General features: G+C 37.3%; 1 protein-coding gene across 5 annotated transcripts; it reads right to left on the bottom strand.

Moving 5' to 3' along the window:
* Positions 1 to 27,492: 27,492 nt before the first annotated feature.
* Positions 27,493 to 418,802, bottom strand: PDE4D (phosphodiesterase 4D). Of its 5 annotated transcripts, none has more exons than XM_062600694.1 (15): positions 418,426 to 418,802; positions 141,340 to 141,531; positions 127,790 to 127,826; positions 125,029 to 125,102; positions 123,381 to 123,430; positions 77,863 to 77,975; positions 41,603 to 41,696; positions 37,414 to 37,586; positions 36,618 to 36,716; positions 36,365 to 36,529; positions 34,502 to 34,601; positions 30,761 to 30,915; positions 30,057 to 30,179; positions 29,361 to 29,543; positions 27,493 to 28,718 (listed from the first exon to the last, which is right to left on the bottom strand). In XM_062600694.1, exons 1-15 carry the CDS (start codon positions 418,800 to 418,802, stop codon positions 28,308 to 28,310), a joined length of 2,346 nt encoding a protein of 781 aa, XP_062456678.1. In that variant the 3' UTR covers positions 27,493 to 28,307. The 5 variants fall into 5 exon arrangements, with proteins under 5 accessions (XP_062456678.1, XP_062456679.1, XP_062456681.1 ...); XM_062600695.1 differs by lacking the exon at positions 418,426 to 418,802 and adding an exon at positions 371,878 to 372,146; XM_062600697.1 differs by lacking the exon at positions 418,426 to 418,802 and adding an exon at positions 304,774 to 305,916.
* Between the last annotated feature and the right edge of the window lie 91,609 nt (positions 418,803 to 510,411).

Genomic DNA, 510,411 nt, shown 5'->3' with positions numbered 1-510,411 from the left:
GACGTCCAAGGCTCCTTGCAAGTGTGCAGTCGATGAAGTTTGCTATGGGGCTCAAATGCAAGCCTATTCCTGGGTACGGCGATCACCTGTGTGGGGAGGAAGGGGGTTCACAGGAAAAGTCACTTGCTGCTGTGTTCATAGTGTGGCCAGTCCCAAAATTAGCCCTGCTATTTCAGCATGGCATTGAACTGCAGTGTGCTGTCTGTGCTTGGTTCATCTAAAAAATCTTCTTCCCACTCTTCTGCCTCCTCTGTCTTTTTCTTTGGACTGAAATAAAAATCAAACGTCAGAGACACCTTTTAACTCACTGACACCTCTGGTCTCACAGGAAGAACTAGCCCTTGTGTTACACGATAGCACGTACAGGTGTTACTGGCTAAAAATCTCTCTCCCCCCTCCCTCCCAGTCCCTTCTATTCCCTCCTCACTTGGGAAGGAAAGTGGTTGCCTTCCTCCGATGTGGTTTATAATTGCATTAGATAGCCCTCTAATGTGTGTGTGCCGTAAATGCACCTCGCTGGATCTCAGCAGCCCATGCGGAGCCACGTGGGGAGCGCCTGTGCCGTCACCTCTCAGTAACAGCAACGGGAAATCAACCCTTTTGTATACAACTACCTCAGAGAAGTAAGTTCCGAGGACGCTAGGTCAGAGGTGGCTTTCCGCGCCGCAGCTGCAGGCCGAAGGACAGCTGCTTGCCTTTCTGTAGCACCCTGGGAGAGCTGCTTTCCAAGGCGGGGGGCGGTTCTTTTTTCACTTGAGTATTTGTTATGAGTATTACTGCGATCACCATAGCATCCACCCACCTCCCCAGACTATCCGTGCCGCCTACCTGGTTGGAAGCCATTTGGAAAGGGGCTGGCTCAGAAGATGATCCAGGCCAGCAGCAAAGTTAATGCTCTACGCTTGGGCTTTTGGCAAAACTCAACGCCCGCCCGGCCCAGCCTCGCCGATACCCCATGGGGAGAAACCAGGCTGAGGTGTGCGCGGGGCGCAGCGAGGGCCAGCGCTGACCCGGGCTGCGGCGCAGGGTGGGAAGCCGCAGCTATTGCCGCGGGGAGTGACACCACCCGCGGGGTGTGGAGCCAGCGCACGGGGCCGGGGTGGCCGGGCTGCGTGCAGAGCTGATAGCCCGGGGGCAGGAGAACGTGCTCTTCTGGAGAACACGCGAGAAAGGGGGAAAATGAAGCAATCTGTAGAAACATGAAGAGCAGGAAGGAGACAGAAGAGCTGGCACAGCACCCAGGTGGCAGGAATCAAAAGAGAGGATGGCTGACGAGTCCCGGGCATGAGGACTTTGCTGCAGGGCTGCTGTGGAGACCCGTGCAGCCGCGGGTGGCTCCCGTGCCGAACGTCACTCTGAGATGTTCACGTGGGCTGCAGGGCATTCCCAGTTTGGTGCAACAGATGTGTGCAAAATACCTTGATTAAGCAACGCCAATTTTTTGTTTTACATAAAATGAAGACTAAACAAGTCAAAATAGTCCTTTACAAAGGCCAGGTTTGGGAAATAAATAATCCGATCTTTTTTGTTCTGTGAAGAATCTTCCTTCAAACAGTAGCGCTGCCAGGGCGTTTCGCCTGGGGAGCAGGTCTGTCCTTCCAGCTGCCCCGCCACGGGAGTTTCCGTTCTCACCCCTCGCGCGCTGCCGGGCTCGGCCCGGTCGGCGGATCGCGCTACCCCGCGAGGAGACGACGCACGCTCCTCCCGTCGCTCGGACGCCCGCGTCCGAGCGGCAGGCCGGTCGGCGGAGGCCAGCTGCGGTCCGCCGGCGCGGCGGTGCCTGCCGCTCTCCCCGGGCCGCGGGACGGGGGCCCCCGCAGCACGGCCTCGGCGTGCGGGAGGGAGCCCGAGGCCAAGGGCTGCGCTGCTGGGAGCCTGTAACACGCACATCTGCCCCAGCGACCCTTCGGCGTCGCTTTGGCCGTCTTCCCCTGCCTTGTCCCAAAGCTGTGTGCCGAACAGGGACTGCGGGCGATCACCCCCTGTAAACGAGCATCATTATATCCCAGGAGCGGCACCAGCTCTAAGTCTAGATCAGATTCGAAGAAAATGCATTTTGACCTCTTTAGCTGCAGTTTTTCTGTTTTGAACGCGTCAGGATGGGGGCTCCGTGTCAGCAGAAGCTGCAGGCTGTCGGCAGCAGAGGGAGCGACGGAGCAAGCTTCGAGCCCGCCGCCAGCCCGCCCCGCTCCGCTGCTGCTTCCCCTCCGGACTTGGCAGATGCTTTCATTGAGCATTTCCTCCAAATTGCCTTTATGTGTCTGTATAGGTTGGGGCGGGGGGGTAGGAGAGGAGGTAGGAGGAAGAGGAGCTGCTATCTCCATGCCTGTCTTGGCCACGATGTGGCGACAAGGCTTTTAGCTCAGTATCATCTTCCGCTGAATTGCGCACAAGTGTCCTTATCACAGCTTTTTTAGCTGGTACCTTTTCCCATGAGGATACAAGCATGGGAAAGGTTTCTCTTCCTTTCAAGCCCTTTGCTCCTGTTCCCACACCAGTGCCGTCCTGCTTTCCTGAAGCACATATTTTGACAGCAGCTGGTGACGCTTTGCAGCTCTGTCTTTAATTAAAGCTTTCAGTGTCGTCACTCCTTTGATTTCCCAAGCTATGAGGCTGACTCCAGGAAAGCCATGAGATAGGCTCCTAAAAGCTTTGTAATACATTGGCTTTATACTTTCTATTGTCTGGTCTTTAAGGTTTTCTGTCCATATTCTAAGCATGTCTGGGATGTGTGGGGAGTTTCTGTTTAGGAGAGGAGAGAAAAAGCAGGAGAGGGAAATACTTAATGCTGTCAGGTCTCCTATATGTGTAAAGAAAAGACATCAGGCAAAGGTGCCCTGCTGTCCCCTCTTGCAGGCAGCCTAGTCCCTGCCTCCTCGTCTGACCTCTGCTCCAAGGAGCTCTATCTGCCTTTAAAACATCCTGCACTGACAAGCCTTTCTCTGAGCCCTGAGACCTAGAAACTCCCTTAAAAATTAGTGCTGAGAGATTTGCCAGTCATCATCTACTAGGAACCAAGACTTGAAGAAAAGACATAGTATCATAGCTGAGAAAACTGCTGCATAGTCAGACTTGGAGCCTTACTCACACTTCTGATTTTTTTCTGACAAAAGGGTTTTCTGTGCATTTGCCAGCACTTCCAGGCAAGGTTTCCTTTTGTGGAGAGGGCACAAAACCCACAGCTTTAAGGTGGGCCCAGGTCAGTTCCTGAAAAAGAAGATACGACATTGGTTAGCTGGTCTGCTTCAGCAGCTGAATGTAGTCCATGGCACTCTTTGTGGGAGCACAGGTATCCCCACAGCTTCCCTGCCTCCCTCTGGGCCAGGAACAGGGAGACAAGGCAACACTTTCCCTCCCCTCCTCCTAGCCTAATGCCTCGCTCTGTCTGTCTCTTCTTCTAGGCAGCAGGGAAAGAATCTTGGCACACCAGGGGAAGGGGTCTCTCCAAATATATCAAAGCAAGAAAACTGAACATGGAGCCTAGGAAATGCCCTCCAGTGTACTGCTACTGATCCTTTGCTACCTTTGGTTAGCCACATGGCCAGCATATGCAACACGAGGCTACAGCCTGCAAAAATGGCATATCCCAGTGCTAATTCTCATTATTCCAGTGCAGCTTACATGCTCCCTAGTAGTTGTTTTAAAGCCCTAGCCCTTAGACTCAAAAAATGCTTATATTTAAAACATATTTATTATAGAGGGAAGCTTGCAAATCTGAATTTTAAAGGCTGCCCAGACTCCCTATGCGAACATCAGGAGCACAAAATACATTTCTCTTCAATCTCGGAGGGGGTCCTGCTGGCCCTGCTGGCTGTATGGATGGGGTCTCTGCAGCAGTCGGAGCAGGCAGCCCCACTGCGCGTGGCTGCGCAGACACCGTGCCACTGGGAACCCCTCTGGTCGGCTGATCTCTGCAGTGCGCAGGAGGCGGGGGCAGCCATGCTGGGAGGCCTGGGGCTGGCTTTTATGTTAACTGGAGGTCGAAAGGTGGGAGAGGGCAGAGCCAGCTGCAGACATGCAGCTGAATCCTGCTAAAATATAGGGGAAAGTCTGCCCCATGTGCGCGTGGGAGAAAAGGCTTCTCTCTCTCCCAGCACCCCCAGTGCTGCCTGAGTGACCATGAGGAACCAGCCTTTCCTGACCCCTGAATTGTAAACGCATGGGGCATTTGGCTCTCACGGGGCACAGGATGGCCTTGACTTTCTGAATTTCAAGGGCAGCCCCTTCTGGGCTGTGCTCAGCAGCCCCTTGGCTGCCCCCACCCCAGGTCATAGCTCCTCCACCAGCCCTCGTGGTACGTGGCCCCTAGCAAGCCTGGCCTCAGCTCTCACAGGTTTTTCTCCTTCAGCTCCCCCTTTCTTTCCATGCCCTTCATCCCTCTTTTGCTTCACACATGGAAGTGTGCCCACACCTCGCCTGGCTCCTCGCCCCACAGCTGTGGGTCCCTTGCACCCTCCCTTTGCAAGTGCATTTGGCTGTATCTAAAATATCATGAGCAACTGATACCCCCACATCCAGCATGAAGGTAGGGGTAAAGACCCTTAGCTCAAATGGGCTCCTGGCTGCAAGCAAACCTTGGACATCCCTTTTCCTTCCCAGAATTCCTCCCCTGGGCTGGCAGCAAGGGACCAGGCAGCCTGTGTGCCAGGGTGCAACCTGGCATGCTGTCATCATGTCAGGGGACCAGCTGTTTGCATGCATGGACACATGCCCCAGCCCTGTATTTCAGGGCAAAACTCATTGCATTTGTTATTTATGTGACTACTTAAACACAGAAAGCTTTGATCTTAAATAACACCTTCAAAGAGGCTGGGCAGAGAAAGGACCCAGACTGCTGCCAACATGTTATCTGGGTCTTTTGAATGATGCCTGGATGAAAACCTGCCTTCCTGCGGGCTATTTTGGAGGAGAGCAGGTCCAAGAGGCTGATGCGTGCCCCCCGCCACCAGCCTGGCCAGGCAGCCCAGAGAGCACAGTGCTCCCGTCATGCAGCACCTCGTTTTGTCCCTTCAACCTCGCTTGCTGCAAGCTCCCAGATACTTCTTGGCAGGAGTGTGTGGAGGAGGTGAACCCCAGTGCTGCCTTACGACACTGGAGAGGACACAGATGTAACTGCAGAAGGGTTTTGGGGGAGAAATACGTACCCTGCATGCAGCAAAGCCGCACGGAGCACCTTGGAGGCCAGCCCGCTTCACCCAGCTCGGACAGTGTGCCAGCTGCCGGCTACAGGAAAGCAGGACAAGCTGTCACATGGAGACCTGATGGAAGAGATTAGGACACTGCTGATTTTATCCAAAAATGTGTTCACAGAGGGGGAAGGAGAGGGAAGCTTTTGAGGTACATTCCACAGGAATTAAACAATGTCAAAATCTATTAAGGCTCTTGAGAGCTCCCTCCCAGCCCTCCCCGTCACTTCTCAATTAAAGATGTGACTTTAAATGCTCAGAGTGTCATTTTCTTCCCAAGTGAGACAGCCTGGCCCAACCCACAGCAGCAGGCAGCCCTGCTGATGCCTGCTGATGCCTAGGCAGGGATGCCACAATCTTGCTTTAATTTTCCTGCAGCAAGCAATTAGGAGAAATAGTCCAGCTCTAATTTAAATAGCAAAAGCAGTGATTGAGAGTGACTGTCATGCCCACAAGAGCAGGGAACATTAAAAACAGGAAAAACAAAACCCAGAAATGGTAGGAAGGCTGAGCAACATAATATTCACATCAGGTACAAACCCACAACACAACGGCTTTTCTAGGGCTTAATGCTAACATCTGGAGGGGCCTACTGTGACTGTCCAAGGGAGAGAGACACTTGGTCATGGCCACTTTCACCCTCTTAGGGCTCCTGCTTTATCGCAGCCACCAATCCATCCTAGTGTAGCGCAAGTCAAGGCTTTCTCTCTGAACAGGAAAGAAAGGCATGTTGTAAAGACTCGTTAGCTAAAATCCCTCCACAGACTCACAGTTCCCTCCTGACATCTTGCCTCCCATCAAAGAAAAAGCATTGTGCAGAGCCCTGGTGCTGCTGCAGTAGCAGAAAAGGGCAGAGGAAGCAGCAGACGCCCCAGGCAGGAATCACTGTTCAGTGATCGAATGCGCTGGAGCCGGGAGTTACCCAAGGGGAGGACTGCGTCTCCTCTCTGAAAGCAACATGAGAAGGGAAAGCAGCCACATTAAACAGCTGTGTGCTGCTTATTACCTACCACGCTGTTTCAAGCTGACAGGATTAGAGAGGCCTGGGAAAGCATATCTCTGCTTCTAATGTAATCCTTGTTACATTTCCCCTGGAATCTCTGCCAGCTTTAAATTTCTAAGGTTAAACTAACTCTGACTGAAAATGCCAAGAAGGGACAACCTTCCGTGCTAACATATCTGCCCAGCTGCAGCTGCAACTACAAGATTCATGAAGTCACAGGAAAGTCCACAAATGGACTGGATTAAGCTTTGATTTATAAACTTTACTGTAATTAAATAAATGAGCAAAAGCAATTTCATAATTCCATTACATATTATGATGAGAGAAGAATCTACACCTCATTAATTTTATAAAGCCTGCAGCCACATGCATTTTTTGTGTGTTATTATTGGACAAAAGAAAGATGCATTTTGGTGAATGATCTAAAAAACTGCTGGAGAAGCTCCCTCAGCACGTAGAAGATGCCTCCTTCATATGTCATCAGACATACAGGGCTGGCTGGCAGAGGGGAAAAAGAGGAAGGTAGCAGTGCCCAGGTCTGCAGGTGAGTTTGTGATCTGCTCAGCCCACCTTCCTCAAATACAGGAAAAGCTCCAGACGTTTCCAGCCAGGCTCATTCACCAGTACATGCTGGTTGCATGACAGCATGGGGCATTGGATCTAAAAGAGAGGACTGGCAAAGTGAAAAGGACAAAAGGCCTCTTTGCATGAAATAAAATAGTTACGAAGAAGTTACAGAGTATGTAATCCTCTGCTAATGGGTATCACGCATAATATTTTCAGATCTCTGTGGAGCAGTTTTGCCGTAGCACAAGAGTAGAGAGATTTGACTTACATACTGACACGCTTGTCTGCCTTCAATCCCTAAGCCTGATTGCAATGTGTGCAGCACAGGTAAGTGCCCTAGACAGAAAGCCACAGCCCTGACATGAAGAGTTTATGAATGCCACCAAACATTCATAAACTGATGCTAGCTTCAGAAGAACAAAGTACATTTGGCCACCTCAGCTTGCACAGGGCCAAGCAGAAGGGCCGTTAGCACTGCTGAGGTCGAAGGACCCAGGCAGCCCTCCAGCGTCGGAGAGCAGGAGCTTATTGGATCTTATTGAGAAATGTGGCAGTGAACAGAGCCATTTGCAAAGTGTCTGGGCAAAGGAAGTGACATGTGAGAATTAGAAAAATATCAGATACAGAGCAGGATGTGAAAGTTTGCAGATATTGAGTGAAAAGTGCAAACAATAAGAAAAGCTGAAACAGAGAATGTTTCAATGTGCTGAACACCATGAAAGCTTCTCATTTCTCATGCCAAGGATCTGTGCGGTTGCCCCTTTTTGTGCTAGAGAAGAAGCTGCCATGTTGTACTTCCAGGAAGCATAGTAGAGCTTTTGCACGCCAGGAAAGAAGGGTGCTAGGTTGCACACTACATGATCTTAGTTCATCCACCACACTCTCCCACATCGGCATTTGACACGGCTCCTTGGAAACCACATGATTTATGATTGACTGTACAGCTCTTATAACAGCAAAATTGCCAGGGATAATATCAATGCTTTCATGAAGTGAATTATCAATTCCCCTCCTACCTACAAGGTTGGGTTAAGGCTACCTTAGTACTGGTCCATAAATTGTGATGGTCCAGGAATAGCTTTGCATATAGCTTTGCTTTGGGGTCCAGCAGCATCAAGATAAAGGCTATGAAAAACTGCTGGAGACGCTAACTACATCTGAAATAGGAGCTTAATCTGCTAAGGTTCACATGTCAACACCCTGGGAAATGCTTGAATCCCTGAACTAGTGGTTAAAATGGCTGGAGAGCACATATAGAGCCGTGTAAAGTCACATATAAAGTCATGTAAAGCATTCAGGCAGAAGTCAGCTCCAGAAAAACTTCAAGTGTAGAGCTGAAGAGGGGCCTTATAGGATTAGACAGACGTTTCCTATCACTGTAGTGGAAAATCCCTTCCTTGGACACATGTTGGCTCTCCCAGAGCCCTTCTTTAAAGCGAGACCACACATATTGATGTATAGAAAAAAAAGTGATCTTGGACTTGCCACCAAATAATTTTGATTGCTGTGCTGGAGCCTTCCAGTCCTTGATGTCCAGATGGGTTCCTCCAAAATGCACCACATCAAATAGATAGTGGCTTCTCATGAAGCTGTAAGTGAACATTGTCTTGTGACAACTAGGCTATAACTCTTCGAAGAAGAATCATTTCAAGTATGTGCTTGCAATCCAGTAAATACTCTGAATTCTCTTTAATCCTCTGGTATCTCTACTAAAGTCTCATTTTCTTATTTTAGGACTTTGGAGATTAAGATTTTTACCCTTATTATAGCCACATAGTTGTCTGCAGGTCCAGACAACTACGCACCCTAACTTCAGAAAATGATGGTCTAATATCGTCTCACTTGCCAATCATAAGCAACCAAATGGATATTTCTTTTTAAAGGTCAGTTTGGTATATCAGCTTTGCTCTGCCACATAATATAGGATCAAGTATTTTCAGCATCCAGTTTCTTTCCCAAGATTATTTGCACAAAAATATTACCTGCATGAGCTTCTTGGTGCCCTTCCTAAGCTCCCATGAGACTTTCTAGGAACCCACATTGTCACCTGGCTGTTACTTACTGTAAAGTGCTCACAAGTCCCTTTCAACACAGAGAGATGTACTGAATTGTGTGTCAGTCGTAGAGAGCATGTACTCATTTATCCTTGGAGTCTAGCAGAATAATAATATCAATGAGAGTCTGTTCGCCTCTTTTCTATGCACCCTTCTTCTGTGGCTTTTGTGACTTTTCAAGGCAAATGAGGAAGGTGCTGGGGGATATCAGCTTGGCCATCATAATTGCTAATGTTTTCATGTACCTAATGAGCCTAGTGACCATGTCAAGTGTTACACAAACAACAAATCCTGGTCTGATCACACACTGCTAAGCAGTGCGATGACAGCTATATGGACTGATTCCTTATTCAGCATGAGAACTTGGCTATTTGTGCCATTTAGAGACTTCAGGTGGGATTTCCTAGTCCTTAGGTAACATCTTTGCACCCTTGGTAAGACACTTAGGACTTTGCTTTAGGCAAAGTTTTCCTGTCTTGCCTACACAGACTGGACTTCTGCATACAAAGAAATTTCACTTTTTAACATTATGATTACTAAGAGAGTGAATCATAATACAGATGGGAAGCTTGTTTGTTGAGCTCTTACACAAAAAGTAGCCTCTAGACAAAGAAGTCTGTCCAGAAGAGAGAGAGTCTCTAAAAGAAAGATAAAGTACTTTGGCATTACAGTGTAAATGAAAAGTCTTCTGGCTACTTGAGTGTCATTCTAGAAGATACTTTTTAGTCAAACGCAGCTTTGTATAACGATATGCAATTCCAAGACACGAAGAGGTCAGATTATATGATCTAATGATTCTGCAAGCCTCTAAGTCTGCATGTAAATAAGTCACTGAGTTGGAAATTTTGACTGTTCTCAGTTGAATGAGTTGGAGGTCCAAACTGTAAAGGCCTGCCTCCACTTTCCATATCTGAAATATTTCAGTCATCAGGACTGACGGTTTCTTCCCCTCCAGATTATGCCATTGGCTTTCACCCATGGATTCACACTCTGTCTGGGCTACAAATGACACACTAACTAGACCCCATGTTTAAAATAGGCATTTATAAATCACCTGCCATTCAGCAAAGCCCTCCAAAAAAAGCACTTTGAAGATATAAGACAAAGCCTTGAAGAAATACTGAAATCTATGAATCATCTCCCCTGTTACCATTCTCAAGCAGTCGGAAAGTGCTGCAAATTCTTAGAGCAGTGCAGCTTGTTTTAAACACAGCGAGTGTACCTTACTGTATCTCAGGGCTATTTTATTTTCTCTTAGGCTGACAACTTAGATCTGTACTTTTAGAAGCACGAGTCAGAGCTCTCTGCAACGTGACCAGCTTCCCACTCCTGCTTGCTGAACTGGAAAGCCTTGCACGTTTTCCTGCCGTAGGAGCTATTAAAAGCTAGGGAGATCAGGAAAAAAAAAAAAAAAAAAAAAAAACTCACATGCCTGCAAACGTGCAATTTCATACAGTTCTGTGAAATACTCATTCAAGTTTTCAGCTTATTTTCACACGGTGACATATTAGAATGTATGTTTTCTGTAGTTAGAGGAAGAATTTCATGAATGAATTTGCTGTCATTGGCTTCCCAACAGCAAGCATTAATCGGTTTTGCATGGCAGGCATTTAAAACTCTCCTTGTTCTAATGAAGGCAGCATAGCTTCAAAGGGAAGCAAAACATTCTTTAGTTATATAAATGTTTCCATGAATGCCCTCTGAGGTTTGCATGGCTAAATTGTATTTTAAATTGATTGGGTTAGGTTAGGATCAGCACTACCATATCTTAATGCAACGTGATGCTGGTTGTGTCAGACATGATTCAATAGAGACAATGAGATAACATTACAGTATTGACTCTTCAATTCCTGCTGTTTTCATTATGAGCCCAAATTTCCTAGGTACTGAATCACAGCACATTTTTGATTCTAGTTATAAGATAATTAGATTAAATTTACTCTTATATGAATTTTATCCCTATACAAATGTACTCTATTCAGGAGGACCAGCACTTGGTACCACTTAAGCCCCACTTAAGCTCTGTTTTGGACAGCATAGTAGGCTGTATTGATTTTCAGGAAGAATCACACCAATCTCTGATATTAATTAAAAGCTTCAATTTGAAGTGAAGCACACAGTGGTTTCCAAAGGCTCTTCCAGGTCAGAGCACAGATGCAGCCTTTACCATAGTCCCCTAGTGAGTGCTGGTAAAAAAGGCTGACTTCAGCTCCTCCGTCCATCCCTAACATCCTCAATGATGTGCTGCGTTAGGGATTGGGTGCGGACCAAGCCAGAGAGCTAGAGTTTTTGCTGGGTTATGAGGAAAGTCAACATGTCAGGGCAAAAGACCTGCTTCTTTGTGCTTGCCCAAAGCAACAAGGCCTGCTCAAGAGGACTCCCCCTCTACGTGGGGAGCCATAAAAGTGGGGAGAGCACCTGCAGATCACAGATGCGCAGGAGCTCACAGCGGCTGCCATAAAATGGGAGGGATATACCTCTCTCTGACCAGTTCAGCAGAAAGGGCTGTTTCTCCAACTTAGATGCATTACTAGTGTCAGCTATGAATGGTCTGACAGGGCTTCTGCATGCTGGGCGGTGCATCCTGCTGCTGCCCACCAGCCCTTATAGGCAGGTAGCCACCTACACCAGCAGTGCTCGCCAGGGCTTGAGCTGACACCTCCTCCCCCCCCCCCCCCCCCCCCCGAGCAGGACAAGGAGCTGGCAGCCTCCAGCCATGGTCATAGCAGAAAGATAACGTGAGTGCTGAGGTCAGCTTTCTGAGCTGGGAGCAGTCATGATGATCTCAAAGCCCAAATCCACAGGAGAGCTAGAGCCCTCATCTCTGGGCCTGAACCTGGACAAAAGCTCCAGTAGTCACAGCATATCTAGGGAAGAGAGAATCAAGGGACGTTTCCTCTCCTTCTCCAAAATACAAGGGTAAGCTGTGGTTATACAGTCTTTTGATCAACTTTTGCTTTCAGTCTATCCTCCATGTGATTAAATGAAAAGCCTAGGTCTAAGATACAGCACATCTAAGGGAATGAAGCAATATGAGAGGCTGTGGTAGGAAAAGGGTTTGGTAAGTTCAACAAAGGATGTTAGTCCAGGATTCTGGGTTTGAGAATAAGCCTAGCTCAACACCAGGGAAAGGTTGGGACCAGCTGGCCTGGACAGGGGTGACCCGGAGCTAAAGTCATCATCATCACACTGATGCTGGAGTGCAGGGCATCATCTTTATTTTGCACAAGGTACCTGTTCAGAGCTTCTATGGCAGCTGGACACAACTACCCCAAGAAAAATAGGGAGGTTGGGGTTGAAATTCTGCTTTGGACAAACAGGCACAGCTCCCACCTACTTTAACTGGTATTGCACATACCTGAGAGCACAATCTGCCCCTGTGACAAGCTAGTGAAGATATACATGCTTGTCTTGTCCTGCTAGAGCTGGTTTTATTTGCAGGTATTTATATCACCAGGTATCCCAGAGAGAAAGCAGAAACCTGACACTTCCTTATTTTTCAGCCCTGTAAAATAATGTCATTTCATAAGCCTCCCTTCACATCCCTTTCCTTTGTCAAGATACACATACCTACTCAGAAGATGTAGGTAAAAAAAAAGAGGGTAGGAGGCATTAGTAGTTTCTTCACACGATTTGGCATTAGCGTGTCACCAGCGTACCAGGGGACTCAGCAGCGGCAGGAATAGCGGGTGATTCATAGGCAGTGTGTATGTGCTGTTGCACATCCCTGGTTTAGGTAGCATGTTTGCTAGTCGGATTTTGTGTCACACAGCTGCGACGGGGGATTTGTCAAGGCTGAAACAGATCCACCTGGGGCTGGCTGTCGGCGTGAGCGCCCTACCGCTTTGTTCAAGACTTGCTCCCCCCACTTGCTGATCTCTGTGTTTTCTACCCGGCGCTCAGCACCTGAAGAGCAGTGCTTCCCGCCGGGGCTAGGTGCAGAGCGGAGCGCTGGTGCGTGGGGCGGTTTCGCGGTGTGGTGGGGCCCTCGCACGTGCCTGCTGGTCCGTACAGCTGCAGCATGACACAGGAAGGCACCCCGGGAAGCGCACCTGCGTCAGCATAGCTGCGGCTTGCTGCCCATGCCTCCCCAGAGCTGTGCAATGGTCCAGGCTGCACAATTTGCATCCTAACACGTTGACTCTGATCTAGGTCAGCAAACTTGCTGGCAGAGTCTGCTGGAGAGAGCAGCCTTGCATTTATTGCTTTTGTACTTCCCTAAAGGAAAATAGGCCTTCTGACTCTCCCTCTCCCTCTCTCTTTCTCCCCCCTCTCTCTTTTTTTCCTCTCTTTTTTCTCTAGTGAAAAAGAAGGATTCCTTTCAAATAGAGATGGGATTTCCCAAGGAGTCTCTTGCTCTGTGTCAGGTGTTTTGCTGCAGAGTGAGTCACGTCCTGGAGACCTGGCAGCATGATCTCTGCCATTTCGGCAGCTTCCTGCTCATTTCAGCAGCAGAGAACAGCATGCCATTTTCATTACTGTTTGTAATTAAATACTGGGAGGACTTCCAGGACCAGCACTAAGGCACCCAGCTGTAATTTGGCTACTAGCACATGTTTTCCCATGCTCCAGAGGGAACCCAGGCTGCAGAGGAAATTCCTTTGGTTGGGAGATCCCTTCATAAGACAGGGCAAAGTCCTGGGCTGTCTCCAGAAGCATGAGGAAGCCTATTTTTACAGAATGCCTTACAGCTTCTCTTCCACTTCACCAACGTCACTTAGAGCCTCTACCCTTGCCATATTGACAGAGACTGCAGTCAGAACCTACCACCCTGCTTATAGGCCAAACAACGTCCTGGCCCTCCTGTTTGCAAGCTCCTACGAAGTGATCTCTGCAACAACTCAGGTGCAGACAAGTCTCCCCCTCTTAGGCCTCATCTATATTTTATGTTGGTGCTCACAGGAAAGCATTTGTTCAGATGCAGCTTAGTGCTGTTTTGCCAAGACACAGCGTGCACCTAGCTCTGACTGCCTGTGAACATCACCTTCACGCACAGCCCTTCAAGCGAGACAAACTTACTGCCTGAATGGCCAAAAATGGTGGTGGGACAAGGCACAGTACTCCCATCCACACCACCTATGGTAAGTATCAGTGCTAACAAGGACATTTCCCTCTTTCCCTTGTATCTCATCAGACCCATAGTGGATGTGGCTTTCTTTCTATATCCTTTGGGTGTAGGCAGAGTTGAGGTCAAGCATGGTCAGAAGCCTTATAACCTTAGGTTTAAAAAGTATCTTCACTGCTAGTGGCAAACCTCAGCCTGGCCCAGGCATTGCTCTGCTCTGTCCCTCTTCCATGCACCTGCAAACACCTCCAGTGCAGACTGAAGATGCTTTTAACCTCAACTAACACATGCAGCTAAGATACGGGCTTGAGTACAAGTTTCATCTTTTTCCAAGTGGACAACCAGCTTTTTCTGGTTTGACAAGTTTTGATTTTGCTGGGCCCCTCTGTGCCATCCTATGATTACACCTGGGCAATTTGGTCTGTACTCCCTTTTTTGGTTGTCGTTTTTACCTTTCTTCTGTGCTAAGAGCTGCCAATCTGTCAAAACTAACTCAGTTTTTTAATTCCATGTTTTCCTGTTCCTGGTGCAATCTTCCAGGGAGCAGACAAAGTACCTGGGTGCTTAGATGCCAGGTGCTGTTCTTGCACTGATGGACCACAGCTCCATGCTCTGTGACGAACAGAAAGTACGTGTGTGCACATGGTAAATCATCCGAGTTTGACACTATCCACGTCTTTGTACAGAGCAATGTGAACACTGTAACCCTGATCTGAGTGGGCAGTGATGAGAGCCCTCTATTTATGCCGGGCTGACTTATGTTCTCTGATGAGTGCTACACTAGCAGTTTTAGAAGCTGCCTACCCCTTCCCTCTGCAGAGACACATGCACCCAGCTGCCAGCTGTTTCAGTGCACAGCTCCATATCTTTGCGTAAATCCATCTCTAGCAGCAGTCTAATGGGTGATGTCAGGCTTTGTTTTGAAATGATTGAGTCACGGGCAAACATTCCCTTCAGATGACTCTGCTGTGGGGGAGGCACCCTCCCCCAGGGAGGCAGAGCAGGCAGGTCAAGGATCCCGAATGCTTAATCTACTGCAGCAAGACTCACTGTGCGCCTTCCAGGATCTGGAGTGAGGCAGCTCACACTGATGGTTGAACAGGGCCAAAATCCTTCTGGAGACACGCTGCAAGAGTTTCTATCTAATGCAGCATAAAGGATGGAAAAACATACTGTTTGTGGTAAGAAATAATTGATTCTGACTCCTGATCATGGCTGAAAACAGTTGTTGAGTAATATCTATGGAGAAGGAATGCCAGAATCAGAATGTTTCTGGAAGACTCAGTATCAGGAGGAAAATCATCTTTGCTGTTCTATATGTGTGTGTGTGTATATATATATATATATGTAATATTCTATTATTTGGGATAGGTATGTACATGTATATACACACACACGTATCTATCCCAAAAAATAGAATTTAGAAGCGGTGAGTTGCCCTGGACTAGGGACAGAAGAAAGATGTCCATGACAGTGCTTAAACAAGGAACTGCAAGGTGCAAGAGTGTCACGGTGATGATATACAAACTACAAAAAAAAGAAATCTCATGGGAGCAGGGAAAAAAAAAAAAAAGAGAGAGAGAGTGACTGAACTCCCTGGGCTAAGAGAAAAGGACCCCTGTGTGCAAGGGTGGGGTGGGGGGAAGTGAGAGTTTGAGGAGTTAGAGCAAAGTTACTTAGAGCAAAGGTGTGAGAAGTGATAATGAAATGTAATGAGTGTGAATAACTGCAATTAAAATACCATTGACAAATGAGTTATTTCTGCAAAGCTGTGACAGAACTTGGTTTGGAGGAACAGCAGATTCAGGCAGCAACAACTCTCCTTCTCTGCAACTTCTCCCAACCCCTTCCTGTCTCCTAGATGCTGAGCACTGCTTAGGGGAAGGGATTTTGTTGCAGCCTAGCTACAGGAAGGGGAGGTGATATTTAATCTCTTTCTCAGTTCCTGGCAGGAAAAGAAGTGAAGGTTGGAAATAACAAGTTTCATGGTGGAGAGGAAGAGTGAAAAATTAATAGTCTGCTTACACAATTCCACGATAAAGCAGACCTACTTTGCACTGCAACTCATAGGGTAGACTTGGTGACACAGGGCATAAACACCAGACTGCCAGCGTAACTGGCTAAAACGTTCCCCGTGACTAACTTTGCACGGTGCAGACGCTCGCAGTGCGGGTAAGGCCTGCAGGCGTCCGAGCTCCTCCCCGCAGAGCTGCGCGAGGAGGTGCTGCCTCCCCAGGCACCCGGAGCGCGGCCCCAGGTCTTCACGCCTTTCCCCTTGCCGCGGGTTGAATCCTTTCTGTCAACACTAGCTAGGCACGGGAGCACGCCCTAGCCCTCTGTTTGGGAGACAACAACAAAACAAATGAAAACCCCCACACTGCTATTAAAAGTGCTTTAGCTATCTTGGATTATTTTGGCTGAGTAGAGTTGAAATAAACAGTGATTTGAGCAGTAGTGCTGGCAGTAAATCCCCCGCGTAGAGCGTGGTAGAGCAGGCCAGCAGGCTTTTTATTGCATCTGCTGCAGCAAGCCCCAAGATTACACAGATTCTCCACTGACATCCAGGAAGTTAATTAGTCATTGCAAAGGAGCACAGAATTAACCAGCTTTGCTCTTTTGACTCATTAAGTAGCTTAGGATGACCATGTCAAAGCTTACTGCCAACGTATTTGTCATTAGCAGAAAAATAGACGTAAACACTGGCAGAGTTTTGCAATTTTGTTCTGTTTTGTCGGAGAGTACGCTTACTCTGTTGTATCTGTCTCCTCATTTAAATCACAAAAAGGCAGTATTTTACCTCTTCAGTCTGCAGAGATAGCCTCTGTGACTCCCTGGCCTGCTCGCCCTTCCTGCGGCTGGGGCAAGAGAACACAAGGAGTAGAGGTGTGAACTTTCTCCATTCATCTCAATCCAGCATTATATTCAAAGTCTATTTTAATTGTTAAAATGCCATCACCTGCTTAATCCTTGAGACTTTCCTGACCTCTCCAATAAAGGGTATAAAACACATCTGAAGTCAAGACAGAGTTCATTATATTGCATGGTTTGCTCACAGACCTGTAGTCATAGGCCATTTTAAGGCATGTCTGTGCAGAGTTCTTCATATGTAAAACAGAAATACTGTAGCACACGTGTATATTTCCGTACCTTAATCTACTCACTTAGTTTGCTTAAATGCTGCTTCAGATGTCTAAGGCTGTGCATTTTGCTGGTTGCTGACAGAGGAAGGGGTATGGCGGGACAGGAACGAGTGCCCCATTCCCAGCACCTTGTCCCCTTGCTGGAGGAAGGAGACCAGCCAGCGAGGGCAAAGTCTCTCACCTTAGTTTAAATTATTGGGATTATTTAATTATTTCAATTATCATCAACACTGTTGCAAGGAAGATACTTGCTTATAGAGCGCCTGGCCAGATGTGTGCTGATGCTAACAGCTTGAACTGCACCAGTAGATTCCCCAGCCTGGGCGCCGGTGGCCTGCGCTGGCCAGCCACTTTCTGACAAGTGCAAACTATTGCACCAGAAAAACATCTTCATCCACACACTGGGGCAGAACCTCCCCTTCCCAATTAGCAAGAAAAGATTCCCCTCTCTCCCCCAATATGGAGCATAGATTATTTTGTATCATCTCTTCCTGACAGGAGCATAATAAACTTTCCTAAACCATGAGTTTTAAAAGGTCACTAAGCAATAGTGATTTCTTTGTTCTGAAAGCTTTCCGGAAAAACTTTAACTCATAGTTACGTACAAACTCCACACTGCATTAAAAATTGCTAGCTGATGTCAGACAACAACCCACCATCTCGATACACGTTGATGGTTTCTGTAAGTAGACTGTAACTGTATCGGGAGAAGCTGCTACTTTATTTTTGGTTTGATGAGGTGATAAAATAAGTTGTGGATGATCTAAAATAGGATTCCATCTGCTCTGCCCACGGTTAAGCTGTTCGTCTTTGCTCTGCCTGTGCAATAGGCCTGATTTACACTCTGAGCTGTCCCACAGACCTGTCCTCCAAGGCCACTTCAGCTTCCACGCTCCAGGATCACGGTGCCAGGTGGTTGCTCCTGCATTCGGTGGGCGAGCGCTGGCCCGGCTCCCTCAACGCTCGCCATGCGCGGTGCTCTCCGACCGCCCCAGCCCTCCGCACACCCTCTGTCCAGCATCGCCTCCTGCGGGTGGCTGCTCGCAGGGTAATAGCCCTTGGGCCAAGCTCACATCCCCCTGCATCATCCCTTCCCGTCAGACACCCCTGTCCATCCCCATCCCACCCGAGGGGATGTCGCAGAGCCCAAGCTGGAGCTGTATCCTGGAGCCCCACATTTGTCTTGCTAGAAACCATTATAAACCATTTCATGAACAAACTCATGGCATTTTACAGCTGTTAATTAAGGGATCCTCAAAGATTGACCGAGCCAGGAGGCCCCATGCTTGTCCCTCTTCTAAACAAGCACAGGAATTTTGCTGTATGAGCCTTGCCGCAAATTTCAAGGTTGTTTTTCCTACTGCGTGTTTGGTACCTCCTCTTCAGGAACCTTCACTTCACCTTGGATGCTGTATTCAGCTTTTTTAACCTACCGTTATCATCTACAGCAAGAAGCAGGCTTTTTACAAACCCAGCTTCAGCTTTCCAGAGCTCTGGAATAATAATGGCTAGGTGTTTTTTTAAAAGAAAGAAACACACACTTTCCACTGTCACCATCACAGAAAACAATGCCGGCAAGCGCAGCTTCTCTGCCATGTTAATTATTAATGAAGCTGAACACTGGAGCAGTTCGGCTGAAACAGCACGAAGGATAAAGGAATGATTCATACCCGCTCTCGTGCTACCATTCCAGCATCCTGCTAATGTATTCAGAGTAATTCACTGTATTTCCAATGACCCACAGTTAAATCCCTCCTTTCCTCCCCCCCCCCCCAAAAAAAGCCCCAAACTCTACCCATTAGAGGAAACTTGAATTTATCCGTGGTGGGGTGGGCTGGGCTGTCAGTGATTCCATCAGCCCACGAATATCCCAGCCCTGCAGAGATGCCTGAAATGGAATACGGGGTTCTAGACATCAAGGCTTCCATGAAGGATTTTCCTCTGTTGATGGGGTTTTTCTCTTTTCAAGATAATGTGCTGCTACATACTAACGTCAACGTATAAATATTAGGAGTGTCCAAAATAGTATTTCCTATCCACTACTAGGAAGTAAGGTAACAGCCCAGCAGTCAGTGATCAATCCCCCAACAGCTTTTCCCCTGCACCCCACTGGCAGCCCAGCTAGAAGCTGTGCACTCGCTGTGCACCTGGTAGGTTATCCTGCACCGAGACCTGCTTCTGGAAAGCTTTGGAAGTCCCCCTGCCTGCTGTTGGGTAGCCACTGAGATAGCGCTCCATCACTGAAGGAGCGGGAGGGGGAAGCCCTGGGCTTTCATCTCCATGAAAATCTTTTTTGTCTTCATTTCTCCTGGATGCAGGACAGCAAAGGAAAGCCTGGACACAAGGATATCTTTCACTAAAGGGAGGCAAATCTTAATATTTGCTCCCCAAGAAAAGAGCCGCTGCTACTGCTGTCAGAGAAGGGTTATGGCAACAAGAAGAGCTACAGAAGTCTGCAAAGACATGGGAATGTCACAGATAACTGTCAAAACATATCTGAAATAAACCTCTGAGCTTATGAGGCTGGCCATCAGTAACCAAGACTGCAGGTAGCCCAAAACCTCACCCTGCTCTCAAAACCGCAGCAAGCACACATCCTATGCAATGTCACCATCATGTTCCATTTTGGTCTTAATCACTCCCCAAGTACTAAGTCCTCAGGAGAAAACCCAGCCAGCCAATCTGCTAGAGAAACATGCTTCATCACCACCCACACCTCCTCCTCAGCAGCAGCTTGTGCAAACAGCCCATCTGAGGAGAAAAGCTTCAGGCCTGCTATCCCACAGGAAAACAGCACTGGGACTTCACTGCAGTCGTCCAGCTGGCAGAGCGCTGGGAAAACCAACTGAGCAGAAAGCCCAAGGGTTTATAGCCACCTGAGTCAGACACAAGGGCTGGTAACTGAATGGGAGCTGTGACAAAATGCTTGAAAAAAAGGCATCCTTACGATCCCTCTGGACAGCTGCAGGCCAGTGAGAAGCACTGGCTGGTGTGCATGCATACATATATATATATATATATATATATATATGTGTGTGTGTGTGTGTGTGTGTGTAAGGTAGGGCTTATACAATGAGTTTGAGGGGTAGAAAGGGTCAATGCCACCTGACACTTCTGATAAAGCATGAATTTGAAAATCGTCTTACCTACCTGGGGAGAAAAAAAAAAAAAAAAAAAAGGCAGGACCACTTGTTTGAAGTCATGCTTCTGCGTGTGCTCTTTCAGCTTGTCAAGTCTAACAGATGAACTGCTGGAATATTGCTTGTGTTCAATATTGTTAGTTGCTGACTGCAGAGGAGGACCCTGGGACGGCACTTGCAAGCTGACCCCTCCGGCCCTCCCAGGGCCCCCTCGCCCACATCCACACTGCCAGAAATTCCTGACCAGAGGAGGCTCCGCAGCTCCTGAATAAAGGATTTAAATACACCCTTGGGGATATGCGCGCGGGGGGGACGGTGTTACTCGAAACGCAAGCTCCAGAAGCGGATGAGGCCTCCCAGCTGCAGAGGTATGTGACACAGAGGGGAAAAACACACGTGTGGAAACGTACCCACACACGCGTGTGCTCGGGCCGGCAGTCTCACCACGGGCACGGCAGAGCTGCCTCCGCTACCCGCAAGCATCGCTTTCAGTACCGAGAGCGGCACCGTCTGCCCTGTCCTGGACACATTCGTGTTGACCAACACGGCAAACCGACCCTGTCAAACTGCATTACCTAAAGAAGAGAGGAAAAATGGAAACTCAAACCAGAACATATTTAGAGCAAGAGAGAAACAGCAGGACCGAAAACGCAGCTCCCCGCCTCGGGACGCCCGTTGCTGCCTGGGGACCCCGAGGGCAGTGGCAGCGGGACGCGACCGAGAGTGCTGCTGTTGCGGTGGGTGCAGCAGGGACCTGGTCCCCTGGTCCCTAGAGCTGGGCGCTCTCCTAGGGGCTGTGACTGCCCGCAGCAGCCCAGGCCTTTAGCACACCCGGCGCAGCGCTGAGCCCCTTGGCACCCGTGCTTGGCACGCTCCCCACCAGCCGCCAGGCTGATTTCATTAAAAAAAGGAGGATCACGTGCAGTCGCAGCGTGCGCCTCCAGGTCGGCTGGGGAGAACAGGGCTAACGCCGTGACACTAATGCGGGGGGACGCGGAGCTGCTGCAGCGGGAGAGCGCGCTGCGGCGATCACCCAGCTCTGCAGGCTGACTTCCCGGCCTCGTGCCGCACCGCTCCGCCACCCTCTCCCAGGGAAGAGGCAAACAGTGTGACATTAAGAAATGTTTTGCCACATGACCTCCTGTGCCACTAAATCCAGCAGCGGCCTTTCCCTCCTGCAACAGCATGTGGAAGCAGCAGGAAATGGAGAATGTTAAGCCAGAATCTCAGCTCAAAGCAGAGGTTGTTATTGGTGGGGGGGAACAACCCCCCCCAAACCTGGAGCTTTTTGCCTGAAGAGAAAATGCTTTGCTGTTTTGCAGTAAATAGCCCTACTCCTTTATGGTTTGAAAGAGCATTGCTGTAAGAAAAGCCCCTCCACCCCTTACCACTTCTGTGTCCTTCAACCCCTACCCCCACTATTTGGGCAAAGAACCAGCCCATTGCTGGCCAAAGTGAAAATAAAGTTATAGTATATTCCCTTAAATCCTTCTAAAGGGAACAGTTGTAGAGCAGGTTTGTGTGGCTCCCAGCACATACATCACATTGCTCAGACCTAACAGTGACATGTCCCCAGATCCTGATCACCAGCAAGCCCAAAGAGTGAATGAAATCAGCTGATGCAGCTGCTCTATATTTCTGCTTGAATTGATCTCACATCAGCTTTCAGTTATTTGGCTCCACTGCCTTGGACTGCCTTTGCCTGCTGGACAAGAGGACAGATTGGGGAACTGTCCTCTGATACTCAAATCTTATCTTAACTGCCTCTTAGATAAATGCCCTACAGTCCTTTAATCATGTTAGAAAGCAGGATTACAGGCTTTTAATAACTTACATTTCTACTGCCCTTTCTTCTCAGACTGCATCTCCAGGTATTGCTGCCAGACCTGAACACCACACTGTGGCATCCCCAGTAGCACCTAAACCTGCTTAAAAGACCTCCCATTCACCACTGCTCAAGCATTTCATTAGCCCTTTTATAGCCCCAGTATAAGGGCTATAAAAAAAGTGGTAAGGGCTACTTCTCTGCAGCTGTGATTACACGAGCATCATCTTACAAACCTGCTGTACCACTGATTCCTTGACAGCCTCTCACCTGCTCCATGTGCCCATGCTCTTTACTCGTAGATGCATGTGGTTATTAGGGACATGCTACCCAGGCTTATGGGAGAGGAGCAAGGGAGAGAAGGGGTGAGAAAACACAAACGCTTTGAAGCAGAGCTAAGGCTGCTTCTTTGCTACAAGCTTAGTAATTTCAAGGACCTCAAAATATTTGCTTTGAGAGAAGAAAATAAAATGTAGTTTTCTTTTTGGGAAACTCAGAGAGAATTAAAATGGAACTCAGTTCCCTTATTTCCAAGGCATGGAATCCCCTTTGATGGTATGACTTGATCCTGATTGGGGGTATTTCCACCTGCCCAGGTTTTGCTCCCAATTTGTCACGCTGATCTCCATTGCTTGGACTTCCTATCCTCCCCCTTTATTACTTGTGCAGATTTCTTCACAAGTTTTTCTGACAGGAGAAAGCTGAAGATTTTTCTTACCCTGCAGGCTGTACTAAACTGAACTAGCTAAAGGCTTTTGCAGTATCTTTGAACTTTGTCTTTTATTTTTCTGCAAAAAACTATGCATAATTATTCACAGCTGGTGGAGAAACTGGGCTGGTCATTCCAGTAAGCACTATGCGTGCTAGCAGCTGTCATTTTTGTTTTCAGTGCTGCAGAGAGGGTGAGCGAACGAAGCTGCAGCCTATTCAGACTGTTATTTGCTTTACTAGAAAATAGTGGAATCATTAGCTCAAAAATACATTCAGCTCCTCGAGCAGCAGCTGGCTGCAGTGGATCCAGCTGGGGTTTGCTCTGATGCTTGCTTACTCTGAGGTATTATTATTTGCAAGCACTGAGACCATGAAGGTGCTGCTGCCAGAGGATGTAAGAAGCAGTGGGCCAATCCTCCCAGGCTCACCATGCACCCAGCTGTGATACCCAAGCTCCTTACTGGAAAGTTTTTAAGAGCACTAACAAGAATTTGGGGTTCCTTCTTCCCTTCATGCTAACTGCTATGGTATATGCAAAGCATCTGCCTATTAAGGCTGCTGGGAATGTGTGAGGGTGAGAGTGCCAGAAATAGCAGGCACCACCCAGTTCCTCTGCCCCGGTGCTTGGGGCAGCTGCCTTCACCTTCAGAGGCTCACCACCCTCTTCTGCCACCAGTGCCTGGTTAAAAGGAGTCTTATGTGTTGGTAGTCTATATTAGCAAATTAATCTCCAAATCCAAAGAAGGATCTAAAGGTCTGAAGGAAAAAAAGGAGATAGAATTTTTGCATTCGATCCAACGATACCTTCACTCAACCCATCAGCCAGCCCTCCACACTCTGATCAAGAGGAGGTTAGTTTATCCTGGCCACTTCAACAGCTGTACCTGCTTTCACACCAAGACTGAGAGCTCTCACACATTTCTTCTTCAAGATAACAGCTGTATTTTACAAATCAACTTCTTAACATCCATTCAGATCACAGACTGGTGAATATTTAACTATGGTACTCCTCTTTTTTTCTTTTTTTTTTTAATGGTATCCCAGTGTATTGCTCTTCCAGGTGATCTGCTGTCTCCTAGCTCTTGTAAAAACAGGTTTTATTTTCTCAGAATAGGTTTCTACAGCCACTGAAGTCAATGGCAAAATCTCCCAGAACTTGAGAGCAATTGCTTTTCTACACATCTGTGTAGTGCCTTTTTGGATTAGACTTTTTTAATAAAAATACTGCATTTGATCGACTTTTCTGATTTAACCTCACATTTATTTTTTACCATCTGTCCAAAACAGATGTATGGTGACAAAAATCCAGTAATCTAACTGTTCTGGCATTATGATTTCTCTTAAGAAGCCACAACTATGGCTTGTGTGTATAGAAGTTCTACCTTGCAAAAGAAAATCAAGCACAGTAACTAGGCAGAATCAACCCATGCTTTTATTTCCATTGCATATAAAAATTTCATATGAAGGTATTGATGTACAGTACTATCCCATAGGCTGTAAGAGAGGCTAAGAAACCAGTGAAAGAATCATGTGCAATGTTCACACAAGTTGCCACTCTCAAGACATACCCAAAGGAAAAATCAAATTAAAACAGTAACAAAAATTGTTCAGGATTTCTGTCATTATAGTGTCCCTTTTATACTGTTTAAAACAAAAGCAATCAAATTCCTTTGGGCCAGGGCTGCTAAAATCTACAGTTTGTGTCAAAAAGGAGGCTCTGTTTTTCCTTGAAAAAGGATCTCTCCTTTCACTAAAGAGTCGCATGCTACAAGGGCTGGGCATCGCGGGCATGGAGAAGAGGTACTGACCTCGCACTGGCAAATTCACTGCTATCAGGCGTTCAACGTGGTCGAGAGCAATGTGATATTCAAACAGCAAGAGGTGCTCAGACTCCAACTTGCAAAATTAATACTAGTGTTACTAAAAGATCTAAAGGGTTATCTTTCTCCTATAGACCTAGTGCATTATGCTACACACCTGTGCAAAGCCTTAGATACATCTATACAAAATAAAAGCTTTGGCTCCTTATAACACTAATATTAGTGTTGGAAAGCATTTCCAAGATTAATGTTGTCCTACTTTATGGATTATGCTTATACAGTGATAAGTGGTGCTACTAAATAAAGAAGGAATATTAAGAATAATCATAAAAGAACAAAGTGTACAAATTAAACCTTTTTAATCCCAATTATTTCATTTGTCAATATGCATTAGAATCAAATGCTTACTAAAGATGCTGGCTACATAGGACAGTTTCCAACACTGTTTCAGTAAAACTCAGTACTGAAACATAGCATCATTTTTTTTAGTAGCAAGTAATGGCTGTGATAATCCCTGATGATAGTCTGTAAAAAAAAGATGATAATCAGAAAGGCAGTACAATTATATTGCCAGAAGTCTGAAAAAGCTGGAACTTCCAGTGGGGTCATGCATGAAAGCTCGCTGTAATACATATACTAGCTTGTAATAGCAACCCCATCAGTCAGCAACTATAAATGTGGTAGGAATGCCCAGCCCTAGCCCCACAGCTACCTTACTTTCAAATGCAGCAAAACAGAAGAAAATATTGTTTAAAGTTAAGGCACAGCCCTGGGACCAAAGACCTGCAGCTTTTTTATTGATATATCTTTATGTATTTTATACTTTTCTTGAATCTTCCATAAACAAGCTCTAAGGTGACATAGAATATATTACAGGAGAAAAAAATGTACAAGGAATATGTATACACAATAATCATTCTCTCACCAAGAGTTTCCAAATATAGCAACACCACCCTGACAAGGATGATGTTATAATAAGAACTGATAATTTACAATTAACATTACAGTATGTACATTACAATAAATACATGGTTGTAAACAGAGACAAACAAGACTGTATTACAGGTAAGGTCATTTGGTGAGAAAAATGCATGGCACAAATAAAATAAATAATGCATTTTAAAAGAACTGACAAAGCTTTCTGTAAAATCCATACCATTCAAGTTTTTTAAACTTCTGAATGCTATTTGTTCTAACTATATTCTTTCATTATAGTTTTTAAACAATGACACAAAACAATTTAAAAATTCAAATACAGCATTATTGAGTACAGTAACTTGCAAGCTAAAGTGTATTGTTATAAGCAACATGAAATTTCTTTTTTCCCTCACAAAATACCCAACTCACTGCATTTTCTTATGGCAAAAATATTTAGAACACATAAAGCCACTTGTAAATTGTATTGTTTTAAAGCAGTGTGCAATGCAAAAACACACTTTGGCAAAATAGGAAAAAAAAAAGATTGTACAGTGCATTACATTCCTGGCTCTAAGAAATGATATAATTTTCTATTATTTGATTGTCCATATGTATGGGTGAATATAATATGGTGCTATTCTCTTTATTTACTTTCAAACAGTGCAGATACAAAACCTTTTCAGATCCCTACTGATTATTTTGGAATTTATATTGCTTTTCCATTATTAAGATTCCAGGCACTCTTGGGGACTGAAAGGATTTTTAGATGGGTTCAGGTTCAGGGAGAAATGATGAAGAACAAAAAAGTCAAAAACTGAAAAAAGAGGAGTTCTCTTCATTCTCTTTCCTCCGTCAGTATCTTCTGTGCTAAGGCCCTGTGAGGGCTAAAGGTAGAGAAGTCTATGAGCTGGATACAGAAGAATGCAAAAGGCATTTAAAAGCTGAATTATTAGTCAATATGTTTTAAATAGGTTCTCATACTAGATCTCAGACACTAAAATAGACACTTATTCATATCCACAAATTTACTAGAAAAATTAATATAAACAGGGAAATAATAGTTGTTTCTGTTGTGTTCTGTTAAGAGATCGTCTTGAACTTGGCATTTTAACAGAATGTTATAAAGGGGGAGTCTATTTAAACTTCTCTAGGTAACTTTCTCTACACTCAAAATTACAATTTTAATGAAGAGTCAAATAGAGGAGACAAAATTCCTTCTCATTTCATGCGACCTATCACCAGAACTGCAAAATAACAAATATGACCCCTCTCTAACTCCCTTTAACTCTCCAAGTTACAAAAACGTTCAGTACCAATAAAACTTAAAAGTAGGATTCCCTCAGCACAAGTTGGATAAAGGATGAAAACATCTGGGATTGAAACAACATGGAGTAAACTACAATACTCATGAAGAACTGCTCACTTTAAAATATAAGGAAAAGAAAATATATAAAAAAAGAAAAAAAAGCAAACATAAGGAAAAGACTGATCTGGCTGTTCAGGCAACAAAACCATTAAAAATGCTAATCGTTATTATGTCTCAGATTAGCAAATGGTTTAACTAAACATCTGACACAGATAAAAAGTTAGTAAGGGAGACAAAACTAGAAATACTACACTGATGCTTTTTTGCCAAAACAAATACTCCATACATTGCATTACTCTGTTCTGACTTAGCAGTCTACAGCTCCCAGCAAAAAATATCCTGAAAATGATGTTTTAAAGGAATTAGTTTTATTAATACAACAGAGGGGCTATTTTTATATTTTTTTAAAAAGGACAATGAATTACCCTTTTTACTGGTTTTAGTCCTGCAAATCCTAATCTTAACGGTTTAGTTGGTTTCAATAAGACCACGTGTATAAAGCTTAGTTTTGGAAATAAGATTGAATTGGCAGGATCAGAACACTATGAGGAGAAGAGTGCAACTAAGTTCTAATATGTCTGGGAAAATTGTAATAAAAACTAAAGAATAGATACTATCATACTGAAAGAGTTTTCTTTAACATAAAAGATATTCATGGAAGTCACTAATATATAAAAGGATAGACTTTTACAGTTCAGTATTACTATGAAATTCTAAGGTGCAAAAATGAAGGAAAGAAAAAAACAAACAGAAGTGTTATCCAGTGTAGCACAGATTGTACTGAAAACTTGCAAGTTACTCTTTGGAAAAAAAATAACCAGTGGCAGATGAAGTCTGAAAGTGTTTTTCTTTAAATATAATACCTCAATACATTTAATAATAAAAGTAAGCTCTACAAAAGATCTCTTTTACATATTATACAAAATGCAGAGGTTAGTGCAACCCACTGGGTCACACTTTTTTCAGTCATGTATCAGGAAGACTTGAAATTAGAAAATTATGCAATTTCCACAGCTCATCTTCCTATTGGTAACAGATTCATGTTGTGTCCCATCACTTATGTGCATTTGTTTTCCAGTAGGAACCTCAGTTTATTTTCTGCTTCCTCTGATGATGAACATTTCTCAATGCTTTGCTTGTGAAATAAAATGAAATCAAAAGCTATCAAAGCATACCAGCCTTCAGTTGGCAGGTGGTACTCCTCTGAAAACATTTGCTGAATTTAACCAAATCTGCCAAACAGAGAACCTTTTAAAATGTAGTTTATGGATGTTCTTCCCTCTGCTTTCTGATGCCATGGAGGTGAAAAATCTGGTTACAATATTCCTGAGTGCCAAACTGAGTTATCAATATCAGTTTTGATCAACAAACGTCCTGGCAGATGACAGAGAGTTGTGACCATGGTTGTAGCACATGACATACACTTTGGAAACCTTCACTAATTAAAAAAAAATGACAGAGAGAAAGAGGAAGAGAATGGGAGAGGGCAAGAAAGAGACTGTATCTTCATCGTTACGTGTCAGGAGAATGATCTTCTACTACACAGGGTTCTGTCTGGTTCTCCTCCTCCTCCACTTCTTCCCCTACTTGTTCATCAAGAGGAATTTCAGTGGATTCTGAATCCTGGGTGCAAAGAGTCTTGGAGTCACTGCAGCTGGTGTCTTCTTCTACTTGACTTCCACTGTCCTTTTCGGTATCTGACTCACCATCTTCCTCCAAGGTTAGTTCAAACTGGAATTTTTCAGTTTGGCCCTGCCTACCCTCTTCCTGGTCATCAGGTGCAGGAGAGGGACTTTGAGGGATTGTGCTCTGGTACCATTCTCGATTGTCCTCCAGTGTATCTAAGATATCCTGGGCATCTGGGTGAACAAGATCTGCCCATGTCTCCCACAGAGGATGAACAATGTAGTCTATAAACCCCACCTGTTTCAAATAATGCATAATTAGGATGAGATCTCATTCATAAAGAAATAAACAACTATGCATGAAGCCACATTTACTTTTTCTATACAGGCAGATACTTCTAATATCCATGCTGTCAAAAAGGAATAGAGAACAATGTCTGAGAATGATAAGACACTAGAGACAATATCCTGAAGGCAGCTGAAAGAAACCCATGCTGTTCTACATAGCAAACAGGTTCTTTTAGCATTTCAAAAGCCTGATTCAAAATATTGGATATGGACTTGGAAGGGATTTGTCTTCAAACAAACTGTTCATTCCAAACAACTCCACTACATCTACCAAGCCAAACAGCTGTTTTATATTTAATTCTGCTTTTGAAGGAAATCCTAATGAGCAATATTCTTTTCTGAAACATATGCCTCATTGCAGATAACTACAGTGATGGAATTCCTTCAGCAAACACACTGCTATGCCGCACATTTTCACAGTAAGAAAACTCCCCACACCTATTACTTAGATGTTGAATTAACTGGCGGGGGGGGGGGGGGGGGAAGAAGAAATCTACATTCAGAAGTTCATCAAAATAAAGAATGGCTATGAGCCATCCTTTTCTATTAAAATGTCCTAGTATGTTATTTGACAGTTATTCAAATCAGTTACCTGTGATTTTTCTACTGATGCATTGTGCTTATCACACATGGGACTTATCTCCATTCCTCTCTCTCTTTCTCTGTCTCCTTGACGGAAGAATTCCTCCATTATTCTATCTGTCCACTGGCGATAGAGATGGAGTGGCTTCGTTGGATTGCTTAGATCTGCACAGTGCACCATATTCTGAAGAACCTAAAATAGATGAAAACATATCATCTATTGAGCACCTGCTGTGTTATGACACTAGAGAAAAAAGCTCCTTTTCCATTTACACATTTGATAGCTGTGAAACAGGATCTTGAAAATACATGTAGCACAAGATTTACTCTAAACAGTAAAAACTTATGTGTGCAGGTGGTTTTCACACTTGCATTAATAGCCATGAACTATCTCACTTATGCAGCTTCTGTCTATGTAAGAGCTAGAATGTTTGCATGAAAGACCAGTCAGGCAGATAGTTTGAAGGGTAGGCCAAAGCCAAATTCAATCCAGAAAAAGTGCTTTACCACCTCTTACTCTCTCAAAGAGTCATTTAGTACCTAACAGAATACAGCATATGTGAGAAACACATATGAAGAAGACTGAAGAGAAGGAGTCATGAAGTATGAATGGACAGCAGATCTCCCCATGCTGAAGACTGGGCAGGCAAATGTTATTAATGATGTGAGTTTGTGCAAATGACCATGTTCAGATTTATTTTCTTACCTGAATCCTATCTGAATAGTTATCAAGAAGTAGGACACCAGAACTTGTCACTTTTTTGGTTTCAACCATAGTTTTTAAATCAGCTAATAGATTCATATGCTTAGACATGTCTGTTGCAAGTACCTTCAAAGAAAGAAACAAACAAATTAAAATTAAGTAAATTATTTTACTGATCTTTAATAAACCAGCAAAGAAACACAAAAAGAAACAGTTCTGGGGGAAAATATAACTCCTATATCTGAATACACTACTAAAGCCTGAGTCTCGTATTCAGTAGTGCCCAAATAATAATTTTTTGTTTTATTTTAAAAATATGACAAAATAATTGGGGTGCCATTCATAAAAATTTGATCAGCCTAAGTTCATTGTCAGCTCAGTAGCAATTTTTAACTGTGATGGTGCAAAGACAGACATTTTAGTATCAAAACAGCTTGAAGCAAGATTGCGTATCTTTCAAAAATGCATAACTGGTATTTAAATGGAAAAGAACCTGTAATTCATGTTTGAACAATACATAATAAAACTGAAAACTTCTAATCTAGATGATCTCCAGAGGTCCCTTCCAACCTTACTGATTCTATGATTCTATGATTCTAATTTATTGCTTACATGTCTGACAACATTTAATTTATTATAAAACTCTACTGTGCTTTACTACTCAATTTGATACCACAACAAAAGTGGGAATCTGAAGCAGAACTTACAATGTCAATGACCATTTTCCTCAATGACTGCCTCTGTTTTTTGGTCAAATTCTGGAAAATGTCACAATTCTCTTCCTGCAGCAACTTGAAGCCCACAGCTAAGTGGTGATTCTCCAATACTGATGAGTCATTGTACATCAAGGCAAGTTCAGAATCTGTAATAACAGTCACAAGGCAGAATGTTACCAAAGCCTGTGCTTCCAATAATCCCCTTACGATTTTTCAGATTCATTACATTCGTAACAGATTTAAAGATGAACTTTCAGGAACAGTGTTCGTGTAGTTCACATCACACCACAAATCTCAAAAATGAACATCTGAACAAATCAAAGCAAAATGCAAGTTTTGCACCTGAAGTGTGTACACAGGCCTGAAGTGGTAAGTTAGAAAACAATACAGGGAAGACATTCTCAGAACTCATTTTCATATGTACTTGAGGTTACATAAAAAAAATGCAAAAATACACATAACTACAATACATTCTACTCTTTTCCTTTTCCTCCTCCCCTCCTGCCACAACTATTAAAATTCAATTGCTTAAGTTGCATTTATCTGCTACTCAGACACAGGATCACAGAGCTGAGGCTTTGTTGCAAGTCAGGCAGACAGCGCACATCTTGGTTTTCAAACACTGTCCTCCTGCAACTATCTCAGGCCCTCAGATGACTAGCAAATTAGGCCCTAGGGGTCATTAGTCTTTGACAACAGGATGTTTTAAGAGGAGGCTGATAGGACAGTAACAGTTACACTTCTGATCTTTTTTCCTGGAAAGTCATGTGGCTTGAAAATGTCAGCAGTGGCCTTGCCTTTTGTCTCACGCTTGAGTGCAATCAAGTACGGATGCCACAACGCTGCCTTCTCTTGCAGAAGTGTTCTTAACTCGGTCATACTCTATGGCTGTGGGAGTAAGTGGAGTTCACATACCATCCTAGCAATGCCCATACTAAGGCATATGCACAGTCTGCATTTGTCTACTTAAGCACATCGAACAGCCAGCTTTGAAAATAAATGCTGTTAAGATTGTTTTCTGCATATATTTAGATTCAACACAGGTACACATCTGGATTGCATTCACATATTCAAGTTGTGTGTGTTTTAAGACAAGATTTGCAAACGAATCTCTCATTAAAGAAGAATCCTTTATATGCAATCACACTTGCCATGCATTGATGTTAATTTCAGTTTAACACAATCGTTCTATCCTAAAGATAGCCATACATAACTCTATTCTACTGTTTTTCCTCATTATCTTCTTTTACAAGAGCTTTGTTTTAAAATCCCTTTGGCTCAATGGGGTGCCAATAAAAGCTCTCCTCTCCAGATTTCACAAGTCTCATTACGCATTCTCCTGCTGTCTCCCTCTCCTGTCCTGAATATGTCAATCCTGTGAATCAGGAAATCCTTCCTCTACTTTCCTTATTCTGATGGCAGCAAAGCCATAATAGAAAAAAAAGAAAAAAAGAATGTGAATTTGTCAATGTCTTCTTCATCTTCCACAGAATATTTATAAAGCTTGCCCACTTGTTACTTTTCATGCTCAGTTTTGGATGGAGGTGGAAATAGAAGAAAGTTTCCCCTTGACAATCTCCACAACATTTTAAAAGGCACAAGAGTATTTGTCAGGAAGGAGAGACTTACAATAGTCAAATAAGCATCTCATCTCATGCTAACACAATCCACATTTGTTTATTCTTTAATAGTATTTAAGAAGGATCTGATTTTTAGACAACAGTGTAAACACATTTTAAATCCTGAAATAAGGAAATAATTTTTGGAACTATCACATGTGAAAATTATAAAGAATACACTGAAATATGGAAAATATGTAAATATTTTAAGAAATTGTAAGTCAACTATGGGGTTTTTTCAGATTTATTCTTATACTCCTCAGTAAAAAGTTAATACATTGTAGGGATCAATGGAAAACATAGAACTAGATGGAAGCAAATGATGTTCCAGAGCGCAGGAAAACCTGGGACTTGAGAGAGTCTCTGTGTGACTTTGGTAAAAGCCATGTGTGCACTGAATTTTAAACTCTCATTGAAACTGATGGGCATTAGACACCTAAATAAATTTAAATTCAGTGGTCTTTATCTCTATGTCCTCACAGTTTCTTCTCTGTGCATGAAACAACTCAAAAGGGATAAAATTCCTTTGTCTCTTTTTAGCTTGGCAACAGTAGTACCAATTGGTGATGTGTGTCATTCACATCCTTGCCTGCCTTGGCTGAATTTGAACTGCCTGCCTAAAAGTAAAAGCTTTAAGTATCACTGCTGGTCCCTTCAGCTAGCCTGTCATCCTGCTTACACTTATGAAACTTAATGGTTTCCCCATAGCACTTCAAAGACACCAGTATATTCTGCTATTCAATTTCTGACCAAACAAACAAAAACCTTTTACTTATATCTGCCCACTTTTGGGAATCCAGATATTATGCACTGCTTTGAGCACAAAACTTGGTTCACTCTGTTCCTGCTGCAGAACTGTACTCTTTACCAATACACCACCTAAAAACTGGAGACAATCCCAATACTCCTCCTTCCAGATGAGTCACCAAATTGAATTTCACTACAGGGTAGCCCTTAGGCCATTGAAGCCAATAAAATTAGCAGGTAGGTCTTACTTGAACATACAGCAGCAGTGAGTCAGAACAGGAGCTCCCTTCTTCAAACTATACTGCTCATTTTTGGTCATGCTATTTTAGCAGCAGTGCAGTAGATTCATCAAAGTGAAGAAATAACAGTGTCTATAAAGTGTGTAACCAGATGGGTCAAATACGTGAGCCTAGATATGTTTCCATTTCTGTAGCTCTTTCTTTTTCTGTGCTTGGATTCTTAGTATAATTTCAACTTCTGCACTTCTGGGCCAGTTATTGTAAAAGGAGAAGTCAGGATAGCAAAAAAACCCAGCAATGTATGACAGAACTTGCAGTGACCTACAACGCACTACCCACTTCTTAAAATAGTAACACACACCATTGATATCAAAGCAGGGTACACTGAATGGCAATAAGCCATTCAGTAAATGTGTCATGAAGCTAGCAGGGCTTTTCTTCCAGCAGAAAACTAAAGGGGAGGAAGTGGTACATGCAAGGGTGCAGAGAACAGCCTTGAGGAATGCAGAACAAGTACACTGAGTTTCAAATTTGGAAGATGTCATTAAGAACTTATTTCATCAGGATGTTCTTCTCCACATATGGAGCAAGAGACACACAAAAGAAAGAGGCTTACCACAGCCTGCAGAGATAGGCAGAGAAAAGTCAGTCCAAGAGGCTGAATTAGGCTGCAGAGGTCAGAAAACAACTATAGCAGCCATGAATAGATAGAGATGGGCCTGGTCATGTTTTTGAAATATTAACCTGTTTTCTCATATGCTTCCAGTATAAACATATTAACTGTTATCTTTCTTTCTTGATATTTTATGTAATCTTTCTTCATTTTTCTCCTACAGCTTTATTTATTCACTTAATATAAGCCTTACAAACTTCCAGGAAAGAGACTGCACACAATACATTGAAACAGTGCCTGTATTATAGTAAGTTCAACCCTTGATAATTTGTGCTAGAAGGTACTGTGTAGATTATTTCTAAGGTTACAAATAGTGCAAAATAATATAAACACCTATCTATTTACTGAGAAAATGTACAAATAACAGCAGACAGGGATGAACTGTATGTTTTTCATTTGCAACGTGCAGATCTTGCAGTAAATCTATGAGGAAACCACAGAATGTTACACTTACTTGTGTTGATAAGAAACTGGTTTGAAACCCCAGGATGATCTACATCGTGTATTGCACTGGCAAAAATTGCTGCAAGAATCTCCAAATCAGTGAACACTGCCTAGAAAACCATGAAACAGAAATGACAATACCTAGTCAATGAAAAAGTATTTTCAAAAAAAGGACTGCACTTTGAAACTAGAGCTAAACAAGTAAAACACATTTGAAATGTATTGGGATTTTAAGAAGAGATTTATATATATAGATGATAATAACCTTCTGTAGAATTGTCCATTACGTAGACATTTCGTAAACATTTCAGGCTTAGCCATCAAAGAACACTGACAGCATCACTAAATTCAGTAGCAACTGAAGCTTTTACTGCTTCAGTCTGCAAATATGTTCACTTTTACTGGATCATTAAATACAGATTTACGTCTTTGAACTATAGCACAAACTAAAGTTCAAAATTTCTGCCTGATTCTTACATATCATGGTATTAGGTTTTATCAGACATGCCTGCGCTGCACAATAAACACGTAGTACTGTATCTGAAAGAAATACATCTCCTAAATTACACTGAAGAAAATGGTGACACACTACAAGGTACATAGCCTAAAATCTACTGATTTTTCTTCTGTATGAGATCATTAAGAAGATAGGAGGAGAGGACTGGGAGGGACCTGACATGACACTGAGTCCAGTCCACTGCTGTCACAAGAAATCCAGTTACATAATTGCTTTCATAACTGATCAAGAACAGCTTGTAAGTACATAGGTCAGCAATGGCATCCAGGCAGATATTAGTATTTTAGTGGCTAAAACACTGCTAAGAACAAAGCCATAAAAACAGCTGAACTGCAAAAAAAAAAAAACAAATAATGCTATTGGCAATCAGTTCAGCTGTTTGGTGAAGCCAGTGGAGATTTACGCAGACCTCATCTTCCTTTTTGAGGTACAGATAATCTTTCCCAGGAGAATTCTTAAAGGCTTTGAGGATGAGAACATGCTGACAGTCCTAAGATCTGCTTATAATGCTCACTTTAATAAGATGGTAAGGAAGAATCATTCAGTAATATGAAAGACTGGTCATTATGAAAAAAAGAGTCAAAATGTAATTTCCCTGAAAATAGGGGAAAGTCTTGAGCTACTGAAATTTCACCTATTTGCTTTATCTGTCTTCTTCTCCCACTTTACCAGGATATGTCAATGTTTGCTATAACAAGGATTGAATCATGTTTAAAGAAGGAAAATAAATTTCTGTCTTTCTTTCACTTCAAGGATTCACTTTCAGCAATTCTTCATATAAGAAATGTTATCTGTTTCAAATAATTTTGAAATAGCTATGAAAAAGATGAAATTGGCCAGTAAAAACTTAGTACATGGTCAAATCTACCTGAGAACATCCCCCACAAAAGCAGCCTTGCAGGATCAGAAGGAATATGCGCAAGGGAAAGAACAAAAACACAAACAGCCCTACTGAGGGGAATTCCATTTCATCACCATCTTTCCTAAGTATTTCCACAAACTGCGGTTAGTGATAGTTCTACATGTGAAATAATGACAGAAAAGGGTGTGGCTAATAATAAGATGGTGGGAAAAAAGTTATGTATTGTGTTACAATGAAAAGGTTATGACAGCAGAAATCTCAAAGCGTAGAACCACGCTTTAACAAAATGGCATGATATTTCCTCCACAATAGTTACATGTAAATAAACTTTGATCCTCACAAAGTATCTTTGAAAGAGAACAATTCATGAAAGAAATATCAAGGTATCTTTTTTAAAAACCTGCAGACACTAAGATCTTTAATATTCAGTTTAGAACAGTCTTACTATTCCCTTTATCTCATGCCTGCCTCTTTCTCATTTCTGTGTAGTTTACCTCCAGTGCTGGAGTTGATAGCAGGACATGGGTTGACTGAACAACATCTGCAGCATGTATGTTATTGTGATATGCCACATCTGCATGGTAATGATCTTCTAGGGTCATCAAGTAAGTTATTAAAGTGTCTACTGGAATTTTAAAAGTTTTTAACAAATCCCGTTCCTGGAAAAGGAAAGAGAAACATTTAAGATTATAAAGCACAGAATGATCTCCAAGATAAGCAAAAAGCAGTATAGCTGCATCTACTTGCCTGGAAAATGGTGTGCATGATGACTGTCAAAGGTCTGTTTCCAGATAATTCTGCTACTCTGAAAACCTGAAGGCCCCATTTGTTTACGTCTTCTAGTTCCTGGAACAGAATCCAGCAACAGACATTTTGAAATCTAATGCACGTATTACAGTGGTTTTTGACTGAAACAGCTACAAATGGCAGACTCATGAAGATTCAAAGTTTGCAGTCTGGTTTAGCTACTGTGAAAATAATATGATAAACCAAAGTGATGAACAACAGAATCAGTTTATATCATTTTATGTTGTTGTCAAATAGTTAACTGCTGATGCAATGATCAGGGGAAATTTCACTAAAAATGAAAATGCAACTGATGTACATAAAATGATAAAGATGAAGACAAGACCTGCAAGGATAGCTCTAATGCCACATACAGTTATGTATTTTCAAAATAATAGGGCTATTATATAGTTCCATCCTTCTGACAAAATACGAGTCTTCCTTCTTTAGATTTTATTTATTAACAAGCATCTTTATTAATGCATACAGAAATGCAAAATTGCATTTCATGCCCAGATAGCAAATATTCTTGCTGGAATCCTGTTAGTGCTGAATTAACCCTCATGGCCTGGTTCTGACTTCACTTGTGTTATTTTTCCACTACACTGGTTTCGTATTATTTTAATGATTCAGCCTTTGGCGTTACAGCTTGAAATCAATGGTTATAAACAGAGGATGGAATAATATTCTTAAGTCCATTTGACAATCTTTTATCTTGATTCAATGGTTTAAGTTCAAGAATTTAAATATTCTTTACCTTGGCAAGGAAATCTTCTTGGTCTGTTTTAACTCCAAATCTGGGAATACTGGAATTAGTTAAACTGGAGCTGTGCATCAGTTTTTTGACTCCACTGATCTGGGACATTGGCCTCTTCTTTTTCTCTTTCTCTTTCTGTGTTGGGGAAGGGATTTCAACTTCATGTTGTTTGTCTTCAAAAGAATGAAGAAAAACAGAAAAATTATGTCCACTTTACTGTTAGGTTTCATACTACAGATATTACAGTTCATAGTATTTTTTTTATTTTTAACGGTGAGGATTTTGCAATAGGTATTTCATATCAACAGCAATACAAAATGTGAAATAACATAAACATAGACCACTTCTGAGTTAGGCAGAACTATGTTTTACAGATTGCCTCATCATTTCTGAACCAGCTTCAACTGTGACTTGTGATCGTGCGACCTCCCCTGGTCTCCTAGCCCTGTAGAAAGAGTTAATCCTTTCTATTTAAAAAATATTATTATGAATGAACAGAAACCTGCATTTTCATTTTGCAAGAAATTTTGAAATACCTGGGAAAAGCACTCTCTGAAATTGCAATTCCAAAATTCAAAACAACATCTCACGTAAACATTTACAAAACATTTCAGAACTTAAAGGACATAATTCTTGGGGACTGGTTCAACTGCACAACTCAAAAGGCTTTTGCCAGCAGAGCCACATCAACAAAGCCCTTGGATGGAGATGCAGTTCACATCAGCAGGATAGTTCTTTTCTATTGTAATCTATACCATTTCCCAAACTGAGCAAAGGACTATCTTCCTAAATGCTACACCTTACGGGCTTTTGCCTCCACAGTAGTATCAATGGCATTACTTCATATACGTGTTCAGCATATATGCCAGCAAAACTTTTGGTCAGAATAGACAAAGATTGAAGTCAGAGGGAACTATAGTTAGGTCGCTGTCAGACGACGCCTGCAGACCCTCTCCGGGGAAGGCAGCGTGGCAGACACCCGGGACACTGCTCTTCTCCGCCCAGCGGAGCTGGTGAAGCCACATGGGACGGTCCTCATCTGCTCCTGCGCAACGTGAGCTGGGCTGCCTTACGCAGCCCTGGCCAGCCAACTGGCCAGCCCCGAGGTCACTCCAGCAGCTGACTGCCACACTGACCTCTCCGGACTGTTTCTGTGGTGTCTGTCTGTCAGCAGCTTGGCTTCCATCTTAAACTCCATGATAGTTGAAAATCAGTTATAGAAAGAGGTCCTTTTAGACCTAGATTTAACCAAATGTAATTCATCTTTTTCTAAAAAAGAAAAATTTTATTGAACTATCTGTATTTTAGTACTTAGGAATAAACAGAGGCTGGAACAATTAAATAGGGAATCTGCTAGATTTTTTTTCCTTCAAAGTAGAACTTCAATAAAATAATCCTGAAATCCTTTCTGAACATTTATAAGATCTTTTCACCTCTGCTGTAAAACCATGTAAATTCTTGAATGCAAAAGGTGTTGAAATTAGACTAAAACAAAGCTATAACCCATAAAGGACAGAAAATATTGCTTTCTTTGCATCTTTCGGACACAGGAAAGTAGGTATAAAAACTCTTTGAAAAGGACTCCCATGTGTTAAAGACTTCAGTAATAGTAAGATTACTAAGTGCCTATCTTTTGCAATTTTTTATGGAAGACTTTATGGAGGACTGAAGAGCTAAGGTTGATCTCATCCACCTTTCCCAGAAGAAACCAAAGGTATATGCAAGAAAAGACTTTTTTTTGCTAAGCTGCTAAGAATTTGCATTTATTATTTTATTCATATAATTTTTAAAATGCTGACTTTTAATGACTGTCTCCAGATTATCTCCTCTCTGCTGAAATGCAACTGCATCTTTCCTAGTCGTCAATAAATCTTCTAGAAAAATCAGGAAAATCAAGGACAGATATTTCTTACATAGTAGCCTAGAGAAAACTTGTATTTGAAAACACCTCAATGCAAAAAAATTGGGGATCGTAAAATCCGACATAATCATTTTTTCCTTCCTCTATTGCACATTTTCAATGAAGAAGTTGAAAGCATATGAGAGCAGTAAGTTCATTTCTAATATCTACACTCTTACTGTGTTTGCTTCTTTTTTCCCCCCGCTTTCTCTTTCAATTACCCTTTAGCAGCCTGTACTTACTGGAAACCTCAGAGAATTCCAAACAAATCACAGCAAAGAAGAGACTGAGGAAATGTCACCAAGTTTTAGCCTGCGGCACAGAGTCCCTGACTGCCCCCACCGCTCTCCTCATATGGACAATCAAAAAAGGGGGAGCAGGAGCGCTGGAGCTCTTGACTGGTGCAAACCGACAACACATGAAGAGCACTGACTCGTGTTCATGCTTTGATGTTTATGGTTTCAGTCATATGCACAAAGTTTAGGCCCATCAAAGGGAGGTTCATACACTGAGTTGTCAGAATAACTCAAGTGAAAGGAAGTGTCTGTCCGAACAGCTTTAGATCTCCAGTGGAATTCCACAGGATTGCCAGTGTTTTCCTAACTATGAGCACATTAAACAAAATATCCTGGGCCCATCTGAATACCCAGGAAAGACAACTTGCCATTCTGACATGGGGTTTTGCACACGGTTATTTTATACTCATTGGCAAGCTCTAATACATTTTCTGACTGTAAGAAAATAGATTAATTACATTGAGAAAAAAAAGTTTCTGTATTACCATATTAAACGCAGGAACCTTAATTCTTTACACAAGGAAAATTTCTGTTGTGATTATTTTGTTGTCATAAAATTGTTGTCATTACTAATAACTGCATACATATCGTACAGCTCTCTTGGGAAAACGGTCCTAAACAGTGTTTTCCTCCTTGTATTCCTCTTTTATCTACATGTGTAAGTATCCGAGGTTTTTATTTACAGGCAGCCACAAAACAATTCCCAGGCTCCGTACATGCTAAGTGATTGCTTTCCCAGAGCTCCTTTGGCTCAAGACTGAGGTCTGCTGTGACAGGTTCACATGCATTTCCTTATGTCCGTCAAAATGAGTCTTCAGTTTTCAAGTGAAGTCTTTTCAGCTAGCCTAAGTGGGTCATATTCTCAGGCAACCCTTCACTGAGCCTTTCAGGGCTCCTGAAGCTGGGCAACACAGCTTCTCCACCACTGAGGCTCATCACTTGCCTGCTGCATGAAACCCTGCTGTGTTGCTCTTCTCTGGGATGCTACTGAAATTATGGATAAACTGAACAGACACATTAAAAGTGATTCATTTAGGATATGGTAATAAGTAGGATACAGTATGCTGAAAAACCACTGCCTCCTTAAAATCAACACACACACACACACACACAGACACACACACACAAAAGCCCCAACTATGGTACCTCATACAAATGAAACCAGATTTATCTTAACATGTATGATTGACCGGCACTTTTGAAGTATTTGTTATCCTAATTTGGATATATCCAGCTGTGCCTCCCTTGTATGCAGTCTGCGTGAGCCAATGGTGTTTCCCTCAAACCTTGCTTTGAATTGGTATATTAGCTATATTTTCATGTTAAAAATCCATGCAGATGGGACAAAGTTTCATTCCTTTTAAACAATTTTATCACAAAAATATATATTACTATTTGCAAAGCCACAGAGGAGGAAGCATACTCTTGGAAATAACGTGTCAGGCTTTTTTAATGCTTACATCCCACCGTGTAAGCACTTTAGCTACACATAGTCTCCCAGCAGCAATCTGTTCAGATGTTTATTCTGTCATATTTATCAACTTTCTCCTGTGCAGGCAGGGAATGCCAAAGCATCAAAACTGTGTGCTGTGAGATTTAATGAGGTTACTTATATTTATGTACTTTCAGCACAGTGAAACCTCTTTGGTTTCTGCCATTACAGAAAACAGAACGGAAGAATGATTTTTAATATATGAAATACTTAATTCACTACATATTCACTTCTTAATGTGGTAGCAATGTATTAGTTGTAATTAATTAATTGTATGTGAATATACATCTCTGTAACTACATACACAGGAAAACCATACACAAAAACTAAATGAGCTGTGAAGAAATGCATCTACCATGATCCTTCTGCTCAAATACCAAACAACAAAATAGGAAATGTTCATTTTCTGGAAACAGAAAATAATATGCAAAAGTACTTGCATCTCAACACAGAGAGTTAGTTATTAAACAAAAAGCAAAAAATTCATTCCCATTAACTTACCTAAGAATGTGTTTGATATATATTCTGAGACCTGATTGCCCGACCTACTCATTTCAGACAGGTGGGTTAGTTCCCGGTTGAGCATTCTTTTAAACTGGGAAGAAAAAAAAAAAAAAAAAAAAAAAAAACATAAGTTAGGGGTCAAGACATATTTTGCTGGCATGAGAAAGTGCCATCACTTTATAATTGGCAAAAGGACACATGACATTAAGAACATATACTAAACCCACTGCGAAAGCAAGAATTACATGTAACACTGTTCTATCCTGTTAACTTATCTGAGAGCTGGACAACAGAATTCTAAACACTTGGAACACCCCATAGTGATTCCATTTCTTAAGACACAGGACATACTAGTAACTCAAAACTTTAACTATAAAGCATATGCACATGCACAAATAATTAATATTACTGTCTTTTTAATTTTAAAATTTTAATTTGGAAAGAAAATAAAAATATATTTACACAAAGCACATCTTCACACGCACTACAGAAAACTATCATTATTTCATGCTTCTCTACTAGGAGTTTCTTATCATCTCTGTATATCAATCTGCTTGTGCATTTTTGCCATGTATCTTGTATTCTTTCAAGTTTATCTTCCTGTCCATCATCAATCTACTCGAATAGGTTTTACAGTACTGCTTAAAAAAGAAATCACAATAGTTTATTCTTTTTCTACATACCAGTACAAATAGAAATAGACTCTGTTGTCTTTTACTTAGAATTTTTATACTGTATCAGCCAAATGATTTGCCCATCCCACAATTTCAGAATAGAATGAAATACCAGAGTAGAAAACATTTGTCTACAGAAATTCCTTCTTGTTCCCTGTAAGTTAGCAATTCACATACACAGTTTATTTAATCCAAGTGGATATTAATATTCCATTAGATATGTAATTTATTCCCTAATCATAATTGATTCTTTCTTGATTCCTTCTGACTCCAGAATTAAATGATATCTTGTGGTATTGTGTTCTACAGGTTAAATGGGCAATACAGCTTTAGCTGTGTTACTTGCATTTTCATTGAATATATCTCTGCTTTGATATTATCAGTAAACAGAACTCAGCAATATTTATTAGCAATTCAAAGAACTCTTTCCAATGTACATTAACATCCATCTGTCACTACTGAATGTTGTCTGCCATTGCGCCACCCTTTCATTTTGTTGTTAGATTTCGCAGTCATCTTTTCTCTTAACAAAGCCAAATAATTTGTGCCAATTTCAGAATCATCTTCCACCTTGTTCACCCAGTTACTATTATTTATTATTAAGCAATAGCTATCTTTGGAATGTATCCCTGCAAACATTCTTCTATGCTGAAAACTGGTCATTTATTCTTCTGTAATAGATAAAGCGCTAGACTAACCATTAACCACCTCCTTTCCATCCCACTGGAATCATCAAAGCCCCTTCTTCAAAGAGGCCTTGCATAGTGAAAGGTGTTATTTTCTTCACAATGTCTTTGTAAGTCACCAATTACTGTGTTGTTCACAGCGTGCCATATAAAAATTTCCTTTAATATACACTCTAACCATTAGCCACTGCATTTTTCTGCCATCTTGACACGCTATCAATGCAGGAGCTTCCTGCTACAAAGAATGAATTCTGCTTTTGCAACAAGCCAAAGGCTCAACTTTGATCACAGGTACAGCAATGTGCTACCAAGAGCTCAACAGACTTCTGAAAATTAGACACATACTGCAACTGCGGTTACAAATATTACAAAGTATAGGGCAGTACAATATGCATGGAACCAGTATAGGCTTTTACAATGAGTTCAGATGTTTGTCACCAATGCTAAATAAAACAAGTCAAGCTTGCCAAGCAGTAACTAATCAAAAAATCCCAAGAGTATTTTTAAAAACCTTTCCTTAAACCTTTAATGGGCACTTAAGTCATGGCTGCATGCTTTTTTTATGCAACTCCGAAGAAGAAAAATTGAATTATTTAAGGTAAAAACTGAAGATCTCACAGAATTACCTGTCTCCAGACTGTATCCAGAAACTGTATATTTCAATTAAATACCACATACAGGAAACTTAATAAAATGTCAGAAGTTTACACACTTGCATTAACTTCCAGGCCTGTTCATCAGTCCATTACCTCTCCAATATTTGATCTATATTCTCTTTCTTAATTTAATTCAGCTAATTCCACTGGACCCTCTGAAATAAGTTCGTATGTCCATTTTTTCCCTGATAAACACTCTCAGATGATGCCCAGCTTTGCTGTGCTGTTTTCGCTGCTGCAGAGCAACACTACTGGTCGCTTTCCCCACTTCGAAAAAAGGCCATCTAGTAACTGAGCTGACAGTAAGGTCCGTTCAGGAACTCTCCAACTACTTTAAAATTTTCTCAGGTTTGAAAAGAGAATAGCTTGGTGTTTGCAGTTACCTGATATTAGAAATAGGAAGGACTTCTTTTCTTTTCTGATTCGTAATTTTAATTAGGGGAAAAGAGGGACAGGGTTTTCCTTACTTGCCAATATTGCAGGCTAGATCCAGTTAGGGAAAGCAGGACCTGGTGATGTTGCTAAAGCCATTAGGTTTTCTCAAGTGTTGAGTGGTGTTGTGATCGCATATTCACTGTTAAACCCCCTTAATAATGACTGGCAACTAGGAGGAAATTTGTCAACCCAGTCAGACTAGTAGGAACCATTGCGGGGGGGGGGGGGAGGCAGATTTTGACCCTCCTCTGTGCCTTAGTGTGTAGTCCACTTCTGAATTACACTGAACTAATATCATATAAATGCAGAGATTGAATACATCATGATGACTTCAATCTCTTCTGCTGTCTTCTTGTAGTGAATATAATTTTGGCTTTTGATCTTTGAGGTTTGTTATCGAGCACTGAGAATCATTTAGTAACATATGGTGTAGGTGTTCTTTTAAGAATTTCCAACTAAATAATTACTGCATGTATGTCCACAAATACAGAGGACTATTACTGGACTTAAGGGGCATGGCAGCCTCCAGTCCTACGCTCCTAACTGCTCTGATGCAAAGCCTGGCTTTCCCACTTCCAGTCATCCCCGTAAGTCATCAAAACATTTAGCATGAAACCTGTGGATTACACTCTGTGTAATTAGCGTGCTTCCTTGCTGTTGAACACGGGCATACAAGAAAACAAGCCTCCTAGCTTCTGCGAAGCCCTGCTACTAACTGCGAGTTCAGTGAGAGAAGCCTTTGGCTCCCAAGAGCCGTAGAAGCACGACCTCCTCGTGTTCTTTCACAAGTTGCTGATGCAACACCAGCACGGCTTTAATTGACATCTATTTTGAAAACATCTGGACTGAGTAGGAGTTTAGAAGACTGCTTTGATTTTATTTTTTAATTAAACATGATAAAGCCTTATGACTGTCATCCACACTAAAACATGTGAAGCTGAAGACCATATGCAGACAGGAGCTTCTGATGCAGGACAGTAACACTGCTGCTGCTGCTGCTGAATGAGTAATATCAGGAAAAATATAACACAAAAAAACTGTTTGAGAACTTAAAAAAAGGAGACAATAGTGATAAAGATGTCCAGACATTTTTACTAATTATATTCTGGTTTAGTAAGTCTATATGTTATTTAAGATTCTGATGTTTAATACCTTGTCTTCTGGAAAAGATTCTTTTTCCCAAATAAAAAAAAAATCTTGCTGATTTCACCAAGTTCTCAAAATTTCATTTGGGCCCAAGTGCATGCAAACACAGGCTGAATGTTGCTTCAGAGCATTAACTTTTCACATTTTTAGACATCCCTGTATTATTATTTTAGAATGAAACTAGCTCTCATGTGGCTCCCACAAGATCTCATGGCAAATCAGAAAAGTTGCTGTTACTCCTGTGAGTTAACGTTGTTTCAATCATCCATAAAATGCCCCTTTTAAATGCTTGAAAGTTGGCTAGACTGTCCATATTCTCACCATTCATCATCTCAGAAATAACATTTGGCACTTTATTCAAAACAAGCCAAGTAAAACATGAAAAATCCCTGCACTAATATTAGATGTTAAAGATAATATCATAAGCAATAAAAATGAAAAAATCCCAAATACTGTATACTTTCCCAGTTGAACAAAATGAATTATAATGTACCAAAACTGTTACTAATATGTACGTATTACATATTACATTACATGCTTTAATTATGATACTGGCAGCTCAGCACAGGGAGGAAGAAGATGTTTTCAGTTGAACCATGCGAACACTGAATTATTTTTCAGAAAGAAAGATTTTCGAACTTTATATTCTAGGCATTGTTAAATTGGAAAAATTATACATATATGTTTCTTTGGTACATCAAAGCCATTTAATATAGTCTAGGAAATTTCCCCTGGGAATCAATAGGCTAGAAAATGTCCAATAGTCAATTATACAGTTCTTTGCTGATGAATACTGATGTCACAGCAACAGAGTTCAGTAAAGTATTGACTGAAAAAAAAAAATTTAATAACAATTCCTTCAGTAGAATTTGAGATTTGTTCATTTTACTTGTTTCTATTTTATTTTAATGCTTTTCTTTTACTCTAATCATAGAAAAAAATCACAAGCACAACATTAAAAACTTCCCTAAGTGACAAAATTGCACGTGTACTTTTACCTCAGTTTAAGAATCTATATGAAGTCTGATAGAGTTAGAATTCTGGTGCTCAAGAATAAACATGTGTACCTTGATGAGCCCAAGATAGTTTCCTAAATAGTAGTCATCTCCAAAGAATGGCTTACAAATGGAAGAAGGAGCTACTTTAAGTCCTTTTGGACTGAAGCCCAATGTGTGCATATCTCTGCGTATACTTTACTGCTGTCAATCTAGGACTATTATTATTATATGTTTTGTGAGGAAAAATATGATTTTTTGATGCTTGCAAAGGTTTTTGGAAAAATGTGGACATTTTTCTGCAGTAAGTTTTCCCAGATGGTACTCCAGTGCACTGATACAATTCTGGGGAGAGTTTGCATCAACGGCAGTAAGAAACTTCCAGTCTAAAAACATGGAAAAGATCTAGTTACAGAGTAAACTCATGGCCATGAAAAAGTGTTGACTGTGTGTTTAACATATATGGAGTTTACTGATTACACTTTAGAACTTTCCACATTTTTTTGCATAAAATTCTTGAGTCAGTAAAAGAAGCCTTAAGTGGACATGCAGTTTGCAGCTCCTGAGGAGGGCAAGGAAGTCTGCTGAAGCACTTGTGACACGGTTGCCCAGAGGGCCTCATCCACCCAGGCCTTCCACTCCCGAAGGGATGATTTGCTGCATCTCAAGGACTGTGGAAGTGGCTGCCTCCACTGCAACCTTCGGCAACAGCACCAGAGGTGAAGCCAAGGGAAGAAGGTAGTCCACAGATCCACAAGCCCTTTCCTGCTTGTCCTCCAGGCCGACAGCTGTGCTCCAAGCCCGTGTGGTAGGTCCGTAATGCTCAGGAAGAGATGGAGCCCTCCTGTGCATGCTCATTCCATGTGCCCCCAAACCCACAAGGCAGCAGGTCACAGTTTTGACCTTTCTGGCTGCCTCTCTTCTAGAAAAAAATTCTAAAAACTTGCATAGATGGAATACCTACATGCAGTGTGCACTCAATGTTTGGAATATTAAACTTACATGACAGCGTATTTTGTTTCTGAAACATCTGTCATTATTTTGAAAGATATTTAAAACCCAGAAGGAAGAATTCTATAAAAACAAGTCAAGGAACTTAATATAGGCCAGCCTTATGAATTAATGTAAATTTTCTGGTTTTATTGCTTAGCTATGTAAAACTATCTTCGAGTTCAATAGCATTCTTAAAAAAGGTTTCAGTTTGAATGCCAGGTGTTTAATAAATACCAAGGTCATGCTCAGATTTTTATACATCAGCTATAGTGAGGCATATATCTCTAAACCTGGCATTGTGATAAGTGGTACTTAACTGTTTCATAGGAAGATACTCAATGAAAGCCAAAGAGAAATATGCCATCATGACAATCATCCCTCAAATATAATTTAACAAAAGATAAAGTATAGCCTAAAACATACAGAAATTACTATGCAAAATATCCATATAGTCAGGGATGTAAATACTTGTAATGATCTCTGAGAATAATGCATTGCATTATTCCTCCAAATTTCAGGAATACTCTACATTTTAAAATTCTGCTTGTCAGAAAAAGCAGATCATCTTAGCCTGTCTTCACATTTTTTTCCTAAAATGCGTATACTGTGAACTTAAAAACTTTGTATTAAATGTACTAAAATTGTATTCAAACAGCTCCTTAACTAAAATCATTGTCTTTACACAGTACAAGATACTGTCTGTACAGAGGACATTTTATCATACGTAATCAGCTACAGCTATCATACTCTCTGCTGAACTTCAGTTAGCAAAAGATCTCTCCATTTAAAGGCTGGAAGTAAGAATGAAAATTTTTTTGAAGATCTGTGATCAAATACTTGTGATGTAGCAAGTAGGAGCAACACAGCAGTTATATGGCATTCCAGGAAATACTTCCAAGCAAATTATAATAAATACTCCACCTTTGGATGAATCTGTCTTATTTATTTATTTATGGTAAATGAGAAGGGAATCCACCTAACTGGCATAATGGAATCCAGTCTCTTCACGAATCACTGAACAAAATCCTTAAGAATATACTGTAACAATTCGGCATTAGCCGAGAATGGTCACAATGACCTAATGAGGGTCTTGCATTCCTACTTAAAAAAGAAAAATCAGTAATGAAGTGGGTATTTTTACAAAGGAGCATAAGCTATTCAGTCATGTGCAAACAGTGCTTGTATTTTATTAATAATTGAATTCAACTCTTGCATTATTCAGTTCAGGGGAAATGAGAATTTCCTTTGAAACAGGATAATTTGGAACAGCTTTCTGTGTCAAGCATAGGATGATTTTATTAGCATTTCATACACAAAATTATAAAGGCAGTATCATTTTTAATGACAATCACGTAAGTAGGGATAAGACAAAGCCCAAACGTGATTTTGTATTCAATGATTTTGAGTTCTATATGCTAACGTATTAATTCATTGTGTAAAACTTTTCCATGAAAGAGGTAAAAGCTCATTTAATTCTAATTACTAGTACTGCTGCAGTTTCAAGCTAGTTCTAAGCTGTTCTACGTAACAATTTAGATCAATACTAGAAGAAGACAATTTTCAGTCTCTCAGTGTTTTAATCAATAAGCCGTCTCACAAACACACACACACACACACGCACAGAGGTTACCAGAAAATGCTGCTGGAGCGTACTGTTGATAATTGCACATTTCTTCAGCTATGAGAAGCAGTATGAGTCATACATTCATCCATTATCCTCAGGCTATTGTCTTTAATCATGCACCCTCCTTTGTATGGTCTCTCAGGTTTATTTTTTTGAAATTCTTTAATGTGCAGAAACATTGCTTTGTAGCATAATCTTTTTTATTTTTTTTTTAAAAAAAGAACACAACTCCACTGACTTCTTTTGGCTTTATACCTGGTCTAACTATGCACTACAGCTACACTATTTTATAAGTCTCGGCACAGGTTATAAAAAAGACTACACACTGTGCAGTTCATTCTCCCTGCTGAACAAAGGCTTTCTTTGCTGATTTTTGTCTTTATAATCATATTACTCAGCCATATTACCCACAAAAACACAAGCTATCCAGTAACCATGCAATCATGCACTGCGTATCAAGGTTCTTAAAAGGTAAAAGAAAATCCTACCTTTATGTAGCCCCAAGAAACTGAGAGTAAATAGTTTGCCTCAGGCATTTTTGATTTTTTTATACTACCAATATAAACTATTCAGTTCTTCACTATATGATACTGCAAAAGACTTTCAAGAAGGAAGATCCCTTCTTTCTCCCTCTTAATTCTTTTTGCTGATCTTCAGGTTCTCAGCAATTAGGTGTATACAAGACATCCTGCAATGAAATCCAATCGTGTGGTCTTCCGATTGTATAAATGCCATTTGTAAAACTCCAGACCTTCAGAGGCTAGGTTGAAGAGACAGATTGCATGAGTTGAAGAAATAACTGAAGAGCTAGGGATATGCATATTTCCTGAACACCAGGACTTAATGAATAATGTATGTCAAGATGCTCAGCTGCTGGAAAGACTTGTTCTATCAACAGCTACCAAATAAGGACCTGAAGGGGAAGCCACAAACAGTGTCAGTAATCCCTCCCATAGAGCCTAACTAGCAGCCAATAGTATGTCACCCGAAAAGATAAATGCAAGGGGCTAAGGACGTGGTGCCTGGTCATTGCTAATTGGTCAGCAAGGGTGACTCTCCTGGGAATGGGGCATTTCTTCTTTTTTATGGCAAATGCCATTTAATAATGGCATCCCTGCCTGCAGCATTCACTCCATTCAAAAATTATTAGTTTAACCTCTTTCATTTTCGGTAGTATTTGCCAGGTCTCTTCAATGGATACACTACAGTTAAAATGAGTATTCTGTATATTCACGTAGCTTGCCAAATGTTTTTAACTTTTTATATGGAAGGGAAATATGAGTTTTATACAATTAAAAACCAAAACCAGAGAAATAAAGCTACCAGGATTCCTAAGCAATTGTGATGTACTATTAACAATGAACATGTTTTGGGCTTTTATGCCATCTGGATTAAAACCTGATCTGCTCAGCCCACCAGGCCAGTGAGCTACTGCTTTTTTTTTTCTAAATAAAAGCAATTATTATTAAGATATAGCAGTTCTTGTGTAGAGTCTTGCAGTTCCCAGTAAGTTTGAAATTTCCACAGAGAAATCAGAATCTGAGGATTCTTATGTCTTTGTTCTCACAGCATTTATTGAACTTTTGCTCTTTCTGCCTTGGCAGAGTAATATAATCAATTACAGCTATATCTCAGAAAAAAAAAAGGATTAATTGAAAGTGAAGTGTGTCAGTGAGCTGACTCAGAGCATTAAATAAAATATCCCACCATCTGCCATTCAGAGACCAAATCTTAAAAGAAAGAATACATTATCTTGCACCACTTTATATAAGGCGTATGCACTACTGCGGCAAATTTCTGAGTCTTTGTTGTATCAAAAGAAGGGAGAGGTTCCTAATATGCCAATGAGGAAATGTCTAAGGACAAGCTGAATGAGGTGCAGCATTCAGCCCAAGCCCACACTGCTGATTCACTGGAAGATGCTGACCAACAACAGCCATAAGGGAGCTTTTGGCTGAAGTGGTTTCTACTTCTCTGGGCAATGCTACACAGCAATGTCAGCAATACTAAGCGCTTGAAAAAGAATCAAACCTGTAAAAATCAATAAGGGAAAGTATGAGATCAAAAACCTTCTTCCTTACAGGACAGAAACGTATAGCAATGTGACAACTAGATATAGTCAAGAAAGCACCTAGCACAAATATAATGCATTTTGATATGGAAAACATATTGCTTTCCTTAAAATATATAAAATAAAGAACATGCGAATGAATACATCATAGATGCTAATATACTTGTCCTGCATCTAAATAGGAACATGACTATATTTTGAAAACACATCTGAGTTATTAGAAACTCTGGAGGACATTAAAATAGCCTAAAAAGTATTTCTGGAAAATATTTCTCCTGTTTGTTCCAGCTCAGCTTTGCAATACTAAATACAAAGCTTCACATCTGTGTTGCATTGTTTTCAGATCACTCGCAAGAGAGCACTGCTGCCACCTACCCAGTATCAACTCTAAAAATTCAAAATACTTTTGTTGATTTCTCAAATTAAATAGGCTATGAGATTACCTTCCACCCCATGTCAAAAGTCACAGCATTAAAAGATGATTGTTAAAGACCCTTCTGAAGCTGGATGAAATAGGCGCAGCTGCCTGGCAGCGGCAGGAAGGCATCTCGCTGGCTCCCTCGCTGCCGCTTTGCGCAAGGTGAGATGGACGAGCATGGACCAGGCAGCCCTGGGAACGGGGGAACAGATTCTTCCCCACCCAAGAACTCCCAGATTTAGAGGCTCCAGGGAGATTTCTAGTACTAGCACAAACCTCTGAAAGAACTGCAGCCTACCCAGGAAGGGGAGAGGGGAGAAAATGACCCAAGAAAACTCTTCAGGAACACTCTTGGGACGGTCCCCGCTCCTTAAGCCATCATGTCATTATCATGACACAGAAGATCATAAAATAACAGCCATTTACTTCTGGCTAATTAACAAGTTAAGCATGTATGTATGTATAAAAGCTCAGTGGAAAGAGGCAGTAAGAGAGGACGATGCAAAGCTGGGGTCTTTTGTCACTTCTCTTACTTGGCATTTCAAAGGCTGGTTCCTAGTTAAGTCTTATTAACAATTGTCCTAATAACAACAGAGCTTATATTAGATAAGGAATATTTTAAAAGCTATTATATAAATTACACTAGATTCTTAGAATGTATTAAAAATCTGTTTTGATTATTTTATTCACATCAATGTATGACACAAAGACTTATCCATTAGAATTACTGAATTCCAGTTTATTGAATTTGTTGAAGGATGTTATCTATAAAGCTATTAGCTAGATGGTTTCATTTTTTCAACTGATATCTTATGGTTCATGTGAACTTTTCTGTTATTTGTCTTTTTCTGAGATGTTTACAAGTCTATAGGAAAACTATATGCATACTTCACTGAATCTGTGAAATTCTTGCAGCATGTAAAATCATGACCATCTTTTTCCTCCAATGTACCTATATGTTACAATCTATTCTAGCAGCAAAATAACTATGTTGATAGTAGGAAATGATACTGATATTGACAATTTATTCCTAATTTGTATGGCATTTCTGAGACTGCTGATCTCATAAAAACTACCAATTGCTGTGATATAATTCACCAGCATGACTTCACTGATTCTGCAGACATGCCTCCTGACGTTAGCTACATGAAAAAGTATGATTAACTTCAAATTTATACTTGGAAAATTCACACCTGCATTGACTATAGTAATTGTTTTTGCTGATTTTCATCCTCAATTCCCAAATTGGAACAAGTGAATAATTAGCTTCACAGGAGGTGGTGGTGGGTAGATAGCTGTATAGCAAATAGCTGCCACACACAACTAAATACCTAGAGTAATCTGAGATAAGAAAACCATAAATTAGAGATTAATGGAAATTTTGCAACTTGAAAGGAAAATTCTTGTTTTCCTACACACATGCATCCATGAAGATAAAAGGCGTGGTGGGGGGAATACTGACATTTTTCTACAATTGTTCTCATCAAGAAAAGAATATGGAAATGAGAAAAATATAACTTGAAATGACAATAACCAAGTAATAAAAAATTCAGAAAACAAGTTTGTAATAAGCACTGTTGCATGTTTAGAAAGAAATAAGATAATGACCTTGAAAGGCAGAAAGATGATTAAATCTCTTAGCGCCCACAGGAAATAATAGCCATTATTTAATCAACAAACCTGGATAACTTTCTCCACAAGAGTCATAAAAGAGGTGGCAGAAATCCCAGGAGCAGTGATGTTAAGCTTTAGTAAATTTTGAAAAAAATAAGATAAATTCCAATGGACTGCAAAAATATTAACACTATGCCAACTACAGCTTACAAGCAGGGTGGCTGGGTAACTCCAGGCCACTTTATAAAACACAAGTCCTGGGTAAAGTTACAGAAAAACTGAAATAGGTATCTTTAGGCATTTGCTTGATAGAGAACGAAGAGTAAGGAATGTAATTAATGCCAGTCAATACAGTTTTAAGTCTTTGAACATGTAATATTTTTGGATTGCTGTAAGGCATTGCATTTAGTACTGTGTAGTGTGTATTACTCTGCAACAGCAATCCTAATGTTGAGGTAGGACACACAAATGGGTTAAGAACCTGATTACTGACTGATTTCTAACAACCACCAACAGGAAGTCTTCATCAAATGGGACAGTTTTAAGTCAGGCTCTACAAGACCTGGCACTATGTTATGGTACTCAATTTCATTCACTGATGATCTGGAAGTAAGTCAATACTATGAAAATCTTCAGAGAACAGAAAAATTGGAAAAATCAGAATTATGAGGGTACAGAAATCACAGAGAGCCATTTGTTTAGTTTGTTGATGCCACTCATAAAATGTGATTCAAGTCAGTTTACTACAAAAGTTACAGACCTAGTGACAAGAAGCACAGCCCACACATACCACATGGTGGGCTATGCCCTAGAAAGCAGGAGCACTGGAAGAGTTCACAGAGTCACAGGGGAAAGAAAATACAATAGGACATCCCATAGGGGCTCTCCCTCCCCCAGCCCCCCTGCAGAAAGAAACTCTGTGTATTTTGTGAACCTACATATTATAAATAATTCACCAACATAAGTGAGAGTCTAGTCCTTGTATTCATCACTGATGCACATGGTTTTCCACTGTTGAGCAGACAGACCGAACCAGAAGATCTTCTGGCTTGGATCCTACGGATGCAAGGCTTTCAAAGGCAGGCCATTTTTCCACATATCCAGTGTAGGGCTTCTGATATACAGAAACACATTGATGACAGCGACAATGAAGAGAACTATTGCTTCTTCAGAGGCCTAGGACAAATCTCGAGCCTCTGAAGTGAAGTATCCATACTCCTTTCTGGCTCCTGCTAGTAAGCAAAGGTTCCTGAGGGCTCAGTCAACAGGAAAGCGAGATGGTAATGTTTTGGGCTTGAGGAAAAGGATGTGAAGAAGGCTCAAGAGCCAGCTTGTTGACTGAGTTGCAGTACTTTTGAACTGTCTCACAGGAGACATAATTTATGATCTTGGTCTTTCCTTCCACAGGTCAGCAAATGGTAATGTGGGAACTCCAGCAGAAATGTGGTTAGCTTTGAAGGCAGAATAGTGCTTTTTATTCTCAACTGCAGTCCCCTGGAATGACTACCAAGCTGTACTATGAACCTCCAAAGAGATGTCTGAGTATCAATCCTGAGTACAAGGATGCTGGATGTAGTGCCTACCATCTAGTAAGTGATAAAAAGTAAAATAAAAAGGAAGACAGCTGAATGCTCCACAGATTTTAGTTTTCAAAGTCCCGCATGTTACAAGCAGGAACATATGGTCTGCATCGCCTGAATCAAATGAGAATCCTGTCTGAAAATATTAGAAACCCCCTTTATGCTGATCTTCAAGCACCAGAGAACAGCAATAACCACCTATGCCAAACCCTACTCCCGCTGGTCACAAACATCACTGTTTTCATAGAATTAGCCAACTTCATCTAGAGTTTACACTGGCAGGAGCCCCAGCAGAAAGCCTCCCCACAAAATGGAAAGTCTGCTTAGCACAGGAAGATGACAGCAGCAAAGAACAGTCATTTCAGCCAACAAGTAAGGGTATAGGGATGGATTCAGCCGAGCCACAAGACAGTCAGGACTGGTCTGGAAGAAAATGCAGCAGGACAGCTAGGGACAAGGAAATTACATTGAATCAACCAGCCTCACCCAATTTCTCTGAGTTCCACCTAAGTCTCCCTTATAGGAAGGAGAGAAAATCTAGAGCCTAATGAAAAACCTTGAGGGATTTTACAAACCCTGGGCGTTGTTCCAGGAACTGCAGCAATCGGTGCCCACGCACCAAGACGGTTGCAGTAGTGCAAAGCGGGTTTAGCTCGGTGTCAGGAAGAGACGAACTCCACGGAGGGCTAACTAGGGATGCCTGTGATTGGAACAAATCCCTAACCCTTCTGAAGTCCTCTCAGCTTTACAGTTCATAACCGTAGCATAATTATGCTGCTGTAGAAAAGGCTGCTTTCTCGCAGCCTCCTAGTTCTCAGAACTATATTCATTAAAAACAACTGAATAGCCTGAGCTATATGATTTTACAGGCCATTTTATTTAGAGACATGATACATAATTCTCATGAATCAAGTAAGAGTATTTTATGTTGCCGCACAGACTGAAATGAAAATGTTCTTCTGACTATTTGCAGGGGAAATAAGTAGTAATACTTAGCAGCTGAATTGTTTAATAAAAAGGCTCCTTTATTCATAAAAAATAAAGTTTTTCGGTAAAATACATAATTCAGTGTTTGTATTTACTGCCCTCTAGTGATAATATAAGTATCAGCTACAAATACTTAATTTTGGTTGTAGCATTACACTTTCTTCACAGTGTGGACCAGTAATTTTCACCCATACTAAACCAGGATCTTAACAGGTGTTCTTCACAGTTCTGGTATTTTCCATAGTCACTCTAGAGCAATTGCACAAGCAACAAAAATGATATCATATTTCAACTCATGTTTTGTTTACCAGCATCGATTTCACACAATATTCACTTACAGTTACCTTGCAGGAATTGTTCTACGTAACAATAGGTAACGTATATAATGGATTCTAAAGAAGTCCTTTGGTAAATGAAATCTTACTTTCAATAAATATTTCTCAGTTTACAATACTCTGCATTTACTTTCTCCCTAATACAGTGCTGTCAAAATGATGCAAGTTACAGAAAAGCTATTGTTACAAGCTAATGTGGGTCCCACTCGGCTGGACCGGGGTGTGACTACATCTGCAGGTATGGCAGCAGCTCCGAGGGGTGACAACCCCTGGCAGAAGACCGCGATGAACAGCTCATGTAGTCACCTCTTTATCCCGCCCAGACACTCACTGACAGAATCAAACACCTTGCCACATCTGATGTGAATAAAAAGCTTTAAAAGTTCTGCCCTAAAATAATTAAAAATAGCTCTACTTAGATACCTATCACATCATAACAGCAGAGTATGTATCATGTTTTTATGTATGTTTTATGAATTCACAACATATTGATGCAAGCATATGACATGTTTGTATCCTAATGGGGAAAGTTATGAAACAACAGGGAAGTTATTCATACCTCTGGTCTGGATATGCTCCAAACATCCCAGTTTAAGGCAAGAATTTTTTTAACGGTGCTTAAATTGCAGCAACATTAGTTGAAATACCTACTCCAGTAAGACTTACTTCACTGTATCAACACATTTCTCAACAGGCATCAACCTGTTTTGCTTACAGTTTTTCTTCTATAAAAGATGCTGGCACACAAGTCAAATGTATGATCAGTTTGTACATGACATGAGCTCAGAGAGCTCCGAGCAAACTGAATTTTTTCACTTTTACATGGTACATATGCATACTATACACACACACACACACACACATATATATCTACATGTATAGAAATCCATCTTACTATGCAAGGTATTTCAATGGCACAATTCTCTTTACACTATTTTCCAAAAACAGCCAACTCTGCAGGAAATAATAATAATAAAAAAAAAACTTTCAAAACATCGCAAGAACAAGCAATAAAATGGGACCACAAGAGGGCCCTGCCTTTGACTCTTTTAAATGATTCATTTCTTTAGCATACCTGACAGCAATTTGTTTGCTTGACAATAATGCTTATATTTTATAGAAACTGTAATTTGGGTGGAAAAGCAGAAAAGTCAATGGAACTATTTAATTATCCATAAAAACAAAACAACAACTCAAATTATTAGGAGCATAAGAATGTATTTCTGTTTGCAATTATTACTGTAAAGGAATTGCTAGCTGATGTTGAAACAGGTATAAAAAAACTTGAAGAAGTAAGTATAAAGGTACGCGTCACAGCTTTGAAAAGCAGGTAAATGGTAAGGAATCAAAGTTAATTATGCAGTTCAAAGGCTCAGAGTTTTATTATAGGAATTAATTGAGGAATTAACAGTGCTGATAAACTGTAAGTTCAGTACCTTGAATCAGTACTGATACTGAATCCCTTTGTAGTATACAAGAATGGGAAACAACTTTTGCCATTTAACTTTATTTAAATCTATTGTTTGTACCAATCATGACAATTTCTGATAACACTAAAAGGCAGTTGCATGCTATTATAAACAAATTGTCTTTCTGACTAGTGATTTATTAAGTGCATAATTAAAATATCCCTCAAAAAAGTAGTGTTGGCAAAAATTTTAGTTAAATTCTCTGATTCTTTCTTCACAGAAGATGACACCTTATCTTTACTAGCTGATAGTGCTGCTAAGCTACATTTAGGAAAAAATGCCTGTTGTAAACTGATAATGTAAACTCCCCAGGTCGGTAAAGAAAATATAAAGGTTCATCTACAGGCAGATGAATTTTGGGTCTTCTCTTCCCACTCATCCTCTCCACTTCCGATAACCGAAGTTTGAAACTCATTACATATCCAACTACCTATGTGCCTTTTTGCATATACCTTGAAAAATCCCCAGCCCGCTGTAGTCAAAGGATCACACAGCTTACTTCTAGAACTCCCCCAACATACCTCTTACACAAACATGGGCTTCCCCATGACCAAATCTCACAACTAAACGGTTTCTGTTTCATAACCCACCAAAAGACCCACTCTTTGGCCTTTCAATCATACCAGGAGAGGAAACCATGAACATACTACTCAAATAAAGCCTAAGAATTTGTTATAGATATATATTATTTTTAGGAATCATTTCTTGGAAGAAAAGATCCAAAACCTTTGGCATACAGAAGGGAAAATTCATTATTCCTCTTCCCTTAATACTTGTATTTTGCATACTGTGTATATGGTGACCTGTACAGCAAAGTGAAACAGCCATAATGCTTCCCAAAATAAAAAGCATATTAAAAAAAAAAAAAAAAGTCAGACATGGGACAAAAGAAAAAATAAGACTTCCTTCTAAAATCCCCTCCATGGATGGCATAGCCCTGGGGAGGACCAGGAAGGGCTGGTGGGGCCAGGAGGTTTGGACAGCTAAATCACCAGCATTTCTGGTCTTTCTCCTGAGTTCTTTTAATCACACAGATCCAGTCACCTCTTCAGAGTAGTAACAGCCAAATTACCGCAGCACTGCTCTCGCCTTCATCCTTCCTTTTGACTGCAGACAAAAAGCAATACAGAGTCCCCCCTCCTCCAGGCACGTGCCAGCACAGAGCCAGGTGGAAGTTTCAGCCTCGGATCCAACTGCATGATTTGCCTCAAGCTTTTCATATCATTGAGTTGCTATTTTTCATGCTTTGAATTAGAACATTATACAAACAGCATATCAAAACTACTTCCCTATTCCTAGGGGCAATCCCAGTGAAAGATACTTTTTCAGGGCAACTGATGCATAAAACTGGCAAATCTTGTCTTGAGCTCAGTCTCAGAGCTGCTCCTATGCTTTTACGCCATAAGGTCTTATGCTTTGCAGACTCTTTAACAAGCTTTATAAAAAAAACCCCCCCAAAAATGGCTCAAAAGACTACTATAGTCTACTACACGCATACGCGTTAAATGGCTATCCCTACCTCAGGGCAGGTGTGCAGAGACTTGCAATCCAAACATAATGAAGACAATGAAAGCAAATATATTAGAGGTACTGCACAGACAGAAAACTTCTAAAATGCACAGAAAATCACGCAATACCAATGTTAAATGAACACTGTTGTTAGCAAGAAATACTGTGCCACTGTTCTCCATGTTCTACATGTTCTCCGCTCCAGCAAACCGCCCATGCCCTGCAGCACAGGATTTCCTAGAACTTGTAAGGATTATCCCAGCTACAGTAAATGCAGATACTTTTTTAATAGCTTATTTGCATAGGTAAGATTTACAAGCTATAACACCTCATAAGAATATTCTTATTACAGGATAGGAATAGTTTCACTTACAGTGAAGTTTAAGCCCTTCCCACGATAACCTGTGCTAAATCCACAAAGTATTCACACTTGAGAAATTGTAAAGAAATGGCAGGACAAACGGTTTCTTCTAATAACAAAATTCTCCTCTGAAAGTAAGTATTTTGCCATTTAAGTACCCTGAAATGAAAAACAGGATTTTTTTCTAAAATATATTTCTAGGAAATTCCATCAGTTCCCTTCTTATTGAATGGAAAAGAAGTTTGACTTTAAACACATATGACACAGTTTCTCTCCTTTCCCTAGCTCTTATCTAGTTAATACTTGTTAGTTAACACTGGCAGACATGTCAGACATCCAAAGTGAAAACCAGGGGTAAAAAATTCCAACCTGCCACTAGAAAAAAACAAGAATACTGCTTATGCTCTGAGACTAATATTCAAAATTTCATCTTTTCTGTAACAAAGGAGAAATACATTTATCTTCTCATAGAGAAGATGCCGTAATGGAACACAATCACATTGCTCATGGAGATCTAGAGCAATCAAGGCATGGCTAAGCCAGTACCTCAAGAAATATAGAAGAAGTATAAAAAGTGCTTAGTTTCTGGTAATGGGGCTTATTCTTTGATCATTCTAGGAATCTCAGGATGTTACTCACAAAAAAATCTAAGAATATCCAGAAAGGAGAGCTTCTGCAGTCTTCCCCTCCATCTGAGTAACATATACATACACACACACATATATAGTATATACATATCTATATATGCATGTGTGTATATATAGATGTGTATCTTTTCACACACACACGCTCTATATATGTATACACACACACACTATACACACTATACATATTTGTGTGTGTGTATGTATAGGTACTACAGGCAAAGACCTACTCTGCAAATATCCTCTGCAGTATAGTGACAAAAAAGGCTTGTACCCACAGTGTACATTTTTACAGATAGATATGTCTAGCAAATGTGCCAAGGGATCACTGACTCAGAGAGCTGTGACGGCATATTCACCTTAAAACTCACATAGCTGTACCAGCAAAAACTAAGCTTTTACAGGCCTTGCCTAGTTCACTAAGACTAGTTTTGCAAATACATAAAAGACTAAATACAGCTTTGCTGGTACGGCTACATTTGTCTTGCCTCTCCTGTAACCTGATATTTAATGAAATGTTTCTACTGTGGGCCTGGTCAAGCACGTGTTTTAACAGATCATCAGACATCTTGGTGAATGATAGCTGTATCATACTAACAGAAATAAGTCTCTTAGTCACCTTTTTCAAAAAGTTACAGACATAAATGCCAGTCATATTTAACAGACGTATTATTCTAATGAAAAAGGCAAAAGTCTAAACCATGAACACAGTATTTTTTCCCAATTCTAATATATACAAAAACCAAAAATGAAACAAATCTATTTCCCATCCATATATTTACTATCATTCAGTTTAAAGAAATTGACAGCAGGTAAAAGACATCTTACCAAAAAAAAAAAAAAGGAAAAAAAAAAAAAAAAAAAAAAAACAAGGACAGCACAGACAAAAGCAGAGAATTGCAGACTGCAGGCGAACACCACTAATGCTATGACAAATTCACTATGGCCTTAGCAAGTTCCTATAAATCATGCAGAGTACATATGAAGGCTCTGAAAGTAGACTGTAAATTGTTTCATGTAGTTTTGTTAGTTCAGCCTCCAGTTCTTATTACACCATGCTTTTGTATGGCTAGCTAAAGGGCATTTGATAGTGTCATTTTTCTTTCAGATAAAAAAAAATTAGTGAGTTATTAATCAACAAATATTAACTCCACCATGTCCTTCCTACTGTTCATTTGATTAGATATTGAAACTACATGCTGTAAATCAAGGTAGATTCACAAAAAAATGTATATGTATTTGTCCAGACCACAGCAAACATGCGATCTCATCAATGATGGTCTTGGCTCACTTATACACAGAAATATGCAAAAATACAGCACTTCTTTTTCTACAAGTGAGTACTTCATCCAAATGCCCCTAGCACAAATTAAGCAAACAAGCATAAAACACCGGTAGTTTCCAACTTTGCAGGTACGTGTACTGTGAGGTTGCTTTTACTGGTACACATGAAAGAGACACGAAGACAAGATACAAAACCAGCCCAAAGGCAGTTCTGTAATTTCCCAAATTGCTTATTTATTATCTGTGTAATTTAAAATGCTTTTATAAAAAGCTTCAGCATTTGCATGAGAAAGTTCATGGTATTTTCATGGAATTATTTCCTTACTCGTCTGTCTACTGGTATGTGTAACTTGTCTCTTATCTTAGAACCAAAGTGCGGTTTTGGCCACCGACTTCTTGTTTTTGTTTACAGAGTACAGCAAAACTCTCCTCTGTCACGATCACCAAGAACAATCATTCTCACCTGTCACCTGATACACTGTTCATCAGCCATGGACGTTTGCATGCTTGGCCTGGGTTCTGCAGGGTTCAGATTAGGCCACGCTGGGGTGGTGGTAGCGCAGTGCCGGTAAGGAAGAGCTTTGTAAACAGTGACGCATCCAGGTCTGACTGAGAACACGTTGCTTCTCCGCTCCATGCAAAGTCAGACAGGTTAGTTTGGTTTTGGCAACCCTGCTTAACCTTGCACTGGAGCAAAGCAGAAGAATAGTCTAACTGTCACAACTGGGTCCCAGCTGGGCAGCAACTAACAGCTGAGAAACAGTTTAAGAAATAGCTTGTTACCATCTTTCTTCTTTAGCTACCAGCATTTCTGCACAGCTCATCAATCATAACATACAAAGCAAACAGCGTATAAAGGATCACATCTGTTCAGAAGAGCATGTTTTTGGATATCACACTCAAAAGAAGCATCAGGAATAACGACTGAGGGTCAGGAGATGTAGCTGGATGCCTGGTTCTTGCATAAATGTAGACCCAGCACTGTCAACTCATCCTCTGACTATTTTGTCCCATCCTGGCTCACGCAGATTATTGAGAAACAATTTATTTCCAGTTAACTTGGAATCGCTCTCACATTACATGCACCTTCTAGACTGGAGCTGGTTCTCATCGCTCCAGCTCAGAGCCTTCGGACACAGTGACAGTCAAAGACCCTGTCAAGGGCAGCTCAGAAACTTAATCGTTTCTGCATTACCTTTAGGGCTACTGCAGGGAGCCATCAAAGCAAAACTGATCTATCAGTTAGCCTCCCTATATCTTATCACAACAGTTCAAAGGATTCTGTGTAAACCCTCTCACCTGAGCAAATCTCACCCTTTGTTATGACATGGAATTGACACAAAACAAAGCACCAAGATTACCCCTTAAAGTCACATAATACACAGGAGAAAGAAAAGCACGCACTTTTTAGTTACCTTTATAGAGCTCGATTTCAGATCACATCCACTTTTTCTTTTAAGTAATACTCTATCTTTTTTAATAACTTCACAAATGATTATTCAAATGTAGAAATCATTTTTATTCTAACTTTTATAGAATAATAAATAGTATGGAATATGTATGTAGATATAAAGGGTGCACTCGCCACATCAATATATACAACTCTCAGGAATGTTACTGTGCGCTGCTCATGAGCAATCCTGGTATAACAGAATGCCCATAACTTGACATTTGCATGGAAATAATTTTACAGCTAAATCTATATTGCCTTTTAAAATGTTGGTATGGCGCTTAAATTTAGCAATTCCAGTAGGCACTGTAATGTCGTAAGATAATCACCTTTTGTAAACACTGCTTTTATTCATGATCTAGGACAAATGATTATTTTATATATAACAATTGCTAAATCTATGTTGGTAGTGAATTAGTTAATATGCTTTAGCTTTGATAATTTAGGTCAGTTATGAACTTCTAAAGCATAGCCAGGAAATTTAATTTAATTTGAAAATCCAAGACCTCTGATTTAATCAATAATAACCCATCATTACTTATTTTCTTTTCTGCACACTAAACTGTAACAAATCCTGCCATTCATACAAAATTGGAAACCAAAAGGTAGATTAAAAATCATGAAAGTAACATCACATACTAGCAAGTGATTAAGTTCCACTAATAAAAGAAAAGTACATGACTACACTGGGACATGTTCTCTGATGAACTTCTAACATGGATACAAAATACAGAGAAATCATCTAAATAAAAATTTTATACTAAACCTATTATTTCTGAATTTATCAAGAAACAAACTATTTTTCATATTTCAATCTGCTTAAATAGATAATTCTTCAAATTCTATGAAAATCACTCATAGTTTGAAGAACGTCTTCAAACCAAACAAAACCAGTATAATCTAAATAGATCTACCATCTTCTTCACATTTGGCCTCTATTTTCCTTATAGAAAAAAAATTGGAAAATTTAGCTGATTTTTGCCCTTTGCGCTTTTACATATAGTGTTCAGAGCAACTCATGAGAAACTAGAGATATCTCAGCAGACTCAGAAATACAGCACTGGTTTACGTGTGGGTTCACATCCACAAGAGTATTTTTGCTATTAGAGGGACAAATATATTTAAAAGGCTTGTTTATGCAGCAAATGAAACTGTTCCTCCCATTCTCCAAACCCCCTGCTAAACAGTTTAACCACCTCTTAGATAAAGAGATAAAGATGCTAAAGAAAAACGGCTGTGGACTCAAGCCAAAGCCTGATGAAATCAGTGTAAAGATTTGCATTAGCTTCAATACGCATTAGATCAAGTTCTCACTGAACCCAAACAAACTCTTCATACACCTCCGGAGATGGAAGTTGACAGTCCAGTGCTATCTTCTAAAGCTGAATACCGTACTTTTGGTCAAGCTCCAAACCAGAACATAAAACTGAACGGTACAGCAGGTACAGTTAATCTGCATATCACTGTATAGCTAATTACTGAGTCTATTTCTTGTCTAAGGCAAAATCCATAAAAATGTGCTAGGAAGTAATACTTGACAATTTCAGTGGACATTAAAATTAGTTTTCACACTCACTTTATGGGGATTGGTATGTCTATTACATTAATGACTGCTTAATTTAATACTACATAAAAAAGTATATTCCTAGCTTTTAAAACCCAAATATGGTGCTGAATTTTATGACCATCTTCTCACCATGCATTAACTAACACATATGAACACCTAAATATTGTACATGCTACTGCAAACACAACACATACTTCTGCTGACTCGGAACACGAATTCTTCCTGGCTACCACACAGCTTTCTGTAGTATTAATTATCTCATATTAAAATAATAGTATCAATACATAAACCTCTAGTTTTTATTTATAAAACCTTTCCAAAATAAAAATAGTGTAAAGCTATTTAGTGAGCTGTTTGAGTTTGCAAACTGACTCCTTGAAGCCCCCTGGCATTCACAAGGGGGGAGCCAAAATGGATCTCATCACTTGCAGTGCTGCCAGCCAAAATGCTGTGGGAAGGCGCTCGGCAGGTACGGATCGGGTCGGGTCCCTGCAACTCTTCTGCTGTGTAGCAGAGCTACAGGCATCAGCACAGCGAGAGCCCATCCCCAGGCACAAGGCGGGTGAAAAGCCAGACTGCAGAAGTGAGAGATTTGTGTAGAACTTGTTTTTTCACAACAGCCCCCAGACCGGAGCAGGGGGGACAGAGGGGAGAAAAAGAAAAAGCACAAGCTAGATACATCAGTTTAAGCATCAGTTAAGGTGCAGTTTCATACTCAGACACTTACTACTCAAATGATAGAGTCTAAGCAAGATCTAAGACCAACACCTGCCCTCTTCTCTGAGGACCTGTCCTCTCTCATCTGAGACTGAGGTCTGCTAGGAAGTTTTAATCTTCTATGACCAGGAAATTTTTCAAGCTCTAATAATAACTGGAAGAGAAAAACAAAAATACCAATGTACATCAGCATACTTTTACTTACACTGCATCTATAAAATCTAAAACAAAGAGGCATCAACACAGTAATTATATCTATTGAATAAAAAAAAATCACTACAACATAGTTATAAAATTATTTTTCTTTTACAGCCCTACTTTATACCAACTACACAATTTTAGCTTTTACTGTCTTATCATTCCCCTAACCAATCTCTCTTTCACAATGCTGAAACTGCAAACCAGGAAGATCAGACTACAGCTGTACATCATAACTAGCAAAGACAAAACATTATTTAAGGGTTTAGCCCCCAATGCTAGGATTCATTTCTGAAGGAATTCTCTCATGCACTTTATCTTCTGGTATCTCGAATTCAGTGATTCAATTTTAAAAGGCAGTTCTGTACGCAGCAGGTACTAAAAGCTCTCCTAGAAACTCCAAGTGTGTGCCATGAACTACGCATCTACCAACTGCAATGTCTGCACAGCGATGAGATTTAAGCGCTCTCCTATAATAATGCCTCTGAAATCTCGGGAATATCCGGGAAGAGCTACAGTAAGTCCCTCCCAGCTACGAAACCTGCACATCAGTTTTACTGATGCTTAAAAAAGAGGAAAAAGCAACTAATAATCAAAATATGAAGTGTAATCTTACATGGGTCCAGTGTTAAGACATACAAAACTCTGGACATACTTCATAGTACAAGAAAAACACAGTCATTTTACTGAGAAATACAAGCCTTCAGCTTTAAAGCTTATGCTTCCAAAGAGAGATTCGGTGATTTGTCAAATAATTCCTCACAGCAATATTCCTTAGGAGCAAATATGCTCATCAATTTTCCAGCTAAACTGCAAGTGAAAAACTATTTCATTTAATGACACCCTTACATATATGATTACAGATTTTGTTTTTTAAGCTGTCCTCTTGCAGATAATGTTTCATAAAACCTCTGATGTGTACACATAGAAGAGCTTTGTAAATCCAGCAAAATACTTTCTGGCTTCTTGTTGAACCATCCTTGCCTGCATTTACTCCAAAATGGCACCCTCGCATGTGAGGCCTGCATGCATTTCTACAACTCCAAATTTTGCTGAAAAAGTCCTTTCATCACAGTTTTCAGTGGCAGCAAATACTGAACACAGGTGAGCTAAAGCTAAGGAGCAGGACTCTCGGGGAAGCACAAGCTTGCTGTCCTCACTCCTTGTAAGAAGCTGCTATAGAAATTCAGAGAGGAAAGTCTTTTAATCCACATAACACGTGCAGTAAAAGCCATTACTTTCCAATGCAATTCTAGTATCTCATAGCTTATTTTCATTCCAGGTATTAATCTGAAAATGTTTTGGTGGTTTCATGTGTAGTCAGAGGGGAGATCCCTTTGTGCATGGGGAAAACATGGCCTAAAAACAAAGGTATGGTAACTCTCATACTACCTGCCCATCACTTCTGAGGTGTCAGGGTTTACTCAGGATACAGGATGAAACAAAGTCAGCAATGCCATGCTGGCGGCAAATAAAGTTTATAGGCAATAGCCAAGCAGTATATAGCCAAAGGTTTATGAGCCTGCTGTAATACTTAAGATCATCTGCAAGCCCAGCACTGGCAAAGCTTACAACTGGTTTGCACTCTTTGTACACTGCAAAGCAAAACTTTTTTTTTAATCTGCTATAAACTTTTCAGAAAAGTTATTTTTATTTTGAATATTTAATATTTGTATTTACTGTCACTATTTATGAAAGCCCCAATAAACTTTGACAAATTTCAAGGGCAGAGAATATATTGTCTGCCTTTAATGCTGTATGTCTTCTGAAATACTGAAGTTCATACTGAACAGACTGAAGTTTCTGCATATAAGAAACACTTCAGGTTAAGACATCAGTTTACATTCTAAAAGTCCATTAAAAATGTAGATGCCTTAACCTGAAGTATCATATACACTGATACTTTGAGAAAAAGTAAGAAAGAATGTTTGGGACCTTCATTTTCAAATAACTGCAGTTAAAGTAACTTTTCCAGTACCAACTGGTACAGTGCTGCCTTCCTCAATCTGACCGCTATCGGTATACAATAAGGTAAGGATATTTCATGATAAATTTTTACCTACTCACCTCAAGGGAAAGCTGATGGCCCTCCCCTTAAAATCTGATTTATGTTAATTAAAATATCATTAGCCAGTTTGCTCTTGGCCATCAGAAAAGACATCTTTGTTACAAGTGTTCACTCTAAATGGTTAAAATCAGTTGACAAAGATGTTAGCGTTTCAGCTGGCACCATGAGGTTGTCTGTAATTTTGGGTAAACTTATTGCATTAAGACTGTATAAAGTCAGTCTATGCTAAAACAAGATCAGGTAGTCTGGTTTCAATATGTTAACCCTTACCTGAACAGGTCCTTTCAATCATAGCAACCACTGAAATTAAACAACGCACACATCCATGAAACCACACGCCTAGACTTAAGTATCTGGGAAAAATTATTGATACATCAAAATGATTACAGGGCTGCAGTTAACAGTGTGAATTTCCTGTAAGGTCATTTCCAGAATAAAATGAACTCTGGTTTTGCTCTGATTTATGCGACTTTGAAAAATCTGCTTGTAAATTTTGTCAAGACGACCAACTTTGGAAGAAAAGAAATGTCAGTGGTTAAAATATAGTGCTTATGAATGCAGGCAAGGAAAAACTACCACTAACGCATGTTAAATTAGAGAGAGAGAATGATGGAAGAGTTTGAAAACCTGCCTAGGCTAGTACATATTAATGTAATTGCTGCCTCATCAACATTTTGCAAATCTAGTGTTGATTAGTGTGAACTGCATTCTGAAAAGGTGCTAATGAGTGATCTTTCTAGCTGAAAAACTGGCTTACGTATGGATGTGTATGCAGTGAGCAGCACAGTGAAGTCCTGGTCCCGAACTGAGACAGGCAGGCACTCGAACTGTGCAGCATTCCTTGACACCTAGAAGAGGCAGCTGGAAGCTCTGAAGTGTGTTTCTGGTCAGTCAATGACCTGGATCACCACCAGCACATCTTAGCCACTCTTACTACTCATATTCATTCTATACAAATTGGAAATTATACTGGACTAGGAAAAATAGGCTACTAATATACAAATTTAGTTTTGCATTTTAAATGTAATTCAGGTATTTCTTATCTGTAATAAAATATCCAAACCAATCAAACTTAGCTGGAAAGCCATCCTCCATTTTAACTTTGTCCTTTCACTCTCCCTCCCCTAATAAAGCAAATAGCAAAAATGCATAAATAAACCAGCAGTCCTTCCTTCTGCAGTTACAAATGGATGGTTCAGCTAAGCACTCCTTTGCTGAAGAATCTGATAGAAGTGTCCAGTTAGCCCAATTTGATTAGCTGATCATGCATTAGTGGTTTACAACTTAATTAATAGCAGAGGTAAGCTGTTTAAATTTTATTTGTAGATAATCTCTTAAACAGGCCCTCCACACCAGCTAGATTCACTGTTGTTCTGCTTGTGATTTACTGCGGATACTGCTACCGCTGTAGCTACACTTCAACTCCTGGAGTGGGTAAGCAAAGCCAGCAGAAGACAGAACTTGCACAAGCAAAGCAGCGTTTCTCCCTCGGACAGAGGTTCGGACTAACCGGCAGCCACCACCACAGCACAGCTGTGCCACCAGACGTGCAATGGCGCAGCCGCGGCAAAGCTGGGGCCGAGGTGTTCGGAGGTGAAACGCAGCTCAGCAGGCACGTGCTTGCTGCCCCGCGGCTCGCCGAGGCTCAGTGCAGGACGAGAAGCACCGCTGCCCGCGATGCCCCAGCTTGCCCACGTTCAGTTTTGCAGCCACACAGAGGACTGGCCACAAGGAACTACAACTGGGATCCATTCCTATTGCAGAAATACCCTCCATGTAAGAAAAATTAGAACAGGATATATTTGACTGAAATATACTTAATTCTGTAAGACTCTTAAAAATGAAAAGATTTGTCAAATGATATCAAAACAAAACCCTTACTAATGTAACTGAAACTACACAAGTTTCTTAGAGCACTTTCTTTATGATACAGTGGCTGAATTGGTATTTCAGTGAACACCATATTCATTGCACGAAAAGTTTACTCAAAAGAAAAAGCTGCCTTTTTTTGGAAACACAAAACTGAAAAAAAAAAGAACGGCCACTTCTTGTCTCTGAAATACTTAAAATCTTACGGTCTAACCATGATTACGTCAGCACACTACGCAGAATATAATGCAGGAGCTCTTGGCTCTAACACAACAAGCCACAAGTAGATAGTTATCATGGCTTTCAGTAGACATAAGCTCCATCTTTATTACTGACAAGTTATGAAATGCTCATTTCCACAAAGCCTTTTCCAAGTAACACCTTTGAAACATTCAATACTATTTTTTTGTAAATATCATAACAAAGGTACATTGACATTTATATTTGAACTTTAAGACAGTAAGACAATATACTTCATAATTTTCAAATCCTCTGTTATAGTGGTTGAAAGAAAAGCCATTTTCCCACAGCAAGTCCTAGCTGTTTATTCCATAACATTTTGTCTATATTATTCTGTGCAATTACACTAAAAGGAAAGAATTTTTCATACTGTGGCATTTCCTATAATGAAAGAGGCTACAAAAAGGGGTGGTTGTGTGCTGGTATGGACCATTTGCTTATATTTACAGGAAAAATGATCAAATTATTAGTGACTGGGAAGCTATGTGATGCTAGAAGTTGAAAAGCTGAAAAGTGTTAAATCATAGCAACTTTAGAGATGTATCATGCCTCTTACATAGCTCTTCCATTCAGGTCATTTTAAGAAGAGAAAACAAAAAGCAGAAATTTAGTTTTTCTTAAAATTTAAAGTACAGACTGAATCAGTGAGATTAAGGGATACCGATTTGGTTTGGGACCCTGAAATGCTACTGAGCTTTTTTTTTTTGCTCTTACCATTATGCATCCAATCTAGGCTCCTTTCAGCTGACACAGAACACAGGATAGTCTGCACAGTGTAACTCTGAGAAGACCCCTGACAAGCAGCTAAGGGGCTCAACCCACCACGAGTTAAGAGGTTTCCAAATCAGCAATGCCTGGTCCTCAAAGGCTGGGGAGATTAATGCCTGCTGTCACAGGTGCACACCAGGAGAAGAGGCTGCTAATGTTCAGACCTTTAGCTTCTAGTTTCACATTTGTTTCTGTCCTTCTCAACAGTAGTAGACCTACAACTCTTATTGCACCATCAGAGGTCCCTCTTACTACCTCCTTAGAAGGACAGGCATTTCATGATTTTTCTCATTTAACACTAACTCGGCAGCCCCTGTAGAAGCAGCACACTTTGCCATAAAAGATTTTAAAATGCTACTGAACTAGTGTCACATTTCTGACAAGACAGAATTGTTCATAAGTGATAAGAGTTGGTACAAGTCATCTGCATGAGAGCAAATTTCACCCACAATCTTACTGCAGCAAGTGTTTACGCAATACAGCCAACAAAGTGCTATCTCCTTGTTAAACCTCGCTCATCACTGCGGTTACCCTAGGGCAAGTTTGCTGTTCTCCACAAGCATGAATAGTCTTACAGGGAGCAAGTGAGGTTGCGCACAAGGGAACGGCACTGCAGCCCAGAGGTCTTTAAAATTCCTTTGGGTTGGCTCCACAGTATAAAAAGGGTGGAGCGAATCTGGAAAGGAAATTTTTCCTTACCTCCACAGTCATCTTTTCCTTTTCTCCTGTTATGAAGTAAAACAAAATTGGGAGTCACAGAATCACAGAATGGGTAAGGTTGGAAGGGATCTCTGGAGATCATCTAATCCAACCGCCCTGCTCAAGCAGGGTCACCTACAGCATATTAGACAGGATTGCATCCAGGCGGGTTTTGAATATTTCCAGAGAAGGAGACTCCACAACCTCTCTGGGCAACCTGCCCCAGTGCTCCATCACTCTCACAGTGAAGAAATTCCACCTCATATTCAGGTGGAACTTCTGTGGTTCAGTTTGTGCCTGTTGCCTCCTGTGCTGTCGCATGGCACTACTGAAAAGAGTTTGTCCCATCCCCTTGACACACTCCTTTCAGATACTTATACACATTGATAAGATCCCCCCTCAGTCTTCTCTTCTCCAGGCTAAACAGGCCCAGCTCTCGCAGCCTTTCCTCATAAGAGAGATGCTCCAGCCCTTTGATCATCTTCATAGCCTTACACTGGACTCTCTCCAGTAGTTCCATGTCTCTCTTGTACTGGGGAGCCCACAACTGGACACAGTGCTCGAGATGAGGCCTCCCCAGGGCTGAGGAGAAGGGCAGGATCATCTCCCTCGACCTGCTGACAACAGTCTTCCTCATACACTCAAGGATACCATTGGCCTTCTGGGCCACAAGGGCACATTGCTGGCTCATGGCAACTTGTGTCCACCAGCACTTCCAAGTTCTCCTCTGCAGAGCTGCTTTTCAGCAGGTCAGCCCCCAGCCTGTACTGATGCATGGGGTTATTCCTCCCTAGGTGCAGGACTCTGCACTTGCCCTTGTTGAACCTCAGGAGGTTCCTCTCCGCCCAGCTCTCCAGCCTGTCCAGGTCTCTCTGAATGGCAGCACAGCCCTCAGGTGTGTCAGCCACTCCTCCCAGCTTGGTATCATCAGCAAACTTGCTGAGGAGGCACTCTGTCCCCTTATCCAGGTCACTGAAGAATAAGTTGAACAGGATGGGACCCAGTACTGAGCCCTGGGGAACTCCACTAGCTATGGGCCTCCAACTAGACTCTGCGCCACAGATCACAACCCTCTGAGCTCTGCCTTTCAGCCAGTTCTCAATCCACCTCACAGTCCGCTTATCTAACCCACACTTCCTGAGCTTGGCTAGGAGGATGTTATGGGAGATAGGTCTGAACACGAGCAGCCTCTTCTCCTGGTGTGCATCTGAGACAGCAGGCATTAATCTCCCCATCCATTGAGGACCAGGCATTGTTGAAGTCAAGATACACAACGTCCACTGCTCTTCCCTCATAAAAGGCTATCAGATTGGTTAAGCATACTTTCCCCTTGGTGAATCCATGCTGACTACTCCCGAAACATGCAATAATTTAAGTTCAGGGTCACCCATTCACCACTTTAATGAACTCAGGTCTCCCTTTACTCTGTCACCATACAAATTCAAATCCTTAATGAATAAAAATTTTCCTGATGCTGCACTCAAACAAGCTTTTGCTGAGGACAGCTGCCTCTTGCCTAATTGCAACCTTGTCAGAAGCAGCACTCTAAAGAGCTACCTAAATCCTTGGATTTTCCTAGAAAGATCTGGGAACGTCAAGAGCCAATTAAACTATCATGTCAACTAGCTGAGTGTGATGGTATTGCCAGACATTACGTAAGAGCACTGTCACACAATAAACCCCTTGATTTTTTTGATCTGGTTACCTGCACTCTTTATGTTTGAGAAGCAAAAGAGAGGACCTGTCTGCTCTGCAACATTTTAGTCACACTAACATCAAATTCCTCTTCCAGTGTTATATTTTCAGCACATATTTTTCATGTGCAACAGCTGAAACCCAAGAGAATGACTGATGTTCAAATCCTCTTAAGTGGATATGACAACATTATCCTCCCCTGTAATTGGAAGCAGGTCACTGTAATCTGTGACGATGACAGAGGGGATACTATTTTACCCTGCCTGAGCTTTCACGTCTGGAAAAAGTACTACAAAAGATTTATTCTTACACATGAAATGTAATTTCTGAAGAGAGGTTCTAACTGTGTGACAACCTGTATCACCAAAGCAGGCAGTAACACTTCAAAAAGACAATGCTAAAAACTAGTCTGTTAATAAAAGTTAACTTCTCAACCATGATTGAGGCAGACATCAGCCATTTTCATTAGTTTTTGGTTAACTCTATCTAGACTCTTATGGAGTTAGTGACCACCATACCATTTAAGTTTCTTTCCATAGATTAAGACAAAGATAAAATGGATGAATGGCCCAAGTCAGGAGCCAGAGCTTGTCCTGAGTTCTGTACGCTCTGAAGACGCACAGAATGATTTTTTGTGGAAACCCCCCCAAAGCCAAAGAAGGCCCCTTCCCCAAGCAGGGCTGGCGCCTGTGATCGCCAGCCGTGCTTGCTCCCTCCAGCAAGAGGGGACTCAGCCACCCACACTGGTCAGCAAATACAGCAGTAGTAAAACAAAACTCCTGTTTAAAACATATTAGAGGATTATACATAGTTCATTATTAAAAACATCTAGGTTTTAAATTAAGTAATTAGTTTAGCTTTATTTTTTCCATGGACATTACGTTAGTCTGTTCCCCCTGTTGGCTCTGTGAAATGCAACACAGACACTGTGTTGCAGAAAGGAAAAATACTTTTTAGCAACAGGAAAATGTGATTATAAAATAGCTTAAAGTGCCAGAGGAACCTCAGGAGACAATGTGAATAAATAAATAAATAAATAAACAGAACAGAATTCAAGTTGTCTTTTTTTTTCTTTCTGTGTCCTTTTAATTTACACTAAATGTTTACAGCTAGGAAATAGTAATTTTTAAAATAAAGTATCACTAATTTCCAATGCAAAGTTCTCTGTTTTCTTGTAACAGATAATGAGGTTATTGTCTGAACACAAGTAATGGGTGACGAGTACAGGACCATAAGCATAAACCACTATCATGCTGACATTTGTACTGATTGTTACATTAGGGTAGTCTTTGAAAGTTAGTTAATTAAGTTAAATAAATTTGATGCTTTGGGTATCTTCATAGCATTCAAAACATAGAAGACTTTCTGAATAGTAACTAGCCCTAGTAACTGCCTGTAAATAGACTTCAGCTTTAATCTCTGAGTATTTTCAAATACTGGTATACAAGCTGGACAACTACAAAATAGTTTATAAAGAAAAAGTAGTTTCATAGTTAGCATGGTCAAGCTAAATGAAACTTAGGTCTTCTTCACTTTGATACATTAAAAAAACGCTTCCTGTAGCAAAAAGACATTCACAGAAATTTTCAGTATAAAAGAAATCTCCATTATGACCTTAGCATCAATCCTCAATGACCTTTTTCCACGTTGCTGTTCCCTACCAGTTATTAGCAAATCCTGCAAAAAATGTCTGTAAACTGCAGTAAACCTAAAACAGAAGCAACATGAATTGAAACTTTTCCAAGTCTAAATTCAGATACCCAGACACACAAAAGCAATACATGAGAAATGTTTTCAAAATCCTAATTACAGAAGTGAAAATATGGTTTTGCATATCAGTTTCATTATAAGTGTTCCTTCATGTTTGACCAATCTACAATTAATGCAGTCCAGCAGAAAGGGACTGCTAGATCTTTATTACTGGCATTGTTGATTTATTTATTATCTGCCCCAGTAATAACTAAGTCCTTGCCCAGAATCAGGGTCCACTGACCATAGCCAATATGGACAAAATACAGCCTATTAAATTAGGTCTGAAAAAATTAAAAGTATTTTTGTGCATTTTAAAATTTTAAGATTGCTATCTGTTTCTTAGTTTCTAGGCCTTTCAAGATTTTACAGTTTCTCCTACATAAATATGAAGACTGGAAGCTTTCTAAATTTTTTTAAAAGAAGCTGGGATTCTCTAGTTACCACCTGATCCCAGAAACTGGTAATTTAAGAAAACAACAAGTAGTGTAAGAATTATAATAAAATAATAACTGACAGTACTTTTAAATATGATGATCTTTTGAAATGTGATTTATTTGTGATCTATGTATCAAAGATCTATCCATCAGCGACTTCATATGCAACACCTTGAGGCACTCGGTAACCTGCTGATTCAGGGATGGCTGGGAACTGGCACATCATCTGGACAGTACAGTGATCTTGGTGTAACTTTGCCAGCCAAGCATCCTGGCTGGCTTCCTACGGGCAATTGTAGAGCATGTTTTTGGAGCTGCACTTACACGCACAACATGCTGGGGTTCATCTGGAGGTTGTGGAAAGCACACTATGCCTACTGTTTCAAGCAATTTTAAGCAGGGAGGACAGAAGAAGGATCTTTTCCTATATCTGTATCATCCTACTTTTAGCCATCCAGACATGTGAGCTTGCACGTCACTGGCTACTTCTAACTGAGCACCAGGAGCATCTAAACCAAATTCAGACTTCAATCCTGGATTGACATATGCTAATGCAAGTCCTACGCAGGCACCGCGGAAAGTGAGGGGATTCCACGCAGACGCCACGGCTCAGGCTGCCAGCTCGCTGTACAGCAGCGGGATCAAAGATAAGCCTCACTCCCGGCCTAGTTCAGACATACAGGCCATACAGTGCCATTTCCTCACTGGACTTTTTCCCTCTGCTATGGCAGCCTTTGAGTGGGCAAAAACTCTCACCTGGTGTGGAGCTCTGTTCCTATGCCACCCCTTATGTGTGAGGTTCATATAAATAAGGAAAATTAATACTGGTGAAAATGTTGTTATATAAAAAAGGTAGATAAGTAAAAGAAGTAGGTGAGAGTTTGAATTTAAAAAAGAAAGCTGTTTATTAAAGAAATTCAGAGAAAGGGAAACAGTAAGAGAAACCAAGTTACATACCGACAATATTCTAATTCCTGATTTTCTCATCTGATTTTGCAAGACTTATTTCTGGGATATAGAACTGGGTACTCCTGAATATTCCTGCTGTATTGAAGTCTATTTTCTTAGCTTTTAGAGAAATTTCTCTGCTCCAGTTTCTCTATAAACCAGAATAACATCATTTATCTTCGTATGTTACAGAGAGTTTACAGTCAAGTTAAAACAGATGGTGCTGTATAAATGCCAGATATGTTTTAATAATCTGGAATAGAATGATTATTTAGAACAACTTGTTACACACCTAAAAGTAAAATCTTTCTGCACTGAATTTTCTTGCAGTATTGTATGGGCTCACTGAGTTACTTATTTTCAGGACTGTTTACAAGATGGTTAATGGCATTGATTTATTTACTTTTCACCTCTATTAAAATAAAAACACTGAAAGATGTCATAGAGATTCATATATAAACAAGGAGGGGAAAAAAGATTACCTTCAAAACTGAGTATAACCTGCAAAACCAAGCAGTGGCTATTCCTTCCTAATATAGTAATGCTGACAGTGTTCCTAAAAACTGCAGTAGAAGATGGTAAGTAGCAATAAAGTGCTTTAGGTATGTACATTCATACCTGTCAGATCAAGTAGATTGAAGTGATATATTACTGCAATATAAAATTCCAGTTCTGATGCAGGGTATTCTTACTGGCCTTCAGATTAACTATGACAACTAGTCTTACTGTATATCTCGCATCAACCCCTTCTCTGCAAGATCTTATTTTTGAAACAAGAAGACAAACTTCCTTCTGAATCACATTTTCCTTTTAATTTGAATAAACACATGTGAAGAATGTTTATCCAGTAACCCACGGCAAACTATCATTTAAGTAGTTCAAATAAATACAAATGCGACTGTATAGAACACAGCACCTTTGTTTTTATGTACAGATGTACAGCAGTTGTCATGTTTCATTTTAAAAATTGATCTTCTTTTAATAAAAATTTGAATACTCTTGACAAAGTAAAAATATTGATTTGTAATTAGTTTTATCTTCCTCTAAAATATCTTGCCCTCATTGTTCATAAAACATATCACAAGTCCTTTCTGTTTTAGGGATGTAACAAATAAATACTTGAAGGACGTCCAGGTTCTTGTGAAATAATGGCTATACAGACATCATAAATAAGGAAACTGATAGATGTTCAAACATGTTTGTAAGAAAAGATCAGGCCTTAAGTGTTAGCCTGATCTTACTCTCTTTGAAAACAACAGAAGTTTTATTACTGGATTCAAAAAGTGCTGAAACAGACTCAGCACTTGGCAGGGCAAAGAAAAAAAGCTCGTTATATTACGGGAGTAAACTATGGAAGGGTGCAAGCACTCTCACACAGTTCAGAGCCTCCCGTGCAGGCTGGGTTGAACGTGCACTTAAACAGCAGACAATCAGAAACAGATATTTGGTAACGCTGATTGAAGCATGACCGTAAAATTGAAGGAAAAAAAAGAACTGGCAAACTGGCCTAAGTTGAGTCAAAACCCGCTAATTTTGACTTAAAAAATCCCAGCTACAACTAAGGTGGCAAAAAGGCACTAAAACATATCATCAGTTGCTTTCATAGGCACAAGTGAGGCAAAAACCAGCCCTTTTATTAGCTGTAATTAAAACTTCCTTTTTCTCTCTCACCGCACACGGAGCTCCCCAGATACCTGGCTGCCGGCGGACGACAGCTGTCGAAACTCATCCTGAAGCAAGGCAGCAGGTTTATATCAAACCGGCTTTACAAGTGAACCCCGAAACTTAGCCACATGCTCGGTTTGAAAGCCAAAATCAGGAGAGACCGCGCAAGCACGAGGGCGGCGAGGGGGGAACTGCGGAAAGGACACGCGGGGGTGCCGAGGCGCCCGGGGACCTGCCGGCAGCCTGCGCCGCCGCCCGGCAAGGCGCCCTCGGGGCGGCCCCGCGGGTGCCCCGGCCACCACCCGAGGGCCGGTCCGCATCGCCCCTCACCGAGCGAGCTCAGCCCGCCTCCCCCCCGAGCTGGGACCACCTCCGCCACCTGCGCGCCCCTCCTCCCCGGCACAAGGCAGTTCACAGGCAGCAAAACCGCTTCAGTAAACGCACTCCTGGCGCCGAGGCACACGGCTTTCTCGAGGGGGGCTGCAGACCAAAACAGGATGCAGGGCGAAAGGGCCAACAACCGAGCGGGCTGCACCCGCCAGCGGCGACAGACAGCCCCGGCTGCTGCTGAGCTGAAACGCGTGCGGAAACAGCGCAACCTTCCGAGACCCGCCGCGGCCGCGGGCCCGGCGCCCCCGCGGCGAGCTGCCCGCGTCCGCCCGCGCCCCGGCCCCGGCCCCGGCCCCGGGCGTCCGCCGGCCCCTACCTTGTTGGAGGCCATTTCGCTGACGGAGTGCCTGGTCTGCAGGGTCTCCAGCTGGTCCAGGCACCAGTCCAGCTCCTCCAGGGTCTCGCTGGCCAGCTTTTGGTAGGCCTCCTCTGCGAAGAGATAGGGAAAGGGGTACTCAGTTCGCAGCCGCTTCCCGGGGCTAGCAGCCAGCTCCAGCGGGTCCATCCTGCCGCCGCCAGCCGCCCGCAGGTGCCCGGTGCCCGCACATGAGTGCTGCTCCCTCATATTGGTAGCCCGGGCACCGGGCGCGGCGGGCTCTGCCCTGCACGGGGCCGCGCCGAGCAGCGCAGCGCAGCGGAGCGGGGCGCAGCGCAGCGCAGCCGCCGGCCCGCTCGCTCCCTCGCAGCCCGCGACGCGCCCGCAAGAAACTTTGCGCCGCGCCGGGCTCCGCGCTGCCCGCCCGCAGCGCCGCCCCCGGGGCCGCCCCGCCCGGCCCGGCCCGGCCCGGCCCCACGCGGGGCGGGGGCGCGGGGGGGCAGCAGGGCCTCCCCACGGCGGCGCCCGCGCTGCGGAAGCGGCGCTCGGTGGCCTCGGCCGCGCGGGATGCCGTGGGAATTCACTGGTTAATACTGCTACAGAGCAGGGAAGAGGTAACAGAAATGCGCCCAGGTGCTGGGGGCGACTGCGCCCCGCCGGCCGGCGAGCTGCTGAAGGCGTGTTCAAATGCTGCAGTAGTGTTTGCCTTAGCCCCAAAGGCCGTGTGTGTGCAAAAGCATCACATGGTGGCTCTAAGGGAAATGAAAAAGGCTTGCTGGAGTTTTGGAAGTAGAGACCCAATATTGGGATGGAAACTCGGTGTCTATTCGCAATTGCTGCATACGGTCTTAAAATTCACAGAACTCAACCACAGAGAGGAAGGCATTCCCCTCCTCAGCAAAGCACCAACAGCAGGACATCTGCTAGTATGTAAATAATTTTGGAAAAATAATTCCACTGCTAAGGTGCAAGTCCCACCTACAAAGGCCATCTTTTTTCTTTGCTCGCGGATGTAGATGGGGAAAATGTTTCTCCACACTGAATTGAGGTGTGAAAACACCTGAAACACCAAGTTTAGAAAATGCTGGCATGCCCGCTTTTGGGATCAGCTACATGCAAACATAGCTCCAAGGCAGAGAAGGGCTTGTTCAGTGGTCTTGTTTTTCCCTACAAAATATCCTCCTCAATTTGTTCCACACTAAATTACCTTTTTTCCCCAAAATATCAGACAAGCAAAAGATCAGGCAAACAAATTAACTAAAACTCATTTTAAAATAATAATATACTTCAGCATAGACTAGTGCTAAATAGTTCAATGCACTACAGTTTGACATGCAGGATGCTGAATTAATCTCTTTTTACATTACAGAGCACATGCTTCAGTACTTTGGGTCCCTTCAAAGCTGTTAAACCTAGCGCATACTTGTGGATATTTCAAAAACACTGCAGAATTTTGAATAGCTTCCACTTGCTCTTGGAAAAAAGGCAAGACAAGAACAAGAAGTTTAGACTGAGATTAATTGGTAGAGCTGTTTAAAGAAGGTTTTCCAGTGCTTGCCTGCATCATGGTTAATCTGTCACTTCAGTGAACACATTAACAGATACTCAACAACAGCAATTCCAATGAATTGTGAACACTGTATTTCAGACGTGTCATACTCACTATAAATGCTACCCAGTCCCCCCAAAATTCCCCTGGCAAATAAAGTCAGGATTTTCCAGACTGTTTCTTCCATCAGAAGAGAATCTATGACATTCTGCAACACAACAGGCATCACAGCTCACCTCACTAGTCTCCTAAATTATTTTTTAATAGTCGTAACTGCAACTAGGTCTTGAAAGTGAACACTTTGTACATTGACCTCAAAGTGCAGATTTCATCCAGATCCACGCTAGAAATGTAAGAAACTCTGTTCATCATACGTTTGTAAGTGTACTGTGTTAAGTATTTGTGACGAAGCAGAGATGACTTTAACATATGCATAGTTATCTGATGACCTTATACAATGATTTCATTGAGGATAAAACACATAACGCAGTGAGGTAAAACGAATATGTACAACACTGTTTTGTTGTCTAGCGAGCCCGCAGCCTGCCCTTCAGCATTTCTTGAAAGGCACTTACTGGGAAATTCGTATTTTGCTTCACAAGTAAGCATCACCCCTTCAAACAGTTACGACTGTAAGAACGTAAGGTTTTCTGAGAAGTACGAAAGCAATAAAAAAGTTGAAGGAAGCCAATTTAAATTAAACTAACAAAATGCTCAGTTTGCTGTTGATTTTGAAATCCCTTCTTATCCACGTATTAAAATTGTGTCATCAACAGCACCTTACAGCTGTGCGTCTTTATCCATATCCACCTTCCTTGTGCATCTCAAAGTACGTGAGAAGCCCGAATCGCCCCCCGGCAGCGCGAGTGCCACCCTCCTCGGGCGGACGCTCCCGGTGGCCTCGCCGGGCCGGATCCCACGCGCGAGGGCCCTGCACCGCTGCTGGCAGACCAGCGTGACCGTGCAAAACCCTAACGAGCGCTGGCAGGCGGCCGACCATCAGCGCGGCGTGCCGCCGTACAAGCTCTTGGACGGCAGACCCCGCAGGCCGCCCCGTTACCTTCAACGGAAATAAGGAGCCTAAAGAGTGGCGAGGTGCTCGTCCAAACTAGCACCCGCCGTTGCGGCCACAGCTCCCACGGGCTGCTGGACAGCCACAGGAAAACTTCTCCAGCCAGTACTGGAGCGCTACGTTTGGTCCACGCTTTTGTTGTTATAAAATGCTGTGGAAAACGTTGACTAGGTTAACAGCCTTTAAGTATAAAGCCTGTCACTGCTGAGGCAAAAATAAAAGAGCGAGCAGCCACCCCGATTTGACAGCCTCACAAAACTGTTTCTGACCTCTGTGTTACCCCTGTAATTACTCCGAGCCCGGGGAGTCTTCCGGTCACGTTTTGGTACCGGCACGTGAGCAAGCCCTTGGTCAGAGCCCGCCGAGCGGAAGAGGGCTAGATCCGTTTCCTCGCCGCTCGGAGCGGGCGTGCAGGCTGTTGGGTCAGCAGAACGAACAAGAAGAGTGCCAGGGAGGGAGCCCCAAAATAGACTAACTTCCATAAATTAGAGTTCTTTTTTGAAATTTCAAAGATTCTTTTGGTAACTCATTAGGCCTTAATAAGAGGGAAAGAAATACAGCTTCTGAGAGAAACACCGGTTATTTTGAAAATTTGCATACTACTTCATATATGCTTTTAAAAAAAAGGAAGTGACAGCAAATGTTCTCTTTCCAGTTCAGAAATTAATATAAACAATCCCACCATGTCTAGCTTTCAGTACAGTACCATGGGAAAACAAATCAAAGGCTAACAAAAAGAACAAAGTTTAGCCATAATCATTTGGCATTACACATCCTTTTTATTTTTTTTTTTTAAAGGACACTTTAATTTCCATGTGTATAAAAAAGTCGATTGCTAGCATGGCTCCTAATACAACACTAGAGACAGCTGTACTCTCATTCACACCCTTGGTTTATTCAGAAACTAATCCTGTTCATGGGGAAAAAATACTATACGACAACAAGGATAGTATACATTTTATTGAATGGTTTGTCATGACTTTCAGATACGTTGTCACAGTATCCTAGAGAACGAAAAGCAATACTGTACTTGCCTCCTACAGCTCAAGTGTGCTTATGCCAGCCTTTCCAGGGATCTAGGCAATTTCAACACAGCTGAGCAGGTAAGTGTCAGGTTCTTCACTGTTGTCTGGTCAGCTGAGATTGTCTGAGGGATGCCCAGAGCCTGGAAAGAGGTTGACCTAACAAGCACACAGCCTACCGTGTTGCCTCAAAACAGGAGCATCTTGGAGACAAGAAATGGTCTCAGCCAAACTGTGGTGTGCTCCCCATATGCTCAGTGTGTGTGTTGCCTTTTGGGGGATGTCGGCAGCTGCAAGAAGCTGCTAGGCTAGTCAAAATGAAGATGAGCTGAAGATCTACTGTGAGACTCAGACCTGGATCTCTTCCCTGCATTTTCTGACGATCTTCTTGCTCTTCTACCTAGTGCAACTTTGAAGTCGAGCAATAGAATCACTGGGCCAAGAGTTTCAGTTTATCTCGCTACCCCAGCATTTCAAAAAATACTCTGTGGTTCAAACTATGATTTTATTTTCAGTAAATGAGTCTGTTACTACTTCCAGCCTTAACTGATGGCCTATATATTGAAATGACTTTGACATTTCAGTCAACACTGCCACCTTCTATTAAACAGCCATATTAAAACTGATTCAGCATAGAAATAGCATCCCTTTTCTTAGTCAACCATATCACAACTGAAAAAAAAATAATTTTGTCATTATATTTTACAGAGAAATTCATCAGTATTGTGATTCGAAAGGCTTTTACTGTGGAATGTTCAAATGTCATACTGTAGTCAAAATGTAACTATGACAGATTCTTTAGCTTATTAACCTAGAAAGTTGCTGAACATCCTCCTCAATCACAATTAAAATAAAATACTCTTGATCAAATTTTGGAATGTGCATCTGGGAAGGGAACTCAGCTACTGCAGATTTCTCAGAAGCTTTTTTGATAGTTCTGCTTTGAACCCTGACTCACTCCCATGCTTGGAATCTCTACAAATTACCATTTTAAAGAAAAAAAAATCAAGTGTACCATTTAGTAGCCTTGTACACAGACAGACTGTGTCCAAATGACCAAGACTGGTCGTCTTCTAAACCTAGAGATCTGTACATCACACTGGACATACTGCTTTATGCTGTGCAAGCAGCATTAGCCTTAGGATATGGAAAATGCCTTATCTCCTTGAACAGAAAATGTAGCAACCTCCAGGAAACAATGGGCGCAAAATGATATGTCCCTTTGTGGGCAACCTGTCAAACTACTCTATTTACACTTATATTATAAAAAGGACCATATAAACATACACAAATGCAACATACATTAAATAAGGACCTAAAAGAACTTGTTATTATTTTCATAAATGGAAAAGAGTATTTTTCTACAAATACTACATATTTCTTTCTGGGTCTCAGAGAAATCCACATATGCTATATACCAATCTCTTTATACCCAGGACTGTGTATTTTAAGGGCAAAGGTATGAACAATGTATGTTTACATTCCTACAAAACCAGGTTAACAGGAAGGCTGCAGATGTCCAGGAAGAAGCTACTGTGCTCTTAAAACAGGTTTGTTTTAAGTAGTTTAGCATAAAGATGACACTTTTGACTTCTGCAGCTGTAGGAGAACTATATAACCTGGTCCTCACTATGTATTTCAGTTCCACTGCATGAGGTTGGGGTTGTTATTTGAGATAGCTTCCTCTACTGTTTTTTCTATGTCAAAGATTTGGTCCACTCTTTGGAAAAAGTTTGGAACTGAGTCACTGACTGATATAATTTATTCTAATGTCTGGCCTAGAAGTACTTCTATATTAATTCATCCAAAGAAACAGTCTTGCAATGCCAGAGCAGACGATTAAAAAGCATTTTTCACTGACGCCAGGAAGGAAAACAAGCATTAAATACATACAACATATTTAAATAATTTCCTACTTTAAGCACATCAAAATGTTTGGGAATGTTTATATCAACTCTTTACACTAACCCAAAATCCCACAAGGCCAAATGAACTTCTGTTTCCACACATCCCTGTGTAGTGCTCTCTTCCCCCTCTGACTGCTTTGAGCAAAGGATAAACAGTTTCCTTACTCCACTGTCTGTAAAAATCTGCCAGAAGGACTGCTGTCACTGAGAGGCAAAAGAAGTAAGCCTTTCAATCAAACAAACAAAATTTAAAAAGAAAAAGGAAAGCTTGCCTGATGTTTTGAACTTATACTAGAGCAAAATGTCCTTTGAATGCATTTTTATTGCTTTCTATTTATGAACAAACTGCATTTTGAGAAAAAGATCTGTACCTTTTTTTTTTATTATTATTTTCCTCAACAGTTGTAACAGTGTTGATTCTGAGCTCTGAAAATCTTGGACAAGAAGTCCAATAATGAGTTCATTGTTCAAGCTGCTTTCAAATCTTAATTCTTTCATCATACAAAAATAACTTTTCTAGGTGCTAGGATGTATCCTGGAGATCAGTTCCTTTTACAGCTGTGAAACAGTTTGATTCTGAGTAGGATACTGCTGCTGATTCAACACACTGAGAAAAGTAACAGATTTTCAATGCAGAACCAAGTTAATTAAGCAGTTGAGAAAATAAAAGCCATCCTAGCAAAAAGTGGATGGTCCAAACAGTCACACTGTCATGTTTGCTGTCCTACCACATTGTCTGATTCTAGCAGAAGGGATCAAGGGATATTTATGACATTGTCCCCATCAGGATTTTGCTGAAGAGCTCAACTGTTATCTGTTTTTCTTGGAATTAGGATGAAAACAACAAGAATTACAAGTCACTAAATTTGTACATGTAAAACTTAACTGTTAAAAAGACCTACTAACACTTTTATCTTCCTGTTTTCCTAGAACTTGTTTACATCAAACTGGGAGTCCCACGTAAGGAAGAATTTCAGGATTTGTATTTGTCTTTGAAAAGAAAGGTGCTCAAAACTTTATAAATACATGTTCAGAAATCACAGAAAAGAGAAAAAAGAAGGGAGAAAGTGAGCAAGAGAGAGCTGTAAGTACATCAGCTAACAAACTCTGTTCTCCAAAGCATTTGTGTCTCCCGGATGATTTGACTTCTGAACTTAACTACACTAGTGGTGCAGCCTGAACTCTTATGATCTTAAAAATTCTAAATGCCCAAACTGTAGGAAAAGCCACAGCGGGACTTTGTCAAAGAAATCTCAACAGGGCATTCCTGATGTCCAATAAAATGTGAAAACTGACTGAAAATTTCCCAAGAGTTGAGGCATTCATACTGGCTTTTTTCTACCTACGTTCTCTGATGTCTAGCAAGAGCTGTGCTCAAACTTTTTTTTTTTTTTCTTCTTAAATGACAGTGTTAATAGGGTCCTCTATATAAAGTTATTCTTTTTCATGTAACTTAGAGGAATGAAATAAATTGCTACCTCACCACCAGATTTTGCTGACAGTGGTCAATAGTGTCAAAAGATAATAGGTGGCTGCTAGCAATACATACCCATTTTCTGAAGAAAGCATCCTAAAAACAATCTGTGTGCCCCTGGTGGTAATTTAGATTTGTAATAGATTCCTAAGATACCAATAAGTTAAACTAAATGAAGCAATGGCAAGAGAGCCCAGCTGCAGACAAGGCTTTATTACGGTAGTGCGGGGCCCTGGGGATTCCTGGGCACAGGAAACCTTTCGGTCTAGCCCCAGTTATGCACTGGGAAGCTGACTCTTTTCCCAACTGGGCAAATGGAAAAATATGAGACCGAGAGGCTTCATTCTTCTTCAGTCTTGAAAGTAGCAAAAAAGGCAATAGCAGTAATCAATTTTCCCCCTTCCCTTTTATGAAGCAGTTCTCCTTCCCTTCATATGCAATTAGCTGGAGTGCAGTTACATGAGGCAACTGGGCTAAGCTTCTACATTCTTCTCTAAATGAAGAACATGGGCAACCCGTAACCATCTCTTTTAGTTTCAATATTTGTTTAGTTTTTAAAGCTTCCCCTTCAGGACAAGCGGTTGTCTGACTCGGCCTTTGGGCTGGCAGCATGCTCCGTAGCAGTGGACCCGTGCACCCCACTAAACGTAACAGAAAAATGTGAAGACCTTGGAGTTCCTGTCTGGATGACAGAGGATGCTCTCGATGGATTATTCTCGTAAGTGTGTGCTGGAGCAGACCCTTACTCTATAAAGTCTGCAGATCGTGTAGCGCCTCTCCTGTGTCCTGGAAAATTCCGAGCTTATCTCTGACTCCACTGAAAAAATGAATAATCTTTTTGCCTACACAGTCTAAGAATAAAGAGGTGGATAAATATAGTTTTAACAAAATAATTGCAACAGAACCTCAAAGCTGTTTTATTTACTGATATCATGCCTATTTTCTCCTTTTTTTTGAGTGACTGCTTATTAATATATTAGAATATTTTTATAGTAGGGACCAAGAGCTCCATTCAGGATTAGATCGCATTTATACAGTATGCTGCAAATGTATCAGCTCTGTGCTTCTCCTCCCACAATTTTTAAAGCACAACTGCACTTGCTTTTCTTGTTGTTTTTAAGAGAAAACTGCTTCCATTGGTTTGATTATTTGCTTTTGCCGAGAAACACAAATACTCTTACACAAGTCACATGTGCATTACTTTTATTATATTTATGTCATAGATAAGAAATCTGCACTTTAAACGGAATGAATTCTGTTAGTCACACAGCTTCTTTCTACTGGACAATGAGTCAGTCATTATTTCTATGATATTTCTGTGTCATATTGCCTCAGGAAATTATCCCAGAGGCTCCTAACCCTCTAGATGACACTGGAAGTATGAAAAAGTCACCGCTTCTGCCGCTGTGAGAGGCCAGGCCGGGAGAGGGTTTGTTTTGGATGACAGGTATGTGACTGACAAACGTCATAAGGCAAAACCACAGAACAGCTCAACCTGCTCCTCCATGCGTCAAGTTTAACACTTGACAAACACTGTGTCAGTCTTTCCCTTACAGCACATTTCAGCTCTTTCACAATATTCATTAACAGTACATTTCCCTGAATTGAATCCACAGAAGGATTTTTTCCTTACATTTCCTTTCTAAAAAAGCCTTGAGTCAAATGTTCAGCATTGAGCTAAGTGGGGGCCACAGTTTTACGTTAACTGACGACCTGTCCCCTGATTTTCAGACACGTAAAGTAAAATCATCAGAGATCAAAAGTAGTAATAAGGGAGAAAAAGGTGTATGAAAGATATATTGCAGTAATTTTTAATCTACCTTGTTCTGTAGCTTATTTTCTGAGAGAGATTGCCCAGCAGCTTCTTTTCTCCTCCCTGGGATATAGATCCAAATTAGAAATGATGGGAATTTTTTTTTCAAAATTTTTGAGATTTCAAAGAAGTATATACATATATATATTCATCTTGCCCTACAGAAGAGTGACACCAAACTGGTTCAAAGCTTTGTTATTTTTTTTCCTGAAATGAAATAAAATAAAATCTTACCCTAAAATAGCGAATAGCCTGATTATTATGCGACTGTCCTGGAATAGTCAGGGTTCAAAATCTTTCACAGTTCTCCCATATCCTGTATGAGTGTATTCAGGGGTGTTGACTATTTTGAGGTGGATCTCTTGATTTCTTTCACTGAAGTTCTTCTGATATAAATAAATAACAAAAAGGAAGCTTTCTGCCTCCCTGCCCTGCAAATAAGTGGTATCTCTGTAGTTCAATGTTTTACTTACTAACACAAAGTGGAGCAGCTCCAGCAGGAGATACCGAGATGCACACCTGACTGTTTGAGATCCTACCTTGATAATCAGCTTGTGGAGGTACTTCAGGTGGGGGCAGCCATGCACCAGAGGAATGCTCTGATATTGCTAATGAAGGTATGACATTTTTTCCAGTGTACAATTTATTGACAGTGAAAAAAATTTGGTTTTTTATAACTGTTATTTTCTAGTGAAAAATAGCGATAAGAATTCTGAATTGCTTAAGACAATCAGCTAGATTTAGCAATCTGACTATTCCAGCAGTCTGGGATCTCACCACAGCCACTTGCTTTACCTTGATTTTGAAAGCAACTTGAGAGGCAGTGTTGTAGTTACAGTGCTTTGAAAGAGATGGGAATTGCACTTTTTTTATAAAAAATAGTGATAGTGATGAATCTAAAATAAGCTTTAATGCAGTACCTTCCACTCTTTGGTATAAGAGTGCTTTAACAAGCTATATCTATATTTAGATTACATTCATTTTGTTTAAGAGTGAAACAGAGGAGTAGTGGCATGGCAATTAGAGATTAGCAGACTGCACAAGTGATAACAAAAAGCTGTATACAATATGGTACCTACCTGAAACTGCACGAATAGCCTAGCCATGAAGTAATTTAAGTATGACCAGCAGAAAGCCAGTCATGTTGAGAAAAACTAAATTTGTATCTTGACCAAAATATCATAATTTTCCACCACTTAACAGCTTACTACCTACCATAGCTTAGCATTGATTTAGAGAAAAGGACAGCAACTACTGAAAAAGCACCTCCTTCTACTGTTGCATGTTCCTGAAAGCACAGTTTCGTGTGCTGACCAAACATGACTCTACATTTCCTTTGAGATCTAACATGATCAAAGCTTCTGGTAAAATGGGTTTATTCTGCTTGGCAAAGCTTGTGCAATCATCAGTTACTACGAGGTTTCAAAATCACTGGTTGTTTCTTCATAGCGTTTTAGGTAATTTCAAATTAATTAGATTTGTGTGTGTAGTTTGATAAAGCAAATGACGCTGTGCAGGTTCATATCAGCATTAGGCAAACAACAGCTAATTTCTTTTTCAGAATCTATCTAGTAACATTCCATGCTTTGGGAAATGTGTTATGCTGGGGTCCCCCAGTCAACAGGCACTGTAACCACAGCTCAGTTTCTCTAGCACTTGCCCAGGAACATAAGAAATGCATAAAACAGGAAAATGCCCCCAAAAAGAGGCAGCATGGCAGCCAGCACTCAAGAGTAACCAAGGTCAGTCCCTGCTAAACACGTTCTTGCAAACCTACACTTACTATACTTCCAATGGTATTTTTAGGTTTTTTAAATTGTTCATTCATTTTAATTCACTAGCATTTTGGGGTATTATATATGTATATATAATTATTTTTCTCCACGCTACTTATACTTTTTTAGGTCTCTATTATAGGTAATACAGATTTTTATGTACCAGAGCATGTTTCTCCTTCCAACACCTGTATCAAACTATCTGGTGCTCAAGCATGGACCATGAAAACATCCTTTCCCATCTTGGCGCAGAGTAACAGCTCCTTGCTAGAAGTCATGAATGTCACCACATTGCTGGTAGAAAAAGTTTGGAGATCTAATACACTTCAAGGAAAATTGCTAAGAGAGCTCAATCATTTACATTCTTTTCAGTTTGAGAACAAGTACATTTGTTGCTTTGTTTATTCAACTGCTAAACACAAATGTGGAAGTTTTTCCCGCAACCCCATAAATCTCTGATATACACTTTATTGTACAGCTATTTATTCAGGGAATATTCAAAACTATTTCTCTCTTGCATAAACATCTATATTGATAGAACAATTCTTGGTTATATCTCAGTCTATAAATAAAGAACAAACATCTTTTATCCTGTTACTAGAATTACCTTTAAAATACAATTTTTAAAAAATTTTACAAATCATCTCTATGATCCAGAAAAAATCCAAAAATCAGGAAACAAATCTTTATGAGAACACACCTCTGCACACAATATTGCATTGGTACAAATGAATGGAAGATATTCACAAAACAGTCGAGCTTTTAGTTTGTCCATGGGCATGTGTTTCCATGTGAACCTTTTGGTTAACCTGAACCAAACCTAACAGAGGTGTAGAGATCTCAAACATACTAGACTCTACACTAGCTATAGGGAAAATCTTTACTAATGCCTCTACTAAATGAAGAGATGTAGAATATGCTCAGTCTACATTTAGACTGTATAAAAATTGCAAAGGAGAGAAGAGCTCTGAATTGGTAGAAGCTTCCCTTAGAAGTAAAAACTGTTCAACAGGAAGGAATCTACCTATAAGAAATAAATTCATCATAAATCAGGCTTTGTTAAGCCTGACACTCACAGAACTGTTTTTTTAAAATTATGAATTAATGTTTTTCATCTAATCATTTCATGCACTGTCATTGGAGTTGTTTAGACATCATTATAAGAATTCAGAATAATTTTTGCTTTTTTTTTTGCTAAAAAATGCCCAGTTTCAGTGTCTGAGATGGACATTCCTGCTTCTGTGATAACATTGACTGTGGTGGTGATATGCACATATGAAGGTGCCTGTCTTCACTCTAAGCTCTCACAAAGAGTTTGCGGGGAAACTAGTTAGGAGGAGTAACAATTCTTTTATTTATAATCTGAGAAAATATGATAAAGGCAAACAAGAGAAAATATGGGACCTATTAATGGCATTGTGTAGTCATTTTTATTTCTATGAAGAAAGTAATTTTTAAACAGGTAAGTTTTTTTCTGCATTTACTGTTGTGTTGAGTAGAGATGTGCAGTTACGATACAAGTCAATTCTTTCAAGTAACAGATACAAGAAAATGCAGAAGCTGGCTGTACTTTCTGTACAAAACTGTCTGCTAAGCCATTTTTGTGATGTTGATTCTGAGAAGCCAAGAACCAATGGTAAAGAACAGATGGTATAGCCATTGTATGAAACATAGCCATTATTTCAAACGACAAGCCCAAATGCCTAACTCAAATTAGAATTTAACGTATGAGTGAGTGGAGCTCCTGAAGAATCTTCTCATCTGACCAAAAATTGGAGTACGTTGACAAAAAAGTACTTGTACTTTGAAAAAGATCTGAAAAGGGGACAGAGGAAGCACTGGCCTCTCCATGCCTGTTACAGCAGTTAATGAGAGGCTGTTGGTAGGATGTCACTCGTGTCCTTGGCAGCCCTTCCTGCAGTCCCAAAGGCACAACGCAAAAGAATGCAAAGTTAGTGCATATCATCTTTCATAGAGTAGATCAAAAATATATTGCAGAGAGTAACATAAGAGACAAAAAAGCTTGAATAACAAAAAATTAAAGCAGAAATGGGAAAAAAATCCAATACAATATAAAAGATTAAATACAAAATTGAACTATGGAGGTAATCTAAACCTTTTTTATGAAGAAGGAAAATATGAGTAATGGTTTTAGACCCATTAAAATTTATGTGTGGACTTCAACAAATCCTGTAACTATATTTTAAGATCAAAAAAAAAACCTTTTTGAGTCTGGCAGCCAACACTTCTATTTTCCTGCAGAAGTCAGAACATTAAAATCTGAGTGGAGCAGAACTCCTTTACATGATACTGACGAGATCAGCCCACATAAGGGAAACACAAATCTTTCAAACTTTGGCAGGGATGAAGGGATATTTTCAAATATTTTCATTTAAAATGTAGGTATTGGAAATTTTCAAACCAAGATCAACTTTTTAGTCATATTATTTGTTTCTTACTTACAATTTAAGTACCTCAGTTATCTTTAAATCTGGACAAAAATGCACAGCTCCAAGTTGGTTTGTGAGAGAAGCGAGGTTGAATGATGTGGAAAAGTAAAGCAATGGTTTAAAATCATTGATTGCTTGAACTTACAGATACCTTTTAACATGAGATGTGAAGATAGTGAAAGAACAGATTAGCAAGTAGCGTAAAAGGTGAGGTGAGCAACATTATCCCAGCAAGAGATAAATACTAGTAACCGTCAGTGAAAGCAATCCAAACTCATGGCATCCTTCTGAGTGCAAAGTGAGCTCATGCAATATGTGAAAGAAAGGGAGATCAGCATTCAGAGTATCACCAAAGTAAGAGGAAAAGCAAGCTCCAAAGAAAATATGTGGTCCCATAATTTCACATGCTTAGTCTCTACTGGGTACCTGTCCCAACAAATAATTCATGCTAAAAGTCCTTTAAAGATGGATCTGCTGCTTTTGACAGCAGCATACATAAAAAGCTTCCAGAAGTTCCTAGATGCAAGTCTCCCAGTGCAGGGGTTAAAAAATACCAAATACAATTTACGATGAACATTTTGTTTCATTTTTAATTTAATTGTTGAAGACAATGCAAGTCAACAAAGTACATATGGGCTGACTGAAGAAGAATCAGAATAGCTATAAAACAAGAAGAGATACACAGCTTGGCAGGATTCCGGATTGAGACAATGAATTTTCCAAAAGGGGAAAAAAGAAAAGAAAAAGGAAAAAAGTTCTAAACAGAAAGCCAGTCATTAGATCATAAAAATCCTCATCAGGAGAAGAAGAGCCCTGGCTCAAATGTGTTCTTGGGCAGAAGTCTTACTGACTGCAACAGATTAGAATTCCACTGAAGAACCACTCCATAGAGTTGTCAGCAGTGGTATCGGGAGTGATGAATAGAGGTGGCAGAATGACAGTGTTCGTTGCGCTTTCTTTTTTTAGTATTTGAAAAATAAAGTACTAACACATGGCAATTTGTTTTCACCTCAGTTGACCTCTTTTTACTGAGATTTTCCAAAAATTACCTTCTGTCATACACCTAATGCTAGTTTTAGTTGGAACTAGCACTTTTTGTTTTCTAAAAGCTACTGAAAATCGACTATTTTAAGGACTAGTTTTGGAAAACTTCTCAGTGCACATTAGCAGGCAGAGCCTCTTCTGCTATCTGGACAACTGCCCACCATACCTTTGTCGGGCGTTTCAGACGCTTGACATTCAAAATTGATTATTTCAACAAGAATGTTTACTTAGTAAATGCAATCGAACTAGCAGCAAGCTATCACAAGTAAAGTAGCCGAACCTTCTGCCGTAAGAAATACTAAATCAGACTTTGATTATTAAATAAGCTCTCTTAACTTCTGTGACATAAGTAATGTAACACACTAAATCACATCTTAAAGGATTTCGTAACCTGTTTAAACTTAAGTGTAGAAGAGAGTTCTGTTTAAAATTTCATTTGCTCCAGCATAAAGAAGGACTTTTTTTAAGGTAAGAAGGCTTTACACTCAGGGGTATAATTTTAACACCTTATCCTTTAAATCACAGTAGATGGGCTCACAGACGTGTTTGCAATTGAAAATATAGAAAAAACAAGGGCTGTAACAGCCAACCCGTAGGTACCAGTGATTTTAACAGGGTCACACTCAATTTACTGCAGCTGAGGATGTGACCCAAAGCTTGCAGTTGTTTGCACAAATGTACTAAAATACACACAGAAAATTGAATTCAAACTCATAAGTAAGTAGCTAAGTAGATACATAAAATTGAACAAGCAAACAAGACAAGTTCTTGCAAGATCAGACAAGCGGTCAAGGTACCGAAATGTGCAAAGCAAAAATGAGTGTTTCAAATAACTTGCAAATTATGTTGCTTCATAATAACACAAACCTTAAAATGTTCCACTGTCAACATCTAATGGATTTCATAAACAGGAAGATGAGTATACTGGTGGGTTTTAGGAGGAATCATACTCTCTTTGTCAAATTGTATGATCATTTCTTTAGGTAATCATTTACTTTAACAAATCTTTGTTATAATTATTTTCTGTAAAAAATAAAGCAAAACAAGAAACATTCTTATTTCTTTTCCCATAAACGTCTTCTGGCCTCAGATATACTGGTGAAACTCTAAGCACCTGATACAGAAAACAAGCATGAAACTCTTAGAAAAGAGACTGAACTACCTATTGTGCGTGTGTGGTAGTCTGGAGGCTGATTAAAACTGATTAAACTTTGGAAACAATGTTCTTTTCTGATACAATTTTGGTAATTAACCAGCTTGTCCCAGCTTAAATGGGGCTGCACTTCTGAATTCAAAAAAAAGAATGTTAAATCTTTTAACACCAAACCCCAAGGTATTAGGTATTCTAAAGACCTCTCCAGAATTTACCTCTTTGCCATGTGAAAATCCATGCATTGGATCATGCAGTGTTTTCACCTCTGCTGTGGAAGGATTACATCCAGCATGTGGGAACACACATAGTCCACATGCCTGGGTCACATTTTTGGCATGTAAAGGCAATTGGGAATTACACATAGGATTTCTGCAACCAGCTTGGTAAATTCCCAGACTTTGGTTCAGTGCCGGTGACCACTCTGGCTGTGACTTCACTTGTCAGGTACAGATGGTCATTGAACTGCAGATCAGGCTTCTCCACTGCATCTGGTATGTAGAGTCACAGAAAGAGAGACTTACAGTGTCTGGTTGTATGCGTTGTATGCCAAAGAGCTTAGGTGTCCAGTGTATGAAAATAGACAAATTGATTTCCTTCTCTGGTCAGGCTTGACAAAATATGGTTATTATGATTAAAGTCAGTCCATGTGCCTCTTTCAGTCATCAGAGTTGCACATTTTTTCCCTTCCTGTCAGAGGTATTTCTGCTACAGCATTTCTGTCCTGTGAAACTCGGCACAACTCTTAACTGCCTCTTCTGGCTCCTGACATTTCATAACAAAGGAAAAGTGAAGAGTGAAGGTTTCACTGGAATCATTGTCGCCTGCCTTGGTCAGAGCTTCGGCTACTTTACCACATGGCCAAAGAGTAGTTTAAAAACTGAATCGTTTTTGATTAAAGGAGTTTTGTTTTGAATGGGAAAGCATCAGCATATCAGGTGGCTTATGCTGGATCAGCCTTGTTAGCATAGCATAGCCAATAAACCAAGTAACATTTGAACACCTGGTAAATCAAAAATGCAGGATTCAAGGATTCAAACAATTCCATGCTCTTGTTTTCTGGATGCAGTGCTGGGTTAGGTAGTTCTGTCCTTGCTCTGATCATTGCAGTCATTCTCACCGAGTTCTTCTTTGTGGAGACACAGGGTGGGGTGAAGTTGACCAGATCTTGGTAAAAATAACCCTACCAAAAAGAGTTGTTTTAACCTGGCTAAGTTTTCATCAGTTTATCACATGGCTTCACAAATAATAAAGCTGGCACAGGAGGGGACATGACCTCAGGGTAGGAATGAGTGGTGCAGGTCAGTGTAGAGATCTCTCAAACTGGCCAAGGTATGTGGAAATGCACTCTCAAAGAACCAACTATTTGCTAGCAAATCTTAGTTTTGCTAGATTTTATAAATGCATATTTAGACCAATACCATACTATTACCAATCATGTCATTTGCTGACTCACCAAAAAAAAAAAAAAAAAGAAAAAAAAAGAAAGAAAAAAAGCTGTGAGAACACTTGCTAAACACTGAACTCCTGGTTGCCGTAAGAATAGTTTTTAATAAGCTAAAACTGTTATCTCCTTGTGTTGCAAAATTAGCTATCCTCAGACTGCTTATTTAAATGCTAACTCTTTAAGTCAGATGACAATATGCTTGATATTATACAATAATATCAAAGCCCAGTTTTGACTGTGGACAGGTGAAGAATTGGATAAAGTCTTTCAACCCCTCCTTGAAGATTAGGAGAAATAAAATCTCTCTCCCATTTCCTTCCTTCTCATCATTGAAGGAGAAAAGAAATATCACAGCAGAGTCTAAAAGAGTAAGTACACATAAAGAGTGAGAAAAGAACATAAAAATTGTTTGATGACAAGAAGACAAAATAGATTCAATTGACTATAGCACCTTACACAAATCTGAATTGATCCAAATCTGCTTTAAAGAATGTTGTTCAAGCTTAATAAATTTCACTTCAAATCAGGATTTAACAAACTTTTAGCAACAAGCGCAGTGCACTACAACTACTCTTACTACGTGTCAGCAAACCAGTTTTTAGATTAAAAGAAATCACACGAATGATTGGTAGAATATGACAATCCTTAGAAAAGCAAATGGAAATAAAAACAACTCAGATTAATTTCCATCTATTCCAAAGAAATATAAGACTATAGCTGGAAATGACTATCGATTTCTCAAGTGCTGCATGTAGTTTGTTTAATAAATATATAAAGAGCAAGCCAACAGGAAGCTCAGCTTGCCACTGCGGACTAGTGAAATGCTTTGAACTACACGCAATATGCACACCCAAATTACATACTGTGATACTCACAATATTTGAGCTGTTCCACAATGCAGAAGCCAATTATTCTTGGCAAGCATTCTCACCATGCCTTCCAGCTCACCATCATTGATGTGGAGCAGTGCCACATCAAAAAACCCAGTTATAAATTCTATAAATCCTTACAGATGAAAATCAAGTGGAAAAAATACTCAACCGTTAGGAGCAAGTAAAATTAAGAATTGAGCAGCATTCATCTGTTAGAGGTGTTACCAGTATAGCCCTTTGCTAGAAAGCAGAATAGCTACAGATAGATCCATATGCATCATAGGCAGTTTAATAATAATATTTCATGTTGCTACAGTGTAATAAAGTGTGGCAATGGGAAATATCAATTACATCACATAAAAAAAATTAAACCTTTAACTTTTTATGGACACTTCCTGTATATCTCTATAGATGTTTTGTTACTGGCTAGTGTCAGCTGGATTAATTATACATACTATAAGAATTCACAAGACCTCAACCAAACTTGAAACCTCTAGCACTACTTATTGTGCTTCACATTAAGAGACAGTCCATGACATGAAACATCTATAGTCTAACAGACTAGGGCACGGAGGGGCAAAGTAAGTTGCCCAAGTCTATACCACATACCTTGTTCGTCTCACAGCTGTGACGAGAAGCCAGGTCTCTGAAATTCAATCCAATGTTCTAGCTAGGAATCACACTGCCTCAGAAATTATTAAAATTCTACTTTCAAAGTGTTCTGTTTTACTTCATAATATGAGAATCAGTTTGGGGTACAAGTCAACTTGCAGCTCAAGTTAATATTGTAGTGACGACAAACTCTCAGAGAAAATAAAAGACAAATCTAACTCAAGTGTTCCATAACACTGCATCACCAAGGGCTGTGATATTTGAATGACAGTCTTTAATGTTCCCAAAAGAGCAAAATGTTATGCTTGGGAAAGGAGCAAGTGTTCCATTTATATCTCCTGCAGGAACTTCCCAGTTAAGGCAGTTAGGGAATCAAATTGAAGAATTAAGATGTGTTTGCTTATCACAAGAATAACTTAACTGTTAGCAACATAGTTAAGTAGAAGAAAGAATGTCTGAGGGAAGAGTATGTGAGAAGTGCAATCTCTATAGCATTCAGAAGGAATATGATATACTTGTTGAGCTGTCTTTGTGCTAACAAAGGCCAAAACTTGGTGATATAAATACAATTAGTGGCTTACAACAGAGTCATCATCCAACAGCCTGCGTCAAGCCTGAAAAAAGCAAAGTTTGGGCAAAGAAATGAAACACATTGGTACCACATAGATAATGTTAAAGGGGACTGTGCAATTAGCTCTGGCAGAAAATAAAACGTTTTACAGGAAAAACAAGGACATCAAGATTATAAGCTTTTAATCAAAACAGCCAACACAACATAAACCCTTAGATGTTGGGCTATGCAGCCAAATGAGACATGGAAGGTAGATGATAAACTGAAAGCATTCCTAAAGGAAGTTTGTTCTCTGTTGTTCCACGGAAGAATCGTAAGTGGAAAAAAATAGGTAGCAAAGTTTCTCAGTTTCATACATAATATTTTCCTTCTTAAGTTCTAAATTACCATTTTTTGAGAAACAGGTTAAATTTATTTTATAAAAAAAACTAACACATACACTAACATCTGATTTTATATTTAACTATAAAATTGTATTTTAATAATAGATAAAATAATCAGGCCTGCTGAGCTATTTGATGGGGTAAGAGCGCATTGTAGTCAACAGTGAAGCATCACGAAGCCAAAACCCAAGTGTCTCTTGGAACCAAGGAATGTATCCAGTTAATCCACCACAAATGCAGTTCCTACCAACTGAAACTGGTCCTGAATCAAATACTTGGAGGTAGAAAGTTTTATTAGCCTATTAAAAATTCCTGAATTATTCAAGTCTAACATATATTAGAGCACAGCTGAGCACATTCCACAAAATTGCCAATTCGTATTTTAAATGTTTTTGGAAATTTACAGATCACTGAGGCCAAATGAAAGAGCCTGTCATGGGGCAGCGGAAAACCACTGTATTTAACACCATGCCTCCCAAAGACCACTGCAGCGATGTCAGTCCTGGCTTAGCTCCTCATACTTGGTGATGTCCTGAAACAAGACTGAGGTTAATCTTCCCAGGTTCTCAAATTCACTCACAGCTTCTCTCCTGCTTTAATTCAATTAGAGAAGTTTTGGTATACTCATGGATTTAAATAATTCAGACTATTTCCATTTACTCTTTTACATGATCAAATAATTCAACTAATATTTTTAGCATTAGCTAAAAAATGACAGCTCTAATTTTTATCAAAATTTAGCAGTTAGTTTAGGTTTCTATAAGGATATTTTCTTCCCATTCTTTACACAGATCACTCATTTTTACTCGTTAGACAAAAACTGCAAAAGATTTCACTGCAGTATTCTACCTTACAAATACCTACTTAGAAGCACTTCACAGTCTCTCCACACTAGGAATATTTATCACTATAAATACGTAGTGGTAACACTTGGTTAAAGTTCTCTAACAAACATTTTGAATCGTTCACAAATTCACCCCACTCACAGCAACAACCAGTGAAGAACCAGCCACTGGTGTGATGTTGGGGAAGAACCAAGACCTTGCCCTACACTATCATTCAAAGATCTGATACCAGAAAGCGGTTTATCACCGTGCACCTGCACACATAAATTCTGAATTTGCCCTGTCATGTATTACTAGCTTAGTATATAAGCCTCCCTTATACAAACACCAAAACATCCCTAAGATATCAGAGTAGTGTGTGTGCCAATTTAATACTTATAACCTTTTGCTTCAATTACAAATCTCATTTTAACAGGATTTTAACTTCCATTATCTAACCTTCCTTTTGAATAAAGACTGAGATATAAATTCTCACCAGGAAGTGCACACTTTACTTCAAGTTCTTGCTTTCTAGCCACACTGTGCAAATTCAGGCTTTCATAAAAGGCTATTTCTGTTTATTTGTTAAGCATGTTATAGTCAAGCAGGGAGAAACTACAGCAAAGCACAAATATACTTTTCTGATTACATATGATGCCTTTTTTCATTTTGCAAAAGATTCCTGACAAATCAGTGCATTCTGCAATACAACTAAAATAAAAATGCCACAACTACAACTATCATGACACTAGTGAGGTAAAGAATAACGTCAGCTAACATCATCTGATAAGAAAGTTGAAAGAATAGGAAGAGGATATATAATGTCAGGAGACTTCAAAGAGAATGCCAGGTTGCCTTTCAGTGCTAACAAAAGTAAAACATTAGCAATATAATTCAAATTAGTGGCTTGTAATGATGTCATCTAGCAGTCTGACGTCAGGCTCTAAGAAAACAATATATAGGCAGTGGAGTGAAGCACATTCGTCCCTCTCAAAAAAATCCACAACAAAGGACTATGTTTTCCCCACACAGTTGAAACAGAACAGAACAAACAAAAGCAGTACCCAGGGCAGGATGCCTATTAAATTTTAAAAGCTATTACTCTGTAAGCGGTAATGTTTTCAAATATTATTCCTTTTTCTGCTTTGCCTGTTGGAACTCACTGACAGAAAGGGACATATTTCTTACAGTTAACATAGTCCTGTGGACATAATGTTAATGGAACAAAGAGATATTGATTTTATATGTTTTCTCTTAGTTGCATTTTTAATGTTCAGATAGAGCACCTAGAGAAAAAGAATGTTTTATTATTTTGTTATCAAATTAAATAGAAACATGACCTTTAAAAAAATCTCTGTAATAATCCTAGTGAATGCTGAACAATTTTTCTTTGTCGAGTATTTTCTAGGCAATTCAATTCTCTTGCTGAATGTGCTTACAAAATCTGTATACTATGTTTTTATTTTATACCACATTTTGTTATTGCTTCTTTTATATTATGTAAGAAATAGAAGAATTTAATAGATATTTTAGTATTCTACTACTCTCAAAAGTCACAATTAAAAATTAAACTGCTCTTTTTATGGTTTCAGTTTTCTTGAAATCAGGGTGAGGAAGATTTAATGATAGATAGCACAGCCCAGTTCTCATTCATCAGAATAATCTTTAAAGGAAGTCACCAAAGAAACACAAATTGTACAACTGGCTAATGATGGAGCAAAGGCTTTCTCATTTTCAGGATAACTGCTGAAAAGATATCAGATATTATTGTTCATATTGATTAACTGTATCTCACTTTGGGCTTTAAAACAACTGCTTCTGCTTTTAACGCTCTTAGCATTGATTTTGAGAACCTAATAATTCAGGCTTGCAGAGGCAAATCCAGAAAATAAATAAGTAAGTCTTGTAATAAAGATGCGTTAACCTGTTCAGAGAACATCTACAAGCATGTAACCTTCCTACTTTTCCTTCCCTCTCTCAATAGGAGAGCTGTCAAAATCAATAATACACTTGCAATAGAAGCAACAAGAGCACTGTTAAATTAGAAACAAAAATGCTTATGAACCACTACTTAGAAACAATTTAAGAGCATAAAAGGAAGATATCCAGCACATCTTGTATGGCAGCAGGAACTGGCAAAGGGAACTACCAGCTGACCTGACCAAAATGACGACCTCTATGAACACAGAAAGGGACAGCTGACTGGAAATCTGGCTAAACTCTCAAGAGAGAAGGGAAATAGAGATAGGAAACTCTTACGCAGAGTAAAAAGGCAGAAAAGCCGTAACTGGAAACATTTCAGAGGGGTTTCTTCTAAATTTATGATCTGCATCCAGATCAACACAATAGATGCAAAACTCTAGGAAAATCTGGATACAGATCTGAGCTCTGTAGCTGATTTATTCTCTGTATGTTCACATTATTCATGTCATCCCTCTTCTGGCTTCTTCTTTTCTATTGTGCCAAAAATAAGCTATATTTGCTTTAGATTTTAACTACCCCACATCAGCCTCCTCCCCTGCTTCTTATCCCTCATTCAGCACTGAGACATTATTGCCCCTCTCTGATTGGGTCACTAAACTTTTAAACTGACACAGTTTCATTTCTGCTAATCTGATCTCCCATCTGGGGGATCTTGTGTAAATGTTGGCAAAACCACTTCATTATTTTCTTTCAAATCATGCTCCAAAATTCTCCATTCCTGTGATGGTCCAAAACTTTTGTAAAAATGAAGCTGCTGCTTTCTCAGGTCCCTTGTCACTCATGCCAAATAATATTGCCAATGTCCTTTTTCCTCATAACTCAGCACCTCATTTCTTTCTTCTGAAGCTACCCAACTCCAGCTCTCTGCTAGAGGGCTACATGATGAAAAGCTCCTTGCAACACAGACTGTCAGTCCACTATTGCTTGTCAGGATGGCCCTGGTCTAGCACTGGAGCTCCTTGGTGGTAGTGTAGTAACGATGATCAAATTATAATGTAATGTTGAAGATTTACTTCCAAATGTTGAAGTCTGGGTATGCTCACATATATGCTCATGCATTGACTTTAACTTTGTAAACGAGGTTTCTCTTTTATTCTTTCTCAGTGTTAAATCAGCATTGAAAACACTCAAGATCAGCCCGTAGATTCCTTATCTTTAGAAACACAGAAAAATCCTATTTTAAAAGTGTGTCATAAGCTACAACTTGCAGATTTTTTTAGCACTAAAATACTAATTCAAATCTGAGTTCTAATATCCTTCATAAAGATGATAAACGTAACACTTTCACATTTTGATATGTTCACACAGAAAGTCTATCTGACCTCGTTGCCACTGTTAGTGCTTTCACATTTCTAATTGTATAACAGAAGATAAATATTTAACATCTAGGTTTAAAAATAAATGTTCTAAGACACTTTATTAAATGTCAACCATGTTCTAGATTTAAGAATTGGCATAAGACAGAATAGGTAAAAGACACAGAATGCATAAAATTTATGTATGTGCTCAGTATTTGTCAAAGTTGACTATATCAATAACCTTTTTAAAGGCTTTTTTAATAATATGGAAATCTGCCACCATGAATGCTAACCATCTCAGAAAAAATACGAGTTTATTTTCCTAAGAGTCTGATTCTGAAATGCCACAAAACACCATTGGGGAGTTGTCTTTCAAAACAGAGCTGATACAAGATATGTAGCATCAGGAGAAATCCCAGGCGAGAAAGCAGCCGTAAGCTGAAATAGGTAACTAGATCCAGCTCACACTTGCAAGAGTCACTAGCTGCCCGCAGGCTGTTGCAGGGCTGCTGGCAGAAAGGTGACTTTACTGAACGCACCACTCAAAAATGCAACTGAGTGACGCAACAGCTCCAGCTGCAGTGAGCGGACCGTGAAAGGTCACCTGAAAGGGCTGCAATCTTTTGTAACCCTGACTGATGTCGGTTTACTAGTCCCAGAAAATAGAGTCAGGCCTCTACTCCTGTGGGTTGCACCTTTATTACAGTATATATTTCCTGGTTAAATTGATTAGGCTGTACCATATATATTATTTATTAATAACATATATTTAATCTGTTACTTTGATCATTGGATGACATTTTATTACATTGAGTGATGTAAATATAGTAACTCCCATTCCTGGAAGCTCATATACCTTATGATATTCATAAAAGTAATTACACTTATATTGTAGCCTGATGTTTTAAGCAAATATACCAGAAATGTGAAAGATAAAAGCAAATAATGAATTAACATTTTGTTATCTGATTTAATAATGCACAGTTGATATTAAATATTATGGACCAAGGTAGAGTCAACCCAGACTTGTCTCAAGGATACCTGAATTACAACAAAACTGTAACAGTTAATGTAGATTGTAATAGTCCTGATGCAGTCTATGGATTTTATACAGTAAATGAAATTAAGTCATGTACCAAATAAAGTAGTACTGGTAGTACTGCTTGTCTTGTCCTCAGCTGAGTTACTACAAAGAGCAGAATATTTATGCACAGGAAATTTGTAATTAAAGGGTTTTAGGTAAATCATTTTGTGGGAAATACAAAGTATCATTTTGCATTACATTCTTATATATATATATATATGGATGTGTGTGTGTGTGTGTGTCTGCCTTGCTTGCCAAGAGGTTTTAAGGATTATTGAGCAAATAGGTATGGTATTTATACAGTGTTAAAAATATAGCGTATAGGGTTAAGGTGAAGAAAGCTATGATAACTAGGAAAATGAAACAGAGGCTAAGCAAGCTCTAAGTCTTTTACAATAGGACACAGCTCCTTACCAAACAGGGGAATTCTGATCTCTGGGCAAACATTAGTCTCTGAGAAATGAATTAAAAAAGTGCTTCCTTTAGTGGATGAATGATTTAATGAGTTTCAAATGTGCAAGTATTATCCTTCAAGAACATACGAGACAGCAATTCCCACAGCCACGAGGCTATGGAAACTTAGTCATCTTACGCAGCATTCGGTCATAATCCAGTTACAAATTTCCACGGTTAGATAGGCAGAGACTGTTTCTCTCAGCTACATCTCCCGGGTTATCTCAGAGGAAGTCCGCTCTGCGCTCTGAAAATGGAAGCAGTTCCACCCTCCTAACGCACTCGTTTTCCAAGGCCGTACTGACGTACCCAGAGTGAACACAGGGTAAAGCCGTACTGAGCTACCGGAGTCTCCAAGAAGTTCGCTGACCACAAGCTCACGATGCTTAGGAGGAAAAGATGGGTTTTGATCATCCTTGTTACCATTCTAAACAAACACGTGAAGTTTGTCTCGGTTGTGACACTGTCACGCTACAATGCCCCAATCAAGGGATCTAGAGAGCACTTGAGGGGCAGAAGTCTCACTTGTTACACAAGCAGACTCTCTTCCGCCCCGAATTTTTTGTGGTGTGTAGAAAACCTCTATGTGCCGTAATTTGTAGTATTTCAACATAATCCCAGCCTAAAACAGCCAGAGAAACTTGTCATCCTACTGATTCTATTTCATTTTAAGCCTATCTTTGAGCATATATAAAGTATACAATTACTTAATAGAAATAAAAGGTAAAATATAAATTCATAAAAAGGGATACAGTCGTAAATGAAAGGTCCAAGTATAAATTTGATGGAGAAAAGTCAAAAAAAAACTACGCTGAGATTTGCTTGCAGACATAAAAAGACATCTGATTTTGATTTGACGCATATTTTACACAGAACTCATACTGATGACTTTATGGGGATATTCATGACTTAGAGAAGATTCAGATACAGTAAGTACAAAATTATTTTTTCTTTTTATGTTGTGTGAAAGTGCGTCAATCACTAGCTCAGCAGCCACAGTATATTTTAAGACAATTTCAGTTAGAAGACCGCGCTTTCTTCCTGTAAACAAATTTACAGGAGCATCTAAAGCTGCTCTCTCATTCAGCGATCGCAGTAGCTACGGAAACACTTGATCAGCGTGATTTTATAGACTTCAGATGCTGTAGCACCAGTTGGCAAAACACAGGCAGCTGGACCGGTGATGCAGTTCGGACAGCTTGCTGTTCGTGACTTCGCACATTTCATTTTAAAAGAAAGGACTGCAACCCAGGCCCTCGAGGCGCCGGGCGAGGCAGCAGCACCGACTTCCCGGCCGGGAGCCGCCGGCTGCGCGGCACCTTCGGAGCTGCCTTGCGCGGGCGCCAGCAGTCGCAGAAAGCCACCGCATTTTTCACGGCGGTGCAGCTATTCCTCTGCAGGAAAATCACTGAGTTTTATCGCCTAAAGGAGAGCTTGTCTTGAAGATCACTTCCACCAGGCCACGCTTGTCTGGAAACCTGCCCATGCCGTATCCCTTTCCACTTTAAGCCTGCCCTAAGCGCCCGTCCGTAATGGCCGCGGACGCCGCCGCCGCCCCGCTGTGCGCACACGCGCGGCGGCCCTGCGCGCCCGCCCGCCGCCGCCTCGGGCCGCTTCGCTGAGGGGCCGCCGCCGCGCTCCCCGCCGTCACCCGCGGGGCGGGGCGGGGGCGGGGGCGGGGGCGGGGGCGGGAGCGGGGCCAGAGCCGGGCGGGGCGGGGCCGCCCCCCGCTGCCCTCGCTGCCCTCGCTGCCCTGCCCCCGGGCGGCGCGGCGCGGGCGGCCCGCTCCCCGCCGCGCGCCCCCCGCCGCGCGCCGCTGCCGGCTCCGCTGACGTCAATGGCATTCTTATCGTGCCGCCTGCGACAGCAGAAACCAGCCCTCAGAGGCCGCTCGCGCCGCCGGGCCGCCGCTAAGCTGCGGCGCGGAGCCGGCGCCGGACGGGCTGCTCCCGGGCGGCGCCGCCGCTGGGAGCGGCCGCGGGCCGCGCTCTGCGCTCGCGGGGGCGCGCGGCGGGGAACCTTCTGGAAGGCGGCGGCGCCCGCCGGCCCCCGCGGCAGCGGCCCCCGTGAGCGGCGGCGGGGGCGGAGGGAAGGCCCCTCTCCCGGGGCCTCACCTGAGGGGTTAACGCCGCGGGCCGCGGTCTTTACTCCTCGTGCCCGTAGCGCAGCGTCCCTGGGGTCGCGGCGTCGCCCCTAGTTACAGCGCTGCGGGTGGGATAAAGACCTGGCACCGGCCGCGCGTTTGCAGCACCAGAGACAGGGAGGTGTTAGAAACTGCGTGCCTCCTGGGCGGTGTAAGCGGCACTGAGGGGAGCGCGGAAACAGAACCGACCCGCGAAGGCACGAGGCCGAGGCCGGGCGGGTGCCCGCGCAGCGGGATGTGACGCGGGGCAGCCGCGCTGCCTGGGACAGAGACGGGAGACGCCATGGGTTTTAGGAGGTTAAATCCCTTCCAGGTTGGAGCTGATGGGAAAACTCTGGCAAAGGCGGGCAGCTCCCCGTTCATCCGTCTCGCTCCGCGATGTCAAGTCTAGCTGGATTTACTCAGAAATCTGCAGCACTTTGTGCCTTTCAGTTCTCACAGCTTTCAGCATAGTGGTCTGTTTTACACTTCATAGCTGACTCGGCCTGATCAGCCCTTACCAAACCCTGAAGCCCTTTTCCCCATCTGCACTGCTACTACATACCCGTGTCTGTATGCGTGTGTATATACACATACATCTGATGGCAGTCTAAGCATATGCATAAGTATAAAATCCAGCAAAGCGAATATTAGAAATTATTAGTGTGTTTAGTTCGTTCTCTCTAAAGCACAATCCCCTTTTGTATGAAACACATAAGCAACATTTAAGCCCAAATTTTTGGACGTCATTGCCTGGATTATTTTTTCATGCTCTATGGTAGAGTGTTTGCACACCTACATGCTGTTACTATGTATGACATGAATAGTACTCCCCCAAACGACCTGCTAAGAGGCAAATCAAGTTCACTCCTAGCAAAAACAGATGTAACTCCATTACTTTGGAAAAAAATCACAGCTGTTTGCCCTATATCTGAATTTGGCCCTCAGAGTGGGAAGCAGCACCTTGATGGGTCTGTAGAGGAAAAGCATTGCAAGCTGAGGGAGCGCAAACACAGCTGCTGCTCTTGGGGTTTTCAGAGCGTTCAACGTGATAGCTATACTTCACAATTTTTGTTGTTACTTTTGTTTTGAAAAACATTTCAAATGGATGGCAAAGAAACTACGCACAGATAATGGAACAGAAAAATGATAGACTACTTGTTCCTCTCTTGCTCAGTAAGCACATCACTCATTTCAGGATGCTCCTTTTTTAATTGCAGGAAGTGAGTAATTTCCACAGAAGCCAATAGGAGTCAAATAGTTTGATCTAAAGGACAGTCGAGTGGAAATCTCTAGAGATCACTACATTTTTTTTTAAATCTGTTAGTCATGTGCTATTCCTGGTGATCACGACAGCTATCTTTTGAGAGAATAGAAGAAAATGCAATGGCAGAAATAAAAAACAGAGTCCATTCCCATATCTGCGTTATGCAAAAAAAGATGATTATTCTTCAGAAGGTCAGATGTGTTGTAAACATATTCTGCCAGCATAAAAAAGATTAAGCCACAATCAGCCTAGGCTGAAAAATAACTGAAAAAAGTGTCAAAAAATGTTAGCTGCAGACAGGCTTTGTCAGTTTACAGACAGCTCCCTAAAACCATGACTACATTATTTTTATTTTGTATATTTTTCTGTTATTGTCACTCTTCCAGATGCAGCCATGGTGCAGCAATAAGGTGCAAATACAGACTAGCTGTCAGATTTTTCAGTGAAAATAACCATTACAACACCAAGTGGCATGTTCTGACAAGAGTCCAACCATTCCTGCCACCTATGGAGCGAGGTGAAACATCTGTGAAAGCAATAGTGAGAAAGTAAGGCAGTCAAATCTACACCAGGCCTGAAAAGGCTTTCAAATACTGTTCATCGAGATTGTTGCTTTAATCCCAGAGTGGGCCATCAAACCGAAAACAGCAACTGATGTGAGCAGAACAGAACTGAGCTTTCTACTCATGAAAATACCTCTTAAAAAAATGTTGAGGCTTTATGCGCAACCATAAGCCAGCCACAATATCTTAGAAAACAATTTTTGTTGAGTTCTGTTTATATTGAGTATAATGATTTAAAGGTCCTGTAGAACTGGCAGCTTTAAATTAGGAGTTTTATGCCAAAAGTTAGTAGCTGTAGTGTTTGATGAGTTCAAACTCTGTGACATTAGGTAGAGAATATTTTGCTCATTCGTTATTTATAGAGTGCAATTCAAAAGTTATTGTGAGATTTCAAGTTGAGGAGCCCTCTTAATCTGTATTTATAAAAAATAATTTTGTGTCATTCATTTAAATGAGATAAGAATTGTATTTGTCTTGGATGTAGATTCCAGTTAAGAAGATCAACATATCAGTAAAACTTACCAGAAAAGAATTTTTACACTATACACCATGCTTTGTCCCTGCACGTGCATAAGTAAATAAAATTGCAACGATTGTGACATTTATAAAGGCATTCTTAGACCATATAAAGAGAATATAAAAATGAGCCATCTAAATCTGTTAAAAAAATTACATTTAGACTTTGTAATGATTTTCTGAGTGTAATATGAAGATATTAGAACTATTATTACAAATGACAAATATCTACATATATTTTTTATATATATATATTATAATAGTACAATATATATTGCAGTGGGAGGAGATAATATATTGAAAAGTAGAAGTCAAGCAATTTAAAGTTAAAGGCCAGATTATATTTTTCCAGGACAGTATGTCATTTAATAAGTAACCATAGGATATGTATTTCCTCAAGTATAAAGCCTCTAGCTGGATATTCTCAATAGACCCAACTATCAAGCACATTAAAACCTTTGTTCATGCTTTTTGCTTCAAGAGTAGCCTAGAAATTCTATTTCAATTTAGAGCTGTGATGGCCTAAAGTCTGTTGTGCTAACGTTTCCACTTCTCTGGAGGGCCTGACATTCATTCTCAGCTACATGTTTTTCAAGTGTTAGTAACACTAAAGCCATCTCTTCGCGTTACAGAAGTTTCTGTCTGTAAAAAATGGCAGGAAGTGGAAATTACAGTCTTAAAATATGTCCAGAGAGATAATAGTGGCAGTGTATCATGAATAACAGCACAGGCTGAAATAATTTATTCTGGAAAGGAGCCTTTACAGCAAAGCACAGTAAGCAGAACCTTTTTGTCTCTCTTTAAAGAACAATTCCTGTTTCCAGCCTCAGCTAAAAGAAGACTGTATAGAGAGAATGAATGTAAGAGCACCATCTCCTGAACCTTTTCATCTGCTAAATGACTTCATATGTTTAACAACTCATTAAAAATGTGGACCTATCTTTTCTGTGAAGCAGTTCATGTATTAGTTTACTATTCCAGTACATAGATTAAAGCCTTCTTTAATGAACCTGAATGCCATCTGGAAACAGTCCACACTCTAGCAACACAGTGTACAGCCTGATGTGAGAACTGCGCACGGCGATCTAGTGTAACAGGAGTGGCTAGTTTAATAACACACATGGGATATGTTTTGTTTAAAGCTATGTTGCCACTGCAGCCAGAGATGCGCTCATAGCACGTGCAGCTATAGATAAGCTAGCCTTAATCTAATAGCCATGAAGCTGTGAGAGCATGGGCTTTAGCCCAGAGTTTACTAATCCACCAGGCCCTGGGCTGTTACTCAGATGGGTGAAAGGCACACTGTGCTTCGCTGCTGTCGGTCCCCACACTAACTATGTACCACCAGCTCCGGTGTGTCTATACGTTCTGCAGTCCAGAACATTTTGCAGAACAGATGCGGGATACAACCTCACCTGGAACGGACTAAGGAAGTGATCTCCCTCTACTGAAATATTAATGCTGGCTTCCAAATAGCCTTGACTAAGCATTGCCAGATCATAAGCAAATCAGTACGGCAGACAATAAAATGGTAATCCTGTTGAAGGAATACTGAGCTTTGTCATACAGAATATTTGAGCTACTGTTAATAAACTCATTTTTCCCTAAAATAAAGCTTACAAGGCATTTCATATTAACCATTTTGTATTTAGGAGTCATGTACAATGTACAAAAGAGAAGAAGAGAATGTGAAGAGAAACTGATTTTATTACTCAACAGATGAAAAAAAATATTTCTTGATTAACAACTCTTACGAAAGAATTAAAAAGAAATAAAAAGCCTGGATTGATAAAATGTTAATTCTGAGAGAACTCTCGTTGCTTAGATTAAAAAACATAAAAAACATAATTGAATCCAATATTGTAAATAGAAGTGGTTGGACCACCATTCTACTTTTATAGATGCTCCATATGTAGTCTATTTTGACAAGCTTTTCCTTGTGAGTCTAGAATTACTCTAATCTTTCTTAAGTCTGTGCATCTGAGAACTTTTGTGGCTGCTGCTGCTGTTGTTTTGTAAAGAGGATGTGAAGGAAAATAAAGATAATAAAGATAATAGATCATAAAGATATAACCACACATTGCAGGATCACATTTAAAGAAAAACATTACGAGATTTAAATAAGAGAAAAGAGTAAAGTCAGGTCATAAAAGTGGAGAAAGAAAATATCAAATTAAGGAAAAATAGATAAAAATAATGATTTTCTTTGTTTTCAAGGAATATTTGAAGAATAAGTTGAAAGAGCAAATATTCACTTTTTAACAAATTTTTTTGCATTAACACAAGGCATTTTAGTCCTATGAAATTTGCTAAACAAATGTAAAAAATGAAATTAAATTTGTAATCTACCTAACAGGCTTTTCAAGACTTTTTCAGATTTCATGCCTTCCTCAGGCTCTTCCAGACTGGCCTGATCACATGGCACACACTGTTACTCCATCTCACCCAACAGGATTTTTAAATGGCTGATCCCTAGATCATCAGAGCATCTCACAGACAGTAATGGATACGTCCTCATAAGGTGGTAGAAAAATGTGAGAAAGGAAGTCACAGAGAGGCTGTGATGATATACAAAAGTTCAGAACGGATTCCAGGTGTGAGTCCCAGTGCCATGCTCTAGCCAGAAGGCCATCTTCTGAAGGCAACCCATGTTGCAGTCAAAGGCTTTACTGCTGCCAGCTATAAGCAATCATCTCCTTCATGCAGCAATGGCAGCACAGCTCAGGGTACAAACATCACAGGGAGATACTTGGGCAGGAAGCTCCATGCTGAATTTCTTGCTGTTTTGACTTTTAAGCTAACTCACCTAAACTTTCCTCTGTGGTCAAACTTGTGCACTAACACAAACAAGTTACCTAGCAACACTTGAAAGCATCATACAAGTCCCTTGAGTCAGTTTTGTCCTGTTCAAAATGTCACTCTACATCTTGCCCTTTTTTTCCCCAGTGTGAAGACTAAAGACTTTCAAAACAGTTTTAAAGCACTATTCCTAGAATGAAAACTAAGCAACAGGATTATGGCAAGTTACTGTTTGAGAATAAATTAACAACAGGTTGTATTTAATACATTTTGATATTTGAGTACTGGATACTGTTAATCTTCAATAAGTTCACTTTTAATAAGCAATGGATATTTTGACATTTTCTCACCAAAAGGAAGACGAAACTATTTACCTCAGCAAACTGCTCTGAAAGTTGAGAGAGAAAAGCATTTTAGGCCACAACATTGCTGTTTGTTCGTTTCAGTTTTTAATAAGCTTCCTTACTTATGTTCATATACAGTTGAGCTTTTACACTTAAATCTTATTTTTCACCTTTTCCAGCAAAGAATCATGGGTCTTCTCAGCTACAATCTGCTTTAGGTTTGATTGGGGGCAGGGGGAAGGGGATAGTTCCTTTTTTGTTTTTGTTCTTTCTTTTCTCAGAGAAGTGAACAGGATGCATCCATGTTTCATTTCTGAATGTCATATCTGCATAGTGATCTCTCCTGCACTTTGATATGTAAGACTTTTTTGCCTTTATGAGAAGAGGGCAGCTAAATCTTTAAAATGAATTGCTGTTGTTTCAGAAAGAATCTACTTGGAAGAAAGAGTTTAAAAGAAAGTAAAAAGTTCTGGAGGCATAAAAGCTGAATATTTGCCTTTGCATTTTAAGTTTTACTCAGCTAACTGAGGGAAAGGAAGCACATCTGCACGATATTTTGTATGATTTTTGGTTCCTTTCTAAATATTCTTAAAAGACACTGAAATGCAAGTTCCATTTTTCTGTTTAAGACTCTAGTAAAACTAGTTTTGTTGTGTGAACCGTACATATTTCAATATATAGTTTCATTTTCAGCAATTCAGATTGTCACTTTGTGTGTATTAAACGATGATGAGAGGCAAAAACATGCATTTGACAAAGGAAAGGCAAGCTCTGTTCTTGGGCCCATATGCCTATATACAGTCCCTTGGGGGGGGGGGAACTTGTGTATCATGGGGAATAAAAAGAATCATGATTTATTTTTAAACAATTTGAGTTGAATTTCTGATGTATCACTCAACTGAGCAGTTTAAAATGAAGCAGAACAAGTCTGTGCATCATACAGCAAAGGGCAGATCAGCAGAAACCATGTAGAACATCTAAAAAGTCAAAAGGCTGCCTTTGACTGAGGTCCCAGCTGCAAAAGAAAAATGTTCCTGCTGTTGCTAACACTTCTTCTACAGGAAATGTAGACAGGAAGTCTGTAGATCTTCAGAAAAAAAATGGTTCCTGAGGAGTAGTACAGCTATAGCATATGCTTCTTTCAGTCTGCTATTCTATCTAGTGTGCATTAAAGAGTTTAGCTGGTAGGCCTGACTAAATTTAAGTAAGGTTTCAGCTACTACAGCTGTTTCATTCCTTTAATTACTCCAAAAGAAATTATATTAATCTGATTTTGGAAACACTTTCAAACATAATCTCAAAATTTCTCTTTAAAATGGGATTAATGTCCATTTGCATGATCTGTATTGACTTCATCCCACTTTTTAAATTTGAGAAATTTATTCTGGAACGTTGCAGTAGAAAACAACATCTTGAAATATTTTCTCTGGAAGGGATTACTTAGCATCTTCTTGAGAAAAAGAAAGGTATTTTATGGCTTATTTTACTTGTTTGGCTGGATAGAATTGTTATTTTTATTTGAAGAACAGCTATAGCCCAATGTGAAAACTTTTATTATATTGTGATTTTATTCTTTGAAATTTTATTCTTTATAATACTTTTCCTACCTTCCAAACTTTTTTTTTTTTTTTTTTTATTTTGCAGAAAGAAATGTGTAGACATTTTATAACCAAGCTCTGCAAGATCAGTTGATACTTGGGAGAAAGGCCTATACTACTGGACTGTCACAGAACCACCAAATCCTAGAAATATTTTTCAAGAATCAATGTCTATCAGAAAACCTGCCTAATGTATGATGTAGAAACATCTTGTTATTTTAACAACCAATCTTCAAAGAAGTTCTTGGAAAATCTGTGCTATCTTTATAGACTGTGTTTTATAGGCAACACTAACAACATCTTTGGAGAAAAAAGATTTCAAGTTAGAACTAGTAAGTATTTCAACGTACCAGGTTGTACCACAAACACATACTATATGTTGAAGCAATAGTTATTCCTTTGAGCATCAGCTTTGTGTGCCAGTGGGTATGTGTTGACAATAACATTTATAAAAAAATAAAAAATGCTTGTATTTACAAACAACAACCAATGTGGCTTTTTTCTTTGCAATGAGAAATGAGGCTAGAAGGATCCTTTTTATCTTCTCCCACTGGGGATTATCTCCGGTTCATCTCATATTGCCAGCTGTACCTCCTAGATAAAAATTTACCTCAAAGAAATTGGAGAAGAGGTGAGGCACAGAACTCAGGGGATTATAAATCCGCAATGAGAATAGAACTGTGCTGGATCATAGATCAATACTATAATAGACTCATTGGTATTGCAGGTTCAGGTTTTGCTCAGCGAAACAAGGTCTTGCAGACTTCACCGTGAGAATTAGTTAGAGCAAAGCAATAACATTTTGGTTTCACAATATCATACAGTGAAAATCTGTGGCTCATAAATAACATGCTTATATATATTTCCAAGTAGCAGGAGCACATGAGAAATAAGTGGTTTCGCCACCTTACTATTACTTTCCTGTGTGGCAGCCTTGTACGTAGTAAGTATGTATGTCAACTGCTTGCTCTTTCTTTGAAGACATAACCTTGACCTGCAGGGACATTAACTGCTTCAGGACTATAGAATCCTTCTCTGTCCTCCCTCTCCAGCCTGGTAGATACCCATTTTCAGGGTTGAAGTTTGGGGTATGACAAGGTTCCAACAGCCTTTTTATCTGATAGGCCAAAAAATGTTAAGAACCGAGGAAAAGTATTTCTGCAGCTAATATCCATCATACAGATCCTTTTAGCTTCACAAACAGATATGACAGAATACAAAAGATTTAGGGCATTACATTTGTCAGAGCTCAGAACAGTCTGATCATTGCTGCTGCTTCTATTTGCCAAACTCAAATAAAGAAGAAACAAACCTGCCCAAAAGTCTGATTTTGCTTTTTCACCTTGAGGGTTTTGAAAGCTGTAACAATAATAATGGCATCAAAGACTCTCTCCAAATAACTAGTGGTTTCTTTTCCTGTCAGCTGCCCCTCTTCATCCGTCAGACCTTTCTGCATGCCATTAATAACATTTGCTTAGCTTGTGTAATCAGGTTATGTCAAACAGTTTTTCGATTGTCTCCTTCATTTCTTTGGCACTGATTTCGTGGGTTTTTCTTACTGTTGTCTTTGCACTCCTTCAATTAAAGACTAATTAGTCAATGTCTGCTACAGTATGTCATTAAGCACTAGCATATGGCTTACTGAATAAAAGTGGCATTTTCAAATGTCTACTAATCCAATAGTCACTTGTGTAATTTATTTCTTAGTTATTTCCTGTTTCTTTAACATAATAATAAATATCTTGTGGCAAAATTCACTCACTCAGATGTAATGCTATATTATTCTTCATTATGAAGGAAAGAAACCCAAATTATTATGCTATGACATAAGAGACAGTAGGTACCTTAATTTATTTTCTGTCATCTTTATTTTTTATTTGACTTAGAATTAGTTCAACTTAATGTCTAATTTACGCTTTCAAAAATAAATGTCAATTGCAGAAATTAAAACACTGCAAGAAGAAAAAATCATGAAATAAATCTGCAATTTACTACTAGTGTTATAATACAAAAAAATTGTGAATAATTTTTATTACTTAATATCAACTAAAACTACATGTATATGACCAAAGCTGCTTCAATAATTCAGAATATCATAATGATGGAGATAAAATCTAGATTTTCTTGGTACAAAAAAATCTGTCCCTGTATGAGTTGGAGCTAAACCTTCTTAGCTGTGAACAGATTAAGGACTACGATAATTTTTTTTTCAATGTATTAACAGAAACCAGAAGTCAGGCAAGTTTCTAGAGTTGTATGAGGAGAACTATAGTTTGTAGTTGATGAGGAAATTTTTAAAAAGACATACCCTGGACTTTTCCATATTTAAAGTGAAAGCACTCCAGTAGGAACTACTGAGTTTTTTCCTTGCCTTCTGTCATTGCTCCTGAAGTCCCAGAAACAAGTCCAGTAAATTACTTCTTACTGTTCCCCAGCAGGCTTCTGCGAGGAAATACCTGCTGCTATTTGGGGCTATGCGAGGCTGCCCACTACTGGCGCCGCATCCACAAATAGTGTCACCCAAGCAGCGTCCGCCGAGCGATTACCCAAGTCTGCCCCAGGCGCCTGGGCGAGCTGGGGCTCCAAAGACCGTTCAGATTGCCTCAGGCACCTGCCTTCCTCCCTGGACGGGGCAGAAAGCCTGAGGCTATGCAAAAGATTTAATATACAGAGCCGGCTAGAGCCAGCTAATTGGAAACATTAAACACAAGGGGCATATCTGAGTAGGTGACTGACTAAGGTCTACACACCAGTTACTTTCATGCACACCTGATCCCACCACCACCAGGTCTTCTGAGGTTATTCACCTAACATAGGAAAACAGGCTGATGGCGATTGTCTTTTTGCAGCAAGGTGTTAGAGCCCGTCCTGAAAGTGGAAGCCTGAGCTCTAGGCTCTTCTTAGCCTCAGGATTTTCTGAGGTCATTCCTGGTGCAGGTGTGAGTCCTAAACTGTGAACACTACTCCCAGGGTTATTTATACACTTCACTGGAGCATGGACAAAGTATGGCGTGCAGGGCCCTGTGGTCTGCAACACAGGTGCTGTTATTCCTGCTTGTCTCCAGGGCTGTCTGACCTTGGCTGCTGGGTGCCCTGATTCATTGCCTTGCTCAGGCTCTGTAATCAGGAGCTTGCATATAATCAAACCAGACCTTAGGCACTTTAGTGGGTAGTCTCAGTGTCGCCCTTAATATCTAAACAGATATTCAAGAAAGTGAATACGTTTCAATAAACCATGTTTCTGAGTAACCTATTAATGGAAAAGAATTCTACTTTCAAAACCACTTTTCAGTTGGAGAGAAGACCATATCACTGATCACAGGTGTTAGAAGTCAGATGAAATGTGAAAAAAGATGCACACAGGCTACATCAGATGGTCATACCAGAACCCATATCTACAGACAGCTTTATTTTCTACGTGCGTCCGCCAATGGCCTGCATTTGTAACAGGAAAAAAAAAAAAAAAAAGAGAGAGATTGACAAGAGCCCTATTTTTTCTTGTAGATTCTTCTCCCCTCAGTCCTACAAACCAAACCGCTTCTAACTCTTTCAGTTGTTCTGCTAGTCTTACCGATGCGGTAAAGGCAGTCTGGGGTCATGTGCATTTCTCAAAAGTGACAGTAACTCTGGGCTGAAAAGAGAAGAGGAAGCACACTGCGCTTGTCAACATGTCTGTCTTTCCAGTAAGATGGACAGTTTTGGTGAAACAATGATAGAGTGATCTTTCCTGAAGCAGCAAAACACAACCCCAATTTGACTTTAAAGGTAAGAAGCTACATCTGCGTCAGGCTGCATGTCAAATTATTAATGTGGAGGTAATCTATACTAGTCTCTCTCATGTTTTCTTTTTGAACTTGAGTAGATCTTTTTGCTTCAGCGTGACTATATTCTAACTACAAAATTTGGTAAGAGTATTCCAAAACCAAAGCTGTACTACAATGCAGTCCTACGGAAAAGGAACTTGAAGTCCTAGATAAAGCTTACAGGCAGAAGTCAGTTTTGAGCTTTCTAGTCTCTGTACACTTAGGTAGCTTAACCCAAACTAGATTATTATGAGATAATACAAAATACATTACAACCTAGTGATGTAGTCTATGCACTGCAAAACAACTACACTTATTTTCTAATTGATAGTTTTGGATAGCTCACTGGGGAAAATGCATCTTTTCAGAATATGTGTTAATAAGCATTTTAAAATAACATAATGAAAACCACCCTTTTGCCACTAATGCAGACAGGGTAAGTCATCATTTAAAAATATCCTAGGTGGTCCTGATAACTGTTCTTGTACTTTCAGTATAGATAAAGCTTGAATCTCTCAATTTTTTAAACATACTATACAGTAGGGACTATTCTATCTTGTACTCTGATTTTATTAACTTTCTTGAATGTGAGATAATAAACAAACAGCTTATATTGTCCAAAACCACATCAAACTGCTCTTGTCATTCTGCCTCAGGAAAGTTAATCACTGTTTAACAAACCCATAGAACTTAAGCCAGTAGTAGATAAAAGTTACCTTTTGATTCTCTCATTCAGTTTGAAGAATTTTGCAGCATAAATTACAGGTCTTCAAATCAAGGTGGAGAAAGCATTCAATAAGCCCTCACAGATACACCCTGCCAATGACAACACTCCCTTAAATCCCAAGGAAAGGGCTAAACTAGAGACATGAATACTATTCACTTTAGAAGGAAAATACAATTTAGCACTGTTCTTTTCAAATGACCCATTTCAAGCAGGTACTTTTTCATTATAACACATGGTTGTGCTGCACAAACTGTGACACAAAGAGCTAGTTTTTAATAGAAAATAGGCAAATAGAGCCTCTGTTTTTGAATATCAAGTGCCCACAAACTCTGCATGCATAGAGGAAGTCACTAGTTCTTTCTAGTGGACTAGTGACAGTGCAAGCCTGGGTGAGAAGGGGACTCCTGTCTCTCCAGTTCACTGCTTGTTCTCTGCAGAAGTTGTTTACTCTGAGCAGAAGATACATGACTGCATTTCACTCCAAATTCAATTTCTGCTGTGTACCTCACAAAGCAATAAGATTTTCTTTTTACCATGGAAAAGCAGGCTGTAAATGAGATAACTCTCCTTTTAGCTATCATTACCTACATAATACCTTTAATGATTAACTGGTTGTGGTTTTCCAAATCTGTTATTTATGCAAATTTTTTCTCTCAAATCCAAGCTTAACACATACAGTCTTAATAGAGATTATCTCATAAATATGAATTGGGATCTGGTCTAAAACATCAATAGGATGGAATACTTCTCAGATTCAGATATACCTTAGATTTTATCAGCAATAATAATATTGCCACCCATTTAAAATATCTTTTCAAGAAGGCACAGTACACCATGTAGACCAGTCATTAGGTTTTTAATTCTTCTTCCACCTCAGCCATCTGTTTATACTATCTACTCAGTATGTAAATCCCTGAGATCAGTATCCTTTGTAACTCTAAAACAGAGCAAGGATGCAGACTACAAACAAAATTCAATATTATATAACAACTGTTTACCAAAAATGCACAAAGGCTTTTAAAACTCCATTCCATAGAAGGACTACTAATCTTTTTCCAATTGCATTCTTATTTTATGTATTAATACTGAAATTAGATTTATTAATTCAAAGAGTGAGTTACAGTCTAGTATTAATTATTTTAAGTTTTAATAAAATATATCTTTTTCCAAAAAAGTATGTGTCTTTCTTGCAGGTTATTTTCCTCAGTATTCTCCTCTACTGTTTCAAGTTATCTACTGAGCTTCAAAATTTAGTGACACTGTTTAATTTAAAAGACCATCAGAAGTAACAGCAACAAAAGAAAGTAACAGCAGAAGAAAATTACCCTCTACACATTGGCCTGTGTTATACAAAGGTCAATAACACCAACAATTTATTTTCCAAGGAAGGAAGTTACTTATTTAAAGAGGATAGCTAACTTCCAAAAGGATGTTATAGGCACACGAAGAGTGGTACGTAGGATTGCATACATGATAACTAAATGAATATCCATGCAAGAAAGTAGGATAAACAAGCAAACTCTGAATTCAACTATACAGTTGGGGTCAAGTACTTCAATTTAATATGAAATAATAGAAGGTTAGCTAGAATGTGAGTTTATAAGAGACCTAGTCTTTTGATTTAGAGGCAGGAACTGCGCTGGAAAGAACAACGAAATGTACTTGTTACTTATCTGATTGACAGTGTCAAAAAGCACTTGCATGTACAGGTGCTATGGGTATCTTCTGAAAAACACATTGCTGGGATCCCATTAATGTGAAGAGCTCAGTGTAAGTATATAACCTTCCATATAGTATTTCTTTCAAATCGTCAGTTATCCTCTTTTGTTCCCCTACATTTCACATAGCATAAAACCCATACCAAACAACACAGTATGTTATTTTTATGTTACCTGAGAAAACAGTTACAATGAATATGGCTACCTCTGCATAGTTCAATGAGAGGTGAAATTTCAAAAGCATTTGTAGAAGTTGAAAGGACACTTTTAACTGACTCTCAGTAAGAATTCTATTCCTAAATGCAAGTTTTGAAAACATTCCCCTAGAAAATAAGTTGAGATAGACTGGTGTTTGTGTGCCATTGGCTCCCCTGCATATAAAGCATTTCTAAGTATTGAATTCAACCACTGGCAAGATACACTGCTATGGCTGCTGCAGTCTGCAGATACACATCTGCTAATTTCTCAAAAATTAGATGCAATGTACTGCAGACTAAAGGCTGTGAAAATGCTCTAAAGTATATTTACATTGGAAAAACATAAGTCTCTGTGGAATTCACCAGGAAATTCAAATAATTTTCAGAGGTGAGTTATACTCAGTTAAAATATCCACAGAGGTATGTGTATAAAAAAGGTATGAAGAACAAAATATTTACATATCTTTTACCAAACTACACTAAGAGCAAAAGTCATTTTACCAAAAAAATCCCTCTTCTCTTTAAAAACAGGCTATCAGGTTCCTTCAGTGTTTCAGGAAAGTACCCTTTACTCAATCAACTTGAATAAGAATTTCAGAATATTTTATCTTGCCTTTTCCAAAAGTTCCTACAGTTTACTGCAGGAATACTCTATAATAAGGTAAAAATATATTCAATGAGTAAATGAGGTGAGTGTGGGAAGTGCTCATTATAACTATAATCTTGCTGACTAAATCTAGAGAAGTGTTATATATACTGCAGTTATGTCTTGAATAGAGCATGTTTTATATATCTGCCTAAATTGTGTATGAAATCTAAGGTCTTCGGCGTTTTAAAATGTGACACTGATATTGCAATACAAGAGTTCTTTTCTTAAAAATCTGAAATATTGTTTATTTTGAATCTCTGTTCTCAAGGGCATTGGCATCCACTCAATTCCATACATCCATTCCCAAGCTAGCAGCAATTATCTCAGTATTGCATGAATTAACTTCTGTAAGGCATCTTCTGTTCTTTTCTGTCCCCTCATGTGTTCTCATATTTACTTTATCCCCTACTGTGCTCTGATACAATCACAGACACAAGATAAAAATCATTTAGATTATTTAGGGCATCTCCATGCAGTGATACACTGTAACTGTACAGTCCAGCAAGATCAACGGGATATTTAACACTTTACCTGCTAGACTTTTGAACAGCTTACAGCTTACCATGATCAGGAATGTTTCCTCATATTCAACAATAATTTAACTCTATTTTAATTCCATCTGATTATTCAATAAAGCCTTTAAATTACAGAGCTGGCATGCATGGGAGATACTTACATAGAGATATACGCACATATTTGCATTTAAATGTGTGTGCATTCCTTCGTATCTAATCATAGGATTTTCATTTAGAAATGCAGATATTAGAACTATAGTAATAAAAAGATATGTAGTGTTTCCTGATTTTTGCATCAGTCAAAAATCATAGCACAAAAGTTCAGTCCTGGCTTCACAGCTATTAGTGTTTTTAGAAAATTAAAAGTTATTTATAGTTCACTGGTGATGTTAAGAGAATTGGCAACCCGACACAAGGCACCATGCACATCACTGCCTTGCAAATGCGACTCGCTGTGAGAGGAACCCCTCTTCTGGCTGAAGAGCAGAACGCCAAGCATGGAAGTACTGTACAACGGCTACTTTTTAGCTGTCTAAAGCAGGTAAGAAAAGTGCTACCCAAGAAGTCATTTGTTACATGAAAAGCTCCCACCTCCTGCCCCTACTTTGTCTGGAAAAGGAGCACTCAGCATGCTGTAGCATACCTGGCTCACCCTGAAGATCAGGTATGCCACTGACATTTATTGGCCTTTATCAACTCAGTTTATGAAAGGGATTCATGTGGATATATTGAACAGAACAGGCCATAATTCAACCATTAACTTTTACATATTTACATTGAAAAAAATCACTGCAAATTTTAAGGCCACCATCTTCTTGTATTAGTCCAGTCTTGTAGCAGTATTTTATTGCATGGTTGCTATGCTTCTACCAGATTGAATGTTTTCTTTTGTACTGTTGCACCTCTCACTTCCACTATTTTCATTTTCCTCAATTCTCACCTCTCAGTTTCCTACTTCTTGCATTTTCTCCCACATTTATTCCTCAGGGTGAATTCTTACAATAGTCAAAAAAATACTTTTTCATCTAAATGGGAAAATTTTTCCCTTGCAATTATACTTACTTATCTTTACCAAATCCCCTTTCACCTTTTTCTTTTTTCCCATATCTTCTGCCATAGTTCCTTCTTGCTGCACTTTCCTTTTGCTTTCTGTAACCTTTCCTCAATTAGATTCTTCCTAAAAACATTTCTTCCAGGAAGCTTAGTAACTTAAACCCTTCCTTCTTAGGTGTCTATTTCTGTTTTAATATTGACACTGTTTAGTGATGCTGTTGTACCTTCCCATCCCCTATTTTATTACACTGGCGATCAGTTCTTGCTGAGATTGCTGGCTGTGCCATCTGGCTGATGTGAGGCCTCCACCTGTCTGGTGTATTACTCTAGATACTCAATGACTGTGAGAGCAGTACGTAGAGGAGGATTTTTCAGCAGGAGGGACTCTGCACAAGCTGCATTTCAAGTATTCCTAAGAAGAACTGAAAAAGCATGATAGCATCTGAAGGGGTTTTTAATCATTCTAAGAAGAGCAGGAAAGGTGTCTGTAATATATTTTTCTTCTTACCATAGTGTGTTACTGCAACATGCTTTACTACGATTTTATATGCCCCAAGAAAGCACCTACGCATACTTTTGTGCTTACAACATGAATTTTGTTGCTATGGAAATACTGAAAACAGGCTATGACTAAGAATGGGTGAACCCGTTCAGGCAAAATAGTATCCAACTTCAATCTCCATTCAACAGCTAAAGTGAATTGCAGCCATTTTCATGCTCTATAGTAGCTTAATATCTCTTCTGTATTATTAAAGTCTTTTAGCCTCTTATATCCAACTCGCACAGGCCTCAGCTCATCCAATTCAATGCACAATTTGGGCATAGCAGTTCCAGTAGCTTTTCTGATAAATCAGATTAAACTAAATTAGATTAAATTACCCTTACTCTGCTTTGCCCTCTACTCTTGCTTCCTTTAAATTACTTGGCACAGAAACCTTTTTTTAGATTAGTTGCATCACTGACTGCACTAGCTTCCTTCTAAACTTCAGATGATTTATTACTTCTGACATGTACAGTGTACTGCAGAGAAATGGAAACCTTCAGATCAGTGGGGAATTTAAAAAGAGCAACATTAACTTCCAGCAGTGTGTGTTTTGGGTCCTGCTGTCTGAGCAGCTTCTCCTTCTGTAGAAAAGAAGTAGATCTCAAGCAAACAGCTGTGGAAGAGCATGTAAGGGGGCCATGCGATATATTCATGTGCATGCATATTTTCTGTTCTGGGTATCACATTTTCTCTGACTATCAAGGATTTTACTGCATTATAGATTTTCTGAAGCTAGTCCCTTGGAACTGCAGGAAAGAGACATATTTTTTCAAATAATTATCTCTATCTAAGAAAACAGACTTCAGAAGGAGATAAGTAAAGCTCAGAATTAAAAATAAGTGTAACATCTATCAATAACTGAAATGGCTCAAGGGTGGTAGTTTGAAACCAACACCCAGAATTACCTTTTCAAGGAATGCATTAACAAAGGATTATACCAGAAGCAGGTCATGGGAGATCTATGCATTTATTCTCTCTTCTCCTCTCCAACATTTTTTTTTAATTACCACAACTTTAAGGATGACTACAAAACATTCTTAACTGAGGATGCTTTTCAGTGAATACAGTGGATTTTTAAGGTTTAACCTTCTGTTCCCTGACGAATCCTAAGCACAAATGCTCAGATTAAATTTTGAATTCCTTGCAGAAGAAAGGCTGGCTCTTTTAGAGGTAAATGTGTATATATGGTATATGATGATAGATAAAAAACACTAAGCGTGTTATCACATTTGAAGCCTACGAAAGGAATTTTTGAACATGACACAGCCACACTTCTCTCCAAAAAAAGCTAAATTACTATTTGTTCCATGAGTTACAATCCTATTATACAACTAAAAAGACAAGAACTTGAAGGTAATCAATAAAAAATCAAGCCAAGTTCCATCTGGAAAAAGAAAAGTCTCATTGAAAATTCTGGAAATGATAACTTTTCTGTTTAAATGATAAATTATCTGCTTACTAAGTGTCTCTCCATGTTCACTAAGAGGCAAAGCAAATGCTTTTTTACTCTACCAGCACACCATTGAGGATATAACTACCTAGAAAATTACACCATCTAAGAACACATTAATTAACATATATTAACAAATATGATGTAAAATCAGGTGTATTTCCATAAAGATGTCCGAGACTAAGTTGCCAAATACTCATTCCAACAATACCAACACTAGCCTAAAGTGTTACAGAGTAAAATTTTTAAAAGTGATCATCTAATTTAGGATCCCAGTCCCAGCATTTCAAGTTAATATTTCTTTAGAAATAATAGTGTCTTTCATTAGTAAGTTGTTTTTAAGCATCTAAATGTTATAGAAATAGAATCACAAAAGTTAGCTTTGAAAATTTTCTCTCATTACCTGAAGTTTTGTAATGCCAAGACTGCCTCAGTATAGCTACAGAACTCCACCTCCTAAATAAAAGATCAATCTGTTCTTCATAATAGTATCTTCTACTACATTTCATTGCAAAAAGTTATTAATGAAGATAATCATGACACACTCACACATTGATATATGAAGAAAATGGAGAACAAGGGCTATCATATAAAAAAAAATATATATCCACCAAAAATTTGAGAAGGAACTTAGATGAAAAACAGGATAATAAGACAGAAACCAGAAGGCTAAGATGATATGTCTCCAAAACTATTCACAACTACACAACTCAAATTCTCTTTAATAAAACAGATATAAGGATATGAAAGAACATTAGATTACCATTTTAAAATTCCATCTTCATTGACATTAAAGTTTTCATAAACACTAAATTTAGAAACCCGTGATGCTTTCACACATGAATTTGCAGTCATATTTATTTCTCTTACCTGTTATAGTTGCTTTGTTAATAGATGGTTGGTTACACATTGGTGATCGTCTGATAAGGAAAAGAAAAAGGGTGTAAGACTGATGATCTTGTAGATTACTGAATCCTTGAACAATCTAATAGAAAATACTTTTCCTTGGGAAATTATTTGGAGCTGGAACACACCGTCATTGACAAGTAAAAGTTCAAATATTTATTCTAAAACAAATACATTTTTTTACAGGATAGATATTTCTTTCTAATAGAGAAAGAAATTCACAGCTGACCCTTAAATCTCTCTGCAGACTGGGAACCCAAGCAGGGAAGTATTTTACAAATATACAAGTTCATTAAAAAACTGTTTAATCATATGTAGTACTTGTACCTAGCTTGAACTGTGGTCCATATACATATTTATCATTATTCTAACATGGCTATTATAAATTATAGTTTATTTTTCATTTTATTATTTCAATATACATTTTGCAATGATCTTCAGGGCAAAAAGCTTGTTTTGCTCATTTAAGAGAGCTGGAATTTGTTGGACTGACACAGTGACTTAGGGATGTGTGGAAACCCCAAGCAGGGGTATATGAGGGCTGCCTATTCCGTCCAAGGGGGCTGGAAACATCTCTCTGGGTCACCGCATATATAGTGGTAGGCAGCTGTCTTATGTGCTGAACTCTTCAATGAGAAAGTGCTGTGAGAGGAAGCTTCCATGAATGCTAACTGCTTTTAATTTTTAGGGATGCACATTTTAGGTGAGAGAAATTATTCCACTACAAAAGCTGCCAGTTTAACTAACATTAAGTAGTACTTAAAGAGTCTTTAAATAATCCCTTTCAAGAGAACAGAATGATCTTTGGCAGCAGATACTTCTCAATATAATGCTGTGGTTTTATGATATAGACAAAAGAATTAAACATATTTTTGGACTACCTTAATCTGAATTCTTAAAATTCATAGTTAATTGTTTTAATAAAATATAAGATAATACGTATATAGGAATTATGCTACAAAAATTATGCTTCTGCCATAAAAATGATTACAAGAAAATTATACTCCATATAGAGTTTACTCCAATTACTTTGCAACTCTCTGTGAGTTTTCTTAAGCCTTAAAAGACTTACCATTCTCTCTTGTATGGAAAACAATTATTATATTAATAATTGATATTATGATGCTGTAACATGATTGGAGAAAGATCTTATTAATTATGTTTCACTTATAAATTACAAACTGCTGTGGGTATGTGAGATGCCTAATATCTTGGATGAATTAGGCAGGGTTCTAGGTCCACATCATGGAAGCAGCTCACAGTGAGTGTAGCTGTCCACTCAAGTTCGTCTATAGCACTCAGCCTCTTTGCCTGAATGATCTTCTTTGAATGATCTTCCACATATGACTAATTTATTGATAATCATAGAAGATCCACGAAAAACACTTCAAGTTTATGCATAGACAGAACTATAGGAGCAATTAGTAGGTGATGGGGCTGTTGTCTCAGCTATCAAGTATAATGGTTTCAAAGGATTTCATTAGTCATCACATGGTTTATACAAGTTTGGTGACACAGATGAAAACTTGCAACATCTAATCTCATAATTCTTAGTTTCAAAATTTAAAAGGTACCTCTGCAAAAAGTTTAGTCTCAAAAAATTGACACTCACTTGCTGGGTGCCCGATCTTGTAAATTGGTTAATGCAGCAAAGTTATTCCGTACAGTCCTCAGGCTGGCCAGCACCTGGAACAAATAGAACAGTTGCATTCTACATTTCTGCATAGGTAAGACTGGTTTATCTCTGATCCACTGTGCTGACAGCAAAAGGAAAGGACATTGCAAGACAACTGTAAGAGGTTTCCAGGATTGGTTTAATGTCTGTGGCCTTTGACCATTATTTAACAATAGCATGTCTGTAATACAAGGGCAATCATTTACTTCTCTCTCTCTTTCTTTTTCCTCATAAACAATTCATTATTTGTTTAAAGAGCCTTACTTGAAGAGAGGAAAGTTTTTCACAGAATACTACTTAGTTCTCTAAAATGACCATAAAAGCGTTCATGTTTGGAAGATAATAGCTCATTCAAGCCTATTGCTTCATGCATAAGAAATGATCAGAAAATTTTCCATTTGTAGCCCAGCCCCCACAAACCTCAAGGGACAAAGGAACCGAGATTGCCTAGGCTGGCAGGAGAAAAAACAGTGGCTCCTCTAAGGGGCTGCGTCCCTTTGGGCACTGTGGACAGGAGGCCAGAGCAAGAGGAAGGTATCACCTGAGCAGGTGGGAGAGTCTAAGGACTCCTGCAAGATCTGCCTATGGTAAAGGGTGATATAAACCAAAGACTTCCTGTCTGGGCTTCCCTCTACACAAGACAGCAGCTACAGGAGGCAATTGGAGGAGTGTCTTCTTGTTGTAAGTGGCATGCACAGTCTCCACTGATAGAAGCTGGATAAATACATCAAATTTTGTACCTTGTAAGGATAATATGATACATCTGTGTGACTAGAGAGCAGCAGTTCAGCTGTGTCGGAGAGGGAACTGTTAATTATTTGGAAGCTAACTGGGAATGAGAGGAGGCAGCAAAACTAATTGCTGATGTGTCCCATGCTAGTTGCTCACTGTTGCTTCTCAGCCCAGATTGGTTTGGTCCCTAGGAAATCCACACAAGGATTTAGAGACTAACAAAGCTGGGAATGGAGCTCAATGGAGATCCTGGAGCTGTCTTGCCATGAAAAAAACATGGTCCATTCTTCTGGCTGAAAATTCCTACTCAATAAGCCCTGTTGGACTCACACTGGCTGAATATTCAGGTGCACTGAGTGCTGGGAGCACGTACAAATACGACTCCTCAGTGAGTCATCTCAGATACAGCTGTGCTTATTAGCTCTGCCTCTGCTGGACCTAAATAAATGTCTCTGTACCTGCTGTGCAGTGCTGAGTTTCAGCAGGGTTAGTAGGCTAGGCAAAATGCCATGTGAAAACATGAACCTCGTTGAGACTTGTGTTACAACTGAAATAATATGACATTTAGAACTTGGAGCACGGGGAACAGAAGTGTGCAGAGCTGCAAGACTGTTCGGGGCCAGTTGTGAACTGAAGCTTCATAAGCTCAGCTAGACCCAAGCTTGGGCCCCTGAAGAGATGCTAGGGCGTAGCTGTGTAGTTCACGTCACTATTCACATTGTCCAGATTTTTCCACTGTCTGAATCATTATGAATCTCTGTTATTCCCAAAAATGGAGACTTGACTGTGTAACTTGTATGTACCTCCATTTTGTTCTTCTGGCAGGTTAGGCAGCTGTTTTTTTGGACAAGGGGTAAAATGTCCAGCATCTGCCCAGCGTTCCAGCTGCTTTAGCATACCTTGGCACTTTCTGCAAGTGCAAGGGGTCTCCACATACAAAGCGATGAACATAAGAGCGACAAAAAAAAAAAAAAAAAAAACTTTGGACACTGGTTGCAGTGAATCTCAGCATTAAACAGCTTGATTTATTGAATATAAGACTAATTATTTATGCATCTATGGTACTTAAGCATCAGTATATATATATAATAATATTTCCATTTGCATTATAATTTAAGTGACAATTTCTCTGAGCACAGAGGTTCCACTTGTGCTTGATGTTTCCAGGGTTAGATCTATGAGCAAAAAGCAACTTACAAATTAGGGTTTAATCCCTAAGTAAATGATACTAATTTCAAAATCAAAACACTGTTGTATGTCTTAACCTTTCTCTTTCTTTTCAATCTCTTAAATCACATACACCATCCTGATTTTTTTTTTCTCTAGTTTGGATGAATTAATTTTCATTCCTATCTACTACAGGGAAAAACCTATTATCATGAGTTCAAGGAATACCAATATTAACTTTTCATTACCAATATTAACTTTTCATACATGACAAGACAGCTCTTTTGCTAAAAATTGGGGAGTTTCTATCCAAGTTATAAAGAATTTTGTGTTGGTATTTTATAGAACCCAGAAGCTGAATGGAAAAATCAAATTAATAGATTTGGGTTTGTGAAGGAGCATAAGCATTCCATATACAACTTATATTTCTTTAAAAAAAGCCCTTGAATTGAATAGGCAAAAGATGTCCAGAAGGAGAAACCACGATCATAAACAGCCATAGAGTAACAGAAAACACAGGTTTTGTTTTCATCAGTAATTGTACCGCTATGTCTGCTACAGTATTTGAAAGGAGACCAGTCTCAAGATGCCGCTGCTTTTGCAACTTTTCAGCTAATCAAGGAGCAATAGTAAAAGGAAAGGTATAGGTAACTGAAAGGGTAGATTATTACTTTTTGTATAGGGGTTTTTCCTGTTTAAAGCAAGCATGTGTATTAACAACAGTGGAAAACAACTGATTTGGCCCTTGGGGCATTTGCAGTGTAAGATCATGTGAGAAATAGGGCAAAACTGTGCCTACCTGAGCAAATGGTGTCACAATCAAGTCATCTCCATGTCTGAAAAGAGGAGCAAAGTTGTAAGTTAGACATGTCTGAAAACTTTTATCACTGCTGCTGCTTTAATTAGAAATAAAATTAGGTTTTACAGTTCACAGTAGTTAACTCCAGTTTTTCCTTCAATAGCTACTTTAAGGATTTTTCTTGAAAAGTAAAGCTCAAGGTACTTGTTGTTCAATGGCCTGACAGGTCCGTGGGATGACCGATGAACCAGCTAGTTTCTACAGCGCCTGTTGGACAGATGAACAAACAGGACAGACCTGCAGAGACTTCATCCCAAAGGCTCCGCCTCATCTTTTCTTTTTAGCTTGTCTGGAATTTTATGGAATGTCTTTAGCACGAGATGCAACCATGTTTGCTTTAAAGGTTGGGAGGATGCAGAAGTATTGTCACTGGCAAGGCCCAGCGCAGCTCATACCGAGAACGCTTACTTTCAGGGTTGCTGATAGATCCGTCTGTGAGTACAGGACAGGCTGGTAACTGCATATGACTGGGCCCTGCATCACAGACTAATAAAAACCTGGTAAAACTTTTAAACTGACTCACACATCTCTGGTTACGGGGGGGGGGCTACCTAGTGTGTGCTGTTGCCATGGCAACTTCACCCAGGGCGCACTGGGTGACGTAGGGACCAGCTGCTGGGATGACGAGCCTTAGTGGAGAAGCAGGGAAGGAGGAGAGGGCTTTCAACTCTTCCGCACTGGAAAACTTGTAAGAATAAATTGGCTTATAATGTGGAGTAATTCCCACTCACCTCATGAATAAGATATTAAAGTTTCACACCTTGTGTAGTCACAGTTTGTGCTAAAGGAACACTGAACAGTTATGGGAGGAAAAAGATGGAAGACTGAAGTACACACAGATACTCGTTTGCCTCTGAAATGTTCATGAAACAGTGACTGCCAACAAAGTGCTGGGGTGAATGCCCAGAGCAGATATGCAGAGTCCGGCAAGCTGTCACTTCAAAGAGTTTTCAAAAAATATAATCTTGTAAATACAAATAGACTGAACTGCTGTTGAGCTTACGAGTAACACTGGTAATACTGAGCATAGGGAATGAGACCTTTCCTAGAGACTCACAGGAGACCACTGGAGCAACAAAACTTTAAGAGTTTTCATTTATCACTGACAGTAATCAAAATAAGACGATGAGAAATTTCCCAAATCAAAATCTACTATGGTTTCATTCTCTTATATTTTTCTGCAGGGGGTTTATCATCATGAACTTTCACATCAGAAATAATTCATCAGAGATTACCATTGCTTTTGAGCTATTTTCATATGCTTTACAGTTTTAAGCATGAAGTATGAATATTTAACAAAAGATTTTCAATTTGATAAAAATCAAATCACAAGAAAGCTTTATGATAAATGAAGAAATCTGATTGACAAATCAAATCATTCTTACAATTTACATACTGCCCACAAGATAGTAATTTTTTGCAGGTATTACAATAATCTATAAAATCCCCCAGTAAATAGAACCAAAAAGTACTTAAGGATGAAACAAAACTCCCCAATATTAAAAATGATCATGACACAATATCTTCATAGCTGTTTTTATGGCCATCTCTCTTGTTCCTATTAGTTGAAATAGAGAATTAGATTTTTTACAGACCCTGTGGAAGAGGTGCGCACTTTAAACAAGGTCTTCACAGGAGTAGTTGGAAAAGCGGTTGCTTCAGGTGTCCCAGACTGAGCAGAAAGAGCGTAAACCTGATCGACACACCAAACTAGAAGAAACATGGCACCATGGGAGGAACTTAGAGGCTTTAATTGTCTAATGAAACCAAATCCAATTGGTTGTTATAGACATGATCAGCCCAGGGCAATAACAGGGGAGTTAATGACCAGTTGGGTTTAATAACTATTCAGATTTTTGTTGGGTCATGAAAACATCAGGAAATGCCTTAGTCCTTGATTTTTTTTTTTCTTTAGTTACTCAGAAAGCATCTCAAGACCATAATTTAATGAAGCATCTGGACAGCAAGGATTTCCTCGGTCAGCCAGGGAGGAAAATTGCCTTTACCCCCCTCCCATCAGCAAGGGAAGAGATTTTTCTCCACTGCTGATGAAGCCATAAGCTTACCTGTTTCTCAGTAAAATCTGTTCATTTCTTCTTTTTTTAATCTATTTTTACTATTTGTTCATCAGTCCGGATCTCCATTAGCTGTACTGTTGTCTTTTTGACACTGTAAAGAGGCATGGCTATGTAAAGCAAGAGCTGCTGCTTCAGTCATTTCACAGAATCATAGAATAGTTGGAGTTGGAAGGGACCTCTGGAGATCATTTGGTCCAACACCCCTGCTCATGCAGCATCACCTAGAGCAGGTTGTCCTGACCAGATGGCTTTCAAATATCTCCAAGGAAAGAGGCTCCACAATCTCCCTGGACAACTTGTTCCAGGGATCTGTCACCCTCACAGTAAAGTAGATTTTCCTCATATTCCTGTGTTTCAGTTTGTGCCCACTGCCTCTTGTCCTGTCACTGGGCACTACTGAATTTTTTCCACTCCTTGAAGGAGTAAATGCTAAGGCAATTCAGAGAGGTACCAAGTATGTGTTTCTGAGCCTTCTGCCCTGGAGTTTTTTATTTTTATTTTTTTTTTTCATAAAAGGGGATCACTCCACTCCTCTAATTTTCAAACCTCATTCTATCTGAGCTCTTGCATTTCATTGCAGAATTGAATGCTGGAAAATACTGTGGCTTGTTATTTTTTTAGAGCAATCATTAATAAGCATTAATTTAATATACTGAAACCAATTCAAGATTTAATTTTCACATTTCAAATTTCCCTTCTGTCAAGAATGAAGAAATTGTCTTTATTTTGGTAAATGTGTAATGTTGAAAGTACAGATATACAAAGCTTTCACAAAGTAACCTAACATGTGCCAGACCCTCTTGGACAGAAAAGCAATTGCATAGTGTGGTGAGTAATCTTTAATCTACATCAGGTCAGGAAATCTGGAGAAAATAAGGCTGTTGAAAAAGAGAGCAGAAATGTCTGAAGCACCTGTGATATGAAATGATTCACTGCAGCTTCTTGGGCAGGCAAGAGTAGCAGCAATTTAGTCTATCACATCCTGTAAATGGGGATTGAATGAAGTTCTATTCCTTTGTGTTTATCAAAAACAATATTTAAACACAAAAACATTGTTCTGTGACAGATTTCAAGACAGCAGACTAAAGTTAGTTTTTGTATACAAGTGCAAGGACATATGATTTAATCCAAGTGTTATTGATCCACAGTGTACTGCAGTGTATTAAAACACTACAGTGAGTGCCCTGCTATTTTCTTTTTGCAGAACCACAGAATTCTGGCAGGATAGTGCCACATATCTATATATAGCAGCAGCAAGAGGGTGTGTAAACCCTGTTCAATATAACACAAGCTTCTAAATATAGGCAGAGCTGTCAACCTTTAAGGTTAAAAGAAATTGTTCTGATAACCATTAGGAGGACTCAGTTAACTAGAATGCTGGGCATATTTGTTTGTCTGTTCATTTTTCAAAGGAAAACCAGAACTGAAAGCAGAATAATTTTCATCTGGCCAAAAAATGTAAACCAATCAAATTCACCCCCACCAAAAAATGCTGTTAAAGCATATAACAGTAATTAACTTTACCCCCACTAAAGAGGAACTTATGAGACATGTGCATGGACAGATAGAGAAGTAAGCAGAAGTATAGACAGGGTGACTGCATAAGGTTTATTTCTTAATTAAATTGAGATAATTTGATTTAATCATTTAATAAAAGGATTAGCTAAAGAGACATTCTGTAGACCTGCCAGGATACAGTTAAAAAATAGGGTTTTTTTTTGTTTTGGTTTTTTTTTTTTTTAATGCGATCTGAAAAAGCTTAAGTTGTCAATTAAGGGGATGCAAGTCACAGAACCTAGAGACCACTAGAAATGTTAGAGTCTGCACTTGCCAGTGTGGAGCTTTCGGGGAAGAGCCTGAGTAAGATTTATCATCTTCATAAAGGCCGCAGTAAACTCAAGTTACAACTTTCTAGACACACAGTATGAAGAACAGCAGGTGACTGATCCTGGGGACTCATACTGTAGATGTGAAGCATGAACAGGATAATGAAAGCACAGTTTAAATAGAGGAGGCAAATGTTCAAAACATATTTAGACCAACTTGACACAAGATAGGGTCAAAACAAAATCATTATTTTCTGACGAGCTCCTCAAAAAACAAGGCAATGGAAAAGTGCTTCCTTACAATGCCCAGTTCTCCCCGGCAAGTTTTCTGTAAGTTGAAGAAAGGTTATTAAGCTGCAACTACCCCTTTCAGGATAAAAATTGAAATAACACGTGTCATGAAGGCAAAGTTATATAGTTACTGATCGGCATACTCAATCTTTAGCACTGATATCACAGTGCCACAGAATTGCATGGAGTCACTGAAGAGCACAGCGGGGACAGAATTTGAAGGAAATCTTTCTGAGCTTATTCAGAAATTGTACTGCACAGCTGAGAAGGAGATGACAGTACTCATTAAGATTTTCAAATCAACATGTTCTTGTCCCAGACATCAAACAAGAATTTTCAGAACCTGTTGATCTTCACACAACCTACATAACATTCTAGGCTTGTAGCTTAAAGAATTTTGACACTTTGTATCATTTTGAAGCATGATCCTGCTGGTTTACACACTCCATTTGAATGAAAAACTCACTTATCTCCCTAGGAAAAGTATTGGCTCAGAACACTAGTCAGGTTTTAAAGCCAACTGGCATACTCTGCATTGGATTCTTTGGCTACAAAGTCGGGACATAGCCTGTTTAAAAGTATAAAGCTGCCAACAGACTTTGGAAAGCCCGAGGGGACAGAGCTGTCTGGCAACTCTGCACTGTGCTCTGTAGCAAAGAGCTACGGTTATTGTTACATTGTGACAAGAACTGGCTCCTTTTTTACAGAGTTCCATTTTGGCAATTTTTCTTTTCTTTTCTTTTCTTTTCTTTTTTTTTTTCTTTCTTTCTTTTTTATTTATTTATTGCAGCATATCAAATATTATAACAGAAAGGGAACAAAATCCATGCTGTCCACACACAAAAATGCACAAAATGTGAAAGAATATTAACATGAAAGTAGTCTTCTATTTGAATCAGAAAATCTATTGAAGACCCCTTTTTCAGTGTAAACTTCTACATTTGGATTAAACATGACATCCACCCATTCCTGTATACAGGACAGATTCAGACAGAGTATCCAATAGCATGCTATAAATACAACTTAGATGACACACTGGTGTTTTGCTGTGCACACACCCATGCAAGCCCACTGCTCACCCTAATTGCTAGTACTTTTTTTTCTTTTTTCCTGGACCATTTTAGAGGAGAAGCCAAATAATCATATCAGATACATGAATTAGACATGCTGAAAATATGTGCATTGCTCAGATTCAGATTTTAGCAGCAATGAAATCTGATTCCAAATTGCATTATGATTTAGCAGTGGAAACATCATGTAATAATACTGGCCAATAGAACCTGTCTGTCCAAGGACAGGGAGCTGGAGGAGGAGTGGCTGGCTGCGCCCATGCAGCTTGCACTATTCCATTATCTGTATTTGGAGAATCCAGATTGCCTGGGTTGGTTCATCATACTTATTTTGCTGCTTCAGAAATCACAGTGCTTCAAGATAGTTTACTGTGCATGAATAGGTCTTGTTATGTCATTTCAATTTATTATTATTTGAAAGCAATTTTCTAGTCCTAGTGTGAGATAAGAAACAGACCTGCCTCCAAAAGCTGGATATAAGAGGCATCTCCCAGTGCTCTGCCCACTGAGACATCACCTCACATTCTAGAGTGTGAAAGAAATTGGCTTACAGCTTTTCTCAGGTAGTCAGTGGTTTGTGAGTGATTTGAATTTCACTGAAAGAGGCAGAGTTTTTTTTCACAACCAATAAATAAATTGGCTGAGTGTCATTTGGGTGCTTGCTCAATGTGCTGGAATCACAATCAGCTGACTAACTCAAAAAATTGGAAGTATTACTATTTTCTTCCATCTCATAATTTGGTATATGAGTGCTATCAGACTTTTTCCATCTCCCATGAGAGCATCATAGTGCCTTTTGAAGAGTTGAAGAGGAATTGCTCAGGAAGCTTAAACATTTTCCAAAGAGTCTGCACTCTAACCTGTGACTTGGGTAACCTGCCTGAGGAAACCATCTACTTACTGATCTACTGGGCCATTTGCAGGATGCTAGCACAATGCAGAAGACCATAGAAAGAAAGAAAGAAAGAAAGAAACACAAGAAATAAACTCAAGAAATAAACTGTATCAGGTTGTCCCAAACAGCCATTAAGCTTCAGTGCTTTAATCCTACCATAATGTATCAACCACTTGGGTGAGACAACTGTGGACAACTCTGAGAAACTGGCTTGCATTAAGTCTGACAGAAGTATTGATGTCTAAGGAGCGACAGAGCGAGGACTTGCCAGTGTGCTTCACTAGTGTACACGGTTTTTGTTCTAAAATCAGAGGGCACCCTGCCTGGAGCTCACTGGGGTGATGGCAGGGAAAAGGAGTTATTGCAGTGCAGAAGTTTGGTTCGTGGTTTGAAAGAGGGATGGGATTAAGCCAGAATCATGTAGTGATGGGATTTGATCCAGAAGACAGCTGAACTCAATCAGAAGACTCGAGGTCAATCCAGCAATATGGTGGTTGGACTGTTCATACAACAGGAATCACCCTCTAGCCCTAAGCAAGGCTGCAAAACCAGCAAGTATCAGTGACTACAGGGCAGGTTTGTTTCCTGCTCAGGTTAGAAGAAATTAATCTTTAGGTGTGCACACGACTGGAAGTAACCAAGTTAGTGCAGCTTAATGAGTTACTATTAATCAGTTTTAATTGCATTAACTGACACATGTAAGCTCTTAGCTTGTTGCAAATGAAAATAAAACATGCTAGCTTGAACTGCTTTTAAGCAGCAGTCAGTTGGTTGCTTGTTTGTCCCTACTCCATACATTTAAGTGTTGAGAAGAGTGATGTTTCATAGGAATAAGAACACACAACTTTCCATGTGAATCTCCTTCCAAGGAGGGCTGACAATTTCCCCTCTGAAAGAAAACAGAGCAGAGCTATTGAGACGAGCACCAGTGCAAGGTGACTTCTGCCCCAAGGCAGCTTGCTGCCAGCCAGCCACAGAAAGGCTGTCTCAGGTTCAAGAGTTAGAACAGGGGGTCCCCTAACCAAATTCAAATGCCCCTATACGTCTGTATATAAGAAGCACAAGAAGGCAAATGAGTGAAACACACGAGAATTTCAGCCTCCCCATTTGTAGAGAAGGAACTCCACAGTTAACACAAAACTAGCATCATCGCAAACATACAGAAAGCTCTTTGTGCTCCAAGGGATGAAACAAGAAATAATGTTCTTGTGAAATCAGTTTAGCCTGTGCATGTAGGTGATCACTGAGCTGGAACATGCTCTGAGAGGTTTCCCCAACAACAGAGTTCCCTTCCTCCACATCACTCCCATCCCAGCCTTCGCTCCTGCACGCACACGCGTGCACACACAAAGCACACACGTGCTCCCTCCCTCCCATTACCGCAGCAGTAGATCTGGATAGCAAGCCTGGAGATGAGTGTTGTTATAATTTATCTGAAGTCTCAGCTACAAATCTTTTTTGGTACTGTGTTTTTAATAACATGCTGTCTTTGAGGTCTGAAGAATTCAATCTTGTTTGGTTAATATCGGAGCAGTAAGTATCTTGCCATGTTGTTTCAAACACCCATAATTTCCACAAGAAGAAGGGGAAAAAAAAAAAAAAAAAGGGCAGCAAAAGCCTGACACCTTCAAAGAAGAAGTGAGTGTTTTGTAGTAAGAAGTTCTATCTGGAAAATGATTAGTTTTTAATGATCACATACAGCATCAATGATGATTCTGTGTTGTCTGAATGTAAGATAAAATCAATTTGCATTTCATCAAAAAAGTCCTGAATAAACAAACCTATGTGGACACATTTTAAAGCACCTGTGGGTCTCCTGAAATAAAATGCTGATCAGAAAAAGGCTTCTCAATGAGAAAATGTTCTCTTTCTGTTTACAGAATAACTGAGTTCATGATCAACAAATGAAGTTTGCTCAAATGTCTTATTTAAATTTAAGCAAACTGGTTATTACTGGGTTCTTTGGTTTAGACTGCATTTGTAAAATGTCCCAGGCAATCGGAAAGGACATAGTCTTTTTCAAATTATTTTTGTTCATAATTGTAAAAAAGTGATTTACTCATTAAATTATTTAGCTTAATCTAAGCCGAAACATGATGACTTATTCAATTTAAAAGATCTTAAAAGGAAAAGCAAAACCTAGTGAAACAAAATATTGGTCTGTCTTTCCTAAAGTCATATAAGTACTTTTTTTGCAGTGAATAAATAAATGATTCAAGTAAACATTACTACAGTTTTTTACTAAAAATTGTTTTAAAGCTGAAATTAAATAGAAAATATTTCATCTTAAAAGCTTTTTTTAAAGAAGGCTTGACTTTTAGTTTAACTGGCTCATTTCAGCTTTTCTAAACAGTTATATCACAAATGCTGCAATCTGAAGTTTAAACAGCAGTTTATTTCAAATGAAAGACAATTTCTTCTAATTTGTTAAATTGCAATATGATTAATTTGTTCAGTAACTGTGTGTTTTTTCTCCTAAAATCTTGTTCAGAACTTTTTGCAGATCAACTTTCAGAGAAAAGGGGTTTTCTCTCCCTATCTTCAGATGCATACTCAGTGTATTTTATAAATATATCCAGGCCTTCCTGGCTCAGGAGAAAAAAAAAAAAAAAAAAAAGGCTGTATCACTAGCAATTTGGCTTCCTGTTCTGGATGAAAAAATTGATCTTCATTTTATTGTGTATCAGTGGCTCAGATGAAGCTTTTTAAGAGTCCAGGTTTGCCATCTTGGTATGTCATTATTTTTAAGTACTTTTCCCTTTATGAATACAATCCAGATTGAATACAGTACTTTTTTTCACTTTTTTTTTTTTTTTTTTTAACAGAACAAACAATCCAGAACTGGAAAAAGTGTGTACAAGTTCACCTTAAAAATTCCCTTCCTCTGGGAGTTGTTCCACACGCCACTTAAATGGATATTTCAGTCCACTTGCAGCTTCAGGTCAGGACCAGACCTGTCAGTCACTGACAAATAAGGCAACACCCCATCTTGGAATTTCCCTTTATTTAAGGCCATTTTTGCAGCCAGAATAATTCTGTTTTTCTTTCTTCTCTACTATTTGCAAAATTACAGATTATGTTAGCTTTATTTTGGGGAAAAACCTCAAACAAATTTAAAATCCCCCAAGTATTTCTCCAGCTATTGAAAATGGGGATAACTAATCCTAACAAAACAGCCCAGAATCTCTCTATGCCTATCAGAGTACAGAGGCTCTCCTTGTTCAAAGTACATTTTAAATTTATTATTCAAAGAGAGGACTTTTGTTTTTCTCCTTGGTAAATGTGCAGCCAAAGTTTACAGATAGAAATGGCACAATGTAATCTATAAAGCTGCATGTCCACTAGACAGACACAGGATTATAATTATAGTTATAGTAGTTACAGAAGAAAAAAAATATCCTGCTGTAAAATGCATCCTCTTCATATTTGTTTTATCAGGGACTGTGGCAGAGGGATGCTGCTCTCAGCAATCTGGCCAGTGATCCCTAGCACGAAAGGCATAAGATGTATTTCTTCTGCTTGCTCTGCCTGGATTTGCCGGTCCTGGGCAGCAATAGCAGTGGTAAGCAGGCAAGTTTTAGGTAATCAGGCCACCTCTGCAAGACGTTCACATTCAAAGCTCCCTGCTTCACTGATGTTTTCAAATATAAATGAGACATTTCTTCCACTATGACATTGATGATTTCGCTCATCTTTCAGCTGGCTTCTCTTCCTTCTTTTCTCTGTGTTGTTACCATGACTACTTTTTAACTCTTTCTTTATTCTCCTCCCCTTTAAACTTGTCTTCCTCTCTCTCTCTCTCATCGCAAACTCTCCCCTGTAACTCCTCACATCGGCTCGCTCATCCTCTCACTTCTGACCCGCACATCGTCACGTCTCTGCTGAGAGCTCCGCAGCCGGGCTTCACAGCACCACTGTGCCTTAGACCTTATATCTTCCTCTCAAAACCACCTGCCTCTCCAGTTCACAATCTTGCATGGCTTTTGTTTTAATCTTCTCACATCTTGTCCTCCATCTATTTCTTTTTTTCTTGTAGGACCATGCTATTTCTTTCAAGAGCTGATTGAAAAGATAGGTTATTGACTCTAGTCCTTTTGATTTGTTTTTCCTTTCTGATCCGACAGCTGCCTTTTCCTGCCTTTTTCTGTGCATACGTGCACTCACGTTTGGCCCACACGCTTGCTCTCATCTTATCTGCCTTGCAGTTTTTTGTTGCTTTCCTCAGCTACTCTGTAAGAAATGTTTTAGTACCTCTGATCTTAAGAACTCTCCTTCTCCCCCTTCTCTGCACTGTTTGTGCTACTTTTATCTCAGCGCACTGAATGAACTCTTCAGCTGCTCTCTGACGTCTCTCTAGCCCATTACTTTGGCCATAAGGACCCCATATCTTCTTCTGGGGATTGTTTCTGACTGTATCAATCTCTTGATTAATATCTGATGGTTCAATTTCAAGTTTTTGCAGTAGAGGTCATCCTTTTGACCTGGATTTGCAAAGAACCAAGCCTGATGGAGCTCCATTCCTTTGCCACAAATAAAAAGAATAAATAACGGTAGAATAATGAATTTAATACTTTAGTACTGCCATCTCTTGGCTGTCTTTGATCATGACACCTCAAATTTGATTAATTTTGAACTGTTTTCATCTGCTGCTACTGAAATTGAATGTATTACAGTAAGCACCCTACTTATACTAATGAGATTTGAAAATATCAGAAGTATTTATGTTACTTTAAAAACAATACATTTGTTTTCTTCCAAATACAAGATGTATGCCTTCTGCTGTATATTTGGCTTTAAAAAGTTACATATTGAGGCTGAGAATGGAAGCACTGGAAAATCAGGGGATTCCAGAATTAATTCACCTATACTACCTGAATGATGTGTATGTTTTGTTGTATATTTTTATTCATGCATAAGAAACCTACAATACTTAGAATAAAGCATGTATATACAAGCAAAAGGGAAACAGGACAATTTCAGAGTGATCTAAATATGTATGCAATACTTTCCCTGACTGCTCTTCCAGCCTCCAGCTCTTTTTGGAAAGTCCTGACCCAGAGTGAGATTATATTTAATATTGTAGGTAGGGGTGTTTTTCCATGAGCACATTCAGTTTCTCCATGAAGTCATATATATAGAGCTTTGTGGTATTTTTTTCCTTATTTGTTCTTCAATATTTTCTTTTTAGATATCCTGTCTTTCATTGCTTGGTGTTTTTGCTGTTTCTGTGATATAGTCAAGTTTATTAAAGTTTACTGATATATGATCAATATTCTATAGCTTAAATAACTTGCTCTTTATATTTCCTGTTGTGTTCCACCCTAAACATTAGCAGCATTAGTCACCTTCTTAGTCCAGCAGCTCATATATGACAGGAAACTCTGGAAATCTATCCAGGTGTGAAGTCTAATTAATTTAATACATAGATGTGTTTTACGAAGATTTTGAAAGGAAGAGTAGATACAAGTATCCAAAAAAGAAAATGTGCTCAGTATTTCAGTAATTAAATTGTTTATCCAATTTACTGCCATATGCTGAAATATTATCCAGAATTCAAGGAAATGCAGAAGTGGATTATGAGTTCAAGGATGGAGCACTAATTGAATTTTTAATTGAAATGACTCATGTAAGCAGAGCAGGGACCTGGATTGCCCCTCAGAATGTGAAAGTCTTTCCAAATGGTATCCTGACACGGATGTCACACTAAAAGCCTGACTTCTGAATGCCTAAAAGAAAGGTAGAACGTCAGAGGAAGACTAAGGGTCTCCATTTGCAAGTGAAATGCATTTTTCTATACTGCAGGGCAAGAGGATTGGTCTCTTTCTTATTTCTCAATCAAAATTGTTCCTACTGGGTATAAAGCTTACTAAAGTACTTAAAAACACAGGGCTTAATTGATATAGGAACCTTACACAAAATCTCCGCAAAGGCATTAACGTTGCTTATCTTGACACTTAAGTAGGAAAAAAGTTATTAACAGATGGACTAATCAACATTTCTGCAAACAATACATAGGCTGAAAATAGGAATCCTCAGTTATAACGTCTGCAAGTTTTCACTCATTATTATGAAAAATATTTTCCTTTGACCTGCGTAATGACTTTTTTAAAGATGATGTTGTATTTTGCTTCAAAAAACAGCATTTATAATATCACCATATTTTTAATACTTTTGACTTGCATGGTCACTAGGGGTCTTTCACAACCCTGGTCAGTTATTTTAGTGGTTTATAATTGAACCATAAACACATACTTGGCAATAAAATTTGGAATAGAATAAGCAAAAAAAATATTTAGTTATTCTGCACTTATACTTCTTGTAAGTGACTAGAAGCTAGAATATTTAACATGTTTTTAGTTTTACAAATAAACAGAGATTTGCATCTGACTGCCACTACTCATGCAACTTAGAATCTACATACACTTGCAAAGTATGAATCACTAGCAGAAAATACACACATCACAGAAAAATAGTCAACAGCAGTGAGATAGAAAAACTTTCCAAAAACTTTTTGTTAAAATTTTGCCACTTAGTTGACAAGCTATTTGAAACATTTTTTGCCTCTTTTGAATTTTTCTGCCAGCTGTTAAATCTTTGCTCTGAGAGCCTCACAATCACTTCAAAGAGGCAAATATGTCTAAACTGTAACAAACAGCTATTGTGCTGTCCACAGTTGTTATTACAACACAAATTGAATTGAGGGTATCTTACAGACTTTTCCATCTCCTTAATTCGATGAATTATCAACAATATATATTTTAGGGAAAAGCATACTCTTTCTCAGGAGTGAGTAACATATAATTTAATTTAACATGTGGTTAAGCTGAAAACAATTCCTCTGCCTAAACTGGGGAAAACGAGTAAATTCTTAAATGCTTCAGCGTGCAACTAGTTATGCAGGATTTATACTAAACTAACTTTGATTGTTGTAAAAACTTTGTAAAAATTCCTAGTGCAAAGAAATGGAATCTTAATACTAACGAGCAGTAACTGAGTTTGTATAGGTTGTATTGAAAAGAGCTTAACAGCCAAGATATCAAAGTTCTTCAGTGTTTTGTCATGTTGATATTGTCTTGATTATTCTGTCAAAGCTAATACAGTGTATAAACACATCAAGTACACCCTCGCAACGTGGTTACTTTCAGAAAACTGCAGAAACAAATATGAGCTTGACTAAACAAATTAACAAACAACAATTTTCCATGACTTGAGCAACATGAGTGATTATTGTCTTTGATTCTTAAAAGAAATTTCTTGTGGCTGGAAAAATGTTAGCCCAATGACAGCACAGGAAAAAACATGGGCTAAAACTATTTTTTAAAGTACTTACATGTCACTGGCAATGGAGGAGTTCCTGGACATGGACTTTGGAGAAAGGTCATAGTCACTGTCTGACCGGTAAAGGAAAGACTCCCTACGTTGACTATGGACAAAGTTTGCCTGAAGAATTAGCCCTGAGCCAGGGCTTGTCATGGGATCCAAGGGACTTCGTCCCGATGATGTGCCATTGTCTACATCGAAACTGCAAAAAAAAAAAAAAAAAAAAAAAAAAAAAAAAAAAAAAAAAGAAAAGAAAAAGATGAAAAGATGTATGCTATTGACATATGAATTTTTAAAGTAAAGAACACTATTCTGACAAATTTAGCACCAGGTAATTGCTTCAGTTAAACATGGGAAAATCAAAAGCCACTCAATTTCACTGCTAAGGCAAAAACAAGGAGTACAAGAAATATATGGTATAATTGCTGATAACCAAAAAGAACAAGTATGAGGAAATTTGGGAAAGGAAGAAGCCAGTATGAGCAATATGGAATATATGGGCTATATGCTTCTCTGAATGCAGGGTGTCTGTGAGCTCTAAACCTGAAGAAACATGATGTTTCATTGTGTTCTTCCTCAGGCCCCATCTCTCGTGGTCTGGTACCCTCATTACCCTGCCTCCCACTCCCAACACTAATATTTCATTACGATGTAAACATTTTAAGAACATAACTTTGTCTTTTCTCAATGATCAGGAATCAAATGCTGGAGTATGGTAAATGTGTATTTGTGAGTTTGTGCACATTTGTATGCACTAGAGACAGCTGCTATTGTATAGCAAGAACAAAGAAATGACTTCTGCAGTTACTGCCAGCAGAGTAACTTCTGTAGCTCTTCTACCTATTGCGTTTGATAGAGAGATAAACAACTGTACCGTCCCTAAGGAACACTGCTGTCAGGAGGGGCTGGGGCAGGGAGAGGGAAAGAGGGGGGGAAGGTCTTTCACATAGTCCCCGACAGCTCCGCGAAGGGCTCTTGAAAGCACAACAGGGACCTTGAATGGGACTCCGTAATCAGGCAGAAGCTAGCGCGGGGGGAACAGCGCCGAGACGATGTGATGAACACAGGTGCTCATGGCAACCTGTGTTGCTTAGCAGCCTGATAGCTGCTGTATGTACCATATGGAGTCCTTTTGGAGCATGTCGCTCAGTTTCCAGATTTAATGAGTTGCAGTACACAAACAGTGTGAATTTAGGAAAGCAAAATAATTATTTTCCCCAAAAACTACTTAGAAAAAAAGGAAGAATTCAACAAATCAACTTGAAGAGAGGTTTTCAAAACAGGTCACTTCAATAAATCCTAAAATATACACTTCTTCCCAAATTTGATTTCTTTTCATTATGCCTGAGTACTTCTTCTGGGTTCTCAAATATCCTCCTACTACAAGACACTATGTGTCTCAAATTAACTGAACTTAATCTGTGCTAATGAGCATTCTGCCACTAGTCTGCTGGTGATCACAGACAGCTCAGGCACCTCTGCATTTCAGATTCTCTTTCCATTGGATGGTGATAAAAGCTTTAACGTTTTCAGGATTGTTTCAAATCTAAAACTGTCTTTTGTGATCCACTCACAAAAATATTGAAAAGGCTAGATATTATAAATATTAGAGTAAAATATCCTTTACAGCTTATATTGCCATATGTTAATAAGCACATTGCAATTACTTTTAATGTGACTATTATTATTTACTAGTAATGAATAACTTCTAGTTGGATTTCCTGAGTATATCAGGAGCACAAAAAACTCACAACACCTATGAATTTTTGGAACATTTATGAGGTCATCGTATTCAAAAATGAAAACACTCTTATTTAAGTATCTAAATAAAAAGGGTTTTCTTCAAGCAGCTGTAAGATAACACAAGCTCCTAAACAATACACAGCATGTGTGTCTTTTTTCAAATGAGGACAGATCTTTCACATAATTTTAGGTCAAATAGAAAATGATTATTTTACTCCTGTATGCAGTAATACTAACTTCTGTAATGATACTTAAATATATATATATATATTATATATCCTTTTATCTATCTTTTAAAATATATATATGCCTGTCTGAAAGCTCTAACTTTCTAGCCCTAGTGTGAGATGAGACACAGGCCTACCTCCAAAGTTAGAGTAGTAGAGAAATAAATGAAGGGAACTATAAGTCAGTCTCACAGCAGGAAATGCTGAGTAAGGAATATTCTTTTACATAGATTTTCTTAACAGCAGATTGTTCACCAGTCAACTGAAAAAAAGAAGTATTTTATTGGCTTAAACGAACATGTGAGTTTGTTTGCAGATTTAGGGGTTTTTTTTGGTTTTTTTTTTCCCCTTATCCTTTGTGGAGATATGAATATTCTGTTACCAGTTTTATTTCTCCTGGTGAGGACCTATAGCACCTTTCAGTGAATGATTTCATTGTCAGATTCAAAAATATTTTCATTTTTAAAAGCTTAAAATTTATAAGTTTATTGGATAAAATTGCAGATTTCTCAGTTGTGTGAGACCCTGTGACTTGTTCTTCTAGATAACAAGTATGCAGAAGATCTGCACTGAGCTGCTTTGACAGGAATTTTATCCTGTGATACTATATTATGTCCACTAGATGGATGTCAAAAGTAAGGAAATGGATCCAGGTGTATCAGCTAGGATTTAGCTCATACTGTTCAATCAAAATGTCTTTCATGTAAATATACATCAAGAAAAAAAATGTTCAGTGCTACAGTCAAGCAGGAAGTGTGAATACAGCATTGGTTTGCCAGATACACGTTTATATAAAAAGTCTGTAAGATGCTACAACAGTTAAGTGTTTTGTTTAGCTCTTAGTTACGAAGACATTTGCTAACAACACTTTCAGACACAAAAGATTATGTAAAACTAAATGAAAAATGTGTTGTTACACTGCTTGGCTTGAATCACAAGGTTCATCTGCAAGAACTGGAGCTGCTAAGCATGCTGCACCAAGTGAACAGAGATTCAGAATGAAGAATTGAAGACTTTCACCCAAGTTGTTTGTCTATTGTTTGTATATATGCTGAAATACTTTAAATTTTAAGTTATAGAATGGGACAGATTCTTCATTTTGTCTGGGCAAAAAGTGCAAAAAATGCGTAGTGGTTGCTTCATTTTTATCTTCCCACTCCTGTTAAGTTTTAAGCAGCAGTGGGGAATATGCTGTAAATCTAAAAGACTAGGTTCACGGACAAACTGAAAATAGCAAATCTTCGTGCTATTTTCTCCCTAGTATGTTCTCTACGTCCTCACACTTACAGTGGAGGGTGCTCTTTTGAAACAAAGGAGCAGTATAGAAGTTGTTCCTGAAGGCACAAGAACTGTTCTGCCACCTTTTCACAGGCAGAATGTGATCATTTAGAGAGAGAACTTTCCACTGGAGTTCTACAACTACCTTCAGGCACTTTGCATGACATATGCAAAGCTAAGTTACTATTTTTGACGGGAGCATCTGGCACCGAACGCACCACACAATTGTCTATGTTCAGAGAAGTTTGCTGCAACTCCGGAGGTGCTAAGGTTACGACAGGCCAGGACTAATCCAGCCCCTTCTGTGTGTGCATTTTGACAAAATGGTTTATGACATGACTCCCTACTGTCAGTCCTTACAACCTTCCTTGTTCTGAGTTCAGTGATGACAAATGGGATATGAGATGAAAGTTCAGTCTTATTTCCTTTTTTGGCCATTCATTGTATTTCCATGTCTTGTCCACTAGCTATCACCCAGATAAAGAAGATGAACTCTCCCAAGCTCCCTGTAAATATTCACAGCTGATCTTGCCTGTGCTCCTACCAGGACAAGAGGCAATAATATCACAAACAATCTTTCGGAATATTATTAATGATTTGCTTAAGGTGATACAGGGAACCTGTGGCAAAGACAGGAAAGGTTCTAGTTCTCCTGGACCCTACATCTTAGAAGCACTGCTTCATTGGTAACACCACATAACTTCTCTGCACAATGAAAGAAAACCTCTGTGGACTTCCTTTTGAGTCATTAAGTAGTTCTCTTCTAATTTCTGTCAGGTTGCTAAAAAGAAGCAAGTAGATCAAAATATGTACAAAATATCACATATAGTTACCTAAGAAGTAATGGTATGATAATGAATGTGCATAGGAGCTCATAATTGAGGCTGCATAGAAAATCTTAATGCTCATCTTCTTTATTACTGAGAGCTTAGCAACTTAACCTTCTTTTTAGTGTAGTTTTATTTGGGCGTTGTAGAGAATTTAACAGCAGTAAAATAGGAAAAGAATTAATTCATTCAAAAATGAATTCAGGGGTTTACTAGATCTTATAAGACACACATTACACTCCTGATAATAGCATCCCTTACAAATGTCTCCCTACCTCAACCTCTCTGATCTTGGACATTAAAGGGACAGATATAGGTAGAAGTCAGACTAATTGATCCTCTAGGGATACTCCGTCTTTTAAGACCATTTGTAAACATTATAGAATACCAAGCAAGATCTAGAGAAGGAAATTTTGTTTCCTGTCACAAGAATCTTGTCCTAGTGGCAATCAATCTCTCCAGCCACCTTTCTGCACAACAACCATTTCACTTTCCCTTACTTTCTAGATGTCCTGTCCTGTATTTTTACCTGGAAACGCAATCCCACCATCAGACAGAATGGGTACATATCGCACGGCAGCTGTAATTCACTCACAGAAGTGCCATTCTGTAGTAACTTCCTTTGGACAGCCCCCATTTATAGCAAGAAAGCACAGCAATAAAATTTTATTTACCTCTCCAAAAAAAGGGTAAACTATTTATAGCAAGGGTTCCAGGACAGGAGCCCATAGGTAGGCATCTGCAGTGGAGGAGATGGCCTGTGGCTACTGCAGAACCGACGGGGTCGGACGGGCCCCTGAACTGCAGGATCCTAATTCGTTCCTTCGACTGCCTGTGGCTAAGGCTCACCCTGCCGGCGCCGGGGGCGGCCACGGCAGGCCGAGCCCCGCTTGCCTGCGCGGTGTTCGGGGGCTGAGAACAGCAGCGAGCAAGGTCCCCCGGCCGGCCGCCGCCGCGCCCGGCGGGCAGGAAAGGCCACAGCGCGCCCGCTCCTAGGACGGTCGGCACAAGGCTGGGCCAGGGAAGGCTCCCGCCCTGGGGGCCGGGGAGCACGGCGCGCTCTCACACCTCGTGTGTACGGCTGTTTGGGTACGCTGGACATCCACGGGTCTCAAAGCAAAGTGGGAGGGTTTACAGTTTTGCTCATAGATTTGTTGGCTGTATTCTGCATTAGTTATAGATTATTTTCATATTTTGTGAGGGGTCACAGCTACTGTACCTACACATTGAAGGTAGTTAGTTTCCATCTGTGTTTAAACACTAACTACGTTCACTGAATTCAGTGCATTCAGCTACAAATCTGTCCAAAACCTCACTAATATACCACATAACTATTTTTTTGTGAGATTTTAGACAAACTTTAAATAAATTAATTAAATAAGACTGCACAAGCACTTTGATTATGTCTTTATGACTTCCCTCAGGCCTCTTGATTTCTTCTTAATAAACTGAGCATTATATTGAGCCAGCAGCTGACTCGGATGTCTCCTTTGTTGCCAGAAATAGTTACCCAATGACTACTCTAATAATAAAGGTCCAAATTTACAATTTTATTCATCAGAAAGAAACAGGTTGTCAGCAATCAGCCCCTACCATAGACTCCTGTCGGACTGTAGATATTAAATCGGTTAACGTGCAGTATCAGAAAAAAAAATGTAAAAATAAATCAGTGGGCTTCTATAATTGAATGGCAGGCCGGAAATTTATTTCTTATGTTAATTCTCTGGCCAAGACCTTTCAAAATACTTCCTTTCTGTCAGTGCCTACCCAGTGACGCAGGAGTGACCACATCCAGTTTTCTCTTGATTTTCCTTTCTATCTCCTCCCACATGCCTAGTAAAAAGCAAAGAGCTGAGGGAGATGAACAACAAAAATGACAGGGAAACACATTGACATTTTGGAAGAAATATCATATAATCTCTCCACATTTGAAGAAAAAAATCTTTATATACCATCTAAATGATATTTTTAATTCCTCTCTAGCAAAGTTAACAAAATACTTCCACCTTTGCTGCTTGCATATACGCTCAGTGAGTTGTAACCAAATGATATTAAAATAAACTTATGATCTAAATCTGAATTTTGTCCTACCACTGTATATAGGAGAATTCAAGCCAACTATCTACTTGTGGCTTTGGGTTTCCAGTGAAGTAATTCACCAAGCAAGCCCTATGATTAAGTCCATTTTTAGAAGCGGTATGGATAGATTTTCCAGTAACAAGACTGCAAGCAAAAGAAGAAAATGTGTCATTTCATGAAATTTCTTCCTTTTAGCATCAGAGCTTGGCTTTTTCTCTTGGCATAACTGTTTTAGTAAACACTTGGAGTGTAACGCAGCCTAAAACTAATATTAAAAACGCAGAAAGCAGAGTGAGACACCCTGAGTATGACGAAAAATACAATGAAGCAAAAAGATTTATGAGAATTAGTCTACTCAAACATACTATCAAAGGAACTCCAGCTATGCATTTGAGCTTCTGTCTCATCATTTCCTAGCAAGAGACTTAGGAAATCTAGCTAATCTCTACAGAAACTTTTTCATGCTCTGTTATAAGAAGTAGCTTCCTATGATGACTATTTTGTCTCTTTGGGGATTTTGCTTTGAAAAGTCTCCTCATACTAAATCGTAGGCGTACTTTTCATAATGTCATCTCGTTATTCTTAGTTTTACCTCAATATCCATGCATCTTTGGTATATCAATCCTTTAAAGCCTTTGCTGCATCTATTAAATCAACTTGCTTGTTATGCCAAGCCATACTAGGATTCTTTTCATGATTCTTTTCATTCATTTCTCGTTCTTGCCTGATGATTTTTATCTCTGAACTCGCCTCTTGCAAGTTAACATCTTCCTAGTAACATGATCTGCAGAGATGAATGTCAGATTCCAGATACTGTTACATGGATTATATCTTCCTTGCTTTGATATTTCTTTGCAGTTTAAATACTTATCTTATTGCAGCATAATAAAAATGTGGGAGAAACAAAATACAACATAATTTCCAAGAGATGTCATAATCTGACAATGCTTCTACTAGTTTTAAGTCACTTTGTATGGTTTTTCTGATCTAATAATCCTATTAGGACTAGTACTCCCATTTTCAGATAATAAAATATGGCCACCAACATATTAACTCTTTTCCACAAGACTTTTGGGAAAATCTCTGGTATGTCAAAGTCTAAATGAGGAAGTCCGCAGAAAGTATTTAAGAACAAGAACAATTTTTTCAGAATTGAAAATAAAAAAAGCTGAAAAATAGGATCACTCAATCCAAACATGAGAAAGAATATACAGCAAATCTAGTGGAGCTCCAAAGCAACCTTCAGACAGCTGGCCCTGCCTGCGCCATCAGTGGACTCTTATTGCTTAGTCATCTAGTAAACTCCTGAGTATATTTGTAGGAGTGCTGCCTCAATGGTATCTGTGGTTCTCCGCTTTATTGCTGTCATTATTTAATTTACATTCTCTGAGTCACCATTCACTTAAATCATTATAAAATATCATTTATATTATGAATGCTCTTATTTTCAGTAAGTTATCTTTTTTTGGGCCGTATACATTAAACTACCTTCGAAATCTTTTAATAAATCCCCTTACCTAAATTCTTCAGCTTTACCTAAGTTCCTCTACCTACAGCAACATTTCCTTTTCCTTTGCAAGGGTGAGTGTTGATTCAACTATCTCCACATCTTTTTTTGTACCAATACTTTCTAAGCAGTATTTTCAACACTGGGATATAAAACAAGCTTGTATTGAGTACAAGAATATAGTACACATTTGCTGAAATTCAGGCTGATACTATTTTTTCCTTATTTTAAATACACCTGAATCAGATCTCAAAGCATTTCAAATACTTATCTTGCAATATATTAAAAATGCAAACCATCCATCAAGCATATTGGCTAATCCTAAATATAATGAAAAATAAAAGTCTTCCAGAAAAAAAAATTACTTATAAAAATGATTATAACATCATGCTTGAGAAGCAGACTGCTGCCAGAAAAGGAAAATCCAATTCACTGACAGAACTCAGCCTCCTGTTTCAGTGAATCCAGTCAGATCTCATTACCAGAAGTGGCCAAATTGCTTGTGTGTTCCTTCTCAACTAGTGGTGTGATGAAGCAAGTATGCAGGGAAAGAAGCAGCTTCTCAGATGTATCAATAAATCAATATCCCATAGTACTGCTGAAAGCAAACAGAACCCAGGAGAGAGGTGTAACAGCTCCCCGGGGCTAACACTGCCATGTAATTGGAAGCTGCCTGGAAAACAGGACCTTCTAAAAAAATCTTCATATATAACCGTTGTGAGAATAAACACTTCGAGAGGTCACAGAAGATACAGATACATGTACCCTGTGTTCAGTGGCAGGGGAATTCTGAAAACAGTGTCCTGGCCAGATACAGATTTGGGGGGGGAGGGGAAGAAAAAAAATAATAGGTATTACTAGTTATTTTCAGTTTATTATTGGAGAATGAGTGTAGAGGGAGGTCCCACAGAACCTGAGCGTGCAGACTTCATGACAAAAAGTGATCCCTCAGCATCACCCAGCTCATAATCTTTGTCTTCTCTCCAACTGAGCTTCAACCAACCTCTGCTTAAAAAGTTTTTCTTCTAGATAATGGATAAAGGCTGCGAGCAGAAAGGACCAGAGGTAAGAAGGGCTGTAATCCAAACCATTCATACAGTAAATCTGCACACAGAAAATAGGATATATTTTACCAGTACTGTAATTATCACTTACATGATGGCATCTATATTTTAATACCTACAGGGTAAAAGCCTTTGAGCTTCAGAGCTCTACAATTTTTGTAGTCAATGTTTTTTGAAATTCTTTCACTGAAATCCTTTCCAATTCTTAACACATTCAATTCTGAACACATTGGGTTTTTCTGTACTTTTTATTTTACCAAATGTTCTATGTTATTACTCTCTGCTACTTCCCTAGACTTCTACTAAATTTATCAAGGTCCACATCTTCATGTCTGGGCTCACAAAATCCTAGCTGTAGCTTTGCCACACACAAGCAACAGCCTTAAAAGGGAAACAAAAAGGTCAGAAGCCTGACTTGGAAGGACGCCGAAGCTGGAATATCTTGAGTGTATGTGCTCATGCTGTATTTTATTTAGATCTTTAAATAGTGATGGAAGGCTCTGAAGCACATTCATTAAACAAGCAATATGTCCAGAGTGATAATTCCAGTCATTAATCCAAAACAAATTATAAGCTACAACAATAGATCTTTTTTGATTCTCTTCATTGATATTTATTATATTATTTTATTGTTATATTATGTTATTATAATACCTGATAACATTATTTAAGAAGACTGGCTAATACTCTACATTGTAAGACTCCATTTCCATTCTTTTTGCCCGTATCAAATTCTGGCCAATGGTGCCAAAATCTTCCTTCTGAAATCTTTTTTGGGGAATGGATGAACTGCTGATGAGAAAGAGGCAGAGAAAAGTACATTATATTCACTTTAAAAAGAATGCTGGAAGCAGTTTTGTAAGATATTCTGGTGACTCATACTTTATAGCAGAGACCTAGAATGTAGCCAAGTGTCTACAACACACTTTTTTTGCTGATTCTGTGGATATCTTCCTAAATTTCAAGAAGTTCTAAGTTTAGGCCAATCTTAACTCAGTCACATCACATATACATATTATAAAACAATTGTAAAACTCCTGGCTTGCTCAGGGGAAAGAAGGCTCTGTGGAACAAATTTCTGTCAGTGGGATTCTTGTCACATTTACTGCAGAAGGTGGGTGCTGAAAGAGGCAATGGACTGCAAGAAGGTTAGAAGTTTTATCATCAAGACCTGGAGATAATCTTTGCCCAAGCTGCAGACCACCCGTCTGATCCTGGGATAGTCACTTATGTGTGTTTCTTATTCTCAGGTTATCTACTCAGATAAGCTGTTGCCTGAGCTGTATGGGCATTGGTCCTTTCAAATACAAATGAATTTACAAAACAGGAGCAATTGTACTGGATGGACCATCAGATCCTGCCTCCAGAGTAAAAAGTGAATGTCAGTAGAAAAGGGTTACAACAGGGCATGTATATGTGATACTTCACCTACCCTCCCAGTCTGTAAGCATTCGCTGAGCCTTTCATAGGAACCTTGCTTTGAATATATGAATCATTATACAACAAGTAGTCCAAAAAATGAAGTCTTAGGCATCTCATTTTGGATACCCAACCTAGGGAATATTTCACTGTGAAAATATTCATCTCTGTGTTTCAATTCTCTCTTTATTAAGTAAAGATAGTACCATAGGAGTGCTGTGAAAATTAAGTTATTTATGTTTTAGATGCAAGAAGATACTATAGTGATGAACACCATAGAAAAGTCAATGAAAACACTCATAATATCTTTCCCAATAGGTCTGAATAGCAAGTTGCAAATAAAGCATTAGACTACATAAAGAACGGCAAGAAAAGATTAGAATACTGAATATCTCATTAATTGAGTTGTATTCATTCCATGCACTTGGTAAAGTAAAAACAGTATGGAATCATATTATTAAAGTCTGTGCCTTAATATTTACCTACAATAGGACTAAGTCAAGGTTCCAAAGTCAATCTCAGTGTTGGCATTTCCTTCCTTCTCCTGTGGTGCCTTTTCAACTGCAATAATGTGCATATGAGGCTATTATGTATATGTTTGTACACCTGCTGGAGAGATGCTTTTTCATCAATTATTACAGTAAAATAGTGCATTTATAAAAGACCTTATTTACCTAAACTCTTGCCTTTCCCATTGTTTTTCTCCTATTTTCTCTGTCAGCATACTGAAAAACCATCAATAGCTATTACTAGTAGACTATCACAGAGTTCAGATTTCAAATATAATGTTGCAGACTTGCTTTCTAATGGTTAGTGTATATATATATATATATATATATATGTATATATATATATAAAGAAGAGCACGTTCCATTTTGCTTATCATGCACATTTGATTAACCTCATGTTTTACTGATTTCAAGATCTTTAGAACATCTCATTCATAATTTCATTAACTACCATCATAATATAAGCATTTTTAAATTGAATTTTTTTGTGTTCCTATACTGTATGCAGTTTCTCTTACTAAGAGTAAGATCCCTATTCTGCACATGACTCTGCGAACAGGAACTCTAAAGCTATCAATATAGGGCTTTGACAAAATAGAGAACATATTATCAGCTGTAAAGTTACTACATATAGTAAACAACTCTAATGTGCTGAAATACCTAAATCAATAGAAGTCTACAAGTTTTCAAGAACCATTCCTAAATTAATTTGAAACAAGATAAAGCAAAACTCTAGGTGCTACAGTATTCTCATGGCCCACACAGAACCAAGCACATCTCACCAAAGAAATGATTCTTTCTCTATTGAAGAATATAGTAGCAAAAGTATCAGTTTACAATCTTCACTTAAAACAGTGCTAAGGTGTTCCTTTAAATGTGATCCTATAAATGGACATTCAATTCTCCAATAAGAACCAGTTACTGAATGGCATTTTTTCCCAGTATTAAACAAACTCAGGAACAGATTTGATGGGGTAGGCTGAAACAGGAACTTAAAAAAACCTTTTTAAATAAATGTGAGTGGTCTGGAAAGCCAAAGCTGTTAAAAATCACTGCATATTGCAAAACCAAATCAAGCATTCCTCTCACAAAGTGGTATCACGGTGTTTTACAAATATTTACAACTCAGATTGCCACATACAAAAATATGCACTTACAGACCTATCAACGCACACAAGGACAATTCTGGCATTTCCCAGCAATATGCAGCTATTTGTCAATTCAAGCCAAATCTAGAGAACGAACGTTGCGGGAGAGCAGATTGCTTGCTTACTGCTGTGTTGATTCAGCATCCGCCTGCCCTGCTCAACCTGCTTCTCTGCTGCCATGCTGCATCAGGCAAAATACTGCTGCCTTCCCTCATTCTTTACCCGATTTTGCAACCTTCCTCTAACACAAGGCACTGTGTACTTACACTACTAAAAGCTTTACAAAGTCTGGTCAAATCATAACACTTAAACTACATAGTTAGTTAGAATAAAATGATTATTAAACTGACATCGGTTTACAAATAGAAAAAACAAAGTCAAATCAAAGACATGAAGGCATCTCTCAAATTAAGTATTTTCCAGTGTTCAGGAAAAAATTGTGTATGCCTTATTTAACTTTGTGCAAAAAAAGGTGTTTGGTAACTTGATTCCAAAAGTCTTATTTTCTTGATACCGATGTCATTACTAAAATTGGGGCAGGACATGCCATAATTGCTGGCGCCACGGAGGTGATTATATTACTTTGGAAACATTACAAAATGTGCAATCCAACAGACAGAAAAGGAGAAATGCCAGCTTTTAGTACCAATGGGTACAGCTGAAAAATGAAAGTATAATGTCATTGTTTCTAGAACCAGCTTTGTCTAGTTTTTTTTTTCACTGAGATCTCATTATTCCATCCTCTGAAGTGTTCCCAGTCATATCAATAATTTTGCCAAATGTAAAGTTGCTTTCCAGCAGTTCTTTCAGCAAAACTCAATCTGCATGTCCGAAGCCCTGACAAGCCCATTGCATATGTGGACATGTTATACGCTCTCCTCGACTGACACAATTTATACCTGCACAATCAACCAACATGCATATCAATGGCTGTGGAGCAAAATTCCTATCAGAGTCTTTGGTTTTGTATGGTAAAAGAAAATAGTAGCTGAGAAAGCTTAGACAGACACAGGGCCCTCTAGGCAGCTGAGTAAGGAATACAATATTTTACTATATACCCTATCAGGAAATTCTTCATTTCATTCTTTTCCTCTGCAGGAATGAGGGATAATAGGATACAAAACCAGTTCTTTCATTGGATAAGTCATCCTGAGTGAACCATTTTATCCCCTTCTATGCTTCCATTTCTCTTCCTGCAAAATAGATACTTTGTAATATGCTCAGAGATCCACTCATAAAAAAAAAAAGAAAGAAAGAAAGAAAGAAAGAAAGGCTTAATAAGGCCTAAAATTAGTATTACTGGGAGTAGCAGTAGTAGTGGTACTAATATGGGAAATATTGTTCTTCAAGAACTTAGCAAAAGTGGATTTGGGGGAGAAAAGGAGAAATTTAGAAATTTTACTTATTTTTTTCTTGTAGGAAATGGTGGAAGAAGTATGAGGAATAGAAGGAAAGACAGACTTGCTTATTTATCTGTTTTAGTACTTTAACTTTCTAAAACCTTTCCATCATTAAAGATGGACTAGGCGAAGACATTAGACCTGGTATTTCTATAACATTTAGTAGCAACTGGAAAAGAAGGAAAGAAGGGGAAAAAAAGCTCATCAAAGGTTTTACTATAAGAAGTTTTATGACAGTTAAGGAAAAGAAAAAAAAAGTATTTTTTGCTTCAGGCCAGAAGTCCATCAGGATTTTTTTTTAATACATTTTTTTTCCTGTGCAATCTGCACTCTTTCATAAGGTTCAGGAAATCACTATAAACTCTCCTCTCAGGTGAAATCGTATGATTTTGATTTCAGAGTGAAAAAAAGGTATCAGAGAATAAAACAAATGTTAAACAATAGTAATTATTGCAACAGATTAAACACTGCTGAAGTCTAAAGGAAGAAAACCTGGCAGTGACCAAATCTATGCTTGGCACTCTGCTGCATAGCCCTACCAGACCAACGCACTGGCAAGCTTCTCTTCCTGTGAATCTGGTAATTCTGCCTAAACTAAGCCTCGACAGTACAGACTTTCCTGTATAATCCTTTTTTCCTCCCTCCAGCCATGGCTCTCCTCCGACAGAACCTGCCCATCCGTGACACAGACATATTATTAAAAATAATAGCAAATTAAGCAGGCATGCATACTTTTATTCTATGAAATTTGTCTTTTAGCATTAAAAGTTAAGGTAATAAAGATAGTGACTCCTTGTTTCTGACATCTTTAATGTGTGAATGAAGTATTGAAATTACCAGCAATAGTTTTCACTAGTAAACAAAAGCGTGAACATATGATTGCAACTTAAAAGCAGTAAGCATAAATTTTCAAAATATTCACGGCTTTGAACAAGTTGAGAGATTACTACAAGGATGCTTGAGACATAAACCTTTGCTTAAAACAAAACCAAATCCTCAGGGAGTAATTAAGGTATAGAAGAAAGGAGGGGAAATCTTTGTTCGTACTTTGGATATTAAAGTTCATTCAATTCCCTGATACCTGAGAAAGTGAAATAACTAATAATGAGAACATTCGTATATTTTTAAATCATAATGAGCTATTATGTTATACAGTAATGCTTCCAATTGCTTTTATGTTCCATCTTTCATGGAAAGCCAGATTTAATTTATTTTCCAAGCAGCAGCAATAAAGAATATCGTAAACTCTACAAAGATAAATTTCAGGAAATGGGGCCTCCTCTTTTCCTTCAATTAATACTACATCTGAGGCTAATTTAACATTAAAAGAACAAGGAGATAAGTCTGAAAGGAGACACTGGACTCGAGGCACACAGAGATGTTACAGTAATGTCAAAGAGGTTCAGAATGCTGCTCTCAAAACTGTTTTACAGGTTTATTAGGATAAAACCCATGACATGATAGAGACTACTCACACATCTGCAGAGCAGATGCGGCAAGCTAAGGCGGAATGGACTGGACATGCTCGTGGAGGAGAGAAAAGAAATATGACAAAGGATCCCAATGCTGCATGTTCTTCCAGGTTAACTCATAAACACTCCATTAAACAAAATTCTGCTTATCAATACTTCTCACACAAGACTGAAGGGGTGTGCTCTTTAGCACAAGCATATTCCAAGTACTGACAGCCCTTAGATTTTCTTCCCTAGTTAAAACAACCGTAATGGATTTTTTATTAGTAGTATCGGTATTAGTAGCAGCGGCAGTGGTAGTGGTAGTAGTAGCAGCAGCAGCACAAGTAGTAGTAGTAGTAATAGTATGTTTCTGTAGTTTCTTCCAAGGATTTTTGAACTGGAAAAAAAATTGTTCTTCATTTTGGATTTCTAAATGCCACTGAGTACACGAATAAAAATAAATTCTTATTTTGAAGCAAAAGCCCCAACATTACCACAATCAATATCTGGAACATACAAACCAGAGCAAGCAGGGAGAGCAGCTGGTCCATCTTAAGGATGAAAGACTTATTTAGCTTTCAATTACACAAGATAGTACTGGACTTCTCATTTCTACTATTCCCAATCAGTAAGAAAGTAACTACTGTTTAGGAGATTAACAGACTTCGGCTGAGTAAGCAAAATGTGCTAAAGAATTATGTACTAGTAATTGAAAAATGCATGCTTCCCACTCATCTAAAAGCATGTAATGACGCTGACAGCATAAATAAAAAATTACTTTTTATTGTTGAAATGAACAATTCTGATAAAGTTGCAACTGCGCAATATCAGTCACAAAGTTGTAAGTTAAATAATATTAACAAATGAAGGTCATCTTACAGACACAGGGGAGAATGCATTTCTTCTGGAGGAGGAAAAACTGCTTGGACAAGATCAAAAGCTGTGATAGCTTTACAAAATGTCATTTCCTAGTTATTCATTTCCAGCATTTTCCAAGAATGGAAATTCCAAGAAGAATAATACATTGCTTCACAGCTGTGAATGCCCTGCTTGCCAAAAATGTGACTGTAATCACTGTCTATGAATCAAAGACAAACGATGGCATTGCTGATAAATATGAGTAAGGACTTTATGGAAACTTAGCCCAGTAGAGCTGAACGTCGGTTTCAGCTGGAAGTGGTACGTATGCACGGGCTATTTAACAGCAAGCACATAGGTTATAAACTGGCCTGTACCAGAAGGAACGTAATCCTAAGAGATAAAATCATTTTAATAAGTGATTGTGGTATTTGTGTTGGCACAAATGTGAAGATTTTACGAAGGCTGACACCACCACTACTACCAGGGATCCAAAGAATTCTTCATAACATTTGTCCAGCTCAAATCTCTGGCCTTTAAAGAATGGAAAACACATGTCAGCAATTACGCCACTAGTCACAGCGTTACCAGGCATAAAAACAGTTCTTGTGCCAAAACTGACTGAGTCACTTCTTCATACATTTTCTCAAATGTCCTGGGCCATACATGGCATCTAACTGAACTGGTCACATCAGTGGCACTGAAACTCAGGCTAGCATGCTTCTTTCTTGAAGAGGACAGAATTCAGCACAGACAGCACTGAGGTGAGTATCATGGGATAAGCTGGGCATTAAACCAACAGCCAACACACACGTCAGCTTAGCCAGACTTTCCAAGAGGATACATGAAGAAATAAATTTCTGCAGACAAGTCTGGAAAGGCCACAGACACAGTACCGCTGCAGCAACACCACTGTTGAGCTTTAGCTCACTAAGAAAGGTATCATCTGACCAGCGAGCTTCAGAACTAACATGGACTAGGTCGTACTTTTTAAAAATGGTTAATCATATCATTGCAGTGCCTAAAACTGATCATCAGCAAGGTTTGAACCAGGGGTTCCCACTGACTATGATCCACTCTTACCCTGTCCACCAAAAAAAATTGTAACTTTAAAATATTCCTTATGCTGTGTGTATTTGCACTTGAATCTGGTAACTCTTTTTGTGTCTGTCTGTACGTCTCCTTGAGTCTTGTCAGACTTCCTTGATATCCAGGTACACATTAACCAGCAGTATCACTGGTAAACTGCCAGTGGTACTATGTGTCTGTACAGCAAATTATCCTTACTAGACTCAGGTCCTAAATCATCAGTTTCTCCTCTATAGCAGCAAGTTGGGAACTTCTACTAACTTAAGACAGACCACAGTTCATATGTAAGCATAAATAAAGAGGGGGAGAAAGTAACCACGTAGTAAGCTCTTTGGGCACTGACTCTCTTCCGGAGCTTGTAGAGTAGATTGCAAAAAAGGCACTGAACAATGAGAAATAATACTGAAATTTGTTTTTCAGTATACTTACAATACAATCTCTTTTTGTGTCATCTGCTACTGAGGAGGGAAATACTAAATTTAAAACTTTAAAAGTCTACTTGCTAAAGCACAAAGAAAGAACTTAAAGTTGTGAAAGGTAATTAATGTAAAAATGTATTTGCAATCCTAAATAATTAAGGGACAGTTCAAATGACCATTATGGAAGACAAACCAAAAAGCAACCAAAGGACATAAGGAGGATGTGTTTCCTTGCCACCCAAAAGGCACTTGTCTACTATCTCAATTTGTGATTCATATTGAGGTTTGTATTATAGAAAAGACACAAAAAAGAAGCTAGAGAAACATCACTATTTTCCATCCTCAAAAGCAACAACTCATCATAGCTCCTGACACATACAAAATTCAATTTTTCAGCCCTATTTTGTTGGAACAACATAATCAGTTCTAGCTTGATTTTTTCAGCATCTCCGAAAAAAAAAAACTGTGGAACACTGTTTATGAAAGGATAAATCCAAAGGAATTCGAGAAGAAAGGAGCAAGAGCCAAAATACAGGGCAGGAATGAAAAGAAATCCAAATCCAATTGCCTGCTGCTGTAAGTAAGCATTTGCATAATTTACAGCACGACGTTTCTCCCATTTACTCTGACAGAAGATTTGTTCCCAAGTAACCAAGAAGCCAAGAACTGCCTGAGCAGAGTCTATTTGAAATAGCAGCCTGTATTGAAGGAATTGTTCACCATCCAGGTGGTTTAATGATTGTCAAGAGATAATAAGAGAAGCGGGAAATTAAGTTATTCTATAATTGTAGGATATTTCAACTTCAGAATGCAGTACTATTTTAAGAGTACCGTAATGTAAAATTGAAGGAGACATGACGAAAATCTGAAACTCATTTGGAAGCATTACCAGCATCACACTAAATGTGTCTTTCAGCCTAGCTGACTAGCTCAAAACTGCTTGCCAGCTGTACGCTACAAAAGCATGCTCAAGTGGAGCAGTCCTTTGTGCATTTTTAATTGCTTTCAGTGCCACTGATCATGCTTATAAAGAAACTTGGAGTTACAATGGAAGTAGGTGGAAAAGGGACGTAGTATTCAGCAATAGCAAGGGATCCCTTAAGGGCCTTTGTTCCATTTGCCGTCAAAAAGAATTTGTGTTATTGCTTCCTTTCTGTTACTGACCTTCCATCAATTCTGCATGTGTTTCTAGCAGTACCCAAAAACGTGCACAAGAACAACAACAGAAACTAACAGGGCCTCTAATACGCACAGATGTCTGATGATCAGTATAACCCAAACATGTACCTGCAGACAGATATCCTGAGAAGATCATTTACTGCTGTTCTTTCATGACTTGCCATTTTTACTCATCATAAATTAACATTCTTCCAGGGTCTGTGAAATGGCTTTTCAGTCTATCAGACATCCTTCCTCTGTATTTCCTTTTTCCTATGTGCACTGTAACCCCAGCAGATAAAGTTCTTATCATACCATCTTTATACAAAACATACAAGAAGTAAATATATGCATGAATCGAGAAAAATAGCTAAATAAACAAAACAAAAAAGATCTTTTTGTTCTCTAAAAAGTTGCTAATACCACTTGGAAAAACTTTAAAAGTGGTTTGTTTAGAAATCACATAGGGAAGATTTACATCATGTATTTTGATAGATACCTAAATTTGGAAGTTAGGTCCCTAGATAGTCACTGGAGAGAGAATTCAGAGGAGAGCTTGGAGCCTTGTTTCAGTGTGCCACTTCAGCCCTTCTGAATGGCCCTCTAGATGCGCATGTTCACTCTAAACATGGGTGAAAACCTGTCTCTCACAAGCAGTGCATCTCCCATGTTGTGGACATGTTTTACATCCAGCAAGAGGGCTGTCTGAGCCCAAGAACTGAAGGGCAATTTTGGCCCTGGCAATGGGAGGATGGACCTGCCAGCGACCCAATTGCCTGCTCAGTCCTAGCACCAACGACAGAGGGCAACTCCCGGCAGACAGTACTGTCCTCTACTCAAGTCTAGTACAGTTCTTGGCCGTACGGAGATTTTGGTATGCTGCCTACGTATGTGAATATAATAAGACATAATTGTTTCTTTAATTTTCTTCTGCGTATTCAACCAAACGTAAGTATTCCAAAATGCTGAAGTTGTCTTTAAAACCGTGAGATTTTAAAAACAACAGATTTTTTTCTTACTAGTCACCTTTTAACGTTTGAACTTTTGAATTCAGATTTACAACCTTTTCTATCACCATTAAAATCCTACTTTTTTTAAATGTGAGAGATGAGAATTTCATGTAACTATAAGACTTAGGTTTATATAAAAATGTCTGGAGCTATACCAAGTAGAAAATAATAGCAGTTGGTAGATTTTTATAAATGAAAAAGTCTTAACCAAAGTATATGTTAGGATGGGAAAGAGGAAACAGTATTTACACATAGCATTTAGTTCAGACACACTAGAGGATAGTTCCTTTGAGATGACAGCCATAGGACTATAAACTGCTAGAACAGAGGCAGTCACTTATCAAAGTGTGAAGCCCTTCATTTGATCATGCACATTACAAGCAGTACAGACTTATTTGGCTTCTCACTTCAAAAATGAAGAAACATAACTTGTGAGCACTAGATCACAAATTTTTAGCACACCTGGAACACCTGAAAAATGCAGAGATACAAAAAAAAGAAACTAGAAGTTTTAGTATAGAACCACAAAAGCACATTTGTGCAAGTCTACAGGCATCATATTCCTAAACTGCCAATAAACAGAAAGGATTAAGCTGTTATTAAAATAAATCTGCTTAAAGATAGTTTCCCAATGTGTAATGCAATACCTTTATAATCATTTTTCAAGTATCTAGTGATTTATATGTTAATAAAAGAGAATTTTAAGTGAAAATTTTATTAAGGAAATTCCCTAAGATTCTCTATTAGAAACTGTAATGTACCGAATAGCTTTTTATTATTATTATTATTTTAATTAAATAGCCAGCTCTAGTAATTTAGATCTTGTTCTTTGATTCTTTGACTAGCACCACTGGTAGGCTTCACTGCTCTTTCATCACACAGTATTTATTATTTTATAACATCACAGAGTATTGTAGATGCCTTTTAAAGAAACTGAGCATAAACAAAGCATTTACAACATAACTAGATTTGTGACACAGTAATAAAGATGAGAAACAGTGTAGGAGAGGTTAAACAAGGAAGGACGAAAGCTGCAATAACACAATTATGTGATTGCTCAGCTTTAGGCATATAAATATCTATTTTATAACTGGAGGTTTTGAAAGTCAAAAAAGAAAATCAAGGCTTTTTTTTCATGAAATCAATAAAATTTTGCGAATAATTATTTTGCTGCAGCATCACAAAGGGTAATTTTCATGACACATGCTAATGAGGAAGGTTATTTCAAACCCAGGTAGAAAGTAAGATTTAAATGCTAATGCAACGGATAGAAGAAGTGCAAAATAAAAATAGGGGAGGAAGTAATAGTAGCCTCTAGTTACTGAGATGGGCCCCATATAAAGCAAATATATAAAGGTGTAAGAGGAAAATAGCAATTGCTTATGTAGAAGAAACATCACATGTCAAATTACTACTGCACACAAGCTTCAAATCATTAAATATAGAAATGTCTTTGGACAATAAAAGTAATTATGAATATAGAGTTCTAGGAATGCAGATGATCTTAGCTAACTGATGTTATGAATGGGATGTTTCAGCACTGCAGCCAAGGAACTTTGGCAGCGACTGGCTGGTTTTTCTACCTATATCCCTCTAGGAGAGAATTTCTTAAAAGTACTTTTTGCAATCCACCTTGACGTTTCTGTGGGCAGACGGTGGCAGCAGCTAAGCGTTGCAGTATAGCACCATGCGGAGATAATCATTCGGGTTCAGAAAGCAGGGTAGCCACATCAGTGTGGTGGAGAACTGACTAGCCTCTGTACAGCATCATGCCTTCAGGTCCAAACGGGGCAAAGCTAGCACCAATTTGCAAGTCCTTGCAACACCTGTGTATGTACTATCTATGTTCTTTTTTCTTTGATACATTCTATGGCTACTTGAAAGAAAACATAGCCTGACTGCTAACGGATTAGATTTGTATAAGCATTTTTTCTTGTAGCTTCTCTTTCAGCTGCAAGAGAATTTTAGAGCTGTTTGTTTGTAGGTTCTCATATAGTTACTCATGGGAATTTCTTGACAATTTCTGATAACAAAAATATCATTTAATCAAAACAGAAACCTTGTACAAGAAAATTATTTTGAGATTTGAGAATAAATTTCAAAATTTACAAACATTATTTTTTATCAAAATACAAATCTTTTTTTCTAGTTTGATATGATATTTTATTCAAATAGCTCATTCAATTAGCTATTCAATTACACTGAAATGGAAATAATGTATAATGAAATTACTGAAGTAACTGACCTGAGATGAATTTTCACATCTCTGACAAAAAAGTCTGTTATTCATACTTCTGAATCAATCTATCTCCTCCTTCCTTTTCTTTAATGGTTAAATCCTTCATAGGTTAGGAAAAATCTCTTAAAAATCTATTGTGAAAAGTGTTTCCAGTTTTGAGTGCATTAGTATGGGGGTAAAGTTAAATAGGATCATCAGCATAATGAAATGCACAAGAAACAAGCTAAAGTCATCAGTTCCTATCGCTGCTTTTTGAATCCCCCAAAGAGGTCAGATAAGTTGAATCTGCCATTTAGCTTCTAAAGTAACTGTATATTGTTCTTCTGCCTTTTTATATACGACAGGTTGGAAAATGTTTCATAATTTTGATAAAGGAAAAATGTTTAAAATATTTCATACCATAGCAATGGCATGTATCTATTTAGATCACACATGCATACATCTACACTGCATCGCCAACCGCAACAGACAAAAGACCGCAGAAATCGAGCTATATTGTGTGTTTCATGATGTGACTTACAAAACACATTATACTACATATCATTTTGAACTAAAACCCACTAAAGCTGAAATCTGATGGGAATCATAGTGACCATAAAAGTGGAGGCTGAGCTGTTTGAGCTGCCATCAAAATGAGGACATCACTACTTAAGGCCCTTGTGTATGTGAATTCACCACATTTCGAGCATGAGCTTCTTTCAATATCACTTTCAACCCAGCCAAGTAGTTGTTTGCTTCTTCTTGTCATGTTCACACATTATGCTCTATACCAGAGAATATTAATGTTTTATGAAAGTAGTATATTTTCCTTATTTTATAAAACAACTCTGTACCTCCTAAATCTTAAACTATGTATTCATTATCAGCTGTGTTGCATTAGAAAGAATTACTCTGATTAAATGTGCATTCTGCAGATGTCCATATATGAGTTAGATTCCATTTATATGTATTATTTGCATTCAATGGAGATTTTATCGATACAATCAGTGGCTTCAAGAGTACATATCCTCCTGACTCAGAAATTTAAAATAAGTGATAAGTCACACCCTGAAAACAAATATTTTTCTCCACTGAGAGTCTGAGATACGGACGTGGCAGACATCTATAGGTGAGCTGAATCCTGTTGTGTCTTACACTGTAATTGTGCTTCTCAGAAAATTATGCTAGAAGGAAGGTGACAATAATCTTGTAAAAAGCGCAACAAACTACCCAGCCGTGATGTAATGGAAATGAATAAAAGGGAAGATACTTCTTCATGGCATCTCAATAGTGAGCCAGTACTGGGTATTTGGGCTACCTCCTTATCTCAATTGATCCAGCAGTAAATGAACTTCTGGTCATGCAAGCTGAGCTGTCAAGTCAGATGCCCATGAAGCCTGACACACTACTCCTTATGTGACACCAGGGATAGAAATTAAAGTGCCTCAATCCCACTGGTCTAATGGCCCAACTAAACTGTAGTGGAGCCATGACCTGTCCATGACCTGATTCTATACGTATGTGCACAAGGAGAAGGTGTGAGAATGAACAGTGCTGTAAAGATGAGCTTGTATCTTCAGGTAAATTGAGAGTGGATTGTTTGTACACTAAACAGAGTGTCAGAGAACTACATCATGTACTTGCATGCAGTGAGGAAAAAATACTCTGTACGTTTTCCTGGATAGATTAATGTTGCTTGAAAGAGAATGTCTCTGAGGAAGTGCCCTTTCTTCGTCAGAGTTAGACTTTACAATTTGAAGTTTTATTTGGCATGTTTTGCAACCTTATTGTTTGTTTAAAAAATGTTTATTATTTGTAGATAGCAGTCCTTTTCACATTCTTGTTAAAATACTTGGATTTTGTGTTGGCAAGGCTAATACTTCTGCTATAAAAAAAAATGCAGAGACGTGACCATGCCAAAAGATTTTATTGGCACAAAAAAATCAGTAAAAGAATTCTCTGTAATCACTGACTAAATTTGCAGTGGCAGCCAAAAAGGCTAACAATATGTTGGGTATCATCAACCAGGGTACTGAGGAAAAAAAGCAGGTGTGATTTCGCTATGTAAAAACCTGGGTGTGCCCACATCTTGAATAACGTGCACAATCTGATCTCTACAGTTCAAGAAGGACATACTGCTGTTCAAGGAGATATAGAGAAGGACAGCTAAAATGACCAAGGGATAGAGCAGCTGCCTTATTAGGAAGGTCTAAGATATCTTGACAGAAAAAGGCTGAGGAGGTTATGACTGAGGTTTACAAAATCGTGAAGTTAGTGGATAAAGTGAATACAGAGTGTTTCACCAAATTCCACAATGACAGAACTAAGGACACCTGTTGAAACTAGCAGGACACCAGGTCAAAGCTGAGTAAAGAAGGTCACCTTTACAAAGTAGGTAAGGTTATCATAAAGCTATGAAGGAAGACAGCATCAGTAAATTCTAAAAAGCAATGAGACAGATTCATAGACAACAGGTAAATAAATGGACTCTAAAGGAAACAGGCAAGGAGGAACCCATTCATATCTCTAACACCTGTGTGGATGCTGGGCAATGACATTTTTGTCCCTATTTCATTTTGCAAACATAAGTGTTTAACATACAATATGGAAAATAACAAGGACTATACAGGCTTCCTCATTAACACTGACACAGGCAGAATATATACCACCTCAATTTTCCCTGGACTTCATTTGAGGCTCATAGTGCTTATGAAGGCATATGTAGCTAATTGAAGTCAGCTGTGAATTCCACCAAAGTCAGACTTCAGCAGTAAAGGTCATCTCTAGCTTGCAGGCTTTGTTCAGCATTCAGAAACTCCTCAGTTCTGCTCACGTTATTCGGCACTTCAGCATCCTCGTGAGTTTGGACACCATGCTGCTTGCTTTGAGCACCGTATTCTACCCCTTCAGCTATTAAACATGTCACTGAAAATTATGTGAGTTCCCAATCCTCTTTTGCTCGAGAGTGGTTGCACAGGTCATATCTCTCATGGTGACAACAGACTCCCATCTCCCACAGGTGACTGTAATACTGGAGAGGAAAACAGATTCATCCTGTCCTATAAAAATCCTATAAAAATCTGATTTCTTCAGCAGCCTGGCAGTGTGCATATTGTTAATATGATTCCCAGTTACATTTATATATTGTTCTCTGTCCTATAGACAAAAGGGATCTCTCTTTGGAGTCAGTGTATTTGCTGATTCCTTCACAAATACCCTGTTTTGATATTGATCTGCCCAGCACTGGGATTCTCAGTCTGAAAGTCAGCAATTATTTCAGACATAGGCCTGATACCAATAACCTACAGGTACGTGACTCCTTCAATAGTATTTATTATATATCTCCACCACTGTAATACTGGCAATGGGCTTGCCAGCACCAAGCAATCTGTACTATTTTGGGATAGCACGTGTGATATAGCCACATTTGTCCTGTCAAAGGCTCCAGAGGACAGGTCATGATCATGGCATAGTTCTACTTTGCGCTGCCTTTAAGTTAGGAAGCCAGTGCAGCTCCACAGGGATCTCACCCCAGCACTCTGTGCTAGTACTTCAGCTCCAGAAACAACACTCTCCACTGAATGGATACCACAATTGTTTCCTTGTCTGCTCTCAATAAAAATTTTGCTCAGAATCTCTCCTGTGCTCTACACATTAAGGGTGCAATCATGAAAAGCTCATCCAATAGATCAGTACTGTTCCACTTATCTATACATATGTTTTACCAAGCAGCCTTTTAGACTAAGTCACACATGACAACATCCTTCGGTAATTTCCAGTCTTCCAAAATGAATGATACCACAGACAAACATCACCCTCTTTCGGAGTTAAATAAGGCAGGATAAAGTGTTCTTCACAAACTGAATCCTAGAAGGCCTCTGCTCTGTTAGACACCAGGAGGCTGTGATATGCTCTTCACAGATCAGCCAACCGTAAATTCCAAAAAACAGGAAAGCAGGAACTGGTGTATGTTATAAAAATAAAGTCAGGGAAGGCCAAGCCACAAGATAAACAGATAGCTATCATCTAGACATACCAGGTATGCTGGAGAAAATACTGTGTGCAAAAAGCTAACACTACTTCTGGAGGTATTAGATCTTTGGCCTAATTATCTGTATAATGAAAGAATAATGAACTTCTAATACCTGATCAGCTGCAAGTTTCCCAACTAATGAGCCCTATGTTGTCCAACAACCATGGCTATTTTTTGACTTGACAGCACGTTAACTCCTTTCTTAAACTTTTAAAATGTTATTTGAGTTACTCCAAAATAGAATTTTTCAGTAAGTTCAAACTTTTCATTCTGGTACAAAAGAAAAGGAATCAGAAATAGGACATTTCTGTGGAACATAAATTCCCATTCCACTAGTGCTCCACGGCTCAGTGACAAATAGCCAAGAAAGTAGAGCCATATTCTCATTTAAATGCATATAAACGAGCGAAGGTTTTATCTTACAGTGATTTTCCCTCTGACCTTGTTATTTCTTCTGAGGAATAACATGACAGATCAATCTTCTGTCACTGAAAAGCCTGTACTGTCATTTATCCATTCCAGATATTCCCCAGAAACATTCTGCTCACTTCACAATCACATCTTGGTTGGCAAAAGATGGTAAAACAGAGCAACATTAAATTAATAGTTAGTAATCCTTAAATAGGTCATTTTCCTCATTATTTTGCATAAAATAAAACCATCTGCTTCTACTTCTGTCATTATAATTTCAGATGAGATTTTCAAAAGTGCTTCAGAAACAGAAGGTTTGTCTATAGAATGTAATATAGTGCTAGTGTCAATCAACCCTAACTGAGCCAACTTTGGAAGGGCAAGCTTTAGTCTGGCTTTCCACTAATTTACCCCTCCTCAGAGCTAGCTTGGATGTCTCTGCACACTAAGAGTGGATGATGCTATCTGAATGCACCATAATATCTATACTAAGATGATGATCATTTCACCACACATTGTTATCATTATACCTTTTGGAGAGAGGGTCAGCATGATTTCAGGGAACTCTGTCTTGCCTCATTAACCCTCTTACATCCTCAAACTGGTTTTGGCTAGTTAGGAGTCTGGATTTGGTTCTTCATGGGAACTTTATTTATATGGGGAACTGCAGTACAAGGACATCCTGGGACCATTTCTCTCAAATCCTAGCAAGTGGGATATTCACACTTAAAGATAACCCTGTCCTCTTGGAGCCCCCCAAAAAACCCTCTGACTTCTCTTTCTTCCTACACTGTCCCATCTCTCTCTCTCTCTCATTTCGTCCTTCCTCTAACACATAGCAGGATCGCTGTGCTGTGGCTTCTGTTGATACAGAGAGCGAAGAGACAAGGAAAGGAGAAACGCCTGCTCCAGCTCTCCCTGCCTCCAGCCTCAGCATCACTTCACTTGAACAGGAGAGCGGTGGTGAACAGCGGAGGTTCAGCGGGCCTGCACCAAGCCAAACGGGTGCCGCAAAGCAGGACTCAAGATCAGTACTGCTGGCTTTTGCCTAATCATTTTGGAATTGTTTAATATTGTGCTAAGACTGCTGTGTTGGTATCCTGCCCAACAGTACCATACAAAACGGCATTGACCCACGGATCCTAAGTCTGTGGATTAAAATTACTTATGACTAGGTGAAGTCATGCAGGTGTTTTGGAAACCGGTACTGCTCAGGTCACCTCTGAGCTGGGATCCAAGAAGTCGCCTTGCCTGAACACAGCTGTGGAGGGGACAGCCTGGGAGGGCTGTGGAGAGATGGTAGTTCAGGTGCAGAGGGACCTCGTCCCTCCTCTCCTCTTTCCTCTCTCTGTGCTCCTGTTTCCCTCTAGCCTCTCAGTGGGGCACAGCTTACTTGGCTTTGCTCTGTGCTGCCATTGAAAAGTATTTACCTTATCTAGACAACTTTCAAGGATCTCCCTTAAGTCACTTCCTGAGCTCAGGTAATGTTTCTAAATTGCAAGGTAGCACATGACTCAATTCACAGTTAGCAGAAACTGTATTCTCACCTACCAGATCAATACTCTGACTGAAAGCGGCAGCATCCAAAGGGAGACAGGCAGATATTTCAGGCAGAATACTTAGTGGTCATATCAGCCTGCACATCTCAGCTCAGAGGGGTTATCTGTTTGAAATAACTTTTTTTTTTTTTTTCCTGCAAGAATCAGTGGAAGGTGTCAATAAAGATACCGTTGAAAGGCAGAAGAATTAAACAGAAAGATATTGATTTTATTTGTATATTTGTATATAATAATTAGGGCTTGTACGTATTAGCTCACTGACTTGGAGACACTCTGCTTATTACATAACGTTTCTAGACATTGTTTTACTACCTTGCACTGTGTATATCAATACAATATCAGCTTTATCAATATACACTTCACTAACTTTTGTATTACTTTGTTGCATTTTAATAAAGATAAAAAAAAAAAAAAAAACAAACAAAACAATTCTTCCTGCTATTTTGGCAAAATTCCTCCTCAGCAGTATATGAGAACAGCTAGGATTGCTCTGTAATTTTAGTAGGGTACTGATTTCATTTTCTACTACAAGATGGCTTTAGTAAAAGATAATTGGAAAAAAATAGTAACTGCTTTAATAGTAGTAGTGAAATAACTTGGAATGATTTAACTCAGAACCAAGACTGTTTGAAACATAAAGCTTTTAAAGGATAAAGTTCATTATATTAATTTGATATATTTGCTCACAAAGAAATGCATTTAGTTACTAAATCTCAGAATAGTTTGGTTACTCTTAGTTAAGCTCACTTAGTTTAGTTACTAAGTCTCACAATAAGGAATTACCCATTTAATTCAAACAAAGATTATATTTTAAAATACATCATTTATGCCAGTGACTCAGACTTTCCAGTCAACTATAGTCCTGAACCATTAATCTACTACGTGCATATAAAAATGACGGTGGTTTTAAGAAAAACATTAAGAGAGAAAAGAAAGTGGGAGGCTAATCAACCTAGCAGAAAACTGTCCTCTCTGTGCCTATTAAGCTACATGATGCAAAAAGTTCTCACGTGAAAAACAATGAATCCCAAGACAGAATTTTGACAATTGCTAACTGAAAAACTAGCAAGCAAATCATACACACAGACGCTAACACATTCTGCTTCTACTTCTCTGAGCCCTGCCTGGAAGGGAAAAGCATGAAGCATAACCCTGCACAATCTCACTTCTGCCACTACAAAATCTCCCTCCTCCCAGGGCACTTACCTCTGCTAGACTGTCGGTTTATGCAGCAAAACTACTTGCATGTATCTCAAAATAGCTCACGCAAACTGTAACTTCATTTTACCCTCCAGCCTCCAAAACTCAAAGCTTTGTATTATAACTTTATCGCTGAAACAAATCTACTGAAAAATAGCAGAAAGTATTCCTAAGTGCAGGGAGTGACACTGACTACCAAACGTGAAAATCTTACGTAACAGGTCTTGTTATGAAAATATTACACACACAGTATTGTACAAGAAAAGCTAAATAATTTTGTTTCTTGCTCTTAGTTGTGAAACTTAGCAGCTGAACATCTTCAATAACCACGCAGAACCTATCAAAGCAAAATTAAATCCTCTCGCTTTCTTGGGACATGTCTGAGTGTCATAATAGGAACGGAAGCTTGAAAGAAAAAAACCAAACACGTTACCACATTGCATCGGCAGTCCTTAAGGAGCTGGTAGATCGGGATCTTGGCTTCATAACAATGCTCATTTTGAAAAAAATCCTCAAGTATTTTTAGCAGTCAAACATCAGTTGGCCTTATACAGCTCATTCTCCAAGTATTCCATTTCAAAGTGTTTTTTAAAATCCTCTGAAATCCTTCTCCTGTAAGAACTCGAGCTCCGAAGGAAGAAATCTAACACACTGCAACTCCTTCCTTTTTCACACTGAATTTACTCTAGCACTGTGCTGTTCGGAAATGACAGTGCTTTTCTCTTCTGTCTTGTATTGCCCTGGGAGGAACTAGTCTATTTTGAATCTATTCTCCCTGCAGGTCACATGGGAACCAAGGCAGCTGAAAAGTGTCTCTATCTCTTTCTTGCAGTATTATAACAACAGGTTTAAAGGTTAATCACACTTTAAAAAAAAGAAAAAAAAAAAAAGAACACTACTTACTGATGGACAGTAAATGAAAGGAAAAGATGAATGTAGTTATACTAGTGAGCTCACAGGGAATTTCCATTTAGAGACTTGCTAGATAAATTAATCTGTGTGGAGTAAAGAAAGGAACAAAGGTTTTGATTCCAAGGAAACTAAAATCTTACCTAGAAATATAATTCTTCCCTTTTCTTTTCTCCTAACCCTTGCCTCTGTTAGATACTGTGAATAAGTACTATTGTTTAACTTCCCAAAACAGAAAATATTCCCTATCTGAAGGAAATTTAAAACTCTATGGGGAAGTTAAATAAAAACAAAATTCCTTTTTGTCTGTTCAAGTCAAACACACATACAGACAGCTATTGTTATAAATCAGTGAAGGACAAAATACCTCAGTAAAAGATCTCTAACATGACGTCTTCTCTACTATACTGCTGAAGGAGACCTTTTCCTGTTATAATAAAGACTTTGACAGCTTCTGCATTACAAACAGCTAAACTCCTATTTATAATTTCCAGACAAAAACTTATCACAAAAGCTTTGAGAACGAATTCCTTTTAGGAAATATTTACGTAAGTTTATTTGGCAAATTCACTGTTAGCAGAGGAAAAAAGGAAACCCACAAACTGGATTATGAATATATAATTTAAATTATATATTTTAAATTTGCTCTGACCTGTGTTGGAATTGTTTTTAAACTGAGAGAGCAGAGCTATTGCTCAACAAGTGGTTACATGCATAATAGCCATTCCTTTGTACAGTGTTTACTAGTGTTGCGGCCTATTACTGGCAGTGCAGCTTGGCTAATAATAAAAGAAAGCACATAAATTTGTATATATAGAATCTATACAGACTTGGCAAATAGAAAAAAAATATGGCAAATACTTTGAGCATAATATAGCAAAATGTTCATCAAATGAGAATAATTAAAATAACTCACCCAAATAAGAAATTCATCCATTTCTGGATGACAGTTTGTAAAGCTCTATCGAACCTTTGCACTTTATTTTATAACAGTATCATAAAATGCATCACAAACTACATTATGTATTGACAGGAAAGAACTAACTGCCCTCAAGGCTTTTGCCAGTTATCTGCATATAAAATGCTTCACAATAGTGGAAAGAATATTAATAACATTTCATGCTAAGCATTCTGTTCTTCATATTTTCTGGGCACTATCTTTTAAATATCATCTGGTGGCTAACACAGAAGTGTCCTGTGGAATCATAAAAGTTAGTCTCAAGGAGTGGAAAAAGCATCTGTGATAAATTTAGCTTGAAGGGTCATACAGTCATGAGACCTTTAATAACAGTTGGGTCTGTCTCTGCAGGTCACATGTCTATAACAGCGGACATAAATCAGGCAGCTTCTTCTGAATCTGTTTTACTCCTGAAACAAATGAGATAGATCCTGAAGAAAAACAAAATAAGTATGAAATAGGAGTGCTGGACTATAGCTGGTATTTCTAAAGTTTTTCTAAACTGGTCTGCTTATTTAAATATATATCAAAATTATTCCTGCATCAGTGTAAGAATACAAACTAAAAAATTGGAGCTTTTGGCTAAATGGTCTCCAGTACCCAGGAATGAAATATTCAAGGACAACATCTGCTGCATCACACAGTACCTATCTCAGGATGCTTTGTTCTGCAAAGTATATCACTCAAGATGTTGCTTCTGATTATGTAAGGTACTTACAGTTAAAATGATATTTTTCAGTGCAAGATTCAAAAAAATCTCTAATAGGGACACAGACCACCAGTGGAGCTAAATACTAATTCATGCCTCTTTCTAATAAACTTTCTTTTTCCAGTCTTTCTCATGAGCTCCTTAGAAATAAACCGCAGTTCTCTGAGTGCCTGCCAACTTCAGACTGGAAGCAATTATGAAATGTATATTAATTAGCTACAAGATGACTGCTATACTGAAATCATACATATCCCAAGTAGTCGAATTGCAGCCTAACACTCAGGTGCCAACATGAAGCATAGATTTCCTGCAGCAAAGAAAGTATCAGCAAAAGGGAGAACTCAAAAACTCTCCAGAGAATACTAGTTTTATGCGAGATTCAAAAATTGATCAAGGTTTAAAAAAAAAAAAAAAAGAGAGAGAGAGAGATGCAGAGTTTGAGAAAATGAGGAATAAAATGAAGGAAAAATAATTAACCAAAAAAACCACATTTTTTTCATCTGGTTTGATACCTTGCAAGCTTTGTGCAAAGTAAGAACAACTGCAAAGTGTCTGTGTCTACTCAGCTCCATTAATGGGAATAGATTTTACACATGGCCCAGGTACTGAAAAGTCAGTATGAGAAAGACAGACCTTTTCTAGAGATGCTTCTAGGAAAACTTCCAGAGTGTATTGAGTAGTTAATAGCTTTTAATTCATATAGAAAACTTACCCTGTTATCATTAATACAATGCTCATTTTTTCAGTGATGCAAATAAAGATAGGAGCATACCTCTCTACTCTGCTGGTGTAAAATGACAGATAATTTGTTTTAGGACCCAAGTCCTAAAACCTGGTGGGGGGAAGGATATCTAGCCATACGAACTCTCAATTTCTCACAGCATGCCATAAAGAAAGAAACGGCTATCCCACTCTGATAACAATGGGAAAATGTATATCACCATAGTGATACAAATTAATTAATCATTAAAATACCCTGTATGAAGCGAGCAGGAAGAGAAGTAAATGAAACTTCTCAAATACATAAGAAATTGCAGTATCAGATCCAACTGAATTTTAAGAGATGAGCCTTGAATGTTGGCAGATGGAAAAAGTACATATGTTCATTGGAGGTATTATTTTTCCCAGAACAGCTTTCAACAATTAAGAGCTATTGCATGCTATGGTACTAAACCCAAAATGTAAAGATGTAAAGACTTGTATACAGATAAATGCATAAAGTTGTATAAAAAGAGAAATACAATCATTTATTAGTGTATTCTGCATTTTTATAAGCAGATATACAGTGTTTTACAGATGTACACATATTTTTTGCATGTGAAAGCAAGCATTTGAGACAAGTGCAATAGTCTTTTGTACATCTGATTTGTATGTTTTATTCTTAAACTTAAGAGTACTCTATTTCTTTTCATTTTCTGCAATCCTTTGTTTTGAGTGGGAGTGACAAAGAGAACAAAAACTGCAGTTGAACTGAGCTCCTGTTATGCCATCACAACTATGGCAAGTGTTGACTGCATAATGAAAATAGAAAAAAAAGATTTTGAGATAACGAGAATACTAGGAGATGGAGCACTTCAGTACTGCCACCCCCTCTGATAATAAAAACAACAAGAAAAACTATGTTTTATCTGCATGTGTCAAACAGCTGATGTTTTTACTGCACAGTCAAGTCTGTAAGGAAGAAAAGATATGGAAGTAATTAAAACACCAAAAGTGTGCAGGATTCAACCCACCTTAAGGATGCTTTCATCTTAGCTGTTCAGCCTCAAATTAGTAAGAATTGAATGCAAATCAGTGTTACCTTACACAAATTTGAAAAATAACATGAAATGGGAAAAGTATAGCTTAGGGTTCAAGGTGCAGCAGCGCTCCTTCTGCCCCACGCTTGGAACATCTCTGTATTTCGAGTTTGGAAAATTTGCTTAACCATTCTGAACTTTGGCTTTCTCATTTGTGAAACAGGGATAATGCATACCATACTGCTTTGAACAGCATTTGGACATCAGAGGACTAAAAACATGCAGCATGTGCCAGGTTATCATTATTGCTATTGTTTTATACAAGCTGAAGAAACAGATTCACAATCTTTCTTCTTAAAACAAAGTGAAAAGCCTCTCTAATTTGACAAGAATTGAATTCAAGATTGTGAGCTGTACTTGAAATAGCTGATATCATTTTTTATGTTTATGTTTACTGGAGTGAAAAAGTCAGGACTTTCCAGCAAATATGCTTTATTTTATGAGAGTGGGGGACATTGCCAATGTACCAAAGAAAATACAGAAACCTGGAAGCCTATAATCAAGTCCTAACATGTAAAGGATGAATGAGCTCTTAAGTATGTTGTTTGGAATGCGTATTAGCAAACGTAAGGTATACTACACAATTCTGTTTCTTGAAATGCAAACTCAGCTTCATCATAAATTTATTTCAAATAGGATTAGCATAGCTTCTCTAAAAACCTGGAACTGAGTTCATTTGCTCAGGGCTATCCCCAACATTGCTTTGCTACCATTGCATCTGATCTTGGGAACACTTTGTATCCTTCCTTTCTTTTTTTTTCATATATACTTGCCAGCTTACATGAAATATAGTTTTCAGTACAGGAGGAAGTATGCACTGAGATCTGAACCCAACCCTTCTATTCTCTGGGAGTACTTATTCCACAATAGGGAAACAATTTCTCAAAGTTAAGCTCCGTATCAGCTAGTTTTGTTTAACTCTGGTTCACAGGGTTAGTTCTGCCTAACTACACCCCAAAACAACAGCAATTCTAATGTAAAGCACGTGTGGTTAATTATTCTTTGGGAGAAATGCTAAAGCCTATTCAGTTGATTAAACAGGATATTTGTGAATTGCAGATCTCTGAAAGAAACATTTGAATTTGGACAGAACTCACGGGAGAGTATGGAGTCCCAAGGGATACAGATCCTCCCAGTCATCTTTCCATGAAAACAGTAGTTATTAGGAAGATCTTGCCTGGGGGGTTTAATTCCAGGTTTGAGAATCTTCCTGGGGTTTAAATTCTTAAACTTGAATTAATGAATGATTAGTTTCCTTTTATTCTTGTAGATGTAGACGTAAGCATAGTAACTATGATAATATCTGGAATGAAACAAAGAAATTAGGGTGGCATTCTTTTGGCGTTTTTTAGTGTTAAGACTGGTTACAAAACAGATGGAATACATCCCCACAGGAGTATATGTATAGGGGTCCTAGTTCATCCTCTTATATCCTGAACTGCAGTATATGATTGAAGGACAGTAAAGATTAGCAAGATGTTCTTATTTTACCCTCATGGGTGGGCTTGAGAACTCATAATGCAAGTAATGCTATAGAAGAGACATTCATTGCAAGCATTAGCCAGAGAATTACAAAAAAGTAACTTTCATTGTAATTTTTGTCATTTCAGAAGTTCACACTAACAATTCATTTCAAAGATACACTTTTGCAGGATGTTGAAGAAATGCAGGAGAATTAAACTCTTTCATTTCTATAGAAAAGCTTATTCCCTTTTGGCTGGAACTACTTTATCAAATAAGAAAAAAGGTGTATATACAACTCCATAAATAAAATACCTAAGAAATAATAATAAATACTATAACTCTCAGAATTCTTAAGAATGGTAAAAAAGGCAAATGAAATGGCACAGAATACAGTCTATTTCATTAATTTGTTTTCTCTATACTCATTTATACTCAGCTGTTCAAACTATTTGAATTATGAATAAATATGCTTTACTTGCGCAGTGGTTACAATATAAATAAAGTTATTTAACATTCTGCAGATTTTTTACTCAGATGCAAGTGTGCAAAAAGTCCTCAAAAGAAGCACTGCAAAGAGAGCCTTACATGAGGATACACTGCTCTGCCATTTACCTGAGGACATTCAGCCATGGGACTCTTGGAGACTGCCAGGTGCTTCCTGACCCGGACCCAGCAGCACATCTCAGGGAGGGGTGTTACAGGCCCTCACTCCCTAACATAGCAGAACCCAGTTTCTTAGATATATGCTGGTGTCAAAATATGTCCCTCTGCCTGTATTCTGGCCAGATTTTCATTTAATCCCATCAATTCTGCAATCTGAGATTAGAAAATTCAGTATTTGACTGACAAATATTAGTCCAAATCAACCTGGTTGCAGAAATAGAGCTTTCACTGAACCACAGAATAGTCGGGGCTGGCCAGGACCTCTGGAGATCAACTGGTCCAACTCCCTGCTCAAGCAAGGACACCTAGAGAAGGTTGTCCAGGACCATGTTCACTCAGGTTTTGAGTAACTCCAGGGATGGAGACTTCTCTCTGCTCTTTATCACAACCAATCTAGTACCATGTAAAACTTCACTTGTTAGAGATCAAAAAAGGTGGGGGAGGGAATAAATTCCTGTTTTTTTCCAAAATCTTTTAGGCCCATTCATATAGGACAATTTTTTTAGGAGAAAGAATAATTCTTTCTGAAAAGAATTACATTCTAGGGAAAATATTGTGAGCTCATGCTGTCAGACTGTTGGGTTATGGTTAGGGTTAAGATTTGGATAAAAGTACTTAATATCTTTATTTAAATCACTGAAAAACAGTGAGAAGCTCAAAATTAGATACAGGACAAATGGGAGATTTTTAGATTTCAGCTGAATGAAGGCTGCCTAGTGTGTCAGGCTGTTTTTTTCTGTTTTTAGTAAGTCATAGAAAACCAGGATGTTTAAACATATCTTTGTCCACATGAAACACATGAAACAAAATGACAATGCATTCCATTTATAGCATTTATTATGAAAATACAGTTTCTTCTTCTCAGTTCTAAATTGACATACTGCAACAATCACAGCTGTAATTATGCTGTTAGAGGGAAAAATCTATTGATGTTTCCATCATACTCTGTTTCTCATGGGTTCACAGCTCATTAGCATCTATTTGCTCCACAGACGCGTGGACTAAAATGTCTTAGTTAAATACTGTTTAAAAAATAAACATAAGCGGCTTATATTTAAGTCAGTACAGAGTTAAGCAGTGGGTATGTTCAAGTGTGATGTGTCAGTCTTTTTGGCTAAAAATGGTAAAGATTAACATTTTTCTTGCTTTTGTTAATGAAACGGTGCCCTGAAGGAAAAGTGAATGAGAACTGTATTCCATTTGCAAAGACCTCATCACAAGCTTGGGTCCCATGGATAGTTCCTGTTAAGTCTGGGACTTCCTATTTTCAGGATAATGCTCAAAGAATATTTTGGGCAAAGTTTTAGCATATATCCTCATTTATTACTGTTCAGAAGAATAAGGCAGCTCTGCTGAGTACCACTCAAACACGGAAGTGGGAGATTAAAGAGAGACATCTGTGAGATATTTTGGAATATCACCATTTCCAGAAGACTGCAGACACAGACAAAAAAGTCTATACACAACCTTGAAACTTGCACACACTTAAAATTTAAATATGTTAGAAAATCTTTAATATTAAAATACATTTTTGTATTTTATCTTTAGTTGAACAAAAATCTACCATTAAAAGCTGAGCTGCATTCTCTAACCACTGATATTCTAAAACGAATGTGTTTAAGTAATGTTTTTGTCTTTTTGCAAACAGCAAAGAAAACTTTTACTACCAGAAAGCAAATTTTAGCTGGCATATTCACATCTGTGTAACAGCATAGCACTTTACAAAGGAGGACAGTGGATTTCCCTACGTTATTCACTAAAATCTTGACATCCACAGATATTGGATTAACTGTGATTAAAACAAACAAAAAAAAATTAACAAATTCATCTGTTTAAAAATATGGCAACCTACTAGAGAACATTCTGTGAGCACATGTGAAGGTTAAACTCAAGAGTATATTACTTGCTATGAATTATTCACTGAGGACTAAGCAAGGCACACTAAGACGGGGATTTTCTCCACAGCCTTGAGCTGTCCGAGAGTTTGGTTGCTGATTAAACTAGGCAGCTAGGTTCCCTTTATTGACAGTTCCGATGGAAACAGACTGCCTGTGAAAGTCCCTACGATTCAAACACTTGTTTTAAGGCAGAGTGAACTGCTGCTCATAGCTGCCTGCTTCTCTGTTGATTATAGGGGATGTCTGCCCATTTTACATGAGAAATCTAGATTTTGGGTGATTCATGATATACTTGATAAATCCTATGTTGCAAGTCCAAAAGCAGTAAACAGCTGTAGCATGACGGTTTTCACTCTCTCACTTGTAGCAGTTGAGCTGAATGAAGACAGCATTACAAAATTTGCTTTGACAGAAATGCAAATTTCAAAATATTTCTGCGCTTGGCATCACATCTTCTCATATTTGGCACAAGTGAGAGAAGAAACAATGTCAAGACATCACCTCCTCAATGCCTAGCTAATGTAGTAGTTACTGTGATTCAGAAAAAGCTCCCCCTTTGCCCCCTGCGTTCAGCCCCTGAGGAGGTGGGCCTGCCGCTTGCCCTCCCGTCACTGCACTCCAACACTTTCCCATGAGATTTCAAGACTACGGCATCCATTCACTTTTCCTAAACAGTCCTGCCAGCGGTTGAGCTCTGCTGCAGGTTTCCATCATGGATTTGTGTCATGTAGGCAAACAACAGTTCTTCAAAAGAATATCTGTTAATTTACCCATAGGAACATAACAAAACAGAAGAGGAAAAAGGGAAAGCAATGAAGAGGAATACAAGCATTGATTATGTACCACTTTCACTAAAATTTATGCAAGATTGACTTCTCCTTACTACCCAGGCATCAGGAAGGGGAGCTACACTGTTCTCTCCATTTTAGGGCTACTTTATTAGTTCCATCAGAAATCCTTATTTCATTTTTCCCTCTTTGAATTTCCCTCGTATAGACGACTTGCCAAGCAAAAGAAGAGCGCAGAATAAATCTCAGAAACTGACAGCTACACTGACTGTCAAACACTACTAGCAGAGGTGACTACAGCCAGTGACTTCTGCTTCTTGTGGCTGTATCTGCAATACACCTCAGTCACAACCACTTTTACATTTGTGAGCCTGGGGCAGAGAGCAGCATATATAATGTTCATAAATACCATCAGTCTTAACAGTAACAAACAATCTAGTCATTTATGGTGAATTAAAAAACACTTCCCTAACAAAACAAACTAAATCCAATCCCTCAACTATTAAAAATAAACCCCCTAAAATTTCTGTTTGGAAAGTCATAGAGAGAAAAATGAAAAGATGATGTATTAGGAACATTGCTCTGTCTATAAAGGAGTTACAGAATGTTATTAAATGTTGGGAAATATTTTTATATGAAATGATAAACAACTGTATGGGAAGAAAATACTGTGATGTGAATTTACATTTTTACTTGTCCAGAAGTAAGGTAGAACAAAATAGAATTAATTTCTATTTTTACCTTTCTCAGAGGAAGGTTTGCAAGAAAATAAGAAATCCTTGCATTTCTCTGTGCCAATACTCTCATACATGTAATTCTATCACATCCTATACTTCCATCTATTATATAAATATTGGAGTATTTTGTGGAGCCTTCGTGGTATTTAAAACAGACAGAGTCTCCTGGAGCAGAGCACTATCCTGATGAAAATGCAATAGATTTAAAAGCTGTTCAGCTACTACGTTCAAATTAAGCTGTTGCACGAGTAGCACAGTAAGCGAAGCCTATCTTTCTGTGGCACTGTCTTACATCCCACACCTCCACACTTAGCTTTACCTTCCCCATGACACCCAGTGTCCTTGTCCTCATCTCCCCGAATGTCTCACACAACCTCCTCTCGCAAGGAGGCACACTGAGACCGAGCGGTGGGAACCCAAAGGAGAGCCCAGCCTGGAGGCTTTTTATCCGGCCTGTCCATGCTCCCACAGCGCAAGCACACTAGGAGCTTGCAGTAAGCCCTTCCCACAGCAGAAGCACTAACTCGGGTCTCTCACCCTCACTGTCCACTTTCCCCTTGTCCCAGCATCAGTTTTTACACAGCTTTTAGGAGCCTGATATCTAAAGGACCCCTACATTGATTAGCTACTGCTGACGCTGCCTCAGGCATTCAAAAGCTCTAATATCAGATGGAAAGATACAGTGATCTTTCCTGATCACAACCCTGCTGAGCGTTGTTTCAGTAGGGGATCAGACTAAAATTACTAAACAATATTTAGATGGTATTCCCATACGGACCAGGAGAAACTAAAATTCCTTTGAATTTAGTCTTATTGGACATGATCTCTGTGATACTACTCAGTGAAATCACTTCGGCTGATCTGTAAGAACTAACCTGTTAAATCAGCTATTTAAGCAGAAATCTGCAAGAGACACATAGTAAATTCCACAGTGCTGTTTTAGGGTAGAGTGCCCCGAAAAGACTAGTAGGGCACTAAGATTTCACTTCCAATTAAGAGAATATAAAAATAGCTCTCAGAGCATGGATCACTTGTGAGATGACAACAGGAACTCAGCGCTTTCTGTAGATAATTTTGACTTTTCATTAAAAATCTTAGCGGCCAAAGTTTTTCAGAAGATCCATTTCTCATCTGAAAGGCAAGAGGTTTTTGGCTTAGACAGGTGCTTCAGAAGAACTTCACTCACACCAGGATCTTCTTGAAGGCATAGTATTGTATACACAACAGACTGATATAATTTGAGTCTAGCCTATTCAGAAGAATAGGAATAAGCAGTATCTCCACTTGTCTGTTTGGCAGTGAGGTGGCATATCAAAAAATACACAGTTTTTGGTCTCAATAATCTCCTGTGAAAAAATATTTTATATTCAGCCCTAATTTTGCCTTTTAAAGGTGAGCATTTTTTCCTTAAATTATTTCCTTTTTTATTCTTGAAACACTCCTTTCCCTCTAGGTCTTATCTGTATGTCCAGAAAGAAGAAGATGCAAGGTGGGCTCTCCTATGAGACAGTAGCCTATCTTACCTACAATATGTGCAGCAAAACTGTAAAAGAAAAGCAATGAGTCTAATCTATTCCTAGCAGGGATAAAACCTCCTAATACTAGCAAGGTTTCAAGAAGCATTTTAGCATTGCCAAAGAGGTGCCACACAGAAGCATGGTTAGCGACGGGCTTCTTTCCTCTTCGTTCCTCTGTGAGGGAAACGGATACAGTATGCGTGATTGAATTCCTGAAAATGTGTCATAGCTCAGCATATTATATAGCTTTCCACAGAGGGATATTTATAAGTAAAACAGCAATTCTGAAACTAGCAGCAGAAAGCTTTACTTAGCTAGTGACTTCCTTTCAGCACATTATAATGACAACCCTCTACTATAGCAAATCAATCTTTTCTCTTTTCTTGATTCTCTCATTTGTTAGTTGAGTAGCCAAGCTATCTCTATTTTTAACCACAGAATTTGATCCAGCTAACTTCCTTGTAGTCATTTGCTGCTGTGATAAATGCAGAAGAAAAAAAATCTTTATTTAAAAAGAGGAAAGGCAACAGGTCTTTCTTTCTTATTTTCTTTAAATAAAAGGATTTTCTTCATCAACTTTATAACATCATATTTACTATAAAAAAAAAAATCACTGCACTTGGCCTACTGCAACAGTCTTACCTATTCATTTCCTTCCTATGATCCACAAGTCTGCAAGTTCATTACTGATATACTAACTATAATTCTCAATGAAGACCAATAATTCAATTCACTTGTTAAGGGGTCTGAACTCAACTCATGCCTTTTTTTCCCAGAGAGTACTTCTGAAAGAACACAGGTGACTGGGTATCACTTCACTTCATCTCTAAAATAAAGTTTTAGTTTCTCAAACTGAATAAATCTAAATGTTAAATTGCCACTAGCTTGAAAAATTATGAAACTTTTCACTCTTACAAATTAAGCAATTCATTGAGAGTAATCCTTCCTCCAAAGAAATCTTCTTTCAGAGGAATCTGCTTTTTCCAATAAAATAACCTTGTCATGATTTTTCTTTTAAGAAAGGTTATATTTCCACATTGTTCTAAATAAAAGGTCACAATTTAAAAATATAATGTCAGTTATGAGTTTTGTCTTATAAATAGCTACAATTGGGTTTGTCAGAACCTCACAGATTTTCAATATTTAGTTTGTTCTTTTATCAATTATGATTCAAATGACCTCCTCCTGGCCAAATCTTATTTTTATTCTCTTGGAGCTCTGACAGATTTTGAGGCCAGAGACTATACCCTACTTCTAAAAATTCTGACTTCCACACCCAGCATCCTTTCCTCTCATGTTTCATCTCTTCTGCCTGATTGAAACTGTGTTCTTTTTCTTCTCTTAGTTTTGCCTTGCATCTTCTCCAAAGCCAATTCTGTAGCCCTCTGTTATTGATATTTTCTTTTTAGCCATAAATAGTTTTAGATAATAGCTTTACACTGAGAAGTCACTGTCTGTTGCTTTCCATATTGTCCTATTTCATTTTACATAGCCTTGCTTCTCATACTATTTTCTGGTGTCCCCTTCCAAGCAAAATGTTAAAATTGAGCATTATCTAATCATTTTTTTTCTGCCATGTGGATAGCACTCAAACTTATTTTGGGCTGTCTCTCTCCCTTTCTTATATTTTATATAAGCTTATTCTCTTTCATTTTAGACACTTGTTATCCACCATATCTACTAGTTTGTCAAACGGTTGACTTCAGTCTGACAGTAAAGACAGCTTCAGTCACCAGTATTTTGCTTCTTTCTCAAATTTCCCATGTTTTTCATGCAGTCTCTGTGCATGGGAAGAGATCCCATCAAATTTCATACCCTCCAAATCTCCTCTTTTAAATTGCTCCTGAAAACATGCCCAGTACGGCCAGATGATTACCATGTCTGACAATACTAGAGAATTACAAGTTGGCTGTCTACTTTGTATAAGCTTGAGTAAAATCCTAGGACCACTGAGGACATGGAAATTTTGACACTAACTTCAGTAGATCTAGAGGCATATTGTCTACATTGCTACTATTTCTTCTCTGAAGACAGTTGTCCAAGTTGCCTGCTTCTTTACTACTACATCATGTTTCTCCCAAACATTGTGAACTCCTTGGGAGAGGATGTCTATGCCCTACCTTAAATCTGTTCCACAAATGCTTGAAATTTGAGAATGTTCAAGCAATCAAGGAAGTTATTCAAGGACTAAATTAATTTTAAATATTTTAAGTCTGTGTTGAATCTCATCACAGATATATAAACCTGTGTCAGATTAAAGTATATAGGTATTAAATTGTGTTTGGCAGTTGACTTCATATAAATAATGTATTGTGCCAAAGGAGATTTATAATGTGCTGCTTTAGAAATGTGTATCAAAATGTGTTTACCATTTTCCATGCTCAGAGGCATGTTATAACTGTTATCTAACTTGTGCTAGCATCCAAAATACACTGGCAGTTTCACAAATCACAGCAAGAAGCACATCTCTGTTTGAGAAATGTAAAGTTTTAAAATATGGCAATTTATTTTTGCTGTTTAAGCAACTTCTATATATGTACATAAACTCAGTCCTGCAAAGTCATGTTCAAGTCTAGCTTGTCAACACTCAGCTAATATTACATTTTAAAAGGGAAAAAAATAGCTGAGATTTTTCCCTCTTGTTTCTCTCCATCATGCTCAGTTATTTTGGACAAGAACCAAAAGATGTGATTCACTTTTGCCTTTTACAATTGAAAAAAAAAAAAAAGTCTTGGAATATAGAACATTCATCAGTTAGGATGCCATTCTTGCAAACAAAGCTAAGGATGAGCTACTTGGACACTCGATCTGAAAAGTATTCAATCTAAAGCATATTATGTAATCAGCAGTTGAAAAATTATAATTAATAAAATACTTCTTAAATGTTTATTTTAAATTATATTTAATAGAGTTAATGAACTTAGTAATTTTATGAACATTTGAAGCTTAGTTATCTCAATCTTACTTATTTAAATAAAATCCTCTAAATACTGGATTGGACATTTGGATCTGTCCTGCTTACTCCTCTACCATCACAGTCTCCCTGCTCAAGCCTTCTGCTAATTTCTTGCTTTACTACCCTGGCCAGATGGTTCAGTAAGACAATAATTTAGAGCAAGTTCTGGCTGAGATCTTTGTTTTAGAAGGACTCATCCAGAAAACAAGTATAACAAGCATTCATTTTGCCAACACCCTCTCGGAAAGGCAACAAGGAAAATAAAGGCTCAAGAATCTTGCCAGTCATTAATATTTTTTTCAGATATCTAGAGAAAGAGAATAACTTAGAAATAGAAAAATGTGATTTTAACTCAAGAAAGCAAGGACTACTCAGAAACACATTTAAAAGTCTACAACTACTAAAATTATGATTACAGTCCTCACTTTTGCAGTTCAGGAAGGATTCAGGTCTTCTTGTCTGAGGTTATAATCTTTTTTTTAATATAAAGATCTCCTGAATGCACAGCACAGCGAGAATGAGGAAGCAACATCTGCGGCAGCCCAGCTCGACACAGATGCGTCTCACATGGCACACAGCTGGAGGCTCTGAGCTCTTCGGAGGGACGCGGGGCTCTGAGGAGCACTCAGCACACCTTCAGGTCTGCTCCTTCACAGCACTGCTAGGGCTGCCCACATATTTCTAAAACCTGGGCCAGCAGCTATTTACTTTGAAACTGTGTCTGCTCCTAACTTCTAAGAAAGTGAAGAGATTAGGTAAAGATTGTTTTGGAGATAAAAACCCTTCCTGTATGACACTTCCCTATACAAACAACATCCATTCCTCAGTTAGTGACGTCCTAGTTAATGACAGAAAAGAACAAGTTCTTCCAAGAACTCTCCATAACCTATAGTGTAGCAAAATATTCTCTCTTTCTGCTGGCAACTTAGGCCAATCTTGATGAATTATAGGATATAGGACTTCAACATCTAAGAATGTTCATTAAATATTGTATTTTATACTGTAGTTACAGAACACACAAATAATCATTACGCCCACATGCAAAGATTGTGGGTCTGCTAACAATTTCTTCTCTAAAATGCACATAGAAGATGATAGCGTATAGAGAAATGAAAAACAGAAAATCTCCCCCAGGAGATGTACAAAACAAGCCAGTATGTCTCACACAGTTACTAAAAGGACATTTTCTCTAACAGATGAGGAAAGAAGAAGTAGAGGGAAAGTTTGGGTCTATCTGAAAAGATTTATGGTGAACTTGGATGCTACACACACAAACACACACACAAAAAGTCCTTTATGCAGGTTTTCATTATGTTTTAGTAGTACATCTCTTCCAGTTTGAAATACAACCACCTTCTAGGTGAACATCTGATTTTACATCTGATTTTAAAGAGAGGGAAGCATTTCAGAGAGTGGCTGCAAGAGCAATCAAGATGTAATTTCTTTAAGTTCTTTGATTTTGAAATCCCCCCTGTAAACTTGGCTTTTTATAAAGAATAAGATCCAAGACTAACCTTCTAGGGTCTGAAATCAGCTTCTCAATCATTTAGATATGAAAATCATATTCTTAGTGCCACAAAACCAGTTTAAATGCGGCAAGTTTGCAAGTTCACAAACAATGCAGGGCATTTCTAGAGAAGCTAGGTTTGCAGGAGAAGATAACATTTTTCAGAAGACGAGTTGACAGCTTTAGAAAAAGGGGACAAAGTTTAGATACACAACCTTTTAATCTAAGTCTGATTAAGAAGTAGCAGACAACAGACTTACAGAAATTAGAACCAAATGTTCTAAATTTAATATAATTCTGTTAATTGATTAGACCTGCTAGTAGGGGAACAAATAGCAGTCCATATAGAATAAGAGAAACAGCATCCACAGAACAGAAGGTGGCCAGCGGGAGGATGGAGAAAAGAAAGGGAACACTGAAAAAAACAATCCCTCTGTTGATTATATTGATTTCTGTGTCCAGTAAAATAATGACTTTTAATTCACAAGCTTGTCTGTTGAAGATATTCTTAGGTGTCCTTCATGCATCAGACTAAGGGATCAGAAGCAACAAGGCCACTTCTGCTTCTGACCTTCCTCTGCCACTTCAGAAAGATCATTCTAGATCTCAGAAGCTGCTTATTTTCACCAGTGTAGTCTCTGTAATAACATCCAATGCAGGATAAAGTATATCGCACTGATGATGAACAAATGTAGAATCTACGGGTTCTGATAGTTCTATTGTGAAAGATATTTATTTTAATGGCTTTGTAGGTGCACTGACTGGCTTTTTGTTCGATATGACCAATTCTGGTACTGCCTGATGCTGTGTCAACAAAAATTTATTTCTGATAATGAATTTGGGGTTTATTTGCAAAACGGTATTTTGATAGAGGCCCATAGAGGTTGTAGGAAAACTTATTTAACCAACTTTTCATACAAATTCTATCTGGCTAACATATGAGGATTAAAGGTGCATTCGCAGGGGGGGGTGGTGTCTTTTCGTACTATAGTAGGTTTATGCTTGGATGGTTTATCTATTTTTTCTTTACATTTGCTAGATTTTTCATATATCATTACCCCACCTTATATTCTCTCTCTATTCTCTTTGGAGGTTTTCAGAAAGATGCAGAAGCAAAAGGCAGAAAGTTCTGCCTTTTAGGAGGTCTATTTTAAAATACTTTAAACTGAGAGGCAATTCTTTTTAAGATGACGTAATCATTAATAGAAATGATTCCATTCAAACCTCATTCTATTCAGCTTTTCCTTAACAGGCAAGTGATCAATGCTCCCAATGAATTTGCAGCCTTACTGAGAAACATTTGATGAAAGAGCCTCTTCCCCTCATTTTCATGTGGCATTTTAAAATATCTGACATATTTATTAAAAACACATTCAAGTTCTATGCCACTATTTGCAAAGTTACATTTTTCATACTACATTGCTAAATATATCATGTTATTTGTCTAATGACGCACAGAGCAACTATAGAACTCCATTCACGGTACTCTATCCTTTTATTTGTTCCTTCTTCCTCAGACATCTCCACACTCTCAATTCCAGTTTGTCCCTTTTTCTTGCTACATGCAAGAACAGTTTATCTGCTACATTTGAGACAGTAGCTCATTGGTTTTGGACAGATATCTGTATTTTCAAACCTCATTTGAAAGACAATACCCTTGTTATCTTCAAATTTTCTTTCTGGCACAGAGTTTTTGCTTTGCACTGAATTCCTCCTAGTAACCTCTCAGATTTTTTTTGTAATTAAACCATCTTCAAAGATGCTTTATTAACAAGGCTTGATTATAAATTCTTTGAATCAAGAACTTCTTATTTTAATGCAGCTGTTTTACACAACAAAATCTGTAGGTCATAATGAAATAATGAAACAAAATTTAAGTTCTCTAAAGTTCTTCGATTTGAGATATGAAGAGATATTTGATGTGTACTCCACTGTCTCAGTTTTTTCCTTAATGAAAAATATTAAATACTCTGCTAGAATGCCTAAGATTTTAGCCTTTAAAACTCTTAAGTCTTTCTTGTTTTGTTTTACTAAGAATGCCTAAAGTATTTCCATATAAAACAGACCTCAGCTTAGTAAAGTTGGAGAAGTTAATGGAGTTCTAAAAAATCGTGAGGGACCCCCATCTGGGACAGCTATTCTTTACATCCTTTCCTTGAATATGGAATTTATTTGATCTATTGTCAATGAATATATAATATTAAAAAAGATTAATACCATGAGTGTTTATCTGCTCCAGGAAATTATCCTCAGATATATGGCACTGAAAGAGCTTCAGTAATCCTGATTTGTTGTGTAGAATGAAGCAACAGTATATATTTGAACATGAATGAGAGAATGAGAGCACCACATTCCATGTTATCTCACTTCAACTCTTTTAATGAGCTGGACTAATAGTGCCATACTAGAGCAATGTTATTACACTGGAGTAATGTGTTTCCTTGGTAGACTTAATACTTGAAAAATAGTATACATATTATAAACAAATGCTTCACAAAAAATGTATTATAAAGTAAGACCTTGCAGAACATATTCCTTTAATATCTTACCTGGGTTTCTTCAATTTAGCCTTCTGACCTTATTGGTTTTGATCTTATCATTAATTAATGGAAAAATTTTGGGGGGGACTCTATTATTATTCCTTAAAAAACTAAGCCCAGCTATAGCAAGTACACCCATTGCAATATAAAGCAGTATTTAGCTGCTCATTGCATTTTGTTTACATGACAGATTTTTGATATACACACCGATTTTTACTCTGTTTCAATTGATTAATAAATTGAAGACATAGTTGATGGTTCATATTAACACTTTCTTGCCTCATTTTGTATTACAACTTCAGCAAATACCATCTTTTTGTTTCAGAAAAAAATAAAGCGCACAGACAAAAGGCAATAAAATGAGTGGTTGTTTCCACTGGCAGGAAAAAAAAAAAAAAAAGTATCACCTATATAATATTTCCAGGCTTTTCAAAATGTCATTCTGCAGAAGAAATAAGGAAACTGACCAAATAAATATGACCCTATGTTTTTAAAAAAATATAATTACCAGCAACAAAAAATAAAATAAGGAATGATGAATGGCCCAAAACATTTGCACCTCAGTTATCCAGACTGATATTTGGCTGAATAGCAGAACCTTCCCATCTCAGTGGCTTATTTTTGTTTCTCCGTGCTTTGCCAGCATTTCATCTGCCCCAACATATAAAATTTAGAAACATGAAGGTATCCATGCTCCTACATTATTCATTTGAATTTCATGCCAAATGACTCTCAGAATCTCTTCTCCAGTTATTTTCCCTAGGTTTAATCAATCTGAATTGCTTATTATAGTGTGTCAGTTCCCTGACATTCATCTTATGAAGACATGTACGGTTCAGTTAATATGATCTCTCATAGATCTTGGAAATCATTTTTTCCTCTGTAAATTAGCTAATAAGAATTAGCAAGAAGCTGAACTATCTCAGCATTTGTCTGACTACTTTTTCATATTACATACCAAAAATCCAACTAAACCTATAACTCACAAAAGTGAACCATATCAAATAGATGCGAGACATCCGTTTCATGAAAATTTCTCCCTGTACTTGAGTCTGTCAAACATAGTATACAGTAACAGCACTCTGCCACAGAAGTTCCTTCACGAACCCGACTGACCGTGTACCAAAACATAGGCCCTTCTAGCATATTTGGCTTCTCTATAGAAGACAAGGAATTCACCACTGACCAGCATCCTACAGTTGCATCACATACTCACATGACCTAAATTTTAAAAACATTATGTTGATTAGATCCCTTTGCAGTGCTTCAGAGATGGAAGGAGCTCCAACAGGCATTTCACTTATGTTTTTGCCACATTTTTTGATTCAAATCAATTGAAGGAGATACTAACAAGTAGTTTTTTACATTCTGAAAATCTGCCAACAAGATCTGTCAGCAAGATCATTTGTCTTGATACTAAATTCATCTTTTGAAGGAGGTTCATTTGAAAAAGAGATGAAATAAATGCTCATGCTATTCAAGAGGCTATGAGAGAGAGAGAGCTGATAAATAACTATGCAAAAATGGTACAAATCTCTGTCTGAGGCCCATAAGAGGAAATTTCTGCACAGCAGTACTTACATGGCCTTCATCCTCTTCATGAAAGAGCAAAAAGATCTTCCATAAAATTTTGCCTTTAAAACTGTAATAAAATAAAATATGATTCTAATCTAAATCTGTATCAAGACACTGCCTGTTTCTGGCAATCTAGTGTGTCTATTACCATTACACAAATTATGGTTATTTAATATGCAACCAATTCTAATGGATTAATTTATATCCAGAGGAAGGGAATGTTTACTCAGTAGGGTAAGCTATCAGCTCCAGGGACCCTATATGCTATTCCCAACGAGCTGCAAATCTTGTTTTATCAAAGACAGGTGTTACAGAGCAAAGGGCTTCCAGGCAGCTGGGAAGAGATTTCAGCCCTGCAAGAAGAAAGCAATAAAAAAACTGAGCTGTAAGCTTCAGAACAGGGTCTCACAAAGAGGGAGGCTGCTCTGGAGAGAGAGAGGCATGGAAGAGCCTGTAGCAACAGGATCCAGAAACATCCTTAGGCATTTGAATCCTATTCCTAAGGGACAAGTTGACACCTGAAGCACAGGTGCAGGTTTATATGATGAGATGAGAGAGACTCCTTGCATAATTTACTTGCTAACTGACACAAATACTACTGGCCTTAAAGAAATACAGTGTAAAAGGAAAATGTTACTAATAATCTTCACACTGAAATTCAGAACTTTCATCACTTAACTGACATTTAGCTTTTCTTTCCCTAACTGAACATTTGTATTTACATTGGATTAGGAATCAGTTTCTACTGGTAGTGAGGAACAAGGAGAATAATTTATTCTCTCTATATTCTTTCCCCCCAAAAGAGATCAAAAGTCAACCTATTTTGAACCAGGAGTAATACAGAGGAGAGACTAACATTTCTAACATTTACATAGATAATTATAATTGAAGAATTTTTAAAGGAAAACAAAATTTTGAAAAGGAGAGGCACTGTGCATTACTCTTTCAGCTCCACTTGAATTGAGCCATGGGTGCTTGAATACAAACACTGCTAGCTAGCAGTATGATGTACTAATGATTTGCTAATGACTGCTTAGGCAGTGGATGTAAGTCAGTGGAGTACAAACACCTTTCATCTGCATGCTCTTCTCCCCTTTTCAGTTGTGTCATCTCTCCTTTCCATTATTTTGCCCTGTACTTTTCTGTATTTGGCAAAGATTAATATTAAAGTTGCAGACATTCCATCTGTAACTCCTACTCCTAATCTTCTGCAATTATTTATTTCTGAATTTGCAGATCTTAGTCCACAGGTAGTGAGATGCTCCTATACAGCCAAACATTTGAAGATAAAAAATTAAATCTGAATTAAAGAGACATTAGCAAAACCTAAGAAAACCATTAGATTATTATAAATACACAAAATAAATAAATTTTGCATCTTTCTACCAAGTATAAAGCATGAAAATATTCATCCATAAATGTGCTATGAACAAAGTGTTACTCCACTAACTGTAAACCAAGCTACAGTGCTATTATGTATACTTATAGACCCAACAAACAGAAAGAAGGTAACTAAAGTAGGCGATTTGTTAGCCATTAATACATTCTAAAAACATGGCAAAAATTCTGAAATTATTTCAATTAAATAATAGATAATATATTCAATGAGAGACAATTATTTAGGCTATACATAAAATATTCAATATAAAAATGTGTAACAACTACAGATGTAAAAATTATTGAAGAAAATATCCCTTTAAACAAATCCCTTTCCTTGACAATGCAAAGAGAGAAAATGTGTTTCTAACAGCATATTCATACTTCACTTTCTTAAGCTATCTAGTGTAAATGCAAAAATAAAGGTGCTGCACCAAATTTAGGATAAGATCCGTATGACATCAGATGCAGACGCCTAATGATGCTTTACATTATTACCACAAACTGCTTTACGTTATTACTATAAACTCCAAAAGCAGCAGTTTTGAGGTAAATGACTTTGTGTGTAAAACCAGAGAGCTGACATGACAAAGAACATATCCGATTGAAACAGTCTGTACTTGGAAGCAGTTTTACCCTTTTGTAGTAACAGTGTGACATTTAACAATCAATTAAATGTTCCAGGATCAAAATCATATATTGATAATATACTGTACCAAAAAGAAATATTATCTACTCTATTTAGAAGTATTATCTGACATTCTATCGAAAATAAGAGACTAATAACATCCACTTATTTCTTCTTATGAAAGTTAAGAAGCTGGCAAACTGCAACTACATCAAATAGTTCAGCCATGTTGTAACTCATTATCACTGATTTTCTGTGACTGTTTTTTAACCTCCTTAGTTTAAACTTACATTAGCTATCATAAACTATAATCAAAGACAACAAATTAATTCTAAATGAATGGACCAAACCATGAAATCTTCTCCTGGCTGAAAATCAACTGCTCCTTTGAAAAGGTGAAGAGAATGCAAACTTGGCAAACCTCTTGCTCAGTGGAAAAGACAGCATACCTTTTCCAGGATTGCCTGCTTCTCTCTTTACGTCTTAAAACCGACCTGTTCTAGAGTGGTGAAACACACATCTTGAGAGAAAAGCAGGGCAGAAGAGGCCAATAAGCTTTATGCATTAGTAGCAGTCTGTGCACCTCCATTGACTATCTTAATACTAACACACCATAACTCACTTTGAGCTCTAAGTGAAACAAATACTTCAAAACAGGTGGAGTCCTGCACATCAGGAGGACCAGTCTGGGCCTCAACTCTACTGCCCACACTGGGACAAAACCTTTGCTGAAATGAACTACAAATCTGGATAAATGAAGTTTCAAGGGTGGACTGTCCAATTTGCATTATCCTGCTCTGCCAACTTCTGCAAGGTTATTTCCAGGCTCACAAAGTAAAGCTTTCCTTAAAGCTTTCCTTAAAGTCTTTTTCCTTAAAGCTTCTAGAGTCCTGCTATTATATGAAAAATATTAAACTGCATTCTAAGAAAGCTCCTAGCTTTTCTGGTTTTGGGAAGCTCTTTTAGCAATTTAACCACTAGAAGACAAACACAAAGAGTTTTTAAACAAACTCTGGTGGATTCTTCAAGGCATAATTAAAAATAGTGGGGGTTCACACTATTGTAATATAATCAAGTATATAATATAATTAAGAAGAAGAGTTGCAATCAGTTTATCTTAATGGAGCAGGCAGGGACCGAAACATTCTCAATGCAGATTTACTAATATACAACACACATGTATAACAGAAGCACTAAGCACTGATGCCTCTGTTTTGAGACTTTTTATTTCTGCTTCTCTGTAGTACAGCTGTTTCCCTTAGCTGACGTTTCCACCGCCTCATCATTTTCTGTCACAGTTCCTGAAGGCTTCTTTTTGTTACCAAGTCTTTTAAAGTTTTCTTCATTAGCAATCCTCTTATTACATCTGTACCCTTCCATCTATATATACACACGCATGTATGCATATACATTAAATAAAAATAAAGACTGCCTAAATTTTTGTAGGTTAAATACACTTGCAAAGCGTAAAGTATGCAAAAATGAACAAATAAACTCTTGCTTCCAGTCTGCAACAGAACATGGGCATAAGACCACAGAAGACACAGTGCTGTCATCCAAGTTTGTTCTTTGGACTCTAAAATCATTTTTCATTGAAAAGGAATGCCTTCATTACACACACACACACACACACACACACACACACACACACACACACACACACACAGACACGTTTTATTTCCCTGGCCTTTTTGTTAATCTCAGTATGAATGTGATCAGCAGTCTGCCAGCTGAAGAGAGCCCTTCTACTGCCTCTGGTAACAGCCGTCCAAGGAGCTGTCGGAGCTGCACCCTGGTATCCTGTTGGTTTCAACACATATGTAACAGTTGTTTTAGGAACAGTTTATTTAAGTTTATTTTACTAACCTAATGAGGCAGTATGCCCTCTTAAATGTTCAAAGTGAATATGACATTCTTCTACTTCTTCAACACTGGTTCATTTCAGAGCGCTGCTGGGCAAATGGTTACTTCATTCTAACCAAGGGGGTAGCTGAATGGCTCCCTAGAGCTATTAGCCCTCCCGGGCTACAAAGATATATTGATAAACCCCCTTGGTTGATATCTTAGGGGACTGTCATCCTTTGATCACAGATATAATAAAAATGCAAAACACTAATGACATTATTATTAACAAACTGCTGTGAATTTTAGCAAGTACTGTATAAACACATTCCTTTATCTTTTCTGGTTCTTATGCCAAATTAGTTGTAAATTTTTTAACTAATTTTCATTTCCTGTACATATCCTCTCTTCCTGTTTTAAATGATTACTCTATTACATTCCATTCCAATGTAACAAATCATTAAGACCATGGACCAAAACTCTTTCAAAGAAAGACAACAGGCCGTGCCTGTACTACTAAATCCAGCAAGGCTAGGGGCCAACTTCTGGCTAGGAGCCAGCAGTGCTCAACACTGTTAGAAAGGTCTCTGGCACAATTTCAGCCTGGGCCACCAACAATCTCCCACATATCTCAGAGAACAGATCGGAGATGACCACAGGCCACTTGAGCCCTGGACCAAGGACCACTCTGACTAGGTATTCTGGACCCTTGGGGAGTGGCAGAGGTTAGCTTTGTCAACATGAGCCTTGCCATGTCAGCTAGTCTTCGTTTACCAGCTGGAACAATTCCTGGTCTGTTTTACTCACTGCATAGAAATAACCAAGGAACAATCATGGACTTCCCATAGCACTCACTAAAACTAGTCCAGCTAGTACTTTCTGGTGGTCTTAAGCTCTCCTCCACAAAGAATAAGAAAGCATGGCCCTTCCAATTCCTATATAATATAATGTTTAACAGACATGGTCTGGATTTCTAAATATTTCTATTTAAATTGTATATGGATTTGCAGGTTAATATTCAGTGCATTTAGGAGTGTGTATTGAAAGAATAATTAAAACTATTAAAACTGTGTATCTTTTTACGATATCTCAGCTGGAAGAACTAAACAGGACAAACTCTGACAACAGAAGTTATGCCTTTGATGGATCACAGAGGTATCTCTCTGCATGTGAGGATCAAATGTTGTCCGTGTTTTGAAACAGTTTTTAATGAGATCACGCTACATTTTGCGAAGCTCACAGTACAGATTAATACACCATCTGTGCTGCATCATTAATATTTTTATCTATAAACAATAAATATCACATGAATTATTAAAATGTGCTTGACTTGCATTCACAGAATAGTCAAGGTTGGAAGGGACCTCTAGTCCAACTCCCGCGAACAAGTGGGTTTTGAGTATGTCCAGAGAAGGAGACTCCACAACCTCTCTGGGCAACCTGTTCATTCTCACAGTAAAGAAATCTTTCCTCATATTCAGATGGAACTTCCTGTGTTGTGCCTGCTGCCTCTTGTCCTCTCACTGGGCACCACTGAAAAGAGTCTGGTCCTATCCTCTTGACACCCTCCCTTAAGATATTTGTATACATTGATAAGATTCCCTCTCCATATTCTCCAGGCTGAACAGGCCCAGATCTCTCAGCCTTTGCTCATAAAATACATGCTCCTGTCCCCTAATCATCTTTGCAGCCCTGTGCCGGACTCACTCCAGTAGCTCCATTTCTCTCTTTTACTGGGGAGCCCAGAATTGGACACAGTGCTCCAGATGTGGCCTAACCAGGGTTAGGGGGAAGGATCCTAACCCTGGAGGGGATTCCCAGAGGGGAAGGATCAGCTCCCTCGACCTGCTGGCAACACTCTTCCTCATGCAGCCCAGGATACGATTGGCTTTCTTGGCCACAAGGGCACATTGCTGGCTCATAGTTAACTTTTTCTCCAACATGCATTGTAAAACCACTCTGGATAGATTTCCTTCTGTTTTTTTATGATCCTAAGCAAGGTTCATCAGAAACCAGAATAAGATGTATTTTTATGCCGAAGTCAGATAAGCCTCAAAATATGCCATGTTTCAATAGACTTTGGGCTGTGGTAGAGGGAAGAGAGATCAAACAAGGACTTTAACTAAGAGGAACAAGGAACAAATATGATATCCAACTTACAGCCTCACTGAAACCGTAAGTTTCATTGATTAAGGGAATCATCTGGATGCTGGGATTAATATTAAAAAAACTTGACATTAATTTCTAACTTTATTTTTTCTATTGGAAATAAATAGAAAGGTATCTGCAAAAATCAGTGTTATTCAGAAGACCTACATGATTAACCATATATGCCAGTGTATATGGAAAACCAGTTCTTGGTTTTCAAGTTCAACAGAACAATGCTTCTCTTCAGTAACCTCTCACTTCTAAACATCTCATGGAAAATTCATGGGAGTCTTTTCCCTATTTAGTGCTCAGAAGAGAATTAATTTTCTTCTCTGTTACCAGGAAGCCTAACTCCTCAGTCTTTAAATGATCACTTTTTTCTGACTTTTCTGTCCCAGCTTCAATAGAGTGGAAAGGATGTTGAAACATTTGGCTTGGCTTCCAGAGCATGAAATAAAATGGATGAGCTTTGCTGGTTAGAACAGCTGACTTCTTCTCTGCTTTTCCTATTTAATGTTCACATGACAACATTCTTTTCCACTTTCTTTTCATTTTTTGAGTAAGAGGAGCAAAGAGCAAGGGAAAATTATTTAATTGGATGGTCACCTAGAGATTCCATTAGAAGTTGAAATGCATTTCACACATTTAAGAAAACCACATAAAAATAGGAAAAAATCCAGCACCCACTAGTGTCATATAAATTAAGGTTAGAAATCTCATCATTCTCATATTTCTGCCTTAGTATTACTTAACGCCTTACACCAGAGCTGTCTGAGCAGTGTATTCTGCTGCATTTGCAGTATTTTAATTGGTGATTATAATACCCGTGTATTGCCACATATAGGTTTATCACAAGAGCTTTAAATTGAACAAAAGAGAGTGTTTCTAATATGAAAAAAGCTGATGTACTATTCCCTAGGCATGCACTATGCTTTGGAAGGGATGAAAGCTTCAGCTATCCAGCCAGCCAGCCAGCCTCCGTGCTGCTCAGTAAACCTAAAATTGTCATAGAGAGAATTAGACAATTCACCATTTAAGAAATTGGCAAAGATACCCACAGAGTGTGAACTCTGTGGTTTTTTTCTGTGGTTGAGACACTCCTTAGAGCAGATCTGATCAGGGCCAAATATAATTTCTGACAAAGTAATTGAAAAGCAGGTCATCAATGAGTGTCAGTGTGCCCATGGGCTTTTGATAGCTGCTGGTGCTTCTGTTCCAGCTTTTATCAGCAAAAAGGGCCATGTGTGCATACTGGTGCCTGGGAAGGAAAAGATGCCTCTAGATGAATTGTCATGAGGACACTGAAATGTCTTCCACAACTCACTTTACAGCAGCTGTGGCTTGCATTAAATTCATAGTCCATCTCAAAAGGTATATTACAGAAATACATACGTAGCTCAAGCCTGAGTTCATATTTTTCTTTATTATATTTGGCTTTTTGTTTCATCTATCTCTGTTCTACCCAGAAAAAAAATATATAAAAAAAAGAGAGGCCTCTCCATATGGAGAGTTATATCCCCACTTAAATAGTTTCTTCCATTTTAGGTTTCTTCACAGGATATTTGTAAAAAATTTCAGCTAGTGTTAACAGGAGCTTATCTGATTCTATCTGGGAGAGAGGATAGATAGTCTTAGACTTCCCTTTTGTCTGTTCTGGTGGTCGCTGTGCTTTTACAGCTTCACCTGAAATCTGTACAAAGCCTGTGAAAGCTAAGCCTCTAAAGAGCTGACTACTGATTGACTGGAAATATTGCAAAGCTAAAATAAAATTTAAAAAGAAAGGAAAAAAAAGGAAAACAGAATCCATGTGGATAAACAATAATGGTGTATTTAGTTTCTTCCTGATCAGCTTTTGAATGTTTGCTCATTCTAATGTAGAATAAAGTACGTGTATATACATATATATACATATATGCATATATACACAGAGACACACACATATATTAATGACCAACTGTTGTACAATGGTGAGGGAAAACATCTGTCTCCTACTGCTTCTGAGACTTCTGATTTCTAAGGTTGCCCATATTTTGGCAGCTTCCTTGAAGGACTCTCTAACCTCCTAGGGAGTCAGGAATTCTGAAGAAAAAAGGCTAAAAAAAAACCCTAAACCACATTTTATATTTTATTATCTTAAAACAGAAATGTTCCCATGGAAAATTGTCTACAATTGACTATTCATTATGAGGGATTTTTTTTCTTTTAGAAATGCAAAATTTCCAGCAGGATTGGAATTCCATTTCCTACAGTGTTTCCTGTTGCCTTCACTCAATACCATGTCTTTATACACTCGCTCAGAGAGAGGAAAATGGGCAGACATGAAACAACAAGAGAAAAATAATAGAAGTGACAATATTCCAGTAGGATTAAAAACACAAATTATCTAGTCTGGCCAATACAGAGAGTAGCAGGTATTCAGTGGAATGAGAAGTTATTGCTCAGTACTCAAAATTAGTTAACCAGCATCTATTAAACTATATCAGAAACGAGATATACAATGGAAATGTTATAAGGGACATATTACTAAAATTATATTTCCATGTTAATAGGAATATTATAATTTATCTAGAACATACGTCCTCATTAGAAGCTCTGGCGTTACTTCTATTCAATCAACATTAAAAGGAACATTGCAAGAGGAGAAGGGGTTAAGAGATCCACAACATAAAAAATCTTCTGCGTGACAAAGAGGCAGTAAAATTTTGGATTACTTAGAAAGCTGGTGAACAGGAGTGGTTATTACATAAATTTTCAAAATAACAAAGAATATAGAGCTGTTGGATTAACACTTTTAACAGCGTAAGCTCAAGATACTTTTTAAAGCATTGAAAAGACAAAAGATGGAAGAAGAATAAGAACACTCTTATGCCCACAACATAGTGTTCACTTATGGAAGTGAGTGTCAAAAGATACTGCTGAAGTCAAAAATTTTACATCATTAAAAAAAACTTTGTATGAATAAATAATCTAGACTTAACAGAGTAAGCAATACATACAGTAAAGAGAGTTCAAGAATATTTATTCTTTAGGGAATCGCTGAGGATTAGGAGGAAATTTTCCCTCAGGGAAGATTATATGCAAACATCAAGTTTCTTACTCCTTTCTCAAACATTTGCTGCCGCTGCCGCCACAGACCGGGAACTGGATTTGACGGCACGGACCACCCCGGCGATCAAATATAACAGTGCCCCATTGTTAAGGACGCCAGACCGGTGCGTGTGCCAGACCTTCTTCGTGGGCAGGACTCCCTTCTATTTTTCTCCTCTTCGTTACCTTTTTTCTTTTTTGCTTTATGAAGAAAGGCACATTAGAGCCTTGTATTTCCTTTTGGCATACTGCAGAATGTTCTCTGTTAACACTCACATACTGCTTTCATAGAGACAGCTGAAACGCTAAATGAGCTGCAGATATTAGTCATTCTGAGGGCTCAGGTATAAATTGTATTTACAAGTTCTAATAGACATGTCTGATCTCCAACAAGAAATCCCAGGTTTTCAATTTCCCAAATTGTAATAAAAATGATTTATTTAGATCTACAATGGACATAAAAATATTCTACATAGCATAAAATAAGCATTAGTCTGTTACTCCCTCTACCAGTTTTGTTTAATCCAGTATTTAGAAATTAATTACAACATTTTGACATGGTACATGCTGAACTAACGTCAGCTTGTTCCTGATGTATTGAGTATCAGATTGGATGCTAGATCTATTTATAGTGCTTCTAGCATTTGTTATACATCAGGGAATCACAAGTCAAATAGCCTTGACATTAATATAAATATCCATGGACATCTTAAACTTTGTAAATCAAACTGAATATTTCCTGATGTTTTTGGCTAGTGTAATCTTTTTCTGCATCCTAAAATATTGTAATGTCTACTCCTGGCTTAATCTGGAACACCAACATTGTTTTGTAGAAGTCGTAAGTCTGTAGGGATACCAAGAGTGAAGTACGATTCACTTACCTTCCTACGCTACTTAACCTGACCAGCAATAGTAGCCTTGCTACTTTTTATACTTCTCCTAAGATTTCAGATTAACCTACTTGTCTGATTTGGACGCGATGGCATTTTGGCATGCAGATTTGTCTAAAGCAAATCTGAGATAGACTCAAAACACCATTTTAATAGTGATAAAGCATACTCTGAATTACATGACTTCTGAGATAAATATGAATCAACTATGTGACTCATGCTAGCTAGAAAGAGTCCACACTTACATATTCTAACATTTTATTTCCCAGACAATGCTTAATCACTAGCCAAAAAGAACCACACTAGTTCCAGCATATCTAACATTAGGGACTCTAATCCCTGATAAACAAAAAATAGACCAGTAACTTTAATCTGCTTTCTATTCCAATTTCATTATAAGGCTTAAAAAAAAAAAAAAAAAAAAAAAAAAAAAAGTTAGAATATTGCACTCTGCTCACTAAAAAAGCTTAGACATCATTAAGAAATCCCCTCAGAGCAGGGATTCCTGAAAATTGCTGTTTGAGAGAGAGATTCCACTTTCCAGCCCTGCTCCCGAGTGGGCAGCAGTGGGCAGCTCAGCCCTGGCAGGAGGCACTGTCCTCCTTGCCTACAAGGCCCCGAGCAGCTGGCTGCAGACCTGCTGCTGGCAGCAGCTCCAGCCACATGACCACTCCTCCAGTCCAGGGAAATGTGCCAGATGGCAGCCAAGGAAGAAAAACAGAAAGCAGGGAAAGGAACAAAAGCCGCTCACATAAAACAACAAAGAAGCCTTCTTTATTTTCCATAGGAAGAAGAAAGTTTCGTGATGCCTGAGTCTCAGGAAGCGTACCTTCATAGCTCATTAAAAGCAGATGCAATGCTGACCTAGCATTGGTTAACAAGCATTATTTCTTTGATTATTAGATTTAATGCATACTATTGCCAGCATCCTTTCTCCATAATAAGCTGCTTCTTGGGGGCTACAGAATTGTCATATGCAACACAAACAGTTTTTACTCAGCAAATTTTCACTCAGAGGTACTCGTAAGTCCTTCATTACGAAATAAAATTTAATGATTGGCCAGATCACCAGGGTAGATCCTGCTGCCTGTGGAGAATCTCCAAAGTAGCCCTGAGGACCTGTCATTAAGTCAGTGGGAGGTGTGAGCATTTAATTTCTAGCAGGCTCAAGTATCACATAACATATTCTTATTCATATAAGAATATCTTGACGACATGTACAAAATTTTGATGGGTGTTTCAGTTTGTTTCATCTATGTGTGATAGGATTTACAGGTCATGAAGAAGGCTTCTGTCTACATCCATTCTTCACGCTATTGCATAAGCCTGGGCAGACTCCAACTTGTGTTATGGTAAGTTTGTGTGTTTTGTGTTATAGTAACTTTTTACAGTCATATCTGGTGGTGTTTTCCTGAACAAAGCTAAACACGTCATGAAACAGGATTCCTGTCCGTATTTCAGGAAATGAGGTGTGCTTCAGTTTAGAAAGACTCAAAACCGAAAAAAGGTACTTTTTTGAGTCCTAAAAATATAATAAAGACATATAAATTCTTTGCTTGTATTAGAATAGAAGAATGTATAGCTGCCAGAAAGGAGAATGGGCAGAGATACACTATTTCCTTTCAGATCAGCCAGGAAACAAAACTAAGCAACCCTCCTCTTTTCCCACCTTGAAAAAAAATATACTGAAATCATGAAATGGTTTTGTGGTCTCCTGTGTTTCTTTATCCGTAAAACACCTGATCCTGGCCAAAGCATTAAATCTAATGCTGTGAATAGTTGCATATGTAGGATATAGTGAATCATACCTGAATCTATCTACAATTATTTGCCTGCTTTCCTGCTGTTTGTTGTGGCTCGGTACAGTTGTTTAGGCTTTAAGCTATGGTTTTATTTGATGGAAAGTGAAGAGGAAGAGGACCTTTGACTGACAGCATTTCATTCTAACTCTCTGCAAAGAAATTCCATTGCCTCAAGCCATATTTTTTGCTCAGTCTCTGAGGAAACTTTTATTTGCCCAGTTGTCCCACCACTTTTTGAAAGACATGTAAAGCACGTTTGTCCCAGCACTTGCTCACCAGTGAAAAAGAAACCTCAATCACCATCTGGCCAGGAGAATGCACCGCTGTATAATGGCATCGCCCCTAAAGGAGATATATTACACTGCATTCGGAGTATCCCACAGTTGAAATTCTTTGTTTTGCCCAAATTGTAACAGAAGAAGTTTTAAAAGCATTCATATCTTAAATTAAGATTATGAAGTAGAACAGCATGGTTTGCTAAACGATGTTCATCATGGAAAGACTGGACATTACTATCTAGCATTTAGCTTTAGAAACCAAAGCCCCTTGACATCAGATAGTTCAGTGACGTGAGCAAAACTGTCAGTTGACATAAACAAAGTTATTAAATTACATAGGGACCTTGTACTGTAAAATTTTGTAGTAGATTTCTAAATATAACCTACAGTGTGAATGGAGCTATGGCAGTGACATGGCAATATGTATACTGCGGATTTTTAATAATCTTTTTAGTCAAAACTCATGGTTATATTAAATAATAACACAGATGACTGACATTCAATAATACAATTATGCCTCAGTTTTTATAAAGTTATCTTCAATTCACTACCTCATGATAATTCTTTAAAGCTCTTGAAAAATACATATAACACCTTCTCTGTGGTAAAGCATAATTTAGTCATACCTCTTGAGCTTAGGAAAGGTTTTCCTGTTTTTCATTTTATTAACCACTTTTAAGGATGTTTTCAGTTTGTCAGACTAGACAATGTGCCATATTTACACTAGTTAACCTTCAAAAAGATCAGATAAGAGCATATATTAACATGCTTCTTGAAATATTTTTCCTTTTGCATCTCTAACATAGATAGTTCATAAAGGAAATTTGACTGATTTAAAATATTTTAAAAATCTTTGTTAAAAAAATTTTAATTATGATATAAAGATTGGTTTATGGCCTTGAGAATGTGTTAACTGAACTATGTGATTCAGTTTTGAACTTTTAAAAACTATAGCAATTACTAAGTAAACATATATTCTCTATTTTAATATTTATTTATTTATATTATTTTACTGTGATAAAAATAGCTCCCTGTGCATAAACAACCTAGCCTTTGCAAAAGAAAACACTGAGAGAAGTTAGACTGCACCTAGCTAGTATTTTGAGAGTATATACATAGACAGTGTTTACTGTTGATAATCTTATGTAAAGCTTTTAGTTTCTTGGGCACTTGATATTGTGCACATGTGCAAAGAAATGTGACTATTGCATCAATGAATATTAAATTGCTATCATTAAGATGATATGCAATAAATCAAAACACTTCAAAGTGTTATATAAAAATGAGAGGATATTTTCTTTGTTAAGAATTGTATATCCCTATTGCATCTATTATAGATGAAAGCAAGAAATTCGGAAAACAATAACTACAATAATTACTACAGTTATTGTAGAAAGTAATACAAGAAATACTGGTTATAGTTAGAAAAAAACAGAACCTGCATATTTTTCTCATGATTTTTACAGGTTGAATAGAAAAATATTTAACAAACATGATAGTATAGTTATGCAAATCAACCAAAGCCCCTCAACTTTAAAAATTAATTCAGCAATCACATTTATAAGTACCTAAATTTAGTACTTTTATAAGTACACTAATGTAAATATTAATCCACTTTTTCCTCAGACTTTGAATGTGAAAAAATTCAGAATGATTATTTTTTCAAAAGTTCAGTTTCATAAACTGCTGTAGTCATTTGTTATGCTGCAACTGCACAGAAACACTATTTTCCTAAGATACACGTGCCACAAAGCCTTCATGAGCTCAGTGAAATAGTGGGAGTCACAATTAACACCAGACATTTCCAAACTTTTATACACAGTAATCCTATAAAAGAATTATAAAGAACCACAGATGCAATTTCTTATTAATGTCTAGTACACCATAAGCCATTATAAGAGATACCTGTAGGACTTCAAAAAGCGAAATCTCATTGTATTTCTTGGAGACGGACGAGGGACATAGACTCCAAAAGGATCCCACAGAAAGGCCATTGGCAAAGTTAATTCTAAAACTGACTGAAAAACGTGTTTCTCAGAGGGGAAGCAGGGTGGCTGTGCTGGAGGTGCCCTGCACTAACCATGAAGCACTTGTAACTGTGTACGGGAATGTCCTTTTCCTATGGTATGCTTTGGCAGAGATGTGGCTGGCTGAGAGCACAGACTAGAAGGGATAACTAGGATTTCCTGCCGCATGAGACTTGCCCTTTGCATGAACATTTCCTATATCCAGGGCTCTTATCTCATTATTCAAGCGAGAGCTGTTATGGTAAACCTTGGATAACCAGAGCAGCCATTAAAGAGCACAGAAGTGCACAAGTAAGGCAGAGCACAAATAGCTGCTGCTCCTGCTCCGATCCTTCCCCGCTCAAACAAGGGCCTTCAAACCCCAGCCGTCTGCTGACAGGATTTTTTCTACGGACTCTACCTGAACAGCCTGTTTAGGCTGGCATCAGGGAGATAAGGAGCACACGGAAAAAATAAAATGGCAAACAAAAACTCACAACCCAAACCCGCACCCCAGCGCCCATCTCCTTCCAGCACCGTAAGGAGGCAGGAGGCGGTGAGCAGGGGATGAAACCGATGCTGAACACAGTCCTCAAACCCCTAAATTGCCTCATTGTTAAATTCTTAACTCTATTCAAGTGCGTCTTCCTTCCTCACAGTTTCTAACAGGAATCAATTTATGCCATTAAGTAGCTTTTCTGAAAGGGCTTAATCATCTGTGAGAGATCAGCCACTCTAAGAAAATAAGTCTCAGACTGGTAGATAATTTTCAGGCCTCTTGGCAGCTTTTCTCAAAGACAACATCACTTCTCTTACTGAATTACAGTCAATGACTTTGACAACTAAACTCAGTTTCCTGCTCGCTAGGGTCATTCTGAATTCTAAAGAACTGTTATTTTCAGATTCTGTCTCCTCTTTTTCTTGTTGGGTGTCTTTTGTTTTTAATTCAGGCGCCAAGGATTCCTTGCAGTTGTTTCAGCCCGGGGCCAGCAGCCGTGACCGTGGACAAGGACCTACAATACGATTCTGCCGCCGACCCAGCGGGGTCGCGAGAATTTCCTCAGCCACCTCCGAATGTGACTAGGGTTTCCCAGCAGAATTCAGACGATCTTTGAAATAAATCTAATGCAGACGTCCTTACCCGTAAGAAAGATGAGAGAGAAGACACTGAGTATTTACGCAGAGAAAGGGTGAAAATTAAAATTTAGGAATACTAAGGGCTGTACTGGAAAAGGCCGGAGAGCTAGGAAGACAAATTCCCAGGGATAAATTACAAGGATCAACTACTTATCTGAAGTGCACTGTTTTCACGGTAAAGGGTACTGTGAGAAAATACACTGTGCAGAAAAACACAGATACACTCTAATGAGTTTATTTTGCTCTTTGGAGCTATCACGAGCTATGCTACACTGAAAAATAAACTACCAACTGACAGTAACCTCTTCACACCATGAAATAAGACTTGCATACGTGGGATTCACAGGTGCAATCACTGTTTCCAGAATGAAAGTCACATTATTCTTGAGCAGTTTAAAGAATATCTATTATAATTCAATTATAATAATACTGCATCTCATTTCCACAGGAACAGAATTTTGCTAACTCCAAAAACAGTGCTTACTAAGCAGCTTTCTGGCTATCACAAGCTATTACTCATCTTCACAATCATGGTATCATTTAAGTTTTGAAAGATTAATAGAGATCACTCAAAAAATATGTGAATAATAATATTGAATGTGAACACTTCCAAAATCAATACTTCTCTTCTAGGAAACAAAACCAGAGACAGTCTTCATTTTTGTAATTACATCCTGAATAACATAATATTGCCAGGTATATCTCTTTTTTCATTCTATTCCTAAACAGGAGCTTGTACAACACATTAATACAGCAGCATAATTTGATATTTGTTCTTACAGAACAAAACAGAACCAAACATATTTATTATTAACTACATTTTCTCCTCTTGCCCTTCTTTTACTATTGTACTAAACCTGCTAACGCAGCCAACTGCAATGAGGTCATAGAAATAAGCTTCTTACAATCAGATTACTGCAGACTAAATTTATACCTTGATATCAAAAACACTTAATGTCACTATATAGTGACATGCAGTGTCATCATAGTATCATGACAAAATGCAGTGTTTAAGGAAATTCAAGGACCAAATAGCTGTTATTTTCCTTGAATTTGTACAGAGAAGTGGCACTCAAAGAAGACAAAATGATTTGACATGAAGCTGTTATCTGAAGGCAGTGTTTTGGGAATAAAATAGCTGGATAAGTCTAGTTTTGTATATAAGAGAGAAAACCAATTGCTACACATCAGTAATAATCCAGGCCTGTTATAGAAATGCGTAATTCTAATAAATATTTATTGCACAATATCTTTGGCATTTTACACAGTTTTGTGTTTACAATTTTGACGCATTGGGATTTTGGCTTTACTCTCTTAGTTTTCCAGCGGCACCACTATGTTATTTTATTGTAGATGGCTTAAGATTTACAGGACCTACAATGAGAGAACTATTAAGGAAGCATTTCTTTTACCATACTCTTGATTGATTAGCTAAAATATTGCTATTTGTTTTCAGAAAAGGCTATCATAAGTGAAACACAGAATAATATTTTTCTTAATTAAAAATATGAAACTTAAATTAATAATGAACACACTAACTCAGCCTAGAATTAGACTCTTTTGCTAGTCAGTTAAACAGTTCAAATATTGTAGCATTTGGTTTCAGACAGGTTCAGTGATAAGTATAACCATCTATATAGAATCAGTTCACTTTCCCAAACGTATTCTGAAGTATGTTAGAACTCAAAGGGCCAAAGTTTTGCTCTAAAATCCTCTCAATGTATCCCAAGCTCAAATAACTGCAGCTTTAGGGGACAGTGGCCAAGAGGGGCTCATCTATTAGAGGCTATGGTACGTTCAGGGACTTCTCCCCCTTCTCCTGATCCAGCTCCACACTTTGGGTCATACGATGCGTACCGATTACATTTTGTTGAAATCATACAGGCTATATACACGCATACACATGCACGACTCACTCACAAACACATTGATTCTGTAAATAGAAAAGCAAGCTAAAAAGTACCAAAACCATTACAAAACACCTGAGTTTTGTTCTTAAAGTAATTTTATGCTAATGTAATTTTTTTCAGTGCTAACTTACAGATTATAAAATAATTCCATTTGATAGTCATTTAAGAAATGTTTGGTCTAATAGTTATTAACTATTTGTGGCGTCTCACATCCCTTTTGTGGAAATTATTGATAAATAATGGTGGCAAATTTAAAGCAAGAGAAAGCCTGGTGCTCGATCATTGCTGCTAAATTCATGCAACGAAGCACTAACTTCTTCTTCAGAAAGTAAAATGAGTGTGTCTGTGTTGGAAGTAAATCATACGGAGCACTAAATGTGAGATAAAGAAGTGTGAAATTCTTGACTAGACATTAAAGTATTAATGCCAGAGAGCAAGACACGGGGTCAAAAATGTACCAGTCTGAATAAATAGGTCTTTCATTTAAACATTCATACAAACACTGCCTAGAAGAGATGACAAATATCATCAAGAAATGCAGGAGAGACCGTAGCTCAAAAATAATTTGGTCAGATCATGAGGATGGGAAAGGATGGTGCTAGACCAGGCAGAACACTATTGAAATGCCTCTTGCCAAGCTTGTTACAGAGTCTGCACAACGAGCTTTTACTGAGCAAGGTTTATCTCTGAATCACTGGCAACTAACACAGCCTGCGAAGGGCAGACGTTACCATTTGGTAAATGACTGTATGTTCAAACATGGCCATTACACAAGCACTGCACATTTCTCTGCAGTTGCAAAAGTTATAAATTGCAAAAATCTGTAAAAGCTCAGTTGAAACTATTTTCTTACAAAAAGTAGTCAAAATAAACAACATACGGTATAGAAGTGCTTTTGTTACTGCTAATTTTCCAATATATGACCTGTATTGAAAAATAATCTTCTGAATTATTTTACAAAATAAAATTCTACCATCCCAATAGGCATTGTTGTTATTTTTAAAAATATTGCTTAAATCAAAGCTCTTCAATTTATCCATTTATTTTTTCAAGGGATGCTAATACATTTCAAGGACAAACACTGTCTCAAGAATCATGGAGAAACCTAATTTTAGTACAAATGAAACTGAAGAGCTCGTGCAAATGATTACCAGGCACCTTTGATTCATGTGTGGAGCTGGGTCATTGAAAGGGGATTTCACAAATAAGCAAAGTGTATATTCAGCAAATTACCTAGGAAAGCTTTTAGCTGTTCCTGGGGACCTTAAACAATTGCCTGGATTCCTCAAAGAACTGCCAGAGAAGCATGAATTAGAGTCCATCCATGCCCTGAACACTTCCAATCTATGTTTTTAATGGGATTTCAAGAACTATTTGGCAAGAACCCATTCTGCTTCTAGCTGACTGCAACAGAAGTGGCATCAGAGCTGCTTAGATCAGAGCTAATTTGAGAAATCTTGCCTTAGGACAAGGGCAAAAATGGACAGCTCTGGAAAGTATTGAAATCATTTACCTGAAAAAAGAATTGTTTTAGCAAATCTAAAAGAAAATGTGTAAGAAACAAGATAAGTTTATAGTCTGCATTTTAATTTACTAAATTTACTTTTAACAAATACAAGAGATCTTGTTTGCATCCTGTAAAGCATTAAATGATTTTTTGAGAAGATGGAAATAAAGATCACATTTTAATGTCTCAGCACAGGAAAACAGAATTAATGTTGTCAACACAGTTTAGGAAATCTATTCTGGAAGTCTGAGTCGTAAAGTCTTAGCAACTCAGTCTCACTTGTCCGTGTGACAGTTAAAAATTCCCCTGATATTCAATTGGTTTCAGAGATTGTAGGCAAGTTAATCTCTGTTGTTCAGAGTTAATATACAATATGAAAAGGTAAATTCTGAGTTTAAATGGGAATGTATATGTTACGTACATATGGATGAGAAAATCAAAATCTTATTCAAAAGGGAAGGCATTAGGCCTGCCCAGGAGCAATCCACTAGAGAATAAGCAAACTGTGTTGCCGCTTTATCCTACAAGAAAAATGCAGTCTATGAAAATGAATATGGTAGAAAGGCACTAAATGGCAGATTAAAATGCTGAAAAAACATGTAAGTGCTGTCTGCAAGAAAATAGCAGAGATTAATTCTTTTGTCTAAAATGCATAAACACAGACTTAAAATGTGAGGTTCCCAGGATGGCTAAGGTTTTGCTAATGAAGTTGACAGAACAGGCATACTATACATTTTGTATTCAAGAGAACATCTTATCCGTGGAACTACATCTTATTAAAAATCACTTTAAATAACTGTATCAATTAGTTAGGTTTTTTTCTTCAGCTTACTAAAAAGCATATTAATCATCTGGTGGTAAAAACTTTTTTCTCATTTAACAAATATGGAAGCTGAAATAGGGAACTTTGTTGATCTGCCCTAATTCCAAAAGGAAATCAGGACCTGAGTAAGGATTTGAGTCTTGCTTGATATATGCTTCTAATGTAATTAGAATCTATATAATATACATTGTATCTACCATGTTAGGTTGTAGCTAAGAGAGCTTAGATTTAAACAAGGATTATAGTGAAGATAGATTATATTTTGTTTCTATTATTTTTCCAGTATATTTAGTCCAGTTAATTTTCTTCCTTAAGTCTGTAAAAATTAAAAGGAAAATTTTATTCGTAATTCATATCTTTAGAAGCTTAAGTGGTATAGCACAATCCTAACATAAGAATTGCAATATAAGGTGATGAGAACAGTTTTATTTAGATTTTTACATTAAAAAAAATCATAATGATCCTATTGGAATTAATGCAAATCAACTCATATATGAGGAATGAAAGAAGCAGGCCATGCTTCACACTACAAGTTAGCCTAAAAGCTGAGCAGATCCAAAAGGAACATTAGAGCATTTGTTATGGCAGGTCATGCTGGTAATTTTTGTTTTAACAAATTTAACAAAGATTTCCTGACTGACATAAAAAATGGCACAGTACTACAGTGTGATGGTTTTGGTTACATCATGTTCAGAGCATATCAAAATAACACATAAAGCTGCAAAATTAGCAGGTGACTGGTAAACCAATCCATCTTCTCACAGTTTTCATGACTATGAAAATTATGTGATTTCAGATGTGCACTTGCAAAGGATTTCTGTCCCTCTGGAACATGCTTTCATGCCCTCTAGCGTTCAAAATCACAAAACTGTTCTCTCCCTTTGATCAGTGACATCTAAAATAGTAACTCCTCCTTACATATGTCATTCAACCCAACAGTTCCTCTGACCAAGCCACAGTTCAGCTAGTGATCAAAAGAGGGACAACGGCAGTTGTCTGTTAGGTTAATGGATCTCTTAATAAAACAGGAGGATTAATGGGGTAAGTTCAGAGATATATTGGCTCAGTGGTTCTAGCATAATGATAGTGAGCAAAAGTAAGAGCTACACTGAAATGTTGCTTTCTAAATGGACCAACTTCTGTATCTCCAGCAAGAGAAACTGCATATGAAAGATGAGTGATCTGCCCGTTGTTCAGGTGATTTAAAATGCACAAGGAATATATACAGTTTAACAATGAACTACCACAAACACTTCATCTGTTAAATTTTAAGAAAACAGTCATAAACATCTTCACACAAGCCATCAGCATACTTTAATAGGAGTCAATTCTACAGGATATATTCTGTAACAAATACTATACTAGGACACAGAGCAGGATGAATTTAAACACACAGTGGCAAATGCCAAGCAGTAAATATTTCTACTGCTTCTTGGAACATCACACTCTAGGTTTGTACAACATATTCGTGTACATAGGTAACTTGGTAAATACTTTGAAACAGTAATTCAGACTTCCTATTGTAAATCAGAAAAAGTATAATGGTAAGAATCACATAAAGAAAAAAATACTTAGCATAGCTATCTTCCTTCAAAAATTAAATCAACACCATACTAGGAGAATTTCCTAACTGCCCCAGGTTGGCAATCTAGGCTAGGATTTTTAGCCTGTTTTCTGTGCATTTGTATTTTTGTTCCTTCTTGAACAAATGACTTAAATAATCACTGAAGGAGGCACAGCAAAACATAGGCTCTAAATCTAGTGCTTGTACTAACCACAAGTGTAAAGAGTCATTCTTAGACTGACTTATTGCTCAATTAATATTTAAATAGCTCAAGCAGATTGAAGCAAAATAGATAGGAAACAATCCTAATCAGAAATTCCTAATCAGAATATATGAAGTTCATTAAAGGAACCTAAATATAGAAGTTTAATTCCCTCAAGCAGGAAGACATGAATATGGGACTCCCACAGACTGAGTTTTCTGATAATTAGGGCATTATGTAAACAGGGTACTATTCCAAGCTCCAAAAAAAATTAGTTTTGAAAAATTATCAAGTGGAGAGAGAATTTCAAAGAAAAAAGTATCACATCATCTGTCCTGGATCAGGAAAAGGTAAAGCAGCATTTCTTCTCCATCAATGACCAAAAGCAGCTGACTAGAAAATACTACAAAATTAGACCTAGTATGTGGTAATACTTTTCCTGAATATACTCCTAGGCTTCAACAAATTGTGACTCAGGGCCTTTGTAAGCTAAAGATAACTGGGTTTTGCTCTAGTTTTTTTTAGTTCTTGGGGTTTTTTTTCATTGAAATTACTGCTGGACATTCCACCCATGGACTGAAAGCCCCTTCAATTCATGGAAGATCTTGAAGTAGTTTAGTTCATCTCAAATGACTCATTTGAATATGTGCTTAATATATTTCATGGAGTTTTTTGTGTGTGAAATGCTTTGAAATTTTATAATGACAGTGCTACACAGAACTACTGAGAAAAAATGTAAACTAACAGACAAATCCGATTGATCTGTTCTGGTTTTATAGGATATTGCATATATTTGGGATTTTTTTGCTTGTTTTTTCCTTTCATAGTGAAATCAACGATTCTTAAAAAATTCTAAACAGAATTGTAATATATTTGATAGAAGCATTTGAATATGTTCAGGCCCCCATTTTTACTAAAAATTCTTTGATTATTAAGTTAGAATTGATTCTATAATTTTCAAAATACAAAGAACTTTAAACAGAACTATATGTACCTACCTAAAAAGACCACTTAAATACTCAGATTTTGCAGGAAATAAATTCTCATAGACCAGCCCTACTCATACCAAAAATTCTTTCCCAAGATGAAGTCATTGAAAACTACAACATGCTTGGTCTTCCTTTAAACCTGCACACAGGCACACAAAAGGCTAAACTAACTGCAGTGAGGTTTGCAGTGCACTAAAAGTACACATACAGGCGATGCGTGTCAGCTGACAATAACACGTTTTTTTCCTTTGAAAAGGTTTCCTCCGGCGGCCATCACCGGCTGCCTGTATGGCGAGCTGAGCTGCTGTTTAAGCTACGCTGACAGAATTCACTGGCTTTCTATTCACTACAACAGTCATACTACATCATACCTGCATAGACTATCTGCTTATGGATAGTCTTAACCTCAAGGAAATCCCATCCTGAGATTCTTAAGGGCTAAATCCCTCAGAAAATGAGATTTAGACAACATTTTTAAAGGGAGCTAAAAGCCCAGATATGTTTAAAAACATGGGACGTACACAGCTCAAAATGCTTAATGAGAACATTCAATCTCTAAAACACATGATTGAGAGGTAGAAGCTGTAATAAATACTTAGATTTAAAGAAGAGGTAAACCCAAACAGCAAAACTGACTTAACTCTGTATTCCCAAACCAATGATCTTAACTGGGATTGGAATATGACTCTTTTTTTCTTTTTTTTTTCTTTTTTTTTTTTTAATAGAGACCACTTGAACTTTGCACACAAACACCTCTTCAGTACTCTAAAGTGTGAAGAAGGATATTTTTGTTCGGGTCCACCTCCAATACACAGCTCACATTCCAGCCACTGACAGATGTCCTCAGCATGAGTCAGAATTTAGAAACGAATTCAATAGCTGAGGTATCAGTCCACCCTCAACTGCTTCTACGCATTAAAATAGCATTGTGTTTATGGAATAGGGTAGAATCCTGGGTGCATTAAAAACAAAAATTAGCATTTCCTATAGTTTTCTCATGGCACACAGGCTGGCTCTGTGTCTTCCTAAAGGGCAGCACTTTATTTGTCCTTGTTCACTGGATGTCTCTCTATATATGGCATCCCCAGCATCCAGGCAGCAAAGCTCCACTGAAGATTCAAATTATTTGACCAAACAGGCCTGACTCTTTAAATATATTTCAAATAAAGGACTGAGAATTTCACTTATCATAACTCAGACAGACCTCACTGTTCACCACTATATTAGTCCAATACAGAAATGTCAGGCAGTGTAGAAATGGCTGTCCATTAAAAACTACCCTTTCAGCTAGTCTGCTATTAAAAATGAGTGTAAATTGTGGAAGCAAAGATTATTTTTGAACAAAAGTCATCTGTCCTGAAAGAGATCCTGAAATGGAGTTAGTGAAAACTATGTCTGTGAAAAATATCTTCATGATGCTCTTCATATTTTCAAGAAATAACCATTAAAGCTGTTTTGATAACCAGAAACAGGAGTAAGAACAAAACGTCCTGTAACCATTGTCTGCAATGCCATGAGATTGCAACAGGGAAGCTGACTGTAGTCAGCTACATATACAAATATAATACAAATAAATGGGCCTCCATGATGGAGATCCCGTGAATCAGTTTCATACGAACCACATTTCCACCCCAAAAAAGATGGAGAGTAGAAGCATGAGAAAGATCCAGCTGGAATAGTTTTTTTTATTATTATTATTTCCAGAAGAAAATGTAGGAGAACACGAGTGAGAACACATGTGAAAAGGAGTGGGTAGCATGCATTCCCTGAACAGACAAATATAGATGATGTACTGCATAACCTTTGCAAAGAAGCTATTTTAGAAGCATTAAACACTGCTTTTTTGGCATTGTATTTCACATTATAAAAATAGACGATAATGCCTTGCATTGTGCTGCCTTTTATTTATTGGAATGGCAAAATGTGACTTTGTACTAAACATATTTCTTGTTTAGTAATTCACAGGTGAAGTTATTCAGAATATAGCATATGTACTGAAGCAGATAAATATAGCCCATGTGGTCAGAGTTCTCTGCACAACTATAGCAACGATCACTTACACAAAGTCAAGGCCCTAGAGAATACCAACGGAACAACCCAAGAGCCAAGTGGATCTAGGTGAACTTTTGAGTGTTCAGAAGTCATAAGGAAAATCATGGGAACGGAGGCATGGAAAAGGGCTCCATAGAAAGAATGTCCTAGGACTTTCAGAAAATAAGGAAGGAAATCTATCGGAAGAACTGCAAAAAATGGGTAGCAGACAGGGGACAAGGAAGGAGCAAACAATGGTAAAAGCAGCACAGAGATGAAATAGCAAGTAAGACTAAACAGAGTTCCAGGTTCTAGGCTAAATTGTATGAGACAGGGACAGAGGGTAGTTTCTAGTTTAAAATAACAATATTTTTTTCCCTTTTCTTCCTTTCTCCAATAGATGGAAGAAATTTCTTCACTAACGTACAGACATTTTGGTCAGAGAGCATCAATGTGTTCTATATTTCCAACATTTTCCAAAAAAAAAAAAAAAAAAAAAAAAAAAAAAAAACTTCTCTCATAAGAAAAACAGTCTTCAGTGAAAATCTGAGCTCATCCCTAGATTTGCCTGGAATATTTTATGTGACCTTAAAGCAAGGGCAAGGTTCAACTTTTTGGTCATATTACTTTGGGAATTTTTGATAGGCATTAACTTGCATTAACTAGTAAAGGAAATTCCATGATTCATACAGAAGAATTTCTCATATTACAAATACAATCTCAGAACAAAATGACTAATACTTTTTGAAACACATATAAAAGGAAAATAGAAATCTGAAAATGTCCAGCAGTGATCTTCAACCTCTGTTGCACAACAGGATTTCTTTCTGCCCTATCTGAAAAATCTAAGTCAGCACTTTTGCTCTTAGAGATCGTTCAAATATGTAGCAGTTAAATTGCGATTGTCTATTGCATTGCAAGTTATATTTGAACAAAGTCATTGAATATTATGCTGATTTGCAACATTAGTTGCCAGTATACTAAATCATTTTTATCAGCTTCACAATTCTGGATGACAGACAATATTTAGCTGAATGAATACTTTGGAAATTAATTCAATGGTATTTCTGTAAACTGACAGTTGACTGTAACAGATGAAGCTGAATCACCAGCCAAACATGGCTGAAATTTGGAAATGCAGCTGTAGAGTACATTGTTTTCATGTTTATTATGCTGTTAAGAAAGCTTCAAGACTTTTTAACCTTTCTGACCAGACTTTAACTGAACATAAGTCATTTTCTGTCATTTTATAATTACACCTACTTTACTGCAAAAGGCTTTGTTGAATTCAGGTAGCTGGGATCTTCTTGTCCTAAATATTTTAAGTATTTTAGCCATATACTTTTCAGATGGATTTGCTTTAAGAATCAGTTGAAAAGCATCTGCTGTAACAGGCAGAAGTGAACAAAGTGTCATTTCCATAAAATACCAGTCCAGACATCTGCCTTTCCAAAATTTATACAAATTTGCTCTGTCTACACTGCACATTCACTGAATAATCTGGAAGAAACCTCACACCTAATATGCTTTCGGCACCGTCAGTACTCTGGAGGTGTACTGGATTATCCTGTCTGTCTGACACCAGTCAGACAATGTCACTGCAAGAACAGGAGGAGGCTGCCTGGCTCACTGCAGTTTGTCATGACCCAAGCACTTGGCAACTAAGGACACCGCTGGATAAACTGAATCTGACAAGCCATACTGATTTGCTTCCCTGGCTATCGGAGCTGAGCTTTCTCCATATTAAAAAACAAAACAAAAAGCAGAATCTACACAGATAAGCTTTTGAAAAAGCTGAAAATCTTTCCTCAAGGCTGCTCTCAAAATTATTGCACAGTAATACTGATATAGCCATTATTTAACACAAATAAGGTTTTTCAACTTAGCTCAGGGCCAAAGAGGAAATTAAACACAACCGAGTAGGAGGCTGCAGAACTTTATCATAGGTGCTCTTACAGCATCCTTCAAAATCTCAAAGCTCTATACACTAGAAGGCAGACTAAACAAAAATAAAACAACACATTCTGTCCAAGTGGGTTCATCTTGATTTGAGGGCTATGACGATCTTTGAAGCAGATAATGCTTCTTAGACTATATACAGAAATATATCATCTTATTTAAAAGCTAATTTGTAGTTTTTGAACCTATTGTCAAAAGTAGCCCTTAGGAGAGTAGTAATAGTACCCTGGCAGTCCAGATTCAAAGCACACCCATTCTTTTGTACAAGTTTTACCTGCTAAACTCTGGTTGCTACAACAGATACTGAGTCTGCTAATTTAACAATGATATTATAGTCTCTATGTGCAAAAGCTTGTTATTCAGACCCAGATCTGGTAATATACATTTATTTTTTAACATTCCACTGATAAATAATTTACATTGAACAGTCCAACTTTTGTGAAGATCCACATTGCAAAATGTTTAATTCAAAATTATCAAACCAGAATAAGAAAAAGAATGGTTTCTTTTCCAAGATTATACCCAGATAAATACATGAGAGTTACAGTATCTCAGAAGTGCTGACAATATCAGGCACTTGGCTCCTGTTAGGAGAATGGCATACTACAGCCCCTTCCTGCTCAAGGTCTAATTTATCTCTTTTTTAATTCTTCATGTTTTAAGAGACTTTGTTCTACAGCCTTGATTTTATGCTTTGTAATAAGCCACTTTTCACTTAATAAGAATGTCATAATAACTACCAAATATTCCGGAATTCTGAAAATTTGTATTGGCCATTTAGTTTTACATAGTTGCTGTACTGTTGGTAAAATGGCCTAGCAGGTGAGAGACTGAACAGGTCTGTTGATTGCATTTGAAAATCATTTTCCAAATTTGCATAGATATCCCACTAAAGTTTCTGTCATCCAGAAACTCAGAAAGGGGAAGACACAGAGTCCAATGATGAAACTGCAGAGAGGCTGCAGGAGGATATCCAAAGACTCAGGGGATCCATGAAGTTTGGCCTCTTCCTACCATTTACAAAGAAAGTACAAGCTAAGTGAGAAAAAGGAAGGACAAGTAGGACAAGTCAGCCCAGCAGGAGTTGGCACTGGCTGACCCATTGCAGGTCTTCCTAGTGAAAAAAAAAACAGAACATGAGTCATTTGCTGTTTCCACAAGAAACTAGATTGTCAGATCCCGCTGTACCTTTTTCCTTTCTTCTGACTATATATGTCTCAACAAATCCCTCTTCTAAAATGGATTTCTGTGGGCGCAGGAGAGACCCAGTTGTCTCAATTCTCTGTCACAGGTTAACTAACATCCTTTTTCCAGCTTATAAGCAGATAAATGAAATATAGAGTAATTAAGTGAGGAATTTCATGTGAGGTCTGTGCAAGTAATGAAATTTTGAATTTCTTTTGTTCTCTTTGTACATCTGCATTGTGTTACAATCTTTAATTAGTGGACCATATAACCTTTTTATCCACTGGAGTCTACCTGACTCACTAAGATGGAGCTGATCTGGGGAGAGAGAGAGAGGAAGCATGGACAGATAAGAGCAGAGAGGTATGTCTCATAGGCATTGTTTTGGCCAAAATTGGAAGGTGTATAATAAGTGAGATGGGAGATTATAGAAAAAGAAAGGGTAATTTTATGATTAAGGAAGTTGAATACAGGACTGAAGAAAGTCATAGACAGAAATGCATTATATTTGCCTCACATACTTGCTATTTGAGCTTCCTTTGCTGAAGTGCTCAGTTAACAAGTTGAGATGAAATAAAAGGAAGTTGTTTCTGAAAACATGAAGAATTTTTATCACAGGTCTTTGAGGCATTCAACTAAGTACATAAAATTAAGAGTGAAACTTTATCTTATTTTTTTAAGTACCCAGTTACAAAATGAGTCTAATAGTAGTCCCTTCTCAAACAAGTATCACTGTGGAGATAAATAACCACTGCTGTAAAGTGCTCAACTGTTCTAGCAATCAATCACAGAATCATAAAAATGTTGGTTGGAAGGGATCTCTGGAGGTCATCTAGGCCAATCTCCCCCTGAAATTAGGACTATTACCAGCACAGAACGGTTCAGCTGTGGGTTTGTTTAGCTGAGCCTGGCAAACCTCCATGGATGAAGATATTACAACAGTCCCAGGCAACATATCAAAGAATTGCACTACCATCCTAGTAGAAAAAATAAATTACTTCAAACATCAAAGCACACACACTCCAAAGTCACAATTTGTGACCACTGCCATCTTTTAGATCATTTTCCTCTATGGAGAATAGCTTGGCTATGCCATTTTTGCATCTATCTTTCAGCAGCTGCAGATGACTATTAAATCTCTCCTTATCTTCTCTTTACTTGGCTAAACAAGCCCAGCTCCTTCAACATCTTCTCACTCCTCTTTACTAGCCCTCTACCGGATCTCAGCTACCTTCTCCAAATCCCTCTTTCTTAACTGGGGATCCCCAAACTATACACAGTATTTCAGTTGTGGCAAGTGCTGAGTTGAGGGAAATAACTATTTCCATTGATCTGTTGGGCACAGTCACCCTAATGTAGCTGAGTTTGCCTTGTTCGTGATGAGAGTGCACAATTGGCTCATATTCAACCTGGTATCTACCAAAAATCACCAGGTCCTTTTAGGGTTGCCCTCAGCCACTCACTCCCTGCCTAGGTTATTCTGCCCTAGATCTCTGCATTTCTACATATTAAACTTCATGGTTAGACCAATCCTCAAGTTCCTCTAGTCTGAAGATCTGCTGTTTGTCATGTTAGCAACTTCCCCCACTTCCCTTCACAAGCAAGAGGCATCCTGAATGTTTTTTGTTTCTTTTGGAACCAGTACAGTCTTATTTTCTGTTCAGTTTTTAATTCCCAGGGTATTTATCAAGCAAGTCAAGTCTGAATTAAAATGTTCAATATTTAAACGTTAGGAGTTAATTAATTTTACAAGGGCTCTATTTTATGCTATTTTTAGATTATTCTGAATCTAAAAGACTGAATGAAAAATGTCAAGTGAACTTCAAACTAATAACCTTGAAACTACCAAACCAAATTTCCTGTAAAGTTAAGTTCAATTAAAAAGCTATTTCACTCTTTAAAAATTTACATATGTATTGGCAACAATCTGTATTTCGGGCGAGCATCTAAAAGAGCAATGTTTGCTGTGTGTGTGCCACCTTGTGCTTTTAAACAGTGATGATTGAACTTTTTTCACTCCTAAAAATGAGACTTGGATCTTCAAAGATAATTTTATTCTGGGAACTTCAACCTTTCCTCTTTATCATTAAGAGTTTCCTGGAGTCTGAAACCCACACACAGCACAGTTTTAATCTCAAAATAGATTCCTTTTGCAGCAGAAACTACATACTCTGGAAGGAAAGGCAGCCAATCTCCATTTGATGGAAGGCATGTTGCTCCTATGTTTGAGGCCTTTTCGGCATACTCTCTGATGTTGCTGTTGGCAACACAATCAAAAACGTGATCCTCTGAAAATATTACATGTTCCCTGTTCTTATACTTTTACTTAGATATCCTCTGCTAGCCACCACTGCAGTCAAGGTATCACATTTGATGGACTTCTGGTCTCATCGGCTGTAACTGCTATTTTTTTCTTCTATTAATAATTTTACAATTTATGTAATACGAAAAATATTTTTTCATTCCTCTTCCAATAATCTATATTCTTCCTGGTAGCTCTATCAGCAGTTCCAGATAGCTTTATTTGTTCCTACTGAAAAGGAAAGAGGATGAAAAAACTAATTATTTCACTAGAAATAGAATTGGCTTCGCTTAATTTCAGACATTTAAAAGTTCAGGGTCTAGTTCAAAACATTTTTGTAGGTCTCTATATACCAATGGACAAAGACAGGCATCTCCAAGAGGGTGATTCATCCCATCTGCCTTAAAGAAATATAAATTTGGGATGAACCCCTGGAGATATCTTTCTCTGTTCAAAACTCAAAAAGGAAACTTGAATATCGATTAGTCTAACAAAAATGCTTGTCTCTTGAACGATTATGGAGCTGAATCTCAAGCCAGCTACCTAATTACTGATATATAGTTGTGTTCATTCAAATTCTTTTGCTACTTCAGTTCCTTGAAGCTTCTAAGCTTAGAAAACACATTCTCAGAAGAAGAAAAAAAAAGTTTAAAGAATCACAAGAAAAGGGTGAAAAGCTGATTCAGAATTATGAATATCAATGTATTTTTTTTTTCATTTCTAACCAATGAACATTTTTTAAAGAATTCCAAACTGAACTATGGAATCTATAAAGGCTAAATCAACAGTGATTTTATTTTCCATATGATATGTGTAGTCACATATCCTGACTACGGTCTTCCAAATGAAGCTAAGAAAGGCAAAAAAATCCAAATGGTGCTTTAGAGAAAACAATATTACAGAAAACATGTCTTGCTAGGTATGTTTGAAAATATTTCATCTCTATATGTTCACAAATGCAAATTCTATGACCTTTTGCAGATTAGGTCAAAATGATACATCTCTGGTTAGGTTAATGATTCAGTCTTTTCAAAGCAATCCTATTTTTTCAGAAAGCTATTCATACCTTTCAAACAAAATTGGATTAATAGGAAGCTGGAATCATATGATACATGCTTCTGTTTAGTGGGACTTTTTTTTCCCCTTTCTTTTCAAGGTAACTATTAGGTGGGAGAGAAGGTAATAAAGGCAGTTCTGTCATTACAAAAAAGCACTCTACCAACTCCCTGTTACAGTTAGAAAACTCAACACATTCTGTTATTTCTCTTACCATATACTTTTTTTTTTTCCACTCATGAACAATTGCCCCTAAGGTCTCATGAAACCTATTATGCAATAGTTGGATGATTTCTTTTCCCATTTTCCAAATAATAACGTTATTATTTTCAAATTTTCACTACATCTGGTTCTCAATCATGCCTCACAAATGAGGGCTTTGGGTCAGGGAAGGTGGTTTGCCCTAGGAATTCTCCAGCTGTTCTACCTCTGGAATGTCACTACTTGATAGAAGAAAATACCACAGAGCTAGAGACTTACATTGGATCTGCCCTGGACTAAATATCATAAAGCTTGATTTCTCTCAACAAAGTATCATTTTCTGTTTGTTGTGACAAATTAGCAGAGTAGGTTCCACTACAACTCTCCTTTAGAAGGTGACATATTTAGTGATAGTCCTGATATCTCCTTGCGTTTGATGAGATGTCCCTTGGGAAATGCCGTAGCTATTTTGTGATATGGAAGCCACAGTTTTATTAACTTTATTTGGTGAAACAGTATCACAATACTTCCTACCACACAAATGATTCCAGTTTGCAGTGAAAACACCTGTGGAAGATCTGGCGAGGAGTCAGCAATGGGCAGAGTATGTGATAGCAGGTCCAGCATGTGAAACTACACACTTACCAAATTCCCGTCAGGGAATGTTCCATTTTGTCAGCAATGTCTGGCTGCTTCCTGGACAGTAGTTTCTCATTGTTAGAATAGCTGAGATAAGGAAATAGTTTTAGTAGATTTAAGGGGCCCTTAGGATGCAACAAGGAGAATCCCACCCAGGCATCTAACCCACATTGGCAGTCTCTCCACACAGTTCCTGGGGCTCGGTGTGCAGCTTGGAGTGTAAGTAAGTCCTTTATTAAATCTATCCTGTTTAATCCCTCACAAAACCTTGAGTGTCTCTCTATGCCGGTATCTGACCCTCTCTTGCCCACCTTGCGGCCATACTGTTAAATATCTTTTATCAGTTGCATGATGTATTGGAATAAAGATGTCTCCTATTCTTCCGTTGCATTACAGTAAGTACAATGTCTGCTAGATTTATCTTCATATGAAGTGCTATAGCTGAAATTTTAAATGTTAGGGGAAAAAGACATTAGACTTCTTATCAATTACTCTAATAATCTTTCTGAAGTGTCTATTATAAGTTCTCTGAAAATATAGCAGTAAAATAGCAGAGGCAACTCCTGAAGTCAGATTGGTGTCACAGTACTGCTAGTAGACATTAGCTTGTACCATAAAACATTCACAACTAGGCATCTCAGCAAAACCACTATTTCTCCTGAAGCACAGAAGTGGAAGTAAAGAACAGTCTCTACATTGTCTTAATATTTCTACTTAATATACTAAGCACATATGGCTCTGGAATCAGGCAGTTGCAAACTCAGAAGAGCATATGTTAAAAACAAATGGATATATCTCCCAGTCTTCCGTTTTGCATGTATTCAACCCCTGCAATGCTAATGGAAGATATTCACGCTTATCAAATAGTGAACGTGCCCCAGAATATAAGCATCTGCTTCAAATTTCCTGGCTTTTGTTGATTTGTCCCAGTCATAAAGCTATTTAAATCTACATTTTCATTACTGAATAAAAAAAGTAATAATGATGCAGTTGCTGTGCTTATCTATCCACCAACATCTGTTGCTTTGTGGCTGGTTCTTATTATTTACTTTTGCAAGATATTTGCTAGTTAATATCCAATAAGCATTTCTAATAGCCATTGATTTTGCTTTCATTGAAAATTAATGAGAGGTTAAGGAAAACATACAATTGTTCTATATGCTTACACAAACCATATACCTTAAAATTCATCAAGACAATTTAAGATCCTGGTGGAGACGCTTACTGATGTTTTTATTTCTTACTACTCATTTCATTAAAATTATATATGCATGATTTGAGAATAATGTTATGATGGCTATTTGACAGATGAGTTGCAAGACAGACTAAGATTACCAAAAATAGAAGGAAAAAGAATAGGAACATTTCAGATATGGACCTTTTCCTTGTTAAGTAAGCTATAGATACACAATTGATTAATGTATCAGGTAGAAATGCATTAGGTAGCTGGGTGGATTTTTTTGGTATAATACAAGAGGAGAAAAAGGGACAAACCCAAGTCTAATTTTCAGCTCCTTATCAGTTTTGAAAGCACAAGCATTGGCTTTGTCTAAATCTCTGGCCTGAAAATTTAACCATATTCTGGCCAAATTTCTGAATATAAGCAATCAGGCACATGTATACAAACTATTAGAAGCACAAATGAACTTTCTTTGGAATTTCTTTAAGAAATTTGCAGCTTTAATGCCTCTGCACTACTTCCTTAAAGGAATCATAAGCCAATAAGAATGTTACCTGCTGCATTTATTGCAAAAATTGTTAGTTATCTTTTAGGCAAGACTAGTGAAATGCAGTGATTTCTGCTGGAAAGTCTGATGATCTGATTCTAATTGTCTCAAGTAATCTTAAGGCTAGGAAGTTCTGAAAAATTTCTATCACATTAACTCATCTATTTGAACAATATGCTAACATTAATTCATTTAAATAATGTTTTTCTTTTGTACTACTGAGAGACGCATGTTAATAAGAAAACTAAGAATTCCTTGACTATTCAATGAAATCCAGCTACATGACTGATAGGGGCAGATTCTTAACAATAATAAAAACAAAAAAAGCCAAGCACCAGCTGTAGAGAAAAGCCACTAGATTTCCCAACTGTACAGAACAATACAATGCAGTTTGTTTTTTGATATTTTGTTTTGCGTTCCAAAATAATCATTCTAGAACACACCTAGAGTTCAGTTTTCACAATAGCTCCCCCATCAGATAATAAACACAACATACAGCTTCAAACTGAGCGATAGCTGCCGTCACTCAGTACGCGCAGCGCTGCCCACCAATCCCATATTTCAGCTTCCCTTTGCGCACTCCTCTAGCGCTTTCTGAATACCGCCGTAACAAGAGCTCTGTCAGCAGCTCAGTCTAGCGGTTGTTGCAACAGATTTTCATCTTCTTCTCTGTCAAACATGTTGCACACAGCCCAGTGGAGAGGGAGGTTATTACCTCCCTGTTCTATCCGAGAGAGTCAGATGGAAAAACAAAAGTTTGACAGCATTTGCTGAGTCAAACAGGCTAATTACTCCATTGCTGTAGGACATCTAGCTATAAGTACATCAGCAAAAAGGTATACGTCCATCATTGCCTCTTGCATTATTATTTTGCATTAGTTTCTGTGGATTTTAAATTAAAAGATTAAATCTCCAGTGTATTATTGCATATTAATGATGTCTTAATGTTCTCAAACATTTTTATTCAAAAAATTAGAATTCACTGAATAGTGTTTGTTAGTATAAGTATTAAATGAATTCTAACCATTTTGGTTTGCAAATAACTTCTACAAATATCCTTTCATTTCAAATATATTGGATACTCAAAAAATACACCATATTGTTTGAATAAATATTTTCATGATTGAAGACTTCCTGAGTCAAAGTTTGGGGATTTATTTCCATGAATTTGTCCAGTTGTTTGTACCCATAGAAGCTTTCAGCATTCACAACATCCTTTGACAAGGAATCCCATAGCTTAATTGTGCATTTCACAGAAAGATCCCTTCTGTGGTCTGTTACAAAACCGTTCCCCATTTACTCTGGCTCATGTTTTGCAATTGTACTAACAGAGATGCTAAGCAATCATTTCCCATTCATATTTTTCATGATCTTTCTCATACTTGTCAGTCATTTCTTTTTAGGTTGAAATGCCTTAATCTTTGTTACCATTCCTCAGAAGGTTTTCATATTTTTGATCATTTGCTATCTTTCTCTGTATCTTTTCTGACTAAGCTCTTTGAGATCTTTGAGATCTAAAGAAATCAGAGCAGTAAACATTCAAAACAAGCCCATACCAAGGATTTATAAAACGGCATAATGTTGTTTACTTTTCTGTTCTCTGTTCCATTCCTTATAATTCCTAACACTCAGTTTTCTTCCTTGATGCTACAGAGCACTGAGATAACGTTTTCATAGAACTATCTACTAAACCACAAAAGTTTTACTCCTGAAGGGAAACTGGTTATTCAGAGCCCCCTCAAATTCTCTTTGTCATACTTCATATTTATCTGTGTTCAATTGTATCTGCTATATTATCAGGTTTTCAGCATATTGAGGTCCTTCTGCAATTCTTCACAGTCCGGTTGATCACTTCTGTTGGTACCTTTGAGAGTTATCTTGGAACAGCATCATCATGTTTTGTTTATGTCCACTACAACCTACAAGTCCCTTCCTAGTAGCTGCCAACACAGCTGCCAACCTGTTTCTATTTGTGCAGTCTACTCCTGTTTCCTAAGCACTTTGTGCTTGTCTGTATTGAATATCATCTCAATTTGATCTCAACTATCCTGCTAAGCCTTTGCAACCCTTCTTAGACTGTGTTCATCCACACACATTGCAAATACTTCCTGTTTCACCAAGCAAAGCAAGATCTCTGCAAGAGCTCTTTTAATTCACTCTGTTTGACATTATATCTTTATTTGCCTAAAACAAATTTAAAGCATTTTGTACTAATTTAACCTAAACCACATTTTGCTTGCAAGACTGCCAGGGGACAGTAGCATAAGCTTTCCTAAAATCAGATACACAAAATCCTCAACGTTCCCCCTAATACTAGGCCAGTTACCTTGCAAAAGAACAAAAGTCATGTTGATTGTACATAATTTGTCTTACTTAAGCCACATTGGCTGTCAGAGTTCTTTTCCACTTAATTGTTCTCTAGTTGTTTATAAATTGATTGTGTGATAAATCATTAACTATCATTCTGAGTGTGAAAGGTAAGGGTCAAATATGCAATTATACCTAAAAAAAGTAGCCATTCTTCAGCAAAGCTGTAAGAATTGTCACTGTGCATGCTTTTAGGCCATCACAAACCCTAGGCAAAATATTTTAACTTTGATTTCTGACAAATGAAAGATGATGCATTAAATCAACTAAAAAGTAGAAATAGCAGAAAGTATTTCTGCCCCAATAAACTGGAGAGTACGTTAACACACTGGGCCAAAAATACGAGTGGTTCAGGAATTGATTCACAAATAGATGAAATAACCCTTTCCGTATTAGGAAGAGGGCAGCTGGCTGACAGCGCCAAGAGCCGGAGTTACCTAGCTTTGTTTTGTGATTGTACATCTGTCAGAGCCTCTCTCAGTCATGGAGATTGAAAGCATGGCATTTTTTTCTTCCTACTGCAAAAAGCTACAGGTCATTGCCACAGATCAGCTGAAATGCAGTGACTTGGTCCTGTGTCACAGCCATTAAGGTGACTACAGTACAATTTCTTCAGTCAACCTTTTGCCTAACTTTTGAAAGATGGAGTTATGTTTGCCCTTCCTATTCCTCTTTGAACCATCCTACTACAAGAAAATCCTGTAGGTAGACATTACTTATTTAGCTAATTCCTTAGATGATTTCTGTTTTAAAACATTTAAAGAGCATGACTATGAAAAATATAAAAGTAAGTCAATGATACAAGCTGCTTATCACTTATAAGAGTATTGCCTCAAATGAAACAAAATTTTACTTTTACTTACTTACTTATTGATGGAAATGGCAGACTTGAAGTTTCTGTACTTTTGTTGACACACTATTTACCACTATATTTCAAATTACACTTTAGCAAATCCCCTAGGGCACATATCTACCATCATTCACAGATGTGCTTGCCTGAAATTTCTAGTCATTTAAAATATATCAGTACTTGGTTTCAGCACATTACTCTCAGAGAAGGGAAAGTCTGAAATCAGTCTCTACTTGTATGATAAGCTAATGCAAAGAAAATTACTTAATTGGTCTTGGTGATTTTTTCAGCCATTGATATTAGCCATACAATGTTTAATAACTGATTAATGAGCTACATGCTAACTGCTACAAGCCATGTACCCATCAAAGGTAACTCTCCTGTACTTCTTGTCATATAATAATGAGGTCTTATTTCTAAACTACTTTACTAATCCACAAGTCATTATAATTCCTCAAAAGGAAGAGTGTCATTATTTTTTGGGGGGGGGGGTTAATTCTGCTTATATCATTCAGATTTTTTCCCCCTTGTTCAAAAACATTGTCTCCTTTTTTTCTTTCTAAAGAAAATTCATCAATACATAAAATGAGACATGCCATAATACAGAACTTTAAGAACAGCATTTCCAGTAATTCTGAGTTGTGAGAAAAGTCACCAGAACTTCATCAAAAGCTAAGTAGCCAAAAAGTGAACATAATTTCATCCTGTTTGAGAACACATGAAACAAAAACAAGCTAGCAAAAAACTCTGACTGTATTTTCCTATACAGTCCTTTGCCTGTGTATAGTAAGTCATCGTTTCAGCATCTGTTCTTGCCTAATGGTGTTGATACCTGTGAGAACTTCATTATTTCACTTTGAGATCTGCATCGCTACCTTATGATCAGGCAAGAAAAAAAGAAGTTTTAAACAAAGAATTTGAAAAAAACTAGTGTATAAATGCAGATTAGTGTATTTTGTAGTTCAATATACACAGCTGGGTGACTTTCAAGGGTGCTGAGCGCCATTCCTCAGGAAAGAGTACTGAGACAGTTCAGAAGGGTAACTACACCTAAATAGTGACGAATCCTCCACAAAGCTGAAGTACTGTAGCTGGCCTCAACTGAGCTGACTATAGCTGACCAAAGAGGCCTCAACAGTGATAATAAATGAATCTCTTGACTATGAACCTTCTCCTCTGGCTTCTAATCAAATTAAGATCAAGTTCAGTGGTTGTTCTTTATAGTACAATCTGAAAATGAGTTTAGAAATGAGTAGTAAAAATATTTAGACAAACTTAGAAAAACTGCAAGTTTCATGTACGGATTCAATAATAAACATTTACTGGGAGAAGAGAGGCTACTGGTGTTTCAGAACTGGACTGAAGCTTCTCACCAAAATAAAACTGAAGTAACTTTCAATTTAAGAAAATCATCTTTGTTCCATTTTTGGAAAGAGTTACTACAGCTCCCTCTAATCCTCAAAAAAAAAAAAAATGCTAAGTATTATAATACATTTCTTTTTAGCTTTACACATGATATTTAAAGTATGTTTTATTGAAATTTTGTGGAGTCAGATCGTTACATGTGAAAGATATACGTTTGATCTTTTAGATTGTGAAAGATACAAAGACATTGCCAGTGTTCGCTAGCTAAGCTTTGCTTGGAATAATTTCTCCTAATTACAAAGTGAATCCAATGAATGAGTGAAACAAAGTATTAGATGTAATAATTAAAATTGTACTAAAATTCCTACATTTACTGGAATCCTTTTTTGGGGGGAGGGGGTGCTGGAATAATATTTTCATGCATTTCTTCACAGCCAGAAGGATTAGAAACTTGAAAAGAAGCCCAAGATTCTCACCTTACAATTTGTCTCAAGAAATTAAACCTGGAAGTCATGCACTAAGGCAGGGTTGTAACGAAAAAAGCATGCCCGACTATTTAAAACAGACTGTGCTATAAATGTTCTTTAAGCCTCAGTTATCTTCAGCTTCTATTCAGATGCACCAATGCTTGTAAAGAGCAAAGAACAAACAAAAAGCAGTCATTAGAGTCTCAGTGAGCTCTACGCTGCAGCAGCTAATCATCCAGGGGGAGGGGGAATATATTAAAAGGAATGTATATGAGAACGTTTTCAATGGTAGAAGTTAAACAGCAGATAAGTAACAGCACTATATCCATGCCTGTGAGAAGAAAAGCTAGAAGGAAGATAAATGAATAGCTTAATATTAAACAACAAAAACAAGATGTTTTCTACTACTGGAAACTGGCTATAAAAATAAATGTATTTAATAAATTACTATTCCAAGTCTATGCCAGGCCTGCTCACAAACAAGAGGCATACGAAGCACATGAAGGCAAACTGTTGGAACCATATGAGCCTCCACAACAGCAGTCGATGTGGCGGGGGAAGAAAAGAAGTCAGGACTGCTGGGATCTCCTGACGTTAGAGGCAGGGAAGAGGCACGTCTCCCAGACCCTGCGAAGAACAGCAAGGGAAGAAGCAAGCTCCTGCAGGCCCTTTGCCCACAGAGCATCGCATATGAGGGAGAGGATGAAAGGGGCAGGAAGCGCATGGGAATGACGGTGGGGCTGTGTTCTTTACAGAGGCCAAGCATGCCTAGGGTGCCTGCTCCATGCTGAAAGACTAGAAGATAAAAAAGCGAGCTGCCAAATTAGCTATCAGAGGCTGAGGCAGGAAAGGAAGGGGGAATCTTCCTATGAGGAAAAGTTTTGCAAACCAGCTTAGGATCTTCCTCAGTGTGACCGAGATCGCCACAGTATGACGTATGCGGATCTGTATCACTGACGTACGCTTATCTGTATCTGTAACACTGTATCACCTACTAAAGCAGTATTTTTTTCAAGAATCTTGTAACTGTCCTAAGTTATCATTTTCCAAAATAATCTACCTGGTGTAGACTTAAGAGGACAAGCTGAATACATGATGTGGTTTTCGTATGATGACACAACATACCTTAAAATGAGAGTGAAACAAAAACAAAAACAAAAAAAAAAAAAAGGTTTTAGACAGAAATTTGGTCAGAATAGAACATGAATACTAAAATGTTCTAATGCAGGACCCACTTCTGAAATAAAGTTCCTCACATCAGCCAGTGAAATAGAATTAGTTAGGTGCTTGTTCGGGGTCGGCTTGTGCTGTAGCTGGAGGAAACATTCCAGATGGTGTTTAAATGAGCCAGCTTTGTATCAAAATCAGACCAGCCACATGCTTATTACATTGTCAAATGCAGTTCTACCAGCTCACCTAAGCACAGTACTAAAGAGAAAATAAACTACTCTTCCGCTGTACACTGAACACAGGTTCTCTGTATATTCTTTTGCAGTAGAAGGAAAAACAGGGCTTCTTTAGGTATCTCAGCTAGAACGAATCACTTTTTTATCCCAATTAGTTTTCAATCAACTCAATTCTTTCTTAGAACATGATGCACCTTTCGTCATGGTTCACCACTAGGGCTCATTGATTATTTCTATTTTTATTGGCATGAAGATAAAACTAGTACATGAACGTTAGTCCAAGTCCTAACTCCCACCACTGTGTCATTGCAATTGAAACATTTCCATGGATACCATTACAAAATTATGAATACCTTGATGACTTGACAAAAAACTACTTGTACTTGCACACAGACCCGTATGAGAAACAATCATCTTGCTTTGGATGATAATTCCACAATTTTTAAAATTTCTTCCTATTCCAGAATGAAATCACATCAAAATATCTGGAAATTTCACATGATCTAAAATTTTAAAAGGCCTGTATTTCAGGCTAATTAAAATGTATCTGTTTTTAAAAAATCAGAAATGATTTTTCTTCATTTTAGCTTTTCTGATTTCTACTACTAACACTCCTCAGAGGCATCATAATGGAAGAATATAATAACAAAAATATCCTTTGAAAGATAAATTTGAAACATTTCTTCTAAAAGACAAAAAGGAATTTTCATTTTGAAAATATTCATTTTCAAACAAGTTTTGCAAAAGTGAAATGTGATTCTGTAAAAAGTTTTCAAGAAACACTGGGAAATATTCTACTAGCACACTACTAGTCCTAATTCCACAACCTAGATATACCTACTTGTCACTTCCTGTGAGTATCTCGTTATGAAAGATGATGTAATTAATTCCCTCAACCTTGATATATTTTGCACTAATGACAAAAAACAAATCAGTTGAGAGTCTTCTTGCATATTAAATAATGCATTTAGTGCAAATCCTGAGAGAAATTCGAGATTCACATATCATCCATACAACTCCTATCATTTCAAAACCCCAGAATTTAAGCTGTTAAGAAACAATAAAGTATTTACAAGTATGTCTCATCTGATTCAGAACTGAAATTTTCACTTGCTTGCATAAAACATGCCTAGATTTATTTATATTTTTTGAATTAACAGTTGCATCTCAAAGTATCTTGTTTCCATGACTCCAGGTATCAACCTGATGAAGTAAATGAGGAAGTATAAACAACCCTATGAAACTTGAAAAATTTAGTATTTGCAACTGCATTTTTTTCCAAAGTTTAGGATGATCCGTCACCTATCCAAGCTTTTAATCATCTTGCAGTAAAAAGCACAACTGGACATTTTGAGATTTATTAATAAGTCAATTCTTTCCAGATACACAGCTCCAAAACTGGTATCCCTACCAAGAAAAAAAAATAGATGCTACTCAATTGCAAAACTGTTCCGTTGAAGTTCCTTCTTTTCACACTTCTCCCTGACAGTTAAATCCATGTTTTCGTCTATTAACCAAGGAAATACTTGTTGCAAATCCACACTGAAAAAGACTAACCTAGAGTATTAGGAGCATCAGTTCCAACCATTTCATTCATTTTATGAACACTCTCATTGATCTCAAAGCTTTAAAATATTTTAATAATGAATTCCATCTTCGCAAGAGCTCCTAAATCTTGGCACCACCAAACTAGTAACTGTTCTACTTAGAAATTATTTACTTACCACTTTCACAAGTTCTGCCTTAAACAAGTAGAGCTGGAAAATATGAAACTTACATTTCATGCTTTTGAAATTAACTTGTGCCTAGCACCTCTTCTGCTCCCTTAAAAAAGAGAGAGCCAGGACTTCCAGCTGTATGGAGTGCAGCCCCACGCTGAGGCTTGCAGGAGTTTATAAAGAGGCTGAACGGATAGGTAAAAAGCTACAAAGTCCTTTGGAATGTGAAAAAGCTTCAGTTCCTAATACTGCTTTCAATTTTTTTAAGTGATTTAATTTTGAGATTGCTTAAGAGAAAGGAGGAAGAACACGTAGCAGTCTCTTTTTTCAAAACCCAGAAACTAAAGTGTTAAATTCACTATTAAACAGGTTGCAGTCTGTGCTAGATGTTGAGTAAGAGAGAGTTTTCTTTACAAGAAGCAGTAATACACTGACTTCAAATTAATGTAACAACAAAGAAAGGCCTTGGAAATGGAGACTAGCAAACATATCACACTGTATTTAGCAGATGCTGGATTCAGCCACCATAATTTTCAAAGGTAGCAGAGTCTGGAATACCTTCCCCATTGTGAAGATAGTTTAAAGGAGGAAATTTCCCTAGCTCATACATACAAATGAATCTCTGCCGATAAGTAAGTACATCAAGTTTCATACCCTGTAAAATGCAGTTATGAGCATGTACAATAGCCAAGCATATGAATATCACTCACACACACACACACACACACACACCAGCCGCCCAACTTTGATGATGCTATACTGACGCTATACTTACCAAAGCCTGGAGTTTGCAGGCTTGTAAATTTTTACAGGTTTACAGGACAGAGTAATACACTTATCTAGTACCAAACCCCCAAATATAGGTTTTAAAAAAATCATCAAATAGCCAAATATTATATTAAGACAGGGAAACTTCATTTTAGGAGAAGTTACAAATTACATAAATTTCCGAATTATGAAAAATCAACAATGTATTCAAGAGGAAAGTTGATTTTGTGGAAAAATCACGAAACTCTCTAAACATACTCCTTTAAATCAATAAAGCAATTCCTTAACATGCTAAAAATAGGAAATATTATTTAAAAAGGACTCAAAATTTCCATAATCAGATTCCTTCAATTCAGAGGAGTATTTTAAAATTACATTATCAAAAATATTGCAGAAAGACCTCATCTTTCTGCAATTACAGCAAAAGTCGCAATTTTCACTTTAGATTTTTTATTCTCCACGTTAAGGTTGGTTTTTGCAAATTAAAATCTGCAAATAATCTTGTCACTTAGATAAAAATCTCCTATGCTTATGTACCATATATATGCATCAGGAATTGAGATTATAAATATTGATCTACACCGAAACTACTCTGAGGAAGGCACCCAGAACAAGACAGCACTGTTCTTAAGGTAACTCTTTTAGAATTTCCTTAGTGTACCTTATAGTCAAATGAGATAGAGAAATAAAACTCTCCTAACACACTACATAACAGCATCTGTCTGATCCCAAATGGAACTTAATCTAGATACAGATAGACATTTTTTATATATATTTCCCCCACCAGGCTAAAATCAAGGAAGATTGATTTTTCTGTACAAGAAGTTTTGGTAGGTCTTTCAGTTCCTTTCATAAAGTTTTTCTCATGGCACCGTTTGATAAGATGGCACAGAAATAAATTTTGCCACCCTGAAAATAAGATCTCTTTCTTTGGAGATATTACCAATTCAAAAATACAACATCATAAGAAAGTAAGTCTATGAGGTGTACAATGACAGTATTGTGGGGCTTTATAAAGAAAGCCCCTGACATATAGTTTGAGTCAGTTTCTGAGATGGTTGTCACAACTGTGCAAAAGTCTGTTTGTAGCTATTTTGTTAAAGCATGAAAGAAATATATTTCAAACCAAAAGATATGACATGTTTCAGGTAATCATAGAATCACAGAATATTATATATAAACATATATATATATATATACATATACACACACACATATTATCTAACAAATAAGAAATAATTTTTAACCAATAAAACTCCCAGTATATTTTTGCTTGAAGTTCACCAGCAGTAACCCTAGTTTACTTGTATTCAAAAACTTAAGTAATATTTCTTCCCTGAAAAATGTCTAATTATTTATCACTGCAAATTCATACAATACTGTCCAAGGAACAAATATGCTGAATAAAAAGATTGTTTGTATCTTGTGCAGAAAAAAGGATACATTTGTGCTGGTATAAGCCACATAATTTTTGCAGTTATCTGGTATTGTATTTTTTCATCCCATATCTCTTCCGCAGTTCAATACTCTACACGAACAGAGATTTGTTTTAACTACGCCCCTTCTTCCCTTTCTCCACACACAAGCACAGAACACTTCAAGGCTGCAAGCTGTAGACAATGCAAATGTTTTTCTGAAGAATAATAGAAACTCATACCGTCTCCTTTGCTGTTTAATATCAATTGGCTTGTTAATGGCATAAGGCGATCCATGAATGTAAGCACTCCGGCATCTAGCCACTTTCTCCAGAGTCAGGTACTCACAGCTAGATGGTAAACTCATTTTATCCCAGTATAAGCAGTGTAAGGTTAATAGCCAAAAAGATGCATTCCTAGGAAAACTGGAAACAAAATGCTACATGATGAATTTCAAAAAAGTATGCTATTCAAAATGAGCTTCGCACTCCTTTGCCTGGAAAGCAAATGCCCCTTTTTCAGCTGCTGCAATCACCCTCTTGGATACAGGAAGTTGGCTGCTTATTTCCATCTAGTCATACTCCAACCAATTACTGATTAAGCAGATAAAGCGGAAAGTCTTCAGCTTCTCAGAAACATTTTCCCCACCCCTAAGCACTAATCTTTTCTGCAATCTCTCTCTCTCTCTCTTTTTTTTTTTTTTTTTTTTTTTTTTTTTTTTTTTTTTTTTTTTTGTAGACAGTAAGCAGAGTTTGATCGGTTAAGACCAACATCTAAAAAAGCCACAGCCTGAATTTACTTTGAAGCAGGAGATGGGTCAGTAGGGCTACTTTTGCATATATCAAATGATCTCTTTAGAGGAGGGGAATCTATCCACTAGTACATTTCAAAGGCCAAATAACTTTTCAGATTCATGGCATGAACTCAGAATGAATAGATATGATACAAAAATTATTTCAGAATTTAATCTACGTAAAGACAAAGAGAGGATCATATATGCTTTTGCAAAACATGTTTCTCGTTACATAGCAGTATGTTCTCCATTAATGCAAAGTAACATATGTTTTCCAGCAATGCAAAGTACATATTAAAACATATGTATGACTTCACATAAGAACTTACTAGGACTATGACAAATAGGAAAAATTAAATTGTTGTCTGTATCAAAGATGCTGCTGTTTTGAAACATTTAACCACTCAAAACCATCCATGTGATTGCCTTTATTCATGAATGCACCTGCTGTGGCCTGCACTACTTCTGCCTCTATACAGTGTTCTTTCGGGCCCCAATCACATAAAGCAGAAAAGTAGTACTTTAGTGGTACCTTGGAAATCACACTAAATCAAATTAAAAACTTGATGTCACACTGCAACATTAGAATTTGAAGGGCATAAAGGAGAACTGCATGCTGCACAAAAAGGGGTGTATCATGGAGAACTGTAAAACAGTTGCATTTTTAATAGAGTATTATACGCACCTAATTCTATCTGGCTAATATTAATCCTCCTGAATGGCTGGAATTAAATCAAAGGAGGCTGCAAAGGTGGAACCTCAACAGGAAACAAGGCAATAAGAAAGATAAGGCTCCTTGAGAAAACAATGGAGCGGGGGAGTGTTTCCAAGATGGGAAGACCCTCTGCCTGGCTCCAGGCAGGGTGGCAAAATTTACCTTTCCCAGGCTACAGAACGCTAGAAAAGGAAGAAGAACTGAGCGATAAGAGGTTGTCCAAGATATCTCTATAAAAGCAGACAAGTAACAGGGATACCCACGGAAAGGAAGTCTGCTGCCGCGAAACAAGCTGCTTCTCTTTGACACAGAAAGAATTAACGGGAGGGAGGGATACTTCAAAGATCTGCCAAGAAAGATGTTAAAGATGCTGGGCATGTTGGCCATATAGATTTGCTTACTTGTTTTTCTATATGTGTTATACCTCTGAAAGGAAAAAAAAAGTGATTCTTTGTTTGAAAATACTGATTTGGGAGTGAATTTAACAAATTCTCATTCAGAGGAAACCAAAGTGAGTGCCTTTGGAGACACGGACCACAGCCGCACCTACGTTCTCACTACTGGAACAGGAGAGGCTGACGTCCAGGAAGGCAACCACAGGGCACGGACCAAGTGGTGCCACCAAAGCGCCCTCCTGAAAGCCAGCAACAATTCAGCCCATATTTGTGGCATGCATCAAAATCCTCGCAGGAGATTGTTAAGGGACAAAAAAGCCGGGCAAAGGCTGACAGTTGTCTCTCCCTTACCTTTCATCATGTCTAATACAAACCTCCACTGATTTTTCCAGTTCTTAATTCTAGTAATGTCTTGAAACATTTTTGCGGGTATAATGTAAACATAATTTTGCATGCACAACAATCATAAACTTCAGCTAAAGTTAAGTAAATTTTATAGTGCATTAATAGCCATTCTGAGAAGGAAAGTAAAATACTTTCTCCTGAAAAGATAAAAATAACTGAAATGAGACTGCTTGATAATCTGTGCTAGTTTTTTAAATGTGACAATAGTACGATAGTGGATATATTATAGTATATACATATTCTGTTTAGAATATAAGACATCACTAGTTAAAAATTCTTTTAAAAATGAATTCAGCTTTGTACTACAGAAAGCTACACTAGCCCAACCTAAGCCCCACCAAGTAGCAATTATCCAACTTGTAGAAAGAAAAAGACCCAAAAAGCAAACAACCTGCACCCCCTGTTTTAAGCTTTTTTACTTCAGTTAAGAAATAAAAGAAAAAAGGTAAGAGAAGCAGGAAAAATTAGCAATCATTTAATCGTGATCTGAAAAAATTCAGTATAGAAGGTTTTGGAAACAAGTACTGCTAAAGACAGCTTTAAAGCAGTATTTCTATATGTGGAACACATCCTTCCTTTTCATGTCATGGAATAGATTTTTTTTTCAGTTCATAATGGGTACACACACAACTAGAAGTACTTGCTAGATGCAAAAATTGACTTAATTCATGCACACTCGCATAGCTGTGCCACAGAGAAGATTCACATCTGAGGAAAGAATTAAAATGTGCACAGTGGCACTTCAGGAGACAAGCGGTACCTTCCCAGTTACGCCGCTTTTAGTTAGGCCTAAAGTAGTGCATTCACTGGGCAATGCTCACCTGTCTCACCTTGGAAGAACTAGGACACTTCATAGTTTCCCTCCCAGCAAACTCCCCCTCTTTAGAGGCAAAACTAATTTACAGGGAGATCTGTGACAAATTATCTCCTCTCATCGCATGTTCTGTGGTCATGTGTCAGATGAGGAGGTAATCTACCATCTGCAGAGGACTTCATCCAATTTTGCAGGATTTTTTTTACCTTTTCTGGCTAGGTTTTAAGATTGGAGCTATTTTGATTTTGAAGTCTCTTTGAAGTCTCAAAAATGACAATTTTTTGCCCAATATGGTCTGTCCAAAATATAGAAATAGTTAATATTTTTTATATTCACAGATTGGACAAAGTATTTTCTTCCTTTTAACAGTTTTAAAGATCTTCCCTTTATACATTTATTTAACTAATTTATTAAATCTTGTTGTTGAGCATTGAGCAAAGAACTCCAGAAATAGAACTGCTATTTGAATTTTTGTTCCTGATTTATGAATATTTGATAGTTCTTCCTATCTTTGAGAAGATTAATTTCTTCAGAAATTCACTTTTATAAAAATTAGTATAGGAATTGTCCCCAAATTTGCATGTATAATTTAAGAGGTTCTGATGTGATCCGACTGACAGTGATCCAAGCAGGTATGATAGGTAACCAGAGAGGTGTGCATATTTGTCATATAAGGGTCATATAATAAAGTTGTGAATATGAATAAGTACTTAGTCACTTAAACCACTATACAGTTTATACAGACATATCAGACAAGTCTATCCTTTTTACATATGGAGATCACAGAAATGATTTTATATGGTACATATCAAACACACCCTGGAGAGGACCCCATATTCAAAGGAGTGAGATATATATTCACTAATGATGTATCCTCAATTAATAAGACCACACACAACCTACAGTTTCATCCTATTCAAAGCAATTTATACCTCTAAGGAATCAATGGAAGGCATGCCTGAACTCATTTTCAAGAATTGTAATTTCTGTGTGGATTACTTCATGTTTTGTCTTACTCATCACTTAAATTTGCCTTATGCAGCTGCATCTGTTTTTAACATATACTCAGTTAGTTCTTTTAACTCTGCCAGTATGCACGTTTGCTATTGAAACCTGGGGGATTTCATACTAGTGCCCTTTGAGACCTGCTTTGTTATTAAGGCTCCTACAGATTTTTCTTTCCTTTATTTCATTCAATACCCCAGAGAACCTTTCATCAAACCCTCTGTTCTCTCTTTTACATATCATAAAGGCATTAGAATAACCACACTGGGTCACACTATAAAAATCCATTCAGCTCAGTATCCAATTTCCAACAACAGTCAAGAAATCTACTGTCTCTGTGGCATACTTCATAATGACAAAACTAGAAATGTCCTATAGGTAGAATTGCAATAATCGTGTCACAAAAAATCATATTGTTCTGACAGAAAATTTACTTAATGGCACAGAGTAGCTGATAAATGTAAGCAATTAAAAACCAAGAGTTCTTATTAAATCCTGTCTCCAACCAGAGATGGCTAGTGTCACTCTATATAATGTTACTCATTAAAAAACATTAATGACATACTGCTGTAGCTACACAGTAGAACAATTGTGTTTATTCATTTTTCCAAATGAACATCTTCCTTGAACATCAGCTGCTACCACTATATTTAGAATACCAAGGTAGCAATGCAAGTGTTGTTTATTGAATAGGCAAAATAAAGACATTTTAGAAATGTTAGGTCAAAAGTACTGTTAATATGCATTACTTATGTAGAATACTGACTAGCACTTTAGCCGCTTAAAATTAAATCTGTTTATTCTCTCTGAGTTAATAATACACTCATTTAAGAACCTATATCTTAGGTTCATTATATCTTTTTATGTGACATCGTCTTCCATGGATTTATTTCTTATTTTACTAAAATATGGGTACAAATAAAATCAAACATTTATCATGTATTTTCACACTATTCATTAGGGCTGAATTAAAACTGACAACATACAGGTGAAGCTCTCTGTATCCCATTACTGTTTTCCAGTAAGATCTAGTTTTCCAACAAGATTTTTTCTATTAGAAATCATAATTTTCTAGTTAATTTTCAACCTCTATTGTTTGTTTTATCCATAACTCAGTGATTTAATCAAAGTAAAAGGACTATTCAGTCCACTTTACACCGCTATTATGAAGACTGTGACCCCCACTGCAAGAAGCAGACCTCTCCTCTGTACAAGCTAACCACCACATGCCATAATGTTTGAAAATGCATATTATTGATCAAGTAATATGCATTAGTTCTACCTGGCATGCTATAACCAGGCTGTCTTCCTTTTTAAAAAGTAAACACTGTCCACATGAATCTCCACACAAATCATGCATGACAGAGGGAGAAGGAGGACATATCTTCAGCTAACTCGGGTAACTGATTCATTCAGATACCTGAAGAAAAAAGGCAGTGAGTGATACCCTTTCCCTGTTGAAAGTAACAGGGCAAACGACTCTTAAAATCTACATTATGTAGCTGCAAGGAAAAAGGAGGACCATTTGCTCTAAAAAAAGACTGGTGTTCAAGGTGTTAATCTAGTTAAAAAGCAAAAGATCAAGAATAGCAAAAGTAAGCAGTGTTTTGCTAGGCTAGGTATTTGAGCTTCTAGAATGAGAAGAGTCACTTGCTAAAAATGGCTATACCTTTCCATAAAGAGTGCCTGGTGTGACATCCTCCAATATAATGTCTACATTAGAGATGTCCACCTTTAGCCAGGTGGATCTCTTCCTCATTGCCCCACCTGTGGAAATGATGAACATTTTCACTTGAAAGTGAAGCTGGCTAGAGTTTTGAGCAAAAAGGTGCTATAAAAACACAAAATCGAAAAATCAGGACCTTGGTATTTAAATTTAGCACCTAGAATAATTAATGTATATTTCTGCCATTAATCTTCCTGTATCCAATATTCATCTGGAAAAAGAAATAATATCATAGAATCACAGAATCGGTAAGGTTGGAAGGGACAGCACTATTTTATCTCTTCAGATTACTGTAAAGATAAACACACAGGCCATTTGTCAAGATCTCAGATATTATAATGCTGAACATTTCAGAAAAATGAACACGGGAACTAAGAAAGTTTTTTACTGGTCAGGATTCACAAAGTTATTCAAATTTTGTGACAGAGTTAAAAAAAAAAAAAAATGATACGGGCTCTCCACAAAGAACAGCGAAGATAAAACAAAGTACAAAATAGCTTTGCGTAAACAGTGAGTCCTATCCATCTCCCTGCAAAATGAGGGTAAGATCCTATGCACATATTGGCAATTATACAACTGAGGACTATCAAATCAGGTATGCGGGGTCAAAATTAAGTTCACAAAATAACAGTAATTTAATCCTTTCCAAAGCTGGAATGTCAAAGCGTGCAATGGATTTCTCTTAATGCATTTTTGTTGTTTGGAATTTTAAGTAGGCTTTGGCAGATAAAGGAAATATAAGGACACTGAAAATATTCACAGTTGTGAAAATAGTTCAGAAATCATGATCTGTTTAGAACAAACAAAATCCCCCTTTCTTCCCCAGCGAGATCCTAAAGTACTGCACCTTAACATTTCAACTGTGACAATTATAATACTTTTATTCATACTGTACTAGTCATATTGTGTTAAACTAACAGAGAATTTTGGATTCTTTTCCTTATTATCATCATTCTAATTTCTGATCTCTGCTGGAAACAAACTTCAGTCATTGCAGAGAAAATTGCATGCTGACTTTCAACTGAAATCAGTAGAAAATCTACTTTCACACACACAGGGGCACAGCTTCTGAATTGCTGCATGTGGCACTGTGACAGGTACGCTATTATGATTCCCTTTTGAAAGAAAAGAATGGACCTACTTCTCTTGCAGGAAGTATTGGGTAGGGTTTCCTCTCCCCTTTCAAACCTCTGAAAATAATTAGTAGTTAGCGTTCCTCTCTTCCTATGTAATGTATATACCTGTTTCTGTTCTATGTCTATCACAAATAAGTTTTGATTCCTATCACGGTAAAACACACCACACCACCCTCTCATAGTAAATCATTCTCTACAGAATGGCTTCATTGTATGAAGTGAGTCACTGCTTTCCAGAGTAAACTGCAGAGCAAGAGTTAGGGAAAAGAATACACTCACTCAGTATTTGCAAAAATTACTTCATACCCCAGACAAATTTGATGAGCCTGTGTTGAAGGCAACTGTAAAAATGAGGAGAAAAATACTAATTAAGCTACTATCTCACTTTCATACTGTAAACATCCATTCACACATTTGCAGTAATGCTTAAGTAAACATCTCTGCAAAACCTTTGAAGCTTTCAGCAAAGACTTCTGACTGAAATTTTCCCATTTCATTACCTTAAATTTGAAATCCATTCAAACCTGACAAAACATATGGCTTCGTTAAAGATTGCTAACAAGGGTTATCTACTCCTGTGCTATCTGATCCTGAAACTAGTGAAGAAAATGCATTCTGCTGTGCAGTGTTGGCTCCTCAGGATCTTACAAGCAAAAAGGCTAGAAGTGACCCTTGCCAACTTTTGGAAGTTTTCTATGGCTTGAAGTTAAAATTGTGAACAGTCACTAGATACATGATGCCATCCTGAGTATAATGGAAGCAAGTAGAAAGACAGAGGGAGCTTTCAGAAAAATACACCGCAAGCTTTGAGACACAGCTCGGCGGCTTATTTCTGGGGCTGAGCTTGGGTGAGGTATAAAGCCTTTCCTTCTATTTTCTGAGTGTCAGTGTACATCCTATTATAGACACCTGACAGATTGTATCCCCTCAGGATGGTGAAAATGAGAAACACCTGCATAATAAGTCAGAAAGGACTGTAATGACATTCTTAGACTTGTCATATGATCCTTTTAGCATTACGTGTTTGATGCTGCTGAACATTGCTTCTTTGCAGATTTTGAGAACTACTACATCTCCAAGCCGGCAGTCTTGCTTGAATGTGGCTAGAGCAAGCCTTAATATTTCATGGGAGAGATATTCAAAGATATACTCTGTTATCCTAGTAACACTGAACTCAAAAAGACCATGCGAAACTTGTATCCCTTTTATCTATTGAAACAGACTTTCTCATCTTTGAAAAAAACCCAGCTCTTTTCAGAAATAAAATGGTAGACTCTCCACATACTGTTGTTCTTTCAATACAGTGAAGCAAGGCTCAAAGCAAAACATTGAAGATGCTACTGAATGCTACCTTGATTAGAGTGGATTTTTGAAACCACTTTAGCAACTGATTTAAATTGATGTTTATGTGAAGACTCCTTTAGGGAGATTTGTACCCTAAAGGAGTCTTCACATAAACAGCCTGAAAAAGGCCAGAAGCAGACAGTTCATGAGTCACAGAGAGGTGATTGTAAGTCCCAGGCAATAAGAGATTCATTGGTGAATAAGTCCATAACAGTTACCTTAGTCAACTGTAGTGACTGTATCTGGATGGAGTTATCTGACCATAGTAAGGTGCAATCAGATTTGGAGCTAGATAGGCACAGATTCAAAACAGTAGATCCAGTTACTGTATACAGTCACCTACAAATTTAGTATACATATAGAAGGTGAAAACATGTAACAAGTTGTTACCATATTGACAAGTTTCCACTCATTCTATTTATTTATTTATTTTTATCACAAATGCTTAAATGAATTACAGAATTCTCTGTGAGGCTTTTGCTGGTTATCCTCAAGCTTGCAGAAATGGGCAGCTGGTAACTTGGGCTAAGCATGAAAAATATGTGTAAGAGAAAGTCACAAGGTCTTTCACATGGTAATGGGCTTTCTTTTTCTGCTTTACAGTGTATGCTCCTTACAAGATGAGATTATTGAGTTGTTACCTAAATAACATACTGTTCTGTTTTTTACAGTAAGGTTCTCTTGTACATCTGCTGCATTGTACATACGTATTATTGCATGTTACGTACACACACACTACAATAATTTTTTCTATTGAGACTTCTACCATGTGAAAAGATTAGAACTATCATAGCTTTTGTCCAGCAGGTCAGTTCCAATTTAGGGCCAAAATACTGGAGTGAAAACAGACTAACATGCAAAAGCAGCAGGAGTTAAATTTTGTAGGATAATATCTTGATATACTATAGGAGAATAGAGCTACGTAAACAAGATCTCAAAGTATGATTTTTCACATTTTAAAAGATTAAAATAGAGACTTCTTTCTTTTCCAGAAGCCTTTGCTGAAAAATTAAATACTGCCTTGTACATCATATTTAGTAATGGACAATCTGTTCTAGAATAAATCTCTAAAGCAGGAAAGAAAAAAAAAACTCAAGAGATATCCTTGCTGTCACTCTCTACCACATAACTAAAACTCCATAAAATTATCCATAAAATAGATTAACAGCGTTAAAGTTCAGTTAAAAAGTCCAGCTACTCAAAAATAATACACTTAGCTTGTGAAATTTTTCCTTCCTTCCTTCTTTCCTTCCTTCCCTCCTTCCTTTCTTTTTTTTGTTTCCTCCCTCCCTCTCTCCCTCCCTCTCTTCCTCTTTCCCTCCTTCTTTTCTTTCTTAATAAAATGTAAAAAAGAATAGTGTTCTTACACTCTGATAGTCTTGTAGTTCACCAAGATGGGGAGCACAGAACAGTACATAGGCCCAAAAGACGGCTGGAACACTGCAGAAGATGGGGAATAGATTTGTGCTGAGAAGGTATTTGCTCTGGGCAGGAAGGGATGAACAATGCAGGACAAAAAGCAAGATCAAGGTCGACTCTGGTTACCCAGGAATGTTGAGTTTCCTGCAACCTCTGGCAAGAGGGTCAGACTAGCATGTTAGACTGTACACATTTCTTCTAGCCCCAAACGAATAGGGTAAAGTCACTAGAATTGGGGAAGGGATAGGAAGCAGTCTGCTCTTCTGAAACCATTAAGGCAAAAACTTTTTTGTGAGTGGTAGCCAACAGCAACAGCCATTTGTTACAGGCCAGCATGGAAGACATAGACTGCTATCATGTCACTTCCTACAGTCTTGTGTTGTAGGGAAGTAATAAGAAGTTGCCTTCCTATTACTTAGTGGAGCTATTTAGCAAAATGTGCAGAAGGTCTACTACCTTGGTCACAGAATTGAAATCAAATGGAAAAACCTAGCTCTCCACATTTTCCTCTACATCCCTTGCGTTTTCTGTCAGCAAGTCACTACACCAAACTCAGCTACCCTTTTGATCCAGACTTAACTGCACATGGCCAGCTGTAGGCATCCCTGTTTGAGCAGAGGAGTTGGACTAGATGATCTCCAGAGATCCCTTCCAACCTCAGCCATTCTGTGATTCTATGCTTTTTAATGGGAGAATAAAGTGTATGATATTAACAGTTTTACGTAGAATTCAAATATGCAAAGCATGCAGTATGTTACCCTATAATTATCTGATGAGTTAAATTAAATGTGATGATATTTACTCTGAATCTGAGATATGGACAAAGGTTTTGAGTTCATCTCAGCTGCCACAAAACAGCTGAGATGAAACAGGTACATTTCCATTCCTGGTGCCATTGGCTGTAACACACACTAACTGTGACTGCTTCTCTTTTATTAGTTCCTTCATTCAGTTCTAGAGTTTACTACACTCCTATCTCCTACAGGTACACAGATTTAATTCTTATAGCAGCCTGTTAGGATATAGTATTGTTCATTTGAAAAACACCTTTTCAGTGCTTAGTTCTGGGTTTGCGTATATGTAGGGCAGTACTAAGGAAATGCACTCAAAATCCAGTAAAAGCCCACTGTATGTTAGACAATGGAAGTCTGATTAAAAAAAAAAAAAAAAAAAGTCTAATGCTCAAGCTTTAGAGTCAGTAAGGCTCTACTATTAAATAGATGATTTGCCTTTGGTCTTCCTCCAACAGAAAGAACACCTGCATATTAAATTAGTTTGGCAAAACATGTTAGAAAAACATTAGTAGAACAAAAAATAATTAATGCAACTAAGAGATTGACATGAAGCAGCTAAAGCCACTCCAGGTAAAATGTCAGTATTTAAAAACAAAGAAGATTAGGTTAAAAAAATAACTCCAAAACACAGCCACATTTTATTTTAGCTTAGACCGTGCTTATCAGCACACAATTATGTTTGTGCCATTTCTCAGAATTTCACTTGTGCTTGTGTGAGACACTGTTAGCCAACATCTCACATAGACACCTACACAGGATACTACCTAAGCAATGCAATTTGCACAGCTCAGTGACCCCGGCATGAAGAACTAGGAAGACCTTATCTGAAAATATGCTCATTCCTTTACTTTGTGTGATGTGGAATTGTGCTCTTCTAAGCCCAATTCCCCTTACGGATCTTTTTCTAAACAGTACTACGACTAGTGGGGAGAGGGTACTAAAAGGATCATTCTTTAATGATCCAGTTCTAAGAAGCCGCCTTGTCAAAGGACTCTGGAAAGTCAGATTCCACCTTACTAAGCTGCCAGAAAGCTCGCAGCACTATGAAAGGTGCCTGTACAAACAGTGCAATGTTTGCTAGGCCCATGCCTCACAATTGACTTTTTCCACATAAATGTACTCGTTGCTCTCCCCTCTACTCCACAAAGGGCATTTTAAGCGAAAAGGCAGAAGCTGAAAGCTGTGGGGAGCAGAAGCACATTAACAGGGTTTTTTTTTTCTCCATTTTTAACACACATTAATCCTCTCTCCTTACTTGCAATACATTATTTTTTCAGCTTGAAGAGAAAGATAGAGGGACAGTATGTTTATTCATCTATCAGAAGATTTCTAGGGCTGTGCTGTTTATTAATATGTTTTTCCTTTCTAGAACTACAAAGAAAATAGTTTTTTTTCAAACCACTGAGCAAGTCTGTTTCTATCTCATAACAACTCAAAACAAGACATATCATTTTATTATTAAGAGCTGCAAAATATAGTAATGATAGATATTTTGTATGAATTTTTTAACTACCTATAATAAATTTCGGATGAGCTTTTTCATTTCCCTATTGCAGCCTCATAAATTTTGCTATGCCAGAAACACATTGCCCTCTACAGGCTGATTTAGTACAGTACTCCATGGAACATCATCCATTCATTCAATTTGCCTGAAGTGTAAGGTACCTCCTACATTCTGGAATGATAGTATCAATTGTGGAAAGCTTTAAATTATATATTTATTGTATCGTTATCAAATATTTTTCTTCCTAATGTTTTCAGGACAAGTTTAGAGGTTTTTAAGATCTGAATATAGAGTAGCTACATAGATTCATCAAGAAAGAAAACTGCACCAAATGCCATGAAAAATAATACACTGAATATGAAAAGAAACAACACTGATTGCCTTGAATTCGTTGTTCTTATTGTTATTTTTAATTTATTTTTTAATGGCAAGAATACTTAGTTTTAATAGCTGGCTTGATTAATTTTAATAATAAATTTCAGCCAGAAATAAGTTTGCATTATAAACAGACATTGCAACCTTCTACTTCCATAGAACTGTAAAATTTTAAGGGAATATTCTGTTACGTCTGAATTCTTTTAGTTATTGAAAAACAGAACATGCAGTTCTTTAAAATGAGCAATTCTGAAAATGTTGCCTTGTTCTTTTTTCTCTTTCTTTGATAAGACAGAGCTCCTTATCCATCCTTCCTAAAATTGTAGTAAATATTATGCTTCAGCTTCTCTTAGCTATCTTCTTTTCAGCCTTTTAATCTTTCTTCGGATGAAGTGTTTTCTATGCAGCTATTTTCATTTCCAATTTCTAAACTTCCTCTAGCTCAATAAGATTTTACATGTATTTTTATCCTTGTTTTGGATGTGTGCGCACATGTGTCTCTACACATGTGCAAATACAAGCATGGGGCTATGGAGTGTAGGTAGAGTATAATTAGGCAAGTTACAATTCATGCAGAATTAATGTTAATAATCATTTTTCAAGTATGTGCCAGAGAAGTTTTAATGGCTACAAAGGCCAGGATCTTGAGTTTTGCAATGAAACATACTCCTGAGATTCCTAAGCTAGCACCACTGTTGCAGGATACACAGTTTGACACTGAAAGACAAGTAGATTGAAGAGATCAGTCTTTGCCAGTATGATAGCTTTCACGTCCTGGATCCCTGGGATCCACTACAGTACCACTAAAGACTCGAAGCCCACCATTTTTCTTCTCCCATCTCCTCCTCCCTTCTTCCTCCTTCTCTTCTCTTTAGCTTTGTAGCTAAAAGCGGTCTGTCCTAATAGACAAGGTGTGCATCTACATTCCTATGAGACTACGACTAGGATGGAAACTATCAGTAATGACACAAATAGCTTAGATTTGGCTCAAGACAGCTAGATATTGGAGTAGCTCAGAGGGCCATCTGTTTTACCTGAGGTTTCTTCACCATATGATTGTGACAAAAATTGCAAAGAGCCACAATTAAGAGCTGCATTTGCCACTCTTGTGTGTTCTTGCCTCATTCCTCTTCAAGAAAGCAAGGAGCATCACCACCTCCTCCAGATCACCTTATGCAACCCTTTTTCCAAAAGAACAATTTCTTCCATCTTCGATACGACCTACATAACTACCAAGCACAGAGATTTCTGCCGTCAAAACTCTTCAGCTATGCTCTATTTCTACCTTTTAGGAAATAAAAAGCCTTTGAGCTAATAACACGATTCAGGACCGTGAAGAGGGGTGGATGCTGCCTGCTGCTCACCTGGGCAGCCAGTAAGTGCAATGAATATTTCATGAATATTTGTTTCATGAACATGTTTGCAATCCATTTCTCCTCTCACCAACACCACACAAACAACTCTCTGTAACAGCCACAATTCTTCAAAAATTAACTAGATGGACAGATAAAACAATCCAAATTCTTACCCAATTACATTTCATTTTCTTTGCTACCTCTATGGTCACACTTCAATAATACCTTCCGCCTGCTGCTTCAAGAATGCCTCCCATAGGCATGGTAAATTTTCTGTCAGCTTAATGAAGAAGAATACAGAATGTACTTACCTAGAAAACAGAACATTAAGAAAGGAGTTATTAGAGCGGGAGAAACTACATTTATACAGTATCATGAACACAACTATTTGCAGAATCAGTAAAGAAATTTTTTTTTTAGTTAGTTATAAGAGCTGAATTTACTATGTCACTGCACGATGACTGTGAATTCAGCAGATAAATATATATATCAAAGGACATTTCATTTCTTTGATATTCAAAGTTGTTTGCAATTTTTGTTATAAATCTTTCTTATACAAATAATTCATTAACAAGTCACTTAGCATATTTAATATTTAAAACATCTCCCATACGACACACTTCTGTGTACAATCTCTTGTAAATTTTTACTTTTATTTTAAAATAAAAAATTAACTGCTAACATACATGTTTGCGTACTTGAGTTTAAAATTGATTTTGGTTTAGTATTACTGAATCTCTATATTTCCTAATAGCAAAACAGCTTGTGGGCAAAAATTGAATCTCATCTTACAGTAAATGAAGATTTTTTTCAGCCATGATACATCTAAACAGATCGATTTTTATTAAATATGAAGCATTGCAGTATTATCAGCTCAGAAACTACTTTGCTTTTTAACTCCACACAAATTTCTGCATGATAAACTGGGACAATAGAAAAAGATGTAATAATCACTTGAATGATAGGAAGAATTGGGCAAGAGCAAACAAGGATGTCCTAGACTGCTAGGAATATTACCAATGCTGAGGTAAAAATGCTGGAAACAAATTACCTAATTTCTACTAACAATGAAGAGTAAAGAATTAGTGGTTTAAAAAATATCTTCCCTAGTGGTCTAAAAAATATATATTCTGTTCCCTGAGTTACATACATAAGGAGGTTCCCAGCCAAAAAAACCCCCAGCCAGAACATAAAACAAACAAACAAACAAAAACTAAACACAGAAAAATGTATAGAATAAAGCCTATTTTACAGTACTACTGAGTTTCCAATATATTATATTTTTGTGGAAATACCATGAAAAATATGAATAACGGATAGCTGAGTGCTCAGTCCAGCAGTGATAGTTAGGAGCCTCACGAGTAATACAAGGCCAGACAGATGGATCTGACACTCGTTAGAAGTTACCGTCACTGTAAAACAATTCTCTCCATGCTTTTCTATTCAGCATTTTTCTGGCTTGCTTTTGATGATCTAGTCCTCAATAAAAACAAATCACCCTTTGGGGTTGTGGAATAGCCTAACATCTGGACTTCCCAGGGTTCACTACTTGCTTCCTCCCGGCACTTTGCTACTCAACTACACACAATTAATGAGGCTCACAGCATACATCAGTCGAAACATTAACAAATGGCATATGCAGAACCGGAGGAAACAGAGCCAGAGTGGAACAGGTACTTCTCTATCATTAAACTCCTCAGACTGCCACGAATAGGATCTAAACTTCATTTCCTAAATCCATCTTTCTACTCAGGGGAAAAAACAATCTAAATCAGTAACAACCTTGGATGAAATTCAGGCCATTTTGATGCAAAATGGATTTTAACTATTAACTTCAAAGAAATAAAGATACTGCTCAGATTTTCAGAAGTGATGAGATCCCTATGCATCACACAGACAATCAAGAATTATGATAGCTACTATTAAAAATAAATAAATAAATAAATAAATAAATAAATCCAAACATGAGATACATTAAAAGATGAGGGGAAGGAAAACAAGTCATTATATACATCAACTTTTTTTTCACTATCAGTTTCACGATACCTGAATCTGTGTTTTGTATTAATGTTAAATCATCATCTAAAATCATTGTGATAGCATGGTGATAAACCTGCATGATAGCAATTGTCCATGTATGACAATTTGCTACAAATATGTCATAATCATCTTGTATTAAAAATGCCATACTTTTTCCTACACTTTCAATTTTTCCTACTGATTAAGAAAGAGAAAATTAATAATACAACTCTAATAGAAAAGCATGATATATAAGAGCCTTTTATTACATTTAATTTAACCCTTTACAAAACTAATTTGATACAGGACATCCCTTTGGAAATAGTTGAAATATTTTATGGGGGTAGGTACAGTTTAGCAGAAAGAGGCTGAAGAGGACCGTAGATGTCTGAAGAATTGAATATTATTAATTACAGACCTCAGTACATGGAGACTATTAATATTTATAATCAGGAGAAGCTGACTACTGACACTTTCATGTTTTACATCTGTAGGTTGAATTATATTTTCACTCTTTTTCAAAATAGGTTTCTAAGATAACTCTTTTGCTTTCATTATAGTTATTCTGTAGTCCTTAGGGGGTGGCAGAAATAAGATTACAAGAAAATACCTGTGACAAGTGCCAGAAGGAATATTTTTATATTCAGGAAAAAGAAAGCTCAGCACTTGGCAAAAAATCTTGATTTTAAAATTTTCTGTTTTAATACTTTAAAACACAATAGAAATGCATGTCCTTCTAGTGTAGAGTGCAAATTATCCTGCAAAGCAATTTAAAAAGCTTTAGATGCTTTGTCAAACCCAGAGGTTCAGAAGAAGCCACACATTCCTGTACACTATCCCATAACAGCATCATCTATCTCCTTCTCCCGTTATAGTTGCTTCAGTGATAAAAGAGCTTCAAAACAGGCTTTTGAAAAGGAAGAAGATTCTATATGGCACAAAAACAGAAAGAATGTTATGATAATTGGTTCAGCTTTAATTATGTCCTCCTGCCTTCTTTAGCTAAAGAGGCTGTCACTATAACGTACAAAGCATGGCTAAAACATGGCTGGTTTTTAAACAGCCAGACCTGCAAAGGATTCCAGTTCCTGACAGAGCTGCTGGTTTGCTGGCTCAGCTGCAGCTCCCAGACCACTACCTCTCCCCCACCGCCGCAATAATCCATACCCTCCTGGTTGCTCTGCGGTGTCACAGCTTCTGCCGGCTGCTGTAGGTCCTAGCAGAAGCTGCAGAGCAGCGCTGGGTGATCGTGTCAGGCAGAGTCAAGCCCAAGTTAATGAATTCTTTTTCTCACTAGCCTTTATTAGCTTGGTTACCAGACTGGCTGTGGTCTCAGGCAGTTCAAAGCATTAATGGAGCAGGCGCGTGACCTTTCCATTGACATTTCCAAACTGGAAAGAGCCCAATGGATGACCACTAAGACAGTCAAGGGAATGAAACACACAGTGAGGAGAGTTGAGCGAACTGATTTGGGGTACCCTGTAAAAGCAGATAAGGGGGAAGACATCTAATTATTGTCTTCAACTACCTAAAGGGAGGTTGTAGGGAGACAGAGCCACTTGTCAGATATTCATAGAAAAAGGGTAAGAAACTACAGTCACAAGATGCAGAAGAGAAATTCTGACAGGATATCAGGGGAAAGAAGTCTTCAAAATGACAATGGTTAAGTATTGAAACAGGCTGTCCAAAAATGTTGTGTAATCTCCACTCTTGGAGACATTCAGAACCTCACAGATGAGTAAGCAACTTGATCAAACTTTGATGTTAGCCCTGCTTTGAATAGGGGATTGAACTAGCTTCCAGAGATCTTTTCTAAGCTAAATTATTTTATGATTCTATAATTGTGTGTGTGTATTTACAACTAATAATAATAACACAGTTTTATAGCAGCAGAACAGAATAAGAAAGCCAGTGCATTCTTTATTCCTTTCCCTTCCCTTGATTTGCCACCATGCATTCATCAGATGTAGGCATCGCTCTGTTCCCTCCCACAACAGGACTGAATATTGAAACTAACAGCTTCTTTAACGCCGCCTTTTTTCTAGCAGCCCAGATGTGTTGCGAACACTTATCTCCAAACTAAGGAATTAATCTACATATAACAAATGCATACTCTAAACACATTAGTATTGCTAAACATTTCCTGTTTCACTACATACCATGTTATAGAACAGTTTTGCAACTCAGCAAAAGGGAATAGACACTTCCTAAGGATTGGACAGTGGTACCAATGACTTAGCTGTACCCATTAGGTGTGTAAGTAAATATTTACTTTTGATTTTTTCTAATCTAATCTACTTGAGAAGTGCTTTGTGAATTCCTAGAACAATTTTGAAATGACTGTAATTTTTTTCTTAAAGTTGCTTATAATTTATGGATTATGGGCTAGATTATGTTCTTTCATAACAGGATCTGGCGAAAGGAAAACTATTTTTGGAAAAAAAGACACACTATTGAGGGTAGGATGTATTATTAAATATATTATTTATAATAATATAATATTAATAAAACATAATAAATGTTAAATATATTATTTCATAATGTCTACCGTTACTTTTTCTGTTAGCAAGCCATGCTTCCTAATGGTTTACAAGAGGGACAGATATCGTGGAAGCATTAGGCAAGTCTGTATTTTGTACATTTTTCCAGCCAACAGAAGGAGGATGGAAAGGATCGTCTTCTCTCTGCTAGTTTAAACCTAATAATAGACATATTCATGAAGTCCAAAATAATACAAAAAATTTAAAAGCAACAAGTTCAGTTTTCCTAAACCTATTTCCTTTAGCTGTAAAACCACTATACACTTATAATCTAAGAAGCTTGGCATTGATGGATAGACTCTATCAATGGTACTGTTGTAGAACTCCTAATTAAAACCACAGCTGGAGGAAGAATTATAAGGACAAGGAGAAATCTGGAGCAGTTTTAATTTCCTCCCCCATAAACACTCAAGTCCTCTCAGCCTTTTTGTAGAACTGCTCAATACCAGATGAAGAAACATAATTTGCTTCTCACCAGAACAAAAACACTTGAATAACGAACATTTGAAAGTGTGATTGCTGTATGGCATTGCCCCCAAACTAATGCTCTCCTTCTACTCCTTCTGTCATTTGTCTCTCTTTGGAAAAGAGATCAGAGATGCTACTCTGAAAACAACGACTCTCAAACTCGAATGGTACAGGTCAGACAGAAGTGGGTCTCTGCATGCCTCTGCTCCCTCTTTGGGGCTGTATAATACTGGCAGCTAGAGGAGTCGACAACACGGCAAACATTCCAAGTCTTACGTCATATATATGTTTTCTCCCATCTTGAGGGAAAAAATGTTAAGCGCTGTCTACCACAATATTACAACCACCCAAACTGTTTTCTTCCCTCTTTCCTCCTCCCCAACACTTTCTCTCTTACATATACTTTCCTTTCCTTACTTTTCCATAAATTCACTGCCTTTATACTTTTTCATTTCGGAAAAATACTTTAACATTTAGGACTCAGACATGCATATGCTTAGCAAATGACTGTGACTTTTCCCTTTGTTCAACTGCCCATCTCCTCTGCCCTCTCAGTTTACTCAGCTATGTATTCCTGTACTTTTGCGAAAGGTTACTGTTTCCAAGGAAAAGCTGGAGAAATGGAATATGTTAGTGCTGATGAGCCACTTCAGCACAAAGACTAACTTAAATAATCATTGAAAGTGAGTTGCACTAAGTTATTAGAGCAAATATTATGCCCAAAGAGTACTCAGGCTTCCTGTTCTAGTGGAGCTCGGGGGAAAGCAGGCACTGTGGGGGGATGGTATTAAATGGGGGTGGAGGGAGGGGACAGAGACATCTGTAACTGCTCTTTGCAAAGTGATCTCCACTTCATTCTGGGAAAAAAAAAAAAAAAAAAAAAAAAAAAAGATTCTACATCTGCATTGACCAAGAAAGGAGAGGGCTCAGAGCAGACTTCCCACCAACAGAGGCAGCAGCAGGGAAGTCCCTAACCCTCTTATCACGAGTACCCTTGGTAACTGCTCCTGGAACACTAGGGCAGAAGGTTTCTACACTTCTGTGCAGGAGCAGGCTTTTTTCTGAGTACTGCACTTGCATAGATCCTGTGTTATCACTTGGAGTGACTCAGAGTTTCAGTCATGGCTGTATCTGTTTATAGTGCTTGCTTCAAAAACTCTGCTTCCAGGGAGACCAGGCTATGGACTTCCAGGTCTGCTTACCATGACTTCCAAAGAGAGAATCAGAGAGGAGAATGATAAGAGAGAAGTTGGGAGAAAATGGTGCAACATCCACAATCTCTTTGTATTCCCCAGTCGCTGTGGTGCAGCTGCCTCAGCTAGGCCTAGGAAGAACTCTCAAATTCATCTGTACATGTATTTGGAAATCATTAACAGCATTGGCAAGCACCAGGCATGAGAGCGCACTTGTGGCAAGAGAGAGCATTCTGGAACTCTTACAACATCCCCAAGATAAACTCCATCTCCCCAACAACTTACGGATGAGCATTCAGATCTGGACATCAAAAGAATTTTGATGAGAAATTATAAATGGTGATACAAAAGCAAAAGGACATCATAGATTAGAGTGGTAGAGTCAGTCAGTACAAGCCTACTCAAGATATTCTGAATGACCAGAAAGTGACAGCACTCATTCTCAAAACAAGAGAATGGCACAGATTCTTATTGTTATTCAGAGATTTTTTACCATTTTGGCCTGGATTGCAAATTAATTGCACTGAGATTTATATAATTAAATATTTGAGTTTCAATAAATATATAAGTAAATAGAAGAATCAATGAATTTTCACTTCCTATCATCCCTGTAGCTATGTCTCTGAGAACTGACTGTATAACTTAAAATGTTCTCAGCTGAAATTTATGAAAGCTCCTAAATCACATAGTCCAGAGCCAAGTTGCTTAGAGTATGAAATATGTCTTAAAGAGAGGTTTTAAGGGATCTCAGAGAAGGTATACTGCTGAATGGAAGTAGTGCCTTACTGCTGCTCTATCTTCCCCATCACTGCAATTCCTTTCCTCACAAACTCCCTAATGTTTATAGAGATAGTTTAGTAGTTATAATTTGAATGCTCTTTTCATATGTCATTGAAAAACATAATTCTGGGGAAAAAAAAGTACAGACAGCTCCTGAATCTGCTAGCCCTTCTTTTACAAATATGTAATATTTTGTCACAAATGATCTGACTATTCAAGCAATAAGATATGACCAATATTACATTTCTGAAGTACTTTGCAGTTGGATAATACTTCATTTCAAAGTAAGACAACACACGATACATGACATTTTAAGGCTTTTCAAAGGCACTATGACAATGAAAATGCTGCATTATCTACAAAAGTTATGAAAAATTATCAATATCACCACCGGAAGATGTTTAAGGTAACACAAATTGCCTTCCATGCAAAGAAAATGCACAGAAAGCTATGGCTGATCACTAAGTATCTTTTTCTTTCATGAACATATATCTATTTATTTATTTATTGATAATTGTTTGTGTCCTTTTCCTCAATAACATTTACAGAGGCAGGATCAGGAACTTTTGCATAAAGGACTGTCTTCTGCTATGTTGCTCATTATGGAAGAGACAATAAATTTCTCAGGAGGATGCCTAAGGAGATACAAGCAGTTGTATGCAACTCTGGGATCACTTCACAAATGACAGACATGCACAAAAGAACTCCTTCCGTAACTTCTAGTGGAATCAGCAGCAGTTTATGATCCACGTTATCTAGCACAATGGACTGATCTTAGTAATAATAACAGCTGGGACATCCAGACTTAAACCACAATCAGCAGAGTATTCCACAGTTCCACCAGTGCAGCTTCTAAAATGCACTATACCTGCAAGGATTAAATATATTTTTAAAACTGAACCTTTGTTTAGTTTTTCTATTTTAATGTTCTTAAATGGCAACACAGCAAGCAACACTGGTCCATATCTAACTGGCGAAGAACCAGCATTCTCTAGACTTCATTTTCTACCCAGAGTCAAAATGCTTGTTCCGAAACTGATAACCTAAAATGTCCTTACAACAGGAGATAAACCAGCTCCCTGTTTAACAACAGCTTGCACAGACAGATAATTCAAATGTCCAGGCCATGATACATGGTCAACACACTAGCATTGTGCAGTGTAAATACATACGTGCACATATGTATGTACACATACGCATACATCTATGTATTTCTCTCAACCATCTGCACTTTACATGAAACTTGCATATAGAGTAAATTTTCCTTTTTTTTTATCCTTATCTGTATGGGTAAAACAATGAGCCAGATTATGACATGGAAGCAAAGACCCACGTTGGATAAACTGCAAGAGCTCTCTACAGTTTTGCTAACAATATTCCCACCTGCGGCCTGTCAATTCCTTACACTCGCCCTGATTTCAAGCTGCTAGCAACTCTGGAAACATTTGCACTTTGAAGAGCACTGTATTACAGAGCTTCATTCATATGAGAACAGATAAGCATTCTTTAGGATAACTGTGAATATAAATGAAGCACACTTTTAATAAATGCTTCTTAATAGTTGTATAGTACTACTTGCCGTACTTATTTTGCTGGGAATTATACAAAAAAATAAGCAGAAAAGATGCTTGACTTTAGGGATTTACCATATAATTTAATGTTTTTCATTCCTGATGAAAATGTTTATGTCCTAACTACAAGCTTTAGACCTACTTATTTAAAATCTGTTACTCTTTTTTTATGATTAATAAGGTATCAGATGATTTCCAATAGCAATATAAGTTTTCTGCTAAGATTCATTAATATCTGTATAGAATCCAAAATTCACACAGCTTTACACAATATTAAATTACTCAGAGCAAAGTCAGTAAAATAGCAATAGTGATGGGCAATAAAACGTTTATAGTTGTACCTCTATCTAATTAACTTAACTGAGACATTCATGATATTATTCTGGGTATCCCAGAGCAGCGTTAATTACTAGCAACATACAGTTATAAATATTTTATCAGCTGATCAAATAGGCTCCTCCAAAGAGCTTTACTTCTCACTTAACACACATCTCATTTACGACCCAACCAAGACATTTACAAGGTACAGAAGGAGAATTAATGTTGCATCTGTCAGCTTTAACTCCCCTGTTCTTAACTCATTTAATTTTTATGGATAGCTTGTCACAAACAGCAAGCGAATCCATCTCTCCCTCCCACATGGCTTGACCCTCCCCTCCACACCCCAAAAAGCCTATTTACTGAATGTTTAAAAAGAAACTTCCAAAAGCGCAGTGAAAGGCGTCTCACAGTACAGTGCTGCTGCGGATGGTTCTTTCACCTTTTGTGCACCTGCCAAGTTCCATTAGCTTTTGCTTGCATTTACCAGAACCAGCGGAAAGAAGCAAAATCCTATAAATTTTACCTTTAAAACTGTAGTATGTGCTCTGAAAAGCCATGTTCTTTTCAAGAACTGCACCTGCATCACTAGACTGGAACACATTTATCAAGCTACATACATACGCACTGCATTGCACTTTCATATCACTGTCTTTACTATATTTCACTGTATCATTCACTAGCTGTATTTCTGAGTGTATGAGACTGATGTTTCTGGCAGCCTCAGGACTGCCCCTAACTGCAACCGACTGGAGTGCTCTTTTGGTTCTAAGCTCCCTTCACTGAAGAATGTAATTTGTTCCATTCCTCTGTTTTTCAAAAATACTGCTTATATGCTGAGCGTATATGTTAACAAAGCAAAAAAATCCCAAATTATGAACTCGAACATCCCAATTCCTAGAACACATGCTGTATTTGAAAATATTCTGTAAGATAATAATTTTCTATGACATGAACATTTCTTTAACTATATTTCAATTTTTCCCTTCCACAGTTTCTATGTGATTGCTTCACTCACAAGTCTTCAGCATGCTAAGAAGAGTTACGCAAACTGAAAGATCACGCAAGCAGTGAAGGCAACAACAAACGCATGGTGGAAGAAAAGGTCCTATGACACGACTGCTCCTCTATCACCAACTCTGCTGCTAATATTTCTTTTTCTGGAAAAAGGGCTTATTTGTATTTCAGATTTACAAATATAATGGGTCAGAAATGTTTGAAACTTTTTTGCATTGCTAAAAAAATAGACAAAAAAGTAACAGAAATCTTTTTAATAGAGAAGTATTAGCATTGATATAAGTTTCGTGAAGAAAGAATTCAGAGGTCCATAATAGAATTTCCAGTCGCTTAAGACTGAAAAGGAGTCAAGTGTTTCCATTGCAAGGAAAACTGTTTCAAAGCCTTGTCTTTTATTGCTGTAAATAACTGTCACTGAAAAGGACTAAATTCTGGTTTTTAATTACATATCATAAAAGGTTTGGCTTCTTGCAAGTAAAAACAAATGAACAAAAAACCTAGAACCCTGAAATTAATGAGTGGACCGCCTTTTTTCGAGTCATCCTTTTTCATCCAAGCCTTACTTAGTGAAAAACAAACAAGAAGTCTCACAATTTTGGTAGCAGTTTTTTTTTCCAATATGGCAAATACAGTATTTTTTTTACCCTTAGAAGCAAACCGGATATTTACATACATGAGTGGAGTTACAAATGTGCTTAACCATCTGCAAGATTAGGCTCTGCAAAAGTAGCAGAACAACAGATGTAATGTAAGCAGTTAAATCTTAAGGGAGCATTTACAGCTCGTTTTCTTTGAGAAAGATCAGGGAATTCAGACTCCACTGAAAGCCTCAGCATAAAATAAACTTACAAAAACCAAACAAAACTATTTTTATTACGAAACTTCTATTTTTTGCATTATAAAATATCATACTGGCTTATATACACAAAAATTGCTTTTTATTTTAGAACTCAACACTTTGGGGACATTTCAGACTGTCTTATGAAGCCCACCTTAAGAACTTCCTAACTGTGTCTGAGTCCGGGTCTGCTACCCTGCTGATGCTGTAAGCAAGAGTGGTTAATAACAAGATACTGCAGAGAAAGGTAAAAACATATTTTCTTGCAAATTTTCCAAAATAAAAGAACCATTGGCCAGCACAATCTTATTTCTAGTTTTATCACATACAATATTATTTTGATTAAATAATTTCCCAAACTTTAAGAAATATTAAACTAATCTCATTTACATATCTCACTGATTTAAGGAGGGTGCAAGTGAAACACCAGGAAGATAATAAAAAAGACAAACAATAACTTGCATAAAGGTGAAGGAGACTTACAACAGACAGTATGATACATTCATAGGTGCAAAATCTACATGGGCGTTGTTTATTTTCCTTTTACTGGCCAACTACGTCTACCACCTTTGCCTTTTAGTTTTCTAAAGAAGTTCATTGTTGTTTGCCATTCCGAACATAAGTGAGAACTCATATGCATTCTCTAAGTTTCCTTGCGAAAACACTGTATCCACATAACCAGCTGAAGCTTTTTTTATCTAAAAGTATAGTCTTATAAGAGAAAATGATGCTGTTCACCTTAATTTATACCAGACTAAACACGAATTTCATTCCTATAAATATATGCCTAACGGGAGAATAGCAAAGCCAGGACAGAAACTTAACTGAGTTTTAAATGAAGCCAAATAATTTATCAATAATTGAGAAAATTCAGAACAGGCTAGAGATTAAAAATTTTATGCAGTTGTTATATCAGATATTATATATTCTTTCATTTTGCACTACCTGTTAGATTGACTTTACATTGAAGAAAATGAAAGCAGAGCGGCTGACTTCCAGCTTGCTTTCAGCAGTCCCAGTCAGCAATGGCAACCTGCACAGCCATCTTCTGAAGTCTCTGAGAGTCCCTCTCTCCACAGTTGTTCCCAGTTTAAACCTGACTACTACATCTTTGATCTACTGGCACTGCTGATTACCAGAATTTGCTCATTTCTAACATTTTTTTTACCTTATTTTCCAAAACTAATAAGCACAAATCTGCATTTTGTATTAATTTTCCCCCCAAATTCTCAACGAAAACTGTTGTTTCCTCTTGCAAAATGTTTGGAGCTACCAGGGCCAGGTGGAGGGAAGCCTTCCCACACCACAGAAAAGCTAAGGTTTGCTTCCTATTTTCCAGGATACGGTTTGTTTAGCAGTCTTCAAGAGACAGCTGCCACCTGTGCCCGGAGCAGCGCTCTGCCTGTTGCCAGGGAAACAGCATTCTCCTGCGTCGCCTCTGCCTTCCCTTCCCTCTCCGCGTCCTTATTGCAGCATCTCAGCATACCTTGCACCAAGGGCAAATAGAAAAAGGTTTCCATGAGTGCGAATGTATAGGAAAAAAATATTGCCTTCAAATACTTGCAAAAAGTAGCATCATATTCCAGTAATATCATAAATGACTTGTTAGCAAGACTATGGATTATAATCTGTCATTTTCCATTAAAACTTTATTTTGCCATGCATATGGCAAATCAAAAGTATAATAATAAATAAGGCTTAATAAATAAAATTTTTATTTTATTTATTAATATAATAACATTTTATTTTTATTTATTAGTAAATAAAAAAGGCCTACTGTTTGTAGGCACTGTGCCCCTATGAAGGGTTGTGGCATACAGCTATGCTGATCCTGCTCAGCGACGCACAGAGAGCCATCGTTTGCTGAGAAGGAAAAAGGTCTTTATCATAACTGTCTCCAGCCTTACGGCAGGGCTCACGCGATGTAACCACAGGTACAAAGATCTGTGCAGCAGTAAAGCCAAAATTTATTAGCCTATATTTGCAACAGGAAATAAACCCCAATATAAATAGCAAATGTGGATGACAGAAAACTGCATTCTTAAAATGCCTGGTTGCCTGTACCACTCGCGCTCCACAGCAGCCAATCTGTAGCTGTCTGAGCAGCTCGGCAAGAGGTGAAGCAACCTGATCCGCCGCCGACTGCTCGGTTCCTGGAGCTAGGGCTGCACACCTGCTCTCCGGTATTTCACAGCCTTTTCTGAGGCTGCAAAACAAAAATCAACGCTGCAAAAAACAAAAACAGAAGAAAAAAGAGGGCACCCAGGTTCCACTTAGAGTCACTCCTGTGAAACCATTTCATAAAGAAAAAGCTCAGAAATGGGTAGTGTTCCTCAGTTCCTAAAGGAATCCCAGCCTAACTATTCCCACTTGTAAAAACACCCGTATCCGTTCCTGGCTCCAGTGATCAGAGCAGGAATTACAAGCAGTCAGGAAGCACAGTGATTCCAAACCTTCCAGTGCCGTAAGGAAATAGATGGGGAGAAAGGAGGTGGCACAGTGCAGGGCAGGTGGGCTCTTCCGCCTTGACTGGTGCTCATCTGGTGCCCTGTGGTTGCCTGAGGGTCGGGAGCTACTTTCAAAGGGACGTGTGGCACCAGCAAACCTTACAGCAGATTTACTTCGGAGCCTCGACCTGCAACCTGGAAAAGCAATCTGTCCCTCTCTCAGCACCAATCTCCAAGAAGGGAGAGGCAAAAGAGAACAACATCTTACTGTGAGAAAGGGTGAAGGTTTCCTGAAACAGTGCTGCAAAGGCTTTTAGCTCTTTTTTTTCTTTCTTCCCAAGAAGGTCATGCACTTATAATTAATCATTTGGTAGAAAACAGAAGTAAACAACTTATTGCTGTGCCACGTATTATGCTCAGGTATTTTGGGCTGGAAGATATATTCACTAACAAAATGTAAGTATTCCAAACAAGAAAATGAGGTGGTTCTGCAGTGTCAAGAACACTCCACAAGAACGAAAACCCTTCAAAACAAAAAATCTGATGCAAACAGTTTTCATTTGTTGATGGACTTCTCAAATACATGGCAATTAAGCTGGGCTGCTAAGCAAAGGCCTGTGTAATATAAGATTGAGTGAAAGAAGGCTTCTGCTTCAGAGCCTGGGCAGGTTCAGGAAATCTGGGGTTTGACTCTCTCTCACGCACCAGCAGCGATCCCTTCTGAGTCATACTCTCTGCACGCCTAATTTCCTTTGAGAATTAAAAACCTACTACCCTTCCTGCAAGTTGTGTAATTATGCTAAACCAAGAATGTTCACAGATATCGTTGGGACCTTCACGATAGCTAGCTAGGTAGATAGCTCATGGATGGAAAGATTTTATTGTACAAAATTCCACCTTCTGTCTGTGTATGATCCTGCATCACTGAGGGAAGTGAGGTTTTCTTTAATAGACTTATAAGCATATTGTCAAAATTTTAACTGTAAGTGGAACACTTCATATTGCAAAACATAAACAAGCTCTAATTTACTAGAAATGATCCTGCACCATGTAACAGTCAAACTTGCCATTGCCTTTGCAGGAAATGTGCTAAAGCCAGTACTACTGAATGATAGAAATAACTGTGTTTCAGGGAAGTGTATTTTAGTTAAAATATGCTGCTTTGAAGTCAACACATTTCACAGTAACGCAAATGTTTCATATGAATTTTCTAATAGAAAGATTCTGAGGTCCAGAATGATGCCAAAACCACACTAGGTACCTCTGGCTTTTTAAAATAGTAAGGAGAAACCTGATCGTTTTGATCCAAAAAATGACTTTTCATGGTACTTGGCTAGACATGAAAATTGACAGAATGTTTGTTTTTATAGTAATTAGTACTGAAATGAATTTCAGACAAGCAGGAGGAGCATGAAATTGAATCTCCTTCCTTCAGCCAGCTCAGTAAAATGTGATTTGAACAGCTCAAATAAAATGAATTATCCGCAGATTTTAATGGGCACAGATACATTTCCAAAATGAAATTTCCAGTATTTGGGACAGCCAAATGATTTTCACGTTGGTTTCACCAACTGACATTTTAAATATACAGGCTACTAAAGAGACTTTTTAAAAGGTGATTGATCTCTTCAGAGTAATACCGAAGACGTTCCAAGAGATGACAAATGCCTTATTAAAGGGTTAACAGTGTACAAGAACAAGATAGTCATTTTCTTCCTGTCATTGAGCTTTTTGGCACTTTGGTACTTCCCAAACTGTGTTCAGTTTCCCAGAACTGGGTTCAAACAACTGGAAAGAATACGGGGCAGGCACTGAATGTGTCACGGTATGACTGGAAAACAGGCATGAAGGAATCGCAGTCAGGACTCTCACGCATGGTAGAGTGGCAATGGAAAGTCTTACTACTGAAGGGGAGTAGCAGTGGATGGAAGCTGGCTTACCCTTTCCTTTCCTCTCAGGTCATATAATTGAAGTGTATAGCAATCTCACTTAATACATAGCAGAGTGTTCCTGAGTCTGAATTATAAAAGGAGTGTCCTACATTTCATAAATATTAAAATGAGCCATTAAATCTGATGAACTCAGAAGTCTTTGCAGGTAAAGACCATTTTTATCACATTTTTAACCCCTTTGTGATTCAGATTTCCCTTACCTTGCAAATATTTTATACTCTTACAAAAATATTACTTATTCAAATAATTGCAAGTTTTGAAAGATTTTTTGCAGAAATTTGGAATAAAATTAACTTATCAAGCAGAATTTAATGGAGACAAGCTTTTAAACCATATTTTCATTACTGTATCTCCTGTCATACTGCATAATCTTCTTCAGTGAATGCAGTAATAGCTCCATTGGTATGTTCAGCTGTGCAACAGCACCTTGCAAAGCTAGTCCCTTTCACATGAGTGAGTACATTTATTTTGGCAGACTAATAACCCTGATAATGAATCACTTAAGACACTCCCTGCATATGTTCTGAAGTATGATTAAACAAACTGAATATTCTGTAAGCTGATTATATTTTAGGTTTATCATATTTTATTCTAAACTACTCTAGATAATTTAAATATTCTTATCTAAAGTTTCATAGATCCTTCCATCATTTAAAGTTATAAAAATATAAAATTAGTAAGGCATTTCAATCCTTCTTACTTCATAACAAAATCAAATTGTTACCAGAAATAAAATAAGCAAGTTTTCATGCAGCTTAAATTCATTCTTATGATCCTGCACAAAAGTCCAAAGATACATGAACATTTCAATAAATGATACTTTATACATATAAAACAGGCACATACTAACATTTTAGGGAACACTATATCCATAAAGTGTTGTTGTGCCCATATTCTAGCTTGGCTAAAATCAGACCAACATACATGAATTAGGAAAAAAAAAAAAAAAAAAAAAAAAAAAAAAAAAGTAAATACAGTGACAAAGTAATTGCTGTTAAAATTTTCTACCTTTCTATCAAGCTTCAGCATTTTTCACTGGAAGTAATATTATTGGAGAACTCCAAAATAATTAATGTACGCTCCTGTAAAACTCATGTTGCTCTTTTCCACGAATATTTTTCAGTCACAAAGGATGACAAGAACCTGCACATGAAGAAATACCTGCGCCCAAGCAGTAATTTTCTTTGCTTCCTACTTTTTCACTCTGGTTAAAAGATGGTATTTTTCCCCCTTAAAGTTAATGACATTAACAGCTTTTCATCATAAGCCATAGGACATAAAAGCCGGAAATAGCACAATAATAACTGAATAACCAAACTATTTTAAAAAAGCTGCATATTCCAACTTTAACAGGTGGTGGTGGTGCTCCACTGAGAATAGTATGTATGAGTATAATGCAGACTGTGATACAGAGCCAAGTTATCTGCTTGCAGGTGTACAAAAGCCCACACTGAAGTCTCAATAAAAGATTTAATCTATTAGACAAAAGAATTTGTAATTGTAATTCAAAGTGACTTATTTTCTTGCACAGTAACTCCAAGCATTTTCAGTGCTCCAACTCTCGCTGCATTAAGGAAGTCCTGTTGTTCCTTTGTAGCCTACCCTTACATCATTTGTGCCCATTAACACTGAAACATATTATACAACGCTTATTGAGCTCATGGATTGCTACAGCACTAAGGTTTTCCTACATGGTCCACTGTCCTGGCAACAGTTTTCTTTCCTCATGATGTAGGCTGTTTCTGAAAGAACATAGCCTGAATAAATGCTTTTCCATTTTAGACAATTATATGTAAGATTTCACGACCTCCTCATTGGTCTTGGCAGAAGACAGAGATACCATAGAATACGAAAAGCTATAGAAACAGTAAAGCTGGAAAGACTACCATGATCATTTAAACCAACGTCTTGTATAACGCAGATCAAGAACCCTTTAGGAAAAAAAAAAAAAAACACACATTTTAAAATGTGCAACTGAAGAATCCAAAGCACCCTGGTAAACTGACTTAGCAAATAGCTATTCCTACTGTTTAAAATACAAATACTGTTAAATTTCTAGATTCAGCTTCCAGTCATTCAATTTTTTATATACTAATCTCCAAATAAAGATGTCTTCCCTTATCAAATTTCTCTTTCCTGGTCAATGTCTCTTTGCTGTCACCTTTGAATTCTTTGCAGGAGAAGTAGGATGGATTGAACTCCCTTTATAATTACAGATCACTTTTTGCAATTTTTTAACTGTTTGCTTTTTCACAAATGAAATGGACTGCTACTCTGCCTTTTCCCCCAATTAAAGAACAAAAATATTAATTAAATCCTTCAGCTTTTTTAATATTTGTAGATTGACAGCTTTTATCTCATATTGTACCAGGTGGGTTATTAAGATGATTTTTCTAACAATCTCTACAAACTCTCTTAATTCTTTTGATTTTAGATTCTTCCTTGCATCCTTTCACTTACGAGTTTTCTACATTGACTAGTTTCTACATTCGCATTTTTTGCTATTCACATCCCGAATTTGTTGTCACGATTTGTTTACAGTTTTTTCAAATAACCATTCATCTTGTTCAGTCAAAATACTTTTGTTTCCCTTGAGTGAATTTTATCTTTCTAAGGTATGCCAGCTCCAGTAATTACTGAAGGTAAGCCCTAATGAAAGGAAGAATACAGACAGTTGTACATGCTCAAAACTGCTGACTCATAAACAAGCTCCGTATCTAAGCTCTGGAGTAATGAGTGACTGAGGGTATTAATTATATTAATTATCCAAAAGGTAAAACATTTCTGCATAGGCTGTTCATGTGCTATGTTTTAGCCAGCACCTTCCCCACCTCTCAATTCATTCCTCCTTTTGAAAGCACCGATATCTCCCTGAGCCTGATGACATTCACATTGCATGCTCCTGAATATGGAAGAAAATAGTGTATTTTCAGATAAGGCTTGACAAAGGATAACAAACTTTAATTAAATTAAAGGACATTATTTTTGACAATAAAAAAATGAGACAGGAAAACATCAGTGCCACCTGCACAAAGAATGATTCCTAGTTTGTCTGTGTGCGGAGCTGCTGTATGAATGAAGAGGTAGAGAAATGTTACAGGCAATGTACACAGATTTTTATGTGAAAACCATTAAAACTTGGCAGGAGATGGCTGCAAAGAAAATTACTCTTCTGAGTGGTTGGTGTACAAACTTTCATTAAATTAACTTCAGAAAAGATTTTTGTTGTTGTTGTTTTTACAATAATTAAGAGAATCTCTGCGCTGATGATAAAGGGGCATGTATCCCAGAACTGCAGAGGGAAGGGCTGGGAAACTCAAAGATCACCTGGAGTTGAAACTGCTGAGAGATGTGAGAGACCGCAAGAGGAGCTTCTTTTGTGGCTGATACACACATACACACACATATATGTGAAGATCAAAGAAAATGTTGGCCCTCTGCTGAATGGAGAAGTGAATTAGTGCAAAAAGACATGGACAAGCCTGAGGTATTCACCACCTTCTCTACTGGCAAGGCCTGCTTTCCGGCCTCTCGCCTCTCCGTGCGAGTGGCAGAGCTTAGGGGAGAAAAGTGCTGCCCACAGGACAGGAGGATGCACTTAGGGATCTCCTGAACAAACTGGATATATACAAGCGCGCGGCAGCAGTCCGGCTGTACCCAAGGGTGCTGCGGGAGCGGGGCCACTCTTCATCCTCTGTCACTGGGGGGAGCGGTTCATCCACGACCGCAGGGCTGTGGTTTAGAGACCCCCTCACAAGCTGCAGAAGCGTGCTGACAGGAACCACATGAAACTCAGCAAAGGCAAAGTCCTCCTCCACCTGGCAGGGAAAACAGGAGGCAACAGGGAGGGAAAACAGCAGGCTACAGGAGAGGCAGGGGCTGGCAGAAGCTCTCTGGCAAGGACCTGGGGGCCCTGCAGCTGGGCGGCCAGCCACAGACTGGGCAGCAAGGCCAGCAGGCTGAGGGAAGGGAGCGTGTCCCTCTGCTCAGCACCTCGGAGAGGACGTCTGGTTTGGGGCCCCCAGAATAAGAGAGAGAGAGAACAGAAAAACTGAAGAGTCCAGTGAAGGACAACTAAGATGGCTAGGCACATGACAGATGAGGAGAAGCTGAGGGAACTGGACTTATTCAGCCTGGAAAAGAGAAGGCTAAGGGAGCATCTAATTACTGTTCTCAGCTACGTAGTGGTAGTTAGAGTAGCTAATCATAGGTAGAGCTTCACAGAGTCTTCACAGGGATGCACAGAAAAAAGACAAGAGCTAATGGTCAAAAGTGGCAGCTGGGAAATTCTGACTGTACTAAATGAAAAAAATGTTCACTGCTAGAGTGGTTAAATACTGGAACAGGCCCCCAGGAGGCTGTGGGATCTCCAGTCTTGGGCAGTTTCAAAACCAGATGGGACGTAGCCCTGAGCAACCTGATTTACCTCGAATTTAACCCTGCCTGGAGTTTTGGAGCAAAGGCCTTTCTAACCCAAATTAGTGTATGTTTCTAGGATTATGAGAAAGATATTTTAGGAACTTCAGAATTTTCTACAAACTGAAAGTTGAGTTCTATCCCATTCCATTTTTGAACTGAAGTGTTTTTCATCTTCTATGCATATTAATACTCAATAATCAAAAATAAACATTATACTTATATATGTTTATATACTGTAAGTAAAGCAGTTGAGTTGGAAAGTTATATAGTTTGTGCAACACTACTGGGAAAGTAAATTTGAGAAACTGGATCAGAACTCAGTATTACTAGATCCCACTAGGCTTGTGCTCACACAAATTGACTGTGCTCTCAGAGTTTAATCCTCTTTTCCCCTTTGCCAGAGCAGATTCTTACATATATGTCCTTGTGAAGACCGAATATAGTCCAGCTCATCAGTTAATCTTAAAAAACTCTGTGGGACTTAGAGCATCCAAAACTCATCCTGAAACACAATCCTAATCACAGTCACAGCCTTTAACTCTCTGTGCATTATCAAAGATATAAACTACACAAACAAAACACAGCTTTTCTCTGCAAAGTTAAACCTTGCCAGATAAGCTTTTCTCCTTGGCCAAGTTCTGGATTTCTCAGGCTGATGGGTTAAAGAGATGGTACTGGCATTTACAAAACAGCAAGTTCAGCAATTCTGGCAAGCCCTGACAGGAAGAGAGATCATCAGGGCATTTAACAAGATCTATTATTATAACAATACTAGAAAATGTCCACCTGCCTAACAAAGAATTGATTTTGGCATCAACATTCTTCCTGGAATACGTTCAAACAACATTATTAGCATGAGACTGCTGAAAGAGGAGCAGGAAATTACACTTCTTTGCCTCTTGATTGCCTCTTACAAATGCATTATGTAGGTGTGCCTAGCATCAACTCAAATGCTACTATTTACAAGAAAGTATTATCACGGAAAGGGAAAAGGCAAATATTTAGTATATAAATCAGCATGCTTTTGAAAGAGAAAATGATTTTAAGTGTCTGACATAAATTTTCAAAACTAAAATATTTTTTCCTTTAACAGATCATGCCTGTTACTACATCCTTAGAATAGCTGCAAAAAGTACTTGGATGGCATTTATTTCTCAAAAGAAAACTTTCCTCTCTTGTTCTAAAGCCTAGGTATCATGACAAGATTAAGTAGAGGTCCATGTTGTTATGAAATGACTCAGGCATGCCATCAGCCAAGGAGAAACCATGTGGGTACCTTATCTTTAAACAACTCATTGTTTTAAATTATGAGCATCTAACACCAATATGTTATGTAAAAAGGTATAAAAATAGAAATCCTAATTAATTTGACCTAGTAACATTTCTTGAAATCTTGATTTTCATTTTAAATTTACATTGACTATGTATGTTCCACCAACATCCTTTTAACAATAATTCCTGCCTCTTATTTGCTATATGGCTAAGGCTAAAGTCCTTGACTTGACTCAGTTTGCACATCTGTATAATAGGTGTAAAATTTCATGGACTTTATGATAAGGCTATGTTATTGTATATAACCAAGAAGAATCACAGAAAATCACAGGGGCATCCTACAGCATCCTACAGCAGAGGGAGCTCTAAGACAAGATGTACAATCTGGAATAAAACCTGGAGAACAGCTGAACCTGAAAAAAGTCTGAAAAAAATGAGAAAGCATACTAGGAGAAAGGAATGCTGGAGGAAAGGGATTTGATGACCGACAACATGAAGTAAAAGTCAGAAAGCATATTTCCCAGTATGCTTGAGAGATGGATAGAAAAGAAATCACTAACAGTAACTAGAGTGGACCATAAAAAATCAAAATATTGACGATGAATACAGAACTTTATTTCATAGATTAAAATTTACTAGAATGTGGTAGCATAAAAATTTCAGAGTCCTTACAGCTATGGTCTGAGGTAGGAAGGAGGGAAAGGGAAAGTCATGGATAACAGTCAACAATACTATAACCAGGATCAGTTTGGCAGAGCTTTTGCTAAAAGACTTTCATATAAACTTGGCTTAGATGCATTAGCGGATTCTCATTCTTATAACAATTTTAAAAATGCATTTTAAAAACAAGGACCTTCAGTTTTCCAGTATACTTAATACATACTTTCTCTCTCTGTTAGCTACATTAGATTTTGCTGGTGTCTTCTACACTGATTTCACACATTTTTGTGATAATTTGCACATTTCTTTTAAGATCTTGAAAGTTTTTTTAAAGCTGCTTTTGTCTAGAAGATTACTGTCTTTATCATCAACGTTAGATTTAGCCTTTTGGCCAGCAAGTAAAAACCTAAAATAAAAATACATCTATATGTCTGGTCCTTTGAGCAGGTGAAGTGATTAAATTCTTAGAATCTGTCTGATGAAATCAAATATTTTGTGGAAATCTTAAGTGAGAATGATTAATTGTTCTTCAAAAAAGACTATCATAGCTCTTTAGATCACTGGAATTCCATCATCCCTGTTTGAAGAGCTACAAGCAATGCAAGGCTTTTAAGAAACTCTTAAGAGTTAAGAACTATTAACTCTTAAGAAACTAAGCGTCATAAGATAACACTTGGAATACTTAATTCCATATAGATATGTTAATGCACAAATCTAAGGTAACTTAAGATGTTAAAAAAAAAGTCATATGCCTATATTATAGGACCTTATCAAATGAGCAAGAATTCATTTGCATCAATCTTGGCCTTTCTGCTTTCTGTTGTTTATAATATATACTGCGCATAATTGTTCTATACAGATAGAAGAATATCTAAAATAGAGTCACGAAGATGAAAGAAATTCTAAAAACATAGTAACAACAAAAGGCTTTAGGAGTTTCTAATACAACAATCAAAGCAAAATAAAATTTGACACAGTAAAATTTATGTAACAATTGTTCCTCACGTTGACTAAGAGGAAAATCATTTGCATATTCCAATGAAATCAACAAAAACTCAGACAAAATTGATAGACATGTTAAGATTCTATACTTATAATTCCATGAACAGCAAAAATATATGTGTTAATGTATACACATGTGTAAGAGGGCAACATTATTCAGACTGTTTCATTGATTTTTCATGTCCTGAAAGCATCTAGCTGTCTTAGTAGTTGGTAAAATTAGGGGCAAGACCTTTCCTTCAGGACAGGCTGGAAAATCTCAGTTATTTTTGAAAAGTCTTCACTGTGAACTGCATTATGTATATGGGTGAGGGAAACCCACACATAGTCTCTGCAGAAAATCAGCTGGCATTCGGAAGCTTATCTGGTTATGCCTCTCATGGTACACGCAGCAGTAAAATACTATCACTGGTTTCTAAAAATGTCTAGCATCATTTGAAATCCAGCTACTGCATTTGACTCTATAACCTCCTGCAGTAATGAATCACACAGGCTAAATAAAACTATGAAACAGTTTCCTGAAATTCTTTTTTAATTTTCTCACACTTAATTTTCTTTGCATTTCTTGCATACAGTGGTCCCTTCTGTTATTAATCTGGGGCAAAGTAATAAAAAGGCAAACTGTATTCTTTGTACTTTTTTAATAACTCTGAAAATTACTGAGGCAGTGAATGAACCCATAATGTTAGCGATGATGATTTTTCCCACTTTCAGAGAGCATATAGGGTTTCTGCTATCGAACTATAACTTTGCAGGCGAGGCTGTAAAGCCTCATGTTTTTAGCTCTTAAAGGTTCTCCTGTCTTAACCTCCAGAGATTCAGCCAAGATGGCAGAAGGTCATATATTTACACATTTTATACACGTTCGGAAATTATAACTGTATTGAACTGCAGAGAGCAGTTCTGTCACTAAGAGATAAGCTACCACTTCTAAAATAGAGTCTGCAGAGCCAAAAAGAGACGTGACATGAACTACGGGTCTAATTTGCAAAACACATGTATTTCCTCCTCAAGAAAGAATACTACAAAGCAACTAAGAAAATGAGCAAAAGTAGATCCTGCCAGTACTTCAGCTGCTCTGCAGAGCACTTTGTGAGTAGGAGTAAAGGACGCTCTTCCCCACTTAACTCAGGCACAGAAGTGTAAACAGAGACTGGATTTCCGTAGTATCTTCCTCCCCACTATCCTAGCTCAGCTTCAAGAAAATGAATTCACTATTAGGACAATCAAATTTGACTTTTAACTGCACTAAACATGGGGCTCATCAATCTATTATGTATGGTAAAAAGACTGGAAACACCAACATGATGAGGGTAGGTCATTTGAATCAAGTGAATTAATATTTTAAATCAACATTTTTATTCCAGTAACTCCGACAGACTCCAGGGAGTTACTCTGTTTAATACTGTATACAAATATAGGAGACAGCTGCTATGTCAAAAAGCTTACAATTTTAAAAGTCAAGACATAAAAGGCAACTTGACAGCATGAGTAGGGAATTGGTAATGGAAATGTGATTAGCTCAATTGTTTTGTTTTTTTAAAAAATATTTAAATTATAAGACATAATTAGAGCTATTAAAAATCTTTTTCTCTTTTCAAGTTTTTCAAATTGGAAGAACAGGAATATGAACAATCTCAAAGAATCATTAATATTCTAATGATTTATCTATTTCTGCACTGAAGTCTGGGATATTCTGAAGTTATAAGCCAATGTAGAAAGTCATTACTACTTGCGGAGCCATGGATTTAAAAAAATAAAACAATATCGTGTAAATTCTATTTCCTCACTTACATAGTGCTCAAGCTGGAAAAGCAAGATAAAACATCAACATGAAAAGAAGCCTGTGATACATACGTACGTATATGTGTGAGAGTCTGCATGCATATTCAAGAGAGAGAAATTACCACTATAGAGGATGCATTCACCCTTTTACTCAGACCTTCAAAGGTACAAATCATTTCTTGTAAGAAAACTAACAAGTAAAAAAGGAATGTTTTCAGTTTCAAGTCAGATTGTTCAAGAAAATTATGTCCCATCAAATAGACTTAAGACTGCACCTGGGATAACTTCTTGACCTAATTACCTTTGCTTTCAAGTTTTGGGCTATTTTTCATCAACTATACCCAATTTAATTGAATTGTACTTGTCTGGCCTCTTAGACATAAGCAAGGATACTAAGAACATACTAATTCATGGAGTAATTTGTCAAAAGCAAATACAAGAGACTGGTAGATTGCTAGATGTCTAAGTTAAGGTTGGTGAATTAAACATTACAGGGCCTTTCAGTTCGCCCATAACATCTACTGCAGAGTATGAATGATTAGGCTTACTAAAATCTATTTCTTCTTTGCCTGTCCTTGGCTCACCTTTGTAATATCTAGTAAATGCAGTCACTTCAATATATTTGTTATATTTTGGTTAAGCTAGCAGCAGCATAAGCATTTTTAGGCATACAATTTGCCATGTAATCTCTCCAAGGTAAATCTAAACATTGCTTTTGAATGTGACCCTATATATCTAACCAATATTGAGCTAGTTTCAGATTTCCCTAGATTATCTGCTAACAGTTTGTCTCATGCTTCTAAGGTCTACTCTGTTCAAGAGCGACAGTAGTTTTTTCCACATTTGTCACTGTATCTACTTATTTATTTTGAAAAGGCCTTTTTTAGTTCCAGTGAAGAAACCTAAAGTAAATTTTCACCTACTTATCCCAAAATCAGAGAGAGCACTGTCTGTGAGAATTGAGTAAATGTGGCAGAAAGACAAGTGCAGAGATTTTGAAGTCAGTCATCCTTTCCAGATCACCACTAATCGAGAGATGCTGCTGTAGGTTCGAGCTGCTGCCTCAGGCAGACAGGATCCCCAGGGAGGGTAAAGATCCACATGCTGTAGGATGTTTTTCAAGGGACTGACAGGTTGCCAGTGGGAAACCTGCCCTGAGCATTATAGTCAAAAAATGCCTCTGAGTATTTCTCACTGTATTTCTAGTGCTACCTTCTCTCATAGCAATGTGACTTCACGATGAATGCCAGAGCTGGTCTAGATTTATTTATTATATTTATACTATTTATTTATGTTTTCTTATATGAGGTCATTCATCTTTGATGTGGATCGCCTGAAGTTACATCAGAGAAGAGCTGTTCAGAGTAAAACATAAAATATATTCAACTGGAAAGATGGATATTTACAAAGAAAATATTGAGAAATAGATTATGATGATCACAATTCTGTGTACATCTAGATCATAAAGTGTAAACTAAATTTGGTTAACTCTTCTCTACATTCTGAGAATATTTAGTGTCTATATACTCCTATCAGAATAATTAATAATTCTTTATAGTTTAAAAACTACAAACACATTTTCTAGCCAAACTAAGTAAAATTTTCTTGGCTGCTCTTTCTCACAAAATGAGTTTGCAAAGGCCTACTGAGTTGCTCTGAGGAACATATACACTGCTCACATGGTCATCCCCAAATCAAAAAGCTTGTCAGTATAAGCCCATAAAATTAGTATTTAGTAGACCTATCTCATTATTGCCCTAGAGAACACTATCAAATTTAAACAGAAGAATGTAATTTTCAAAATATTGTATCAGCCATGTTATGTATTTACAAAATTTGCTGATAACACACTTGCTGCACCTCAGGTAAATATATAACATAAAATATCAAATTAAATCTCTCCACTAATGGTACTGAAAGTGGAACAGCTAATAGTTATTGATTCCTTTTAAGATATTATGATCCACAAGACTAGCAGATAAAAATTATTTACTCAATGTTAAAAGCATTTATATAATTTAGACATATTTTTAAAGCTTTTTAGTAACTTTCACAGTTTTAATAACTGCATCAATGCCTTCTTAAGAATGGTAATGATAATGATGACTAAAAACTGGGATAATGATGACTAAAAATGGATAGATTATTCTGGTCACTGGAGGTTAGACATGAGAGGTTACTTAGATTAGATAAAAATCTGCATACAAGTATGTGTGTATATGTGATCCTGCATTAAACCATGATATAATGAGCTCTTGAGATACCTTCACTCATCCCTACCATTCTAGTAGAAAAAATAATGCCAATTATATCCAACTCCTTTCAGAACTATTTTGCAGACAATCAACATAAAGCTTAGTTTATGAATATAGCTGCTATATTAAAATCTTAAAGAAACATCCCTAAAATGGACGATGTATGAAGGAAATGAACTAGTTATAACTAGTTATAACTACAGGATCTATGGAAAGGCAAATACCTCAGCATTGTTTTTTATCTGTATTACTGTAGAATTTAGGGATCATAATTCTGGTGGTGAGATTATAGAATAAAAACAGTTCCTATCTCAAAGACATTAGACTCCAAGAGCAAGAGAGAAGACAGATGTAGGCAGAGACTACTGAGTTAATACAGGCTGGAAAACACACTAAGATAATGACAGAGTACTGGTCAGCATGGAAGGCAGAAGTCATAGCACCTCAGAAGTCAAATCATAGTCAAGGTTTTTATACAATATGTTACAGAGAGTGGCATACAGACCTATCTAAGAACCTGTCAACATTTAACTGACATACTGAGGCATAGTTTACATTCAGCTGTTAAAAGAGAGAGGAAAAAAAGAGATGCAGATAGGTAAATTAATTTTTCACTTCCATTTGGCTGCTTCTGAAAACTTAAATCTTTTTTTGGACTGTCTTCAGATTGTTCTCATGGAAAATTAAAATACTGACTGCCAAACAAGGCACTGGAGATTTTAATGCTATTTTCCAACTTAGGTACCTAACTTCCTGTTTCAAAATCAATAGGTATTAGGCACTGAGACTGTTCTGTACACCACAGTGACCAGAACTACATTAATAAGTTTGGCCCCAAAACTTCTTTAGATGAGCTAATCTCCTCTATATGAAAACACTTCATATGAAGTGCCTTTACTGCTCTCATCTTTTCTTTTCTTGCATATTTTTTGTGATATGTAAGTTGACTCTTTGCTATTGGCATCAGTTCAAGAACTTCAGAGTAAGTGATCAGGTAATATTTTTTGATTTGTCTTAAATTTGCCAAAAATAATAGTGTGTCAGTTCTTTCAATTACTATGGTAGCATATGGATGTCACTTCAAAATTCATGATTATTTATCAAAACTGATACATAAGAGGTACAGAGCGAGGAGGAAAGTAAAACCGTGGCATATTCAGCTACATATAGAATACAAGCACATGAGAAAAACACATTTTCATTTCCCTTTTTTTATATAGAAATACAGAACTGAAAATGATGCCAGATCATTTGATCTGTATCTGATCTTTGCAACTGTAGTTCATGCCAAGTTCAAAGCCATTCTTATGAAGCTATAAGATGAAGGTATAGTGTGAAAAATAATGGGGCTAGAAAGTATCACAAAGAAAATGTAAATCCCTGTGTATAATTTAGAACAAGCCTCCTTAAATCCCAACTCTAGAAATATATATGTATTTTTTCTTTCTTGTCAAAAGGAGTCATCGCAATATACATTTTCAAACCTAGATTTATTGACTGAAAATTCATCACAACTGCACTAGACTCCTTGACTATGTATGGAAAAATTAGGTGAGTATGCTGTATTTATATAAAATCTGTATCTTTCAAAAGAAAGCAAAACCTGAAGAAAACAGTAACAAGGCACTTTGAACTCGGAGTATACTAGTAAAATACACAGAAAAAGAACGGTTCCAATTCAAATCACTTTCCATCTAATTTAAGGAAGACTATGGCTTCACTGAAAAAAGAGAGAACTTAGTGCGACATAACAGTACAATATGTGGAAACCTGACTGGCACCCACCTATTCATTCCACGACTACGAAAGGCCTAGAGAGCACAAGCACGCATCCTGCGTGGGGGCTTCCTCCGCGCCATTTACCGGAGGGAACGTTCTGGCCGGGGGGACAGTGCCTGAGCAGTTACACTTTGTGCAGAGCACCAAGCCTCACAGCCGCCGCAACTGCTACTTAGAATGCAGCAGTATGGCAGAGGTCCTAACATCGTAAAACACACAGAAAGCACAAGCAATAGGAGTACCTCGTCCTACTAAAACGACTGTCATAAAACATTTTACTTTCTTTGTGCAACCAGTGAAACATCCACGTCGTACATACTCGGGCTTCGTAGAAAAGCACTGGTACAACCTATTTCAGTATGTCACTAAGGTGCTGGAGGTACAGAATGCCTTGAACAAATCTTCGTATCCCTACGGGTTTTCATTCAAATTTGTCTTAAAATTCTCACCTTTAGGATGTCTCTCAGAGTGCTGCCATTGGCCTCACCGGGACCAGGTTTTAACCCAGACCTTTGAATGACAACTTAAGTCACATTTTTTGTTATTACAAAATCATAACTTGAAATTTTAAAGGCATTTTATTGAAAAATTCCCCATTGTCTACTATTTCATCATATTTATAATTAAAAGAATAAGATCTTCAAGCTTTTGAGTGAAAGCAGAAGGCAGAGAACAGCAGAAATGAACTTCAGGGTTCACACTGCACATACTCTATAAAAATGCTCTTCCATTAATGTCCTTTTAATTTTTTTCCAGGGCTGCCTTCAAATGTCAGCTCTTCCCAGGTTAGGAAAAACATTTCTGTCCAAACTCTATGAGAAACTAAATGGGCCTTTTCAGGCGAGAACACTGTAGATGCTTTTTCCTACACGGCTGGTTGCAGCTGTCATTTCAAAACCTCACATTTTTTGGCTATTAGGTAAGTATCTACACGTCAGTTATTCTCTGTTCCAGTGTAAAGGTGACTTCCGTGCAAAACAAGTTATGTACCCAGGTTATTTAAAAAACAGAAGTAATGGCTTTTAGTGATTGCTTTTTATTTGTTCTTAGTGAATGAAAATAAGCTCTCACATGACTCATTTTAAGCATCTTTTCTTTCAAGTCACTCTTAAGTTTATCATTAATCAGAAGTGATTTGTTTCTCTTCAGATATCTTGATTGTAGAATTTACATCACAAGTATCCTTTTCCTATTACCCAGTTATTTCACAAGGTGAACATGTTTACTTCCATCCTTTTCTTGTCTTAGAAACAGATTTTAAAAATTAATGCAAAAACCATATATAATTTACAATATTTATGACCTTTGCTGTTTCTGAGGCTTTTTAAGAAAAAAAAAAAAAAAACTCATTTTTTTCCATCAAATTTGGATGGATATATTGAAGTCCTGTAAGTGCAGTCAAGGCAAAATAAACAGAATTGTGCATTCCCATTCATTTTTTTATTTCTGCTTACTAAGCTCCTGCCTCCTACCTGAAGTTACTCTGCAGCTGTTTCACCTACCTGCTGTATACCTACCCCCTTCCTTGTATGGAGTTTCTGTATCTAATTTACTTTTAAAATTCATCCTTTCATTTTTAAAAACCATTTTAATTTAAGAATGAGTGCTAGACAATTACAAAGATTCAATGAACATAAAATATCATGTCAACAATAATTACAGCTTTCTAATGAACAGATGCAGATGTGCAAATATGCATATTGATTGTTATCTGGAAGCTTCACACAACACAAAAAGCGAAACATTAATCAGCAGATTTTCATACAAGGCTGCAGTAGTTTTATGAAGTTCTGCCAGAATTTCACTGTTCACTGTGCGACTATGTGGCCTGATGAGATCTTTAACTCCTTTAATTCCTTTCTAAAAATTCAGCTACCAAAATAATTATGTGAATCTCAAATTATATTTTTATGATATATTTTCAGCTTTCCTAGGGAAAGCTTGAAAACGTCAGTGCAGAGCAAGCTCCAGACGCAGTGGTAAGCAGCTCCCTAGGGCAGGAGGCCCCAGCAGGCAGCAGACCCGGGGCTCCAAGAGCACCTCTCTTCACCTTGCATAGCCAGACACAGAGGTACTGGGGCTGCAGCTGCCCATACCGCAGCGGCACATCAAAACATAGGGTCTGCATAGGCCAAGCAGTGAGTACTGCTGTGGAGGATGACGCTTTTAAACTTATGACTCCCAACCCCTGGTTGCCAGCAGTGGGAGAAGTGAGCTCATCTTTCCAGGGCACATCCTGGACAAATTGCAGTCTTTGTCCTGGAAGGACAAAACTCAGCTATGCTACTGAGAAGCCTCAAGCACCCCAGGCTCAGAAAGTAAAAAGCAAATTAAAAGTCCTTTTTTAATATAATGACTTCAGAAACAAATTTTTGATTTTTTCATTTTTGATCTCTCAAGCATAAAGTACTGTTGCTGAAAATGATGAGTGAGATTCTCCCTGTGCCTGTAGCCCTTTTCCACGAAGCAAAGGCATTACAATGAACTCCAGATGCAGTAACAGAATTCACTCTTTCCTCCCCTCCTCTACTGTTCAAGACTGCACCACTAAAAAGAGCTGGGAAATAAACACAGAAAACATACAGTAGCTAAGGACACTCTGTCTAAGCTATACATATGGCCATTTTGCCCTCTTAACACATTTCAGAGTAGGAAGACCAGTCAATGGCTTACAGAAAACTTATTCCTCACAGCTTTTCTAGCAGGTGGGACACCTTGTCTCATACAATTTTTGCAACTAAAAATTTTGCCCTAATAAACAGATTGAAAAAAAATTTGATGAGATAAATAAATACATTAAAAAACAAAACAGTATTTAATCAGAATCTGCAAGAGACTTTCCACAGCGTATGTTTTCCTCTAAGAAAACAGAATATAAGGGCATGGGTGAACTGCAAAGTCTTCTGAAGGAGAACTTACAGACTGAGACTTCCCCCACTTTGAGGTCAGAAAAAATAACACTATGTGAACCAATTACTTGTCTGTGATGGTAACCCCCTTCACAAATACTTCTACCAAGTCTTCAGCTGCAGCCACAGTGCCCTCATTTTTCAAATTCCCAGGCTCAGTTGTTTATTCAGGACAGCTCATTTCAACAACTGAATGATTGGTAAAGTCAGACTACCTTTAGCCGCTAGCATTCCTTAGATGTCTGACCTGTAGAAGCATACAGAAATATATTAGAAAATGTGCAATGCCGTAGTGGGATTCGGAAGCTTATCTGCTCTGCCGAGCTTTCGGTCAATGTCACTCCAGGAATCCTGTCAAAGCAGGAAAGAAATGTAGCCCTTTTTTATGAGGTGCACAATAGTACAGCAACAATGGTTTGTGAAACACCAAAAACACTTCAATAGTAGCGTTATTAAAACCATTCACAGAGAAATCTCCAACCAAAGAACTACCTTCTAGTTTTCTTCCTATTTCATAGTTTGTAGTCCTATTTTCTTATTATTCATCTCTCATTACAACCACGAGGCTATTCTTTGATTGCCTCATGCTGCGTTTTTCCATGATTTTTATTTTTCAGAAAAGTCTTTATTTTTCATTATTTTATAAAGTAGTATCATCCTTTTGTGCATTTTTTTCTCTTAACATATGTTTTTAAATAGATTTATCATAGTGAGGTTATATACTTCTGACTTACAACATCTATAAAACAAATTTACTAATCCCCCAGCAAGGTTGCTTGAAAAGCCAACATTTTCAGAGTAACAGCAAAACTGTGTATGTTAGGCTCGTCTCCACCCAGAGAAAAGGAGCCTGGAGGCACGAGGGCAGGCAGGAGAACCCCAGCACAGACGCGTGCCCCAGCCTCTGCCAAGGCTGTCCCAGGGGAGCCCCTGGGCAGGGGGGCACCCAGCACCATGAGCCGCAGCAGCATTGCCATACACGCCGGGTCACTGCCTGGGGGAATGGGACGCATTACGGCATGCAGGGAAGAGCCTTTGGGGATCACATACGAGCTATTTTGGGATGTTTACAGGAGGAGCCAAATGCAGGGGAGGGGAGGCATCGAGATGGTTTGGGGACTAACAAGTGTGGGAAAAATAGGGATAAGGGCATAAAAGGAGCCTGATCAGTGTAAAGAGGTTGCTGGTCCATACACTCGCCTGGCCATGCCCTGCACCTGATCACAGCAGTCTGTCCTGTCTTCCCATTAATCTCAATTTCTAACTCTTTTCCTGGGTGAGAGGGCTCTATTCTGTGTATGTATGGAGGTCTGAGTGCCAGCACCTGGCGTCAGACCATGGGTCATCGGGTCCACACATCTGTGGTGCCAGTGGTGGGAGCACAGGAGGGTGCGTAAGTCAGTGCATGATCCCTAACGAACACCGTGCTGGCCTAGCCGTGTGTGTGAGTGTGAGTGTGTGTTCTGCATGCGAGTGTTTGTGCATGTGGAACACGTGCTCAGCCTCGTTACTGGTTGAACTTGGGGGCCTGGAGCTGCAGCTGCCTCTGTGGGACTACTGGATTTGGCAACCTTTAACAGTATATATGTGAGTACAAAATCTAAGATTATATGGAAAACCATTACACTGTACGTAAGCACTAAGAAAAGAAAATGCTACTTCCCTCCATAAGGTCTGAAGGGAAACACAAAAGAGAAATATTGCTTCAAGACTAAAAATCAGCAGAGAAGAGTAGAACCTATTAGTGCAATCCGCTTTCATATTGCTGGCAATTTTACTATCAATAACTGACTTACTAAATGTGAATTATTTACCTTTTTGTTGGTTGACACTACAAAAAAAAATGAGAAAAGAGAATCTGCTGAATCAGATCTTTTGTGGATGTTCTAGTCTGAGTGGTAAAGGAGTATTCAGTAACTAATAGCCAGATGTACATCTTGATATAATGCCAGATGGGTCCCAAATCATCAAATATTATTGAAATAAGTTGCTATTTATCAGGTAATGGTTGCAGGAAAATAAACAATTGGAAAACCAAAGCAGTGTTCATAAGAGACAATGATATATTGAAGGAGTAACAGTAATGGCCGCTGTTTTGTCATCAAAAATAAATAAATAGAATCCCATTTTCCTGTGCAAATTATTCACAAGTTAGAGGGACAGAATCTAATACTAATCTACATTTACATTTCAAAGGAAGTGCTCTCAAAAGATTTAGTAGCATTGTTGATAACATTTCTTGATACTTCTTCTAAGATACTATTTTTCAGTCATTTATATCTTATATGCCTAAAATAAGCCATTCAATCAGAAACCGTTCATGCCGGATGTGTGTCCCAGGGTAGTCCAGCACTGCTAGCGTTGTTTTGGAGAATGGGATTCTGAGCTCCCAAGCAAAAGGGGCTTCCTAATGCCATTCACATCGTCACAAGTGGCCTCGATCTGTACATTCCTAAACATTTTGGATATTTTGCTCTGATTTTTGAGGCTACATTAGAAAGAACTGAGGATATGCCCAACTCTAAAAGGAGATTTGAACAATATTTTGAATTTATTTTGTATTGCGGTACTACAAATGCTGGATAATTAATCTCTGTGTACTTCAAATTACTTAATCCACATTTGTATACACTTCTGAGAAATCTGGGCTTGACTTCCTTGTACCTCAAATCCCCATCTGTAAAATGGGTTTAATACCATTTTTCAGTCCTGTTATAGCATGTTCTTTAATCTTTGTTAAGCATCCAGATTCTACAATGAGAACTGTTCAAGAAATCCCATGAAGAAATAAGCCATTATGAACCTGGTGCCAGTTTTGAATTCTTTATTTTGAGAAAGACCTGCAGGGTTTATACTGAAATGAAATAGTGAGCAACTGCCAATGCCGTGAAGGAACAAGGCATCCTGTGGAAGCTGCAGTATGCACACATGCACTTAAAACATGTATCACATGCACACTGGAAGGCCAAATTTAAAGTCACCATATGGTGAAAGTCACCAGAACTGTAATACTTCCTAACTTTTGGATATTTTGCAGCCTTCTCGTTTCTAACAAAGTTACATTTGTTTCCACATGGGCTCCTACAGACAACAGTTTTGGCACTGCTTTTTGCTGCAAGACTGAATTTTATATGGTGCTAAATTTATTCAAACAGCTGCATGCAAAATTATGCTTTAGTACATTCTGTAATCTTTAATGGGAGGAAATGGGGATTCTATTAGAATGGCTCTTTACTAACTGCTCAATTTGCATGTGCATAACAAGCTCATGAGAATGTAACCAGTTATTTCCCCATCTTCATATTCTCTGAACACCTGAGATTTAACAGGCAGGAAGTTGGTCTGGTGTATTCAGGGAAGTACTTAAATAGTTTTAAAGAGATATATAAATATTTTATCTGAGTTAGATTAATAACATTATGTCCCATTATATGGAGATACACAAAATAGAGACAGACATCTGCTTGTCTTTATGTTGCCTTCAGAAGTGGATGTAAAAGATTTTCTGCCATTATAGCTATGTTTCCATCCATACCTGTGCCTGAAAGGAAATCAGTCCAATCATAGATGTTTTCATGACAGTGTAAAACACAAGGCAGAAGACAACTAACTGGGCAAACAATATTTCTACTGCAAGAATTTTTACAATGACAATAGAAAAAAAACCTAATCTTCATCTCTGCTATCTCAGACTATAATTCTATCCACATCTGAATACAGGCAAATGAAAGACAAAGAACTATAAGGCATCCAAGATTGCCAGAGTTGGTTTTCTCTGACTTTCTCAATAATCTATCTCCAAGAGGATAAACCAAGGTTATGTTAAGGGTCAAAGATGGTTTTTCTGTTCGCATATGACACAATTGCTTTGTTAAAAAGCAAGATCATAAATAAGTTCTTCTTATGTAAGAAATTAGTAGTATCTATCAACAGTATGCAGTATTCCATCCCTAAATTTCACAAATCTAAATTTCAGTGAGTAGCCAGCTGAAAAAAACAAAACAAAATTAAAACAAAAAAAATTAAAATAACATATGCTGTAGGATCCACATTCAAAATGAAAAATGAGGTAGTTCTTCACACAGCAGGTTGTTAAATTTTGGGATTCACTACCAAAGAGTATTGTAGATTAAAAGGTTTACATAGCTTTCAGAGGAGACTGGACAAGTACTTAGGAAATATTTGAGCTGAAAATAACTGGAGGCTGAGGAAGCACTTGTGGGAAGTATCATATTGCATTTTTTTTCACTTGGACATCTGCTTTTAGCCACTGCTAGAGAGAGAATACCAGTCTAGATGGACCCTTGGTTTGAGCCAGAACAACTCTTTCCATAGCACTGTCTTCACCTCATAAAAATATGCTTGAACTAAAGTAATTTTATTTGGATAAGAGGACAGCTAGCATGATCTAAAGAATCAGAAAAAAAGAAAGTTACATTTCAGACCCCACTACCATTACGCCCTCTGTGAATATTTCTTTCTGTCTGAATTTCCACTTTCACCCTTTCCACTTTCACCTTATTGTGGGGTTGAGATTACTTCCTACTACTAATTTGAACAGTACCTATCATGAAAAAAAATATAAAATTGATTATAGTTTTTGCACTCTATCATAAGAGCAAAAAATAGACAAGCTATTTCTTAAAAACAATGTAATACTACCACAGAAAATGTTTTTGGTCATTCCATGTATCTATCTGTAAATCAGGTAAACAGAAAGTAGTGTTATCAGTTAATTACCTTATGGAAATACACCTTGATATACACACAGGAAATACTGTTTTGAGTTAAAGACTTGTTAAAACAAAATATTCTGGGAAATTAAGGAAAATTAAATAGGCCTACAGCTTTTCCACTATTCCAGAAAAAGGAATGAGAATTTTGGATTATCAGGTGTAAATATAAAAATATATTTAAAATCAGATGGTTGTTAATTTCTCTCTAAAACAGAGAAGTGTCCATCACACAACTGGACTATTATTAAACAAAACAGCAGTAGGAGAATTGGAGATCCAAATCTCAACTTTCCTAAGACAAGAGAAAACCTTTTCCTGGCTACTGGGGAATGGATCTTGCTGGTTCAACTTTTTTCTTCCCCAAAAGAAACTTCTAACTCCTATCAGTAGAGGAATCACAACCAAGAAGAACTGGTGTCAAACGTATTAAAGAGGATGCCAAGAAGAAAGAAGCTGTGATTTTGATTATCTCAGAATACTCTGTATATTCAATCTCTGATATATACTCTTTTCTGTAAGCCAACCTGAAAGATTCAGTCCTTTACACCTGCTAATGTCATAGACTTGTAGTACTCTCTACTATAAATACAGCATCAAAATTAGTGTACTAGGTTGACACAATACATATTTCACTATTCCCTCTGAAGGTTCTGTATGACATAAGAAGCTTTGTTATGGTTACCTCCTTTACAGTAATGCAAGAATTTTTCAAAAACATACTTGGAAACACATTTTTACATTATACTGGTACATCTACTCACTTTAGTAGGTTATTTCAATAACAAAATAAAAGACAGAGCTAAATGTAAAATAAACTTAAAAAGAATTACTGCTTTACTGTTCCAATGACTGATGAATGAACAAGATGCTTAATGGAGCACGAAAACCAAAAAGTTCCTTTTGAAGTATTGCATTACATGTTGCTTTTTAATCCTTCCAACAATCACACTTTGTATAGATCCTATCTTACATTCCAACTTAGTGGTACAATAAAGAAGCAGTGAGAGAAAACCATGGTTGATGGAACTGTGCACTCTAATGCATTGCGAGTATGTTACTACCTTTGAGATTTATAGGCCATCTCACCCCCAGTCCCCTCAAATTTTATACACATGTATTTTGAATGCAAATAACTTTAGTCTGTATCTGTTCAAGAAAAACAGAATATGTGAAAGGTTGCTTGCAGCCAAAAGACTAGCTTGAGAAAACATGAGTCTCATCTCTTTAGTTACCAAAATCTGGTTGAGCAAAGAATGTTTCTTTATATAGTTTACAAAGTGATAGGTAGGACGCCCTCACAATGACAGAAGAGGGTTTGCACTTATTTTCTCTAGCTGTTTTTCTGCTTCTCTGCCAATTGCAAAGAGGTCAGAAATATCTGACCAAAACTAATAAATACAGTCTATGGAAAATATTAGAAAGAATTATTTCCTTAAATCATATTATACAAGAATGATAAATCATGCAGCTAAATGACAATGAAAATCAAAACCACATGACTCCTCTTTTCCTTGCTTTAGCAGTATCATATACTGCCTTTTAAGGATTCCTGCCATCTATTTCTTGAGAAAAGGATTTATACCATTTTTCCAGAAAACTTTCCAGACAGATCTTCCTACCTCCACTCCAAGAACAATACTGGGATCTAAGGAAATTCAAGCTCCCTATGAGCTTTTGTAGAAGAGTAAGATATTATAATCTAGGTCTACTAATATTCAATGTTTTTTACTGTTTTTGTTTCATGTTTCTAATTCAAGTAATAGAGGGTACAAAGTTAAGTAAAAGCTCCTGTTTTCTCCAAACAATATTTGCTATATGCATAGTTAACCGATTATAATATTCACCATCAAGCATGATTACCTATTGGTTTACCTCTGATTTAAAAAAAAAAAAAACAACCTGTATTCTGATCCACAAATCAGTTTTGTCTATAATTTGAAATATGTCCTAAATGAATAGATAACACTGGAGGATTTTGAAGACTCTTATCTACTGACTCTCATCTTTAAAAAATCAACAGTTTAGAATGAAAATGGAGCCACCCACAAAATCACAACTTTTTAAGTAATCTTCTTAGAGAAAACAATGAAAATGCAAATATTTGGATTAGCATAAAACTCTCAGGTTTGAAATATAAATCTTTTTAAAGCATTAAGGCCATGGAGTGAAACCAGATATATAGATTCATCAAGAATAATTAGTGTATGAAAACAGAGGTCAGTACCACACATCTAATTAATCATTTTTATTGCAAAATATGCAATTTTCATGACTTATGCACAGGCAGGGTGAACAAAAAGCACCTCTCATTAAACAATTATTAAGATTTAATCTGTAAGGTTAATAGTTGACACTGAAAAGAATACAAGAAAACAATGTACCTTAAGAACCCTGCTGAAACGCTGATTCAAAGGGGAACAATTGATTAGTAGTTTCAGTGCCATCCAAGTCTTTATTAATGAGATCAGTCCTGCACTTTTACTAAGTATAATTAATAAAAAGTAATTTTTTATTTTTAATATCTTTTAAAAACATACTTTAAAAATATTCAGACTGCTCCAAAATGAATAAGAATTTGATCTCCAACACTAATTATCCTTTGACAGTGCACATTGCCACACGCAATTTTACACAACTAGCCAGACAGAATTCACACCAAAGAGCTATATCGCATAGTTAATGGCAGAAATGATCAAGAGCTACTATGGTCAAATCTCCATAGTTCCAAAATTTCATCTTTTTTGCTTAACTTTCTTAACTTTCAGAGTCTCCTTAGCATACAAAGTTTAGATTTTCTGCACCTTTTCTCTGGAGAAGCCACGCATTGAGATCACTAATATGTGGCAAGCATGTGAAGATATTCTGAGTACATTCCATATTAAGAAAATGTTCAAGCAGTAAGGTCCTGCTAATACCATTTTTGAAACTAATGCAATCTGTTGGGTCATCTATTTAAAACTTACGAATGTACACATACACATTTCCTCAAACCCTTTCAGAGTAAATTTAAATGCTTCTTTTACAATTGAACAAGGGCTTTTACATGGCTAAAATGCTTAATTTAAATATAACCCCTTCCTTAGTACAGTTAATGGATCTGCTATGGAAAGGTATGTATAAATATTCCACCGATTCCTATTTATAGCCAATATCCAGTGCTCACATACACAATTTACCTATGAGATAGCCATTCTGTTTGCATAAGGAACAATACAACTAATTTAATATTATTTTTATCAATTTTTCAGCTTAGAACATCTTTTGCAAAATGAAAAAAAAAAAAAAAGAGAGAGAGATTCAATTTTCTTCTTTGAACAGTTTTAGCAGAGCCAGTGAGTAAAATGCAGTAAGCATACTATGGCTGTGATGAGTATGAGTTTTACACCACTGAGATGACTAAGATGAATTCTGAGAATTGGGGTGCTTTGGAGGATTTTCCTGCTATAAAGTGGCAGCTAAAGACTTCAGAGAATCTTTGAGAATGCAGCAGCTCGGTGTCTATACACTATTCTTCCTATCCAGGGATACTGTCACTTCCCAACAGAAAGAGTATACGCAGTATTATTTAATAAAATAAAAGCAGCTGTCTAATACAATATCTTTTGTTTCTTCTTCCTACAAGGCAAAACTTCTATTCCCTGGAATTTACTTTGATGTTGAGAAGGCTGCAAACAGCCTACTGATTTTGTGAGATAGCTAAAACATTATAGCTCTGGAATATTACATTAAATAAAAAGCTAACCAGACACAATATTTAAATTTGCAACCAAAATTTGCACATACACCCTAGCAAAAGACTTGACTTTCAGAGACAGTTAGCAGGCTCAGATCTTTTTGACTTTTGTCCATACTTTCTGAAGTTAGAAACTGATCGTTTCATTGGTTCCAAAAATCAATTTCTTTTGCCAGCAAGTGATGATTTATTGTAATTTTGTGCACAAAATAGCTGGGAATTTTTCATTAAGTAATCTTTGTGGGACAGAGGAATGCCGGGGGGAAGGAGGAGGGGGAGATGGGACTTTTTCAAGCTGTCATTTTTTAACCAAAATTTTTCATTGAAATATATTGACTTCATTAGACCAGACTTCAGATAAAAAAAAATTGTAGTGAAAGCCAAAAATGAAAGACCCCCTCACACACACACATCTTGAGAAGAGGAGGCTAATAATTCCAGAACAATACGTTTCCTTACAAGGTTATTAAGGAACATAAAACAGACTGAATACAGAGAAAATGAGCATTAAACTGAATCATTAAGGCTAAATTCTGCATTCAGAGCAGTAGAGCTGCACGCTGCTTTTGCAGTTCTGACGTACAATGTGTTAGGCAAACACAGGAAAACCAAAGTCATTCTTTCCAATTCTCCCCCATCCGTCTCAGCAAGGAATGAGCAGCCCTTTCAGTGACAATACATCTATATCAGCTTAGAAAGGAAAAAAAACACATGCCAAAGACCTGACCATCACCATGTAAGCAATCATTAGGAAAAAAGAAGGGGGAAGGCAATGTGAAATGCTAACACTACACAATACTTACTCATATTATATTTATAAACCAAAACTCACATAAAAAGTCTTAGGATGAAGCAGCAGAAATCCGAGTTGCCGAATCAAGAGCTGCCAAGAACCATTCATCAGATCCCGTCACAGTTTTCAAAGTCACTTAAGTACGCCATTTGAGAACTCTCGCACAGGTTTTCACTGCCGCCATGAGAAATGAAAGAGTTATATACATGGGCAAATTACTTTTGATCAAAGAAAAAAATCACCAGGCGTACAGTGGCTTTTTGTTCCTACAATTAAAGCACTTTGTCATCTTTTGAGTTAGTTTCCCTCCACAAAAGTCTATCAGTGCCAGTAACTGCTTCACGATGCTCCTGTGGTGTGTTTTTTAAACAGCGGCACAATCTTCTAGTTACTCAAGTTTGCTAGTTAGAATCTTGCAGGAGTTTAAGGAACTTCCTGGATAACGATCCAGGATCCATCTAGCTCCCATAACGAGCCACCTAGCTCCTTTCAGGACCTGAGCAAGCCCCACCTTAGAACTGCCTTGATCTGGTGTGTTTTCACTGTACCACTACCTTTCAAAACCTACAGATCAGAACGCTCTTTCTAATATCCACTCAAAATGAATTCATGTCCACTATGAATGTGTGAAAAAGTAAAAAGCATTTACCACGGAACATTTACTTATGCTTATATTGCTTGGAGCAATGAAGTCTTTTATCTCGTCTGCACAGATCCGTGAAGTTATTGTGTAGTTAATTTGACCAATAGTGTTAAATTATTTTTATGAGATTTCTTTGCCTCTGCTGTTTTTGCCTGACTGTGATGACAATACAGGCCCTTGTTTATCAAAACATTTTTTTTCTGAAGATCTGCACATGATTCTCCTTTCACTAGGATGTGAATGTCAAGGCCAAAGGGCTAAATCATGACGCAGCAGAAGGGAAGTCTAATGGCGCTGGAACAGGTGTCTGACACGTTGCAAAGTTAAAGATATCATTAGAAGTAGAGAAAGGAGAAGAGCACATGGATGCCTAATAGCAATAGCAGTAACGTTAGTAGGAATAATAGCTGCTGACGTCTCAATGAAATTAGCTACAGAAGAGCTGGCTTATGAGGTACTGAAATAGTACTAAGAGAACTCAGAACTGACCTATTAAAAGCTGACCTATTAATCACATATAGAGCTAAACAGCTCTACCGGGGACTAAAAGCCTGCTGCTTCTCACCGATGAGTGTTAACTCAGAAAAGACTCTCTAATATTTATAGTCATAGTCTACTGCAGAACTAGGGTACCGGAGAGGAAAATCAGCAAATAAGAATTCCAAAGCAAGCACTAAGGAAATTAGTAATCCTAATTGAGAAAAATCCAACAAGAAAAACAGGTAATAGTTTTGCTAACTTATCATTGCTGGAAAAGTTTTTCTCAAGAATCCACTGCCCCTAAAAAATTAAAGATAGAAACTTCTTTATTAGATCTCAGCAACATTCATCACATATTATTGTATGTATTAGTATCAGAGTTCTACAGCATTTACAGCAACATTTGCAGCAAGAATAATATAGGAAAAACACTGCAGCAGTAACAGCTTCCTATCACTATATAATACTACATATCACTTTCTGTATCACTAAAAAAGTATTGAAAATAATGAACAGGAAAAATGAAATTAAATGCAAATAAGCAATAACTGTACCAAATATTACTAAATAAACAAAAAAGTGAGAATATTTCTTAAACACACTACAAATTGTATGCTTGGGAAGGTATATGGATGTTATTGAACAAACATCTTTTAAAATGTTAATTCTATTCTTGTTTGCAGTGAGAAAAGGCAGAAACATTCTAAGATATTGTCAAATACACAAGCTAAATCAAAAGAGAAACTATTTATATAATTGAATGAGGTAGACGAAATCTAGCATTCCTGTCACTGTATTTCAGATGTTACACTGACGCTCCTGACAGAATATGCACAAAGAAACTAAAATGATATAAAATTTCACCCAAATAAAAGCTATGAATAATTTAAGATAAAATTAGGCTGTCAGTAAAGATGTCAACTTGGTTTTTAAATTAAGAAGAGATTGGTAGTATCTGTTCAGCATGTTACACAAAAAGCCTAATATACTTATTTCAATTACTTATTTTATTAGAAAACACAAGAAAACAGAAAAGTGAGAGGAAGATGTGTTTTGTCCCAGCATACTGTAAACAGTACTGAAATTTCTGAACGGAAATTATAAAATTATTAGATCAGTGATCCACAGATATTAACCATATTGCATACTTTTTATTTTATTTAATAGATTATTATATTTTCAGTATTTTATAGAGCTATTACATAACAGATCAGGTTGAAAATATTCAGATTATGTAGTCAGCCAGCATAGCTAAATTCAAAACTGTCAGTTATATTCAGTTGTAGAACCTAACTGTGCCTCTTTGTGTACTAGTTTTATGATCCATGAGACATGAATCCTGTAGAAAAACAGTAAGTATTAAAATATTTTACTACAATGTGAGAGGGAAAGTGCAGACGTTTGCAAATAACCGCTCAAATAACTAGATTTTTGATTTAGCTACCTAATTTTAAAAAATTAGAAATAAATTTGGTTTACTCATAGATTATTTTTAATATGTTTTTCTCAACAAGGAAGTTACTGCTATGGGCACCATGTTTTATTAAACAGCTGTGCCCATGCTTCAGTAGGATCTAGATTTAACTCTTACTGGCAGGCTGCGCTATTGACCCAGAACTACTGTGGGAATATTCTATGCAAAACAGAACAGCTCAGAAAAAAAAAGGGCAAAAACAAAGGAACATCAGATTACTGCATAGCCTAGTGTTTTTTGTGGTGCACTCTACAGGACTATGGGATGGGGGGAAACTTCAACGTAGGTCTCTTCATCCTAGGTGAGCTTTTAGGTGAAGAGGATACCTTAAAACCGTAGTCTCTAATATGAACTTGGTAGACTATTCCAACACAGAATCTCATCTTCCTCCTACCCGTTACCTTTTCACAAGCTCACAGAGTTCACAGAATCAGCAAGGTTGGAAGGGACCTCTGGAGATTATCTAGTCCAACCTCCCAAAGATTTCCTGGTGCTTGTTCCACTGAGGCTTGAACCCAGGACCTTGAAACTATTCACACAATTTTCACTAAATGTACTACTTGTTTTGACTGAAGGCACATTTTCAGAGAATACACTGTCCTCTGCAATTAAGTAGGGCAACTTGGTACAAGTTTTCCACAGGTATAAGTCAATTTTCAACTGTTTAAGTGACTTTGCGAACATTTTCCTAGATCTGTGATTCGATGAATAAACTGCTTTGATGATGGTTGCTTCAATCTCTGTTCCTTCATTTTAGTCATTTTAAAAATAGTAAGATGATCATTATTAAAATATTTTCATATAGGTAAATAATGAATAATTATTTTAAAAGAACAATAATGAAATTGGAAAAAGAACCCCAAAAGTTGGCAAAGATAATTTAAGTATAAACATTACCTTTATATATTTTTATATATAATTTATATTACAGACACAGTACAGGAATTATTTAAAATATAATTAATTGCATCTCTAAAACAATTCTATTTGTTCCTTGTTACTACTAAATTTAGCCCTCGGAAGTGAAAGATGCTATTTCTTGATAGTAGCTACAGCCAAATATAGCAGACCCCACAGAACATGGTACAACCATGGCACAACATTGCAATCAAGCTGGAGTTATCTTTCCGAAAGATATCCAAACAGAAACTCCTAAACTGGCAAAGAATGTAGCAAAACAAATTCTACACCAGAAGAAACCGAAAAGAAGAAACATTCTGGGCAATGTAATCCAGTCCCCCTGCTGTCACAGGTTCCATATCATACCACCCTTTTCACAACCATTTTTAGTATGCAACAATGAATTACTTCCATACTTTCTTCCAATATGCTATTGGAAAGTTGTTCCAGAGCCTCCCTTGTCTATTAGAGTTTAAGAGTACTCTAATTTCCAGCCTAAAGGTCCTGGAAGCCAACTATAAACCCACTGATTTGTCCTGTTTTGCAACATGGCTCTCTATCATCAAAATAATAATAGAAAAAATGATGCAAAGCAAGATCAGCTGTAGCTAAATCTGCCTAGCAGATGTTGGTTTAACTTGTTCTTAAAACGCCGCAATGATAAAGAATCCACAAGCATGACATTGCTCTTCCCATCTGAATCATATTTATATAAAGAACAGCTTTCCTAGCATTCATTTCTTAACAAGAAACTCTTAGAATCTGCAGCCTATTCTCTTCCATCACTACAGGTTCATATCTAGAATGACATTCTCTGATATTTGGCATTTAAATTCACAGGACATAAGAAATTCTAATGTTCAGTAACTGAAAACCTATGCAAAGTAACAAATATAATGCTGGGTGCACAATATTCTCTGTAAGATTCTTTTCTTTTAATTCCCTGTCCTAACTTCCAATATAAACAAACAAAAATTCAATGAAATAAAATATTTTTCTCCTGAAAATAAAATTGTATCTATGCCTACTACTATTCCAGACTATAAAAGTCTGCACATAAAAGCCTTGGCCCTTGCTTCATAAAAGTCTATACCTACCTTTCATATACAATGCCACAAAAGATTCAGAAATTAGACAAAATGTCTTCCTTATTGTTTTGGACATGCAAGAATATTTGCTCTTTCTTCAAGATATTCCCTAACAAACATTAATGACTGCTCAAATTTACACGGATAAGAGTACAGTGAAATCAAAGTCTCTTTTGATATCAGGGATATAACACCTCTTAAAGCCTGTAGTGGTGACTGTTATTAATGCAAATCCCATTCCAACTGCATTGATGTCCTCAATTTATGTTCATGAAAGCTATAACTGATGCATCTTGAATAACTCAGTTTTCTTAAAGAATAAGAACACTGATGAGTAGGTAGGAAAGAGAAACAATTCTTAGAAATTTAAATATGCTCCCAATTATCTAATTCTATGCTATCTATAACTGTCAGTTAAAATACTGAGTATATTTTTAATAAGGAAAATATTATGACACTATGGTTGATGGAGTTTTAAAGGGTTTTTTGGCACTTTCCAAATCCCTGCAGTTATCTACACAACTGATAACGGCAAAGAATAGCACAGTTGGAATAGCCAACAGCCAACTCTTTCTCAAGAGTTCACAGGCCTCTTAAAGATTAATTAGGCAAGATTTAAATGAAGTGCTTTTGAAAATATTCAGAATAAGATGTTAATAGATGGAAATCCTTGGCTAACACAGCTACTGGTTTATTATAAATGCATGTTCCATTCCATCCACACTTCTGACCTCAGCATGTCTGCATAGGTGATTCCTTCACTTCACTGTTTCTACATTCACACGGATATAACAGATTTCACTGACCTCATTTTCAAAATAAACCTGAATTTCAATAACAAGCGGTTGGATGAAGAGTGTGAAGCGTAGCCAGTGCCCCTTTCACCGTGACCCAGCCTGCACATGCTCTGTTTGAGGGTGAAGAGGCAACAAGTCTTGCAGGGTTTTTACCTGGCCAGCTGCTCCCCAGGAGCTGAATAACTCAGACATAGAAATCCCTTCCTAATGGATAGCACAACCTGAGGTCCCTTTCCCACCAATGCCAGTCTCTAAGAACCTTGTCAGAACTTGTTATTTTTAAACTCCTATCATCCCCTCAAATTTGGCTGAAATCAGAAAACAAGTTCAGAAGTTACAATGCGGGGGAAAGTGACAGATGAGTATGATCATGTAAGTGTCATTTTCTAGAGAAACCAGTAAAAAAAAACAAACAAACAAACAAACAAAAAAACAGTAATACTACATATGAGTTTTTCCTGACCAGTGTTCTGCCTCTGTTCTCTCTACTCATACTGAGTAAAATACTTGTGAATATACTGCAGGCAAGTGAAGTTTCTAGAAAGTGATGAACTGAAACTTATGGGGTCACAAGTATGCTTAGGCATTTCATATTTTTCATGTATCAAAATCTTTATTAAAAAAAACTTCATAATGGACTGGAGTAATCTGAAAAAAATCCCGAAACAAAAAAACATGAGGTTATTACCCCTTATCTTTTTTTTCCTTAGTGAACTTCTACAGACATCAGCACCTATCTGATCAGATCTTTTCTAAATATAGTTCTGAAGGAATATCCTGAAATTACACAGGTATCTTGAAACATTGACATGCTTTCTATTTCAGAAAGTGGATTCATTTTGCCTCTCAGAAAAAACAGACTGTTGACACTGTATGATTATTCAGATAAGGGCCTGAGTATCTGATCTTACTGTATCTTTTAGGACTGTGCATGCTGATGGTTCAAAAATTATGTTATTCAAAACGCTTAAAACTTTTACTCATATTTGCTTTCCAGAGACTAAGCAATACACTAAATCTTCTTCTCTAAAATCCTTCTTCTACTTTATGGAACCAGTGAGCCTCTCGCTGGGACAGTCCCTACCTTATTATGACTTAATTCTCTGATTGCTGCTCAGCTGCCATAAATAGCCATACATTAGCTCAGCTGCAGCTCAGCATGTCTATACCTTTCTGTGACGGTGATATCTCCAGTGGCAGTTACTTCACCACAAGCCATATCCACTTGCAAATGGCAATGCTGCAGGAACAAATATGATAGGTTGTGATGATTATACAGCACTTGAGATTCTAGCCTTGCTGAAGATGCTGTTTATGATATAACTCACCAACATATTATGCAATAATTTAAACACCACAGCATGTAAAGCTTCAAAATGTTTCCTATATAGATAACCAACCTGGCACCCTAACTGCCCTTTTGTCCAGCTATAACTTCCTAACAAGTGAAGATGGTCTAATGTCTCATACTAATCCCCCCCTGAAAACTCTCACATTTTTTAAAATGATAATTTCAATATTTGTTAGTCAGAGAGCCCAAATGCTCTTGCATTTGAAGTGGCAAGAGAAAAACAGTCTTCAGCTATTTTCCTTCTCTGGAGGACTCCCAGGATTATTATACTTTCATAGCACAGGTCTGGTAGGGATATTCCCTTTAGAAGGCAGACACCACTTTCTATGGTAATTATCCAAAGGGCTTAAATTCTTTAGGGAGAACTGTTTAGCTGCACAGTGGAACTGCTTTACTTTTGCTCGGAAGAACACTCTGAGGCCACTTATCACCAAAATCGCAAATGGCAATAGTGAAGGAAAAGGTATTTGCAAGCTGGTAACCTTCACTGAAGCTTCATTTCAGGATTTTTGCATTAGAGGGCAGTTAAGAAAACTCTGCTCTCTCATAACATTAGAGAAAATTGGCAAGAATCTGGAAGGCTTGAATGGATACAAAAGAATAAATGGATAAAGACCCAGGTAGTTCTTAGCTTTAAATGAAATATGTTTTTCTGTGTGACACTGGTGTGGCACTCGAGGAGGTATATATAATTTTCCCAGATATAATGTCTTCTTACCTCAATTCTCTAAGTACAGGATGGAAAAAAAAAGATCATTTTTAGTTCACCATATCTGTTTAGCACATGGGCTCCTTGGAAAGTGACTCACATTTCTATCATCACCTTTGGTGCTTATTATCATAGTTTCTTTGTTTTATTTGGAGCCTATAGTTTCCAGTAGAATATAAGTTACCATAAAGCTGAAGTAATAGGATGCCAGATGAAAAAAAGTTTCATATAGCATGACATACAGGGGTGCCAAGTACAGTGCAGGAAAACGAAATAGTATGGCTAAATTGGAAGGTTTCTAATTGTTCAGACCCACTATTTACAAATTCAAAGTGTGAGGAAAAACAAAGCACAGGAGATAATAGCAGTTACAGGTCAGCATTGTTGAGGCAGATCTGGCATGGGATCTATTGCAGGAAGTGATACATACTATTTAGGCAGAAACAGTGGAGTAACAGATTTCAGGAAGGTGCTGGGAAATCCTGAATCTTCCATGAGTTGAAATACATAGGATAAAAACTTCCTGAGTTTAAGAATTAAATAAAACATCTGTGGTTGAATGTCTAAATTTTTATTTAGGTGGCAGAATATAAATAAGTCAATGAATGGATGCTAATCTAACGCAAAGCTGAACATATTAAATACTCACATAGATTTTTTTACAATATAAAGCTTTACTGTTGGAAGATAGCTTGCTATGTCTATTATGATTTCACAATATACTAAATCCAACCTACTAAAATTGCATGGCAGCAGGTTTTTTTGTCATATACTTGTGTATTTTAGTTTTTGTTGAACTTGGCTTCACCAACATTTCTGAATGTATTTGGGTATTGAATATGACAGGATGCACATTCCTCTGTCTGAAACTCTGAGAGCAGGTTTTGATGACATGCTTCATTCCTTTTTCACTTTAACACAACAAAAGATGAATTATCTAAAGGACTAGTATCAGAAAATAAATTCTTCTTAAATCCACACACTATGAAAACAGAATCTCACGAACGGTTTCAGGTGCATAAAGACCTTAGACCTAGATGTGTTAGTATAACTTTCAATTAATAATTGCTAAAAATTTTAAGTATAGATAATAATGGCCAGACTCACTCAATCATTTTTTCCTTCAGCTAAAGCAGCATTCAGAAACAAATGTGTGGCTAACCTGCTGGTATTTAACATGCCTCAGGTATTTAACTGCAAGCTAATGAAAATAAAACTGTTATTAACCATTTGATAGCTAAAATCTACTCACTTCCCTGAAGTCATTATTTGCCAAAGAAGAGTATAGTTGGGCACAAAAGATAAATGATAATATGATCAATGATAAATCAACTATTGAAAAAATTGAAAAAATTCTTGCCTAGGACTCACACACTCATGCCATTGTTGTATAAAAACTTTCACTGATGCTTCTACTGACAGTAATCAGAAAGGCTATTTCACCTTAAAGGTCTTACTTGTCCAATTCTGAATCCACAAGGCACATTACAAATATTTTTTCAGTTAAAAGGAAGTTAGACTGTGAAAATTTTGAATTACTTTGAATAACTCAGAGCACACTGACATCACTAGAAAAGAAATTACTCTTAAAAATAATGGCTATAAATCTCATTCTTTAAAATTTGTTCCAATAAACTGGTAAAGAAAAATAAATTCAATACTAGTAAGGAAGAGATATGAAAGAAATACACTATAAAACGTTATGATACAAGGACAAAACATGAAATACCTTTTTTCTTAGAATGATCTAAAGACCACATCATTATGCAGTATGTCATTATGCAGCAATGAGCATAGAATTTCACCAAATAACTCCTGTGTCAAGCCCAACAGCTTCTGGAGGACACAACACCTTTCTGCTGGAGTTACATCCATATGATGAACATAGTTAACTGATCTAATACTTAATACTTAATTATTCACACTCTTAAAAATGTGTCTATTTTCAAGATTAAATATCAAAGACCATTTGTTAGTGAGTATAATTAATAATTTGATAAGCACTTTACAAGAATCATAAAATCAAGAGCTATATTTCATTTCAGATGGGAAGAGCTAGATCATCACTTTCAAACTCAGCAAGAATTATCTGTCTTCCTGAAGGGGACAAGCTGTCATCTTTCATATCAGAATAATGCAATTAAAATAAGACCAAATAATTTTTCAGTAAGAAATAATATAATCTAAAGCAATTGTTTCAGATAATTGAGAATAGGAAGCCATGTCACTTTAGAAAAGAAACAGAAACTTCCATTGTTGAATAATATCACAAAGTAAAATTTAATGTTGTGAGATAATAGGAAAAGAGACCTTCCTTTTGAGAAGAGATCAACTAAACTACATAAACAAACTAAAGGAAATATAGTTCCCTTTGAACAGCTGAATTTGAGTACTCAAGAATATTCAGTATTATTGTAGCTTTCCAGTGTTTGAATGTTATTAATATTCAGGTATTCTTTTAAACACTTCTCAGTAGAAAGAGAATTGCCGCTTAAAGGCAAAATGTTTTCCATACTACTAATTAGAAACAGTAACGCATTCTCAAGGTAGTTCATGAATATGAACTTAACTATTTTTAAAAGTAGTACAGAAATATACATCTCTCCTTTCTATTAATATTCTTACATGTAGATGTACCTTAGATACAGCATTAGGATATAAATGGATGAGCTGCATTAAAAAGTCACCACTTTCCTATGCAAAATTGTTCAGTGCTTTTTCAGGCATTGTACATGGTTCCATCCTCTGCTTTGAAATTTTGAATTTTGCATATTCCATTTTGCTAACTCCAAGGAGTGAGTCATACAAGGAATATTATTCCATTTATTACAAGCAACTAACCAATAGCTTTTACTGGAAATATTGCTGTCTCCTTTCTGGTTAACATAAAAATTACATTAGATCATTCTGTTATTATCAAAGAGTTAATCCAGTCGTATAAAAATATGTCATGTGTTCAGTTCAGATTTCAGCAGGCAATACTGCAGTCTAATTAAATTTCACATTAAGAGTGTACAAGTAAAACCTAATTGTTTATATTTTAACGTGAGCATAGTATAATAAACTGTAAATTACATATGTTTGCCGAGGTTCTTTAGTTTTGTATTTGTGAGCTTGTAACATTTCCAGTAGTTCTCTCCCCTCACCCCTACTCTCCTCCCCTCCTTGCCCAGCTATGCTATGCTGGAAAGATCAAACAAAACAGTAAATCTTCATATATACATCTGGACAATTCTTTGCTTATGTCTCCAAATGCTAAAGAACGTGGATTTCAAGTAAACATGCTAATTTCTCATAATATTATTACTTTCCCCAATAATAACCAATTTCCCATCCTCAGGTGACCTACTCTATGAAAGAAAAAACATATTCATTTAACTCAGGCCAAACTGTTTAGAAAAAAATATGAGTATCCACAAATCTACTTGCAAAATACTTTGCAAATAAATCAATATCATTTATATGCAATATTTAATGAAAATGTTTAATCTAATATTATTAAAATGAGTTTTTTCTTCATTATTAAACCACTGTTTAAGAGGTAGAGCTGTAGGGTAATTTTTGCTGAGTCAAAATGCAGGTACAGCTTAGTTCTAGCCCGGGCAGAAGAGAAGGTAGCTCTCTGTGACCAGATAAGAATAAAAATATTGCAGAGAAATCGCATTAACTGTCAAAAGAGATTTTTTTATAAGCAAAATGGGCTTAAATTTGGTTTCTATTATTGTGACTTGAGTTACCAAGAAAGCCAAAATCCAGGAAGGTGCAAGCCTGGATTATGTGCAGTGTTCATACTTTATTCAGAGAAAGCAGGACATTCTGCTCATTTGTAAAATTCTTCAAGAAATAATTTGACACTACCTGGGCCTGAAAATTACTAGTAAAAGAGGGCTATATGCACTGCGACTTACAGTCAAAACTCATCTGTTAGGTATTGTGTTGACTAGCCATCATTCAGATAAGTAAAGCAAAGTATGTTGAATATTTCCATGGGTGACCCTAAAAAAGTTGATGCAATTTGGAATATGGCAGTTATGCTTCCAGATAATTTTGATGCATATACACAAAGTTGGCATGTGGCTATAAAGAACTACACTAAATTACTTACAGCAATATTCTCTATATATCTGTATCTATATGTATGTATATATAGGTGTAAATGTATATTATAAGTACATAAGCGTAATATATATAAAAATATATAAGCACAAAAATGGGATAGAAACCTCCTGTGCTATACTCCTGCTGAAGGAGAGTGCTTCAGTGTGCTTTCAGTCCAAATTAATAAAACAAGTAGTGAACCAAAGGGAAGAAATATGAAATAAAAACTCCATTTGCAGATGATACACTGAGGACAGAAGCGCAAAAGGCAGACCTTGGCAGAGCCTGCAGCAGACTTCCACCCACGGCCTTAATTGAAAAATTGTCATTCCAGATTCTTTCTTGCGCATTGGAAATACTACATTTTGAAGATGCAAAACTGTAGTTCAAGTAGTTTGCAAAAATATGAAGACGAATGGACAGTTTAAGTGATCTGCATATTTTGGAACAAGAAATTAAAATGCAAACAGGACAGTCCTCTGTCTGGAACAACCAAATTGAGCAACCACACAATTTGCATCAGCTCATTTGCCTAAACACCTTTCCTGCATAGGATTTTGCATGTAAAAGCATCACAACTGCTGTGTGGAAGACTATACTGTATTTCAGTGGTGAGGGATGTCATGTATTTGTACACACAGATACATAACTAACCTACACATGTGAAGTGCTGTCAGACTCAGGTAGCTAGTATTGTGGCTTGAGGAAGGCATTACAGAAACTAAACGGATTGTTAATACAAATTATAAGCAAATAAATCTTTGCCCTAATTGCAAAGGATAGAAAAAATTTAATCTGTTCACTGACATTCAATCTGCTGAATAGTAGTTAGTTGCCACTGGACAGATAAGGTTTTTGAAATCTAAAGGAAAGGACAACATACTCCTTAAAATGATAGCCATGATAGCCACCTACTTTTTGTTTAATTCAGCATGTAAATCTTACTGTGTTGATCCTAACTTGAGCAATAAACTTCAACAATGGCTGAGGAAAAATAACATCTATTATTCAGCATAAGAAAACAAGAGAATAAGGTGACCTTTCATATTTAGCAGTACTATGAAAATCTACTGGCAACAGAGGATTACACAAACTTCTTTGGCTTTAAGATGATTTCTTCTCCATTTAACAAATCCTGAATTTTTCTTGGAAATTCAGTTGCAGATCCAGATTTCCAAAAGATGAATTAAGATATTCCACGATAGTTTGAAGATTAATGTCTGAATTCTAAAATGTCTAAAGACTAGTTAAATATTGTGCTGAAATGCAGTTCAGGAAAAAGCCTTCTTCCACTAAAAAACATACAAAATCTTTTGGAACAAACAAATGAGTAAATACCTGGGTGACGCACTTCATTCCGGTTTCTGTTATAGACAGGAGTCATGACGAGAAGAGATATGACTCTCATATAGTGTTTGTCAGACCCAGTTCCCAGAGATTCTTTAGAGAGCTGAAGACTCAGCATGCCCTAAGATCATACCCAAAGTTTATTTCATGCACTAGCAGAGATCTCTTCTTTTTCTTTCATTTTTCTTCCCAGTTACATTTTGTTCTATTCTCACGAAATGGAAGAATCTCTGTAACACTGAACAGCTGAACTACTCTGGCTGAAAGATATGGGGGGGGTCTATAAAATGGACAAATAAACAGTTTGATATCTTTATACAGTAATGGAGAAACCAGAAGACAGAACCTTATTAAAAATTGCATTAATACAGGGATTGACTAAGGTGCTTTTCATAAGCTAGTTAGTCATCAAATTAGTCTGAAGCAAAGGATAACATGCAACCAATGCATCCACATCATTTTGCATTAGATGAAATATGTAGAACACTAATGATCAAATGAAGTACAATATTGTGAGATTAAAAAGAAACGAGAAAGGACTTTTTTCTTTATTTTGTGGCTTGGTATCCAAATTAAAATCCATTTGATCTCAATAGTAAAAAAGTTGGCAGAAAAGGTTCAGTCATAGGTTATCCTTTTCAAATTGAAAAGTTAGTGTGTTCACCTGTAGATTAATTTCCAGTCTTTACCAGTTTAGAGATAGATATTCTTTAATACAGGTGCTCACCTCTCCTATTTTTCCTATGGCAAAACTAAGAAAATATGTACAATATTTGTTTATCCAATTAGGCAAGCCAATACTGAACATCATGATTATCTTCTTTTGGTTTGGCATCAAAAAGGCAGATAAAGTGTAATGGAAAGGAAAACTAGGTTATACAGTCTGACAGTAAATGTTTCTAAAATTGTTTTCAGTGTGAACGGCAGTAAACTGCATGTTGTTAATACATAATTAGTTATGTAGTATCTAACATAGTAAGTAGTTACAACATCCTATTCCTCCTTTAATATCATCATAAATGTTTCTCACTATTGCTAGGCCTCACTTTATCCTCACCCGGGACACCACTTGCCCAACCACTGAACCTTTCTAATCCTATGTACTTGGCATTTGCTTTTACAATATGTGCTATTTAAAACAGTGGTTGGTAACTCTTTTTCTTTGTCTACTACAGAATCACTGCTGATATATTCCTTCAAAATCCATTCAGAACAGAGCTACCCCACCTCTCCAAGACAATTTTGATGCCACTTGTCCTGGCAGGGAACATAAATATTTTGTAGCTGTTTTTTGCTAGTAATCAATGTTTTGCTAGTACTCATTTAGGACCTATTACCAACAGGGTCTTCAGATTCTGGAATTCTCACTACACTTCTGCACGCTTGCGGGTTCACATTCAAACCCTTCTCTCAAGGCTGTCAGATTTTGCCAGTTCTTTCCACAAACCCACATACTGGACCAAATACACAAAAAGAGATCCACCACCTTGATTCATATCACACACTGTTAAAGTCCCAGGGCTTTGGAACGTAAGGTTTGTACAACAAATTCATTTTCAAAAGGCTTCATTTTTTATCCTTCCCTCTTCTTCTCCATAATCCATGTGAGAAAAGCAGGAACTATCTCATGAAGGCATAGCGCAGGCTTACATGCATTAAAACAATGTCTAAGGTATAGAAAGTTATTAGCCCTTCTTCTGAAATACGTCTTGGTTCTGCAAAAAAAGGCTACAACTATTATATGTTATTAAAAATAATACGATGCTGACCACAAAACACCTTTAATGTGTTGTATCAGCATTGGGGAAAGTTCTTAATCCACTAATATTCATATTAAACAAACACAAAAATAATTGGATCCCAAGAAGGATATCTATTCCTTTATCTTCATTATCATCCTCTAATGGACATCTGAAAGTAGCACAAGGTGAAGTTTATACATACAGAATACTTTTCTGTGTGCCAACCCCAATTCACAATCAAAAAGCCTGGCATGCCTCATGGGCAACACATAATTTGTGAAAGTTCAGAATTTAAAAAACTGACTGGCAGCTTAAAACTCGGAGACCCATAAATGCTGCTTACAGACCTGCCGTAGCATGAATAAGCAAATTTGCCAATTCTGTGAGTGTTCAGATGAACAACAGGGTGCTATAAACATTTCGACACTAAATTAAGGTCTAGGATTAAGCAAGCGCAAATGTATGCATGGCAAAGTTTGATTCTGTTAAAATACTAAACGTAGATCATGTAATAATCTCCATATGTTTTCACAGCAATCACTTTTCTGCCACAGTTGCTCCTGGACTCCCAGTCTGTGGCAAACAGCAAGGGGAGTGGGAAGGAGTACACACGAAAAGCCAACCCCTGCCTTGGAGAGAGGATAAATAAAAACAGTTGGTTTTTCAAAGATCCCTTTCAGCAGGCTTCAAAAAGTGCTGCTTGAAAGCCAAGTAGACAGCAAATGAAACCAAGGGGTTAAAACATTCTCAAAATAATCTAAGTTATTAAAAAACAGAAGTAGGCCAAATTCTTGCAAGACAATGGATATGGCTTTCCTGTTAGGTGTGGGCTGCAGTACCCTTTCCAACACACTTTGCTAAATGAACTGCCAGAACAGAACGATGAAATACATTAAAGAACACAGTTATTCCTTTTTATAGGTGATATTGTTTGAAGTTGGCAATAAAAGGCAAAAAATACATAACCAAACTCAAATGGTCTTATGGAAAGGTGGAACAAAAGGCAGTAAAAAAGACAGATACATTAAAAGGAGAGTGTGTCTTCTAATTGTTTATTAAGAAATAAGTAATAACAGAAAACAAGTAGCCAGAGCATCACAACCCCCCCTGTTCCCCCCCCATAATCTGGCAGCCTGCTCTCCGGCCCGGCCATTGGTTCTCCACTGAGGAGCTGGGTGTCTCCGACAAATGACACTCAGCTGACGCTAGTGGTGGTGCTGCCAGGCACCAGGTTCTCAATTCTATACTGTTATTCTTAAATACAACTTTGAAATGCCATAAAAAGAACTTGGCTTCAAGAACTTAGCTAACACACTTCCCAGGGAAAATTCTGTCTCACGTCTTTCTGCAGATGAGTAATACATACAAGCTACTATACACTAAGGGCAAATCTGTCAAACAGACATGCATTCTGAAGCAAATCCTTCAACTTAAGCGCAAATTGCGGTAAATGGGCTTCCCAAATATCCTTACTTTTAATATTTTAAAAGACTCAGTATGTACCCAAAGAGCAAAAGTTTTGCGTGAAAGTATTTTTCCTTAGCTAAGGTTCATTAAACACTTATCAAGACATAAATTCCAACATAAGGAGCATGATGTGACGCAACAACCACTGGTAGAATTTATAAGCAAGCCACTGTAATACATCGTGAAGAAGTTACAGAGAAAGATTGCTCAGTGAACAAGAACTATAGCTGTCTGTGATTTAAAGAGGAAACAGATGTTTTAATGATGATAAAGGGATTTTAATTCTATGTGATTGTCTTCCAAACAGCCTCATTTGAAAACCTACCATACAAAAGTGTTCATTAAATATTACTGAATTATCATATGAATGAGCATTTTTTCCTGTTTTCACATCATTTGAATGCAAATAAATAAATAAATTACATGACAAAGAATGCAGTATCATATGGAGAAAATAAGTCTTCATTTCCTTCAAGTAATGCTGAGAAAGCTCTGCAAAGAAGTGCTTCTTTTCATACAGAAAGAGAATATATCTCCCTGCTCAAAAGCCTTTTATCATATGAATAATAAAACATGAGCACAATAATACTATTTTTATGACTTGCCTGTTTTGTAGAGACAAAGGAGTAACAAACTTGTATTACTTCATCAGCATTCTCTCTGTTAGATTTTCATTTTACTCATAGCCCAGTTAGTCCTCATTTGACATTAATGTAGGAAAAAAACTCAGCATCTGGTAGTTGCCACAGTATTTTGCAAACAAGCATTCTGAGTTTAACAATCTGTAATGTGTATTGATTACTCACCATATCCATGAATGCCTTCTAAAGGGGAAATTATTCACATGCATCATGTTCACAGATCTTCCAACATTAGTGTTTTCCTTATCAGACAGCTTTATCTGTTAGGGTATTCATAGATGCATTCCAGAACAATTGCATGAGCAGTTAACAGCAGGGTTTATTGCAAGAATTACTGTAATCCACGAAAATAAAAATTCCCAGGATCTGAAGAAAGACTTATCATAAGGTTTTCTAGGTACTTGTCCATCCATTTATGCCTCACTTGCTACTTAAGAAACATTAAGTTAATCAGTATACAGATATTGTATGATGATGCCAGCGGTCTGCCTCGATAAAATCCGAGTGCGTTTAATGTGAATTAAAGCATCTTCATATGCAGCATTTTGGAGAGTTGGAAAAGGTTAGTCAAAAAATAGTTTCTTGTCAGCCATGCCAGATCAGCGGTTAGGGGGAAATGTATAACTTCATATTGCTTTGCCATGTTATCCTTCAGAAATGAATATTGCTTTTTCTTCTTTCTTAGACACATATTCATGAGTGATCACTTTAATGCAGTTTTCCAGTTATTACAATCCCAGGGAAGAGGATGATGTTTAATAACCATGTACAACAAAAACAAACTTCTTTCTGAATTTGATTCTGTAGGATTATTTCTTCATCTAAGAAAGAAGGAAGGAAGTATGCTTTTTCTGCTCCATAGGACAGGACTATAATTAGGTACCATCATGAGTGTAAGATCATATCATGATCAAATTCATTTTTGCAGTCTAGCCCCATAATAAGGCTGTCTGCTCCCTTTAAGCAAAATGACTAAGCTATTGATTCTTTCACTGCAGAACCTAGTTCTAGTTTGATGTTATACAGTATATCAAAACCATGTGCATCCTTTTGTATTTTGCGAAAAGAAAGCGAAGCTTTAAGTCCCGTGTTACCTAAGATTTCTTTCTCTGCTGTCCTTTTTTCCCAATTCAGCTCCCCGTCAGTAGTTCTCTCTCCTGAGACTGTGGTAATATCCTTGGGAAGATTCTTAAGCCCCAGCTAAAAAGATCGTGTATATTTTAAAGCAATGCAGGCAACAGGCTCTTGTTTCCTTGTTGCTGGCAAGAATTTCCAACATACCCCTCGGGATCCTCGTCCGCTCTCCCCGTCTGCCGCCGCTCCCCGGCTCCGCAGCAGCCCAGGACACTTGCAGACTCCGGGGCACTTACTCTGCAGCAGAATGGGCCCCGGCTGCAGCGAGCGCTGCCTGACAGAGGATGTGCTGGCGTCAGGGGGGCCCTCTAGGTGGGTTCTCCTGACACAGCACATCCTGCGCTCCCCGCTCGCAGACCGCGGCCGGCACACGCGAGAGCGGGCTGCCTGCCTCAGCACAGCCACCGCTCCCAGCCGCCGCGAGCGAGCCGGCTTGACGGCTTGACATACAAAAACGAGCCGAGAAAGACACGGGCAGAAACACAGTTTACTGTATGGATTGCTACGGAGATTGAAAAGATTCCTACGTGAGCTGGTATACGTCAATGCTCCCAAGCCACCGTTTACTTACCCTTCTCTGTTTATATGGTTTATACTGCGCTAAGACTTTTTAAACTTCAAATGACCCCCTTCCCTTTTGGGCAGGAAATCCTGCAGTATGGAAGCCAGCTGCAACTTCAGTGGCATTAAAACATGTCATAAAACTGTGTATTTGATTAGGGAGTGGGCGGACTTGGGAGTAACATGATAAGATACTGCACTGCATATTTTTATAGATCCTATTTCCTTAAGCTTCATTCTTTTGCTGTTACAGCTCTGTTCTACAATACCCCAAATTAGCCCTAGTACAGTTGATGTCCTTTTGGAGAGAGAATAAAATATTAAATTACTTGTATGTCATACTGTATGGACAGTGAGGTAGTATTTATTCTAATTCAGTAGCAAAAAGTGAACTTGTGTACTGCTGCACACATTTTTACATTGTATTATTATTGTGTGCATTACATATTACACTTTGAAGACTTGGAGCACCGAAATACATCGGCTTTCACAATCACTAGCGACATTTATGTCCAGCTCCTCTGTGCAGAAGGTTGGGCTTTTCTTTTTTCATTTAAATACAGCCATGACAGAAAACAGATACTGTGAGTTACAAACAATGTGAATGAAAATCAGCCTCTTTTTGTTATAAAATGAAGTATATGATCATCTTCAATAATGATAAATATTCATTATAGCTTTTAAAAGACCACTTAAGCCATTACAACTATTATGATAACAGTTCATGGTTTGTGTAAAAAACAATCCCCTTCTGGTATTCATACGAAAAAATTTTGAAAAGAATATAAACAAAACTGTGACAATATTAAGTTGCATGATTTATTTGAATATTTTCAAACATTACCTCTAAGTAATCCAGTTCTTTACTACTTGTTCTGGATTAGAACCACTCATTATGAAACATTTATCACACCAAATGCTACACAATCTGCACTATCATTATTATTTCATATTGCACCTACCTAACCATATACTTGCCTGATATCTCTAGGCACTGACGTTTTCAACACTAGATTTACTTAATGCCTTGGACTACCTTGAAAAAGAGAGCTTCTCAACACTGGCCTCACACCTAACATCTGATGTTCACAAGGTAGTTTTTTCAGCATCTGTATGCCCTGAGGAAACCAATCTATCTGACATTCTCTATCTAGTATTTCAGCATTAAATTCAGCACCAAGCATAGCACCTGCTGACTCAACTGGTTTCATTCAAAAGCAGAGTCGCAGGAGGAGGGTAGGCATATATAATATTACTATATAGCATTACATAGCAGCTAGAGAACTCAACCCACACAGTGGAATACACAGTAGATGGGCTTTCAAGAGTAAGGATAAGTTCAAACCAGGGAGCTTAATCATTAAAAAAAAATTGTTGACTTCTGAAGTTCTTCCAGTTCAGGCCTGTAACATTTTGCTAGTTAGTTCACTTTGGAAAATGCAGATAACCATTTAAAACCATTTAGTGACACTAGCTTTAGTAGCGTCATCCTTTTGACCTCGTAAGCATTTTGGTGTGGCAGTTCCCTTCCATTTCATAAATTAGTAGTTTAAGCATGATTCCAATTCAAGAAAAAAAGGAAAAAGAATTCAAAGCAGATTTTTCTTTGATTTCTTGGCTGTGCTGCCAGGACAGGGCTCTGACCATTATAATTTAGACTATAGGAGAGGCTAGTGACACTTCCTCCTTTCTGTTGAATCTTCGCCACATTTAAGGAGCTGGAGAGGGAGAGGGAGCTGGACAGAGAGCGAGAACAAGAGAAAGGGAGCGCGAGAGAGGGAGCCAAAGGGAGCCAGGGGAAGAGAGAGCAGGAGAGAGAGGAAGAGAGAGACAGAGTGAGAGGAAACAGGAGTCCGCATGTGATGCTGGCTGAAACAGAGTAGTCCCAGAGTCCAGGCCCTTCTAGAAGGTCTACTTGTGAATTTTCCATTAAAATTAATTAGATATTGGATAAAATACATAAATAGCAGGAACCAGTTTACAGCACTTCTCCCTTCCAGGTAAATGGTCTCATTGGACTACAGAGTGAGGGTCATTCACCTTTTCTCTCTCCCTCCCTGACATTGGGAATCGTACAGTCCTGACTGCCCAGTGTAATAGCCATCTGGAAAGAAGTGAAAAGTGTCTGCCATAAATCTTGTTTTTATCAGCTTATTAATAGTGCAAATTGCAAACACCTTTCTTTCCATTCTGTTGTTTGGAGGGTAGAGGAAATAAAGCAAGACTTATTTGTATCTCCATTTCTCAATTTTCACTTACTATTTTTCCTCCCACAGCACCCAGCTTTTCAATTACCAGTGATATCAGAATATGCACTTAAAACTTAATTAACCTCTGTGCTTTTAAACTAAAGTCCTATAGGAATAATTTCTTCACTCTTTTCAAGTGCAGCAAATGTATCAGTAGATACCAGAGGAAGGGTTTGCCTTGTGGTACTTCTAGTCCAGATAATAGTGCTAAGGGAAAAGTGAGAACTGCTGTTCTAGCAGTGTCATATTTTTAATATAAAATCAATAAAAATAATAGTAATATATAAAATAAATCCTACAGGTCATGAGAAGCAAAGTGCTCCAGGGGCATATTAGAACTATTACAACGGAAGAGTATTCATTTTCTGGAAAGATCAGTTATCAGTTCTGTTTTTGTAAAAAGGGGCAAAAAGTCCTTAAACCAATTGATTGGGTAACAATAAAATAATCTACTGAGCAAAATGTGCGTCCATAAAGGTAAAGCTAATGCTTAAAGTCACGCAGAGATATGGAAAAGCTAACCCTTAATAACACTACACAAAATCTCATCAGTGTTAATAGTGACAATGACCTGTGGTAGCTTTCTGGAGACAGCGTGCCCAGTGAGCTAGGAGCCCTGGCAATGAGTTCTGAGCAGGTGTCGACATAAAAAAACTTACCATCAAACTTGGTAATTTTGCAAAAACAATCATAATTCTCTCTAAGAAGTAAATGGCTGCAGAGCCCAAAACATGCTGTCAGTGGCAAAAACAGGTTGTTGAGATCAAGATGAAGGTCTGTGATATGGTCTAACATGAGAAACATAAGTTGCTAACCTAAATATGCTGCAGATGTGTAATTTTAATCTTCAAGAGAGACCATTTGATATTGTTCATAAATACAAAAATTCTTCTAAAGGAAAAATATGAAGAAAGGCATGACATCTTTGCATGCATTTTTTTAAACCAGTAAATATCCAATGTAAAGGAAAGAACTGAAAGTTAACCATCACTTAAATACTGGTATTTATACATCCACAGTAATGTGAAAATACAGTAGCATTACACAGACTCATATGCAGGTGACAGTTCCCTACATCTGTAACACATTTCTACACAAATTAACCTCACTTTGAAGGTTAGGTTCCACTGAGTGTGCATAAGTTCTCCATGAAAAAGCATATAGACTAAAAAATCAACTTGATTAATGAAGTGGTAAGGAATTTATTCCACTGTGCACAGCTAAAGGAAATCATCCAAGCAATAGATCTTTAGTCATAAGAATTATTAGGTGCACAAAAATTATCTTAAATAATAACAGCATAGCAAGTGAAGTGCAAATTCTTCTCACCAGAATCCTCTACAGGGTGAACAGAGGAACCCAATAAACTATAAAAGCACTTCATGAGAGTACATCAAGCCGAATAACTTAGCTTTTTGTCCTGCTCAGAGGGGTCTGGTTCCTCTGTCATCCACCTTGCCCCTCTCAGCTCCCTATTGGAGCATCTTTTGGAGTAAACTATTCCTTCTGAAAGAAAAACTTGTGTAGCTTTAGAGGCAGTTTGTCGACAGTACAAGTAACAGTAAGTTTAATTGTCTCCATTCTTCCTATATAGTCTTTAAAACACCCCTACGGGCCTTCTATCCTCAGACACATTCATATGTCTTCATTCCATATCACAAGGCAAGCAACATAAATTTTTGATGATATAGGAACACCATTCTGGTGGGCTCTGACACAGCCTCACATGATTTCAGATACTCTGAACTGAAAAAAATGACACCCAAGAAATTGTTTCTTGTGTCTGTACCCAGAAAAGGTCTAAATGAGAGCTATGCAGTGTGGGTATAACCCACTGTGCCGACCTTGCCATCAGGGCTAGAGAGCAGAGATTGAGCCATTACTATCTCCATGGAATTAATACCAGAAAACTTCAAAAAACACAGTTCTCATTTGAAAAACAATCATGAATTAGGTAATGTTGCTAAGAGCTTGCAGCTATTCCTTAAGAAGAAAAAGAACTTGTTTTGTCAAACTTTGGTTCAGAAAATGATCTGCCCAATTCTACATGTAATTCGAGCAGAACATTCCTCATCCAAGCCTCAGTCCTTTTTAAGGCCAAAGAATCTTCAAGTCAAGAATGTAGAAAAATAGTATTTTATTTCCCTTCTATTAACTTAGTTTTTTTTCCAAGAGCAGGAGGTAGTTTAAAGGTAGTCCCAATCTAGTAAGTAAGGTCTGTTCACCTGTATCAAAAACAATTATCGTTATGCATCTCACTTGGTAAACTGCAATTCTCTCCATACTCTTGCTCTGCTCTTTATTTCTCATAATTCACCTAAGCAGATCTTTCATGGATTTCCCTATGGATTTAAATGGAGATGGATGGAATGGTGTGGCAAGGAAAGTTGGTTTCTCTCAGAGAGATTAAACTACACCTCGTCTCATTTGAAGAGAAAGGGTCCCTTCTCGATACTGTGGTGTTTGAGCAAAAATAATCATAGCTGTCCTGCATAACAACCCATCTCACTAGATTAAGCAGCAGCAGTCATGCTCACAGACTCATCCCTTTCCTCTTGTGTGAGAAAGGGTCCATATGCCTTAAAGATCATTCTATCAATGTAAACAGAAACTTTACATGTGTGCAAAACAGTTGTAAATAGAAACTGCAGATCATTATGTTCTCTCTTTTCCCATCTGACCCTTTCCCCTGCCTACCTACTGGCCCCCAAGTACCCCTTGTTCTTGCTGAAAAAAAGCAGAAAGGAAAAAAGAAAAACAAAATAGCAATTCTGCTTTACTGGTATAATACAGATTTAATATTTTTAGATGGAGATTAGTTTTAAGCTCATGTTTAATAAGTCTTTTTGCCTCCTATGTCTTAGCTGTCTTATTTACTGTTGAAAGCAGACCTTAAGATGTCTGTAAGGTATCACATTATTCAAATAACTGCTATTTAATATGTGGCTGACACTGCATTAGCTGTTTGGAGGTATACTTGCTAAGAAATGGGAAATGACTTGCATCAGGTAGCCACTAATTCTAAAATAATGACCTGAGTGAAAGTAAATATTGGGTACCATTGAATATTCAATAAACACTTTGGCACAACATTTAAGAAAACCAGTTGTCTATTTTAACGACTCTAAAACTGAAAAATTGAGAAAAACATGGCAATTCACTTGGCACTGGCAATGTGCTGTATTATTTATAATGGAGTATAAAGAACTGAAGTCAAGTTACATACATTTCCAGTGAATAATCATTAGCTATTCTATAATACGGAAAGACTATGTACTGTTTTCATTATTAATCTATTTCAAATCAAACTTAGACTATGGAGGACTTGATCCTTGAATGACAAGGTGATTTCATTCCTGAATTTTTTTTGTTCATACTTCAAGAAGCAAAAAAACTCGAAAACCAAAAAACCCAACCCATTTTATTCTAGTAGATACCGATACTAGTTACTTTCACATGATACAATATTCTATTCATTCTATGGAAAGACACGTAAGTGAAGAAAAGTGATTGCTTTAAAATAATTCTGCTTATGAAGTATATTGACTTCAATATAATAAAATGAGGCTAAAGTTGTATTTATTTTGCACACAAGTTTATACGAGAAAACTAGGTTCCATTTCTGTGTCCTAGACGTACCAAGGACATTACGAAGATGGCACGTGAGGCCTACAAGAATGAACTAACAGAACACAGAACGCTGCTTTCTAGCAGCCCATACTTTGGCTAATCGAAAAGAAGTACTGAAGAATTCCAGGCAGAGTTCTACCCTGTTCTTTACCACACAAAGTTCACCTGAGTATTCAAAAATAGCTGAGAATATAAATGAGAAGATAGAAACTTCCTGAAGCAGAAGAATATCAATATGAAAGGACATAAAGATTAGATTTCTTTTTTAATCACAAAGTATTTTGTTACTCTGCATACTGGAAATTCAGCTATAGTCCATTCACATCAGCTTTACCTTTTCTGCGGGGTTGTGGAGAGCAGGTATCAGGCTTGGGCTTTTGTCTGGCATCAGAAACTATTTTTTTTCCCTATATCTGATACTGCTTCCATTTCATTTGCTACTGTTTTGTACACTTACCTAGTCAAGACGCCTTCTCTCTATAGTGCCATGCATTATATATGTTCTGATGACAACTGTATTTTGTAAAAGGAATGATTACTATCTGAACTGGAGAATCCAGAGACCATTTACAAAAGGAAACAGAGAAGACTCTTCATTGATGACTGTTCTGGAATCTTACTTCAATGTTTGACTTTCTTGACACGCGCCTGTCCAAATGGCACCTTTTTAGGATGGGCAGATAGCGGTGCAATGGGACACGTGAAAAGTAAGCAATAATTCTTTGAGAGACTTTTTCTGAAATGTCCTAACATACCTACCATACCATATTTTTCTATCAGGTACATTTTTCTGATGCCGTCAAATACACAGTTCAGTTATGTACATTCCAATTTATGATTTAAAACCCCAGTTTTAGAATATCTAAATTATGTTTTTAATCAACTCACAGAACTTCATGAAGTTTTAAGTTGTAGATCAGCCTATCAGAATCACTGATGAACAGAGTTCTGCATTTTATCTAAACCTGCTAATTTAGAGAAAATATTTCTTGTTGCTGTTGAGATATTGAGATACATTGTAATCTCTTGCTTTTAAGAGACTGATGTAAGAAGAAATTTAGACTCTTTTCCAACTAAAGATTCCTGAAACTTGTTCAGACACCTGACTGAATCTTGCACTAAAGAGTATTTTCATATTAAACAACCTAGATCCTCCTGCTTTCTGTCAAATTTGAATTTTCGATATAGCTTTTCTGAGAAAGAAACTGAACCACATTAATATCATTATTTTCTGAAATCAGAATATGAAGCCAGATACTTGAGAGGCAATTTACACTAATAAAAGAAATCCATTTCTATTTGTCCTGATTTGCCTTATTTTTTTCATTTTATTTTATTTATGAATAAAGATTTTCTGTTACTTGGGAACTTAATTGTGAATAAATACATTATGTCAAAAAACTTCAGGGCCTGCAAAATCAGATCATTTCAATATAGAGTTTATATCATGAAAAGGGTTATCAATTACAGAAATAATACAAGAAGTGTTCAGTCAGTGAACTTGTCTTTCCCTTGTGCTCAGCCTAGCCTCACAGATGTAAACAGACTTTCTATTTTCTCTCACAGTTTCAAAAAGGTTCTGAACTTAAAACTTAAGTATTCCCCTCCTACTTCAACTGCTCCAAGATCCTACTATTATACTATTCCTGATTCATAAGCTTATTAGAAATCCTCAGTACAAGACTGAGATTGCCTGTACCAGTTCTTTCAACGTTCTTGAACAAAGATCATCCAGTCCCCTTAGCTTAAGAGCATTAATGACTCAGGTTTGCTTCCACTGTAGATGTAATAATTTACATTTACATACCTTTGTTCTCATTATCCATCATGCCTACATTCTGATGCTGAAAATTATGTTCCTAATTAAAACTAAGAGAAAAGAAATAATCCTCTACTTCCTTTAATTCCAAAACTAACCCTGCAACACAGCAGCTCCATTTCTTTTCTTTTTCTCTTTTTATTTACATAGCTTTGTTTACACATCTTTCATTTTTTTTTCTGTTGGTTCACTGAATATTTGATGAAGAAATCCATCAACTATATCTCTTATCAGACTATTCAATCCTTGCTATTATTAACAGAATTTTTTGCAGCACAAATGTGGGAAGTTTAAATTTCCCATGATATTGTAATTCCTGGTACTATATATTTTTGTGGTAAAATTACAGATATTCCTATCCAAATACAAGCAGTCTTCTAGGAGAGTCCTTTTATACCAAATAATATTAACTCAGAATAATTGTCTATCTATGACATACCTTCCTTTTTTCTTTGCAATATTATTGTTTTCAAATCATAGAATTGTAGGCTTCCCCCCACACACCACACATATCATTGGAATTGTGGATCCTACAGGACTTTCTCCAAACTTTCTCCAAACTGTCAATGAAGTTATTTTCCTAACTGTCTTTCCCAGATGTCTTAGAATTAGTGCACAAAACCTGAGGAGTCTGCAAAGAACATGATAAATTGTGCAATGGTACCCTTCAACCTTTACACGTACATTTTTCTGAATGATATTTTATTATTCAGCATGACTAGAGTTATCATAGTAATTACCTTTTGCACACAAAAGCTTTTTATGCCAGCTGGGCACAAAATGTATATGTATATTGTATATTCTTGTCTGGCAATTCCTAGCATTAACAAAGTGACCTGTATTCTAACATAAATGTATCTATCTGTAAGTTGAGCTAGAGGACAAAAACTAAAATTTCTCATTAAAAAAGCCTTGTAATCCATCTTACTACTTAAGCAAAAAGCAACACAAGAATCATCCCCTCAACTTCTCTGTTTTCTGAGAATTTAAGAAAAATGGATCATTTAAATTGCAGAGTGCCAAGCAGAAGCTAATTCTGCTAGCAGTTCTGTCTCTCAGATCGTAAGAAAAAAACAGACCTTTTACAGTATTAGCAGATTCCCACTGTCTGAGGAATAGTTTGCAGTTGGAGAGGGTGCCCCAGTGTATCCTGCTGGATAAAAATTTTGTTATTTATGCATACGTAGCTGCAATATATATGATCAAATATTCAACAACAAATACACACAGTATTTAATAGCAACATAGGACCGTAGGAAGACAAGATTTTGGTTTCTAATGGTTTACAGTCTAAATTAAATGGGAAAAATGGGGAAAATTATTATTCATTACATAGAGGAGTGCACTAAAATGTTCTTAACAGCGTCAGATAAGCTGATTACAAACTACTTAATGAGATTATTAAATGAATATGGGCCAAATATTCCCTCTACACAAAGCCACATTTGGATTCTTTTTAATTTATTATTTAGAGAAGTACAATAAAGAGCAAACATGTGACAATCCAAGTAGTAAATCTCTGGTTTTCAGATCACACTACACATTTTACAAAGCTTACAGCAGCTTTTTGTAGACTGGAAACCAAATTCTACTGCATTTATATCACTGAATAACCTCACTCTCATCAGTCCTTTTAACCACTACCAGTGTGATTATAAACCAGCTTTAGACTTTATGGCTGATACAGTTGAGACTATGTTCAGTTAAGGCTAGTTAACCTGTGAAACATGTGAGTCAAGATAATATTATAATGTTCCTGCTGTTAAAGCCTTCCTATCTAAACTCTTAATATAGCAGAACGTATACATATATACAAGGAAGGAACTTGTAAAGCTGGGAGAGCTTCAGATGGCTGGCATGAGCTAACAGCAGTTGCCTCAGTTCCCTCCATTTGGCAAGTTATTTAACTAAGATGAGTCAGTGAGATGCAATGACACGCCGGCATCGCTCATATACCTTATGTTAGACATGTATTTAAGGTCCTTGTAGAATTAGTTGAATCTATAGCTAGCCTCCCATTACCTTTGGGGATTAATAACAAGGTATAGCACAGTATTCTATACTTATATGCTAAATATTAAATCTAGTCAGGTGATGTGTAAATTTATTTACTTTCCAGGTCTATTAAAATACTCCTGGAAACATAAGCCCCTGCTATGACATTAAAAACAAATAAATTAGATATTTTCTGGCACTTGATCACATATAAAAATTAACTTTTAGAAATCACACTGTGACTGAATTGGAAATAAAGGTGTACAACTGGTACAAAGGAAGGCATCTACCGGTCCACTTACAAGAACAAGACCGTTAAGTCAAGCCCTCAGATCCCTAGCTACTAACACATGGGAAATCATCACGACCTAGCTTGATTTTATTTTGTTTTCCCAACATAACACACACCCATTTTTCAGCACACTAGCAAGCCAAGGCAGCAGTTTGAAACAAAAGTACTTATTTGGCATCTTATGTCTTGAGACATGGCAACTGCGCTGCTCTTGCTATTTACCAAAAACTAAGTGTACTAAAATAGCATATTTGCCATGCTTCAGTAATACCTACAAAGTGCAATGTGAACAAAGCCTAAGAGATTTTAGTAGAATGATTAATCAAAAAAAAAAGGATAATTTCTTTCTGTAACTAGGTTATTTTTCCCTAAATACTCACTTTTCAGATTTTTTCTTTTAACTATAGTTTTACAATCACTGTCTGACAAGTAGCCAGAATTCCTCTAAAAGTAAGTTTCAAAACTTCTTTCTTATGTCTCCCTTCTTATGAGAATCTCCTACAAACACATATTGGATAAATCAGTTAATGTGAAGGAGAAAGAAACAATGTTACAGATCTCAAACTCTACTGATGTTTCCCATTTTCAGAACTGCACAGGTCATCTTTTGAAAATTAAATGATATAAAAATATCTGTCTATAGAAGTCCTGAATATTCGTTTCCTTAACATAAGGGAAAATATTCCTTAAATACGTGAACCTCATAGCACATATTTTCTTGATTCTTCCGAGAAGATTCTGATTTTTTGCACACAGAACAGAAGCATGTTACTACACATAGACCGACTTCTGCAGTAAAGGACATTGTTCTTAAAAGTGTAGAGCAGCACTGACATCTTTACACACTTTCTCAGCTTACTGGAGAGAACCGGGCACAGAATCATCTCACAACTCCCCACAGAGTGATGCTAAAGATATAATTTCTTATTGGCATTTTGAAATAATGAAACGCTGTTCCACACCCAGTATCTTTCTTCTGTGGGTTAGGTAGGTAAGTCCTGTGGAAATGATCTTTAGCGTCTAAAATATAAGACGGAAGAAGCATAATAAATGTGATTTATAGCTTCCTATTGCAATACTAAGCTAAAACTGAAAAACTACTGGCAAGACTTCTTCCCAAAATAGTACTTTAGGTTGCCAAGTAAAATAAATGTGTTATCAAAATGCAATATATCATTATAAATAAAACAGCAATTCATAATGTGCATTTATAACTGTATTTTGTCAAGTATTAGCTTTAAACTCATTCCAGTAACAGACCAAATAGAAAATTGTGTCTGGACCATTTTATACTATGTATTGCTATATTTCATTGCCATTTTATCCAATAGCCTCTCATTCTCTAGAGAATATTATGTGGAGGTAAAAACCATCAATTTCTTAGTAATGAAGTGATTCCTCTTGCATCTATTTTGTATACAGCCATTATCTGACACAGGTAACTCAAAAATATATATATTATCTTACAGATGAAGGAACACAGCTTTACCAATTTTTTCAAATGAGGGTGCATTGCAAAAAGATTGGGAACCACTGCTCTAAACATTTCAGTTCAATCAAAGTTTAAATTCTAAAGGTAAAACTTGAACTTAATGACATCTTTGAATTTTTTGTCTGACCATTTGAAAAGGTATTCTCCATATTAGGACCACGTCAGATGAGATTCCTGCAGAAATCTGAACCAATATATGGTTGTCAGTTGCTGCTTAAAGAAGGTGGCCCTTCTAGCTTACAAGCGTGATTAATGACCCATCTGTGCAGACACCATGCTATCTGTATGGAAGAGAAGGCTACCTAAATTCAAGATCAGCTCCTTCCCCCTCTCATTCAAGTTTTTAGAAAACAATACCCAGTAATGGGCACTAAACTCCTCGTACCGTTATTGGGGAAGAAAGTACCTCTTTTCTTTCATTCTTTAGAGAGACAGTAATTGGGGGTAGTTTTGGTTTATTTTCTCATAAGGATGAATATTTGAAAAAGAAACCCTGAGCAATAGAGTTCACCGAAAATTTTGGAACATATTTTTACAATCACTATTAATTATTTGCATATTTCACAGTTGGCAAGAGAAAGAGTTCTGTTCATTAGTTACAAAGTAATCCTAAACTGAATGTAGGTGCACTGTGTTAAAATATACACAAAATCATTACACACAAATGTATTTTTCCTCCAACTTCAACAGACCCAGATGGAATCTTTGATGTTAAATCAAGTAACATGAAGTCTTGGCACAAAAGTTTTCTTTAATTAATTCAGGATGTTTAAAATTTCAATTTGCAGCCACTATTACAGCTCATCTTGACACAATCAAAGCATGTTTCAGATAATTTTACATAAATTTATTAAAAGGTAACAGGCAGAAATGGAAGTGCATTGAAGCATCGTGTTGAACCAGCTGAATGCTTCAGCTGGGTAACCTATTCTTACACATTCTACCCTGGGATGCTTCCGAGGCTTAGAAGTATCTTGTGTATGCCACAGTGGCAGTGCTTTTTATTCAGGCTTCATATATTTCTCCATTTTAGTGTTTCAACACTACATAGGTATCTTAGACACATAAAGAAATATTCTATTCCATAATGAATCTTTAATGAAACAAAATCTTTTACATAAAGTCATGCATAAGCTCTATCAAAAAGGATGATGAAGAAGTTTTCAATATAGAGATTTTTATTTTAGAACTGTGCAATACCTGATCTGTGCCACACAAAGTCTCTCCTGCAAAAATGTTTTCAGTCTTAATCAGTCAATCCTAACTTAAAGGGTTCTGCAAAGATCAGTTTTCATTCTAAAATGCTTTAGGGATGTAAAGCTGTCTATGAATGCCAAATACAATGAAGGCCAAAAAAACCCCAAAGCAATGGTCTATGTAATAGAGTTTAAAAATATAATATAAAAATAAATTCATGGTATTTAGATATGAGTATGAGGGCCAACTGCAATTAAGCATTACAGCATACTGCTTTTAAACCATGATACACATCCTGGAAGATCATTTCATGAGCCCTACATAAAATTTCTAATGAAGACATACATAATGCAGGCAATCATAAAGATTTTCAAACTAAAAACTTGTATTAAAATGATTGTAGAAAAAATTTCTTAATGTTTGATTTTAATATAATTCTAAGCAGAGATGAAGATTGGACAAAATGACAATTCTTTATTTTTAATACAGTAGTCATGGTACTTGGAGGTCTAAGAACTCATGGGAGTTCCTACAACAGATGTTTAATATTACTCAAGCAGTTAGTCTCAGAAATTAACTTCAGTTTGAAGACTCATTTGATAAAATTTGTTTAAATAAATTTGGATAGGCAAATTTATGTAAACAAGCTTCTTCACCTGCTTTGCATTTTTTCTGATGTTTTAAAGGTTATTTATCAAAGACTTTATATAAGGTCTAAGGTTTATTATAACAATAATGTTTTCTGCTTCCTGAATGACAACAAAATTTTTCTTACTATAAGTAGCTAATGCTTAGTGGGATATAAAAAACTAAAATATTCAAGCAGCTGTAAGAAACAGAGTGCCTTAAACATTGGTGGTTTTAGTTATGAAGTTAATGGCATTATTTTAACTAGTTGGTATCTGACCACATCTAAAACACAGAAGTAGTATACGTATATTTATTGTAAAATACATTAGAACATAAGAGGTATGTCAAAGAAATTTTTTTTTAAATCTCATTAAATATGAGGCATGTTTTTACGCAAGGTGCAAGTGTATACAGTTACTCATTCACACGCAGTTTACTGTTCAGGTGACCATAAGCTAAGTCAGGTGACGAAGGCTCTAGATCCACATGCATTTTACTTAAAAAGATTTTTTTTCCATAGGATTCTATATGATTTTCAAATATATTCATAGAAAAACTCTATTTTTTCCATAAAATTCAATTCAGTTCAGTTCCGAATGCCAAAAATATAATTACAGATTTGGAGGGCAGAATTATTTGCTTTTCAGATAAAAAATAAAATAAAAAACTCTAACACTAAGCCTCTATATTCTTACTGATAACCTCTCAAAGCTGCCTCTCTAGGAAATAGAAAGGCAGCTTTGAGAGAGACTCTCAAAGCTGCTCACTGTTCTCTTTCTTAAGTTTTAGGTATCCTCATATGGTAACTATTTTGTAAATGAATAACATAACCATATAAAAATCCCAGGGCAAAACCTGCGTGACACAGCTTAAGCATATACTATTTTTTCCGAAAAACATAGCTAACTGTACACATTTGTTAAAAGTTGTGTAGACTTCAAGGTGTCTAAACAATTCATAAGCGCACACAGAAGCAAAAAAAGCGGAAGGTACTGCCATGTTCACTCCTGTTGCTGGAACGTCTGAGCACCAGCTGACAACCATTCAGAAGAAAGCTGTTGAACGATCACAGCATTATGCCAGAAAAGCAGTGATTTGAAACAGTCGGTGTTTATAATAAAAATTACAAGCACACGAACTATCAAGAGTAGAAGCTCCTATCCACAACACACAAAAGATTCTGGAGCAACGGAACAAAGCAGACAAGACAGGCAAGACTTCAGTGCCTAGGTATGCTGCAGCTGGCGGCACCTTTGGCAAAATGGGAACTATGAACTGGTTGTAAGAGAAGATAAATAATCTCAGGAAGAACAGCTGGTTGTGGTATTTCTTAACGTACAGTGACAAACAATGCTTTACTGAGCAACATTTATACCGAGCTGGAGGTCAGACCACCAGCATTTCTGCAAGGCCTTGAGTCTGAATTAATAATTGCCTTTCCGGTACTGGTGAACTACAAAATCGGTGGAATTCCTTTTGGATGGGTAAAAAGGCATGTGAAATAGAAAATACAATAAATGGTTTAGCAATTTCCCTCAGATTGTTCCTTAGGACTCTCCATAATGTATAAAATAGTGTAGGTTATAGATTTTGAAACTAGAAGAGATCACTATAGGCAGCAGTTCTGATTTTTTAAAAAAATAAATTTCAGTAAAATCTATCTTGGAAATTCCTTCATCTAACCCCAACAATCTGTGGCTAGAACATTTTTAAGACAGTTAATCTAGGTAGAAAGAGTTCAAATGATGCAAAATTCATCTGACATGTATTTATCTGTTTCAAAATATCTTTTCCGTATATTTTGCCATTTTATACATTGCTGACCTTACACAGTGATGGAATACTGTCACAGTTTTTACTGCTAGGTTAAAGAGCATTTGCATATTAAGTATCTTAGCACTGTGTAGTCTTTTGTATCCTTCCACTAATAATATCCAATAATTATATATTTTATGGGCAAGTGTGCTGCTGCTCTGCTCTGCCTGCTGAAAGCTTTGGTGCAGGTCTTTTACAATACACACTGTTCTGTTTGGATAACACATTCAGCCAGAGCAACAAAACTTTCCAAGAACAAGCTGCATCTCTCGTTCAAAGATTTATCAATAATGGCTATACAAGTAGAAATAACTAGAATCCCCTTTTTATACTGCTGGTGACTAACATTAGCTCTCAAATGCATCACTGCTCTGAAAAATCTACGTTCATATATTCACTATGAGCCACAAATTCTTTTTATTCTGCTTTCAAGAATGAATATACAAATCAGATGAAACTTATGTGCTGTTTTGTAATTCCAATTCAGTTCTGGTCTCACTAGCAGCGAGACTACTCACCATCAGTGGCTCTTTTTTATTACTTTACCAACTTTTTCTGGGATCTCAGAGCATTCATAAATTCCTCTTACACTTCTCTTTCTAGTAAGTAGTAAGTGTACATCCATGTATACTTACATTCATACAAATAAAAAAAATAGATTTTAATTTTAAAGAAGCAGCATATCAAGGCACAAGTGTGCATACATAAAGTAACACTAATTTTAGTTTAGTAATCAAATCACTGTCTAATTCTGAATTAGGTATGATACAGTTTTATCTTAGACTTTTTTTTACAATATTCACAAATTTTTAAGACTAGAACATGAGGTTGCCAACTTAATTTCTTTATATATGTTTTTCAATTTGCTATTAAATTTATTAATAATGCCTAAATTCTGACATAGCTAAATACATTCTCTTTAATGATCATTAGCCTTCAAAAAAAAAAAAAAAAAAAAAGGAATAAAACTCCTTCTTTGTCTTCCTTCCTTTCATCACAATCAAGCTGGAAGGAAATCCAGGATGGATCCTTTATGGCACTATGTGCTAAATGAAATAGCCCACTAGGAAAGATGAGTCCAACATACTATATATGTGAACAGAAATGAAATGTCAATGGCACTTGTTAAAACACATATCATGTGTTTAGATGATCTAACTAAAGCCACTGCCACGAAAACTTGTTACACAGTCAGTTAAAAAAGATGAAAAGCAAGTACCTAAGAGAGATCCAACATGTAATTAACTCTACTGGCAGTAATTTTGCTCTGAATATTTCTCATTTAGCAATAAATAAGTAGATAACATCATTGAAGTATTTGCAATAGCCACCATATGGCAGCTATATACATATAAATATACATATAATTTCCCATATAAAGGAAATACAGCTACAAAATACTGCTAAACCTGAGACAGTATTTAATCAGCTACAGAAATTATGTTTTTAAACTTCACAACAATGTACATACAGGACCTTTGGGCTATCTTTACTTACAGCACTATTTGCCTAATTACTAATAGATTAAATCTAATCTAAGTTCTCATTTGACACCTGACATATGTCAAAACACTCACGACTTCACTGAAACCAATATCCAGTATTTTCATTGCCAGATTTTAACATTTATAATTATTGCTATTTCAGCAATGTAGTGTGAATTAAAAACAAAAGAAAAATAGTTTGAGAAAGGAAGTATTTCTTCTAGTTTTTTGATTTCCAAAAGCACACACACAAATACTTTCATATCAAAAGTCCTGCGATTATTACTTTAAAACCAACTAAAGAACAGTACCTTTTTAAAAAAGATTAATTAAATACTTTAACAAAGGTAAATAATAGCTGCTTTAAACTATATTTAAAATACATTTTAAAATGAAATATATTAGGTGGAGTGAAATGTGCAGAAAATAACAACTCATCATATCTATGATGAATAATTTTTCAATGTTCATTGTGCTAGCAAATGAAAATCAAATCAATGTAACATACATTTCAAAGTGCAAAGTCTATTTGCTTATTAACTTTAAAAGAAAAGTCCATATTGGAATGCCTAAGAAATACTGCTTAAAAAAAAAAATCTAAATATCTTCCCTAAACATATGTTTAAGTATTCTTAATATGGAATCACAGACTGGCTGAGGTTGGAAGGGACCTCTGGAGATCATCTAGTCCAACCCTCCTGCTCCAGCAGGGTCACCTACAGCTTGTTAGCCAGGATTGCATCCAGGCGGTTTTGAATATCTCCAGAGAAGGAGACTCCACAACCTCTCCAGGCAACCTGTGCCAGTGCTCCATCACTCTCACAGTTAAGATGTTTTGCCTCATGATCAGACAGAACTTCCTGTGTTTCAGTTTGTGCCCGTTGCCTCTTGTCCTGTCTCTCTGGGCACCACTGAAAAGAGTCTGGCCCCATCCTCTTGACATCCTCCCTTCAGATATTTGTAACATTGATAAGATCCCCCCTCAGTCTGCTCTTCTCCAGGCTAAACAGGCCCAGCTCTCGCAACCTTTCCTCATAAGAGAAATGCTCTAGTCCCCTAATCGTCTTCATAGCCCTACACTGGACTCTCTCTAGTAGTTTCATGTCCCTCTTGTACTGGGAAGCCCAGTCTCTGTAACTGCAATGAGATCATGGCCCTGCGACCACACACAGATCTCGAATTCTTCCTGTTTCTTCCCCATGCTGCGTGTATCGGTGTACAGGCGTTTCAGGGAGGTGATCGAGCATGCAGGTTTCCCAGGAGGGGTGCAAGAGGATCCTCCAAAGCAATGTCCCATATGCACTTCTCCAGCTGCGTGCACCCACTGGAGGCATCCCAACTTGAGCCATGTTTTGCTGTCTACACTGTCTCTATAACTCTCCTCTTTCCCCATCTTTTCTAGTTTATTTAACTAAGTTTGTTTAACTAACTAATCCTAGAATATTAAACTAATGTATGATAAAGAAGCTGAATATTTTTCACCTGTAATCAATTATATAAGAAAAACAAACACTATTCCTTTTCAGTATATATGCAGTACTGAATCAGTTTCAAAAATGATTACAACATACTAAGAACCAAATAACTCCAAATGAGGATTCAGAAAATGAAGCTTTGCAGCCTCCACACTCAGATGCACCTTTGATGAAAACACATATATAAAGGAAAGACTGACTGACTTAAGTGTAGGCAGGGGGGTTACCTGTTACATCACCATATCCATCCTGGATATAACTAACCCACTAAATGAAAGAACAGCCAAGAGTAGCTGGGCATTGGAGACATGACCACTCTTTGGTTCTTCTTTGAAGAACTCCAGCTAGGTCTCTCAAAGATATCATACAGACATAGTTCCTATAATAGCTCACTGTAAAGATCATTTCCAAAGGCCATGTGGACCAGGCTGCATGAGGTTTCATTTCCTCTGACCTACAAAACCCTCTTGAGAGTTCTGCTCCCAAAACATCACTAAATATCCATGCAACGCAACCCACCTTATTTCTTATTATATCAAACACTTTGAACTGAATAAGCAAACAAAAAATAATAATTATCTTGTCACAGCAGAGCCCAGCTGGAATCCAGAATCAAGCATTATGCAATGTGAATACATGAAATCTGGGCTAGGGTCCTGAGGACTTTGGGGCTCTGCATCATCTGGCTCATGAGTGAGCATCACACTCCAGAACTGATGCATTCTGCAGTATAGAGGAATGACTTCCTCATTCTTCACTAAATTCATGCTAAAATCAGTCTAACAGCAAAGGTTTAAAGTGGACTAAGGTCTGGATCCATATCATACTCCTGAAATTAAACTGAAGTGCTTGATATCTTAACTTAGGAAAAAGGTTCTTTCAGCATAGACACTGAAGACTTTCTCCTCTAATTTTGTTGGACAGATTTAAATAAGTGATTTAAATCTCCAGCTTTAATTATGATTTAAATTAACAAGCAGAAATAATGATTTAAATAATTGATTTATATGTTATTTTACATTTGCACTTTTCAGTTATTTTCCTGAAGGAAGGTCAATTCCCTTTCATTGCTATCCATTAAAATGTGTTAACTTGCAGCCAAATGTAGCCTTTACATTAAAGCTTGTCAAGAAGACATGCTATACCTACACATATTTTAAGTTATCACATAGAACAGTATACATTTAGCATTTATTAGTACTTTACAATGTTAAAATGTTAAGTGCCACATATTTGAATTTGATGACAAACTGTTATTCAAGATTTCTGGAAATCAGCATTTGATGGGAAAAAAATCCAAATACAATACAAAATCCAGCACTTTACAGTGCTTGCTGTTATTTATATAAAAAATTACCATGCAATATATATTAAAAAAATAGTGGTAGGCATGAATTTCTACTGGCATTCAAATAATGAATATCACCTCAGAAGATTTATTTTAATCCTTACAGACTACAGAACTGAGATTCAGCCCTTTAAAACCACTTTTTAATGATTAGAAGAAGAAATTTAGTTCTCCTGCTTTACTAGCTAAAAATCAACCTTACATTTCAATACTGACAAAGTCACCCTGAATAAAATAAACAGATTTTTTATTCTCTTGGGCAGTGAAGTGGCCATGGCTTCTTATCGCCAGTTTAGCACTTCAGCTTACAGGTTTTACGTTCTCAGTCAGGAAGTTAGCTAATGGTTTAATTTTCTGTAAAACTTTGACATTAAGTATATAATGCTTGAATCCAACTCGAATTATTTTAGTAATTATGCATTCTACAGTTATGAAATTATACTCATGAAACACAATGGAAGAAACTCATTTATCTACTCTAATCTTCAAAAACAGAAGTCTACTTCATATAAATAATAAGTATAAATAGTACGGAAGGCATAAAATGAATTAAAATCGGTCTGAAAACTGATCCTTTATCTATTTTTGTAATCTAACAGTCTAGATTGGACTAGTTTATTTTCAGTCAGTTCAGATCAGATCCTGGAAGCAATCAGAAATATCTGTGGCTATCTTCAACTAAAAATAGATTAAATACTACTTGGTAAAATTTAAAATGTTCATTCAATAATTTAATATGCTTGCAAGTTTTCCTTTTTATAAATTTATAATTTGGAGGAATGTGTTCATTTTTAAAGCGAATTCTTTAGATACTTATCCAGAACCAAGATAATATTTTGTTCTTGAGCTTTTAAGTTGCAGAATATGAGCAACATATGTGGAATTTAATGAATGTTTCCAGTGTTCAACCACAGCTGGTTATTTTGTGGGGGAAGAAACCTAATAATCATAATTCCCAGTATTTTGCACTAATTACACAATGGATACAAAAAGTAGAATACAAGAGTTATTCTTAAATAAAACAGCAAATTCAATGAAGCTGACATCATGAAGTCCAAAATTAAAAATGCATATAAACCTCTCTATTCCAGAGCACTGATGTGGTCTATTCCAGACCACATTTTTACAGTTCAGAGATACAATATAATTTACAATCCCTTGATAAATGGCCCACCTGCTAGAGTAACATTTACTTCTTTGATAAAATATTCCTTTACTAAAGGGGTTCAACTCTGTAGGAGAACAATTACTACATGATAGTTTATGGACCCAGTAACCGCCTCCTCAGATGAATGTGTGGAGGATTTTTCCCTTTAAGCGGTAATATGGTAAAACTAGGTTAATATTTGACACTAATTTCTACATAGTAGTTCAAGAGATGTCATTTGAAATGTTACCAGCATTTTCAGAAGTGATATAAAAAAAACTTCATGTTCATGACAAGACTTAACAACACACTACAAACTGACATTCCTTGGAAAAAAATTTTATCCTAGCCTTGGTTTAGAAAAACTTTCCTCTTTACAGTCAAGATACAGGGTTTAATTAGTTACTAGTCCTTTTGTAATAATCACTTTCACCCAACACCTTTAATTTTGTCCGACTAAAGTAAAAGTGACCAGTTCCCACTGAACTGAAACTCACTACACAACCAATAGATTATATTTTTCCATAGTGCTGTCTCAAGCTTTTCATGCTGTGACACAGAAAAAGTCTATAATATTAGAAGTCTGCCAAACAATCCTGCTCAGTGAAGACTTTTCACAATATTTTACAAAAAGTCATTAAATGCATTCTAAATCTTATTGCAAATACTCACACATACAATACGAATGAATACAATGCTAAATTGCTCACTGGCTCCCAAGATTCAGCTTGTTAAGCCATGCATTCAGCAAATCTAAAAAATCAGAGATCAATGATACAATTTAGCAGAGCACATACAACTTTACATCTGCTTCAAAGAAACTATGGCCAGTCTCTTTCTGACTATAACCAATTGTTTCAAATATTTACATTTTGACTTTCCAAACTTTTAATCTTTTGTTGCTGCTTAGCTGGAATTGCAACAGTTTCAAAATGAAAAATAAACTCAAGAAGAATATAAGAACCAAAGAAGAAAGAAAATGTTTCTACTCAAGTTTTTCTAATAAACTTTTTCCAATTCTACTAGAGATGGAATAGTAATAAAAAAATCCTTTTCAAAGTTTTGTTTCTTTTTTATTTTCCCCCCTGTGGCATGGCAAGTATATTATAATTTGCATTACAGCTTTTCTTGTGACTTCAGTTTGTCTTGGCACTGCATCAGTCTACCAGGATGTTAACATCATGTTGCTGAAGACTGAACAAGAGTATCAGTGTTTCATCAGCTTTATGAAGTGTGATTTTTTCAAAAATAAATTCTTCGTACATTGCTTCTCAAATAATCTTGTTTTGAATCTAAACTTGGGGGTGAGACAAGTGCATTTGAAATATCTGGTTATGTCAGAAATACTGTTTTCTGAAGCAAATGGCCACAAGACGTTTTATACAAAACTTACCAAGGAAATAAGATGCTTCCAAACATATTGTACAATGTCTGTGAATAAACCCTTCTCTCTGACATCTTTTAAAATCTAAGAACGGAGGGGAAAACATTTCACTGCATTAAGTAGTTGATTCCTTGGAGTATTTTAAAATCTCATTTTGTTCCTTTTGCAACTTCCAGCAGTATTAACTTAGATTTGGAAGATTACATACTGCTAAAGATATTTTCTAAGTATTTCAGTTGCTAGTGGCTGAAAATGTATTTCTGGTTAGAGTTAGATTTCATCTTCATTTTACTGATTTTGAAGATGGGTATGAATTTCTGCTGCTTTGAGATATTTCTTAGAGAAAAATCTGTCTTAGATTTACGCCTAAAATTATACTTCTTGGTGACATTTAGTGACATTATAAAAACGTCTTCAGCATTTGAAGTGACATTGTCGTTATAACCTCATCAACTGATACCCCAAACTTGACATTTCATATGTTTGCAAAATATTTTTGATGCTCAGATAACAGAGGAACTGTTGATATAAAATAATATTATTTAAAATCTTACATTTTATTCCTTTTGGTGCAGGAATTTATCATTCTTATGCCTGGGGACAATTGCTCAGATTTTATTTGTTATCATAAAAAGTAATAAGACTATGCTTGTTGTGACAATTGCCCCATAGCCTCCAGATGTTCCCACTCAAGTCAGCTGTTGTTGTCATCAGTGAGATAAATCCTGGGTTTTAAAAAATTTGTATGTTTAGCTGTTTTGATAGGCTGCCAAACTTTTCTGAGGAACACAATCAGCAGAAGAGAAATGGTATTTTAAGCAGTATAATTGAGCTAAAACTGAGCAGAACTTATCAGACAAAGGAGCTTCTCTAGCCAGAGGGCTTTCACGCTCTGCTGAACTTTAAGAAATCTCATGGATTTGCTGAAAACATCAGAAATATTAAGAACTTCTATACATATTTTTTGTTTGTAACTCTGTTTGATATTGCTGCTAATTCAGAATTGAAACAAACAAACAAAAAGAAAACTATTGCACAATGTATTTTAGATATTCTGTTACTAAGTAGAAAATTCGCAGTGCTTTTAGCTGCAGACTGAAAAGAAATTGCAACCTCATTTTAATCACAGAATGCCTGAGGTTGGAAGGGACCTCTGGAGATCATCTAGTCCAACCCTCCTGCTCCAGCAGGGTCACCTACAGCATGTTAGCCAGGATTGCATCCAGATGGGTTTTGAATATCTCCAGAGAAGGGGACTCCACAACCTCTCTGCGCAGCCTGCCCCAGTGCTCACAGGTTTACTGTGTCACCCTCACAGTAAAGGCATTTTTCCTCATATTGAGGTGGAACTTCCTGTGTTTCATTTGAGCCCATTGCCTCCTGTTGCTGGGCACCACTGAAAAGAGTCTGGCCCCATCCACTTGACACCCTCCCTTCAGATATTTGTATGCATTGATAAGATCCCCCCTCAGTCTGCTCTTCTCCAGGCTAAACAGGCCCAGCTCTCGCAACCTTTCCTCATAAGAGAGAGGCTCTAGTCCCCTAATCATCTTCGTAGCCCTACGCTGGACTCTCCAGTAGTTCCACGTACTGGGGACTGGACACAGTCCTCCAGATATCACCTCACCAGGACTGAGTAGAGGGGAAGGATCACCTCCCTCGAACTGCAGACAACATTCTTCCTAATGCAGCTCAGGATACCATTGGCCAACTTGGCCACGAGGGCACAATAACTTGTTGTCCACTAGGACTCCCAGGTCCTTCTCTGCAGAGCTGCTTGCCAGCAGGTCAGTCCCCAGCCTGTACTGGTGCATGGGGTTATTCCTCCCTGGTTGCAGGACTCTGCACTTGCCCTCGTTGAACCTCACGAGGTTCCTCTCCGCCCAGCTCTCCAGCCTCTCCAGGTCTCTCTGAATGGCAGCACAGCCCTCTGGTGTATCAGCCACTCTCAGTGGTTCCAGTGGTATCCCAGTTTGGTATCATCAGCAAACTTACTGAGGATGTACTCTGTCCCCTCATCCAGGTCACTGATGAAGAAGTTGAACAGGATGGGACCCAGTAATGAGCCCTGGGGGACTCCACTAGTCACCGGCCTCCAACTAGACTCTGTGCCACTGAGCACAACCCTCTGAGCTCTGCCTTTCAGCCAGTTCTCCATCCACCTCACTGTCCACTCATCCAACCTGCACTTCCTGAGCTTACCTATGAGGATGTTGTGGGAGGTGGTGTCGAAAGCCTGGCTGAAGTCAAGGTAGACAACGTCCACTGCTCTCCCCTCATCTGCCCAGCCAGTCATTCCATCAGAGAAGGCTGTCAGACTGGTTAAGCAGGATTTTCCCTTGGTGAATCCATGCTGACTACTCCTGATCACCTTCTTTTCCTCCACATGCTTAGAGATGACATCCGGGATGAGCTCTTCCATCACCTTTCCAGGGACTGAGGTGAGACTGACCGGCCTTTAGTTTCCTGGGTCCTCCTCCTTGCCCTTTTTGAAAACTGGAGTGACACTGGCTTACTTCCAGTCCTCAGGCATCTCTCTTGTTCTCCAGGACCTTTCAAAGATCATCAAGAATGGCCTAGCAATAACATCTGACAGCTCCCTCACTACTCATGAGCGCATCCCATCAAGGCCCATGGATTTGTGCATGTCAGGTTTGCTCAAATGATCTCTGACTCGGTCCTCCTCAACCAAGGAAAGGCCCTCCTTTCTCCGCACTTTCTCTCTTGTCTCTAGGGTGTGGGATTCCTGAGGGCTAACCTTAGCTGTAAAGTCTGAAGCAAAGACGACATTCACTAACTCTGCATCATTCGTCACTAGGGCACCCTCCCTGCTCTCCCTAGTCAGCAGCAGACCCACATTCTCCCTAGTCTTCCCTTTGCTACTGATGTATTTGAAGAAGCCTTTCCTGTTGTCCTTGACATCCCTTGCCAGATTCAATTCCAAATGAGCCTTAGCCTTCCTCATCGCATCCCTGCGCACTCTGGCCATGTTCCTATGTTCCTCAATGTGGCCTGTCCTTTCTTCAACATTCTGTCCACTTCCTCCTTCTGTTTGAGTTTGGCCAGGGGCTCCTTGCTCATCCATGCAGGTCTCCTGCCCCCTTTGCAGGACTGCTTACTCATAGGGATGCACTGATCTTGAGCTTGGAGGAAGCAATGCTTGAATACTGTCGAGCTCTCCTGGACCCCCCCTCCTTCTAGGGCCCTAACTCATGGGATTCCGCCAAGCAGTTCCCTGAAGAGGCCAAAGTTTGCTCTCCTGAAGTCCAGGGTGGCGATCCTACTTATTGCCCTGCTTCCTCCTTGCAGGATCCTGAACTCCACCGCCTCACGGTCACTGCAGCCAAGGCTGCCCTGAGCTTTCACATCTCCAACCAATCCTTCTTTGTTAGCACAAAGTCCAGCAGCACACCTCTCCTCGTTGGCTCCTCCACCACCTACATCAAAAAGTTATCATCCGTGCCCTGCAGGAGCCTCCTGCACTGTTTGTGCCTAGCTGTGCTGTCCTTCCAGCAGATGTCAGGGTGGCTGAAGTCCCCCAGGAGAACCAGGGCCTGTGATCCTGAGGCTGCCTCCTCAGGAGAAGGCCTCATCGACTTCCTCTTCCTGGCCAGGTGGCCTGTAGCAAACACCCACAGCAGTGTCACCATGTCAGCCTGCCCTTTAGTCCCTACTCATAAGCTCTCGACTCGCTCTTCATCCACCCCTAGGCAGAGCTCGATACGTTCCAGTTGCGCTCTCACATGAAGAGCAACTCCACCACCTCGCCTCCCTGGCCTGTCTTTCCTGAAAAGCCACATGGTTGTCCATGACAGCATTCCAGTTGTGCGAGCTATCCCACCATGTCTCTGTAACTGCAAGGAGATCATGGCCCTGCAACCACACACAGATCTCGAATTCTTCCCGTTTATTCCCCATGCTGCGTGCATCGGTGTACAGGCATTTCGGGGAGGTGATCGAGCATGCAGGTTTCCCAGGAGGGGTGCAAGAGGATCCTTGATAGTCATATCCCATATGCATTTCTCCGGCTGCGTGCACCCACTGGAGGCATCCCAACTTGAGCCATGTTTTGCTGACTACCTTGTCTCTGTAACTCTCCCCTTCCTCCATCTTTCCTAGTTTAAAGTCCTCTTTACCAGGCTGGCCAACCTGTTGGCAAAGACACGCATTCCCTGCCTAGTGAGTTGGATCCCATCTTTCTCCATCAGTTTTCAGTCTTCAAACAGGGTCCCAAGGTTGTAGAAACCAAAAACCCTGTAACCAACACCAATGGCACTGCCAGTTGTTAACTTAGAAAATCCAACTACTCCTCCTCCCATCATTCCCCCTCACTGGCAGGATTAAGGAGAAAAGCACCTTGGACTGCCATGCCAGGTGCTCTGAAATCCTGTTTGATGGTTTGCAAGTTGCCCTGTGTTCATCATACCTATGATGGTCTAATTTTGTAAATTCTATATCCTTGAAATTTTAATCCATTCTAAGGGGGAAGTGCACAGGGAAGAAGACAAGAGAAAACACATTAAGTATCAAAGAGGATAAGAAAACTATCTTTCTTTGTCTTCATTCCCTAGAAAATGAGGTTTGACCCACTGTTCTTCAGTTGATTAAGTGCTGAACAAACTCCTGAGATTTAGGCTGCTATTTCGGAGATCCCAATCCCTAGTTGACCACTGTTAGAGGAGTGAGCTGTGCTGGGAGAAACACAAGTTAAACCCACAATGCTCCATGTAGAGCAGGGACTCTTTGAAATTGTATACAGAAAGAAAGTAACAGCTAGTAATGCTTATGAAACAACAGAGGCTATTGCTGTAGCATTTTAACTGAAGGGTGTACATTTACGGAGGTCCATCCAGGGAAACAAGGAAACTAATATCTTACCACTGAAATGAATGGAATACAGATGGTATACGTGGAAGACCACCACCCACAGCAATACTGTTTTGTCTCCACGAATTGTTCACCTCCTTCCTTTGTAGATGTTTTAGAGTTGCTAACAGAGGTCGGCTGGGCTTAGCATAGCTTCTGCAGAAGCAATGTCATCTCTCTGGTAATTTCTGCTTCCATCTCACTTCCATACTGTTAGCTCTCAGTATCACCTGCTTCAGCTAATAAACTCAGGAGAACTTGGCTATTGGTACATCTCACCAGCAGAGTAAGTATGCAGCACTATTTGGCAGCTCTCATTTTAGAGAGCTGACTGACTGAATCCAGCATTACTTAATGCTATATATTTTTACTGAGAATGATATATGCTGCCTCTCTGTCAGTCATTCTTAGCTCTATGAGCAAAAATATCAAAATCATCTCTGTCTCCTATGTATTCCCAAAATATGTATATTCTCCTTTCACTGTCTCCAAGAACTTGCTTATTTGATTCTTATTATGCAAAGTGGGCACTCAAGTTCATAGCACTGTTGTGGGAAGGATTTGTTAACAAGGAAGAACACTGTATTAAGAATTTCTTACATATTTTCAGTCTTTATAATCCCTGAGGATCTAAATCCCTTTTGTTCATTCTGTGCCATAAGCTTTCATTAAAATAATGCAATATAGCTTATAATTAGCTAAGCTGTGTCAGATAGATGACAAACCTCCAGGCCAGCCTGAACATAAAAACTATGCTGGTATATATCTCATTATTATGACAACAAAGTTAGTTTTCCACTATATTCTCCAGTTTGAAGAGCTCTAGATTTCCTATTTATAGCAAGCACTATAAGGAGGTATGATACGTGGTGCAATGAAATTCAGTTTTAGATGCCAGAAGTGAAGATTTTGTCAAGGACATAGGAAAAAAAAATCTCAAAAACGATGGCAGCTATTTATAAAAAGAAAATAAAAGCTATGGCTATATTCCAAACCTAGTTTGTTATTACTAATAGGTTTGAAAGATGCTGATGGCACCCCGAGAGCATAATAGTGATGGTGGCCTTTGTACCGCCACTATGAAAAGCTTTACTAATTCCAGTGCATGTTTCTAACACTGTCAGGCTAAGTAAAAAGGGCAATTAACAGAGACCTAGTGTGTCAGTGAGTCAGGGCCAGAGACTTGAATTCAGGTACGTCTTAGGTAACTGCCTTGTATGTGACTTCCAGAATACTGTCTCTCTCTCTGGTCCAATGAATAACTGATTATGCAGATAGAAACAGTTCTGCTGGGAACTACTGAGAGAGAACCATGCCGGAATTAACCTTACACTGCCGATCAGGTCAAAGTCATGACCTAGAACATATATTTAAGCATGAAGAACCCACTTTTATTTTAATAAGCTGTTACTTAAAATAATCGTGCTAATGATTCTATCCAGAATTTGGGGATAAGGAGAGGATCTGAGTTTTCTTTAATTTGAAATAATATATATAAATTTTAACAGGAAAAAAAAAAGATTGTGCTTTCATTAGGAAAATTCTGAGTTCTATCTGAGTTTATTTTTGCCAAGATTGATTTACTGTTCTTTTTCTAATCAAGTTACAAACCCTTTAAAATTGAGTCTATGTTGCAACCAATAAGAAATCTGAAACTTATAAAATAAATATGTATTTTAAATACAACTGTATAAGTGTGCACACAAATATACTCAAACCGAGAACATTTTAGAAATGCAAGATTGTTATTTATATTGTATATATAAAAATACATACAAAATATTAATAGATTTTATAACATATGCAATATCTCCAGCATAGATGGATTTCTCAGAAGAACTTGGAAAAAATGGCTATAAAATGCTAGAAACACTGCTAACTAAGTAATGTAATTGGTACAACATCCTGTTGCACAGATCTTGTCCTGCAGTCTCTTCAGAAAGGATATCTAATAGAAATCTGAAAGCAACATACTTTGCATTGAAGCACCTATGATATTTTTATTTAGTGTTCACAGTGAAATAGCTTCCAAAGACCAATTGCACCCAGCTACTACAAACTCATATAGAAAGTCATAGTTCTTTCCCAAAGAATTTAGAAGCCCAAACTAATACTATAATACATAAAATCTGTATCTGTTCTCTAAGTATTACTGAAGATTTAAAGATCTCAGTTAGTCTGTGTGTCCCTTTAACTTATGAACAGAAACATTAGCTAACCGGTTTCTCAGGAAAGTTACATGAGAGGTTCACCTAATGAAGGAATCGGAATGAATACATGAAACTGGTATTGCTTAGATCTTACTTGAGAAATGAACAGGAAAACTCATTTTTAAACCTTCTAAGAATTTGCTTTTCTAAGGTATGACTGAACTGTCCTTATTCATGAAACAACAGAATATACATCTACTAAACTGTTTATATGAACTATGGCTTTAGAAAAAGAAATAGTTCTCTTTCTATGGTTATGTTGGGCAAACAGTATTTGTCCCCGAGAACCAATTTCTTCCTTAGTGAATTTAATGTACAGCAAGAAGAAGAAAACAGGCACCATTAACCTGCAAATAACAATAATAATAAAGCCTTTCAGCTATTTATAACTTTAGTATAATATTTTTATCTTTGCACTGGCAGGTAAGAAAGACAAAAAGACCGGGATATTCAATCTGAATATAGAAAAGCTGAATTCCACACACTCAGAGTAGGTGCCGTTTGCATGCCCTCAAGGAGGACGGAGCAGGACACCATAGCCTGCGGGGTGGGACCCCAAGTCAGACTAAATTTTAAGAGGGCTCTGCCTGCACTTCATCTTTGAGTTAAGCACATTGAATACACCAAAATGACATTTAACCTATAAAGATAGAATTACTCAAGCGCAAAGTGAAGTTTTGTGTAAAACTACATCACAAAATGGGTTCCTTAGAGTTCACCCTCAACTTCCTCATCAACAACTTCCACAGATTTCCTGGGCTTCAACAAACTATATCTTCCTACCTCGGTCCCTAGGAAAGGCCTACCTTTCTCTCCTTGCTCTGATCTGGCCACATGTCCAACTTCTTGCACTGCTCCAAAGTTTCTCCAAAGCCTGATGCTGTGGGCTCCTTCAGTTTTGTGTCTCCTAGCCTCTCCCCTGTCCCATTTATCCTTCTTTGCTCTCAGGGATGGTAAACTTCCCTTTCTCTAGAGAGTTTCACTTACTCAGGGTGAGGTGGATCCAGCAAGGTGCACGGGCACCTTCATTCCTGCCTCATTCCAGGCGCAACTTCCAACAGAGCTTAACATAAATATGCAGTAAATCACAAGCAAAGAATGAAACAATTACCATCCAAGATAGCTCATCTTTAAAAAAAAAAAAAAAAAAAAAGAAAAAAAACATCTTGCTCTTAACAGGATAGAGGCCTTTCTGTTCTCCGAAACAGCTATTATCTAAATATGTTTCAAACAATAAAGCATTTGACTGCTTTTCAGTTCTCTCCTAGCTATGTTCTTGGGAAGAATAATGACATCTAGTGATCAGACAGAAAATCACAACTGGTCTTCACTGCAGAACTGAATAGACATGTTCACCTCTACACTTGTGAGCTATATCATAGAATGGTAAGGTTGGAAGGGACCTCTGGAGATCATCTAGTCCAACCCTCAAATGAGTGACCCATACAGGGATCGAACCCGCAACCTTGGCATTATCAGCACCATGTTCTAACCAACCGAGCTAAACCTAACCCCAGTATACTCATTACAGCTTCAAGACTGATTACATGAACAAGTTTCTATAGGTTTAAGGCCCCTGTGTTTCTTGTATCAAAAATCAGAAATGATAAATCAAATATAATGATTGTCTGGCTTCCTTGAATCTGTATCCAGGCACGTAGTATTCTAAATCCACAAAGTAAATGTCTTCCATACTTTAAGATCTTACACTCTGATATGTTCAAAAGAAAGTAGTAAAGTATAACAGACAGACAGACTTTTGATAGACTTTTTGTAAGACCAAGACAAGCACAAATGAACGTACTTCTTATTTACTAGTTTTTCTTTTTCTATTATGGATGCTACACCAGGAACGTTCAGATCTTTTATAGATTTTTTTTTTCCTAGATGGCATTATTCAGCCCTGCTGAGGCCTCATCTTGAGTCTGTGTCCAGTTCTGGGCTCCCCAGTACAAGTGAGACATGGAGCTACTGGAGAGAGTCCAGAGTAGGGCTACAAAGATGATCAGAGGGCTGGAGCACCTGCCCTACAAGGAATGGCTGCGAGAGCTGGGCCTCTTCAGCCTGAGGAAGAGAAGACTGACGGGGGATCTTATCAATGTGTACAAGTACCTGAAGGGAGGGTGTCAAGGGGACGGGGACAAACTCTTTTCAGTTGTTCTGTGTGACAGGACAAGAGGCAATGGGCAGAAATTGAAGCACAGGAAGTTCCGCCTGAACGTGAGGAGGAATTTCTTCCCTGTGGGAGTGACGGAGCACTGGACAAGGTTGCCTGGAGAGGTTGTGGAGTGTCCGTCTCTGGAGATCTTCAAGGCCTGCCTGGATGCGACCCTGTCTACCATGCTCTAGATGACCCTGCTTGAGCAGGGGGGTTGGACTAGATGAACTCCAGAGGTCCCTTCCAACCTTACTGAGTCTATGATTCTATGATGCCCTCTATCCCAGAATCCTGGAAAGTGAACAGATTTCTAGGATATTAAATTCTTGCTCATTTTTCTGCACATCAGTTCTTCTTAGTATCAGTCTCAGCCCATAAATGCCTTAGCACATTATGTAACTTTGTCAGCCCTTCCTTTACCAGCATGACCACACAACACTGTGTGAAGTAACATTAGTACTATTAAGCAGTTGTTGTCCATATATTAGTTCATTTTATGACCTATTAATTATATGATACAAAACAAGGCACTGAACCACATCATGTCATTGTAATGTAATTGGCTCCGTTGTACATGCTGGAAACTGACTCCTTTCCAGCTGTTCTTGACTGAAAATTCACTATAGAAACCACAGTTCTTATTTTCACAAATAGCTACAGATCTAATATGTACCATGTATCGTCTTATAGTCTTCTATTTTCTTCCTGATAAACTTCAAAATTAATCTAAAAAAAAAATCTGTTGAAATAATAATTTTTAATCCCCAATTTCCTTGCGAAATCACAATTGCACATGATATGCCAGCCCATTTTGCATTAGGAAAATACTGAATCATATGCTTCTTATTCGTATGTATGAATTCTATGAAATAATTATGAAACAACCATATTTGCAAAGTACTGTTCTGCATACTAAGACAATTAAATATTTACTCAAATTTTGTGCTGACCTTAAGTCATCTGTATCCTGTTATGTATGCAAAGAACAACTTTGAAAATTCCTAAAAATAGTCTTTTTAAAATAAGAGATTTATTTATACATGCACTTATATCCATTAATAGAAGTGAGTAAAATGCTTTGCCTTTCAAATTTGCACCAACTTCTATTAAACTCAGCAACTCTGTGAAGACTGAATGCATTGATAAACATACCACTTTCACATTAATTCCTTGGTAACTCCAAGAGCTGCCCTACAGAAGATCAGAAAAAGCCAACAAAACTAGAGTAGTAAGTCCTTACAGAGAATTTTTTTTAAACAGAGATGCCTGTCAAAGTATAGCTTCTACTGTATAGACTTGCCCGGTACTGTTTTTTTCCTGCCTAAACAACTAACCAACATTTAATTGTTAATAATTTATCTGCAGAATGTCTATGCTGATAGTGGAAAATCTGAATCATCAATTTAGTTATGCATGATGATAAAACAATGCAGTGTGAGATGGACGATCATTGAAGTATGGAGATTTTCAAGGAATTACAGTACAAATGACATCTGTTTCTCCACATAAGAAACAAAATATCAATTACGAAGAAATTTGTAATTAGAACTACAAAAGACGATATTGCTTGTTTTATGAGCTGGTGCATAGAGTCGTTCAGGGCAATATGAAACCATTATCTTAAAGAGGTAGAATCTATTTTTATATATAGCTGATCAGATTTTACTTTGCTGAAATAAATCTATTTTTCATTAATTTCACAGTTCTTCAAGATAAGACCCTTGTTCTGTTACTTGTCTGTAAAGAGTACAAACATTCTGTTTCAGGAAAAGAGGTTAGCAAAAATCTGTAGCCATTAATAATGGCTATATGCCCATGGTTTAAATCCTGCTGAAAAATGTAAGGATATATTAATAATTTATTATGGATCAGGAGTGAATTTTGAAGCTAGTCCACATTTTCTATACTTTGGCTTGCATACTGCAGAAACCTTGGAGTGCTCCAGCAAAACATTTGTCTTTGCAAATGACATGAAGCTAGGAGGTACGGGCCAGGACCGTGTGCGGTGCTCACTGGGACCTGAGCAGAGTTAGTCTGAGGTTAACCCCCTGAAACACAGGCAGTGTGGGCGCTGGTTTCTCAACATTAGTTGTACCCTACAGTAAAACCCCTTTATGATTTGCTGGTGAGGATACAGCCTAAAAGGTCTTTAAAGGAGACAATCCCTTGGAAGCAGATTTCTTACAAGTAAACGGGATGTTTACGGTGGCAATGTGGATATGGTAAATGTCTGTTTTATTGGGGACCATTATTCTGAGCAAGTTCCTATGGGATGACTGCGTATGGATCACGAGCATGGAACCTGCTCTGCGGGAAGTGTTCGTGAATTTTGCCCAGGCTGAACGTGTGTAGAGGCGGGTGGGAGTAGGTGAGTTTCCTCTCAAAATAAGGAGAAAATGAGCATTATTGTGACTTGTTACTGCAGAAAAGTAGCTGGGCCTACCTCAATAATGAAAAACTTCAAAATATGAAAATCTACCCATGTAGTTAACCCATACATCTGTGCATCTGTCAGTCTCTGAAGGTTGTGCCACTTCCTGAAGTAGGCTTTACATAGTCAGACATGTATCTATTAGTTATAAATAGAGATGAAAATTGAAATTTTCAGTCTTGCACCTAGCAAAAATTCTTAGCTTTCTCTCTTTCCAAGTCTTACATGGAAACATAACATCTGATTGTACATTTATTATTTTGAATGAATGTTTAAGCAGGTTGTGTACCTACATACAGTCAAGAGAACAATTCACCACAATTTCTGAAAAGTAAATGGTCCTCCTTTGTAGGCTGCTGAGTGTGTCAGCCTTCACTCAGGTCTACAAATATTTTGGTTAGTAAAGAAAAAAATCAGTAGGTCTTCAATAAGGAGGATTTCTGAGTAACATTTGGGTCACAAAAGCATCTACTTAAACATGTCACTGGATCTGTGCTTTAGATCACAAATATTCCTATGAATGATAAAATTACATACATTTAATAGTTCCCAACCATCCAAGAATATTAGTGTTTTATGATATCGGTTAATTCAAAACTATAATTTAACCTTGTATTTTAGACATTAGCAGCCTTGACTGTTACACAGTCGTACTCTGTTTGCTTTAAAAATCCTCCAGATAGTTTGCTACAACACATTCCTAGAGCTCAGAATCTTGATTTCTGTAAATTCTGGCCACCCCTAAATGTCCTGCTGCTCTTACCATCACTGAACAAATGGCTAGCAGTCTCTCATACGTATATTGCTTAAAAATCTTGTTTGCATACAAGCTTTTATCATTTTTGGATGAAAGACCACAGTTGCTCAATGTACCCTTATTGATTTGTTCCCATAAATCTTGATGCAGGTCTACAATTTAATTTTTAAACAACAGCATGCAACACAATTCATCTGACTTTAGATTTGCAGTATGCTCTGTGATAGTAACAGACAAAAATGCCAGTAGTAACATCACTAGTTAAAAATGCGACAAATAAATTGCCAATAGGTTTTCTTACAATTGCTCTAATAGTCAAAGGTTCCACAAAAATGAAAATCTAGGCATCATTCTTGTCACTTATCTAAAGCAACATGTCAGAAGCAGAAAAAGATGCAGTTTAAGAAGTATTTCCACAGACCTCATCCAAAGTCCAGAGAACCCAGCAGGAAGATTCCATTACACATAACAGTAATTTCTAGCAGGACAAGTTTAAAATTTCAAAATATTAAAAATAATTAAGTCTACTTACTAGACACCAGACAGTGAATTCATAGAAGGACACAGTGCAGACACTCACCCAACCATATATTTCTTCATAAATTGTACTTACCTATAAAGCAAACAAATAGAAAACAAACTTAAGTATCTCTACATACACACACATATTTCAGCATCCTAAAAAGTGTCAAGAGGATCAAAATATTCTACTCACTCCTACAAAAGGTTCCATTTACATCTTCCCAGATTTATAGGATTTAGAACTACTTGTACACCATTGGTCCTGCATAGTAACAGATTGTATAAAGCAATTCTCACATCAGCCTAGGCATGGGTTTACCCTCTTCCTCCTTAATTTTAGTAAATCAAGGTCTAAAAAGTCTTGCAAAGTCTTTGTACCCTACATTCCAATTTTAAGAATCAGCTACAATGTAAAAATATATATGTTCAATAAGATAAGCTTTTAGCTACAAAATTAAATATAATAATAATAAAATAATAACTTTATGAACATGCTAATTATTCTTTCTAACCAGCTTATTTAAATAAAAAATATGCAAAAGTCTATGGTTTTTTAAAAGCTTTTAGGCTTTAGTTTCATATGATAGCATTCTGCTGTTTCAACACTTCTAATATCACAGCTCATAAAAAGTGTTCCAGTATTATAAATATTTAGCACTAAAACCATTTTTTCACCATAAGCCTTGCTTTCCAAACAAAATTGTTGCCTACCTTTAAAAGAACAAAAAAAAAAAAAAAACAAAAAAAACAGGGAATATGAATGAACACAACAGCCAAGTTCACAAAATAAATCAATAATCAGATTGAAATAATATTTATGTCTCTAGATACCCAGACACACCACACATAATGGCGTGGATAAACATCATTAATCTCTGTCCTTCAGATTCATTTCATTAGTAATTATGCTGTCAAATTGTGAGGCATTCACTTTTCTTAGAGATTTTTTTTTAGAGAAAAACATAACAGGAAAAAGCTCTAAATTGGTGGGAATTTCTAAGTAACGAATTTCTTGCCTTGCAGACAAGGGTAACCAGAATGCAACTGTGTTTTACAGCTGTATACTTGCTAAAGGACCACATACATCTGTATGCAGTGAATAGAAACAACTTCAGCTTTATGCCAGGTACTGGTATTACTCTGTAGGATTGGTCCATACACACTCACAACTGCTCTAAATCCTGTTGTGCTCCTGCATGCAAGTGTTCCCACATCTGTGTGCCTGCAGACTATCATAAAGCCAGTTGTTGCTAATACTCCACAGAAACAAAGGTATCTGCACAGTTAGTAGCCACAGAAAGGTTTGGACTTGCATCCAAAACAGAGAATCTTCTATAAAAACAAGTTTTGATGTGAAGGATATGTAAGTAACGACCTTGGCAAATACAACACTCTTCAAGTGCTTTCATATTGTGTTTTATTGGTTGTGAGCTACTTCTACAGGGCAAAATACAGTGTCAGGGCTTACATCACTGACCTGGGCCACATTACATATTCATGAATTAGCAGCGAAGCCTGCTCCGCCAGGGTTTGAAATTCTGTTGCCCAGTAACCTGATTACAGCAGCAGTCAACTTTGCTTTTTCCTTTCCCTTATCTAGGTTCTACAACACAAATGCACCATTTTTGCCAGGAATTTTCTGCTTCAAGCAAACATGCCCTTCTGTGCATGATGACAGAGCTGAAGAGTGCATGCATTTTTTAAAAAACCTCTTTATCTTACAGACTCCTATCACAGTCATGATATACAGACCATGTCCAGAAAACCATCAAAGGCAGCTTTCGATAAGCAAAAGTGCTATCCCAAATTCAAACGCAAACCAACAGACATATGTAACTTAGACCCTGTAAAACAGTAGACTGCCCTGCTCCATGCAGCCTCGCTTTACTGTAATCCTTGTGATAACATCAACTGGAATTGAAAAGGCATGGGAGATACTTACTCTATGCTGACAGCCATCAGAGTTTAGGAAGGCTGAGAAAGTGTACTGTAACTCAATATTTTCAATTTCAGGCATTAAAAAACGTTAGGTGGGCCCCCCAAAATCCTGGGACTAACTTAAAAATGTTATTTCCAGAAGGTAATAAAGGTTTGCAGGGGAGAGGGGAAAGGGAAGGTTGTTTTGTTCTTTCTGTATACATTCAAGAATTCTGAGTCAAATCAGTTCATATTTTAGTCTGTCTGTAATTACAAAGCTTGAAAAGTTACAGATAAAGATTCTCCTCTAAACACCTGCCTCCATAAACTGAGATTTGAATAAAAATACATTACAACACTGAACAATGTAAGAACTGACAAGATTGTTATAAGCTTTATATTGATATTATCTGCATAAAGCAAGTTCATCTTGACAAAGATTCTTTTATAGCTTTCATAGCTCTGCAGTGCTATAGAAATAGCAGGAACAGAAGCAGCTTCAGAGACTTGAAAATAATATATCATTTACTACTATTCCAAACTAAATGTTTAGAGACAACAGACAGAAGCTGCAAGACAGCTTCACAGCTACCTCCAAAACAGCCCTGCTTAAACACATTGGAACAGGCTCGAAAACTCATACTATAAATTATCACAAATGGCTTTATTTTTCTAATTTCCATCCACAATTTATATCTTTCCTAATGAAGGATGCATCACATTGTATGGGATACATATAGATTAGGAATTTCAAATTTGTAACTCCTTTGCTTTAACCTTTGAAAAATATTTACATCAAACTAAGAATAGCAAAGTGGAGGTTGCAGAGAACACGACATGCTTTAATAGAAGAAATCTCATAACTTTTCAGGATTCCTAGAGAGATTTGTTTTATCACTTTCTTCACCATTTTGCATCTGCAACATATCAAGCCCATATATAATAAATCTTAGCAGGTAATAAGATAGGAATGCCTTGGCTTATAGTTGTGGAAATTTCCTACTCATATTTCAGAAAGGCTCATCTGCAGATGCCTGGGACCGTCCAGCAGTTCATGAGATCAACAGCATTACCTCATTCGTTCTCACTGTTGTGCCTGCCTCAAATCTAAAAATTAGCTCCCAGCTACATTGCACAAAATGCTTACTACCGATTAGTGAATATATGTATAGGTAACAGAAGTCATATGGGCTGCTTATGTTAGAGATCAAAAAAGGTAATTCTTCCTCCATTCACATTCTCTGAAAAAATAATAGTAATAAATAAACGGAGACTCCAAAGAGGTGCTCACCGACCGTGAGAAATCCACCTGCAGCCAGCCCGGCACAGAAGCCCATGCGCCTATGGAGTCACGTAGCTACCCCACAGGACTGATACGTTTAGTAGCACTGAAATCTTACTATGGTTAATTTAAATAGAAAGCAACAGTAATGTTTAATACCACAGAGTTCCAGGATTTTTAGCGAATAGGTTTATGATCTGCTAGTCAATTATTACAACTGAATTCGATAGATTAAGCGTGTGCCTCAGTAAGCAATGGCCATTCTACCTACACAACTGGGCCAACAAAATTTAATTCCAAGCTGCAATTCTTCCATTATTTCACATTCGTATCATTCCAGAGAACACAGTAGCAAGTATGTGTGTGTGTGCTGTCGGTTTGTGACACAAGATTAATGCCTTCAAAGAATTTTGAATATGAATTTTTTGCAGCAAAGCATGTATTTTTCCGCATGTGATATATGGTACTGAGTTTCAATGAGCACTTTTTAAAAAGCCTAATAATTTATTGCAAAGCAAGTAAACTTTCCTTGTAGTTGGTAGGATGAGAAACATTAGAACACATAACTTCTGCTAATATCAGATAAATAAGGGTAGTTTTCTTTGTGACTGCTCAAATTTTTTTCCTTAAACATGAATCTTAACTTTTCTAACTTATCCACAAATCAAGAATGCTTGCATTTTTCCCATCAGCAAAAACCATCAACAATAGTCCAAAGATGAGTTTTGAAGATTCCAATTCTACAAAGATTACCAGAAATGGACTTAATTTAATCAAAAATACAATCTGACTCAGGTTCATTTCATGGCATTAAATGGACTTGAAAATTCTTTAAAAATGCAGTTACTTGATAAATTCACTTGTATATTATCATAACGAAAATAGCCAGAAAGCACAAGCAAATATTTTCTGTATTTTCTTGTACAATAGCCTGTGTTTTAAATTTTAGCCTTGAAACTATAATAATAATTAACACTTGAACATAAGCAAAATAGACTTTAAAAGCATAACAAGGTTTACAACAGCAGCAGTTGTGCATGTGTTAGTCTGCCAACAAAGTAACAACCTATTTGTGCAATGTATCAGACATACTACACAACCAAGAAATGCATTATGAATTTAGCCTATGTAAAGTGCTAACTCCATTAAACTATATCTGTTTGTTTTCTTACAAATTATAAAACAGGAAAATATGCTATAAAATAATGTAAATACTCAGCAGGAAAATTATACCTTCAAGGAGATATTTCCTCTCAGATTTTATCATCAAAGGCTTTATACATATTAGGTATTTATTTTTCCCCTATTTATAAAACTGAATTTGCAGTAAATAAACAGGAGCTGAGAAACCATTAACCTGACCCTGGGTACAATGTTTTTGTTACACCCACATTATTTGTCATCTTTTAACCATTAGCATCTCAGGTGGAGTCTGTAGTTTTTCATATTCCCTTTATTACTCAGTGTATGCAAACACTCTAAGCAAATTAGGAGTAAATAGTTGCTGAACATTAAATTAATATAAAACCACGCTTTCCCTACATAAACGTAAACCTCGTGTGTTCTGACAGCCTTCATTCAAAACTGTTAGCGCTCCGACACTTATAAAAGCACTCGTATCTTATTCTAAAAGGAGGTAGGCCTTTACATAACTGTATACCTGTTCCTTAAATATCTTTTACTTCTTAAAAAGCACAGATTTTTTCTCTCATTAAACACCCTGCAGTCTACTTTACACATTAACTGGCTGAATGTTTTATGCACCTCTTTCTATAGCAAATGTCTTTTTTTTTTTTGGGGGGGGGGGGGGGGGGAATATAAGGGTACTATGGCCCTTCTGGCATTTGTAGACTAGTACTCTGACTGTTTTAGCATTTGTATAACAGATAAAAAATAGTCTCAAATTTGACAAGAGCAGGTCAGTCACTTTCACAAGTCTCTCCTTTCTTTGAAAAGATACCGTTATTTCTATCCTCACAAACAAACAAACACAATCTGTCAAGTACATATTAAGTTTTATTTTCTTATTTTCTATCTTTTAAACTATGAAATGCAAAATCACCAACAAGATTTTCATTATGGTAATTAATAAGATAAGCTTAGGGAAAAGATAAGCTTAGAATCATAGAATCTACAGCAACACCTCCATCTATTTGGACACGTCAACATCTGCCACTTCTTGCTATAGAACTCTCTCTTAATTATGATGTCTCACCTTTTTATAATAAAAAATTGCCAGTAAAGTCATTTTTCCTTGAAGTAAGAGACTAACAGCAAACTTTAAATCCAGCATCATATTAAGTTCTTTTACTCCTTTTCTTTCCTTGTACTTTCATTATATATTCTCTGTTATTCCCACTGCGTCTCCCATGATGACACATTTGGGAGATTTTCAGATAATAAAGACATGGTATAGGATGACATTCATAAACATACATTCATCAGCGATTTGTATTAGGTTAATGTTTCCAGAGGTAAAGGCTTATATCATAATGGTTTGAAAGGTTAGTGAACATGTAAGCTCAGTTATTGGAAAGCTTTTTTTTTCTTTATTGAAAAGATTTATTCTTCAACCTGTGAACAGTCCTATCAACTGGAACTCAATTATTACATCCTGAAGTATTTTGCTGAATGGCAGTCATAGTTAGGCTCCAAGACAGTAAATGTTTTTTCTATGCATAATTCTGTCTATGTGCAAAACAAGATTTTTTTATTTTTATTTTTTACCTATCATGGAGGCCTGTTCTAATAAGCAGGAAATATCAATGCTACCTAATTCTACATTTTAGGAAGTCCATGCTTAAAGTTAACGTGTGGTTTGTAGACTTTACTCACACATAGGCATATGAGATGTTCCTCAAAACACGTCTCCGATCACAACAAAGGAACCGATGACAGTAGGAAGAAGAAACTTCACAATATCTATCCATGCCTTACGCCACGCATGACTGCCTTTGCGACACGTAACAGAGCTGTTCTGTCTCTGATATTGGCTTCAAAGATTGGCCACACGGACAGGATGTTGCAGTATTTCCTTTTCAGCATTCCTGTATGAGACTACTATTAAGTGTAACAATGTACACTTAGAGAAAAATGAATATTGCAAGTGAGCAAGGTATTTTATCTTTCATTCAATATCATAGCAGAAGGACTACTTTAATCACAATAATGGATTTTCTTAAAGCCTTTGTTCTGCTAATAATAGGCACTAATTGTGTGAATAAATCCAGGTCACAGTTAAACTTCCTTTAAAAGCTGTAATTACAATCTACATTGTATCATGACTCACTTTTTATAACACAGTGCTGGAACACGGTTGCTCAGCAAAACTGAAATTACCTCTGTATTGTATTTTCTTTCCTCTCTGCACCAGTGGTCATGGTAAGCCACATGAGACTACTTCATACGCTAATCACCTTTGGGCAGGTGGGACCTCACATACAAGCTTAGGTACCCAGGCTGAACCCCAAAGCTGTAGCGTCTCTTCTGCTTACCTGTTTCGGGCCATTGTGAAAACCAAATCAGGTTCACTTTTTCTTTCTTGCATCAATTTTACTGAGTCGCTATCTTACACTAATTTTCTGAATTCCAGAAGCAGTATTACTACTACTGCTAAAAAACAACTTGAACTTTGCTCTGAACTTCCATCCACAACCACAGAAGTCAAGGTTTTGTGAAGCTTTCGCGTGCCACAATGTAGAGCATTCTCGCTCCGTTGGCTCAGGCTGCCCAAGCAGAGGTGGTGTGGTTACTACAAAGTTTTGAAACACAGACCAGTCTCCCTGGGATAACAAATTTCTACAAGACTATTGCTCTATGGTTTGAGTGCTCTCAGGATAGGTAACTTTTTTTTTTTTTTTTTTTTTTTTTTTTTTTTTTTTTTTAACGCTCCAGAATACCGAGGTTTCCCCAACACAATCACACTTTCAGCAAGGGCCGTAATTCTCTGAAACCCTCCTTCTGTTTTACTAACCTGTTCCTCTGTCAATATGATCTCAATAAGAGATGGGACATACTCAGAAAGACTGCAGCTCTGCAATGCAAAATACAATGAGAATTACCGCAATCCTCTCCTCTTCCCTTCAGCCCCAACTAGAATTTCCCATTCTTGCTTCTCTTTCACCTGAACTTACAAAAGGCTGCAGCTTTGCTCTGTTCAAAAGCACCTCTGAGAAGAAAAAACACTGTCAGTAGAGTAAAAGAAAGGGTGAGGCTCACCTCTAGGACATTCCTCTCTCTACAACTCGAGTAGACAGCCTAGGCAAGCAGCCACTCTGAGTGGGCCAGGTGGGAGCAGTGCCAGAGTGGGACAGAGCCAGAGCAATTTCCACAAAGTTGCACAGAGCACAGCACTAGTATTACACATACTTAGTGCTTAAATACTGCTGTGTAGCTTTGTACTGTGTAAATATGTTTAAAACCATGGCATTGTTGTACTGGTGCATGGAGCATCAACAAGCATACGGAAAGCCGAGGACATGCTGCAAATTCACACCGCACTTTACTTCTCTATAACATGAGCTGAAGTTATTACAGCCGTCAGTTGTTAATTTTTAACCAATTGCTAATATAAACATTACTGTCTGCTAATACTTTTTCAGTGTGTAGCCCTCTTGTTTTTTTCAACAACAATACAACCTACAATATCCTACCTGATGTACTCAATACGTATTAAAGAGGGTATGCAGCAGCTACCACCATTTTATCTTGCCACTCATTCAAGCTAACTTGCAGTGAACATATACAATTTATATAGAGATACAATGTTTTATGAATTCCTAACTTAGCTGGACAATTTATGCAAAAATTGTAATGAACATTGATTTATTTTACGATTTCCCCTTTCAGTTCCTAAGATGTGGTCTAATTTCCTTTATAATGATATACCTAGCATGTATGCAAGCCAGCTATAGGCAGACAGGTGAAGATACTAATTTTGCTCAATAAATTGCCAAATACGCATAAAATATTAACAGAGAATATGCAGTTTAATTGTTTAAAGTTATATTTTTAATTAGAAGGCAGATGTATATATGTCCACACAAAAACACCTGAAATCCTTCCAGATGAAATGTATTTATTCAGCAAGTGAACTCAGTTTCAATTTTTTCATCCTTAAAGCTTTATAGAAAATATAAGAGATGTAAAGTAATACTTAAATCTCACTTTTCTGCTTCCTACAATAGACTAAGCCTTGAATTATAACACTATCCATAAATATGCATTAAAGAGAGAAAATAGGCACTGAAAATCTTTCCAATAAAAGAAATATTAAAAACAAATAAAAGATAATCAGAGAAAATCTCTACTGGTCTCCAATCAGCTGAAATGCTTTCTGAAACTCCTGGGAACGGTATTTCTAACTGACAGCATGCCACTACCTCCCTGCTCACTGGTCCTTTGGAATTATTCCCCCCCTCCTTTCTCTGCCTTCCACATTACTGATGCATGTCACACACATACAGAGCTAAAACATTTCCAAAACCAGCAGCAGATTTTACATTATTCCACAAGAAAACCATTTATAGGAGGAAAAAAAGACAGCAGCGCACCACACCCTATCAGAATCATAATTCCTTCTTACATATATTTATTGAACTCTGTTAGCCGGATTCTCCTTGAATAACAAATAACAGGCACTGAACAAAGGAAATCTAATGCCACACCCTAAGATTAAAAGCCATGGAATAATAATCCTGTAAAATTTCTGCTCTACAATTATATAATGACAAAAAATTAATCTAAGTGAAAAGAACTGCATGATTACTTAATTTATTTTCTAATAAATCGGATGAGATTGATTTTGGCAATAAAACATGAATAAGAAATTCCCAAGCCTCAGCTGTGGTGAACAGGGTTTTTTTCCCAAAACCTCTACTGAATTCTCTGTCTTAAAAACATAAAGAAACATGCAGGCACATTCAGGTAATCAAATCAAACCAAATGAAATCAATGAATCAAATCAAAGCAACCAAGTTAGCAAAGAGCCAAATGTTGTTATTCTTAAAAAAAAAAAGGTTGAAGATATGACCCCCCAGCGAAAGCAAGAGCAAAGTCCTTCAAAAGAAGAAGAATTAGTCAGTGTTCTCCTGGGGGAGGCAGTGTTACTAACTCAACAGAATTTGAGGCTGATGCAAAACTGTCTAACATTTCAGACAGGCAGACAGATAAATGATATTCAGAATATATGCAAATAGCTTAGCCCACTCAAGTGAACTGATGAAGCCTTCAAGGGGACTGCTACTGATTCCTGAAAAGCATTAAAATGCAGGCAAGATGGGATGGATTTCTTTGCTCTGATACAGCCATATTCCACGTTCGAATACTGCTGAGCCATTTCATCCAGAATTGGGAGCCCTGAAGTCATAACAGCACTTTGTAAAATATCTGTTTTCCATTTTGGAATGTCTCAAGTTGCTCGGATATATATGTACAAACACCTCCCTCTGATCACACACACACATTGACAACCTCCCCGGCTCGGCCCAAAGGTTCCCCTAATCGGATTTTTCCCTCTCTCTTTCTGACAGTGGACACTAGCAGCTGCTTAGAGAAAAAGTAAAAAGAACACTTTGAATACAGAATGATATTGCTCCCAACATTTTCCGTCCAAACATGGCAATCATGGTAGAACTGTTCTGTTTAATAGCTCTTAATAGATTTTTCTTTTAAGATTTTTTCTAACCATACTTCGAGCTCACTTGTATTTTAGCATCCAAATAAACAACTTTACTATGTGTTCTGTGAAAAAATACAGCGTTTGAAACCTGCTGCCTGGCCATTTCATTGAGTGACCTTCTTTTACATGAGAAATAGTGAATGATTGTTTGTAACTCACATTTTATATGCTATCCATAATTTTATATATTTTATCATATATTCAGCCCTTTCTCCAAACTAAAAATCACTGTCTATTTGCTCCATGTTTTGCTCACTATTTCTACCTAAAACTTTTAATACTCTAAGTATCTTTCTGATTCCATTTAGCATAGAGTTGATACTTTCAAGGACTGCCTACAATGTTTCCTAGAGGTTTGTTTTTATCCTTTGTATTACTAATGTATCATTATTTTTCTTTTTTTGAATACTTGACACAACAAAATATAGCCATTTTCTAGTAAGCTACACAGCATTCTGGTATCTTTCAAAGTATTAAGGCTACTCTTGTTTTTATATATATTGTAAATTATAACTCCTGCAAATATTTAACAGCCCAAGTCGTGTGAGATTTTCCACTTTAGCAAATGACATTATGACATACCTACATTTGCCAGGCATGCAGCATATCAGTTATCCAGATAAGATAGCAGCAATTGCTATTTTGAATTATGAAGCTAGCTCTACGTTTGTATGTATTGAAAATATATTACTGATTAACAGAACTTAAACAGCCTTAATTACTATACCGAAAAGTCCTTTCATGTTTCCTCTACAGTCTTAAATTGTACTGACAGGTAGTAGCACTAATCACACTTCAGAAAAAAGACTCAGTAAATAGCTTAAAGATTGTTTCCCTCATCAGCTCTGCTCATCTCCGCGTCTCTGCCGTTCTGGGGTTTCAAACGCACTGCGGCGGGGGGAGCTGGGACAAGCCGCAAATGCAAATGAACGAGGCCATCTCGCCTCCGTATCCAGGCGACCCGGAGAAGCGTAAGGACCGCGCAGCATTCTGCGCCCGGCTCCAAAAGGTGGAACAACTAACAGTGGCCGTGCTGGGCTTCGGTGGGGTTTTTCTAATCATTCCTATTTCTTCCATCCCGTGTATTCCAACCTGCTTTGCGCCCTCCCCCCACCCCCCTTCTAGGTATCACGTGTGGAGAACGTCTTTGTCCTAAAATATTGTTTGTCAGTATAATCAATCCATTCACTCCCTGGAGAAAGTCCTTTAGTAAAAATCTATTACTGAACTGAAAGAAAAGTCAAACGATAAAAATTTATGTCCTGGAACTTATTCCTTATTTGATCCTGATAAATCAGAGATAGGAGATGAATTAGAATTACGGCAGAGGGGATCTAATGCACTGAGCAGTGACTGTTTCACTGAAGATGTTAGTTAATGCGCTTTGTTAAATTATGTAAAATAGCAATGTAGATTCTCATTCTGAATTAGAGTAGTCTTACTCTATTTGGTCAAACTGACCTCCAAAGTTTTAGTTTTTTCTTTTTTTTTTTTTTTTTTTTTTTAAGAAAACCACTATTTAAAGGAGAATTCAGAGAAAATGAATGACTTATTCAGTAATTGGTCATAACCAATATCTTACTAATTTTGATTTACTTTCCAGAGTGTTCATGTTCACTATACTGTACATTTCTGTCTCCATCATACGCACCCAGAATCTTCTAACGAGTCTCTACTGTTGCATATCCACAAATTTCACCGTGTTGCTATTAACAATAGTGGAATATTTACCTCTACCCAACTGCAGCAGTCTTCATTGTCACTACTGAAATACATGAGTGTATTAATGTATAAAATTGTGTTAGGAAAGAACAAACAGAATTCTTGTTTCCTCTGCCTAATTAAATACTACAGATTTATGATAACAGTCATTACATGGAGGCAATTTGTTCCTCCAGCATGCTGAACTCTGAGCTTAGCTCTTGAGAGCAGGTTGTTCGGAGCCACCAGCGTGGTGGCACACCTTACATTTGGCCTCAGAGTAATCTCTAACCTGAGCAAATTCAACAGCCAACAGACTTCTTCTGACAGTGCAGCACCCACCCCTATGTCCTACAAGTTCAGACGTGGTCTTCAGCACCCGCAGCGCCTAACTGCTGGAAGCAGCACAGCTGAAAGACCAGTAACATCTTGCTCGTCTGGTACTTACGCGCCAGCCTATGTCAGAGAAGGACCACTTTGCAAGGAAATTGTTTATTTTGCCATTTTGCTCTTAATTCCACGGGGTTTTTTCTCCTCAAACAAAATAAAACTGCTGATAATAATATCTCTGCATTTTGACTCTGTTTGTCAGAAACAATGATAACTGGATCATGCTTTTCTGAACCACGTTATTTTTCTAACTGGGTTGCCAGCTTCTAAAGTGAATCAACTGTTACAATAAATAAAAAAATAAATTTCAAAGTGGTAAGCAACATGCCAGTGTAATTTTAATATATATTAAAATATTTTCCCATTAAGAATCTGTTCCACAATAGCAAAAACAGATCTTATTTACCTAATTTGACTGTTTTTTTACTATTTTATATAGTAATATATAAATTTTATATGTATATTTTATATAGGCTCATTTTACCATCATGTCCTCACCCACTGGCAACAATAATTGTTCATGGGATTTTGCTTGTTTGTTTGTAATCTACATTTGAGAAAACATTTACATTTTTGTTGAACTTTGGATACGGAAAAGCTTATTCACAAAGTAATAATACTCTTGGTAAAATTAATTCATTATCATCTCTTTCAGCAAGCTACTTTTAAAATATAATAAAGTTTAAAAAAGAGCTCCCATTTTTTTAATTAAAAAAAATGGCTAGCATTACATTAATTTCATACTTTTTTTCCCTCTAATCTAATCTAATTTGATGCTGTTAAATTTAACTTCTGCTGCCTTCAAAACCTATTGCTACTCTAAAAGTTTCCTCTTTTCCTCACACTGAAAATAATAATTTAAAACATTTCACCTTCTGAAAAATCTCTCTGGATCACAGTCCTGTAATATTTGCATTGCCCCAGCTTGAATTTTTCACTGCTAATTATTTCTGTGCCACTATACAAATATTACTACTTTGCATTGAAATAAAAATATTTTGTGCTTTTAAAATCAGTGTAAAAACTGCCAGAATAAGGCTTCTACTTTCTTTTTCTTCCCCACTTGCTTTTGTTTTAAGAACACCAGAACTAAAACCATTTGTTTATTCAGTTTTAATGGGGGCCCTACACGAAGTTCAGGGGTCTTCCCAGAGGCACACAGTTGCAGAGCTAGGGCCCAGGAAGGTCTCCGAGAACGTACAGCCCTTTCTGCATTCAAGAGGCACCAGACTACACAGAAAATGTTTACTTTGCCACATTTGTCTTAACCCTTAGCTACAGAGTAACTTGGCACTTGTGGGAAGGACCTTTCTTTGAACACAGTGCGCCACTGACAAGCGTAGATTAATTGCCACAGCTGTGGATAGAGAAAATATATAAGCAAGAAACAGAATGTAGAATTAAAATCAATGAAAATGTAAGAGAATACACAAAGAAATGCAATACTATTACCTTAACATTCTTTTCATGCTTATTTTCTGACTGTGATTTTGGGGTTCAAGCCCGTAGTCCTCACACATGAAAATGTCACACTTAAGAGTTATTGTTTGATTAAGAACAGCATTCACGAGCCAGTGGAAGCGCAGAGGAGAGGTTCCAGTGCTGGGTACAATCCATATTCCCCACCCTGCGGGACACGGACCTTTTCTTCTGCTTCCATTTTACCTACACCTGGCCGTCATTAAGATCTGCGTGGGCAACATGATTCTGAGTTACTTACTCCCTAACTGCTGTGTGGCAAATCCACCTGCACCAAGGAAACTACAGCAATGAAGTGCATTTTCAGAAACAAGCTCTTGCTTATTATATCTAGCTCAATTTAAAAACTGCATTTAGCATCCAAAGAAGATTCTGTATGTACCTAAGGAAAGTGCTTCTGAGACGTTACTGAGCACATGGTAGTGTGTGCGATTCCTGAACTGTATTTGCCTTCACCATCTAAGAAAATAAATTCTCAAACTAAATTGACATTTTATGCTTCACTAGAAATATTATCGAATTCGTATCATTTTTTATAAGACTACAGGAATACTAATATGTAATTATAATGTTTCTTCATAGTGTTTAACGGAGAAAATAAAATGTCATCCCTTAAAAATTGCAAAATTTCAAAGCAACAATCTTAGATTCAAACCAGTCATCATCTCTCTTCCAGCTGAGTCACCTGGAAAATACAACTCCACAAATGCATACAAATGGATAATTTTTGCAATATTGCCTATTAAAGATCTGCCAATAGTTCTCAGCTGGGTTAATATACTATCTTAATCCAGTACTATGTCGCTCCTTCAACACAATACTATTATGTTCACTTATCTCCCTGTCAAATCACTCTTAATATAAATATCAAAGGCCTATGCGGCATATCTACACCTGCAGAGAAGTAATGAAGGAGAAATTGCAAAATTTCATGAGATTTTGTTTTACTTAAAAAAAAATGAAATTGCCACTGAAAAGAATATTAAGATTGTAAAAACAATTCTTCAGACATTAAGAATGTCAGAATTCAGTCTGTCCACGCAGCCATAATTTGCCCTTCTTGTGTGCCACAGATGTTGGAAACTGCATAATGAACAAACTAGGGAATGGTATTTTGGGGGTGAAGCAAAAGTTTTGTACTTAAGACAGAGAAACGCTACCCCAAAGAATTTTGTTTCGGCCCTGTCTCTGCCCTAGGTAAGTCTCCATCTTTTGAAGGCGCTACTCTTGGGCACTGCTTGCTCCCTCACTGAGCCAGACACAACTAAGCTCTGAACTGCACGGCCAAGGTCAGTGCAGCGTACGCCAGAGCTGATAAACCTGATGACAAGCAAGATGTATTAGTTTGGGTTTGGCCCTCAGCTGTTACAACTTCGGAGCAGAGCTGACTTGGCCCTGCCTAATGAGAAGGTAGTATTTGTTCATTTTAGAAAATTTGTGTAGATTGCATGTGGTCCTAGTCAAGTCATCCAAGCCAAACTTTCCACTGCCAGAAACTGTGTATTGCTAACTTTCATAAGAAGACAAAATGAAGACAAATGTTGAGCAAATATAAATGCTGAGTAAATGAATTGGTTTCTCTGTCTGACACCTCTGCTATTCTGCCAAAAACAAGGGATGCCTCAGTATAACATGGAGAAAAATCATCAAGCTCTCACTCTTTACCATTTTCCCAAGGTCCTACAGATTGGCCCCAAGATGTTTGCGACAGTGTGGCTGCCAGCCCACTCCCATAGAGGTTCAAGGTCTCTCATCCCCATCTCTTTGGGGACAGAAGCCCAATTAGTCAGTTGATACTGGATTTTAGATCTAGAGTCAACTTAGAAAATTTGTGCAAAATACAAAGCACGTCAGAGTATGACGTTCCTGATTTAGAACAAATAAATAAATAAATAAACTAATATTTAACTTTACTAGCCATATGTACTATTGCTTTAAAAAAGTATCAGTATAGTTGAAGTTCGTGTCATGAAAAATGTATCTCGTTATTAAATTAATAGAATTTTAAAAATACAAAGACTTGCAAAACATCCAAAGTGATTTGTGTTTACTGTTCTGAATTACTGATTTGTAACAGAGGAAATATTCTTTCGCTAAATGTTGCCTCAGCTCCTGTGAGAATTTCAGATGCCAGTATGCACAAAACACTTTTATACAACTTGACTTCGTCATATAATCTCAAGTCTTTTTCTGTTGTTAGAAACACTGACATACTAAGTGGAGCTGTTGACAGATTTTCTGCAGTTGGGATGAATTGTTGCTATGGAAAAAGTGATGAAGTTCTTTGTCATATAAAAACATTTCACATTCAATTTTTACATGGTTACCCTGAACAAAATCATTTTATTGATTTCTTCTAGTTCTAAATGGATGCCGATACCTTCTACTTTTTTCCCCCCTCATTGTTTTGGAACTTCACATTTCAGTTAGTATAACAATAAAACACACAGAAGATCCTCTGTCTAGTGCTTTCTTAATATTATTACATAGCTCAGAAAGCAAGCAATAAAGCAAAATAAAAACTGTATGCTCTGCTACATGGTTCTCTATGGTAGAACCAAATAATTCTAGGGAATGTCAGGGAAGATTACCATGCAACTGATAAAATCTCTCTATGTCTCAGTACTTTTCTGTCAGAAGAAAAATGAATCCTTATTTGCACTAGATCATAGCTTAAGCTGATGAAGAAAAGTATGAGCAAGGTCATTTCACTTTGTCTGTGTTGCACCACTGGAACAGTTAATGCCTCCAGGACTGAACAGAAAACAGCAGTTCCTGTGTACTCCCAGGCATAACCACAGTTGTATTTGGGAACTGTAATCAGGACTGCTATTCCAAAGGACCCATGAGATGTACATGAATGATAAGGAAAGATCTCTTCTGGCTACCCATTTCTTTCATCTCCAACTCTGCCCTCCTTTGCTATTCTGTTATATAACAGTTCTGGAGAGTAAGAAAGCCCAAGGATGTATGCCATGCCAAGTTTCCTTACGTCAAGTGTACTAGAAAGAAGGAAAAATTACCAGAAACAGAATCAAAGAATTAAAGGCTGTAGATACTACTTTTAAAAGCAATGGCGCTTCAGAAGTAAGTTTATTTCAGTTTTACCCCTATATTAATAGGAGTATCACCTATATTAATTTTCCAGATTTCTACTGCAAACTAGTGCACAGTTTTAAAATTGTACAGAAAAGTGCCCTTAAAGCTGGTATTGATTTGTTTTGTGCTTCAGTTAAAATGTTCAAAGCAATTCTTAGATTTCTACAATAGCTAGAATGTTGACATTACTAGAAACCATGAATGAACATTTAATATTTAGAAGATAAAGAGTGAACATTCTCTTGATCAGTAAACAGTGATAGCACTTCGTATCTGGAAAGCACTGGAAAAATATTAACTAAATAGAACATTATAATATCTATCACACAAGAGTTTAGTGTACTTAGAAATTAGAAGAATATAGTTTAAACAAGTTTGTTAAAACCACAGAACGGGCATGATAGCAGAGCTTGGATTAAAATTCCAGAGTACTTGGACCCAAGCTCATTCTACATCCACAAGGCTGTATGTTGCACTACCTGAATTTGCTTAAAACTCAGTGACTATCACACTTATTTGCCTGTTATTACTGCAAGTAGAAGTTACTAGTTTATATTTTGTTTATGCATGTACCACCTCTTTGAGGTGGAGAAACTCGTTCTCTGGAGATGGCAGGCTATTGCACACAGCAATCACACAACTATGCATTTATTCCAAAAGAAAAAATAGATGCATAACTGTAGTTCATTCTCCCCCACACTGTGACCTTACAGTGACATCACTACGATATATGTGTAGAGATTGATTTAAAAAGGACATCTGTATACTGATATGTGCTGCTCCACAGAATATATATCTATGTAACAAAATCTTTTTCAAATGTTAAAACTGTACTTTACAATTGATCATGAAAAATTTGGAGGTATCTGGAGTTCACCTCTCAGTATGTTGGTCAACTCACTTAAACCTGTTTCCTGTTCCAAAACAATTGAATAATAAGAAATGAATAATTATATATTAGAACATAATACTCTGTTCAAATAAATGAAGTGGGAAGGAACAGGTTTTATAGGAGTCCTTCCTGACCCTGACCCAAAGATTTCTACTCAGAGGCGTGAATCAGAAGCTGCCAGCTTAAGTAATATTGTGCTATTCTTTATAGAGGAAAGGTGGAGTTTTATTTTGTAGTAGCAAACAAGGAAATCAGTTATTGAGCAGTATTAATTTTTGTGGTAGTAATTTTATTTTTTGTACTGCTAGAAATATTTTTAAGCCACATTACATTTTATTTTAAACCTGCCACCAATATTTTTGTCATCTACTACTCTAAAATCACAATCCAATAGGATTCAAATACCATTATTTTACAGTCAACAAAGCTCCTGAAAAGCTAAAATAACTTCAAATTAGTACCAAAATCTCTACATACTGTAAATCATGTAACTATGTCAGGACAGGTATAAGGGCTGTTGAGAAGTTTACTAGGGAACTACCGAGAAATTCACTTGCCACTGGTGGCAAATAACATGCAGAAGAGGACCTTGCTAGGGAAACAGTCATTATTTTCACTTTTTTAGACTGGCTGAATTTAAGCAAATAACAATGGTGTGCCAGTTAAATTAATCTGAAATTGGATGGCCACTTATAATATTGTGCTTGACCTGTATTGTTCAATATATCAAGGGCAGCCTTCAAGAAGACAAAGTGACTCAGATAGTTGTAGTGGATTTTGATTAGATGACTTTCATAGGAAAGATAAGCCCCAACCTTACAAAACCTGCTTTTCTCCAGCCCTCCTGAGCCTCAAATATTAATGCTGCTGACAATGACTAGAAGGTAGCAGTAGCCACAGGGATTTTTTTAAAGTGATTTTGTACCAAGTTCTAATTCCTCTGGGGTGCTTTAGGACCTGAATGTCTAGAACCAAGGCACACCTCAGCAGACAGGTTAACCCACACAGGAGAGCAGGGAAGTCCAGGCTTATTGAGCAAATAAGCTCACCTCACCTCTTTCAGCTCAGTTAGCTATATATACTGCTAACCAATAATAATGGAAGTATAGTACTTCCATGAATCCAGAACCACATAACAGTTACTTTTATACTTTACTGAAAGCCTAGAAGTTGAATAATGTTTCCTGAAGCATTTACATGTTCATAAACTACATTTGCACTAATTTACACTGTAATTATACTAAGTGAAACTTCAGATTTTTATAAAGAAATGTACGTTGCATAGGAACTTGAGATGCAGATTTCCACCACTAAATAAATACTGACTTTCTACAGCTTGAAGTAGATGTGTGGTGCAGGACCTTTGGATGTTATTATTACTCATTCTCTAAGAGACCAGAGAAGGGATCACATGGTGATTCTGCTAAAGACAACTTATTCTAGGTGTCTGAAGTCACCAGAGTTCAACTCCTAAATGAAACTGCAGTTAGGTGATGACTGCTCTATTAGTCGTCATTAACCTTGTTACTGAATCTAGAAGCCAGAGGAAAAAAAAATCAGTAGCTAAATAGCTAAAATCCTTTCTCCAAGATCTGGAACAACTATTATTGTATCATTCATGTCAAGCTAGATAGGCTGAAATAAACATCATCAAAAACACTATGAAAAATATTCATATAACTAGACATATTTAGCATTATCCACTAAGCTAGTGACAGAAACTGTTGCAATAATGACATTTAAAGCTTGAAGAAATGTTGTTAGAGCTTCATAATTTATTTAAAGTGTCCTGAATGTTAACAATAAGGCAAACTTGCAAGAGCTCTTGTGCAAATAGGAGATTCTGTGCCTGTGAAGTGTAACAGGCTCTGTAAAATACGCATTTGAAACTCTGTCTATTTACTGGATGAACTATATGTCTGACAAAGTTGCCTCAGCCATAGACTGTACTCCCATAAAACAAAACATGAAGTCTCATGATTAAAATGAAATTACAGCCTATTTTTCACTACAGATTTCTTCTTTCAGTTCCAAAAAGTACATTACTAGTAGCTGATAGTGTTCCCCTATGCCTACGTGATTGTTCATCTGCATTCAAACTCTCCAAAACATTTAACCTGCTTCTTTCAGGCTTTCATCTCGAATTCCCTCTCTCAGAGTATCACTGCTGATACAGTCTTCACCTTACTGTCCGCAAACTGTAATATATTTAAGCAGATTTTTCCATTGGAAAAATCCTCTAATCCTCTACAGTAAATAGATACTTCCATCACAGAATTATTAGATGTTTGGAGTTAATTTTGTGAAGTCATTCAATATCAGCTACCCTTATGGAATCTATATAATGAGCTAAGTCTAGTCCAAAGTCTAAGTATCACTAAATGAATTAAATCACAGTTTGTGTACCAACTTTGTTTTCAAAACGAAGATTGCATTAAAGTTAAAGAAGGAAATGTATCTGCTGGTAATTAAGTTATCTTTCCAATGAAATATTTTATTTCTTTCACTTCATATAATCTGTTTCAGAATGTACACCATTCTTTAAATTGTAAAAGAATTAGTCTTTTCACAGCAAAGCTCATGAAGTCTACTTTAGAAAAGTTTTTTAAGCATAAGATTTTACATAAGTTACCATATACACTTCTTGGTAAAGAAACAAGGTTACCTTCATAATGTTAGGATTTCTTTTCAAAGTCCTGATTGTTTATATTGTTTAAACTTCCTCTATGAGTTCTGAAGCATAACCTTTTATTGCCAAAAGTACGTGGGTGAAAAAAGCAACTATTAAACACTTGCAGTTCATAACACAAATCTATACCTAACAAAATTATCAAAACAACTTACAGACCAAAAATGCTTTCTTTTACCTGTCTTTACTTTCTTCATATTTTTTAATAATGATGTTTCAATTGTGTGTATCACATCAAATGATGACAGATTGTTTTATAAGGCTTTTACATCCTAATAAATTTCTTTCTTTTATTTTTGATTGATGATGATCTTTGCATTGGGACATGCAAGTAGCAGCTTGTGGCACAGCCACATGACACAAAATATTTCTCTACATTGTGTAAGGTCTGTCTAGAGGTGAATATGTAATTAAATACAGTATATAGTCCAGAGAACATGAGAGCTCTGAGAACATACAGAAAATGAAAGACAAGCTCAGCAAGTCATTCCTGACGAAAGACTCTGCATTGTCAAAGCTGCTTCTATACCAGCGAGCCCAGATGTCACAAACTATTACGGGACCACGGGGACAACAGTTCTTTCTCTGAAACACACATTTAATACAATCACCACAGAAGAACTGCATACAGGTTTCCAGACCACAGTCACTGAACTAATATTTAAGTAAAAAATTATTCTCAAATAGTTTACCAGTTGGGTTATCCAGTTTAGCTCTCCTTCACATACACTGCATTCTTCTAAAACCAGCACTACCTACTTGGAGAAACACTATAGTTTCAGCTCCAAATACTTCTTCTGCAGTAAATTTTTTGTGTGTGTGCTCGATAGAGCTCACTGTGAGTTCAGTTCTTAGGCTTTTTAATTAATATATGTTTTGTGATCTTGCTGGATTTCCACATTTAATTATGTGACCCAATTTTGACTATTTCCCACGACAGCATGCATTTACAAAGTCATTATTTTTCTTTTTGATTATGTAAAATGCTACATGCTAAGATTGTAATTAGCTCTTTCTAAGAATTAAATCTCTGTCATGTGAATATGTAAAATAAGAACAGGTCCAATAGGTAGGAAATATTTTCAAAAAAAACTTAGATCTGGTAGCTTATGATTGTATTTATGAAAGTAAGTAGAGCAGATTTTAAAGCAGCAAGAGTTTGGCAAGACTGAAAATAAAATAGCTAACCTCCAGAGTCATCTTTCAGTGAACCGTGTCATTCCCAAAAGAAAACAACATGTTATCTGTGATTGTACATAAGTGTCTTCTACAAATTGTATTTATGGTTATTTTCAATTAAATAATTGTTTGAATGTAACTGACAAATTGTTGTGATATTAAAACGCCACATCATAAATATCTACTTTTCCTTTGATTTATTTAATGTGGAAATGTATATTGCTCAGATCAAACTGGAAATGCCTCATATGTTACTTATAAAACCTATGCTAGATAAAACCTATTTGCTGTCTTACCCTAATTTTGGACAAATTGGAGTCCTGAAGTATATATATATAGACAAAATATTCTTTAAAACATCTTGTGGATAGTCCTCTAGCAAGCTGCTGCTACTTGTTCTGACAAACAGGTTTTTTTTCAGGCTCAGCTGATGCACATTTATCACACAATCACAATAAAAATCAATAAAATATACAGGTCATATTCAAACAATTAATTCATACACAAAAAAGTTCTTAACTATCAAGGTAACAGTACCTAGAGATAGTCCCAAAAGTAAATTCATGCCTTAAAGAACACTATGAAAGCTCCTGGATATTCCAACTAAAATCAATCTGGCTCATAAAGCTAATATATCTAATTGTACATTTAATTATACATCATGCATTCTCAGACATCATTACATCTTAAAGTATTCCATGCTTACCTAAAACACTCTATTGCCCATAAAATCTCTGAATACTAGTCTACAGTAATCAACCTCTGTCAGGAGTATACCTGTGGAGCACTTGTCACAGTGAAATCCTAATCGATTAGTTCTCTGTTGTAACAGTATTTACTGTATGCTCATTATCTGGTACATTGAAGAATGTGCAATAGATACGATCACTGTCTAAGGGAAGGGCAATCTAAAAGGAAATAGGAATTGCAATCTAATAGGTAATGATTGCAATTAAAGCATTATCACATAGATGTAATACATGACCACAAATGTTTCTCTATAAAAATAAAGAATGAAACAAAGAGTATGTCCTTCTCTCATATTTCTCCATAGCCATGCATAAAGAGTGTCCTTTTTGGTTTTTTTTTTTTTTTCCTTTCCTTTGGACTTCAATTCTTTATGTGCTCTTTTAAGATCTGATCAGAGACTTACTGAAGGAAGGGTAAGCTATAGAAAATATTGAATGTTTACTAAGAGGGGAATGTGTGATTACCAGAAAAGAAGATCAGCACTTGCTTATACATAGTGTCATGCCACCTCTAATGCAGAAAGTGTGTTCAACTGCTTGCTGAATTTCTGAATTTTCAGGATTTAGAAAAGATGAAGTAAACCCACTGGAAATGCATTAAATAGACTGATTCACAAAGTATAAAACAGTAGATGTTCTATAAGGCTATCACCTAAAATTTTGCACTGAGGGGAGATGGTGTTATTACCACCTGGTGGCCAAGAACAGACATTAGCTGGGCATGCCTGGAAGGAAATATCTGGCAGTACATCCCATCACAACTGAGTGACCATATTCTACTGCAGACAGAGCCCAGCTAAGTACGTTACTTGCCCCAGATAGAAGCTGGTCCTAAGACCAGGTCAGGACAGAGGTCAGCCTTTGAGTAGTAGTTTTTTGCACTGTTCGAGTAGGTCAGAAGACAGGCAGCAGGTAGCACTTCAGCATGGTAGAAGTTGCTGGTTCTGGGTAACACTTGCTCTTTGTGGGACTGGCAGCCTGACTGTGGGAGATGCCCGGATCCCGCTCTCATTCTTCTTTCTTACTTAATGTTAGCTTATCTGTTGTTGTAACAAGCTCTTACAACATAACTACAAATCTCAAACAAGCTCAAGCTCTCTGAGAATGTAAAAAAGGAGAAGCCAGATAATTATCAGGCTATGCTAAAGCTGCAAGAATATGTATTCCCAGAAGAAATGCACCTCTTAAGAGATACAAATTACTACGAAATATAAAAACAGAACAAAACTTCTGGAGCTTTTATAACAGATTTGAAACTTTGAAGTCAAATATATGCAACTATAGTACACTTGTGAAATCCTTAGTTTAGGCCCAAATTACAGTGAAGTGCTGAGATTCAAAACAGAGAAAAAGCCTCACCACCAATTTCAACCAGAATGAAAGCATTGAAGATGTGTCAAACTGCAGAACAAACCTAGGTAAGACTGCTAAGGCTTGGGCAAAAACAAATAGATGTGTTACCAAACCAAAAACAAATTCACACATGCAAAACAGAGGCGAAGATAACAAGGAGTTTGTAAAATGCAATCAGAACAATCCAGCAAGAAGCAACATGGAAGATTACTTGAGCCTAATAGGCTTCCTAGGTGGTCAAGCTATAAATTAATAAAATTGCTTTACAGAAACTACTGAAGCGTTTTGTAAATCATTAAAAAGGAAAAAAAAAAGAAACTTAAGGAAATCAAACAGAATTTATGATGTTAGAAAGCTATAATAGTTAAAACATTTGAAACTGTATATAATAGCATGCAATATGATACTATAACATATATAAACAAAGTTTGGGGATGCAAAAGTGCTCTTGCAAAGCACTTACTTGTTTTTATGAGGTAATTACTAAACAAAGGCAGAACTAGAAACTCAGTTCCATTTCCCTTAAATTACCCAGAATTTCTACTAAATTTTGTCCAGCCCAGAAGAGGCCATGAAAAACAATGGACCAGACAATACCACGGTCTAACCAAAGCACTTCAGGTTTTAATACTTACAAAGTAACATAAGATCTACAAGGCAAGAAGGTCATCCACAAGACAGAAGGACTTAGTCAAAATGGTTGACATACATTTTCCTTTGGAAGGACAGGACAGGACAGATGCAACTGTTCCTGCTCTAAAAGAAAATGGAACATCTGGTTCAAATCAGCAACTAAAATCAGGGTGATTCGGCACTAACAGAACTATCAGGACAAACTCACTCTTCTTCCTGCTTCATATTTTTCTTCCTTACTCATGTATTTGTTTTTATTGTATTTATTACTGTTTTGTAAAATGAAGACTTTGATCGTTACGAAGTGGTTTTCGGGGTTCCTTCCTGACACCAGGAGCTCTGCTCTAACACAAAATCCCCCTCTGGGACAGTGCTCTTTGGCAGAATCTTTGCCTCTTCCTTCTTTAGGAAGGCAAAACGGGCAAAATGGACTCTGCCTTCCTCTCTCCCTCCTCAGCTTTGAGCTGTGGAGAAACACTATTATTTTCTCTCCAGTAAATGAAGTCATCAGTAGTTAACATCATTGTGCAACACCCTCAGCATATTGCAAGCAGCTCTCCAAATATCAGATAGCATCATGTCCCCCTAGCTTATTCTGTGCATATACGTACCCAGACACAAACATATACATACATGCACACTGTCTTTGCAAGCTTATTTCCTATTTGTATATACACATTTCCCTTACAGAATTTTAAGAAAGAGTGGATGTGTGAATTGAGTTATCCTACGTATTTGGAATACATTTCTTCAAGAATACTGACAATTAAATTATTTCCTGGGAATAATTTATGCATATTTTATGTATATCATTAAAATACAGGAAGAATGGATCCCAAACCATTCCAGAAAAAGAGTATAGTAACTCAACCTAAAAACTCTGAGAACCACTGGAAGACAGTCCTCTGTAATATGTCAGGTGATATCTTGCTTCTGTTTTTCATTAATATTTGGTCAGCTGATTTATGAAGTATGACTAAAACTGGGGTTTTAAAAAACAAGTTGTAGGTGAAACTCAGATAAATTAGATTTCTGAGACACAGAAAAAGGCTATTTTATTTTCTTAATTCAACAGAAACAAGGTCACATCTGCAAATGTCCAACTCTGATCTTCATCTCACTCCAATAATCGTCTCTTCCAAAGCTGTATATTTCATTTTAATAGTTCCAAAGGGACATTATTGTTAATTAAGTTGCTGCATCTGTAACCTGATTAAACATTGCCTTTAATCTTATGAGTACATGCATCTCATTAAATTAAGAAAATATGCTGCAATCTAGCTGCTCTTTGAAATATTTATTTATAATGCTCAAAGTTTTTTTCACTGAAGTTTGAACTACTCCATATGACTCGCTAGAACCTGTGAGTTGTTAGTATGGAGTATAGGCTGTTCAGAAACCCTACCCTTTCTTACGGTTCTTAGTGTAGTTATCATCCCTCTCTGCTTTGACGGAGCTTCCTTTTGGAATGCTTTTCATATTACAAACTGTAGCTATTTAGTTCCCTGAGAAGCACAGAACAGCAAGGAAGGAGAAGAAAACACACATATGTGTTAAAGGTCTTTGAAGAAAATATATTTGAAAATCAGAAGGTGTAGTGAAGAAAAGCCTACAATTTCAGTTTGGTGTAGTTTCCGCATCGCTTAGTATTGTTTTAGAATAGTGTGAATCCAGAAATGTAGAACCACAGCAAGAAGTTAGGCTGTGGAATAGCAGCATATTTATGACTGACAGCTTAAGGTTTTGTAGGTTTTTGTAATTAGTGCTAAAAGCGCATAAAAAGATATTGTGCAATATAAAATAAACATAGACCTGAGTTTATCAATACCCTTATGTCAGCTGCATTCCTAAAGCTCACAATGGCACACCCTACCCATATCTGCCTCAACTACTTCTAAGGCATCTATCATTTTCGTATCCAAGAGCCAAAGTCAATGTAAAAATATTTACTATGGGTGGGGACAAAGGTTGGTTGAATTCAGAGGAAAGTACTGTATATAACTGAGTACATACTTGTATTCTTACAGTCAATAATTATAGTAAAAGTTTAGGTTTGGGAGCTCATGTTAAAAAACAAGTCTAAAGAACAAAAACACAAAATGCAAAATATTTACTACATTTTAATGAGCCCCAAAAGAGAAAATATAAGTAACTGAATTATGAATTATAACAAACCCAAATTTTATCATATTAAAGAATGCCATATATCATTACCAGCAGTATCTGAAAACATCAAAAAAATCAGAGGCATAAAATAGTCGGTCCAAAATTATCTACAGCAGGAAAACTGACTGAACATTTTGTGTTCACAGGGAAATATTAAGGCAACAAATACTAAAAAGAGAGCACATGCATGCCTTGACCTTGTATTTTCTATTAAATAGATGTAATTTATTTGCTATGTGTCAGTGGCCTTGCTATCCTGCTCCAAATATTTAATAACTTCATGCTTCTCATTCCTTTCCTACAGGTAAGAGTTTTTCATGGAGAATAAAAGAAAGCTGACTTCCCACAGGAGTTACTAAAGTCGTATGGTGCAAAGTGTCTAAACATCATTCCACAGGCTGTTACGCAGGTGCCACAGATCAGCTGCTCGCCCAGCTGGGGAGCTGTCACATCCGCCCCTCCTGCCCCGTGCCCCTGGACCCACCTCCCACCCTAACCACCTCTCACGCGAACTGGGCTGGGGCACAGGAAGGCGTACAGAGAGGCAGCCAGGAGAGCAAGGCAACTCAGCCTGTCAAACACACACCAGAAAAGTTCATTTATCTTGCCCATGGCTGATTGTAATGTGAGCTGCGGTGTCATTATATTGAACATATCTTAAAGGAATACAGTTATTTTTGTTGTAAGCAGTAAGTTGATATAATGCAGATTTCTGGGGAAGTCGAGCTGTTTCTGCTGAAGTATGTTTGAAGTCCTGACCGCACAGCTTTGAAAGGCTTTGTGCTTCTCAGTTGTTATGCTGCTGTCCTATCATAGACTGACAACGTTCAAGATGAGTTGTTAGTTTTGGTTTCACATTTATAGGCAAGACCAGCTATTCTGCTGCTCTGAAATGAAGTTTTTCAGAAATTTCTCTGTCGTAAATCAAGATCCTATGCTACTCCAATATTTACACCTTTTTACTTCAACTCACTGCTAATGCAGCATCTTTTCCCTCTACTAAAACCTTAACATAAGCAATCTGAAAGCCTCTCTGTCACCTGTGGGTGGCAGGAGGAGGAGGAGATAGAGAGGAAAGGAAAGGGGAGAAGGACTCACATAAAATGTCAAAGCTAGTGGTCAGTGATGAAATCCAAGTGGAAAAAAATATCAAGAAGTTTTCTGTTACACTTTCATAACCAAAATTAAAGATATAAAGCTCTCTTTCTGAACACAGTGCTTGGAAACCTCCCATTAAAAACAAAACCAAAGAAATATCCATTGTTCAAGTCATGCATTCCTGAATAAAACTGGTAAAGAAAAACAGTTTTAAATAAATGGCTCCACCATTTTTTTAAGCACTCAAACGTGACCCAATTTGGGCATAATTTTCATGACAACTTTTATGCATGATGTAGCTTTCATAAAATACAACACTTAAACTTCTCTGGAAAGGTGGATCATAAGTCTTCTTACAGAAGATTTAAAGGTTTGCATACTGCATCCACTTTTTTTTCCCCCCAAATCAGAAGTAATCACGTGCCTTTTATATAACATGCCATCTCCCCATTCTGTAAATGGATGCATCTATGAACATTGCATCATATAATTAAATAACCTCATCATATAACAAAAAGAAAAAAGGTGTTTTAACAGCTCACAACCAGGCCATATATGCAGTACCAAATCTTCCTGCCATATGACTAAAAATGTAAGCTTCTTTAATCATGTGGCAGGATATAAAATAGTGTCACGGTAAAGTGGATTCATTTTGGGATCAACGGTTTTGCATTCACTAGTGGTTGGAATGAGTTTGTCACATGACTTTAAAAGTTTTTATGTATGCATGAACGATGGACTGCACAAGATGCATAGACAATGAATTTAACTACTGTTCTAAAACTATAGACCAGATAAAATCAGAAAAACTAGAAAATTAGAGTACATACAGAAAGTATCGTAACTATAGAGGAACAATCTTTATGTACTCAAACCAGTACAGTTCCACCAACATACAACATTTGGGAACAAACTTACAACTATTCCATACTCCAAGTATCATTCTTCCTGCAAGCCATTTAAAACAGATGATACAGACATGAGATTAAGACCACCATACGGTCTACAAAGCCAAAGGATCTAGAAACCACTTGTCTGTTACAAGGCATCTCAGTTTTCTAAATAGTCAGCCATCTGAAGAGATATCAGTAGCTACGGACTTGATAGGATTTGGCAAGAAATAGATTTTGGAGGCACACAGTTGTGTTTCTGCTGTTTCTTCCCTTCATCTGACAGTAAATGTGATTAGCTGCTTAAGTCTTTTGGCTTTTCCCCTCCAACTCCACTGCTGAAACGCTATTCCTCTCTGCAAGTTCTCAGTTACTTATTCTATTTCTGCTCAGCTCTCCACTTCTCTTTTCATTAAGGGAAAAAAAAAAAAAAAAAAAAAAAAAGCACAAACCACTTAGAAACAAGTACGAATTGTTCAGCATCAGTATTTTACAGGTTTAGTACTTCACGCATTCAGATAAAAATAAACATTTCCTAATCTCCAGGTGACGCTGAAAACGGCACTAACCGAACTCAAAACTTCCTGAAGCTTACTTGAGGAAGGGTGATTAAACAATATAAACAATATTCCACCTTTTAATCCTGTGCCAACCTTGGCCCTTTAATGTTTCCCAGACCTGCTTGTCTGCTTCATCATTGCCCCTTTTAATATGCTTACTTTTGCTGTCTTCTTAAACAGTCTACAATAACTGTTATATTACACACCTAATCATAATTGATAATTTTCTCCGTAGATTTTTGACAAGTTTTTACTTATTTTCATCTTACAATGTAAAACCATTTTGCCTGAACTAGTTTTTTATCCTACATGCTCTCACTAGTATACAGATTATTCAGTAAAGACCAATGGTTGGAAGTCCTTAATATTGTTGGGGTTCGTGCATAATTCTGAAGTGAAAATGAAATCTCCTAATTTCATTCAGTTCTGTTACGCACACAGTTACTTAAAGGCACAAGTTTCAAAACAAATATTCCTTAGGTATAAAGGCATATTTGTTTTCCCATCCTTTTCAAAATATAACAGTATTATTCTATGAAAGGGGAGCCTTTTACTCTAAAACAGGTCTAAAATTAGTACTTTGAATAACAGCAGTTCTTTTGATTTTTTGCTATTACATTTTGACACACTATAAATTAGTATGTTTGTCTTTGGTTCATTTTTTTTTTCTTGGTGATGTACCCAAACACTTCACTCACATGCTTACCCTAGACATCCTCCTCTGCTGTTTCTTATTTATTATGCTGCATACATATTCATTTTTGTATCACTGATTAATCCCTAAATTTCTATTACCATTTGCCTAGCAAATGCATCCTCTACTAGATTTTCACATGCACAGTATACAAATACATTCTGGCTACAGATACACAAATATTAACAATTTAGGCACACATAAACAATCTGCAATGCACATACAGGGTTTATACCTGCCACATAGCTGCAATATAAATCTAATTTCAAATGCAAATAAACTTGAATAGAAATAAATCCATTCACTGCTTAGAATACAAGACTTCTTTTCACTGAACATTTTTTACTTGCCTTTCTTTAAATAAGATTTTTCTCTGAAAAATAAATAAAGGAAAATCTCACAAGAAAAAAGGAATAGAGCATGTAAAGATATCAGGACCATCAAAGCAAATACGAGTCTATTGTTGAGTTACAGTAATCTCATATGCATCATTTTGAAAAGAGTAAGTCCAGTAATGAAATTATGATGCTGTATTACCGAAGATGTTTGTAACAAAATGAATATCTTTTATAAATTTGCTCAAAAACACATGCCTCAGAAATGATCCAGTAATAAAAATGAAGTGTGAGTGAAACAGTTAACACAGGGATCCATTTCTGCCTTTCCTCTCTTTATTCTAGTGACAGTTTTAATTAAAATCACTATTTCATATACAATATCTATTTCCATCCATTCTTCTCTATCTTGTCCTTCTTAATTTGAGCTCTATTAAAAAAATAAACAAACCTATGTTTTAAGTTTTTGAGTTTGAGGGCAGAGGGGCCATAAATTGACCAGAAAAAAAGAAAGAAAAAAAAATCTCTGCTCACTCACTCTGGTCTGAACAGCACAAAATCAAGTAAGTACAAGGCCTTCCTAAGACTCCTGTTTGAGTTTCTAGGGGGAGAGGGGGAAAAGGGGTCAATTACCTAAGAAACCAGAGAAAACAAAATAGTTTTTGTAAAAGTAGATATGTTTATACCTTACATCTCGAACATAACTTACTATATTAAACTTCAGATCTGAAATTAATTTGAATGACAAATTAGAACTATTAAAACTCTCTCTCTCTCTCAATCTGAGAGATTCACTCTGAGATTAAAGAAACAAATATAAGCACTGACAGCAATGCTCTGTAAAGAACAGTAAGCCTGACGTTTCATGACAACCTGTTCAGTGCTTACCAGGTATGTGCCACGGTGAAACGCCGCTGCTTTGGTATATTGCTATTCAAAAGCATCCTGCGTAAAAGCCTCGGAGAATTTCGAGGAGAAATAACTGGAGATAACCGGGGAGAAGCAGATGAAGATTTCCTAGATGTCCTGAGTTTTCCATGTTGCAACAGGTTTTCCCTCAGGGTCTTCACAAGATCTTCATTTAACCATGGATTTTGACAATGTGAATTATCTACTTCAGGAACAGTCAAGGTGTCTGGACTTGTCTGCTGAGCCATGTTTTTCTCAAGTTTGTTACTAAGATCTAATACAATCTAATACTAGTTTGACTGCTTAAAATATTTTCTTTCTAAATCAATTTGAAAGAAGCATGCAGAGCTTCAACTCAAGCTCAGCCTATTCTGCTTTCAACATGGTGTCCTCAGCGTCTCTCGTTTAGATAGCAATCTGCAAAGAAAAAAGCAAGCTAACTCCCCCGCAGAGACCTATTAAACATTACCACTCCTCTCACAATCCTGTTGCCAAAGATCACTTACTAGCTATCATAGCAAGTGAGCATGGGAGGAAGAAACTGCCTAGCACAGCCTTTGTCGGAGCTATAAAGCTGCCTGTTAAACTATTGGAACTAATGTGCTGCAGCTGCTTGAGTGACTTCTGGTTATGTACATAAAAAGTGCTGGAGGAGGGCTCAAACATCAGATGCGTGCTCATTTTGTTCAGTTATTCTTTCCATCTGCTTATTCCTGAGTCTGCAGAGAGGTTGAAAGTAAGAGCAAATGTCAAATATCCTCTTCTGTTTTTTCCAGGATTTTCAGTGTTTATCTTTTTGGTCTCAATTTACAAATGAAGATTACAAACTTCTCTATCTTAAGATAACAAGCAACTGCTACCATCAAATTGTGTAAAGGTTTCCCCCTGCCTCAAAAAAAAGGCAGGTTCTTTAGAATCCCTTTTCTTGTGCATCTAGGAAACACTAATACTTTCTAGCTCACATCTTCCAGAAATACAAAACAAATGTGAGGCTAAGATCTGCTTAAAAAAAAAAAATCAGATTATAACAACTACTGATAGCTGTTCAGTGAGGTATTTTAATTCCTTATATTATCATATCATGACCTCTGCTTGGGCTAGGAAGTGCCTTATTTCTGTTCAAAGCTGGTAATGAAACAAACTATCTAACGATACTAAAAGAGAATCTTTATATTACAAAGCAGCAAAAGTACTTACATTTATTTACTATTAAATTTCATTTTTGAAATATCTTTTTTTTCATGGCATTATGCAAGCAAGATATTGCTGCTGCAGTTTTCTGATCCAAAAAAGCTTTTGCAGTCAATCCTGTAGTATTTTTTTAAATTGGAATAACTAACTACAGCTATTCAGAAAGAGGGTATTTTTTCAAACACTCATTTTTTTCATGTCTGATTGATAGTGGACAAAGACCTGTAGAAACTGATGGGAAGGTTGATATTTACTTAAGCTTAATACATCACAGCAACAACAACAAAATCTTTTCAGTTATACCCATACTTCCTGTTCGTCGTACAAAGACGGATGACCATCCTCTTACAAGAGATTTCTTTTTAACAGAAAAGGATTGGCTATGCATCATTTTCATTTGTGCATTTTTCTTTATCTTACAATGCAGCATTCCTTTGTGAGTAAGAATTTGGTTTTAGCAGCAAACGTAATGTCCAGGTTTCACTGGTGTGAAGGGTGCTTGAGCACAAGTACAGGGCCATGTGTTAGAGGCAAATTCTGTTTTCTGTCTTGAGGTGAAATCAGAAATCCTGCAAAAGCAGTTCTCTGTCACGACAGAGAGGAATCACCTCTGCACTTAGCAGCAAAGCCACACTGCATGATAAGAGTTAGGATGAGAACATCATGATTCTGACAGAAGTGGAGCAGAACTGCATCTGAAAGGTCAACTTACATTAAGAACGGCATCGTTATCATGTGTCAGCCCCATTATGTAGATAAGTTTAACCGTACTACGTCATATATGAAATTTGATAACAATGTATTTACAAATTTAACTCAATATTGGACAGTGCTACAGGAGGCAGAAGTCATTGGGCATTCTGTTTCTGTATATTTCTCCAAAAATGTGATATAGGATTTAATCTTATAGCCAAATATGGACTAAAATCCAGATATGATTACAATTACAGAAACAGAGCTTAAATTAAGCTTCATTAGCAATAAAATTTAAACTGGAAATGAAGTGTTAATCACGAACAGAGAAAGAATTAGAATTAAATCATTACAGCATAACTAAAACAATAAATGCTTCCATCTCTTTTCCACTGAAAGAGCAGTACATATGGCACTGCCCCCCAACAGGTAGGCAGCATAAGCATTTTCAGATTTTATGCTGCTTATCTGATCCTTAGGAAAAACAAAAATTTTACTTCTCTCTCTATTACTCTATCTATTATTTATTAAAAATGCGACCAGTTCTATGTGAATTCAATTGTTTTTTCAAACAATATACTTGGTATAATGAAATTAGGTTCTTTTATGCTATGAAATACTGCCACCTTATGTCTACTCTAATGCACAGTTTTAAGCCAGCACCACAGGAGTCGTCTTACAAAACTAGAGAGCAAATCTTTTGGGAGATCAATGAAGTCAGTAAGACCATTAACATTGAAATCAAGGGACACAAGGATGATTATAGAACAGAAATGTTTTAGTCAATAGACTGATAGTTTTATTTCCCCTGCTCCTACGAATAACTAAAACTAAATCCACAAGAATGACTGCCTTGACACACGTTAATAGGTATTGAGTGGGTGTGCCTCATATTCAGTGAGATAACATATAATGTAGCTATAAACTTTTTTTAAGATCACTAGAATAAAGCCTTGACAGAAAACTATCCCATAGAGAAAAATGATCATTCCCAGTTCCTCTAGCTACATAATGAAATGCTACTAAAAACAGATTTTTTTTAATAAAAACAATGATTCATTAATGAACACTCTTACAGGGTTGTCTCTTAACATACCTGATTTTCTTACTAACAACTATTCTTAACATTAGGAAGTCTTGTCAACTGCTTCCCTGAAAAAAAAAAAAATCTTCAGGGTAAAATCAAAAGGCATTTTTCCTCATATACTGAGAAAGGAAAATGCAGGGCACATCTTAAACTGCTGTAGGGTTTTTAATCATTACAAAAAATGTACTTTTAATGTTTTTTGACAGATTTGATTCTCTGGGCTCTTCTCTAGTCCTACTAGCAAAAGGAGACTGCTGAAAGCAGGCTGTTAAATTCCACCAAAAAAAGATATTTACTGCTTCTTTCAAAACGGTAACATTTGAGAGCTTATATACAACCTTGTTCTAAAGGTAATGCTGATGCTGCTTTAAGCATGTCCATATTGTATGTCCCAAGTGCATTTTTCTTCCCTTCAGAATCAATATTCTAATTTAATATATTCAGTTAAATTTAATTTTGAAGGTTTTGCTTAGTCACAGATTCATAGGTTATATCATGATCAGATTTAATCCAGCCTACTATATGTTTCACTAAATCAGATTAAGGCTCAGAATGAAAGAGCTAAGATCTCTTTGCAACAGAACATCAATATTACAAAAATCTGGAAGTAACCAGTAGCTTGAGATCCTCCTATTCTATTCTAGTTACAACTTAAAGATACTCAAATATAAAATTCAAGCTTTCAATTCTTATACTTTTCAAAAAAATTGTCATGAAATATGGTCATTATGATAAACATACTTAAATATCACAGTCTCACATTTCTGTTAGTCATGAAGACTAGAATCAGCTATAGCACACAGAGGAGAATAAGCTGATAAATTCTACAACTAATACTGTGCAAGATTAAACATGGGTTGATATCATATAAAAGAGACTAAAGAAGGATCAAAAAGTAATTTCTCTGTTACAACCATTTCAAAGACAGAGGATGATAAAGTTACTTTGATATTATAACTATTAATCAAAAATAAAATATTCGATGAGATTGCAACTATTTTTAATTACTTTTAACACAATACACAAACAGAGTTACAAGGAGGAAAAGAAGTATTCTATATGAAACACAAAGAGAATAAATTATTCAATATACTAAACAGGATTAAGGAGAGAATTCAAGATAGGAGTGAGTGCAAGTGAAAGAACGAACTTCTCAGGTGCTGCTTCTTTGAGAGCAAGTGGATCAAGATCATGGGATACTTTCAGCTGGTAAGGACCTCAGGTCATCAAGTCTACTTTCCTGCTCAGAGCAGGGCCAGCTGTGAGGTAAGGCCATACTCAAATACCAGAGCACCTAAGTGTGTGCAGAGCATTTGAAGAGAAAAGAAAACAGAAAGCCAGACAAGGTGGTGAAGAGTGGGTGCTACAATCTGGTTTAATTTCCTGAAGCAAATAACAACACTGTGAATCACTATTCTCTGACAGAGGAAAGTCCTGATTCTAGCTGAGGTAGAAAATAAGAATCTTGGTTGATGCCATGATTCTCATTTAGGAAGAGAGGTTCATGTGTGAGCTGAGGAGCACAGCAGTGGAGGAAGAAAATAAGGATAAAAGAAGCAGCAATTAACAGATGACAGGAACACTTAATAAAATGTTACATACTGACAAAGTTTGCTGAAGAAAATCAGATTTTGTTAGCATATGTTTCTTATAATTTGCAAACTCTGCTAAAGAGCTTATTTTCACAGAATCAAGAATTATGACCTGATGACTGCATTACAGTGTACGTCTTTGTAGGGGCATGTATTGTACTGTATATTTTTTTTACCAGTTAATTTACAAACCAAAAACATTGAAAGAGCTGTAGTGCTTCCTCAGTCCTGATTATTCAGTCCTGAATTCATACATTTAAAAACAAGTCTAGTACATAAAAATGACGGGCAGCGGTAGATTTAGAACATCTTTTCATAACTTGAATCCCAGTGAAATCTGCAATTGGTAAAATATAGATACTTTATCAGTATGATTCTAATACCTGCTAGATACCACACACTCCAAGGGCTGATGTGACAGTCCAGGCCTGTCCAAATGCGGGTAGTGCTTACCTGTCAATCTGCCTAACAGCTGCGCTCACTACCTACAGAGCAGACCATAGGCACCATGAGCTGCAACAGGGGACCAAAAAAACCTGTTAGCCGCAAGTAGCATAGAAATGGCAGGAATCATCTGACAAAACTCTTTGATAGATAAAGGTACAGAAAATGTATACGCAATTCTAAAAAATCTAAGGAAATTTCAGGCTATTGCATTAATTCTTCATATCTGATATAGGTAAAGCATTCTGAGATTTCATATTTTATTTTCTATAATGTCTTAATATAAAAATGGCACCTAAAACGATCAAATCAGGTCAAATTTTCTATTTAATAGTCAGGTAGAAGTATAGTAGAAGAAATATTTAGAAGCACATTTTCAAAAGAGAGAGCAAAAAGAATGAATAGCTGGTGGCACGCCCAAACTGAGGCATAATATGTTCACCATGTCAGCAAAGCATTTGCTATTACTTAAAATTTTAGAGCATTTCTATTCTTGAAAGGTTCCTAGGAAGAACTATATTCATAATTTCAGCTTTGTCTTATAACTCAGTAAAGTGAGTTTGGGTTTTTTGTTTTGTTTTTTTTTTTTTTTTTTGAATGTTTGGAATCATTGTCATGATTCTATGAAAATAAAGTACTGCTCAGTTGCTGATTCTCCCAAATGATTCTTGTACTTACTTTTTTGTGCATGGCACAAACAACGTGGATTAAGAGAGCACAGAGTATATGACAGTAAAGAAAACAAGAAGATAAAATGGCTACTTTTGGCAATGTGGCCAGTAGTCTAATTTAATAAAAAATGCAGAAGATTTTGCGATTCATGCACAAAGACTTCAGCAGTATTTTATGAAAATGTCAGAGTAAACACTTTTGGACAATGTTTTACAAAACAACTTACTAAATGGAATACAGACCCATAAAAAAAGCTGCATACCCAATAGAAATATTTAAACAGAACAGCACGATATGTTCTTGAAAAACAAATTGAAAAAATTATTTCCGAAATCTTTGCAAGCTTAGAAAACTTTCTACAATTCATTCTAATAAGGAGAATGTATTAAGGACATTTTCAAAATTCACTTTGTTTCTGGAACAAAAATCTGTAACCCAAAAGCTGTTTGAGGCCAACCACTGCTAGCCTGCAACTATTGCAGTAAATGGTCTGTCAAGTAACTCCAGCTTAAAAACACGCACATTCCCATATGTACACACAAGAAAACAAAACAAAAAAGTGGGGGAAATGGTCTTCTGAAGAGCAGTCTAATTGGTATCTGGTTAAATCATTACGTCAACAATGTATAAGATAGCCTGGAGATTTCCTTCTTACAAGACTAGATGCTCTTTCACATAGGAAGAAGGATTAAGAAAAATTGGTCTATAATCACAAACTTCCATTAGAAACAGTTGTTGACACAATCCTGTCTGATTACACAAAGGAAGCTATCAGTATTGGGAAATAAAATGGCTTTACTATATCAGCCCTTGGAAAAAAGGTCTCAGCAGAGGTGACACAGGTTAGAATATCTAACCAAAACTTCAGACAGGTAAAAGCACCATTTCTTTAAAAAACTGATGTGCATATGGTAAAAATTTTGGCTTACCAGAAAAAGACGCATCATTCCCCACACATACGCATTTACAAATAAGTGAATGACCTCATATGACAAATAAGAATAAACAGAATAGCAGTATCTGTAATTTCTAAACAATCGTGTAAGAGAACATTTCCTGCGGTAAGATTAAGGGAAATTAATGTACTTTTACACAATTACAAGAACAGACAGGAGCATTAGGCAGCGTTCCTGCCCCTGCAATGTATAAAGATATCTGTTAACTATTAAAGTTAATTGTAATTGAAGGAGATGGCCCAATATGAGCAGAAACCAGCTGTAAGCATCAACTGCTTTGCAGAGCAGTCATGAGGAAAGGGGAAAGGAGTGGTGGGGGACAGGGGCAGAGAAGAGAAGGAGTGTCATCCCCCCGGCCCCCCATAGCCCCCCAGTCTGCCTTTACTGTGGAGATGGGCTTCATTAAAAGGTGGAGCAGCTTGGCAACTTGAGGCTGTACTCTTAGATTCCCGAGGGCTATGCCTGTGACAGGCATGGCTTGAGCTTTTGGAGACGATAAGACTATAATTTTGCCTGTGGATGTCAGTGAATGCATGACGACTTTGTAAAAATCTAAAGATTATAAAGTATCACCAGTACTCAGCAAAGAGTACCCCAGTGTTCCAGATTCCTAAACCTCGGAGTTTATTTCTGAAGCTGGCAGGAGCAATCGTTCTTACCAAACTAGACTGAACCCAGGCTCTCCAAGCATGGCGGTTAAGATGGGATATAGTGCACAAATAAACAAATACATTTCTGAGAGGTCAAACACACACACAGAAAGTTTACTTAGAAAGGAACCAAGGCCATCTGTTGTATTTCAAGTAATTTGTTGATTATGCATTAAAAGCTGGGAGGAAGTCAAAGAAATATTTACAAAATGTAGAGAGATTATAAAAAAAATAAATCTAAAAGTCTAAAATCAGGCTACATAACTAGTCTATTCTCTGCAGTTAAGCTATCATTTAATGAAGAAAATAAGTACATTAAAAGAGAAATCAGAGCTACTGAGAAAGCACTAATACAATATTTTTCAGAATTTGGAGATTTCTACAGGCTATTGAACTTATGAAAGGCCCAATACAAGCTTATTATTATAAATCATTTTTAGAACTATCCCATCATTGAAAATTATGACACAATTTTGAATAGATAAGGAAACCTCTTATGGAAACCTATTCACACATTTTATTTAAAGTCACTTTCAGTGTCTCTTCTAGAGATGTTAGAGTTGTCATTTTACATATTTGTTAGAACTGGAATTCAAAAAAAATAAGGATTTGCTTCTAGAATGTTACTAAAACCTCACATCAAACATTAAGTATTTGTGTATTTGCTCTCTTCACCTTAAAAAGTAGGAGTCAAGTGATTTAAGGCAACTTCTCATGGACATAAACGGAAACTGGATTCTACCCTACTGAAAGCATACAATCTGAAATACCATTACTTTCTTCTGCACATACAGCAAAAAAACTTCAAAAATCCTACATGCTTTTGGTTGTATATCGCTTCTGAGCCTTTAATATAAAAGGAGATTTTTTTTTATAGGAACAATATTATTTGTCCTAATAACTGCCCAAAGATTTGGGGAAATTTTCCTTTAACTTCTGCAAGGAAGAAACTCCAAAGTAGAGCACAATACACAGTAGAGAAAGGTAATACAAAATTAATGCCTTAAAAGAAAATAACAAAGTTACTTTTTGAGTGCATCTATTAAAGACATCCCAAACCATTTATTGGTGCATTGTATGGCACATATAATTACAGAGGAATAGAAATATATTATGACTAATCACAAAAGTTAAGCACAACTCTTCTTAGATACCCTAAAGTACTGCAAAAGCATTTAGAGTTGTAAATGGACTATCAGGTAACAGGCAAACATATTTAGTAGGCCTTTAAAATCAGCTTATGGACTGTTCAAAACTAGTACCATTCAGAAGTTTTGTGCCTGAGTCTATTGACTTCAAAAGGGTACACTGCCAATAGGTAAAGATGTTAAAAGCAGCTTTCACTCAAAACTTAACCAAAGGCTTGATTTGTCAGTTCTTTAGTTATGTGCATGGACGCATTCAAATTAAAGAGATTACACATATTCTGGATAGGATGCTTAAATGAGTAATTTCGTGTAGAAGTAGAACAGTGAAATAATAGAAGAAATCATCAGTCCACTATCACTCACTACAGGAAAATCCCTAAACCAGAAACAGTTCTTAACTATTACAGAATTATACACATCTGTGTCAGCACTTCATCAACAACTTTAAGGAACATCTCTTTTTTTGGAGAAGTTAATGTTTCAAATCTGCTTAATTAATGATAACATCCTTTTTTCATTTATAAAGTTGAGGTTTTCAAAGAGATAAAAATTTTAAGATATTTATAGAATATGTTAAGCATCTGGATTCTGTTAACACCCCTGAATTACTGACCGAAACCAAAGCAAACTAACATAACAATTTCAGTTAGACATACAAAATTTGAAGCTAAATCTTAAAATACCCTTTCATCTTAGATAGGGCTGTCTTTTTAACATTAACAAAGAACACATATAACAGCTCACTAAAATGTAGTTTACCATAAAGTGAAAAAGGACATGTTTGCATTTAGAAGTGGTTTTATGAATTTGAATGTAAAACATGAAATCCATTAGCTAAAAGTCCAAAGGCAAGTCCATGAAGGAACATCATAGGATTTTGTGGTTTTATAATTCTGTTGTTTGCTGCTTGTTTTGGCAATGCTTGTTCTTATTATTAGATTTCAGATAATTAGATAATGTCATGAGATTTGTATTAAGCATAAATGTAACACTGGGTCTATTTATACCTTGACTCTAAAAACAAGAGGAAAAAAACCTAAATATGAGAGAACTTCTTGAGGTTATATTACTTTCACTGACTAAGGCAACTTGGCTTAATGAGAGCTAACTCAATTTTTTTAGGAAGATTTACCTTCCCAAGTTTCATCGTCCCTGTTTTTTGAAAAGAAAACATTTTACAAGTCGTGGGCACCTACAGCTTGCAGGGCCCTGAATGCACTAATAGGCCCTGGGCTATTTGGAGGGCTCTCCAATGCAAAAGAAATACACCTAAGTTTCTCTGAAGGCAGTAGGTTAGAAACTAGTTTCTTCAAACTGGCCTACCTATTTAAAAGCTGCTATATCTGAGAGCCATTTTGGGGAAACCACAGGCTGTCTCATGTAGGAGAAATTTGTCTTTTTGAAAAGGTTATCAATGGTGGCTCTACTTGAAAGGAGAGCATGTAGCTCACTGACATTCCTTCAGAAACTCTTAAATTTGAGGGCACTGGGGCTAACATGTTGAGTTAGAAGGGTGGCTACAGTTAGTACAATGCTTGCATTCTGGGATTATTGCTCCTTGCCCTGATAAGGATCCAGAGTAGTTATATACTAGAGCCTGGAAAGTGTCTGACATATACATGGATATTTCCTCTTCAGTGAGGTTAGAATATCTTTAAAGATTTGCCAAATGTGGAACTTTGTCTGGGTATAAGCTGAAAAGTCTCTTGCTATCAAAGGATACTGGGACTAGATACCTCTTCAGAGAAGTGAGAGATTAAAACTGCCTTACCTAAACATCTGCAGTAACCACAGAACTGCATTTAATATACTGTTTGCATAATGAAGTCCTGTAAATGAGCTGGCTCTCTGAGAATCATAGAATCATAGAATCGGTAAGGTTGGAAGGGACCTCTGGAGATCATCTAGTCCAACCCCCCTGCTCAAGCAGAGTCTCCTAGAGCATGGCAGACAGGGTTGCATCCAGGCTGGCCTTGAAGATCTCCAGAGAAGGAGATCTTCACAACCTCTCTGGGCAACCTGGTCCAGTGCTCCATCACTCTCACAGGGACTGTGAAATTCCCCCTCACGTTCAGGCGGAACTGCCTGTGGTAAATCAAGGCTCCTCCTGAGGTTTGGTGGAATGAAAAGAAGACTAACCAAGTCAGTAGCTTTTTGCAATATCTCATTAAAGTTGCTGATGTAAAAATGAAGGGTAGCAGAAAAATATATAACTTCTCAGCTGAAACATCACCTTATATTCCTTTGTGAACACTGAGGCTCTAGTCTGTCCTTTTTAGTGTCAATGGCTTTCATTAGTGACAAAGAAACTCACACCTCCATGGATCTTTTTAATAGCATTTTTTGTTTGCTTCTAATGTAGCCATGGAAGAAATCATGTTTTGCCAAATTAAATTGTCAGGATTCAAGAGGGCAGAGCTGATAAACCATGTCATCTCAAAAAGCAATAGAATATGTCCACAAATGAGTGAGATGAACCTAAGGAGAGTGCCAAATATCAAGAAAATAAGAAAGACTCAGTCAGACCAAGGATACCTGAGTTTCCTATATCCAACAGCTGCTGAGAATAAATACTGATGGAAGAGTAGAAGACAAGAAGCAGCATGCAATGACACTTTCTCTTAATACCCAGTTTCCTGGCTATTTGCAAACCTCATATTTTCCTCATAATTTGCAGTGTTTGGGATCCTGAAGCAAACTATGGCCTTTTTATTTAATAGTTCTTAATGGATATTTCTTCTGTGTGTTTGTCCAGTCACTTCTTAAACCATCTAAATTTTCGGTATCCACGGTATCTGATACAAAGACTTTCACAACTTAATCAGAAACTGCATAAAGAGTAACCTATTTTTGTTCACTCGTAACAGGAGATACTGATATCTTTAGACCTCTAGATCTTGCATTCAGCTCTGTGGAATCGGCTGGTCTCAATGTTATGCTTTCTTAGAAAGATGTTTCTGAACTGTCTGAAGGAAGGAAAGATAAAGACTCTCTCCAGCAGTTGGAGAGTGGTGATAGAGTTCAATGCTGGGATACTGACTACACCAGAAATGGCAGTATTCCTTTGCAAAATAGCATCAAACCAAGTGGTCCCCAAAGTAGCCTAGCAGAGAACTTCGAATACAAGCCACGGTAGGCAAGATGTCAGAAAAAAAATGATTGTGATGCCTAGGGAGCTTTCCTTTGATCACATCTGGATGGTTACAGAGGAAGATTAGAAGGGGTTACAGGGAAAGCAGAGGCTAAGAAAAGCAAGAGGTTAAAGTGCTGTCACTTCCCAGACTCCAGGGCCCTCTGCACAGATGGATATTGTAATTCCTAAACTGCTTCAGATATAAATGTTCCTCATGAATCCCACTTTGCAGAAACAATGGCACAGTCATGAAAAATGGTCTGGAAAGACCTCTGCATCTCCCATCTCTAGGAAAGGACCTGGAGCTGGGCTGTGTGTGGTGCTCTGACAAGGCATATGTTACCAAGATGAGGCAGTTCAAGAAATGAATCATAGGATACCCTCCATGTGTACCTATACTATAACAGTATATAGTACATCTATATAAAATATATATATATAGTATACATATATTATAATGCTTAAAGGGCTTGGGGGGGGGGGGGTTCCTGCTCAGCTGCCAGAATGAGTATCCAAAACAAGCCTCTCCTGACAGCCTTTCAGATCAGACAGTCTTGGAGCCTAAATGGAAGAGCAGAAACAGGAAAACGACTTCTGTGTCCTGAGAATGTATCTTAGATCCTTCTATTATCACATACAATTGTTCTTGAGAGATGAACCCCTAAAAACACTGTTAGTATAAAAAATTCTCTAGCAAGGCTATGAATAAGCATCACTGTAAATGTGCACTCAGATAAATACTCAAAAGAGAAAAAGTACCTAGGAAAGAGCATATGAAGAGTGTTACACAGAGGAACTAGAGTGAAAAGCTGAAAGTCTGAGAAATAGCAGAGATGGTGCAAGAATAAGAACAGTACTGAAAAGTTAGCACTGCCAATTTTGCTAAATGAACAGCCAGTGCTTTGGACGTACCTCAGATGAAACCAAAATTCTGATGGGATGTTTGTGTTACTGTCTATAGATTGTGAATGTCATTATACTGATGGAGAGTTTACAACACAGCTCTGTATAATGCAAATCCGGAGGAGCCATGATATGTCCAGGACAGAGTAAGGTGTGGGTTTGTGCCTACAACCTGATTTTCAAAGTCATACGATGATTTCACAACCTCGTCCATCCACACAGACAGAACTCTTATCTAGACAATCATTATCTTCCATCCTTTTTCCTAGCCTTGATAAATACAGTCTTGCCAGCAATTCAGAACACCGTTGAAAAGAATAATTTCTCTAGTCAATCACTTTGCTATAACACCCTACTCAATCTTCTCTCTCCATCTCTGTTCCTTTTTTGCTGATGCAGACTGCCTGCCTTCACTTTCCGAACCCTTTTCTGACTATTCCACCCTACCTCTTTTCTTTTATCTTGCTGAAATATCAACTTCTGCTTTAGATATACATCCCTCAACACCTGCATGTAACTAAATGCCTTCAAGCTGTCTCCAGGATAGTCTTTCTCTTAGGAGAAGCTGCCTATAAAAATCTGCAAATCTTATCTCATTAACCACCTTCAAAATTTCCTTTGCAGTAATTTTAGAAACTTGACAAACTAGACTACTGAAAACAATATCTATTGTAACTTCATATTCCCTTTTTTCTCTCTCAGTCTATTATATATTCAAACTGTAAGATCTATTTGGCAAGGAATGTTTTTTGGGGCCTATTTGTATTTTTTAATTTTGTATTTAATACCACGATTATAGCTACCACATAATAAAGCAACATAAAGAATGAGCAAAAAAAAGCAGTGACAATTTTATTTTTTCAAGAGTACTTGAAAAAAACAAGCCCAGAGTTCTGTTAATATCCAACAAAGTATAATGATCTAGAAGTACTAAACAAATATATTAAAATCAATTACAATCAGCTGTAAGTCAAGCCCATGCTAGCTACAAAGCTTACTGTAGGAAAATGCTCAAAATTTATCAGAGTGGATACCTGGAAACACTTGGGGAAATACAAGTAGAAATTCCCCCTCTAGTGGATACCAAGAATAACTACAGAGCTACAGTAAAAACAAGAAAACAGACCATCAAAAAGCTGGGTCTTTTACAATTCATTAATTATAACAAATATATTTATATAATGAACAGAACAACACACTGCAGACTAATTTGATTTCAATAATCATGAGCTGAATTGACTGAATGATTTTTTAATAAAAAATTATTATTTAAAATCCACACTCCTGCAGTTTCTCTGAGCTACAGCCAAGATCTACAGCCCCACTGAGCCATATTCCGTACAATTACAGAAGCAAAAGCTTCAATAAGCAGCTCAAAATTTAACTGATATTATAGAGAACAAAGAGGTAAGACAAAGAGAAAAGAGGAGTGTAAGAAAACAGAAATTACCATCACATAAGGCAGTAATTTACATGCAGTAGTGATTTATCAAGATTTTGAACACAATGCAGGTAAGAAAAGTTTAAAAGAGGATTTCAAGAACAGTGAAATAAATATGAAATATATCTTTCAATGTTCTAAAGATAGCTTTTCGCAAATATAAGAAGGAGAAAAAGAAGAATATATTGTTCTAATCTAAGGCATTAAAAGCTCATCTGTCAAAGCCGAGTGTTAAACTCTTGCAATGTAATAGAAGATCATTAGTGAGCTGAACAGAAGTAATGAAGGATTTTGGAGGGGAAAATAATCATCTTATATTTGATGTGATATAGAAGTGAGTGTCACAGGACTAGTGCAAAGAAGAGAGGGCATAAAGAAAAACTCTCTCTTCTTTTACCTTAGTAAATGGAAGTAAAAAAAAAAAAAAAAAAAAAAAAAAAAAAAAAAAAGTTTTACAGTTTTCATGTCCGAAACTACAAAAAGTAATACATAATGATAAGATTGAATTGAAAATGTCATCACTATTACAGGAAATCCTACATCTTAGAGTTATTGTTCGGCTTTAAAGGATTTTATACCTAATTTTCTGGAAAGCCAACACTTAAAGCAGTGCTTAGTTTCAATTACCAAGAGCTGCAGAGGCTTGTACTTTGCAGTCAGTTCCAGTCTCTCGTCCCTCAGCCACTCACACTTGATCACAAAGCCCGCTCCCTCTCTCTTCAATCTTCTGCTCCTAATTTGGGGTTAATTTCAGCCTCTTCCCTACTCCAATTTTCCAGGCTGCAGCTGCTGTTTTCCCTGTTAATTTTTGCCTTCTGAACATAGTCAGAAATTACAACCTGCAGTCTGGATGATGAGAGGCACAGCTGCAAGTCCGAGTGCCTGAACAAGAGAGAGGCTGGAGCTGATTAGAACAAAGTCCAAGGTTTGGAGAGGAGGATGCAAAGCAGAAATTGCTCAATATGTTCTAAATAAGACTAGCAGTGTTTATTGAATAAAATCAAATCCTAGAAGTGTGTAAAATGTTGCACACAGAGAATTGCAAGGTAGTCCCAAATTGCTGGAAAGTACAGATCCTTAGACAAATGCAGTTAATTAAACCACATCTTCTCCAGCATTATCAGTGATGCTTCATCCCAGGTAAATCATATCTGCATGTAAGCACAGATCAGAAAAAAAAATGTTTGGTTGGTACTTTCTGTCTGAAAGAGTAAAATTTGTACATTTCCAACCGAGTTCACGATCTGGTGCCCTGCCATACATGCTACACTGGGAAGCATGCCGTCTGTTCAACACTCTTTCTTCTTCCTCACAAGAAATCAAACAATGCCTAGAGCATCACTTTTTTCAGCTGACGAAACTGAAAGCACTGAGGGTGTCATTGCTGGTGTGCATGGCCACATAAGGTGACTGGAAGACGAGAGGAAAGACGTATCAGGCCATAAGACACGCTAAGCGGCAGGCACTAGGCTACAATTGAGGAATATACTTCTAGCTGAGCTCCACTGCGTGCAGAATAAATACACTACACTGGCAGAGTGCTAAATTTGAGTCTTTTAAATTCGCAATAGAGTACCATTGCTATGATAATATCACAGTCCTGGCAGGGCATGGAGGTTGCAGTTGATAGATAGAGAAAGCAGGGCTGCTATCCAGGACATACATAGGCTGGAAAAAATGAGTCGATAGGAACGTCACAAAGTTTAACAACAGCAAATGCCAAGTCTTGTATCTGGGATTGAACACCCCCATGCAATGAGGGCGATGGGTGTTGAGCTAGAAAGCCACTTTGCAGAAAAAGACTCTGGGCATCCCGGAGGGCATCAAATTGAACATGATTTGGCAGTACGGCCTTGCAGCAATGAAAGCCAATCACGTACTAGGCTGTATTAGTGCGAATGTAGCCAGCAGATCGAGGCAAGTGATTTTTTCCCTCTTGAGACCCCACGGAGAATACTGTGTTCAGTTTTGGGCTTCCTGGGATAAGAAAGATGATGATTTACTGCAGTGAGTCCCGCAAAGGGCCATTAAGACAAGGCTGAGAAAACAGGGCTTGTTCAGCCTTAAGAAGAGAAAGCTAAGCAAAGAGCTTACTGCTGCCTACAGCTACCTAATAGGAGGATATAGAGAAGATGGAGCCAGACTTTTACCACAGGTGCACAGGAACAGGAAAAGAGGCAACTGATACAAGTTGAAACATAGGAAATTCTAACATACATAAAGAAAAAAAAACCTATCTCATGTGGTTGGTCAGACACTAGAATAGGTTGCCCAGAGAGGCTGTGGAAACTCCATCCTTGGAGATATTCAAAACCCACCTTGTCATGCCCTGAGCAATCTGCATTAGCAGGAGGCAGGACTAGAGATCTCCACAGGTCACTTCCAAACTACATAGCTTTATGAATCCATTTGCTGTCCTATCATTCACCACTATGGAACAGAAGATACTTTTTTTATTAATTCAAGTATTCATAATTAGGTTAAGCACATGATAGTACACCGCCAATACAGAAAACCAAAATGTTACAAAAGTGACAACATTTGTTATTTACAAGGTATGCAGCTTAAGTAAAGATGAGTTCTTGTTGTAAAGAACAGCAGAAGGGCCAAGTGAGTCCAAATGATTGAACAATGATACAGTAAATGAAATTCAGTGTAGATAAACATAAAATGATGCACATAGGAGAAAAAAATCTACACTTCACATCATAGAGAAATCAAGGACTCTGAAGTAACTGTTACTGGTCAGGGTAAGATCTTGCAGTTATGACAAATATCCCAGAAAAACAATAGCTTAATGCTTAATGGGGACTAAAAAGCACATCAAACATCAGGAATTATTAGGAAAGAACAGAACAGAGAACATCATAATGTCACTGTATAAATCCATGGCTCATCCACACCTTCAACACTGTTCTGCAGCTCTGGTCCCTTCATCTCAATAAAGAATGTAAGACAACTAGGAAAGTTTCAGAGAAGGAAAATAAGGATATCTCATAGGTATGTAACAGCTTCTGTACAAAGAATATGTATGCAAGGTAGACTTTTTCATCTGAAAAATAAAAGCAGGAGAGGGAGGCAAACATGTTCCAGATTATGTATGGAGACAGAGCATAAGAAAAGTACTTTGTTCTGTATTCTGATTGGAGAACTGGGCATAAAATGAAACTACTACAGATTGAAGTTCACAGATAAACAACTTAATTCTTCATATAATAAACAGTCAAACCATGGAACTCCTTGATAAGAGTTGCTGTAGATACCTAAAGCTTACAAGGGCTTAAAGGGACTCTACAAGATCATGGAAGAGAAATCCATTCCATGTTGTTAACTGGACAGAAATCACAGCCAGCTTAGAAAATCCCTGAGCTGAAAATGGCTAGAGGATAAGTCTTGAGTAGACATGTGCTTGTGCTGCTCTTTCCTAAGCACTTGCTACAGCCACAGTCAGAAACAAAATACCGTGCTTGATGAACCGTTGGCCTGACCTCAAACAACTGTTCTTATGAGTGAAGGGATGATGGGATGGATGGAAGAGGGATGGGGAAAACAATGGGAATGCTGAGAGAAAGACGGAGAAAGAAAGCAGTGTGCAGCCAAATAATAGTTAAAATACATGACAACATGCAAGAGGGAAAGCTATTAGAAAAGAACTTCTGAAACGGAAACTGCCCATAGATTTGAAGATGAATAATCTGAGTGTAAACTTCATGTGAAGTGGGGAAAAAAAGAGAGCGAGCAATTGCACTCGATAATATGTTTGGGAACAAAATGGAAAAGCAACAGGAATAGACTTGTTTAACAACAGTTTTCAGTGGAGATAAAAATGGGCAGACCAAAAGAAAAGATTGCAATAGATAAGGGAAGACATCAGAATAGGCATACATTTTGCTTGTAGAGTCAGAACCTGAGACAGTAAGGAATTTAGGGACATGCTTTAAAGAAAAGTGACAGAATTTGAGAATGCAGTTTTGAGAAAAATTATGACCACAAAATTACAAGCCTGAAAGACTAGATACGCTGAAGTACCGAGGAAGAAAGACAGAGTAAGGAAGACAAGCCCATGTACATTTTTGGAATAGCATGATAAAAAGCTGTAGTGATAACCCTCACCCCCCCAACAACAAAGTGACTGCAAATCCTGTTTCTTACAAAGGTGCTACTTTTTAGTCAGCTTCAATTCTGAATGGCCTGAGAGTAGTCTTAAAAATAAATCTGGACTTGAATATCTATGAAAGGAAATTATTTCAAGGGAGAAAACAATACTATAGAATAAGCTTGTTGGGATAAAAAACAATAACAATAATGCAATCATTCTTGAGGAAATAGAAGCTTTTTAAAGACTTCTAATGATGATGCTGTATTATTTCCAAAATATCATTTCAAGCTAAAGCTTTTTAAAAATCTGTTTTCCCCTCCAAGATAATTGCCATCCAAGAGAGCATTGCACAGCAGGAAAGAAGTCTGATCTTTGAAAAGCTTGTTAAATGAAAAAAAGTACAGAAATCTAATTTTAAAGTCTTTCGAATGCACTTCCTACACCACTGCCTCAGATTCTCATGCATTTCCTGTCTTCAACTGCAGTGACCTGCAGAAATCCTATTATCCTGACATAAAGGGACAGGACGTTGGGCTTGGTTTTGGCTCAGGTTAGATTTAAGAAAATCTCATTTCATGTTTCCAATAATGAGACGCATAGTACAGTAAAAATTCTTTCCTATTCTTTATCAAGAAGTTCTTTGGTTTTCATACTTAAAGCAGGAAAGATGACAGATCAGGAAGATAAAGCCTTCTCTTGGCTTATCACAAAGACTGCCTTTCACAAACACACTTTGTTTTTTTTTAACTAAACATTTGAATCATGCAAAGGAATTCAAATACATCTGGCAAGGTAGCCTTCACTGGATCTGAAATTTTGTTTAGAGATAAGAAAATTACCTTTATAAATAACACGTTATAAGAAATCCTTTTATTAGTGCCAATGACAGGACCTTAGGTGTTCTCACTAACCACGAAGTGATAAACATAAAGTGATGCACATCCATGAAATAGGTCTAGAGAAGCCCCCTTCCATATCTTGGACAGTGTTATCAGTAATAACTGAAGCTTTTCTTTTTGTTACCAGTACCAGGAAATAAAATCAACATCTTGTTTTCAGACATCAGTGTAAAAAATTGCTCTGTGACTTTCTGTGGCATTAATTATGACATTAATTTTTAAAACTTCAATTTTCATTGTAAAAAGAAGCCATTATTCAAATGTACATCCCCACAAAAATAAATAAGTTGCTGATGTCTGAGTGATCTCATACAAATGAAAGTACAGGGGAAAAAACGTAGTGTTCCTGAAGATTTGCAGCCAAAACGCTATACCGCTGACAGACAGGGCTGATCATGCAAACCACTCTGACAGCATTTCTTCAGTGGGGTCACAGAATCTGCCAGCTGGCTTTCGTTTTTCCTGAAATTCTAAAGACTGCGGCCACACATATAAAAATGAAAATGAAAGACAGGCCTAATCTTCAAAGATAACTCCATGCAGTGTTAATGAAGAACAAGAAAAGTCCAGAGATCTTGGCGACTGCATTTTCTCCAGCTCTTCTGCTTCCTCCTCTTTGTATCAGTTCTAGAGTACGAAAACAGTAACATGCAGCAGCGTTTACTCCAGTTTAACAGCAGAGGGGGCCCACTCCCTTAAGAAAGATCAGTTTTATCTGTTCTTTGACAAAGTTGAATGTGTCTTTCACACTACAAACCAAACGGAAAGATTGAGGAAACAGTTTCAAATATACAATGGAATAAAGCGACTGTGCATTGAAAATACACAAAGAGCTATTTTAAGTCCTACCTTGGAAAGTGAAAGAGCTCTGATTTCATGTGAAAACACATTCTAACTAAATTGTTTACTTGTTTTAAAAATAAATGTGGAAAGACAGTCGAAACAATAAAAAGGAAGGAACTCACACCAAACACTATCTTCATATAAGTAGACTAAAATTCACCCATTGATAGAAGGCAAGCGTGAGTGTCCCAACCCGGTGAAGAGCCTAGAAAAAGTAATTGTCTGGGGGTTATCAGTGTGGCCTGGGAATGCCAAGAAGCTATTTGTGGGAACCTGTGCTCTGAGGAGGCATCCGCTTCATCAGGACCAGCACATGTGTTGGAGAGCAGTACAAATAATAGCAGTGCGTGATTCAGACGATCTTAGGATATGCTAACACAACGGGTAAATACTTTAAATATATTGTTTTGATGGATTATTTTTGTACTTTCTTATTCTACAAAAAAAAGTAAAATAACAAAAAGCATAGGATCAACTTCAGCTTTCAGATACATTTTGGAAGGTATTTTGCAATAGACTCAAATTCATTTTCCTCACTGCCTTTTTTGAAGATAAGAATTATAAGGAATTACAATATATCTGTTTGTTTCTTATGTACTCAAATGTAATTTAAAAGATATGAAAGTAATACTGCCCTGAAGTTATATATGATAACTGTCTTACAGATAGAGCCGAAGTTTATCAAAATCAGTGGAAATCTTTTAATTGACTCCTTCAGCTTTGGATCATGTTCTGAATGAATCATTTCATGAACATTAGAAGTAAATAAGACCACAACCTATACCCTGCAAAGGAGCTCAGTGGTACTGTGGTGATCAAATCAGTTGACCATCTGATCCCACCAAGAATTCACAGAAATCTTTTACTCTCCCATTCTTGTCCTGAAAATGTAATTATCATTCCATAAACAAACAGTGATTTTTCATTTTTCTTTCTTTTCCTTTCATACACAAACTGAAGTAACACAGTCTTTTTATTTCTCTGGCATGGTAAGCAGTCTGTAACTTTCGGCGAGCTGACCTCTTTGGTCCGCCATATATTTAGGCTAATCCTATACAGGTAAACAAAGGAAAATAAGCATAACACCACAAAATACATAGGCCTGCAGATTGGCCTAGCATCATAAGGAAAAATTATTGGCCCAAATGACTTAAATGTTAAAATGGTAACACAATAGTTTCTCTTTTTTTAGGTTAACATTTCCAAAGTTTAATGTTATCATTTAAACAAAAGTGTATCTTATTTTGAATTGCATATACTTATCCTAACAATAACTTTTAAATTGTTATGTTAATTATTAAAATAACGTAATTATTAAAATATTACATTAAGTTAATCAAGTTCTTTTGTCATCAAAATTTGAAAAAAATTATTATAGCAGCATATATTTTGTAATAGAATCTACTTGGAGTTTTCGGGGAGGAAAGGTCCTTTAAATGAATATTTAACAAGGTTCAAATTTTTTCTAAAAACTGTCTCTAAAATTCTAATTAAGCATAACTTTATCAAAAACAGCTTACGACAAACAACAGTATAGTATATTAAAAGTACAATAAAAAGTTATTCAATATAATATTAAACAACTTTTTCTCTTAGCTGAATCAATAAAGATAACACTCTAATAAGTACTCTCTAGTTGTGAAAGATGACAATTAAAATGTAAAAGACAAATCGCATGCACATAAAAAACTATTTTGCCAAACAACCCATTTGAAAGATATTCAAAAATGCCCTTTTGTCCCTTTAATTTGTCCCCGCAATCACTATCTGCGACACTGGTCAAGGTTATAACAGTTCAATTTACAAAGTTGATTATCTTCTCCTCAGTCCCCACACTGAAATACAGTGTCCCCAACTACAGCAGCCCCAGGCACTAATTTTTAAAATTAAAATCAAATAAATTACATAGAGCATTTGTGCATTGGGTACACCATTGAAGAATAATCAATCAGTTCTCCATATAATTAAAAACATAAAACCCACAAAATTAATTTTACGAAAAAAGCTCCCTTTCTAACTATATATATACATATTCATGGAATGGTTAGAGAGGTGAAAGAAGGCTTAGGGGAGATTTGTTAACACCAGTTTAGACCCTCAGAAAATTAAATCAAAACCAAATTTTATCAAAATCATTATTTTTATATGGGCGTCTATTGGACATCCATTACAGAAAGTAATAAACATTTTAATGGAAAGAAAAAATGTTAAAAAAGCAAGCAACCCAATTATTTAGAAGTGTAGAATATATTTGTTTGCAGCAGCCTTGCCACAAGGGCGAGATATCAATAGCCAAATGCCAGAATGACTGCAGTAAAATAATAATTTAAAAAACAGGGAAATACGCATTCATAGAAGTTACAGAAGTCAACTGTCAAGCAGAATACTATCTGTTATAGATACTTAGAACCGAGTATTTCAAAGTCTCTGCTTTGCAGGAACCCAGATTCTTCGGTACTGTAATTAGCTGCTGACAAAATTCTTATCTATAACCAAGTACTGGTGAAACAGAAGAAAAATCACAAGAAAAAGCAAACTCTCGCTTAAGCTGCTCAAATTCTGAAACTAGGTCTCTTTATTCTTCAAACTGTGTACTTCCACCTCTTCCTCTGTATCAGTCCTATCACTATTGCAATTGTACGGTGACTTAGGTCAGAAATTTGAGCCAGCTGAAACTACTCCCACCATAAATACACTCAAATCTCAATTAGTTTACAAGCGTATTAATTTCCTGAGGCAGTTTGTTCTATAACATCTGTGTTAAAGGAGGCAGTTGGAAAGTAGATTTGTTTAAGCTCCTCTGAAACTACAGAAGTTCAAGAGGGACTATGGCCGTGTCTGAAGTATTTTACCTCTCTGCAAACTTAGGGTTTTAAAAAAGAGTTTTCTATGATGAATAAAATCTTAAACTTCTGCAACTAAATATTTTTTAATGGACCAATACCTTCTTTTGACAATTATAGAATATTTTGTTTTAATTTTTATTTTAGGGATATTTATTATAACGGGGCAATTTGAGACACAGAATGGTTTCATTGGCAAAAGTTTAAAGCAATCCTTTGAAAAAACTTCTTCAAAATTAACAGAAAGAGGCCTTTTCCCAGAAAAAAGGGGCTTGGGTTCAGAAATTAAACATTTCTCCACTAAAAATCTGTGATGGTTTTGAGGCCTAATGAAACTAAGTTTTTGTGATCAAGCTTTATAATGCTTGCTGTTTTCATTACAACTACGGAACACTTTGGCCAAACTGAAAGGCAGAAATTGTAAAGATATAGAAAGACAAATCAACAGCACTCATTTTTTTATAAATTTCACAACCGAGTCACTGACGTAAGGGAGAAAAATTGTGTCTGCAGCTCCACTAAGCTGACACTTTGTGAACTTTACATCCAGAGAATACACACAGAAAGAAAATATTTTTAAATGTCTCAACAGCATTTAAAAGCTTCATTTTGAGGACATACTGCTTCAGACACCAAAGTCAATCAACACAGACTAACAAAACCTACTTGCCTAGGGGATGTAGGTAAGCAGGTTTTCTTAGTTCTCCTGTTCATTAAATTTTTTGATGAAGGCTAGGAAAGGATAGTGTACAGTGTTGATAAGGTATGCGGTCTGGATTACAGATGTTCTACGTGTACTGTTGGCCTGCAGCAAAACAGTGTTAGTATTTTTCTCTATTTCTCATACAGAAATTGAAATTTTAATAGCAATACATTGCCTGATAAATTTACTTACATTCTAAACCATTATGAATACGTACAGTAGATGCTGCAGACAGATCAGAGATGGGTTTACAAACTGCATTTTTTGAAGTCATGCTAACTAGAAAATACTTGCGGCAGGACCACATGATTTAGAAAAACGTTAAAAACACGTTCGCGTGGGAATTTTTTTAAACTCAGAATAGATAGTTATCAATCACAGATGGCTATAAATTAAGATAGCTAATGTATTTGTATGTAGCTCATCTTCAAATGAACCAGCAATTGTTTGATTTAAAAACAAAACAAAACAAATTTATTCAATATTCCTAAGAATTTCTGCAATTACAGAATTGTGGAAAATAACATTTTACAAAGTTGGCAGTGAGGAGGCTCATTTAGTTTTCACAGAGCATACTATGCTTAGTTCAGTTTGAATGATTACTTTGAACAGAGATGCTTACTCAAACAGAAATATTCTCACAGCTTGAAAAATGTACAGTACAGCATTTATTTTACAAAATGTTGACCAAGAATCTTAAAACATTTAAATTAGTAGGTGCTTTTTGAAGAAAGTACTTAAATCTTATTATACCTAGGTATGAAGTAGTATAAAATTATTTGTACTGTCAATATGCTAGGAAAGTGATGGAACGAGTTGTTTTTTGGAATCATTGGGTGCTTTCTATACTGGTAAATTCATGGATGGATCAAATTTATTTCATATTTAACAGTATACTGTTCATACATCCCTCTTGAAGAGTTACATTTGGGGACAATTTTCTACTTTCTAAAGTAATAGCATGCTTCTGTCACTACAGATACACTTCCTTATGCAACCTAAAAGTATTTTTTTCTGTTCTCTTACTATTGCTTTTTTTTAGGAGAATTGCTAGACTTAACACTCTTTGCTGACCTCTCCCTCACTTTACTAGACTAGAAACAGTTCCACTAGCTAAAAAGGAAATCACACAAAGCATTTTATGGATTGGTGTTTCCTCTTTGAGTGGCCAGTACGGATGAGAAAACTATTCCATCTGCCTTATACCTTAAAACATCCTTAAACACAGAAACTAAAGGCAGCAATATCAAAAAATTAATTTATTGCTAGGACAGGATAGAGCAGCTGTCCTGTTTCTGATTTTCCTACAGTCTGAAACTGAGTTAAAATCTTTCCTATTTATTTGACTGCAAATTCACATCATTGAACAGTATTTCACCCTGTTCAGATATAGTTCTAGCCCTATTTCACTTTTTTCATGATGAAACACCTATAGTTATTTCTGTGTGAAGCCAGCAGATTTAAAGATCTCTGCTATTCCTTGATTCATTTTCTTTCTTTGTTTTGTATGTGAGATTAAACAACACACTCCTTGAGGAAATTTGTGTTTACACACAACATGATTACACAAGTATGGCTTTTTATGACAAATAATAACTAAGAGAAATATTTTCAAGAACATTCACTATAACAAGTACTTAGCCCACATATTCAAAATAATTCTATGACCAGCATTCCTGTGGTTCTCAAGGGAGGCTTGTTGAAATCATGTGGAAACCAGATAATTCAGCTGGGTGCCTAAAGCAGATAGATCTGTCTTGAAAAATCTGCCATCTGCCTCACATTACTGTGGCCATAATCTTAACCAGCTGGCCAACTTGAACAAGAATATATATAGGAAAGCAAAAAACATCTTTTGCAGGAGAATCTCCTGCAAAATACTTTTGAAAATGTGACCTCCTCAATGATGTACCTGAAAGTAAATTATTGAATAAAGATCTTTTTACAAACCCCAAGTCAAAATCGTAATTATTATGAATAGCCTTTATTCATAAGTTTGGAAGAGAAACAGAAGAAGGGAAGAGGCTGTCTGAGGCTTTGCCTACGTTAGGAAGCAGTGAGGCCCAACAGGAGCAGTTCTGAAAACTGAAATAGTGGTACTGAGGACTAAACATCCTGCATATGTTTCAGGGGTTTTTCTTTGGATTACCTCTGGTCTCGTCCTATAGACTAAATGCCTACTAGTAACCACTAATGCAGAGTGCCACAGGGTGTGCTCTAACATCTTCTGGTTTCAGTTTAGCATATGGGAAGGTACGTATGAGACTAATGTGCTCCAAAATTCCTACTCAATGTAAGCTAAAATGGCGAGGGGGTAATTTTAAGTTTTAGGAAAACTCCTGATCTGAGCTGAAATGCTTACAATAGACATGTTCCTTCTCCTGGAGCCAGACAGAATGATATACAATATTTTCAGTAATAAAATTAAGCACAATTTTTTGGTATTACATTAGCTTACCTTCAGATTCCATTTCTGAACTACAAGTATTTGGCACCCAAAGAAACCTTGAAGTTAGGCAAAAAGGTTGTCACATTCAAATGAGGTGCAGGCACTGGGCTGAATACCATGATTTTCTACATTAATGACTGGCAGGAATAGTTTGTATATCAGCATGTCATGTTCAAATTTTCTTTTTATATAGAAATGCACAACTACAAAAAAATATTTCTATCATAAAGTGAGCTTTACTTCAAGAACAAGATACTTTGATGGTATAAATATGGATCAGCAATCTTTAAACTACTAACATTAATATGGAGAGCAGGCATTCCTATTCTCCAAAGATTATGGCAAAATGTCATCACTAAAATGTCATTAAGCAAGTAAACAACAGAAAGAGAATAGATAAAAGTAAAACAACAGAATACGCTTCTGTTCCTTTTCACGTAACTCAAATGTGCAGCTTTCTCATTTTCTTTTCAATAATGAGAAAAGAGTATTTAAAATTTGGCAGCAACGATAGGTAGTAATTTCTATATAAAGTGTTCCAGACTCTTAAGTAGTCTGGAAAATAATTATAGTTAAAGAAAAATGCAATGATACAATGTGCAACATGATGCTGTAGAACAAAAGTGTTTTGAATGATAGTAAACACAGTCTGGGGAAATGTGATGGTGTTTTTATTACAATATTTCTGTTAAGATTCTACTTACATATGGCAATGTTAAATTATCATTTCAATTGATAATCAGGTGCATTTCAATCAAGTTCCCGTCAAACAAATGGCAAGCTGAACACCATGTATTAGAATCAAAACTTTAGTGAAATTAATCCTACACAGAAAAATAATTATTGGCCCTCACACCTTTTCTTTTCAGGGCAAGTGTACTGTCCCCAACACACAAAATTGAGAAGAGGCTGCAGAGCAATCTATCCTCTCTCAAAGCAACATTTAAAAACCGAAGGTATTATTTTGTACCTTCATTCTGTATAACACACATCACAAATGGCTTTATTCTCTTCTGAAAGTTTCAGCATATACCTAGCAACATGGAACAAATTGCACCATTTTATCCAGTTCAGTATCTTTACCTGAACTCCACCAAAATGATTCCAAATGTGTACTTAAAACTAAAAAAGAAGTTTATCCCTAGAGACTTCTTGATAATGTTTCCTTAATGATAAGCACTTACAGCATAGGGTTAACTAGATTACAATTATGACAACATTAAAGTATAACAGCCACTTGGTAATTTTCCTCTAAGTGAAGACAAAACTAAAATGTTCTATAGCCAGCACGGAAAAATTTGTAGACTCCCAGGGAACTACTGCTCAGATAATTACTCACCGCAATTCTATCTATCTAGCTCAGAGATTCTCAAAATAATCTTTCATATCCTATATGTGTTACCTGTAGTTTCAATTTCCTGATACCTGATCTTGCATTTTACCTTTTTAAAGCTTATTTTTCATTTTACTGTATTCTAGATCACTTCGTAAGACCCTGCTGGGGTCCTAGCTTTATTTATGACTTCTTTGATTTTTTTAATGTCATTTACAAAATTTATCTGCTCAGGCTTTTTTCTTTCTTTCTTTTCTTAATCTCCAGACACAATGTACACTGAACAAATAATAAAGCACTATGACATCCCTCTAGAAACACTTGCATTGAAGATTCTCTACAGGAAATTACTTTTAAACAGTACCAGTTAGACTAGCCCTACACAGCGGTACACTGATGTCTGCACTGTCAAATAGTACACCATCATAAGCCAAATAGTTCAACGAATTTGAAGAATAAAATAACACACTTACTGTGGTATCTACACTTGTAATTTAAGAGAATATTAAATATAGAAATATAGGAATGGAAATAAAAATGTTAAACATGTATCTTTAAATACCAGGCAAGATATTCTGAATATCCTCTAGAAGATGGTTAAAAAAGCAATAACTCACATATGAGAATTTCCTCAAAAAGGTTAAACCAAAGTTTGTATGATAGCAGTCTTAATTTCACTTAAGAAGAATAATTGCTGCAAGTGAAATTGTATTTCATTTATATAGTTTAAAAATACTTTAGCTATCCATTCTCATCCTCTCAACCTCTAAGTACAAAGATATCTAAATTTTCCTACAATAAAAGCATTATTTTAAATTAACCTGAAGTACAAATTACAGTTCTGTGTTCTCATTCCAGTCAGACAGAATCCTGCATTTGGAATACCCCTCCCTTCTCTAGGGAAACATATGGTCTTGAGTGCTTAAGGAAATATGAGTCATACAATGGGTTGCCTTTTTCAGAACTGCACATACAAGTTTATAGTAAAAAAAATGGTATAATACAGTATTCTACAGACTTCTGTCATTACAAATATATTTTATCAAGACTTTTCTACAGACACTTAACATTAAATTCCACAAATGTCCTATTATGTGCAGCTCCAGACAGAGTAATATTTTGATGAAAGCTATTAAAAATGCTTAGGTAAAGAAAAAACTGTATCTCACTTCAGTTTAGTATTTTATACTTTTTATTTTATGCCTTACTGCAAGATGTCAAAAGCAAGCTGCAATATATAGAGCTTTGATTAGCTATTCAAATTACCTAAGCTGGTAGAGCAGTATTTAAGCTAACCACCTAGTTACCAAAGTAACGTCTACTATAGCTGTCTTTCACTGTAATTGGAAACTCAGAAAGCATTTCAGAAACCTTTTCGTGGGAGATGTACTGAATTTATTTTATTTATTGAATAATGTGATAATTTGATTCTACAAAAAGCAAAGCAGTGAAACGTTTTCCACTATGTACTGTCTCTCCAGTCTTCTAAACCTGAAAAGTTACAGCTTTCCCACTCCATATACTATTCAGAATACGTCACCGGATTCATCACTGCATTACTTGCCAAATCCACCAGTAAAATAGAGCAAGCAATAGTTTTCTATCCAAACACATAAACTATTTTTGTGTTATATTGTAGAGAATGTGTCACATGATAAAATCACAAATCAGAATGAATATTTGGGTAACAATACACCTTGGATTTTGGAAAGGAACTGCATTAACTTCCATATAAGCCATCCACCTGCTCAGAAATTTTATCTTACAATCAAGGTGGTTCTGGATTACCTAACCACAGTGAAATTATTGGTAACTCAGTGATGAAGCAAGCAGTGATTGCGTTCAGGACTTACTATCATAAACCAAGGTACAGGCCAGAAGGCAAAGCACATGCACAGATTACGAAACTGGCCAGTCACCATTTCATGCTATGCATTTATAAAGAAGGAATGCTAAATATCAATGCAAAGAATAGAGAAAATGCTAGTATGACCCTAGTTTACAAGAAATTCATTTTATGTGTACATTAGACTGTAAACTAGTTATTTAGCAACACAACTGATAACTGCAAGAATAAACTATATGTACTGTTTTAAAATTTAGTCCTACAGAACTGTTGTCTATGCAGAAAATGGATTCTTCACTATAAATGAAAGTAGACCTATTACTAAAAACTTCGTTATTTACAAGCAATAGGATGTAAATGAAGATGAGGACAGTAAAGCTATTTAACAGCTTAAGGATGAGCTTGTTCAAGTAATAATTAACTACTTTCCCTAGACTTTGTCTAGCCTTAGTGTAGAACTTTTCCATCTTTTAAACCTAGTTTTTTTATAAAATGCTCACTGATTTATTTTATTTCAGTTATCTTATTACTACATCTTTCTTTCATGTAGATACTTATGTCTCATTTTATTCAGGGAATCATGGTCACGATTAATGTACGTTGCTTAATCTCAAGATATTTAGTATTTCATATATTGAGTAGTACTGAGTCTACACTTTTGATTAAAATTTATACATAGAGACAAAAAAAATGCTGCTTCATACAGATGAAGATAATGAAAGCTGTGTAATGAACCTTAGTATTAACACAGAAAAACTGTGTTTGTATATTCAGTTAACTGCTTTTTATAACCTCTTTTGATGATCTTTTTATCTATTTGTAATAAATCACCACAATCACACATGTACATGGACATTCAAATTATACACACACACACACACACACACATATATATCAAAATTTTATATTCACAGGAACATCAGATAACAACAGAGAGATAACACATATTCCAAAATTTCCTGCCAAGCCTGTCTATCCAGATATTGCTTATGTGAAGATTCAGTATACTGAAAATTATCTCCAAAGATAGACAACTGCCCAAAGACCAAAATCTCTGACCTTTTTGTTCATACGAATACTATCATATGGGATTACTACCAGATATCAAAGGCTAAATATCTGGTATTTAGATACTGGATAAAACTATATGAACTAGTTACTGGAAATTAAACCAACATGTAGGGGTTACATTGCATTAACTACTCCAAAGTAACGGCTTGTTTTCAAGCTCTTACCTGATAGAAAATGTGAAGTAGTTTATTCCTCAGAAGTGTTATTATTCATTCACCAAAATTCAGAATTAGAGTCTGCTTAGGAAGAAATTATTCAGTCTTAATTCTACAAGGATCTTCAAATTTTTATTCATGACTAAAATCTTACTTCATCTGACTTTCCATTCGTGTTGGTCATTCTTATGCAAGCATATAATAACATCTTCAAAATGAGTTTTTTGTGAGACATTTATGAATAAAATAGCCTATTTCACATGCTGTAGCCTTTATACAGTATGCTATGAAATTCTGGTTTGTAATCCCAATTCAGGTTACAACATTGTAAATGAGTTATTCACAGTTCTCTCCCCAGCCTAGTGTGGAGAAGTACCTTTTTGGCTACATCAATATTGTGAAAATTCATTTTCATTTCCCTAAGCTTTTATGCTTCCTTCCAGTTCTTGGTATTTTTAGTCATGGTCCTTGTAAGTAAGTGGATCTACTGCCACTTTTGAGAATGCTAGAAAGGTCTATCACGGACTACAATGCAATCCAACCTTTTACTACATACTACTGTTTAACATACATGCTCAGCCTTTTTGCAGTGCACCACTTCCACATAAATTGCAGCCCATCTCCTCACTGTACGGGCTCCAAAGCAAGGAATTAAAATATGCTTTATGATTTTTAAAGTATGACTTTTCATAAATTTTTATCAAAATCAGTTAAATAGCTAAAAGAACCTAAAATGTATAACACATCATTCAGTTTGATTTAAGTATCTCTCTAAAATCCAGAGGTAGCAATCCAGATTTAAGTTCAAATTTTCACCTCTTTTTCCTTTATGCATAAGCATTGCTGATTTTATGATGTTCCATTTTATGAAACTAAAAACTGTAAGGGTTCCATTTTCAAATAGATTAGACTGCATCGATGTATCACTCCCCTCAATGATTATATGTACAAATACTTGGACACATTGAATGGAGACATGATTTGGCTTCTCAATATAACATATAAACATTTGTCAACACTGACACCAAAACCCTAAACTGAAACCTGTAGGTCTAAGCCTTGGCCTAGCTGGCATTAACAGCCTCTTCACCGAAGCCTAAAAACCTTCAATATACTTACGTATGAGATAAAAAAAATACACTGTTTCAGTCTGTTGACATGTAAAACATTTTAGGTTCTGCTGTTTACTACAGTTTATGTCTAAGCATAAACTATGCTTGTTTGTGCAGTTATGTAGACGCACTGCTTTGACAAACAGGATGTAGTCTGATCTCCCCTTAAACTTTTAAGTTCAGTTCCAAAAATGACACTAACATTCTTGCATTCATAGAACAGGACCATGCAGGTTTTCCTAAGCAAACACTTCTCAGTCTTGCAATTTACTTCTTTGTTTATGTTGAAACATCAAGAATAGAGCACTTCAGGCACTTGCGTTACAAGGCCTATAGGCACGGAGTATAATTTAGGCTCTGGGACAATTTCTGTCAACTAGGAAAGGGAGCTTAGTGTCTGTCTGTCTGATACCTGCGTTGGGCAGAAATGGCCGTCATCTTGTTTTGCTCTTTTCATTGTGAATAGTTTTACAAATGCTTTCTTCATCCTAGCCTCTATATCAAAGTGGAATGTAGATATACAGGAACACAAAAAAAGCTATGGGAGGAAAGCAAGAATGTTTGTTTACTGCATGTAAACTATTCTGCATAGCTAGCCAAATGTCCTGAGCAAAATATGAAGTAGCTTCTCCAATAAAATTTCCTGTGATGTTATAGCAGGCACCTATGCAATTATCACAACTGGGCTGCAGTTCTGCCTGCTTACATTCATTTAGTTCAGCATAACCTGCTTTAGGGTTTATACTCTTCACTGAATGATTTCAAGCATCTACAATAGCTAGGAGTTCAACAGATGTGTTCACTACCTCTGAAAATCCAATTATTTTATCAGTTTTCTATTTACATGGCAACAGTAATTTTGCAAGTAGCTCAAACTCTGGTAGGGCACAAAGTGCCTAGGCAAAACTAGAAGCCTCATTCTTAATGGTCTGTTGTGACTATTATTATTTTTTAACTAAACTCTCATTACTACAGTAATACAAATTTCTCTATAAACTACTAATTTGGCCTGTGATTTCAAAAGATAGCTGGCTGCTTAGGTTCTTTAGGCTTCCTGGAAAACCACAGTCATAACAGTAAGTAAATACACACACACGCAAATAACACACTTTTATTTACATAACCAAGACTAGTTGATATCTTTTTAATCAACTTCCTACCATATAATTTTATCATATTACCATTTTCTTCTTACAACACCTTTTTAGCAAGTGACATGAAAATTTATCAGCCTGCATGTAAAGTATACCTACCTGACAGTTATTTTTTTTCTCTTTCGATTTAAAAATGTGTACTTTCCTCTCCCTGTGGGTGAAGAGAATTTTGAATTATAGGTATCTACACTTTCAGTCAGGACCTACCCTCTCTTAATATATGAAGATATGTTAAATTATTTTAATAGATACGTAATATGTCTCAACATCCTTCTAAACTATTACAGCAGATATGACATCCTAGAAAATTAGTTTGATTCAAAGTAACCTTTAAAAAAACATCCAAATGTCTTTGGATACATTTTCATAAAATAGACTATTTGACAAAAATTATTGTGTAAAAAGCCAGAGTCATCACTGTAAACCAGTCAGAAAATATTTGAAACGGGATACTTTGCCATTTGCATCCAATTTGTTACATTGTCATTGTTCAAAATACATTTCGCGTTCTGCGGTATCAATTACATCCACGTGAACAATTACTGAATTGTCTCCATTATTTGAAGGATTTTGATACATGCTTTTTATTCATATTTTTAACTGTATTCTGTTAAGGAAAAAAAAAGGAAAATATCATTGAGAGTAGAAAGTAGTGCAAAGCAAAAATTACTGATAGGAAAAACAGAAAAAAATAAACCTTTTACTATAACTCTGCAAATATCTCTCAAGGTATCCCTTAGACAAGTCTAGGTCATTGACTTACTCTGCTAATGTTAGAAAAGGAGAAGCTCCCTCCATGAAGCCCCAAAAGAGATTCTTTTAATGAAATAATAAGAGGATTTGCCATAACGCAATGAAATGTGTTAATGTAGGAGTCTCTTCCTCTGACTGGTGAGTGAGAGAGTTGCGCAGATTACTGGAAGAATAAACCCTCTTTGCAAAATGAACATAGAGTTTCACTTGAATACTGTAGCTGCTACAAATAAATGTAGTTACCTCTTTTCATTACTAAAATGGCACTCAGGAAGCCATCCTTCAGTTTTTTTCCATATTTCATTTACATATGGATAACAGGTTAAATATAACTTTGTATTTGTCTAAAATCATGTTATATCTTAGAAAATAAGAATATTTACAAAATATATACGAAACAAATAATATGAAGTATTACAGTAAAATACACATGACCTTTTATTCACAGGACTTCCAAAATAAAGTCAAAAAATGTACAACTCTTCTATATATATAGAGGCTATATAGTACAAAGAACTTAACAATATTAAATGTTGCTGCTTAAGAGTATGTGGACATTTTGCAATAGATACTTGTTCAGGGATGATCTATGCAAGATAGTAAGTCCACACTGAAGAGCAAAACATTATAGATTTTAGAAATACCTTTTCCCATCCATGTATCTACAAAGATAACACTCTAGTCCACATTATAAAAAATAGTCGTTATTTTTAATCTCATTCATTCCTTTAGAATGCTGCTGTAAAGAAAATTTCCTAATTCACTTTTTCAACATCTCTCTGTCCCTTGGTGAATCCCCCTACTATCTTTCCTTGTTCTGTGGCATCAAATACAAGTTGCTTCATTCACCTTCAAGATTATTCATTAATTATCCTCACTTCATTTATATCTTTCTTCCTGTATGATAACTTGCACTTCCAAATCAGCTCATAATGCCAGCTCTCAATTAACACTTGTCAAATTTTCAAACAAGCTGAAAATATTCTTTTCTTATTGTTAGGGAGAAATGCACTAGAAATAATTTGCAAAACTAACTCATTATGCTCTTTTAAATTCCCTTTGCAGTGGCTGCTTTCCTATGTCTGCAAAAATATTGATAATATCTTTCATGAACATGACTTTAAGTGATTACCTTAAGCCTTACCAGTTAAGCAATTAAGCATGGAACCCAAGTAAATCATACACCTTGCCATACATTCAGCCTGTTCAAATGACAGGTAATATCCAGTGTTAATATTTCACATACAATAACCCATCTATATGAGAAGTAAGAGCTGACATCTCTCTCTGCTGCAAAATAAAAACAGAAAAAAATACAAAACTGTTTAAAATTCAAGAGCCCATAAAAAATAGCATCTGCACCATTTGTAGTACACACAACTTTCATTGGTGCTAAATTTAAATGTTTTCCAAAAGGCACATTAAGCATTAAGTAATGAAAAAAAGGTGATTCTGTTCATAGAGCTCTGACTCTACCACTTTTCTCTCTCTCAGATGCCCTCCTTTTTGTCCTGAGAGAAAGAGGTGCAGACTGATCATAAGGCAAAAAATAAGACTCAGAGGCTTTATAAAATCTGTGGAAGCAGAAATGGATGTTCATATCATTTAGAAGTTGCAAAATGCAGATATAGTGCTTATAGAAAGGCCTAGAAAAAGGGCCCGCTTCCGAGCGTGATCAACAGATGCTGCTTTTTCAGTCTTGACACCTACGTTACACCACACTACCCAATGTAAATGCTAAGCACTGTTTTCCCATTCTGACCCGGCATTCTCAGATACTCTAACTGTAATGCTTGACCCCGATTTTAAGTGCGCAAGAAAGCTTCGCATACGAAGGAAGGCATTCTAGAGCATTTGGGAATTCTGATCCAGGTTAAGCTGCCCATACGTTCTGTCTCTTTTCTTCATATTTCTTTATCTATCTGTATCCATCTGTAATCTCAGATCAAATCTAAATTATACGATATTTGGATTATCACTGGATGACTTGATCTTTCGAATAAGTGTTGCAGAATCATACTTAATGATATATAAATTTTTAAAATAGAGACACTAAATATAAAGGGATTATACAGTCACAAGTGAAATTAAAGCTCCAAGTTCCAGTCAGGAAATAAACCTATCTGAAAGTAACTTACTCTTTCATTTCCGCCAACATTCTTAATGTTAATATTATTCACATCATAAACTAAAATAGCTATGTAATTCTCAAACCAAAGTCATTTCTTTGGAAGCAGGGAAACTGGTGCATGTTCAGTACCCAAGGGGTTAATCATCATTATTATCTAGAAGAAAATATTAGATAACAAAGCAGAATTTGAAGATTTATGAATGAGTCAAAATACATCAGTGTTTAGTTTGTTTTACAAAGTCTACTCAGATGGCAAACTTACTCGCCTAGCATGGTAGGAAGTTTGAAGAGAGAAGAGCAATAGTACCTTGGTCTCCTTTTAAATATCTTTTTTCATGCAAATGAATACACATTCATAAACATATTCAAACAGACAGTCAATATTCTTACTTGATTTTCAAAAATAGAGTAGGAATTGAGGCAGCTGGACATACCCTCCATTATGCCCAGAAAACTATAAAACTGTGGATCAGACATTAAGGAGGTTGGCTCCATCATGCATTTTCCTGAATCCTTTGCACTCTCTAGGGAATCAACACGCTGCACAGGATGCCTTGGCATCTTTATTCTTTTTCTACTGAAAATGGGACTGTAGAAGAGGTTTTCTACTCTTGAAGTCTCTGAGCTCTTTAAGTTCATTTTGGTAAATCAGAAAATTTCATCCAGGGTGTTTAAAATAAGCACTTGCTGAAGTGTCCAGCAGTTCAGAATACCTCCAAGTTTTGGGAACATGATGAGGTTCATCTTGTGATACTCGTTACAGATTTTCTGTAAAATCATGACTGATTTTAATTTAATGCTGTGGCTGATTATTCCCTCAAAAATAATATCCTCTAATTTTTTACAGCTACACACTAGGATAAAGCTGGAGCTTCGGAAATCAATAAGCTTATAAAGGGAGCAATGTTCTAGGACCTCTTGGCCTTACCAGCTTCCTCTTGCAAAATCTAAGAAGTGCAATGAAATTCAGACTTCAGTCAGGTTTCTACACATACATACACAGCTCCTGGAAGGGAACCTGGAGAGAAGGCAGCAGCACTTCTCTTACATTATTTGGTGCATGCTGTATGTATAATCTTAAACTACAAGTATATATCTAAAGAAAGACTCAAAGTGAATAAGCTGTGAATTGAAATTAACTGACATTTATTTATGCATAATTTCTCAGCTAATTTCCTATTTCTGCACCAGTGAAAAATATCATATGGTTGGAAGGGCAGAAAATGCATGCGTGGGTTTCAGTCTGCTCATTTTTCTAGGTTTCTAAACAAGTTTACTATTACTTTATTCTTTCAATTTTGTTACTGCCAACTCAGCAAAATTTTCTTCTCTTAGATGCTTTTCAAATTGCACTTCAGGATTCCTTACCCCTACTATGTGTAGATACACTTTGATAATAAGGGGTCCTTAACATACAAGGAGAATAGAATATCTGAATTCACATTTTGCAAAACAAGGTTTTCTAAAGCAATATAAAAATGATTGGCCAGACATCTGATAATTCTCCTCACACAATAATCTTTCAATCTATTCTTTCTAGATCCACTCATTAAAATTTCTACCATGCTTATAGTCATTAAAAGTTAAATAGATCTGAAAAGATTTAATGTATAGAAAAAGTCTGCAGTGGAAACTGCTGATACAGTTTTGCTTGTGAGTGTGATCCAGGTGAGAATTAGTCAGCTGTTTCCATTCGTGTGGACTGTTCTATGCTGCTGCGTTATTTAGCAGATATAAGAATTTTACAATGGACAATTTAATTATTTGCTGCAGGCTTCACCTCTCTCCCCAAAAAAGCTCTTCCTTGCCATGTTTTATTTGAGGATACATCTGTCACTAAAAAAAAAAAAACCTATAAATCATTATTATCATATGCAGCAACAACTCTACTACTAGAGCATCAATGCTTGCTTGTTATTCCAATTGGACCATCAAGTCAAAACTTTTCTTTTAAGTATTTATGGAACACTAAATATTGTATCAAAAGGTTTAGCGGTCTGCAAGAGTTTCCTGCTGACCCTATACTATACATTATATTATAAAAATAATGACATTTTGACTATATTCATTTTTAATACTTCATCACTTTGGGGAAGTACTTGATCTCTATTTATTATTACAGGATTAGGAGGAATGTACACCTGGGAAGAATCAACTGCAAGATAATCAATTAGACATCAATTCTGTTGAAAAGCACTTGGGGTTATTGTGTATGAGAAGCTGAATATGATTCAATATTGCCACGCTGCGGGGGGGGGGGGGGAAGAGTCAAACATTAGACTAGGATAAGTAAATGGGAGCATAAGTTGTAGAACTCTTAAGCTATGCTTCTGCACTATCCTGTCTTAGCAGTTCCTCAGCTGAAGGCCTTTGATTAATTTTGGGACTGGGATATAATGAAAAGCATGAAGCAAAACTGGAGATAGTTTAAAAGAAAGCAACCACTAGACAGAATTCTAAAAATACAAAATGCGAAGAAATACTGAAAGAAAATAAGAAAGTATCTTTTGGGAATAACATAGGTGTGGGTGATTCTGCTTTGAAATCCCTTCCAGTTCTATGATTCTACAGCAATAAATAGAAAACAAGAGATCTTTGCTATACAGTTTTAAAATTTATATACAAAGCTTGAAATGCTTTTTGTAGAAAGCATTTTGTAGGGTTTAAAATACTACAGAAGTTTTCAAAAAGAAAAACACACTGTAAATATGAAATCACCCTTAATCCAAGGAATTCTGCTAGTCTTCAGAAGATCAGCACTGGAAACTAGCTTATTTTTATTTTTACGATGACACATAGAGTTTCTGGCATATGAGGTGACAGGAAAAGTACTTTTTCTAAGAGCAGTCTCCTGCCATAAACCAAAACCACTCTGCTGGAAACCCTGCTGAAGCCTACATTTCTCAAGTGACCACATTTTCTGCTACTAGTTTATAATCAGTAAGCACAAATGTAAACTGGTTTAGTTCCTAAGGAAAATCAACCAATCTCTGTAGCAACTGAAGGGAACTAGTCAGAAAGTAATCGAAAGGTGGTGAGATTTGTGAGATGATTTTAGCGAAGATTTAGTAGTAGGTGTTCTTTGCTTATATCTGTTTCTAGATAAGCTAGGCTATTTAACACTTAATCCAATATTTTGGTTTCTTCATGTCCTTGAAGTGTTATTATTTGCTATTATGTCTTTCTTTTTTATTTTAGTAAGCAACAGTAGTGGAGAACAGAAATTGAGGGGAGTATCTCGGTAATTTTTATACGGTACTCTGTGTTTACTCCTTGTTAACTGATGAAAATAGACGGATCATTCATGAAATTTATGCATAGCTTAAATACCATAGCAGCATTTTTCTCTTCACATATGGGAAAACCTGTAAACAATGTAGATGTATCAAAACACCTATCTTAAGTGCATGTTGTTTTTATTCTCACAGCCAAATGCAGACTAGGCCTAAACATTCTTGGCTTCGAACATCAGTGCACAGACAAACAAGAGTTGCCCATACACTACAATTTATAACTGGATAGAGAGAAATGAAATGACCTCCAGTTCCTGGAGCCTGTGATACACACGTACCAGTCCTCTGCACCATCCTGTCATTAGATCGCTAAGATCAGATAGGTTACTCGGTCTTAAATCTGTGGTATCTTTATTTGATGTTATAACAGTGGCTAGAACACTTGGACAGAACATTTATCCTCTTCTATTTACTTGTCTCCTCTCCCATATTTTCTTACCAATACCACCTCCTTTTTAACTCCAAAGTATCCACTTCTATAAACGTTCCCCTCACTGCTCTTGAGAACCCAATTGTTACCTTGGAATACCCGGTCCTATTTCTTTTTATGAAGAGAAAGAAAACAAAAATAAAAAGGAGTTGATGAGTTTAATCTAAGAATATGAATTTAGAGATAATAATGGAAAAAAATAATGAAAGTGTCCAAAACTTAAAAGGTCATTTTAATACTAACTGCTCTTATTCTCATCGCTTTTAACGGTCAGCTGCTGTAAGAAAGTGAATAGCTGTGATAACCTATGTTGACAACATCCAGCGGTTTCCTACTTTCAGCATTTGGCAGGAAATTTTCTGCTCTCTATTACATTTCCCAGGTGAAAAAGAAGGATAAGCAACTGTATATTGTCTTCAACAGCCGTAGATCTTGAGCACATCTTTATAGCACTTCATATTCTCCTGAAACAATCTGCTCTTTTTTTAAGAAATATAAACTTACATTTTTTCCTCATCTTTGCATGTGTGTGTTTAAATACACATGCATGTATATGCACAGAGATTTTTAATTTAGATTTTTGATTAATCTCCTCAATGTAAGGTTACGCCAAAGCAAAGGACAGATGCTTCTTTTATACATTTACTTCCCTTTGGGAATGTAGCTCTATGACTCTGCTTTGGAAATAATAATAAAACTGAGCTAAGCTATTGTTCCAAATATATTAAAGTTTCTAGTGATTTTTAAGATCTCAAAGAGGGCAAGTTTTTGCTTTTCTTTCCTCTGTAGACTTCTGCCATTGTTTTAGACTAAGTACTTACTTAGAAGTTTTCTCAGTATGTAGGGTCCAAAAGAGCAAATGGACCTGTTCTCTATAGAGGCTCAATTTGGGAAAATCTTTCGGAAGAGGTTATAGAAACAGCAGTAACAGGAAACAAAAAAATTGGATTCCAAGGCCCACTTATAAGCACATACTAAGTTAACTGGGCATTTGATCTTGCCTTATTTATCACCAGTCTATAGCAACACATATGTCCAAAGGAAAAAGGATATCAAGACAAACACTATTGTACGTACTTCAGCCCTTGGAGAAAGGGTGAAAGTACAAAGAGCCAGTTATTTTTCTTCAAGGCATTACTAGAAGATACTCAGAAACTACACTGCCAGCACTGTACTGTAATACAAACCCATTTTAAATAACTGGAAACTAGACAGACATATTTTTTTATGGAATAGCAAGCACATGATGATTAAACCAATCATTAGTCTGAAATCTTCAGTAAAGCTTTACAATTCCCATCAACATAACCCTGCCGGAAACATTAAGCCAATAGTCACTAGGAAGACACAGGAGTGGAGGCAGACACAACTGGAAAGGACTCGGGAATGAACAACGGTGGGATATCTCCTTGCTCTCAGTAACTGACAGATTTTGCTCCGCCACTGTAATCTTTGCTATATATAACTTAAGGCCTTAAAATATCAAAGAGGAGAATGTAGACAACAGGATAACATTTTAAGAGTAATCAAAGAATACTATCTTATCACCATTGAATTTGCAGTTTAAATAGGCACTATTCAATGTAATTTCTCTAGATTTCCAGTAAAGCTTTGGTTTTGAACCATACATGGTGATAATCTACTATATCACCAAAAGAAAAAAAAAAGAAAAGAAAAGAAAAGGAACTCGTTCTCAGAAATAAGTTGTATTCTTGTTTATAGAATCCTTTGGTGATGTTCTTATTTTCTGGAACTGCAATATACCTCATACTGATCAAACTAGCATAGAAAAATTGAAATTTCACATGTTGCACTTACCAAATTTTGTTCAAATCACTAGCTGATACTGAGAGGGATTTGTCTAACACTTTTTCTTCATGAAATTCCTGCCTTTCACTGGTGGGAAAATCAGTCTTGGAACCTGTCCGTCAAGACTGTATACTTAGCAGTCAAATGGTTCTGCCCTGCTTTTGGACCTATACTTTCCCAGTTTCCTTTCACCTTTACACTTCTAACACATCAGTATATTCTCACAAGTTTTCCAGTCATCCGCTCTCTCCAAAATCTTCTAATAGAGAAGTACAGCAGGCTAAAATGATTTAGTTCCTTTTAAAAAAACCTTCTATACGAAATTCACTAAGGCTCTTTTACTGTTTTACGTAGAATTCCCATCTAAATTACCCGTCAGCTATGCACCCTAATGGCCCAAGATAGAGGTTTTTAGAAGATGAGCCGAATGCCACAGAGCTGACACCACGACTCAAGAAACCACTTCTTGGACAGATGTCTCTACTAATACTTAAATAATGTTGCTAAAATCTATTTTAAAAATACTAGCAGAAAAAATGCATTATACAGTTGAGAAATAAATTAGACAATTAGGTTAATAATTTTAACGTAGACATTACATGGCAATGTCTATAATAAAAGGTTTTAAGTCCCAATTAATCTCTATTTGGTTATGACAGTCTGCTAAATTACCAGATTTATATACTCACTAAAGTAGGAAATTAGCACCATTCATTTGCAGTAACATTCATATTCAAATAAGTATATTTGTATATGTGAATTTTAAAAGCTCATCTTTTTACAAATTCCAACAGCATGAAAATTAATGCTACTTAGAGTGTTCAAGGCAGACAACTCTAATAATCTAAAGCAAGCCTTTTGAAACAAAAAACTGAAAGAACACTCTGGTAGCCACTTATTTAAATATTTTTTAAAATATGAGTGTCTTGTTTTATTTATCTTTTATGAATAATTCATAGAGAACTTTAATTCAACAGTATTTATTAAGTTGTGGGAATTCTTTGTATGTTTGAACGAAAGTTAGCATATGCCAATTATTGTAACATCTTGGTGCCAGTATCTCTTAATAGTAAACAAAGCAACAAAATACTGTCAGACAAGTAAATGACGAAATTCTTAATTATTATTACAATCACAGAGACTGCTATTAAATTCTGAGAACTGTTTCTACTGGCCTGCAAGTTTGAACATATTTGTCTTCCCTTCCCTAGGTTGGGTGGAAGTAATTAGGACATACTAGATCAAGAGGAGTTTTCAAACCAAATGAGAACAGGATGAGTTTTAGAATGGAAAGAACGGTTCCATTTTATTAGAGCATGCATCAGATTTTTGGCAAGATTTGTACTATTATTTTTCCAGATGCTGTAGTTGTAGCTTCAGAAACCAAGAGTTTATCTAGCCAAATCATAATTGTGTTACACAGTTTCCCAGACCTCAGAGCATCAAGAAGCTAACACATAGAGCTCCCTTCTTTTCCCGATAGAAAATAAAGCCTCTGGGCCACCAGAATATTCTGCTGCATTGAACCCTGGGTATTATTTTGGTTTCTAGATCCCTTATCAAGCAGTATAAGGACAAGATTCAAGGAAAAAATGATACTTTGGGGATCTGTGCATGTAAGCAATACAACAGTGTATGCTACATGGTTAAAGAGTAAGAGATGTTGCATGGTAAGTTAGTCCTGGACAAGGCAAGAAAGGGAGAGGAAATACTTTTCCTTGACAGGGGCAAATTTTAAAAGCCACTTACTAAAGTACAATTCTAAAATAGACAGCATTAGGGAACGAGCACCAAGCTTACTGGATTGCAAAGGAAAACATTGCCTTCCCTGTGTGCAGTTGCTTATATATAAACAAAGATGAAAAGTTGGTTTCAGAAACCTAGACTTGCAAACCACTTGAGATAAAACTTTTATAGGAGACCTGCTCTAAAAAATGATGGTCAGGGAAACCTGTTAGAAAAGAAGATGTCTGAGAGAATAGGATATATCTTAAAGATACAACATTTTGGGAAATTCCACAACTAGTGGAATTAGGACCTATGGCATTTCTCCTCTAGCTCCTCCCGTCTGAAATAGCAGTAGTGAAAAATGCAACATAGTAAGATGATACGGCAAGATGATTTAATTGACATATGACTAATGACCTTTAAAACTGCTAAATTTTATTTTTTTCTTAAACAGCTAAACTCTTGCAAGTCCATGAAATAATAATAGTTATGCGAGGAACAAAAAGTACATGAAATGTTTAAAGAGAAACAGAGTATCAGCTCCATTTATTACACTGGATGTTTTTCGTACAGTTAAATTGGAAAATTATTTGAAGTATTTATTTCCCCATTCCACTAGCACTATTCATGATTAGATAGTACCTTTCATTCTATGATCTTAAAATCACTTTAACATAGATCTGTAATAACTGCACTTCTGCTTATATTTTACACATGAGATGTTAGTTAACTTGCCCAAGACCATGCAGTAAACAAATGGCCAGAAAGAGAGCCCAGGTTAGTGGGCTCCTAGTCCCAACTATCTGCTTGACTCCCCTGTCTTCTGTATTGCCCTTGTATATACAAATTCAAATCCGTTTCAGATTTAGAAATACCGGAACAATCTTTAGTAATATGACATTAGCAAACTATTCAGATGTACTATTCTACCTAATGAATTACTGTTGTATTCCTTGAAGAAATATAGTGCTATACTAAATAAGCTGTTTACAAAGTTACAGTGATAATTATACGGAGACAGAGGAAGCATTAAATTGATATTTATACCTTATATTCTGAAATAGAAGCATGCTGTTTTTCAAATCTCTATTTCAGTTTACAATTTCTGCTGGTTCATTTTGTGTTTTAAATTTCCACTCTCCAGTTTGGATAATAAAGCTTTACTAGTCTGTTTTACTTCTGATTTCAATATTAAAACAATTCCTTTTCCCTATTTCTTTTGCAAAATATAACTGTTGCATATTTTTAAGTTTTGTGCAAAACGTGAAATAGAAGAAACTTCAAAGTTGTATGCTTAGCTACCTAAGTGTTCCTTTAAGGTTTTATCTGAGGTTTTAAAAATTATGATATTTTCAGAGGAAAATAAAATAAATTTGGGGAAACTAATTTTATAGATATAAATTTGGCATATTTGAGCCAATAATGTTTAACACTATCCCGAATACGTGGTGTGTTCTATACATAAGTACATAGTACACGGTTTTATACTGTTTCTATACAGTTTTTCCCCACTCCCTCATGTTTAGAGCAATTTGGAGTATTCTGAAAAACAAATTATCATCCGAGACCTTACATCCATGGGAATCCATAGGAAATGTTCTTCTAAAAAACAGGTTAAATTATTTAGAAATATTAAAAATGTTAAAATGAAAAAGAAACTGAACTATGCAAAAAGGACTGGTGTCTTTTACAGCAGTGTTGGGGGTTTTGCAATTGGAGTGTTATAAAAGAATACTAAGAAGATATTCTGCTTTGCATTTAGTGAAGAAAAGCAATATTGACCCAGAACTTGGGATGAAAGCCCTGGAAAGACCACTCGCTCCTTAAATTTCTTAAATATATTTACAAAACAATTTGTTATGGTTCACTTTATGTTTGCACATTACAGTAGTCTGTTTCACTCAAAATGTTTAACTGTGGGAATTTATTTTTGCTAAGAAAGCCATGGAACAGTCAATTTTATGAGCTTCTTTACTCCACTTCCAAAAAGGAGGAACATTTGAAGCATTTCTTCCTATCTCATAACAAATATAGAACCATTTAGCCCTTTACTTCTAAAGCAAGATAGCTTGTCAAAACAACATTTTTGCACTAATAAAAAGAAGATTTTTTAAAAAAGGAATAGAGAATTTTAAATTCTTATTTAAATAGGCATCATAAGAATAATAATCTGAAATTCCAAAATAGCACAAAACCTAACAAAAAAGTAATATAAGTGCATCTCCTTCCCCCTATGACTTGTCATCCCCTCAATAACTTATCATCAATGGAAAAATGCTGAATATACTCAACCCAACCATTATGATTTACAAAAATTAAACTTCTTTGTATTCAAAAAACAGAAACGCATTCATTCTTAAAGACTGAAAGCCCCAGACACTGAGTGTTTTGTCTACAAAAGGAATGGGAATATATTGAAAAGAGTATTAAATTGAACAATAGTTCATTCTTGAAGCATGTGATTTGTCCTTTCAAATCCTACCTAGTGAAAAAATTAACATCATTAACTTTGGACAAGCATGAGTTCACACGACTGATACAAAGGTGTAGCAAAAGAATGGCTGCTTGAAAACCAAAGATATTAAAAGACAAATTTTAATGATTATTGATGTAGAAGTACAGTTCAAATTTGGAATTGCTGAGCTTGTTTTTTACTTCTCAATTATATACAAAGTGGAAATGAAGCCAACATTAGATAGAAATAGAGTCAACACTGCCAGAGAATAGTCAGGTATGTCTCACTCAGATTTATGGAAAAGGCTATATACTAAAAGAATACAGTGTGCACCACAGAAACACACAAAGCAATCTTTGCTCAGAAAGGAACATTTATTCATTCATTGAACATATCATGCTACAAAAAAACTGATTATCCAGGAAAATAAAAACGAGAGGGTAGTTGAGTATTAGTATCACCCCTCTGCCCACCGCTCTTAGTATAGATCCTTTATTCACCATGTCCGCTCACTATTCAAATACAAGCGTGTGGCTTGCCACCAAAAGGAAGTGGTTGTAGCTAGAAAAACGAAAATAGAAAAACAAACTGAGCGATCAAATACAAGTTCCTAGTGATTCTGACAGAGAATTGGGTTTTAGAACAGATACCTGTGATAGCTATCAAGGGCAAAACAAGCACTGCTGAGCTACATACTGCAAAATAAATCTACAGCTCATTTGACAGGGAACAATAGACTAGTAAATGACGGACTCCTCCCTCTGGCTTAGAAACCATTAGCCTATTTCCTCCTCTAGCCCAGTCAGCCTAGAAGGACCCTAACGCGGGATTCGCCAGGCGCCTCCCAGCTCCCGGAGCGCTCGCTGCGCTAACTTCGGCGGAGGGAAGAGCACCCGACCGGCGCCCTTTCCGCTCCGCCCCAGCGCTGCCGCTTCCCGGGGAGCCCGGGCAGCCTGGGCGAGGCGCGGCCGCGGGCAGCGGGGCGGCACGCAGGGCCCCGCTCCGCCGGCCGCGCCGCTCGCGGCTCCGCTCGCGCGGCCGCGGTCCCTCTCCCACCCACGTGTTTAGCCTTCGCCTTTGCAAGCCCCGACAGGCGTGTGTGGGACGACGCGCCGGTGCCGGTGGCTGCCCCCCGCCCCCGCCCCCCGCGGGCCCTGCCGGGGGCCCGGGGCAGACGAGCTGCCCCGCTGCCACTCCCGCGGCCGCCCGGCCCGGCGGCCCCGCCGCCCCTTCCCCGCGCACGGCTCCTGCTGCCGGGGCCTCGGCTCGCCGCCCGCCCGGCCCCACCTCCCGCTCGGAGCCTCCGCTGCCGCACGGCGCCTCTTTCTTCTCCTTCCCGCCGCAGCGAGCGGGTCCGTGAGACGGGGGACCGCGGCGAGCCGGCACCCCGCGGCCCCCGCCGGCTCCCCGCCCCCGGGCGGCAGCAGCCATGGCGGGCGGGAGAGCGGCACCCCGCCGCCCCCCGCACGCACACACACACGGCCGGAGCGCGGGGCCGAGCCCTCTCCTACCGTCTCAGTCCCTGGAAAGAGGAGGGCCAGGACATCCGCGATTTCTTCAGGCCGGGCCGGTGGCCGGTCTCCACGGCGTAGGAAGCGCGGTCCATCGCTCGGCAGCAGAGGTAGCGCTCCGTGTCCGAGTAGCCGCGGTGCCTCACGCGGGCCCCGGCCAGGCAGCGGCCCCGCGAGGCGGGCGGCGGCGGCGCGGGGGGCTGCTGGTGCTGGAGGAACTGGTGCTGCCGCAGCTGCGGCGGGTAGTGCTGCTCGTGCCGCCACAGATGCTTGGGGGCTTGGAGGCTCCCGCTGCCTCCGGCGCCGTCGCTGCCGCTGGCGCCGTCGCTGCCGCCGGGCAGCGCGGACAAGCCGCTGCCGCCGCGCTCTGCCTCCATGGTGCGGGCGCGCCGGGGCCGGGGCCGGGGCCGGGGCCGGGGCCGGGGCCGGGGCCGGGGCCGGGGCCGGGGCCGCGGCGGCGTCCGCCTTCCTCCGGCAGCGGCGGGGAAACTGTGCTGAAAAGTTGGACAGCTCCTGCCGCACCGCCCCTCGCCCGGGTGTGGGAGCGGCGGGGGCCGCCGCGCCGCCGAGTCCTGCCGGCCCCTCGGGAGGAGGGCGGAGGAAGAGGGGGAGGAGAGCAGCGGAGCGGAGCGGGGGGCTGGCTTCCCGCTCGGAAATACTTGAAGCCAGGCTGGAGCCGGGAGCAGGCTGCGATCGCCGCCGAGAGGGCGCCGCGGGTGCGCTGGAGGCGGCGGAGGGCCCGGCGGAGAGCCCGGCCGCGGAGGCCCGGGACGAGGGGCGGGCGCCGGGCGCGGGGCCGGGCCCGGCCCGCCGGGAGGGCGCCGCTCCGCTCCCGCCGCGGGGCCGAGCCGCCGGAGACCGGCCCTTCGCTGCTGCCTGGACGTGACTCCCGCTCCGAGGGACCCGCAGCGCAAAGCGACGGCAGGTGGCAAAGTTGCTCGCGCTGAATTTCACCGCTAAGTTTGCAGGAAGTTAAAAATGGGTTCTTACTCCCTGAACTCCCCCTGCCGCCCCCATTCCCCGTATCGTACTTCCAACCTTTACCATATCAGGTTCAGAAATCGTCTCTTTCCCAAACTGAAATCCTCCGTTGGTCTGCCATCTTCCCCGAAAAATAATCTCTCTCCCCCCTACGAGTAATACGGGCTGTAAATCAGTGCAAGGAAGGTTTAATTATAGCGGCGCTGAGCCTGCTGCTTGAGCAAAGCTTTTCCATTATAAACAACTTTTCCATCTTAAACAAGTTTCGGAGTTTGAAACTACTGTACAAAATCACTACAAGCGTTTGTCAAATTTACCAAGCAGTAATTTCATCCTAAGAAAGCAGTTTAAAAATTAATTTTGTATTTCAAGTATTTCTGCACTCATATACCATGAATAATCCAATATAGATGGGGAATTTTGCTTCATTTTCTTAAGCAGGATTTACATTCATCCAATACTGTGTAGTAATACTCTATATCTAACATTTTTTATTTACAATATTATTATAGTGACTACATTTCTGACAAAATATAAAAGAGAAATGGCATCCACTTGCAAACCATTAAGACATTTTTTGTCAGGTCCTTCCATTCTCTTTGCCAGCATATCAGTTCTAAGCAAGAGGGCATCCCTCACATCACTGTCTTTATAGAATACACACTTTCTTCCTAATCAGTGCTCATCTGCTCATTAGACTGTTCTGATCAGCTTCATGCACAGCTTCTGCTTGCTCTATATAATTCCTCTATTGTTCTTGCCCTCCTTTTTCCACTTCCTTCTCACATTTACAATCATTTAAAACTTCATAAATTTCTTTCTACATTTCTTAATTTCATATAAATGGAAATATAACCCATGCCAAATCTTTTATGTGTTGACATATTTTTTCCATTCTCCAACTCATAAGTCAGTCTTCCTGCGAGACACACAGAGCTCCTTCAGTCAGGATTCATCCTCTGAGCATGCACCTCAAAAATAATGCCACTCTCTCCCTATTAGTCAAAAGTCCCAGTCCTGGTTTTTCCAAGCCAAGAGCACCTCCCTAGTGAATTCTGATAAACATCAGTCATCCCCTCATTTCTTTTTTCCTGCCTTTTTGGGAGGCTCCTCAACCAATTTCAGGTAAGATAATAATTTGTAATAAATTCTGAGAAAACTGGGAAAAACCCAAGTTAGTGTTTCCACTGAAGGAAAGGCTATACAGCTTGAGCTCACCCAATTATCAGTTCTGATTGCCCTGTTATGTATGCTGTCATACAAGACTAATTCCAAACCAGTACTTCTTTCACAGCTGTAGGGGAAATTGGAGCAGACAGTGACAGCTTTGACAGCATGTGGAGGACATGAACATTGGAAGAAGACTGAAGGAGAAAAGTGGGGCATGAGGAGAGAATGAAATCTAGTATTGAAGACAACTGGGATAATTGCAATATGGGATGTAGGTCTATAGGATGCTAATCCACAAAAAAGGAAAAAAAAAAAAAAAAAGAAAGAAATACCTTCTCTCCCTCTCTTCATGTCTATTCCCATATTGTACCATGAGTGTAGTACACAATCACCAGTTCCTTCTTGTCTCCTAAAATGAGACATACTTTTGTGAGCAATCCTATAATTTCACAGAATCATAAAAATGTTGTTTGGAAGGGACCTCCTGGGGTCATGTTGTCCAACCTTCTGCTCAAAACAGTCTTGTCATCAACACCACATCACATCAGCTGTGGCTTTGCCTGAGTCTCAAAAACTTCCAAAGACAGAAATTCCCCAGCCACCCTGGGTAACCTGCTCCAGTGGATGCATCACATTCCTAATGGAGAAGTTTCTCCTGATCCTCCTGTGCCATAATCAGTAGCTATTGCCTTGTGTTATATAGCGTGCCACTCCTAAAAAAGCTGACCTTGACCCTACTTTGCAACTGCCTTTCAAGTAGATGCAGCCTCCTGTTTTGTTGCCTTTCATCTTCTCCACACCAAACTAAATATATTCAGATTCTCCTCATCAGTCTTGTGCTCTAGGGCCCAGTCATTGTGGTTGCCCTCTCCTGGGACACCATCACTTCCCTTGACCTGATGGCCACAATCGCTTTGGCATGCAGTTTCCCTTATTTAGGATGAGAGCCTACTGTTGGCTCATATCCACCCTGCAGTCCACTGAAACCCCCAAGTCCTTTTCAGCACGCTTGTGACCCAGCTGGTCACTCCCTGGCCCATGCGAGTGCTTTGGGTGAACCCATCCAGGTGCCAAGCCCTGCCCTTCTCCCGTCTTAGCTTCATGGAGCCCAATCCTGCTGGCCCAATCTGCCACCATTTGGCATGTAGGTACTCTCCCTTGCCAAGTGTCATCTGCATATTGTGCACATCATGGAGATTGCTTCTGGAGACATTGAGCAATATAGGCTCCAGTATCAATTGCTCAAGGTAATGAACATGCGTTCATTACCAGTTCCCAGACAGATGCTGAGCTGCCCATCTCCACCTTTAATCCCAGTAATTGCCTCGGATTTTCTTGGTTTGCAAATGAGAATATTATGGGGGAGAGTATCAAAAGCCTTACTAAAGTCAAGGGATGCTTTTTCCACTGTTCTCTCCTTGTCTGCATAGCCAGTCATCTAAGTATAGAAGGCACTAAGGTCCACTAAGCATTATCTGCCCTTGGTAGTCCATATGTTGAGCAGTCCTGATTATCTTCCTGTCCTTTACATAAGGAAATAGATTCAAAGAAGATGTGCATGGACCGTTCTAGCAATTGAGGTGAGGCTGACCAGCCTCCTGCTAAAGGTCCTAGGTACAAAGTAGGTCCTAGGAGGACCTACTTTGGTTCTTCTCCTTGCCTTTTTTAAGGATGACTGTACCATTAGCCCTTTCCCAGTTGTCTGGGACCTTCCTTAACCATCATGACTGTCCACAGATTATCAGACAGCAGCCTCACACTGGCCATCGCCCTCTGGGTAAATCTTACCTGATCTTGATTTGAATTCATAAGAGCAGTCCTGATATCCCCATTTGCTCCCATATGTTAACAGTACGTCTGATGTTTTAATGCCTGCACACAATTTAACAGACAATCATAACATAGTACCATTTAAAAAAAAAAATAATATTTGCTCTGAGAAATATACCATTTTATTTTGGTCATTATTCTTTTACTCTTTCTCCCTCTTTCAAATTTTCTACTGACCTTTGTAAATGGAAGTAGTAACAAGAGAGGAATAAGGTACTCAAATTATTTTTATTTACTTATATTAATAGTCACTGTATTCTCTACTTTTTACAAAACCTAAAGATTTTGCTCCAAAGAATTTGTAATATACCGTGTTATTCCATAAGGTAGCAGAAGTATACACCACCTACACATCACAGTGCCAGAACTTTCTCAAGTAGGATGGAAAAACTGCATCAGAATTCATCTACAGGAATCTTTTTTCAGGTAATATATTTATTAGGTTTTTTTGTTAGGTCTTTTTTTGTACAAAGGCCCTGTTGTATTTTCATGCCAATGTGGCCTGCATAAAAGTAGATAAACCTTTACCTGGCTGGCTTGTTTCACTTTGGGTCGGTAATTTGAACTGCGTTAGTGTATACATTGATTTAAGTATAAGAAAGTTTTGCTGAGATAGCTTTACTGACAGCCGTTTTTGTTAAGAATCCAACCCTGGAAGTGTTTTTGGCTTTTCTGCTGAAATTAGAAGTTAGACACATGTAGTTATGATGCATTTTAAATGCACATCTTTTAGTTCACAATTAATGGAGGTAACTTTCAATCAGTATGAGCAAAGACAGATTAAATATCAGTAACTTTCTAGTTCACTACCAATTTCCTGCACTTCAATCTACCCCACACTTCTGCCTTTTTACTCACCCTCTGTTTAGGAAATAGATATCTTAATCTTAAATCTTAAAGGATATTTTTATATGAAATAGAAAATTATTATACAATGCAATATGTATGCCACTATTGCCAACAACTATAATCTCAATCCATAATCACATACGTTTGTAAAATGCCATTTAAAAAGTAATTATAAATTATGCTTAATAGAACAACTTGTGATTATTACTATGCTGTGATTCCTTACACTTCAGCTGTGGCAGAGCAATGGTGTCTAGAAGCATGCTGTGGATCAGATCACTGAACCTTGTTTCACAGGTCATTGAACTGGTCTAGCCCAAGTCAATGATCTGGTTTCATAAACTTGGAATGATGGTGGTGTTCAAACACTCAGAGAGGGACTTTCCGAATATGCTTGTCCACTGAAACCAGTGTTGCAGACTAAAGCCTTAAATTTTCCATTATCCTGTAGTACTTGTGATAACTTCAACTGCTGACTAAATTTATCGCAATCTTAATTGCCAATACAGAAAATAACTACCATTTTTCTAGAAGTGAAGCACATTTGTCAATACTCATATAAAATAAAATAAGAAAGGTGTAAAATCAGACCATCTTAATCTTTACTAAGTCTTACTAACCTTTTATTAATTTTGTAGAATTTGGTTAACCTAACAGTTCTATGACTTTTGAGACTGTCCAGATATAGAGAAGACAACAGATCCCAACGCTTTAACAAACTGTGACGGAAGACTTGATTTTTTAAGGTATTTTTTGTATCCTCTACAGGGTAGGAATTTTTACTGACTAACATAGCAGATCTTTGAATTTAAGGCACTGTATGAATAACAAGAATAAAATTGCACGCATGCATCCTTATAGCTCCAAAGCCTTTCTTTTACATGAACTCTTAACAATCCTACCAACAGCTACAGTACAATCAGAAGTTATTTTAAATTTATATTAGAGTGTGGCAAGTCATGGCTCGCTATAGTGGGAAACTATTTTCTTTCCATTTATTAAAATGGGGATTTTTAATATTTTGAGAAAGGAGTAATGGTTGTTGCAGTGGCTTTTGGAGGATGTGGAAGAATTTATAGTAGTAATAAGATGAAATACAGACAGATAGACAGATGTAAATGATTTTAAGAGCTTGAGTCCTAGTCTGGAAATTAGCTTACTCACTTAAGAAATTTCAGTGCTGTTATTCTGCAGACCCCCAAAGTTTTTTTAAGCACCAGTCCCCCCCTTTGGGCACTTAACTCACATTAAAATCACTCAGAGTTTGACACATGCTTTCCTTGGGTAAATCACTTTTTAAAACTTTACTGTAATGCCAGGTTTCAAGAATGAAACTAACAATATATGAATATGTATTTTCCTGCATTACAAATTCTTTGGAGCCAAATCTTTAGTTTTTCAAAAAGTAGAGAATACAGTGACTATTAATATAAGTAAATAAAAATAATTTGAGTACCTTATTCCTCTCTTGTTACTACTTCCATTTACAAAGGTCAGTAGAAAAATTGAAATTATCCCAGTTAGAGAGAGAAAGAATAAAAGAATAATGGTCAAAATAAACTTTTTTTGCAAGTCTTCTGAAATAAAATTTAGAAATATTATGGTTCTCTGTTCGGATGCCTCAAGAACTTCTCCGAGCCTGCACCTATAAAAGCTAATTCTCTGTGAACAGGGTTCCAAGGGAATAATCCCATTAATTATTCTGGATCCAGTACTTCCACCTTAACTCGTCCAGACCACCTTTCTCTCCCCAGCAGCTAATCTCTTCTCTGTTCTGCCAGTTAAATGGTTCCTCTGATCAGCCTCTCTCTCAGTTCTGTGAAATGATACACTTTAAAAAAATTAATGCCAAGTTAGAGCCAGTCAAGCCAACAGTTAAATTAACAGACTATAGAGATGGTAACCTCAACGAAATGGAGGTGACAGGAGATCATCTTTATTCAACTTTCATCTCACAAAGCCAGATCAGTGTCTGTGATCATGCCCCTATTTAATACAGGATTACCCAGGTTTCATTTAAAACAGTCTTCATAATAAGCAAGCATAATGTACATACTGAAATCAGTATATACTAATTATAGCACTGGGTTATGTCATTTATGTAGCTACTTTATACTTTGTAACAGTATTAATTGTTTTTGCATTTACACAGTTTTTCATCCACTTCATTCAACAATACAAACATGATATCACTACCTCTACATTACAGAAGTGGAAACTCTACTACAAGGCATTAGCCACTACATAGTATTAAGGTAAAAGTGCAATTATAATTAAATATCTAACTTTCATTCCAGTCATCTAATAATCTTTATTTTTACATTTACATTTTAAAATACATGCGTATGACCAGTTGTTTTTCAGATCAATGTGCTAAACCACTGCCAGAACCTTTTGTTCCTAAAGCACAAAATATTTACACTTCCCTACTGCTTTAAAGGGACCTAGCAGCTTTATCTGAAAAAAAAAAATTAATGATGATACATTTCTGACAATATATCCAATATGCATTCAAGGTGGATTTTTTGTTCTTGCTTGCCTTTCTTATTTCACCACAGAACCCTCAAAAGTACTAACTCTGCTGAAGACTCAATAGCAACAGAACATTCTACATTTGAGAGTTGTAACTGAAAATGATTTAGAAAAATACATTTCTTTTTCATTTTCCTGGAACTTGCCTGAGCCTCCTCACAGGAGATTGGAACCTCCCTAGTGAGTTGAGGCTTGAACATGAGAACTGCTGCTTCAGCCGTACCCACCCATTAGCCTTGTATTAGCATCTCAGAGTTCTCTGTGTGAATCACACCTAAATGCAGAGAGATCCATAAAATAAAATGTAGCATTTTATCTCAAGAGAAAAATGCCATTTTAAGGTAGTTAGGATTCTTAACCCTTCACATCTCTGTTTAAAAACATGTCCATGCTTTCAAGAAATACTCAGACAAATAAAAAGAATACAGTGTTCCAGAAAATACCAATTTTGTTGCTTCTGTATCTTCCTGGTAGATTAATAGTCTACTAGATGAACTGCTGTTATCTCTTATTCCTTCAGAATGGCACCACAATTCTTAACAGAGATGCCTATGATGGTAATTTTGACATACAGAAAATAATTGGAGACATGTTATTTTGTCTCTTCATTTCCTGTTGTAATAATGAGATGCCATCCTTACAAACCATTATATTTTATCTATGGGTTGAAGGAAAATAGTTTATCTAAGTGCAGTAGAAATGCTTCAAAACTGAGACAGAAAATATAACTTTGAAGGTAAATGTATTAAAGAAATAACAAGTACAATAAGATCAGAAAAATAAAGCAATTTAATTAGGAAGCAAATAATATCCACCCGTTCTATGTCAAAGAAGATGCTTCTATAATTGTTTTATACTTCGTAAGTAGTGGTAAATAAAGTGGGACAAGTTCACTTGTAGTATGCATATACAAGAAATGAACCAATACTAAAACACCCAAGTCAGAGGGTAGTAGATTTTGTTTAATGATATTTACCACTGACTACAGCACTGATTTTAATCCTGTTATGTTTCAGCACAACAGCACTTAGGAAACTGTACCGTATTTTACATATAACCATAAAGTTTCACTAAGTCCTCTGACATCCAATAAGCTTGAATTTCAGATACAGTGGACAGTCAGTAAACTAACTGTTCATATCAATTTTTTTATCATGTCTGACTCATGAAGCAGAAACACTTTCCTGCTGCTAGAAATGGAAAAGGAATTCAGGAGATCATCATTATATAAAACAATTGAAAACATGAATTATTGAATAGAAAATAAGTGAGCGCTATAGAAAGTAGAGGTCTGATTAAATATAAAAGATGTTGTTAAATGTAGGACTATATATCATAGCAAAAGAAAATAGTACAAGAACATATAAGTACAAGTCCCTCATAATCCAATAGTAGAATACATTTACATTAATCATGAACTTATTTGCAAACAACAGGCCAGGTATGGTAAAAGCAATGCATCAGTTTCAATATATATTCTGAAATCCTATTGAAGAGAAAAATTAGCAATCAATAGCTTTTTGTTGAATGCCCTTTGTAAATTATGGAAAGACTTCATAATTTAATTCTATTAAAATTACTGTTACCATGATAAAAAGGGGAATAATCTAAAGCTGTATAGTCATGCAGGTTGAAGTTTATCACCTATTAGATACATTGTTTTTCCAGTTTGTAAGAAAGATTTTCCTTCAGACAGCTACCTGGGGACTTACATTTTGGATACAGTTTGTTCCTGAGGAAATAACACTTTCAATTTGGAAGAAAAAAATGGTAATTTTTTTAGCTGTCCAATGCAGTGTTCTCTATAATTAAGCAAAATGATTTTTTTTTATCCTATGTATGCCAGACATTTTTGCATGTTATTCAAACCTTCTCTGTGCTCAGTCACATTTAATTCAAAGATCTGTTTTTCTTAAAATGGGTGTCATATAAACACCAAAATAATCTTTAGTGGAAAGTGAAATATAAATCACATCCATTTAAAACATTTACTACAATACAGACTACTTCATCGTTTTTAAAATGTGCACACAAGCACAGCTAACAAACCCTTGTGAGCACACAATTCTCTTGCAGAGAATATGTGTGTTAAAAGGATGTTTCTCTGAACATATCAAAATCTCCATTGCAAGAGCACAGTCCTTGCTGCAGTTTGTATGCTTTTTCTGTATATTAAAGCTCGTTCAGTCCTGTAAACTACATTCATCACCAGCCAGCCGACAAAAGAGAAATATCCTAACACACAAAGCTATTCCTCTTATTTTGCCCAGGTAATTTAAAATTGGCAGAAGAGTGTGTTTAATGCTTCATGTGTTCGATACCCCAGATATAAGGATAGACATAGCTAAAGCCTTGGCTTCCACTCCACCAGCCTGATGCAGAGCTCTACTCATGAGCTGACTGAGATGAAAAGCATTTCACACCCACTAAGATCACAATTTCATGTAACCTCCTACTTGGAGTAAAGAGCAAAGGCTCAGTCTATCTCAGAAGCAAACTAAAAAAATCACAAGCTTGATTCTCACTAGCACTATATAATTACTGAATGTAAAAGGGGACAGATCTTAAAAATATTCCCTTGCCTGCCTTGATTTGCAGCTGGAGGAGGAAACAACAGCAACAGAGTTATTACTTTCCCAGTTGGATAGCACAGGAGCAAGAGAGGAGGGATTTAGCACAGTCAGTGTTCTTCCCACTTCCTCGTCGTCTCCGTCGTACCCATACAGGCAGCTTAAATGAAGCGTACGCCCAGAGACAGGCACTGTGGAGTTTCTTAATTCTGCAGTGATAGGGGATAGCACTACTCTGATTTAAACTTAGTTTCCCAAACAGTTCCCGAATAATACAATTGCATGTCATCCACTTACCTGGAAAAATCACAAAGTGAAAGTCTAGCCCATTCTGAAAAAGGTCTGAATGATAAAGGTACTTCTCCAAGTACCTTATTTTCCACCTTATCAATTGAAATATTGATCTGTTCACTTCAAGCAGAGGAACATGGATGGCATCCACACTATTTTATTAATGGTACACTTGTATGAAACACAGTGAATGCAGTTTGCAGTGATTTAGGGGCACTTCATTCCTATGAGATTTGTGCAACATTAAACCCCCTTAATTTTACTGAGTTCTCAAAAAAAAGAAAGAGAAAAAAAACTAAAAGCTAAAAGCAAAGCTCATTCAACCATAGTGAGTTTCACTCAGATCTCAGTGAAAAATCATGAAATTATACTAGCTTAATAAACATCCCAATGAGAAATATTTAAAAAGTGCTCAACAAAACTGCAAGTCAAAAGAGTTTTGCACGATTGCAAGTTTTCACTAATCCTTTGAATAAGTTGCCAGAAAAATTCAAGAACAGCATTCAAAAGCTGAATAGCTGAAAAGTAATTAGGTGGAGTAGTCTTCATAGAAAAGATACTGTACTTGAATTTTCTTTTAGAAATGTAGTTTGTTTTCCTACACAGAAAGCAGTTTCTCTTCCAATCTCAGCAAATTAATCATAAAAATAGCCTGCATATACTAAGTTTGCAACACTACATTAAACTGTGCTTCAATGCTAAGGCTAACCTGTACACCTGCTACAATAAGCTTACCACATCATTCCCTAAAATCAGAAGTCCATTTCTTAAAAATATTCATACACCAACTTTCTAAGAGGTCGAAGTTTAAAAGGAATTAATCTCCCCTCCCCTTCCCCTCATTGCAGTTGACTTCACGGCACGAGCTTTCAGGTGGTCTGATTCCCCACGGCCCCATCTGATGCATGCACTGTCCCCTCTCCACTCCCTGCCCAATTATTGCTGTCGCCACCTGAGAAGCATATGTAACGGTATATAGAAAATAAATATAGCCATGTTCCTCAGTGCCAGTGTAAATATTACAGCTCAATTACTTCCTAGTAAAATCCCACTGGAAGGGATTTGTAACTATTTATACTTGGGCTGACTAACCATTTGTCTTCTGCCTTAGCCTGATCAATGCCCACTAAAATGCTGGAGAGGAGTCAAGGGCTTGGGATGGTTCTTTTCACAGAGCTCAGTGGGCTTTGCATTTGCTTTGGTTGGAAATGGTTTCTCCCCAGCTTTCCTCCGAGAATAAATGGTTTCTCCCCAGCTTTCCTCCGAGAATAGGAATGTAGTTTGTATAAAGAAGGGTGTGGTGAGGGGGTTAGGGAAAGTCTCCCTCGTGAATCCAAGCATTAACGTATTTCTTTTCTGATGAAAATGTTTTTCTAAAAATGTCCTTTTTTCATGTTTTTCATAAAATATAAAAAACATTCCATAGTAACATTTCATCTATTCTAATTTGTAAAGACTGAGGTTTTGGACAAAGCTGGATAATATATTTACTCAGAACAGGGTACTATAATTCTTTGGATGCTCTGTATTACTCAAATGATATCTAAAGCTTGCTACTCATTGTCTTAATTAGTTTCATAATTTGTAATAAGGGTTTGAATTATTCAAAACCTTCACATCCAAAATATTTCCGTTATTTCAGTTCTCTTAAAGAGATTTTTTTTAAAAGCTACTAGGTATTCCACTGAATCAGTATTTTTGATAGGGCTAACCTTGAAATAACTGCTTTAAGTAGATATTTTTCTCTGAACATGCTCTCATTCATTAAGATTCTCCTATAAGCTTTAACAGTTTCCTCCAACTTTTTCAAGTAAGATAGAGAGTAAAAGTAAGAGTGCTTTGATAATAAGCTATAAAGCAGTCTCTTTGCAAGAAGCTTTCAACAGGAAGTTTAGTTGGTTAATTCCAGGTAGTAAGAAAGAGAATATAGATGGAAGGTTCACACCAATAGATTTCAGTTAATTGTTCTCAAAACCTTTTAAAAATATTTCTGAACTCTTTTTATTTTTTCAGTAAAGTAATAGATCCATCCACTGTTGTTAGAATGAATAATAGAGTTCATTTCCTTCTTGGAAACAGCATTAAAAATAAAATTATACTCTCCTGTATAATATTTTTCAATTATTGGAGAGCTTAATTAACATGTACCTAATCTTAATTTTGTCAGACATAGACTAAAATTTTAAAATATAATGCATTGAACCTAGTTACAGTATGGAAATCACCAGCACACCAGAACCTACATATTTTTTAATTAGAAAGTTAGGAATCAGTATCAGTCATTTTTTCAATAAATGATTTTTAGACAAATAAATCATAGCTGTAAATTACCTAAACAAATTATATTTCCACTAAAAAGTTTCTTAATTACTTGCTTTTGGTGAATCAAAAATATTAACAGTTTGAATAGTAAAATGTAATTTGGCATGTCAGTGGATTACTTATTATTTAAATGAAGGATAGAGGGGAAAGCAGCATTCATTACTGTGTGTAAGCGAGTGTGAATATTGCCAATTTAATTTCCCATCTGTAACGCTCAAAATTAAAGGCCTTTATTGAAGGATATTAACTTGAGATATAAAAAAAGTTTTAAAATGTTATTTATCAAAATTGTCATTTTCTACTTGTGCCTCTCGCTTGCAGAAAATATCCTGGTGATATTAATGACTTCATTTACTGGGCTAGGCTTATTTTGGGTTGATAGTCCTCCAGCAAGAACCACTAAGAGGTTTTTCTGCCATCTTCACTGCAAGTTGGATTGATCAGACCATTTCTGAGCTGTAAGTGAACTTTATTTGAATTGCAATATTTGCCCATAGCCTGTATAATATATCAATTTTAGTTATACGCTGATAATATGAAATTCATTGGCTGAAAATTCTCTCGTATTTGTCAAGCGAATCACTTTCATAAGGAGTACTGCCCTCCAGAGACAAATGTGAAAGATCTCAGAGTTAGGCAACTGTTTGCACAGTAAAATGCAATTTCTTTCAAGTTACATATCTTAGAAAAATGGTGAAATGCTTTGATACTATTTTGTCACTCCAGCTAGTGTCCAGATAGCTGTCTTTAATCTTCCTTTTCCTCTCATCAGTGTTTTCCATTGAAAGGGAGAAATAAAGAAAGAATAAATGATTAAAAACTCATTTTCATTTTTTTAAAAAATTAGAAGTTGATTTTCTGCTTGATATTCCCAGGCCCATAAGGGATGCTAGCCAGACTGTCACTGTCCAAGGCGGCAATGCACAAAGAGGAGAAACTCCGACGCCATTCCCAACGGTCTGTTTCTCAGGTCGGCATCCGTCAAAGCACTGCCACGCTACTGCCTCTCTAACTCACACACAGAGCTTTGCAGAGGCATGAATATTAGTCTCAGGAATTATTGCCTTTCTTTAGAGCAGCGTGACTACATGCTGCTCCCATCAACATGGCCCACCGCAATCAGGACATATTAAACTTGTAGTTGAAAGGGGATAAAGATAGAGTTAGATATGCAGGAAGCTATCAGTGCCTAGCAGCTATCATTTGAAGCGTATCAGGATTAATGGGGAACATCTAGGAGATTTTATCTTTTGCATTTTTGTCAGGCTTGGGGCTTGTGGGTCTTTATAGTTTTTTTTAAGTAAGCCCTTCAAAGAAAGAAACGTTCATGTATTCAGTATCAGTAGGGTGCTCATGAACAATACAGAAGACTCCTGTACGCATAAAAAGTTGGTCCTGAATGCTTTCTCCAAAATATATGTAATCTACATTCTTGTAGGAAGCACTGAATATTGTAATATTCTGCAACCAAGAAAACAGCTCATACTTCAGGGAATCAGGACTTCGAGTGCCACTGATCATTTAAGCAATGAAATAATCTGGTTTCAGTCTTATTTGTGACAGATAGCTAATATTCATTTAATGCTGAAGTGAAAATTACCAACTATAGTTCAATGCTTTTTCATTTCTCTGACTGAGATACAGTTCTGAGTTAGAAATCATAATCCACTTACTGCTTTAATTACTGAAATAATTGCTGACAGTAAATGCTGTCATAAATACAAAAAAGTAGTGAAAGATGCTTCAGTTGCAATCAGCAAGAAAAGATAAACACACTACATCCTTCACATCTAAAGTGAAGTTGACCTTCTTAGTTCATAGTCTTACATTACTCTGCTGCTAACAGTATTCCTGCCTTGTTTTCTTTTATCTATGCTACCTTTTCTAGTGACAAGCCCTCTTAAGCGTTAGTTAAGTACATCATATAATAGGCATGTTTTAGTAGCTATGCAGCTATATAGAATTATGCAGTTTTCCATCTTTCCTATAGGAAATACTATACCAAAGAGGAATCATGATAATTTAAACAATTTTAACTATATCATTTATTTATTCTCATCACTACCACTTCAGTAATACTCTATGGACATTTTATTAGCCTTAACACTAGGTGGAAAACTGGTAGTATAGCTTGTCCACATGATTTCTCTGCTTGTCTGACTGTACCTCTTGGCAAAGCAATTACCACAGTTAATCTTGGCTTATAAATTCAACTCCTGTGTTATGCAGGGTGAAAAGATTTCTCCACATAACTTCAGATTCTCCTATGGAGTGTAGGGGATTCTAAGCTATATACATGTGTGTGTGCGTGGTGTGTGTGTAGGTGTGCGTGCATATATTTAAGTTACTCTAATTCAGACTTAAACAAATCAGGTAACATCCACTGAATCCCTTGTGTTAAAAGCTGCTAGACCTACCTCCACATTGATGACCACATCAATGGTCAACAAAGATTTCTTATTACCGGATTTCTACACAGGAATCAAAGTCAAAAGGGAGCACCCAAAACAACTCCCCTCACTGTAATGTCAATAGTTTCTCATGAGTTAGTGCAAAAGACAGAAGCAGTTACAGTTGTATTACAGGACTATCAGGATATAAATACTTCTATTTTGTCTGTATTACCATCAGGGCTAATTGGAAAGCATTCTAGAGGCTGTATGAATTTTGTTTACTGAATACACTGCCAGTCTGAGAGTGAAAAAAATATGTTGTATTGTCCATTGCAGTGTAGCTTTCCAAGGTCTGAATTTGAATAAAATGGTTCCGGGCTTGAACCTCTCAGAGGTACTTAACTGTCTGTGGAATGTATTCAAGCAAACAGGCAGAAATCTGAAGGGTTCTTAGAAAATTGCAACTTCTAAAATTGCATTTCAATTATCTTTGAAATATATATTTTCTGACTTTACTATATTGATTATCTTGGCCTACTCCCACGCAATCCTCGTAAAATATCTTGGAGAGGTTAGTGTCAGGTGTTCACTTTTTCAGATTTTTTATTGTAAGCCTAGAAGGTCTATTATTCCCCTTTCATCTTTGGTAGATTGCCCTGGTTCTTGCAACTATTTTGACTTATTTTGACAGTTCTTTTCCAAATTCAAGGTGTCTCAAAGATAGGCAAAATAACCTCAAATCTAGGGAAAACTACATCTACCAACTCCTAGCAGCTCCTCACCTTTCTTGAAAAAATCAAATTTCACATGTACCAGCATGCATTGTGCAAGTGCAAATAGCATATTTGCAAGAGTATCAAAGGAATAGTGGAGCTTCAACTTCCTATATAGTTGAAATGCCACTTAATTTGAATTAAGACTCAGGACACTTGGGTTCTCTTCAAGGCTGTAACAGGAATCCCCCAAAGTACAACCATCACAATTCTACTACTCAGTCAGGCGTTTGGCAAGAAAAACCCAGAAAGGTGAGGTAATCAGAACCACAAAAAAGCTTCTAACATGAATCTACTGCTAACTAGTATTGACAGGAATTTCCTGACTCTGCAGAGATGTAGCTGTTTTTCAAAATAGTATCTTCTACTTCATTTTATATAATTATTCTCCAGAAAAGTATGACAGAGTACAGCTAGCCTCTGCAGCAAATCAATGACAATCATCTTAAATACAAGTATTGTAATGAATAGCTTAAGGATTTTTAAACTATCTGGGAAGTCAGCACTGCTTATTTTATGATTATCTTAATATTGGGGTTTTAACGGCTTTTCCTATACTTCCTTCAATTTTGGCGATAGAATAAAAAATTTATAATTCTAGAAGGTTTTAATACTTGCTGTTATTTACTTTAAGCTAACATGTCATTTATACTTAACAGAGAAACTCTTAAAAATCATGGGTTTTTTTTCTCTCTTTTCAATTAACGGTAAATTTACAGAGCAGTCTCCAGAGGAAATCCCAGACTGCTGATGACTTTACATTAATCTCCCACACAGCTTTTAGTATGTCTGTGTAGGCCGCATCCTGCCCCTATTTAATTAAGTGGGATTTTGCCACTGTCTCTATGTGCAGAAGGATCAGGCTTTGCAAATATATTCTACTTCAAGCATAGCATCAAACATAAAGATGACAAACCATAGTTATCGTCCAAGTTTATATCAATTAATCTGTGAATCAAAAAGCACAATTACACATTTGCATTTGATGAGGAGGAGTAATTGCTACTGATTCACACACACATGTTAAATGAAGCATCTCAAAGAATCATTTAGGACTAAGGGTTTTTTTATACATTTTACTTTTGCAATTAGAGAATCAGATTAGGCCTTTGACTGAGGAAAATTATTAGTATGACATCAAGATTTATTATTGATTATTGAAGTCTCTCACTGTAGTTCTCTCTGTATATAAGAAAAAAAATACACTATTTACATCTGCATTTAAGAGTTACCCAACAGTAAGCCGACAATTCTTTTTTCAGAATTGCGTAAAAGCTTCTATAATTTCACTGCTATAAAATGGCTCAGAAAACCACTACACTGAATATAATGCAAGTTACTTGACACATTCTTCTGTTCAGTGTTCCCTATCAATCATATATGTGCCCAGGGTGGTAATTCTAAAATACATTAAATTCAGGTCTTTCACTAAAGATGAGACATAGTAATGATGAGACATAGTGACAAAAATGATAAGGTAGTTGAAGAAAAACTAACTTACACTTTTACAGACCAAGAAAGGCAAAATGTTTGTGACTAATAGATGTTGTGTAGAGTAATAGAAGTTATAATAGATACCTGCAAGTATCAGAAAGATGTAAACACCTGAAGGATAAAGAACATATGAACTAAAGCAGAGTAAAAGAAGGAAACTAAGGAATGAAATGTTGCAGAAAGGTCGCAATAAGAAAAAAACACAACCTCAAACTTTTCAAAGTTTAAGACATCATAAAATTTCTAGTATCTGAATATAAGACAATCCACAGAATGGAAAGTAATTTGGCAATGCTAGGAATATGAAACTGAGGAGCTAGTGGGTCTTCTTCTGCCTAGATTCAATATTTTTATGATTTGAAGACAAAGCTTTTAGAGGCTTAGAGGAGCAAAACTGATGATACATCGGCATTTATATAATGCTTTTATGTTAACACATGTCATACAGCTTTCTAAATATCCCCAGGATGTTCATCCATGCTCACACATCTCCATTCTTTGGACTATTTTTTGTCCTAATTTATTTTTATAGGAAAGCTACAGCAGTTTATGCACTAATGAGGGCATGAGGATTGACAGTGATAGTGCAAGTGATTAACCTCTTATGTATTGAATATCTCCATTGTGGAACTGATCTCAATTTTCACATGTTCAGTGAAATTCAGATCATACCTAACTATCAAAATAATTTTATCACCACATATTTATTTTCTCTTCAGGTTAGTGACATGTCGACATGTCTAACATGTTAGACCTGATAAGGCCACAGATTGTCATAATGAAACCTTTTATTGTACAGTCAGTGAGATTCTGCAGCCACTCATTCCCACATTTCAAACTCTTGCTGCTAATCACCTTGTCACTTATACCAGAAAAACACTAGAGTTACTTTTGAATTAAAGAAAATTACAGTAGAGAAGCAATGTTGGAAGGGATAACAGAATGAGACCTTTACATAGCCTTTACTTGGATTGTTCAGAAACTTATGTTATTGAAACCAATAATAGTGAATGAGATCTTTCTGTAGTGGATCAACTGGTAAGACCCATGTTTTCACTACTGAATTCAGAAGTTTAAGCTACAAGCTCATAAAATTGGTTTAATGTTGGGAAAGGGCTGAACCCACAATTACAGCCTTTCAGTCTTTGGCTATTCTATTTTCTTTGCTTCAACAGAAATTAAAACTTCACCTGCCAATATATCTCTGCAAGCTAATTGTGAAGCACTTTCTTACTATCCTCGTTTTATAGATGTTATTTCTTTCAAAGAAGATCATATTTAAGGAAAGCAAAAATTTTGGTGTATTTAATTGCCAAGAGGATCTGATCTGTTTATTTCTCAGAGGATTATTCTATCTTTCATCTAAAGTGAAAGGAAAAACTGTAACTGGGCTGATTAAAAGAATCAGAAGAAAGTTTGGAGGCTTAGACCAGAAACAAAACAAGAAAGTCTGTTAATAAGTGAATGCATTTAACAGCCTGTTCTTACAGAGTATTCCTAATGTAAAACACGTATGTGAAAACCACTTTCCATGCCTGATCATTTCAAAATGTCATCTTGATTACAACTGTGAAGAAGCCAACTTTCTCCTATTTCCAGAAAATCACAGTTATCCCCCTGTATTCCAATATGGCATATCATTAATTTTCTGCTGTGTGATTTTTTCTCTTAAAATTTGTTTATAGGAACCTTAGTATCAGCTCAGTAAATTCAAATCTTACATTCTGTTTTTGAGCTTTCTATTTAATAAGAGACTATATTTTTAAATCAAAAAAAATCCAAAGCAAAGACAGAAAAAAGTTCCATCTCTAAGAACATAAAATACTCTATTCTCTAAATATAATTTTATTTGAAATGGGTATAATTTGATGAAATTGCATTTTGACAAAAATATTGCATTAGAAAATGTTCATTCTAAACCAAGAGTGTGTATTCCTGCACAAAACAGGAAGGCCTTATTAGTAAGGCAGGAAGGCCTTATCTAAAACACTCTATCTACATTTTGATGTGATATTGTACAGTACTTAAATAGCAACTCTTAGAGGCACTAAATATTCAAATTCCAAAGTAAGATTTGGAATCTGCATTAACTGCATTACTATTATTTGATAATAATTTGAAATATTAATGAAAATATGTACTCACCCAATCTAGCTACAGATATAACAGGAAAATTCATGAAAAAATAAAAAGGACCATATTGTTTAATATTACTATTAAAGAGGAACATATTATTTGCTCTTTCTAGGTATGCTTTATGTCAGCAGTAATTAACATTTACACCCAAGTTGTGTAAAATATATTGCTGATTACTTCTGTGTAACATAGCAAATAAACAAAAACAAGTATTATAGATAAACTGTGTTAAAGCATATATATGAACAACCGAAGAATTATATTTTCCTGTTATTGTGACATGCAGTATTTTATGTACATTTTTAATTAAAATTTTTGACATTATAAGAAATTGTATTGCATAAGCAATAGAAGATTCTTAGAGCTATAAAACAAATGAAGGCCTAACTGTTCATATGCTTAGCTACAAACATAACTTTATGAGTAAAGTTACAATTATCATCTCAAGCCAGATGAAAATTCTGCGAAGACAAGTTGAAGCAATACATATTACAAACAGAAGACAATCAGATAGAAAAGAAGAGAAACTCTTACAATCCATTTTACATGAGAATTGTCATACCTAGTCAGAACAAGGGTCTTCCCAGCCAAACATCTTCTCAACCAGCAGTGGCCATAAGCAGACGCCAAAGACTAGGAACTGGGCAAGCACAGATGATACGCTTACTAAGTCAGATCTTCCCAAGTACTCTCCTAGCCTCCAGTAACGTTCTCTTGAAGAGTAGTTGTGTTTTAAGTATATTTAGGCCACAAAGTAGCTTCCAATTTTGTTATGAATTATATATTAATTGTTAGGTTGCGTGATAAAAATCTCCATACACAAAAGGAGTCCAGAGCAAGGCAGGTGAGTAGGACTCTGCCTTGGCTCCTCCCAGGCCCAGCACAGGAGAGCAACCAGCCCATTAAAGACTCATCTTCACATACAGAAAGCAGCACAGCAGGCAGGTAACCAACAACCCCAGCCAAGACACACCTCATCAGCCCCTCTGGGGCTGCATCTCAGGAGAGTATCAGCCCAGTGGGTGGGATGGGAGGGACTGGGAGTCAGACCATGGGTCATCAGGTCCACACATCTGTGGTGCCAGTGGTGGGAGCACAGGAGGAGCATGATCCCTAGTGAGTATCATGCTGGCCTAGTCGTGTGTGTGTGTGTGTCTGTCTGTCTCTCTCTCTCTTTCTGGGAGTGAGGCACCTGGAGGAACTGCCTACCAGAGGAACCAAGGGTTCAGGCCAACTGCCCAAAGGACCATTGGTCTGGGGCTGACTGAGAGAGGCGCTTTTGTGTAACTGTACTTCCCACTAACAGACCTTCATCTTGATCAGCCAAAGAGGGAACAGGGTGAGGCTGTTGATGCTGTTTGTGTTTGCGTGTGTATGTGTATATCTGTGTTGCAAATGTGCATTGTGTGTGTGCCTGGCAGAACCACATGTTCAGCCTCATTACTGGTTGGATCTGGGGGCAAATTCAGCACCTCTAATACTAATGCCTTGAAATTACATTAAAACACCTTCATTTTAGTTTTTAAATTCTAGAAAAACTGAAAGAGACGACCAAGCACATCTAACTCCAGCTAGAATCAACTATACTTATTAGTCTTGATAAATGCTTATGGAAATTATTAACATTGGATGTCTTTAAGAAAGAGTTAGAACATCTCCCTGCAAATATAATCTAGTGTTTTTTGAAAGTTTTCCAATTGCCTAATCTGAATCTTGTTTGCTGTAATTTAAACACATTACTTCCTGTTTAACCTACCACTGACTTGAAGAGCAAATTGAAATCACCACTTTCTAGCATCTTTTTATATATTTGATGGCTCCCATTCTCTCTTTTTTTCTCTTTATGTTAAAACATTTCAGTTTACTCAGAAGTTATGTTTTCTAGACCTCTTCTCATTCCTGTTTTTTTCCTGGGATTTCTTTGTCTGGTTATTTATTTTCTGAAAGTGGACCCAAATGGATGCAAGAAAGCAGAGGAAGAAAGCTTCAAAATCATGTGCATCACAGGAGCAATTCTGTTTCCTCTTAGCAAAAGCTACAGGATGGGATGACTTACCATAACCTTGAGCAGGACTGACTTAGCACCCAGCAGAAGAGCAGGAGGGCAAGCATAACACCAAAAAGAAAAGATAAGGTCATGAGTCATGAGTAGTAGCACTTTCAGGCTTTTTAGAGAAGGGGTGAGTGGCAATGAAGATCATCTTAGAAAAGAAAAGTTGTGAATCATTGTGTTGAGGCAAGAAAGGCAAGGACTATGCTGACAACACTTGATTTGCTAATCCAGATGCTTTGTCTGAGCACCGCCTGTCTATACGCACTTATTTAGTGACGGAACTCATGAGAAAAAGTACGGCATGTAATCGGCATTGACAGGGATTACATAACAGCAACTATGCACACAGCGCTGGAGAGACCGGGTCATGTAAATGTTCAGGATTAATATGCTTCTACTTTGATTTTCTCTCCTAGGGATGCAGTGGCTGCTCAGATGCTAAGTACCATGGTGTGCACAGCCACATGTGGCAGCTTTGGCCTTCTGGGCTCTGGGCTCTCATTCTAACTGTTCACCATTTCTTCCTAGGCCAAGACAGCTTGGATGCAACTGTCCTATACGTTGGCCTCACCCACAGCTGCTGTCTGGATCACTCTCTTGAAGTAATTCCCACGTTTCCCCCAGCTTTATGCATCTGTGGCATTCAAGTAGGTTTCTTGTTTGTATTTATAAGCTGTTGCTGTAGGGATGACTGAAATGCAAATCAGAAAGAGCCCAAGATTTCTTCAATAGTGAAGCTAATCTAAAGAGACAATTTCCAACATGAAAAAATTGTTGTAAGGAAAACACTATATATTCCCCTAATTAGATTAGTTTCCTGATTTCTTCTGTCATCACTAAATTGACACAAATATAGCATAACGAAAGAGTACATATTTAGAGCTTATTTTAAGTATTTCTTTTTTATGTTATTTTTTTCAATATAACCAAACACTGTGTGTGGCATTGAGTTTGACTGATTGCCCACAGCAATATTTTACCAGAATAACTGCTTTTCTAGTTAACTAACTGCTCTGAAACAGATGATGCCTGAAAGGTATACATATTTTAAAAACTATTAACACTATATCTCCTCCACTCACAGTACAGAAAGTCAAGCCTATCTCAACAAATTTCCTGCCTTCCTGTACCTCATACTTCAACCACATATAATTAGAAAGCAGTCTTTTACTTCTTCAGCTTTCCCTGCAAGGTGAACTACTGCAGCTGTGGGCCTTGGCATCAATAATCATCTAAGCAGACAAGTGAGCAAGGTGTGAATGACCCTAAGGTCATTAAAAAAAAAAAAAAAAAAAAGTATATTAGACTAGGAAGAATTATCAAGAGAGATGATTTAAAGAGATCACTCAGCAAATGACCAAACATTTGCTTTATACCTACAATAAAATCAGCAATGAAACAAGAAGACAGTCTCTTACTCTGTTTAACACACAAAGCACCGAAGGATATGAATGCAACTCTGTTTAACACACAATAGCACCAAAGGATATGTATGCAAAACCAGGAAAACAGTGAAGAGATTTAAATCACATAGGAAATTCCTCCATTCTATGGGAGGTATACCAGAATGTAATAATAATTGAAAATTAAAATAATATTTTATCATAAGAATCCTACACAATCAGCTCTTTCTACAGGCCAGTGACTCACTTCCCTGTAGTAGGCTGGAGAAAATGTGATTAAGGACCATAAACAATAGCAAGGGGGCAGCTGGGCTGAACAGGGTACTTCTGACTGAGTTCAAATGCGAAAAGCATGCGTACAAGAACTAGAAGCAGAGACAAGTTTTAAAAGAGGAATACAGAAGCATCATCTGGGTTTTTAGGGATAGAATTAGTAAAGTTAAAGCTCAGCTACAGATGAAAATAGCAGTGGAGATAAAAGGCAGCAAAAAAGGCTTCTACATGTACTTCAACAGCAAAAAGGAGACAAAGAAAAATGTGGGCCAGCTGCTGAATGGAGCAGGCAATTAAGTGATGGAGGATATGGAAAAAGTTGAAGCATTCAAACCCTTCTTTGACTTATTTTACTGGCAGGGTCTGCTCTCAGGCTTCCCAAGTTGTCTTGTCTAGAATCAAGGTTTGGGGGAGTAGAGGGTACTGCTTTGGGGAATTAGGGACTACTCAGGCAAACTGGACATATGCAAGTCATGGGACCATGGGAGATATATATCTGAGGGTACCGACAAATCTGGCCAGTGTCATTATGAGGCCATGTTCTATCTTTGAAAAGGTGTGGTGATCAGGGAGGTGACGAGTGACCAGAAAAAGGCTAATGGTATGACCATTTTTAAAGAGAGGAGGAAGCAGATCCAGGGAACTATGCTCCAGCCTCATCTCAGTCCCTAGAAAGATTATTGAGCAAGTCCTCATGGAAGATATTTTAAAGCATGTGAAGGACAGGAAGGTAATTGGGAAAACATAGTATCAATTTATCAAAGAAAAATCATGTGTGATGAGCCTGATTCCCTTTCATAAAGAAATTCCTGGCTCTGTGAATGACAAGAGAGCAGCAGCAAGGCTTTCGGCATGATCTTCCGCTGAAGCCTCATAGCCAAGCTGGAAAGATATGGACTAGATAAATGAACTACAAAGTGGGCAATAAACTAGTCGGACCATCAGGCTCAAAGGGCAGAGGGCAGTGGTTCCAAATCTAAGTGGCAGCAAGGCAAGAGCAGAATTCCCCAGGAGTCAATACAAGGGCAAAGACTGATTAACAGTTTCATCAACAATCTGGACAGTGAGATGTAACGAACCTTCAGCAAGTTTGCAGATGACACCAAAATGGTGGGAGCACTTTATACACTGGGGGGCTGCCATTCACAGAGCCTTGACAAGCTAGAGGGATGGGATTACAGGAATCGTATGAAATTAAGCAAAGGCAAATAAAAAGTTCTGCACCTAAAACAAAATAACCTCAGCTCAAACTACTATCCACTGTTACCTGGCTTTTTAAAAATTTTTCTCAAAGTTTATCTGCTAACTATACAACCGCACAATCAAAGAGGACTATATGATGGTTTAAAATTTTTCAAATAGTTACTTTTAATCAGAAGATATATTTTAAAATACATATTTTAAACAGATAGTAAGTGTAGATTTTTTCTTAAACCAGAAAATACATGCACACACACAATTCATCCACAGTTTACAGTAATGTCTGTTTCCAGTCTATGCAATATTAATATTGCTGATCTTAAAGTGCAAAGAAGTGATTTTTATTATTGAAAGAAAAGAAAGCTTACCGTTCCAAAATGAAATTGTAGCATTTGATCAAAATTATGAATTTATAAAGGATTTCAGCATGGTTAATACTAATGCAGCAGATGCAGTCCTTTACAGTCTACCAGTTAATCAGATCTAAATCCTCAACTCAATTCTAGAGATAAGTTAAATTAAATTCTAGACATAAGTGAAATCCCCCTTTTTTGGGGGGTGGGGGTAATTGTGGGGTTTGAAATCTTCCACACATATTAAGAATGAATACAAGTGTTCTGGTTCTGCCAGCTTCACAACTTCCTTCTCTCTGTCTAGCACCTAGTTGATGCAAATCTTGATCAACAGAATTATTTTTAAGTTGCTCTCCAAAATGATTCCAGAGTACATACAGCCACATGAGAAGTGTTGATGTTGGTCACAGAGAAGACTCTCTTAAAAGTTAAGGCTTGAATTCCACAAAACACTAAGGCTTCTAACTTCTACTTAGCAGCACAGTTTCCCACAGATTTTTCCCACTGATAGACTGGAGCTTAAACGCTGACTTAGTTTTGTTCTCCATACTAATTAAATACACTTTTCTTTGTAACAGACACCGCAGTCAGATAGCATTCTAAGAGACTGAACTAGTGTGAAAGAAACCTAGATTCACTGTGAGTTCAGGTGCATAAAGCAGTTAAGCATTTAACTCCCACTAATAACAGTTACATTCCTTCTCAGACAAGGTCAGTAACATTCTCTTTGACTAAGTTTATTGTTTAAGGTTGAAGTACTCCTGGAGGCACCAATTCTTTTTTGCAAGCTACTCCAACAGCTTTCTGGAAAGTAGTATAGTCTAGACACAAAATCAGGAGCCAAATCTCTTGAGTTTTGCTCTGAGCTTTATCACTGGTTTGCTCCATAGCTTTAGCCAGTTGCACCATCCCTTTGAAAACAACCTTTCCTATACGTAAGATGAAGATAATAGTACTTGCTCTCTAACTGATCTCCCAAAGGTAGTGTGAAGATTAGCTCATGTTTACAATGCTCTTAAAATAAAGGAATGTGCAATAAAAGTGCTACAAATTATTGTGTTATTGTTCATTATTCTTACTGGCAGGTGAGTCAGAGAACACAGCAGCTGTTGAAAGCCACCTAAACCCATGAGAAGTTGCCTGAAAAGAGTTACAGTTTGGCAGCCCAAAGATCATCATTCTGAGTTTAAAAATAAATCAAATTTTCTTTCATCTCTCTTTCAGCACTATGTAAATCATAGTTCCCACTTATTTTCACTACATACTACCCTACTGAGTTGTAAATAAATAAATCTGAAGATCAGGTTTCTCCCAGTGTTTATTTTTATTACATGTTACTCTGCTAAGGTCTAATCTCCTTGTTTTCATCATCTCTCTAACACTTTTAATACCTTACAAGAATAACTAAAATTTAGAATTCTAGCTGTTGTTTTAAAAACACCTTCCTGGTACAATAAGTGCATAACAGCAAAATTATGGCTTATGATTCACACACTTCCATGGTCTAACATTTGAAAAGGGCTTTCTTTCTATGAGTACAGAGGACAAAAATCTAGTCTTTGAGGTACTGTTCTGAGAGGAGGAAGACAATGGCAGAGCGAGAGATACTTAATGTCTCTTAACACACATTTCATTTGAAAATTATTTGCCATAGTATTATTATCTGATTTGTGCAATCATTATTGCCATAATATTGAACTTACATTGATGATTCTAATAACCATTTTCTAATATTTCCTCTCAAAAACAGAAATAAAAAGCTTAATGGGTGGTTCACAATCTACAATAATTAATAACTAAGCCTAAAAGCACATCTTCAAATGCCTGAAAGAAAAATCAGAGATATTTTTTCAAACTGAAATCCAATGCAGAGAGTTTTGATTACTTCTTCTTAAGCAGTATAGTGCCTATAATCGACAGACTTTTCCCCCATGAACTTAATTTAAGGAGTAACTGATAAACTGGAAAAGAAGAAACATTGCAGAAAGATACTTCAGAAATTAACTGTCATGTAAGTCACTCTTGAGGCTCCCAAGGGTTTCAAGAATTCACTTCCAGTTGTACATAAGCAATACAAAATCAATTTAAAATAAATCTTATGTAGTACAATTATAATAATCTCTCACAAACAATGTTTGAGCAAAGAATAGGACACATAGTAAGAAGAGACACTATATATGCTTCATTACAGATAACTAGGTGAAACTCAGCAATTTATTTTATATATTTCATACTGGAAGTCTTACCAACCACAACTCAACTCCAAAATAACTTTCTTTTAGGTAAGCCTTTTAATGAAATCTCCAAGTTCATGACAAATACTTCCACTTCTGAAATTTCCATCTAATTAGCATGACACTTCCCATCATACTTTATCAGTCACAGGCATTCAGAGCACAGAGAACCACAGCAAGGACTGCTGAAAACTGCAGTAATTTGCTCCTTTGTCACTGCAAAGGCCATCTCAAAGGACAACCTCAGCGTCTGACACCTTGCACGTACGCTGTTTGGAGAGGGGTATGTATATATGCCATTGCATTTCATAGTGTCCAGCTAATGCTAGTCCAGCCAACTCAGTATCTATAACCCATCCTATCTTTTTCTGCTCCATCTCTTCCTCTGAGTTAAATAATGCTAAGAGATTGTTTCTGTCAGAAGAGTGATTGAAAAGTATTTCATCATATTTGAAAAAGTTTTACAGGTGGACAAATTAATCCTACCATAATGTACAGACTTGACCAACTGCCTTTCTTAACCACACCTAAGCATCTGACAGAAGAAATTAAAATTTTGGTACCATACTTAATGTAGCAAATATTTATATTATGAAAGCATTGAGTCAAAGGTAGAGCTGTGGATACTGGACAAAACGAATAGACAGAAAAGCAAAACTCCCTTGGAAAGATTTATTATAAAGGAGATAACTTCAAGTATTATAATTGCCCCAAAATAGATGAGTTCCTATCTATAGCAGCTCCTCTATCCCTTTAAAATCTACTTTGGAGTAAGTGGAAATATTCTGCTATCATTCCCTTCCTATCTCTGCATTCCTTCTTAAAAGTACATCACAGCTGTTACCTACATCAAACTGCTGGTAAACTTAGTTCTAGTTATTTGAGGAAAATTGAGAAAATTCAAAACATGTGGGTCACATGCATAAGCCAAATATTACTATTCTAACTTAAAATAACACTAGTTCATTTAAAATTATATATACAGGCTAAACAAATGGCTTATTTTAAAAAAAAAGTTAAAGGAAGAACTCAAATATCAAAAGTGACTGCCTACATGTTTTTAATCTTCCAAATAGAAGGCCTGGCAACTTGTTATATTTAATAAATACAACTCTGTTACTTGAGCTTCCTGCTCAATCTATCAGTTTCATGCACTTGTTTTCATAGCTCCTGATAGCAATTTTGCATGTAAAACTTTAATATAAGACTTATAAATCCTTAATCTTAACAATTATTTTATTACCTTTTTATTCTCAGATTAATATTGATGCAAAACTTAGAATCAGGCTCAAAACCATCCTAAAAGCTTGGAAAGAAATTAGAAGGGAAATAGGAAAGACAAGTCAAGTGCTTCTTTGTAGAGTCTGAAGACTAATAATTTACAAATTGTGAAAGACTTACAGAAACATTTAGCATGAAACTACACATTTATTGCTACTTTTCTTTCACCTATTCTGTTTCTTTCTTTCTTTCTTTCTTTTTCTTCTTTGTTTTTAAGAGCAGGTCTGCTTGAATCAGTATAATTCATCCCTGTACAAAGCCAGTGTAAAAAACAGAAAGAAATCTGAGACTTCATAAAGATAAAAAGAGAGAGAAAAAGAGAGGATGTATATGTGTGTATTTGTGTGCTTAGGAATAGAATCTGTATTTTATTTTTAAAAAGAAGTCCATTGTCATTGTTATGAGTTTTGCACAATCCTGGCACTTAAATCATAATGTAGGATGCTTTAAACTGCTAACTTGGGGATGTTTTAGTATTTGTCCTCCAAACACATAAATTTGCAATTTAAGACATTTTCAGTGGTAAAATTCTTCTTTCTTAGAATCAGTTTCTAAGATCCAAACGCTCATCCTCCTCCACCTATCCACTGAAGACAGGAATCCTCCTATCTTCCAACTATACTTTAGTTTCTTAGCTGAGTTGCATATTTCCATAAATTTAATGGCCTAAGGAGGTAAACTGTACTTCCTCATATATAATAGGTGCCCAAAATATGTGTACATATTTTGTATGTCAAGAATTTTTGTAGATAAGAAGCCTATGTAGCAAGGGTGGCTTTTTCCAGCTGTTTGGCTGACATTACGACCATTTAAATGGGATATGCATAGCTGCTTGAGAGAGCTACAAACTAAAAAATGACATTAAATATCTGGAGAAATTTAATTTCCTAAACAATACTCTTCCTGTAGCAGCATAATTGCTCTTTATCTAAGAAAGAATCATAAGAGCTAAAGACTTTATATTGCAAAGAATCATCAAAATTATAGCTATTTCTACTGTTGTGTTCAGTTTTGGTTTGTTTGTTTAAACAGCCTGGCAACAGCCTGACATCTCCATCTAACAACCTATGGATTTGCTGTTTCTTTGTCACTGTTAGAAATAAAGCTTACTTGTAGATAAATCTTGTTTTGTCCAGTTTTAGAACAAACTCTAATAACCACAGAAATGAAAAGCGTAGGGAAGATAAAAAGTTATCTCCAATGTCCACAATAGATAATAAACATCTGTATGCTTCACATACAGAAAAGCCTCTCACAGAAGTCATCACTCTTTGAGTACAGCAGCCAGCTATCCATAATAACCAGTATGTTCTGGGTTTGTTATTTATTTGAATACATTTCCAGCTGTCTTGTTAGTGCATGTTTGATTTCAACCTAGAAAACAACCCATTCTCCAGAAATCTCTAATCGCATTTTCATTTGATGTTTTCAAGGGACAGAAGTATTTCTTTTTTATTCTGCTATCTGACTTTCTACCATATCAGGAATATATATATTTTAGCAACAAAATCTCTCCAAAACACAGAATACCTCCTGTATGTTACACCATTTACATAGGGCATCACAAATGCAATAGATGTTGCAAAATCAAACATTCAAAAGTTTGGAAAGGCCAGAATTGGGAACCTGTCCCCCTGCAGTTCCCCTGCACCTATTTTCCTTCCAGAAACAATCAAAACAACAAACTATTTCTTTAACTCCACTAAATGACATTTTACTCATCCCTCAAAATTTTTTAAATCTTTTCCATTTTCTAAATGTTTACATCCTTTTAGGGCTGTGGTCAACATTTCTGTATGTTTCCAGCAGTAGTCCTGCCTATTTCAGAAACAAAGATATTCACACGGGAATAAGATTCAGGAGATGATGTTATATATAAGCATAGTATGAGATGCTTTTTATGCTGTATGAAAAGATTCATGAATACTTCTGTTTTTTTCTCATCCACAATACATTCTTTTCACACCTGCAGTTTTCAGAATATACTATCTTTCTAAAAACACAGCCACGAGTTCTTAAGTCCTGAATTTCAGCTCTTCATATGCCCATCTTTTATTTTCCCTATATGCACTCAAGTTACTGTTTTGGATCACACCCTGTTGCTGCAGTGCCTTCACCATTATTAGCCACAATTTCATACCAAACAATTCACATTTGGAAAAATAACAACAGAAAACAGGATGTTATCAGAAACATTTAAAAGCAGGAAAGATTACTTTAGCAAACCTGCGTGATGCAAGAAGTCACAGATGTAATATGAGAAAACAACAATAACAGCAATAGCATCACTACAACCAAATACATTCAACTAGGTACAATATAAATAATCTAGACATTCAGGAGCAGGCAAAATCTTCTCACAATTACTTGAAATCAGTTTTAAAATTATATCATGCAAAATAACATCTTTACCATAATACTCCAAAAAATTGTTATTTTTATAACCTCTATAAGTCTTATTTTCTGAATATCAAATACTAGTAATGCCCAGGGAAAATCTGTCCCAATGCTTGTATTTGTACCTGACCAAAAAGTATACAAGCATTACTATTGAATTTTAGCCAAATTTAGACATTAAATAATATTTTATTCCTATTTTAACCAGTATTACTAAACGGTACAAAATGACTTCCACAGCTTTATTTGGGGCCTTGTAAAATAAAAAAAATCTGTCCTGGAAGCTGCACCTGCTGTCCTGCACCTGCAGCCACTGAAAATTGCAGGGGGCTGGACTAGTTCATCTCCAGAGGTCCCTTCAAACCTTACTGATTCTATGATACTATGAAAATAGAGGAGTCAAATCAAGAAGAAATTGCTGGACCTTACCTACTGGACTCCGCAGATGTAATGGCAATCAGAGGAGGAATCCTCAGAGGAAGAGTTGTGGGTCTTGGGTTAGTCTCAGTATCATTCTTTTTATCCCAGTCAGCCTGCTCTAATTGTCTGAATGCTAGAGGTGGAAGCTGGATGTTACGGCATGATAATCTCCGCACAAGATAGGGCTCCATTCCCTGGGTCAAGTCTTCATCCTCAGTGCTTTGATGCAGTGCTTCTTCTGAAACCTATGATGGAGGCAAAAAAAAACACCTTTCATGTAAAAGACTACCCATAATGTTAATTTGATAATGCTTTTTATTCCTTTCCATAACTAAATCTCATAGGCATATTATTTAGACTTTACTATAATTATTGAGAAAATGCAAAAAATATTGAAAATGAAGTAAAAAGTCATTTTTAAAAGTCATATTTGTGAGAAAGCAAAATATGTGGTTGGACGGTAATACATGTAGATGGAAAGAGAACCATTTCTACTGTTTAGTTGATTGAAGCTTTAAAAACAAAGAAATTAAGACACTGTGCTATCTAAAATATGTACTTATACCTGAATGGGGAACAAGAGTTCTGAATATTAGACAATTTTTTCTCCTACAATATGCTTGCTTCCCTACAAGCTGTCTGTATTTTGAGAGTCCAAGTGAGAGTGAGTCCAAATACCAGTAACAATAAAATAAAAATAGCAGTCAAGGATTTGGAACTATACACCTGTGGACTAAAAACATGAAAAATTCACCTTCAATTATCTTGTTAAGTTTTATTTAAAAAATTTCTCCAGCTGTCACAACTCTCATCTTTATTCTCCGCATGCAGCAATTTCATGCAAACAGCCATTACTACTTAAAACAGGCAGTGTAGTCCACTGAAATGGCAAGTGATCAAAACTTCTGAAGGTCAAGCCCTAATGAAATCTCAAATTTCAAACACTAGTAAACATATTTTTGTTTTGTTTTGTTTTTAAACATCCAAAACCCTGGTAAATCTCCAGGTCAAGGAAGAATGACAGCAAATCTATGAAAGAAATTTCCAAATGATGTTGATATAAAGGAGAAAAAAAATATTCTGAAAACTTTTTGGAACTTCTAACAAACTGAACAAACGTTTTTTAAGGAAAAAAAAAATCTCCAAATAATTACTTTTCTGAGATTACAGATATTCTGGGAAGCCTTCTCCAATAATGAGAAAGAAATAATTTTCTTTTTTCTCCTTGTCTTATATGAAGTTTCATACCATCTCTTAATAAATTCCCCAGTACAGACACCACTCTCTGAAGCTACAGACATGGCAACATTCTCATGAAGAAACCCGAGTTCTGAAGTCTCAAGATTTTCTATACCAAAACTAGTTACTATGAATATAGTATATATAGGTGTATACTATTCCATCTCGTTCAGTTATCAGTGGCTTCAAAGTCCCAGTACTGTCACTTGAGACTGTGACATTGAATATTTGCTTCTGTCAAGCTAGAGTTCACAGGTGTGGTATGGTATATACAGTATACAAAATAAAGAAAGTTTTACACACACGCAAGAAACTCTTTGATGGCAATGTATCAATTCTGTGCACACAGGGAGAGCCATTAATGAAACATCCTTCACAAAAAGTTCAATTTATACTCGGATCTTGAGCAGTTGTTGTAAGCAAACTATTTCTGATTAAATCTTTAATCAGAAAATCTAAACTCATAATATAGCTATTTTTCTTAATTTAGCTGTAATGTATTTTAAAAAAAACAAAGATTATAAAATGGTATGCATTAATGCATGTACTCTGAAGTAAATCAACAGCAAAATCAATCACTATAAAAATGCTACAAGAATTAATGCGTTATGGTCATCCAGGGAGTAGTATAACTTCAGGCTTGTATTTGAAGTGTGAGCATAGTGAATATTCAAAACAGATGAGTAAGTTAAAAAACAAAAATGAAATTATTTATAGCCCCTCAAGAAATGGAAAATTTTTATATCAGAGCTAAGAATCATCTTTCCCATGAAGTTTTGATCCACTTCATTACTGATAAAGAATTGACTTTTTTGGCAGTTTTTAAAATATAAGAATCCTTGAATTGCAGCTCAATTAGAATGAGATTGCTGAATTGAGAAAGTAAAGCTACCGGGCAACTTGATTTTAGACTTATGTGAAAAAAATGAAAGTAAGAGGATATAACATATGGAAACTGTAAGGGAAGGAAAGAATTCCAACCCAATATTAAGGCCAAGTCTTGCAGAAATCAACAGCTTGGTACCTAATGTATTTTTCAATTAGACAATAGCAAATTAAGTCAATATGTGGAAAGGCAGGCCACCTATTCCAGGACAACACTCATGTATCAAAACTGGGGAAATGTTGATCAAATTTGTTTAACTTCTTTTGGCAAAAAGAAAAAAGAAAGAAAAACATGCAGTAGTGGTTTTGCCTTATTTGTGATAGTACTTGCAATGAGAATTATGTTTACTCACAGAATCATAGAAATGTTGTTTGGAAGGGACCTCCGGAGGTCATGTTGTCCAACCTCCTGCTCAAAATAGTCCTGTCATCAACACCACATCACATCAGCCGTGGCTTTGCTTGAGTCTCAAAAACTTCCAAGGACAGAGATTCCCCAGCCACCCTGGGTAACCTGCTCCAGTGGATGCATCACATTCCTAATGGAGAAGTTTCTCCTGATCCTCCTGTGCCATAATCAGTAGCTATTGCCTTGTGTTATATAGCGTGCCACTCCTAAAAAAGCTGACCTTGACCCTACTTTGCAACTGCTTTTCATAGAATCATAGAATCAGTAAGGTTGGAAGGGACCTCTGGAGATCATCTAGTCCAACCCCCCTGCTCAAGCAGAGTCACCTAGAGCATGGTAGACAGGGTCACATCCAGGCGGGCCTTGAAGATCTCCAGAGAAGGAGACTCCACAACCTCTCTGGGCAACCTGGTCCAGTACTCCATCACTCCCACAGGGAAGAAATTTCCCCTCATGTTCAGGCGGAACTGCCTGTGCTTCAATTTCTGCCCATTGCCTCTAGTTCTGTCACACAGGACAACTGAAAAGAGTTTGTCCCCATCCCCTTGACACCCTCCCTTCAGGTACTTGTACACATTGATAAGATCCCCCCTCAGTCTTCTCTCCCCCAGGCTGAAGAGGCCCAGCTCTCGCAGCCGTTCCTCATAGGGCAGGTGCTCCAGCCCTCTGGTCATCTTTGTAGCCCTACGCTGGACTCTCTCCAGTAGCTCCCTGTCTCTCTTAAGTGGATGCATCTCTTTCAAGTAGATGCAGCCTCCTGTTTTGTTGCCTTTCATCTTCTCCACACCAAACTAAATATATTCAGATTCTCCTTATCAGTCTAGGGCCCAGCCATTGTGGTTGCCCTCTCCTGGGACACCATCACTTCCCTTGACCTGATGGCCACAATCACTTTGGCATGCAGTTTCCCTTATTTAGGATGAGAGCCTACTGTTGGCTCATATCCACCCTGCAGTCCACTGAAACCCCCAAGTCCTTTTCAGCACGCTTGTGACCCAGCCGGTCACTCCCTGGCCCATGCGAGTGCTTTGGGTGAACCCATCCAGGTGCCAAGCCCTGCCCTTCTCCCGTCTTAGCTTCATGGGGCCCAATCCTGCTGGCCCAATCCACCACCATTTGGCATGTAGGTACTCTCCATTGCCAGGTGTCATCTGCATATTTGCTGGCAATTTGCTCCCATATTTGATGTCGCTCTGTGCCATCATCCAGATTACTGTTGGACAGCTTGAGCATTTGCTCTGACAAGCTTGACAATGCCAACATGTTACAGTCACACTGCATGGGCTGCAGTATCAGTCCCCATTGGTGATATGCTCATTACCAGGTCCCAGCTGGATGCTGAGCCATCCATCTCCACCTTTTTAAATGGAACCAATTTTCTGTCCACCTAACAGTCTGTTCATCCAGTCTAGATTTCCTGATTGGAATTCAAACCACTATTTTGTAAGAGTTTGATCTTTTAAGAGAGATTTGCCACAGTTAGGAATAAATGAAAAACTGGCTGTGAATGCAGGACAGAATATCTGAGAAACCTAGAATATAAGTAAAGACTTAATACCACTTTAGAAACTCAGAAAACTTCTTAAGATATTATGGAAAGCACTGATACAGAGTAAGAGACATTTGATGATGCAAAGGTCTCAAAAGAAATGTCCAGATGAGACTTTGTGAATGTACATATGTATAAGAACGAAGTACAACATGCTGAGGGAAAAGACATCTGTCTTCAGGTTCAGAATCATTCTAAGGACTCTAAGAAAGTCAAAGAGAGGCCAAGCAGCTAGATTTGTGTAGCTTCCTGGAAAAGATGGAGCAGGACATGTATCTTAATGTAGATAGTATTTACTGTGGTAACACTGTATGTAGGACAAGAAAACTACTAGTAAGTTTGATAGAAACAAAAATAGAATCCTTTAGTTATACAGAATGTAGTTACATGATAGTAGAAAGGATACTTTTATGAGCTCCTAATTATAAGATGGATAAAGGTATGTAATAAACAACTGAGTATTTAGAGATGTTGTAGAAGATCTGAATTTTCAGAAATGCAAGCAATATATAAAAAGCAACAGAGTTGGTGTTGGCCATCATTCCACTGCCTCTACACTGTTTCCAGGAGCATAGAAATCAAAATCAGCACTGCACCAGCACCTAACACACTTTCAGCACCATCACTCTCTGCAATAACACATGAATGGGAGATAGATGGGTTGTGCACATATATATAAAATAGATTTTAAGAAAGTGGATGATAATGTGCCATAAGATCACCTCTATGATAAAAACAAAGAATCTGGATTGCCTGATGTCATTATTAGGGCAGTATATATATTGAACTCCAAAAATAAGGAAGGTTAAGTAGGAAGAAAAATCCTTGCTTTATTTGATGTCTATAGGATTGCAAAAAAAGGATTCAGTATTCCTTCTTTCTTTAACGTGAATATGGAAATACAATAATTGCAAAATTCTTAAGAATTGGTCAATTTAAGTAATTTATATTTAATAATTTATATTGATATAATGAAAAATTGTAGAAGGTTCATGAACTCAAGGAAATATAAAACCATTTTGGTGGGTGTAAGGACAGGCCAGTTAAGGTTCTTTTAAAACCATTCTAACTACATTTATGATTGACTGAGAAAAAGCTGAACTCATATTAAGCAAGACCTAAAGACTCTCCATATCAATTACCCACAAGAAAAGTGTGCCCTTGAAAAAAGAGAGAGATGATGGCAAACTGTGAGAGTAACCAAGCTTTAGGAAATAAATATTTTATAATAAAAAATTAATTGGTTCAACTCATTAACATTTTTATATGGCCCTTGTCTGCCCATCATTCACAAAATACCATTCTAAAGCCAGCTGCTAACACACACTTCACAATCACCACATGATGGCAAGTCATTGATGACTTGCAGAGGCAAAACCTAAGAATTTTCCAATAAAACGTGGCAGAATCTCTATTTAGCCAGGAAAAAAAGTCATGCTAACATGAAATGCAGCCAAGCAATTAATTTCCTATTATGTTTCAACTTCTCTACACTGTAGAGAAAGTGTCGCAGTTCATTTGAATGGCCTACATGATGCTACCTGCAAACCAGTTCACAGAACCAACAGATGAGAACTCATATTTGTTTGCCTGAACTTGCATTACATGTTTTTTTTTTTATTATTCTTTTTAAGTTGTTTTTCTGATTGCTGTAAAGTTCATCTCACTTTAGGATCATACTTTTAAAAATGTTTTAATTGCATTTTATTGAATATAAAAGAAATATTTTTAAACACCAGAAAAACAATCCTTATCTATGTCTCTAAGAGCTGAAGACTGCTAACTGGAGAATTATTTATATTAAATTGTAGATACTATCAAGGCTAGGCTCTGCTATTTTATGCATGTGAGGTGGTAGGCTTTATTTATAAGTAAAGTCTCATTGGGCTTTGACGCAGGTGTTACAGAAGGCCAAATTTTGAAAACTTTACTAGGAGTACAGGCTTGTTTTATAAATCACTATTTTTGTTGCATTACTCTTTATTCACAAAGAAAAATACACAAAATCTAGCTTTTCTGAACACAACAAGAATGGAAATATTTTTCTTCCTTTTAATTTCTAAATCTGTCTTTGCAGCTATGACTCCAGGTAATAAAGATCTCTTGCTTTCTCATAGGCCCAGAGTGAAGGGGCTTCCCTGGCTGCCTCTGCTTGCCCCCTGTTCTTTTTGTGACCACTTGTTACCTTGCCATCTAGGTTTTAGCCAGTTCCAAAAAAATCTTTTTATTCTTAGCATAGTGTTACTAGCCTGATTGGTCCCATCTATTGTCAGTTGGTAGCTACTCTGTAAACCTCTTTCAGTTGCTTCTGTCACTGATTAAAAGATGGTTATCATATCCAGCAAGTTCGGCACTTGAGAACGGATCGACACTAAGACTGCTGGCAGTTACCACCACTGGAACCCTCTTCATAAGTAAGGCTTTTCCAAGTAGATAGGAAAGAAGTGTAAGACTGACTTAGATTTGGATGGAACTGAGTATCATATAGGAACAGAAGTAAAAGGCTTTCTATGCACTAATTAAAATTGTAGTATTCTGATTACAAAAAGTATCCTGAACGTACTTCCCCATAAGGTTTTATCTATGCTGTGGGCAGATTTACATTAAATAATATTTATTATCTCCTGTTTTAAGAATAAACTGTACAGGTATATTATTTTGTAAAAATATTTTAAACAGCAGTCAAAACTTTAATTTTAAAACTAAAAAAAAAGAAATAAGAGCAGAAGTCAGTCCTTCTGAATGTTCTTTTAGACACACAAAAACTCAGAGAAAACAAATAATTACTCTAATACAGCATGTTTATATAACACAAAACAGAGCCTACAAAACACCATTAATAAGGTTGAAAAGTCATACACCTGAATTACAGAAAATGCCAGTGTAGCAACTGCTTGCACTACTTGAATTTAATCACCTTATGTATGCATGTTACAGAACAGTGGTTAATGATATGATCAGCACGTCCATTTTCTACAAGGTCCATTTATTAAGCATTGCATGAAACTGATGCTTCTCACTTAATGAGTAGCTATTTAATATTTTATTTCTCCTCACTGTTAACTGTGACTACATGCTTTACTTACTGCACACTAGACAAGTCTTGTCTTGAACACACTATATCTTTTCCTCATGGGTTTTTACTTAGATGCTTATCATCATAATAGCAAAGTGCTTCACAGGCACTGATGTATCTTCATAAAATCAACAGATGATACAAGGATGTCATTATTTCCTTTTTATAGGCAGGAATCAGAGACACAATGAGATAAGCTGAAAAATAGCCACTAATGTTGCATAACCAATTTGGGAAATACAACTTTCAGAATACTTAACATTAGCTTGCTCTTAAAATGATCAAGCATATTTTTTCTGACTTTAATTTGCAGAATTATAGCTAAACATGTCTGCAAGCCACACTACAAGCTCATGGTGGACATTCAGAAAATAAGGAAAATAATGACACTGGCTTCATTCCTCAGCTTCATTCTAAAACTATCCCTTCTCTTCCACACCCTGTAACATGTTCCTATCCGCACTTGCTTTTGTTTTGCAAGCAAGTATCATAGCTTTACAAAGCAGAAATGACCATCCAGAAAGGTTGCAGAGCATGCATAGATGTAGTTTCTTCTCGCTGAGGAAGAATACATGCCATGTTCTGTTCCTTCCTCTCTCCACTGAAAAGCAGATGCAAGATGTTTAAAATGTGCAGGATGCCCAGGTTTGCTCCCTGAGGGCAGAATCATTGGATTTTTTTTCCGAAGGTTTATATTCTGATGGTCCTGGGTCAAAGTTTCACGAGGATGGCACAGACGCATCTCTGACAAATCTCAAGTCTAAGGTCTAAATTGTGAGAATGCTATGTTATTTCAAAAGTTTCCCAAATGAATTTTAATGAGTGAAAATAGCCTCATTCTGTTTAAGAATTGAAACATCTTGGATCAGAATTGTGAAAACAATTGTTCTAAGACAGACAACAGATACAGATAATTTTATCCAAGGTTGCAATTAATGCTTTCCTCAATTATAAGCAATTTAAAACCATATTTTATTGTGGAATTGTTGAGCAAGCAACCAAATGCTGCTATTAAAACAAAACCACCAAGAATGACAATCAAGTTTTGGATAGGTAGGTATCTGGCAGGCTACATAATGTGTTCTAATATCATAATTCCTAATTAGAACAAAGCAACCCCAATAAACAGTTCTGTTGTTGACATGAGAGTGTACATACAAGGAAGAAAGAGTTCTTGTAAAGTGTTTGTTAGTGCAATCAGTCAATAGGACATTTTATGCTTCTTTTTTAGGTTAGAGGTTTCAGAGACTCTCTGTCAATATCCATTCTGTAAACAATTAAATGAATTCCAGGACCTGACATCCTTGTAGAAACCAAGCAGCCTATTTCAGCTCTTATGGTATAGGGCAGACTTCAGTTTGAGTCACTTTAAGTATCTGCCTCTTACTTCTTCCTTAAGTCCCTCTGCTAGTATGCTGAATCATTAGCTGACTAAGTCACTATTCATGAGATCGCTTTCTAGCCTTCTAATTAGCAGGTATGTTTGTTAGTTCTTATCAGTAATTGCTCATTAGCAGGCATGAGGTTTTGTGCAACAAGAACTGATTGTAATCTAAGGAACAAAAGTCAGTCACATATCACAAGCATGCTAGCAAATAAAAACACTGTAAGTGAAGTTGAAAAGCAGAGTCTCAACACAGGAAATATGGCCTGCTTTTTGTTGTCGTTTCTCTGCAGGCCTCTCAACAGACTTAACAAGATTATCTATTTGTCATCTACCCCAGCTATTCTTTGAAAAACATTCTTTTAGAAGTATGCATTTGTTTAGAAGTATCGCAGTGTGCATCTCTAACAAAGTGGCTGTATACTGCCTGCTCTTGAATCATCCATAACCAACCCACCCCGACACACCCGTCACACAGATCAAACGGCTACTGACATCCTGACGTTTATCCACTCTCTTCCAAAAACAAATAAGGATACTTCCAAGTGCTTAAAAACAAACATTGCTGTCACTCTGCTATAAACTTTGACATGCCAGCACTGTGTTCTGTGTTCCCCAATTGGGAAAAAAGGTGCAGCTTCGTAATCTTGTGCCCACACCACATGTCACAGTATACCTTGTGCCCACACAACAGTAGAATTAATCAAGACAACAGCTAAAATAGTAGGTACAAATGATCACGTCAGTTTGTTTATTTGCAGTCCAGAGGCACACTAAGTGTCAAAGAGCCAGAGGCCGCCCTGGAAATTCATTCTGGAGGTTTGACACATGAAGGAAACAGGTTCTGCTAATGAATGATGGGCTTGTTTCTAGCCCACCTACAGAACAGCCTCTTGACCCCGTTCAAGGGTTGGCTTGAGTCAGAAAATAATCATTTCTAATAATTCTATCTACTTCTGTACAAACTCATTCTCTCATTTGCACCAAAATATTTTGGGCAAACTGCCCAAAAATCTGCTTTACATGTTTACTTGGAAGAGAGATTTATTATTTTATGTTTTATCAGAAGCTGACATAGCACTATGCCTTAGCTACTATACTTGAAGAACTACTGCTTGTCCAACTATGAGTCTGATGAGACCTACTAGTATTATATATTAGCTGAGCTATTTTAGATCTATACTGAATACCTCATCCTTCCTTCAGGCAATTCTCTACTTTTCATCTCTATACATTTTCCACCTCTTTTTCTCCATATAATATGGAGAAATGACCATATTAATACTTTTAAAATGTAACTCAAGGAAAAGAAAACAATGATGAGTCATACTCTTAATCTCACAGCTAAATAAAATGAACTTGTATACAATCAGGCAGTTCTTTCCCTCTTTTGTCTATGATGCAAACATTTTTAGTGGAAAAACCTCTAAAATATGGTCAGAATAAATCTGTTGCTATATCTTTCTTCCATTAATTTGAAAGAATTCTTCAATCTAAAAAGTATTTATGTAACCCAGCATAAGTTAAAAGGTCGTAACGTACAACTCTTAGTAATGGTATTGTTAATTAGATGGAGATGGTAGAATGACACAAAAAGTACCCCTATTTATTTCTGCTTTCTATTTAGAAAAAAGAAAATTATTTATTCAGAGTAAATGAAGAGGAGACATTTTCTAGGCCATTGGTAAAGGTAATTTTCTAAGAAGAAACTTTTAAGTCATCAGATCAAATGATTTCAATAGAAGAGTCCTAAACAAGTTGGCAGAGGCTTCCTCAGCTCAGCTAACAAAAATAAATCTTGGAAAGCAAAGGAAGTTCTAAACGACTTGGATAATGCATATTCTAAGAGAAAAAGTTAGATGACTTGGATTCCAATAGCACAGATAGCTTTCCAACATCACAAGAAGAAACAAAACATATTAATATAGAGAAACAAATTTAATATAAAGACGTAAGAATAATCCAGCAAATCTGACTTCACAGAAAATATATCTTCTCAAACAATTCACTAAGGTTTTGGTTATATATGCAATAGAGTTTTGTAAGGCATTGATATAAAACTGATAGCAAAAATAATGCTATAGGAACATGACTGTCTGAGAGGTCAATACCCTGTGAATTTATCACAGGACTTTCAGGTTCCCAGCCCCAGTTCCATGGGGTTTTAAGCTCCTTAACTTAGCACAACAATCTGAGCTCTAGTTTTCAGGTGGGGACTCCTTAGTCCTGAGCTTTATTCTTGGATAGGTCTTTCCCAGATGTAAAAAATCCAGGACTCCAGACTCAGGCATTGACTGATTAGACAGGCTTTCCTGGTCCTGCACTTCTTCGATCATAATTTTTCCTACTAGCTCTTTTTTGTATCTTAGGGGACTATTTGTCTGACAGTAGAGGTATACAGATTTAGGTTTTGTGAGCTTTACTAAAGCAGAACTACACTGACTGCAGCTTGATGATGCACTGTCAATTGTGTAGGAGGACCTCATTCAGAAATAATATGAAAGCCTGTGGTATTCAAAAACTAAACTATGAACATGTGTATCAGGCAGCTGCTGACATACTTATCCAAATGTTCCCAAAATGGCTGTACAAGATTCAGTATCTTAATGGCAGTTGAAAAATAAAGAGATAAAGGCTCACCCACACTGGTCCTATTGTTTGGTATTATTAAAAAAAAAAAAAAAAAAAAAAAAAAAAAAAAAGTTTTTTTACTCTTTCCTGGAGCTCCCCTGCTAAGTGTATTGGGGTAGACTGCCCACAACTGCATGGAAAGGAAGCTGAGATGAAAACATGCAAAAAATAGACTTCCCAAAATAGACAAATACTTCCTCAGTTCCTTTTGATAAGGAAGAGTTATGTGGCATCATAGATGTCAGATCTTTCAGGATGAATGAAAGCTTTAAAACAGATGCTTTATTTAGTATTAGTTGCACCTTTCTGAAAGAAATCTGGGACGCACAAGAGGAGACTGACAAAAAACTATGATCAGCACTTTTCTTTCCGTTGCCAGATTGCTGTCTGGGCACTTCAACAGATACTTTGACTAGTATGGACAGTTGTGCTTTAATTGACTTAGTTCAACATCTGAAAATAAGGATATTCATTAATAATGGTATTTCAAAAAATGTCCCAAATAAAGGCCATAGCATTACAAGTACATAACAAAATCAATAAAAATGTTGGGCAACTGATAATGGAGCTTGCCTGTATGACGGGGGGAGGAGGGGTTGCCATAGCAAAATACCGAACATGAATTCTTCCTTGTCATTTATTTCCCACAAGAGAAGTCTGCATTTCTGATTGCTATTCAAGACACAGCTCTGAGTACAAACTTTTTTCTAGAAGTCTTCACCTCCAAGTTTTCACCTCCAAGAAAACAGTTATTTAGCATCTCATAAGGTCACTTGTATTCAGACACATAACCTAAAATCCAATTTCAGCCTTACTGTTCTTTTCAGCATATATTTTGATGTTTTTCAAGTTTGCAAAATCACATCCTTTTCAGTTGAATACTGAGAAGGTAGCAGATATTAGCCACAAGATTAATATTAAAGAAAATCTGATAATCCTCTAGTAAACTTCAGGCTCCAGAACCCAAGATAGTCCTCCTTAGCTTCACAGGTATGTAATTGTAAAAAGCTCTTTACATTGTGCTTACATACTGCTCTCCCAAAATTTAAAAACACCTTTAGTCCATCTCCAAGGGTTTGGTTAGAATTTACTGGGATGAAGGTCTCATAGGATTGAGTCTTCCTTCCCATTTTGCATAAGGTAAGCCTGTTACCTTTCTTACACACCCTCTCTTATAAAGAAGTTTTACACAAACAATTTTTAATATCAAGCTTTCTAGACTATAGCCTTCCAATCATTCAGCTATTATATTGCTATCATATGTAAAAAGTATGCTAAGTTAATTTCGTTCTAGTAACTGGTATAGTTTCTTTTCCTTTAACTCTATGTATCTTTGTTTTTGAACAGAAAAGATAAATGAATGAGTGTTTCTTACAAAAATTGAAGAACTGGTAGATACATTGACCAATAACATGTTTACAGGAACTAATATATAAACAACAATCTAGGAAAAGGATGTTTCCAGTTCAGGACGGATAAACACAAAATAGTCAAACAATCATCACTCAGAATTAACATTAGACCCTACAGGTTTCTCCATGGATAGAATCATAGAATGGTAAGATTGAAAGGGACCTCTGGAGATCATCTAGTCCAACCCTCAAGCAATTGGCCCATACGGGGATCAAACCCACAACCTTGGCATTATTAGCGCCACTCTCTAATCAACTGAGCTAAACCTAATATGTCACATATACCTCATATTTTATATCAGATGCTCCTGTATGTAATGGAGAGGAATACTGAATTTTTAATGGCAACATTTACAATACACATATGACCCACAAGTAAATTTTATACAGTCTTTTGCAGAAACATAATTAGCAATGCAAATGAATAAGCATGCTCAACCGATTCATGCCCTAACTGTGCATCCTCCAGCTCTTCACAGACTCTACTGAAAGAAGTACTGCATATCAAGCTGGTGATATGAAGGAGAAAAGGTTCTACTGATTTACCTTGCTGTAGCTAATCAAGATACACAAAGGGGACACAAAGAAAAAACTTATCAGCACTTTGTGTTCATTAGGGGCTTGATATCAATTGTTCCTTTTTTTGCTTTTTTTTCTTGGCAATAAAGACATAAACTCAGAAAAGGCAGATGATAAAGTATCAATTATGAAAAAAGGCAGGTACACTGTAACATTATTACTATGATTCAACAAATGACTGCTCATCAAACAGAACAAGTCATCACAGATGTACTATTAGCTTCTCATAAATTCAAAGTAAAATATTTTAGCTTAAATTTCAGTGAAATAAGTTTTGTATTTTGTTTGCCATTGACTACATGTGACAGATGTGTACTTTGTTAGTTGTTTCCACCTTTGGTCCTGTGCTAAAATCGTATGACTGAGTTTTGCAGGTAATTCACACATTTGAGAAAATCTTACTCCTCAAAATTTTCCTTATGATCAGATACTCTTTCTGTCGACCCAACTCTTCCGTTGCTACAACTAATAATCTTTGAAAAGACTTCCATCACCAGGACAAGAAATTGGAATGTTCCATTGAAGTCTGGCTGAAGAAAGAGTTAATAAATAGTATAAATCTTTACTCCAGCAAGAAACGATAAATGATGTATCCATTATACCTGATAGAAACTTAGCTCCCTGCACAAAAGAAACATTTCATAGTAGAAAAGCTACAGATTCTCTTCCAGAAGTGAGTTCTACTGGAGTCTGTTTTACTGTTTACCTGAGCAAAACTTCCCTGAGTTATACAAAGTAGTTTCTGTACTACTCTTTGTATGCAGATGACATACAACACTACCTGTCAAAAGTCTGTAGAAGGCAGTATCACACTTCCCACAAAGGATCTTCTTCCAGTGTTGTGCAACTACAGGTTGTTCACAGGCTGGTTTCTGGATTAAAATGGTTCTTTATCTTTTCTCTGTGAATGGAGCTGAATAACATAATAAGCTTCCTAACTTGTATGAAAAATGAATTTCAGAGGGATAGAAGCCAAATGGAATAAAATCTTATATTATTCCAAAAAAAAAGTTATAGAGAAAAATGATAAAATAGAATGAATTACTACCTTGAACAGAAGCTTACAGTTGCGCTACTAGGAAAGAACAATAAATTAAGATCTGGACACAATCTAGCTCAGTTACTTCCCTCTTTGCTATTGTGCTGGGATGATGAAATATCCTAAGATTTCAGAAAACAGAACAATACATGAAGTAAGTCACAGACAAAAAGAAAAAAAAAAAAAAGCCCTGCCTTAGGTACTTGCAAATTAAATTTACTTTTGTAAAATTTAAAATTTTTGTAAATTTTAGCAGTCTGTAAAAAATGGGAAATAACAAAGTTTAGATGGGCAAATAATATTACTTAGAGAAAAATATTTTCAGAGACAAACTAATAAAATAAAACAAAACAATCATCTTTAATAATGCAACTAGACATTTTCCCATACCATATGTTAACAAATATTTCTGCATGATGTTAAAGCATAAGTAAAGGAACTTAAGAGAGACTTTTGCATAGACCAAAACTTAAATTTCAGGAGTTCTTTTCAAAGGTGTCATTTTATTTAGAAGGTTTATGATCAGAGCTGCCTTAAAGCAATTCTTCTTTTGCCTAAAAGGAAGAAACACTTCATTTTACTTCCTCAGACACAACTCTGACGTTTCATGTTGTTTCTAAACCACAAAGTAAGCAGGACAATACTAAACCTGAATACATGCAATTTTGGAGGCATGACTGTAGCTTCAAAGTATACATTATACGTGCTTCATTTTATCAAGAAAAGTTGTATGAAAAATATGTTTCTGCATTTTATACATAAATAAGTACATTAAGGCAGCTTCTGAATTCTTCCCAAGGTACAGAAGCCATGCCCTTTTAATTCAGAAAGATTAGACTGCTGTGTGAGCACTGCTTAGAGATCTTTATTGTTTACTAGCGATGGCTTCAGCTTTATCAGGATATTCTGTTTATCTGCCATAGTAAACAATCCACACCAAAAAATCATTATCTAGAATTCAGAATAAATACTCAGCTTAAATGCTATAGTAAATCAGATACATTTGATTCCTCAACAGTTTCTATTGAGGAACACCTAGCCCACTATCCTTTCTGATGACAGTTTAAAGGAGAGGCTTAGGGAAACTGCATTAGAAACAGGGTAAGACTAAGAGCTACTGTCTGTGATAGCTACTACTTTCTTTCAGTCAACAGCTGTAAGATTTCCTTAGGTATGGATTGCATTTGGACTGCAGCCATCAACAGAAAATCATGGTTAATTTCATGAACTTATCTATCCTTTTAAAATCTGTCTATATCAATATCTTTCACATTTTGCAATTTTCAATTCTACAATTTAATTATATTCTTTGTCAAAAAAATATCTTTTTGGTTTAAACCAGATTCTTGGTAATTCCTGTACTTTCTATTCCTTTCCTGATAATTCCTAATATTCAATTTGACTTCTTTGACAACTGCTAAGTATTGAGTTGATCTCTTTAGAGAAATATCCACAATGTTTGTCAGTATTTATCAATACTTCTAGGCAAAGCATAGATTCTTTTGAAATATGTTAAGACCAATTTAGTGGAATTATTATCTTAAAGGAGTTTAAATCAATTACTTCAGCAAATGATGAAGTAGCCTTTGTTTCTCAACATATTCTCTTGTAAGCATTCAGTCAAAGAATACATGAGAAGAGTCCCTGACAAAGAATCTTTGTTTGTATCTACAGTTCAGAAGAATTTCTAAAGAGAAATAGTAAAGTAAGGCAGTTCTATTCCTTATTCTCAGGTCAATAGGGAAATAAAATGTCTACAATTGTATTTGGAAAGACTTTGTGCACTGCTGGTGTAGAATGACAGACTGGGAAATCATTTGCAATTGATTTCCTACAGAATTATCAGCAATCTGACAGGAAACAACAGGTTGGATTTTTTTTTTATGAAACATTAGTTACTAAGAAAATTCAGATCAAGTTGGATGGTTAGATGTTTATATCCTATTAAGTGATAAAGAGGAACAAACATGGTGCATAATTGTAAAAATATATATCGTTTATATGTAAGAAACAAACAGTGCATTCAACACAATGAAATCAGAATTCCAGGAGGGTTATTTTGTAAGTGTTAGTAAGTTAAGATTTATTAATGAAAGGGAAAACTTGCAGACTAGTAATCAAAAGCTAATTGCTGATCAAAAAGGCTACACATCTACTGTGTCAGTAGAAGTACATATGGAGTTCTACTAAGACACGTGATAATTACAAAGGCACTTTCATACCTAAATAATCAAAATTGAGAAGACAGAGAGAGAAAAAAAGAAAAAAAAAGGAGAAAGAAACTTTAAAACCATTTCCGCTGTGAAGTAGAATTCCAAACATCCATACAAATGTATTATGAATGCATATGTAAAGCTATTTTTCCTATGTGTTTTCCTATATTTTCCTATGTTTGTCAGTATTTATTAATACTGCTAGGCAAAGCACAGATTCTTTTGAAATACCTTATGTCTCTATGAATAAGCCCAGGAATATGAATTTATTTCTATAATATTCTTCTCCCTACAAATGCTTGCCTTCATTGCAATCAATATACATTTTAAATACAGTTTAATTCTGATACTCCCATCTACACATAAAAATCTCTGATCTGATTTGAATAACGATTTAAGCTCCATTCAGCTGAACTGTCAGGTGTATGAATGGAAATTCAAGTGCTAATAACATCTAAGCTGTTAGTCTTAGAGGGGAGAAGTGTAAGGCTGCCACATTTCTGTGTTCACACTTTGCCATGGGATTATTATTGCTTGAGTTAATTCAATTATAACTCAGGCAAAACGTGCAGTAAAAACAGTTCCATAACGAGGACATCGTATTGACGTTTTACATAAGATTGCACTAGTGCTCCTTCTTCCAAGAAAAACATATGTCATCAGAGTTGAGTAGGAAATTTTTCCACCCTGACAAATTATTCAACTTTAAAAATGTTCTTGTTCTGTGTCAGAGGGAAACATTTTCATAAAAAGCAAAAAGCTGGAGATTCATACTCCCCCCTACAGTCAGCAGTCCAGGACACAGCACAGTCTCTTGGAACAGAAATGAGACCCAGCTCTCTTAGGTTCCCATTAGGCCTTCAGTTGCCTACTGTCCTCTCAGATGGACATCACTAAACTATCAGCTCCGCTTGGATGGGTCCTTCTCAGTATCTCTTGCTGAAATAGACCTTTCCCTGCAAATAATTACTTGCGGTGTGGGAGGGAGAAACTCACTAAGTAGATAAGTTACTGGCTAGTTCTTGTTCCAGTTAAGTATAAAAGAGACCAGCACCAATAGGAAAGTGGCAGAGCATCTTAAACTACTCTGTTGTTTTGGATATTCACATGAAGAACAGAGCAGAGAAGAAAATGACTTGAACCTCTTTTGACTAGAAATCCAATTCTGTATCCAGATCAGTCCTCATCAGTGAAATATTCATCAGATCTGGTACATTCGTATGAAAAGTTTCAAATTTGACAAATTGTTTATTTTCTAATGATAAAAGTAAATTAAAAATGTCACCACATAAGTATTACGGAATCTTGAACACATATACACACACATAAACACACAGAGTCAGTGTGCGCATACACACACACACACACGCATGGAGTCAGTGTCTCCATAATAATATAAAGGAAGTGCTATAATACAGGATATGCTCTGCTGCAGAGTAACTTACCACTTACGTATGTTTATGCAACAAACCCTGGAAGGCAGGGGTAGTCTCTCATTGCCTACAAAACGTTGTGTACAGCAACTACAGTAAGACCAGAGACAATGATTCAGCATCTACTCCCTGCTGTAGTAATTTCAACCAGAAAAAAAAAGATTACTTTTTTGTTTTGAGTAGAATTCCTTAAGAAGGCAAAGAGCAACACAGAATACTGCTCATTAAAATTAATTTTCTAAGAGTGCTAAGTGTATCTGATCATTTTCTTAACTTGTCATACGGAGAGGTCCAAAAGGCATACTGCTTTGTAGTACTTACATATTAGGTTTGACATTAAAAAGCAAAAAGGTTTGTTCATGTTAGAATGTACTATATGAGCTGGTCTTCCAGAATGTTTGTAAGTAGGACTGAAAATGTGATATAATGAGAGATCCACTGAATTTCAGTATAGTGGGCAAATCCAGCCATGGACCTCTACCATGGCAGCGGAAGATTGTGTGGTCACAGCAAAAACAGCAAAAAGACTGTTTGGCAAAAAGACATCAAGACTGGATGGAGGGAACTGGAATTAGCATACATATTTGCAGGCACCAGTAAGCCAGCCTCTACTTTGTTATGTTGCAGGTGTAAAGACCAAAATATGCAAGGGAAAGAAAGAAAAAGTAGCAAATACAATACATCAGTTCTTATCACAGGCATGGCAGCACTTTACCAGGACAGTCTGAATAGGGAATCTCTCCCTTCCACTTCAGTGTCCCTGAACCCTGCCTAGCTACTCAGGCTTGCCAAAGGCATGGGATAAAACAAGAGGAGAAATTGATTTCTCCATGTGTATTATAGAAATATGCTACAAGGACACAGTTATGCTACTGGCATGTAAGTATGTAGCTAAGAATGCAGAGTATCAAGAGAGCAGAGTCCCATGACCCTTGTATTGGAAAATGAGTTCTGTTTTTGTGTATTATGCTAAGTAATGCAGCTCAGTTATCAAATAATACCTCTGCTCTAACATATCAAGGTAATAAAATTTATCACTATTTTAAGTTATATTTTTAATATTTTATATTATATTAGAAAAATACTTCTATATCTACTAGCATCCACTGGCAAAAGTGCTGTTTTTTTAATAGATGATTGGTAGCTATTTTCTAAATAATCTCATTTGGTTCCTTGAGATTTGCATAAAAATTTTAATAAACCTTTCTTCTTAGGCACCCATGCATATGACTCACTTCTTTTTGCCTCTAATTGATATCTTACTTCTGAGGTCCCCTCAACCTAAACATGAAACGGCCTACCCCTTTTGGAAATCTGTACAATTTTTCTCTACTGCACATCTCTTTCCTCGCATTCTTCTTTGTGCTGATATTCTGAAATCCAAAACAATGTAACAGATGACTCATTTTCAATTATCAGACACTCATCTAATCACTTTTCGAATTTTGAGGTCCTTTATTTGAAATTTATACTTGGTCTCCAGTTTCATCTTAATTCATATTTTACACTATTTCTAGTTGATTTATTTTTTCCTATTTCCATGATTAAATTACCAGTACTTTATTAGAGTTTTTAGTTAGACTGTGGCACTAGATTTATTACTCAAAATCACTAACATAAAGAATTATTATTATTTATGACAGCCAAATCATTCATCTTCATCCATATTTTTGTCTTCAGGGTGTGGGAGTACTCAAAAGATACCCTTGTCACTAGACAACCCTGCTGTTTCTTCTGTATCTGTGTTCATCTTTTGACTCTTTCATGAGAGAACAGACTGTTCTGTTCTGAAACTGCTACAGCATGCAAGCACCTCTCACTCTTATTTTGTCTACACACTGAACACTGCTCTTTATATACAAAAATTGCAAATAAACTCGCATTTCCTAAGTCATATTTAAGGTATGTGAGAATATACATAAATACTCCATTTTTCATGCCCTCTGTCTCATCTCCTGTAAAAAGCAGTGGTATTCCTTCTTCAGTTACATAGTTTTATAGACATTGGATTTTTTTTCTCCAGCTCCTATAGTAAATATTCTGTGGGAGTAAGTCTTATACACCCAAAATTATTTTGTCACATATCAGTAAATCCTTAAGATTAGCAAAATTACAGCTTACTGCCCGTATTTGAAATCTGTTACATTCCAGACAATATTTTCTTTTCACTTTTCTCTATTGTGAAAAGTTTCTCTTCACCATTTCACTCTCTGTCAGGGTTATACCATTTATGACTTTACTCATGACTTTACCCAGATTTGTCATGCTTGCTCTTTGCTTCATTTCAAATTGAACACTCAATGCTATTTCTCATAAGAAGGTAAGGCATAATATTTCTTTTCCTTCCTACACTCCAGTATTAATTCATTGCAGTCTGAATGTTTTCTCCATGTTCTCTACATATCGAAGATATTTTTTAAATGACAATTTAGCTTGTTTAGGATATTTTTGTTGTTATTTTTGCTTAACTACTACTATGTATTTTTCAGGTCATCATTTTCTCTACTTTTTTTTTCTCTTGCTGCTTCCATCTAAATTTTAGGAATAGTGTGCATTTTCTTTTTAATTGCTAGCTACAGGCTTTGATAAGCTTAGCTTGTCAGGGAAGGAGATTTTAACTTTCTTTCCATCACTGCAATGGTCCTTTTCTCTGAGCTAGCTGTGGTGTCTCATTTTGGAACAAACTTATTTAGTTCCCTATATCGCTAAAACATTCAAGCTGATAAGAGGAAATTGAAAGTGCTCCGATAATGCCCAGTTACCTTATGGCTGCAGAAGCTCCATCTAGCTTCTCCTGATACTTGTGCTATTGGAGATAATGAAAAACTACTGGCAGTCATCGGCCATTTACTGCAACGGCACCTTACCATTGCAGTAAAGGATGTACACAGCACCAATGAAAATAGGTCTTAAGGCCTCTCTCCTTCATGGAACTCTATGCACAGATGAACAACTCCAAGTGTCTGACTTAGGTCTACTTAAGACAAGTCATGTCCAGAGAGAAGAAAAGCCTTGTGTATCTCAGACCTCAGCCATTTGCCGTATTTCTAGACTGAATGTGGGCTTCTTTCAGTCCAGGGATTGTTTTTGTAAGTGAGAAGCCTCTACCAACCACTGGTTTGTTTGAGGCCTTTTCTGAGAGCAGCAGAAGCCATCCTTTTGGTCTGCTAGATGAGAACTTTTCCCTTTTGAATATAGTTTCTCTGAAGGCAGAAATAAAAAAATATGAGGAAGAAGCAAGTCGCATTAAACTTCAACAGAAATAACTCAGTACCCAACCTTGTATAACAATAAATACAGTAAATACTGTCATGCATCAGCAAAACCAGAAAGTGGTCAAATTCTTGCTTTCCTACTACATCAGACTGCCATCATGTGGTCACCCTTCTTCTCTCTTAAAAAAACCACTAAAAACTAAATCCAAATTCATATAAATAAAAGCCAGTACAATTTTGCTTTTGTTCTATGGTGTATTTAATCATCAGTACATCAAATCCATCTATCATAAAACATATTATTTATTTATATTGGTCTTAACTGTGCTAGTATTGTACTGTACTACTGTATTAGCCTTATTATACCTGTTCTCGATACAGACACACATCTAGTTTTTATTAAAACAAGATGACCAATGTTATGCTGAACACCAACCACAATGACACAGAAGAAACTCATTTGGATCCAGTCAAGCTGAATGAGAACTGGAGATGGGTTTGCAAGGCTCTGCTTTATGTATATTCTGAAGTACTAGCAATGCTTCATGGTGTTCCATAAATTTACACCAAATAGTTGTTCATCTTTTACTCAGATATTTCTGAACTTTAAATATAGAATGGTAATACAGAGGTACTACAATGTACACCAAATGTATACCAAATTCAGATAAAACTGTGAATAGTATTCAGTTGTTATAAGAAGTTAGAAAGGTATATGTTTCAAGGTAAAGCCTTTTTTAATAGGATAAACATTAATTTAATCAGAATTTATTTAGTTTCTCACAAATATCTCTACAAATTTAATACCTAAATGCCACTGTACTGTAGAATACTGTGTAACTTTTCTCAAGAAAAACATAAACTTGGGAGAAATAATTATAGTAGCCTATCTCAAAGCATGTTCTCGTAGTTTGGGAAGTCAACTTACGTCTGACTACTTTATAACAAAGTACAAAATCTTCCCCTGAAGCTTTAAACAGATATTGTTCTGTGGTTACAAACCACAATACATATATACTGTTGAAAAGTCATCATCTTTCTCTGGGATGCACGCAGCACACTTAGAAGAAAACTTAGTTCCTCTTAGGAAAAGCGTAACTGATACAAAATAAACCACATTCGAAATAACTGGTAGTTAATAAATCTAACTTCAAATCTCCTTGCTATATACTATTCAAGTAGTCGATATTCATTTCATTTAGTATTCAACATTCACATGTTCTCTGGGTTTTCTTCATACCAGATTTGTCCAGTACAGGCCAAATGTAGTGTGGTTTTAGTACTAATCCCACAAAAATAATTAGACCTGTTGTCATTTACTAGGCAGCATTGCTCTACATATTGTTTGCAGAATTCTTTGAAAGCTAGAAAATGAATGTAAATATCTGGTATATATAAAAAGATAAATTAAAATACTTTTAAAAGAGTTATCCTTGCTAACATCAAGCTTGTTCCTTAGACAAATGCACGTAAAATCTACCTTTGCATCTTCAGTAATTTCAGTATTGCACAATTCCTTGGAAATAAATAAACCGTAAGTCATACTACTAAAGGATACAAGCAAAATTCCTCTTTCCATAAAAGAAAATCTCCTTGAATCCTTTTTTTCTTCCTCTCTTTTTTAACAAGAACACTTTTTGTAGTACTTTTCAGTCAAGATTTTTTTCTTCCTTCTGCCTCATTTATAAGGACTAGAAATTACCTTTCCTAATTTAGAGCTGAGATGTTTGTGCAGTCGTATTATCCCCCAGATCTGAAGTTTTGATAAAATCATTATAATGAGATTCATGATATAACTGTAATACTATTTTAATCACTTGATGACATGTACTATGACAAGAAATTTCAGCTACTCATCCAAGCAGTCTTTGTAAGCTATAACAAAGAAGTCAGTCTGTCTTCCTGGGTTCTGGTTTCACTCGCATTGTCATTCAAAACTGGGAAGTACAAAATCCAGCTTAAGCTCTCTGTCAGAGTGGTCTATCCAAGCTGTTCCTTTCCAGGGAAATCACTACTTCTTAGATAAGATTTGTCCTGAAAGAATCATCTTGAGCTGGAACACAGCTCTCTTAACACAATGAATGAGCAACTTCATTATATCCAATGAGACAGTACCCTACTGACATACCACCTGGCTTCAGGGGACAAAAGCAATCATCCACAAACAATTACATTCTCCAAAAGGGAGTAGTTTTCATTTCAGTTATGACAGCAAAGTGTTAATGAATGCATGAGGGCAACAGCCTATGCTCTGCTTCCAGAAGCGTGAAGAGAACTGTAATTTGATTAACACTTCTTTCCCAGGAGCATGCTTCCTAAGTTCACCTGTGCAAACCTCCTTGCAGATTTTGTTAGGGGAGAGAAAGTAACCATAGAGCTAGATAGTCACAAAAGTTTACATCATAGCAACCTCTGAGCATATACTCATTTTGAAAAAGTTCTAGTAAGCAGAATTTTTAACTATTGTTTTATGCAGCTTTTTTAGTTTATTTTTAGTATTTTCTACCTTTTTCATTTTTCCTTTTTTTTTTTTCTTTTTTTTAAGGAGCTTGCCCTAGGAAATTTCATGCAGGATTTATTTACAGTAGGATAAAAGAAAAAATCAACTCAAGAATGTTGTCATCAAGAAGTAAAAGAAATTAAGTTTGCACTTTAAGGATCAAATGAGCCCTCTTGTGGGGAGACATACTGTAAGTCCCAACCTTTCAAACTATTATATCAACAGATGGCCATACTCTGGTCACTATATACCATGGGGCCGTGCTCAATTAAAAAGAATTTCGTATCATCAAAATCTTTCTATATTTTTAAGCTTTATCTACACAAATCATTCTTCAAAACAGCTATTCCCAAAGTACTTCTTGTAGCAGCAGTTAGTTGAGACATTGTTTTTGAAAAATGCCCCCAAAATATTATTCTGTGATATTGCGTCTAGTAATGATGAACTTCATTAAATTGTAACTGCAGAGACAAATGCTTATACTCTAGGTAAGTTATAGTTCTCCAGACGCTGACCTTACGGTTGCTTCTAGATCTAGCTAGAAAATAGAAGAGGTCACTCATCACCTAAAAAATCCATAATTCCATAATCCAGTATTTCTAAGGGTGTGATGTCCACAGAGTACCAAAGATACACATTCCATCCAGATGCTGGTTTATTCCTGGCTGCCACCTTGCCCAGACTCTTCTTCGGAATAGGCAAGGCAAGAGCTGTTCTGGTGGCAGCAGGTACTTGCTCCTGACCACCAGCTTTTCTGATGTCTCACACTTTTCTCCCCTTAAAAAGGAATACAAAGCTGTACATTTCCTTTGTAGATGAGCACTGAATTTTATTCGGCATGTTAGATCATCCTCTGCTTTTGAGGCTCCTGAGAGAGAAGAGTATCATTAGCAAATCTAGTCCTGCAAGAAGCAAGTTATACTCCACATTTTCACTTTCACTCTCAAGTTCCTGAAGTTTAAGATTTGGGATCAAGACACAGTATTTGACTAAACATACTTGCTTCTCAACTATCTGTTTAACCTTTTATTCCTCTATTTACACATGGGATAATGAGGTTGCCACATATTCTCAGCATTAGACTATTTCTAAACAAATAATCCATGAATGTGTTATGTTTAGGATTAGAAAAGAACAAGCTTTAAATTACAGTGTTAGAAGCTAATCTCAGCAAATAAAAGGAGTTTGCTTGGTACAGGAACATCATGATGTGTACAGGACACTTTCCTCAACTCCATGAGACCACTCTGCCTGTGTTACAGACCACCTATCACTTTGGTCAAATTAATGTGTACTTATACACTACCTAACTTTAATTATGTCCTATGCACAATCTCCCTCCTCTATGGCTTCTCATGCATCATAACAATTACTGAGTTTATGTGTGCGCAGAAGTCACAAGAGACAGACACAACCTCTTCTTCCCCTATTTGTGAATGGGATAATGAGGTTCCCATATATCCTCAGTCATCCAACCAATCACCAATATGAAGAAGCCAGCATCAGACTGTCTCAAGGTTTGCTCCTTGGGACTTAGTAATACCTGTATCTTAATACCTTCTGTTCATATGTTGATGTTCAGTGCCTCTGATTCAAGAAAGAATCTGGCAAATCGTTCCTAGGGACAGACAAAGCATATAAGGTGATGTATTAATATTTGTAGTGCTGATGAGAAGTTGACATTACAAGTATCTCTCCAGTTCAGGGAACAGACCCAGGATTCTTCCCTTCCTCTGCTACTGAATGCATTCTGTGCATCACAAGGACTTAGTCCAGAAGGAATTTTTTATCTCCAGAGTAAGAGTTGAAAGTTTATTCCAATTTTTGTCTTAGAATCCTTTGGTGTTTTCTTTGAAAGAGGTGAATAACAAAATCATTTCCTAATTATCAAGACTTGTAGTTTTAACATAATTACCTAGTTTAAAAATAAAGTTCCTGTGAAATGCCTAAGATCCATGGGATATCAACCCACAGCTGAGAGTAGGGTTCTATAACTTCAGCATGTAATACTAAGCTCTTTTTGATTTGGACAAGTACAAACAACAAGAAGCTGAAAAAGAATCTGTGATTTCTACTGACATAGTTTTTCTGTCAACCTATTTCATCAAAAAGACTTGTTAAACAAGCAGTAATTGCTGATGAAAGAAGGTGGATTCCATATATCTACTTTCTGGAATCTATTACAAATTCACAGCAAAGAAATGATGAAAAAAAGAAGAATTTAGAGCGAGCACGTAAAAGAAGTAAGCTTAGCTCCTGTGTAAAATAAAACCCTATTTGTACAAATACAAAACAGTAGTGATACTAATTTTTAGTTATTTCTATTTTATTGATATTCTTGTCAAGTTAGATACTTGATTTTTAAGTGCTTCAACTCATTTGGTATAGTATATAAAAATACAAACTCAATCCACATACTTCATAGCCAGAAATTCCTTTTTTATTTTTTTTTTTTTAAGGATACTATTATAACGTTAATTCAAAAGACTGACTTAAACTGTATGCTTGCAGGGGAGGAAGAACCATCATTTAGTCTTTAGCCGCAGCTTATGCCAACATACAATAATGAGCACTCCTAACAAAGCCCAAGCTTTCTATCCTACCTCATTTTTCTATGTAGTTTTCCAATAGAACTACAGAACCTATGTATTCCTATGTTCTTACAAATAATGGAGCCTGCACTCAATGTAGTTTTCTTAAATCACTTACCCTAGAGCTGACTGATGCATTACTGACTCTACTAAAATTACGTGTCTTTCTTACTTACATACTTCTATCATCTTTCTAAGTTCCACATGAGTCTAATCCAAAATCACAGCAGTAATGTCTCTCGTTTTCTGTGTGTGTGTCTCTCTCTCTATTTTTTTTTTTTTTTTTTAAGTACCTTCTAATCTAGGGTAGTTATTTCCAGCTTTGGAAATATAATTCCTCTGGGCACTATACCATCCCCTTTGATTTCTCTCAGGTTTGAGGCCCACATGTGAGCCTACACTGCAGTTCAGTTAGGTGCTCAAGAGATTAGAGTGATGCTGGAAGTTATCTGTGACAAAGAACTAGGTAGGGCATTAGAAACTGTTCTGTGCGAAAGACGTTACAATCATTTGTCCATGCTGTTAGGAGGAACCAAGCAGAGCAATAGCAGTGGGCTTTCTTTACTAGCCAGCAATATTTTCCAGCCATCGCACTGACTATGAGAAGAGTCATAAAGGAGAATATGGAAGTGGCTCTATAAATTTGGTGCTGTAGAAGAAGTGAAAAAGTGCCTGCCTGAGGCTGACATCATCTAGTAGAACCAAGGGAGCATGCTGCCATACTACTGCTTGAGGAACACAAAAACCACAGCTGAGTGCCTGGTCAGATGCAAAAGTAGCTTCTTGTCTGGCTACCACCTCTTCAGCACATACAGCCTTCTAGTCCAGACAATAGTAAGTCAGCTACAGGTTAAAAAAAAAAAATTAGCCAATGCCAGATCATCTCTGACAGAAAGTTCATGCACAGGAGTCTCAAGTTGCCTCCTATACTAAGATAACATTTTCTCACAGATAAGAGCTCCCTCCATGTCCAAACACAATTTAACTAAGCATTCTGCTTTTAATTCTTCCAGCACTGGCATCTGCTGCACATGAAGCTAAGGAGGCCAGACTGAGCACAAACCAGTTTGTTAAGCCAGTTTGTCTGGCTTACATAAAGCCACTGTGTATCTTCCTTCATCCCTACTGGCAAAAAATCTGCATTCAGCTATGTTTTCTCTAATTGTCCTTGTACTCTAAATGCTGCTAGAAGGATAGTGCCATCACACAATTTGCTATCATCATTTATGGCATGTGGGCATCACAGGGATCTAGAAAAATTTTAGAAGAGAGAGTTTTGAAGGGCTCAAAGCCCAGTTCATAGTCATACTTTTCTTATCAGTGGTAAGACATATAGTGTATCTCATAGAAGTTGCTGGATAACAATACAGGACTGGATTAGAAGTCAAACTGTAGGATGCAATATGGAAAACAAGCTCCTTAATTAAATAAAGGTCATCTCTGTCTGCTTCTTTATACAGAAGGCATTATAATGTTTGGAAGCTTTTTTCTCACACGCTGCTTTTCAGCTCCTACATCTGTCCTGACATTTACTTGAGCTAACCTCTTGCTTTAAACGGATTTTCCCTGTGCATTCTTAAGACAGCAGCATCAGAAAGCATGTATTGGGCAAAACGTTGCACAGATACAAGTCTGAAAATTTTGACAGCTGTTCAGCTATCTAGCATTAGCCACTACTGTTGGGCGGAAAGTTTTCTCTATCCTATATTTGACAAAAAAGCTTGTCTGAACTAGACTCAGACTTGTACATATGATATGTATGTGATTTTCATTGGTTTATCCAGTAGATCACCAACAAGATAGCTTATTTTGCTCATAGCAAAATACACTACCTACACTGCACTACCCCACTCAGTCTGAATGTGTTGAAAACTAGTAAAAATTCTCTGGGGTCTCGCTCTAGGACCACACAAGCACACCTCTCTAGCTCTTCTGATTTCATTGTAGCTATGTTCCTCCAGAAATTAAAAACCCACTGTACTGACTACAAGTGCATAGTTGCCAAAATAATCCCTAAATATGAAATTGTTGAGCTTCCCAATGCTACTGACTTCCTGACATCCATTTAAAAAACGGATCACTTTCCAAGGAATCTCCATTGAGCATCAGAGTAGAGGAAACAATAAGAGTATTGAGGCCTCTATTATGTAAAGGACTTGAATTTTGAATGTCTCAACGTCTAAATTTTCTGCTCTGTACAATTGTTTCTGGGTTTCAATGAAAAGCCACTACTGTATAAAATGTTTTTATGTGTCTGATGCACCCTACTGGTGTGGTAATTCCTACAGTAACTTAATTTAGCAACCACAAATGAATCATTAGTAGCTAATCAAAAACATAGTCTTGCATCTGGCCTCATGTCCCTTGTGAGAGTAGTTCAATCCATGCCTAGCCCGTTAAGCCTTGCTCACAGGACAAGAGAGATGGCTGGCTGTTCTTTTCCAGCTAGCATATAACTGCATTGGGCTTTTTCAACCTCTCCTTCTAAGCGTAGTATCTACTGTAGTTATAACAGAGCATGATCCCAGTAGCTTAGTTTATTGTTCAGCCTTGAGTTTGTATCACAACAGAGCAATTGCCCATTGCTAAGACATGAGTGTGAAAATTCAGTGTGACAGATTTCAAAGTGGCTTGGCATGGATACAATAGACTACGGACACAATTTCAGCATTTTTCAGTATACAGCCCAGCATGGAGAGTATGCACATTTTAAGACTGAAGTAGTCAAAATACATAAAGAACTGCTGATGTTAAATAAATCTTTTCAACAAATCCTTAAAGATATTTGCATGCATCTTTTGAAGTTTTCCCTCTTCCATATCCATTCTCCTACTTCCTGAATTTTTACTAATTATCATTGTTATGACTTTGGTGTTTTACCCTGAAATCTCCCTCTAAGTAAATGCTATTGCTTAATATTCACAGCAAGTATGCACACGCAAAAACTAAACCTCCAATTTACACTTTGCCTACTCCAAATATTTATTTCTGCTATCAAGGCTTCCATTAAAGTTGAAAATATTACTCAAGTGCAGAATTTTTGGTGCAACTTTTGTACTGCATATTTCTTCAAAATGTTCTTTTCAAGGTCATTCATAAAATGATATCGAACTTCAGTTTCTTAATAAAATCTGTTGGAGCAGGTGCCGTGACAGATTGATTCAATTTTTGTTAGTAGTTCCAGCAAAATTGCTGTTAAATATAGCAAAAAAGCAGTATACTAACAATTTTATTTAATTTATTCATTCATTAAATTAAAGAATTAAGTGTGATCATATTTTAAATTTTCAATTAAAAATATGACTATGATGACTAAACATTACAAATAGCTACTTCATGAGGGTTTATAAAGCTAAGGGCCATGTTTATTTTTCTTACACAAGTAGCATCATAAATTAAAATAATATTTCACAATATCTGGATTTATATAAGTTTAGACAATTTAATAATCTAGCAAATGAAGCACTAGGCAAAATCTTAATTCTTTTTTCATGAAAAGGTAAACAAAGAGACCTGTTTAATGTTTTCAGTAACCGGTAGTGAAGTACATACTCAGTGTCTCTCCTCCTAGAAAAAGAACATTTGTAGAACTACCATGTCAAGTAACCTATTAAACATCAGTTTACCTGTAAGGCACGCACACAGTGCTTTGGTCAAGAACTGTCTGCCTTCTTCATTCTAACAAGACCTTCCGACAATCTGGATTCCACCTACAGCAGGTTTTCACCTTTCAGTCCAAAAGCAGAAGGCCCATTGATCTGCCTAACATAGTCAGGCTAAACCACGCTTGAATACAGCAAAATGAGTGGAAACAACACCCATCCCCCAACCAAGTTTACGCAAAGCTCAAATTTCTATCATGCTCTGAGTCATGCAGTAAAAGAAGCAGCAGACATTTGCCACAAAGCACTAAATAGACACTAAAGTAGACAGATAGCCTATTTGCATTTTCACTGAGCACAGATTTTCTTTGTTAAATGTTAGTGGAAGACAAAGCAAGGTGCAGGTCCTTGGCTTCTATGCAGCAAGAACTGAAAAGAACTGTGTGTTTTCACAGTTAATGCCTTCATTTTTTTGCTGCTCTGCCAAGATACTAGGCATTTCTGCCAGTTCATTTTCTAACTATATGTTTTCCTAAGCCCTCATATCTTTGCAATTGCACAACTTTATCTTCAAGAATGGAAAATACTTGCAGCAGAGCCAGTCATCCTTTGCACAGGCAATCCAGCCACAAGGGACATAAAACAATGTGAAGGTAATGCTTATCATGTTGCCCATAGATTCCTCTGTCAGGAACAGATATGTTTTCCCTCTCTGCACAAAGACCATATACCGTGCCCCATCTGTGAAATAACACATCTGAGCATGCCCATATAGGTCCTGCATATACAAGGCTGAAGTCACACTGTTATAAAGATTGTTTTAATTACTCCTTCTCTTCTGGCTTAATGCAACAAAAGAGATTTTACAACCATTATCTTCCCATGCTTCCTGGGCTTTGGAGAAGACTGTATATTGAAATTTCCTTCTCTTCAATTATAAAGGTCATAAAGACAATAGCTTTAAAATAAATCTTTCGAAACAGGTCACTGCTTTCAAAATAAGCAGAATGCTTGGTTACACTACTAGAAACTGTATTTGTCTATCTCAAAAACTTAAGAGTCAGCATTTGCAAAATCTTAGCCCCTATTGTAGACTAGCCTTTAAACCAATATACTTAAAGATTATCAGTATAATCAAAGGTAGACCAGAATTACTAAATATAGTACTGTGAAGAAGGGTACCCAGATCAGTCATAAAACGGAGTTCAGCTGCACTGCACAAAATCTTGAAAGTAGAACTGAGTGCAGTCCAAGGCAGCTGGACTTTCAGTGGAACAGAGCCAAATGGATAATGAAAATAAAACGACTATCCTGGATAAATTACATCTAAGGTAGCGTGGAAATTTCATGTAGGCCCAATAAAACATTAATTCCAATAGAGCACAGATTTCAGAGAAGGCTAAAGTAATGAAATCAGAGGGTCAAATTAATCCCTGGATTATTTCCCTGAAGTCAAGTGAACAAGGAAAGAGCTTAATTTATTTTGTTATTTCTAGACAGACTCAGTACCAGCTGAAGCTGTACAACATACTTGATCAAATCAAAAAAAAATATATACCTCTCTCTGAAAGGACCTCTGTGGAAGCAAGCAAACATGTCTGTCCAAAGTGGTATGTTAAAGGATGCCACTTAGCATCCTCAGCCCCTTCAGAGGGTTGTGCTCAATGGCGCAAAGTCTAGTTGGAGGACTGTAGCAGTGGTGTCCCCCAGAGGTCAATACTGGGTCCAATCCTGCTCTGCTTATGCATCATGACCTGGATAAAGGTCACTGTGCACCTGCAGCAAGTCTGCTAATAACACAAAACTGGGAGGACTAGCTGATACACCAGAGGGCTGTGCTGCCATTCAGAGGAACCAGGACAGGCTGGAGAGTTGGGCAGAGAGAAACCTCATGAAGTTCAACAAAGGGCAAGTGCAGAGTCCTGCACCAAGGGAGAAATAACCCCATGCACCAGTACAGGCTGGGGGCTGACCTGCTGAAAAGCAGCTCAGTGGAGATGGACCTGGAGGTCCTGATGGACAATAAGATGACCATGAGCTAGCAATATGTGCCCTTGTGGCCAAGAAGGCCAATGGTGTCCTGGGATGCATTAGGAGAGTGTTGCCAGCAAGTCAAGGGAGATGATCCTGCCCCTCTACTCAGACCTGGTGGGGCCACACCTGGAGCACTGTGTCTGTTCCTGGGCTCCCCAGTACAAGAATACAATATATGGAAGGATTGAAGCAAGTCCAGAGAAGGCCTACTAAGATGATTAGGGGATAGGAGCATCTCTCCTATCAAAAAAGTCTGAAGGACCTGGGACTGTTCAGCCCGGAGAAGAGAAGACTGAGGGGGGAATCTTATCAATACATATAAGTATTTGAAGGGAGGGTGTCAAAGAGATGGGGCCAGACTATTTTCAGTGTTGCCCAGCAACAGGACAAGAGGCAGTAGGTACAAACTGAAATACAGGAACTTCTGTCTGATCATGAGGAAAATCTTCTTTCCTGTGAGGGTAACAGGGCACTGGAATAGGTTGCCCAGACTGGCTGTAGAGTCTCCATTCTTGGAGATGCTCAAAAGCCATCTGGACAGGGTCCAGGGCAACATGCTCCAGGTGATGCTGCTTGAGGAGGGTGGTTGGACTAGATGGCCTATAGAGGTCTATTCTGATTTCAACCATTCTGTGATTCTGTGAAAAGCAGTAAGATTTCACATTCCCCAGTTTTCACATTGATCCTGGGGCTTTTTTCATTCTTTGCTATTAAAACAACTCCAAAGAAGCCATACTTACTGCTTCAAGGAGCATGTCCTATTCCAGCAGGTGGGTCCACAGTACACATTCTGCCACATTCTCGTGATTATGAAAAAAAATGAATGTGGCTTGTTACTCTCCTCAAAATGGTGGCTATTAGCAACTGATATGAGCTAGACTCCAGTCCATACAGCATAATTTAGTTCATACGGATCTGTTTTAATTTTGCTGACTGCAGAAAATGGAAGATTTGTTCATCTAATTTTAGCATTCCTTATTTGTTTCTTGGAGAAACAATACCTATGAGCTCACCATTCCTTGGCCCTTACACCCTGTATGTACTGATGCAACATTGTACAGTAGAGAAAAAAGCTGTGGAAGTCTCCTTCCCGCTTCCAAAGATGCAGAGTAAGAAATGGATCACTAGTTCGCAAAGTTGGAAAAAAGGAGCTAACCGAAGTTCACACTCCTCCATTTACATCCCCTACTCCTGCTATTCAAAGGCATCTGTGATATTATCTTACTTCATTCCAAGGACTTGACCACATTCTCTCGGAATCATAACCTGTTCATTTTCTTTAGCAATGTGCAGACTAAGTGATGCAATCAGGTTTGTGTTGTGTTTGTACAGACCTATGTACATATATAACGATGCTAGTGGGAATAGCATCTGGGCACAGATTTTCAAATTTTCACAAAATTTTGTTACTGAAAGACCACAGATCAACATATATAAACAGCATATGAGTACTTTATGTGCTTCAGACAGTTATTGTAGGAAACAAAACAAATGCTTCTGAATTTTAACTTATTATACATTAGCTTTTTATCTCTGCTCCAACCAGTATGTCATAGTTGAAGTCATCTTTACCTTCTGCATTTCTCATCCCCTTTTTCTGACTGCACAACATTTCTATATAAAATATTTACATATTCACCTGTTGTTGTTGTTGTACCTTAATATCATACCTGAATATAATTACCCTCAAAATTCCATTGTGTTGAATGGACATTTGATTATCTCCATTTTACAAATGGAAAACAGGCATTAAAAACTCCAACTAAACTCTAAAAAGGGTACCTGTATGGCAAAGACTTTTGAAATTTTTATAGAGATTTTATGGAATAGAAGCCCATAGTCACGTATGACTTCAATATGCAGATTCCCTCTGTCGTTGAAAATTTTTGTAAGTGTGAAAACTAAGTTCATGCTAAAGTAAATATGACATTGAAATAATATCTTCATATATTGAAAAGATTTTATTTTCAATAAGAAACACTTTCAAAGTGAACTAAATCCTGCCAAATAGGTCCATTTCTGACATTAGCAACAGCAGAACTGAGTCAAAACTCAAAGACATATGAGTCTCCTACCTTCATAAGACTTTAGGTCAGAAGCACTAAAAGGCACTTCACAATTAACAAGTTCCTTCTACTCTTGACTAACAATCTACTAGTAGGTTCAAGAAAGAAATGAAAGGTTCTTTCAGTTAGTTTTACATATTAGTGTAGTTTAAATGGATTTCAATTCATTATTCTGCATTGCAACATATCAGCACAACTGTATAAAAAGTATGAGACATACAGCTGAGAGCAAAAGCAATAAACAAACTTCCTACAAACAGACAGACATAGATCAATGGCCTTTATAAACACGCAAGCCATCTATTCCAAAGAATCTCTAAAAGATCACATTTTGATTCTCACCATTCAAAATTAAATGAACGATTTGAAAATATTTTATTATGTGATTTCCAGAAAGTAACTGTATGGAAATAGCCTATTTCATGTTTAATATATGATCTTATCATTTTTTTTAATGCTATGGAAAATAAACATATCAGCACACTAATCAGCATATCATTTAAGTGGATGCATTCAGTATCCAATAATTACAGACAGAGGAAAAGAGTAAGCATTCTGTTAATCATTAATCTAATGTAATTATCAACACATTGGTCACAATGTACATTTTTATGTATATTGATCTGACAAGACCAAGGCTGAATATAACAGATACCATACCCTCACCAAATGAGTAAGTTCTATGACGCAACACAAGTAATCCACAGTGATAAAAATACTTTAATCAGTAAATGATGAAAAAACTTTCACTTTATATATACTTCATAAACTAAAAATATCACTTGTGGTAAAATTCCTTGTCTGTAATATGAATTACACATTAAATATACCTTGTCAATGGTTTTATGCTGCTTTTAAGTATACTCAGCATATTTTTATTATACATTAACAATTGTTGCTGCATTAGGAACACAAGCAGTTTTGGCAAAACCAGAAGAAATTTTAGTTTTTTACTATCTGAGAAAATGACATATCAAAGAATATTGCCAAGAACATTTACTAATAGGCTTTGAAGTTGTTTATCTGGTATATTTCATGAACCCCATGCTCATTTCCCTCCTTAATTAATGAAAATGTATCCATTAAAAAACAGCCTCAAGTGAGTGCTCTTATTTAATTATAGTAATAATAATAATAATATCACATAAGCTTTAGCATCAATGTATCAACAGGATCCTCTCAGAAGCTCCTCATTTCAGATAGCAAATTTTATGCCTATCTGAACCACTAAGCCAAAAGAGGAAGAAAGGGCATCCTGAAATCTAAAATGCTTAAATACTTACTTAAATACTGATCTTCCTAGAGAAATGATATGAAAATTTGTTATAAAGCAAGGCCTTTATTTGTTCATCCTTCCTTCAATTGCAGAATATACTGTTATTCTATGGTGACTGCTCTAAAGACCTCTAGAGGCCGGCAGTGTGGTGACAAAAGGGAAGAGGGAGCTGGCTACAAATCTGTAATAAATTTAAATGAACTTGCGTAGATGTCCAAAGAAGAAATAGTTGCTTCCCTTCACACTTTATTTGCTGAGGTTACTACTCACACTAAAGTGTCAGCAGAAAGCAATATGTGATTGCGTATCAGCTGCTTCAGCGTAAAATTTAAGGGCTTAGGCCATCATTACATACAAATTTAAACTAACAATTTAAATTTAATTAAGTTCCATGGTTCCACAGAAATTTAAACTAAACACGTTGTCATGAGCTCACCCACCAGCCTTCCCCCTTCATAAGGTTCTATCTTCTCATACTGTTTCTCCTTTGATCCCATAGCAAGGTGATTGATGAGAACTGAATCAAAGAAAAACTATCCACATGTATTTTATACACTTAGTTTTCTTACAGGATGCCTTCCCAAACCCACTTATACCAGGCTTGGACGAGTACCACTGCTGATGCAAGAAAGGGACTATAAATGCACTGTCACTAGAAAGGGAGAGGACACTGCCTTAGATCAGCTTAAACTCTTAGGGCACCCTCACCCTTTTGCAGACTGCCAACAAGAACGGCCATTTGAAGTGCACTGTGACAGCCTGCCCTGAGATGCCTCAGTCACGTGCTCTGCCAACAGTACAAATCTCCAAAGCCACCCAGCACATCTCCCTGTTACATTTGTGGAGATAGCCTGCAAAGACCAAAACAGAAGATGAGAAGTCTGGTTGATAAGCTTCCATATTTTGGTCAGAACTGCAATCTCACACTCATTCTATTATTCTATTAAATCCATTTCTTATATTGCATATCACAGGTATAGTGTCTATGCTATTAAAATGAAAAATGATGATCATACTCATAATTTGTAATATTTTGTAATATTTCTGATGTATCTTGCTTAGAAAACCTCTGTAGCACTCTTGACATCTTTCATTCCATTCAGATCTTCACACAGTAATCTGGAAATTCTTGAATTTTGTTTTCCTTCTCAAATGTGATTGAAGAGCAGCTAGAATGCACAGAGTTCTGCTGGGGGAGAACAATAAGTCTGCTGAGAAATTACAGGTCAAGATTAGTGGGAAGACCAACATGGACAATGTTGTGGTAGGTATCTGCTACAGATCGCCTAACCAGGAAGAAGTAGATGATGAGGCCCTTCTTCATACAACTGCAAGTAGCCTTGCATTTGCAGAACTTGGTCCTAACGGGGGACTTAAACCATCCCAAAATCTGCAGCAAGAGCAACACTTCAGGGCACAAGCAATCCAGGAGGTTTCTGGAGTGAATTGATGATAACTTCCTAACACAAGTGATAAAGGAACCAAGGAGGGAAGGCTCTCATCTGGACCTAATACAACAAACAAGGAAGAATTAGTAGGGGATGTGAAGGCTGAATACTGCAACCAGGCCTTGGCTGCAGTGACCATGATATGGATGGAGTTCCAGATCCTGAAAGGAGGAAACAAGGCAAATAACAGGATCATAATCTTGGACTTAAGGAGAGCAGACTTTGGCCTGTTCAGACATCTGCTTGGAAAAATCCCATGGAAGATGGTCCTGGAGAGGGGTCCGGAGGAGCTGGTTGATTTTCAAGGACCACCTCCTCCAAGCTCAAGAATGGTCCATCTCCACATGCAGAACACAGGTAATCTTTATAAATTGGGCTATCCACAGAACACGTAACACCCCAAAATGGGTTATATAAAGTAAACTGGAAATAAATTGGCAATTGCCCCAGCACAAATAATTTGGGGAAAAAAGCGTGAGTAATAACAACCGTCTGGTGAATGTCCATTCTTTTCTATCTTACTAATTCCCTGAAGATACACTGTTCAAGTTACTCCGTACACAAAATTACATATCAACTCGTTTCTACAAAGAAACATTGGACTGGAGTTCACTCATGATTAGTTCACAGTCAGCATCTGTATTCACAATCTGAACAGTGCATGTAATGACTACAGAGTAGGTCACAATTGCTTAAGGGAAATGCTGTATCTTTAATATCCTTTTAGATGTTATTTTTAGCTTCCGACAAATAAATGTTCTAAGCAAATATTTGCTAGCAATCCAGAAGTGGAGAGGTATTTTATTTCATTTTTGCATAAACATGAAAGTAACTAAATTCTTTTAAGAACACAGTTGGCAGAATACTTTTGTAACACAAGGTAAGTTGTTTCAGTAGCTACTGCAACAAGGGTTCTGAGATGGTGGTAGCCTTCTTTTAGCTATTATTTTATTTTTTTCCAGGAAGGGAATGAAAGAAATTAAGCATATTTTTTGCTTAATTCAAATTCAAATTAAGGCGATTCAAATGTAAGAATTCCAGTTGGACCTTGCAGACTAGATGGCTTTTAATTTCTTGGCAATGATGTTAATTGGACATCCAAATGTAAACCACACTTTTAATGAACTTTAGGCAGTTTTTTTTTTTTTAATCAGACAAACAGCTGCAGACTAAAGGCATCTCAGCATTACACTGTACTATTAGCCAAGACATGTATTAGCCAAGACATCAATAATCTTAGGTAAATTTTTAGATCACTGGCAACTGCTTAAAACACGCTAAAAATAACAGCATTTTTTATAAACAAATGTCTTATTTTTTCCCTCTACATTTATGGAAAAATATTCTAAAAATCATCAAAACTATCTTGATCGAGAAAAAAAAAAAGCTGAGCTCATGTCAAAGAATTAAAGTATATAGAGATGAGAATTTTTCCTTTTCTGTATGCTCATAACAGAATATACATTAGAACCTTACTGGTATTAGTAGATTAGTTAAGTTACTATACCTCATTTTAAACTAACTGAAGGAAACGTAAAGGATCTAACTTGCAGGAAGAATTATGCTAATGCCAAATTAGAAGTTAATTATAGCAAAAAGCAAAACTATGAGTGTATTTCAGGAGCTAAGAATAGATTTTCACATTTACCATAATCATCATCACACAGGAGTGCATGCATTACAGGAAGGAATAAACTGTATCTGATTTTGCCCTCTCTCATGTTTTTTCAAGGAAGATTTGGGAAAAGGAGAAATATTTTAGATTGCCTTCTTCGACAGACTTTGCACATTATTACAGTAATGAACACAATATGGAGAATATTTTGTCTAGTGTTTGAAAAAAAATGATCAGTATTAATTGAATATGCATTCTATTTTTTCCTCGGGTTATTTTGACACAAGGCTGTCATTTTTGGTCTCCTAGGTTATTATTTTATGCATTTGTACAGCAATATAAAGAACTCCACACTTCTGACCAGCCCCAAGATAAACACCAAATGTGCATAACACAAAGGACTGAATAGATTTTAAACATAAACAAATGGATGTCATTTTTTTCACCCATCATGAGGATTTTTTATTCATATAATCTCATGGAAAACATGAAAAATATGAAAAACATGCCACGAGGAGCATTAAAAATTAAAAATGCATGCGTATTTTAGTTGTTAAAATAGAAATAAAATGAAAGAGCCATTAAACACTATTTTAACATCCTTTATATTACCCTGCTGCCTCCTAGCATCTTCAGTTTACTTTCACACTGAGGTTTCAACTTTGCCAATAAGTCATAGCTTTTAGACAGAAAAAGAAGTTCAAAATAAGTGCCATGCTGCCTGTATATACATGTATATCTCTGATTCTATGCATTATCTTTCTCCCATCCCTTCTCCACTGTACAATTTTAAAAACTCTTGACTAGGATCAACAAAATGCGACTAGAGCATAGGTATCTCAAATACACATTTTTCTATGTTTCTGCGAAAAAAAAATGAGTAGAGGAGAAATGGTTTTTTTAAGTCTCACAATCCCAAAACATAAACACATTTTACAGCGCATACTGCAGTGATGTTTGAATAGTCAGTCTCACAAGAAAAACTAAAAATGAAGCCCACAAGTTCTTGAAAGCCAAATGAGTCACAGAAGCAAAAATTTGTGGAAATTTACCTTTCATACATGCTGGTTCAACAAGAACCTCATGAACTTCAACCGGTAGTGGTACACCTAGGACATAACTGTCCTTCAGACTGCACCAGCAGGAGCACAGCCAACAGCCAGGGGAAGTGATTATTTAGCTCTACTCAGCACGCATAAAGCTGGGTCTGGAATACTGGGTCCCGTTTTGGGCCTGTCCAGTACGAGGGATGTCGACAAACTGGAAGGACTCCAGCAGAGGGAGGCTACCAGCATGGTCAGGAAGTAAATGGCATTCAGGGAGAGGCTGAGGGAGCTGGGTTCCTTTGGCCAGGGGAGGAGAAGGCCAGGAATATGGGGAGCGGATTTCAGTCTTCCATGACCTGAAGGGTGCACGTAGAGAAGACAGAGCCAGAATGTTCTCAAAGGTGTGCAGCAAAGGTCAAGAGGCAGCAGTCAGAAATTGCAGCCCCAGAAGGGAGAAACAGGACGAGCAAAGGGCAAAATTCTTCATCAAGAGGGTGCTTTGGCACCGGATGGGGCTGCACAAGGAGGCTGTGGGATCTCCAGTGGTAGAGATGTTCTCCACCTGAACAACCTGACCCAGCTTTGGACCTAACCCTGCTTGAAGATGGAACAGACTAAGATGACCATCACAATTCCTTTCCCTTCTTTTTCTGTGATTAAGGAAACACGTATTTTAATCAACTGAATAGTTTGGTAGAATTTTCTGTAAGATAGTGAATGATTTAACAAATATTGATCTGCAGTGTCAGATGTCTGTCCTAAAACCAAAAAGCCCTTAAAAACAAACTCACATTACTATGCTGCATGCTAGAATAGAAAGGGTAGTGTGACAACCCTTACAAATACTAGATACTTGGAAAAAAAAGAAAGAAAGAAAGAAAGAAAGAAAGGTCAACTATAATTACAAAGTAACCAACTTCTTGTAATACTAGATTTAGGAAGAAAACTTTAACTAGTCAATCCAAGGGAGACTGTGTTTTGTACCTCATATTTCTAATATCTGAGAAGCATAAATGTTGTCTTACAATGCAGTGGTAATCTCTGCATGATAGAGAATATAACATTTAAAAGTGTCTATGCCAGAGTATCTATATGATTAGAGGATCTAAAAGAAAGAAAAAAACTTGACTAAGAGCTTCCATTCCATGTTAGGGTTCTCAAACATATTTGCTACAGGAAGATAACAAGGGAGACAAAAACAGAGGGAACACTACGTTTATAATCCTGCCTTCACAGACCAAAAAGTATCCTCTAAACTTTCCAGCTTTGACCTGACATCTGCTTATCTTTGAAGTCTCCAAACACACTCATGTATTTCAAGATCAAAAGAACACTTCAGAAAGTTGTAACAACCAAACAGAATTTCATTAGTGATTTCAGAATATTTTCCATAAAAGCATTTGCTGATACTCCTATAAATTTTGTGGAAAAATATTCCTCCTAAGAAACAAAGAATGAGAAATTGACAAAGAATGAGGAATAACAAGATATATTTATCATATATGGAGATAATATTTCACTGGTTATAGAAAGCTGAATGTGCCATAACAAAAAGTATAGTAGAACAGAATTCATGCACTAATTCCTAGTGAGGGAATTTCTTTTTTAAATGAGGAATTAATCCTTATATATTTAGATCTCCATCTGAACTCTGAACTCACTGATAAATCCAAACAGACAAGAGATGTACATTATTTCTGATTTCAGATTGTTTTGAAAATCTTAAAAAAAAAAACAAAAACAAACATTCTTGTGCTTAAATGTTCATATTTGGATTAATAAACCCAAGTGAAGCTATAAAATGAAAATGACATTTTCACTTGGTGTAGACGAGCTTTCCTCATCTCCTATTTTGTTTCGGATTGTTCACTACCAGTAATCAATGCATTCTAACAACCCCCTTTCCAAGTCATCCTTTGGAGGATGAACCCAGCCTGAAGCTTAGACTTTAAATGTTTTTACATTTCCAAATGTTTCCATATTCCTAATCTTAATACTGTACTTGGTTTCTCTCACTACAGGTAGAAAAACCTGAATTCAAATACCTTCAATTATTGGAAAAAAAATATATCTACTTCCAGATCTGAACCCTGTGGTTAGATCCATCATTCTTTAAATAGTGCTATTTAATGGTCTTATTTTGGATAGTGCTGTATGTGTCAGCCAAGTTTTTCCTTAATAAGGCACTAGTACTGGAAGAGAATTATGCATTATTAGCTCTAGAAGAGAACTCTTATGACTAAATAATGAATTGGTTGTTACCATTTCTTTCATTTCACTGAATATTTAAAGAGCTGGGGTCATTAAATTGAACAACAGTAGAGCTTTTAGCTAGGTTTCTGGTAAAGACATTATCACAGCTGTCAGCCACTTCCATCTGATTCTTGGCCAGATTAGTGAAAAACAATGGCAAGCTGCAGTAGCTAGAGGTAGTCTGTGTCTATCTTTGTATCACTTTGAACAACCAATTATTCAGAGGGGCTGCACTGAGATCTGTTTGATAATCACACAAGATAATGTCTATATAACAGACATTAGGAGGATCACGTTGAAATACTTCACATTAAAATAATGCTATTTCAACAGGTCTCTATCCCATGACATTTTAATTATTTTTATGGGTTTTTTTAACTTTACCTAATTACTGAACCTCTGACATTGTTTCAGGTTCCTTTATATATATATATATATATATATATATATATATATATATTTATTTATATATATATAAAACAGAGTTATGAAAGCAATTATCAGTTTTCTCCGTATTAATGCCTAGAGTCAATTCAATGTTATTTGTGAGTAGATATTTCAGTCACTAGCTCTGTCAGCATCAGTTCCTACGGCAATTATTTGCAATTCACTTCACATTGCCATTATTCACAATCAGATAAAAAATTTACTTGAATACAGATATTTTCTAACACTGCTGCAGTCAATATTCATAAAGCAACTTAATAACCAGGGGATTACAGCAGCAATTTTCTTCCTCTTTCTTCAGGGATGTCAGGGCTTCCAATGATATGATCCTACATAGTCCTAAGCATTCTAGCCAATAGGCAACGTCAAAGGAATTGCCTGAACCTTGCAAACTCCATGCAAGGTCTGTGACAGTAACAGAGTTAGTTTATAGCACCATCTATTTGTGTATGCAGATCTATCTTTAACAGTAACATTCAATAATAATAATAATAATCAGAAATTGTAATATTTTGAGGATTTTTTTCCTGTGTCAATTTTTTCTTATCAATTATCAATAAATTATCAAATTTTTACTTCAGGCTGTAAGTAGTCCTTAAGGGTTTGAGAGTTGTGCTTACTGCAGTAAGGACTCAGATCAAAATTTTTTTTTTTAATATTTCACTTTAAAACTATTTTGAATGCAGATTAAATAATGCATATGGTATTAAATCAGTTTCTGTTTTAGAGGTACTAGAAGCAGGAGTACTTTCATTTTGTAGAAATTCCTTAAAGTGGATAGCTGAAGAAAACTGCATTAACCACCCTTTCAGAATAGTGACACTCTGTACATAGCCAAGAATATCAGTCAAACACTAATCAAAGTCTGCCTGTCTAGAAAAGATTTCTAGAATTTAAACTAATGAGGAAAGAAATGGTGAATTATTAAAAATTCTTTTTAAAGGTCTGCCATAAAAATGCAATCTTGTACAGGCCCACCCATCAACAAAACATAATCAAGCAAATTGCGGAAAATAGATTTATAAGTCACTATTTTACCCTCTGATTGTTGCCTAACAAAAGAATATTTAGAACATAAAAACTATATTTTAGATCATTTAAAACGCTATATTATATTATAATATTATATCATCATTAAAAAGAATGTAAACGATAATTAATATTCATATCATGTTAGATTAAACAAATCAAATGAACATAAAATCAGGTTTTTAAAAAGTTTGGTTTTGCAATTTTAAATTGAAAGTGAAAAGAATTCCAATTTTATTAGCATTTTTCACAGATGTTCCATACTTTTTGCTCTTCAGTTCTCATGTAAAAACTCAGTATTTCAATGTTTGTGATTCGCACAATACCGTTATTTTAGATTCCTTCTCAATGGATAAAGATAGTTGAATCTGAAGAATCTGAAACAGAAAAAATCTGTTTAGATCTTCACAAGTGATACAGTATAGACTATTCTGTGTTAAAAGTCAAGATAAGATAACAGGAAACAAAGACAGACTCGCACAATCTCATTCCAGGTTAAACCAGAAGAAAAGCTGAAAATAGTCAGCCACATTAATCTATTGTTTTAACAATCCTGTCTGTAAGACAGACAGATCTAGCAGTTAAGTACAGAAATGCAATCTCCCTATTCATGGCTATTAGCACCACTTCAAAAAACCAAATACTTTTGCTAAAATAAGGTAGTGATCTTTCTTAAAAGCAGACAGCTGTCATTAGTGGTTCATCATCTTCTAGATAACAGCAGGATTCTCATCTATAAGTACTGTACAGATTATTTCAAGTTCACCTATGTAATATTATCAGAAATGACCTCCTTTTAGTCTTTGGTAATAGCAAATGTAGTCATTTATCATTTATAGACTTCTATGTTAACTAATCCAGGGAAAGATACAATAGCAAATACTCACTAGAAACTGATCCACAGCCATCATTTCAGGGGCTTATGCCTGTCAGATGGCAACAACTTGCACTGTCTAACACTGCCTGGACTGGACACATGCTAGTGAATCGGAATTGAAAGTCTCTTTATCCTTCAAATAGTCCTTCGAGACTATCAGGTTTTTTAGACTCTTAATCTCCAGTCACACAGAATGTGTTAGTAAAAGAAATAAATTGCTGAACGATTCTGTGAAAATGTTAGGGATTACTTTTTTTTTTTCTTTAAATTATGATAGGGAAGAAAGAGAAAGTTTATTCCTTCATCTCCTCACTCTGTCCAAAGTATTAAGGGCTATATCGAACTGCCTTCCAGCAGCTGACAGAAAAGCCTATAGGTCTTTCAGGCTTCACCAAGCGTGAAAAGAGCATTCCAGCACAAGCCTTGCTGTTTTGGACTACCATTAAATAGCTTAAAATAATCCTGAAATCTCTTCAAAATGCTGCTTAGAAATGGTATGGAAACTAAGAATTGTTGAAGTGCAACATCAAATAAAGAGTTTCTTCTGCAAGTTGTAGAATTCTAAAAGATTTCAACAGGATTGTATTCATTCAGATGACAGAAATTGGCAGCCGTTCCCTATCTTGTCCTCAAGAGTGAATTATATATGAATATTGTAAAAACAAATCTTATTCTCCACAGACCTTACAGATCATTATATACTGTCATTTTTTTCTGCATTTCTCCCAGTTCTATCCAAAGTTTCTAGGGTGGAACTTCATTACTTTTAAGGCAGATTCTGCCCTCTGTATCAATGCAACAGTGGAGGAACAGAGCTATGCGATAGGGGCAATCTCTAGGAAGAATTTGATGCCTCCAGGAGAATCCTGCCTGGGATGTGATTGACCGGTTGTCCACCTTCCCCTTCTCCCTTCCTGCTGCACTAGAGGACAAGGGATCCACCTGTATCTTGCCCTTCTTATACCCTACTAACAGCCTAAAATGACTTTAAAATAGCTGTGGGCTGACTCATTCTATTCAAACACTGAGTCACTGTTCTGTTTTGTTTTGTTTTAGAGAACATAGTAGTAACTTTCTTAAAATCTTACTGCACTTTCATTTTAAAGCTTCCTGTCAGAACTCCTCGCAGTCATGGCTTCTAGCTACTATGCCACGCAATAAAGCTTAGCTGCAATGTCCCCCTTCGCAAAGCTGAGGCAGCACGATCTGAACTAGCAGTGCAGTACCATGGCACGATACCGGGCTGTACACCTGCATTACTTGCTCTTCTCTTTTTAGTTAGAGAAGTGCCCCAGTGGCACTTCACTCATTCACTGCTCTCCCAAAGAGCTACTAGAACAAAGCCTAACTACCACTCACATGGCAGAAACAATCATGTGCCCTAAGAGACACGGAAAAAATTCAGGTAGAACCTCCATAAAAATCTGCATAGATGACCTCAGATCAACTGCAAAGGGCTAAGGGGTTGAGACACACAGACAAACATATGCTCACTCACCCTGGTCTGCACCTCTCAGCCCCAGAAGAACTGCTTTTTATAAAAAAACTGAATAGCACAAGAATACACATGATATTTTAACAGCCAGAAAGTATCAATACCATAAAAGATTTAAATAATTGTGCCTCTCATTAAAATCACACATAAAAAAATTTATGCATATAAATTATAAACATCAACAAAATGTAAAGAACTCAAAACTTAGCAAGAATTCTTCCAGGTGACACTCTTATCTTGTAACTAAATAACCTTTAATAGCAATACACAAAATGAGCAAATGAAGAAGTAGATATACAAAAAAATTAAAGTTGGAAAGGACCTCTCCAAGATATCTAGTTCAAATTCCTTCTTCAAGCAGGGTTAGGTGCAAAGCTGGGTCAGGTTGTTCAGGTGGAGTTTTGATGCACTCTGCCACTGGAGATCCCACAGCCTCCCTGTGCAGCCCCGTCCGATGCCAAAGCACCCTCTTGATGAAGAATTTTGCCCTTTGCTCGTCCTGTTTCTCCCTTCTGGGGCTGCAATTTCTGACTGCTGCCTCTTGACCTTTGCTGCACACCTTTGAGAACATTCTGGCTCTGTCTTCTCTATGTGCACCCTTCAGGTCATGGAAGACTGAAATCCGCTCCCCATATTCCTGGCCTTCTCCTCCCCTGGCCAAAGGAACCCAGCTCCCTCAGCCTCTCCCTGAATGCCATTTACTTCCTGACCATGCTGGTAGCCTCCCTCTGCTGGAGTCCTTCCAGTTTGTCGACATCCCTCGTACTGGACAGGCCCAAAACGGGACCCAGTATTCCAGACCCAGCGTTATGCGTGCTGAGTAGAGCTAAATAATCACTTCCCCTGGCTGTTGGCTGTGCTCCTGCTGGTGCAGCCCAGTATGTAGTTGGCTTTCATTTCTACAAGCATGAACTACTGATATCCTCAGAGATTTGAAATGCAGTCAATGTTAAATATTACTTAAAAGTTAACTACTGAGTCTCATGCAGTTGAGATGAAACTGATAAAAAAATCAGTTGCTATAAGATTGGTCTATCAAATATTCTCTACTTTCCATAGTGTACTTTTTAAATTTCGATATTCTGTAGGTCAGTCATTTGAATGAAAATGAAACATTCACGTTAGTCGGAAAGAAGCAGACACAAAACCACACATTCCCAGTGTACCTTTATCTAGCATATTTCAGAAGCTCATACACAAACGCTGAATATAATTTCCTATTCTTACCATATATTTATTCTAATGTCATAAGAAGATATATTACCACTCAGTCAACACTGAAACAGCTTTTCCAGGTTCAGTATAACAACAGATTCTACTACCAGTAAAAAATGTACTAACAGCTCTAAAGGCTGAACCTCTTTGTGCACCTCAGTAAAAGATACAGGAAACAGCCAAAGTTTAGTGACGCTTCCCAATTAAACTGCCTGATTCCTAAACTCAAGAATTATGTTATCCTGTGCTATTACCTTGGAAACACAACACACTGACAGCAGCGCTATCAATTTCGCACTATGCATTCCTTTGCATTTTTCTTAAGAAACCAGTGCATAATGTGATATCAAGATGAATATTTGCAAATCAGACAACAATATGGAAAAGAGACTTAGCTAATGGCTTGATACCAAACAAGCGGTCTGAAGCAAAAAACAATCTACAAATAGAAAACTCAAGATGTTCTTATAAAAAAACATTCTCAAGATCTAACTTCACTTTTGAAAATTATCAGGTCCGATTAAAAAGTTTTGGTTTTAGGAAAGAAAAAATCAGATTCATCAAAAGTGAGCTTTGAAATACAGTCAGTAGATTGCAGAACTTTCATTGCAATATCTATTTGCAAATATTTCTTGTTGCTTTTGTTTGGCTTTCCATTTCATGATGTACAGCCCCAACAATGCCAAGGTAAAAATATTACCTTTGTAAAAAACTGAAACTGTGATTGTGAACATAATCATAAATATCACAGTTTTTGTACCTGCTTATGTTGGTTTCCCTTCCTCCTCTTATTTCTCTCATTCATTGTGTTATGCAAAAATTAACTCTGCAAGACAGAGTTGGTCTTTTCATAATCATTCTGCTATATGGCCAACACATATTTTAGATGAAATTCAAAGTAAGTATGTAATAGTTAACTTTATAATAAAGATTTTGCATGCTTATGTTTTGGGATTTGGGTTATTTTTGATTGTTTTAAGGAAGTATGGCATAACTATGAAATATTAATAATGTCATTTAGGAGAATCACTAGTGATTACACATGCTGGTGGATGCATTGATTTTACCTATGTACATGCAATGTCCCTAAATAAACAGGTCACAACAAAAATTCTTGATTATTGATAAATGAAATAAGCAGGTATGAGAAGATGGGCCAGATCCTGATCTCAATTCCATGAGAACAAACAAAACTCCACTGAAGATAAAGGAAGTTTTACTGATACAGAATCTGTTTCACTCCATTTAGTAAAAGATTTGATAAAGGATCAGAACAAACTACCTATCACTCGCTATCAAATGAGTGCTTACATAGCAAGAATTCACATATATGCTATGCCATTCTACTCTTATATTTAAAGGGAAAAACTGGCAATTGATAATGCAGATCCTTCTCATCAGACACAATGATTAGTGTGCAACAAATAAGAAAAAAAGACTCTGTTACATTTCATTCTGAATTTGAAAACAATACACAAAGAATCAGATGATGCACTATTTATAGCACTAAGAACACTTTGATTCATCACACATTTAGCCTGTTTTCAATCTTTTCCCCAAAATACAGTACAGTCCCAAAATAGCTGCTGCAGCCAGAACTGCAGTATTGCAACACATTGACCCAACTAATATCAGATGCTCCTGAGAACAAAGGTTTAAGCAGAAAATCTGCAGGTAATAAACCACCATACTGCCCCTTTTATTGCTTCTAGCAAAAGGAGGAGGAAGGGCATCAGAACTTGCTACAATATATCCTGGCACAGTCCTTTTTAATGACAACCTCAGCAAAAAAGAGGTAGAAAGGACTTGTCATTGTAAGTAAACTAAAAAAGGAAGAAAAATAATTAAAAGAAATAATTGCATTGTCCAAAATAGTCCTGTGAAGGTTAGATTAGGTTTTGGGGAACAGTAAATTAAGTCAAATGATTCTTAATTGCAAAAGTCACACTGCTTTGGGAGGCTGACTTTGTGCAGACCTAGATAGAGAGGAAGGTTGACTAACCTCCACAGAAATGAAGTACCTTGATGCCTGGCTTCCTCCATAGTTGTCTCTCTTGCTCCCATTACCATTTTCCTACCCTGGAGAATGTCAGCTGATTCTTTAAATTATGCTATTTTGAAGAAATAAAGTCTGTAACAGTGCAGGAGATAGTAATTAACTATCTCAGAACTCTACAAAGCCCAATAGGCTATTAGTTACCAGAGAGTATGTTTATTCAAAGACTACAGTTTGGGTAAGGCTAGGATAGAAGCATGTAAGTTGCTGAGGTTCTACAGGGGAAAACTACAGACCTTCTAGGACCTTGCTGGGACAGAAGAAAATAAAAAGAATAAGAGCAGACTGAAGTGACTTAAAGACTGAAATATGAACATACATTTTAATGTACAGACTGAAAAAAATATGCAGGTTAAAGTCTTGTTCTTAAATCTTATGGTATCAGTGCTTGCATTTTTAATTCTGTTTAGAAAGAAAGAAATCTGATTAGAAAATGGCTTCATACTCTGACATTAACCCATCTTTAGCTAAATCCTCAATTCCATATGAGGAATTATAAAATCACATCTCCAAAACTGAGCAGTAGGGGCTGAGGAATAATGTATGAGTTTTCCATGAAGAATTGAACAGTAGGCCAAGAACGTAGATTAATTTCATTTCCCAAATCTCTATCCTGGCTATATAACTTAAGATCCAGGTCTCCAACAGGTACTAAATAACAGTAAAGAACAATACACATTAAACAATGTCCTTCTATTTAAGCCAATGGCAAAGCTCCCATGAACTTTCAACTTGATCAGAATTTAACTAAACGCTAACCTTAAATTAACTGTTTATGTAAAACAAAAATGTATGGGACTTACAGGATGTTTTGAAGGCAAAAAGGCAAAGGAATGAGAAACAAATTCCTAGCAGTTAGAGATTTTTCAATCTCTACACCTGTTTGCCAGGAAGAGCAGAACACGAGAGGGTTAGACTGGCAAGTCTTTTAAAATCTTGTTGCAAATTATTAACTCAAATGAGGGATGTTCCAGCATATAGAGTCCATGTTCATGACTTCTTTAGGAACTGTATCAACAAAATGTTTGGTTTATAGTCATGCGCTTGAGTACAAATGAACCAGGTGTAACTCTTGCTTTGAATCACTTAATGCATTTCCTGCAAATAAGTGAAAGTCGTCATGATTTCGCTGAATGTGACATATCACGTTCTCAAGATGATTTTCCAGACAGAGATATGACAAAAAATGTATGTATCCATATCATTTCTTCTTTGAACTAATACTGCTTATTAATGGCTACAATAATTTAGTAGAATAATTCTAAAATTCTCAGGATTTTCACTGCAGTATTCCATGCTACGGTGATTTACAGTATAACAAAATCCAGGCACCAGCTTCAGCCTACTGTAAACATTTCAGCAAGGAGGTTAATTTGCTTTTTTATTGCATTATGTTCAAGATAGATAGTTCTACTTTATGAGGAAGGAAACCATTATCAGTAAGCACACAAATCTTTTAAATATTCTATAACTTGATTTTGTTATTTAGTATTCTTACCTCTGAAAAAAGACTCTATTCAAAAGAAAAGATTTTGTGTCTTTAGCACGCTGTGTACAATTTATATTGTGTTAATTCTAAAGTTAGTTTAGCAAAACATTTATCTAGAGATGCATTTCATTCTCATCTTCTATATCATAGCATTAGCTAAGGAGTTAGCACTTGCTCGTAAACAAAGGAGTTTATTCTTACCAGCTAGAGCTTGCCTTGTGACTGGAATCTGGTTTTACATGATGTTCTGCACAGTCAAAACCTAGAGTTATGCTTAGAATAAGAAAATACAAAGCAGAATTTGATGAAAAGGGGCAATTAATTAATTCTTGCCACATCAGGTTATGCTGTTGTTATTGGTTTCATAAGATAATATTTTTCCATGACTGTAACCAAATTGTATGTCTCAGAAAACCTTTCCTGGTGACAAGTTCCTAAGCCATTTATGATTAACAGTACTATAAACAAAGCATCTATAAATCAACAGCTAGGAATTCTTCCAATAGGCTAGTATTCAGAAGAGTTACAACTGTTACCAGAGTGAAGTTGAACACAGGGACTTTGAAGACACATGTATTAAAGTACTTTTTCTCCAGAACAGATTACACATAGAGCTATCTGCTGCAATTTTCAGGACAAGTACCCGAATTTTTAAATCTGAATATAAGTTTTTGCTTCAACAAAGAATGACATGAAAGGGATGTTCTTCCAAGGCACTATTATCATGCTACCGCACGTACAGGTTTTCTTCTTAGTATATTACTAATGCTGAACAAACAACTTATTACATTTGACTTCTTCTGCACAGTCCCACAGAGTTTCATACAGCTGTTTGCTCTAAGCACAAAGATCCTTCTGCATTAGTAAACTTTTTGTAGACTGGGTACTTCATTTTGAAATATTGTACATTAGGTTGCTTTTTGTGAGACTGCAAGAAATACAAGTAGATGTAAAGCAATTAAAAATGTAACATTTTTCAGTCAGAAAGAGAACAATCATGTTAACTAAGTAAATCTACAGATAATATATAAAGATAAATTGAAGTAAAAACATAAATAGAAATCTTGAGAATTTGTTCTTGAAAAGAGCCACTTAAGCTTGTCTAAAGGGAAATCATGCCTCATAAACCTATTCCAATTCTCTGAAGAGGTCACATGGTTGGGTTTCAACTAATAATCTGTCAGGACTTGCAGAGGGCTTTCCAAAAAGGCTTTTGAGAAGACTAAGTAGATACTGAAATAAGAGAAGGTCTTGAATGAATAAATGAATAGTTAAAAGACAAGAAACAGAGTACAGTAGTAAATGGTCAGTCTTTGCAGTGGAAGAAGATTATTAGTGAAATTTCATGGGAATGTGTACTTAGGCCTGTGCCAATCAAAAAAAGATTGAGCCGTGAGGTGAGAAAGCTTAATGATGATGCTAAGTCACAGTAGTAAAAGTAACAGCTAACTGAAGATCAGAATGCAAGCCCAATTCTGAGTGACCAAACAATAGAATAGCAGCTGAAATTTAATATAGACAAATGTAAATGAAATTTAATATAGACAAATGTAAAGTGACGCACATGGAGGGGAAAAAAAAGAACAAAAAAACGCAACTACCTTCACATATAAATCAAGAGCTTTGAGCTTACCCTTACCATTCAGGAGACCATGAGTTATGGCTCCATGGAAACATCACTTCAGTGTCCACTAATGGTTAAAACAAACAAACAAAAAGCAAACATAAAATATTTGACATTATTATGAGAATAATAGGAAGCAAAACAGATCATTATACTACTCTATAAACCAATGCTTCAGGCACACCTGTGTCTGCTCCCATTTCAAAAGGGACATCATATAATTCAAAGAGGTTCAAAGATGGGTAAAAAGGATGATCAAACGTGTGGAAAAGCTTCTTCACAAACAGCTGCTAAAATAGCAATTAGAAACACATTCATAAGCAATATAAAGAAATATATTAGACTGATCACAGAATCATTCAAGCTTAAAAGGAACTTCAGGAGATATCTAGTCCAACCTTCTGCTCCAAGAATGGTCAAATCTGACTTGAGACCAGGTTGATCAGAGTTTTGTCCAGATGGGTCTTGTTGGGTCATCTTCAAGGACTGAGATTGCACGGCCTCTCTGGCAATCTGCTTCAATGCTAAATTATCCGCATAGCAAAATATGTTTTCTAATATCCAGTCAAAACCTCCACTCCTTCAATAACGACCACTGTCTCTCATTATCCCACCATTCACCTCCTTAAAAAGCTTGGCTCTGTCTTCACAGGAGTCCCTTGTAGGCATTAGTGGGGCTGCTATGCTGTCCCCTGAAGCCTTCTCCAGTCTGAGCAAGCCCTGGTCCCCAAGCCTCTCCTCCAGCCTCCTGAGCAACTTCATGGCCCTTCAGTGAATTCTTTCAGGCTTAGCAGCATTTTCGTTCTCCAAAATAGTGGGAGAGGTCAAAAAAGATGGCAGGAATCAGGTTCAAAAAGACAAACAGGAGTCTCCACAGTAGCTAGCAGAGCTATGGAATTCTTGCCAATGCTCTTGCATAAAAGTTTATGGGTGTTCAAGGAGAGACTTGGGATGTTTGTTCACAGAAGAATAATCTGCTGAAGCTATCTAAAAAAAACCACAGAAACCACATCTACCTCAAGATGTCACTGATCTGAAAATAACTAGCCTATGGAATAATATGAGGAAGAAGCATTGTACAGGCTTGCACAGATCCTAGGTTCTGACAGAGCCATAAATGAATGATAAAGAGACATAATATTTGGTTAAATGAACCCTTGTTCTCACTGGGTACACCTGTTCTTACATTAATGCTCTTTTAACTGACTATCAGTTTCCGGCAACATAAACCCACCACTTGCAGGAACTGTAGATTCTCATTTTTCAGCTAATTAATTCTGTGTAATGATAGCGCATATCTCTACCCATAGCTTGTTTATATAGTGTGCGTCAAACGAAGCTCTTCCTAGTTTTAAACATTCCACAATCTACTTCTGATAAAACCTACGCTGAGCAGAGATGGAAAATATCAGCTCTCTTTCTCTATTCGACATAGATGTACAGTAGGCAAGTGAAGATTTGTCAAAGCCACTATTAAGGCTCATAAAGCATTAAAAATAATGGTTCTGATGGGCAACAAACCTTTCATGAATGCTAGCCCTCATGCTGTTATGAAAGCTGAATTTAGTGCCCTTGAAAACTGTGGACAAAGTGCTCTTAAAAGCTCCCATAACAACCTCCACCAGTGCATTTCATGATTACCTACAGCAGTATATCATTCATTCAGTACTAAAACTCTTGAGCATATTTTACTAGTCATTAGATACTGTCCCACATGTCCTATTTCATACTACAAATCAGCTGACTGCAGAGTCTAAACTGGAGTTTAGACTCTTAAGTCATTTCACCTACAAAACATGTGCAGAGATAGGGAACAAAAATAAATTCCCCAACTAAACAAAAAAGAACAAAGCAGAAATTCAGGACCACAATTCTCTTTCATCTCAGAGAAACGTTGCTGTTTATTTGGCTTACTAACCATAAACAGACCTTGAGATTAAAAGCTGCTTCTTCTATCCTTTGCACAGTATATTTCATTTTTTTCAACAGCAGTTCTAAAAGTTGTTGCCCCAAGATTTACTTCAAAAATAGGAACATACTGAACTTGTATAGAAAAGGGGAGTTCAAAGATGAAGGAGAAAGAAAGGAACAAACTGACTCTGGCCAGATCCAAAAGCTATTAAATGTGTGCATAATCTTTTTTTATACAGATTTATACAGAGTAGTTAAAAAAAAAAATAATGACTCAAACTGTAAACACAGTCAGCCTTCAGTAGACAGTAACACAAGAAATCTGCCAGAGGTAGAAACATACTCTAGAAAATAAATTTGTCTTTCCCTAAAGAGAAAGGTTTTATTACCTTGCTCTGTATTCACTTGATTGAAAGGTTTTCCAAAAGAGACGTCTATGCCACAAGGAAGAGCCATATCTTCGACTTTTACCAAAGATGTTGTCCAAAATACTTTTGAACACTACAGATAGCACACTAAGAGCATCAAAAAATCTTTTGTTGCATCAGTCATTGCATCAATGCAAGGCCCAGCACTACTGAAATGAGCTGCCGTAAAAAACAAAACACAATAGCATCAATTATGAAAACATAGGCATTTTTTCCCCCAAAATGTGAGACTCAGGGTGCGGAGAAAGTTATTTTTTCCAAGATGATTCTGCAAAACCTTTAGCTTCACTGAAAAGGCTTGTCAACATTCACTCCAACAATTTACCTATTCCAAGGGAACTTCGAGTCTAAACAAACAAATAAAGCATTGGCTACTTCTTTATCTGTTCATGAGAACCATAAACAAACTACTCATAAACAAACTACTCTCAAACTACTTCAGCTACTCTGAGAAATAGCAGCTAGCTTGTCCAGTTGCCAAATTAAACTATATTTATCAGTCTATAAAGTATGTATTTCGTATGTGCCCTGCCCGCAAATCCAGTAATGGAAACTCTCAACTAGAAAAGCTTCCTCAAATGTATCCTACCATTAAAAATTCTGCTAATTGCGTTCCATGATCAAGTTCAGTCTCCTACCAAAACCACAGTCAATCATGTCATATAATTTGTCTCACAAATTAATCAAAACCCATTGTTACAGCTTACCTTGTTGCAAGATGGCTCTGAAGTCTCATTTTCCTGATGGTCTTATTTCTGGCCTAAATTTATTTCTGGCCACGTCATACCCATTTGGTTTTGTACTGATACTTCCTTCAGTTTAAGCAATACCTTAATCCTTCATGGACTTTATTTCTCCATTGCTAGCACTTTTAAATTCCTCTTTAAGAATTTTCACCAGCATACTATAGGTTCACTTCATACTTCTTTGAGTTTGGACAAATCTTTATCAAGTCTGAGTAACAAGAAATGTACACTAGATTCCAAATAATTTTTTTCCATGATACAGGACAATAGTGTTTATTTCACTAGTGGCAAAGTTCTGCTTTCTAGAATCCCATTTTTCTTTTTCACAGTAATCCTACATTATTAAGATTATATTGCTAATCTGCAACCTACTAAGAGATTGCAGTCAGTCTTCTGTTCTTTGCAGTCAATAAGCCTCCAATTTATAGCAGAAATACTTCTTATTAAGTCTAAGTGCAAACTTTGTATTTCAAGCTATTAAATTTCATCCCATTTCAGCCAGCCCAAAAGGCCACTAACACCATCTTGGAAGATAGGCTTAACCTTCTTTTTATTGCTGATATTTCACAATTGAAATAAATAAGTTCAACTGAACTACAAAGGAAATCTTTGGGTAACCTCCCACAAGAATCTGCTGCCTCCCTTTTGGCAGGTCTTTATCCAACTTACAATTCTTAAACTGAACACTGTCTTCTCCACTGTAACCAGCAATGTGCCCTTGTGGCCAAGAAGGCCAATGGTGTCCTGGGATGCATTAGGAAGAGTGTTGCCAGCAGGTCAAGGGAGGTGATCCTGCCCCTCTACTCAGCCCTGGGGAGGCCTCATCTCGAGTCCTGTGTCCAGTTCTGCGCTCCCCAGTACAAGGAAGAGAGTCCAGCGTAGGGCTACAAAGATGATCAGAGGGCTGGAGCACCTGCCCTATGAGGAACGGCTGCGAGAGCTGGGCCTCTTCAGCCTGGGGAAGAGAAGGCTGCGGGGGGATCTTATCAATGTGTACAAGTACCTGAAGGGAGGTTGTCAAGGGGACGGGGACAAACTCTTTTCAGTTGTCTATGATCTTTTATGGGGCATCATATAAAATGTTTCAGTAGAGTCTAATAAATTTATTACATTTCCTTTTTAAAATATTTAATTTGAAAGAAAGACAGCAGCTTAGTCAAACATATCTATTGTAAAGCTGTGATACATTTTAATCTTATTTTCTTTTTAACTTCATATTTAATTTTTCTCCTTCAAAAAACGTTCAAGGAATTGTCAGACACCATCCTCCCCATCCTATATGATAGGAAGCCACTGATGGCTTTTTTGAAATACAATTATTATTAATGAGTGACAAACTCTAAGGCATAACAAGTAAAACTATCACTCACATTTTTTTTCAGAAATCGGACATCAATAGACATGACAAAGAAGCAAACTATGGTACGAAAGTAGGGTTGTGATTCTGACTTACTACACTCTTTAAAACTCACTAGTAATTCACGGCCACCCAAATTTTATGCTAGAAGGATACTTTAATTATTTTTTTTAATTTTTTTTATGTTTTTCCCTCCTCTACACATTCTTCATAACTTAAAATTTGCTCATTCAGCTGAAACCCAAAATTGCAATGAAAGCATTGATAAAAGTACACACTTTTTAAAGATTTAAAGATTTTAAAGATCTAAACATTTTATGGACAATAGAGAAAGGTTAGATTCAACTTATTTAAAACAACATATTACGTAGGTCTTTACTCTGCTTTGCATATAGGTACCAGTACATCATAGCATTCTATGCATGTTGGCACTGCATATTTCTCTATTTCAGCATGTTTGAATGCAAGGTTAACTTGAAATTTCCCAGGTTTATTTCAAACTTGAGATTTTTATAACAACTCCTTAGGAATACAGTCCACCTCTAATTAGTAGTATATGCCTTCCACTCAAACTCCATTTATGCTGGAAGTTTTATATTATCTGTGTATTTTGAAAATTGCATATTTCTATGACAGCAGATTTCTACTCTGATAACAAAGTAAATTTTTATTGTTGAAATATGACAGTATAAATTTGCTTTCAAGTTGCAGTATAAATTTACCATCAACAACATGTATGTATGTACATGTCAGTTATAAGTGAAATATTTGAGTAAATAGCTATAGCCAGTCTAGACATTAAACTGATTCAAAGAATAATATACACAGTCTTATTTAGAGTATGGCCACTGTTCCAATTCAGTCCAAGGCATGAGCTGCTTTTAAAGACTTCATAGAGAAGCCTTCTCTAGACCTATAGAGACTTATATTTATAAGGCAAAATAGTATAACTCAAGAGTTAATTCAAACATATTTATATTAGGTAATAGTATTTGCATAACAGAAGTATTATGTCAAAAGTATATAATCAATTGCAGTGTGTGCAATGCATGCAGCAGGCACAGAACCATGTTGTTTGATAAATGCTTTAGCATCAGTGAATAAATTGTCAAGAATCAAACTACAAATTAAGCTTGTCAATAAGATTTTGCAAACTATGTGAGGTTCATGAGTTACACGTTCGCCAGTTCTGAAACTAGTGATAACATCCAGATCCTTTTCATCCCAGCAGTGAAAGGTGAGAAATTTCATTGTCCTGGCTATTCAGCCTAGAATAGGTTTTATCAAAATACTACCACTGCTGCAGTTTCTCATAGGCAGCTGTAATTTTACCAAGCAGATGAATATTCTTTTTTATCATTTTAGTAAAAACGATCGCTATAAACACAGATTCATGAGACTTTTAAATTTAGTGTCCTTTCTAAAAGGAACTTATCACTTCCAAATTATTTTCCAGTTATTTTATATACATAATTTTAAATAAAAGGAGGCTGGAGGAAACCCAAAACATCTTTCACTGTATGTCACAACAAAAACAGGAACTTTTCCCTCTACTTTTAAAGTTTACTCTAACTAAAGAAAAAAAAACTCAGCTTAATACCACCAGGTTTTATCTGCATGACATTTGAAGTGCCCTCCTGCATCAATACAAATACAAGGCCTCTATTATTTTCAGACTAAGCTACCTGTTACCTGTAACAAAAATTGGTCAGGCATAGAGAGTTACAGCATATGCTGAATTTGGTAGTGATATATCTACAATTTATCCTAACACCAGAAAATGCATGGCACACGAGACCTGCTCCAAAAATAGATTTTTAAATACCTTTCCTACTTTCTTCCTTCCTCTGAATATTCAAAACTTGAAGAATGAAAATCTCACTCTGAGGAGGATAAAACTGAGGTCACAGTATGACAATACCATCACAGACTTTTTCTGTTTCGAATAACAAAATTCAATGAGACCTGAACATATAGGCTCACAGATGTCTATTTTGTGCACATTTAACTCCATATCCCTTGGTTCCAAAGGAGCAAACAAAAGTTATTTTAATCATCTTCAACAAAACTTTTATAAAGCATTTCTTTTCAAGAATCAATTGTGATTGATTTAATTTATTTTGGGGATGAATTATCTGAATTCAAATAGCATTGTGATGTCAACAGATAAACCGTCTAAATCCATCTAAAAAGATGGAATCACTTCAAGCATTACACATTCCCATCACCCATCATAATGAAAAATGTTTCATTCTTCATTATGCCACAAGTCTTACTGGTCATACAGGAATGATTGAACACAAAAGTGTTGTATTTAATAAATATAAGCTTCTATACCTGCTATCATGAAATTGCAACAACAGGATGAAAAAGGCTTTGTGATCACCAAAGCAGTCAAGCCTGCTGTTGAACTTCAAAAGTATTCACACTCCTTGTATCCACTTCTAAAAGTCTCTGCAGCTCTTAAAACACAAATTTGTGCTTGAGCTCTGAGTCTCCAGGAGCACTGAATGAGTACTTAAGAGCAGACTTGTGGCAGTACACACAGTGCTGTAGAGATGAAAGATGTGGCTATGACTCAATGCCTAGGCAGGAACATCTCCTAAACTTTCAGTGTTCACCTAGGAGTCAGGCAATTAACTTGCTAACACACCATTTCTCAAAGTCAGTAAATAAAAGTGCTCGCAAATATCATTTCACACTCATTGAACCTATATCTTATAATGATGTTGCAAATTTTTTTTCTAGGGATTTATTTTAAAGCCTTTTTTTGTAATCAATTTACTTTGGAGAGAGAAGGGGGAAATGGGTTTAAGACACAATAATGTGAAAAATCTGTACGCAAATTTGTAGTGCATTATTGCAGAGCTCAAGATAAGTTCTTTATTGCTGTTAATGCAACTATTGCCTACATTAGCAAAACTTTCATCTACCATGAAATTTCCCCTTTATCAACTTGGTCCCATAACTAAAAATAGTCATTTTTTCAAGTTTCAGATAACTTTAGCAATAATATGCAAGTTTATAGAAATAAAACTCTTACAAAACCTCACATAGCCATTTATGACACAGTTAATTTTGAAGCTATGTTCTGCAAAAACATTACACAGCAAGAGGCAGGGTTCCACTATTTCACACCAGCAAGAGGAATGTCAAAGGACAGTCTCAACTCCAAATGCTATTAATGTTATTATTTAGAATTTTTTTGTTTTAGTATAATCAACCTGTTTGGTAGTTTATTTTATACTTATGTTCCAAGAAGTAACTCCAACTTTAAAGGTACTTCCTCTAAGGAGAAACTAAAAGTGACCTTTCCCCCCCCCCTCCTCATTCTTATCAAATGCTATATTAAGCCATGTATCTTACATCAGCTGTTTTTACTGAAGACAGATCTTCCTAGATTCTGTTCTGGCACTCTGAAAAACTTGCACTTCGTAGTTCCTCATGCATGAGGGAAACAGTTCGAAATTCAGTTCATAGTTTAAGAGTCTTTATTCTTCCCTGCAGCATTTACTGACTCAGACAAATTAAAGTCTTTCCTATACAGTCATCGTGTGTGAAATCTCTGACCATCAACCAAAGAATACTAATCTTCAAACACATCTGCTACTGCTAATGTCCAGTCTATAACTTAGAGTTCCTCACACCCCTGATGAAAGGATGCTTGCAGTGTTATTTCTGTGTTGCCGTGGTGATGCCATGATTTTACTTTTGTTTCTATAGCACCCAGAAAGAATTCTTACATCAGAAGTAGATATTTTGTTTTGTTTTGTTTTGTTTGGGGTTTCTTTTAGGCAATACTGGAGTTCTGTCATAACAACTGCTATATAAGGAAGAAAAGGAAGAATGCAAAAACACTGTTTTGCTGAGATTTGTGTAAGCAAGTTTTCATTAGCTATTCCTCTCAGTTCTAACACCCACAGTCTTCCCTGCTGTCCTCCCCCCACCCCAATTCCCTCAATTACACTGCTGTAATGTGACTGTTCATTTTACAGCTCCAGAAGGAAGGGGGAAAAATAAATAGAAAAAAAGAGGAAAAGGGGGAGAAGGGAGGGCCAAAAAAGGAGGAAGGAGGGGAAAACAGGGAGGAAAAGAGAGGGAAGAAATAGGGCTAATGCTTGAAGTAGTTGTCTGTATCCCTGACACACACCAAGTGGTATGCATCCAACATTCTGGAATTTTCTTTTACTATTCATGAAAGTAAGAAGAGAGTATTTATCAAGAGCGTAGTGAAAGGGCTTCAGCTGTAGCTGTAGCTTTTATACTCCCTTGAGGCTTTTCAGATGGAAGAAGGTGCAAAGATTATAGTGGTCCATCTCCTTGAGATGATAGATAAAAGATCAAGTGTGTCAGTTTTATTGTAGGTCTATCAATTGTCTTCATAATATTGACAGCATCTTGTTAACATGTGTGTAGTCCCTGACTAAAGAGAGTTGTGCTTGTGTAGCTCTTTTCAAAGAGTCCAAAAGGCATGACACAATAATTTCCCAAATTTTACAAAGGTTCTCCCCTTCTTATGAATGTATATATAAGGTTGGTAGAGGAAAAGATAAGATGGTTCATGCTGCATTACCATCAGTTTGGAGATGGCTGTCTGTTCTACATCTTCACTTTAGTAGATCTAAACTGTGCAGCTATTAAGGATTCTGTGGCTGTAAATGCACTTGACAGAAAGCCAGCAGGTGGAAGCTCATTTTAGGTAGACCACAGTGATTAAAACAGCAAAACAAAGGTAAGTGTGGAAGGGAGGCCATCATCTTTGCATTAGACTTATATCCACTCTGTATAAGTAGGTTAGGCAACCTATTGTGTGTCTTCTGTTTACTACATCCAGGCAGTAACAAGTAGGAAAATTTTATTTT

This window comes from Rhea pennata, chromosome Z, assembly GCF_028389875.1.
Source record: "Rhea pennata isolate bPtePen1 chromosome Z, bPtePen1.pri, whole genome shotgun sequence".
In the NCBI taxonomy this organism is placed as follows: Eukaryota; Metazoa; Chordata; class Aves; order Rheiformes; family Rheidae; genus Rhea; species Rhea pennata.
Note: the sequence above shows the minus strand (reverse complement) of the source record. Positions and strands in the feature narration are given on the sequence as shown.

Bases quoted from the DNA above. Each gene is read 5' to 3' on its own strand.
- PDE4D (XM_062600694.1), bottom strand. From the start codon at position 418,802: ATGGAGGCAGAGCGCGGCGGCAGCGGCTTGTCCGCGCTGCCCGGCGGC. The intron at 123,431-125,028 runs GTGAGTGTCAAT...TTTCCTTATCAG, and splicing joins CAAGATCGGGCACCCAGCAA to ACGATCACCAATGTGTAACC. The intron at 34,602-36,364 runs GTAAACTACACA...ATGGTTTTCTAG, and splicing joins TATCAACTCCAGCACTGGAG to GCAGTGTTCACTGATTTGGA.